This window comes from Budorcas taxicolor, chromosome 16, assembly GCF_023091745.1.
Source record: "Budorcas taxicolor isolate Tak-1 chromosome 16, Takin1.1, whole genome shotgun sequence".
Classification (NCBI taxonomy): Eukaryota; Metazoa; Chordata; class Mammalia; order Artiodactyla; family Bovidae; genus Budorcas; species Budorcas taxicolor.
The window spans coordinates 21903943-22480658 of record NC_068925.1 but is presented as its reverse complement, the minus strand read 5'-3'; the positions used below and the strand labels follow the sequence as shown (position 1 = coordinate 22480658).

General features: G+C 38.6%; 2 protein-coding genes across 2 annotated transcripts; one reads left to right on the top strand and one right to left on the bottom strand.

Annotated features, from left to right (window-relative positions):
* Positions 1–127937: 127937 nt before the first annotated feature.
* Positions 127938–363000, bottom strand: SPATA17 (spermatogenesis associated 17). The gene is made up of 10 exons (XM_052654228.1): positions 362933–363000; positions 330723–330812; positions 328762–328843; positions 313622–313672; positions 291161–291264; positions 252684–252807; positions 213874–214077; positions 206807–206955; positions 183224–183359; positions 127938–128018 (listed from the first exon to the last, which is right to left on the bottom strand). Exons 1-10 carry the CDS (start codon positions 362998–363000, stop codon positions 127938–127940), a joined length of 1089 nt encoding a protein of 362 aa, XP_052510188.1.
* Positions 363001–363417: 417 nt separating this feature from the next.
* Positions 363418–561912, top strand: GPATCH2 (G-patch domain containing 2). The gene is made up of 10 exons (XM_052654097.1): positions 363418–363473; positions 376328–377047; positions 382843–382904; positions 385964–386146; positions 386611–386690; positions 478456–478523; positions 501103–501142; positions 509631–509701; positions 542919–543007; positions 561692–561912. The coding sequence occupies exons 1-10, from the start codon at positions 363418–363420 to the stop codon at positions 561910–561912; spliced, it is 1590 nt and encodes a 529-aa protein (XP_052510057.1).
* Positions 561913–576716: the final 14804 nt, after the last annotated feature.

Genomic DNA, 576716 nt, shown 5'->3' with positions numbered 1-576716 from the left:
TCCACTTTGCATTTTGAATTGTATTTTGTCTGCCTGAGATTATACTGCTTTGCAATTGTGCTTTTTCACTTACTAGTAAATCTATTTCATGGTTTGTAAAGGATTCATGGACTTCCCTGGTTGCTCAGTGGTAAAGAATCTGCCTGCCACACAGGAGACATGGGTTTGATCCCTGGCTCAGCAGTATCCCCTAGAGAAGGAAATGGCAACACCAACTCTAGTATTCTTGTCTGGGAAATCCCATAGAGAGGAGTCTGATGGGCTGCAGTCCATGGGGTGGCAAAGAGTCAGACACTACTTAGCAACTAAACAACAACAACAAAGTATTCATAGCTTCCCATCTAATGAGTGCATCATGTTTAATCAATCTCTTGTGGCTCAGCTGGTAATGAATCTGCCTGCAATGCGGGAGACCAGGGTTCTGTCCCTGGATTAGGAAGATCCCCTGGAGAAGGGAATGGCTACCCACTCCAGTATTCTGGCCTGGAGAATTCCACAGAGTGTATAGTCCATGGGATCTCAAAGAGTCAGACATGACTGAGCGACTCACTTTCACTTCACTTGTGATGGATATTTAGTTTGTTTCTGTTTTTCAATTATTATGAACAATGTCAAGTAGACATTCTTGTTTTTTTGTATTTTGACCTTTTTTTTTTTTGCTACGTTTACAGAGGAAAAATTTCTAAAACTGTGTGTGATGGAGACAATGAGAAGAGGGGATAGAGTCACTGGGGAAAGAGAGGCACCATTCATGAAGATGAGGACTGAACTGAACTGAACTGAACTGAAAGCCTTGGGATAGAATGAGATGATATCATCTAGGGAAGAGCATGAAAGAGAATAGAGTCAAAACCCATGGGGTGTTCCAACATTCAGGGGATTAGCCAAAGCAGAGAGGGTAAAGGAGCCCAAGCAGGAAAGGACAGATTGTGAGCTGAAAATCTAGGGCTTGTGATGTCTAGAAAACCTGTAGAAGAAAGTGTTTCAAAAAAGAAGTGGTCTAAGTGTCCAGTGTTGCTGATGGACCAATTAAGATGAAGTCAGAATTGACTACTGAATTTGCTATGCAATTTATTTTTAAAACTGCAAATGTCAAATACACATATGAAAGAGATGACTGGTCCTTCTATTATTCAAATAAATTAAATTCAAAAGATGTAAACTTTTTGTTTACATATCACCATAATTGGCAAAATTTTGGTGCTGTCACTTCAGTCTTGTCTGACTCTTTGCAACCCCATGGGCTGTAGCCCGCCTGGCTTCTTTGTCCATGGGATTCTCCAGGCAAGAATACTGGAGTGGGTTGCCATGCCCTTCTCCAGAGGATCTTCCTGACCCAGGGATCGAACCCATGTCTTTTATATCTACCTGTATTGGCAAATGGGTTCTTTACCACTAGCACCACCTGGGAAGCTCCTAAAGTAATAATATCTAATATTAATAAGAACGACTGGAAATAAGCAATTTTGTACAGCTGTTGCTTCCATTTTTTTGATGTTGACAATATCTAGCCAAATGTTTCATGTGTATAACTCAGTTCTGATTTTCTTCTTTAGGAATCTGATCCAATGCAGAAATGAGTCAAATTTAGCCCCTTTTTCTACCCAACTACTATATCCACCTCCTAATTGATCCCTCAGATTTTGCTCTTAACTTCCTGTAGCCCATTCCTTGTATTTCAGACAGAGTGATCACTTGAAAATGAGTGTCAAATCCTATCATTCACCAGTCATTTTCAATGGTTTCCTGACGTAGACAGTATAAAACTCAGGCCCTTTCCCATCACCCATGTTAATCAAAATTTTAGGAATGAAGACTTAACTGAAATAAAAAGGTATTTGTATCAGATTTGTTATGTTGGCAGCACAGGAGACAGATTCGAGAAGCATTACTGTTACAGAAAGTTGTGTGGAGTCTGGCTGCTTGCCACTCAAGAGCCAATAAACAGTCCAGGTTGGTGGAGAGGAAAGTTTGCTTTATTTCAGATATTGGCAACTGTGGGTGGGTGGGGAGGCTGAGAGTGGACATCCGTCCAAAGGTTGACTCCCCCACACTGGCAACCAGTGGGGCAAGAGTTTTTATAGACAGAAGCAGGAGGATACAGGCAGAAACAGCACAGTCATCTCTGACAGTCATCTTCAAATTGGTCTTTGGTGGTCTGACCAGCGTCATCTTGATTGTTTTAGGCACAGGTAATCTTTAGTTCCAGGGTCCATTTGTTCACATTTCTCTGAAGTCAGTTCTTGGAATTATGGCAGCTTATGTCATGGATACAGTCTAATCATCATGAATTAACTTCTTCCACCTGGGCTTTCAGTATCTATAAGACAGCTCACCGCATATGGCTCAGAATATTATCTGTAGCCCTTAAGAAGGAACTAAATGTCCTTGACTATGTTTAATGACTGCATTATTATTTAGGCTCCTTTGACTGTTTTTCTTTGTTTCTTCCTGTTCTCATTTCTCTGATAAAACTTATTCTTTGATTAGAGTCTTCCACAGACAAAGGACATGGGGCAGAAGTGGCTAGTGTCCTGCTCCCTTTCACTACAAAATGGGGGAAGCTTATGAAGGAAAAGGTTACAGTTAGTCACATGAGACGGCGAAGGCACTGGCAACCCACTCTAGTACTCTTGCCTGGAGAATCCCATGGCCAGTGGAGCCTGGTAGGCTGCAGTCTATGGGGTCACTAAGAGTCGGACACGACTGAGCGACTTCACTTTCAGTTTTCACTTTCATGCATTGGAGAGGGAAATGGCAATCCACTCCAATGTTCTTGCCTGGAGAATCCCAGGGACGGGGGAGCCTGGTGGGCTGCCGCCTATGAGGTCCCACAGAGTCGGACACGACTGAAGCGACTTAGCAGCAGCAGTAGCAGTTACATGAGATGTTTATCAAGAACTATATCTGGAAGTGGTAAGAAGTAAGGGTACTTGTTAATTGGGGTCCAAAAATTTGCATAGTTACAACAGCAGACTGGTTTCAAATAGGAAAAGGAGTGCATCAAGGCTGTATATTGTCACCCTGCTTATTTAACTTATATGCAGAGTACATCATGAGAAATGCTGGACTGGAAGAAACACAAGCTGGAATCAAGATTGCTGGGAGAAATATCAATCACCTCAGATATGCAGATGACACCACCCTTATGGCAGAAAGTGAAGACAAACTAAAAAGCCTCTTGATGAAAGTGAAAGTGGAGAGTGAAAAAGTTGGTTTAAAGCTCAACATTCAGAAAATGAACATCATGGCATCCGGTCCATCACTTCATGGGAAATAGATGGTGAAACAGTGGAAACAGTGTCAGACGTTATTTTGGGGGGCTCCAAAATCACTGCAGATGGTGATTGCAGCCATGAAATTAAAAGACGCTTACTCCTTGGAAGAAAAGTTATGACCAACCTAGATAGTATATTCAAAAGCAGAGACATTACTTTGCCGACTAAGGTCCGTCTAGTCAAGGCTATGGTTTTTCCTGTGGTCATGTATGGATGTGAGAGTTGGACTGTGAAGAAAGCTGAGCGCCGAAGAATTGATGCTTTTGAACTGTGGTGTTGGAGAAGACTCTTGAGAGTCCTTTGGACTGCAAGGAGATCCAACCAGTCCATTCTGAAGGAGATCAGCCCTGGGATTTCTTTGGAAGGAATGATGCTAAAGCTGAAACTCCAGTACTTTGGCCACCTCATGCGAAGAGTTGACTCATTGGAAAAGACTCTGATGCTGGGAGGGATTGGGGGCAGGAGGAGAAGGGGATGACCGAGGATGAGATGGCTGGATGGCATCACTGACTCGATGGACGTGAGTCTGAGTGAACTCCGGGAGACGGTGATGGACAGGGAGGCCTGGCATGCTGTGATTCATGGGGTTGCAGAGAGTCGGACACGACTGAGCGACTGAACTGAATGGAAGAGGAGACCTTGGAACCATAAAATAGTGGGCTAGTAGGTGTTGTTCTGAATATGGCTAGTGGTGTCCTTAAGTCTGGGACAGTTCAACAAAGGTTTAAGTTCAGGTTCAAGAGACGTGCCTGAGACCAGATTCTCAAAGGCTCCCCAACTCATTTTTTGTAAGCTTATATTCCAACTACTCCATTATAATTTCAGTTCATCACCATCTAACCAGTCCTATTTCTCAGGACTCACTTTTTCTCATTTTCTTCTATAGTTATCATTTTCCAGTGAATTTTTTTCTATTTGACATTTCCTTGCAAAAGCCACACACTTTATTCAAATTTATTATGTGAAACTGTAAAGAGCAATTTCTCATATTACAGAAGTATTTTGGAAAATTTATCATAGCTTCTCTTGTATTTAATGTCATTTATTATGCTGTGCAGTTTGTTATATATAGCTATACATGTGTATATGTAGATTCTCTGTTTTCCACATAAGGGCTTATTAGAACTTTAACTTACTGATCTTTTCAACAATGTTAGCCCTTTTTATTAACCTGTTTTATTGATTTTTTTCCCCCAAATAACCATTTGCCTGCATGCATGTTAAGTTGTTTCAGTCATGTCCAACTCTTTGTGACCCCACAGACTGCAGCCACCCAGGCTTCTCTATCCATGGGATTTTCTAAGCAAGAATACTGAAGTGGGTTTCCATGCCCTCCTCCAGAGATCTTCCTGACCCAGATAACGAACCTGTATCTCCTTCATCGCAGGTGGATTCTTTACTGCTAAACCACCTGGGAAGTCCAAATAACCATTTTGGGGGTTGTTAATTATTAATTTCTTGTTTGCACTTAATTTTATTTTATTTTATAGTTTTTTTTCAGATGAATGAACGCTATTTAATTCATTGTTCACATTTATTATTTATTTATTTATTTATTTTTAATCATCACAAAAATAATGGTAAGAGTATATCATTTTTAAACCAACAGGGAAAATTAAATTTAAAAAAAATCTGATGAAGCATTAGTAATAAGAATGCTAACTGAATTAACAATTTTTAGGTTTCAATACATATATTAAAGTGATAAAAGTCTGAAAAATTAACAAGTTAAACATCTAAGTTAAAAAATTCTTAAGAATTTGGAGGGGAAAATTGCCCAGCAAGGTAGTTCAAAGAGAGAAGGAAGGAAATAGATAAGAGTACTAATAAAATGACCTCAAAAGAAGTGTTCTAAAAAAGTAAACTAATAACATCAATAACCTCTGACAAGAATTATCAAGGAAAAATACAATTAACAAATGTTAGAAATGAAACAGTCATTAAAAACTGGCAATTAAATGTTAAAAGAACTTTATGCCAAACATTTAAAAATATCAGATGAAATAAATAATTTTTAAAAGTGAAACTTACTGAAATTTAAGACAGAAGAACATGAATAGTTCCATAACTGAAATTAAACTAAAAATTTTATTATTTATTTATTTTTTACTTTACAATATCATATTGGTTTTGCCATACATCAACATGAATCTGCCACGGGTGTACACGTGTTCCCAATCTTGAACCCTCCTCCAACTTCCCTCCCCATACCATCCCTCTGGGTCATCCCAGTGCACCAGCCCCAAGCATCTTGTATCCTGCATCGAACCTAGACTGGCAATTCATTTCTTTGATGATATTATACATGTTTCAATGCCATTCTCCCAAATCATCCCACCCTCACCCTCTCCCACAGAGTCCAGAAGACTGTTCTATACATCTGTGTCTCTTTTGCTGTCTCACATACAGGGTTATAGTTACCACCTTTCTAAATTCCATATATATGTGTTAGTATACTGTCTTGGTGTTTTTCTTTCTGGCTTACTTCATTCTGTATAATCGGCTCCAGTTTCATCCACCTCATTAGAACTGATTCAAATGTATTCTTTTGAATGGCTGAGTAATACTCCATTGTGTATATGTACCACAGCTTTCTTATCCATTCATCTTCTAATGGACATCTAGGTTGCTTCCATGTCCTGGCTATTATAAACAGTGCTGCGATGAACATTGGGGTACACGTGTCTCTTTCAATTCGGGTTTCCTTAGTGTGTATGCCCAGCAGTGGGATTGCTGGGTCATAATGCAGTTCTATTTGTAGTTTTTTAAGGCATCTCCACACTGTTCTCCATAGTGGCTGTACTAGTTTGCATTCCCACCAACAGTGTAAGAGGGTTCCCTTTTCTCCACACCCTCTCCAGCATTTATTGCTTGTAGACTTTTAAATCGCAGCCATTCTGACTGGCATGAAATGGTACCTCATTGTGGTTTTGATTTGCATTTCTCTGATAATGAGTGATGTTGAGCATCTTTTCATGTGTTTGCTAGCCATCTGTATGTCTTCTTTGGATTAATGTCTATTTAGTTCTTTGGCCCATTTTTTGATTGGGTCATTTATTTTTCTGGAATTGAGCTGCAGGAGTTGCTTGTATATTTTTGAGATTAGTTGTTTGTCAGTTGCTTCATTTGCTGTTATTTTCTCCATTCCAAAGGCTATCTTTTCACCTTGCTTATAGTTTCCTTCGTTGTGCAGAAGCTTTTAATTTTAATTAGGTTCCATTTGTTTATGTTGGCTTTTATTTCCAGTAATCTGGGAGATGGGTCATAGAAGATCCTGCTGTGATTTATGTTGGAAAGTGTTTTGCCTATGTTCTCCTCTAGGAGTTTTATAGTTTCTGGTCTTATGCTTAGATCTTTAATCCATTTTGAGTTTATTTTTGTGTGTGGTGTTAGAAAGTGATCTAGTTTCATTCTTTTACAAGTGGTTGACCAGTTTTCCCAGCACCACTTGTTAAAGAGATTGTCTTTACTCCATTGTGTATTCTCACCTCCTTTGTCGAAGATAAGGTGTCCATAGCTGTGTGGATTTATCTCTGGGCTTTCTATTTTGTTCCATTGATCTATATTTCTTTGTGCCAGTACCATACTGTCTTGATGACTGTGGCTTTGTAGTAGGGCCTGAAGTCAGGCAGATTGATTTCTCCAGCTCCATTCTTCTTTCTCAAGATTGCTTTGGCTATTCGATGTTTTTTGTATTTCCATACAAATTGTGAAATTATTTGTTCTAGCTCTGTCAAAAATACTGCTGGTAGCTTGATAGGGATTGCATTGAATCTGTAGATTGCTTTGAGTAGTATACTCATGTTCACTATATTGATTCTTCTGATCCATGAACATGGTCTATTTCTCCATATATTAGTGTTCTCTTTGACTTCTTTCACCAGTGTTTTACAGTTTTCTATAAATAGGTCTTTAGTTTCTTTAGGTCAGAAAAGATGCTTGGAATGATTTCAATTTTTTTGAATTTACTAAGGCTAGATTTATGGCCCAGGATGTGATCTATCCTGGAGAAGGTTCCGTGTGCACTTGAGAAAAAGGTGAAATTCATTGTTTTGGGGTGAAATGTCCTATAGATATCAATTAGGTCTAACTGGTCTATTGTATCATTTAAAGTTTGTGTTTCTTTGTTACTTTTCTGTTTAGTTGATCTATCCATAGGTGTGAGTGGGGTATTAAAGTCTCCCACTATTATTGTGTTATTGTTAATTTCCCCTTTCATACTTGTTAGCATTTGTCTTACATATTGCGGTGCTCCTATGTAGGGTGCATATATAATTATAATTGTTATATCTTCTTGGATTGATCCTTTGACCATTATGTAGTGTCCTTCTTTGTCTCTTTTCACAGCCTTTGTTTTAAAGTCTATTTTCTCTGATATGAGTATTGCTACTCCTGCTTTCTTTTGGTCTCTATTTGTGTGGAATCTTTTTCCAGCCCTTCACTTTCAGTCTGTATCTGTCCTTTGTTTTGAAGTGGGTCTTTTGTAGACAACATATATAGGGGTCCTGTTTTTGTATCCATTCAGCCAGTCTTTGTCTTTTGGTTGGGGCATTCAACCCATTTACGTTTAAGGTAATTATTGATAAGTATGATCCCATTGCCATTTACTTTATTGTTTTGGGTTTGGGTTTATACACCCTTTTTGTGTTTCCTGTCTAGAGAGTACCCTTTAGCAATTTGTTGGAGAGCTGGTTTGGTGGTGCTTAATTCTCTCAGCTTTTGCTTGTCTGTAAAGCTTTTGATTTCTCCTTCATATTTGAATGAGATCCTTGCTGGGTACAGTAATCTGGGCTGTTGGTTATTTTCTTTCATCACTTTAAGTATGTCTTGCCATTCCCTCCTGGCCTGAAGAGTTTCTATTGAAAGATCAGCTGTTATCCTTATGGGAATCCCCTTGTGTATTATTTGTTGTTTTTCCTTTGCTGCTTTTAATATTTGTTCTTTGTGTTTGATCTTTGTTAATCTGATTAATATGTGTCTTGGGGTGTTTTGCCTTGGGTTTATACTGTTTGGGACTCTCTGGGTTTCTTGGACTTGGGTGATTATTTCTTTCCCCATTTTAGGGACGTTTTCAACAATTACCTCCTCAAGTATGTTCTCATGGTCTTTATTTTTGTCTTCTTCTTCTGGGACTGCTATGATTTGAATATTGGAGTGTTTCATATTGTCCTGGAGGTCTCTGAGATTGTCCTCATTTCTTTTAATTCGTTTTTCTTTTTTCCTCTCTGATTCATTTATTTCTACCATTCTACCTTCTACTTCACTAATCCTATCTTCTGCCTCCATTATTCTACTATTTGTTGCCTCCAGAGTGTTTTTGATCTCATTTATTGCATTATTCATTATATATTGACTCTTTTTTATTTCTTCTAGGTCCTTGTTAAACCTTTCTTGCATCTTCTCAATCCTTGTCTCCAGGCTATTTATCTGTGATTCCATTTTTATTTCAAGATTTTGGATCATTTTCACTATCATTATTTGGAATTCTTTATCAGGTAGATTCCCTATCTCTTCCTCTATTGTTTGGTTTGGTGGGCATTTATCCTGTTCCTTTACCTGTTGGGTATTCCTCTGTCTCTTCATCTTGTTTATATTGCTGTGTTTGGGGTGGCCTTTCTGTATTCTGGCAGTTTGTGGAGTTCTCTTTATTGTGGAGTTTCCTTGCTGTGGGTGGAGTTGTATCAGTAGCTTGTCAAAGTTTCTTGGTTAGGGAAGCTTGTGTTGGAGTTCTGGTGGGTGGAGTTGGATTTCTTCTCTCTGGAGTGCAATGAAGTGTCCAGTAATGAGTTATGAGATGTCAATGGTTTGGGGGTAACTCTGGGCAGCCTGTATACTGAAGCTCAGGGCTGTGTTCCTGTGTTGCTGGGGAATTTGCATGATATGCCTTGCTCTGGAACTTGTTGGCCCTTGGGTGGTGCTAGGTTTCAGTGTACGTATGGAGGTGTTTGATGAGGTCCTATTGATTAATGTTCCCTGGAGTCAGGAGTTCTCTGATGTTCTCAGGATTTGGACTTAAGCCTCCTGCTTCTGGTTTTCAGTTTTATTTTTATAGTAGTCTCAAGACTTCTCCTTCTATACAGCATCATTGATAAAGCATCTAGGTTAAAGATGAAAAGTTTCTCCACAGTGTTTGGACACCCAGAGAGGTTCACAGAGTTACATGGAGAAGAGAAGAGGGAGGAGGGAGCTAGAGGTAACCCGAATGAGATGAGGTGGAATCAAAATGAGAGAGCAAGCTAGCCAGTAATCATTTCCTTACGTGCGCTCCACAGTCTGGACCGCTCAGAAATGTTCATGGAGTTATACAGAGAAGTGAAAAGGGAGGAAGGAGACAGAGGTGGCCAGGAGGATAAAAAGGGGGAATGAAAGGAGAGAGACAGATCCAGCCAGTAATCAGTTCCCCAAGTGTTCTCCACAGTCTGGAACACACAGAGATTCACAGAGTTGGGTAGAGAAGAGAAGGGGGAGGGAGGAGACAGAGGCAACCTGGTGGAGAAAAAGGAGAGTCCAAAGGAGGAGAGAGCAGTCAAGCCAGTAATCTCGCTCTCAAGCAAAAATGGGTACTGAAGATTGGGGTTTTAAAGGTACAAAATTGATAATAAATACCAAAAAGCAAAGATTAAAAATCTAGAGTAGGGGTGGATTTTCAAATATACAATATTAAAGAAAAGAAGAAGAAGAAAAAAACAAAGTCACAAAAATTATTTAAAAATATATATATATATGAAGTTTGCTTTAAAAATAGGGTCTTTTTTTTGAAAAGTAATAGTAGGTTATAAAAATGAAAATTAAAGGAGTAATAGAAGACTTAAAAATTTTAAAAAGTTAAAAAAAAGAAGAAGAAAAAGGATGATCCTAAAAATAGTAAAGATATATCTAGGACTTTCTCTGGTGGTGTTGTGGGCAGTGTGGGGTCAGTTCATTTTCAGATAGTTCCTTGGTCCGGCTTACATTTCTCAAGATCTATAGGCCCCTTCCTGTGTAGTCAGCACTAACGACTGGGTTTTAATCTATTGCACCTGTCACTTTCAAGGTGGTTCCCTCCGTTTTAGCTTATTCTGTTTGCTGGTCTCTTCAGTGTCTGATTTCCGCCCTGACACAAGGGGGGGGGGGGTGGTGGACACTTTTTTTAGGCTCACTTGTTCAGTCACGCTGTAGGGAGGGAGGGATGCTGCAAACAAATAACACTGGCGTGTGCTCACAGTGTCTCAGCCACGCTGGCCTGCCCCTGCTCACAGCGCACACAGCTCAGGCTCTAGGTTGCTCCGCTGGGAACCGTCCGAGGCCGGCCCTGGGCTGCATGCACCTCCCAGGTCTAAGCCTCTCAGGCTCAGGCACTCAGGAAGTCCTCAGAGGCGCAGACTCGGTTGGGCCTGCGTTTTGTGCCTTCCCAAGTCTGAGTAGCTTAGGTGTTTGGCTAGCGCGGTCACTGTGACTTATCACCTCTCCTGTCCCTGCTGCTTGGTTTTCTGGGTGTACAACTGGCACACCTTCTCATGCGGATGATGACTGTCCAGAACCCCAAGAAGTCTTAGTTAGCAAAGAAGCCTGCTTGCAGTTTGTGTGGATAATATCTCTCTGAGGCTGTGATTGTCCCCTTCCAGCCCTTCCGGCTCTGGCTGCCTGTCACGGGCGGGGGATGGTCTGCAGCTGGCTAATTCTGTTCCATCCTTTGTTCTGTGTGAGGTCTTGGCGGTGTATTATGTTAGAGCTTTTCGCGTGGTAGCTATTCCACAGTCTGGTTTGCTAGCCCAAGTTAGTTCGCTCTGATTACACTTGGGGCATTCAGGCCCGATCCTTACTCTAAGCAATGCAGCCTGCGCCTCCCTGCCCAGCCCCCCCTTGCTATTGGCGGATGCAGGCATCTGCACTGCTTCTCTGCTGGGGGAGTTACCGTTGGGCTTGTAATCTGTGGGTTTTATTTATTTATTTTTCCTCCCTGTTATGTTGCCCTCTGCGCTTCCAAGGCTCGCCACAGACTCGGCAGTGAGCATGTTTCCTGGTTTTTGGAAACCTCTCTCTTTTTAAGACTCTCTTCCTGGGATGGAGCTCTGTCCCTACCTCTTTTGTCTCTTATATTTTTTCCTACCTCTTTTCGAAGACAATGGGCTACTTTTCTGGGTGCCTGATGTCCTCTGCCGGCATTCAGAAGTGGTTTTGTGGCATTTACTCAGCGTTTAAAAGTTCTTTTGATGAATTTGTGGGGGAGAAAGTGGTCTCCCCATCCTATTCCTCTGCCATCTTAGGATCACCCCCCATTGTCCACATTTAATACCAAAATTATCTAAGGCTAAAGATTTTCTTTAAAATATCTTGATCATATCAATATATAGTGTTTCTATTTTCACTGATTTGAAAATAATGTAAACTGAAAGTTGAGTTGTAACTTCCTTCTATGAAAAAGATTATTCTTATTATTGTACAGAAAATAGTAGAGCAAAACGATGACGGCAAAGTGACCAGGTGAGGTCACTGCTGTAGTCTGTGCCAGGTAGGCAGCATGCATGGAGTTGGGACAGATAGGAAAAGAAACAACTTTGAGGGAGATTTAGAAGGGTCACCAACTGATCAAGTTTTCATGACAACAAATTTTTATCACTCAAAAGCAATCACTTTCTAGAACTTTTATGTATTATACTCTAAAATATACTTTAGTATATCTTTCCAATTGCCTTCCCAATATCCATTTTCCTTTCTTCCTTGATAACATAATCTTGACTTTGGTAAACAGTATACCCAGAAAACACATTCCCGTCTTCCATTGCTGTTAGAAGTGACCAAGTCAGTCAGCTCTGATCAAACGAACATAAATGCAATTCTGCTAGGGGTTTGCAGGAACTTTTGCTTTTCTAATATAAGATAGAAAACCCTTACCTTTCTTTCTTGTCTTAGAAATGAATATAATGTCAGGAGATATAGCAGCCATTTTGTGACCAGGAGTTGAGAAGCATAAAGATGAACACCTCACCTTAAGAATGTCAGAGTAGAAAGACAAGTTTGCAAAGCATCTGAACCTACACAGCAAATATCTACTAACAAACTTCTTGCTGTGAGAGAAAATTAGATTCCCATTTTTGTAACCCGTAGTTGGGATTTATGTTACTTGCAATTGAACACTTATCAACAGATGCATATATTTATTGCCAAGTATTCAACTTCCCAATGAATACCCTCTATTCTATGAGACCTGGTTTTGCCTGTTGCATTTTGCAAAGACCCTTCATGTAAAGACTACAACCCCTCAAAATGTGTGAGAGATTTCTGTATGTCCTACATATCACTGCTAAAGTTACCACATTCTCTTAACTTCTTGCAATATTTTCTCTACCTTTTGTGTCCTATTGATTTTGTCAACCAAGTCCCAAGGTTCTTTCTTTTTTTCTGCTGTATTCTTCTCCTGATGGGACCTGGGTAATGGTTTCCCCACTGGTTGTCCCATTCCAGTCTTTCTATTTTCTAGACCAAGAGGTTTTCTATTCCCGTCACCCAAGGCTTTCTGTGCTATTATTTGATTCCTCTGCATATAACAGCAAAGATTACTCAGTACATAAGAAATAAGCAAATTCTTCTGCCTGGAATGCTCCAACATCTTCATATGATCTCCTTTTATAGTCTTGATTTTCACATGAATGCTTTATTCTGATCAAACTGTTTTCCTTCCCTAAACATAACTATCAAATAAACTCTCCTCTATATGAAACCCACCTTATCTTCTTTTTCCTCTTCAAATCTTTCTCATTTCCCAAGATTCAGCTCAAATCCTACCTTCTCTGTCAAAGCTTTCTTGTTCACCACAACTTGATCGTCTCTGTCCTTCTCTTAAATCTTAGTTCTTAGTATCAATATTATTTTCATCTTCCATTACCTCTATTCATCTCTAATGTGCCTTAGTTACACTGGGCTAATCAACCATTCTCCAGACATGCATTATCTTTGCTCAGTCTGTTCTTGCAGCCTGAAATGCCTTCTCTCCTCTTCCCTATCAGCCATGACCCCTGCTCAAAGACTTCTTCATTTTTAACTCTTTCTTCTTTCCTCTAATCAGATTACCAGATCTTCCCAGGAATTTGTCCATTACGCTGTTTTTCTTCACCTTATCCAAGTGCTATTTGTTTCCATAATTTTTTCCTTACGAAGACTTACAACTACTGAGACCCAGTAGAGCAAATGCTACATCCTCGGTTTATAATTCATCAAATCATACCTCTCTTTGAGATAAGAAATTGTACTGATCACCTCATCCAAACTTCCAGTTTATAAAAGAGGTAATAAGCCTTCAGACAGGTAGTGACTTGTACAAACTTACAGAGTTCATTTCCACAGGAAGGCCCTATCCTGTGTCAGTCTCCAGATACAACAATGGAGAGATGGTTCCATCCCACAAGAAGCTGACAATTTGGTGATGATGTCAGATATTTAATTACTAAGTCATAACTTTATTTTTTAAAAGAAAAATTCTGAACATTGTGTTGTCCTATATATTTTCTAAAGTTTCCAAAATGCAATAGAAGATTAATTCTATTTGGAGAGACAATAGAGAATTTTTAAATGTTAGCAATAAATTAATTTCCTACTAATTTAAATTTTCAAAGAGATGACCCATGAAAAATGAGCCACCAAGATCATCTGAATCCAATGATATTTGCAATATTATTTTCATTTTGCAAATTTCCCCATGGTCCATAAGTGGTACAAAATTAAACAGAATAAGCAAATGCATCATATTTTCATTTCAAATTAATGTAAATGTTGTTTATTCAGTGCTTGTTTGTTTTGAGAATAAAATAATTCTCATTCATGCCTCCATACTCATGTTTCAGTCCATCTACTCTTTATTTTACAAGAGAGACCATAATGGGAAATGTAAAAAAAACCCTTAATTATTTAGTTCTGCCTGTTGTTTATTTTTTCCAAAATGGTTTGGTGAATTTTTAGTGCAGTGATAATTATGATTAGGGGACATTCCTTTCTAGAGTCAGAATTAGATAATGGGCCATGTGTGCCAACATCAAATTTTTCTTTAAACAGTTTCCTGTTTTTGTACCACTTTCTTAAAGACTCACTGTATTTTGTTGTATAGTTGTATATCGTGTCTACACCTGGTATATTATTGGTAATAAAAATTATTCTTATCTCTTTCATAACCATCACAGTAATTTCATATGTCTCAATATATTTCTTATATATCTTTTAAAAAATTAAATTATTTTGGCTGTGCCTTGCAGCTTGTAAGATCTTAGTTTCCTGACCAGAGATTGAACCCACACTCTCTGCAGTGAAAGCTCAAAGTCTTAACCTATGGGCCACCAGGCAATTCCTTATATGTCTCAAATTAAGTAAAATCTATAGTCATTCATAGAAAAGAAAAGAATTATTATTAAGCAAATTCAGAATTCAATGAGTTACTGATGATCAAATCCTGTTAGAGCTCAAAAAATCAAGTTTGATGCAATTAAATATAACTTTGCAGTTTCTTAGTCTGGTTGGTTGCATTATGTGCTATTTCTTTGCAGTAACTTAAATCTGGAACTACTCATATGTCATCATCTCTCTTCAACAGGACCCTAATTTAAGTGGCTGGCAAGAACAGTAGCTTTACTTATTATAATTTAGAAACAAAGCTCTTTAAAAAGATGAGCACCTGATTTCTTTTACTTTAAACTCTTAGTTTAAAGGATACTGAATGCAGAAGGGGGAGGCTTGTTTCTAAAATACTCAGCAATTGAGTTCCAAGTTATTCTAGCTATTCATGTACTAAGGGCTTCCCCGATGGTTCAGTGGTAAAGAATCCACTTGTCAATGCAAGAGACATGGGTCCGATCCCTGGGTGGGGAAGATTCCCCTGAAGGAGAGCATTTCAACCCACTCCAGTATTCTTGCCTGGGAAAATCCCATGGATAGAGGAGCCTGGCAGGCTTCGGTCCATGGGGTTGCAAAAGAGTTGGACATGACTGAGCATGCACACATGCATTAAAACTGGAAATTAAATTGATTAAGCAATGGTTACTAAAGTCGCTGGCTTTGGGGTAAGATTTATTAGAACCGAAAACTCTGAACTGGATTTAGATCTATTTTAACCCTTGGTAAAAGGAATGGGTAATCATCCAAAGTGAATGCTAAAATTATTTGTAAGTGTACATCCCCCCAAGTTGCAACTAAATAACTCAGAGGTATAGATTTGGGGTAGTTTAGATGATACATCATAACTTGTCAAGCTCTGAACTGAGGGACAGGTGAGTAAGTGGAATCAGAGGGATAATGAAACCTTGATTTTATTTAACCCACCCCAATATTTTTGTTAAGTTGCTCAGTCATGTCCAACTCTTTACAATCCCATGGACTGCAAGACGCCAGGATTCCCTGTCCGTCACCATCTCCCGGAGTTTGCTCAAACTCATGTCCATTGAGTCAGTGATGCCATCCAACCATCTCGTCCTCTGTCATTCCCTTGTCCCCCTGCCTTCACTATTTCCCAGCATCAAGATCTTTTCCAATGAGTTGGCTCTTCGAATCAGGTAGTCAAAGGACTGGAGCTTCAGCTTGAGCATCAGTCCTTCCAATGAATATTCAAGGTTGATTTCCTTTAGAATTGACTGCTTTGATCTCCTTGTAGTCCAAGGGACTCCCAAAAGTCTTCTCCAGCACCACAGTTCAAAAGCATCAATTCTTCGACACTCAACCTTCTTTATGGTCCAACTCTCACATCCCATACATGACTACTGTAAAAAGCATAGCTTTGACTAGATGGACCTTTGTTGGCAAAGTAATGTCTCTGCTTTTTAATACACTGTCTAGCTTCGTCATAGCTCTTCTTCCAAGGAGCAAGCGTCCATGGCTGCAGTCACCATCTGCAGTGATATTTGGAGCACAAGAAAATAAAATCTGTCACTTTATTTTCACTTTTTAACCCACCCCAATAATTTAGGACAATTTGTTAGTTTCATTTTCTCTGCCCTTTTTTTTTTTTTGGTGGTAAAAGAGTATTGGTTTTCTTAACTTTAGTTATCAGTGGATTAGGTGATTTAGTACTATTGGTACAAATGATCAAATGGTCCTTATTTCACAAGTGGGGATGAGGCCAGCAATAATTTCACTGCCTGTAGATGTTCAGTTGAACACAATCCTTGTACATATAATTGATTAAAGAGCCAAAGAAAACTGGAATCCCTTTCATTATAGAAAAATGCAGCCACACACTAACCCAGAAGCTAGACTTTGACACTGAGTAAAGGTTGAAACTCTATTCTCTATCCTTCTTGCATTTTTTAAAAACTTTGACTCACAAAATATCTGCAATCATTCTTTAATTCACAATACATTTTAACTATTTTTAATCTACAATAAATGCTTACAAATTAGCACCCCTGGAGGAGTGGTTGTTTGAATTCCTTAAGATCGAGTAAACTAAATAAATAAATAAACTAAACATCTCTTTCTCTTTCCTGAGCAGGTTAAGTCGAACTAAAGGAAAATGGATTTAAAATGCCACTGGTACTTGAGTACATCTCTGATAAGAAAGTTGTAGCAGTTCGTGTTTTTTTGTTTTTTTGTTTTGCGGAGGTTGGGGGTGGGGGCGGTTGTTTGTTTGATTCAATGATCTTTCCTGCAGTCTGTTTTGTCTGTAAGCTGCTGACAGTATCTCAGGGCACCTGGCTTTGTTAGATGGATTGGAATCTCCAACTTAGCCATTTTCTTGCGGGAGGGCTACTTTCTCACCTCCTCCTCCCTCCTTCTTTCTCTGTTTTTTTCCCTTCCTAATGATGTTACATTTGTCCAGCAGATGATGTAGAGCAAGCTGCGGAGGGTGAACGACTGGGCTCCGTCGCTCCTCTCTTGGCAAGCACTCACACTTCACACCAGCCCTCGTCGGCACCATTAATATTATATATAGATACCCTTGTCACTGATTTACCTTTGGCGATCCAAAATCAGGACGGCAGGGTGGAGGGTGTGTGAGGAGGGGGTGGAGGAAAGCCAGTTGATTTATTGTAGTGAATGTTAGGGAATAAAAAGGAGGTGATCAAATTTATATGAATGTCTTGACCTGTCTTCTTCAAAACCACTTTTTGCTCATTTCAGTGCTTAAGCATTTTGTTGCCCGAAGCTGGTAAGCAGAAAGAAAGAGAAAGAATGAAAGAAAAAAAAAAAAGCACTGTGTTGCTTTGTTATTTATTTATTCTCTTTATGTACTGGAAAATTGTTCAAGTTATCATCCATATGTGAGCTTCAGGAGGGAACATGGAGATGGATTGTTTGTTTAGACTGATAGGCTCCTGGTCTCCCCATCCTGATGCAAACTGGCGGTAGATGAAGGCATGAGAGTTTGTAGGCAGGGGTCTGAACTGACCAGCAAATATCGTCTATCCTGGCTAATCTCCTTTAACCCAATCCAGAAAGGCTTCCTAGTAGATGAAAAATATTTTATTAAATGTGGTTCCTGTTCTGAAGGTCAAGAGGAAGATATACTGTCTCAAGTACAGTGAAAACATTTGCACGATCCTCCAAATTTCAGGCATGTTTTCTTGTGGGTGGATCACCAATTTTTCAAACAAAATGAGAAGTAATTTCTCTTCAGATTATATTTATCCTAAACTAAGACTCTTGAGAGTCCCCTGGACTGCAAGGAGATCCAACCAGTCCATTCTGAAGGAGATCAGCCCTGGGATTTCTTTGGAAGGAATGATGCTAAAGCTGAAACTCCAGTACTTTGGCCACCTCATGTGAAGAGTTGACTCATTGGAAAAGACTCTGATGCTGGGAGGGATTGGAGGCAGGAGGAGAAGGGGATGACAGAGGATGAGATAGCTGGATGGCATCACTGACTCGATGGACGTGAGTCTGAGTGAACTCCGGGAGACGGTGATGGACAGGGAGGCCTGGCGTGCTGTGATTGATGGGATCTCAAAGAGTCGGACACAACTGAGCAACCGGACTGAACTGAACTGAAGGTAGTTAGCAAGGTTCGGAAGTTCTCTGTTTCCTCTGTGTGTGTGTGTGTGTGTATCAGTAAATTTACACTGTTCTTTTTGTGAAGTTTTATCAACCCTAGGACTCAGAACTTCTGTTTCCCAGGGTGATACAAACCACTCCCTGTTAACTCATTTTGGACACTAATTGGAGAATGCGTTTATTTACAGTCTTCCTGTCTCATGCAGGGGTAAGAATTTCTGAATCCACCAATACATTCTTATTCAAGACTTTTCGTTGAAATCAGTTGCTTAGTGCAAAGAACATAATAAGACTTCCTTTCCATTTTTTCAAAGTATTCTTTAAAAGTTTGTGTGACAGCTTTCTAAAGTACTTTTTATATTTATTCCCTTTCCACAGAGACTCTCTATAGAATCAAAATCATTACATGATGGGTATACACAATAGAACCACTGACTAAACAGAGACATCGGTGAAATGAAAAGTTGATAGTGAGGAGGTCATTACTGACAGTTCTACCTATTAACAGATCAAAATCGTATTTACATTCAGAAAAGCTTGGTGCTTGTAGTTTGAGATCCAAGAAAATTTCATTTGTGTTAGTTTGCATTTATTGAGGGTCAATTATATGCAGACCTCAGGGAGAGATTGGGGGCAGGAGGAGAAGGGGACGACCCAGGATGAGATGGCTGGATGGCATCACTGACTTGATGGACGTGAGTCTGAGTGAACTCCGGGAGTTGGTGATGGACAGGGAGGCCTGGCACGCTGCGATTCATGGGGTCGCAAACAGTCGGACACGACTGAGCGACTGAACTGAACTGAACTGAACAGGTACTGGTATTAGACTAACTTCTAATTTCACTAGTTATATCTCTGCTCCTTAATTCTAAGCTTTGTTGTGATACCTTGGCTACATCCCTTTGCCCTAGCATCTATTCCCTTTTGTAAGTTAAAGCATAGATTGTAGGCATTTATGACATGTGCATTTAAAGCAAGATTTCTGAGTCCTTTATATTTTTGTGTATAAGTATGATTAATAAAAATTGTAGATAACCATGAATCTTTCTGAGACTGGAATGATAATTTTCACTAGCCATTCCTGTTTCAAAAGCTGCCTTGAAGGCTGAGCGTTTTCTCCAAAGTTTGTGCTCCACCTCTAAAATGGGGGGAGGGATAAATTGGGAGTTTGAGATTGATGTATACATACTGCTATGTTTAAAATAGATAACCAACAAGGACCCATTATATAACACAATGAACTCTGCTCAATAGTCTGTAATAGCCAAAATGGGAAATAAATTTGAAAAAGAACAGATACACATATATGTATAACTGAATCACATTGCTCTACAATCAGTTTGCTGAAACTAACATAACACTGTTAATCAACTAAACTCCAATATAGAATAAAAATGAAAAATAAATAAAAACATTCTTAAGGGAAATAAGTTAAATGAATAAATAAAAGCTGCGTGCTGGACTTATCTGTTCATGGTTTGATTTTTGCAGTAGGTGACGCTGACCCATGATTTGAAGATATGCTCTAGAGCTTTCTAAACCTGACTGGTTTATCCTTCCTTCACAGAGGGGAATGGTGCACCACCAAGATTCTTGAGGCTGGTTGTGTCTACGTGGGGCAGGTAGTCCTGGGCCACCTTCAGGGGATGCCAGGTATTTAACGCAATCAATTCTATTCCCTCTTGATTTGCAGTTGGGCTTCTGCAGACCTACCAAGGATGGGATGTTTTCAGTTCTGCCGTTAGACCCAGGCAAGAGGGTTCTGTGTTTGCGTCCTAATGTGTGCAGGTATGCTCAGTCATTCAGTTGCGTCCTCCTCTTTGCAGCCCCACAGACTATAGCCCACCAGGCTTTTCTGTTCACAAGACTTCCCAGGCAAGAATACTGGACTGGGTTGCCTTTTCCTACTCCAGGGGATCTTCCTGACCCATGGATGGAACCCATATCTCCTGCATCTCTTGCATTAGCAGAAAGATTCTTTACCACTGTAGCCACCCGGGAAACCCCTGTATCTTAGCATAACATAAATACTGAAATACAAGAACAATTTTATTTTTCCTAAGAAAGTTTTTTTAAGGATCTGTAACTAACTGAGAAAATGGGCATTCCACTTGGAGCACTTTCTAGAGGAACTGGTACTTGGTATCCCAGGTCAGAAAGCAGAGCTAAGAGCACACAAGTGTCCACAACGAAGAGCCTGCCCCAATGCTGGCTCGCTGTGGAGAGAGAGAGGCTGATTTTGTTTAAACTGGGCTGTTCTAATCTCAAGGTGGGTGTCTAGACAGATATTTAGAACAGATATTTAGAACTGCCTGAGAATCTTGAACGGGAAAAAATATGGGGTGGGGGGCCTGTCCCTCCCAGCCCTCTCAAAGAGTTGGGTCCTGTCACTGTCCACTCTGTGTTTGGGCTGGTCCCTGCCCAGGTTCTATGGTCCAGGTCTTGCCCCAACAGATCCTTGTTTCCATCAGGCTGGCAGCCAGTGAAGCAGTGTTATAACGGCATCGCCTTGGAGTGTGCTAAGCTCCCCAGGGTGGGAGCATCCCAGTGGGAAAGTGGGCTAGGCCTTATGCAGAGCTTGAGTTATAACATTTAAACAGAGACCTATCTAGGATGTGAACCTCCACCTCTCCTGCTGCTCTTGGCCCCACAACTTCTAATTGTTTCTAATTTAAAAGAATAATTTTATGTATTTGCTTTTTACTGTGCTAGGTCTTTGTTGCTACGTGGGCTTTTCTCTAGTTGCAGTGAGGGGACTACTCTCTAGTTGTGATTCTCAGGCTTCTCCTTGTAGCTCAGTTGGTAAATAATCTGCCTGCAATGCAGGAGACCTGGGTTCGATCCCTGGGTCCAGAAGATCCCCTGGAGCAGGAAATGACAACCCACTCCAGGATTCTTGCCTGGAGAATCCCATGGACAGAGGAGCCTGGCAGGCTACAGTCCATGGGGTCGCAAGAGTTGGACACGGCTTAGTGACTAAACGACCACCAGTGTTGCAGTGGGTGGGCTCTAGAGCACGGGCCTCCATAGTGTTGGCTCCTGGGCCCTAGGGCACAGACTCAGTAGCTGTGGCCCACGAGCTTAGTTGCCCCTCAGCATGTGGGATCTTCCCAGACCAGGGATTGAACCAATGTCTCTTCCTTTGGCAGGTTGATTCTTTACCACTGAGCCATCGGGAAGCCACCACAGAATTTAGAGGTGATCTTGAACTTTCTCAACCCCATCTGGATGCTGATTTTTCCATCTTTGATAATAACTTTGCAATCTTTCTCTCTTCGTGTCCTCTATTTCACTTTGCATTTGCATCTTTTATCTTCTCATGTGTGGCCTCTGTGTTTCTGACCCAATCTTCCTGTGCTTAATGGTTTAATATTGCCTATGTACTCCTTCCTGTCCTGGCCTAGGAATTACACACTATGTACGCACTCTAGGGGACGACAGAGGATGAGATGGCTGGATGGCATCACCGACTCTATGGATGTGAGTTTGAGTGAACTCCAGGAGTTGGTGATGGACAGGGAGGCCTGGCGTGCTGCAATTCATGGGGTTGCAAAGATTCAGACACAACTGAGCGACTGAACTGAACTGAACTGAACCCACTCTAAACGTTTTAGCTAGAGGGCTAGAGGAATCTACCATCCCCTTACTGCAGTTAACTTCACATGGGTATTCTTCTAGAATGAATGGGATGGCAGGGCAGAATTCAGCAAAAAAAAAAAAAAGAAAGAAAGAAGGTAAAAAGGCGTTCCCTAGCAGGATGGTTTCTTCAACTTCAGCTACATGCTTTTGTTGTAATGGTTGATAACATTAATAGCAGTTCATGAATCATTCTTCAGGTACCAGAGTAGAACTTGGCTCAGGCCACCCTGATACTTAGAAGTTGAATGCTAAATGGCAGTGTAATATTAGGGGCACTATTCAATTTACATTAAGCTGTCCTTGTTCGGTGGCTGTTCAATGGGGGTTCCCCGGGTGATTGTAAATGTAGGCAGCTAATGGTGCTGGCAACTTTGCCAACATTTTTGCTGTGGGAACAAAAGTTGCACTTGCAAATTGACAGTAATCCACTTACTTCACAAAATCATTGCAAATTAAGTCAATAGGTTTTCAGACAAAATGAGTTGAGTCAATATAAAGAAACACCACCATTTCCCCCGTTTATCACTTTTTTTTTCAATATGGTGATCAAATCTGTTGTCTCCTTCTTAAAGACTAGAGAAAGGACGTTAATCAAATTTCCTCAACTTTTTAACAAATATTCGAACAAGCTTCACAACCTGTAAATGATGGTGGAGGCTTTCAGTCACAGATTGAGCTTTCACTGAAGCATCAGAACCTCAAAGCTTATGTTCGAGCTCACCGGAAGTGCTACGTGTTAAGCAAAACCTTATTAAGGCTGCTGCCCACCAAAGAAGACCTTCTCTGAAAAATTATCTTAGGGCTAAAGAGAGCAGCTATTAGGTTGGTTGTTTGGGGCAGCGGGGGGTGGGGGGGGGGGAGAGGATAGGAGGGTACATCTATTTACTTACCTATCTGTCTTAGATGGTTGTTGCTGCTTTCTATTTCCTAATGTTTCTTTAGCACAGGTAGTATTACTTCAGGGGCAGCTAGTATTATAGTCAGACCACAATTTACTGTTGACTTTGCTATTCCCTAATGGCTCAAACTGAAAAGAATCTGCCTGCAATGCGGCAGACCTGGGTCTGATCCCTGGGCTGGGAAGATCCCCTGGAGAAATGAATGGCTACCCACTCCAGTGTTCTTGCCTGGAGAATCTTGGTAGACAGAGGAGATTGGCAGGCTACAGTCTATGGGATTGCAAAGAGTCAGACACGACTGAGTGATGTTCACTTTCTTTCCGCTTTTCCCTAGACATGTGAACTGGGCATTCTCTTTGCCTCCTCTAAATTATGGTCTCTCATTTCTAAACTAGAGATGATACAATTTTCTTCATAAGGATGCTGGGAAGAATAAATGAGATAATTTGGGCTCAGCATGACAGAGAGCAAAATATATTAGAGTTAACTGAAGGTAGAAAAGGATGAAGAAAGGTAGATAGTGATGAAGAAAGTTCTAAGAGACCACAGTAAGTTACCTACACACGAATCTTCAAGTTGCAAACTTTCAAAGACACAAACATGGATTCCATCAATGTCAGGCGTAAGGGAAACTGCAGCTTGCCCTCCGTCTCCTGTTGCTGACGATCCTTCACTCTGCCATCTCCCCCCTCCTCCCTCTCCTCCAGTCAGCAACTCTTCTAGCCTGTTCACTCAGTGCCAGCCTCTGTATGCCGTCTGTTGTACTATATGGCTCTACTGCACTTTGCAAGGGACTGTACAAGCTTAAAAAGGTTTTCTTTAGCTTTTGTATGTTTGTTTTTTTATGTATTATTTATGTGAAAAGTATAATAAACCTACTATAGTATAGGACTGTATAACAGATCGTGTTAGTTGGGTGCCTGGGCTAATTTTGTTGAACTTATAAACTCACTCTTGGAAGAGAACTCATTTGTACATCGGGGACTTACTGCAGAAGTGCTCCTAAGCCTTCTTCTCAGCTATGTTACTACAGCTCATAGTCTATATGCCCCACAGCTGTGGTCTCTGTCTTATTTGATTCTCTTCACCAGTGTGTCACAGTTTAATATAACATGTATACTGAAAGAGATCTTATGGGCTGTCTATCAGGAATTTACCTTATGCAGATATGATTTCTTCTAAGGGAATGTCACTCATAAATACTCTCTTTATAGACAAGGGCAAAGACCTGGTCTGTCCTGCTCACTTCTAAATGCTCAGCACACAGACCAGTGCCTGGCATTTGCTCGAAAAATGTTTGTTACGAGAAGTGAAAGATGCATAGACAATTTTGAGATGGGAGTATGGTTTAAAAGGCCAACAACGCTACTGAAATTGGAAAATTTCCATCCTTGCATTATGCCCTTCAGTTGGGACTGGCGACTTTTGTTATTTGTTCGAAAAAAGCAGTAATACTTTATAACATATAGGTCATTCTAAATGCATACATCTCACATTTAAAATAGAAAGAGGGAAAAAAGTCAACATGTCATAATAGGATATGAATTTAGTTGTGCTTACTATATCAGGTAATTATTGTTAATGTGATTAGAGATAAATTAATTTCCTTCAAGTTTTGTTTGTAATTTTTATAAATGTCTTTTAATGTTTTAAATGTTAATTTTGTTATGAAGTCAGTATATTTAGATTAGGGAATTAAACTGAATTAATTTCAATGCCCAAGATTCTTTATTGCCAGTGACAGCAGAAGTCTCCTCTTGCCCACTTTATAATCAGCCATAATTACAGGTTATAACATGTTTATTTAGTTATTTAAAGCTTCTTGTATTTTGAAGTATAAAACAATGCAAGGAATATTTAAACTTGTGGACAAGAAAAAATAAAAACACATTATGGTCACAAAAGTTACTCGTGGAGGTAACTAGGACATTATCTGCCTACCTACAGAAATGGATTCCTGAGGCTAAATGGATCTATCAGTAAAGAAAGATACATGTTTAAGTTGCAATATTATAATGCTATATATAAAAGAAAATAGGAAATGATTTGTCAACCTGCAATGATGGCCACATCTATTTCTTTGTTAAGCAATTGTGAAATTGGAGAACAGCTTTCTCTTGGTTCCTTTTCGGCATTCCAAAAGTGAATGGCCACAGTCAGAAAAGGAAAAGGGGATTCTGAGAGATGAGAAGTATGGGAAGGAGATAGAATAATTGATGGAATTCAGAGGAGAGGGAAAGAATCCTAATTGTATTAAGAACACAGCCAAATCAATGATCTCAAACAACAAAGTCATCTTACGCTCTAACACAGAGAAAAGAATGGAAGGAGACAGAGACATATTTGTTATGGCAAAGAAAGAAAATTAGAAAATTCTCAAGTGACTTTGTTCTCTTTGCTTGAAAGTTTCAATCAAGTTAATAAAGTTCATAGTAGATTCTGTGGAGCACTGGGCAGGGGGAAGTGGGTGCAAGAGTTTAGGAATGAGTTGAAAATTTGAGAATTTATTTTGTGGATGCAGCCTTTGTTGTTGTTTTTAGCCACTAAGTCATTTTTGACTCTGCAACCCCATGAACTATATAGCCCACCAGCCTCCTCTGTCCATGGGATGTTCCAGGCAAGAATACTGGAGTGGGTTGCTGTTTCCTTCTCCAGGGGATCTTCCTGACCCAGGGATTGAACCTGCATCTCCTGCATTGCCAGCCCTATCCTTTACCGCTGAGCCACCAGGATGCAGCTTGGAAGTGAAAGTGAAAGTCGCTCAGTTGTGTCCAACTCTTTTTCACCCCATGGACTGTAACCTCTATCCATGGAATTCTCCAGGCAGGAATACTGGAGTGGGTTACCACTTCCTTCACGGGATCTTCTCAACCCAGAGATTGAACCCGTGTCTCCCACATTGCAGGTAGATGCTTTACCATCTGAGCTACCAGGGATGAAGCCTAGTTTAGTACAGTTAGCTCAGAGAGGACCCAGCCTTTGCAATTGCAAACTTTACCAGTAATCTGTAATGGATCTGAATGAAAAGACAAAAACATTTTTAGTTAGATGAACTCATGTACAGGGACGGGACATAAGCTCTAGCATAATAAATTGGGAATAGTCTAAGGTGCTGGTGGTAAGAGAGTTGAAATGGGGTCTGGTAGCCAAACTAGGAGAGAAGACAGAAGTAGGAAGGACTTGGAGAATCTGAGAACCATGGTAGTTCAATGACTGGGGAACAAAGAGTCTGTTCCGTGGAAATAAGGCAAGGTACCTGGTAAAAACAACCTGTCGTTGGTTAAAAAAACAAACAAACAAAAAAAACGGTCAATTCCAGGATTTGTAATCATGGGAGTGGGTGGCTGACCTGTGATTGAAACAACTGCTGGAGTGGGGATCTCACTAATTGTTCCCTCTCTCCACTGGAGATAACGCTTGGGGTTGAGAGCTTGGTGACAGAGGAGATGGTGACAAGCCATCCTCCAAACTCATTATTTTAGTTTCAGATTTTATCTTGCCATAAATCTTCATTTCCATAGAATAAATAGAGCGACACTGACATTCACAACTTGTGCTACTGAATCACATATTATCATATCCCACGTTTTCCTTCTCATGTACCAGGAAGATATGTTGGGATGTTGAGGGCCATTTTATGTTATGAGAAAGGCACTAGTTCACCTACGTACTACCTACTACCCCAAATTCAGCTAAGGTCGCTGGACGATTCCACCATTATAAGCTCCTTGAAGGCAAAATCTGTCTTATTTTCTGTGTTCCTGACAGTCTCTGACACTTAGGAAATAGTTGATTGAAATTTAAAAGTTTTACTGAGGTAAACTTGATTTACAATGCTGTGTTTACTTCCTGTTGTATAGCAAAATGACTCAGCCACACACACACTTACTCTTTTTCATATTCTCCTCCATCATAGTCTATCACAGGATATTGAATATAGCTCTCTGTGCTGTACAGTAAGTAGGACCTTATTGTTTATCCATCCTATATATAATAGCTTGCATTGGCTAACCCCAGACTCCCAACCCTTCCCTCCCATCCCCTCCCCTTGGCAGCCATAAGTCTGTTCTCTGTGTCTGTGTGTTTCTGTTTCATGGATATGTTCATTTGGGTCATATTTTAGACTCCTGATAAACTGTTGATGAAGAAAACATGGAATGAGTGAATGAATGAAGGTCAACAGCATGGATGGAACAGAAAAGAAAACTAAGCCAAGTTTAAGGAAAGTGGAGAAATGAAGATGGAACTCAGTGGATGACATGCAGATGGAAAAAAAGTGGTCTAGTTAAGTGACTTGAATATCAGATGAGGGAGTGTTATTAAATTCTATTTGTGGAAGGAGCAATGGGAAATGAAAATAATTCAGGTGTTTCCCTTTAGTTCTGGGGACAGGGCACTAATAGCAGCTAGAAAAGGTGGTAAGAGAAGAGCCTCCATCAGAGAAAGCTATTGATACACCAGTGCGGAAGTCCTTCAAGGAGAAATGATTCATGGTAACACTGTGTACCTCTTAAAAGAATGTGACATTTTCCTTGGTGCCTGGCAAAGTGTATATTTTAAAGTTTGTTTGAGTGTGGCTTTGATCTTTCATGAAGTCTAAAGGAAGATTAACGCTTGTTTACTAAATATTTCTGATAGAATTAATTTTTCAATCTTGTTCTTTATATTGCTGCAGTCTACATAACTTGATTTAAAATTCTGGTCTCATGTGGCTAACTCCAAAGTACAATTTTGATTAATCAGAGAATTGGTTTAATCATTTGTTGCAAGAAATCATAAATTACTGCAGCTGAAGATTTCTACGAGTGTCTCTTGAGCCAGGTATATTTTGGCCTGCTTCTAAATATTTGATATCCTGTACCATGTGATCATGTTCAAATAGGACTGAATTATGTATAAGCTCTGAAATGAAAAATAAAACAATGGTATGGAGATTAGAAACAGGAAAACATATGAATTATACTAGGTTGTTATTATCTTACCTAATGAAAAAAGAATAAAATGCAAAATCATGGCATGTGCCAAAAATGGGTGAAACGAACAGATTTTATAAAGTGCAAAAGTGAGATGTAGAAAGTTCACAAATCATTGGCCTGGGACTCTTCATATTCTGAATTTTTTACCTATAAATATCCACTATGCAAAACAGATACAATTCTCCCATTATTATCATATTCTGTACAACAAGATAGGTTATTAGCTGTTTATTGTAGTCTAATATCAACCACCATAAAAATGGGTACAGTTGTAAGTGTAATATAACATCAAACAAGTTAAATAGCAAAACTAAGGTCTTGCCTTATAAAATATTCATAAAATGGGCTTCATTTGTTCTAACTAATGAGAGCTGGTAAAACTCACTACAGTTCCTGACTATGGATTCCTCAAATCCACGGCCTCAAATTTCTGGGACTTTGAAGAGATTCAGAATTCCTGAGAAAGTGGAATAAGCCATTTTTATTTTTGAAGGGAAGTTTCACCCAAATAAATTTCAACTGTCAGATCCCGGTGACATGCACCAAAAATGAATACCAAACTCATGTTATATATCATGGACCTTTTAATGAAGAATTTTGTTTCCTGTGATGGGTCAGATTTGTAGAAGGAGAGGACAGGAAATCAATACTGAGAGGAAGAAATGCAATGAAAGTTGGCTTTGTCTTAAGCATGTTGTTTCCTTCCGTTGAATCTCGGCATCAATAGATTTTGTTTCTTTCTATCTCATCACTGCAAATAGACTCTTCCTGTTGCTTCTGTGCCCCAGAAATACCCTAGCCTTGGAGGCTCTCACCAACATTTCAGAAGAATCTCTGGTTCAGTTCCTTCTAAACTCACTGTGGGTATTGACTAGTGGCTTCCCTAGTGGCTCAGTAGGTAAAGAATCTACTTGTAATGCAGGAGACTGGGGTTCGATCCCTGGATTGGGAAGATCCCCTAGAGAAGGAAATGGCAACCCACTCCAGTATTCTTGCCTGGAGAATCCCATGGACAGAGAAGCCTGGCAGGCTACAGTCCATGGGTCACAAGAGTTGGACACAACTTAGCAACTAAGCCACCAGCACCACGTGGTTCAGATCTAGGCTTGTGGGGGGCAATCTGCCTGCTTGGGGACACTTTGGATATCACAGTGATAGGCAGGAGATGCTACTAGCATATCATCCTTCAGCCCAAGGAGGTTAGATGTAGTCTACATGGGTTGTTTATGTGTACGCTTTTTGCTTAAGTCCTTGAAATTATGGACTCTATACTATTATTATTACTCATTATTTGGCTGTGCTGAATCTTAGTTGTGGCATGAGGGATAAGTAGTTGTGACATGGGAACTCTTAGCTGTAGCATGTGGGCCCTAGTTCCCCGACTAGGGGTTGAGGCCCCCTGGATTGGGAGAGAGGAGTCTTAGCCACTCAACCACCAGGGAAGTCTTGACTCTATACTACTCATTTCTGTTTCTCCAGCACCCAACTCAACAAATATTCCTTGAATGAATGAAGAAGTGAATGAATGAGAAAAATAAGAAGTGTGTGTTGAACTATAGATGATGTTTGATGGGACTAATATTTTCTTAAATTTATTCTACTTTAAATAAAAGATTTTTGAATTTAAGATGCAGAGGAGTTACAAACATGTGAAGGAATAGGGAACACTGTTTTTTCAACCACCTCTAAGATTTAGTTTCTTCAAGAATCATGGACTCTTTGACAGTTTTTGCAGTGAATGAAAATGGCCCAGGAAATGATTAGCTAACAAAAATCAAGAGGTTCTTCGATCCCTGCTTTTGAGAAAGTCTGTTTTCTTAAATGAGGAATATCAGAATTTGCTTCCGTGACCTGAGACAGGAACATGCTCAGAATCTTAAAAGCAACTTGAAAGAAAACCTTTCTGGAAGCCTATTTCTGTCAGAATGTTGTAATTTCCTTTAGAAACTCCAGCTGTTGCACAGCACGCAGTTAAATTAAGTGTAAGCACTGTTAAATAGGAGGTAACCATTAGAATATTTAAAAAAATATGACTAGCATCCAATGTTTTAATCAAATAATTTGCTAATCACTCAGTATGGTGTAGTCTCCCAATCAGCCCCTTGGTTAACTCCATCCTCACTGCTTCTGTCCCTTCTCCTCTTCCTGATCCTCCTCCCCTCTGCAGCCCCTAGCCCCTTATTTCTCTTTGCAGTGTTCCTGGGAGCCCATTAAGGAGTGCTTTAATCCAAGAGGATCTAGATGATCAAGAAAAATTAAGCTCCTAATAACAGCAAAATCGGAAGAAATTTGGACAAAATGACTCTCCGCATCACAGATTTTGTTTACTAGTGGGTAATTAATTCTCCACATATGTTGGGAACATCTGTCGCCGTGACCTGCCATCGGATCTGTGAAATGACTGCTGTGCAGTTTCCCCGCAGGTCATTAGCAGAACTCTGAAAGGAACCGCCTTCCCCCTGCCCTCAGTCCGGGCAACTTTCTCTTGAACTGGGAGGTTCTCCATCTAAGTTCCTCGGAGTGAGATGGCCTCCACCACTTTTCCCTCTGTCCCCTGGCGGGCGTCTCTGGCCACCTCGGCTTCTCCCCCAACTAGGTGGGAAGCAATCAGAAAGCAGCTACCTGGTCAGAGGGAAAAAGAAACCGGTTCCCCGGGCACTGGAGGAAGGCTTTCTAGGCTGTCTGACTGGCTCCATGGAGGCAAACATCATCGAACACAGCTGAATGGGAGCCAACAGAAATCTGGATGTTTCTGACTTGTGACTTCCCAGTCTAATTGGTGAGAAATTGGCCTCAGATTTCTAGGGTACCGTTGCCAAGAGACCTTGCCTTAATAGAAACTAAAGATGGCAAAGATCGGCTGGGAAGAGGCTTTGGCAGGTACTAAGAAACGCCAGTCTTTGGTTGGCACTCGAGCAACTCCAAGCAAAGGAGAGGGGAGGGGAGGTTAGTGAGAAGAAGGGAGTGTTTGTCCCCTCTCCATGAGGTTCTGATAAAAGGCCAGCTCTCCTCCTGGCAACCTTAGGGCCACTGAGTATCCTGGAAAACCAGAGATGAAAAAAATCAGATAGAAATTTTTAAGAAAGATAGTGATAGGAGAAGGGACTCTACTGACCATTGATCAACTGAGTTATGAAACATGCACACGTTTTTAGCTTCCTCAGTGCCCTAACACATACTTAGCCCACTTTCTCATTTGTTTACTTGCCTGTCCTTCACCAACGCCGTAAACTTCTTAAATACTGGGAATTGGCCTTTCGCCTCTAAATATCTCTAGCATCTTACTATGTTCCCTGTTGCAGAGCGGATTATTAAAAATGGGTGATAGGTGAAAAGGTGGATGCTACAGTCATTTCTCATTGTAATCCTGCAAAGTAGACATTCTTTCCATTCTTCTAATAAACAGAGACTCCGAGGGTTCAAGGTGAGTCAGTGTCCCAACTCAGCTATGTCTGCTTCCAGTATCTGTGCTTTGCTCAACTATATCATTACCTGTTAATACAGCTGTTTCCTGAGAAGGCTGGTGATTTCTCTGAGAAAAGAGAAAGATAAGTTCTAGTTAAGTGATTGAATTACTCTTATTAAAATCTTTTCTAAAAGGCACTTACATTGGCTTAAAACTGAACATTCAGAAAACCAAGATCATGGCAAGTGGTCCTATCACTTCATGGCAAATAGATGGGGAAACCGTGGAAACAGTGGCAGACTTTATTTTGGGGGGCTCCAAAATCACTGCAGATGGTGACTGCAATTATGAAATTGAAAGACACTTGCTCCTTGGAAGAAAAGTTATGACCAACCTAGACAGCATATTATAAAGGAGAGACATTGCCAACAAAGGTCCATTTAGTCAAAGCTATGGTTTTTCCAGTGGTCATGTATGGATGTGAGAGTTGGTCTATAAAGACAGCTGAACGCCGAAGAATTGATGCTTTTGAATTGTGGTGTTGGAGAAGACTCTTGAGAATCCCTGAATGGAGATCCAACCAGTCCATCCTAAAGGAAACCAATCCTGAATATTCATTGGAAGAACTGATGCTGAAGCTGAAACTCCAATACTTTGGCCACCGAATGCAAAGAGCTGACTCATTGGAAAAGACTCTGATGCTGGGAAAGATTGAAGGTGGGAGGAGAAGGGGATGACAGAGGATGAGATGGTTGGATGGCATCACTGACTCAATGGACATGAGTTTGAGTAAACTTCAGGAGTTGGCGATGGACAGGGAGGCCTGGCATGCTACAGCCCATGGGGTTGCAAAGAGTCGGACACGACCGAGCGACTGAACTGAACTGACACATTTATAGTGGTAAAAAGCGCAGATCTTAAAGTCACCTCTATAGTTCGTTCTTGGTTCTGTTACCATGAGAAAGGATGGTAGGATTGCAGAGACGGGCATATACACGCATGCTCAGTCGTGTCTGCTTCTCTGTGACCTCATGGACTGTAGCCCCTCAGGCTCCTCTGTCCGTGGAATTTTCCAGGCACGAATAACTGGGGTGGGTTGCCATTTCTTCCTCCAGGGGATCTTCCTGACCCAGCGTGAAACCATGTCTCCTGTGTCTCCTGCATTACAGGCAGATTCTTTACCATCGAGTCATCAGGGAAGCCCTGAGGAGCATCTGTACAAGGTATGAAAATCCCTTAGCACAATTGCTCAATTAATTGTGCAAAAGGGAAACCCACTGCTTCCTGTGTTACTTTAAAAAAGAAACAAACCTGCGTCACGTGGCTTGCAGAATCTTAGTTCCCCAACCAGGGACCAAACCATGACCCCTGCAATGGAAACGCAGAGCCCTAACCGCTTGACCACCAGGGAAGTCCCTGTGCTGCTTTTAAAAATTACACTTGACGCACACCTTATGCAACTAGCATTTATCACCTGCTTGTGATAACAGGTCTTGATCATAACTAACCAACCCCCCGCCACCTGCCACTAGTTACTAGAATTATGCTTTGTATATTTATAATGATGTGAGTAGTTATTCCTAAGTGTTTGTTCAATACCTACTTTCTTTTATAGAGAAAGCAGTCCATGATGGCAGGGGTTTGTTATCGAGTAAATCCAAAAACTCTTAAACTGAATTGCCTCCTCAAATTACAGTTTCTTAGAGCAACGCCTATAGAAGTCCCACTCAGTACCTGGATTTTTTGTGTAGATAAATTTTGACTGTTGAAAGAGCTAAAGAAATCATGGGGTCTTCCGTATGAGAGAAGAGGCCTGTTACTTTCTATATTTCCACAGGTCATAATGCTTCTATTGTCTAAATTTTCTCCTGTCTAATGCTCATGCAAGTAGAGGATAATTATATCTCAAACTACATATTCAAGTCCTGCTCAAAGAGTATTCATTTGGAAACAAAAAAAAAACTAGTGTGAAAGGGCTTCCCTGGTGGCTCAGTGGTAAAGAATTCACCTGCCAATGCAGGAGACATCAGTTCAATCACTGGTCTGGGAAGATTCCACATGCCTCAGGACAAGTAGGCCTGTGCACCACAACTTCTGAGCCTGTGCTCCAGAGCTTGGGAGCGGCAACTACTGAGCCCATGAGCTGCAACTATGGAAGCCCAAGTGCTTAGAGCCTGTGCTTCACAACAAGAGAAGCCTCTGCAATGAGAAGCCTACGTATCACAACTTGAAAAAAGTCCACACAGCAGTGAAGATCCAGCATGGCCAAAAATTAAAAAATAAAATTATATATATGGGGCTTCCTGGGTGGCTCAGCGGTGAATTGTCTGCCTGCAATGCAGGAGAATTGGGTTTGATCCCTGGGTCAGGAAGATGCCCTGGAGGAGAGTATGGCAACTCACTCTAGTATTCTTGCCTGGAGAATTCCATGGACGGAGGAGCCTAGTGGGCTGCAGTCCATGGGGTCACAAAGAGTTGAACATGACTGAAATGACCTAGCATGGGTGGTATTTCTATTATGGCAGCCTAAGTAGACTAATACAACCCCCTAGATACATTTTTCACACAGCAGCCAGAATGATCTCTTTTTTTATTCATTTATTTGGTGGCTCAAATGGTAAAGAATCCACCTGTAATGCAGGAGACCCAGGTTCGATCCCTGGGTTGGGAAGATCCCCTGGAGAAGGGGATGGCAATCCACTCCAGTATTCTTGCCTGGAGAATTCCATGGACAGAGGAGCCTGGCGGGCTATAGTCCACAGGGTCACAAAGAGTCAGACACGACTGAAGTGACTTGAAGTGATTGAACATGCATATATATATATATACAAAACTAACTTGAAAGCTGACTGGGAGCAAAGTTGGCCAATGTACTGAGCAGGACTTCTCTAAGAGGCTCTCTAAGAAACTAATTTGTGGAAGCAATTCAGTTCAGTTTCGTTCAGTCGCTCAGCCATGTCCGACCCTTTGCAACCCCATGAATCGCAGCACGCCAGGCCAATTAGATGATTCAATTTAAGAGTTTACTGAGTATTTGTTTACTTGTTTATTTCTGATTTACTCAATAACAAGCCTAGTCATTCAGCCAGGCACTGGGAGCGCTCTAGTGTCTAAGTTAGCCCCAGTGAATTAGCTATTGCTCCCTATTCAGGTGTACACCGGCCCCTTCATCTCAGCTGTATCTTCACAAGCAGCCCGCTTGTTTCTGCCAAAGTTTTCATTTACTCACAGTCTCATGGGTATCTCTGTCATTCAGCTTACCCTTTTCTGACATTCCTGACTGGAGAGTGTTGGGGTCATCCATGCTTGTGGAGAAAGGAGTGACAGATGGGCTTCGGCAGGCTCAGAGCTCTGCGCCCTTGACCTCCGTGACCCCATATCTTACAGTGTCAGAGCCAGGGCTCTCTGCTCCTCCATTCACGTGGATACTTATCCTGCTCCGTCATGTAGGGCAATGTGCCCCGGCCAAAGCTCAAGTCTCCTTGTGCTCTACCACCTAGGTTCATCTCCTTGGATTTCAAACTCCGGGGTCAAACTATGGCGATCTTTGAATGACAGCCCGAGGAATTTAAATTTAATTCAACCAACTACGAAATCTGTTAACAGCCTTTGTGTAAGAGAATGATATGATACCTCAGTGACTTTAAGGTTAGAAAAACAGGAAAAGGAACAAGGAAAGAAAGGTTTAAAAGACAAGATAAGCATATGGGGTGTCCCTTGTATGTTACTTGTTGCATCTCCCTTGCTGCTTAATACCATATCTTAACACATATTAAATTAACCGTGAATCCTTTTAGCGGCCTGTGAAGTGGGAACTAGTCCATTTTGTGGTCTTTTGACACACCGTTTTTATAATTTGCATCTTTGGCTAATTAGTTGATATTTAAAATTCTTTGAGGATTTCTCTGTGGTTTCATGCTTGATTTCTTTCCGAATATTTGTAAAAGAACAGTTCTGTATGTTTTCCTTGCTGTCGGAGTTCTCTGGTGGTGTGTCTGCTTTCATCATTGGTTTAGATTTCCTGTCTCATCCTGTTGTCTGCTTGGTTGTTGTCAATCCAGACCCCTCCCCCACCCCCGAGGCTGTAGTTTACCCATCCATCTCCCCTCCCCCGTCCCCCCACTTGCTCTGGTCATAGCCGTGCAGTGGTCCACGGCATGTGTGCCCTTAGTTGGGTCTGTGCTTTGTCTTCATGTCTCATTAAATGGTGTTTTTCCCACATAGCAGTAAGTTGAATTGGTGTATCACTATGCAGTTACAGGAGAAGGCAATGGCAACCCACTCCAGTACTCTTGCCTGGAAAATCCCATGGACAGAGGAGCCTGGTAGGCTGCAGTCCATGGGGTCGCACAGAGTCGGATATGACTGAAGCAACTTAGCAGCTTAGCAGCAACACATACATACAGAATCTACAAAAATAGTACCGAAGAATTTACTTACAGGGCAGCAATGGAGAAACAGACATAGATAATAGACTTGTGGACGTGGGGAGAGGGGTGGAGAGGTGAGATGTTGGGAAAGAGTAACATGGAAACTTATATTACCATATGTAAAATAGATAGCCAATGGGAATCTGCTGAATGGCTCAGGAAAGTCAAGCAGGGGCTCTGTGTCAGTCTAGAGGGTTGGGATGGGGACGGAGATGGGAAGGAGGTTCAAAAGGGAGGGGATATATGTATACCTATGGCTGACTCATGCTGAGGCTTGACAGAAAATAGCAAAATTCTGTAAAGCAATTCAGTTCAGTTCAGATCATTTCAGTCGCTCAGTCATGTCCGACTCTGCGACCCCATGAACTGCAGCACGCCAGGCCTCCCTGTCCATCACCAACTCCCAGAGTCTACCCAAACCCATGTCCATCGAGTCGGTGATGCCATCCAACCATCTCATCCTCTGTTGTCCCCTTCTCCTCCTTCCCTCAATCTTTCCCAGCATCAGGGTCTTTTCCAATGAGTCAGCTCTTAGCATCAGGTGGCCAAAGTATTGGAGTTTCAGTTTCAACATCAGTCCTTCCAATGAACACCCAGGACTGATCTCCTTGCAGTTCAAGGGACTCTCAAGAGTCTTCTCCAACACCACAGTTCAAAAGCATCAGTTCTTTGGTGCTCAGCTTTCTTTATAGTCCAACTTTCACATCCATACTTGACCACTGGAAAAACCATAGCCTTGACTAGACGGACCTTTGTTGGCAAAGTAATGTCTCTGCTTTTTATTATGCTGCCTAGGTAAAGCAATTATTCTTCAATAAAAAATAAATTAATTTAAAAAAAGACAGGATAGGAATGGATACATCAGGGAAGCCAGATAAGGAAGAATTTCAAGAATAAAAATGTAGAAACCAGTACCAACACTATTCTGAGAAGACCACGCTTGAAATTTTAGATTATGTGATAAAAGATTCTTCTTTTCAGTAGAGTAGAAATAGAGGGTAGATGATGAAAGGTGAAGAACTTAGTGGATCTTGAGGAAGTTAAAACAACACCTATGGATAATTTGGGGAAGCATGGGGTGAAGGGAATGAAACTTACTAGGTTGATGGCTTTAGGACATACCGGATTCAGGAAAAATGCTTTCTTCCCAAGAGATGTAAGCATATTTATAGCTTGAGAAGAAGGTTCTAGTAGAAAAGAAAGATTTAATGAGGGAGATTTTTGTTGTTGTTGTTGTTGTTTTTAAAGGGCGTAATTGAAGGAAGATGGTCCAAGAGAAGGAAGGGTCAGTTTTAGGTATTTAGTAATAAACATATCTCAAGCAAGCACATGCTTTAGTGACCAAACTATTACATATCTAGAAAAAAAAAATTCCAGTGTGTGTGTGTGTGTGTGTGTGAGGTGGGAATTTCCCCATGCCCACAAGTAATTCTCTGACATGAGCCAGGTATCTGACGATTTAACTCATACTCATTTCTGGCACTATCTTTGCAGAGATAGTGTCACCCCACAGGTTAAGGGCTCAGTCCTGCAAGACCATCCCTTGACCACACTCCCTACTTCAGATGCCAGCTGCAAGCCCGGGTTGTCACCTGTGCCTCTGACCAACTGGCTTCAGATGGGAGAGTCCAATGACTCCTCTTTGGGTTTGACTAATTTGCTAGTGGCTCACAGAACTCAGAGAAACAGTGTACTTATTAGGTTACTGGTTTACTGTTTAACAATACAACTCAGTAACAGCCAGATGGAAGCGATGCATAGGGCAAGTATGCGGAAAGGGTGCAGACCTTCCATGACCTTGCAGGGCGTTCCCCCACATCTTTATCAACCAGGAGGCTCTCCTGATCCTTTGGGGATTTTTATGGAAGCTTCATTACACAGGCAAGATTGATTAAATCATTAGCCATTGGGATAATTCAACTTCCAGCTCTTCTCCCCTCTTTGGAGGTAGATGGGGTGGGATTCAAAGTACCAACACTTAAAAAAAAAGAATTAATAAACAGAAACCTCAATTAAATAGAGTGGAGAGACCACAAGGGGGCGCTCTCATGCCCTGCAATAACAGCCCAACCGGAAGAAGAAAGACTCCTCCTTTTTCCTGGTAAATCTCAGCCAATGAAAAGCGGACTATTTGCTACTGTCTCTCAACTTGTTTTCTCCCTCTATAAGAGTTCTCCTCTTACTGTGCAGGGACTTGTTTGTGGCTTGAAATTGTTGCAGATCCCAAATTGCAATCCTCTTCTTAGCCTGAAATAAACCCATCCTTACTGTAGAAATATCTGGCAGTCTATTTGTTTCAGGCTAAATCACTTGGTTGGCTCCACTGGCAACCAGCTCCCATCCTTAGTGTTAGTCGCTCAGCCTTCTCCGACTCTTTGTGACCCCATGGATTGTAGCCGGCCAGGGTCCTCTGTCTATGGGATTCTCCAGGCAAGAATACTGGAGTGGGTTGCCAGACCCCTCTTCCAGGGATCGTCCTGACCCAGGAATCAAACCCGGGTATCCCTCACTGCAGGTCCATTCTTTACCGTCTGAGCCTCCATGTGGTTGATTCCGTTGGCAACCAGTTCCCATCCTTAAGTGGTTTCCAAAAGGCATCTCACTGACACAACCGAAGACAACCTTCATCACCTATCATTTGGGAAATTTCAAGGGTTTTAGGAGCTCTGTGCCAGAAACAGGGATGAAGACCAAATATATATTTCTTAGAAATCATAATTCATAGAGATGCTGTGTCAATTTAACCACAGAATTTAGCATCTTGACTCTTCAAAATGCATGTAAAATACGGGAATAAAGGGATTTCTACTTTTTATAGTCCAGCCATTCTCTAGTGCTTGTTTTATGCTAGTGTCTATAATTAACACCCAAATGTCTTGATGGATGTATGAAAACTATTTAATTCAGTCTTTTGTAATCATTCAATTCATTTTATTCTTATAATTATGAGGGGCAGTATTAACTGAAAAATCCTCTCCTATTGGGATTAAGCCCGAACTAAACAAAAACACAAACATCCTAGGACTAACTAAGAGGAAGCTATTTTCAGCAAATGTGGCGACTTTTGTAATGCAAACCAAGCTCTGCAGTGAGACATACACTGCCAGGGAACTCATGAATGCCTTGTGTCAAATGAGGTGAGGGGCAAAGCCTTCCAAATAGGAAGAATATTCTCTTTTGAATAAAAGATAAGGAAAGGGATGTCTCAGTTCAGTTCAGTCGCTCAGTCTTGTCCAACTCTTTGCTACCCCTTGAATTGTAGCACTCCAGGCCTCCCTGTTCATCACCAACTCCCAGAGTTCACTCAAACTCATGTGCATCGAGTTGGTGATGCCATCCAGTCATCTCATCCTCTGTTGTCCCCTTCTCCTCCTGCCCTCAATCCCTCCCAGCATCAGGGTCTTTTCCAATGAGTCAACTCTTCTCATGAGGTGGCCAAAGTACTGGAGTTTCAGCTTTAGCATCAGTCCTTCCAATGAATACACAGGACTGATCTCCTTTAGGATGGACTGGTTGGATCTCCTTGCAGTCCAAGGGACTCTCAAGAGTCTTCTCCAACACCACAGTTCAAACGCATCAATTCTTCGGCACTCAGCTTTCTTCACAGTCCAACTCTCACATCCATACATGACCACTGGGAAAACCATAGCCTTGACTAAGATGGACCTTTGTTGGCAAAGTAATGTCTCTGCTTTTGAATATGCTATCTAGTTTGGTCATAACTTTTCTTCCAAGGAGTAAGCATCTTTTAATTTCATGGCTGCAATGTCTAGCTTATGCTAATTCCTTAGTCAGTGGTGGGGATACTGAAAAAGGAATGAAGCACCTGCTGTCCGCTGGTTCCAGCCCAGGAAGCCATCCTGCCAGCACCCAGTGCCACCACTGCCCAGCAAAGCTAGAGGAGCACCAATCTGTGGGATAAGGGAAGAGATGATCCAGAGCTGATGTGCAGATGTGAAGTTCAAGAATGCCTGATTGTGACAGTAGAAAAGGAGAAGACGAAGGAATTGGGAAGAAGGAGCTGGAAATCTGTACTGGGAACCCTCGACTTTCACAGTCTTGATGAACAAAGAGCCAGTTCAGTTCAATAGGGAGTCCCAACCTCTGCTTTGTGCAGATTGAGACTTGTCCTAACTATCCTCCATCAAAGAACTTCAGAAGCCTCTATTAAATAAACGCTTTGGGGTAAAAGAGCAATTTTGCAACATTAAGTGAGGCAGGATTATGGCTAACCTTGTAGAAATGCCCACTCAGCTGTCAAAGGAGGTAACTAGTTGTCTATATCATTTTCAAATGAATAAATATTCAAGATGTGCCTCAAAAATATCCAGGGATTACACATATGACGGTATAGTGTAGTGGTTCTTGGTGAACTTCAGTTCAGTTCAGTTCAGTCACTCAGTCGTGTACAACTCTTTGTAACCCCATGGACCGCAGCACCCCAGGCCTCCCTGTCCATCACCAACTCCCAGAGTTTACCCAAACTCATGTCCATTGAGTCGGTGATGCCATCCAACCATCTCATCTTCTGTCACTGGCTTCTCAAAACATATGGATAAGATTTTATTCATTTATAGCAAAATATTTGCAACTACCATTTTATGTATTGAAATACTTGAGAAATAATTTTATCTGAATTTCTTCTTGTAGATGCTCGATTCATATGAATGGAATATAAACTCGATGAGAACAGGACTCTTGGTGGTGGTGGTGGCGTGTTTGTGCATGTTTGTCCCGCTGCTGTACTTAGAGTATCAAAGCAGTGCCTGGCACTTGAAAGGCACTCAATACATATTTATGGAATAAATGATTATTGAGTTATGAGATGGTATTGTGTTTATACCTGTCACTCTTATTCTATTTACATGATGAATTGCATTGATTGATTTTTTAATGTAAACCAAACTTGCATACCTGGCACAAATCCCACTTAGCAATTGAGCTAACACGCCGAGCTAACCAACTCACATAATCAAGCTTTACTGATACTTTCAAGAATACAAGCAACCAAGAGGCACAAGCAAAGCAGGGAAAGGTCTGTGAAAACTCGTAATTCCCTAGGCACATCCTTCCTGCATTGACCACAAACTCTCTGGGCCAGAATAATAGCTGAGGTCCTTCATCAAGCTGGGCTTCCCTGGTGGCTCAGAGGGTAAAGCATCTGCCTGCAATGTGGGAGACCTGAGTTCAATCCCTGGGTCAGGAAGATCCCCTGGAGAAGGAAATGTCAACCCACTCCCGTACTCTTACTTGGAAAATCCCATGGATGGAGAAGCCTGTAGGCTACGGTCTATAGTAGGCTATGGTCTATAGTAGGCTACAGTCTTTGGCCTTGCAAAGAGTCAGACATGACTGAGCAAGTTCACTTTCACTTTAAGTGAAGCCAGTGGTTCATCTTACACATTGGAAAGTCTTTACGTTATGGAATATCTCCATTTTATATCTCATATGTTCTTATAGCCAAGGTGACATTTTCCAGGGAGTCATGTCTCAAACATTACTAAGTTATATATCAGGGTGTTTACCATAAGCAATTCTAAATCAGAAACATCTAGTAAAGAACATTCCCTAGATAAAGACTTTACTCTTAACAAATATTATTAGTTTATTTACCAGGAGTTTCAGCTACACACACACACACACACGCACACACACACACACACACACACACAGGATTCAAGTCAAAAATCTTTTGTTAAAGAATTTCGCTTCTGTGTTCACGGTGTGAGATTTTCTTTCCTTTCAATGTCTTTGAATCAAGTTAATATTGGACTCATAAAGTAATGGGTTTTCTCCTCTTTTATATTCTAAATGAATTTATGTAGCATTTGTATCACATTTTTTTTTAAATGTGTATGTTTACCAGAGAAGCCAGCATGGTATTTTCTTTGTGGGGAGGTTTTTTTTTTTAAATTAATTAATTAATTTTAATTGGAGGATAATTACTTTACAGTATTGTGGTGGTTTTGCCATACATCAACATGAAAATTACAAATTCAATGTCTTTAACCAATATAGGACTAAACAGCTTTTCTATTTCTTCTTGAATTACTGTTGGTAATTTGTATCTTTCAAGGAATTTCTCCATTTTATATCAATTGTCAGATTTATTGCATTAAAGTTGTTCATAACACTCTCTTAATTTCTTTTTAATATCTGAAGAACCTATAGTTGTATTCCTTCTTTCATTCTCAATGTTAGTAATTTGCATCTCTTTTATTTTCATTGAGTCTAGCTAGAGGAATATTGCTTTCATTGATATTTGAAAGAAATGACTCTGATTCCATAGGTTTATCTCACTTTTAGACTTCTATTTCACTGATAGCTATTTTTGTCTTTATTTCCTTTCCTTTTTCTTACTTTAAGATGAAAGCTTACATCTTTGATTTTAGCTCAGTTTTCTTTTCTAATAGAAGTAGTTTAAACCATAAATTTCTCTCTAAACACTGCTTTAGCTACATCCAGTGTTAAACTGATTCTCTAGAAGGAAACAAGCTCCAGATTGTACAATCTGTCAATATCTGTGGTATAAATATTTCTACTGTGGCTAATTTCAACTTACCAATGTAATGTCATTGAATGCAAAGGCAAGAAAACATGCGTGCAGCCAGCTTTCATGAGTCAACATAAGCCAGTTCCAGTATACCACTGGCTGCATCCACAAATGTTTATTTTTGTTCAGTTCAAACTGTTTCTAATTTCTCTAGTGATATGTCCTTTGAGTTATGTAGACACATAGGTTATGTAAAAGTATATTGTTTACTTTCCAAATATTTGGGGATTCTAATTATCTTGATATTTTCCCATTATTTTCAATCTAATTCTTTTGGGGCTAGAGAACATAATATATTTCAGTCCCTTCATGTTTACCTAGACTTGTTTAGTGAGATATGGCCTAGCATACAACTTATCTTAGCAAGTATTTTATGCACACTTGAAAAGGACGGGCATTCTCTCCAAATTGAGTGGAGTGCTCTGTAATTACCAATCAGAGCTAGTGGGTGATAGTGTTGTTGAAGTCTCCTATGTACCTAAGGATATTCTGTTTCAGGGGTCAGCAAATTATCCTTGTATGACCTACAAGCTAAACATAATATTTACAGGTTGAAGGATTATTTAAAGCTTTATACATACAAAGAGAGAGAAACACAATAAATGCTGAATGTGGTCAGCAAAGCCTAAAATATTTACTTTGGCATTTTAGAGAAAGTCCTATAATCTTTCATAATCAGTTACCAAGAAAAGAATTTTGAAAATTTCAACTGTAAATGAAATATTTATCATTCTCCTTTTCTCTTTCTCTTTTTCCTTCTTTTTCTTTTTTTCTCTTTTTTTGTCATCCATTCAGGTACATACTCATGTAGGAATGCTAATGAATCAATACTTTGGCATTAAGAAATGCTCTTTTTAACCCTGATAATATTTCTTTCTGGAAGATTACTTTGTCTGATATTAATATTTCTACTTTAGTTATACTAATACTTTTTCTATTCTTTTATAGTTGAAGCTTTCTTTTTTTATCTAGTGGAAAATAATTGACTTTTGATTGATTGTTTAGCTCTATAATTTGTTTTTTATTTGTCTCATCTTTTTTGGTTGTTATTTTCTTTTTTCCTTGCTTTTTGGGGTTAAGTAGCATGTCATTTTTTTCTCCATTATTATCTCATTAGCTAAACATTTTTTATGATGATTTCTCTAGGATTTACAGTGCACATCATTCTGTTATCACACACTACCTTCAAATACTATTATCCCACTTAACATTTAATGTAAGAATCATAATATAATTCAAATTTATGCTATTGTCTCACATTATATTCTTATACATGTTACAAACTGCATAATATATTTTATGATTTTTGTTTTAAATGGACAATTATCTTTTAGAGAAATTTTTAAATGAGAAAATTTATTTTATTCTTTTTTCACTTATTTCCTGTTTCTGGATATCTTCATTTCTTTAGTTGATATGAACTTTCATCTGGTGTTATTGCCTTGCTCCTGAAGAACTTGCCTTAACATTTATGTAGGGCAGGTCTGTTGGCAACACATTTTCTCTGCTTTTGTTTATCTTGCTGCTGCTGCTAAGTCACTTCAGTCGTGTCTGACTCTGTGTGACCCCATAGACAGGAGCCCACTGTCCCTAGGATTCTCCAGGCAAGAACACTGGAGTGGGTTGCCATTTCCTTCTCCAAATGCATGAAAGTGAAAAGCGAAAGTGAAGTTGTTCAGTCGTGCCCGACTCTTCGCGACCCCATTGACTGCAGCCCACCAGGCTCCTCCATCCATGGGATTTTCCAGGCAAGAGTACTGGAGTGGGGTGCCATTGCCTTCTCCGGTCTTAGGTACTTTTTAAAATAAGTTAATATGTGTGAAATTTAAGACATATCTTGTAATAGTGTCCTATAGATGATGAAATTTTGTAGTATTTGGGGGTGTTTATTATGCATCAGACACTGTTCCAATTGTTTTGTTTAATGCTGTCATTGTAATTTTCCCATTAACTCTACACAGTGGCAGTACTATGAATATTAGTCCCATTTTGCAGATGGAGAAGGTGAGGTATAAGAAGATCAAGTAGAGCCTGAAGGCCACTAGAACTTGTGTTCTTAATCAAAAAAGACATACTACTGCTCATATTTCTAAGGAAGGAGGGCACACTGGGCCAACTTATGGCTGGAAAAGAGCTGAACTGAAAGGTTAATGAAGGTTGACCGCACTGCATGGTCAATTATATTATGTGAGCACAACTTTCTTCCCTTATTCTGCTGCTGCTGCTGCGACATCACTTCAGTCATGTCCGACTCTGTGTGACCCCATAGACAGCAGCCCACCAGGCTTCCCCATCCCTGGGATTCTCCAGGCAAGAACACTGGAGTGGGTTGCCATTTCCTTCTCCAATGCATGAAAGTGAAAAGTGAAAGCGAAGTTGCTCAGTCGTGTCTGACTCCTAGCGACCCCATGGACTGCAGCCCACCAGGCTCCTCTGTCCATGGGATTTTCCAGGCAAGAACACTGGAGTGGGGTGCCATTGCCTTCTCCCTTATTCTAGTGTCTTCATTGCAAACTTCCTCTGAGCACTGTCTTTCCATCTTGGATGTTGGGTCAATTTCTACAGCACCGAACACTGCGTGAAATATGAACAGAGAGGGAGCAGGTGGGAGAAGAATGTAGACCAGGTAAAATTCAATATTTTGTTCCCCGAAGGCAGCATGGCAACTTATCAGTTGACTTCTCGGACACATTCAGGTCTGATTTCTATATAAAATAGATAACTAATAAGGACCTACTGTATAGTACAGGGCACTCTACTCAATACTCTATAATGACCTGTATAAGAAAAGAATCTAAGAAAAAGTGGGTATATGTATATGTATAACTGGTTCACTTTGCATATGTCTGAAACTAACACAACATTGTAAATCAGCTATACACCAATACAATTTTAAAAAATAAAATTCTTTTCTCTCCCATGTTTCTTGATCCTGAATTCAGCAAAAATTTTGTTTTTCATTTTGTTCTAAAACCAGGGAAGGAGAAAAGCAAGAAGGGAAGAGAACTGTTCTAATCATCCAGCTATACCTTCCAAACTCTGGTTAAAGTGAACATTAAAAAAAAAATGCTTACACAGATGTAGTTCTTCTGATAAATCACTATTTAATCAGTCATAATTTCAAATTAAGTGCTGAATAAATGCCCTTTGTTTCATACTTAAACTGTCAGTGACTAACACAGGGAGGGCAGACTAGTGCCTATCATTAGAACAGGGAAAAATCAATACCATTTTTAATTAAAGGCAGGCTGAGCTGAGCTGTGAGACAAGCAAATCTCCTTGTCAGTTCATCTCCCCTTTAAACTCTTTCAGAAGTTCAGCTCAGAAGTGAAAAGACGGCCAAATACAGGCACGGAGTGACACAGTGCCTTATGGCTGGAGGTGGGGGTGGGTGAGGCTGGAAGGGAGGCAGACAAAGAAAGAAAACAGAGGGAAACACGCAGACGTGTTTGCTTTTCAACCAGCCAGGCCCTTAGGGACCATCTTGCGTGTTGTATGCGTGCTTCACTGCTCAGTCGTGTCTGACTCTTCATGACCCCATGGACTGTAGCCCGCCAGGCTCCTTTGTTCCTGGGACTCTCCAGGCAAGAGTACTGGAGAGGCATGCCATTCCCTCCTCCAGGGAGTCTTCCTGACTCAGGGATCGAACCTGGGTCTTCAGCATTACCGGCAGATTCCTTAACATCTGAGGCACTAGGGGAAGCCCAGGGACCATCTTTAGGTGTGATAAAACTGTAGATACTGGCATATGCTATGGAGATGATCTTTTTACTCGCAAGCTAGAAGAGAAATAAAGGACAGCCAAACAATTCTCATCAGTCATATTTTATTATGGTTTAGAGGCAGCACTTGGCATTTTTAAAATAATCCCATATCTATTACATTTTACAACTTTGGATGTTCTTCCTCTGTAGAGCAAAAGTCCAGCAAGAGAGAAACTGCAGTCTTGTCTCACCAAAGGCAGAAGTGACCCTCCATCCCTTTGGCTGTATTCTGTGTGTTAGAAGCAGGTCACCAGGGAGCCCACCTTCAAGAGGAGGGAATTACACACAGTTATAAGGAAAAGGAAGGGGGTCATTGAAGACTTGCCCTGAAAGCTACCTTCCACAGACCCTGGTACAAGATAACTGTAATCTATCTGAAGAAAGAATACATGTAAATTAGAGCCATATAAGAAAAAGAAAACACTTAATTCTAAAAGATGATGCTGTGAAAGTGCTGCACTCAATATGCCAGCAAATTTGGAAAACTCAGCGGTGGCCACAGGACTGGTAAAGCTCAGTTTTCATTCCAATCCCAAAGAAAGGCAATGCCAAAGAATGCTCAAACTACTGCATAGTTGCACTCATCTCACACGCTAGCAAACTAATGCTCAAAATTCTCCAAGTGAGGCTTTAACAGTACATGAACTGTAACTTCCAGATGTTCAAACTGGATTTAGAAAAGACAGAGGAACCAGAGATCAAATTGCCAACATCCGTTGGATCATAGAAAAAGCAAGAGAGTTCCAGGAAAACATCTACTTCTGCTTTATTGATTACACTGTGTGGATTACAACAAACTGTGGAAAATTCTTAAAGAGATGGGAATACCAGATCACCTTACCTGACTACTGAGAAATATGTATGCAGATCAAGAAGCAACAGTTAGAACTGGACATGGAACAACAGATTGGTTCCAAACTGGGAGAGGAATATGTCAAAGCTGTACATTGTGAAGCTGCTTATTTGACTTACATGCAGAGTACATCATGTGAAATGCCAGGCTGGATGAAGCACAAGCTGGAATCAAGATTGCTGGGAGAAATATCAATAACTTCACATATGCAGTTGACACTACCCTTATGGCAGAAATTGACAAGGAACTAAAGAGCCTCTTGATGAAAGTGAAAGAGGAGAGTGAAAAAGCTGGCTTAAAACTCAGCATTCAAAAAACTAAGATCATGGCATGTGGTCCTGTCACTTCACAGCAAATAGATGGGGAAACAATGGAAACAGTGACAGACTTAATCTTCTTGGGCTCCAAAATCACTGTAGATGGTGACTGCAGCCATGAAATTAAAAGATGCTTGCTCCTTGGAAGAAAAGCTATGACAAACATAGACAGTGCATTAAAAAGCAGAGACATTACTTGGCCAACAAAGGTCCATCTAGTCAAAGCTATGGTTTTTCCCATAGTCATGTATGGATGTGAGAGTTGGGCCGAAAAGAAAGCTGAGCACCAAAGAATTGATGTTTTTGAATTATGGTGTTGGAGAACTCTTGAGAGTCTCTTGGACAGCAAGGAGATCAAACTAGTCAATACTAAGGAAATCAGTCCTGAATATTCATTGGAAGGACTGATGCTGAAGCTGAAGCTCCAATACTCTGGCCACTTGAGGCAAAGAACTGACTCCTTAGAAAAGACCCTGATGGAGGAGAAGGGGGTGACAGAGGATGAGATGGTTGGATGGCATCACCGACTCAATGGACATGAGTTTGAGTAAGCTCCAGGTATTGGTGATGGACAGGGAAGCCTGGCATGCTGCAGTCCATGGGCTTGTAAAGAGTCGGACATGACTGAGTGACTGAACTGAACATTTAATCAAATTCTGAGGATTTCCCTAGTGGCTCAGGGGTAGACAACTAGCCTACCAGTGAAGGAGACACAGCTTTGATCCCTGCATTGGGAAGATCCCCTGGAGAAGGCAATGGCAACCAACTCCAGTAGTCTTTCCTGGGAAATTCCGTGGACAGAGAAGCCTAGCGGCCTATAGTCAGAAGGGTCACAAAAGGGTCAGACATGACTTAGTAACTAAACAAAAACCTTCAAATTCCCAAATAGGATTCAGTCAATGATTCTTGGGAGAGTCAGGAAAGATAAAAATGACAGGGAAAGTAAATAATAAAGGCTGATAGCACTTTGATAAAGGTTCAAGGATATTCAGAATCCTCATTTCCTTCTGGATAAGTCAGAGTGATTTTTCTAGAGGATGCTCAGGGGCCTCTCCCTAGTTTTCAGAGTTTTTCTCAGCTGCCTATTCACTTTCTGGTTATTTCTATTTTCTTCTTAGCCTGAGAAGTCCAGCTCTGCGTGCTTTACAGTCAGTGCTTTTACCAATGAGGTCCTCTATGTTTTTTCTTTTTCTTTTATTTTTTTTTAAAATTTATTTGTATTTATTTTTGGCTGTGCTGGGTCTTCTTTGCTGTGCGGGCTTTTCTCTAGTTGCAGCAAGCAGAGGCTACTCCCTAGTTGTAATGCATGGCTTCTCATTGTGGGGGCTTCTCCTGCTGTGGCGCACAGGCTCCAGGGCACAAGGGCTTCAGAACTGCAGCTTGTGAGCTCAGCAATTGTGGCTCCTTGACACAGGCTCAATAGTCATGGTGCACAGGCTTAACTGCTCCACAGCACATAGTATCTTCCCAGACCAGGGACTGAACCCGTGTCTCCTGCATTAGCAGGCAGATTCTTTACCACTGAGCCATTAGGGAAGTCCTCTATATGATTTTAAGTAATAAAACAAATCCATCTCAAACTGGTTTAAGGATTACAAAAGCAGTTCATATAATTCAAAAGTCTAGAGATAAGTTAAAACATGGCCTAATCAAGAAACAGCTCCTGTTTCTAGAATTTTTTGAGCTCTGTCCTCCTTAATGTGTTGGCTTTATGTTTCAGCAGCTTCATCCTGGGGTTCAGATGGCTGCTGACAACAACCAGGGCAACACATGTCCTCAGTTCACATCCAGAAATCCTTGTTTGCTCATCAGCCTGACTTGATGTATTGTTTTTGCATTAACCACTCATTTCTGCCCAGTTCCCAAAGTTTCTGTGAAACCCAACAAAAATTGGCCCTATTTATGGGTTAAATTAACACCTTCAAACAGAACGAAATCCATTATGAAATTGACAAATCAGTAGTGCACTTTTTAATTGTTACTGTTAAACTGCTTTTTTTAAAAGGTGGTTGGGAATTTCAGGTTTACTATCCTCGGATCCAGGCAAGGGAACCCTCACCCCCACCTAGCCCTCAGCAGCCCAGCGTTCCCCACCTGTTCAGGAAGGGCTTTCTTCAAATTTTCAAAGTCTAGCTCTCCTATCTGGGAGAGAAGAGGAGCCCAGAGCCCATGCAGGGACCTGCGTGTTTCTTCTCCCTCTGGGGCACTCTCTGATGAAAGTGAGACCTGTGGAACTTGTCAGCCAAAATGGTGACCACGTGCTGAGTGCAATGACCCTCACTCACAAAGGACACAAGGAGGAATTAAGGATTCCAGGCTGCAATGGGGGCTCTAGGCTGCAGGACAGATCTCCTGTGTGCTCCCTGCTGTTGGCAACCAGGATGGTTACCCACCTCCTTACAAGCTTCATGCCACATGCCAGGCAGTCCTGGGGTGGTCCTTGCCCAGCCAAACCAACAGGCTCTTCCAATAGCATGCCTTCTCCAGCCAATCTTCAAGAGAGAGAGACAGAAAACATTCCTCATGGGCATGGAATCAATCGCTTTTCTCAAAATGGCCATGGGTGGCAGCGAGAAGGCAGGGGTGTGGTCATCACTGAGGAATGCAGAAATGACAGCCAAAGGTTCAAGAGCAGTCATGATCAGAAGATCTGTTCCTGTGTAAAATTCTGATTGCACAATCTCGCATAACCTGAAAATAATACATTGTTCACGTTTTCCTGCCCACAGTTTATGTCTTGCATTCATGGTCATCCTTGGAAAAGCAAAGTAACAACCTTTGAGAGTCACCATTAACTGACATTCATGGATGGCACCATGGATGCTGGTATTGAATAAATGGTATCACGGAACTGCAGAAGCAAAAATGACCTGTATTGTTTCAAAACAAATAGATTCTGAAAAGTCATGGCATGATGAGTAATAACAGTATTGCTATGTTTTAGTAAATTAGCTCAAATGGAGCATTTGACAATAAGGAAACAAAGGGATGATTTCTGGGCTTGAACAGGAATTGATGATACCTACACAGTAAGGAGAATCTCCATGGGCCCTGATTGAATGGTAAGCGACTCTGTAAGTGCCTCTTCCCTCTTCATTATTCTAAATCTTCATTGATAAACCACTATATCTCACTTGACTCATGAATTTTCTGGTCAAATTGTTTATATAGACAGAAACTCTATAAAATAAAACATTTGTCCCAGGTTCTATACACTTTAGGAACACCCTATATATCAGATTGCTATCTCTGGAGTGGCTAGTTAGTTGCCATGGAATTTAATGTGATATAACATAATATATTATATCACAGGAAATGGCCACCCACTCCAGTATTCCTGCCTGGGAAATCCCAGGGACAGAGGAGTCTGGTTGGTCCCAATCCATGGGGTTGCAAACAGTCAGACAAAACTGAGCAACGGAAGATGCAAACACTCATGATATTATTCTATTACATGATATTATATTCTATCCTAACATATTATATCATATGATATTATATTATATTATAGAATTTCTGAAGATTATTCACCCAAATTATTAAACACACACATATATCTATATAGTTGTTGTTTAGTTGCTAAGTTGTGTCTTACTCTTTTCTGACCCCATGGACTGTAGCCCTGCAGGCTCCCCAGTCTATGGGATTTTTTACAGGCAAGGATATTGGAGTAGGTTGCCATTTCCTAGTCCAGGGGATCTTCCCAACTCAGGGGTTGAATCTGCGTTTCCTACAGGCTCAACCACAAAATTCTTAATGCTACAGTGCTGGTATTTTACTGATCACAAATTCTAATTCCCAGTGCCTACACGATCATTAGAACTTCCTGGTAGACCCCATGATCTCCTTTCAATCCCAGCTTTACCTGCCCATTCTTACATGTAGGTACCCACTCTTCAATATACAGTAGTCTCTCCTTCTTATGTTGCCCCTTCCCTACACCTTTGCCATACTTTCCCTCAGCTCCCAGTTTCCCACCTTATTCAAATCCAACACTCTTTCAGGGATTGGCTCAAGTTCATCTTTTTTTTTTTTTTTTTTAATGTAAAACTTTGAATTGAGAAGTTGCAGTCCCCCTCAACAACCTAGAAATGGTGCTTTCTATTGGTTATACCAGTTCTGGGAAGATGAACCACAGAAGTGTGCCAAATCCTGTTCTGTCTTTGGGCTTTCTTTCTCTATTCCCTCTCACATTGCTCTCAGCAACTGCACAAAATTGATCGTCAGTATGTGTCTACTGACGTGTAGGTCAATGCATTGTCTGGACTTTTAGATGGGCCTTTGACCCAAGAGGTGATTGGGATCAACCACAATTATCTTCATGGAGTCGGGTGAAGAGACTCGGGATAAGATGTTATATGTGTGAATGTGTGAGTGAGTGAGAAGGAGGGGAGAAAGAGAGAACACATGTGGCCACTGGATAATATTGGGTTGGCTAAAAAGTTCATTCTGGCTTTTCCATAATATCTTAGGGACAAATCTGAATGAACTTTATGGCCAACCCAATACTATCCAGCATTTGTTGATATGTGAAGAGTGTCCCATTAATAGATACACAGTAAAAGAAGACCTACACACAAAAGCAAACTAACCAAAATAAACTTCCTCAGTGGATTTCTTATCATCTTTCCTCTGCAGTTATAGAATAAGACAATAGTTTCAGATAATGTCAATAGTAACTAGTTCCTAATTTTTTCAATTTTAAGATTAATTTCCATTAAGTTCAATCTGGCAATACTCTAGTGGTTTGATTTTCTGATGAGCACCAACTCTACTAGGAAAGGAATTTAGTATAGAGGTCTCAGGGATTATTTTCCACTTGATTGAAAGTTTTTTGAGAGTATGGCCATGTTATCCACTGTTTATTAGAGACTTTACTTTTTAAACCAGTTTTAGGTTTATTGCAAAGATAGTACAGAGCTTTCCTATATACCCAAGCATGGAATCTTCTCTATTATTAATGTCTTACATTAGGATGGTTCATTTGTGACAAATAATGGACCAATATTCATAAATTATTGTTAACTAAAGTCTGCAACCTAAAACTTGGCACTTACCATCTGCCTCTAGAAGGATTAAATCACGAGCCACTGACTTTCAACATAACTGAAAGGTATTCAGGGTGGAGATTAGGAAAGAGGCACACAGTGCTCTGGGGGAAACCTGCAGAGAAGATTTTATGATCCCAATTCTTGTATCTTCTCATATCTAGAAAAGCACCCAAATCATTGACAGACACATCGCCTGTTATTTTGCTGTTGTTGTTGCTTTGTTATGAGCGTTTTCTTAGTTTCTGGCACCTGTCATACAATTCTGTCTTCCTCCAACTTCTCAGTTAACTCTTATTTACCTGAACATAGCATGTGCTGAATTATGATGCTCTTTACTTTGCTGTCATATTTCCCCGTAGTTTAATTTGCAAAAACAAGAATGTTTCTGGCTGTTATCTCTTGTCAAGATACACATGCCACCAATTTTTTTGGCCAAATATGTTTACATTTCCCTTCCTGAACATTTCTCCTTCTCCATTTCAGTGGTTGACAAAGAAGTCTAGAGACATTTGGGCAACCTTCTCTGTATTTACTTAAATAATGCAAAGGGCCTTCTGACATGTCAGAAGCATCAAAGCAAAACTCCCAAAGTTCAAATGACTCAAGGGCCAAGTCGGAGGCATGGACACTGATTTCTCTCCTCTCACTTTAGGCCTCACTGTCCCATATCTCACCACCAACAGGAAACAAGACATTGACCTGGGAGTTGGACAAGCAAAGCAAAGGACCCAGCACCAGTGTGGGTAGATGTATGAAATTTATGTCTTGGGTCAACACAATTCACCACTGCCTCCTCCTCCCAGTTCTCCTCAGCCCCCCTAGTCTTGCTTGAATACACAATGAATTTCCAGGGAGTGTTTTGCCTTTTGATCTCCTCACTGATCTAATGCAATTGTCCACCGGCAGAAGCGCTGTGAGGTGCAGAATAAAGTAATGAAGCTAATTTGATTTGCACTTCACCCCCACCCTTAAGATCTACATGTCTTTATTGTATTAGATTCCTAATGAGATTCTCTGTCTGCACTCCGGCAAGGACCCTGGAGCACAGTGGCTGTGGGAGGGGTTCCTCTTAGGAGATTTTTTTTCCCCATTTACATCCCATCTTTAATGGATATGGACCTGCCGGCCCTGGAGTCAGCAGTTGATGGTGTTTTCCTTGCTGGACTTTTCTGGGTAGGGAGTAGGGGAAGTGGCCACTGCTACAGAGAAGAGTGGGCTTCACCCCTTCAATTCCAGGGGGAGAAGCAGGATGAAAGGTTAGTCCTGGGCTGAACAGCTCACAGCAAGAGCTCCAAGCAAATTTTCAGTCTCAAACCACGTTTCAGAAAGAGATTTACTCCTGGGATGGGAAGCCCTCCCTCTTCTATGTTACCACCAGCACGATAAATAGTGAACAACAAAAATAGCATTTCAAAGGGTCTTCCCCAGGGCACCAAATTCCCTGAGCCATTTCTCTTGAGATGGTTCTGTGGATGCCATATGACTCCTGGCCAAAATCTGGCTGGAGAGGGACCATCTGAGCAAGACACACATTTGAAGCGTATTTAGGAGAACCCTGCCCCTCGTTCCTCCCCGCCACCCATGATGAGCTTTAAACCATTTCATGAATGTCTATTTCTCTAGCCTCTCTTTATATTCAGCAGGATTTTCTCAGTGCCATCAACATTACTCTTTTCCTCTTCTTCAGATCCAAAACATTTGATTCACCTGTCTCAAATTATAACCTATGGCCAAGAACAGAGCGAGACGTCATTTTGCTTTTTTCAGTCGGAACGGTGCTTTTGAACTGGCTGGCAACCTTGCTGGAAACTGATTTAATTAACAGAGCACACTTAATGATACAGTTTAGTGAATTATTTTAAGAGCTGAGGTGGGGGTGGGAGACACACATGGGTAATTCATCATTCACAAGTTTATTGTTCCAACATAAAAGGGTTTTGGACGGTTTCAGAGAAGTAGGGGGAAAAAAGAAACTGGAGTGCTGGCTAAAGAATCACTTTTTTAAAAGCAAACTTTGCTCGGTTTTTTCTTAGGCCTCTCTCGGATCCTTTTGAAGTCACGGGAGGAAGGGAGAAGGGAGGTGATTGGCATCAGGATGACTTTTCTTGGGCGGGAGTGGTTGGCGGGGGGAGTAGTTTATATCTAATCTAAGGTCTTTAAGAAGAATCTATCAGCTTTGGTTTGGCTCTCAGTGGACAGGTGTCTGTATCATAGAAGCACCATACATAATTCACCACCAGAGAGCCCCAGAACTTAGCGAGAAGGCTAAATTACCTGTCACTTCCAGAGGAGGTGTTCCCTTCAGGTCAAGGTTGAAAGCTCTGGTAAACCCGTGTGCGGAAGCGCACAGCAGCCCCTGTTTAAATATCAACACCGTTTCTCAGTTGTGGGAAATGCAGGCTGGCTATTTACCCCTGAAATTTGCCCAGCTCCTTCCTGGGGCCAATTAACATCCAATCACTCTGAAATCAGATGGGAAAGAAGGAAGCGAGGTTGCTTATTTTAATGATCAGAGACCACTCTGTTTATGGCACATCGCTGAATGCCGTACTCTGTTCACAGAGGGCTGAGCTAGAACTTCCCGTGTGAGCCATTACCGCTTACACTGAATACAAAAACATCTCTTCATTACTGGGGGTAGGACACCGAGCCTAGTCCCAAGCAGACTCTGACTTCCGAACACAGTTCATGAAAGGCAGGTGCCGTCCGGCTGTCGTTAAGCTGCGGGTTGTGCCTCTCTCCTTGATTGACTAGTGAATTGACTCCTTGATTGACAGGTGAAGTGGAGCTGGATGGAGCCTGCGTTAGGGACACCGGGAGAGCTTGTGTTTCACCTCTGTAGTTTTAGGGTACCTGCTGGAGGCATCATGCATGCATGGTTTTCCCCTCAGATTTATCACCTGTATTTCAGGAACTTTGTTTTTGAGGCAAGAAATACAAATAAAAATATATTATAAAACATGGACCCACCACACAAGTTGGGCAGTTGGGGAGGATGCTTATTTCCTGTAAGAAATATTTTCTAGGTTTAATTTTCAGGGCAGCAAAAGAAGGCTCATTGTATAGTATTTTGACCTTTTCTGTTACTTTAAAATGTTTTTATATTTATGAGGCAAATTTGTAGTCTCAATTAAGAGTTTAGTTGTTAAAGTTCACTTCTAGTAAGATAAAAGGGTGAATGCTCAAGATTTCTGAGGTGTTTGTATATAGAAGAATGTTTTGTTAATCAAATTAATAAAAATTGAATTTAAGCATCCACTCTGCAATACTTAAAAGCAAACTTTGCTCGGTATTTGGTAAGGCAAATTTATTGTGTTTGTTAATGCTGGAAGGAGAAAAATCATAGTAACAAACTTTTTTTTTAAAGGAAGAAGCAAAATGCAAGGCATTTGGGTGCCAGAAATATCAGATATTGCTTGATAAGCATTTGCTGGATTTTGTAATTGAGAACTATTTGCCCCAACTTTGAAAAATCTTTAGTGATTAAATTCAGATAGCTCTTAGCAGAGAAAATTTTCTTAGCTATATCTCAGTAAAAAATAGTGTTTTCAAATTGTGTGTGGGGAAATTGTCATTTTAAAAAAGCTCAGGAGAGGCAGAAATTAAAAACATTAATTCAACAAAGAGTATTTCCATGTTTTCTAGTGGTACAAATTAATACTCTCTTCACAATATTATTTTGGTGTGATACACATAAAATAAATGACTTTAAGAGCTAGATCCTCACCCAGGGATCGAACCCAGGTCTCCTGCATTCCAGGCAGATGCTTTAACCTCTGAGTCACCAGGGAAGCCCAAGTCTTTAATAGACATGTCTAATTTAGAAAAATGAATTAAATATTAAAAAATTCTTGTTAACTGTTTATTTGAAAGTAAAAGCTCTTTTTTTGTCATTTACATATACCATTTGTGTGAGTATATACTTTATACATAGTTATACAGTATAAATTTTGTTTATATGCATATTCTAAGCTCTTGCTATATTTTTACTTCTAAACAATTCTGTATGTAACCAAATGAAAATCATTTTAATTAAAAATTTTCTGAAATCAAACATCCCTTCTATGCATATATGTATCTAGCTAGATAGCTATGGTGCATATAAGCTACAGTTTCCCAGATTACCTCACAATAAAATCACTTCTGGGTATGGGCATACCTTTGATGTTGTTAATATGAAGTATTCGTAATGGGGATTATTACACAGGATCATCTCAGGAGGTAGGATATGAAAGAAGAAGTTTCTGTTTCTATCATTTCAATACTAATTTCTCAGCTTAAAGTTAAATGTTTGGAAAAGCTCACCTCATGCTTCTTGTTGCAATTTCTGGGGGTTAGAGGGTAAGTATATAGCAGCTCAGATCTGCTTTCTGTTTTGCAAGGGTGCCTGCAGCTCCTTTGTTTGGAAAATGACTTGACTGGACCTCGTAACTGAAAATACCATCTGCATATACTGACAATACCCATATTTATATTTCCTCTGTGGATTTCCCCCCTGAACTCCAAACTCATACATCCAACTATTTACCAGACATCTCCACTTGGAAGTCCACATTTCAAACGCAACAAATTAAAAAACAAACTCATATTGTGAACTTACTTTCTCTTCCAAACCTGTTCTTCCTACAGACTTCCCCACTGTAGCTAACAGCAAACCCATCAATAGACAACATACAATATGTAGCAAATAATATTTAGTTAGCATCAGTCCAACCTTGAGTCTTCCTTGATGCCTCTGTCACACTCTACATCTTCAGTGATGGAATTCTGTTATCTTTAATTCCAGATCTGTCTAGAATCCCATCACTCTTCATCAATTCTCCACTACCACCTCAGTCCAGGTCACCCTGTCTCTTCATGGATTGTACTAATCTCCTGACTGGTTTCCCACTTTTGTTTAATACCCCCACACGTATCATACATTCTGTTTTACAACAGCAGCCAAACTGATCTCTTTTTGTTGGTAAGTCCAAGGTCATACTGCTCACCACACAATGGGCCAGGAAATTGAGAGATGAGTTATTGGGGCAAGAAGTAAAGATTCCATTTGGAAATCTAGCAGACTGAGAAAATGGTGGACAAGTGTCCCAAAGAACCATTTCACCTGAGTTAGAATTCAGACTTCTCTTATACCAAAAGGGGAGGGCCTGTGGTTAATTGCTGTAAACATCTTCACATCAGAATCGTTTGTTATTGCAGCTATCCATGTAGGTCTGGTCATGATGTTTCTGTAAACCTCCAACAAGACATGTTATTCTCTTTTCTGCAACTTTTTTCTTTATATGAATGAAAAATTGTTATGCTTTTAAAGGTCAGAGCCTTGAGAATGAATTTTCCTGCATATTTCAAGCTAAAGGCAACATCCTTATCTTGTAGCAAAAGCAATAGAATATAGAGTTTAAAGTAAAAGAAACAGATCTAATACGGAGTAAGATTTGTTTTCCCCTATTAATTTTCAATGTAAATTAAGCTCATACTGCTCCTCTACTCAAAACCCTCCAATAGCACTCCTCATGCAGAGTAGAGACAAATCTCTACATTTGTCTAGAATCCTCACCAGACCCACCTCCCTTCCCCTCTGACCTCAGCTCCCACTGCTCTCCCTCCCAGCCCTCCAGGCCAGCCATCCCTTCTCTCCTTGGTTTGCACCGAACACAGCTCTCCTTCTGGACCTTCAAGCCTTTCTTCCATCTTCCCTAGCTAGATAGCTACAGAGCCCATCCTCTCATCTCCAAGATTTTGTTCAAATGTTATCTTCTCAGGGATGCCCTTTCTCTCACTCTGTTCTCTGTTTTGCTTTGCTCTATAGCACTAACCATGATCTAACCAACTTGGTTATTTTCCTTACTGTCTTCCCTCACTAGGATGCAAGCTCCCTGAATGCAGATATTTTGTTTATTCATTGCTCTGTCCCCAGGTCCTACATGTGCCTGGAATATGACTGCTGATGTTGTTGAGTCACTAAGTCATGCCTGACTGTTTATGACTCCATTGACTGTAGCCCACTAGGTCTCTCTGTTCATGGGATTTCCCAGGCAAGAATACTGGAGTGGGTTCCCATTTTCCTCTTCAGGGGATCTTCCCAACCCAAGGATCAAACCCACGTCTCCTGCATTGGCAGGCAGATTCTTTACCACTAAGCCACCAGGGAAGCCCTGGAATATGGTAGCACTCAATAAATTATTGTTGAATGGATAAATGCATTTCCTTAAGCAAGTGTAAAACTGAGATCTGATTACTTCTATGGTGTATACTCTTTTGAATAGTATTTGAATATTTCTTTTTTAATGGACATAAAGTCAAGTCTGTTCTTTTTAGTATGCAGTTTTATGCATTTGGCAAATGCATATAGTCATGTAACCCCTGCCTCAATCAAAGTACAGAACAATTCTCTTATACTTCAAAAAAAATCCTTCATGCTTTCTCTTACTAGCCAAACTTTTCCTCACCTTTAAACCCTGGCAACCATGGGTCTGGTCTTCATTCTGTGGTTTTGCCTTTAGTAGAATGTTATATAAATGCAACCATACTGCATGTGGCCTTTTAGGTCTGGCTTCTTTCATTTAGCTTGATACATTTGAACTTCAGCCATGGCACTTTGAATATTGCTTGCTTGTTCCATTTCAGGATGAGTAGTATGAGAAGGCAATGGCACCCCACTCCAGTACTCTTGCCTGGAAAATCCCATGGATGGAGAAGCCTGGTGGGCTGCAGTCCATGGGGTCGCTGAGGGTCGGACACAACTGAGCGACTTCACTTTCACTTTTCACATTCATGCATTGGAGAAAGAGATGGCAACCCACTCCAGTGTTCTTGCCTGGAGAATCCCAGGGACAGGGGAGCCTGGTGGGCTGCCATCTATGGGGTCACACAGAGTCGGATATGACTGAAGTGACTTAGCAGCAGCAGTACTCCAGTATATGAATAAACCAGTTTGAGTTTTATGTATTTCCATGGGACCATGAGTAAAGGGACTACATCATCAAGTTCTGTATCACAAAATCAGTTCTCTATGAGAAGACACAGACTTTTGTAAGGATTATAGAACTAAATTTAGTGCTTGCTTTAAAACCAAGTATGGAAAAAGAGCTTAAGAAAATTAACAGTGATTTTCTTTGGTAAAAAACTTATTTTCTTTCTTCTAATTTTGTTGGTCTGGTGTTTTTTTAATAAAAGGCACAAACTGTTATAATATAAAACTGTACTTTTGAAAAAAGATGGTACATTTTTATAGATATTAAAGTATTCAGGGGATATGATTTGGAGAAATGAAAACATACACTGTTTCCTTCTAAGTGGTATCAAATAATCTCAGTCAGCTACACTTTTAAAGAGGAATGAGAAAAAAAAAATGGGTTCAGCAAAAAGTTGACTGAACCCAAAGGAGATAAATGGACGTTCATTTTAAGATTAAATTTACGACTTTTTCAGTAACAGTTTTATACCTTGCAATCAAGAACGCTGCTGCTTCTTTAAGAAGGGAGGGTCTCCAAACAGTTTATGAAGTAATAGATCATATATAAATAGGTTGTTTGCTCTCGGTACAGATGCCATCATTACTAACTACTTTCAGGCTCTTTGAGAGCTAAATAATTCTGTAATGCATCATTGAACATTTAGTTGCTTCATAGCAGATGGTTTCAGGGGTCCATCTGCTCACAGCAATGTTTTCAACAAGCCCCCTTCACCTTCACCAAAAGGTTCGGAAGCATTAGAATATTCATTCTCCACTACAGGTGCGTTTCCTTGGTTCCCCTGAATTAAGGAAAGGAGCCACTGTCTCCTTTATCCCCCCCTTAAAAGGAGATGTTGCTTTGTGTAAGTGTAAGAAGTCTTACTGTGAGTGTCAGGGAAACAAGAGAAAGAGTATCTTGATTTAGAGAATTTTTAAACTCAGGTGTCATGTTATAGACTAAGTTGTGTGTGTGTGTGTGTGTGTGTGTGTGTATGTACCAGCGCCAGTAAATATGTAGTGATTGCTTTCCTGGGCTGTGTTAAAAATGGATACTAGGCAGTCAACTTTGTTTCATTGTTTCTGCCCCTAATAAGTTCCTGTAGAGAATCAGCTGCTTTAGAATTTTCTGGGGGGATGGTACATTCTTCTGACTTTGAGGCCATGGGGACGTCCCTTAGGCAAGGTCAGGGTGAACACAGGAAATGCATAAAGAAACTCTAGCTAAAACCATCTGGATAAGAACAAACTGAATATAATATCAGAATGCTGAGGCAATCTGGGAAGACGAGTTATGGGGACACAGCTAGTTTTATTCCAGAAATCCCAAATGCCCCATTACCTATGTGATCACTGACATTTGCAGTCAGACTGCTGGAGAAACAGAAGGGTGGCATGCAATGAATAAGACATGTTTTGCAGCTGCTCCCTAAATAAGTAGGATTTTCTTTTCCAAATTGGAAAATACTAAGGAAAGGCAAAGTTGGTGGTGAGGAAACACAGAACATTAAGTAGTAGACTTTTAAAAGACCACCAGAAAGTTAACAGTCCACTTACGCCGATTGGGTCAATAGACAGTCCTGACCCAAATACACAGAACATGTGGATTCAACACCGTGAACTATGTAAATATCTTTCTGGTCTTGAATCATTAGAAAGGTGTCACTTTATCACCCATTTGTCAGAAAAAAACACAAACAGTGAAGAGCCTGTTGTTTCAGACAACTGTGTAAACGTAGAGAAGCATTCAGAGCCAAGAGTATTCTGTGTATTCTGTTCAAGTGGCTGTATTTTAATTTTCTTTCTAGAAGGAACAAATGGATTCAGTTTAAGAGATTAAAGAAAATTGTCGGAGCTTTCCAAGTCAAATTTCAGAGAACTGTTTGAAGGCAATTTAATTATCTATCCTCATTTTTAAGAATACAAAATATTAGAGAAAATACCTTTGTCTTGCTAAAATGAATGGTACTTGGTCTGTGCAATTATCCTTGGTGGAAGTTCTAGTCTTATATTCATCCATGTGTTGTTAACATTTATTAAGTACCTACTAGGTGCTTATAATTGGACAAGGTTTACAGAGGAGACTCTTTATTTCCAACCTTCCGGATCTTCCTGCTTTCTAAAATGAGGCTCCTCTGCTAAATGCTTGGTGTCACAGGTGAATGATTTATTATCAGCTTCAAGTCTGAAGGAGTGGCCTGTGTTGGAAAACCGGAGTTAGGACATGGCTGATATCGACGTCCATCTCATCTTGATGATCCTGTCAAGAATATCCACTGAAATTGACTTTGCCATCACTCCTACTTTTGCCATGAAAGCAGAAATACTACACTAGGCATGCTTTCTGTGTGGTGAAACTTCAGAATTCAGTTAATTTAATCCAATGTTCTTTTCTAGGCATTCATTGAATAGTAAAGCGTAGTATTAGCTGTTAGCTCTATGAGGAACCCAAATGAAGGCCAAGACCTGTTCCACACCCTCAAGTCATTTATAATCTGATTGGAGAAATAAGATAGACCTCCCTGAAACTGAAAGAAGCAACTGTAGGAGGGGGTAAGGACTGGGGATATTCTAGACCGGAAAAAGGGGAAGGGCAGTGGAGGGCGGGTCGGAAAAGCATCCTCTTCTCGTGTTGTCATGGACTCTGTCAAACATTTGACTTCTTTAGAGAAGAAAGGGGGCAGACAAAGAAGCTTGGGTTCACCTTAAGGAATTTGAGATTGAGTTTTTAAACTATAGAAGGAGCTGTTGATCAGTGTGTTTGATCTGTATGTAGGCAGAGCCCTAAGTGAATACACAAAGTCAGGAATAAATGGAATGAAGTCAAGGAATAGTTGAGGGTGGAGAGAGGGACCTAGTTGAGGCTAAAGGGCCATATTTTAAAGAATCGAGAAAGAATTGGAATCTGAAAGTGGTTGGCCTTATATCATAACAATTGAACGTTGGGCACAGCTCAATATAGCACAACTGTTTGATACAGTCAAGACTGGCTGAGAGATCCATTCAGGTGGTGAGAAGAACACCAGGGGCCCTCGTTATAATCAGTGTTTATTACATAGTCTTTTAGTTTAAACAAAGAACACTGATCACTAAGGATCTGAAATTAACACCTCAGAAAGCAGATTTGGTCTTAAAATATACAAATGTTATTTAAGGTTAGAAGGAGGGAAATCGTTTACTAGAAAACATTTTTAAGAAAAGGACAATCAATATGAGTAGAGGGTTCACAGAGCCAGGCGATCCTTTTGTTTTTCAGATCAGAAAATAAATATACCAGCAAATGAATTCAACTCTTCCAAAAGGTTTGAAGGCAATAAAACCAGTGATATGACTAGCAGAAGCATTCATTCATCAGCGTGGATTTAGATATGTCCAAACTTTCATCCAGTGATTTTAAGGGATATTAGAAATTGAGTGATCTTAAAAAAAATGATATTTTAATTAACTTTTAGATTGCTCTACCTACTTATCTAACTAAGGCCTATAGCTCTGTAGGGCTGGCAGTTCTGAAGAATAATGGCAGGAAACAGTGCCAAAGAAATGGTTTCATTTATTTAAAGCAGCTCAGTCTCACTTTGAAAAGAAAGCTTATACAGGACTTCTGTCCATGAAACCAGATCTAAAACAGGAGCTGCTTTAATTGATTCAGAGGAAACAAGCTTCAACCTTCACTGCCTACTCTTAGCTCCCTTCCCGCAGACATCTTCCCAGAAACCCCAGTGCCATCCAATAAGCACACCTGTATTTTCCTTTTATTCACCTTTGCCATAAAAGATTATATCTTGCATCATCTCTAGTAAAATATTCAGTCCCGGGCTATCATTAGCATTCAGTTTATTTGCAGAGTACAAAAAAGACATGACAAAAATGGCTTTTCCTTAAGTACTCTAAAATTAATATGTTTTCTTTACAACATTTGTATAATAATCCAAACATATGTATCTTTGTGCAAGTGAGAAAAACAAACAAGAAAGACACCGTTTTCCTTTTTGTTGTAAGTTGAGACAGAAGCCATTTAATTAAAGGCCACTGTGTAGAAATCCTATGTAAGCCAAGTGTATTTGTTTCCTAAAGCTGCTAGAAGGAAGTACCCACAAACTGGATAGCTTTAAAAAAACAGACATTTATTATCTCACAGAAGTTCGAGATCAAGGTATCAGCAACACTGATTCCTTCTGAGGGCTTTTGCAGGGGGCTCTGCCCATGCTTCTCCTTTAGCTTCTGGTGGCAACCCTTGGCGTTTCCTTAGATTGTAGAGGCATCACCTGCTCTCGGCTTTCCTCTTCATTTAGCATTCACTTATGCATATTATTCTCTGTGATCAAACCGTCCCTCTGGACATGAGGTGATGGGACTGGATGCCAAGATACTCATTTTTTGAATGTTGAGTTTTAAGCCAGCTTTTTCACTCTCCTCTTTCACTTTCATCAAGAGGCTCTTGAGTTCCAATTCACTTCCTGCCACAAGGGTGGTGTCATCTGCATATGTGAGCTTATTGATCTTTATCCCAGCAATCTTGATTCCAGCTTGTGCTTCATCCAGCCTGCCATTTCGTATGATGTACTCTGCATAGAAGTTAAATAAGCAGGGTGACAATATATAGCCTTGACATACTCCTTTCCCAATTTGGAACCAGTCTGTTGTTCCACGTCCAGTTCTAACTGTTGCTTCTTGACCTGCATACAGATTTCTCAGGAGGCAGGTAAGGTGGTAAGTCCCATCTCTTTAAGAATTTTCCATTGTTTGCTGTGACCCACACAGTCAAAGATTTTGGCATAATCAATGAACAGAAGTAGATGTTTTTCTGGAATTCTCTTGCTTTTTCTAGGATCCAGCGGTATTGGCAATCTGATCTCTGGTTCCTCTGCCTTTTCTAAGTCCAGCTTGAACATCTGGAAGTTCTTGGTTCACATACTGTTGAAGCTTGACTTGAAGAATTTTGAGCATTACTTTGCTAGAGTGTGAGATGAGTGCAATTGTGTGGTAGTTTGAAAATTCTTTGGCATTGCCTTTCTTTGGGATTGGAATGATAACTGTCATTTTCCAGTCCTGTGGCCACTGCTGAGTTTTCCAAATTTGTTGGCATATTGAGTGCAGCACTTTCATAGCATCACCTTTGAGGATTTAAATAGCTCAGCTGGAATTCTATCACCTCCACTAGCTTTTTCATAATGATGCTTCCTAAGGCCCAATTGACTTCGCACTCCAGGATATCTTGCTCTAGGTGAGTGATCACACCATCATGGTTATCTGGGTCATGACAATCTTTTTTTGTATTTTTCTTCTGTGTATTCCTGCCACCTCTTTTTAATATCTTCTGCTTCTGTTAGGTCCATACCATTTCTGTCCTTTATTGTGCCCACCTATGCATGAATTGTTCCCTTAGCATTTCTAATTTTCATGAAAAGATCTCTAGTCTTTCCCATTCTATTGTTTTCCTCTATTTCTTTGCACTTATCACTGAGGAAGACTTTCTTATCTCTCCTTGCTATGCTTTGGAATTCTGCATTCAGATGGATATATCTTTCCTTTTCTTCTTTGCCTTTAGCTTCTCTTCTTTTCTCAGTTATCTGTAAGACCTCCTCAGACAATCATTTTGTCTTTTTGCATTTCTTAACTCCAAATTAGCCTCAACATTTTTAAATTTTTTTTCTTATAATTGTATAGTATTTTAGGATACTATATTATATATTTATATACACATACATATCATTTTTCCTATTTTTTAAATTGAAATATACTTGATTTATAATGTTGTGTTAGTTTTAGGTGTATAGAAACGTGATTCAGTTTATACATATATATTACCTTTTTTAGATTCTTTTCCATTATATGCTATTATAAGGTACTGAATATAATTCCCTTAGCTATGCAATTGGTCCTTGTTATTTATCTATTTTATATACAGTAGTGTGTATCTGGAGAAGGCAATGGCAACCCACTCCAGTACTCTTGCCTGGCAAATTCCATGGACAGAGGAGCCTGGTAGGCTGCAGTCCATGGGATCGCTAGGAGTTGGACAAGACTGAGCGACTTCGCTTTCACTTTTCACTTTCATGCTTTGGAGAAGGAAATGGCAACCCACTCCAGTGTTCTTGCCTGGAGGATCCCAGGGATGAGGGAGCCTGGTGGGCTGCCATCTATGGAGTCGCACAGAGTCGGACACGACTAAAGCAACTTAGCAGCAGCAGCAGCAGCAGTATGTATCTGTTAATCCCAACCTCCTAATTTACCCCACCCTCCTCCCTTTCCCCTTTGGTAATCATAGTTTGTTTTCTGTGTCATCTTAACCTGACTCCATTTGCACTGACCCAATTTTCAAATAAGATCACACTGACAGATACTAAGGATTAGGACTTCAGCATACTTGGGAGTGTGGATACCATTCAACCCATAAGAAAGAGTTCTGTCTATTTCACTGCTTCTCTGTATATGCTGCTGCTGCTGCTGCTAAGTCGCTTCAGTCGTGTCCGACTCTGTGCGACCCCATAGACGGCAGCCCACCAGGCTCCTCTGTCTCTGGGATTCTCCAGGCAAGAACACTGGAGTGGGTTGCCATTTCCTTCTCCAAAGCATGAAAGTGAAAAGTGAAAGGTAAGTCGCTCAGTCATGTCCGACTCTTCGCGACCCCACAGACTGCAGCCTACCAGGCTCCTCCGTCCATGGGATTTTCCAGGCAAGGGTACTGGAGTAGGGTGCCGTGCCTTCTCCGGATCACTATATATCCACATGCGAAGGGAGACGCAGGTGCCTGGTCACATAAAGTGGGACTTCCAGCGCCTAATTCAACAACAAACAGAAACGTGCTTATTTATCTAGAACATTCAGTTAACAAAAGATGCCCCACAGCACTTACTAGGTTGGCTAACAGATAGTGAGTTGAGAAACACTTACAAAAATGAGAAACTGACGGAAATGAGCCTTAGACAAAGAGCTACAAACTATCGTGTACAGAATAAGCTACAAGGACATATTGTACAACACTGGGAACAGAGCCAATATTTTATAATAATCATAAGTGGAGTATAACCTTTAAAAATTGTGAACTGGTATACTGTCCTCCTGTAGCTTATATAATATTGTGAAGCTACTATACTTCAATTAAAAATTTAGCTTAAAAAATAAAAATTAAAAAATGAGAAGTTTATAGAAATGAGCCCTAGGATATGAAAATTTATAAAGTTCTTACCTATAAGGTGGCTATATTTTGCCACATAGAATTTTAGTTACTTGTCACGCAATGAAGCAAAGAGAAACCATTGAAACCAAATGGAACTTAGTGCCCTGAAAAGCCTGCCACTGGCCAGCCCAAAATATGAGTGTGTGTGAATTAATCACAATTTCAAAACAATCTCTCCTCAACTTTGTTAAACAGAAGGTTTTCAAAAACCAAGGTCTCAAATAATAAGACAAAGTTGTACTTTCAAAGCTACAAAACATGTCATGGGCAAATGACATCATTATTATTGTTTGATTCAAAACCACATTGAGTTCCTAATCTGCAATTCTACTACCAAAGAAGAGTTTCAATTCCTCTCTTACCCAGGAGAAGCTAATTCACCTCTGGCCTCCCAAAAAGAAATGAGTCTTTGCAAATTTAGGACTATACAGGAGAGCTGGTGATCTCATTTGAAATCTTACTATTTCTCTGTTTCTAAAATGTGAGTGAAAGAAATGGAAAGTAGTACAGGCATTTGCGTTGTAATTTGTATTAAGACACATAGATTTTAATCCTTACTCTGCAACCCTGTGTACCTCGCAGCTCTGTGTGGCTCTCTATGTAACCACAAAGCCAAATGAATAGTTTCAAAAAAATATCCAGACAAGCAACCCTTAAACTACTGAGATATCTCCTCTACTTGTATTCTGCTGGTGGCAGTGATGGTAGCAGGGGTAACTTTTATGACATAATCTGGTGATAAGATAAGAAAAAGAAAATCACGAAATGAAGATAACAGGTTTTCACAGTTGCTGCCAACACCTAAGTCACATCTGTTATAACCACCACTTCATTCTCAGTTACTAATGCAGGCACAAACTGAGAGGACTCGATCTTAAAATCAGGCTCAGAGAGCTCTTTGTAGATGGTTTCCCTTGTGCTGCATATAAGGAGATCTAATTATATTTATGCTTCATTGATCATTCTCACTTCTTTGGAATACATTGGCTGCAGATTTGAAGGTTGTTAGTGGAAAAAAATGCTCTTTAAATAAGAAAACATCACTGCCAACAAATGGCTGACCTACATTCACAAAATGACTAAATTACAGTGATTAAATCTGAGGCAATTTAAACATTTCTGTTACAATAGGAAACTGAGATTCTCCCCATGTTTATTTGGTGGGACTAGCTCATTTTAGCTTTTGACTCCATCTCTTTTCTCTCTAAAATTAGCAGGGCTTTGTTGTCTTAGAATAAGTAACAAAAAGGATGCTCACAGCTGAATTAAAACATTTTCTTCACTCAAAACAAAGTTTGATCCAGTCGGATGTGTGTGTACGCTCCAAACTGCGAGAGATGATTGCCTGGCAAACCTGCATGGACATTCAGGCAGTCATGTTTACTATTTGGAATATGTGGGTAAGTGGAGTCACTTGGTTTCTACCATTAGGCTTTGGATCATTCTGTAACTTCTTTCAGGGCCACAGTCAAAGGAACCTGCCTCTGGACCCTAAAGTAGGATTTAATCTCCTTTTAAAACCTTCTCCCCTCTCCCTGCTGCTTTTCATTTATGTACAGAGAATGCCCAACAGGCTCTGACCGATGCCGCTTTTCTTAACGTTTGCAGTCTACCAGTATTAGTGCAGACGGAATCAGAGCCATTTCCTTTTCAGTCTGCAATGCCCCTGGTGCCAGACCAGCTGGAGAGGGTGACACGGGCGAGGTGCCGCTAATCTCAATGGCCCTTGGGTCTTTTCTCTAAAAGACATGGCAAGCAAACCTGCCAAACGCGATCTATAAAATGGTGCGATGTCACTGCGGCAGAAAAGCACTCATGGTAGCATGTCTGCCACCATGATTTTTGAGATCATGTAAGACTTGGAAAAGCACCAGTGGCAAGAACATTTGCCACTCTGAATCACGGGTCCCCTTTTTACAATACGGTGGGAGAGGAACTAACAAAGCTTTTAATTCTTCTCTGCAAATGCATGCAGACAGAGGTCTAAGTCGGAACCATACAAAATGGATCATCTTAATTATTGTCTAAGTGGAGAGACAGGCAAGTCCAGGAGAAAGTCACTTTGGAGACCACTAAGGACCAGCTCTCTTTCCAAAAATAGTAACAAAGATGAATTGTGTTCTTTATGATAGATACAATCCTTAGCTAGGTGAGGTAAATAGAAATCCTATAACTAATATGATAAAACCAAATGTGCTCTGAAAACCTCTGAACACTGCTGATCCTTAGAAAGGGTCATCTCCCTCTTTATTTTTTTTAAGTGATTGTTTCTATGAAATTAGGCTATTTTCATTATAAAAAGTATGAAAAACTTTAGCTATGCTTTAAAATATTAATTGCAGAACTGCTGTAGTTGTTTAACTATCCTAGGAGCTGTACCAAGTCTTATTTCAAATAAGATAAAAGTAGGTGAATTTTGAAGTGAAGTGAAGTGAAGTCGCTCAGTCGTGTCTGACTCTTTGCGACCCTGTGGACTGTAGCCCACCAGGCTCCTCTGTCCATGGGATTCTCCAGGCAAGAAAACTGGAGTGGGTTGCCATTTCTCCATCAAAAAAGCATGCAAATATTTTCATGAATAACACTGTCACTCTCTTTTCTAAGATTCACTCATAAAATTGAAAAATTTTCATTTAAATAGCATCCCTTACACTAAAAGATAATAATGAACTTCTTTTTGCCTTTCTAGTGTGTTCACAAATTACTAAAAATGAAACATTATAAATGAATTCAAAGTAAAAAGTCATAGTTCATAACAATTACAAAATAAGTTTGGAATTATGAACTTTAAAGGAGTAATATTAGCTTTTACAAAATACTTTTTAATCTCATGAAAAAATTAACAAAAGAGAAATTGAGAAGATATAAATTAGTTTGTATTTTTAGTTATTAAAAGTTTGCTTTTTCATATAAAATAGTCCCTTTCTTGAATTACATGATCACTTTCAGAATTTCCAACTATGTTCACAAGAAAATCATGTTACATTTTATCCTTACTCTAGCTAGTTGAAATTTTTTATAATTTACTTTGTGATAAGTTATTATTTTGTAATCACTCAATGTGATATTACAGAACAGAGTTGCCAGCCTCATAAAACCATTTCAATTGGAAATAATACAATTTTGATTTGAACAAAATTTGAAAAATATTTTATAATTAAGTTTTTTACTGTGCCTCTCGGCTCATTTACACAGAGTAGAATTTCTAAAAAGAAAGTGATAATCTTAATTAAACTACAGTACTATGTCAGTTACTTGAAATATACAGGATGCTGGCTTTAAAAAAGAAAGTTAGGATGACTTAAGGTTTCAAACACTAAAATGATGTGTAAGTGTGCTTTTTTCTTGAATGAATGCATTTAAAAGTTTGGACTCTTTATAGTAGTCAAGAAAGGATTTATTGCCCAGTTAATATAGGCGGCAGCCCTTGTGAGCAGGCGCTGGGGGAAAGGGGCGAGGACCGAGGGAGATCTGTTTTCATTTCCTTTTATTACTTGTGAAATGCTGTTCACCTTTAGTAGCCATCACTTTCGGTCTTAAATAGTTTGGCCCAACAACGTCTGAAACCCCATAACCTCAATTTTTAAATGGTGTGCTTCTCCGGCCTAGTTGGGCTGTGACATTATTTCCTCTGCCTTCTGAGTTCAGAAAAATTACTTCGAGCAGGTCCTAGTCAAGGCGAGATTATTACATAATTGGAAGGAGCATGTTCCATTTTTCAGGAACCAGACGGTATTCTCGGGGTGCCTGTGTTTTCCTTCCTCTTCCCCCAGTTATACACGTGCCCTGTGTTCCTTTTGGAGAAAGACAAGACTTCTCAGCACCCAGTTCGCTTCCCATTTAATGAAGTTGTTAAAGTAGCAAGACTGACAGGTTAATTATCCTTTATAAAAGGGGGACAAATTGAACTGTGTCTTTCCATCATTTTTTGATATATCAAGAAGCTCGGAGGTGCCCAGATGCGGCTCCGGTGAATAGCGCAGCTAATCCACTCGGCAACTCTTCGTTGACCCTGCTCTGCCCGCCGGGGCCTCCCTCCATCGCAGCTGGTTTTTGTTTCACATTCAACAGATTCCACTTTATTATAAATTCAGAAGGATTTTTTCCCCCTTCTCTCTCCATATGTTGGCTGACAGCTCCCCTGAAATAACTGATGGCTAAATTTAAACTCTGATGAAAATTAACCCAAGTGTTAAATGCAAACAGGAGCTGCTTGGAAGAGAAAAGAGTTATCATGGTAGATGCCAAACAGTGGAAAATGTGTGTAAATTAATGGAGCCTCGCTGGTGACAAGCCGTCAGGCAGTTTGATGGCTCTTGCGAGTGTTTTAGTCCCACTGAAGTTGGCCAGAGGGCAGCACGGACAAGTCCTGCTTTTCAAAAAGACCGCGGGAAGCTTGACAGTAACGCTAACTAGATCATCGAAAGTTCATGGTCAAATAAGAGATTTTTTTTTTTTTTTTTTTTCTGCAAAGCTTTGCACTAAACGGAGTTTGCAGACAGGAGAGCCAGGAGTGAGACATCAAATTGCAAGTACAGCAAAATGATCAAAAGAGGGAAAGGAAACCAGGGAGAAGTGATTTTAAAAACCAACTGATGAATTTGCTGATTTTCAAGTTAATACTGAGAAATTGGTTTCCTTAACAGTCATCAGCATTTGACTTGAAACAGTTCCTGTTAGAGAGCAATGCTTCGCTTACTTTAGGTGTTTTCACAGAAATTACATTCGTATGTCTCAATTTTTCATTAAAATATGTAATTTTAGCAAAGTCTGTTGAAAAGAAATGAGAATCTAATAAAATAGAACTCTGTTTTGTATTAGGATGTATCTGTGACACTCACAAAAGTCTAAGGAAAAAAAGTTCAGGTAGCCATTCATTTTTCCCCATGAATAAGGCAGTATTTTACTTCTCTAAACATATAACATTAATAATGTGCTCCTACGGCTTAATATTAGCCGGATAGAATGGCGAGGTCACCAAACCATGAAGCAGAAAAACTGCTTTCAGTCCAGGCTTAATGTCTTAATAGTAATTAATGTCTTAATAGTGACCTGAATTGAGTGCACCTCAGTTTACCCATTTGTAAAATGGGAACAATAATCACTATAACAAATAGAATTCAGAAGCTGAAACCTAACTTTTCACCAAATGAGCCACAGGACACTTGAATCAACCAAAGGCAAGCTTTTGGATATCAGAGAAGAATCCTGAGCATGGGAGAATGAAATGAATGCGAGATTTAGTCAGAAAAGTCTAGGCTCTGTTGCCGCCAGGCTGCTTGACCTTGGTCAATAGCAGAAAGGTGTGTCTAGCTCCCTCCCAGGTTATTGTGAGCGCTGAGTGTGATAATGCATGTAAAATGCCTTCTCTGTAAACTGTAATCTTCCATAAAGCTATTAGCTCTATTTTATTGCCCTCCTTCTAAACTTGCCCATCAAAGGAAGGCAGAATTCAAAGCCCACCTTCCTCACCTCCTAGCTCTCCAAACTCCTTTGCTATGTGTGCTTTCTCCCCCCAGAACTCAGCAGCCTGTGATTAGAAGGAGAAAATTTGGAAGACTGAGGTGGGTAGGAGGGAGGTCCATATATATATGTGTGTGTGTGTATTTATATACACATACAGCTGATCGACTTTGTTGTACAGCAGAAACTAACACAACATTGTAAAGCAAATATACTCCAATACAAAGCAAATTAATTAAAAATATAAAAAAAGAATGAGGTTTTGAAGGGTCAGCACATCAGAAAGACAATGAAGTGTGGTAAGTGAAAATTTGAGTTCCCAAAGCTGGTATGGGACAAGATGCATATTTTTTTCCTATAACTTAATTCAATTTGTATCTTGAATCTCTTATTCCTTTTTTATGGCAAGAAACTTGATCTCATAATTCCAGGTCAGCTCATCAGATTTGTTCATGTATAGATCATGGTCACTTTAGGCCCAAATTCAGGTAAGTTTAGGATTTTTTTTTTTTTTTTGTCCTTCTTCCTCCTGTCCCTGGGGTTTTCACAGGGTCATGGCAGCCATGCAGTGGAGTTGGAGTATCTGGTCAACATTTGGGATTTTCAGTTCAATGTTGTGCTACACTGAGATGTAACTTCTCCCAGCTGTTTTTGGTTTTTTTAAGTCTTTTTTTTTTTTTTAAGAGTAGTTTTAGGTCATGGCAATACTGAAGGAAAGGTCCAGAGATTTCCCATAGACTTGCTGTCCCTACACAACATCCTCCACCAGGACGGAGCATTGCTGACAATTGATGAACCTACCCTGACACATCATAATCACCCAGACTCCATAGTTTACCTTACGGTTCACTCTTGATATTGTACACCCTATGGATTTGGGCAAATATATAATGACATTTGAAGAAGGCAATGGCACCCCACTCCAGTACTCTTGCCTGGAAAATCCCATGGACGGAGGAGCCTGGTAGGCTGCAGTCCATGGGGTCGTGAAGAGTCAGACACGACTGAGCGACTTCACTTTCACTTTTCACTTTCATGCACTGGAAAAGGAAATGGCAACCCACTCCAGTGTTCTTGCCTGGAGAATCCCAGGGACGGGGGAGCCTGATGGGCTATAGTCCATGGGGTTGCAAAGAGTCAGAGTGACTGTAGCGACTTAAAATGCATGCATCATGACATTTATCTATCATTATGAAACCATTCAAGTACAAGAAATCTCTGCATGACTTCCCTGGCGATTCAGTGGCTAAGACTCCGTGCTCCCAGTGCAGGGGGCCAGGGTTTGAACCCTGGTCAGGGAACTAGATGTCACATGCCACAACTAAGGGTTCACATGCCACAATTAAGGGATCCTGTGTGCCACAACTAGGATCAGGCACAGGCAAATAAAGGAAATATTTTTAGAAAAGAATCCTCTGTGCTTCACCCGTTCATCTGCTCCCACCCCTAACTGTTTTTCAGGGGTGATACCTCCACATGGCATCTGTTGAGATAACATCTGATCTTTCCTGGCTGCCCCTGGCTGTGTCTTCTTTTTCAGTCTCTGCTCACGTTGTTTGCCTGTGCCCCTAGAGAACTACCAGCCTAGCTCAGCTTCCTCTGGGGCTAAAAGGGGATGAGGGAATTTTTGACACTTTCCTGCTAGTGGCTGCAGGAGACCCCACCCACTCACTACTCCCTAGTAACACTTCAGCTAACACTATTCTAGTGCTCTGAGGCCATTCTCGTAGCAAGTTTCCTATACAAGACTCACTTCCTCTAGGGATCTAGATGGAAACTGAATATTTACCCTATGCCTTCAGATCCCCAAACAGGGAATTATTACCAAAGAGGCTACTACTTTGCTTCTCCCAGGACACACACATGTCTCATTTCTCTGCTTCCCATTCTTCTTCTCCTCTCCAGATGGAATTTCTGCCCCCCACCCCACCCTCACCTTGGGTAAGCAAAAAAAAAAAAAACAAAAACAAAATTAAACTAATTCTAAATCATCATTTATCTTTCCCACCTTTTCCTATCTGATACTCGTTGTTGTTTTTTCTGTTGCTAAGTCATGTCTGATACTTAGATTGAGGCTTTTGAACAAACAAGGAAAGAATCTGGTGTCTTCATTCGTGAGAGGTTTCTCATGCAGTGGTTGACCATCTTATCCTGCTGCTTACATTGGGGAAGGTCACAGCCAAGCAGATCAATTAAATATTTTATTTATAGGTTGAAGTTTTAATGTTTCTATGCCTGCATTAGACCCAGGGGCGAGACTCTAGATGACATAGTATTGAATAAAGGTAAATAAGAACTGGTTATAGAGAGAAAGGGTTGAAGACAGAAGGAAAGAAGATTAAGAAGTTACGAAGACACAAAATTCTCCTTAAGACGAGTGTAGACTAAGCTATGCAAGAGAAAGGTAACCAGAGGGACTGAAACTTGTGTTAAGACAGTGGTGAATTTTAGTTACTACATCTAAAATGGAAGAGTTCTGAGTATTTCGGGCAAAGTGGATTCCTGAAAATGGAGGGGGGTAAGTCATGGAATGGATGAAGTCACTTAATGTGAGGTTATAAAGTTAGAAAGTTGGTAATCCTCTAGACTTTGAGTGTGTTTGATTGATCACCCAATTCCTACGGTGCCAATTATACATGCTTTCAAAACTTGTCTTTTCTTGTGTAGTTAGTGTCATTTTATGAGTTAGGGAGCTATACAGTGTCGCGTCCCTTGGAGTCAGAAACCATGCCTTTTCCTGTTCCCCAGATAAAATTATAAGATATATCTATGAAGGTGAAGTCGCTCAGTCGAGTCCGACTCTTTGCGACCCCGTGGACTGTAGCCTCCCAGGCTCCTCCGTCCATGGGACTCTCCAGGCAAGAATATTGGAGTGGGTTGCCATTTCCTTCTCCAGGGGATCTTCCCAACCCAGGGATCAAACCCAGGTCTCCCGCATTGGAGGCAGATGCTTTAACCCCTGACCACCAGGAAAGCCCAGATATACCCATATCCATATCCATATCTATATCTGTATCCATATCTATCTATCTTGCCGGGGGTAAAATAAACCATAAATATTACATTTCATGTTGCAACACACACTGCATTTGGAGTGTCTATTTGCCCCCTATCCACTGCTTTGAAGTATCTATTTCCCCATGTAACAAAGTTAGACCATCCACTCAGAGCCGCCAGCATGATCTTGCTTCCTTAAGTTTCTAAACCGCTTCACCTCCCAGTAGAGCGGAAGTGTGCTCATAAGTGTTGTTGGCTTAGTCAAGTGAGAACTAGGAAAGAAGTTTGTTGCTTGTTGTTCAGTCACTAAGTTGTGTCCGACTCTTTGTGATCCCATGGACTGCAGCAGGCCAGGCTTCCCTGTCCATCACTTTATTTGCTGCTTGCCAGATCATTAATATATTCTTGCACTTGAAATAAGGGTTTTGAATTCATGGCTTTGTTGGATTATATATCCATTTCTCAGTTCAAAGGAAATGAACAAACTGAAGAGCTGATGAAAGGGGAAAAAAAAACCGAACACCACTAGTCTTCTGGTTATTTCACCTATCAGCAAATTCTATAGAGAAAGTCTTTTGTACAAAACAAGTTCTCAAAACAATTTTTTTGGGGACTTCCCTGGTGGTCAAGCAGTTAAGACTCCATGCATCCAAGGGACTTGGGTTCCATCCCAGGTCTGGCCCACATGCTACCTGGTGCAGCCAAAAAAAAAAAAAATATGTATGTGAAATATTTGACATCTCCTATTGTATCTTGCAATTTATAGGTAATTTTGCAGGACAGACCTGATCATCTACCCACATTGGGAGAGTTATAAAGTAATTCTTTTTTGAACTACGTAATGAGTTGGTGCATGGACAGATATAAATGCCTTCTTTCATTCAGAGGCTCTCAAGACAAGAAGCTCCATAGTATGTCAAGAGCATTTCCTCATTCTGCAAATGGCCAGAAAGACATGTTTATTTTGTGAAAGTGCTTCCCTCCACTTCTGGAGCCCTGCCTTGAATTAAAAGAGGCCAGAGTAGTACTTGGTTCTACATCCAAGAAGGCTTCTGGAGGACCGGGCAGCAAGAGGGTGTGAGGGCTCTGGTGAGCGATTGTGGAAGAGGCCAGAGAGTGGTCCAGATGCCGGCAAGCCCCTGCGACTACTACCCGCTCCGCCGCCCACAGGAGCGATGGAAAGCTGTTGACATCTGACGGCCCTTCCAGTGGCCTCTGCCAAGAGAACGGGGAGGGCCTTCGGTCCACATCACAGCTTGCCCTGATTGGTCCTCTCGCTGGTCTCCCGGCGGCGTCTGTGCGGCTGGCAGTGCGCATAGAGCTGCGGTGGGGCAGGGAATGGGCAGACCAGCGCTGACTCCGCCCTTTGAAAAACAGAAATCGGCATCATCTACGTATTTTTTTTGAAAAAGAAAGACTTTGTTTTTCTCATGGTGGGTCTTCATTGTCTCAAACTTCAAACTTGGTGATTCCCACCTTCTCTCAGAACACTGACTATCCATCGGTTTCTTGCAAACAGTGTAAATTTCTGCTTATAGATTCATTTCAGTTACTTGTGTGACCTCTGTATCTTGAGTGATCAAAATGTCATGTCTGGCTCATGTGAGATTCGAGATTCGGCGTCTGACTTGAATTCCCACCCCTTTCTGACTAAGAGGAAGTCAGTACTTCAGATGCTCACCAGGGCTAAGGTTGCTGAGTGGCTGTGAATTCTGCCCTCTTTTCCACCTGTGGGCATTTTCTGAGGACCCTGGACTGTGCATTTTCCCTTATAGACTTACAAGCCCACACATGCACACACCACCAGTCCTGGCTGCAGACGTGAGAAGATGGAAACCCACTTACTTGTGTATTTGCTCTTTTCAAAAAAAATTTTATTTTATACTGGAGTATAGTTAATTCACTATGTTGTGTTAGTTCCAGGTATACAGCAAAATTATTAGTTACACACACACACACACACACACACATATATATATATATATATATATATATATATATATATATTTGTTTCTTCTTTTCCTATATAGGTCACTAAGGAATATTGGGGCTTCCTTGGTAGCTCAGACAGTAAAGCATCTGCCTACAATGTGGGAGACCCAGGTTCAATCCCTGGGTGGGGAAGATCCCCTGGAGAAGGAAATGGCAACCCACTCCAGGAGTCTTGCCTGGAAAATTCCATGGACTGAGGAGCCTGGTAGGCTACAGTCCATGGGGTCGCAAAGTCAGGCACGACTGAGCGACTTCACTTTCACTTTCACAAGGAATATTGAGTAGAATTCCCTGTGCTACACAGTAGTTCTTTGATAATTATCTATTTTATATATAGTAATATGTATATGTTAATCTCAAACTCCTAATTTATCCCTTCCCTCGGTCCAGTCTTCCCCTTTTAGTAACCCTAAGTTTATTTTCTATGTTTGTGGGTCTGGAACTGACTTACTACTGATTAGTCATACTATTGTCCGTTCCTAGAAGGTCCATCCCATTCAGGGAACTTAATAAAATGAAAGTTAAATACATTATGCTACAGTACTCTTGCCTGGAAACTCCCATGGACTGAGGAGCCTGGTAGGCTGCAGTCCATGGGGTTGCTGAGAGTTGGACACGACTCAGTGACTTCACTTTCACTTTTCACTTTCATGCATTGGAGAAGGAAATGGCAACCCACTCCAGTGTTCTTGCCTGGAGAATCCCAGGGACGAGGGAGCCTGATGGGCTGCCATCTATGGGGTCGCACAGAGTTGGACACGACTGAAGCGACTTAGCAGCAGCAGCAGTAGCATAGTCATATAGTAGAATACCATGCAACCATTTAAAAAGAGCAGGTGGCTCAGTGGTAAAGAATCCTGCCAGTGCAGGAACTGCAGGAGATGTGGGTTTGATCCCTGGGTAAGGAAGATCCTCTGGAGGAGGAAATGGCAACTCACTCCAGTATTATTGCCTGGAATATCCCATGGATAGAGGAGTCTGGGGAGCTATAGTCCATAGGGTCATGAAAGAGTTGGACACAACTTAGCCACTAAACAACAACAGTCTTATTGGATTAAGGGTCTACCCTACTCTAAGATAAACTCATCTCAACCAATGACATCTGTAATGGTCCTATTTCCAAATAAGGTTGATAGGAGAGGTACTGGATGTTAAGATTTGAACATATGAATGTAGGGGGCTGGGGATGTAGTTCAAACCATAACAGTATCAATACCTGCCTGTGCTCCTAGCGCTGGATATGGTTACAGCAGCAGACAAGGTCAGGGTTGGAGGGAGGACCTTTGAGTGTCCAGAGAATCCAGGCCAGAGAGGACCACCCTTGCATGACCAGAGAGGGTCAACTTCAGTGGCCTGAACATGTAGATCTGGGTGCTCCTTAAACCACCTCTCCCTCCTTCCAGGGACATCAGGGTGAGAAAAAGCACAGCAATAACTAAACTTCACAAACCACCCAGAGAGGCAGTAAGGGGGAGAAGCTGGTGAGTAGTTCACCATCCTTACAGGCATCACAATAACATCAGCATTGGGAAAGTGAACTAAATGAGGATGTGAACCGCTAACACATTGTTAGCTCACTGTTTCAATGCAGGCTGACATTTACTTTAAAAGTCATATAGAAGTGGTTAACAAATTTTATTACAACAATTTTTATAACAATTTTATTACAGAACTTCACGCAGCTGCTCTTCCCTGAAAAGGAGGCTCAAAGACACTGAGTGGATCTCAGACTCAGCCCTGAGATGCAGTGCTGGACAGTGCTTGAGGGTCTAAGTGACATAACCTTTTAGAGCCCACTGTCCTCACCTGTAAAAAGAGGATGACGGTAATTCAGTAACTCATGCATTGCTCCTTCTAGCCTATAGGGCAAAGAGCTGTGCAAAAATAGGAAAATATTTTAAAGGAAAAAGTTATCTAAACCAAGATCATTGAATTTGCAAGTTCTGGCTTTTTCCCCCTGAGCCCAGACATCTGTTGCACCTCAGTTTCTCCTTCTATCTGAATATTCTGAGGATTAATAGAGACCAAAAGCCTTTCATTTTGGGATGGGAGATCATTTTGCAGAAACTGGTGTGCATATAAAGACATCCACCAGTATTTATACTTTACATAGGCTCCAAAAGGATTAAAGAAATGGGATAATTTCTATATAGTTCTTGTAAAAGGCAAAATGGAGCTGGTGTCTAGCAGCCTGGTCAGTTTCTCAAAGACCAGAGCCATTCCAAAGATGTTTAATAAATGGAAAGAACTGAGGCCACCTTAGGACTCAGCTAAAAGCTGGAGAAGGTGTGGAGAAAAGGGAAACCTCTTACTCTCTTGGTAGGACTATGAATTGGTCCAACTATTTGGAGAACAGTATGGGGGTTCCTTAAAAAAACAAAAAAATAGAGTTAGCATATGATCCAGCAATCCCATTCCTGGGCATCAGTTCAGTTGCTCAGTTGTGTCTGACTTTTTGCGACCCCATGGACTGCAGCATGCCAGGCTTCCTCACCAACTCCTGGAGCTTGCTCAAACTTCTATGTCCATCGAGTCAGTGATGCCATCCAACCATCTCATCCTCTGTTATCCCCCTTTCCTCCTGCCTTCAGTCTTTCCCAGCATCAGGGTCTTTTCCAATGAATCAGTTCTTCCTATCAGGTGGTCAAATTATTGGAGCTTCAGCTTCAGCATCAGTCCTTCCAATGAATATTCAGGACTGATTTCCTTTAGGATTGACTGATTGGATCTCCTTGCTGTCCAGGGACTCTCAACAGTCTTCTCCAACACCACAGTTCAAAAGCATCAATTCTTTGGCACTCAGATTTCTTTATAGTCCAACTCTCACATCCACATATGACTACTGGGAAAACCATAGCTTTGACTAGATGGACCTTTGACGGCCAAGTAGTGCCTCTGCTTTTTAATAAGCTGTCAAGGTTGGTCATAGCTTTTTTTCCAAAGAGTAAGTGTCTTTTAATTTCATGGCTGCAGTATTCACTATGGGCAGTGATATTGGAGCCCCTGAAAATAAAGTCTGTCACTGTCTCCATTGTTTCCCCATCTATTTGCCATGAAGTGATGGGACCTGACGCCATGATCTTCGTTTTCTGAATGTTGAATTTTAAGCCAGCTGTTTTCACTCTCTTCTTTCACTTTCATCAAGAGGTTCTTTAGTTCCTCTTTGCTTTTTGCCATATGGGTGGTATCATCTGTGTATCTGAGGTTATTGATATTTCTCCCAGTGCTCTTGACTTCAGCTTGTGCTTCATCCAGCTTGGCATTTTGCATGCTGTACTATGCATATAAGTTAAACAAGCAGGGTGACAATATAGAGCCTTGATGTACTCCTTTCCCAGTTTGGAACCAGTCCGTTGTTCCATGTCTGGTTTTAACTGTTGCTTCTTGATCTGCATACTCCTGGGGATATATCCAGAGAAAAACATGGTTCAAAAGGATACGCGCACTCCACTAATATAGCACTATTTACAGTAGCCAGAATATGGAAGCAACCTAAATCTCCAGCAACAGATGAATGGATAAAGAAGACGTGATACATATATACAATGAAATATTACTCAGCCATAAAAAAGAATGAAATTATGCCATTTACAGCAATAGGCATGGACCTGGAGATTATCCTACTAAGTCAGTCAGACAAAGACTAATACCATATAATATTGTTTATATGCATAATCTTTAAAAAAATGATACAAATGAATTTTATTGACAGAATAAAAATAGACTCACAGACTTAGAGAATGAACTTAGAGTTACAGGAGGGAGAGTAGGGGGGAGAGAGAGATTGGAAGTTTGGGATGGACATGTACATACTGCTATATTTAAAACAGATAACCAACAAGGACCTGCTGTATAGCAGTAGAGAATTCTGCTCAATATTCTGTAATAACCTAAATGGGGAAGCAATTTGAAAAAGAATAGATACGTATATGTATTTAACCAAATCACTTTGCTGTACACCTGAAACTAAATAACACAATATTGTTGATCAACTATACTCCAACATAAAATAAAAATTAAAAAAAAAAAAGATCATGCCAACACAATGAGGTTTGTACAAACTAATGCAATAGGAAGATAAGAAAATCTGGGGCCCATGATTTGGGGTGGGAGGCAGGAGGCAAAAAGAGAACCCAGTCCAGGAATAAGGACACCCAAGAAGCCCAGCTGAGCCACTGAGGACTGGCCCTGGGCATTTTACATTTTATAACACTTCTACTTTGTTCCTGGCGTTTGAAGCAACCCTATTTCACTGAGGTATTATGCAAACAAAATAAGATAATCAGAGCAAAGGTGTTACAAGAGGTAAACGGCTCAGTTCCGTGGAAAAGAATGATTGTGGGTCTCTGGAAAGCCTTTTCCAGGCTTTCTATAATCAGCATGATGATTTGAAGGCCATGATTAAATTTCTGCATCAAGCCCCACCTCCCTTCTCCTCTCCCTGCTTCCAACTATGTTGTCCCTGCAGTTTGGGCTGTATTTAATATTTTGAGGATGTTATGTCCCAATCCTGGTATAGATTGAAGCCCAGAAATCCCATGCTGTGCCCCAGACTAGCATGTCATTGAAATCTCCCAGAAGGGAGCCCTCTGAGAAAGTATACAGACAGTACCAGAAACAATAGGGTAAGCAAGGTGGCCTCACCCCCTGACTCAGACTTGCCTGGTGGCCCCCATTTCTCATGTCCATCTTTTCCTCTTTTCTATAGAAGTCCATACCTTTGAAATACCAACCATTCTCTTTTGGATATTTGTTTTCTTTCTTTCTTTTTTTTTTTCTTGAATACAGGTCTTGGGTGAAATCTTGGGAGACTACAGAAGGAGCACAAAGTGGTTTCTGGCCCAGGGTAGATGAAGATGTGCTAAGGAGACCTAGTAGGCAAGGTAAAGCTGTGGAGGTATTGATGGAACGTGCCCCCGACTTGTACCCTTGAGGGGGAAAAAGGGCAGAGACAGAGTGATCCCTAGGAACCCGTGTCAAAAGCCAGAGACAGCCGATGGAGTTTCCCCAACCCGGCACGGCCCTGGCACACTGGACTGATGGCTGCGTGTGACCTGCGAGCAAGAAGAAGAAATGGTGCAGCCCATGGAGGCTTGTCAGCAGCAATCAGTATGGACCCATGACCGGAAGCTGAAGGGGAGAATGACGTCTCAGCAGAGGGCAGTGCTGACACTTGACGTGAGGACTAACGCCCCTCCATGGGAGGCCTAAGTCTCTTATACTTCCGTTAACTCCAGAGAAAGGGAGAATCTTGAGTGAAAGAATGTCTCCATCACTCCATCAGGGCATGACCAGAAAACAAAAACCAAATTCAGTTACAGAAAGAGAAAACTGGGGTGTCTTGCCTGCTTGGATTTGCAGACTGAGATTCAGTCAGGGTAAATGAATGAATTTACCTCCCATTCCTTCTTCTTTTCTCTCCCTCTCTAACTACAGTTTTGGGAAAAGGCCGATGTTGAGAACAGACCCAGAAAAGAAAACAGGCCTGGAGGCCAGGGCAGAGGAATACCGGTTGCCATGGGTAGACGATGCCAGTAGCCTGCATCCTGGGCTCGGTTTGCCCTTAAGTAGGTGGCGGTGTGTAAGGACCGTCCTGTGTGCTCCATCTGACTGCCCGGGCGACTGACACGCCACCTTTTCCTGGTGTCTCCAGCACACTGGGCTTCTCCACCTTGTTCCCCTCCTGGCCATCTGTTCCTGCTGCTCTGGCAGCCTCTCTGCTGTCCCCCCGCCGGGGCCTGTCTGGGCAGGAGGGTGTGAGGGCCTCTGATGAGGTGGGCCCCGGCCCCTCCATCACTCTGAGCCGCGAGGAAAGCACCAGCTGTCTGGCTTCATTTGCATTTTTCTCTCCCAAATAATGAAATTAGCCATGAGTTTCCTGAGGTGATGCAAGACACAAATTTCGGCGAGATGTGTCAGTGCGTGATGGAGAGGGAAGGAGAAGGTCAGGGAAGCATTCTGATAACAAATTCGCAGCCCGCAAACAGAAAGAGAAAAACAATAACAAATTTCACTGGAGACATACCTTTTAGCTCCGAGGAAAATGGACCATTTTCGCTCCGAGAAAAGTTTGATGAGGCCTTTAAAAGGTAATTTTCCCCCCTCTGGGAGAAAGGCACAGACATTTTATGAACAAACAGCAAAAGATGTCAGCCAAGGCTGAAGCAATTCTCAGTTACTGAACATTTCTTTGGCCACAGACAGCATTGTCTTACAATGACAACATTTGCTGATGTGCACCTGCCCGGCAGCCAGACAGGGCTGTCAAATATTGGTGAGGTGCAGAAGCTAGTTTCTCTAAACCACCATCCATTTGAACCCTTCTGATTACAGATAAGACAAGAGTCTCCTCACTGGGGATGAGGGCCTTCTGAAGGGTTCCTAAGTTTGTCATCTCTTTTTCATATTTTCAAGCTAATTAACTAGATATCATCCCTGAGGAAAAATACAGTAACTCTTGGAGAAAGCTAGACAGATGTATAGATAGGTAGGAAGATAGATAGATAGATAGATAGATGGCTAGATAGAAAACAAATAGATGGTTAGACAGACGATATTAATAGATAGGTGATAAACAGAGATATAAAGCAAGTTTACGTACAAAGATCATTTAAGATTCCATTGGTAAATTCTCAAGAGTTCTTCAAACAGCCTTCTTTAAAGGCAGGGAAAATTGGACCACACGAACTCCTCAGACAGGTGGAGAAAAAATGAAATTCTTCACCCCAGTGAGATGCATTTATTCTTCTCACCTGGAATGAAATTTAAATCCATTCCAGAATTTAAAAGCCTTCACATAATCTAGCCCCTGACATCTCTCTAACATCCTTCTATGCTACTTCTCATCCCCTCATTCATTCATTCATTTATTCACGCAACAAATATTCTTGAGTCCTTTCTATGTTCTGGGCACCCTACTATGTACAGGGCGTATATCAATGAACACAATAAAGATTTCCATTCTAGTGCGTAGGGGGTTGGGACCGACAACACAGTACTATTTTAGGTTAGCTTAGAAGATGATGATTGCTATGGGGTTGGGCAATAAAGCAGAGTAAAAGAGAAAGGAAGTGTGTGTATGGGGGGCAAGATTTTAATTATAGTAGTTGAGAAGGTGACCTCTGAGCAAGGGCTGAAAATAAATAAAGGAGGGATCCATGAGGATATCAGAAGGGAGAATCATGCAGGCAAAGGATGAAGCCAACTCAAGAGACTGGAAAAGGGTGGAAGAAGCTGGAAGCAACTGAAAGCAGGAATGAGCCTGACACACAAGAGGGGGAATATGGAAGGCAGTGCGGCCCGAACAGAGTGAGAAAAGGGACACAGAGGAGGAGAGGAAACCAAAGAGGCCCAGGGCCCAGAGTTTGGAGGGCTTCATGGCTATTGTTAGGACTCTGGCAATGGGGCTCCAATCTGCCTTGATCTTCACACGCTCTTCTTCTGGGTCTCTATGAGTCCTTCCCCTTTTCATATGGTTACCAGTCATTGGATTCAGGGTCCACCCTAAGGCCATGTGGACTTATCCTCAATGAATTATATCTATAGAGACCCTATTTCCAAATTAGGTTACATTCTGAGGCCCTGATGGACATGAATTTCAGAGGGTGGGGTGGGAAATCCTATTTAGTCCACTGTGGACAGCCAACAAGGTTTCAGACAGGACGAGTGAGCAATGTGAGAGAGAGAGAGGGATCAGAGATGATTCCCAGGAATCTAAACAGCTGGAAGCAGGAATTCTCCACTTGCCCAGAGGGGAAGTTGGGAGGAGGAGCAGGTTTTCAGTGAAGATGGGGTAGGGTTTCCTCAGCTCATATCGAGGTTAGACCCTTGGTCATCCAAGTGAAGATGTCAAATCAGCAAGTAGATTTAACAGCTAGTCTTGATGCCTTCATGAATTTCCCATTACCATTTCATGTAGAATAATTGTTTGAAAATGCTTTATATTTTGGAAAACTGAAAGTACAAGATGTGTTTAGAATGCCCTGTAAGCCACGCTGGCCTCCACCACGTCCAAAGACTGCCCAGTTTGCCCACATACTTCAGGTCTATCACCACTGAGCACTTTCAACTTCTGCCATTAACTGTCTGACTTTAGGCAAGTTATTAACTTTCATCTCAGTTTCCTTTTCCAGAAAAAGAGAAGAAAAGTATACTTATCTTAGAAGAGTGTTAAAATGGTAATAGATAAAATTATTTATGTGAAGTGCTACCAGGCATTTCTTAAAAGGTCTAGGATTACACTCTGGCACGAGGGAAACATCGGCTTTTGCTGCACACAATGAATCCTTCATTGAGTCTGCTTCTGTCTTTTCTGAGTTGTTTTCAGGAGACTCTTTCTCCGTGGATCCTCAGAATCTAAGTGCCTTGATAGCTGCCTATACTCTAGTCATTTGGTCTTTTCAAAAGGGGAGCAGATGAAGGGCCTGGCATAGATCAACTATCAGCACACACTCAAGAGATAAAATATGGTGGAGCAAATAGGCTACTCCTTGTTGATAATGACAAGCTATGACAAAACTGACAGTATATCAAAAAGCAGAGACATAATTTTGCCAACAAAGGTCCATATAGTAAAAGCTATGGTTTTTCCAGTAGTCGTGTATGGATGTGAGAGTTGGACCATAAAGAAGGCTGAACACTGAAGAACCGATGCTCTTGAATTTTGGTACTGGAGAAGACTCTTGAGAGTCCCTTGGACAGCAAGGAGATCAAACCCGTCAATCCTAAAGGAAGTCAATCCTGAAGATTTATGAGAAGGACTGATGCTGAAGCTGATGCTCCAAGACTTTGGCCACCTGATGCGAGGAGCTGACAAATTGGAAAAGACCCTGATGCTGGGCAAGACTGAAGGAGGGAGAAGAAGGGGACGACAGAGGATGAGGTGGTTGGACGGCATCACCGACTCAATGGACATGAGGTTGAGCAAGCTCTGGGAGATGGTGAAGGGCAGGGAGGCCTGGTGTGTTGTAGTCCATGGGGTCGCAAAGAGTTGGACACAACTGAGCAACTGAACAACAAATAGTCTCTGGGACGCTCCTTTCCAATCCCAGGCCTGACTACCATCAACCTTCTAACTAGTCTTTATCCCTCTGGGATTATCTTCTGACTGCCACTGGAAGAATCTCTTTGAAATAAAAACTTGACCATGCCATTCTCCCAAGTTATATATTTGAATGGCCTGCTCTTGCCATATGGCAGAGTCCATACTCAAGTCCTTCCCTCCACCACGAACTCACAACCTAAAACAAAGTTAAATCAGAAAGCAAGTACATGAGTGTCGCTGGCTCAATTACGTCACCTCCTGAGGCATAGCTGCCTTGTCTATACAGCAGTGGTGGCAAGCCTGACCTCACAGGGTTGCGATGAGGACCAGAAGTCAGTGAGACAGACGGTGAGCACAGGGCCCGGCTGGGGAAGAGGCGTCTCTGTGGCAGTAGCAGCCAGTGAGCAAAGGACAGTCTGAGCTCCTGCAGCATCATGATTTGACAATTAAATCCTGCTGTCCGGATGTCAGGACAAGGCATCAAATTCAAAAGTGAAAAGCTGAGTAATAAAATTACAGCTCGTGGATATGTGAAGGCACCTAAAACTCTGCAAGAATCAGTTAAATTAAAATACAGAATCAGTGATATTTCAAAAATAGGATACGTTCAACAGCATCCTTCTGAAGAAGTCATATGCCCAAACGCTAAAATAGGAGAAGCACAGATATGGGAGCTTCTGAACTAGTCTTACATCCCACTGCATATTCCGATTCCAGGCTGAAACTTTCCCACATGATCACACAGGAAAATTTTGCTTTAAATTTAATGTTTTCTTAGAGTTATTCTGAAAAAGAGATGTAAAATAATATGAGTGATGATGTTCTGTTTGACTGAGACAAACTCTAATTTCTTCCAAGTTTCCTGCATGGGATGCTGACTGGACTCCTCTAATCCTTCATCCAGAGCAGGTGCTGAATGTAATCATCAGACAGGCAGTTGCCTGGGTTGTACCAGGGAGGATGCAAATATGTCGAGCAGGGAGTCAGGTCCTTCTCTGGGTTTCCCTTTCCTCTCTCTCCTCTCCTCCTGCCTCACTGTCATCACTTGCAAAGATGATTTCTTCTTGACAGCTCTTCATGTCAGTCACAAGTCTAGGTCAGACACTTATCAATTGACCCAGTGTTAAAGGTAGACACTCATTTCAGCATCTGTCAATAGCCTCTTTTGATTCATTTAGACCAGAGCCTGCATCCCTGTAGTGATTTATACCGACGCGTGTGTGGACTTTTAAAGACAGGGAAACATTTCCAGAACTCTAGGAATCTGCTGACGTGTATACCCACTGCTTCTGTTGCTTTCAAACAAAGAAAGTGAAAGAGTTAGTCACTCAGTCGTGTCTGACTCTTTACGACCCCATGGACTATAGCCCACCAGGCTCCTCTGTCCATGGAATTCTCCAGGCAAGAATACTGGAGTGGGTTGCCATTTCCTGCAAACAACCAACCCTAGAGAAAAGGTGAGACCTGGGGAATAACAATACCTAAGACCTTCAAAGATCCTGACTACCGTGTCTGCCTCTGAAGCCGGACTCTCTCCAAGGCCAACATTCAATTTTTCAAATGTTGTGTGGCCTGAGGTCTCACACCCATCAGACTGGGGAGGTCTCCATCAAGTTAGCTGAGCTAATTCCTGAGTGACGAGGCTGTGGAGTTGCATTTCCAGGGGGCAGAGGCCGCAGTGAACCTCTACACTCCTTTGGAATAGTGCCTGAAAATAAAGGACAAGGGGCCGGTGGGCCACATCCCCCAGGGCTAATCCAGCCTGCTCTTCCCTCCGATCTGGCAAAATATCAGGAGAACCTTCCCACTCGAGCTCAGGTGTCTTTCCCCCTCCTAACCCTCCTGGTTCCTAATGGGGATAATGCACATTTCTGTTTCCCAGGTGTTTGTCACAAAGCTGCCAATCCCTCCCTACTTGGGAGACAGGGAAAGAGATGAGAACATGTAAGAAATTCAGAGGGGCCGAGGAAATTTTCCTGACGTGCTCCTGCTGTGACACCACGGCAGTTGAAGAAGGCCTGTCATTGGGCTGTCAACCTTTAACCTCCCCCAGACATATTCTGAAATGATGTGAGAAGCATTGCTGTGCTGTATCACCAGCTCCTTCCAGCTCTGCACGTCTGTCCTTGATGTCAGTCAAGAGTAGTTAACTGGTACCCACAGTGCCTTAAAAAAAAAACCAACCCTCTGCGAAATATCAGTAATGACTTTAGTTAGGGAGACTAGCTCTTGTCAAGTAATGACTCTTTGACATAAGGTATTGTTTACCTAGGCAACGTTCTCTTACTTGCATTTTAATGAACCTAATTAATAATAAGTTAGGAGTCCTCAGCTATTTCTTCACAGCTGGACCATATGCACTAATTACACTGTGCCTACAAACCTAAAATAATCCATTTGGTCAGAAGAGATGGTTTAAATATGGAGAAAATCTTGATTCCTCTCTATTTTTGCTTCCACCCCTTAAGGATGTCGGCTGTGATATCAAAGCGATTTGCAAATAATGAAGACCAATATCGCCTTGGAAAATGTAGGGTTTGTTTGTGTTGTGTGGGTGGAAGTTTTCATTGGTAGAAATTTCCAGAATTTGTGTGAACTGAGACCCTGGTTTCGTGCCTCCTATGTGCGGATTCTACGTGGAACAAACCAGAATAGCACTCAAGCGGAAGACTAAACATCAGTGCTAGTAGACAGCAATCTGCAAGAGGAACTATTTCACTCACAAAGCATAAATGAGGGACCTCCTTGGTGGTCCAGTGGTTAAGTCTCCAGGCTTCCAATCCAAGAGGTGTGGGTTCAATCCCTGCTTGGGGAGCTAAGATGCCACATGCTTCATGGTAAAAAAAAAAAAAAAAAAATATATATATATATATATATATATATATATATATATAAACAACAGAGTCAATATTGTATCAAATTCAATAAAGACTTAAAAAAAAAGCATAAATAACACCCAACGGCCATTTTTGGAGCTTAGGAAAGTCTTTGCTGTGTTATATAAAGCATGTTTTTTATTGGCTTCCCTTAGTATTGTTTCCATTTAGCTTTTGCACATTCCTGTGTAGAATCTTGGGAACTAAAATAAGTATTTGGAATTAGGGCAAAATGACAAATCCAAAGAAGGCAAAATGTCCGGCCACTTAGATTTTCCAAGGACAGGACACCTCTGCTCCCCACATCCACCTAGCTAGCACAAGGTACCCGACTGATAACATTCCTCGGGAACATGCAAAGACTTTACCGTCTCTGAGTTCAGTCCTATTGGTAATCAGACACAGAGCTGCTGAAACTTCTGTGTGGTGGTCTGCCTCTTAGGGGCACAGTCATGGGGACTGTCGCAGGGATACGATGAGCTGAGGTTCAGCTGTTAAAGGAAAGATAATCTATGATATATCATTGATCACTTGAGCTCAGAGTCAGTTATTTTTTTCCCAAAATAAACCATGCCATTCAGCTCTTAGGTACAGAAAGATCCTGGAGGGAGCAATGCTTCAGTGAAGGCATTGCTCAGAATGCCTACAGAGATTCTTCCAGAAGTCACACTGACAATTTAAAACATGAAGACCTCTAAGTACGTTAAGTGGAAGGGAGATTCCAACACAAGGGCTGTATTAGGAGGCTTGGTTCTCTCAGAGTGACTTCCAGACTTCACCAGGTCCCCATCCACCCATGTTTTAACAAGACATAGTTCAAGGCAGTCAGAGACAATTTGAGCTAATTGGTTGATTCAGCAAGAAACCTGGGAAAAGGTGATGCTGAGGTTGGAAGGCATCAGGCTGGCAGGGTTAGCAGATGCTCTCCACAAAGAGCCTTGGAGTGGAGGTGCACCCTGCCAGGCACCATATGTGTGAGGGACGCGACGGTGAGCGCGGATGCCTGGGCGAAGGTGACAGACCGGCTCTCATTTGCACTGAAAGAAACTTCCCTTGGAGTAGACACAAGTGAAATAATGTCCACAAATTGGGCACCATTTTAGGCTGCTGGCCACTTGGCAGCATTTTCCCTGGTGCGACTTTCTCCAAGGAGGAAAAAAGCCTACACTCTTCACCGTGACAGGACACCTGTCTCTATGTCCCCTGGGGCTCTCTGCAGCGTGCAGAAAGGCGATCACCGGGCATGTTTGTGGAGCATCCCGTAAGCACACACACATGTCTCCTGGAATCCTCACGGCTTCCCAGTTGAAGCAGAGGTGGCTTAGTGGACAGTGGAACGAGCACTCACCTCTCACCCGCGCCACAGCCAGGGCTGGTTTCACGCTGCCTTCTGGGGTTTGAGACAGAGAAACTCGGGAACATATCATCACAAAGTGTTATATTGAAAACTGCTCGTCCTTTCTCATGGGACAGGGGCCCTTCTCCGAGGATGTTTGCTGAGTCTCAGTTATCACCCGCCACAAGCTTCCCTTCCATGCCTCTGCTGGGAACTTCTTTCCATCTCTGCCCCTCTTGCCTGATCTGAGTTTCGTTTTTGTTGTGTGTGTGTGTGTTTTAAACAATTTATAGATTTATTTATCTGGCTGTGTCAAGTGTCTTAGTTGTGGCATGCAGGATCTTCGTTGAGTCATGCAAATCTTTCGTTACCATGCACAGACTCTCTAGCTGTGGAGCATGGGCTCTCTCCACTTGTGTCCTACAGGCTTAGTTGCACCACAGCATGTGGGATCTTTAGTTCCCTGATGAGGGATTGAACCCGTGTCCCATGCATTGCAAGATGGATTCTTAACCACTGGACCACCAGGGAAGTCCCCTGATTTTTGGTTTGAAAGCTGACTTTTTTGCGACCCCACCACATAAACACACACTCAGTTCTATCTCTTGAAAAAGAGAATATGCTTAAAAATCTTCTCCAGTGTCACACAAAAAATGTCATGTGAATGCCCACAGATGAATAGTGAGCAGCTACGTGGTTTTAAACACTGAGCTCAGCAAAGACCTCCAGCAATTTGCTGGATGTGGCTTCCAAGTAGAAACCACTGTTGTCTTATTTATCCCCATCACAATCAGAAGACATGTTTCAAGCTCCTATGTGACTGTAGAGGAAGCTGCTGCTGCAGCTGCCAAGTCACTTCAGTCGTGTCCGACTCTGTGCGACTCCATAGATGGCAGCCCACCAGGCTCCCCCGTCCCTAGGATTCTCCAGGCAAGAACACTGGACTGGGTTGCCATTTCCTTCTCCAATGCAGGAAAGTGAAAAGTGAAAGTGAAGTCTCTCAGTCGTGCCTGACCCTCAATGACCCCATGGACTGCAGCCTTCCAGGCTCCTGCATCCATGGGATTTTCCAGGCAAGAGTACTGGAGTGGGGTGCCATTGCCTTCTCCAGTAGAGGAAGCAGGTGACAGCAAAGTTTCAGGAGCCCAGGAGGTCTCTGACTTCCCCTGGGATGAAAGAGGCTTGCGTGGGTAGTCAGTTGTTGGTCATCTCAACGAGGACATTACCATCTGTTGTTACAGGTGACTGGGCATCAGAAGCACCCCCTGAGCCATCATCTCACTGCTCAGCATTGACCCGTGTCATCTATGCTGTCCACCTCATTTAGGTTTACAAATTGCCATTCATTCACAGATCCAAAGGCACCAACTGACTCTGCACAAGCAGAAAATGCTTATTTTATCAGTTTGATCCCCCAGTGTACTTTGCAGGATAGCAGAACAGTGAGAAATGAGTGGGTGCTGAATATTATTTACTGAGCTGAAAGTCAGGAAGTTAGTGCCCAGTTGGTATAGGTTCTAGCGAACCTCTTCACCGAGCCACAGGAGCAAATCCTTTGGCTTTGTTTCTTCACTGACAAAAACATTTTATTGAGCATCTATTATATGCCATGCCACAAATCACTGTCATCTGGTCACTCCTAGACCCTCTCTCGATGGACTAACTCTTAAAATATACAGTTGATTCTCATTATTTTTTGTTATGTTTCATAACGTCACCAGGAACTAGTGTTCTACATCTGTTAGATGGAATGCTGTGTGTGTGTGTGTGCGCATGCATGCGCGCACGCGCTTAGTGATGTCTGACTCTTTGCAACCCCATGAACTGTAGCCTGCCAGGTTCTTCTGTCCTTGGAATTTTCCAGGCAAGAATAGTGGACTGGGTTGACATTGCTTACTCCAGGGGATCTTTCTGACCCTGGGATTGAACCCGCATCTCCTGTGTCTCCTGCATTGCCAGGCAGATTCTTACCACTAGCACCACCTGGGGAGCCAGGAACACCAGTCACAATCTAGCAAATACGGAATCTTTGCTTCTAGGGGAAATACAGGGTTCGGTTCCTGAGGGCCTATGACCACAACTGTTTCATCAACTGGCCAATACATAACCTTGTTTCATGTGTGTTTGTTTAAAGACACCTTCTTTAATATTGTTGATTCATAATATTACTGAATTTACAACCAAGAACACTATAACTCATATCTGAATGAAGCTTATGCAACACATGTATTTTCTACATGAGGTACATCACAGACAGCCTTCTTATACTTAGAAACACTGCACAGAATTTCAGCATGACACTTGGGATCCATTTTAAACAGCAAAAAGCACAAGAATGTGGAAAAGGCAGCACTAAATAGACCATGAAAAGAACACTTGTTTATAGTACGTGGAATACAGGGGCAGAGCTGTCACTTCGTCCAAACGCAGGTGACACCAATTTTCATCCCTCTTGTGCGTGTCCTTAAATGATCCCAAAATACTGCAAGAATTGATTTGAGGGTCACAAATAAATGTTAGCAAGTAGGCAAATTCACAAATACAGAGTCTATACATAATGAGGACTGACTGTACTTTACATAAAAAGATATATTGAAAAAACCCATTGAGAGGCATTGTTGTTACAGGTCCTCAAAATGTAATTTCTGGGGGGAAGCAGTGCAAAACAGTATCATTTATGTCTGCACAAAAGGTAACATTTTCAGGGACAGAATTAAGTATGCTGGAGATTTGGGTTCAGTAATGTTCACTTGGATATCTGAGGCTATTGATTACTTGTCTAATTTGTATCATTTCTCTTGGCTCCTTAGACAAATTGAGCTGTTTTGCCATCTGATCTGCCCTCAATTATGCATTTTACATTCTCGTTCTTTCAGCTTCTCCCAATGCACGGAAATCCCTAAGTTCACTGAAACCTGCCCTAGCTTTCTCGGGGTGGGACTGCTGGAGAAATTTGAACCCTCTGTCTTCCTCATGAATTGCACCTCATGGTCCTCGCCTGCCTGGAACTCTGGCACTTTCCTAGCACAGAGGGTGGCCAGCTACAGAAGAGGGATGCATTCACCCTGGGTTGAGCTTTTTTAACTCTAATGTTAAATGATTCTATTTCTGCATCTGTGAAATGAGAGTAACGGTAACTCCTTGCCGTCCTCATGGGGCCGCTCTTATTAGGCTGGGGTAGGTTAGAGCATATTAGAGGTACTTACAAACTGTAAATAAATATTAAAATGATTGTAACTTATCTGGATCCTTTCTTGTCTTCTTCTTCTTGTTCTATGAGGCTTTGAACCCTTAGATAAATAGCAAGCACTCTAATAACCCCATAACAATTTTTTTTGTATGTGTGAATGGTTCTAGCAAAATTGAAGTGAATATAAATCTTCTGACTAACCCGGAGGTTTGGAGATTTTTCCCTTTCTTGTGCCCATAAGTAATGAATATTGTCTGGGTCTTGACTTCGCTTTCCTTATTTGTCAAACAAGCTTTTAGGTCTCGGAAGTTAAAAGCAGTGCTCTTTCGGCAGCCACATCTCATGAAGCAACAATTCAAATGAAACATTTGTCACCAGTAAGCACTTATTAAGCACACAGTGTACAAGACCTATGCCTTGTGCTGCCGCAGAGCGAAAAGAAATGCTAAGTCATGATCCTGAACTTTGAAGACAACATGTCAATAAAATATCTAGAGAAGAGTTGCATACGCTTCCTAATGGCCAGGTGGCACAGTGGTGGAGAATACCCCTGCCAGTGTAGGAGACACAAGAGACACGGGTTCAATCTCTGGGTCGGGAAGATCCCCTGGAGGAGGAAATGGCAACCCTCTCCAGTATTCTTGCCTGGAAAATCCCATGAATAGAAGAGCCTGGTGGGCTACAGTCCATGGGGTTGCAAAGAGCTGGACTTGACCGTGTGACTAAGCACGCTAATTTTATTATTATTTTTTTTAATGATTTAGGCAAAGGCAAAGGTTTAAGCAAAGCTTTTGGTGTCTCAGAGAACTCTTGATAACTTTTCGTAGTGCATATTTGTCAGCCAGTGACCCAACAAGCACACCTCCCTGACACTTGATGTCTAAGGATGCAACGGAGGCTGGTGATGTGAAGGAGTGCAGCGTTAGAATCAAGCAGTCTTGGGTGGAACCCCAAATCTCCCACCAAGTTAAGTCTGAGCTCAGGTTAGCTACTCAACCTCACTGAGTAACTTCCTCACTTATAAAAATGGGACTTGTTATATCTCTTTCAGTAGGTTTTATGAGAATTAGATACCATTTTGTACTCAAGCACTCTGAGCCTACAAGATGACCAAATAAATATAGATGCCTTCCTCTCCACAAGCCCCAGTAAAACTATTTAGAGTGACTTTGTTTTCATGGTCACAATCACTCATCAAAATTTTTGTTAACAGGCCCCCTACTAAGTATTGGGGATAAAGATAAAATCATTTATACATTCTGTCCTAAAGAAGTTTGCAACCTAATGAATTTAATCAAAGACAAGTCACACTCACAGCAAACTGAATAAAACTTTATTTGGAGAGGAAAACGCCTCAGAAAGTCAATTTCAGAATCCCATGCTTCAATCTTCTCTCTACGGAGATAAATGGTGATGGTGGGAGTTCTGCAGTACATTTATTGTTTTCCCACGGAGATTTTTTTCTAAAAAAATCTACTGAGTTCTGCCAGAAGAAACTCATGACGTGTTGTAAGTTTAATTATGTTCAATTCATTAACACAATTAGAGCTGTGAACAAATTTATTGACACAGCCAGAATCACTTAGGAACAGGCGGTATGTCATAGATTAAAAAAACTTATTCTTTTAGGCCTCTAAACCCTGGGAATGAGAAATGGGAAATTCATCTTTCATTCCTTGGAACAGTTCTAAGAGATCTGACCAGAGGTTGCCACTAATAATTCATGGCAAGAATCATTCACGTTTTAAGAATGGTTCTTACGTCCCTTGGAACATAAATTGAATCTCCTTGAAATGCTATACTTCTCATTTTAACATAATAAGTGATCCGAATGGGGGAGATTGGATGAATATGGATTTGATTTTAGCTTAACTGCACTGGCCTCCCTTACAATCAGGAGATGAAGGTTCACTCCCGCTTCTCTAGTGAAGGCCAAAGAAACAGGAGGGCTTGAGAAGGACCTGGTGATCCACGGCCTTTCCTTCTGAATTAATCCTTTCCAGCTATAATTTTGTCCTTCTGCTGCAGTTGATTTGCACATACAAGTGGTAAAGGAACCTGGTGCACATGTATGAAGCAAAATTCACAAAGAAGGATTTTACAATTGAGGATAGTTTTAAGAATTTTCTTTTGCATGAGAGTCAATATGCCCATCTCTGGGCCAAGAATTTTTAAAGAAGCCTCAGTGAAGTAGTAAATTTTTGTTATTGCTATTTACTGATAAGAAGTTAAAGAAAAATTTTTTCCTTAAACACCATGAATAATCAGAAGTGTTTTCCCACCGTAACCATCTACTTCCCTGAACAATCCTTAGTTGGCATAACACTGTTGGAAGCTTGACTGTCAAAGAAAGTTTCATATGTATATTTTTGAGAACCAAGGCTAGGGCGGATACTTCACAAATACTCTACCTGAATCTACATCTACTTCCCAAGGCTTATTTGTGACACTAAAAAGTAAACAGATCTTCAGGTCATTTAGCTGACTGTCTGGGTTTGAAAACCACTCTGAAAGTGAAAGTCGTGTCCGACTCTTTGTGACCCCATGGACTATAGAGTCCATGGAATTCTCTAGGCCAGAATACTGGAGTGGGTAGCCTTTCCCTTCTCTAGGGGATCTTCCCAACCCAGGAATCAAACTGGGGTCTCCTGTATTGCAGGCAGATTCTTTACCAACTGAGTTATCAGGGAAGCCTGAAATGACTTGACCAACTTAGTAACTATGGAAGCTGACTTTGAGTGTGTTTTAAAGTGTTTTTGTGCCTTAGTTACTGTATCTGTAAAAATGTCCATGCTATCAAAATTGTGTCTCTCACCAATTTTTGTTTTCAGTTTAAATGAACTATGTGGAGAAACCTTAGAAGAACAACCAATACTTTATAAACAAACATTTACAAAATGGTAGCAATTGTCATCCTGCACAGCCTCTCACCAGTTCCACCCCCTTCATGACGGAGGTTACAATTTCAATTGCCCTTTCCCCGGATCCTGGAACCCAGTGACCTAACAATGAACCTGGGATTCTTGTGTTACTTCCCAGATATTCTTTGTTATTTATCAGACAAATCCTTCCCACATACAGCTAGCTTATCATCTTTGAAAATAGGACATTTTTAATTTGAAAAATGTCTGCATTTTAGTCCCCTATTAATGCTGACATTTAGTGCCTTTTAAAAAAAGAGATAGGAAAGAGAATTGTGGCAGCAAAGTTAGACATGTGGCCTTAGACACTCAGAGAGTCATGACCTGGACATCACACTAAACATTCAGTAATAGGAATCTACATCCACAGCAGAATCTGAGTGAAAGAACACACAGGAGACACCACTCATGGGGAGGCGGCAAGGCGTTATGGTTCAATTATAATATATTTTCGAGTCTCACCAAATGGTGGGAAGTGGATGTTCTGTGAGATCAAAAATCAGCTGGCATCCTCTATGTGGCACCCAGCTGAAGCTGAATCTCAAATGCTGAAGATGAGTAAAATAGTTCAGGAGCAGACAGGTGCCGTCATATCAGAGAAAATTCTACCGAGATCAATAAAAATGATTAAGGGACTCAGAGAATTGATTTTTGAGAAAAGATTAAGAAAAATAAATGTGCTTTTTGACACATAGCCAAAGAGGAATATGATAACAGAGTCATCAAATGAGGTATATAAGATGCTGCGGAGAAGACATTCTCTAGGAATTCCCTGTGGGCTCCGAGGATACAGCCTTCCTCAAGAAGTGATGGGAAGCGCTGCCACCACCAGAAGTATGGATCACTCAAGTGGCCAGAAGCTTCTAGAAAGTTGGTGGCAGGCAGTAGAAGTGGACAAGATGGCCATACATGTCTTTTTATTTTCAGTGTGATTTTAGTAATTGGGGGGGAACAAGAGGACGCATGGTAGCAGAATTATAGATTCAACCAACCTTCCTATTTTTAGGTTGGTGCCATTCAAACTATCTCAGACCATATAGTTAAAATCAGGAAATGGGAAATTAATTATAGTCTACAACTTGCTATATCTCTGCCTGTCATGGGTATGAACAAATCTGACTCCGTCTTAGATTTATTGTGTTGCCTGTGCTGAGTCATGGTGGCTGTACACCTTTTGTAAAAGAATGTTGTCTATAGCCTGAAATAGGGAGAACAGCCTATTCTCAAGGCTTTGACATTCAAGCCCATTCATACGGAGATAAAAATTGCAGAACAGAGAACAACATTATTTTCTTGGCGGCTTACAGGAAGTGACCTGACGCATGCGGACAGCTGCAATGACAAAGAATTCCTACACCAAGAAGTTTGCAACTACTAACTACACCCCTCCCTCACCTTGCCTTTAAAAGAGTTCTGCTGAAACCCTCTGAGGAGTTCGGGGTTTGGGGGACACAGGCCACCTTGCATGGCCCTGCAATAAGCCGTTCTCTCCGCCACACTTTGACATTTTGGTTCGTTTGGCCTCGCTGTGCTGTGTGTTGGGTACACAAACTTGCTTTCAGCAATATGCGCTTTCAACAAATACATTCATACTGTATGTGTACATATAAACACATCTGTAGTATAAATATATACATAACAAACAGAGAGGTACATGGTATACACACATAGGTATAAATGCAAATATATCAGTTGGAAGGATTGTGTTTAGTGATGTACCATTATTTCCAGAGCGAGTTGGATGATGATGGAGCCTCTTAGTGAATCACCTCTGTTCTTTGTTCTGGCAGTTTCCAGAAGCGGCTCCTATGCCAAGTGTGAATCATCTTTTTCTGGCACTGGGAAAGCTATTTTCAGCTGAGCCACATTGCAGGGTCATTATTCTTAAGGCTGCATTATAGGGCATCAGAGGAAATGACATAATCCAACTCAATTCTCAAAAAGTAGCAAGAGGAGGCAGCTTCAGGCTACATCATCCCACCTATGTATTCTCCCCACAAAGTCACAAACTCCTAAATGCAGTCAACAGGAGAGAAAAATCTAACAGTAAATAGGGGGAAATGGCCTGAGATATGCCTTATTGGTATAAAACTTCATTCAGGTATTTATTATCATAATGAATGTACGTAATAATATACACAAAACAATATAATACATCTTTTTCCTATTATAACAATATATACTCTATGTTTGGCTGCTATTTTTTACACCTTCCACACAGGGCATGAGACATTTAAATAATAGAATCATATTAAAATGGGTAGAGGATAAAATGATTGGAAAAGCACCAGGGAAAAACATTGACCTAGGTAATTTTGATGTAGCCTCCCATTCACTATAAGGCATTACTTAGATTTACTTTCCTCATTATTGGAAGAATGCAGGGGGTTAACATGTCACCTTTCACTGCTCAAAAACTGAAAGGGAATTTGATTTTCCTCTCACGTGAACTCTGTGTTGGCCTCCATCAAACAGTTCTCTGCAGGCCTCTTACTGGTGCGATGCCTTGAAGAGAGCTTAGCACCATGCAGCGTAGATGAAGATTGGGCTAAGTGGCCATGGTTTTAGGGATGCCTGTGCCAAATGCATCAAAGCCAAAATTTAACCCTGGACTTACTCATGTCATTTTTTAAAAATGCAGATTCTTCTATGATATTTTTTACTTTTTCTTCAAGTGATGTTATCACTGACATGTTCTGCCCTGAAAAGATCTGAACAATACAGTTTGTAATTAACAGCGTGTGCTGAATTGATTCGGTCATGTCCCACTCTTTGAGACCCCCTCGACTGTAGCCCACCAGGCTCCTCTGTCTACAGGATTCTCCAGGCAAGAATGCTAGAGTGGGTTGCCATGCCGTCCTCCAGGGGATCTTCCCAATGCTGGGACTGAATCTATGTCTCCTGTGGCTCCGGCATTGCAGGCAGATTCTTTACTGCTGAGCCACCAGGGAAACCCAATTAAACCGTAATGAAACAAAAATAGCCGTTCCAATCTAAAGTAGCTGGTGGGAGATAAACACAGCAATTATTCTGTGAATAAACAGAACTTGGAAGGCAGGTCAATGATATCCAAAGCAGGAATGAAATTTAGAGTTCCAGAATTTGAGTTTTCAGACAGGTTCTGAGCCACTCATGGTTTTGTTGATTTTCGTTATTTCAGCTTTGCTGAATCACATTGACACTTGAGCTCTTAGGAAGAATTACCCATGGCTTGTATAGTTCTGAAAGTTTTCATTAGAGTTACATTCTTTAATTCTCCTCTTTCTCCTCTGTTCTTCATCTTGCTTCATATTTGCTTCTCTCCACCCTCTATAAAATCTAAAGTGAAAGTTAAAGTTGCTCCGAGGTCTCTGACTCTTTGTGATACCGTGGACTGTAGCCTGCCAGGCTCCATTGTCCATGGAATTCTCCAGGCCAGAATACTGGAGTGGGCTGCCGTTTCCTTCTCCAGGGGATCTTCCCAACCCAAGGATCGAACCCAAGTCTCCCTCATTGCAGGCAGATTCTTTACCAGCTGAGCCACCAGAGAAGCCCATAAAATCGAAAGTGGAGAATAAATGGATACAATTTGAATAGAATCTGTAGGTTAGGGAGAAAAAAATCTTGATTCCTCCCCCTATCTCACTTTTAATCCCTTCTATTGTGTTCGAAAAATCAAGTATTTGTAATAAAATATTACATGATTTATCTATGTATGTATGTATGTATGTATTCATTTTAGCTATTTATTCAGGGACAATTTTTAGATTTATAGAAAAGCCACAGAAACAGTACAGAAAGTTCCGACACCACTCAGCTTTCTTGAATGTTAACATCTTACATCGCTGTGTATGTTTGTCAAAACTAAGCAATTAGCACTGAAATAACACGACTGACTAAGCGACAGACTATTCGGATTTCACCAGTTTTTTTTACTAATGTCCTTCTCTGCTCCAATTCAGGATACCACAGTGCTTTCATTTGTCATGTCTCCTTCGTCTCCTCTGGTCTGTGATAAGTTTCTTCGTCTTTTTATAACCTTGACAGTTTTAAAGGGTTCTGGTTAGGAATTTTATTTTGTAATAGGGCTAAAGGCTTGGGGGAAAATACCGGTGAAGTAAAGCACGCATTATATCAGGGAGTGCATGTGAGCCATGTAATTACTGCAAGTGATGTTAATTTTAATTATTTGGTTGAGGTGGTGTCTGCCAGTTTTCTCCACTGTGAAGTTACATTTTTCCCCCTTTCCATACTCTGTTTTTTGGAAGTGAGTTATTAAGTCCAGCCAACACAGGGAAGGGGAAATTCCTGGGGCTTCCCAGGTGTCTAGTGGTAAACAACCCACCTGCTAACACAGGAGACATCAAGAGGTGGGTTCAATTCCTGGGAAGGGGAAAGGGGAATTAAGCTTCCTCTCCTGGATGGGGGAATATCTTGGGGGAGGGTGTGGATATCTACCCATGTTATTTCAGATGCTCCTAAAGGGAAGGTGTGTTTGTTCTTCCCTATTTGCATGTTTATATCAGTATACACTCATGTTTAAGTATTATACTCCTTGGATTATAGTCCAATACCATAAATTGGATAATTTGTCCTCCAATCATTCTAGTTTTGTTTCCTAAAAGCTCTTTTCTCCTCAAGACTAGAATCAGCTATTTTAGCAAGTAGGTGAATTCACATATACAGAATCCATGAATAATGTGCATAGACTGTACTTGGAAGGTGCTTTGGAAAAGATGCTATAAAAGAGTAGTGTTGACTTAATGTCTGCCTTGAATAAGGCATCTAAATGGGGGCAAAAGAGTTAAACAAATACAACAGTCCCTTTCTTGTCCCTCAATTTTGCCTTATCGGATTCTACATACCTTACAATATGAAAAAGTGAAAGTCACTCAGTTGTGTCCGACTCTTTGCAAGTCCGTGGAATTCTCCAGGCCAGAATACTGGAGTGGGTAACCTTTCCCCTCTCCCGGGCATCTTCCCAACCCAGGGATTGAACCCAGATCTCCCACATTGCAGGCTGATTCTTTACCAGCTGAGCCACAAGGGAAGCCCAAGAATACTGGAGTGGACCCAGGAATGGACACCCAGGGGTCTCCTGCATTGCAATATGAATGTTTTCTAAATAATGAAAATTACAATTCACTCTATTGTTTACAATTGTGTTTTTAATATGGACATGTTGAAGCACTGTTTATCTTAACAGGCATCTGGTCCAATGAATCAAAGTTCACATCTTTGAGGAGTAAAGGCACTCAGAGCATCCCCCAATCCCTGTCTCTGTAGTCACAGTCCTATTTTTTAAGGGGCTTGCCACCACGATGCTGCAGCGGCCAGATGCACTCCCTTGGCCTTTGGAGCCAGGACGCCCCAGATCTTTTCTCTTCCCCTAAGCCCCAGAATTACATCTATTAGTCGTGGAGTGACTGGGGATGACGCGAATGCAACCGAAGTTGATTGATGGAGCATGGTGCATCTCTTAATTAAGCAGAAGCTCCTAATAAAAATGAACTTCCTGGATGATTTGTGGGGTCCTCTCCACACAGCCATATGTGCCTCACAGCAATAGGAAACAAGAGTGGCCCCCAGCTAGTACCAGCTGATAATGGAGACTGACATTTTGTTGCAAAAGGAGGAGATTTTTGTGGCCCCTTTGGTTTTGCACAAGGAAAATTGAGAGTACTTCATATAACAAGTTGTTCGCTGTATTCGCTATCCTTTGGCCTAAGAGGAGTCTGCTTACTGACTACAAGGCTTGGAGAGGGACGGGGAAAGTAAGGGAGCAGGAGTGGGAGGTGCGGAAGGAGGTAAACTGGCTGGTATGCCCTTAGTTTGCTGCCTATTAAAGTTTCAACTAAAGTAGTCCATGCAAAGGGCACCCTGTTGGTCCTGAGAAAATTATTATTCCAGACAAACTCTCGAGTGTGGTCAGATTACATTAGTCCTCTCTTCTTCAAGGAGCGCCTCCAATCTCTCTTCCCCTCTGACACCATCATAATTAAGCACCTGCCTGACACCGACACGCGCTCCTTTGACTAAGGCCCTGGTTGACACCAGCACAGGGGGCCGACGTCTGATGCACCGCCCTGCCCTTTGCTCCTGGCTGTTCTGAGGGTCTCCGCTGTCACATTTGGGTGCCCGCCCATTCCTGAAGCAGTAAGTCACCACTACGGGGAGGTCTTAGGAGGTGGACTCCGGGCGTCCACATTTCTAGCCAGACCACCCCTGACACCCTGTGTCAAATTCCAGCCCTTCCCTCCAGCCCCTTCTTCCCATTTAGCATCTTCCCCCTCGTGCTGCTGGATTTCACTTGTGTTTTGAGGTCTCTCCCACTGAAAAGTAAGCTCAGTGAGATCAGGAACTGGGTTTACTTTTGTTAATTGGAGTATAATTGCTTTACAAAGCTGTGTTAGTTTCTGCTGTACAATGAAGTGAATCAGCGATATGTATATATATATCCCCTCCCTCGTGACCTCCCTCCCACCCCCATCCCACCCCTCTAGCTCATCACAAAGCACCGAGCTGAGCTTCCTGTGCTATAGAGCAGCTTCCCACTAGCCATCTATCACCAGGGAAGCCCAGTGTAGACGCGTCAACGCTTCTCTCCTACTTTGTCCTAACCTCCCTATCCCCTCCTCCTTCCACACAGCCATTTTCCACGTCTGTATCTCTATTCCTTCCCTGCAAATCTATCTCTACTCTTTATCCAGCTTATAAAGAGTGCCGTTGGCCCTCAGTACATATTAACTGAATGTAACAAATGATCTTTCCTAGAGTAATTCACCAAAGGTAAAGGATATGTCTCTTTAGCTCACACTACTCAAGTCTTTATGACAAAGGTCTTTTCATAAATGTCTTCGGTGCTAAACATGAGGACTTGACTTTCATTTGTGGTGGTTGCTAAATATTTAGATGAGTAAGCCCGCTGCTCCTGGGCTGTCAGGATGGAAACACATTTTGTTTTGTTTTTCCTTTCCAGATCTTTTCTTTGCAGTGAAATATTCTGCAAAGTCCTCTATTGACTGTAGGGCAGAAAAGGTACCTGAAAATCAAAGCCATCAAAAAATTTTTTTTTCTTCCAACCTTGAGATCAGGCTACCATCTGGCTGCCCAGAACATTTGGTGTCTGGAAGAAATCTTGAGCCCGTGTTAATGTCAATGTTGTTTGGATTAAAGCTTTCTTTTCTTTTTTTTGTATCGTGGTGGCTAACAAACAATACATATTCATAAATGCTGATGAGATGGTAGGTCTGAGCTGACATGCTCTCCAGAGAGCAGATGGACAAGCGTGGGTTGGAGAATGAATGGATGGATAGCCATGAAGGCCTGTGTATTTCCAACAGGGATTACAAACCCTACTCTATGGACCAGAATTTCTTTCTTTTTTTTTTTTTTTACAAAGACCGTACTTCCTGCAGTGTACCTATAGTGAAGTTTCAGCCATTTTTGACTTTTGATGGACTATTTTTCATTTTAAAAATATATATTTTTTGGCAAAGGATTATACAACCAAGTTTTCTTCAATATTTATTCTATAAAGGGCACTGTGTTAGGAGCCAGAAAAACAGTCATACAATGGGCCCGCCCTCTCAACTGAGAATCAAGTATTAAATTTTACTTGGGGCCCAGGCAAGAATTAAAGAGGATGCTCCAAGAATATTAGTAAAATATTTAGCTTCAGGGGGTTTGTAGTCTTGGCAGGAAGCTGAGGTTGAATTCAGAACAAGAGAACAATGTGAGAACAATCCAAACTGACCACAGCAGTTGGTTGTGTTATTTAAAATTCAGAGTTTGGAAAAGGAAAAGAAACTGTATATATGACACTATGTACACAGGGCATTTTAGGAACTTTTCAAAAGGGTAAATTATTGGTCTGTGGTAGTCAGTACCTTCCACTCTAATCTAGAAAACAAGATGACCTAAACAGTCAAATATTTTTGCACAATTTACTCTATATTGCAAAAGTTATCAAACTACTTTTAATCCTTTTCTCCACTTATCTTGAAATCTTAAAAGAAGTAAAAAAAGATAAAGGGAAAATGAGTAGTGCTTCTAGACATGAAAGGTGACTGCATTTAGATTAAGTGGGTTAATAAGGCTAAGGAGAGAGAGACAAGAAACATACATGAGAGAAAGATAATTGAAACAAAGTATTAAGTCAAAGCTTTTCATAGCTGCGCTTGCACTTCTAGTCATCCAGACTGACTCAGGCTCTAGTTTCAAAGATAGGGCTATTTTTTTTTTTTTAATTTAAACTTTTTATTTTCTTTTGGGGTATAGCTGATCAACAATATTGTGATAGTTACAGGTGGACAGCGAAGGGACTCAGCCATACATATACACATATCCATTCTCCTGCTGTATAACAGTGAGCAGGGTCCCCTGTGCTGTACAGGAGGTCCGTGTTGGTTATCCATTTTAAATATAGCAGAGTGTACACGCCCAGGTAGCTCGGGGTGTTTTCCATTTTAAAAATCACTCTTTCTTATTTTCAACTGATTTCACTGTCAGTTTCTGGAGAACGGGGACAGGATTAATCTACTCCTACTCCTTTGAATAAGTGACTCTCTTCACAAAAATTGGGGACCTTCTCTTAACCACAAAGTTGATATCATTCAAATAAATCATTGGAACTTGGAAGTAGGGAACTTAGCAGTGAAATGGGCTCTAATTTCCAGCAGGAGCTGGGAAAGTGGGGCCCTGCCACCACAGAGGCTCAGGAGGGCCCATCTGTGCAGAGACCAACTCTGATTCCAGAAACCCTCCGAGTCTCCTTCTGTCCTTACCTTGGTCTCTAGAGTACATTTGCCATCTACGGGTCTGCAGAGTGGAGTGATTTCTCAGAGTGAATTAGAAAGTTGGCTTTTTGTAGTAATTGTGTCGTGGATGAGTCTGGGGGAACAGTAGCTCTCTTTTCCAAGGCGAGTTAGCCCCCTGGATAAGCAGAACACTGAGGCTCTCAACTTCTTATGGGGCGAGTCATGGTGCTGATAAAAGATCGCAGCTCTTGGAGTCAGACAGTCCTGACTTGAGGTCTGGTTCCACCACTAACTAGATTCAGGATCTTGAACTCATTGTGTACTCTCTCTGCAAAAATATTATTATGGGAATTGAAAGTGAGAAAGGTATAAAAAGCCTAATCTAAAAGCCTCTCTGTTATCGCAGATAATAGAGAATAGTTCCCTTCCTGGCTCAACCAAACAAGGAAACGATAATCTAGAAAATCTTACAGGGACTACAGGAACAAGCAGATGTTTTCTGAAAAGGGCCAGATGGTAAATATTTTAGGCTTCGTGGGCAATACATTCTCTGTCACGAGTACCCAGCTCTGCTATTGTCCTGCAAAAGTAGCTGTGGACAAGACATAATCGAAAAAGCTTGATTCAGAAACCTTTACTTAGAAAAACTGGCAGCGGGCCAGATTTGCAAGCAGTGCTTCTGAAACTTGAATGAATGGGCCTCTGAACTCCCGAGGATCCTGTGAAAATGCTGAGTCTGATTCTGTAGTCTCCACGGGTACCAGATACCGCATCCCTAACAGTCTTCCGGGGGCACTGCTGATGCTGCTGTTAATTGGACCAGGTGAGGACAACCTAGGACACTTTTCTGATCCTCAAACTATAGTGTTTATTTTATTCGACTGGTTAAGTGGTGTGCTGTTTAAATCCTTCCAGGATGCTCTAACAGACATAACATACACTGGTGGCTTAAACAACAAATATTCGTTTCTCACGATTCTAGAGATTGAAAAGTCCAAGATCAAGGCACTGGCAGATTGTGTCTGCTGGGAGCTTGCTTCCTGGTTCATAGATGCCTGTCTTCCTGCTGTGTCTTCACATGGCGGAACGAGTGAGGGAGTTTTCTGGGGTCTGTTTTATAAAGGCACTAACCCCATTCATGAGGGCTCCACCCTGATGGCCTAACCACCTCTCCAAAGACCCCATCTCCAAATACGATCATGTTGAAGAATAGGTTTCAACATATGAACCGGGGGCGGGGGGGTGGTGGTGAGGGACACAAACATTCAGTCTGCAGCAGCTGACAACTTCTCAAAATTAGTCAACTAGCTCATATTAAGAATATATTTACCAGAACTCCCTGGTGGCCCAATGGTTAGGGATCCACCTGCCAACACAGGGGACATGGGTTTGATTCCTGGTCCAGGAAGATTCAACATGCCGCAGAGCAACTCAGTCTGTGAGCTGCAACTACTGAGCTCATGGACCACAGTTACTGCAGCCCATGCACCGAGAGCCTGGGGTCTGCAGCAGAAGAGAAGCCACGGCAGTGGGAAGCCCACGCACCGCAGCCAGGCCGTAGCCCCACTCACGGCAACTGGGACAAGCCGACGAGCGGCAAGGAAGACCCAGCGCAGCCGTAAACAAATTCATTAAAAAAGAAAGAAAAAGTAAAGGGAACACTTCTCAACACATTAACAGAAGGATATATTTACCATTTCTTACTCCGTGCATCTTTGATGATCTATCTATGTTTGAGTCTGGAACTAAAATCTTAGTGAATTTAATGCTAATTTTGCTTAGGCCCAAAGGAGGTTCTTCCCCGGTTAGGTTCTGTGTCATTGTCTCTCTCTCATTTTCATAATAGATGAGATCTTAACTTAATGGGATCATTCTGCTGCTGCTGCTGCTTCTAAGTCACTTCAGTCGTGTCTGACTCTGTGTGACCCCATAGACGGCAGCCCACCAGGCTCCCCCATCCCTGGGATTCTCCAGGCAAGAACACTGGAGTGGGGTGCCATTTCCTTCTCCAATGCATGAAAGTGAAAAGTGAAAGTGAAGTCGCTCAGTCGTGTCCGACTGTTAACGACCCTGTGGATTGCAGCCCACCAGGCTCCTGCATCCATGGGATTTTCCAGGCAAGAGTACTGGAGTGGGGTGCCATTGCCTTCTCCAAATGGGATCATTCTAGAATTATACAAACTGTGAATTGGCCTTTGCCTCCCACTTTCCAAGATGATGTTTAGCGATACACTGTCCTTGCCTACTCCCAGAGTAATGATTTCCTATAACAGCCTCCTACAGCCCCTAAAGATGCCACTCTATAAAACCAGGGAAGGGGATACCAGTCAGCTGGAAGTGATGGCATGTAGTGGATGTTAATTGGCCTCTCCCAAAGTGGAATTGGGGCTTCCTGGTGACTCAGATGGTAAACAAAATATGCCCAAAATGCGGTAGACCTGGGTTTGATCCCTGGGTGTGGAAGATCTCCTGGAGAAGGGAATGGCTACCCACTCCAGTACTCTTGCCTGGGAAATCCCATGGACAGAGGAGCCTGGTGGGCTACAGACGCCAAGAGTTGGTCATGACTGAGCAACTAACACACACACACAATCTGGAATCAAACTTACCTGCTCACCCAGGTACTGATTGCCTTGCTCTTTGAGTAGAGAATTTCCTTCTCTGAGGGTATGGCAATCACGGCTTTCAAATTCATCTTGGCTTCCTTGGAACAGAAACCCGATCCTGCTCAAAACATACCTCTAATGTTTTAGCATTTCTTATCCCAAATAACTTAAATACAATCCTCCACAATTAATCCACCTTCAACCTCAGCTGAAACTGAAGTGGGAAGCACTGTAAATATGTCTGTTTACTGAAACATTCTATTCTGCTTTTGGAGCCTGATCTGCTGAGTTTATTTTGGACGTGGTTTAGCTTCTGAGCCTAGGAGAACAATAAGAACAACAAACCCAACATCTTCATAAGCTCAGATCTAAACTTGAACTCTGCAGAAAATTAAAGGAATTCACTTTCTGATTTTCCCCCCAGACCAGAAGATTCCATAAACCTTGCTAGCTTTTTTAGTTTTTCATGTTCTTCTTAGTTAGCAAATTGTCCTTAAATTATTTTTGCTGCAAAATAAACTCGTCTCCCTTTTTCCTCTTATTTTAAACAGCTGCTAAACACTACTTATCCAGCAGCAATTAGCCTGAACTAATCTTCACAGTCTCCTGAGGGACACTCATTTTCCAGAGATTTGGGTGGGGATATTAGGCCGAGTGCAAGGGCCAGAAGGGAGTGTGGCTTGAAAAAAATGCCATTTGTCTTTATTGATTCAAAGATAAAGAGAACTATCACTTTACTGTAAGAAAGACATTTAAAAAAATCTTTGCTTTGTACTGACAGTAGTCTTTAAAAGCTTACTCTCCTACTGTGTTGCTTAACAAAAATAAATAAATCAGTGTGGTCCTTTAGAGCTAAATTATCTTGGGCCATCTCGCCTTAGTTTATAGATGAAGGCAACAAGGCAAAGACCAAGGTCAAATGATGAATAGTAAAGGATTTACTCAGGATTGGCCACACTGTGCACACCTCAAGGAAAGTCCTGGGTCTTTCCAGACTTCTGAGAGGTAACCCATAAGCCCTTGGATTATTGCGCCCGGTGGGACTGCCCTCATGTATCTGGGGACTTTGGGCCATGGCAGAAGTGCTATATGCTAACATAGCATCACTAAGCAAACATTTTGGTTTATGTCGGAGATCTTGGGCCCTGCAGTTATCTGACTGACCACTAGAGAGGCTGGAGGTCAGCCACATCTATGAGACTGACCCCCTAGTAAAGACCCTGGACACCAAGGCTCAAGTGAGCTTCCCTGATGGGCAATGTGTGTACTGCCACATATCGTTACTGGGAAAAACAAGTGCTATCCTTGTGACTCCACTGGGAAAGGACAACTAGCAGCTTGTTCCTGGTGTCATGTGGACACTGACCTATGATCATTTAGGGACAATTTCAAACCAGGGCAGGGGGTATGTCTGTATTTAGAGATAGGAATGTGAAGAGCTGGATGGATTCACCAGCATGTTATAAATATATGCATATTGTATTTAAGTTACATACACATATTTGGGTGAAGCTATCATCTATACTGGTGATAAAGATGTGAACTTTGTCAAATGGTTGGAGGTGCTAGTAGATGTTGCCGAGCAGTCATTCAGGTACAAGCATCAGAAAGAACCCTTCACAGATGAAAGAACACTATCCCAAGTATAGGAGCTGCATTAAAGTATGTATTCTGCCAGTTACCATTTCGTGATATTTCAGCTCCCACTTTCTTGCCCAGCCTGTAAGCTGTCTGCCTTTGTCAGCTGTCTGATGGGATGTTAAGTGTTGTCAGAAGAGGGCAATAGACAGTCATAGGGAGGAAGGGCCTTGCTTCCTGGCTTCATAGGCAGGTTCCTAGAGCAGGGGCTGCTTCTCCAACGTGGGTGACTTCTCCAGCACTGGTTCCTGTGGCCCTCCAGCCTCGGGTTTCCACAGCACACGCTACCGCTTCAGTGCCAAACTCCTATAATACATGTCGGCGTGTGCTGGGCTCCATCGTGTCTGACTCTTTGCAACCCCAGGGACTGTAGACCACCAGGCTCTTCTGTCCATGGAATTTTCCAGGCAAGAATACTGGAGTGGGTAGCCACTCCCTTCTCCAGGGAACCTTCCAGACCCAGGGATCAAGCCCATGTCTTTTGTGTCTCCTGGATTGGCAGGCAGATTCTTTACGACTAGCACCACCTGGGAAGCCCCCTGTGGTATGAAGTGAAGTGATAGTTGCTCAGTCATGTTTGACTCCTTGTGACTCCATGGAATGTAGCCCGCCAAGGCCCCTCTGTTCACGGGATTCTCCAGGCAAGAATACTGGAGTGGGTAGCCACTCCCTTCTCCAGAGGAATCTTCCTGACCCAGATCCCTGACCCAGTGGGTCTCCTAGATTGCAGGAAGATTCTTTACTGTTTGAGCTGCCTGGAAAGCCCCCTATGGTATAGGTGGCATCTTCAGCATCTGATTCCTGAAGATGGGCAGTTTGGCCTCAACAGTATGGGCAGCTTTCTGAGCACCCAGCTCTTGCACCACAATCTTTCCAGTGTCTGGCCCTCGTAGGGTGTGGCAGCCAGCAGCACCGCCAGGAACCCTCACACCCCACGGCAGTTTTGCAGTCAGAGCAGTTCCAGAGAGCCACCTCCTGTGAAGAGCTTTCCCCAGCACCCTGAAGGGTAGACTTACAGCAACTTTCTGCTGGTTTCGAATGCTGAACCAGAGTCAAGTCCTCCAAAAGCCCCAGCAGCCAGTTTCTCTTCCTTGCTGCTGCTGCTTCTAAGTCGCTTCAGTCGTGTCCGACTCTGTGCGACCCCATAGATGGCAGCCCACCAGGCTCCCCCGTCCCTGGGATTCTCCAGGCAAGAACACTGGAGTGGGTTGCCATTTCCTTCTCCAATGTATGAAAGTGAAAAGTGAAAGTGAAGTCGCTCAGTCGTGTCCGACTGTTAGCGATCCCATGGAGGAGCCCACCAGGCCCATCCATGGGATTTTCCAGGCAAGAGTACTGGAGTGGGGTGCCATTGCCTTCTCCATTCTCTTCCTTAGATTTAGTGTATTAACCATGGGGCTAATGGCTGCTTTTTTGTCTGTTATTTCCTATATTCTTTAGAGTTCTTTGTACTTCTTACTGGGCTTCCCAGGAGGCTCAGTGGTAAAGAATCTGCCTTCCAATGCAGGAGTCGCAGGAGACACGGGTTTGATACCTGGCTCAGGAAGACCCCTTGGAGGAGGAAATGGCAACTCCCTTGAGTATTCTTGCCTAGAGAACCCCACAGACAGTGGAATCTGGTGGGCTACAGTCCATGGGGTTGCAAAGAGTCAGATATAACTGAGCGACTGAGCAGGCACACACATGCAAATACTGCTGACGAGCCCACCCTTGGCACTTCAGTCTTACATTATGGTTACTATTTTTCTATGTGAAACTCACGTTCCAACTGCTACATGGTTTTGTATCCTGATTAGACCCTGACTAATACCTTCTGGTGTCTACGAGTTATTGCAAAGTAACTTATATCAGAGGGATTAGGAATAATTGTTTTTTCCTATGAAAATTTTTTTCCTATGCATAATTGTTTTTATTTTTTCCTATGAAATAAAGTAGCCATGTAATCTGTAAATTTTGTTTCCCTTGCCAAGCCTGCTATTAAAAATGCTCCTCTCAATGATAGGTCAGATTTATTGATGTATTACCACAGAGCTTTATTCAGAAAGCTCCTTCAAATCCATGGCTTTCACTAAGCACAGCACCAAAGCCAAAATGACTTCACTGTACAAGCCTCTTTTGGGAGCATTATATCAGAGAGCATGTAAAGCTTTGGGAAAGTGATCTCATTCAATCTCCTTTCTCCTTTTAATCACTCTCAGCTTACCAAAGTCTAAAAGAACTTTCAATGCCCTTTTCCATCTTCTGCCTCTGCGGGGCTGTCATCCTGGGCCTTTTTGAGCAAAGACAGGGTGAAAAAAAGGTGTCTAAATTCAACCTCTCAAAACATGACAGGGAGATTAGACACTTGAAAAATCTTCAGATTTCCTTGACAACTGTAATAAAGGCTTGAAGAAGAAGAAACAGCAGGAATGATGTGGTCACGTCCCCCAAAGCATCCTAAATATTAGTGAGTTTACAAGACCTCGTGCCTTAGAGACTCGTAGGGGCTGAAAGGTAGTTACATCCCACAGAGGCAGAAACAGACGACCTCTTCTAGACCTTGGGTTATTTGGAAATCTCCTTAAATGGGTTTAAATATTGTTTACTTATAAATGCTATATGAATAGACAGCCTATTTGATCAGATGCTTTAAATGATCTAAAGCCTTTTTGGAAGACTTATTTAATGAGGAAAAATGAATGCCAGGTTTAGAACATATTCCATAATTTACTACTGTGAATGATTTTGAAGTAAATATGTTTATTGTTAGAGATCCCAGGGTGATAGCTAGTTTTCTCTCTTTCAGTAACCTGTACGGATGCTAGCTTAGGCTGACAGCATGTCTGCATGCTTTATATTTGGCTGCATCGTAATGCCCCATGGGCTTCTCAGGTGGCTCAGTGGTATGCAGGAGACGCAGGAGATGCAGGTTCAATCCTTGGGTGAGGAAGATCCCCTGGAGAAGGGAATGGCAACCCACGCCACTATTCTTGCCTATGGAATCCCATGGACAGAGGAGCTTGGCAGCCCATGGGGTCACAAAGAGTCAGACACAACTTAGCAAGACGAACAAAAACATGGAATAACAGTGGTATGTTTGTAAACTTCATGCCTTTGAAGTCATCTTCCCATTCATTCATTCTTGTACGCATTCATTCGTGATTCATTTGTTTTTTAAAAATAGATATATTTTAAAATATTTTATATATTTATATAATGGAACCCTGTCAGGGTTCACTGTTCTCAAATGTTCTCTTAAGAGGATGTAAAACAAAAAACAAAAAACATAACTGAGCTTGAGTTACTAAAAATGGTATTTAAATAATGACTTGACTTGCAATGACTTGGATGAAACCAGCCTGTAGCTTTGGATATTTCCATTCTGCTCTGGGTTGGTTTTAGAGTTTGTACCATGGGGACAACATATACTTTTTTCCTAATTCTTGTAGTCAAACACCTCTCTAAGCTCCTTGTCACACCAAGCATATCATTAGATTTGCTTTTTAAAGTGAATTTTGGATAATGAAACACCAGTGGACTTCAGAGAAGTTTGTGTCTGCTCCAATGTCTCTGTACCCAAGTAAAAAAATATTCCTGAGACTTAATATATCATATATGAGTTCTGCTGGATTTATCTGGTGGCAGTTTTAGACGTCTGAGAATAAATGCAAAACCACAAGCAAGCAATGGTCATTTGGCCAACCACTTGAGAATATATTCCTGATTCAGTTTTGCGACTCAAAGAATACGGGATATAAATCTGCTCCTTATTTTCAGAATGAACTCACTGCCTCAGTCCTTCCACATTGTTGGCTTTAATTAGCGTTTCTAATCAATCATCTCTGTGTATTGTTCCACGTCCAGAAGTCCATATTAATAACACGTCTGCTTACTTTATAAGAATTTGGTGAGAAGTTTAATTTCAGGATGTGACTCCATCTGGCCTTGCCAACTGTAGAACTATGGAGGGATGAGTTGGTAGTAAAAGGAACACCATCTGTTTCTGAGAATTTAGTTGATCTCTGGCATGATGAGCAGGAACTCAACTGCAAGACTGAAAAGCCAAGATGGAAAACAGAAAAGGGAAGAGTTTATTGGGTCTTCTGTGTTATTAGGAGCACAATTTTCACAAGATGGATCAACATCATAACCAATGAGCAAAAGGTTTACATTATTCAGCAAGTCACTTGGAAGAAATCACATTCCATATATTAATATTTGTCTTTCTGTCTTCCTCTTTGCTAACAACCAGTTGTTAAAAGGAACTATATGCATATATATATATATATATATACACACACACACACATATATATACATATTTCTTTAAAGTAATAACCTGTTGATCCATTAGCATTGAATCAATCAGGCACATACAATGCAACTTGAGTCAAATGTTTAGCTAGTTAGCTCCATCTATCGTGGTGCTATGTTAATAATCCCAAAGTCCTAAACCTCACTTTTTACAATCAAGTAGTGTTACACAGGAAGGGATTTCATTTCATAACCAGAACTGCATTCTTATCCTTAGCTAAGGAGCTCAGAGATGTCATGAAATAGAGATGATGCAACCATCACATTTAGTCAAGAGGACTTCTAAGTTCAGGTCCTAGTTATGATGACCTAGCTGAATTATGGACTTCCCTGGTAGCTCAACTGGTAAAGAATCTGCCTGCAACGCAGGGTACCTGGGTTCGGTCACTGGGTTGGGAAGATCTCCTGAAGGAGGGCATGGCAACCCACTCCAGTATTCTTGCCTGGAGAATCCCCACAGACAGAGGAGCCTGGCGGGCTGAAGTCCATGGAGTCACAGAGTCGGACATCACTGAGCAACTAAGCACAGCACAGCACAGCTGAATTATAGCCACGAACAGAAGCACATTACAAAAATCACTGAGAATGGTTTGGTTACTGGATGAAACTGGAAGCAATTGAAAGCATCAGTGATAAAGAAAATCAATTCAAATGAGCTTTTTCTCTCTAACCATCTGACATCATCTTCATGGATGGTGTTTGAAGGTGATGATACAGGCCTCTTTGAACTCTCTATTCCTCAGGCCTCTGTGACAGCCTACATTAGTCCACTTTTTTTCCTTTACATTCTCTTCTATCCTCTATTCCTAGGCTTCCTTTTTAACTACTTTGGTGAACTAATTCCCTGTCAGTAATTCAGACTTAATCTATATCCCGATTGATGCCTAAATCAATATTTTTGGTCTTGACTTTTCACCAGAACCACCACTTCATAACTTCACATTCTATAAGACATTTTCACTGAAATATCATATACTCACTTCAAAGTAAATTTATGACAGACTTAATCATCTTCCCTCCTAAACCAGGCCCTCTAGCAAGATTTACATGGTACCAACACTCTTTGAGTCAACAGGACTGTTTATCAAGAATTCTTACCCATTTTGCCACCAAGGCCTTCTTTCAAGCCAACTGGAGTCCCCCCCCCCCCCCCCCCCCCCCAACTGGAAGATTTGCTTAGGTAATAGTTCTTCCATTCTCATTAAGCAAAGGCATTTCGGCCATCGTTCTAAGTAAACAAACTCTTGTTATAGTGATTTCTAGCCATAAGCAGAGATACTTGATGTTTATTTGGTCTGGGCCACCAGCAAGCATATATGGAATATACAGACCAAGTGGGGAGAAATTGAGCACTTTGTTATTGTTTGAAGGCAACTTGACTATTTAAAAAAATAAAATAAGACCTAACAAGTGTAACACTGATTTATCACAGATAGGCCCTGTATTTTCACACCCTAACTTCTTCCCAGAAACTTGCACCCAGAGAAAGAGCCACAAACTTGTATTCATAATTATCCATCCATAAATTGCAAAGGCTTCCTGGTGCTGACAGATGGAGAAATATGTACTCTGGGTGGCCTCTCTGAAGTTTGGCAGCAGATGAGCATGATCTCATGCAACAAAGAGAGAACATTCTCCAGTTCTCTTGGCAGAAGGTGACGATGAGTGTAAAAGGAGATTAAGCTGCTAAGCAATATCTTCAACCTTCTTTCAGTATTTCATAAAGAAATAGCTCTCCTAATTGAAACCTGCTGTGAACAGAAAGCATATATAGCTGTCAAGGGAGGATATTCTGGATTGTGGGTGTTTGACACAAGCTGTGAAATATATGGACTTGAGTAAAAATGAATAGAAACTAATTAATCCTTTCTTAAACTAAGCCAAACAAAAGCTCTGACATAATGTTTACAGATACCACTCAGTCATTCACTTTTACTGCCTTCTTCTCTTAATAATCTAGCACCGAGAGTCTTGCCAAATGTGGATATTTTGCTTCCAATGATCTGCTCAGAAACAGTTATTTTTAATGGAATCTGCATCATCAAGGGCACGGTTGACATCCTACATAATTCCTTAATTTAATTCGAAGGAAACACTGACATCAACCTTGGACCAGTACCCAAACTACAGCGTGTTCAAATTAATAAAGAGCTTTAATCCACTCTTCAACTTCGTCTTCACTGAATTTTATCATATTGAAACCAAAATCCCAACAATAACAAATAGGGTTAAATTCATGGTTCAATTCACATTCCAAAGGCTTCCCAGGTTATTCAGTGGTAAAGATTCTGCCTTCCAATGCAGGAGACACAGGTTCAATCCCTGGGTCAGGAAGATCCCCTGGAGGAGGAAATGGCAACCCACTCCAGTATTCTTGCTGGGATAACGTCATGGACAGAGGAGCCTGGAATCTCCTCAGTCCATGGGGTCGCAAAGAGTTGGGCACAGTTGAAGTGATTTAGCACAGCACACAGCGCATTCTAATTCAAATGGAATAGAGGCTGTGTGGGGAACCCAGTGGAGAAGGATTCTGAGCTCTGGTCAGTAGAAATGAAGACTGTGATTAGCAATGTCTGCCATGGAGAGGGAACAGTAGAGACAAACTGAGGATGAAGTTCTGGAACCTATGGATATTTAAGAAGAAAAGAAATCTCAGGTGAGTCACGGTATCTTTTCCAAACGCCTGAAGGACAGCATATGAACAAGAAACTCAATTCATCCTAAAGCACTGAATTAGTACCGATACACGAAGTCTTAGACTTCAGATAACAAAGAAATCTTACATAATTTAAAAAGCCTAGAATGAAACATATTCTCTTGAGAGGCAGAGTTATTCTCAAGACTTAGGAATACTCAAGCAGGGATATGTATATCTTAAAAACAATCCCAGCAGGTGTGAGAAGTTAGAATCAATAATTTTTAGGAAATTTACCACAGGCCATCAAACCTCAAGCAATGAAAAAAAAAATCACCTTTAAGAGCAGGGTTACTTGTACTGAGCTAAAAATAAAGAAAAACATCTAACAATTTCAGGTAAATATGTTTACTTCTTCCACTGAAATTTCATTCCAATTTGAGGCAAAGTCTGCACCCTGTCATAGTATTTTAAAAGATTTTTTTTAATTAAAAAAAAAACATTGAAACTGGACATCTTTTAAAATCTCAGAATTCAAGATCCTGGTACTTCCCTCATGGTCCAGTGGTTAAGACTTCACCTTCCAATACAGGGGTTGTGGGTTCAATCTCTGGTCAAGGAGCTAAGACGCCACATGCCTCAAAGCCAAAAACAACAACAACAACAACAACAACAAGAAAACAGAATATAAAACAGAAGCAATATTGTAACAAATGCAATAAAGACTTTCAAAATGGTCTACATTAAAAAAAATCTTTTAAAAAAGATTCGAATGTGTAAATGTGGATATACCTGAATTAACAGTCCTTGCCAAAATGTAACTTATCAAAGGCCTTGGTAGCATAGATCTGAAACCAGCTGGTTGCCCTGGAAGGTTAACTATATGATCAGTTAATGTCCCATCAGCAATCAGGGTCTCTGCCACAGAGTGAAGGAGATGGGGAGAAAATCACACAAGACAGAGATGAAAGCTGTGTAGTCAGAAGAAAAAAGCCTTCTTGATTATGCTGTGGACTTTCTGAAGTCTTTAATTCTCCCTCTAGCCCATCTTCAAACTGGCATGTGGGACGTACTGTAGATGGATGGTGATGCTCATCAGGAGAAGCACACACATATATCTTGTGGGTTGATTTTTTTATTTGCCAGCTCAAGAGGAGCAGGGAGATTTATTTGGAAGGATGGTAATGAAGGTGGGAAGGCACTAGTTAGACTGCAGTTTCTGTTCCCAAGATGTTATTCTCACTTTTTTCTCTTCTTGGTGCTGAGTTGGTCTCTTTATTTCTGCTTATTTTTCTTTAAAGGAAGGATATTCTGGTATAATAAGCCAGTGACTTGAGAGAGCATGGCGGTAAAGATGTGGGACCGTAGAATTCCCATGTGTAATTTTTGTCGAGATACTTCAAGTGTTTTAATTGCATTCTTCATTTTTATTCTACACACATGTCCTTACACATAATTATGGACTGTTTGAAATGATTGTTTTCTTTATTCCCAAAATGAGAGTTCATGTTCCTTTCTTGCTGTCTTGCTTTTGCCCTGCCTTATAAAATGAAGTCACTCGCTGCAATGAAAACACAAAACAACAACACAACACTTTCTTCCTTCATAACAGCGGCACAAGGAAATGGGCTGGTTTTGCTGAATCTTAAAAAGTACAGCAAAAGAGATCACCATCACCACCTTGATCTGTGCCAAAGAGTGGAACTGTTCACTAAGAGGAAGGAGAAGATTGATATATGCTCTCGGTTCCAGGATGCTGTTTCCTGTGAAAGAAACAAAGGCATGGTCTCTGGAGGACTGTTGGCAACCACCACCAGGGGTGCCGTTCCAAAATAACAGCTAAGAGCCTGAGCTGATCACTTGTACTAGGCCTGAGTCCAATCCCAATTTTGCTATTTTCCATATGACATTTGTTTAGTTACCTGTTCTGGCTTAATTTCATCTGAATATGGGGATAACAAATCCTACTCATATGGCTTTGGAAATATTAATTAGAATAATTTGAACATTTGAACTATGCCATGCAAATGATGCTTATTGAACATCACTGATTTTCAATGTAAATATTGAGTCAAATAGCCAGATACATAAGTACATCAAAACACATCCTGAATACCTAAAATCAACTGTAGATGGTTGAAATTTAGTAAAATAAATTTTTGATTATATAGGTGATTGTTATTTACTTTCTCATTTACCCTTAAGGTTTACATCTCTCTGTCAAGGCTTGTCTCTTATTTTTCTTATTTTTGCAGTTGAATATTATCAAAATGTAAGGTCAGGGATTTTTGAATGTAAAATGCTCTATTTCTTATATGTGTTTGTAGCCTGAGTAATGAAAGCTAAAATGAAAATACAATTACATATGGGTTTTCACTTTATGAGATTACCCTGAACATTTTGTACATGTATGAAATTTAAGTCTTAATAATGCGGCACAAGAAGTCCCATGTCAAAAGACAGGTATGTACCAAATTTTCTTTGAACTTGTGAATGCACCTACCTCTGAAAATAACTCTACATTATTTATTGTGGTTAGGTGTCCAGGGCTAGTCCAAAAAATCCAATCCAACACACATCCCAATTTCTCTAAAACGGGAACAAAACTTTAGAAACAAAGGACCAAGTTTCATAGTTGTTTCTATGAGGAAAAAAAAAAAAATTAGATTGGAGACTCAAAGTTGTGTAACAGAAATAGAAATAGATCTCCCAGCCGCCCTACTCCCATTTTCATTCTAAGCAACTGGTGGTGACTTCTGAGCCTTTCGCAGGGTGATAGCAGGAGAAGATTTAAGATGGGAAGTTGGTTAGAGGGAGAGGAGAAAGCTAGGGATGACAGGAAAATATGGGCATGGAAAGCAGTATCTGCGTGTCCTTGTTTCAAGCTGTCACCCTTTTTTCTTTTCAGTTATCCTCAGAGAGTACTCTGGCAATAAAAATAATAACAATGATCATTTATTGAGACACTTGCTGAATTAGAGGCATAGTCTTAAGTGATTTTAACACGTAATCAGTCCTCTTAATAACCCTGAGAAGAAAGTATTGTTCTTATAGATGAGAAAACTGAGGTTTAGAGAGGTTAGGAAATGATGCCAAGATCATTCAGAGCCGAGTGACAGAGCCAACCGGCAACAGCCATTGTTGCTGCTGCTAAGTCGCTTCAGTCATGTCCGACTCTGTGCGACCCCATAGACAGCAGCCCACCAGGCTGCCCCATCCCTGGGATTCTCCAGGCAAGAACACTGGAGTGGGTTGCCATTGCCTTCTCCAGTGCATGAAAGTGAAGAGTGAAAGTGAGGTCACTCAGTCGTGTCTGACTCTTAGCGACCCCATGGACTGCAGCCCACCAGGCTCCTCCGTCCATGGGATTTTCCAGGCAAGAGTACTGGAGTGGGGTGCCATTGCCTTCTCCGGCAACAGCCATTAGAGCTGCCCAAACTGCCAACAAAGGGAAGAACCTGGGTCTGGTTGCACTTTGTACGATTTTCACAGTGTTTTGACAACTGAAATCTTTGTCAACACTTAAAGTAGCGAATTTTACTGGAAATATGTCCAGCTCCTCTTGTATTGGGTCTGCCTTCTCACAGGTGGGGCCAGGGAGTAGCTGCCATCTTCAGAGAGAATGGTGTCTGCCTCCCACCCACTTCCACTCTTACAGGGGTTCCCTTGTACGGAACAAGTTATTTTTCTCTTGATGCTTTAAAGATTCTGTTTTAAACATCTGATTATAAATGTGTCTTGCTGTAGATTTCTTTGGGCTCATCTTATTTGAACTCCCTGAGCTTCCTGGATCTTCTTCCAGAAAGGTCAGGGAAGTTTTCAGCCATTATTTACTCAAATAAGTTTTCTGCCTCTTTCTGTCTCTTTTTTCCTTCTGAGACCCCTATAATGTGAAAGTTGTTCCACTTCATGTTGTCCCATAGGTCCCTTGGGTTATCTTCACTTTTAGAATTATTTTTCTCTTTTTTCTACTTTGTCTGTTTGTTTAGTTCCATAGCACTGACTTCCAGGTCACTCATTCTTTTTCTGCTTCCTCTGGCCTGCTGTTGAATTCCTCTGCTGCTGCTGCTAAGTCACTTCAGTCATGTCCGACTCTGTGCGACCCCATAGACAGCAGCCCACCAGGCTTCCCTGTCCCTGGGATTCTCCAGGCAAGAACACTGGAGTGGGTTGCCATTTCTTTCTCCAATGCATGAAAGTGAAAAGTGAGAGTGAAGTCACTCAGTCATGTCCAACTCTTAGCAACCCCATGGACTGCAGCCCACCAGGCTCCTCTGTCCATGGGATTTTCCAGGCAAGAGTACTGGAGTGAGGTGCCATTGCCTTCTCCATTGAATTCCTCTAGTATTTTTCAATTCAGCTATTATATTTAGTTTTGTGACTTTCATTTGATATTTATTATCCTTTCTATCCCTTTGTTGAAGTTCCCTCCAAGTTTATTTACTCTTTCCCTGAGATTGGTTAGAATCTTTACGACCAGAATTTTGGACTCTTTATCAAGTAGGTAATATCTCCATTTCATTAAGGCTTTCCCCCCTCCTAGGTTTTATCTTGTTCGTTTGTTTTTCATTGCATATATTCATTGCTTATGAAACATGTAGTGACTCAAGATGCTCTTAAAAAAAATATTTACTTTGGCTTCTGGGCAACGGTTAATGGAAGTGCTAATTGCCTTAATCTACTGTGTGATAAAGTTGAAGACAGGTTTCCATCTTTGGGATGATGTTACAGACTGAATGTGACTTCTACCCACTCCAGTTCATATGCTGAAGCCCTCTCCTTAATGTGAATGCATTTAAAGAAAGAAACTTTAAGCAGGTAATTAAGTTTAAGTGAGGTCTTAAAGATGCAGCCCTAAACCAATAAGAACTGGTGTTCTTAACAGAAGAGGAAGAGATTTGGTGTGTGCATGTGCAGCCAGGAAAGGCCAAGCAAGGATACAGCAAGAGAGCAGTCTGCAAGCCAGGAAGAGATGCCTACCAGAAATAAACCATGCTGACATTTTTATCTTGAACTTTCTGCCTCCAGTACTCTGAGAAGTTGTTGAAGCCACGCAGTCTGTGCTATTCTGTTATGGCTACCTGAGCAAACTAACACAGGTGATGACGTGTATTTTGTCTGCTCTAACACTAGGACAGAACTTCACTCCATTCTGAATGCTCTCAAGGTAGCCTTTGAACATCCACAGTGCTCTTGATGTGCTAACAGTCAATATTCATACAAAGTTAATTTTGGTAAGATGGGTGATGGAGTTACCACCAGTTTTAATCAAACACTAGGTCTTGCTAATTTCCTTGAGTAGCTCATATTGGGAATGCAGGAAAGAAAGTATATATAAGTTGATGAATTGATAGTTAAGTAGTTTTTCAGAAGAAACAGACTGCTTCCCCCAGTTATATTCTCTAATAAGATGCCATATCTCATTCTTCTTTCTCCTCAATGTGAAGTCATATTTCGTTCATCTGGATACCTCTATAGTTATCACAAACGTATGTATGGGGTAGGCAGGGGTGCGGGATGATGAAAAACGAATATATTACATAGATTGGCTACAGAACACTTGAATCATTCAAGAGTTTTGGTATCAGTGAGACAGATAAAACTGGCATTGTGAATCATGAAATACTTTGCAGGAATTCTTTTTCTTGGGTGTAGTGTTATAACACGAGAGAGAGAGAGAAGGATAAGGAGGAAGGCAGGTCACTACATGCGAAACTTGCAGACTGGAGCAGGCAATTCACAATTTTCTATTACCCACAATTTTGCTTCTGAATTTCCAGGACAAGGTAACTTTGGAGCACTAAGGCTATGCAATAGCTCATAATCTAATGCTGAAAGTTATTTTAAAAGAATGGATTTCCTGAATATTTTGAGTACAAGTAGCACAATTATAATAAGATTCCAGTCTCCTAAGATTATTAGAAAAGAACAGGAATTATGGATTCCATTACAGTAAAGTAATAAATCCTATAAAAAAAAGAAAAAAATAATAATCGAGGTAGAGTGAAACTAGGCTTAGTAAAGTTAGAAACCATCACAACAAGAGGCCAAGTTATATACTCCCCACTTACCAATAACATCCTGTTTTTTTCTTTCATCAGTCGCTTCTAGAGTAAATGAAATTTGAGAGCTGAATCATCCATTTTGTCATCTGGTACAAATTCAGTGCAGGCTTCCCAGGTGGCGCTAGTGGTAAAGAACCTCCCTGCCAGTGCAGGAGACATTAGAGACGTGACCCTGGGTCAGGAAGCTCCCCTGGAGGAGGGCATGGCAACCCTCTCCAGTATGCTTGCCTGGAGAATCCCATGGACAGAGGAGCCTGACAGGCTACAGTCAGTGGGGCCGCGAACAGTCAGACAAGATGAAGCAACTTAGCATACATGCACGCACAGACTCAATGCATAAAATTTCAAAGGGCTCTGATCTGTTCTGAATCAAGCTACTTCTACTCACACTTGTTACACTTCACAGCATAAAATAATTCATAACACCCAATAACATATTTTTCTATCCTACTTCTATTCCCCTATCACCAAATGTAGAAAATCCCTCCTTGCAATAAATGTCTTATTTTTTAAAGTTTGTTATTACTTATTTGAGTTTTCTACAAACCTGCACTTATTATAATTCCCAACATATTGACCAAATGTGGCTCTAAATGAATGGTAATTGTTTTTTAAAAGAAAAGGGTTGACAATGCTTTTTATTTAAAATGAATCTTTTTGCAGATGTTTCTGTTGTTTGGTTGCTAAATCATGTCTGACTCTTTGCAGCTCTATGGACTGCAGCACACCAGGCTTCCCTGTCCTTCATTATCTCCCAGAGTTTGTTCAGATGCGTGTCCATTGAGTCACTGATGCTACCTAGCCATCTCATCCTCTGCCACTTCCTTCTCCTTTTGCCTTCAATCTTTCCCAGCATCAAGGTTTTTTCCAATGAGTCAGTTCTTCACATCAGGTGGCCAAAGTACTGGAGTTTCAGCTTCAGCATCAGTCCTTCCAATGAATATTCAGGACTGATTTCCTTTAGGATGGACTGGTTTGCTCTTCTTGCAGCCCAAGGGACTCTCAAGAGTCTTCTCCAGCACAATTTGAAAGCATCAGTTCCTTGGCACTCAGCCTTCTTTACATCCAACTCTCACATCCATACATGACTACTGGAAAAACCGTAGCTTTGACTATATGGACCTTTGCTGGCAAACTGATGTCTTTGCTTCTTAATCCTCTTCATATAAAACTTCACAAATTATAAGCTCTTATACAATACCTCATAAAACCAAACAGTTTAGAAAATTCTAGCTTAGACTGTCATAATGAGAAGGGCAATACTACAGGCTGAATCATAAGACTTGTCATGTAACTTCGAAGTAGGCAATGTTCAGACTTTTCCTAATTCTAGCAGTTCTCTTACAAGTTCATGCTAAGGTCAGAACTAACAAATATTGGCCCAGGATCTACAAAATACCTAGCAGATTGTTAATTGTTATTAAAGAGTCAACGGGCTAGGAGGAATACTCTAAAGTTTCATAATCTAATGAGTCAGATACTTGTTTTTCAGTCAGCAGTCACTTACTAAGTGAAGACGATGAGCTGGATAGACGCTCACAAGCAGATGCTCTCTGTTCAGCAAAGAGCTGCAAATGTCTTTTGTATCTGAGGGTGTCTACATATCTGCTCCAGGCTCACTGGTCTATGTCTATGTGTCTCAAGTTCAACATCCCAGGAGGGTTCTAACTGGTCTAACAAATCGCTGTTTCCCTCAGAGCACAGCCTTCATATCAAACTACTTTAAACCACTCATTCTTCAAACCATTTATCACTCACTCTTCATGCTAGCTGCCCTTTTTCTTGGGCTCCCAACACTGGCTCATCACTTGAGACTAGGGCAGATGGAGTCAGGCCATTTCAGTGGAACCATTTATGGTACTTTTGGTCACCAGGGGTTATGGTTGTGACTGACATTCTCAGAGGTAAAAGACCCACTACTATATATATATATATATGTATGTATGTTTTTTTTTTCTCACTAGAGTGAATTCATGAGTAGTCAGCTGTAAAATATTACATTTATTGAATCATAATAAGTATGGTTTAAGTATATTTTCTGTAGGATCCTCATTTGTATTTTCCTTTTAGACTTGGAAAGTTTTCAGAGATGGTTCCAATTAAGGGGATGGGAGAGAACAGAGAGAGAGACAGACAGAAGGGAGAGAGAGAGAGAGAGAATGGGAAACACTTCAGAGGCTGAGAGATTTGAGTCAAGGTTATTCAGGTGCCATCAAAGTAGAATCCAGGATTCCATGCAGTGGGGTCTTCTATTCAACGCACTTCACACCATAATCTCATTTTTACATTTTGTCTTGTTGTCTAAAATCAAAACAGCAAAATCGAAAGAAGAAAAATAACAGGAGTTCTCAAATTCTCTATTTAAATACTCCTCACTTAGAGGTAAGCTCAGTTAAGGGTCTGAGCTTAACTGGTCTGACTTGCTTCTAACCCTGCTAGAATCACCCTTTTCTCTGATCTCTGCCTACACCTCTGTAGGTCCTGGTCAACAGTATGGATGGTGTGTGCCATTAGTCTCAGGGAGCATTCAGCCAGCCTGCCTCAGTCATAAAGGAACTACAGCAGAATGTCTTCCTAGAGGCGAGTGGTTCGTTATATCATCTTTAGTCAAAGGATAAAAACACTACAGATATTTTGATTTTTGTTTTTTCTTTATTGCCAGTTCACTATGACCAAACTGAAAAGGCTTATGAATTCACATAGTGCCAACCTGAATGGCCAGGTGGAGTAACTTTTCTTGTTGAAATAAAAATTTAACCCCAACAGGCACATATGTAGCTTCTACACCTGATTCTTACTCTCCCCTCATGAATCATCCTTTTTCCTTATACAGCTGCTGAGACCTTATTTCCTTTGGGGGAAAAAAAAAATGGGATTTCACCCTTTTCCCAATTCAGGTACTAACTAAACTTCTTTTTCTTAGTGATTTGAGTCAAGCCCATGCCAAATTCTTATGAAAAGAGGAACCAAGTACACTGCTTTTCACACATAACAAATAATTCCATTAAAATTCATCTCATATGGCCTCACAATTGCACTTTTTAGCAGAATGATAGCCTGGGCCAAAGCCCATCACAAAAAAAAGACATGAGAAAAGTGAAAAGCTCATCATGCCAGAAAACTCACACTGATGTTGGACTAACCAATGAGTTCATCTTATGGTGCTAATTTTTCTCCATTCTAACCTTTAAAGAGACTCTTCCACCTGGAAAGATGAATGGAGCTTAAAAGACGGTGGAGTGAGCTGATGGGATACAGCACCTTCTGACTTAGACAAAGGTGCCTTTTGGAAACTATCAAAGTTTCCAAAAGTAAGTGGTTACACAGAAAAATTAAAGAAATTAAATGGAATCATCCTAATCAGGGAGTAGATTTTAAAATATACGTGTAATACATGTGTGTTTAAAATCTAACTCACTCTGAGCAATTTCAGAGGCTGAAGTCTTACTGCATTAATCATAATGGTTAGGTGTAGGCTCTGCTTATCCTAAACTCAGAGATGCTAAAAGGAAGGGAGATTAATCTGATAAGGCAACAGTACTTCTAATCGGACTGATGGGAAAGTGTAATATGGGTGCATGAGATGAGACAATGTTGGGTGAATTATAGAGAAGTGATGAACTACCTTGAAGCTGAAGCAATCAAATAGATAGCTCTCACAATTACCAAGGCATCTTTATTCAACACTTCGGGACAAGTATTCCCAACTCAGCCTTCTTTACAAAGAGCAGAAGCACTTTGCTGTATTTGGTGAAATGAAATCTTAATAGAAGAGCATCGGCTAAAGCTGCTACCCATCACTTACCAAAATTAAATGCTAAATATTAATTTCCTTTCTAAGAGGAGGAGATGACATTTTGATATTATTTTCAATTTACAAAATAGTTAAAAATCCCAGAGAAGAGTGAATGAACAGTTTTTAAAAATATCTCTCAGATATTTGTGCATTGTGCACTCTTTTTTTAATTAAAAGGAATGTGAAACATTTGTTGCTCATCCTTGTCTTATAAATAATTTAGCAAGCCATTATTTTGTCTTCAGAAAAAAAAAAGATAATTGTCTCTAAATTATTATGATTGAGTAGAATAAAGTCAAGATATCTTTGTAATTGGTAGGGAAGAACAAGAAGTTCTTCTGGAGTGTTTTGTTTTACAATTTGCTCCTGTCTGACTAGATAAAAATTTCAAGAAATGAGACCATAAAGAAATATCCCCCTAAAAGCTACCCCTAATCTCACTCTCAAGAGATAACTACCATTAACAGTTTTGTCTTACACAAATACATACATACATATGTAATATATAAATAAGCACATGCAAATATGTTATATACATATATATATACCCATTATATATGTGCTTGTGTGTGTACACATACATGCATGCACATATATACATATTTAATGAAATCAGACTACACAGTTATCTTTGAATCCAGCTTTCTTTTCTTAAAAATATATCGTAGGCATTTTTCAAATTAATAGGGAAAGATCTATGTTAACATATTTAACATTGTCACAGTATTACATTTTATGTGTCTATCATTTAACTTAACATACTAGTAAATGCTTCCCCGGTGGCTCAGATGGTAACGAATTTGCCTGGAATGCAGGAGACCTGGGTTCGGTCCCTGGGTTGGGAAGATCCCCTGGAGAAGGGAAAGGCTACCCACTCCAGTATTCTGGCCTGGAGAATTCCATGGACAGAGGAGCCTGGTAGGCTACAGTCCATGGGGTCGCAAAGAGTCAGACATGACTGAGCAACTTTACTCACATACTAGTGAATATTCAAGTTGTTTTCAACCTTGCCACTATGAACAGGATACATCTTTGATTTAAAACCTGAAGTCATACAAATATGAAAAATTTTATTTAGGCTACTTCATGCTGTGAAACATGAATACTAGATAAATACTCTAATGGGTAATGATACTTTATAAACCTTGAAACTGTAATCCCACTTGGCATTATATGTATGTTTTTCTATTAGCTCAGAATATTTCACATTTCCCCTTGTGTATTCCTTTGGAAGAGTCACAGAGTGGTTACTGCTCTCTGCATTTAACTATTGACTTCCAGTTGAAGCATCCAGTTATAAATGGGAGAGAGGCAACACTAACTAAATCTGAGGAACATAGTTGCTTGTATCTATTTTGTGTTCTTTCCAACAGACCACAGCCTTCCCCAGCTGTTCTTGGTGTGGGAGGACCCTGGGGAATTAACTAGCCTGAGTCCACATTTCTGTCTCTTTGCCTTCAACTGTAGAGCTCTATTCTGTCTTCATCCAATATCTCCTTTAACTTTGGCTGAAAATGTCAGAATACCTCTGACCAGGCTTCCTTTGATTGTAATCACTTCTCTACTCTGAAATGCCTTAGTAATTAAATGCAGTATTCATTGAGAGTTTATTTTGTGATCTTGAATTTTATGTGGCGATCTCTGTTCTCTAGCCTGCAAACTTTGCTCATCAGAGACCCAAGATGCTATTTACTCAAAATTCCCTAAAGGTACCTTGCAATTTAAATAACACACATTGAATATAGAATTTTAAACAATACTGTACCATACAGTAATGAGAAATATTTTAGGCTGTGGATACCATCAATACTTTCTCATTATATTATGTAAAACTATTTATCTACTGTTTTAATTAATTTAAAGAGGAAGGTACTTCAGGTGTTAGTTCTACTTTGAGTTTATTTTGAAGAGATTTGAAATATAAAATCCATGATTTTCAAATGTTGGAAACCATTAGACTAGCATGAAAGAAATATATGGAGCTGTATTTCATAAATTATAGTAGTGTGATGTTTTAAATGCTTCATAGTTAAGTCAATCTCATTTGATTTTTTATATTATTTACTATAGTAGTTTTGAGTACCTTTTAGCAAAAATGCATACCTTTATACAATTTGTCCAGCTTTTGAATACATTTTTCCATACTTTGAGAAGAGATCAAATGATGGCAATACAGTTTGGAAATCCTAGGAGGAAAAATATCAACAATTACCAAATAGGTCTTAACTGATTTACAGTATTTTGTTATAATTTATGTTATATTAAATTACTAGATAGATATCATCTAACTGCACAGCAAACCTCCCATCACATCCTCAAAAAAAAAACAAAACACAAAATTAGTAGTTATTTTTTATTAGTTGAAAGCCAGATACCTGAAGCTTTCTTAAGCACATAGTTTTGTTTTGTTTTAAGTTTTTAAGACTGCATGGATCACAACAAACTGTGGAAAATTCTTAACAAGATGGGAATACCAGACCACCTTACCTGTCTCCTGAGACCTGTGTGCAGGTCAAGAAGCAACAGGTAGAACTGAACACTGAACAACTGACTGGTTCAAAACTGGGAAAGAAGTATGACAAGGCAGGATATTGTCACCCTATTTAACTTATATGCAGAGTACATCAGATGAAAGGCCGGGCTCGAAGTATCACAAGCTGGAATCAAGATTGTCAGGAGAAATATCAACAACCTCAGATAATGCAGACCATTATAATGGTCAGAAGCAAAGAGGAACTAAAGGGCCTCTTGAAGAACGTGAAACAGGAGAGTGAAAAAGCTGGCTTAAATCTCAACAGTCATAAAACTAAGATCATGACATCCAGTGCCATCACCTCATGGCAAACGGAAGGAGAAAAATTGGAAACAGGGACAGATTTTATTTTCTTGGGCTCCAAAATCACTGTAGATGGTGACTGCAGCCATGAAATTAAAAGACGCTAGCTAGCTCCTTCGAAGGAAAGCTATGACAAGCATAGAGAATGCATTAAAAAGCAGAGGTATCACTTTGCCAACAAAGGTCCATATAGTCAAAGCTATGGTTTTTCTAGTAGTCCTGTACAGATGTGAGGAAAAAAAGTGAAAATGTTAGTCACTCAGTTGTGTCTGACTCTGTGACCCCGTGGGCTGTAGCCTGCCAGGCTCCTCTGTCCATGGAATTCTCCAGGCAAGAATACTGGAGTGGGTAGCCATTCCCTACTCCAGAGGATCTTTCCAACCCAGGGATCAAACCCAGTCTTCTGCATTGCAGGCAGATTCTTTGCCATCTGAACCACCAGGGAAGCCCATGGATGTGAGAGCTGGACCATAAAGAAGACTGAGCACTGAAGAGTTGATGCTTTCTAACTATGGTGCTACAGAAGACTCTTGAGAGTTCCTTGGACAGCAAGGAGATTAAACCAGTCAATCCTAAAGGAAATCAACCCTGAATATTCATTGCAAGGACTGATGCTGAAGCTGAAGCTCCAATACTTTGGCTAGCTGATATAAAGAGCTGATTTACTAGAAAAGATCCTAATGCTGGGAAAGATTGAGGGCAGGAGGAGAAGGGAGTGACAGAGGATGAGACGGCTGGATAGCATTACAGACTCAGTGGACATAAGTTTGAGTATACTCCAGGAGATAGTGAAGGACAGGGAAGCCTGGCGTGCTGCAGTCCATCGGGTCACAAAGAGCTGGACATGATTTAGTGACTAAACAACAACAGACAAATAACAATGTTGTGATAGTTTCACAAGCACAGCAAAGTGACTCAGCCATACATATACATGTATCCATTCTCCACCAAATGTCCCTCCCATTCAGGCTGCCATATAACATTGAGGAGAGTCCCCTGTACAGTAGGACCTTGTTCATTATCCATTTTAATATAGCAGTATGTACATGTCCATACCAAACTCCCTAACTATCCCTTCCGGTAACCATAAGTTCATTCTCTAAGCCTGCGAGTCAAATACATAGTTTTTAAGAGTTGTAGATGACAGCCTGGAGAAGTTCTGAGCAACACAATGGCATGGGCCCCTGTCTGCATAGAGCTCACAGGCTACATGTTTTACCTTGACCTTGACGATGGTGGATTTAGCTCCTTTGGTGACACAATTTTTCTTCTGCATTTCCTCTCAATGAATTGTCTCTAGCCAAACCTTTGTTTACTGAACATGTTACTTCTCAGTCTTTATACTTAGAGATGTCTCCACCTCAACAGCTTTATCTCTGTATCCTCATGGTTCATTCTTCCCTTTCATCACATCCCTGTTCAAAGAGACCTTTCATGACTACCTGCACATAAAATAATACCCCTGAAACTCTCTATTATTTTAATGGTTCTATTTTCTTCATAGCTATTGCTACTCTTTAATACCGTATGTTTATTTTGTGTCCTGCATGAGATTATAAGCTTCATACAGGTAAGTGCCCTGTTTTGTGCAAAAGAGTATTTGCTGACTGAATGAATGAAAAGGGAAGGGTGTTATATCCAAATACTTAAAACAGAGGGACACTTGTGGTAAGTTTCACAGAACTGATTCACACAAATGCTGAAGAAGTGCGGGAGGAACAAAGGACAAATCATTTTTTGTTGGGTAATCAAAGAAGCAGCATTTGACTGAGAACAGAAACGAATGCTTTTCAGGCACGTTAAACTGGCAGTCATCAGAGAGGTAAAACACTAAATCGACAGTGGATTTTGTAAGTAAGTGGTCAGACCATATAAAAGCATATGTTTCTCCTTTGCAAAGGATGTTTATCCTCAATGGAAATGATTTGGGATAATTTTATTTAAGAAAATCTCAGAAGGAAGGACCTCTGCCCAGGGTCGACCTCTTTAGAGGGTTCCTGCATTATAAACACACAGAAAATAAATGTATTGGAGAATATGCAGGAACCTTTGTCACTGCTGATCTGGCTCTCCCCTCTGGTACAATAGAGCCCCAACTCTTAAGTATCGACTTCTATGAATAACGCTATTCAGGCCCCAGGGAAAAGCCCCACATCTGTTGCTTTGTGTTTATGGAACAAAGCGTCTAAGCCCAAGTGACATGAAGGACAAGAGGTTGTAACAGACACTGCTTTAGAGTATGAAAAAAATCTGCGTGACAAAAATGCTTAAGTAAAAGACAAATTCATTAGTTTGAGCAAAATCCTTCCTTTTGGACAGCATGCACGCAACAGAACTTTATATAATGAAGTATTATATTCTTGGGGTGCTGAAATCCATACTCTGGCTTCCTTTCTATTTGATATTGTGATTCTAGGGGCACTCAGTAATCGACGTAGCATTTGCAAGAGTTGCACATGACAAAGGGTGTATTTTGAGATAGTAAGTAATTCATATTACTTTTAAACTTGCATGTCTGAAGGTAGGCATATATGTGAAGCATTACTGTAATTTTTTTACTGTTGGCAATGATGAATCCTGAAGACAAGGATAATGAACAGCTTGTTTTATAAATATTTATGTGCAACAATAATCTAGGTTTCAAGACAGTAAAGAAAAGGTTAGTTTTGTGCAAATGATCTTAGTTGAAACTTCTGATCATGTTAGCTATGTTTTTAATATATATTTTTATAACTGTATTTATATATTTAGTTTTGGCTGTGCTGGATCTTCCTTGCTGCACAGGCTTTTCTCTGGTTTCGGAGAGTAGGGGCTACCCTCGAGTTGCGGTGATTGGGCTTCACGTTGCAGTGGCCTCTCTTGTTGTGGAGCGCAGGCTCTCGGGCATGTGGGCTTCCGTAGCTGTAGCACATGGGCTCAGCAGCTGCAGTCCCAAGACTCTAGAGCTCAGGCTCAATAGTTGTGGTTCACAGGCTTAGCTGTTCTGTGGCATGTGGGATCTTCCAGGACCAGGGATCGAACCCATGTTGCCTTCACTGGCAGGTAGATTCTTTATCACTGAGCCACCAGGGAAGCCACAACTGTTTTTTATTTTATTATAATAAACAATTTTTGTTATTTAAAATTTTTATTTCTATTTTTTTCTCTTTTAAAAAAATGAAATATAATTGATTTATAATACTCTATCAGTTTTAGGTGTACAGCATAGTGATTCAGTATTTATACAGATCATACTTCATCAAAAGTTATTATAAGACACTGACTATAATTCCCTGTGCTATACAATATATCCTGTTGCTTATCTGTTTAACAATAGTATTTAGTATCTGTTAGTTCTATATCCCTAATTTTCCCCTCTCTCCTTCCCTCTCCCCTTTGGCAACCAGTAGCTGTTTTCTACATCTGTAAGTCTGTTTTTGTTTTGCATATACTTTTTTTGTATTATTTTTAGTTTATGCATATAAATGATACCACATAGTGTTTGTCTTTTACTGTCTGATATCCACTAGAAATTTATTTCTACATGAAATGAGCAACATTAGAGGATAAATAAATGAAGGGAAAGATCTTAATTAAATAACAGCCTTGTTCAAAATAATAACAACAAAATATAATCAGTGATTATAGCTTATGGATAAGATAAACAAATGACAACAATATTATAAGGAATGGGAGGGAGGAGCTGGGAATAATCTGTTAACAGGTAGTTGAACTGTCCATGAAATAATATAGTGTTATTTGAAAGTAGACTTGGATTAGTCATAAATGTATATTCCAAACTCTAGAGTAACCACTAAAAAAATTTTTTTAGAGAAGTAGAATTGATGTGCTAAAAGGGGAAAAAAACGAAATCATATAAATGCTAAATTAAAACTAGCAAAGCCAGAAAAAGTGGAAGGCAAAACCAAAACAAAAAACCAACAAAGAACAAGGTAATGAATGGAAAACAGATATAAATATGTAGATATTAATCCAATTATATTTTATCACTTTAAGTGTGATTTTAAATATACTAACAAATAGTATATTTAAATAAACTAATAAAAGGCAGAGACTGTGGATACAAAATCAAGACCCAACTATGTCGTGGGTACATGAAACCTGTGTGCTGCGCTTAGTCACTCAGTCATGTCCGACTCTTTGTGACCCTTTGGACTGCAGCCCACCAGGCTCTTCTGTCCATGGGATTTTTCAGGTAAGAATACTGGAGTGGGTTGCCATTTCCATCTGAGCCATCATGGAAGCCCATATGAAACCTACTTTAAATTAAAAAAAAAAAAGATTAAAAGTGAAGGGATGGAGAAAGATTATACCATCTAACATTAATTAAAAGAAAGCTGAAGGAGACACATTAATTTCAGGCAAAACAGACTTCACGACAAGGAGAATTATCTGGAATAAAGACAGGCATTACATGATAAAGGGGTCAGTTCTGTAAGAAGACATAACTGTCCTTAATGTGTATGTACCTAACAACAGAGCATCAAAATATATGAAGTAAAAACTAATAGAACTGCAAGAAACGATAGACAAATTCACTACTGTAAAGGAGTCTTCAATACCCCTTTATAAACAACTGGCAGATCCAGCAGGCAGAATGTCAGTAAGGATACAACTGGACTGAACAGCACTGTCACTCAACTGGATGTAACTGGCATTTATAGACTTCTTCATCCAACAATGACCACACACTCTTCTCAAGCTCTCATGGAATATTCCCCGAGATAGACCCCATTCTGAGCCATAAATCGTACCTCAACAGTTTCAAAACAGTAGACATCATATGAAGTATGCTTTTAGACCATGATGAAATTAAGCTGAAAATTAATAACAAAAAGACAGTGCAAAATTTCTGAGTATATTTGGAGATTAAATAACATACTACTAAATAGTATATAGTCAAAGAAAAAAAAGGTCAAGAAAAAAATATTTTGAGTTAAAACTAAAATACAACCTGTCAAAATTTGTGGGATGTAGCGAAAGCAGTGTCTAGAGGGAAATTTATAACAATGAAGTCATATAGTAGAAAAGATGAAAGATCTGGAGTCATTAGTCTAAGCTTCCACTTGGAAACTAGAAACTAGTTTCTAGGAAACTAGGAAAAGCGTAGATTGAATCCAAAGTGCCAAAGAAAATAAAATCAGAGTCGAATTTGAAAACAGGAAATCAATAGAAAAAAATCAGCAAAGCAAAAACTAGTTCTTTCAACAAGTGACAAATACCTAGTCAGGTTAAGAAAAAAGAAAGAAGATACGACTTACAAATATTAGAAATGAAAGCTGAACCATCACTACTGATCCCACAACATTAAGAGGATAATTAAGGAATTTTATGAACAACTCTGTTCATACATTTGATAACAGGTGAAATGGACCAGTCAAGGAAGTCACAGTCTACCAAAACTCAAATAGGAGAAGTAATCTGAATAGGTCTATATTTATTTTAAAAAATGAATAAATAATTAAAAACTTTCCGAAACAGGCCCAGATGATTTCACTGGTGAATGATACCAAAGAAGAAATGATACCAATTCTTTATAATTCCTTTCAGAATACAGAAGCACAGGAAGCACTTTCTAATTCATTCTGCTTCATCATCTATAAAATGGAGATATCTTGCAGGATTGGTATGAGGATTAAATAGCATAAAACACTTGGCACTTGCCATTAGTTTCTTCCTCTGCCTTTCATTCAAGGGTAAAAATCTATTCATATTCTATCCACCATGCGCTTTTAAAAGTTAAATAAACTCCATTTACACATATGAGAGACTGATTATGGTACAATAATGTAGTGAAACAGGACTAAACGAGTTTTGATCATATCTTCCATCAGCAAAAATATTTTAAGCATCCTCAATATATTTTGCTTATCTGTTTGAAATTATATATGTGTAAATATAATATGAGATAGACATACAAATGAGATAAAAATAAATAGAAGCTGTAATATTTTCTCCCCTCATTTCTTTGGATATTTTTGTGTACTTAGTTCTGGGTCCTTCTAATATAATGAGTGAGGCAATAATGAATTCTGTGTTATACTTTAACCTGTATGTTGCACTAACATTTGAACATCTACAGTGTGTCAGCACCCTGCTACATAGCTTCCAACTAATGGTAAACCAAAGGGCTTCCCTGGTGGCTTGGCAGTAAAGAATAAGCCTGCAATGTAAGAAACCTGGGTTCAGTCCCTGAGTCTGGAAGATCCCCTGGAGAAAGAAATGGCAACCTACTCCAGTATTCTCGCCTGGGAAATCCCACGGACAGAGGAGCCTGGCAGGATAAAGTCCATGGGGTTACACAGAGTCAGACATGACTTTGCAACTAAACAACAACAATGGTAACCAAAATTTAGTTCTGTCTTCCCGGGACCCCTCACGGGGAAGTGGTAGAGTCAGACAATAGGCATTGAGAGTTTTGTAGATAAACAAGGGCTGACTCTTCAAGTACCTGTACTTTATATCCTGTAATAGAAAATCTTTCACAAATTCTTTATCATTCTTATTTTATTTGAAACCCTACTTTCTTGTGAAAGTGAAAGTCGCTCAGTCCTATCTGACTCTTTGTGACCCCATGGACTATAGAGTCCATGGAATTCTCCAGGCCAGAATACTGGAGTGGGTAGCCTTTCCCTTCTCCAGGGGATCTTCCCAACCCAGGGATCAAACCCAGGTCTCCTGCATTTCAGGCAGATTCTTTACCAGCTGAGCCACAAAGGAAGCCCACTTTCTTATCTGGCCCTATTGAACCAATGACTGTTACCTCTGATATAGAAAGAGCTGGATTCACCATTAAGAGAGCTTTGTTCAATCTTTAAGTCATATTCAACTCTTTGTGACCCCACGGACTGCAGCACGCCAGGTTTCCCTGTCCTTCACTATCTCCCAGAGTTTGCTCAAACTCAGGTCCATTGAGTCGGTGATGCCATCCAACCAGCTTTGGTTTCAGAAAAAATCGGGTGCTGTTTATAACATGCCTCAAATATATAAAACAGACCACCCTGCCCTGGGAAACTATTTATTAGTTCAAGAAAACACCAGCACAACACTTGTACATTGTCACTTTTGAAATGGGGGGTGAGGGACAGCTTTTCTGAAAAATAACCTCATCAAGGAAAAACACTGGGGATGTAATTCTAAATCCTGCCACAGCCCTTGCTTGCCAGAGCAGACAGCTTTTGCCATTAGGATGCCCAGCCAAACACAAATAATCCACTGCCAAAATGAGCTCCTTGGGACAATTTAGGACTCTTTGGAAGTGAACGGCTCTTTGAGCTGGAATGCAGCCCAGGTCCATTTTCAAACCCAAGTCAAAATGACAAAGAGCAAATTTCCTGGGCCACTCACCCTCAAAGTGTAAGATTACTTTAGGTTGGCAGCTGTGCTGTTTATCTAGTTATTTAAGGCTTTTCATCAGATACTCACAACCAGCTTCAATGTTGGTAAGCAGGGCAGAGCTGATACACTAAAGTAGAAAAAACCTCCAAGATTAAAAGGGAAGGATGGAAACCAAAGGTTATGCACACATTGGTCAGCTTAAAATATTCTTTTTACATATTCATATTCCAAAGATTTTCCTTAGAGCTAAACACACACACACACACACACACACACACACACACACACACAGAAAAAAGGAGAATGGCAAGAACTTTCAGCTGACTAGTCAATACAGGAAAATATTTCCTGAAAGAGACCACAGTTAAGTCTGGGTAGTACTTGGGATTTTCCACAGTCTATAAACAAGAGTTCATTGGCAGGTTGAAAGATCACCCAGAATTATTCCTGCATGATCAAACCTTGCTCTCAGGACATGCAGAGAAATCTGTGATGGCCTGAACATCTCCACTGTTTTGACAAAGAACATACGTGCAATGGCTAAGAGTTGTAAGAGTAACTTTTTTTTTTTCTGTTCACTATGAGTTTTCAGGAAGACATCTCAAAGCAGTCTCTATTACTGTGCTCTTTTCAGCTCCCTAGATTTAGGATTTAATAAGTATTCATTCAATTAAATCATTTGTATATGTTTCCAAACAGCTTTTAGCTGAGTTGGCAATACATCTATTTGAACCTAGAAAGGTAACCAAGTTCATTTGTCTGTTATGTCATGCTCAGAGTCTCACCGACGGTATTTGCAAGGGTTCTTTGAGAACTTTAGGAGTTCTGTTCTGAGGCAGGTTCGTTTTGGAGCTAAGCTGCCAGGGTGTTTGTTTCCTCGTTTGAAAGACAGAGATGAAATGATATAAAAATAATGACGGCCCACTCACAGGGCTGTTATTAGGATTACAAGAGTGCATAGGCAGGTTTAAAGATCCCTGTCATGTCTGACTCTTTGCGACCCCATAGACTGTAGCTTGCTAGGCTCCTCTGTTCATGGAATTCTCCAGGCAAGAATACTGGAGTGGGTTGCCATTTCCTTCTCCATTAGGATTACATGAGTTCATATTTACAAAGCAATTAAAACAGTGTCTGGTATATAGCAAGTACTCAGTGTTAGCTATTTTCAGATAAGAAACTCCTAAAAACCCTTTAACTTTTATAAAAAGTAGTTGTGGAAAAATAACCCTAAACAGTTGCTTATTCAAAGGTCATTTATATTTGGCTTCAGTGTGCATATTCTTATTTATAAGTAGGTGGATCTAAACTCTAAAGTTGTACATTTGAGTTACTTTTAATTCTTTTTCCATTTCTATATGTTTCTTTTTCTTAACAGTTTTATCTTGTTCTTATTTAGGTCACGCTCCTTTCCCACCTTTAGAGTCTTGATTATAAATGCAGAAGTGGGAAATGGTAGGCCAATATGTAAACTGAAGGACCAATAATGGGATCTCATGTTCGACTTTTCCATTGTGTTATGGTGTATATGGATTACAGCCATAGTAAAAGAGACATAAGACAGAAAGATATACAAGAAGTAATAGGCCTAGATGAAGAAATATGGATGTACAGATAAAATGTGGCCTTAACTGTTTAATTTCAACTATAAACAATAAGAACGTCATCTAAATAAAGTCACTGAAATGGAACACCCAACTGGAGACAATGTTGTAGTTAGAATCATCTGTAGCCTGTAAGTTGTTTTAATAACAGAGCTAATGAATGATATCAGGGTAGGAGGTTCCAGTAAGATAACTTTCAAACACAAAGGTAGCCCGTTTTAAGTAGTGAAGTGCAAGTAGTGCCCGACTCTTTGCAACCTCATGGACTATAGCTTGCCAGGCTCCTCTGTCCATGGAATTCTTGAGGCAAGAATACTAGAGTGGGTAGCCACTCCCTTCTCCAGGGGATCTGAAGTAGAAAGAACCTAAAGTAGAAGGAATGCTTCCACTTTAAATAGAAGGAACGCTATATGGGACTGACTCTAAAGGGAATGTTTGGGCTTACACCCAGTTAGTGTGCTGGAGAATATGCTGCAAAAATGTTCCAAGATGATATCACAATGGCTTAAAGAGAACCACTTAAGTGGAGAATACAACTGAAACCAGAATTGTGACATTATATGTCTAAACTAAGGGCTTCCCTTGAGGCTCAGCTGGTAAAGATTCTGCCTGTAATGTGGGAGTCTTGGGTTCATTCCCTGGGTTGGAAACATCCCTTGGGAACAGGCTACCCACTCCAGTATTCTGGCCTGGAGAATTCCATGGACTGTACAGTCACTTGGGATTGCAAAGAGTCAGACATGACTGAGTGACTTTCACTTTCTAAATTCTGAGTTTTTGTAGGAATGGAACTGAGTACCTGTCTCTAAGTAACTAGATATTCTAAGAAAATTTTCAACAGTGGAAATAATTTCTAAAAGACAGGACACATTGTGTTCACAGTTCTACTCCAAAGTTTTGGGGTTTTTTTGGTTATTATGTCCTATCTGACTCTTTTGTAACCCCGTGGACTGTAGCCTGCCAGGCTCCTCTGTCCATGGGATCCTCCAGGCAAGAATATTGGAGTGGCTTGCCATTCCCTTCTCCAGGGGACCTTCCCAACCGAGGGATCCAACCCACATCTCCTGCATTGCAGGCGGATTCTTTACCACTAAGCCACCGTGAAAGCCACTCTGAGGGTTTAGCTGGTACAAAATAGGGGCTTGAAAAGTATTACTTGACTGAAGGAATGACTGAATGATGGATAAACAGACTTTGGCCCTGGGGGAAATCAGGCACCGTGGCCTGGTGGTATATGAACAGAGCTCCACTAATTCACTTCAACAGACACTGTCTCACATCCCAGTGCTGGAGTCACGCAGTGTGAATGGACACCGCCCCAGCTCCCAAGGCTCAGTTGTGCAAGAGTCAGCCAGTGAATGGGGCCTCGCCCATAAGTTCTCATTTCCACTCATGCATTTACACCCCTTGAGAAGCACTGTCCAAGAGACATTTGGAGAAATAAAGAAAACTATTAATAATGATTACCTATTTCTCTCATTGATTCCACAAATGGTGTCTCATGTCAAAAAAGTAATTAGCTAGGAAAAATTCACATAGAAATAATTCTTGATTCATCATCTGGGGAAGTGGCAGCTGGAAAATTTTTTTAAGATAGCAATAACTAACTTTAGTCAAGGTCCAGTGTTTGTTTGTTTTTTCTTTAATCGTGGGATCCAGTGAAAAAACAGTGATCCTACTCCAAGAGGAGTACTAAGAGAAAATATTTTTTCCTCCACTTTTCTTGAAATTGTTCACATCTAAATTTTTGTGATGGAATTTATTATTATTTCTTGATTAGCTGGAGGGGGAGAACTCGGCATCACTTGTGTTGTTCATTTTCTAATTACCTCCTGAAAAAGCAAACATCCTGAAACAATACAATGAGTAATTTAAAAGGCATAGCTAGCTAAAATGAAGGGTAATTTTCTACTTATTTTAATGACTTTGAAAATACAAATTGTAGCCTTGAAATAAACTAGCAATCAGATCTTAAAATAAAAAAGTAATATTGCCTTGCCTTCATAAAAGCCAGTTTATCTCCTGTATACCATTTTCATCAAACAGGGTTTTCTACTTGTAGGTTTATTCTTTTACTGTGAGAAAGTGTGTGATAATGTGGGGTAGAAAAATCAAGAAATTAGTCTCACAGCAGGCAGTCTGCTAACAACACCATTTTCATCTTATCCTTCAAGCAGTGGCAGAAAACATATTAATTGCAGTTTAATTTATGACCAAATATTTTATTTTAATTATACTTAATTTTTGTCAAGCTATAAAAATGTCAAGAGTTCTGACACAGTTTTTTTCTTACAAGATTTTTTAAATGAAAGAATTAAAATCAAATGCTGTTTCTGAAAGAAATTATGAAAGATTTCTAATTACTGCTTATGTTCTTGAAAAATTGCTAATCTACTAGCCCCAAAATAACATCAGGGAACATGTGAACTTGACACTTTATTACTCAATATTTGTAATTCTTAATAATATACATGCATCATGAATATGGTGGAATTCTCACAGGAAGATTTTTTTTTTTGTAATTATAGGATATATCACTGTCATTGAATGGCGAATTTTCTTCATAGAAATGTTTTTGTGAATTCCTCTCAAGAAAACTAAGATGAGAATAAATGAAACTGATTGCTGCTGATACACCACATTGAAGTAAAGGATATTTACCATTAACAGAAGTGGAAAGAAAAATGTCAAACCACCAAAGCCGAACAATATTAATTATATTCAGAAAATATTTATTAAGCTCTTACTAGGTGCAAATCCTACCCAAACATTAAGCCTCATATAAAAATGCTACCTCCTCCTGGAAATCCTTGCCTCTTAAGATGCAAATTACATCTGCCAGGCACTGAATGCTTTTGGTGCATAAACACATCTTTCTCACAACCCTCTTATATTCTCTGTTTTGTGACAGTAATTCTGCTCCACATTTCATCTCCCCACTAGATGATAAAGTTTCTGGGGGTAGGACCCAGGCTGTCTGTGTTTATATCCTCCATCTAACACACCCAAAAATACTTGAAAATGAAAACCTACCAGTATTCATAAAATGTTCTGGGTATTATGTTTTGGGAAGTAACATTATTACTTCAAAAGCCTCTCTATAAAATTTGTGTAACCTGTATCATTTGAAAATATTCAGATGACTTATAGTTTTAAAATGGCGGAGTACTGAATTTCTTGCCTTATTTTACATTTTCAGAAATGGTACCCCCAAACACAGAGAGCTATACAAATCTACAAAACTACATCTTTCATGAAATCAAGAAACAACAAAGACTTCAAATTGTAACTTATGTTGAGAAACAGATAAAGGGTGGTGAAAGTGAACGGTTAGTCAGTCAGTCGTGTCTGACTCTGCAATCAGTGGACTGTAGCCCTCTGTCCATGGAATTCTCCAGGCAAGAATACTGGAGTGGGTAGCCATTCCCATCTCCAGGGGATCTTCCCAACCCAGGGACTGAACCAGAGTCTCCTGCCTTGCAGCCACATTCTTTACCGTCTGAGTCACCAGGGAAGCCCCATGAAGGGTGGTATCAGACCTAAAAGGAATAGAGAACAGACACACTTTCTGTTTGGAGAGGGGGATATCCTTGCAATGCCATCCTAGTCTTCCTTCCTATACCTGGACCCTTCAGGCACTGAAATCATCAGACATCTCAGAAGGCAAAGGTGAAGCACAGGCTTGGCTGAAAGTCTCCATATGGAACACTTAACTATTATTAAAATTTTTTCAACAAATATTTATTTAATACTGTATTAATTATTTCTTGATACATAAAGAATGACCACAAAACCAGAGGCTAAAATCAACACACATGTGTTATCTCTCAGTTTCTGTGGGCCAAGAATCTGGATATGGCTTAACTCAGTCTCTCTCCCCAAGTTCCCCTGAAGGAACCTCCCTTCCTTTCTCCTCCTGGGTTCAGATGGTTTGTTTGAGGGAAAACATTGAAAAACAAAAACGGAAGCATTCAGGCATAGTAGAGGACAAGGGTGAGGCACTGTACTGAGATGTAAGCAGAAGTCTTCATACTGAATGGTGAGAACACCCTTCTACTCCCTAGCCTGTTCCTAGCTCCCAACTCCCAAGCACTCTTGGCAGGGATTCAGTTCAGTTCAGTTCAGTTCAGTCGCTCAGTCGTGTCCGACTCTTTGCGACCCCATGAATCGCAGCACGCCAGGCCTCCCTCTCCATCACCATCTCCCGGAGTTTACTCAGACTCATGTCCATCGAGTCCGTGATACCATCCAGCCATCTCATCCTCGGTCATCCCCTTCTCCTCCTGCCCCCAATCCCTCCCAGCATCAGAGTCTTTTCCAGTGAGTCAACTCTTCTCATGAGGTGGCCAAAGTACTGGAGTTTCAGCTTTAGCATCATTCCTTCCAAAGAAATCCCAGGGCTGATCTCCTTCAGAATGGACTGGTTGGATCTCCTTGCAGTCCAAGGGACTCTCAAGAGTCTTCTCCAACACCACAGTTCAAAAGCCAATTCTTCGGCGCTCAGCCTTCTTCACAGTCCAACTCTCACATCCATACACGACTACTGGAAAAACCATAGCCTTGACTAGACGGACCTTAGTCGGCAAAGTAATGTCTCTGCTTTTGAATGTGCTATCTAGGTTGGTCATAACTTTCCTTCCAAGGAGTAAGCGTCTTTTAATTTCATGGCTGCAATCACCATCTGCAGTGATTTTGGAGCCCCCCAAAACAAAGTCTGACACTGTTTCCACTGTTTCCCCATCTATTTCCCATGAAGTGATGGGACCGGATGCCATGATCTTCATTTTCTGAATGTTGAGCTTTAAGCCAACTTTTTCACTCTCCTCTTTCACTTTCATCAAGAGGCTTTTTAGTTCCTCTTCACTTTCTGCCATAAGGGTGGTGTCATCTGCATATCTGAGGTTATTGATATTTCTCCTGGCAATCTTGATTCCAGCTTCTGTTTCTTCCAGTCCAGCGTTTGAGAACTGTTATTGGGAAAACTATATGGCCATAAGTATTGGCCCCTCCACAGATGGTCACCTCTACAGTGAAAGCCAATTCAGTGCCTCATTTTTAAATATGAATGAACAACCAAAGATCAAAAGATGTTTGAGAAAAGCCTCCAGCCTAAAAGACAGAAAGATCAACAACAACTAAACAATTTAGGTGAGCTTCAGACAATGGAAGAAGAACCAAATATTGCTAAAATCTAAAACATACATTCTAAAAGACATTAATCAGAAAGGATATTGCATCCATTAAGCAGGTATAGGATGCTGGCTTTTTAAATTAAAAAGATTAGTGAATTAAAAATGTGAAAGCAGAAAAAACAAGTTGATAGAAAAAATTTTGAATGTAATACCAAGGAACTCTCCCAGAAAGTAAAACAAAAGGACAATAAAATGAAAATGGGAGATACAAGATTTTTTTTTAAAAAGTTAAGGGTAAAGGTGGAAAATTTGATCTCTGACTACAGGAGCTACAGTAAAAAGAATCTGAGAAAACAAAGAGAAAAGAATTGGAAAAGAATGCAGGAAAAATTCCCCAAAGCAGAAAGACAGAAGGCAATGGCTTAAAATAAAGACATCTTTCAACTTAAAAATTCTATATCTAATCAATATCAATTATGCGTGAGATTCAATTTTCAGAAATAAAAATTATACTGAGAGGCTGTTACAGGGCATGGGGAAATCTGACAAGAGCTATGAAGAAAAGTGAAAGGGGGAAAAGACAATCATTAACGCCAGGAAAAATAAGTGTTGTACAAGTAGAAAATATCTTAGAACACTTCTTTGTTTAAACAATCTTTCCATGGTCAAAAAAGTAAAGTTTGATAATTTGCTGACTCAAAACTTATAATTACATTCCAAGAAAACATGAAGATGATGGCATGAAACAGCCAAATTATCATCTTCTATAGTTGAAGGTGACTGACTACCATCTAAAACTGATAGAGATAGCATATTATTTAGCGAGAAGATTAAAGAATTGAAAGTGGTGATCTCTAGAAAGAAGGACTAAACATGAAGAATGGGAGGAGTGGGTCAGGAGTATTCCAGACATTGCATTATAAATGTCTATTTTACTTGAATTATGTACATGTTTTCCTTTGATTTAAAGTTAAAACAGTTAGTGCACCAAAGTGTTTACTCTTCTCTTAGAATTTAGTTTCCTTTCTACTTGGACAATTATTTATCAATTACATTCTTCTCAGCCATTGCTGCTCCATTATGATCAATTATATACAATACCTAACTATATTTATCCTAAAAAGCTAAAGGTATGATTTCTCATATGTTTTTTTTTTTTTGCCATATTGCCCTTTCTGAGCATTTTAACAATGCTTGCCATAAGCAAGTCTATATAAGAAAGCATACTAAAATGCAGATGAGGTAGTCAATGGAAATTAATGTATTTTATAATGCCAACTCCCTTTATAAGCTTTGGGAAAAATTATATACACATTTACTAGTCTATGTACAATACTTAATGCCTATATTTGAACTAAAATTATTAAAGATGATGATCTATTTAGTGTCCTTTTCCCCAACCTAATCAAATTAAGAAAGCAATGTGAATTTCCTCATAAGCTATTTCATACTCAGATGCCCTTGAACTTTACAGGGTCTGGACAGAAAAACATGTGCAGGTAAAATACTTTGGTATTCAAAATACTAAGAAATATTTATTTGCTTTTGCCATACAAAGTACAATTTATAACAGAACACTTAAACATATATATTTAAAGTTTACAAGTTAAAGATTTTCATTTATAAAACTGGCATATAACACATAAAAGAATTTATTCTCAATATTTAACACATTATTTCATTATTTTTGAATAAGATAAAAATTAAAGATTGAGAAGATATAAAAATAGAAAACTTTAAATAATTATAGCCTTTGATTATACTGTTGGCATCATCATGCAACACAAGAGAAGAAAATCTTTTGAATAAAGTTAAATTCAACTGTCTATTATTGCTTTGACTTACAGAACTTCTGTTCTGCAAATGAGAATTTATCAGAAACAAAGTGAAATCAAGTATTTCTCACCATGGCCAATATATAATAACTGCTGATTAGTTGATATCTCTTTTGAAATTGTACTTTTAAAGTAAACCATTAGTATATGTTCTAGTCACAGCATGTAAATTATATAAAGTTGGTACTTACAAACACTTAATAAACTCAGATCTGTTATGTAGGTAACTATTCTTATGAAAGTGAAAGTCGCTTAGTCGTGTCCAATTCTTTGAGACTCCATGGACTGAATTCTTGAGTCCAGAATCCTGGAGTGGGTAGCCATTCCCTTCTCCAGGGGATCCTCCCAACCCAGGAATTGAACCAGGGACTCCTGCATTGCAGGGGGATTCTTTACCAGCTGAGCTACCAGGGCAGCCCACTATTCATATAATGTTGGTCAAATTATTATTCTATTTCACAAACCATTTTTATAAGAAATATAAAATAGATTCAGCATAAGAAAGGATAAAACAAGTATAAAACTATCAAGCATTCACAACCTTAAGTTTGAAGTAGTACAGGATTGGTTTTGATGTAAACAGGCTAAAATAGTTTACTGTGGTATTAAAATGTCTTGCATCCATTAGCAACTTGATGGTTAATATGAATTATTAATAGAAAACATCTCAGAATTAAGCTTGATAGAGTAAAAGAGTTCCAAACAAATCAAAATCTTTCAGAGGTAATTCATACTGTCTTTTTAACAAATAATAGCCAGAATGGCCTTGACTTTATTCAGTGTTCTTAAGCAAAAATTTGACAAGTATGTATTCACTTTTCTTAGGAAAACAAAGGCAAAGTAAGAATTGTTTTATATTGAAAAGTTACATAAGAACTCCACTTTATCATAGATGTAATATTAACAATCTCAAAAATGACAGAATGATCTCTATTTCCAAAGCAAACCATTCAATATCACAGTAATCCAAGTGTATGCCCCTACCAGTAATGCTGAAGAAGTTGAAGTTGAATGGTTCTATGAAGACCTACAAGACTTTCTAGAACTAACACCCAAAAAAGATGTTCTTTTAATTATAAGCGACTGGAATGCAAAAGGAGGAAGTCATGAGCTACCCAGAATAACAGGCAAATTTGGCCTTGGAGTACAAAACAAAGCAGGTCAAAGGTTAGCAGGGTTTTGCCAAGAGAATGCACTGGTCATAGCAAACATCCTCTTCCAAAAACACAAGAGAAGGCTCTACACATGGACATCACCAGATGGTCAATACCAAAATCAGATTGATTATATTCTTTGCAGCCAAAGATGGAGAAGCTCTATATAGTCAGCAAAAACAAGACTGGGAGCTGACTGTGGCCCAATCACAAACTCCTTATTGCCAAATTCAGACTTAAATTGAAGAAAGTAGGAAAAACCACTAGACCATTCACGTATGACCTAAATCAAATCCCTTACAGTTATACAGTGGAAATGACAAATAGATTCAAGGGATTAGATCTGATTGACAGAGTGCCTGAAGAACTATGGATGGATTTTCATGACATTGTACAGGAGGCAGTGATCAAGATCATCCCCAAGATAAAGGAAATGCAAAAAGGAAAAATGGTTGTCTGAGGAGGCCTTATAAATAGCTGAGAAAAGAAGAGAAGCTAAGCTAAAGGAAAAGGAGAAAAGGAAAGATATATTCATTTGAATGCAGAGTTTGAAAGAATAGCAAGGAGAGATAAGAAAGCCTTCCTCAATGATCAATGCAAAGAAAGAGAGGAAAACAATAGAATGGGAAAGACTAGAGATCTCTTCAAGAAAATTAGAGATACCAGGGGAACATTTCATGCAAAGATGGGTACAATAAAGGACAGAAATAGTATGGACCTAACAGAAGCAGAAGATATTAAGAAGAGGTGGCAAGAATACACAGGAGGACTATACAAAAAAGATCTTTATGACCCAGATAACAGAATCACTGCAGATGGTGACTGCAGCCATGAAATTAGAAGACACTTACTCCTTGGAAGAAAAGTTATGACCAACCTAGAGAGCATATTCAAAAGCAGAGACATTACTTTGCCGACTAAAGTCCATCTAGTCAAGGCTATGGTTTTTCCTGTGGTCATGTATGGATGTGAGAGTTGGACTGTGAAGAAGTCTGAGTGCCGAAGAATTGATGCTTTTGAACTGTGGTGTTGGAGAAGACTCTTGAGAGTCCCTTGGACTGCAAGGAGATCCAACCAGTCCATTCTGAAGGAGATCAGCCCTGGGATTTCTTTGGAAGGAATGATGCTAAAGCTGAAACTCCAGTACTTTGGCCACCTCATGAGAAGAGTTGACTCACTGGAAAAGACTCTGATGCTGGGAGGGATTGGGGGCAGGAGGAGAAGGGGATGACCGAGGATGAGATGGCTGGATGGTATCACGGACTCGATGGACATGAGTCTGAGTAAACTCCGGGAGATGGTGATGGAGAGAGAGGCCTGGCGTGCTGCGATTCATGGGGTCGCAAAGAGTCGGACACGACTGAGCGACTGAACTGAACTGCTGAACCATGATGGTGTGATCACTCATCTAGAGCCAGACATCCTGGAATGTGAAGTCAAGTGGGCCTTAGGAAGCATCCCTAGGAACAAAGCTAGTGGAGGTGATGGAATTCCAGTTCAGTTTGGCTTAGTTTAGTTCAGTCTCTCAGTAGTGTCCGACTCTGTGACCCCATGGACTGCAGTACGCCAGGCCTCCCTGTCTATCACCAACTCCTGGAGTTTACTCAAACTCATGGAATTTCAGTTGAGCTATTTCAAATCCTAAAAGATGATTCTGTGAAAGTACTGCACTTAATATGCCAGCAAATCTGGAAGTTTCAGAAGTGGCCACAGGACTGGAAAAGGTCAGTTTTCATTCCAATCCCCAAGAAAGGCAATGCCAAAGAATGTTCAAACTACCACACAATTGCGCTCATCTCACGTACTTGCAAAGTAATGCTCAACATTTTCCAAGCGAGACTTCAATAGGATATGAACTGTGAACTTCCAGATGTTCAAGCTGGATTTAGAAAAGGAAGAGAAACCAGAGATCAAATTGCCAACATCTGCTGGATCATTGAAAAAGCATGAGAGTTCCAGAAAAACATCTACTTTTGCTTTATTGACTATGCCAAAGCCTTTCACTGTGTGAATCACAACAAACTGTGAAAATTCTTCAAGAGATGGGAATATCAGACCACCTGACCACCTGAGAAATCTGTCTGCAGGTCAAGAACCAACAGTTAGAACTGTACATGGAACAACAGACTGGTTCCAAATCCAGAAATGAGCACGTCAAGGCTGTATATTGTCACCCTGCTTATTTAACTTCTATGCAGAGTACATCAAGCGAAATGCTGGGCTGGAGGAAGCCCAAGCTGGAATCAAGTTTGCTGGGAGAAATATCAATAACCTCAGATACATAGATGATACCATCCTTATTGGAAAGAGCAGAGTGAAAAAGTTAGCTTAAAGCTCAACATTCAGAAAACAAAGATCATGGCATCTGGTCTCATCACTTCATGGCAGATTGATGGGGAAACAATGGAAACAGTGAGAGACTTTATCTTTTAGGGCTCCAAAATCACTGCAGATGGTGATCGCAGCCATGAAATTAAAAGACGCTTGCTCCTTGGAAGGAAAGCTATGACCAACCTAGATAGAATAACAAAAAGCAGAGACATTACTTTACCAACAAATATCCGTCTAGTCAAAGCTATGGTTTTTCCAGTGGTCATGTATGGATGTGAGAGTTGGATTATAAAGAAAGCTGAGTGCTGAAGAATTGATGCTTTTGAACTGTGGTGTTGAAGAAGACTCTTGAGAGTCCCTTGGAATGCAAGGAGATACAACCAGTCCATCCTAAAGGAAATCAGTCCTGATATTCATTGGAAGGACTGATGCTGAAGCTGAAACTCCAATACTTTGGCCAACTGATGCAAAGAACAGACTCATTGGGAAAGACTCTGATGCTGGGAAAGATTGAAGGTGTGAGAAGAAGGGGACGACAGAGGATGAGATGGTTGGATGGCATCACTGATGGGATGGACATGGTTTTGAGTAGGCTCTGGGAATTGGTGATGGACAGGGAAGCTTGGAATGCTGAAGACCATGGGGTCGCAAAGAGCTGGACATGACTAGTGACTGAACTGAACTGAATATTAATATGCTAGACTGAAATGATTATGAGTAGGAGCTATCTTTTATGCAAATATTCTTTACTTAGCAATTTAGCTTTGGATATTAATGCATGATACTTTATACATTTCTTATGCTGACATGTTTAGCTAATATAGATTATGATATGAATGTTAGTCATCATTAATAATATTTCTAGAAACCTATTAGTTTCCAAGAGCTTGGAAATTAATGGTTAAGTATTTTAATTCATTTTTTCTGCTTCCAACCATATGGTTAGGGCCTGTTCAAATTTTCAAACTGTTATTATGATTTAGTAGGTGTTAACCTCACAATGTTCCATTAAGTTCCTATCCATCATGGGGGCTAGTTAATTAGCCTAAAGAAAAAAATTCCACTTTCAAGAAATCTTATGGTTAGAGCCCTAAGAAAAATCCTTTTCATTTCTACCATCAATAGTACATGGAAGAATTGGTTAGATGCGAGAAGAAAATTGCAAACAAAAACTACTAATGTCCACATTCGGGATTGGAAGTGAAAGTCATCATGAGGGGATCTGAAGCTCAGACAGATAGAGCAGCCATGTCTGTTGAAGATTTCAAATATCAGATAAAATTCTCAGTCCCAGTAAATTTCACTAGAACTCCTCCTTACTTATTTTTGACTTTACCTCAAGAATTAAATTTGGATTGCTTTTCAGGTCATTTTTTTTTTTTTTAATCAAAGGATATGTTTCTCTTTTCAAGAGAGTCAGGATAATGAATGGAGGACACAAAATTGCTGAGCTACAGAAACAAAGGCTAGGCTTTATATGGGTTCTACAAAGACTCACTGCAGTCAAGACCTCTAGGCTATGTGTGGAAAATGACTAAACAGTAACCCCAGTTACAAAAAAATTTGGAGACCAGAAAGGGGAGCTCTCAGATTCTGCAATTACAGCAGAGCCCAACAGGAAGAAAGAAGACCCTTCCTCTTTTCTGGCAAGGACTCGGTCAATGAAAAGGGATGGGCGCTTTGTCTACTGCAGCCCTCCCTCCTTCCTTTCCCCTCTATAGAAGCATTCTCCTCTCTGTGCCATGGGTGGACTTGCACGTGGCTCACCATTTTTTGTAGACCCTGAATTGCAATTCTTTGCTGATCCCAAATAAACCCATCTTTGCTGGAAAATATCTGGCAGTCTATTTGCCTCAGGTTAACACATGCAAAGAAGAGTTGTAAGAGGCAATCCCAGGTTAGAACTCTAAGTTTTCATCTCTTCCATTATTAGTATTGGAGATCTAGGGAATGAGTTCAAGTGAACTGGGCTGCCTTCTAACTGAAACTTGGAAAGAGGCCTTGATTCAAAGAGATACAAGAACCAAATCCACCAACTCCTTATGTTGGTAAACAATGAATGTGTTGGTAAATAATGAATGAACAGGAAAAGGATCATGTTGATGTTCAGTTGTTAAGTCGTGTTTGACTCTTCTGCAACTCCAGGAACTACAGCCCACCAGGCTCCTCTGTCCATGGGATTTCCCAGACAAGAATACTAGACTGGGTTGCAATTTCCTCCCCCAGGGAATCTTCCTGACCCAGGGGTTGAACCCTCATCTCTTGCATTGCAGGCAGATTTTTTTTTTTTTTTTTTTTTTTTTTTTTACCATGGAGCCACCTGGGAAGCCCAGAAGAAGGAAAAGAGGGGCGGCAGGGGGTGGGGGGGCCGGAAATGGCAAAAGACTTTGGTACGAAAAACAGAGTTGGATGAAAACCAGGTGTCTGAAAGCCATCAATTACAGCAAACTGAAGAAAATTTAAGTGTTGGAAGATATTTGCAAACTTCAACCAACTCCTAAAAAATACAGATTCTGTAATATAGAGCCAAAGACAAAAGGATAAAGAGGCAGAAATAACAGGACTAGATATCCATGAAAACAACTAAGTCAGAGATATTAGGTGACGAGAGTAAATAAACTAAGATTACAATAGCAGAATTAAAATTCACTTTAGAGGTAATAATTGGCTATTCAAAGTTGAAGGGATGGTAAAAGTTGTATTTTAGAATAAAGAAAATAATTTTTTTTAAAAAAGCACCCCATGGGTGTACACACACACACACACAAAGAATCACTCTTGTCTCAGATACTTATTTTGTAACAGTAATTGATAGAGATCATAAACTAATATTTATAGAGTTAAGAGGAAAAGGCTGTCAGCCCAGTATCTTATATATACGCTGTCACTTTATAAATGGAAGCAATAGAAAGGCATTCTTAGCTAGTGTATTAATTAGGATTAGATTTGGCTGTAACTGTTAGAAAGCCCCCAATTAACAATGACTTAAACAAGAGAGAGTTTTTTTTCTCATTTACACAAAAGTGCAGGGTTGGTGTGATACTCCACAGTGAAAGGGACCCAGCATTCTTTGATATGATGGCTCTATCTTTCATGGCCATGTTGATCCAAGGATTACAGTATGACTGAAGATGTCAATCAATCTCTAGCTACCAAACCCTCCAGAAGGAGGAAATGAAAAGGATGACACTTTTCTTTAAAAACACAAAGGGAGGCAGTCTACCATGGGACCTACAAATCTTGCTGAATGTGCTGAAATCACAAAGTCTGGATAATTCTTTTACCCAGTGTGAGGGTCACTTCTCAGTATTAGGAATATGCAGCTGTCCACCCTGAGAAATTATACCTCAGTATATACGTGCAGTCCTGCAAAGCTCCTGATCTCCCTCTAGAGAAGTCTTGCTTATTGCTTCCCATGAAAGCGGTAGATTTCACACACATGGGGTTTCCTCCTGTGGCGCACTAGACGAGCACGTGCAGGCACTGCGGGGTTCTCTGTATCACCTGTGGGACCTGAGGCTCGGAGAACTAGCACAATTATGCTAAACTCCTTCTCCGCACTTGCTGTGAGGAGCAGTCTGTGACCTAGGAGGTTTGTGCCTTTTACATTTTATGCAGATCAAATCAGTCAATCCTAAAGGCAATCAACCCTAAATATTCATTGGAAGGACTGATGCTGAAGCTGAAGCTCCAATACTTTGGCCACCTGATGTGAACAGCTGACTCACTGGAAAAGACCCTGATGCTGGGAAAGATTGAGGGCAGGAGGAGAAGGGGACAACAGAGGATGAGATGGTTGGATGGCATCACCGATCAATGGACATGAATTTGAGCAAACTCTGGGAGATGGTGAAGGACAGGGGAGCCTGGGAGCTGCAGTCCACGGGGCTGCAAAGAGATGGACATGACTTAACCACTGAACAACAACGACAAACGGAATTTTATCAGACTAATTTATTAGCTTGCATAGATCTTCTTTGATGAGAGTTCTGCTTTTAGCTATCTTGCACACCATCAGACTTTTTTATGTAGGGAAAGTTCTGAAAATAATTCCTAGAGCAGAGCCCATACTTTTACTTACTTTCCATTTTCCAGTATCTAATATCAGGACTATAATTAGCTTTAAGAGGTGGCTGATAAATGCAGCTTTAATCTCATACAATCATATACCCAGCTATAAATCAGAGGTTCTGTTAGTACCTAATAGGGGTCAGCAAACTACAGCCCACTTTCTGATCCAAACCAGCTTACTTTCTAATTTTTAATAAAGTTTTATTGGAACACAGTCAAGCCCATTCTTTTATGTATTGTCTGTGGTTGTTTTGTGCTATAAATGCAGACTAGAGTAGTGGTAACATAGACCATGTGCCCTTCAAAACCTAAGATATTTGTCATTTGGCTCTTAAAGTAATACTGATATCAGTAATAGCAATATGATATAGATATCATAAGTAAGGACATAGAAGATGACTTGAACAATCTTCAAGTCATGGTAAATATGTTGTACCCAACAATTGCAGAAAGTATATCTTTTTTAATATACTTGGAACATTTACCAAAATTGACCAAATCTTGGACCATAAAGCAACTCTCAACAAATTTTAGAAGATTAAATTCAGGGAATGGTCTTTGACCACAGGTAAGTTGTTAAATTATTCATATTTGTATAAAGATTATTTAATTTGCATAAATAATTATATAATTATTAAATTGCAAATTAAAAAAAACTAGAAAATCTCCAAATGTTAAATAATTCAACTATATGTAAATAAAGCATGGGTCAAAATAAAAAATATTTTTAAATTTGTGATGAAAACTTGTGAGATGTCACAAAATCCGTGTTTTGAAACTTAAGGCCTTATGGGACTATATTATATATATATATTTCTTCATGTTATATCAAAGGACATAGCCTATGAATTTTAATGCCTTTGCTTTATTGAATTGTCTTAAATATTGAGGCAGTACTCTGCACATTGTGGGTGCTCAATAGTTGCTTTGATGAACTTTCAACATTAAAACAAGTCTTAATTATTTAGAAATTATAGTCATGCCTGAGAAATAACTGATTCCCTTTTGTAGATAAGGTAAAAGCCTATATGCAAGGTTTTCTGAGTTGAAGTACAGATTTATGCAGAGTGATTTAACTGGGAATATAGATATCTTTGGTTTAATGCTTCAAAATGCTTGGCTCGGTGCAAAATGTAGACATCTTATAAAACAATGCTGGATGATAAACAGAGAGTGATCCTCCCCTAGCAATAAACTAACATCACGTATTAATTTCATAGAAACTCTTGGTGGAATTTAGTCACATAACCACCAACTATGATTTTCCTACATTGTATTATACATACATTTGGGAAAATGATATACATAGGTATGCTTTATTACTACCTTTAGCAGGATTGGAACAATATATCAACTTTTATTCTGGTGATCCTTTTATTAGCTTCTTACCACTTGATCAGCTCATATCACTAATAATAAATTTTTTTTTACAAACTAGAGTTTGCAAGTCCTGTCTTGAGACTGTAATATTTCAAAAAACAGTCTAAGCTTTAGGGAAAAAACCAATTACAGAAAAGGCATTAAAAATGCCAAGCACCGGGCAGAAGCAATTCTGGATTAGTTTAAAAAAGTGATTGATGAAACCCTAATCCAAGCTGAAGGAACAGTTTCACGACAAGCTGTGACCATTCCACACACTTCATTAGCTGCCATAATTAGCCTGGTGTTTCAATTTGTTAGAACTGGTGGGGACAATTTTCCTCAGAATGCAAACATCAAAAAACAGGGTCCCTCAGACTTCAGAAGAGGCTGATGAGAGGCTTTTCTAGTCTCTGTTAACTAAAAGATTAATTATTGCTGATGGGAGGCTGTGCTGTGATTGTCACTCTGTCTATGTGCATTACTTTTAGCATTAGAAGAAAGATATGGTTGACACCGCACCACTCAATCAAGTAGCTTCACATTAGAGCACAAAGTCGGTTTTAATACCCAGAGTATTTTTGATTGATTTTTCTTCCTGTTTTCTGGGTCCAAGACTCACGCCTATTTACTTATATCAGAATTTGAAAATAGCCTCTAAAATATTGAAAATTTTGGTTCATGTACTTTGTCTCAAGTCATGCCTTCTTTTCCGAACCATAGATCAGCTCAAGAAGTGGTTGCATATAGTTCTACAATTGTATAGTGACAACTTTTAAGTGTGTTTATAAATTCTCTAAGATTGCATATGTTTTAACCAACGCATTTTGTTGTTGCTATTGTTTAGTCACTAAGTCGTGTCTGAGTCTTTTGTGGCCCCATCAACTGTAGCTCACTAGGCTTCTCTGTCCATGGGATTTCCTAGGCAAGAGTATTGGAGTGGGTTGCATTTCCTAACCAACTTATAAAGCCATGTTAATTTTAGCTATCTTTATAAAAATAGCACTATAATCTTGTTCCTGGTTTAAAGAAATATACTGATACACAATATACACAAAATAAATTCATGAAATCAAATTAAAAGAGTGGTAGGAATAGGACTACTATTTCATTTATGCAGAACAAAAGTGATTTCTTTTGGTTCTTTGGCCATGGGCAAAGCTGATCCAGAGTCAAGAGTCTACACCTACACTGTCATTAAAAACTTCACCAAAGCCTTAGTTTAATCCCTTGGCATTATTATTTAATTATTTACAGTAAGATAAATTGATGCTTTTGAACTGTGGTTTGGAGAAGACTCTTGAGAGTCCCTTGGACTGCAAGGAGATCCAACCAGTGCATCCTAAAGGAAATCAGTCCTGAACATTCATTGGAAGGACTGATGTTGAAGCTGAAGCTCTAATACTTTGACCATCTGATGCAAAGAACTGACTTATTGGAAAAGATCCTGATGCTGGGAAAGATTGAAGGCACAAGGAGAAGGGGATGACAGAGGATGAGATGGTTGGATGACATCACTGATTCAATGGACATGAGTTTGAGTAAACTCCAGGAGTTGGTGATGGACAGGGAGGCCTGGCATGCTGCAGTCCATGGGGTTACAAAGAGTAAGACACGACTGAGCAACTGAACTGAACTGAACTGAACTGAATTATATGTAAAAACCCCAAATTTCCACTTCATGTACCTTTTCTTTTAGATTCACTTCTTAGACCTAAAATGAGTGAACTGGGAGGAATGATTTAGTAGTTTAGTGGGGTGTGGAGGAAGCAAGTAACGCCAAAGAACCTAGTGGTATTTTCAAATCCACTACATTGTAGTGAAAAAGTTTGAAAGTGAAAAAGCACAACATCAGATAAAAATGCTTGCTTGAGTTTCCAGAACCAAATTCTCCACAGGTTCCATTAAAATGAAGTTCCTTGTTAGGCTAAATATTTGCTTAGCTATGTCATTTAGACCTACACAGTCCAATAGAAATACAATGTGGCCATGTATGCCATTTATGTCTAGTAGCCATATTAGAAATAATAACAAGATACAGGGGCAATTAATTATATGGCAATAAAATAATTTAAGCTAATATGTCTAAACAGTATACCTATGTCATTAAAATATGAATATTTTATTCATAAAAATCTGAATATTTTACCTTTTTTGCACTACATCTTTGAAATCCAGGGTCTTTTAGACTTACAGCACATCTCAAATTAGAGAAGCTACATTTCAAGTGCTTAACAGCTACACAGCTATCATATTGAGCAATATAAATTTACAGCTTGTGGGGCTTACTCTCTCAGAGAGTAGTTCTTCTGCTCTTCAGTGAACAGAGCAATTCTGGAGTTCTATGGAATTACACACACAACACATAGATCTATATGAACAGAAGCAATAGCAGCTGAGTCAGTTCTTTACAGTGAAGAGTAAAAGTCCTTCTAACTTAACAAATGCACACTGCTGAAATGCATATAGATTATAAGAATTCTAACAATCAGTGAAGATAATGTAAGACTTGAGAAACCAACAGGCCATGCACATGACAGAGATCCAAAATAGACACACACAAGGCCAGAAAGATAATGCCCATTACTTGGGTAGGGATGTATGATTATAATAAGATCCACACTGGAATGAGAGCTGAAATTCTGCCAGCATGCATCAGTACGGGTATACTTGCTATTAACACACTTTAGAAGTGCTTTCACTGTTTTCATATCTGTTAGTAAATGGTTACAAACCCAAGCACTACCTCAAACCTCCTTCAAAATCCAGCAGTTAAATAGTTACTATATGCCCCAGCAGAAAGCCATAGGATTATTGTCCATTTTGATTGTTGAATGTCTGTGAAGTATAGCTAGAAAATAAATTCATTATTACTCATGCCTATAATACATACACAATTAGCTAAGCATATTGAACACGATTATTTAGCCAGTAAATCTGTGGCTAATTTAGCCATATTGTTGTTTTTGATCTACTCATCAAATTGCTTTTAAAAAATTTTTTAATCGGAGGGAAATTGCTTCTCTTTAAAACCTCAGAAAATATACTCAGAAACAAAATATCTAAATTTAGTAGCTCTAAACAGTCACAAAAGCCATAAGGAAACTAATCTCAGTGGAGTCTGCCAAGCCATTTGCTACTCAAAAGCTATTACAAAGATTATTTCTTTTTGGGTATTGCTGTGTGGAGAAGCTTTTACTTCCATAATTCTAAATCTCTATTATTTAGACTTGATTTAATTTTTAAACAGTGGAGGATATACCCAAAATAACACCTTAATGATAACAACTTAATAATAATATTAAGTTATATTAATATAACAATATTATTGTTATACATAATATTAAAAATTGTGTTGAAGCATTCTTCTTAATATCATACCATAAAGAGACAGAGTCTTGAGGTTTAGATTATAAAACAGCACAGTAAATCAACAACCTCTAGAGCAGTGAAGTTGTCACCATTAAAAACATGAAGTAAATACAGCTGAGCACTTCTGCCATTTGTGAAAGTACTTTCAGAGGATGGGGCTCTTTGTCACAAAACTGGGTTGATTAGAGAAGTTAGAAATTAACCAAACTGTTATTGGCTCCATCCAAAGACTGCCTGGAATCATCTCCTAATGCACACATGAAGCCACACAGTACAGGGCAGAAATCACATAGCATGAGAATAAGCGCTGTTGATTTACGACTTAGAATATAAAAGAAAAGAAATACTTCATCCTCTCCAAATAGTTGATATTTTCTAACCAGTCACAGAGTAAACCACTGAGGCAACATTTCCTTTCTGTGACCCAAGATGTTTCTGAGAGCAATCAACTGATGAATCTGATCTAGTATGTTCCCACTGACATAATGACAGAAAAAATTCTGAGTCCTTTTCAGAAACCAGGTAGACTGCTTCCCATCTTCAAGATGGTTAACATTTCTTTTGTTGAGCATAACTTCAATTGGAAGGGAAATCTAAAGCTTCACGACTAGATACTCTATCTGCAATCTTTGGAAACATATCTTATTTTACTATTTGACGAAAAGAGTTCCATGTATCCCCTCGATCACTTCCTACATGAGCATGAATTACTGCCAAAGATGCTACCTCCAAATCTGGAAATGGAGGCATCTATACTCCTTTTCAGTAGTCAACTTCAGAGGATTTTCATGAGAAAATGCAAACAGGATAGAAAATAAAGTGTCCTGAAGATAAAGAGTTGACTTTAAGTAGATGCTTCAAAATATCTGAGAGAAATAGGAAGCCCTGGTTAGAGCAATATGATAAGGAATACAGTAGGTTTGTAATTACTTAGGTAATTGAATTATTATTATTCTTCAACACATTACTGCCATAATATGTATGGTGCTGGAAAGTCATGGCTTCTTTAGAACACACCTTTTCTCTGGAAAATAAGATTAAAGGAAGATAATTATGCCTACCCTCTAATTCCAGATGAAGTACTTTTGCAGGCTGAAGTGGAAAATGAGAATTTATTTCTGTATAGGGAGCAATCTCTGAATACCCATGAACAATGCAAATTTCTATTGAAGTTCACTTCTGCTTCAGTGTCCCTAAAATGACACATGGATCCATGGCTTTTGGTTGTCGCAGAGTATGTCAATAAGGCAGACTCCAAAACACATAACCTCGATGGTGGAAGGACAAAGGAGTTGAAATGACCTGAGTTCAATCTCTAGAGTCTCTATAGATTCTTAGAAAGCTTTCATATTCTTTTCCTTCAACCTTTGTTCTCTGACAGAGCAAATTATTAGCATTCTGATTCCATTTGCCACATATACCTAGGTAAATTATTTTTAACATTTGTTGCCATTAGAACAAAAAGTTTAAATCAAATTAATTTCAAAGATAAGAGCACTGCCATACTAAAAATCTACCCTAACATTTCAATGTTTTAACTCAAGTATTAATAAAAATATAGTTGTGTTTTGATTGAAATTTACTTCTATAAAGTTCATTTCTTTACTTGAAAATGTTATATTCATTTCCACATTTTTATAAAATACACATTTGAGAGTAATAATTGTAAACAAAACTTTAGTTTCACTTATTCTGTGAAGGAAATTGGTTTTCAATGAAACAAAATGAAGGCATGCAAGTGTTGTGTACACTGTATATTTGTACTTTCTTCTGGAAAGAAGGTCCATAGCTTCAGTGAGATTCTCCGGAGTCAGAGATCAAAAAGGGTGCCAATATTAGTTTGAAGCCTTAACATAATTTCTGAATAATGTAGGAGTCTCCAGAATTAAACTAAAAACCTGCTTTGCTATTCTTTATTTTATTTATTTTTTATAGAAACATAGTTGATGTGCAGTATTATGTTAGTTTCAGATGTACTACATAGTAATTTGACATTTGGATAAATTATTAAATAATCACTGTGATAAGTCTACCAACCACCTGTCCCCATACAAAGTTACTACAATATTATTGATCATATTCCTTATGATACATTATGTCTCTGTGGCTCATTTATTTTATAACTGGAGATTTTTTATTTCTTAATCCCCTTCACCTGTTTTGCCCTGGATTAATATGGCAGTTTTATTTTTGATTTTTTGAATTAAAAACAAATTTCCATAGTGATTGCACCAATTTACAAGCCCACCAGGGTTCTCTTTTCTCCAAGTTCTCACCAACACTTGTTATTTGTTGTCCTGTTGATGACAGTCATTCTGCCAGGTGTGAGGTGGTATCTCAGTGTGATTTTAATTTTCAAGTCATTTCCCTGATGATTAGTGAGCATCTCATGTGTCTGTTAGCCATCTATATGTTCTCACTGGAAAAATATCTATTCAGGTCCTCTGCCAAATTTTAAATCAGATTGTTTTCCTGATGTTGAGTTGTATGCGTTCTTTGTATATTTTGGATACTAATCCCTTACTGGATATATCATTTGCAAATATCTTCTCCCATTCAGTAGGCTGTCTTTTTGTTTGGTTGATAATTTCCTTCACTGTGCAAAAACTTTTTAAATTTGATGTAGTGCCATTTGCTTACCTTTTCATTTGTTTTCTTTGTTTGAGGAAACAGATTAAAAAAATATGGCTAAGACTGTACAGAAGTGAAGTCGTTCAGTCGTGTCCTCTGATTCTTTGTGACCCCATGGACTGTAGCCCACCAGGTTCCTCCGTCCATGGGATTTCCCAGGTAAGAATACTGGAGTGGGTTGCCATTTCCTTCTCCAGGAGATCTTCGTGACCCAGGGACTGAACCCAGGTCTCCCACATGTGGGCAGACACTTTACCACAAAAAGCATACATTAAAAGAATCATATGCCATGCTCAGGTAGGATTTATCCCAGGGATGCATGGATGATTCAATATTTACAATTCAATCAATGTGATACATCATACCAAGAAATTGAAGAATAAAAATCATATGATCATATCAATAGAAGTGCCTTTATTCAATATAAGCCATAGCAATCAGAGAAGAAAAAGAAACAGAGGAAACCCAAATTAGAAAGAAGGAAAACTTTCAGTGTTTTTAGGTGAGATGATACCACATACAGAAAATTGTGGGAAAACTTTCAGTGTTTTCAGGTGACATGATACCACATACAGAAAACTGTGAAAATGCTACCAAAATACTAATAGAACTAATAAATGAATTCAATAAAGTTTCATAACACAAAATTAATAAACAGAAATCTTGCATTTCTATACAGTAATAACAAGCTTTCAGAGAAATTAAGAAAATAATTCCACTTACAATCACATGAAAAAGAATAAAATATTGAGAATAAATCTAACCAAAATGTTAAGAAACTTGCACTCTGAAAACTATAATACACTGATAAAAGATATTGAAGACAACACAAACAAGTAGAAAGATATACTGTGCTCATGGACTGGAAGAATTATTATTGTTCAAATGGTCATAGTACCCAAAGTAACTGACAGATTCAATGCAATCTCCATCAAAATACCAAAGGCATTTTTCAAAGAACTAAAACAAATAATTTAAAAATTTGCATGGAAACACAAAAGACCCTGAGTAGCCAAAGCAATCTTGAGAAAGAACAAAACTGGAGGTATCACACTTCCTGACTTCTATACTGAAAGCTACAGTAATCAGAAGAGTATGTTATTGTCACAAAAGGAGACATATAAAGAACAGAGAATTCACAAATAAGCCATGCTTATATGGTAAATTAATCTATGACAAAGAAAAAAAGAATATACAACAGGGAAAAGAGAGCCTCTTCAATTAATGGTGTTGGCAAAACTGGACAGCTACATGTGGAAGAATAACATTTGTATCTCACACCATATACAAAAATACAAAATGGATTAAAGAGTTAAATATAAGACCAAAAACTACAAATTCCACTCTATGTTTTAAATCAAACTTCCCACATAAAATAAGCACAAGAAATGAGATCAGCAAAATTATTTCTTACAAATGAAAATAAAACCAAATGATTCAGTGGGGAAAAAGATAGTGACTTGACTTACATTAGTCATCTTTGGAGTGTAGGTAATCAGCACTTGAGCACAAATGGCCAAGTCAACAATCATGTAACATACACTTGTAATGGATTCTTTGCCTTGCATTATTCTTGTTAATTATACTTCCATAGAGAAAATCATCATAACATAGAACATCATTATATGTAAGTTTCAATACAAGAGAGCTGGTTCTTCATTTATTTCCCTTTCCCATCTCATCTAACGATGCCTTTCCTGAATGTGGGTGTGTGTTCATAGTCGTGAAGAAAAGAACTAGTGAGCTCAACAGGGCAAAGACAAACCTTGAGTACATGCTGCAGACATATTCAGTTAATGTGTTCGTAGCTAGCTCTTTGACTATAACTTTAAAAATAAATATGTAAATAAAGTAAAATAAAAATAAATATACTGTCATCCCCTATGGTTCATAATACATGATAATGATGAAAATAGTTATTTACCTACCAAAATTTAAACACGTATACATTCTGTTTCAGTTCAGTTCAGTTCAGTCGCTCAGTCATGTCCGACTCTTTGCAACCCCATGAATCGCAGCACACCAGGCCTCCCTGCCCATCACCAACTCCCGGAGTTCACTCAGACTCACGTCCATCGAGTCAGTGATGCCATCCAGCCATCTCATCCTCTGTCATCCCCTTCTCCTCCTGCCCTCAATCCCTCCCAGCATCAGTCTTTTCCAGTGAGTCAACTCTTCGCATGAGATGGCCAAAGCACTGGAGTTTCAGCTTCAGCATCATTCCTTCCAAAGAAATCCCAGGGCTAATCTCCTTCAGAATGGACTGGTTGGATCTCCTTGCAGTCCAAGGGACTCTCAAGAGTCTTCTCCAGGGGGGGTGGTCCTAAGATGGTGGAGGAATAGGACGGGGAGACCACTTTCTCCCCCACAAATTCATCAAAAGAACATTTCAGTGCTGAGTAAATTCCACAATACAACTTCTGAATGCCGGCAGAGGATATCAGGCACCCAGAAAAGCAGCTCATTGTCTTCAAAAACAGGTAGGAAAAAATATAAAAGACAAAAAAAGAGACAAAAGAGGTAGGGACGGAGCTCCGTCCCAGGAAGGGAGTCTTAAAAAGAGAGAAATTTCCAAAAACCAGGAAACACTCTCACTGCCGAGTCTGTGGCGAGCCTTGGAAGCACAGAGGGCAACATAACAGGGAGGAAAAATAAATAAATAATTAAAACCCACAGTTTACAAGCCCAACGGTAACTCCCCCAGCAGAGAAGCAGCGCAGACGCCTGCATCCGCCACTAGCAAGGGCGGGCTGGGCAGGGAGGCGCAGGCTGCATTGCTTAGAGTAAGGATCAGGCCTGAATGCCCCAAGTGTAATCAGAGCAAACTAACTTGGGCTTGCAAACCAGACTGTGGGAATAGCTACCACGCAAAAAGCTCTAACATAAGACACCACCAGGACCACGCGCAGAACAAAGGACGGAAGAGAATTAGCTGGCTGCAGACCATCCCCCTCCAGTGACAGGCAGCCAGAGCCGGAAGGGCCAGAAGGGGGCAATAGCAGCCCCAGAAGGACATTAACCACCAAACTGCAAACAGGCTTCTTTGCTAACTAAGAATTCTTGGGGTTCTGGACAGTCATCATCCGCATGAGAAGGTGCGCCAGTTGTACACCCAGAAAACTGAGCAGCAGGGACAGGAGAGGCGGTAAGTCGCAGCAACTGTGCTCGCCAAACACCTGAGCTACTCGGACCTGGGAAGGGCACAAAACGCAGGCCCGAGTCTGCGCCTCTGAGGACTACCTGAGTGCCTGAGCCTGAGCGGCTTAGACCAGGGATGTGCATGCAGCCCAGGGCTGGCCTCAGACGGTTCCCAGCGGAGCAACCCAGAGCCTGAGCTCTGTGCGCTGCGAGTGGGGGCAGGCCCAGTGTGGCTGAGATACTGCGAGCACACGCCAGTGTTATTTGTTGCAGAGTCCCTCCCACCCCACAGCACGACTGAACAAGCGAGCCTAAAAAAAGTGTCCACCACCACCCGCCTTGTGTCAGGGCAGAAATCAGACACTGAAGAGACGAGCAAACAGAAGAAGCTAAAACAGAGGCAACCACCTTGGAAGTGAGAGGGGCAATAGATTAAAACCCTGTCGTTCGTACTGACTACATAGGAAGGGGCCTATAGATCTTGAGAAATATAAGCTGGACCAAGGAACTATCCGAAAATGAACTGACCCCACACTGCCCACAACAACACCAGAGAAAGTCCCAGATATACCTTTACTATTTTTAGATTCATTCTTTTTTTGTTGTTGTTGTTGTTTCTTTTCTTCTTTTTTTTTTAACATTTTTAAATTTTTAAGTCCTCCATTTCTCCATTAATTTTCATTTTTATAACCTACTATTACTTAAAAAAGACTCTATTTTTAAACCAAACTTCATATATATATTTTTTTCTTTTTAATAATTCTGGTGACTTTGTTTTTTTTTTTTTCTACTTCTTCTTTTCTTTAATATTGTATTTTTGAAAATCCAACCTCTACTCTAGATTTTTAATCTTTGCGTTTTGGTATTTGTAATCAATTTTGTACCTTCAAAAACCCAATCTTCAGTACCCATTTTTATATGAGAGCGAGATTACTGGCTTGGCTGCTGTCTCCTCCTTTGGACTCTCCTTTTTCTCCACCAGGTCGCCTCTGTCTCCTCCCTCCCCCTTCTCTTCTCTACCCAACTCTGTGAATCTCTGTGTGTTCCAGACGGTGGAGAACACTTAGGGAACTGATTACTGGCTGGATCTCTCTCCTTTTCATTCCCCTCTTTTATCCTCCTGGCCATCTCTTTCTCCTTCCTCCCTCTCCTCTTCTCTGTATAACACCGTGAACATCTCTGAGGGGTCCAGACTGTGGAGTGCACACAAGGAAGTGATTACTGGCTACCTTGCTCTCTCTTCTTTTGATTCCACCTCATCTCATTCGGGTCACCTCTAACTCCCCCTCCCTCTTCTCTTCTCCATGTAACTCTGTGAACCTCTCTGGGTGTCCAAACACTGTGGAGAAACTTTTCATCTTTAATGTAGATGTTTTTATCAATGGTGTGGTATAGAAGGAGAAGTCTTGAGACTACTGTAAAAATAAAACTGAAAACCAGAAGCAGGGGGCTTAAGTCCCAATCCTGAGAACATCAGAGAACTCCTGACTCCAGGAAACATTAATCGATAGAAGCCCATCAAATGCCTCCATACCTACACTGAAACCTAGCACCACCCAAGGGCCAACAAGTTCCAGAGCAAGACATACCACACAAATTTTCCAGCAACACAGGAACACAGCCCTGAGCTTCAATATACAGGCAGCTCAAAGTTATTCCAAAACCATTGACATCTCATAACTCATTACCGGACACTTCATTGCACTCCAGAGAGAAGAAATCCAGCTCCACCCACCAGAACTCCAACACAAGCTTCCCTAACCAAGAAACTTTGACAAGCCACTGATACAACCCCATCCACAGCGAGGAAACTCCACAATAAAGAGAACTCCACAAACTGCCAGAATACAGAAAGGCCACCCCAAATGCAGCAATATAAACAAGATGAAGAGACAGAGGAATACTCAACAGGTAAAGGAAAAGGATAAATGCCCGCCAAACCAAACAAAAGAGGAAGAGATAGGGAATCTACCTGATAAAGAATTCTAAATAATGATAGTGAAAATGATCCAAAATCCTGAAATCAAAATGGAATCACAGATAAATAGCCTGGAGACAAGGATTGAGAAGATGCAAGAAAGGTTTAACAAGGACCTAGAAGAAATAAAAAAGAGTCAGTATATAATGAATAATGCAATAAATGAGATCAGAAACACTCTGGAGGCAACAAATAGTAGAATAATGGAGGCAGAAGATAGGATTAGTGAAATAGAAGATAGAATGGTAGAAATAAATGAATCAGAGAGGAAAAAAGAAAAACGAATTAAAAGAAATGAGGACAATCTCAGAGACCTCCAGGACAATATGAAATGCTCCAACATTCAAATCATAGGAGTCCCAGAAGAAGAAGACAAAAATAAAGACCATGAGAACATACTTGAGGAGGTAATAGTTGAAAACTTTCCTAAAATGGGGAAGGAAATAATCACCCAAGTCCAAGAAACCCAGAGTCCCAAACAGGATAAACCCAAGGTGAAACACCCCAAGACACATATTAATCAAATTAACAAAGATCAAACACAAAGAACAAATATTAAAAGCAGCAAGGGATAAAACAACAAATAACACACAAGGGGATTCCCATAAGGATAACACCTGATCTTTCAATAGAAACTCTTCAGGCCAGGAGGGAATGGCAAGACATACTTAAAATGATGAAAGAAAATAACCTACAGCCCAGATTACTGTACCCAGCAAGGATCTCATTCAAATATGAAGGAGAAATCAAAAGCTTTACAGACAAGCAAAAGCTGAGAGAATTCAGCACCACCAAACCAGCTCTCCAACAAATGCTAAAGGATACTCTCTGGACAGGAAACACAAAAAGGGTGCATAAACCTGAACCCAAAACAATAAAGTAAATGGCAACAAGATCATACTTATCAATAATTACCTTAAACGTAAATGGGTTGAATGCCTAACCAAAAGACAAAGACTGGCTGAATGGATACAAAAACAAGACCCCTATATATGTTGTCTACAAGAGACCCATCTCAAAACAAGGGACACATACAGACTGAAAGTGAAGGGCTGGAAAAAGATATTCCATGCACATAGAGACCAAAAGAAAGCAGGAGTAGCAATACTCATATTAGATAAAATAGACTTTAAAACAAAGGCTGTGAAAAGAGACAAAGAAGGACACTACACAATGATCAAAGGATCAATCCAAGAAGATATAACAATTATAATTATATATGCACCCTACATAGGAGCACCGCAATATGTAAGACAAATGCTAACAAGTATGAAAGGGGAAATTAACAAACAGAATAATAGTGGTAGACTTTAATGCCCCACTCACACCTATGGATAGATCAACTAAACAGAAAATTAACAACGAAACACAAACTTTAAATGATACAATAGACCAGTTAGACCTAATTGATATCTATAGAACATTTCACCCCAAAACAATGAATTTCACCTTTTTCTCAAGTGCTCATGGAACCTTCTCTAGGATAGATCACATCTTGGGCCATAAATCTAGCCTTGATAAATTCAAAAAAATTGAAATCATTCCAAGCATCTTTTCTGACCATAAGGCAGTAAGATTAGATCAATTACAGGAGAAAAACTATTAAAAATTCCAACATATGGAGGCTGAACAACACGCTCCTGAATAACCAACAAATCACAGAAGAAATCTAAATATGCATAGAAACGAATGAAAATGAAAACACAACAACTCAAAACCTGTGGGACACTATAAAAGCAGTGCTAAGAGGAAAGTTCATAGCAATACAGGCATACCTCAAGAAACAAGAAAAAAGTCAAATAAATAACCTAACTCTACACCTAAAGCAACTAGAAAAGGAAGAAATGGATAACCCCAGGGTTAGTAGAAGGAAAGAAATCTTTAAAATTAGGGCAGAAATAAATGCAAAAGAAACAAAAGAGACCATAGCAAAAATCAACAAAGCCCAAAGCTGGTTCTTTGAAAGGATAAATAAAACTGACAAACCATTAGCCAGACTCAACAAGAAACAAAGGGAGAAAAATCAAATCAATAACATTAGAAATGAAAATGGAGAGATCACAAAAGACAACACAGAAATACATAGGATCATAAGAGACTATTATCAGCAATTATATGCCAATAAAATGGACAATGTGGAAGAAATGGACAAATTCTTAGAAAAGTACAACTTTCCAAAACTGAACCAGGAAGAAATAGAAAATCTTAACAGACCCATCACAAGCACGGAAATTGAAACTGTAATCAGAAATCTTCCAGCAAACAAAAGCCCAGGTCCAGACGGCTTCACAGCTGAATTCTACCAAAAATTTAGAGAAGCGCTAACACCTATCCTACTCAAACTCTTCCATAAAATTGCAGAGGAGGGTAAACTTCCAAACTCATTCTATGAGGCCACCATCACCCTAATACCAAAACCTGACAAAGATGCCACAAGAAAAGAAAACTACAGGCCAATATCACTGATGAACATAGATGCAAAAATCCTTAACAAAATTCTAGCAATCAGAATCCAACAACAATCTTAAAAAGATCATACACCATGACCAAGTGGGCTTTATCCCAGGGATGCAAGGATTCTTCAATATCCGCAAATCAATCAATGTAATTCATTACATTAACAAACTGAAAAATAAAAGCCATATGATTATCTCAATGGATGCAGAGAAAGCCTTTGACAAAATTCAACATCCATTTTGTGGCTCAGAGGTTAAAGTGTCTGCCTCCAATGCTGGAGACCCGGGTTCGATCCCTGGGTCAGGAAGATCCCTTGGAGAAGGAAATGGCAATCCACTCCAGTATTCTTGCCTGGAGAATCCCATGGACGGAGAAGCCGAGTAGGTTACAGTCCATGGGGTTGCAAAGAGTCAGACACGACTGAGCGACTTCACCTCACCTTATGATAAAAACTCTCCAGAAACCAGGAATAGAAAGAACATACCTCAACATAATAAAAGCTATATATGACAAACCCACATCAAACATTATCCTCAATGGTGAAAAATTGAAAGCATTTCCCCTAAAGTCAGGAACAAGACAAGGGTGCCCACTTTCACCACTACTATTCAACATAGTTCTGGAAGTTTTGGCCATAGCAATCAGAGCAGAAAAAGAAATAAAAGGAATCCAAGTTGGAAAAGAAGAAGTAAAACTCTCACTGTCTGCAGATGATGTGATCCTCTTTGTAGAAAACCCTAAAGACTCCACCAGAAAATTACTAGAGCTCATCAATGAGTATAGTAAAGTTGCAGAATATAAAATCAACACACAGAAATCCCTTGCATTCCTATACACTAATAATGAGAAAGCAGAAAAAGAAATTAAGGAAACAATTCCATTCACCATTGCAACGAAAAGAATAAAATACTTAGGAATATATCTACCTAAAGAAACTAAAGACCTATATATAGAAAACTATAAAACACTGGTGAAAGATATCAAAGAGGACACTAATAGATGGAGAAATATACCATGTTCATGGATCAGAAGAATCAATATAGTGAAAATGAGTATACTACCCAAAGCAATCTACAGATTCAATGCAATCCCTATCAAGCTACCAGCGGTATTTTTCACAGAGCTAGAACAAATAATTTCACAATTTGTATGGAAATACAAAAAACCTCAAATAGCCAAAGCAATCTTGAGAAAGAAGAATGGAACTGGAGGAATCAACCTGCCTAACTTCAGGATCTACTACAAAGCCACAGTCATCAAGACAGTATGGTACTGGCACAAAGACAGAAATATAGATCAATGGAACAAAATAGAAATCCCAGAGATAAATCCACACACCTATGGACACCTTATCTTCAACAAAGGAGGCAAGAATATACAATGGAGTAAAGACAATCTCTTTAACAACTGGTGCTGGGAAAACTGGTCAACCACTTGTAAAAGAATGAAACTAGATCACTTTCTAACACCATACACAAAAATAAACTCAAAATGGATTAAAGATCTAAACGTAAGACCAGAAACTATAAAACTCCTAGAGGAGAACATAGGCAAAACACTCTCCGACATAAATCACAGCAGGATCCTCTATGACCCACCTCCCAGATTACTGGAAATAAGAGCAAAAATAAACAAATGGGATCTAATTAAAATTAAAAGCTTCTGCACAACGAAGGAAACTATAAGCAAGGTGAAAAGACAGCCTTCAGAATAGGAGAAAATAATAGCAAATGAAGCAACTGACAAACAACTAATCTCAAAAATATACAAGCAATTCCTGCAGCTCAATTCCAGAAAAATAAACGACCCAGTCAAAAAATGGGCCAAAGAACTAAACAGACATTTCTCCAAAGAAGACATACATATGGCTAGTAAACACATGAAAAGATGCTCAACATCACTCATTATTAGAGAAATGCAAATCAAGACCACAAAGAGGTACCACTTCACACCATTTAGAATGGCTGTGATCCAAAAGTCTACAAGCAATAAATGCTGGAGAGGGTGTGGAGAAAAGGGAACCCTCTTACACTGTTGGTGGGAATGCAAACTAGTACAGCCACGATGGAGAACAGTGTGGAGATTCCTTAAAAAACTGGAAATAGAATTGCCTTATGACCCAGAAATCCCACTGCTGGGCATACACACCAAGGAAACCAGAATTGAAAGAGACACGTGTACCCCAATGTTCATCGCAGCACTGTTTATAATAGCCAGGACAGGGAAGCAACCTAGATGTCCATCAGCAGATGAATGGATAAGAAAGCTGTGGTACATATACACAATGGAGTATTACTCAGACATTAAAAAGAATACATTAGAATCAGTTCTAATGAGGTGGATGAAACTGGAGCCGATTATACAGAGTGAAATTAGCCAGAAAGAAAAACACGAATACAGTATACTAACATATACATATTAGAAAGATGGTAATGATAACCCTGTATGTGAGACAGCAAAAGAGACACAGATGTATAGAACAGACTTTTGGACTCTGTGGGAGAGGGAGAGGGTGGGATGATTTGGGAGAATGGCATTCAAACATGTATACTATCATGTAAGAAATGAATTGCCAGTTTAGGTTCGATTTAGGATACAGGATGTTTGGGGCTGGTGTACTGGGATAACCCAGAGAGATGGTATGGGGAGAGAGGTGGGAGAGGGGTTCAGGATTGGTAACTCATGTACACCCGTGGTGGACTCATGTTGATGTATGGCAAAATCAACACAGTATTGTAAAGTAAAATAAAGTAAAATTAAAACACACACACACACACACACACACACACACACACACACACACAGTCTTCTCCAATACCACAGTTCAAAAGCATCAATTCTTTGGTGCTCAGCTTTCTTCACAGTCCAACTCTCACATCCATACATGACCACTGGAAAAACCATAGCCTTGACTAGACGGGCCTTTGTTGGCAAAGTAATGTCTCTGCTTTTGAATATGCTATCTAGGTTGGTCATAACTTTTCTTCCAAGGAGTAAGCGTCTTTTTAATTTCCTGGCTGCAGTCACCATCTGCAGTGATTTTGGAGCCCCCCAAAAATAAAGTCTGACACTGTTTCCATATATAAAAGATAGGAGATATTTGAAAAAGAGCATCTTTCTTTGTTTTCTAATAATAGATTTTACAGGGGCAGTGTTTTAAGCTATACTGCACCCTACAAATACAAAGAAGCTTTCTGGAAAGTGCACTTTATTTTTATGTTAGCATGTCATCAAAAATAAACCCTTCAATCTACCACTGATTATTTTAATGCTACTAAGTCATACATTTATATGAATAGAGTAGTTACATTCTGAGATGATTTTCTTCATAGAACACCAAACACTTAACATTTGATATCTGAATATATTCCCAATCTGACAAATTCATGCAACTTCAGGTCCTTGGTTATTTGGGGCATTTACATCTATTGTAGATCGGTAACATGAGAGAAAGTTGAAGCATGGGAAATGTTATCAGTAATGTTTGGGGATAAAAAGCAAAAGTAGATGTGTTAGCTACCAAAGTATCTAATATATTTTCTCAACATCTTTTTCTGGGGTACTTTTAGAATTTTTATTTTGAAATTTAAGTAATACATGCCATGAATATGGAAACTTACTTTCAAAACTAAGTACACTAAAATTTTACATATAGCATTTTGAACACTTAATTATGCTATTAGTACTGGAAAGTATATTCATGCTTGCAGATTAGATTGCTTCCATCTCACACACTATTTATTTGATATCAAAACATAAATGACAGATATTTCTGAATTCAGTTAGAAAAACAATATGCAGTGTCTCAAGAATCTAGGCAAACCTTCAAAGAAGTACAACTTCAATTCAAATACTTTATAAAAAATAGAATTCTGAAAAAAATACTTCAAATTTTTCATGGTTTATAAGCTTTCACAATATAAATGAGTTTCTATGGAGTATGCTCACAAAATGGAAGTCATTTTCTTAACATATTATATACATGACATAAAGTGAAGGAAACACATATACAGTGAATGCTAGTGCTCTTCATTATTTCTATAAGAAATGCCAACATGGCATTAGGTTACAGCTGCAAAGAGACTTGCACAGACACCCTTCCAATTCAGTCTTCTCATGACAAATAATTAGACAAATAACAAAAACACATTCAGAAAGAATATATAATAAAACAAATAAAATACTGACTGTATACACAAAAATTGTATTTTATTTACCATAAGAAAATTTTGGACTAGGATGTAATTTTTATATCATGGCTTAATTCTTAAAATATCAAACTTGCCAGTCATACATAACTTCACTTGGGAGAGTCAATGTCATTGGGGAAAATCTTTCCTAAGGAAGAGAGGGAGAAAACTAGGACGTCTCCCCATTATTTGGCAAAAGTTGAGTGACTGCCTGGGTGAAAGGAATTTAAGAGAAACCAGGTGTCAGGGAGAAAATGAAGAGTTCTGCACTAGCTATAATAAGTGTGAGTTCTCTTTGGATAAGCAGAGAAAATAACTGAAAAAGTAATACAGCAACATTTTTTTTCTCTAATGCTGCTTACAGACAAGTTACATGATTAAATGAAGAAGGTAGACAGAACAAGCCATTTATAATACAACAGACAAATGACAATGCATTGCTAGTTAGACAACATAATAAGTACCATCTAATTTTCTCTTTAAAATCCATTTATTCTTCAAAACCCTAGATCATCACCAAGGGACTACATTTTCCAATTGAGGGATTACAGAGGAGGAAAATTATGCTTTATTAAATATTCCAATTTTTGTGAGCAAAATCTTTGCAAACTGCTGTTGGAATAGATGTAATAAAAAAGTTAAGGTCAACACTTGTATCTTTACAACCATCATGTGAAATATTTTCACTACTTTTGTACCTCAGAGTCTTTCATTGATATCCTTTAAGTCAGTTGCTGCCCAGATTATCAAGTTATCACTTTTTAGTCATCTGAAATTTTGGTTGTTAATATGCTAACATGCTAACAGATGTAAAATTTTCCCTAATAGTTTACAACCTTATCATAACCACCTAAAAAGTAACTCACAAATTAATCCAGAGTTAATGACGCAGATATCAATCTGGCACTTCTATAATAGAATTCACAAACTGTAGCCTTCTCAAAAGAAGTCTGGGAGTATGGTTTCCAGCATCTTGTTAGGATAAATATGAATGTTTAAATAACTAAATGAAGAATGCTTTTAGGAGAAATTATATTGCATTTAGGTATAATTTGGAAAATATGCAGTTAAATATGTTAAGAGAAATTAAATCCCCAACAATAATTTTCACAATGGAACAATTTCTTCAAATGAATTCTCAAGCAGGAAATCTGGTCTGTGAAATCCACGAGTAGAGTTCCATGCTCTCCTTGGCACACATTACCTAAGTGATATGTAGCGATTTGGAAACACACAATTAAAAGAAGTATTTGACTTCTCCTTTATTTCTGTGGTATGTGTTGCTGTTGGTTCCCTTTGCCATTTCATAAGACTTAAAGACATTTTTTAAGCACCAACTTGGAAATTTACCAAAAATTTTTTCAAAATACTATTTTATAGTGATGTAAAGTCAATTCAAAGATACAAAAAATAAATAAAATTTTATCTGTAAGTTTAAAATCATCTTATGATGGAAGCTTTCACATATTTGTCTTAGTGTAACACAAGTTATATGTCTGATAAACTTCAATATTTAATTTGTATAATATTAAAACATATCGTATAGGAAATTAATTTAAATTAATAAAAACTAATCTTTTAATTATCTAGGACTCAGTCAATTTATTAATGTTAGTTTACTATTACTTTCTTCTCTTAGGTTTCCCTGGTAGCTCAGCTGGTAAAGAATCCACCTGCAATGCAACAGATCCCGGATTGATTCCTGGGCTGGGAAGATCCCCTGGAGAAGGAAATAGCTACCCACTCCAGTATTCTGGCCAGGAGAATTCCATGGACTGAACAGAGTCAGACACAACTGAAGCAACTTTCACTTTCTTTTCTTAACTAATCTTTATTGGAGTACTGTTGCTTTACAATGTTGTGTTAGTTTCTACTGTACAGCAAAGTGAATCAGCTATACATATATCCCCTCTTTTTTGGATTTCCTTCCCATTTCAGTCAGCACAGAACACTGAGTAGAGTTCCCTGAGCACTGATACTATCCCTGAGGTGTTGGATAGCATCGTACCCACAGTAGCGCTTGTTTCAAAACTGGAGATAATCCCTTCAAACCCTGCTACTTGCTTTATCAACTAAGTTGATGTCACATTCTACATCCTTAGTAATTTCAATAATTCTACATACCACCTTCATCAGGAGTAGTTCTCATCTCCAGAAACCACTTTCTTTACTCAGCCCTTAGAGGAAACTCCTTATTCATTCAGGTTTTATCAAGAGATGGCAGCAATTTAGTCTTCAGGCTCCACTTCTTCAGACTCCACTTCTAAGGCTAGTTCTCTTGCTACCTGAAGTGACTTCCTGCACTGAAGTCTTGAACCCCTCAAAGGTATCCACAGAGCTGGAATCAATTTTTGCCAAGCTCTTGTTAATGTTGATTAAACTTCTTCCCATGAGTCAAAATGTTCTTAATGGCTCCTAGAATGGTGAATCCTTTCCAGAATGTTTTCAATTGACATTGCGCAGATCCATCAGAGGAATCACTATCTATGGCAGGGATAGCCATACAAAATGTATTTCCTGAATAATAAAACTTGAAAGTCAAAATTACTCAGTTCATGGGCTGCAGAATGAATGTTGTGTTAGCAGGCATGAAAATGATATTAATCTCATTGTACCTTTCTGTCAGATCTTTTATATGATCAGGTACGTTGTCAATGAGCAGTAATTCTTTATTCAATATACTGTTAACATTTATTTCTCATCATCCCATGGAATACAGTCACAACATGAAAACTTCTTGGGGGCTCCTCTGTGCTGATCATGTCATATTTCAGCCAAGAAAGGTCCAAGTAGTTTGGTTTCTGATCCCCCTGTATAACCACCCTCAACTCGCCACTGACAATTAAACCCCTTCCAACTACTACAAAACAATAAGACTTTTTTCAAAATAAAACCACTACTGATTTTCAAAGAAAAAATCCCACCATTGGATATGAAAAGAACATTACCAGGATTTGATTTCCTTTCTTGATGGATAAATTTATGATCATATGAGGTAGGAAAAACTACTTTTAATGAATCCTCTGGTTATTAGAGTTTGGGTGACATACAAAATGATGAGTAAAGTATGTCTCTATGTTTCAGTGAGCAGCAATATTTTGAAAGGGAATTTTTTTTTCTGAGAAGTAAGCCTCAAGAGTGGGCTTAAACTACTCAGTAAACCATGCTGTAAACAGATGTGCTGTCAACCAGGCTTTGCTGTTCCATCTACAGGGCATAGGCCGAGTTGACTTAGCATAACTCTTAATGGTCCTAGGATTTTCAGACTGATGAACGAACACTGGCTTCAACTCTGTCACCGACTGCATTAACACCTAACAAGAGAGTCTACCTGACCTTTGAAACTCAGAAACAGGCAGTGACTTCTCCTCTCAAGCTATGAAAGTCCCTGGTGGCATTTTCTTCCACTATAAGTCTGTCTTATTCACATTGAAATTTTGTTGCTTAGTGTAGCCATCCTTATTATTTTAGAGAGATCTTCTTGACAACTTGCTGCAGCTTCTGTTAATACATTAGCACTTGGCGGCTTCACCTTGCACTTTTATGTTATGGATATGGCTTTTTTCTTTAGACTTCATGAATCAATCTCTGCTACCTACAAACTTTTCTTCTGCAGCTTTCTCACTTCTCTCAGCCTTCATAGAACTGAAGAGAGTTAGGAGATTGCTCTGGATTAGGCTTTGGCTTAAGGGAATGCTGTGGCAGTTTGATCCTCTATCCAGATTAGTAAAACACTCTCCATATAGACCATAAGGCTGTTTCTGTATGAACTAGAGCAGCACTTTTAATTTCTTTCAAGAACTTTTCCTCTGCATTCACAACTTGGCTAACTGGTTCACGAGGCCTAGGTTTCAGCCTATCTTGGCTTTAGACATGCTTTCCTCATTAAGCTTAACCATTCCTTGCTTTTGATTTAAAGTGAGAAACGTATGATTCTTCCTTTAGAACATTTAGAGACCATTATAAGGTTATTAATTGACTTGATTTCAATATTTTTGTGTCTCAAGGAATAGGGATGCCAGAGGACAGGGAGAGAAATAGGGGAATGACCAGTCAGTGGAGCAGTCAGAACACACACAACATTTATCAATTAAGTTCATTGTCTTATATTAGCATGGTGCCCCCAAACAAGAAAATAGTAACATCAAAAATCATTCATCATAGAATAACCATAAATACATAGTAATAATAATAATAAAGTTTGAAATATGGTGATATTTACCAAAATGTGACACAGAAACATGAAGTGAGCAACTGCTACTGGAAAAATGGAGCTGATAAAAACTTGTTCAGTGAAGGGTTGCCACAAGCCTTCAATTTGTTTTTTTAAAAAATGCAGTATCCAAGAAGTGTGATGTGGCAAAGTACAATATAATGAGCTACGCCTATAGCTTTTACTATAACGTCAATATGTGAAAATAGGGCTAATAATGGTAAAATTTTAAATGATACAGAGAGTATTAGAGATTTAGAAAATCATTATAACATAAGTGGTCAAAATACATTAATGAAAAAGAAAATTTAAAAGATCATAAATACAATAACAGCTAAATGTACAGTATTTACTTTGTTGGGTATTTTTCTAAGTAATTAATACGAGTTCCTAATTCAGTCATCATAACATAACATCATAACCCAACAGTCATCCATAACAGTTTAAGGAAGGTAAAATAGTTCCCCTTTCCAAAGATGAGAAAACTCAGATACAGGGAATTTAAATAAACTGCTCAAAATCAGGCACATAAGCAGTCATTTGAAACTAGAAAATCTGATGCCAGAATAGTCTGATCGAGCTGGTGTCTTTATTAGAAGAGGGAGGGACACCAACCACAGCACTCTCGCTGCCTGGATGCACACCGAAGACGCCGTGAGGACACCACGGGAGGAGCGCCAGCAAGGGAGGCCTCACCAGAAACCAACCTCGAGAGGACTTTGATCTTGGACTTCTGGCCCCCTGGATTGTGAAAAAACAAATACAACCCACCAGATCTGTGGTATTTTGTTATGGCAACCCGAGCGGACTAACATAGTAACAAAAGTATATATGAAGAACACAAAAGACTGTATGACAGCAAGAGTGTGTTAGAAAATGAACAGAAAAAAAAAAGAGCTTTTCACAATCACAATAAAATATAAGTTTCTTAGGAATAAGTCTAATAATAAACATGTAGAATCCATGTGAGAAAACAACTTCTATTGAGAGATGTGTGCTCTTGGATAAGAAAGTTGAACTTCATTAAAATCAAGGAAATGCTAACTAATACATAACATCACATCTATCCAATCAGCAAAAAATTTTAAGGTTGACAGTAATAAATAATGGAAGGACTACTGTAGTATCACTGTTGTAAACTAAATGTGAACAGTTCTTTGTTAAATATAATCTATGGAACAAATTTGAAAATGTATTCAATATATATCCTATAATCAGTAATACGTTTCTCTCATGTGAACCAGGAGACTTATAAAGGAATCAACATAATAGTCAAATCAAAATCATTGATTAGAGCAGCTGCAAGTAATGCATATTTTTCTCCAATAAATGGATAAATTGTGGCAACTTATGCGTGGAATACTTTACAACAGTGGAAAAAATTAAATGCAAGTAAAGGGCTTCCCTTGCGGCTCAGCTAGTAAAGAATCTGCTGCAAGGTGGGAGACCTGGGTTCAATCCATGGGTTGGGAAGATGCCCTGGAGAAGGGAAAGGCTACCCACTCCAGTATTCTGGCCTGGAGAATTCCATGGTCTATATAGTCCATGAGGTTGCCAAGAGTCGGACACGACTGAGCGACTTTCACTTTCACTATACATGGTAAGAGGGCTTACCAGGTGGTGCTAGTGGTAAAGAACCCGCCTCCTAATGCAGGGGACATAAAACATGGGTTCAGTCCCTGGGTGGAGAAGATTCCCTGGAGGAGGGCATGGCCACCCACTCCAGTATTCTTGCTTGGAGAATCCAAGGGACAGCAAAACCTTCTACAGTCCATAGGGTCACAAAGAATCAGACACGACTGAAGCAACTTAGCATGCATGCATGCATACACAGTAAGTGTGTGGTATAGAAAGCTGTTTGAAAAATACACGTGATTTGATTTACACATTTATACAAATACATTTATATAAAATGCCTAAGATATGCAAAACTAGCTATTGCTCAGGAATACAAATATATAATAAAAGCATAAAAGCAAAGGAAGTATTTAAAATTCAGGATAGCAGATCTCTGTCATTGGAAACAGAAAAGATGGAACCATTGAGAGTACCACACAAGACTTCTAAATAACAGGAATGTCTTCTCTCTAAGCCAGGTAAAGATTTCATTAATTTATTATTTTATAAATAATATTCTGGTAGTCTGTATCATCTTGACACATAATAAAGACATTTTTTAAATGTACAAACTATTATGTATAAAATAAGCTATAAAATTATATTGCACAACACAGGAAAAATAGCCGATATTCTACAATAACTATAAAAGAGCACAACCTTTAAAAACTGTGAGTCACTATGCTCTACACTTATAACTTGTATAATACTGTACATCAACTACAACTTTTAAAAAAAGCCTTAAAAGCCAAAAATAAATTCAACAGAATAAAACATATATATAATATACAAAAGTTTGGTGAATTAAAGAACAGAGTTAATATAAAATAATAAAGATTCTTCAAAAATTTCACAGCAAATTAAAAGTGAGCTAAATGAAGTACATAATAATAGAACCAATCCCCATTTAAAATAATTCCACAGAATTAACCATTTGTTATTATATCTAGCAAACATATTTCCAATATTTGAGATAAAGTATCAGTACTTACAGAAAACTGGAGATTTCAAGAAACCTATGACCTAAAAATTCTAGATAAAAGATGTTAAGATCTTTTTAAGGCATAAATGACCTGGGGAAAGATTAAGGGGATTCCTTGGAAGAAAGAACTGACAAGAAAGTGCATTCCAGTGAGCGAGATAGTCAGCTTATGTCACATGGTATATACACATCCGTAGAGGTCATAATATGGCAAATGGTCAAGAAATAGACATCTGGGCTTTGGGTACAGCAAGAGGTCAGACCAGAGAACATGGTATAAAATCCATCATTTCTGAAAAATAATATTTTCAGTAGGTGAAAAGCAGATTCTTTACCGCTGAGTCACCAGGGAAGCCCACTTAGGTTATAATAATTACAGACTAACATGGTCAGTACTAATCTACTGAAAATCTTGGAAACATCACTGCACATATTAATATCATATTTATTCATGAGTTAAAATTAAAATCCGAAACTCTCGAACTCATTTTTAAGACTATAATTGAAAATTTCCACACAATGTGACAAACCTATCTGAAACAAAATATTGATGAAAAAGCTAAGGAAGTGTAAATTTATACATCTCAACACTACATATCCAAACTATTCTATAGGTTAAACACTATTTTTCAATATAGAATAACACAATAGTGGTTCTGTCCTAAAGGCATAATAAACAAGAGTATATGCAAAAATGTATGCATATTCAAATGCATAATACTTTATAATAAAAAATTGTATAAGCTTATATTTTCCCTGATGGTTGCTGACCTCTGGAATTCAGGTACAAGGATAATCAGAGGGAGAACGCTGAAGAACTTTAGTCCCAGATATATCGTCAGAGAGACAGAAAAAGCATTTAAACTGAATATTTGATTATTGAAGACCATCCTCCTAAGCAAAATATTTTCCCTCAATTACACTTAATTATTTAATTGTTTACATTTACTAATGAAACGAAACAACACAAAACAAACAACTGTCGGGGGCTGTTTTCAGCAGACACATAATCATCCATCAGCGTGTACAGAAAGATTCTTAAAATTATATGAAGCTGGTCTGTTTAAAGAGAAAGGCATATTTTATCCCAATCAATGCATAAGAGTAAAATTATCCATAACTGAGGCATGTTTCTCTGATGTACAGTTCAGCTGTAATGATCCCCACACACTGCTCTTGCACATCAATTATGATAATCATAATCACGGTCGTTGAGCTGGGTGTTCATTATTATCAGGATGCTGGTGACAGCAGATTCAATCACCGGGTGCTATGGGCAAGCAGTCACAGTCCCACCCAAGTTTCTGCAGACAGCGACGTGCCACATTAAATCTATGATGTGTTCCACATCCCACTCCATTCCAAATGCTGTCGACGGTAAAGGTCAACTTTATGTTCTGTGCAATATGCTTAGGCTCCCTAAATTAATTCTTTGGAGTACTAGATATTTTTATGCTTTGTAGCTTATAAAATTCTGTTTAGGACCAAAATGCATGTGAAAATAACACAAAAGGGCTGATCTACTGCTGTAATTCACCTATAATAAGGCATAGGAGGAGAAGCTCTGTCAACATGAACCATCTTAAAAGTCTCTTCTTGAATTTTGCGAATATGGGAAAACATGAAGTGGTTCTATTATAGTCAGTTGTCCAAAATGCATATGAAACTCATTCTTATTCAGATAAAGGCCTGAGACTATCATTTCTGCTTCAGTAAATATGAACATGTTCAGATGTTTTGACAATCAAAAGAATGTTTTTAGTAGACAATTTTTTCTTGGCCAACTCTTTTAGACCTAGTCAGATAGATGAAATTAATGGTGACTAATAGATTCTACTTATTTAATTTCATTTCTTTTTCAGATATTGAGATCAGCACAACAAAGAATTTATAAATACAAAGTCTTTAGGTGAACTTAAAAAAAGTTTGACCATTTAAGACACAGACCTAGAATCTAACAATTAACTTGGAGCATTTTACAGTTAGATAAAAGAAATATGAGTAAGTTATATGATATATATACTTTATTATTGATTTCCATAAATTCAAAAAATGATATATATTATTTTTCACTACTGATTTTCATACTATCAGGAAAATTATATTATTTGCTCTTAATCTGCTGACTTTGTGATGTCTTTCTATACTGTTCATGTTAATAGCATTAAAATAAAACAAAAATATTAAATACGATTTATTAACTGATTTAATGTGAATATGATTAGAGAAAGAAAACATTTTACTTTTCTCTCAATGTACACCCTTTATCTTAGTTGTATAACAAATGGCCTAACAGTTACAACCTCCATGCTTAAAGAAAACAAAAGAGAAAAAAATTCTCCAGACAGACAAACTTAAAACATGATGCAGAGTGGAGAACAGGAACCAAATATATTTGTTTCTTAATTTCAGTAAATCTAATGCATTCAAGTAAATCTTATGTGTATTTAAATGTTTGTAAATAGCCCATCTCCCAATAGAAGCAGCATAAAACTACACCAGTCTTTTCCCTCTTCAACATTTTGAACTCAACAACTCACTAAAATAATCCTTCATCTACTAATAATGAATAAGTTGTGGTCTCATGTCTCCAAAATCAATAAACGAAGTTTTATATAAAATAAAGAAAAATCTGCGGGCTTTTAATCATTTATTGGGCACAAATTCACCCAGATCATTGAGCAGCAAGTCAAAACATAAAATATTTTCATAGAAACAACAGAATGGCTACCTTTGTACTTTGTAAAATCTACTGGCTACACAGGAATAATTTGTCAATTTAATAAGGTTATTTTAAAAGATCAGAAGAAGTGGAAAAGAAGGAAATGAGGAATAAAATTAAATTTGCATTTAATATCTTTCTATGTGATTTTGTGCAAGGGGATTAATGATTTATTAAGACATAAGGAAACTCTACACTTTCTTAGTTTTCAGGATCTAAAAGAATGATTATTTGTCATTAACTTTTCAAGTATGTGTACTTTCTAAAAGTATACAGAGGCAACAATGATTCCTCCAAAAGAACAAAATAAACTTTTTTTTTTTTTAGTGAATATCCAAGAGTCTCTATAACTTGATTAATCTAGTGAGATGAATGCATAGTCTTAGAATATGTCAAACATATGAATAAACCTATGGCATAAAACCCAAAAGAACCATATTATTTTAGGAAAGAAACACTGGCACAAGGATTTTTCTTATATTGAAGTAGTGCAGTGTCTTAAGGCAAGTCATTTACATTTTAAGGAAACGAAATGAGAATTTCCTTGAATTAAATAGAATGGTGACGGCTTAACAACAAAAAAATAAAATTCACGTCAAATAGAAAAATGAGATGTAGATCACATTATGTACATTCAAAATACAAAATTAAAAGGTTTAAAAATCATATTTACCCTATATTCTGAATGGCTGCATTCAGGTAAAAAACAAATGCCTAGCATAGTCTTGGTATGGATTTTTAATGTAATAATATTATTATCAACTTTCAGGTTTATCAGTCAGTGGACCAGATTGAACTACTCATTGTACATATTCCTTATGCCATGGAATTACTGTTTAGTGTTCTAGAAGACTACTTAAAAAAACAACAACAACAAAACAAAACGACTTAGCAGCTACAAAAGAAAAAGCGACTTCCTAAGGAATCCAAGCACGAGTTCCTTTTGACAATGCCATTATTTACAATGTCCTTAAAAAAGAACTTTTCTTAGAATTTGGTAAAGAAAGATCTCATTTCCCTTAAAGGTCTAACATGTTTCTTTCACTTGAGCAGTGAGGATGCCTCTGCAACTTTTGTTCTCTGCATCTTAGATACCAACAGGTTGCATTTCCTAAGTCTCTGACCACCACAGTCACGTGCAAGCATGCTCATTGCTCAGTCATGTGAGGCTCTTTGCAGCTCCAAGGACTGCAGCCCGCCTAGGTGCTTTGTCCATGGGATTCTCCAGGCAAGCATACTGGAGTGGGTTGCCATGCCCTCCTCCCAGTCCTCCTTTATTTTGTGGGCATAGGTGCTCTTCTCATCTAAGATTGTTTCCCCGTGTTTAAATTTCTAGAATATGGCCTACGTTGTATTTGCCACTTGATAAGGTGCCCTCAGGGTCTTTCCTGGTGGCTCAGCAGTAAAGAATCCACCTGCAATGCAGGATACATGTGTTCGATCCCTGGATTGGGAAGATCCCCTGAAGAAGGGCATGGCAACCCACTCCAGTATTCTTGCCTGGAGAATTCCATGAACAGAAGAGCCTGGCAGGCTATAGGTCATAGGGTCGCAAAGAGTCGGACATGACTGAAGCAACTTAGCACGCACGCACGCAAGCAAGGTGTCTTAAATCCTTTTGGTAGGAGACTGTTTGTAAATGAATAAATCCTCATTGACAGACTACTAATAGAAACAATAGGCCTGGTAGTGTATGGAACTCAGGAGCTCTAGGCCCTTTCCAGAATATAATTTCCTGCTCTACTTTGTCTGTATAATTTTGATATAAGTTTGAGTTTCTAATTGCTAGACAATAGGTTAAAAACCTAGTAAGAACTTTCCTTGTTACCTCCTATTGTGTAAGACATGTAGGTAGGTGTTTTCCCATTTTAGAAATTTTAATTTAAGTGCTAGCAATTATAATTCTGGAATCCAAAAGTAAATATTTATCTGCTTTTTCCTTTTCTATGTCAAATATATAGATAGGATATCACATATATCTCCCCTTCCTTTCTTCCTTCTTCCCTCCTACCCTCCCCTCCTTCCTTTTTCCCTTCCTTTCTTCTTCCTTCTTTCCTACATACCTAACTACATATACATGGAGGTTGAAAGAAAGCAAGAAAGCACTGATCTCCATGCCTGAGAGTTAGCTTAACACTATTCCACAGATTCAGACTTGACCCTAATTGGCTTTGCCAAAGCTAATGATCCATGCCATTGACCACAGGGTGGCCGAACCATAAAACACAAAAACACAACAACAACAAAAATCCACAAAAAAACTTAAACCTCTTACTGACACAGTAAGCTGCACTATCTTCCTATAAAATAGCTAAAAATAATTCTGTAACCATAAGGGTGTTAGTTGTAATGAGAGTATATTTGCTATAATCAGTGTCCATTTTTAGCCTTTTCAAAGAAACATTATTTTCTTTTTAATGTTGCATCGACTCACCTTGTTACAGATCCATCTCTTAGGATTTTCATCTCGGAAATGTTGAGTTCCATAAGCATCAGGACCATATTTGCTTGATAAATGCATTGTCGGGATGTATTTTTTGTTTTTGTGATAGGAAGAAAATGGCAAAAACCTGAAAGAATATTAAGGTCATCATCTTAATTTGATTTGTAGAGACATTTGATTAAAAAAAAAAAGAATTTAAAGAAGTCATAAATTATAGGGAAAATAACACATGGCTTGGAATCAGAACACCAGGTCTTCACTTCAATCTTGGCCACTGACTATCTCTGTTACTAACTTCTATGTATCTTCATTTCTTATTCCACAAATGGAGACACTAAAATTTTACAGAATTTTGTGGGTCTCAAATATCTGCTAAATATAGAGAATGTTAATTATTAATTAATTGTACCAAGTAACTCAAAACTCATCAGATAAGTAAAAATGCCCTTAATAAGATGGTACTCCCCAAATGTAAAGGATGGCTACTACTGCAACTCTCATTGAAATGGGCTTTCTTCACATCTTAACTTCCCAAATAATAAAGGCATTCTTGGTACAGAGTATGGATAAAGAAGCTTTTGAGTCAGTCAGACCTATATTTGCATCTTAGCTTTGGCCCTGCTAACTATGTTCCCTCATGCTATGGAGTAAACTGGAAGGAAAGTGTTAGTTGCTCAGTCACATCTAACTGTTTGAGAATCCAACAGCTATTGTTATAGCTCTCAGTATCAGCACCACTATCACCATCACCATCATCATTATCATCATTAGTTTTGATGTTATTTTGATCAACATAAAAATAAAAATTTTAAACTCTCACAGAACATCTAAGATCATGATACATTTATAGTGTAACCTGATGAATTGTTTAACCCCTCATCAAAACCTTCTGAAATAAGAGTAAAGGGATTTTTTTTAAGTTATAAGTTCATAGGAAAGAGGACAACAGAGAAAAAACAGAAGAGGAAAATGCTAACCAATTTTTGGCAGGTGGAATGCAGATAGAAAAGTCGAGTTCCAAAAGAGGAAGAGGCCAAAGAGAAATTATGCCATTAGTCCTGCAGAATCCTGGAAGATTCTGGAAACTACTGCAGTGGGTGAGAGTGAAGAATAAAGCTGAAAACAGGTGAGAAACCTATGCAAACCCCCAGGTTTCTCTCCCAATTCATATATTCATAAAAGAGTGTATTCTCATAAATATTATATCAGAAAGCTCTGGGCTGAGGCAAGCAGGCCAGAGTGAGGCACCAAATGAAATATATGAATTCTAATTCAAAGATTACTCACTGAACTCTTCCCTTGCTCCTCTTGAAGTGACCTGGCAGCTTGACTAATAGATTTCAGAAGACTAACTGTTTCTTCTCAAAACATACTGAGAGTCCCCAGTTCAACAACTTCAAATATCAACATTTGGAAATTCCTTAATTAAAAGGTCATATCCCAGTGTCTATCAGTCAAATAAGCCACTCTCACACACAAATACACTTTTTAATCCGATGGTTAGAGTTTCTTTTTTAATGTGAATTTATGAATGGATTGTCATTTGGGGAAACTACCAAGATGGAGGGCTTTCCTAGTGGCTCAGATGGTAAAGAATCTGCCTGCAATGCAAGAGACTTGGGTTCGATCCGCGGATTGGGAAGATCCCCTGGAGAAGGGAATGGCAACCCACTACAGTATCCTTGTCTGGAGAATCCCACGGACAGAGGATCCTAGTGGGCTATAGTCCATGGGGTCACAAAGAGTCAGACACAACTGAGCAACTAACATCAAGATGGAAGAAAAACTCATATATAAATATAAGAGATAATCTAGAAGAAACATATAATATAGGAAAGAGGAGTAAACATCAGAAAATTTTAATTAATATAATCAAAGGAGACATGGTATCAATAATATTAGAGCTAGATCCTGTTTTAAATACGAGAAACTTTTAGAGGAAAAAAAGCAAGTGCTGGGAAGTAAGTATTTAATTTACAACTAAATTAAATATTCTGCCAAGAAAAATACTTTGAAATTCAGACACAGAAAAAATGAAATTGAGGTTAAACAAATTTTGGCGCAGATGTTGATATTTTCACATATATTATCTTATGTGAGTTATTATAATCTTATATTATCTTATTTAATTAAGACAAGGAAAGGGCCTTTATAAAAATCCCAATTCAACTGAAATTTCTCCCATTATATTCCTGAACTTGTTTAAAAAATAAGCTTAGAAAATGTGTTATTTCATCAAGTTTCACACCTCTCTACAATTTCTTTTTAATGTTTATTAAGAAATTCCTTTTAAATATTTTTCCTAAGAAAATACCCTCTACATCTATTTAAGATAAAAAATAAACAGAACACAGAGCTTTGAATACACAAAATTACACAAGCATGTATTATATATGCCCTTGGGAAAAGAGCTCTCATGTAAGACAGATTATGGTCCTTCCAGTGCTAATTTGCACATGGGATGGACAACACTCACACAAAAAATTAATGTGGCCCCAATGTCCCTTAGTATACAGAGGGGGTGCTGTGAGCCGGCTGCTGCACTTACACTTTTTATCACTTCTGAATTGCATTTTAATAGTACATTTTTCTTTTGTGTCTGGGCAAAATTTGCTTTCTCAAGAGACTGGATGGCTGAAAAGATAAGGCTCAAAGACTAGGTATTTCCCTGCACATGAATTAATTTTAATTCCATTGAGCCATAATGTTTCATTAGAGAAACAGGTAGTGCATATTAAATGCACATGTGTATGTGTATATCTGTATATATAATGAAACTATTTAGGTTCATTTTATAAATAATATTTAAAATCTCTCTTCAAATTCAGAAGAAATTATTTAAGCCTCAGATAGATTGCTTAAGTACAAACAGCTATGAAAACCCTAAAAATAAATTGAGCTTTCAATCAAAAGTTTAGACAATGATTAATTTTACTTTTAAAATGATATCTTTTAACTGTTTTAAATATATATTCAGATGTGCTTTATTCTTGCAGAGAGTACTTTTCAATTAACTGAACATTATATTAAAGCAGAAGGTGTTATGGGTTTGCCTATTAATTTTTATAATTTCCTCAAAGACACAGATCTGGCAGAAATTCTTAAATTCAATGTGGAGATACAGTGGTATATACAAATAAGTCATTACTTGAGAGTCTGCAGAGTTAGAAAAGAATTGGTAGAGGTCTCAGGAAGCAAAAATTAAAATGAATCAACATATACAAAATAGTGGAGACGGAAATGGCAACCCACTCCAGTACTCTTGCCTGGAGAATCCCATGGACAAAGGAGCCTGATGGGCTACAGTCCATGGGGTCGCAAAGAGTTGGACATGACTGAGCGACTAACACACACATACAAAATATATGGAAGCGAGTTACAGAATAAAAACGGTTGCTGAAGAAACTGAAAAGGGCTCAGCATAACTAGAAAACTGAGTTCTTTATGAAGGAAGCAAAGGAGAGCATGATCAGCTTTATAGCAGAGATGAGATGGGCTTAGGAGACTATGTATAGAAATATATTACAGATCTTTATAAATTGTGAAACATTTTCCTCCATATATATTGATTGCCCAAAAGAGTAGTTATCTAAGTCATGATGAACCCTGACTTAGGTAAATCATTTCAAACTGGGCATGGAGATAATGATTCATAGATAGTGAGACACATAGCTGGGGAACAAGTCTCAAACATCTGTTCAGTTTCAAACATGTCCTAGAGAAGCCTTCTCTCTGTTAAAGGGTGACTAATGAAACATATGTATTAAGCCCAAAGCAGGATTAAGGGTACTTTATTACAAGTTAGGAATTTGACTCCAGATAACAATAAATTGTCCAATGAGTTAAGATCACAATAAATTCTCCACTGCATTATGCAAAGCATGTGAATTAAGTCTTCTCGCCTGGGCTAGAGGCAGGAAAAAAGAACCAGCTAGACCAAGTTTGAATGCAGAGTGCATTTGGAATGCAGAGTTTCAAAGAACAGCAAGGCGAGATAAGAAAGCCTTCCTCAGAGATCAATGCAGAGAAACGGAGAAAAACAATAGAATGGGAAAGACTAGAGATCTCTTCAAGAAAATTAGAGATATCAAAGAAACAGTTCATACAAATATGGGCACAATAAAGGACAGAAATAGTACGCACCTAACAGAAGCAGAAGATATTAAGAAAAGGAGGCAAGAATACACAGAAGAGCTGTAAAAAAAAAGATCCCAATGACCCAAATAATCATGATGATGTGATCACTCACCTAGAGCCAGACATCCTGGAATGTGAAGTCAAGTGGGCCTTAGGAAGCATCACTATGAACAAAGCTAGTAGCGGTGATTGAATTCCAGCTGTGGTATTTCAAATTTTAAAAGATGATGCTGGGAAAGTGCTGCACTCAATATGCCAGCAAATTTGGAAAACTCAGCAGTGGCCACAGGACTGGAAAAGGTCAGTTTTCATTCCAATCCCAAAGAAAGGCAATGCCAAAGAATGCTCAAACTACTGCACAATTGCACTCATCTCACACGCTAGTAAAGTAATGCTCAAAATTCTCCAAGCCAAGCTTCAACAGTATGTGAACTGAGAACTTCCAGATGTTCAAGCTGGTTTTAGAAAAGGCAGAGGACCCAGAGATCAAATAGCCAACATCCACTGGATCATCAAAAAGCAAGAGAGTTCCAAAAAAACATCTACTTCTGCTTTCTTGACTATGCCAAAGCCTTTGACTGTGTGGATCACAACAAACTGTGGAAAAATTCTTCAAGAGATGGGACTACCAGACCACCTGACCTGCCTCCTGAGAAATGTGTATGCAGGTCAAGAAGCAGCAGTAGAATCAGACATGGAACAACAGACTGGTTCCAAAATAGGAAAGGAGTATGTCAAGGTTGTATATTGTCACCCTGCTAATTTAGCTTATATGCAGAGTACATCAAGCAAAATGCCAGGGTGGATTAAGCACAGGCTGAAATCAAGATTGCCAGGAGAAATATCAACAACCTCAGATACTCAGATGACACTGCTCTTATGACAGAAGCAAAGAAGAATGAAAGAGCCTCTTGATGGGAGTGAAAGAGGAGAATGAAAAAGTTGGTTTCACACTCAACATTCAGGAAACTAAGATCATGGCATACGGTCCCACCACTTCATGGCAAATAGACGGGGAAACAATGGAAACAGACAGACTTTGTTTTCTTGGTCAAAATCACTGCAGATATTGACTGCAGCCATGAAATTAAAAGATGCTTGCTCCTTGGAAGAAAAGCTATGACCAACCTAGATAGCATATTAAAAACGAGAGACATTACTTTGCTGACAAAAGTCTGTCTAGTCAAAGCTATGGTTTTTCCAGTTGTCATGTATGGATGTGAGAGGTGGACCATAATGAAAGCTGAGCACCGAAGAATTGATGCTTTTGAACTGTGGTGCTCGAGATGACTTCTTGAGAGTTCCTTGAACTGCAAGGAGATCCAACCAGTCCATCCTAAAGGAAATCAGTCTTGAATACTCATTGGAAGGACTGATGCTGAAGCTGAAACTCCAATATTTTGGCCACCTGATGGGAATAACTGACTCATTTGAAAAGACCCTGAGGCTGGGAAAGATTTAAGGCAAGAGAAGGGGATGACAGAGGATGAGATGATTGGATGGCATCACCAACTTGATGGACATGAGTTTGAGCAAGCTCCGTGCGTTGTTAATCGACAGGGAAGCCTGGCGTGCTGCAGTCCATGGGGTCGCAAATAGTCAGACATGACTGAGTGACTGAACTGAACTGAACTGAGAGCAAGTTTGTCCCCACATGTGTAATCTGACTTGTCCTGAGTCTCATCAGCTAGCAAAAGTCAGAGATGTGATGCAAGGTGTGATAAGCGATAGGGCAGATGTTCCCCTGGGGAGAAGAGCCTTTCTCTTTAACCACTTGTCAAAAGGGTAAAGGAAGGGATGGTCAAAGATTCTCCCCACTGAGAGCAACATCAGGCCAGCACTTGAATAATGGGGTATACTAATAGGTCAGGAGAAACTCTGGAGAGAGGTAGCCCTCATGGAATGTGACCCTGGGTGGGACTAGTCCCCCCAAAGAGCAGCATTTGCCCTCCCTGAGCTGAAGGGGTGGAGACGGGGCAGAAGGGGAGGCAAGGAAGCCAAAGGGAGGTGTCCACTTTCCCTAGAGGCAGCTCCTTATAACACAGAAATGAATATTCAATTCTGGGCCTGTATTATCAGACAAGCAAATAATCAATAGTAAATACTAGGGGACTTGATTCATAGTTAATTCAATCCACCATTGTGCCTTGTTCAGTCATGTCCAACACTTTGCGACCCCATGGACTATAACCCACCCAGCTCTTCTGTCCATGGATTTCCCCAGCAAGAATCCTGGAGTGGGCTGCATTTCCTCCTCTGGGGATCTTCTCAACCCAGGGATTGAACTCATGTTTCCTGCGTCTCCTCCACTGGCAAGCAGAGCCTTTACCTGCTGAGCCATTGAGAAAGCCCACCAGATATGTCTTAATTGTTCAATAGTACTGTGTTCAGACACTGTGAGTATAAAAAGGTGAATAAGCAGAAGCCTCACCCTAAGACCCTTAAAATCTAATGAGGGAAAGAGCAAATAGCTGCACCAGTATACAAGGGGAGAGAAACAAAATTTCATGATAAAGCAAAAACAAAAGAGTATAGGAACAGAAAGCACTGGGGAAATATCTAATCTGTTCTTTAACAAATGGGTCAGAGTTCACTAGGCAGAAATGAAAACCGAAAAAGAGGATGCAAAAGTCATAGACCTGTATGGGTATAGGCTCAGAGGCAAAACTTGGAACCCACATGTGGGGTCTTGGATGTATGTAGTTTGTTGGCCTTGAAAATAGGAATGATGCTCTTCATAGGGTGCTTATACTGGCTCCTCTGAGAACAGGTAAAGCTTCTGCAGCCTTATCTCATCTTCCTTAACATCCCTGTGGAATATTGTCCTCAGTTACTTTATCCTTTGCTTACAGATTCTATCACCAAGTTCTGTAACCATCTCTAGGGCTCTGTGTGGCCCTCTCTATGAGGGCAGACTTGCCCACAGCACGTTGAAGGCTGATCCACACTGGGGACAGAGGAAGGGTAACCCATTCCTCTCTCTCAAAACTATGCTGCTCATTAATACCAGTTTTCTAGAACCTATCTTCAGGGAAGGAATGGAGATGTAGATATCAAGAACGAACTTGTGGACCCAGTAGAGGAAGGAAAGAGTGGGACAAACAGAGGAAGAAGCATCGACATACCCACATTACCGTGTGTAAATAGATAGCTGGCAAGAAGTTACTGTAGAGCACAGGGAGCCCAGCTTGATGTCCTGTGATGACCTAAAGGGGTGAGATGGGGGGAGGGGAGGAAGGTTCAAGAGGTGGGGACATATGTATAATTATGACTGATGTGTGTTGTTGCATGGCAGAAACAAACATAACATTGCAAAGTAATTTTCCTCCAAATAAAAAATAAATGTAAAAAACACTATGTAGCTAAGTTGGAAGCCTTGTGATCTTTTGATATCAGATGTCTGACATTTTCCTTCCTTTTATTGGAGGTTTCTTACTAATGAGCTCTAAAGTGAATACAGGATACTTCAATCCTTCACTCTCTTCATTTGGAAAAAAATAAACAAAAATAAATACTTTTCCATCATCACAGATTGCGTAAAAAATGATTTCATCTTCAAATCTGGAAACCTCCTACACTTCATAGTCAATAAAATAAAATGAGATGCTAGCTTAGCAAATATAGTCGTATGAATTATACTGTCTTCATGTTTGACTAATTGAATTTTGTAGACTCAAAGGATAGTTTACTTCTATCTTAAGAGTGATTCTAAGATGCTATTATTTTTTAACTAAAAAATGACCAAAGAATCAGAAAAATCAATTGTCAGTTTTATCGTATATGCTACAGACTGGGAAATATGCCAATTATTTTCTTACTGTTCTTATAGGGGAACCATAGAACATGCTGAAGAAATCACAAGCTGCATTAATAAAGATCTGGGTCAATGAGCAGCCTGACTTGTTCCAATCATTGACAACACTGGGAGGGCAGACAGGCCTAAACAGGATACAAGAGTCAGTGCTGGGGTTCACCCCAGGATCTCTGCTGAAAGGTCTGCTGAAAGGTCTATCTAAAATACTTGCAAAAGGAGAAGCTGGATTAAGAGTTTTGTAATGTTCAAAATAGGGCAGTTATTTAATTGTGTGGTATACAAAAAAAGAGAATAAAAGGAAAAAAAAATCCACTATAGTCTAATTAACAGAAAGGAATTCCCTTAATTCCAGAGGCAATTCCCTTTGGTCTACAAAACTTAATTTGACAAGTAAGAATGCCTAGGTATAAAAGTTTGCAAAGAGCTGATGAAAGAATTAGGAGAGAAAATATGAACAAGGCAAGTCAATTTAATCTAATAAACTAATCAACAAACAAAAATTTCCATGTTATCATAAAAGTACAGCTGCTCAAATATTACATATTCTATTAGACTCTAGTATTTTAATCATTATTGTAATATAGAAAATAGCAAATTTAATGTTTTGAGGGCTGAGTTACAGCCAGTTCATTTCTGATTTCATTGTCAGATAACTTAGTTCTCATTAACCAACTGTAGGAATTTTTTTTAAGGTAAAGCATTTTTAAAAGCCACTCAGTTGGAAATATACAATTATTTATGTCAATTGTATATGAACTAGAATGAGATATGTTTTAAATTGGTAGTATGTATAACTGACAATGAATATTGACTAGATATAATGAATTAATAGTGAATATATAAAATTTCATGATACATGTAAGTGAAATCATTGTTCCGTACACGTTAAACTTCTATAGTGCTGTATGACATATCTCAATAAAACTGGAAAAAATGAATACTGAATAATCTTAGCCCTTGCAAAAATATCAGGTTAACAGTCCCATTCATAAGATAGGGTTATAGAATACTGAATATCTCCTTTTTACTTTATAACATAGAATAATATGAGTTTGAGAATGAATTTAGCAGTTAAAGATATCTTTTTATAATCTTCAATATGAGAAATAAAGTGTTTCAATGTCTGTATTCATAATATAAATGTCCAGATAAACCTAATATATATAGCTCATTAATACCAACAGAGGGATTTCAAAAACATCGTCTAATAACCTATCAAGATGTTTTATCTAGTAGAGTTTCAGTTGAAGAGATGTTTGTAAAATAAGTAACAACTTGAAATAGGAATTAGGCAGACCATTTATGGATGAAGACAGCTTTCGGTGAGATTTTAATATAACCATTGCTATAAGCATTTAATATATAAAGTGTTTCATACTTAGAGTAAAATTCATAATAGAAATTGAAAACTCATAAACTATTCAAGCAGTAGTATCAATAACATAAATTTCTCCCCCAGGGTGGTGATATAATATTTAAATATGAAAAATGCAAAAGGCTAGACTATCTGTTCAGCTAGATAGTGAGCTTGTATTACAAACTTCTAAATTTAAATGGGAAGACCTATTTTGCCCTTCTCGTTATAGTTTTCTTATCTTAAGAGGACTAGCATTCCCTGGATATATTATTGTTATTATTAACAATCTCCAGGCACATTGATTCAATAACTTCATTACATCTGTGCAACTTTCTGAAACATATTTTACAGAGTTGACTTTACTTTCCTCTAGTTGACTGTGGAAAACTTAACCAAAAAAAGAAAAGACTCTACTAAAGAGATACTGAATTCAAATGCCCCAGCTACATAGTATTCACACAGGATCTTCTTTTAAGAGGCGATTTACAACATTAAATGTTTTAAGTTCAGATATTTTCAGGACTTGTATAATTGATATTAAAAAATATATAATTAAGCAGAGAAATAAGACTGTGAGAAACACTTGTACAAACTATCCTTAAGAAAGTCTAAGAATGAAATAAGCTGCCACTAAAAAGAAAACTCAGCAGTGGCCACAGGACTGGAAAAGGTCAGTTTTCATTCGAATTCCAAAGAAAGGCAATGGCAAAGAATGCTCAAACTACCGCACAATTGCACTCATCTCACATGCTAGTAAAGTAATGCTCAAAATTCTCCAAGCCAGGCTTCAGCAATACCTGAACCGTGAATTCCAGATGTTCAAGCTGGTTTTAGAAAAGGCAGAGGAACCAGAGATCAAATTCCCAACATCGCTGGATCATCAAAAAAGCAAGAGAGTTCCAGAAAAACATCTATTTCTGCTTTATTGACTATGCCAAAGCCTTTGACTCTGGATCACAATAAACTGTGGAAAATTCTGAAAGAGATGGGAATACCAGACCACCTGACCTGCCTCTTGAGAAATCTGTATGCAAGTCAGGAAGCAACAGTTAGAACTGGACATGGAACAACAGACTGGTTCCAAATAGGAAAAGGAGTATGTCAAGGCTGTATATTGTCACCTGCTTATTTAACTACGCAGAGTACATCATGAGAAACGCTGGACTGGAAGAAACACAAGCTGGAATCAAGATTGCCAGGGGGAAGTATCAATAACCTCAGACATGCAGATGACACCACCCTTATGGCAGAAAGTGAAGAGGAACTAAAAAGCCTGTTGATGAAAGTGAAAGAAGCAAGTGAAAAAGTTGGCTTAAAGCTCAACATTCAGAAAACGAAGATCATGGCATCTGGTCCCATCACTTCATGGGAAATAGATGGGGAAACAGTGGAAACAGTGTCAGACTTTATTTTGGGGGGCTCCAAAATCACTGCAGATGGTGACTGCAGCCATGAAATTAAAAGACACTTACTCCTTGGAAGAAAAGTTATGACCAACCTAGATAGCCTATTTAAAAGCAGAGACATTACTTTGCCGACTAAGGTCCGTCTAGTCAAGGCTATGGTTTTTCCTGTGGTCATGTATGGATGTGAGAGTTGGACTGTGAAGAAAGCTGAGCACCGAAGAATTGATGCTTTTGAACTGTGGTGTTGGAGAAGACTCTTGAGAGTCCCTTGGACTGCAAGGAGATCAGCCCTGGGATTTCTGTGGAAGGACTGATGCTAAAGCTGAAACTCCAGTACTTTGGCCACCTCATGTGAAGAGCTGACTCATTGGAAAAGACCCTGATGCTGGGAGGGATTGTGGGCAGGAGGAGAAGGGGATGACCGAGGATGAGATGGCTGGATGGCATCACTGACTCAATGGACGTGAGTCTGAGTGAACTCCGGGAGTTGGTGTTGGACAGGGAGGCCTGTTGTGCCGTGATTCATGGGGTCGCAAACAGTCAGACATGACTGAGCGACTGAACTGAACTGAAAAAGAAAAACTTGCTAAGAGAAAATCAAATGTTCTTTGTTGAGTTATATCAGAGCAGCATATTCCAAACCAGTCAGTGGATAAAGGGATTCCATGGCTAACTGTGCTATCAACTCTATGAAGCCAGGACACCTCTGCTATGTTGTTCATTGCCTCGTTCTTGGCATCTAACACAGTGTCTGGCACATATTAGGCTGCAGTAATATTTGAGGAATCAATGAGTGATTGAGTTTGCAAAATGCTATGTAGTATATGTCCCCTCTTAGAAGTTTACACTAAATAAAAATATATTTAAGACTGGAAAGCCCTGTAAATGCCAAAAAAAAAAAAAAAGTCTAACTATTTCAAATATAATTTCTCCCAAGTTTATTTGGTAGGATACTCATTAATATTTTCCAGACTAGAGTTCAAGAGGCGAAGTTTGGAAAACGCTGTTCTGGGAAAGAAAAAGAAAAAGAAAAAAGAAAGAAAAAGCTGCCCTATTACTGGGACTGCTGCTATAGTGCTAATAAAGATTGAAGAGCAGCCACACTTGACTTCATTTCCTCTTGCTTGATTTATCTTTTAATGAGAATGATTTTGGTGATCAGATGGATTAAAACAAAACAAATAAAACTAGTTCAAGCTCAAGTCCAATATGTTAAAAAAAAAAAAAAAAAAGCTTGACAAGGATCGTACTAAGTGTACGGCATAAATCTTGGGCTCTTTCTTGAGGACCTTATCATCTAGAACGAGGGTCTCCAATGTCTGTGTCTGGAAAGGCCAGGCAGTAACACACATTAAGCAAAAACTAAGAGTGCAAACTTTAATCAGTCATTGCCATGTGAGACTGGGGGCCTGCTGTTTCTAGATCTCCTAATTTTTAATAAAAGCCAGAAAATCTGGACCTTTAAAAGATATAATTACCATTTTAAATTACTTTTTAATCAATAAAACTTTTTGAAAATTGCAGGGTCCAACTATTACACACTTGGAAGCTTTACTCAACTGACAAGTTTATAGTTAACGATCTCTCTTCAGAATTTATAAATGAGCATCTCCTTTGTCAATGACTTCCGAGGCTCTAACCAAGATACACTGCATCTCAAATTAGACTCAATCATCATTAATTATTCTTTGAAAATTGTGAATGTAATAAAGATATACAAAAATGTATTTAAAAGCAGAACAATTTATATTCTATGATATAAAGGTGGGCTTCAATGGATGTTAGTTTCAGCATGATTCTAAAATGGAGTATTTAAATAGGGGTTAAAATTAAATTCTACAAAAGTGGTGCCAATATATTTATCTATATGACACTAATACTATTTCATCTTAATGAAAATAAAGGAGATCAAACCAGTCAATCTTAAAGGAAATATTCATTAGAAGCACTAATGCTTAAACTGAAGCTCCAATACTTTGGTCACCTGATGTGAAGAGCCAACTCATTGGAAAAGACCCTGATGTGAAAGATTGAAGGCAGGAGGAGAAGGGGATGACAGAGGATGAGATGGTTGGATGGCATCACCGAGTCAATAGACAAGAGTTTGAGCAAGCAGCGGGAGATGGTGAAGGGCAGGGATGCCTGGCGTGCTGCAGTCCATGAGTTCACAAACAGTCGGATATGACTGAGCGAATGAACAACAAAATTTCATTTAATATTCTATATTTTGATATTCTAAATTTTAAAATTAAATGTAGATTTAAAATATTTCATATATGTATGCTTGCATCTGACTCTGCAACCCCATGGGCTGTAGCCCACCAGGCTCCTCTGTCCATGGAATTTTATAGGCAACAATACTGGAGTGGGTTCCCAATTCCTCATCCAGGGGATATTCCCAATCCAGGGATCAAACTCATGTCTCATCCAGTCCTTGGAGTGATTTCTCTTTTCCTTTAATTTGTAAAATATCTCCTGGAATTTTTCTTTGCTTGCACCGTTTCCTGACTGACTCATTTTCTGCCATACCTTGAATTAATGGTTCTTACCTTAACTAGAACTATGCATTAGAATCAGTTGGGTGTACATTTCAAACCCATACGCCTGCTGAGTCAAAATATCTGTGATTGAGACTATGGAATGCATATGTATATAATTTTAAGCTTCAAGGATGATACAGGTAAGCAACCTAATTAAGAATCGCTGCCCTAACATTAAAGCAATTCCCAGGAATCTGTACTAAATCTTTTCCCTCTGTAGTCTCTCCCCTCCCTAGAAGATGCTTCCCCACCAAGATTTTAACTGTCCCCTCTGATCATTTCTAAATTTTTATCTCTAGAGACAGTGTTTTTCTTTAACTCAAGACCAGTATTTTCAAATGCTTACAAGAAATATCTACCTAGATATAGAATAGGCACCTCAAATAGATCTGCCCACAAATTAATCTCATATGCCAAACCTCCACCCTATCATGCCAACAGAGCTTCTTACATTTTTTTTTTTAAGTAAGGATATCACTATCACTATCTGACCAGTCACCTCACTCAGAAGTAAAGGTACTAGAGGACCTCTTGCCTCTGCACTCCTCAACCTGAGAAGATCTTTGCTCATGGCTACACTTTCATAAGACACTGTATTTATAATGTGGCACACTGTCTCCACCCACAGTTGTCATCCATTCATAAGTTAATTGAATATTTCCATTAACTTAACATATATTTGTTAAACATTAATTGTGTTTCAAGCCTACAACTGGTGTGGGACAGTTTGATGATATGAATTGAGCAAAACAGATTCTCTTTCAGGAAATTTGAACTGAAAAGCTGAATTAGCTGTGGATTCTAGAGCTGAAAGGTTATACTGAATCAGGCCTGGAGTGGCCAAGAAAACTAAGAGCAAACTGAAGATTTATGGAAAAAAACTAAGGCCACAGATAAAGCCAGCCAGTAGAAAGAAGACAGCAAGCAGAAATACAGAGAAAAGTGGAGATGCCACTAGAGAGAGAAAATGATGCCCTTGCAGCCCTAAGGGGTCACCTTAGTCCAGTTTGTCTTTGGTTTCCATGAGACTCTTTGATGCATCTTTTAAACACATCCTTAACTTCCTGAATCATCTTGAATGTATCTTTACTCATTGCACTGAGGAAAGCCCTAAGATGCATCTATGCCCCTGACCACACCATCCACACCATATCATGTTGGTCCCTGTTTCTGGTTTAGGATTTATAGGATTTCACCCATAAATCAGTTTGTCAGCCTTTCTCTTCCCTCTGCTATCACTGTCCTTGTTCCTGGGCAAGTCTGCTTTATTTCAAAACTAGACTGGGGCAGTGGTACCCTAAATGCTAGGACTCCCATTTCTTTACCATGGACATAGCTAGCAGAGTGATATCTCTAAGATAACTGACCTTTTCACTCCATTGGTTAAAACACTGTGATGCGTTTACACCATGTTTTATATAGTAAAGTCCAGATACTTTATCATGGTACATGTGACCCTTTATACTCTGGCTCCACCTCTACCTTCCCTCTCATCTCTGCCACTTTGCATAAAGTACCAAAGCTCTGAGCTAAGCATCACTAGCTGCCTCAGAAGGTAAACTGAAACCCACATGAGCTCTGCGCTTGTTGACAGAGAGACGGCTTTGTCCAGGCCACGCCCTTCGTGTCACCTTCCTTGTTCTGCCTGGCATACTTCTGTTGAGCCTTCAAGTCTCTTCTGACCCTCAACGCACTTTTGAACTCTAAATTGAGCTAGGAAAGTCTGGGATGTATAAATGCCATTCCCATATAGGAATGTGAGTATGTCACAGGATGACAGCCTTTCTTTTACAAAAGCAATTCCACATACCTTGTAAACTGACCGAAAGCTAAGTGGCAAAACTTTACTTAGCGTATGTTAGCTATCGCAGTAGGAGGAATTCTTACAAAATGATACAATCTAACTAAAAAGACTAAAAATGTGTTTTTATGATTTGTCTGATTGCATATATCGAAAGTGTATGCAAGATTTTCACAATACCAGTAAAAGTATTCCAAGTTACCACCATTAATGTCAATGTCATAAATATTAAAATTCTTAGACTTAGGTGTCTATAAGAACAGAATTTTAGGATTCTGCGGTCAGTTATTTAAAAAGCCATCTTTTTCAAGGAAACAGTGGACATAAAGAGAGCGTATTTCTCACTGTAGAGTTGAAGTAATAGAGGACTCTTTTGTAGACAAATTCTAGAACTTCTTAATTATACACAGGCTTATTATCTGTATCCCCAGTGTTATAAAGTACCAGAACTTCATTAGAAAAATTAAGCTGGAAAAATGAAGGCAGCACTTTGTAAATTTCCACTGGAAATTAGCTGGGAGAGGCAGAGAAATACTGGATCAAAAGAGGGTAATCACGCTTAACCGTGCCCTAGAGCACCCGCATGTATGATACGATTTGCACAGTAACTACCTCTCCTATTACTGCTTGTTTGGAGTATTCTGTGTTAATGGGGTTAGCTAATTTAGTATTTTAACTTAAAAAGGCTCTACTGATTAATAAATGTTGCACACTGTGCTAGTAATTAAAATAAATGGAAGAGTTACAAATAAAAGTTGAATTGTTAAGAAAACATTATCTGAAAATGTATGATAATCCCTATTTATCATAATACAATAACAGTTCAGAAAGTATGCAAATTGTAAAAGTCTAAAGTGTTGCAAAATCACACAAGTCAAAAAAGTTTTGAGATGCGTTAAATTTTCTTATTGTCAGTGTTAGTGATAAATAATACAGCCATATCTCATCTATGTATACACCATGGTTTTTAAATGTCCTTTAAAAAAAAAAGTTTAGTTCACTACTGTTCACCTACTCTGAATAATAAAGGTAGCAAAATATGCCACCCCAAAATAGGCCACTTTGGCCAAGGATTATTTTGAACTAAAACCTCTTAAAAACAATTGGTACAAGAAAAGCGATCTTACTTTCTCTTTTTCCCCTAAAACCAGATTACATTCCCACATAAAAGATGCCTTTCCTAAACCAAGAGGAAAGAAACATTCCTATCACCAGACATGTGAGGTCATAGTGTAGAGAATTCTGTACAAACAGACCTTGTTAAATAACTTTTATGTTCCTTTGGACTCCCCATATATTTTTGCTATTTTTTACAATTACTTCTCATTGCTCAACTCAATATGAAAGGACATAAGGTTTGCCACTTCTTTGGGTGTTCATTTTCTTTATGAAGGCTATTGTAAAACTTCTATTAAATAAATCTGTATGCTTTTCTCCTTTTAATCTGCTTTATGCCAATTAAATTCTTGGGCCCCATTGAAGATCCTAAGTAGACAGAAGTAAAGTTTTGCCTCTTCTACAAAAATTATCAGAAAATTGATACCTTTTGTTTTTCATTGGACTGTCTGTACTCAGGCTCTTATGAAAGGCTACACAAGTTTAAAATATAATATTCTGGGAATTCCTTGGTGGTCCAGTGGTTAGGACTCTGAGCTTTCACTGTCAAGGGCCTGAGTTCAATCCTAGTCAGGGAACTAAGATCTAACATGATGTGGCCAAAAATATAGATAGATAGATGAATAATTGAGTAGCTAATCCCTTCTCCAGGGGATCTTCCTGATCTAGGGATCGAACTCAGTTCTCCTGCAGTGCAGGTAGATTCTTTATCATCTAAGCCATCAGGAAAGCCCAATATATATATTATCCTTACAATATGATTAAATCTTGAACTTCTCTTCATAGGAAAACTCAAGCCACAGTCATATCTTTCTTTAATCCTCTAAGTGTCTGCAGAAGAAACTTGGATCCTTGGGGATCTAAGGATTTTCCTCAAATTTAGCTCAGGTTTGTAATTAATCTAAACACCAAAGTCTGATCTAGCAAGCTACCTCCTTGATTTGAACGACACTTGTATTAGTTTTGTATTTCTGCTGTAAGAAGTTACCATCACAGACTGAGTGGCTTTAAGAGTATAAATTTATCATCTGAAATCTCTGGAGGCCAGATGTCTGGGGTGGGTCTAACTAAAACTCAAGGCAAGGCATGGGAGGGCTGCATCCTTTCTGGAGGTTCTAGGGGAGAGGCCATGTCTTCACCTTCCCCAGCTTTTAGAGGCCACCAGCATCTCTTGGTGGTGGTCTCTTCCTCCATCTTCAAAGCTAGCAAAGATGACTTATCCATCTCACATTGCCTCACTCTGATCTTTCTCATAGTCAAATCTCTACTTTTGAGAACCTTTGTGATGACACTGGGCCCTCTGGATAATCCAGGATAATCTCTCCAACTTTAAATCCTGAATCACATCCACAGTCCCCTTTATCATAGGTAGCATATTCACAGGTTCCTGGGATAAGGATGTGGTCTCTGTATGAGGTCAATATTCTGTCTACCAGAGCAGAGACTGGCACCAACTTCCACTGCAATGTCTTAACTCCACTCCATGTTGGATATAGTTGTAGTCTGCATAATTACAGTCTCCTGTATTAAGCCAGGATATTTACAATTAACAGAAGGTATTAACATATAGGACTTTCAGTTCAGTTCAGTTGCTCAGTCATGTCCAACTCTTTGTGACCCCATGAATCACAGCATACCAGGCCTCCCTGTCCATCACTAACTCCCAGAGTTCACTCAGACTCACGTCCATCGAGTCAGTGATGCCATCCAGCCATCTCATCCTCTGTCATCCCCTTCTCCTCCTGCCTCCAATCCCTCCCAGCATCAGAGTCTTTTCCAACGAGTCAACTCTTTGCATGAGGTGGCCAAGGACCTTCGCACCACTCATAAGTCTTTAGTGAAGTTGGTATCAGCCTACATCACCTGATTCATGACCACTCCATTCCACCTCTGCTGTCTTAGTGGGTAAACTAAACACTGCTCCAGTGCTGTGGCCTTCCATTTCTTCCATCTCTTAATAATGACTTCTTTCCCTACTTCATCTAGGTAACTTGCATGGTCCCATTTTACAACTGAAAATAATCCTTTAAATGCTCTGCGAAAAACCCTAAGTCAAATATGCATTGCTCTTTCCACTCTTTTTATTATTTTAAAAAATATTTATTTATGTACTATTTTGGGCTGCATTGGGTTTTGGTTGCAGCATGCAGGATCTTTGCTATGGCATGTGGGATCTTTCACGAGGGCTCTCTAGTTGTGGTACTCGGGCTCAGTAGTTTGATTCCTGATCAGGGATCGAACCCATGCCCCTTTCATTGGAAAGTGGATTCTTATCATTGGACCACCAGGCAAGTCCCTGCACTTTTTAAAAAGTAAATAAACAATTCTTTCTTATGATTTCAAGTGTATTTGAACGGACTTAGTAAACCAAGGGAGGTAGGAAACCTCTTCATGGAAACAGAAGAGGGCATGGATATAAAGATGAATGGTAACAGCCCAATAGCTCTGGACAGAGAGTTTCTTAGAGAATGTGGTGGCAGATTAGCTAGAGAAATAAGCCTAGATCCGATCCCGAAGGGCTTTGAGTCTTGCAAAAAAGATTTAAGATTTATCCTGGAGTTGATTAAAAAAAAAAAAAAGCCACAAAAGAGCATTTCGGGGAATAATACCTTGCTGAATTTTTCCTAGTGTGGTTGTGGTAGATGCACTGAATGGGCAGACCAGATGGGATTTATAGCATTTAAAAAAGAAATTACAAGTCCTAAACCAAATCAACAGTGGAAAGGAAAAGAGGGGCTGGATTTGAGAGATACATAAAAGGTAAAACAGATAGGATTTGGGAACCAATAGAATTCTGGAGAGGGGTAACAAGGTAACTCACAAGTCTCTACTTGGGTAGAGAGGTGGTGCTGCAATACACTCTTAAGACAAGAAGCAGCAGGCCAACGTGGCGTCTACTGAGTTTGGGACACCTGGAGGAGATGCAAACGAGGATGGCAGTTGAAAATATAAATAAGGAAGGTAGGAGAAAGATTTTTGAGACTTGAGGGTGGAAACCATGGTCACATGGTTATAGCTGAAGTCTCCTAAATGGAAGCAATCACTCAGAGAGATTATGTACAGAAAGGAGAAGGAAGTAAAGAGAAAGAGTTGACTGTAGAATCCTGCCTTCACCTTAGTTCTTCCTCTCACCAGAACTGCAGTATTATCCTAGTGGGTTTCCTTCCCTCCAGCATATTTCTTCTCAAATACATCTGTCTCACAGTCAATAAATTCATATTATTTTCATAACATCCTCTTACTCAGAAGCCTTAAATAGTTCTCTATTATCTACAGATGAACCCTCAAATCCTTGGCCCTAAAGCCTCCTAAAATTTTCCTTACTATGCCTCCCACATAAAAATGAGTTCCTGTCATGAATCAGCCATGGGTATACATGTCGATGTATGGCAAAAAAACCACCACAATATTGTAAAGTAACTATCCTTTGATTAAAATAAATTAATTTTAAAAAATGAGTTTCTGTCAAATTGGTCTTCTCATTTTTTCCCATACCATCAACCTACTTTTTATCTACTTTCTCGTCTTTTCTCTGTCAAAATTTTAACCATTTCTTTACAAAGAACCCATTCAGTTCCTTTTCTGTGAAGAACACCTTCCTAGATTATCAGAGGATGAGTAAATTCTACATTTAAAAAAATATCATGGCACTTTCTGTCTTTAACATATGCTTGACTATTTTCAAGTGCTTACTTCTTTAGAACTTCGTTAGGTTTTTCAGTTCAGTTTAAAGCTAGAAGCACAGAAGTTTCAAGAGAGTAGAGACTTGGTTTATTTAATTACTCCGAGAGCCTAGAACTATTCCTGATATGCAAAAATTTGTCATCAATAAATACTCCTTTACATGTCTTATGCTATCTGAGCAATTATTTACTAATTCTTATTTAATTTCTTGGCTTCATAAAAATAGATACGTGAATAAGGCATATCATAATCTTCTAGAAGGCATGAGAAAAATAGAGTTTGTTTCGTAATAAGAACAAATAAAGTTTTTAAATGACTTCCAAAAAAAACCCCCTCCATACTCTATATGTACAATATTATTGTTCCACTTTCTATGTTTATTTTAAAGAATATATTAAAGAATGTGACCTTAATTGAAAATACAGTCTTTTGGGTTTTATAAGATGAGATCATACTGGAGTTGGGAGGGCCCTTAATTCAGTATGACTGGTGTCTTTACAAAAAGGGGAAATATGGACAGACACATACATAGGAAGAATACCTATGTGAAGAAGGTGGGAGAGATTGGGGTGCTGTTTCTACTGATACAAGCCAAGGATCACCAAAGATTACCAGCCATCATCAAAAGCTAAGGGAGAGACTGGGACAGAAGAAATCACCCTTGCTGAGAACTGGATCCAGGACTTTGGCCTCCAGCACTGTGATACAGTAAATTTCTGTTGTTTAAGCCATCTAGTTTATAGTAGTTTGTTCCAGCAGCCCTAGCAAACTAGAAGCTTAATGAGAAATCTTCTATGACTGATCGATGAAGAGCTCTGCTTGTGGTCCTCCTTAACTTCTGGTTCGTAGGGCAAGTAGATGAGATCCAGCCTATCGATGCAATCTGTGATTTCCTATCCATATAGTTTGATGTCTTAGGCACAAAACTATTAGGCTTGGAGTGGACACAAAGCATGATGATAATTATCTTCTATGAAGTCTCTGATGTGTTCTTGGCATACTTGTTATCTCATTCAATCCTCATTACAATGTTTAAAGATAACATTTATCTCCCCATTTTACAGACAGGGAAATAGAGGCTCAGACTGGCTAAGTTACTTACCCAAGATTATATACTACTGTTGTGTAATGGAGTCAAGATTTGAGCTCATACAGATCTAGTCCCAAAACCTATCTTTCTACTTTCACCACAGTGCAATTTTCACAATGATATGAAAATGAAACAGTTAAATATATCAAGTCCTCTGATATAATGCTACTTTTTGAATCCCTAAGATTTGAAATGGAAAGTTCCATTTTCCCAGTTTGCATAGAGGGTTCCCAGTTTAAGGTCCTTGGATGACAAAGGCATAACTCTTTCAGATGAAATTGGTAATGTGATGGGGGGCAGGGGGCGAGGAAGAATTCTCTGCATTAAAAAAAAAACTATGCATCTCTGTGATAAAAGTAGACTTTTGGCCTAATTTCTATCACAGAATTATTATCTTAAAGACTTAAAACCTGAATTTCTAACATTTCTTTTGCCTCACAAGATACAATTAAGTTATGCAGAATGTGGAAACCAAAATGGTTTCAAAAGAAGCTACAAAACAATAGTTTCAGTTCTCTGAAGTTGAAGTTTGCGTGCTCAGTCATGTCTGACTCTTTGCAACCCCATGTACTGTAGCCCACTAGGCTCCTCCCTCCAGGTTCCTCTTGCTTAGAATTTTCCAAGCAAGAAAACTGAAGTTCTCTGAAAAAGTGGACTATTCATAGGCTGGTTGTTAAAACCCATTACTAAGGCTTTTTGCTTAAAATATGTTAACTTCAAATCGATAAGTAATTTCTTTACTATTCCCAACTTAGTTTGTCCCTGATTGGTTGGTTATCCTAAAAGCACTTTTCAATCTGGAAGTTTCAGAGTAAATGGTCACTAGCAACACTACAGAGGTTGAAAATGTTTACAAGTATTCCACAGAAAGTACAAGCTGAGCACCTTTCTTTGGGGATGGCATTGATATCTGCTCTTTCTAGGTTTATCAAGGAAAATACTAAGAAACATATACTGTAATATGTTTGATATACATTGATTTCTGTAGAAATATCAGTATGGTTGGGTTTCCCAGGTCGCTCAGTGGTAAAGAATCTGCCTGCCAATGCAGGAGACGCAGGAAACATCAGTCTGATCCCTAGGTTTAGAAGATCCCCTGGAGAAGGAAATGGCAACCCACTCCAGTATTCTTGTCTGGGAAATCCCATGGACAGAGGAGCCTGGCAGGCTATGGTTTATAGGGTCACAAAGAGCCAAACGTGACTTAGCAACTAAAACAACAATATGTGTGGTCAGTTATTTGTTTGAGAAGTTAATGTTATTTCATAAAACTTGGCATCACTGAAAATAGAAAATAATTCTGAATAATATAACTAGATATTCATCACTAAATTGCATATTTTGCTTGGCTGAGTCTGAGGAGCATTAATCTTCTATAATCTCTTTACTAAAAGAAATCTATCACCCCAAAATAATTGTGGGAAAAGTGTTTATTATTTTTTTATTCATTATATGTTGGATAATAATCAATTATTGAAAGAATCTGCTGAATGCTCTACAGCTTATATCTCACTTCAAGTAATCACTATAAAATGAAAAACTTTATGAAAATTACTTGAGATGTTTGCCAATTTTATCATTCATATGAGTTTATTCAAAATTATTTAGTTTTCAAGAGTCTCTTCAGAAATGCATGATTAAAATAAAGCATTTTATATATTCTTTCTGACTGACAAAACTATCCAAAATCCACTGTGCTGGATAAGAGGCAATTCTAGTTTCTTTATAAGTCAAAGCATACTTAGTAATATATTTTGGAATTATTATTATATAAATTATTATATAACATGTAAAATGATTAGTACATATTATATAAATAAGAAACTGCAGTATGTATTATGTAGTTAACTTATGTAATTATTAATAATTAAAATAATTTAAATTACAATAATATAATAATTGCCTTTATTATTTATTATATATAATGGTAAATTATTATTATAAGATATTACAAAGATAATTTCAAGATACTTTACAGAAAAATAGATTTAAATTGTCTTTTTATAAATTCCCTATAACTACTGATGACAAATGCCTGAAGTGTGAGGAAGTACTTTGGAGAAAGATGTATGAATTGAGACACAAATCAATGATACTAATATAATAATTTAAAATTGCATATGCTCTTAGATCACCCTTTATCTTTCTCAATCATCTTCCTCAATATAAGGAAACTAAACACTTACAATGCACCTGACTTATTAAAATGACAGTTTCATATCAATGTATCAAAATAAAATTTAGTTCACTTTAAGAAAAATGTTTTTGTTCTGTTCGATCTAATTTTAGAAGCATCAGAAATATGAATAGTTTCACTGGATAATAAAGGAAATTATCTTTACAGATATATGGAAAGTGATAACTTATCCCCTTAAAATGCCATTCAATCTTTTCTTTTTTCCTCTGAGTAATATATACGTACTTGTGTAATATGTATGTGTATAAAATTAACATCATCATCAATACCAACCTTATCTAAAACACTTATATATCAAAAAATGGATGTCTCTGAATAGGTCGGGGTGGTTTCACCTTTTAACACAAATAAAATGTTAGCAAATAGAAAATATTTTTAAAAACTTAAGGGACCAAATATGGTACAGTTACTTTTCTTAAGCTAAGGACTTACATATTGTCATTCACATTTTGCGCCCATTCCTGCTTCTGGAGCTGTGCTCTGGCCTCGGTTAGCCCATCGATGGGTTCTGCCACCCGCAGTGTCGGTTCCAGAGGCTTGTAGCGCTGTTCCAAAACTTCCGAGATGTCGCGGAATGGTCCCTGACAAGACAGGAGGATGTAAATATTTTATGATTTATGATCAAGCCTACTGAATATCTACAAAGAAAAACAAATAGCATTTACTAAATTCTTCTTAAACAAGAACTTCTTGTCTGAATTAGAAAACACATGAGGGAAGGGCATCACATCCTCAAGAAACGTTCAGACAAGTTCAAGTGATTATATTAAAAATGTTTGAAATTAGGCGGAATTTCCCCTACTTACAAGTTTTCATACAAGAATTAGTTAACTTGCAGTTATAAAAGTTGCTTTTTTTTCTAATTTTAAAAAGCCAACTTCTTATAATTTAAAAAGAATTCACTCCCTTTTTGAGTAAGCAAAAATACTAGGAAAGATTCTTGGGCCCAGCTTTCAAACAGATAGAAAAGGATGGCAAGTTTTTTTTTTTTTTTTTTTTTAATGAAGTTTTTAGGTGAATACAAAATCTTACATTTGGTGGCCTCCCTCCGAATAAGGAAGGGCCATATTTTAAAGCATTTTAAGTGTTTTTATATAAAATTCTAAATTTTATTGCTTAATAATTGTTCTGTTGGATCTAATTTTAGAAGCATCAGAAATATGAATAATTTCACTGGATAATGAAGGAAATTATCTTCATAGATGCATGGAAAGTGGTCATGTACCCCCTTAAAATAACCTTAAATAATTTTATTTAGTCACAAATAAAATATTTGTGATTTATCATTTAATGGGACAAATATATAGCAAAGTCCTTAAGCTGCAACAGTATGAAGTGGTTTATAGCATATTGCACCTTTAAATTAGCAGTTACTTACAGTAGTTACTAGAAGCTACTGGTTGTCTAGTCAGTATCATATGAAACACACTACAAAACAGAAGCAGGCCAAGATTGTGCAATCAATTACATTTTGTTTTTGCTACCATTGTTGTGCAGAAGTGATATAAAATGGACAAAGATTTCTAATCATATCCCTTATCCTTAAAGATCTCTTCTTTAAATAGGTTATCACTAACAAGACACAGCTGGAGTTACTGCAAGCACTGAGTGAAGACTGTGGGGCTAATAAAAAGAAATGATTCACGCCTCATTTATGTTCACTTATGTTTTACATTAATAGAAACCAATAATAGGAACCAGTTACCATAAAAGTCATGGACCGTAAATAACACAAATGGCAAATAAGTATCATCTAGTACTTTTCACAGCTGGACAGGAGGATTGCTATATTTGAAAGTAGTTAATGGATTTTTATTGGAACTTTAGTTTTTAAAGATACAGTAACATGATGACAAGTTCACAATTAAGAACTCAAATAAAGGTATTGTTTAGATTTTTAATCCTCCACTTGACAAATGTGTGATTTGAACAGTATTTCGTTGTGCTGTGATTTGAACTATATTTGGTTGTGATTCGAACAATATTGGTTGTGCTCTCAGGGGCAAATTACTTCTCTAGACCCTTTCTCTTCAAATGTTGAGATAGAATAATAACTATCTCACAAAATTGCTCTTGAGATAATGCAAGATCATATAAGTAACACTCAGCATTGTACTTAGAACATATTAATAATAAATACACTAAAACTGTAATCCTAGCTTAATTATTATTATTTTACTACTCCTAGTTTGGAGAGAAGTTTGAAAAGGATTTTGAACAATGGTAGCATCTAATATATAAGCAAAAAGCCAAGGCTATGACTTTGAAGGAACTGGTGTTCACAAGGGGTAAAGTCTTCTTGGTGGTCAAATCCTGCCTTCTGACCTTTGTTGATATATCAGTACAATGTATACCCATTTGTAGGCCTATTCCACTACTTGTTCTGGAACTTGCTCTTCCTGACAAGATTAGGAACTGAAAGAGGAGAAATTTTACTTAAGCAGCAAAATTTAGAATAAAAATGGACCGATTCTTCTTTTCTCATTCACTAGAATCTTCAGGACCACAGTCCTTAATAATGTCCATCTTTCTATGTGTTTTGGTGCCTGGTTCATACATTTATATCTTAGACAATTAATACCTTGCCCTTTGAGCTTAATAGAATACTTTCCTGGTTAGCAAACTTGACAGCTACTGTCAAGGGTCTCTTGTGCCAAGGCTTCCACTGACTTGTGTTTTTGTTGACAGGCTCTTTTAGACCTCAAGGGATCACTTGTACGAATCATACCTGGAGTGAGATGGCATCCCAAATTTCAGACAAAACTTCAAACGTCAGCTCTTCTCATTGTACTTGTTTTCAAATACTGATACCTAGAATGTGTAGACCATTCAGGATTCAACCTGAACCTACAAGTCATCTTGGACTCTTAGCTATAACTCTCCAATATTTGAGGATGTGAGTCCAATTATAAGTCAAATAAAGTCTTCCATATTTTTTAATAACTCACATTACTTATAGTCATCTTATATGTATAAACTTTTCTCAAAGCTTAAATAATAGGGAAAAAATTTAACTTATTATTGTCTCACACATCTAATAAATTCACCTCACAAGTACAGACAGACTGTCAGAGTGTAAATATTATTATTTGAACTGTAGCATATATAATCTCATATGTCCCCAGTCACACGTGTACATTTTTATTATAGGTAAGTACAGGAAATCGGTTTCCCATCCTGTGAAAACAGGACAGGAAATAAGGGGGCGTAGTAAGAAAGGAAGGGAGTAAGAAGAAGTCAAAGGTGATAAGAGAGAAGGTGGGACGAGAAGATGAGTGAAGGAAGAAAGTAAAAGGAAAATAAGAGAAAGCAGGAAAAAAAGGAAAAGAACATATGATGGGGATGGGGCAGAGAATCAGGAGTAAGAAGGAAGGAGATGGGGAAAGAAGGAAAGGGAAAGGAAATTACTAGCAGGGGTAATTATTTTGTTGTATGTTAGATAAATGTATTCTATGATTATGTGCACATATGATTATGTGCACACCTATATATGTATATGTGTATGTACATACACATATATAAAATAAAATCTTCCATACAGATGTGTATTCCATATATATATGAATGTATATCTTAATGTAAATGCATACATATTTTATTATATTATGTAAATGTATACACATATATCTTCACTGTGGTACAGTAAGAAATATTTGGTCTTTGTCCCTGGTTCCTGGCATAGAGTTCCTAAAATCTTTGCAATTTCCCAATGACAGGAGAATCTTTTGCTGCTCATGGCAAGATTACACCTAAGTTTATGCTAATAAGATGACTTAGGCTAGAGCCCCTAAGTCTCTCCGCCTCCAGATAAGACCGGTCACCAGAGAGACCAAGTGATCAGAAGACGGGCACTTCCAACCCTTCTCGAGGGATTGAGGGAAGAGAGCACTATAGAGACTGAACAAGGAGAGACAGAGAGGAAAACAACAACCATGGGAGTGACTTGGTAGCGGATCTCCCCACCCTCCTCTCCTTCCACCCACTGCTGAGCTCTGATACAAAATTACAGCCCCAGCTGACACCGTGACTGCAACTTCATGAGAGGTCTTCAGTCAGAGGCACTCACCCAAGCTCTACCTGCAGTGCTGACCCACAGAAACTGAGAAAAGAAATGTGTGTTGGTTGATGCCATCAGACTTTGGAGCAACTTGTTATACAGCAATAGATACACAGGGGCAAGTCTGTGTGCGAAGCTAGTCGGTAGCAGTTCTGGAAGCCTGGCAGCATGAACCAAAGTCAGTCCATTTCCGGGTGGATGCTTCCTGGAGGATGCTTCCTGGAGGCAGTTGTCTAGTCCAGTTTAAATAGGGGTGGAGGCAGGGAACAGCAACAGAAGTGTTGTTCTCTGGGATTTTCAGGACAGTGACAATCATCAAAACTCACCCCACTCCACCCTTTAGCCCAAGAAAGTCATGGATTGATCCTGCTATATCCTAATCCATAGTGAAGATTTTTTTTTGTCTTTGCTTGAATTTTGCATTTTTGGGCCCCCCCCCCCTCTAATTCTCCAAGTTACACTTTTTCAGTGACTCCCATCCAAATTAGGTTGATAACTGTATATGATTACACGAACCATCAGGCTTCCCCGGTGGCTCAGCAGTAAAGAATCCACCTGGAATGTAGAAGACGCGGGAGACACGGATTTGATTCCTGGGTCAGGAACATCCCCTGGAGGAGAGCATGGCAACCCACTCCAGTGTTCTTGCCTGGAGAAACCCATGGACAGAGGAGTTTGGCGGGTTCCAGTCCATAGGGTTGCATAGAGCCGGCCACAACTGAAGCAACTTGGTACACACAACATGTACAAGAACCACCAGATGAGAGGCTGATAATATATAAGATTTTTCTAGCAACAACAGGTTATAACAAATGCCATTACCACAATATTGTTACATAAAAAAGATACATCCTAGCCCCAAATTCTATGTGTTATTTTTGTAGTCAGAACAATAAAATTCAGCACCAAGGAAACATTTGAATATTTGTTTGGTATATATTTAAAATGCACTTCATTTTTATTATTGAAAATTAGATTTGGGGGGGATTATCTGGCAGTCTGGGACTCAGTGCTATCACTGCCAAGAGCCCAGGTTCAATCCCCGATCAGGGAATAAGATCCCACAAGCTGCAAATCATGGCCAAAAAAAAAAAAAAAAAATAGATTCAGTAAAGAATAATTTCTGTTTCTATTTACAAAGACAAAACAAAACACAATAACTTAAAAAAAAAAACAAACAGAAAGAATACAATCACTGGGACAATTTTGATGTAAGATTAATGCGTTTTCTCCATTGAGGATAATGTTTGCTGTGGGTTTGTCATATATAGCTTTTACTATGTTGAGGTATGTTCCTTCTATTCCTGCTTTCTGGAGAGTTTTTATCATAAATGGATGTTGAATTTTGTCAAAGGCCTTCTCTGCATCTATTGAGATAATCATATGGCTTTCATTTTTCAATTTGTTAATGTGGTGAATTACATTGATTGATTTGCGGATATTGAAGAATCCTTGCATCCCTGGGATAAAGCCCACTTGGTCATGGTGTATGATCTTTTTAATGTGTTGTTGGATTCTGATTGCTAGAATTTTGTTGAGGATTTTTGCATCTATGTTCATCAGTGATATTGGCCTGTAGTTTTCTTTTTTTGTAGTATCTTTGTCAGGTTTTGGTATTAGGGTGATGGTGGCCCCATAGAATGAGTTTGGAAGTTTACCTTCCTCTGCAATTTTCTGGAAGAGTTTGAGTAGGATAGGTGTTAGCTCTTCTTGAAATTTTTGGTAGAATTCAGCTGTGAAGCCGTCTGGACCTGGGCTTTTGTTTGCTGGAAGATTTCTGATTACAGTTTCAATTTCCGTGCTTGTGATGGGTCTGTTAAGATTTTCTATTTCTTCCTGGTTCAGTTTTGGAAAATTGTACTTTTCTAAGAATTTGTCCATTTCTTCCACGTTGTCCATTTTATTGGCATATAACTGCTGATAGTAGTCTCTTATGATCCTTTGTATTTCTGTGTTGTCTGTTGTGATCTCTCCATTTTCATTTCTAAATTTTATTGATTTGATTTTTCTCTCTTTGCTTCTTGATGAGTCTGGCTAATGGTTAACAAGTGGTGCTGGGAAAACTGGTCAACCACTTGTAAAAGAATGAAACTAGATCACTTTCTAACACCACACACAAAAATAAACTCAAAATGGATTAAAGATCTAAATGTAAGACCAGAAACTATAAAACTCCTAGAGGAGAATATAGGCAAAACACTCTCCGACATGAATCACAGCAGGATCCTCTATGATCCACCTCCCAGAATTCTGGAAATAAAAGCAAAAATAAACAAATGGGATCTAATTAAAATTAAAAGCTTCTGCACAACAAAGGAAAATATAAGCAAGGTGAAAAGACAGCCTTCTGAATGGGAGAAAATAATAGCAAATGAAGCAACTGACAAACAACTAATCTCAAAACTATACAAGCAACTTATGCAGCTCGATTCCAGAAAAATAAATGACCCAATCAAAAAATGGGCCAAAGAACTAAACAGACATTTCTCCAAAGAAGACATACGGATGGCTAACAAACACATGAAAAGATGCTCAACATCACTCATTATTACAGAAATGCAAATCAAAACCACAATGAGGTACCACTTCACACCAGTCAGAATGGCAGAGATCCAAAAATCTGCAAGCAATAAATGCTGGAGAGGGTGTGGAGAAAAGGGAACGCTCCTACACTGTTGGTGGGAATGCAAACTAGTACAGCCACTTTGGAGAACAGTGTGGAGATTCCTTAAAAAGTTGCAAATAGAACTACCTTATGACCCAGCAATCCCACTGCTGGGCATACACACCGAGGAAACCAGAATTGAAAGAGACACATGTACCCCAATGTTCATCGCAGCACTGTTTATAATAGCCAGGACATGGAAACAACCTAGATGTCCATCAGCAGATGAATGGATAAGAAAGCTGTGGTACATATACACAATGGAGTATTACTCAGTTGTTAAAAAGAATACATTTGAATCAGTTCTGATGAGATGGATGAAACTGGAGCCGATTATACAGAGTGAAGTAAGCCAGAAAGAAAAACACCAATACAGTATACTAACACATATATATGGAATTTAGAAAGATAGCAATGACGACCCTGTATGCAAGAGAGCAAAAAAGACACAGATGTGTATAACGGACTTTTGGACTCAGAGGGAGAGGAAGAGGGTGGGATGATTTGGGAGAGTGGTATTGTAACATGTATACTATTATGTAAGAATCGAATCGCCAGTCTATGTCCGATGCAGGATACAGGATGCTTGGGGCTGGTGCACGGGGATGACCCAGAGAGATGTTATGGGGAGGGAGGTGGGAGGGAGGTTCATGTTTGGGAACGCATGTACACCCGTGGTGGATTCATGTCAATGTATGCCAAAACCAATACAGTATTGTAAAGTAAAATACAGTAAAAATAAAAATTAAAAAAAAAAAAAAAAAGATTAATGCGTACCTGACAGCGTTTCCTGTCAATAGGGGGCAGAATTCCGGACCGAGGAAAGGATCGGGCGCTGGTGCAAGCGAGCCAGTCGCTAAGGCAGACGGAGTGCTCCCGCTTCACTTCAGGGCGACGGTGTGTTAGAGGCTTCGCCTTCTGCAGCCTCAGCTCCCAAGGGTCAGGATCTTTTCTGAATGGTGAATTATATATTCCTGGAATCTAAAGCAGAACCACATCATTTTGGTTTTATCTTTAATTTTCACATAAAATAAAGGTAAGATAAAGTTGTCCCAGACAAATTTGACTATTTTAAACTATGTAAGAGGTGGACTTCAGATTCATCTAAGTGAAAGAAAGAAGTGTTAGTCACTCAGTAGCTCAGTTGCTCAGGGTGGGACTTGCGACCCCGCCATGCTTCTCTGTCCATGGGATTCTCCAGGCAAGAATACTGGAGTGGATTGCCAGTCCATTTCCAGGGGATCTTCCTGACCTAGGGATCAAACCCAGGTCTCTTGCACTGCAGGCAGATTCTTCACCCTCTGAACCACAGGGAAGTCCAATTTGTCTAAGGAGATTACAAAAGACCCTTTGTCTCCAGGCCAACAGTTTTGGAACCATTCATGGTTGAAAACTAAATACACTAAGAACAACTGAGCTATAGTTTCTGCCACACATGACATATTTGACATAATTGTACCTGAGAAAAAAATAACAGAAGGACCTTAAGGCATTCATGTTGTTTACTAACCATTAACTATGTATATGTATATTTAACCATCTCTAGAAGTCATAGATTCACACACAAACTCAAATATATAATGTTTGAACCAGTTTCAGGTACAAAGTATGAACTTAATAAATATTTGATTATTTGAATGATTATTCATTATACAATCTAACTAATGGTAGTCATTTTAAGTTCTTTAAAATAATAATCTAAATGGTATATATATATAGAATACATGTGCATGTACATATGTGTGTATATATATATGTGTGTGTGTTTATGTATATAATCATTCAAATAACAGCCTATACTTTTTCATTATTGGAATATAATTGCTTTACAATATTGCGTTAGTTTCTGCTGTACAACAAAGTGGATCAGCTGTATGTATGCATCCTTTATTTAATGAGTTGTATCCACATGGTTCTATAATGTAACATTGCCCTTGTTGTTTTATCACTGGCCTTGTCACACTATGCATCAAAATAGTCAAGACTTATTTAATACAGTTCCTGTTATGCAATAGCGGTTCCATAGATGTACATGGAATAAAGGTTAAATTCAAGTTTGTAGTCCATTTTCTGAAAATTCAATGATGTTTGAATACACAAACCATATAGAACTACAGTTTTTACTCCTTTCGTACATACAAATGCATATTCATGAAGAAAACCTGTATTTTAAAGGACAGAATGACTTGTTTGGTTGTTCTGTAGACATTCAATATAAAGAATGTATCCATTTAGCCTGTTTTTCCTAAAAATGTGCTTTTCTCTTATGCCACTATCAGATTCATAAATATTTCTAGTTGTTATATTTACCTCTTTAGAATAAGCAACTCTAAAGTATTATGATTAACTACAGTAGTTGCCTTTGAAGAGCTATCCTGGGGAATAGGATATTTTTGTATTTCATAAGATAAAATATATTTTATTTTATATTTCCAGTCTAATTCCTCAGTAAGTATTAACCTCTGTGTCTGTGTGTGTGTTCAGCTGTGTCCACACGAACTATAGCCATGCTAGGCGAACCCATGGACTATGGAGTGGTTGCCTTTCCCTTCTCCAGGGGATCTTCCCAACCCAGGGATTGAACCCAGGTCTCCCACATTGCAGGCGGATTCTTTACCAGCTGAGCCACAAGGGAAGCCTAAGAATACTGGAGTGGGTGAAGTGAAAGTGAAAGTGAAGTCGCTCAGTCGTGTCCGACTCTTTGCGATCCCATGGACTGTAGCCCACCAGGCTTCTCCATCCATGGGATTCTCCAGGCAAGAATACTGGAGTGGGTTGCCATTTCCTTCTCCAGGGGATCTTCCTGACCCAGGGATCGAACCCAGGTCTCGAACCCAGGTCCCCAACCCAGGTCCCCCACATTGCAGGCAGATGCTTTAACCTCTTAGCCACCAGGGAAGCCCACTGGAGTGGGTAGCCTATCTGGGTAGCCTATCCCTTTTCCAGGGGATCTTCCCAACCCAGGAACTGAACTGGGGTCTCCTGCATTGCAGGTGGATTCTTTACCAGCTGAGCTATCAGGGAAGACCTATTCATAAGATAAAATATACCAACTGAGCTATCAGGGAAGATCTATTTCATGAGATAAAATATATTTTATTTCATATTTTATATTTCCAGGCTAACTCCTCAGTAAGTATTAACCTCTGTGTGTGTGTGTTCAGTTGTGTCCACATGGACTATAGCCATGCCAGGTGAACCCATGGATTATAGCCCACCAGGCTCTCTGTCCATGGAGATTTCCAGGCAAGAATACTGGAGTGGGTTCCCATTTTCGACTCCAGGGGATCTTCCTGACCCAAGGATCGAACCTGAATCTCCTGAATAAACATGAAGATGATTTACCACTAGTGACACCTGGAAAGCCCACATTCAAGTTCAAGTTCAAGTTCAGGGATTCAGTCGTGTCCAACTCTTTGCAACACCATGAATTGCAGCACACCAGGCCTCCCTGTCCATCACCAACTCCTGGAGTTCACTCAAACTCATGTCCATCGAGTCAGTGATGCCATCCAGCCATCTCATTCTCGGTCATCCCCTTCTCCTCCTGCCCCCAATCCCTCCCAGCATCAGAGTCTTTTCCAATGAGTCAACTCTTCGCACGAGGTGGCCAAAGTCCTGGAGTTTCAGCTTTAGCATCATTCCTTCCAAAGAAATCCCAGGGCTGATCTCCTTTAGAATGGACTGGCTGGATCTCCTTGCAGTCCAAGGGACTCTCAAGAGTCTTCTCCAACACCACAGTTCAAAAGCATCAATGCTTTGCTGCTCAGCTTTCTTCACAGACCAACTCTCACATCCATACATGACCACTGGAAAAACCATAGCCTTAATTAGATGGACCTTTGTTGGCAAAGTAATGTCTCTGCTTTTGAACATCCTATCTAGGTTGGTCATAACTTTCCTTCCAAGGAGTATGCGTCCTTTAATTTCATGGCTGCAATCACCATCTGCAGTGATTTTAGAGCCCCCCAAAATAAAGTCTGAAGCTCATATTAAAGTGAAGTCACTTAGTCGTGTCCAACTCTTTGCGACCCCATGGACTGTAGCCTATCAGGCTCCTCCGTCCATGGGATTTTCCAGGCAAGAGTGCTGGAGTGGATTGCCATTTCCTTCTCCAGGGAATCTCCCCCACCCAGGAACAGAACCTGGGTCTCCCGCATTGCAGGCAGAGGCTTTACCATCTAAGCCACCAGGGATGCCGAAGCCCATATTAACCTCTATCTAATTTTGAACTGTAGTGTTGGAGAAGACTCTTGAGAGTCCCTTGGACTGCAAGGAGATCCAACCAATCCATTCTAAAGGAGATCAGCCCTGGGTGTTCTTTGGAAAGAATGATGCTAAAGCTGAAACTCCAATACTTTGGCCACCTGATACAAAGAACTGACTCATTGGAAAAGACTATGATGCTGGGAAAGATTAAAGGCAGGAGGAGAAGGGGACGACAGAGGATGAGATGGTTATATGGCATCACTGACTTGATGGACATGAGTTTGAGCAAGCTCCGGGAGTTGGTGATGGATGGAAAACCCTGGCGTGTTGCAGTCCATGGGGTCGCAAAGAGTCATATATGACTGAGCTGACTAACTAATACCACAGGAAGGGAATTATCAAGCCATGATAATTTCCCACAGATTGATTTGTCAAGGTATCAGCCAGTGTATTCAGAAAAGGACAGAGAGAGAGCCAAGGAGTGGTACATGAACTCAGGCAAACTCTGTGAGATGGTGAAGGACAGAGAAGCCTGGCATGCTGCAGTCCATTGGGTTGCAAAGAGTTGGACATGACTTGGTGACAAACAACAATGTATCAACTCAGACTAGATTTCAAGTCCTATCCCCAATGCTTCCTTAATTGCTTGGGGATAAGTCTATCATAGTGCCTATCACATTGTTTCATAATTATCTTTGTGTGTGTTGGTCTTCCCTAAGCAAGCAGCTGGAGCACACGGACTCTGTTTTAGGTATTTTTGCTTCTCCAGATGCTGGGAGGGATTGGGGGCAGGAGGAGAAGGGGACAACAGAGGATGAGATGGCTGGATGGCATCACCGACTCGATGCACATGAATTTGGGTGAACTCCGGGAGGCGGTGATGGACAGGGAGGCCTGGCATGCTGCGATTCATGGGGTCACAAACAGTTGGACATGACTGAGCGATTTGAAAAAGTTGGCTTTAAAATCAACGTTCAGAAAGTGAAGATCATGGCATTTTGTCCCATCACTTCATGGGAAATAGATAGGGAAACAGTGTCAGAGTTTATTTTTGGGGGCTCCAAAATCACTGCAGATGGTGACTGCAGCCATGAAATTAAAAGACGCTTACTCCTTGGAAGAAAAGTTATGACCAACCTAGATAGGATGTTCAAAAGCAGAGACATTGCTTTGCCAACAAAGGTCCATCTAGTCAAGGCTATGGTCTTTCCAGTGGTCATGTATGGATGTGAGAGTTGGACTGTGAAGAAGGCTGAGCACCGAAGAATGATGCTTTTGAACTGTGGTGTTGGAGAAGACTCTTGAGAGTCCCTTGGACTGCGAGGAGATCCAACCAGTCCATTCTGAAGGAGATCAGCCCTGGGTGTTCTTTGGAAGGACTGATGCTAAAGCTGAAAGTCCAGTACTTTGGCCACCTCATGCGAAGAATTGACTCATTGGAAAAGACTCTGATGCTGGGAGGGATTGGGGGCAGGAGGAAAAGGGGACAACAGAGGATGAGATTGCTGGATGGCATCACCGACTCGATGGAGGAGTTTGAGTGAACTCCGGGAGTTGGTGATGGACAGGGAGGCCTGGCACGCTGCAATTCATGGGGTTGCAAAGAGTCAGACACAACTGAGTGACTGGACTGAACTGAACTGAGGGCCTACCAAAGTGCTTGACACTCAAAAAATGAATGCTAAATGCTTATAGAGAAAAACAATGCACTGTTCAGAAAGGCCCATGAAGTCTATTTTACTTTTACTTTCCCAAGCCACATAAATATCTTAGTAAAATTTTACTTTATTTCAAAATCTTACTGACTTCTTTTAAAGTTTTAGATTATATCCTTTCACTTTTCTTAACACTTAGGTTTCACTTTGCTTTTGAATGCACTGTGATCTAGAACCAAATTATTCTGCACCCATTGAGTCACCTCCAACTCAATTTTTCCTGTGCTAAGGAAAAGTTAATGTAAGTATATTTACCTATTTTAAAAATGTTTTGAACTGACTCTTCTTTGAGGATTTTCCCCTATTAATTCATACAAGAAAGAAAGTATTGAAAACATTATAGGCATTGTATAAGCCATTTTTTATGACATGTTAACATATTCTTACTATAATACTAAATACAGAACAAGGTGGATGCATAAGCAGATATTTTTAATGATAAGAAAATAATATAAGAAAATCTATACACACATATATTCAAAGTAGCTTTCAGTGGATAGTAACTTTCAAGTGGATGGTAATTTTAATATGATTTTTTGGGTGATTTTCTAAGATGAGACTATATAGCAATTGTAATGAGAAATAATAAATATTATACTATTATATCTGATATAATAGTATAAAAAGACTAAATAGACTAAAAGACTAGTCTGACATAAAGCAGAATTAAATCTTCATAGTTTATGAAAGACATACAAGAAAATAGAATTCCGTTTTGTGATGATCTGATTAACTGAAGTCTGTTAGCTTATCATTTCCATAATCTTACAGAATAAAATGGAAAAATGCATACAATGTAACTAGATTATAATTTATCATTTAAAAAATCTATCTACCTGAATAACAGCAACCCACTGTTAACTTTACCCCATTAGAAATCTTTGATCTCCTTCACATTTGCATGCACATGTATACATAGGCTAGATGGGAAATGCAAATAGATCGGTAGAAATGATAGCTTTCTTAAATTATATTTTGCAACGTATATGGAGACCTCCTCATGTGTATTCTTTTTGCAATTTCAATCATATACAGATGAAAAATATATTTTAATTGAATGGAAAATGTATCATTTAAAATCTTCAAGGTGTCAGTATTTTAGAAATTAATTTAATACATTTGCCTAACTTTTGTCAATGAAAATGGTCCACCCCCCAATCCTATAGCAAGCAGATACCCTATTTATATTAATACAGTATTCATTTAATTATTATTTTCTTTAAGTAAATAAAACAGCCTTAACTACTGTCTCAATGGCTATATTTCATTAATTTGCAAGCCACTTTGTAACTAAGGGTTTGTTGTGAATTTTTAAAAAAACTATTACTATGAGTCACAGTAATAAGTAAAAAGTTAATCCTCAGGGACTATGACATATTTTTTCGTTTTCACATTTTTCACAACTTAGAAGGGCTACTGCCAAGCTTGCTTTGGGGACTTCATTTTCAGCAATAATTTTCTAGAGTGACCAACACTATGGGGAAATCTGTGCTAACTGTTTGAAAAAAAAAAGAAGCCTACAACTGAGTTATTTGCAGTACTGTCATGCTAACATTCAACTCAATAAGACCCAAGAAATCTCAGGAGAGGACGCTGCTAATAGCTTCTTACTGACCTCCCTGGATCAGGCCTGGCTGCTGACTGGTGGCCCAGTGGTGAATATGGCAAATGAGGTGTGAAAGCGCTGATTTTTTTTTTTTTTTAAGGCTATGATTCTGACTCGTCAAAAGGAAAGGAAAAAAAGGCAATGAGTTATATAATAGATATATATTTTTCTTGAATTTCCCCCTTCAGACCCTCCATCATGGGAACTTAAGCATGACCTGGAATATTAATTATGTCAGGTTGAACAACGAGCAAATGTACCATTTGTTACCCAGTCACCCTTAGCATTACATTAATATTTTGAACCATTCCATATTTTTAACAATCTATCAGTTGGCTCTCCTCAGTTTCTATCCTCACACCAAAGTATTCTAAGGGAAAGTACTTTAAAAATGCAATTGATTTGAAAGCAAATGGATATAGTTGTTATATTTGGCACATCTACTGCTGTATTTCATGAAGAATGTTTTTATGGTCATTTTCCACTCATACGCTGACCTTTATTTTGTAATTGCCTGGAGGAAGCCATGGTCTAATTTTTTTCTCTTCTCCTTGTTATTGAGGTTTACTTTTAAAACCAGTTTCTGAAAAATAAAAAGAATTTTAAACCAGGCCACATACACCTATAATTCCCATAGCACAGATACTAGTGCTTCAATTTCAGATTTTATCAGATGAGAAACAATGATTTCTCATGATTTCAAAAGTGAGTGAAATCGCTCAGTCGTGTCTGACTCTTTGCAACCCCATGAACTATAGCCTGCCAGCCTCCTCCATCCATGGAATTCTCCAGGCAAGAATACTGGAGTGGGTTGCCATTTCCTTCAAAGTAACTGCTTATTCCAGGAATGAAGTACTCTACAGGGTAGGTGGGAGTATTTAACTTTTATTTCTGCAAATGATAATTACATAGCAAACAGGAGCCACTGATTGCCATAAAAAGAAACAAAATTTAAAAGTATTTTTCATATATACAATACTATATATAAAATAGGCAAATAATAAGGAGCTACCTTATAGCACAGTATACTCAATTAAAAAAAATTTTTTTTATTGAAGTATAGTTGATATACAATGCTGTGTTAGTTTCAAATATACAGTAAAGTGGTTCAGTTATACATACATATGTATATTCTTTTTCAGATTCTTTTCCCTTATTGTTTATTGTAAAATACTGAATGTAGTTCTCCTCAATATCTTGTAATAACCTATAATGGAGAAGTATCTGAAAAAGAATATATATAATATATGTATGTATAACCAATCACTTTGCTGTACACTTGATACTAACAAAACATTGTAAACTTTATTATACTTCAATTTTAAAAAAGATCTTAAAAGAGTATTTTCTTGCCCCATTAGTTAGATTCTGTGAATACCATGAGAGATGAGCTGTTCTAAATGGAGGACTGTCTAAAATTTGTGTGGGTTCTAAGTTTCTATAAAATATGATGTTAAAAAATAACGCTAGGCAAGCACACAGAAGAGTAGTAAAGGTCTCTAATAACTGGAAAAGTCGAAGTGGGCCAGGGAACTGTGAATGAAATATCTGCCGGGGTAGGGACTACTGAATCAACACTGACCAATGTACTTCATCATAATTATCGGGACATACTAGTGCCAGGGGATTTATAAAACTCCCACTCAGCAAACAATTGCTCTGCCATTAAGAGATAGTCAAGAGTGTTAACAATGTCACAGGCCAGCATTTAGTAAGATATTCTACATTCAATTACTCTTGCTGAGAACGAAAAGGAAATATGGTCATTTCTCAGATACAGACAGTAGTCATGTTAACCCTCAACACAGCACTGCGAAGGAATAACAATTTCAGGGAAACATTAGGGATTCACAGAGAATCCCTAATTTGGAATCGTTCTTACCTATTCAAGGCAATATTTTTTTTTTTAATTTTACTGACTACAAATGCTTTTTTCTCATCTTTCACTCTATGAAGAAATAAAATGTTTAAATGTCTTCAGTCAAAAGAAAGAGGGGTCATGCCATGTTAAATGCAAATCCCAGGTATAGCTGGCTTTATTAGTTAACAAATGGATTTTATGAATCATTAGGATACCCTAGTCATTATTATCATATGTTAAAATATTCTCATGAAATGTTGATTTAAATGAATAGATTTTAATAAGAAAACATTTTCTACATATTAATTCAGTTCAATAAATATTGAGCATCCACTAACTTTACATGTGGTGGATTCATGTCAATGTATGGTAAAACCAATACAGTACTGTAAAGTAAAATAAAGTAAAAATAAAAATTAAAAAATGTATAAAATAAAATACAATACAATAAAAAAAAATAGAAACACTTTGCTGGATCTCGGGTGGGTACAGAGATGAATAAAAAGTGATCACTCCCATCAAGCTGTTCTTGGGTGGAGGAGGTGGGAGGGATTAGGAAAACAATTTTGTTACTGATAACAACATAACCAGCCTGTGGTAAGTATCCTCTAATAACCTGTATAAGAAGTATACACCAAAGGTTATGGTAAAGGTATGTATCATTTAGAAAACCCTATGGAAAGAGGATCTGAATTTGTTCTAAAGATGAGTAGAATTTTCACAATAATAAAAGGAAAAACAGTAGTCCAGGCTGAGGGGATGGTAAAAATAAAGACATGGAAAAAACATAGGGAACATGTTCAATGAACATTACTTCGGCCAATTTATGCAGGAAGCCATAGTCAGAAACGAGCCTGTGAAGATAAATCAGAACCAAATTCCAGAAGGCTGCAAGACTGCACTTAATTCTACATAGAATGGGAATCTCTTGATTTTTGCATTCTCCTTTAGAAAGCAACCTCAGGGGGAAGTATGAAGCAGGACCTACTGGCACACAAAGCCTACAGAAACAGACCCAGTGGGAACAGAGGCAAAAAAAAAAACACAGTTTAAAGAGACAGAGCAAGCATCAAAACCAGACTCTAACATGGCAAGGATATTGGAATTTTCAGACCAGGAATTTCAAACAATTGTGATTAATAAGTGAAGGGATTGAACACACAGTAGGTAGTATGCAGGAACAGACGGGCAATGCTGGCAGAGATAGGGAAATTCTAAGTAGGAATCAAAAAGAAATGCCAGTGAGCAAAAACATTATAACAGAGATGAAGAATGCCTTGATAGATTTATTTGTCGACTAGGCAAGGCTGAGGAAAGATTTCTGACCTAGAGCATATTTCAGGAGAAACTTCAAAAAGCAAAAGAAGAAAAAAGGAAGGAAAGAAAGGAACAGACGAATTATTTGAAGAAACAATGACTGAGGATTTCCCCCATATTAATGTCAGACACCAAATCACATATCCAAGAAGCTCAGAGAACACCAAGCAGGATAAATGCCAAACAAAATGAACCAAAAAACCCTCAAAACCCTACACCTAGGTGGGTGTATCATATTCACATTTCAATAAAATCAAAGATAAAAAAACCTTATAAAAAGCAGAGCAGATAAACATCTCACTTAACAGAGGAGCAAAGATAAGAATTACATCCAATTTTTCCTAAAAACCACACTTGGCAAGATGAGCGTGGAGTAGAATACGCAACACAGAGTGAGCCCTCATTATGGAGTTTGGGTGAATAACAATGTGACACCACCCTTATGGCAGAAAGTGAAGAGGAACTAAAGAGCCTCATGACAGTGAAAGAGGAGAGTGAAAAAGTTGGCTTAAAGCTCAGCATTCAAAAACCTAAGATCATGGCATCCGGTCTCATCACTTCATGGCAAATAGACGGGGAAATGAAGCAGTGAGAGACCTGACTTTCTTGGGCTCCAAAATCACTGCAGGTGGTGATTGCAGCCATGGTATTAAAAGATGCTTGCTCCTTGGAAGAAAAGCTATGATCAACCTAGACAGCATATTAAAAAGCAGAGACATTACTTTACCAACAAAGGTCCATCTAGTCAAAGCTATGGTTTTTCCAGTGGTCAAGTGTGGATGTGAGAATTGGACTATAAACAAAGCTGAGCGCCGAATAATTGACGCTTTTCAAGTGTGTTGTTGGAGAAGACTCTTGAGAGTCCCTTGGACTGCAAGGATATCCAACCAATCCATCCTAAAGGAAATCAGTCCTGAATATTCATTGGAAGGACTGATGCTGAAGCTGAAACTCCAATACTTTGGCCACCTGATGTGAATAATTGACTCACTGGAAAAGACCTTGATGCTGGGAAAGATTGAAGGCCGGAGGAGAAGGGGATGACAGAGGATGAGATGGTTGGATGGCATCACCAACTCTATGGATGTGAGTCTGAGTAGGCTCCGGGGGTTGGTGATGGACAGGGAGGCCTGGAGTGCTGCAGTCCATGGGGTCGCAAAGAGTCAGACACGACTGAGCAACTGAATTGAACTGATGTGGGAGGGGGTAGAGAGTACAGTCATCCCTTGGTGTCCTTAGAGTATTGGTTCCAAGATCTGCCTCCCCAATCCTGCAGATATCAAAGTGCAAGAATGCTCTGATCCATTATATAAAATGGTGGAGTATTTGCATATAAGCTGCACACATACACACTCATATGTCAAATCATCTCTACAGTACTTACAATGCCTAACACAATGTAAATGCTATGTAAACAGTTGCCTGTGCACAAAATTCAAGTTTTGCTTTTTATGAACTTTCAGGCATTTTGAGACTTGACTCCATGGTTGGTTGAATCTACAGATGCAGATTCTGAGGATATGGAGGACTGATTTTATACGGCAACTTCTGGCTCAAATTTGCTATGAACCTAACATTGCTCAAAAAAAAAAAAAAAGAAAACGCCTATTTTTAAAAAGTAGAATACGTGCTTCACATATAATACAACAATCCCATTCCTGGGAATCCACACAAGGGATATGAAAATATATGTCCACACAAAGACTTGCATGCAAATGTTTATAGTAGCATTAGTCATAGATGCCAAAAACTGGATGTAATCCAAATATTTATCAATAGGTTAATAAATTAACAGAATGTAGTTATCCATTCAATAATAAAAAGAAATGAAATACCGATACATGCTGTCACATGGAAGAATCTTCAAAACGTTATGAAAAATAAAGGAAGTTTCATGCAATACCACATATTGTATATTGTGTTTGTATAAAACACCCAGAAAAGGCAAAAGTAGGTAAAGAAATGTGTAGAGCCATGAGGAACATGAAAATCCTTCTGCTTGATTTTGCTGCAAGCCTAAAACTGCCCTAAAACAAAGCCTATTAGAAAAAAAAAAAGGTAAATGGCATCATCAGCTCTCAATATCTTAAGGCGAAAACCTGAGAAACATCCTTGATGATGAGTGATCTTCCCTCATTGCTTATAGCCACTCCACCAACAAATTCTATTAATTCTTCTTTCAAAATATATATCCAATCTGTAAACTTCTATTAATATCCGTGGCCACCACCCTTATCTAACTTCAAACTTATATTTAGTCTCCCTCCATCTGCTCTGTTTTGAACCCCTGTTACCCTCTACAGGGAAACCAGAGTAAAATTACAAATTTAGAAATTGTTTTTGTCTCTAAAATGCTATATATGGCTTTTCACTGCACCTAAGAAAACCTAACAAAGTCTTAACAAAGTCCTTTTTTCGGTTCCAACCTCATTTCAGCCACTCTTCCCATCCCTCACCACATGCCATCCACACTGGCTTGCTTTTATTTCCTCAAAGCATGCCAGGCTCTTCCATGACTCAAATTCATCAAAAATGTTTTTCTTCTTATCTGCTTACTTGCCTGGCCAAACTATACTCATCCTTAAAAATTCACATTAAATATTACTCCTTTGAAAAGACTTGTGCTTTCACACACATTGTCCTACTATATCCTTTCTCTCAAAGTTCCCTGTTCATTTTCTTCATGGCACTTATCACTTTTAATTTTACACATATATGACTATTTGTTCTTGAATATCTGTCTCCCCGCCTATTAGAATTTAAGCTCCATAAAGAACAACATCCATTTTCTTGGCATTTGTATACTTAAGTTTGTAGTTCTCATCTCTGGCTAAATATCAAATTCATTTGGAGAGTTCGAAAAATACTAATGTCCAAGCCCTACCCTAGACCAATTCAACTGGCATCTTTGAAGCACATGTCCAGGTATTCGTTTACTTTTGTTTTTGAAGAAGAGTTGAGAACCCTGACTCATTACCCTTTTCACTACCTGGCTCCGAGCAGACCATCAAGCCATGTTAATCTGCTTAAGTGACATAAGACGAGAAGTCTGTGAAGGAGGTGAAGCTTGCTCACCCAGGGGGAAGAACAGAGACTGGTGGGAACAGAAGAGTGACATGGACAGAGAGCATTTTATGGAAACAGAGGCAAAAAAACACGGATAACAGGTTAATCAAGAAGAATATAAGGGAGTGTAGAGTTGCGGGAAAATCTTGCCTTTAGAACCCGGGCAGAGAATTAGCAAGAAGAGCAGTTATGTGGGAATATTCACCTCTGTTTGGCAGACATTAGGACTGAGCTTCCCACAAAGCATTCAGAGTAGGTCTGGAACTTAAGCGAGTGGTCACAGCCAGCAACCAGAGTGTTTCCTGAATGAAAAATGGCTGGAGGTGTGAAAATGGATGGAGTCACTGAGGGAGAGCAGAGAGACTGAGGGAATTTTTTCCAAGGAAGAAGTCGTAGTGTGTATTTATAAGAAGTAAAAGGGAGAAGAGAAGCTCAGGAAGTGAAGGGCACTGGAAAGAGTGAACGGCGAGGGTTGGAGGGCTTGGGCATGACGTGAGGGAGAAGATGGCTTCGTGGAGGAGGTCACCAGGGTCAGATGCCAGGGAGGGTGGAACGGCATAAGGACAGACACCGCACACCTGAAGAGGTAACTGGAAGGTGACAGCTGACCTCTGCAGAAGCAGAGTCTGTTCTTGTGGCAGAAACATCATGACTCATTGAATGTGAGGAGGAAAAAAGAAGAGGAGGCTGGTTTGAGGTTTCCAAAATACAGCATTATCATGATGACTCAGAAAACCTTGGGACTGAAAGAATATCTTCCTCCTCCCCAGTCAGGATTCTCCTTTAACCGTATTGCATTATCAAAAGATTTACTAAGAAAGATTTCCTGTGAAAGATTTCCTGTGAAAGATTTCCTGGGAAATCTTGCCCATTATACGATTCCTTTCTCTCTTTACCTCTAAATGTTACTGGCCCCTGCAAAAACTGATGAAAGTTCCTTGTTTTCTTCCTTAGGCATTTCTCTAGACCTGTTCCACCCCCCAATCTGTAGCAAGGCGCACCCACCATCACCCCCACCACCCCTATGATCCCCAGTTTGGCTTCCTTAACCTTTTCTTCTGTCTACTAGCTTGGCAGGTTCTCCAGATTTGGCTTTGATTCCTCTCTTTCAATTTCAGTCACAGCCTCGATAGTTTAGAAAACAAATACAAAATAGTGAAATTACTGTTAACATGGACAGAAGGCCATCCTGGAAGAGACTGTCGTGGGCGGGGGGGGTGGGGGTGGGGGCGGGCGGGGAGGATGCCCAGTGTCGAGCAGGATCTTGAAAGAAAAGATGGGATTTGTTTGGTGTGTAAAGTGGGGAGAAGTCATTCCCAGCAAACAATAACACAAACACAACATACAAAGGAAGAGAATCTTAAATAACTTTGATATTAAAAAGCTATAAATAGTCCCATATAATAACAGAATAAACAAGATACACAGGAATTACTGGAAAAAAGTTAGAAGAAATGATCAAAGAGTGGGAGGAAAAGCTGACCATATTGTCACCAAGGCCAGAGGAGGCCACAGGATCACTGGAGTGATGGGCAGCATGCAGACCTCTGAGAGGTCCTATGGATTTACAGCTTAGAGATTCCTGGGTGACTAGATCAAGAGTTATTCTCAGTAGAGCAGTGAAAGTGGACACCCCATTCACAGTGATCTGGAAACTCCCCACTGTGACTCCTCTGATAAACAATTGCCACACATTCTGAACTGGCTTCTTACACACAGGAATGAAACCTGGATCCCCTAAGGAAAATAGAGGAAACAGCAAAAGATGTTTTTATGATCACCATCCCTCTAGAAACCTTTAGTTACACACCTTTTTTTACTGTCTTTGGAAACCCCATGTTTTCTCTTGCATGGGGCTTCTCTGGTGGCTCAGACGGTAAAGCGTCTGCCTGCAATGCGGGAGACCCAGGTTCGATTCCTGGGTTGGGAAGATCCCCTGGAGAAGGAAATGGCAATCCACTCCAGAACTCTTGCCTGGAAAATCCCATGGACGGAGGAGCCTAATAGGCTACAGTCTATGGGGTCGCAAAGAGTCGGACACGACTGAGCAACTTCACTTGTCTTGCTTGGTTCTTCAACAGAGGATTTGGTTTGAAGATAATTCCATAGTTTGGGGTTAAAAGGTGACTTCCAAGAAATTAGTAGCTAAAATAAAAATGCTTGGCATTATAGAAACAGGCAAATAAATGAAATTTTTCTTCTGTTAAAGAAAATGTACCAATGGAATGGAGCATTTGTCAAGCATCATTTCCAGTGTTCTATAGGACTCTGCAAAAAAAAAACTGATATCCCATGAGTCATTGAAGAAGGGTTATTTCTTAAGGAAACAAGAGAAATTAATTTTAAACTTTATCAAAGTCTTATCAAAATTTTTAATTTTATCCATGCTTCTTGGCCGTAGAACACTATGTTGCCTTAATCTGGTTGGCTACAATCTTGTGTCCAGATCCTAAAGGCCACCTCGTTTTCAGACCACTATGTTCTCACACAGTTCTGTTCTGAAGACCTGTGGCTTCTTGGATGGAAATTATGAACTAGTACCTACCAGATATCAGTTATACCTGCCACTTTGTGACAACTGAGCTCGGTGATAACGATTTTTGTACTTTTCTGTATGTTTCCAAGAAATAAAAATTTTATTTTAGCTTTTTTAAGTTATCTTTTTGCTTTCCTATTTTTGCTCTGGTCTCCTCAATGGTAAGGATCCTAGAAAATTCCATCCCATATGCTTCATGACCCTATTATCTTTTATTACTACTTTAACTATAAGCCCCTCTGGTGGTAATATAATTTGATAACATAATTTTTTCAAAAGAACTTGGCCAATTAATATTTTGATCAAGAAACTGACCTATTCTAAAACAAATAACAGTCTGGTCTCTGTTTTGGGTGATGTACTACTGGGTTGTTTTACAAGTTTGTATGCGTTTTGGGTTTTTTTTTCCTTCAAAATTTGAGGAAATAGTACTACCCTTGTACTTTTTAATCCATAATTCACTTCCACTCTATAATATCACTGTACTAGCTGAAATAAAAAATAGGCACAGCAACTTAAATTTCTCCACAATAGGATATAGTTGGATCAAGCAACTGTCTATTTGTTTTTTGGTGAAACTGAGTTTGCCCAAAGAGTTTTCTGCTAAATTAATCACAGCTCTCCTTTACATTGCTGGTATATCCATCCTCAACTACCCTGTTACTCTTCCTCATTCCCTTGCCTTAGAATCTTTTCAACCTTGCCATGTGGAACGCATCTCCTGTCTATGCTAACCCACTCGGCTATGGCCTCAAACTTTTCAATAAATACATTTTCTACCTTTTTTAAAAGTTATAACTGAGGCTGCCTTCTTGTCAGAGCAACACTTCCCTTGCAGCCCTCCTGAGCAAAGCATTCAGATGCAGTACTTCCCTGGATCGCAGTGACCAGGGATAGATTTGCATTATCTCAGTGCCCCAATGTCACTTTCAAATCTTGCTGCATCTACCTTCTTGCAGTCTGAATATCTCTTCTTTTGTCCTTCCTTATGGTTATTATATACAGACTCGCTGGGCATTCCTCCATATTCATGATAGCCTTTGGCATGTCATTCAGGCTTCCCTTCTACTTTGCGTTCTGGCAAAATTTTAAGTGATTTTCATGTATAGACAGGCAACCATTCCAACAGTGATCTTCACAGTTCTTCGACTCCTTCACCTTCACTGACCTTCACCCTGATACAACGTTAGCCATGCCCTACATAACCTCGTCATCCAAGTCTGCTCTCTGTTAATAATTCAATAAGCTTAGACACAAACATCTAATCCTCTTAACTTTCTAGTCTCCTAGATCCCACATGCTTAGTTAACCATAAGATTGATTCCCAAAAGATCTCAAGCGGAGTGATCTCTCAAGTTTTTCCTAATCTATTACCTCTTCTTGCCCTCACTTTTTTCCCCTAGTAATCTGAATCACATGGTTGGTTATTTTAATGACTCAGGTTCCAACATCCACCATCCTGGCCATGCCCCAAACCATAATCCATTCAACTATGCAGTAAAACTTACTGGTTAATTAATTAAATCTGAATTCCCAACTCTATCTTTCACTTCTTCTGTGATCCTAGCCTTTATTACTTAAACTCACTGTAACATGGGTACTGTGCTAAGCCACTTCAGTCATGTTTGACTCTGTGGGATATCATGGACTGTAGCCCACCAGGCTCCTCTGTCCATGAGATTCTCCAGGCAAGAATACTGTAGTGGGTTGCCATTTCCTCCTCCAAGGGATCTTCCCAACCCAGGGATTGAACCCAGGGCTCTTACACTGCAGGCAGATTCTTTACTGTCTGAGCCACCAGGAAAGCCTCTGAAATAACAGAAGTACCCCATCATGTCATGTGTGTGCGTGTGTGCTTTGGTGCTTATCGCTCAGTCGTGTCCTACTCTTGTGACCCCATAGACTGTAGCCTGCCAGGCTTCTCTGTCCATAGGATTCTCCAGGCAAGAATACTGAAGTGGGCTGCCACTTCCTTCTCTAGGGGATCTTCCTGACCCAGGAATCAAATCCAGGTCTCCTGTACTGCAGGCAGACTCTTTACTGATGGAGCTATGAGGGAAGCCCCATTAGGTCATATGTAAGTTTAAATATGTTAATATAGCTAAAGCACTTTGAAAAGTGCCCAGGACATAGCATTTACTCAATAAATGCTAACTTTTTAAAAGAGGCTGTACCATGTACTCATTGTGAATGTGAACCCTGGTCTAGACCATCACACGCTAACACTGACTTTAGGTTCTTAATTTCTCTGTGCATCATCAATGAATTGGGGATAACTATCTACCTCATAGGGTGGTAATGAGAATTAAGAGAGGTAATTCTTATAAAACAATTAAAATACTTAGCTCATAGTAGGCCTTCAATGACTGTTAAGTGTTGTTACTGTTATTCTCCATGTTTACAAGCTCAGGCTGCTGATAACTGCTGGAATAAATCATATAACCTGGCAGACTGGAGACACTACCTATTCGTGGACTTCAAATCTAGCTGGTCCCTCAGAGCCCCTGTCTGTCTCTGAATCTTCTCAGGATGAGTTTAGAAGATCAACTAGGATTTTGAAGTTCTCAAAATGCAAATTTGCTTCAACTTTCAATCATCCCTACAAAAATATCCATATATGATCCTACACTTGTTTCATTCCTTCTGACTTACAGGGTTAAATTCTCCTTCATCTATTACAGCCTTCAACTTTTATGCTTGTCAACACATCCTCTCCCACCTTTATTGGGTCCGTGCTTACTTAGTTATTTCATCTCTCCTGTAAACTTTCAATCCAGCTCTCACTGCTAATAAAACTAATACTATTGATTTCCATCTATTCTTTTCTCAACTTGTTCTGAACTTAAGCAGGGATAAGTGGGTTTAAATATTGGGCTCTTTATCACCTTTCTTTCCCTTCTTTGCCAATTTTCTGTCCTGACCATTCCACAATGGTTCTTGGCAAATACTGTGCCTCACTTCTACCATTAACTATACTATCTGTGACCCCGTGGACTGTAGCCTGCCAAGTGCCTCTGGAATTCTCCAGGTCAGAATACTGGAGTGGGTAGCCGTTCCCTTCTCCAGGGCATCTTCCCAACCCAGGGACTGAATCCAGGTCTCCCACATTGCAGGTGGATTCTTTACCATATGAGTCACCAGGGAAGCCCAAGAATACTGGAGTGATCAGCTGAACCCAGCAATAGAATCAAGGTCTCCTGCATTGTAGAAAGATTCTTTACCAGCTTAGCTAAGAGGGAAGACCCTTACTGAATATATCAATAACTGTAGCTTCAGTATTATCATTTGGGACATTGTTATGTCTCAGTTCTCTCACTGACATGAGCATTCATCATGAATGAAACATAATGAAAGAAATATTACTAGTCAGATCGACAGTGAGGTGTCAAAGACATTTGTGTTCTTAGAGCTATCTCTTGACCTGAAATAATATGATCACAAAACAATGTGTAACTCCATGTACAATAGGATTTCCGTTGTTTCAGAAGTTCAGCTGATGCCTCAGAGATGAAAATACTTAATAGACAAGTACCCAGCCTGACTCTTCTCTTTCCTTAACAAAGCATATACATTGCCTAAAAGCTACCCAGAAGTGCCCCTTGTCTTCTTGTGAGAGGATCTTGCATCTTAGACTTATGCCTTCTACCTCCTGGTGTTTAAAGGAATTGATTAGCTAATTCACACAGGGATTAAAGGTAATGATGCTGAATATGTTGTCTACTGTTGTTGTTGTGTTTGAGACCCCATGGACTATAGCCTGCCAGGATTCTCTGTCCATGGGATTTCCTAGGCAAGAATATCGGAATGGGTTGCATTTCCATCTCCAGAAGATCTTCCCAATCCAGGGACTGAACCTGCATGTCCTGCATTGGCAGGCAGATTCTTTACCACTGAGCCATCAGGGAAGCCCATGTTGTCTACTAGATACCTTCAAATGAATAGAACTTCAAAGATATGATTTCAGCCATCATCCAGGAAAATGTTCTTGAAATAGGACCTTTCTCAGCTGCCTTCAAACTATAACATAAAGAGAAAGTGTGGTTTTGAAGGCAGCCAGATCTGAGTTTGAAATTCATCTCCATGCTATCTGGTTGTAAAACTTGGTTTGACTTGGGACATATGAAGTCTTTAAAATTGTTAGTTTACCCTATGCATTTTCATTCTATACAAAATTTCCCATTTAAAATACATAATATATTTTAGCAATATAAAAATCAGTTACTAAAAATTTTTACAGCTTTCAAAATAATTATTTTTAATAGTTTTTTAATGCAAAGAAGAACTAGTGAATAACTGAGATGGAGATAAAAGTTTCCTTTCTTATTTTGATCTGAAATTATTATAAATCAGAATTATGACATGTATATAAGCTGTTCATTTATTAGTCAATTAACATTACTTATGAACCTACTTTGGTATTGGGGATGTTAAAACAACATGATTGCTCTCTTTTATAAGTTCATCTACTTTAGGCCAAAGTAGATGTAACCATAACACCAGTGGTAAATGTTATATTGAAACACAGAGGGGGAAAAAAGAAACAACTCTGCCTTGGAAGGTTAGGGAAAGCTCAACGATAATTCTGACATTATTTCAATAAAAGCTGACAGAGAAGTTGCTTTTGAGATGGCTATATAATAAAGAATGTAAGCAAAATAAATAGAATCATTTTAGTGACGTGAGTTCAATAGTAATACAGAAGATCATAAGGCAACATATGAACATAGAGCATAAATACAAATAATTAATAGGAGTAAAACAAAATTATATTATCTTAATGTGCATATTCAAAAGCAGAGACATTACTTTGCCGACTAAGGTCCGTCTAGTCAAGGCCATGGTTTTTCCTGTGGTCATGTATGGATGTGAGAGTTGGACTATGAAGAAGGCTGAGCACCAAAGAACTGATGCTTTTGAACTGTGGTGTTGGAGAAGACTCTTGAGAGTCCCTTGGACTGCAAGGAGATCCAACCAGTCCATTCTAAAGGAGATCAGCCCTGGGATTTCTTTGGAAGGAATGATGCTAAAGGTGAAACTCCAGTACTTTGGCCACCTCATGTGAAGAGTTGACTCACTGGGAAAAGACTGATGCTGGGAGGGATTGGGGGCAGCAACTGGTTCCAAATAGGAAAATGAGTACGTCAGGTTATATATTGTCACCCTGCTTATTTAACTTATATGCAGAGTACATCATGAGAAATGCTGGGCTGGAGGAAGCACAAGCTGGAATTAAGATTGTCAGGAGAAATATTAATGACCTCAGATATGCAGAGGACATCACCCTTATGGCAAAAAGTGAAGAAGAACTAAAGAGCCTCTTGATGAAAGTGTAAGAGGAGAGTGAAAAAGTTGGCTTAAAGCTCAACATTCAGAAAACGAAGATCATGGCATCCGGTCCCATCACTTGGTGGCAAATAGATGGAGAAACAGTGGAAACAGTGGCTGACTTTAATTTTGGGGACTCCAAAATCACTGCAGATGGTGATTGCAGCCATGAAATTAAAAGATGCTTACTCCTTGGAAGGAAAGTTATGACCAACCTAGATAGCATATTAAAAAGCAGAGACATTACTTTGTCAACAAAGGTCCGTCTAGTCAAGGCTATGGTTTTTTCAGTGGTCATGTATGGATGTGAGAGTTGGACTATAATGAAAGTTCAGTGCTGAAGAGCTGACGTTTTTGAACTGTAGTGCTGGAGAAGACTCTTGAGAGTCCCTTGGACTGCATGGAGATCCAACCAGTCCATCCTAAAGGAGATCAGTCCTGGGTGTTCATTGGCAGGACTGATGTTGAAGCTGAAGCTCCAATATTTTGGCCACCTCATGGAAGAGTTGACTCATTTGAAAATACCCTAATGTTGGGAAAGACTGAAGGCAGGAGGAGAAGGGGACAACCGAGGATGAGACAGTTGGATAGCATCACCGACTCAATGGACATGAGTTTGGTTAAACTCCGGGAGTTGGTAACGGACAGGGAGGCCTGGCATGCTGCAGTTCATGGGGCCGCAAACAGTAGGACATGACTGAGCGACTGAACTGACTGAACTGCATGATCACAGTTCATTTCAAATGGATATTAGAACTGAAATTCGCCTGCAATGCCTGAGACCTGGGTTCAATCCCTGGATTGGGCAGATCCCCTGGAGGAGGGCATGGCAACCCACTCCAGTATTCTTGCCTGGAGAATCCCCAGGGACAGAGGAGCCTGGTGGGCTACAGTCCATGAGGTCGCAAACAGTCAGACACAACTGAGCCACTAAGCACAGCACATGTATGGCAAAACCAATACAATATTGTAAAGCAATCAACCTCCAATTAAAATAGATTTTAAAAAGGTAAATGGAAAACTAAATCCAAATAAATTTAAGGAAAAAAAAATTAAAATTCAACTCATTAGCGAGACAAACTAATAAACATCTTGAAAACATAACTTTTCTCAAAACTAAGAAAGATTATATCACTTTGGCAAATCTTTCAGTATAATAATAGCTAATTAAGACATGCAGTTTATTTATTTTAGGTCCAATGGATAGTCACAGATTAAGATAAAGATAAAGATAAATTAAAGATAAATTCTTCCCCCTTCCTCCTTTCTCCACACCTTCCTTCCATTTTCTCATCCTTTATTTTACTGTCTGTTGTGATACTGTGTGGATAACATAACTCACTTTTTGACTGAAATACTTCCAACTGTCAAGGCTTACAGTAGATAGAAACAGTAATTGGCAAGACTATTGGTTACACAGGAAACTTGCCACTTTATATGACAATTCTTAAAATCATGCTCAACACATCAAAATGAAACATTTTATATACACTTAAAAATAAATGATTGCAATTCCTCTTTGTTTTTTGTGACTATAATAAAAACACATACTACTGAGAACACTTTCTGTGTCTTTTAAAATATTTATCTAATTTATTCTGCATAGAATCTTAAGGTCATAGATAATTTCTTGTGTTGGACTATGCATGCTGTCCTCAATCACTTCAGTCCTGGCCGACTGTTTGTGACCCCATGGACTGTAGCTTGCCAGGCTTCTCTGTCCACTGGATTTCCCAGTCAAGAATACTGGAGTGGGTTGCCATTTCCTTCTCCAGGGGATCTTCCCAACCCAGGGTTTGAACCCCTATCTCCTGTGTCTCCCACACTGCAGGAGGAGTCTTTACTGCTGAGCCACCAGGGAATATTGGACTCTACCTTAACTTAAACTCAAAAGTTAACAAATACTCATGTTCTTAAAAGTGATCTTGACCAAATTAGCTACATTAGACAATGATTGAGTATCTTAACCACTGACTTAGTGAAGAGTTCATTTTAAGGAAACGTTTGAAAGTATAGTTTCTCTCCCTATGTTCCTACTTTTAATACAAAGTGTGTTTGATTATGGGCTTCGTTGGTGGCTCAGAGGTTAAATAATCTGCCTGCAATGCAGGAGACCCAGGTTCAATTCCTGTGTTTGATTGTTGGATACAAAGGCTGGGGAAAGAGGTATGGAGGAAGAGTCAAGGAGAAAAGAGAAGGGAAGAAAGGAGATGAACTTTACCAAAGCCTGAGATTTTACAATTTGGCCACCAGATACTTAGTTGAAAGACATCTGAAGTTTTCCAATCCAGAAGAGGGAGATAAATAGGGATAGCAGGGCTTATCTACATATAGTTATTCTTCTGGTCTTGCAGAAGAGCTAGGATGAACCATGAGCTAACAAATTCCACTTCTTCATTGTGTATCAGTTATAACAGCATCTAACTTAGAACTGATCTTAATCTAAAGTATCTATGAAAGTGAAGTGAAAGTCTACTGCTAAGTCGCATCTGACTCTGTAATCTCATGGACTGCAGTCCGCCAGAATCCTCTATCCATGGGATTTCCCAGGCAAGAATACTGGAATGGGTTGCCACTTCCTACACTAGGGGATCTTCCCTACCCAGGGATCAAACTCATGTCTCCTGCTTGGCAGGCAGATTCTCTGTCACTGAGCCACAAGGAAAGCCCATAAAGTATTTATGAAGTATCCTAAAAACAGAAGGATAGTCAAAATAAGAGGAATAAATCTTCAAATCTACAAGGTATTACAGACCCAGTTATTTCATCAGATCTAGTTAAAGCAATGGTATTAATTTCCTTGGATTTCTAGATTTGGGGTTTCATTATATTATTAATAAAATTAGTGATATCGAAAGGAATCACCCCAAACTCAGTCTTGTCTAATCAATGAAGAAATGGATAGAACTGATTGCAATTAACTTACCAGCAACATTAACTGTATACAAAACCAATAGAAATAAGTACATAGTAGTTAGCTGTAAATTATTTTCCATAAAAGATTTATATACAATGCAATTTAAAGTCTGGTGTGCTGGGGACAAGGATAAGTGGAGAAACATTTTACACTGAGGAAATGGGAATTAACTTTTGTGAAACATTTTGTCCTAATTATTTTCTGACTTGAATTTTCTCTTAAAACTGTATTGGATACCATTTCTAAGTAAAAAACAGACATACATATATGTACATGTTCTATATAATTATCTATAACATTTATCTATTCATGCATATAAAATTACTGGAAGAACATAAACCAAAATTTTAACAGTGGTTCTCTTTGGGATGGTATAATATGAACAAATTTATTCTTCTGCTTTTATCCTTGTATTACCAGGTTTTGGTACTGAATATATTTTAAGATTGTGATTAGAGAATAGTCCCAATAAACATTAGTCAAATGTTATTTTAAAAAAAAAACAGTATTGAAAATTTTATATGAGTCTGAATTTGTATGTTTGTATACATACATACTGGGCTTCCCAATATGTATGTATATAGCTCAGTTGGTAAATCATCTGCCTGCAATGCAGGAGACCAGGGTTCGATTCCTGGGTCCAGAAGATCCCCTGGAGAAGGAAAAGGCAATCTACTCCAGTATTCTTGCCTGGATAATCCCATGGACAGAGGAGCCTGACAGGCTACAGTCCACGGGATCACAGGAGTTGGACGTGACTTAGCGACTAAACCACCAAACATACATATACATATAAATACACAATATACATATGTATATAATTTATTTTTTAATATCTAATGAGAACTGTCTCTATTCCCTAACCCAATACGTTAAAAACTTACCAATGTACTGGATGGAAGTAAATAGATCCTGAGTTTATAAAATAAAATGTAAAAGAAATAAGAGACAGCCAAAGAAAATCAGGTGCTTCAATTTCAAAAACAGGACTAAAATAATATAATTTATTTAAATGTCTGAACGCTAGATTGGCTATCTGATTAAGGAGATGATTATTTAAAGCCCATTAAAATAAAAGTTGAATCTTATGTGAGCAAGATTAACCAGAGCAGCAGGGTTTGCACAGTACAAAAATGAAGTCCAACCACCGGTGAAATAAGAGTGAAATTGATGAGCATAACCTTTGGGCCCCTCGTTTATGGTAGGCCCTCTCCAAGACAAAGGGAGGGACCCTGGCAATGTGCTCACATGGTTGTGTTTTTTGGTAAAATCTGATAAAAATAAAACAATCAGTTAATTCCACTGATTCTCTATATTCTGCCTTATCCTTTATCATGCCCGGGTTGGGTGGCATGCGAGTGGCTATAGACATGTTCGGGATCAAGCTAGAAAGAAGGCAGTCATATATTTAAGTTTAGTTGGATATATTTGCATATATTGGAGAAGGAAATGGCAATCCACTCCAGTATTATTGTCTGGAGAAGTCCAAGAACAGAGGTGCCCTGGCAGGCTACATTCCATGAGGTTGCAAAGAGTTGGACACGACTGACTGACTAACAATTTCACTTTCATATATTTAAGTTTAGTTGGATATATTTACATATATATTTGTGGATTACTTTTTTTCTGGTACTTCCAAGTATACTTAAAATCTGTTAGTGATCCCAATATAGGAATAACTTTCAGGAATGTTCCTACAACTCACTGTGCAGATTCACCAGGCATCACAAATAAAGACGCAGACCTAGAGACTGCAAGGCAACACAAACGTCCTGAGGTGTGTGGCTCTGAAAGTCTGTGGGTAGTGGACAAGAAACAGGGTTTCAAAAGGGGTATAGACTGCCAGAAACTGGACCATGGAAAATCACTGTAAAATTCACATGTGTGATAAATGGAGAATTTGATTCTCATCATTTACCTTATAAATGGAAGTTCTCCCGTTTCAAAACTGAGCTCAGCAATGCAGCATGAGCAAATAGAAATACATCATTTAACTTGTTTTGTAGTAATAAGAAATTTAGGTCAACATTCCTAGAGAAAAGAGTGAATAAAATTCTCCTTCTCTCTCTAGAAAATATAACAAAATTACTGTCAAAAGAAGCAATGAAAGAGTATGAGGCCAAAATACAGAGAACACATATTATAGAGCAGCCAGGCAGTTAATAAAACTACTGTTCTGTTTTGAGATTTTGAATTCTGGTATTGTACACATTAACACCTGAAATGTGTACAAAATGATTTTTGCTCACTAAAAAAGTATTCCTCTTCTTGTATTTGTAACTGTACACTATCTTTTTTTGCATCTGTAACTATTACTTTTAACTTACATATACTATTGGCCCTGAAGAAGTCTTCATACAAACCCAAGGATTTCCTGAAATGAAACACTCTTTGCACTCCCTGGTACTTTCCCTGCAGTTACAAACACCATTCACCTTCAGAGACACAACAAACCCATGTATCACAGAAAACACAGGAGAATCGAGACCCATCATCTAAAGACTCATGTTGCTCCAGAGATGTGGCTGTCATCAACAAGTACACACCTCATGAAATTGTATGAAGTGAAATGAAAGTGTCAGTCACTTAGTTGTGTCCCGCTATTTGTGACCCCATGGACCATAGCCTGCCAGGCTTCTCTGTCCGTGGAATTCTCCAGGCAAGAATACTGGAGCGGGTTGCCATTTCCTTCTCCAGGGGATCTTCCCAAACCAGGGATCGAATTAAGGTCTCCTGCATTGCAGGGAGGTTCTTTACCATTTGACCCATACTATCTTCTTAAACGTGGATCCCCAAATTGTATAAGCTTCAAGCCCCACAACACACAAATTCACCCCAGTTCACATGTACAGGAGAGATTTATAGGATATTGGCTAAAGAGTAAAAAAAAATCTTTTAAAAAAACAGTATATTGAAAAGAAAAAATTATAAATAATTAAAGCAGCTAGGTACTTTTCTACTTAAGAAGTCTTTAATTTAGTTTTATTTTTGCTTCTATCCATATTTTTGCCTCTGTTTCTTAGATGTGGGTGGTTTGATAATGGCAAGGACACAAGAGTGGAAAACGGACTCATTTTGGGGACACAACAAGATATTTTCTTTCACCACTTCATCTCTCTCTTCAAAGAGTTCTGATAATGGATAATTTTATCCCTTTCACATATTACAGGATAATAAAAACTATAATGTTAAAGAGGAAGGAAATAAAATGTAAAAGTTAATAGCTAATTCATTCTTCATGGTAGTTCAGTCCTTGGCCTTTTCTGAACAGAGACTGCCAACAGTAACAAATTATATTATGATTTCGTGATGTAGACAGTTCACTTGGGACCAGGAACAAATGACCAAACTTCAAGACCTGCCTCTTAAACCGCAAATCCAAAGATCATAGGTCAAATCTTTATTCACTACATAATCTTCCCGAAAGAATGTATCTGCCAAGTGTCCAGGGAAAAATGAATACCAAACAATGGCATTTGAGTCACCAGCAAGATAACTGCTACTTTATAGAATATCGTGAGGATAAACAGAATAAAAGTGCTTTGTGCTACTCACAGGAAGGCACCATAGAAATGTACATGACATTCTGGCTTGCTTTGCCCTTTCATGTGCAGGACCTGATGCTTTCTAAGGCCCACCTGACTTCACATCCCAGGATGTCTGGCTCTAGGTGAGTGATCACGCCATCGTGACTATCTGGGTCATGAAGATCTTTTTTGTACAGTTCTTCTGTGTAGTCTTGCCACCTCTTCTTAATATCTTCTGCTTCTGTTAGGTCCATACCATTTCTGTATGGTAACAAAAGCTAGTGGAGGTGATGGAATTCCACTTGAGCTATTTCAAATCCTGAAAGATGATGCTGTGAAAGTGGTACACTCAATATGCAGCAAATTTAGAAAACTCATCAGTGGCCACAGGACTAGAAAAGGTCAGTTTTCATTCCAATCCCAAAGAAAGGCAATGCCAAAGAATGCTCAAACTACCGCACAATTGCACTCATCTCACATGCTAATAAAGTAATGCTCAAAATTCTCCAAGCCAGGCTTCAGCAATACGTGAACCGTGAACTCCCTGATGTTCAAGCTGGTTTTAGAAAAGGCAGAGGAACCAGAGATCAAATTGCCAACATCCGCTGGATCATCAAAAAAGCAAGAGAGTTCCAGAGAAACATCTATTTCTGCTTTATTGACTATGCCAAAGCCTTTGACTCTGGATCACAATAAACTGTGGAAAATTCTTCAAGAGATGGGAATACCAGACCACCGGACCTGCCTCTTGAGAAATCTGGATGCAGGTCAGGAGGCAACAGTTAGAACTGGACATGGAACAACAGACTGGTTCCAAATAGGAAAAGGAGTACGTCAAGGCTGTATATTGTCACCCTGCTTGTTTAACTTCTATGCAGAGTAAATCATGAGAAACGCTGGACTGGAAGAAACACAAGCTGGAATCAAGATTGCTGGGAGAAATATCAATAACCTCAGATATGCAGATGACACCACCCTTATGGCAGAAAGTGAAGAGAAACTAAAAAGCCTCTTGATGAAAGTGAAAGTGGAGAGTGAAAAAGTTGGCTTAAAGCTAAACATTCAGAAAACGAAGATCATGGCATCTGGTCCCATCACTTCAGGAGAAATAGATGGGGAAACAGTGTCAGACTTTAACTTTTTGGGCTTCAAAATTACTGCAGATGGTGACTGCAGCCATGAAATTAAAAGACACTTACTCTGGAGAAGGAAATAGCAATCCACTCCAGTACTATTGCCTGGAAAATCCCATGGACAGAGGAGCCTGGTAGGCTACAGTCCATGGGGTTGCAAAGACTTGGACACGACTGAGTGACTTCACTCACTCACTCACTCACTACTCCTTGGAAGAAAAGTTATGACCAACCTAGATAGCATATTGAAAAGCAGAGACATTACTTTGCCAACAAAGGTCCATCTTAGTCAAGGCTATGGTTTTTCCAGTGGTCATGTATAGATGTGAGGGTTGGACTGTGAAGAAGGCTGAGCGCCAAAGAATTGATGCTTTTGAACTGTGGTGTTGGAGAAGACTCTTGAGAGTCCCTTGGACTACAAGGAGATCCAACCAGTCCATTCTGGAGATCAGTCCTGGGTGTTCTTTGGAAGGAATGATGCTAAAGCTGAAACTCCAGTACTCTAGCCACCTCATGCAAAGAGTTGACTCATTGGAAAAGACACTGATGCTGGGAGGCACTGGGGGCAGGAGGAAAAGGGGACAACAGAGGATGAGATGGCTGGATGGCATCACCAACTCGATGGACATGAGTTTGAGTGAACTCTGGGAGTTGGTGATGGACAGGAAGGCCTGGCGTGCTGCAATTGATGGGGTCGCAAAGAGTTGGACATGACTGAGCGACTGAACTGAGCTGAACTGATGCAGGACCTAGTTTTTCTCTATCTTTGTACATGAACTCACTTAGAATCAGTTTCTTATAATACTAAGCCATTTCAGAGAGAGGTTAAAAAGAGAGTGCAATGAATTGTGGGTAACTCAAGGAGCAGTACATAATCATAATGCTGGTGTTTTCAAGAAGGATAACTGGATGGTCATAAATCTAGAGAGAGAGGGAGAGACAGAGATAGAGATCAACCTAGAAACTGAGAACGAACAAAATTAATGTTTTGAAGTGAAAGAATTGGTTTTATAAGGATCAAGAGGTCTAAAATGAGCCCAAGAGAATTTCTTACAGGGCTATGTTTTAATATCACCCTTGAGTTTCCCAACCATTGCATGTTGTACACCTCTGTCTAAGGACAATGCCTTATGAGATGACTCCCCAAAAGCACTTTCCAAACACATCATGTATGTGAAGATACATCACACACACAGACATATACAGAGGCAGGTACACACTGAAACACAGCAATTCATCTGTTATTTCCTCACCTCAAATTAAAAGCAAGCAATCACATAAAAAATGATGGGGGGGAGGGGAGTTGCTCAGTTATGTCTGACTTTGCGACCCCACGGACTATACAGTCCATGGAATTCTCCAGGCCAGAATACTGGAGTGGGTAACCATTCACTTCTTCAGAGGATCTTCCCAACCCAGGGAATGAACCCAGGTCTCCCACCCTGCAGGCAGATTTTTTACCATCTGAGCAACCAGGGAAGCAGTCACATATTAAATATTTAACATATGTAAGGCATAGATCTTCCCACTTATGATACTGGAAACAAAGAGTTGAAAGCAATAAATGATTTGGAGGCGTTACTATATTTCTTAATTTATGCATTCTTTCATCTTCTAAGATTTGTCTTATAAAGATGTTGTACATGTCAACAGACTACCACTTAATTTCTGGCATATCAAATTTAACTTTTAAAATGAAGATATTTTCCTTCTGTATACAAATAAGATTTCATGCAATTTTAAAGGCAAAGTAGCTGAAACCATTTGTTTCTCTAAAAAATGTAGTAATTAAAAGTAAAGTTTTGTCAATATTAATTAGAGTATGGTGCCTTTTTAAAGGATCATAAATAACTGAAAGTCATTCTCAGTATTGATAAGATAATTTTAACTGCCCATTAAAGGAAAAACATTAAAAATCTATTATATATGATGACATGAAAGATATTTCCACAAAACATGTATTTAATTAAGTGTATAATTTTAATTAAGCATATATTTTTTTCATTTTAGTTATAATTTGAATATGTATAAACTATTAAATTCCATAACTAAAATAAAATGTGGAAAAAGTGAGTGTCAGTGACTCAGTCATGTCTGATTCTTTGTGATGCCATGGAGTGTAGCCCCCCAGGTTCCTGTGTCCATTGAATTTTCCCAGCAAGAATACTGGAGTGGGTAGCCATTCTCTTCTCCAGGGCATCTTCCCAACCCAGGGACTGAACCTAGGTCTCCTGCATTGCAGGCAGATTCTTTACCGTCTGAGCCACCAGGGAAGCCCAAAATAAAATATGCCTAATTTTAATATACTGAGTTGTAAATATATTTTGTATTTATTTATCCTTTTATTGGCATATTAAATTTTTTAAAAGGGTAATATTTTCAGGAAACTATTTCAGGAAAGTAATATAATCAGGAAACTATTAATGTCTATAATTTTATATAATAACCTATATTTCTAAATATTAATTTTTTTCAATAGACCTTGAGTTTTACATTTGTATCTATAACTTTGCTGACCTCTAGGAAGATCCTTAAAAATCTGGCAACACTTCAAAGGCAGTATCTTATAACTCCAACAATAGTCCTTTGCATATATCTACCAGTAGGTGGAGCAGACAACATAATTTATTATCCAAGAACAAGGACAAGGGAATGAAAATCTGTTTATTCGGAATAAAACAAATTTGCAAAGGAGATTTTCTTCAAAGGAAATATGTCCTATATGTGTTAGATTCAGTTTGACTGGTTACTGAATCAAAATAAATAACTTTATTAAATAATCAATCTTTGCAGAAAGATAAATTAAATTTACAAATGTAAGCAGTGTTTGCATTTTACTTACTCAAATCAACTAAAATTAGCTTTCTTTTCATAAAACTTTTACAGAGACAGAGATTTTTTTGATGTGTTCATTTAATAAGGGCACTAAATCCAATCCTGTGTTACAGGTGATGAGGTGCATAACAAACAGTATTTTCTGGGAAATATAATTGACTAATCCTATTATGTCTGTAGCAACAAATTAACCTTATTACTACTAGTAAATGGTGATTGATTATTTATGCAAATAAGTTACCATGTTCAGTTTTCTCATTGAAATAAACATATACAAAAGGTGCTTTAGTATGACTTGAACTTTTTAATTAATAAAACCCTGAGGGGTCTATTAATTCACTCATTGTAATATTAGTTATTTACCTGAGTAATTCCTATTAGTGTTAATACATTTGCTTGCATAAAGATGTGATAATTATTACCATTAAAAATCAGTAATAGATTTTGGAACTATTTTAAGATGTATATTAGATTTGTAGTAGAAATATGCTTAAAACTGACTTTAAAACTATGCTGGCAGTATGAATACATCAGTATATCAGCATAATTATCTTAAAATTAATACATTAAGTAACACATCACTTCATTTATTATCTATACATGAATTCACAAATACAATTTTAGTTTACAAAATTCTTCACATTTTCTGAAGCATGGTCTGAATGTTTTATTTCAACTCATCTAAATTAAGCTATAGAATTATGAAATTAATATGAAAATTAGTATTCTAGAAATTACATTAATGTCATTCCTAAATTCTTGAAATCACTAATAAAATATTGTCTTTCTCCTGGCTAAAAATACGATCAGAAGACCTCAACAAAACTTCTCTTATCCTCCTATACGTCTTATAAAAGTTATTTAGGTTTGAATATTTTTTCAGTAAATTTTCAAATATCTGAACAAATTGAGAGTTAAAATTCACACAAGCCTTTAAAAATAATTTATATTTTGCTTTTATTTTGTACTTAAATGTGTATTTAATATAATTTGAAAACAAAACTCTGAAAACAGGCAATGCAATTAATCTATAAACATTTGACTTTGGAATATTTTTATTTCTGCAGCTTCACTTCTTCCCAATAGCCAAGTAATCTTGAAAAACATCATTAACAATACTTGAAAGTGAAATATTATGCCTTTCATTCTCTGAGTCTTGCTTAGGTTTGGAAAAGTATGTAAACATTTTTATTAAAATAAAATAGTAAATGGAATCAACAAAATTATAAACATAAGATGTTAATTTCAGTGAGACTGCCTACATAAGCTGAATCAGAAAGTTGGCAATTTCCTTCTACCCCTTCCAAAGAGACTGAAATTGGAGGGAATTCTTGTAGTTAAGGGGTATATACTATACATTTATATGACCTGATCCTAGTCCTAGCATCGTATCAGAATGATTGTAGGTACAAAAAAATACATTATTTGGAGTAACTGATGAATTTTAAAGTTAAGATATTTATATTCACTATATTTAGTAAATAGTGTTGCATATTTTTGTGAAGGTGAAGCTGATTTATAATTGTACCTGTAATATCAGTTTTACAATTCAACTTTTTAATTCATGATGAAAAGCACCTATTTAAAGCTAAGGAAAGCAAATTTGGTGGATGTAAGGAATAAAACACTTAAAATTTCCAGTACCATCCTGTTGAAAGTGAAAGTCGCTCAGTCATGTTCAACGCTTTGCAACCCCATGGACTATACAGTCCATGGAATTCTCCAGGCCAGAATACTGGAGTAGGTAGCCTTCTCCAGTTGGTACAACTAATCCCCTAACCAGAGTAAACAGATGAGACCAGGATGATGCCACTATTCTGTCAGGGAAGAAAAAAAAGGAAAGAAGAGAGAGAGAAAAGAGAAGGAAAGAAAGGAAGCTGGAAGCTTGCCTTAGGATCAAAAGTGGGTCTAACAAAAGTGTGTCTATAGTTTCTGAGGACTGTCCTTTTATTTTCAGTTCAGTTCAGTTCAGTTCAGTCACTCAGTTGTGTCCGACTCCCCACAACCCCATGAATCACAGCACGCCAGGCCTCCCTGTCCATCACCAACTCCTGGAGTTCACCCAAACTCATGTGCATTGAGTCAGTGATGCCATCCAGCCATCTCAGCCTCTGTCGTCCCCTTCTCCTCCTGCCCCCAATCCCTTCCAGCATCAGGGTCTTTTCCAATGAGTCAACTCTTCGCATGAGGTGGTCAAAGTACTGGAGTTTCAGCCTCAGCATCAGTCCTTCCAAAGAACACCCAGGACTGGTCTCCTTTAGGATGGACTGGTTGGATCTCCTTGTAGTCCAAGGGACTCTCAAGAGTCTTCTCCAACACCACAGTTCAAAAGCATCAATTCTTCGGCGCTCAGCTTTCTTCACAGTCCAACTCTCACATCCATACATGACCACTGGAAAAACCATAACCTTGACTAGATGGACCTTTGTTGGCAATGTCTCTGCTTTTGAATATGCTATTTAGGTTGGTCATAACTTTCCTTCCAAGGAGTAAGCATCTTTTAATTTCATGGCTGCAGTCACCATCTGCAGTGATTTTGGAGCCTAAAAAAATAAAGTCAGCCACTCTTTCCCCTGTTTCCCCATCTATTTCCCATGAAGTAACTTGTGATCAAATATTAAAGATCAGTATGACAAAATATATTAACTTGCAAGATTCAAATGAAAATTCCTGACATGTTTACATTATTCCTCTCTTAGGGAGGTGATTTAAAAACATCGTTTCCCTGTATTGCCCTCAGGTCAGTGAAGCCAGGTATGAAATATAGAGGTAGGTGGCATCATTATGAAGATTTCTAACTAATTTTCTTCAATAATTAAAGGAAAGCAAAGAAAGGAAATGAGAAAATGAGAGTTTCCAACAGCTAAGACAAACAGAAGGAAGTCAAAGTGTAGAGTCTTAGTTTATCCTTGACAGCTTAAATTCTAATACGATTGTTATCATTTACTGAATGTTCTCTAAGGGCCTGGAAACATTTTAAACATATTAAATTTAACCCTCACAATGTTCTTTCAAGGTGCAGAGTGAAACAGAGGCTCAGACAATTCTAGGTAACCTCCCAGTGATTCTTCTTTGAGGCTATGGTACAGTAGAAAGAGTGTGGGCATTTACATCAGACAAAGCTGAGCGGGCAGCCAAGCTCTCAGGGTAAGAATCATTTCATTGGATGCCAGGAAGTTCTAGGGACAAGTGATCACTAAACTGAAGTTTATATACACAGATATTACTAGCAGTCAGCATGGGGTAAACAAAGAGAAAAATGAGATACAGCATTGTTGGCTTGTATTGTTAACATAAACACAACAGTAATTTCTTTGAAAATTCATACAGGTCCATGAGTCAAGTTACCTGGTTAAGTTTGTGAAATGATTTGTTAAACCAGGCACTTAATTTAAAACTGAGAAGAAATAAATACTTTTAAAAGTAACATATATAAAATATCTACCATATTCTCTGACACATGGTAGGCACACCATGGATATATGCTATTGTATTATTTTTATTAGTAAAATAGCTAAGCCTTTATGGTCTTTCCAATTTATTACATTATATACCCAATGACTAAACAACTTTGGATAAAACAGAATTAACAGATGCTTCAATTAAATCCCACTTCATCATTTTTAAAATTGCTTTCTCTATCACACTACTAATCATAAGTATAAACCACACAGAACTCAGATTAAGAAAGTTTATAAGTATAAAGGGAGTTCAAAATTTTCAAAAGAAAAAAACTGTCACCAAGAATGAGCACTAGGTTTAAAGCATTACAGGATATATTTATAGCTGCCCTTCAGTCAGTTCAGTTCAGTCACTCAATCGTGTCCGACTCTTTGCAACCCCATGAATTGCAGCACGCTAGGCCTCCCTGTCCATCACCAACTCCCGGAGTTCGCTCAAACTCACATCCATTGAGTCAGTAATACCATCCAGCCATCTCATCCTCTGTTGTCCCCTTCTCCTCCTGCCCCCAATCCCTCCCAGCATCAGAGTCTTTTGCAATGAGTCAGCTCTTCGCAGGAGGTAGCCAAAGTATTGGAGTTTCAGCTTTAGCATCATTCCTTCCAAAGAACACCCAGGACTGATCTCCTTCAGAATGGACTGGTTGGATCTTCTTGCAGTCCAAGGGACTCTCAAGAGTCTTCTCCAACACCACAGTGCAAAAGCATCAATTCTTTGGCGCTCAGCTTTCTTCACAGTCCAACTCTTGCATCCATATATGACCACTGGAAAAACCATAGCCTTGATTAAACGGACCTTTTTTGGCAAAGTAATGTCTCTGCTTTTCAATATGCTATCTAGGTTGGTCATAACTTTTCTTCCAAGGAGTAAGCATCTTTTAATTTCATGGATGCAGTCACCATCTGCAGTGATTTTGGAGCCCAAAAAGATAAAGTCTGTCACTGTTTTCACTGTTTCCCCATCTATTTGCCATGAAGTGATGGGACCAGGTGCCATAATCTTAGTTTTCTGAATGTTGAGCTTTAAGCCAAATTTTCATTCTCCTCTTTCACTTTCATCAAGAGGCTTCTTAGCTCCTCTTCACTTTCTGCCATAAGGATGGTGTCATCTGCATATCTGAGGTTATTGATATTTCTTCCAGCAATCTTGATTCCAGCTTGTGCTTCTTCCAGCCCAGCGTTTCTCATGATGTACTCTGCATATAAGTTAAATAAGCAGGGTGACAATATACAGCCTTGACGTACTCCTTTTCCTATTTGGAACCAGTCCATTGTTCCATGCCCAGTTCTAACTGTTGCTTCCTAACCTGCATACAGGTTTCTCAAGAGGCAGGTCAGGTGGTCTGGTATTCCCATCTCTTTCAGAATTTTCCACAGTTTATTGTGATCCACACAGTAAAAGGCTCTGGCATAGTCAATAAATCAGAAATAGGTATTTTTCTGGAACTCTCTTGCTTTTTCCATGATCCAATGGATGTTGGCAATTTGATCTCCAGTTCCTCTGCCTCTTCTAAAACAATCTTGAACATCTGGAAGTTCATGTTTCGCGTATTGCTGAAGCCTGGCTTGGAGAATTTTGAGCATTACTTTGCTAGCATCTGAGATGACTGGAATTGTACGGTAGTTTGAGCATTCTTTGGCATTGCCTTTCTTTGGGATTGGAATGAAAACTGAACATTTCCATCCTATGGCCACTGCTGAGTTTTCCAAATTTGCTGGCATATTGAGTGCAGCACTTTCACAGCATCATCTTTCAGGATTTGAAATAGTTCCACTGGAATTCCATCAGCTCCACTAGCTTTGTTCGTAGTGATACTTTCTAAGGCCCACTTGACTTCACATTCTAGGATGTCTGGCTCTAGGTGAATGATCACACCATCGTGACTATCTTGGTTGTGAAGATCTTTTTTGTACCGTTCTTCTGTGTATTCTTGCCACCTCTTCTTACTATCTTCTGCTTCTGTTAGGTCCAGACCATTTCTGTCCTTTATCGAGCCCATCTTTGCATGAAATGTTCCCTTGGTATTTCTAATTTTCCTGAAGAGATCTCTAGTCTTTCCCATTCTGTTCTTTTCCTCTATTTCTTTGCATTGATCGCTGAGGAAGGCTTTCTTATTTCTTCTTGCTATTCTTCGGAACTCTGCATTCAGATGCTTATATCTTTCATTTTCCCCTTTGCTTTTCACTTCTCTTCTTTTCACAGCTATTGTAAGGCCTCCCCAGACAGCCAGTTTGCTTTTTTGCATTTCTTTTCCATGGGGATGGTCTTGATCACTGTCTCCTGTACAATGTCACAAACCTCATCCCATAGTTCATCAGGCACTCTATCTCTCAGATCTAGTCCCTTAAATCTATTTCTCACCTCCACTGTATAATCATAAGGGATTTGATTTAGGTCATACCTGAATGGTCTAGTGGTTTTCCCTACTTTCTTCAATTTAAGTCTGAATTTGGCAATAAGGAGTTCATGATCTGAGCCACAGTCAGCTCCTGGTCTTGTTTTTGCTGACTGTATAGAGCTTCTCCATCTTTGGCTGCAAAGAATATATTCAATCTGATTTTGGTAGCTGCCCTTAGTCTCAACAAAATTGAAATTACCATTAGTAATTAACATTTGAAAAAAAAGTTTTGCTAAAAAGATTTGGAATTCTGTATCTTTAAAATGTAGCCCACTAATCACACAACTAAAATGTTTACATTGCTATGGATTTTATAATAAAAATTGAAAATACTTTTACTTTTTAGTTTTCAAATTATCTTTAAATTAGTACCTGGGTATTTAGAGTGGAAAGACCTCAGTCTGAGCACCAGAGCTATTACTACTAATTTTGTGTCTATGGCCAGTCACAAAATTATCTGAATTTCAGTTTCCTTGCCTGTTAAACGAAGACAATTCAGCTATTCAAATTAAAGTAAATATTAAGATAGTAATCATTACTGAAAGTATTGTTATTTAGACTACCAAATAGAAGCCAGAAGTACAAGAGACCTGTGTTCCAAATGTACACAGCCAGCTCAGTATTTACGATGGTTTTGAACTTAGATACCTCTAAGGAAGACATTCAGTCTTAAATTCACTCTCTCCCACTGGGATAGGACTGGCTTTCCCTGTCTGAAGAGATTTGCATATGCAACTCAGCAAGAACCCTAAAATTGGGCTTGAAGTCTAGGAGAAAGAATAAAACCCAAGAAATTGCTAGTTTCCAGCCTCAAGCTCCCATTGGGCTTTCCCTATGGCTCAGCAGTAAAGAATCCGCCTGCAGTGCAGGAGATGCTGGAGACCTGGATTTGATCCCTATCAGGAAGATGCCCAGGAGAAGGAAATTTCAACCCACTCCACTATTCTTGCCTGAAAAATCCCATGGATAGAGGAACCCAGTAGGTTACAGTCCATGGGGTTGCAAAAGAGTCAGATATGACTGAATGAGCACAGCTTTAAGCTTAAGTAACAAAACACTTTTCAATCCCTAAATTCATGCTTTTTTAAACAGCAACAATCTTATTCTTTGTGAGCAAAATATTCTACATGCAGTGTATATTTTCTTAGTAACCATGAGATCTGAGGCACTGAAACCTACCCACATATCAGAAAAGAAACATCTTAATATTCCAAATTCCACATGTACATCTCTATACGAATATACAACTGCTCATGCAGTTTGGTTAAAAGCTATACCTGAAAACTTGCATCAGAATTTAGAAAGGATGGTTTTAATCTCAACATTGGCTCAGTTCACAGAGACAACATGAAAGCGACCTCAACTTAATAACTTCTTAGTTCTTGATCAATTCACAACACAACCGTGAGCCACTCAGTCTGCGTTTGGAAACGGATGTTATGCCCTTGGTGGTGGACTTGGACTTTTCTACCAGCCTGGCCCAGCTGCCTCCATGAAGCTGCTGTCACAGGGCAGCCGGGGTGCCTGCGTGCACCTATAGAGCAGCACAGAATTGAACTTGAAGTAGTGTCTTTGCGGTATCTTTTCAACGAGTCATGTCCCATTCAGCCTGCTAGTTTATCTCTGTCAGGCTGGGGGCCCCAGTGGCTTCCGCGAGCTGTCAGGGACAGGTAGACCAACCTGCTTTGTGCTGAGGAGGTAATGCATCTTTCGAGCCTGGTAATCTCTTTCTTTCTCCTCCCTTTCGAGGTCTGCCTTCTTCTCTTCCCTTTCTTTCATCTCTGCAAACTCTTCCAGGGCCTCCCTGCAGCGAAAGTTTGCAGTTATTTGTGATAGGAAAGATACGCTAACCTTTTAATTCTTTCACTGATGAGAATCAAGTCAGTTTTTGAGGGGCAACCTTCCTCCACATTCATCAAAATCAGTGGAGTAATCGATCTTACCAGCACATTCTAAATGAATCTTTGCAATCCTTAAAAAGCATTTAAATGATCTTTCAGTGGTGAAATTTTGAAAATCAAATATCTACATATTAAAATCAGTTCAGTAGCTAACGGACTATATTAAAGGCAAAGTAAGTTAATTAGTGTGCTATCATTTTCCTTGGCTGAAGATTAACCATTTTAGACTTAAGAAAACATCTAAACTACTGATTTCCTTTAAATTTGGTATTTACAAAGTTCTAGTTGTTTATTTTACATACTTATGGGCTAATTTTAAAAATATGATAGAGTTTTAAACATATACTTAATTTAGTCTAAATTTACTTCAGTTAAACAGTTCAAATATTATCAACAATAATACATGTACTATCTTGTCTTTGAAAGACTGACATTTTATTCAGTTATACCAATAATTAGAATAGAAGTCAAACTGTGTACATAAAAGTTCACAGCATTCTAAGTGTAACAAATCCCATTAAAATAATGAAACTTTTCATCATTTATATACGTGTATATAAGAAATTTAAACACATAATTAGCTCTTAAAATATACTATGTGAAAAATACCTACTAAATAGAATAATAATATCAAACTATGGGAGAATAATCCTTTATATTTCAAAGAAAAAGTTTAACACTCACATTAAAATAATGTTTTGAAATTGTACTTTATTTTTTTTTAATATGTAACATACTGTCTAGTTCTGTAAGTAAAATTTTAAGTAAATCTTCTAGGCACATGCCTCAAAGATAGCAGGGAAAGTAGAGAAGAGAATTCTAAAAATTAAAAAAAAAAAAAGAGTCCTGTTCCTACTGCAATGACTAGAAATATTTTTGTTGCAATTTTCTGTTAAAGGCTACTAATACAATACTTCATACAAGGTTACTTATGAAACACACTGACGTTTAAAAATCACCATGCCCTGCTATTGCAGCAGAGCTATTTTTTCCAACATAAGATTAAATTGCAAAATAAATGAATTACTTGGAGTGGCATGGCCCTCATTTTGCCACCCTTCTCTTGAAAATTGCTTATTAATATGAAAAAAGGAGTCAGAAAATAGCCTGTTTTACTTTATGCATAGTATTTTGGGGGCTTCTGTACCCACAGAGTGAGGCTGGCTGCACATTTAGATTGTGCTGGCAAGCTGGTACAATGACCTTTCTGACCTGCATCTCAAGGCTATTATTAATCGCTAAGTAACCTGGTAAAGCCAAACAAATTTGTTTCCATTGAAAGGATCTCTATCTGTGTCTGAGAATTTGTTCTGTACCAAACAAACCTCATTAACTGTGTCCATTTTTGACAAAGAACCAGGAGTTAGAGGGATTGGTGACCTTTCTTTGTCCTTAGGTACACATTTCAAGGCAGTTACATATGAATAACTGAGAATTTTTACCAGGAAAAATAACAATCAGGTGTTACATTAAAAAATGAGCACATCATTAATTTTCATCTTTACTTTTGATATTATGTTAAAAATTAATTTCTCTTATAAGTCTTTAAGAGAATTTAAAATAGCCAATGAACTGCCACTATTAGGATAATTACTCAAATATGCATGATCCGATTTTATGTTACCCCAAAGATAAGCACAGCAATATTCTGAATGATTACAAAAATTAAAAAAAATCTATAAAAAAGTTTGTGTTCTGTAAGTAATTTAATGAATATGAAGAGATCTAACATAAAAAGAAAAAGCCCAATAAAATTAAACACATACACACACAGGTAAGGTACAAAGAAGTAAATAGGACTTGGATACAAAATCAGCAGTGGAAATTATTTAAAGAAGTAAAAACAGTTCATCTTCAGGTTATGGAAACATAAAATTAAAACAATCTGTGTATACTCGAGAATCTTGACAAGGAGAGTTAAAACTGAGAGGAACGTAAGAGAATGTTAGTTTGCAGTATATAAACACAGAGTAAATCCAGAAGGAACTGGAAAACCCTACAAAAAAACCCAAGAAATTTGAAAAATCCTAGAAAAAGTAATTGAGGGTAATCTCAAATCACAAAATTAATTTAATAAATTCATACAATTACTGAAAAAAATCAATCTTATGCTGATTTATTGCTCTACTTGAACAAGTACAGTCGTATTGAAAACCTCCATTATATTCATGTTAAATATTCTTTGTTAAATAACTAAGTAGGAAGAGCTGATTAAATTATTTATCCTTGATATACAGGTTTTTTGTTATAGCAATAGAGATGAAGATATGGCTCGGTGTAAAGGATGCAATAGAAAATTATGATTCCATTAAAGATCAAAAGCTGGAAACCACTGTAGCTAGGGTTCCTACAAAAATATAAAATTCACCTATTTTTCCAATCCAGCAGTTTTTAACATGCTTTTTAAACAATTACAAATTTTTCCAAATAGCTTCAGAGTGTTATGAATATGTTTTTACGTTTCAGGTATATAGTCTGATTTCTATCTGAAAAAAAATCCTGTGATATACACGGGATAGGTATAACTAATTGCCCTGTTATTCAAATATGGAAATACGTAAAGAGGTGAAATGAGCCAATCTGAATAACAAATCAGTTAATGGCAGAAATGGAACTAGAACGCCTAGATTTAAATGGCAACCCACTCCAGTATTCTTGCCTGGAGAATCCCAGGGACAGGGGAGCCTGGTGGGCTGCCGTCTATGGGGTTGCACAGAGCGGGACACGACTGAAGCGACTTAGCAGCAGCAGCAGATTTGCAGACCCTCTAACCTTATATTTGATTGTAGTCGTCCTAATACAAGAAATACTATACAGGAGATATTTTTATTGAATGAACCACATATATTTTCTTTCATCTTATGATCTTGTTTACTACTGTATAGTTAATGAAACTTGGATAAGTCCCAAGACTTTCTCCACCAGTTTTTATATGTACAAACATTTTGAGATATTTGTAAAAATAAAGGCAAAAATTACTGAAACTATCTAAAGCTTTACGTATTTGAATACATTTTGCTAATGATATCTATAATGATAATAAAATATTTACATAGTCTAACATGATAATAATAATAAAAATAGTAATAGCCACTTGGAGGCAATATAGCAGAGCAGTTAACCAACACAGACTCTGAAATGACACCTGGTTATAAGATTTCTCCTGGGCTACTTACTAGCTGTTTAATCTTTGAGCCTTAATATCCTCATCTGTAAAATGCAAATATATTATCAGTCTCAGGGTCTTCTCCATCAAGCTACTGTGATGATGAAATTGATTAATCTCTGGTAAAGTGCTCAAAGTAACAACTAGCACACAGTAAGGTGTTACATTAGAGAATGTTTCCTGTAATCGGGGTACGAGGCTACTTGCTTTATCTACTCCACTGAATAGGAATCTTTTATGCTTTTTATTTTTATTTTTATTTTTTTTTCACCAAAATGGTTTTATTTCGGACACTGACAACATGCGCAACAATGCAACTGTATGATTACTTTGTTTGGTTTTCTTAAGTATTACTTAAGTATGCATTGAAAATACATGTTTACATTTAAGAAATGTAACACATTAAAGTCCTCTGTAAACAGAACTCCTTCTCAATATATTTTCCTGCTTTGTTTCATACATAAATAACATAATCTACAAAGTTATAAATAAAACTATTAACTCTTATGACCTAAAAGTATATACAAATTTTGGAGCTTGACTAGAGTGTTTTCTTTCTGATTTTATATAAGTAACAACATGCAGTGTTTGCAATGTTTTTTAATCATATAGATGACTTATAACCAAAACCTTTATTGTCTCCCAAACTGTTCTCCCTATAACAGACATTCAGTGTACTTGGTAAAGATGGCACCATTCAAAAGTCAATGTGGTCAAAAGACTAGATTTTTAAAATAGAACAGAAGGTTGCCATTAAATATTATTAAGCCTCATTAAAATCACTTTAGTTTGTTTGAAGAACAAAATATGCTACCAGAGTATTTGCTTGTACTATCATTTAACTGGAAAGCTAACAGAATCTTAAAAAATAAGATTCAATTTGTAGTAGTCTTGGGAAAAAATAGTTCATGGAGATTCTGTTAGAGGAACAGAAACCATATTATCCTAAGTTTTCTAAACTTTATTTTGAACCATCACTTCAATCAGTTAAAACTTACAGGGTAAAAAATAACGACACACAAAAATGATCTTAGAAAGGCATATTCAGAAAATCTCCTCAGTGAGCGCCTCCTTTCTCTCTCCACACTAGTGTGCACCTTATGGATAAAATTCCATGAGGGAGAGCACAGAGTCTGGCTTCCTACAAAGCAGGAAGCATGGGACAAACCTTGAACAGTGGGAAGCGAGGGACAGAGAAGATTCATGCAGAGAAATTTCTCCCTTTTTCCTGCCTTACCTGTACTGCTTTAAGAGGTCTCCTTGCAAACTGGGAGAAATCCTGTAGGGTTAAAAACAGCAGGTACACCTGCTGTGCTGGGTTGAGTCAGTCGGGCATGTGATGTGAAGCAGTGGTCTGGGACTGAAGGAGTCTTCCTGTGGTCTTCCTTTTGGTCCTCACTAAAGGGCCAAAGCACCCAATACAGCTGCCCTGAGTGTTAGTGGCAGACAGCTTGAGCTAAATACATTCCACTGGAGAAAAGCAGCTGCCCCATCCCAGGTTTTGCCACCCTCTACCACAGCTTGCACCCAATAGCTGGTGACGGAAGGAATACAGAGGCCTCTGTGTCAATCTGGCACTACCTTCAAGGCCCATCTGAATCCCAGAGCTTCCTGAGATTGATGGAGACTTCTAATGCAGGTCAGCGTCTCCCTCTGCTTTCCTCTTCCACTCCCTTCAAAATGTTGTTCCCCAAATGCCCCCCAACAACACTCATGAGCCAAATCACTGTCTCCCAGTCTGTTTCTGAGACACTACACTCTTTCTAAAACACTTCACTCTCCCTTTCCTCACCCTCACACTGCCCTGGACTAGAACCACCCAAATAAAGGATCAGTAGTTTTATCTTTGACTTACATTTTGTTTCCAAGAGCTTCCTGGCTAAGACATCTGTGTGCTCATTCAGTTATGATTGACTCTTTTTTTTACCCCATGGACTGTAAACCACCAGGCTCCTCTGTCCATGGAATTTTCCAGGAAAGCATACTGGAGTGGGTTGCCATTTCCTCCTCCAGGGGATCTTTCTGACCCAAGGATCAAACCTGCGTCTCTTGCGTCTTCTGTATCGACAGGTGGATTCTTTACCACTGAGCCACCTGGGAAGCCCTTTAAGATATCTACATACCTCATTTAATCCTTCCACAGTCCTGTGAGGCAGATATCACTCCTCCCATTTTGTAGATTAGGAAAGGAGATTCACAGAGATGAGATCTCTGCCCAAACGCTCAAACTAGAAAGTGGCAGAGTTAGAATTTGAATCTAGGTCTGAGCAAAATCCACATCTTTAAGCACAATACTATATTCATATCATACATTTTGCCCAATCCAATATTTTATTTAGATATTGATAAACTTTTTTTTTCTGAGATGGTAACTTTGATGGTAGCAAAAAAAAATCCATATTAGTTTTCCAAAGTCCACAAAAGGGAAAAGCTGATCTGTTTTGAAAAAGTTTAAATTAATTGCAACTCTTCTTCATTATCAGGTGATAGCATTAATAACTGGGGAGTTAACCCTGAATATTCACTGGAAGGACTGATGCCGAGGCTGAAGTTGCAATACTTTGGTCACCTGATGGGAAGAGCTGACTCACTGGAAAAGAACCTGATGCTGGGAAAGATTGAAGACAGGAAGAGAAGGAGCAACAGAGGACGAGATGGTTGGATGACATCACCAACTCAATGGATATGAGCTTGAGCAAACTCAGGAAGATAGCGAAGGACAGGGAAGCCTGGCATACTGTAGTCATGGGGTCGCAAAGAGTTGGACACAACTTCGCAAATGAACAGCAACAAAGTGACAATGGAATACACAAACTTCTGCATTTGCAGCCACACATGTCCTCTCTTCTTAACACACATTTCCCACTTGCTACTCTTTGAGTGTGTAAAGAATGCTAATGTACATCATTGTTATTGTTTAGCCACTAATTTGTATCCGACCTTTTGGCGACCCTTTGACTATTGCCCACTGGCAAGGATACTGGAGTGGTTGCCATTTCCTTCTTCAGGGGATCTCCCCGACCCAGGGATCAAATTCGCATCTCATGCATTGGCAGGTGAATTTTTTACCACTGAGCCACAAGGGAAGTCCAATGTACATCATACTGGTGTATAAAAAAAGACTGAACCTGAAAAGATGCTTAAGAGCTAATCAGCCCAACACAACTAACAGACAAAACAAACCACAAGGCCTTTCGGGAAGAGCCCTGCTTATCTCTCCATCTCACTTCATACCACATTCTCCTGTCACTACTACGCCTTAGTCACCATGGCCTTATTTATTTCCCAGCAAACAATTTACCCAGTGACCCTAATTTCATTTCCTAGCCAACAGTTTACCTCAGGACTTTCACTTATACTCTATTTTCTGCTTTGAACTCCCTTTACAGCAAGCTGAATTCTCTCCCATTGGTGTTCTCACTCATAATACCATAATTTAGTTTTTTCCCTCTATAGAATTTAACATTGTTAATTATGTCTTCATGGATAAATTTGCTTATTATCTTTGATCTGAAGAGAAGCCAGAGTATTTGCTTATTTAATGTACCTCACTCATCAGACTGCAAATTTTGTAAAGACTATGTCCGTTTTGTCCATGTCTATTTGAATGAATAAATAAATAGATTTTACAAAGATAGTCTTAGACAGTAGAGCCATTATGCTGGGTATAATTAATGTTATAAAGAATTTACCCTATTGTCTCCATATAAGTAAGGAAGTTGTCATCATATGAATGATGCCCGAAACCTGAGGGAAGTGATTACAAAAACAGGTACATGAGCCGGCTCAATTCTGAGCCCAGATGAAAGCTTCCTGTCAAGTAATCACACATGTTTTCTTGCATTGCGCATTCTCTTTCTCTTCTCACAATGACTTTTCCTTTCAAAAGTGGTTCTTGATTTTTTTCTAAGGTCTGAACCAAAGAAGAACAACACACTTACATAAACTATTGAAGAAAATAAAGCACTCTGCTCAAAACTGTTTTCAGAAAGAAATAATATTTATATAGGATGAAAAGTATCCAAACTCATAATTAGAATTTGGGAATTAGCCCTTTCTATATAGTACTGATTAAATTATTCAACATTTGTTCAGCAGACTCGTGTAATACTTTTTCACCCTAATAAAAATGATTAAGATGGCCATCTATGCCATTTGGAAGAGAGCAATATATTTTGCTATTCTGCTTCATTGTCCTATTCATTTCAAAATATGTACCCCAATATTTTGTCTTTATAATTTTCCTCCTCTCTTCTAGTCCAGAACAAGAACAACTTCTCCCCCAGCAAAAAAAAAAAAAAAAAAGAAAATCTACCCTTTCCTCTAAAAGGGCTTGACGATTCCCTTAATAATTACTACTCTCTAGCTACTCCTGTTCTCATAATCCCTTGCCTTTCTTTTCAATGTCTACTACGTTCTATAGCATATTATACCTATAAACATGCATCACTTCTGTATTCCCCCACCACATGCTAAGGTTAGGGTTATGATGTACTCATTGATGTGCCCCTCCCAAAATAGTTGGCCTAATATCTAGTATAAATTAGGTGAGTCTCCTCTTTATTTATTTCTCAGCTGACTACTAGTACATTTCATCACTTGTGATAGTTTAATTAGAAGAGGGAAGAAACCACAGTGACAGAGCCTCTCTTAGGGAGGGGAGGGGAGAACCTGGACTCTGGCTCTTTGCCAAAGACAGTGGGTGGTTCTCAGGATGTGACTCCCTGAACAGCAGCATTGACTTCACCTGGGGACTGCTAGCAATGCACACTCTCAGGCTTCAGCCCAGACTGATCCACTCAGAAATTCTGGAGGGTAGGACCGTGAGTCAGCCTCTTGCCTGTTAAAGCCTGAGAAGCATGAGTGTACAGACATGACAATGTAAGCTCTGTTAGAAAGTTAGATGATTCGATTCTACTCATGAAGACATCATGAAGAGATACAATTATATTCAGTTAATGATCTTAATATGAGTATCACCATATTAGCTAAAGCACTGTGAAGTACTACAAGAGATATGTATATATATACATCACAGTTCAGTTCAGTTCAGTTCAGTTCAGTGGCTCAGTCGTGTCCGACTTTTTGCAACCCCATGAATCGAAGCACTCCAGGCCTCCCTGTCCATCACCAACTCCCGGAGTTCACTCAGACTCACGTCCATCGAGTCCGTGATACCATCCAGCCATCTCATCCTCTGTCGTCCCCTTCTCCTCCTGCCCCCAATCCCTTCCAGCATCAGAGTCTTTTCCAATGAGTCAACTCTTCCCATGAGGTGGCCAAAGTATTGGAGTTTCAGCTTTAGCATCAGTCCTTCCAATGAACACCTAGGACTGATCTCCTTTAGGATGGACTGGTTGGATCTCCTTGCAGTCCAAGGGACTCTCAAGAGTCTTCTCCAACACCACAGTTCAAAAGCATCAATTCTTCAGCGCTCAGCCTTCTTCACAGTCCAACTCTCACATCCATACATGACCACTGGAAAAACCATAGCCTTGACTAGATGGACCTTTGTTGGCAAACTAATGCCTCTGCTTTTCAATATGCTATCTAGGTTGGTCATAACTTTTCTTCCAAGGAGTAAGCGTCTTTTAATTTCATGGCTGCAGTCACCATGTGCAGTGATTTTGGAGCCCATAAAAATAAAGTCTGACACTGTTTCCACTGTTTCCCCACCTATTGCTTCACTTTCAGGCAGTCAAATCATTTAGATCACTTATGCTATCTACCTGGCTACCTGGGCCCTGGAATGTTGGACAGGTGTCGTAAATCTCGTTAGGGTATCATTTTCAAAAGGGGAAATACAGTTTAAAAGTAAGCACTCCACAGTACATAGTCCTTGATACTCAGGCACTCAGGCTGCTACTGAACACTACACCTTACTCTGAAATCTAGAGTCGAGATTTTCACATTTTGAAATGATTTAGAAAAGTGCTCTCATAAAACATTTCTCAGTTACTCTTGAAAATCCTTTGTTTGCAATATAGATCAATTTCTCTTCAAAACGTTTAAGCTACTTTAGGAGTTAGCATCATGAAGAAAATTAACACTCATTTGCTTATTCACTCAGGCAGTCATAAGTATGTTTAAAATAATAAAATAAAGGAACATGTAGCAAGTCCAGTCCCTGCCTTCAAGCAGCTTGCAAATAAAATAGCTGACAACCAACTAGCCTATAGACAGAATAAGTCTATGGAGAAATACATAAGCGATTCTTGAGTTCAGCAAGCTCGCCTCTGATTAGAGGGGTTGGAAAAGGCACTGCGGTCAGGAACTGAACAATGAGCAGGCTTTCACTAAAGAGGGTGAGCTGCGGTGGAGAGGAGTGATAATGAAATGAGGCTGGATTCCCTGGTGGCTCAGATGGTAAAGTGTCTGTCTACAATGCGGGAGACCCGGGTTTGAACCCTGGGTCCCGGGAAGATCCCCTGGAGAAGGAAATGGCAATCCACTCCAGTACTATTGCCTGGAAAATCCCATGGACAGAGGAGCTTGGTAGGCTACAGTTCATGGGGTCGCAAAGAGTTGGACACGACTGAGCAACTTCACTTTCACTTTCATGCACAAGAAACTCCAGCTTTCTTTGGTAGACTTGAGCCATCAACAGCAAGCAGGGGGTGGGATAATGCACTTTAGAGCAGAAGAAAGGCTTCCTGACCAAGGGAGAATGGGCTCTCTAAGGGTAATGCTAGCAAATTTGTACTCTATAGACTAGATATTTTGAGGATGAAAGAAACTAAAAGAGAAGATAATGGTCAATGTTATAAAATTACAATACCATGACTTCACTCTGATCATAAAAAGGGAGCATCCAATTGCTCCATTATTTTATTTGCCTACTTTGGTTGATTTTAAAAAGCATTCAAAAATCATTCATGAAAATAAATTTCTTTTCTTCTTCTGGCTCTTTTGAATAGACTTAGTTGAAATGACATTTTTATACAGTATTCTTTCTAAAAAATATGCACATGTTTCACTGTAAAATTATTTTCTTTTTACTATTCTGAATAACTTCTATAAAAGGAAGTAAATTTTTATGTAATATATATGATGGCCAATAATTGAGAGTAACATTGAGCTAAGTACAACAATAGGCATAATAATAGGTATATTGACTTAGTGCATCATTTTCAGGAGCTCCAAGGGCTTCACGGGCTTTAATTCTTCACAACATCTCACTGAGTTTGGAAAACGGGCAGGTATCATGAACAAGGTGCCTGCTCTTTGTGAAATGAAGCGACTTTACAGATGGTGTCTTTGAGACACAGCATGGGGGCTTTCCTGCAAAAAGGTAGATCGAGGCACAATATATTCTCTGTCCCTTGAGAGTGTATCATCACAGTGAATCAGCAGCCGTGGAGAACGAGGACCAAGCTAGTGAAGTTTTGTTTTAGGTAGAGGTCAGAGCTGAGTAGCTAAAGTTCCCACTTCATATGAGAATACCTGCAAGATCTTATTTACTTTGTGATTACTCCAAAATCAGACATTGTCTCTCAATGAAATGTGTTAACTTCATTTTAAAGCAAAAATAACTGCAGCCGCTTTTGCATGCAATCCACTCAACACAGATGAGGGATGTCTCTAAACTAATCTTGATGCTATCATAAAGCAGTGACCGACCACAGGATGACAACAACTATTTCAAAGCAGTATATCACATGTAACTCCAGTAAATTATCTAATGAGTTTGAGAAAACTATTTATTGACCAATGAATTTATGACTGATCTTAGGTATCACTTTTGTATGAATGTAAACAGAATCTTATCCTATGTACCATTAGGGAGGGTAAGAAAAGATTACAAAATACTAGTAGAAAGAATGGAGACAGAGAGAAAGAAACTGGGTAATTTTCTCTCTCAATTCTCTTCAATGTCACTCCTGAGAAAGGAAATAGATAGATTAAAAGGGAAACAAGAAGGGAAAAAGCTTAGAAGCATTACAAAGCAGGGACAAAAAAAGTATTTTTTAAAAAGTGATGATTTTTTGATTCACTGCTTTTGTAGTATGATACCAACTGCCTATATTTCCACTTTATCACAAAATGTCTATTTTATATATATATGTATTAGTTATACCTCTCTCTTTAGACATATACACTCTTTAGGAATTCTTATTCTACAATAATATTTTAACTAAGATACATGTTAACAATTTTTTCAAAGATTCAAGATTTTATGTATTATAACTATTTCAGAATACAATGCATTTATTTGGGGTATTAATTGACTCTAAAATATAATCCTAATGTTCATACTTGACAGATTTCTAGGACTTCTAAGTCATCTTTTCTTATGGAACCCTTAAAAGGAAGATAATACAACAGATTACACTGATCAGATTTGTATTTTATCATTCAGGCAGCAGTAGGAATGAGGAATGAGAACAGAGGGCTTGAAAAATAAGTGAAAGAGCTTGGTCATCAATTGAATGGAGAAAATCATCTTGAGTATGAATCTCACATTTCTGGCTTGGGCACTGAGATGAAAAACAGTCCAATTCACCATAAAGAAGAAGAGATTTGGAGGGGGAATTATTACTTCACGTATAAACATTCTTAATTTGAGATGTCTGTGGATCTCCAAGTGTGGATGCAGTGTTGGCCGGCATTTGAGTAAATGTTCATGATAATCAGAACATTCTGGGCTGGAGAATATTCAGATTTATAAATCATCAGAATACACGTGGAAACAGAAGTCACTAAAGTGGAGGAGACTGTCCAGAGGATAAAGAGTAAAAAGATAAGTACATCAAAGAGAGAATACTGATATTCAAGATCAGGCAAATCAAGGTGAGTACATAAAAGAAGGGCTTCGCCACTGACTCAGTGGTAAAGAATTCACCTGCAATGCAGGAGCTGCAGGTTCATTCCCTAGGCTGGGAGGATCCCCTGGAGAAGGAAATGGTGATCCATTTCAGTATTTTTACCCGAAAAGCCCCATGAACAGAGAAGCCTGAAGGGCTACAGTCCACGGGGTCGCAAACAGTTGAACACAATCAGAGACTAAAACAACAACAACCACACAAAAGAAATTAGACATGAAGCAATCAGAAAGAGCAATGAAGACAGGAGCAAGTGGCATCAGAGAATGCAAGGTATAAGAAAGCTTAGAAGAGAAAGTGATCAGCAGTGTTACATGCTTCAAAGCCATCAAATAATGTGAAGGCCAAATAGCCCACTGGATGGTATTTTCAATAAGCTTTTAGCAACAGACCCATTTTCTTGATGCTACTGCTGCTGTTGCTAAGTCGCTTCAGTCATGTCCGACTCTGTGCAACCCCATAGATGACAGCCCACCAGGCTCCCCCGTCCCTGGGATTCTCCAGGCAAGAACACTGGAGTGGGTTTCCATTTCCTTCTCCAATGCATGAAAGTGAAAAGTGAAAGTGAAGTCGCTCAGTCGTGTCCAACTCTTCACGATCCTATGGACCGCAACCTACCAGGCTCCTCCGTCCATGGGATTTTCCAGGCAAGAGTTCTGGAGTGGGTAGCCATTGTGATAGACTTTCACAATAACCTAAATATATCTTCAAGTATGAGTGAAAATGTATATTAACAAGATATGAAGTACCCAAATCTGATTATCACTACATGAAGTTACTCTCAGCCAGCAATATGAAGAGGAACTGTCCTGCACCTGCCTCCTGTCCAAGGATCAGCTAGGATAAGTGAGAGAAAAGAACTGCCGATCCATTCGTTCCTCAAAGTGGGACAACCAAGAGGCTAAGTTCACAAACCAGCATATTTGAGTCCGTTGCTTTCAAATGAGTACAGTTTACTGCTACATTCTGGCTTCTTTTCCCCTTGCCCCAGTGCTCCCAAGATATCACCACAAAAAAAGAGAGACTTGAAATTCACAGAGCTTTTTTTTGTTAAAAAAAAAAAAAAAAGTTTACAGAAGCCACTGTTTACTACATTATTCAGTGTCTCCTCTTGAAGATTCATATATGAAATTTCTAGAAACTTCTAGAAAAGCTGTTTCTTACATATACAGGAATATTTTCTCCATTCTGACAATGGGACATACTTAACTAACTTTATCTATCCTCAAATCAGTCATACTATTAGAATTGTCATTCTGTATTTTCCTTTACCATGGTTCTTTTTTACTCATAAATATCTTTTGTACATTGCTTGAAATCCATTGTATAAAGAGTTAAATTTGAAAAATGTTTAAAAATATCTGTATATGTAGATATACATAGCAAAATTATACCCAATATAATAAGCTTTTTCTTTTTATTAAATCTATCTCAGGAATAGAGTTATTTTTTCCTTTTTATATACTTTGCTTTAAAAATGTTTTGAAATAGCAAATTGTTAAAGATAATGCCTTCTTGTTAACAATAAAAAGACTGTGATCAAATAGTTGATATCATTTCATATTTTAAGGTGATTATATGGATTATGTTTTTAAATACTAATTATGGATAAGTAGTAGTTTTAAAAGGAAAGATTACACATGTATTTTAAGTTAGACACTGTAGTATGTTATTATCTAAATTCTACCAAATTAATTGCTATAATCATTGTACATTCATATATAAAGTGATTATACAGAAGAAAAAGTCATGTGCATAGTTAACATTACAGACTAATTTTGTCCTTGAAAAGTAAAATGTTATTTTCTTTACATGTTACGCTAGCTCTTACTAAGAGAACCTGTCATCTAGATAAAATTCGATAAAGCCAAACTGCTATCATTTAGTTGGTTGAGATCAGAATATTATATTTTTAAATGCAGTTTATTGAAACATTATCTTTTGGTAATCGTATTTATTCTCCTTATTTACACAATATCTATGGTGTGCCACTATGTCCTTGAAATCAGGAACAGGGACACCCTACTATGAAAAAGTGGCCTCACTGCTGGAGTTCATAAATTTTGTTCAGCTTTGGATGAGTTCAAAGAATTGCCATGTAAGAAAAGCCTTACAGAGGGAATTTATCTGATTATGGCAGTAATAATTACCCAGCTGTTTATTGCAGATAGAGAAATAATTCATGTAGGCAATAGGCCGTGGTGGCAATGACACTCTGCATTTAGTAAATATGCAAACTGTTCACTTCTAATTAACCAAGCTAGAGGATGCCCTTATTAAATGTATAAACTAAAAGTGCCTTCCTGACAAGTGATGAATTGTTACATTGCACAAACTCTTGCCACAGAATTATTGGAGTGAACTTGGGGCTTAACTTCATTAAGAGATCTTGTGGGATAGTTAAATGAGGATGGACAGCATAACAAGGCTCACCTGACAGCCAACGATATGTTAGAGTCGAATGGAGCTGCACCTTTTCGTCTTACCTACTTAACTGCTCAGATTCACGAGAGATGAATTGTGAGACTGCATAGTTCATTTGAGTTCAAATACTAAAAATAAGTGCAATGACACAACAGCCCATTTGTAGAGGCTGCCTGACAGTTTACCTACCAAATGAATCTATGAAACAGCCTCATTTTACAATTCAAATATCTTGCATTTATCAACAATGGAAAATCTACCACTCCTTTCATTAACTCAAAATAATTTGTTTCATAAAAATAAGTGGTTTTATTGACTAGCTTTAATATAAAATACATTTCAAGAAGGAAATCAATTTGACCATGAATGGGTTTTATTTTATTTTACCAAATAATTATGAGATAGTTTAGTGTCTATATTCCACTCTTAGCCTTACTTTAAATTAACTATTCATTCTTTAACAAATGTCTATACAAATATTTCCATCCTAATTAAGGATCTTATGAAAAATCATACTTAGAGGAAAGTTGTAGCAAAACTAAGCTATCTCTAGCTGAAGTATAGAATAGGTGATAATATCTACCTCACAGGTTTATTGTGAAAATGGAAGGAGATAATGAGGATCAAAGGTTTAGCACAGTACTTGGTATACCACAAGTGATCAATATTTCTTGTGCCTGTGTGCAGGTTAAGTCACTCAGTTGTGTCTGACTCTTTGTGGTCCCATATTTGACGTACACTTGATTTGTGTACTGTGTGCTCTCTCAGTCGTGTACGACTCTTTGCAACCCCATGGACTGTAGCCTGCCAGGCTCCTCTGTTCATGGGATTCTCCAGGCAAGAATACTAGAGAGGGTTGCCATTTCCTTCTCCAGGGGATCTTCCCCACCCAGGGATAGATCCCATGTCTCTTGCACCTCCTGCATCAGCAGGCAAATTTTTTACCACTGCACCATGATGTGTCTGGGATCATAGGGTTGCAAAGAGTTGGAAATGACTGAGCAATTAACGCTAACATAATGTGCTTGAGTGACAATACTTGTATTTGATTGAAAGATTGATCCCTAGTGTTTTCAATGGGAGGTTCGTGCTGAGGTCTAAGACTCTACACTTGCTCTTTCATCTGCATCCCAGAGCCTCTGAGAATATAAAATGTGTGAATTGGCATTTCAGATGATATCAGAATATTATTGTAAATGCTTACTTTATTATACATTTACTGTAAAACATGAAACAATATATACAAGAATGAACCAACTTGCAAAGCAGAAATAGAGGCACAAACAGAGAGAGAGTGTGGGCATGGGGCGGGGGGGCAGGTGGTGTTGGTTAGGAGTTGGAATTGACATGTATACACTTTTATGTGTGAGATGAGTGGCTGGTAAGAGCCTACTGTATAGCATGGGGTGGGGGGAACATACAATCTGTTTGTAGGACATATATTAAGTTAACCTTTAAAATACATTCCAATATACAGTAGGTACAGACAAGTACTGTTTGACTCCATTTATCCTAGGTACCTGGAATGGTAAAATTCATAGAACTGGAAAAGTATATCGGCAGATGACAGGGGCTAGGGGACACGGAGAGGTAAGGGGGACTCAGTGTTTAAGGGACACAGAGTTTCAGTTTAGGAAGGTGAAAAATTCGAGAGATGGATAATGCTGAGAGGTAAACAACAGTGTGGTGTATTTAGTACCGTTGAACTGTACAGTTAAATGTGGTTAAAGTAGTATGTTTTATATTGTGTGACTTTTACCACAATAAAAAAAAAGTTTTAAAAAGAAGCATGATGGACGGTAACAATGACCCTATATGAGAGACAGCAAAAGAGACACAGATGTAAAGAACAGACTTTTGGACTCTGTGGGAGAAGGCGAGGGCGGGATGATCTGAGAGAATAGCACGTATATTACCATATGTGAAATAGATCGCCAGTCCAGATTTGATGCATGAGACAGGGTGCTCAGGGTGGGTGCACTGAGATGATCCTGAGGGATGGGCTGGGGAGGGACGTAGGAGGGGGGTTGAGGATGGGGAACACATGGCTGATTCGTGTCAATATATGGCAAAAACCACTACAGCATTGTAAAGCAATTAACCCCCAATTAAAATAAATTAATTTTTTTAAAAAAGTAAAAAGGAAGCATTATGTATTTTAAGAGAATCAGACTTTGCTACTATTGAGAGTCTAATATGGATCCTCCAGACTTATACCACATCACAAATATTTAAGTACTATAGTAGAATATATGATCCTATCTTCAAAATATTTATTCATTCACACATTTACTTATACATAGACATATTATTCAGTGAATACTCTATGTTAAAAACTCCAGGAAATAGAAAAATGGTCAATATTACTATAAAGATAAAACTTTCATATCTTAATAGAGATTACTAGAATCAAGGGTTAAAATAAAACTGCTTTAATTAACAAAGAACCATGTATATGAATAATCAAAAAGGGGTTTATAAAGGCATTATACATGCAAAACAATTTAGGTTCCACAGCTTGAAGAAAGAATATGATTGAAAAAAAGTAAAGAAATGACAATAAATGCAAGTAGTAAGTGCTTGCTAAAATAATTACGTGTGGTTTTCTGGGCCTCCCAGGTGGCTCAGCGGTAAATAATCTGCCTGCCAATGCAGGAGACGTGGGTTCAATCCCTGGGTTGGAAAGATCCCCTAGAGAAGGAGATGGCAACTCACTCCAGTGTTTTGCCTGGAAAATTCCACGGACAGAGGAGCCTGGTGGGCTTTAAGGGTCATAAAGAGTCTAACACAACTGAGTAACTGTATGCTCCTTTGCCTTTCTGAAATCAGCCAAATGAACAAACAGAAACAAAAATATATGGGAAAAAAAGAAGGAACATTCAAAGTCCTGTTATAAACTCAAGAGACTAACTAGGAATTGAATAAATGGAGAATATCTGTCATATTCAATTGAATTTTAAAGTACAAACTCAGGGTATTTCCCTTAATCACAAAGTAGTATGTGGGAAATGAATGAACAGGTGGAGAACCTAGTAACTTTCACCAGCAAGAAGGATGAAGACAGGGGACTGAATGAGTGGGATGTAAGACTGAGGGAGAGAATTTGAGGCCAATAATTTCGCCTGATGCTGGGAAAGACTGAAGGCAAAAGGAGAAGAGGGCAGCAGAGGATGAGATGGTTAAATGGCATCACTGACTCAGTGGGCGTGAATTTGAACAAACTTTTGGAGATAGTGAAGGACAGGGAAGCATGGTGTGCTGTCCATGGGGTCACAAAGAGGTGGAAGAGTTGATGGCAAAACTAGGCTGGAGGAGAACGGGGAAAAGTAGCCCAAGAGCTGCTGAATAAAGCAAACCGAAGAAAGAAAAGACAGCCCACGAGTGATGGAACTTCACCCTAATCTTGACTCATGACCTCAGTTTCCACAGGAGGTCAGAAGACTGGGAGGACAGTGGCAAGAGCACCGCTGCCCACAGCTCCAGCTCACTCTCCGCCCCTCATTAGATAGGTGAGTGAATGTATAAGAAACAAACCATTAATATAACTTAAGTAACTTAAGAATTTGAGATCCAATTACAGTTATCAGTAAGATATAAAATTACTAGGTCAAATATGTGGTTTTTAGTCACTAAGTCATGTCTGACTCTTTGCTACTCCATGGACTATAGCCCACCAGGCTCCTTTGCCCATGGGATTTCCCAAGCCAGAATACTGGAGTGGGTTGGGGATACAACCCAGGTCTCCTGCACTGAAGGCATATTCTTTATCAACTGAGCCAAATATATTGCTTTTCTATAAGTAAAAAAGAAATACTTAGAAAAAGAAAGAAAATGTCGTTAGCAAATAGAACAGAAAAATGTGAAATTCTTAGAAATATAATTATAAAATTAGCAAAAAGTATGTAGCCTCTGTATAACAAAATCTTATTAATAAATGTCTTTTTAAAAAATCCACAAAAATGAAGAATGAGGCATTCTCATTCCTCATTCTTTGGCAGGAAAACTCAAACTATAAAAATATTTTTCCTTACACTACTTAAAAAATATTTTCCCCATACTACTTACATTTTCCCTATGCTACTTAAACCCATTTAAGATCCTAATTTGATATTTTTGAAACATGCCAACACGACTCAGTATTCAGTTGGGTAAAAATTAATCAGAAATAGCCACAACTGAAAAATAAAAGTAATTTATAGCTACTTAAGCCATGTAATACTATACAGATTATAAAGAGAGACAGAAATCAGATGGCACTGATAGCCAAGAAATAAGCCTGAGTACATGTGAAGACTTTTAATACATGATAAGATACACTTAAGAGTGAGAGATAAATGAATTACTGAATAAATGCTACTGGAATAACTGGTTAGTCATTAAAAAAAATCTTAAGCTGGATTTCAAACTGCTTATATCAAGTAGATTCCATATGGATTCAACATTAAAAGAATGACAAAATAAACCTAAGGGACAAAAGAAACTCTAAAATATCAAAAGAAATATGAGTAACTACTTTTAAATTCATGCAAACTAAAAATAAAAAATGAAATTATTGAAAAAAGCAACCAGAAAGAATTAAAAGCCAGTATATTTCAAAATCTCCATAAATATGGAAAGACCACAGCAAACAAGGTTAGATAACTGCATCACTGGCATCTGGTCCGATCACTTCATGGGAAATAGATGGGGGAACAGTGGAAACAGCATCAGACTTTATTTTGGGGGGCTTCAAAATCACTGCAGATGGTGACTGCAGTCATGAAATTAAAAGATGCTTACTCCTTGGAAGGAAAGTTATGACCAACCTAGATAGCATATTGAAAAGCAGAGACATTACTTTGCCAACCAAGGTCCGTCTAGTCAAGGCCATGGTTTTTCCAGTAGTCATGTATGGATGTGAGAGTTGGACTGTGAAGAAAGCTGAGTGCCGAAGAATTGATGCTTTTGAACTGTGGTGTTGGAGAAGACTCTTGAGAGTCCCTTGGACTCCAAGGAGATCCAACCAGTCCATCCTAAAGGAGATCAGCCCTGGGATTTCTTTGGAAGGAATGATGCTAAAACTGAAACTCCAGTACTTTGGCCACCTCATGAGAAGAGTTGACTCATTGGAAAAGACTCTGATGCTGGGAGGCATTGGGGGCAGGAGGAGAAGGGGACGACAGAGGATGAGATGGCTGGATGGCATCACTGACTCGATGGACATGAATTTGAGTGAACTTTAGGAGTTGGTGATGGACAAGGAGGCCTGGTGTGCTGCGATTCATGGGGTCTCAAAGAGTTGGACACGACTGAGCAACTGAACTGAAATGACCTGAACTGAACTGAATGACAGAAGGTTTGTTTCCCTAGTATTCACAGGGATTCTTCACATCCATATGAATAATAACAATAATACAATGAAATAGGCAGATGGAACAAATATAAACAGGCAATTCATTAAATAATTCAAATGGCCAATATATATTTGAATTCCTAAAAATAAAAAAAAGTCAGATAAAATTTAGATAGAATTGTTCACTTTGTTAAACTGGCAGTGATTAGTTTAAAAAAGTCAGCCTCCAGTACTGGCAAAAGAAACAGAAACTTCTACGTACTGTTTTAGAAGTATAAATTGATACTTTTTGCATGGAGAATTAGCTAACATGTATCAAACTATAAAATGTTTAAAATTTCATAAAGTCCCACTTACAGAACTATGTAGGAAAAAAAAAAAAAAGATAACAGTACAAATATACCAAACACCTATGTAGAGGAATGTTCTATTAAATGGCCACCAATAAGGAAAAATTTTCCTAAAAATATTATGGTAAAATATCATATACATATACACACACTATAGGCGTTCAAAATTTTGACACAAATTTGTATCTATTGACACAGATGCTACTTGTTATAGTGAGGGGATATTACCCACCCACCTTGTTTTCTTCATAGGAGAGATGTTTAATCTGATTAGAGGATAGCCCAGCCTACCGGAAGAGCAGGTCCCACCTTAGAATGAGGAAAAGATGAGCTGGCGGAAGACTGGAAGAAGGGAGAATGACAAGTCTGTCCCTTCCAACCCAAGGGGCTGTGGACAGAAGGTCCTGTAGGAGAGGGGTCAGAACCGAGTGACCTGTGCCTGAACTCTGAACTCCAGGTCAAAGCCTTGGAGGCAGAGAAGAAGGTTTGGCAGATTGAGCAGGATGCCAAAGACAGGTGTAGTTTTCCTGCCTCCTGTTTGGGATCCTGGAAGGATCTCTGTTGTACAAGGCAGCCCAAGAAAAGAAGGGGTAGCTCCAGGCCAGGAAAGGGGATCAAATAGTGTGGTCAGGTAGGAAGGGTTTGCTTAACACTGGGGCAAGTCTTCCTTGGTTCCTATATTATGTTGAGTGGTCCCCAACCTTTTTGACACCAGAGACTCATTTCATGGAAGATAATTTTTCCATGGACTGGGGGAGGGAAGGAATGGTTTAGGGATAATTCAAGTGTATAACATTTATCGTGCAGTTTATTTCTACTATTACATCAGCTCCACCTCAGATCATCAAGCATTAGATCTCAGAGGCTGGGGACCTCTGCAAGGAGAAGGAAGTTCATACATATACTTTTAGGGACAAGAAAGATCTACACTGAGAGCCAGGGGTCAAGTCATAAGGACCACAATGGCAAAAATACAAACAACCTTGAATCAGAGTCTGCAGAGTAGCTAGCCTTGGCCAAAGTGTCATTTGAAGCCTGTGGAAGATCTCAGAGAGACTGATAGAAACAGATGATGCAGGGTCAGGTCAGCTAAGCAAAACCATTAGAACTAAATCAAGCTATTGATTGGTTACATCAAATCGCAGGTTTTAGTTGCACATACCAGCAGAATGGGCTTCCTTGGTGGCTCAGACTGAAAAGAATCTGCCTGCAATGCAGGAGAGCCGGGTTCCATCCCTGGTTCGGGAGGATCCTCTGGAGAAGCGAATGGTTACCCACACAAGTATTCTTGCCTGGAAAACCCCATGGACAGAGGAGCCTGGCAGACATAACTGAGAGACTACCACTCACTTTTCTTCACCAGCAGAACACCTAGCAACAAGACAGATAATCGCAGAGCTTCAGACACCTGCCACTGCTACCTGAAGATAAGTCAGGTAGGGCCACAGGGTAATACAAGTCCCTTATATGCCCATAAAACATGTTGGAGAGGATGAGGAGGAACTCAAGAAATTATGAAAAACTGACACCTTAAAAGATTCTTTACACTATTGGGCCAAATGTGACTTTCAGTTACTTGCTTCCACCTATCCAAATGCTGGGGCATCCCCAGTGACTAAATGGTAAAGAATCCACCTGCAATGCTGGAGACACGGGTTAGATCCCTGAGTCAGAAAGAGACCCTAGAGAAGGAAATGGCCATTCATTCCAGTAATCTTGCTGGGAAATCCCATGGACAGAGAAGCCTGGCAGGCTACAGTCCATGGGGTTACAAAGAGTCAGACATGTCTGAAGCAACTGAGCATGCACACAATCCAAATGCTAGAAGGATGGAATGAAGTTGAAAAAATTCTTAGACAATATTAAAGTTAAAGGAATAAAAAGTTGTTATATATCATGATATAGCTGAGTATGATTTCATTTAAAATAAAAACAATGGCTAAATTCACAATTCACATCGTATTATAGAGATGAATTTTGTAAATCTAAATATATATATTTTTTGTAACATTTATACAGTTACATAGACTCAGTGAATATCACTAAATATTCTTTTATACCATACAAATTATAAATACATATATATTTAATTATGTTGAAGTATGATCATCATAGTCTTTTTCTATCACTGGTAAGATGGCTGTTGCTGCCTCAGTTATTCTGTGCACATTCCACAGAAAAGGAAAAAAAAAAAAAACAGAAGGAGAATTAGCTTGTCTCATGGGAAGAACTAAGTTATCTTGCCACTCTTAGCCAAAAGTTTTAGAAAACCTAAATAATAACAGAAGTTGCCAATGTTGGACTGCAAGGGTTAGAATAATCAAATCTATGGAACTTTCCATAGGTCACCTCACTGCAAAGTCAACATTTATGTCCATTATCAATTATTTGCCTCTCAGCTTGAAATCTATCATTCTTTGATTGATTTGTAAAATTGGCTCTTTGGATCCATAAACATTTTCCTTTTGCTGGCTAGCACACCATTAGCTTGAAAATAGAGGGTACTGGATGGCTATTTCAAGGCATAGCAGAGGCAGGAGTTTCTCTTCTTGGTTCCAATACACACCTGCTTCATTGCCTCCCTGGCATGACTGCCAGCACCATACAGGGCATGGTGGTGCCCATCCAGTGGTGCCCAACTTCTAGTGGGCTTTAGCTTATCTGTCCCTGTCCATGAGCAAAGCAATGGGCAGTGTTTTGCTCATCTGGCCCCGGCCCACCAACTACAAAACAGCTCTGGTCTGTGATATCTCAGTTCAGTTCTGGTGCTTAGTCATATCCAACACTTTGCAACATCATGGACTGCAATACGCAAGGCTTCCCTGTCCATCAGCAACTCTCGGAGCTTACTCAAACTCATGTCCATTGAGTCGGTGATGCCATCCAACCATTTCTTCCTCTGTCATCCCCTTCTCTTCCTGCCTTCAATCATTCCCAACATCAGGGACTTTTCAAATGAGTCAGTTCTTCACATCAGGTGGCCAAAGTACTGGAGTTTCAGCTTCAGCATCAGTCCTTCCAATGAATATTCAGGACTGATTTCCTCTAAGATGGACTGGTTGGATCTCCTTGGAGTCCAAGGGACTTTCAAGAGTCTTCTCCAACACCACAGTTCAAAAGCATCAATTCTTCGGTACTCAGCTTTCTTTATAGTCCAACTCTCACATCCATACATGACTACTGGAAAAACCAAAGCATTGACTAGACGGACCTTGGTTGGCAAAGTAATGTCTCTGCTTTTTAATATGCTGTCTAGGTTGGTCATAACTTTTCTTCCAAAGAACAAGCATCTTTTAATTTCATGGCTGCAGTCACCATCTGCAGTGATTTTGGAGCCCCCCAAAATAAAGTCTGCCACTATTTCCATTGTTTCCCCTTCTATTTGCCATGAAGTGATGAGACCAGATACCATGATCTTAGTTTTCTGAATGTTGAGTTTTAAGCCAGCTTTTTCACTCTCGTCTTTTACTTTCCTCAAGAGGCTTTTTAGTTCCTCTTCACTTTCTGCCATAAGGGTGGCATCGTCTGCATATCTGAGGCTATTGATATTTCTCCCGGCAATCTTGATTCCAGCTTGTGCTTCATCCAGTCCAGCATTTTTCATGATGTACTCTGCATATAAGTTAAATAAGCAGCCTTGACGTACTCCTTTTCCTATTTGGAACCAGTCTGTTGTTGTTCCATGTCCAGTTCTAATTGTTACTTCTTGACCTGCATACAGATTTCTCAGGAGGCAAGTCAGGTGGTCTGGTATTCCTATCTCTCAAAGAATTTTCCAGTTTGTTGTGATCCACACAAAGGCTTTGGCATAGTCAATAGAGCAGAAGTAGATGTTTTTCTGGAAATCTCTTGCTTTTTCGATGACATCACAGAAAACTCCACAGTTGAGTGGGCTGCTGCCTCATCCTCTCCAATGAAGTATGAATCTCATTATTAATGCAGGAGGGTGCCTCTTCCAGAAACATTCCTTTTTACAATACCCTTCTTTAAGCCTAGAGATGGCAACTTCTCTCAATATTTACTATTTTTGTTGTCTTTAGAGTGCTCTTTTACCCTGTTAATGTTACTCACCTTTTATCAGTTATTACATCTTAATGTTAAAAGTATCCACTTACAATACACCCAGCACTCAACAATGGAGGAGGAAAGGAATAAACCAAACAGAAACTCCCCATTAGGAAAAAAGGGGGAAAGATGGCAGTTACTGAAAGTGAAAGTGAAGTCACTCAGTCGTGTCTGACTCTTTGCAACCCATGGACACCAGGCTCCTCCGTCCATGAGATTTTCTAGGCAAGGGTACTGGAGTGGGTTGCCATTTCCTTCTCCAGGGAATCTTCCTGACCCAGAGATCAAACCCAGGTCTCCCACATTGTAGACAGACGCTTCACCCTCTGAGCCACTGTTACTGACCCATAGCAAATATCAAATATGCTACACAGTTTCGGTTTGAGGGGAGGATTCTTGAGGAGACAAACAGTGTTCCTGGTCCAGCATTTTCTATGACCACAAATGAGATGGGCTTTGGACAGGATGACCATTCTATGCAAGTTCAGGCCTTATGATTGCCTGAGGATAGCTATGCTGCAGCTGGCCAGGCTGAGATTTTTCTAGAAACAAATACTCTTAACAACAGAGTAGGCTTTGGGTTTTTTGCTTCTGGTCATTTCCATGCACAAATAACTAAAACCAAGGATCTTATCTATATGTAGTTTTCAAGCCCAGGGACTTATAGTCTTAGATACTGGCTTCTATGGACACACAATCTTTCAGCAGCCAGCGTGTTAATTCATCCAAAGCAACAGATTTGGGCGGGAAGATGGCAGTTTGCTAATCTGCCAAATTTTTCTAACTTGGGTTTTATTCTTTAAAGATTTGGTTTGGCTGGTTGAGTCTGATCCTGGCAATTTTGACACACTAATACTTGGTGATTCTGTTTCCTTTTTTTTTTTTTTTTTTTTTCTATTTCTCTCTCATGGTGTCTTGTTTTTCATGGTACTTTCACTGTGCATAGCATTGCATTCAAAAAGTGGTTTGTAAGAATAATTTTAGGCCTAGAATTACGGGATCTTCTCTCCAAGAGGCTTTTCATGTGCTTCTGTCTTGGGTCACTATTAGTCCAGGACCTCCTAAGTTCAAATATAAGACTTGAGGTTTCTTGAATCACTCAGGTAAATGGCAATTTGACCTCAAATCTCTTATTAGGCTAATGTATTTCCATTGTTACTTACTTACTTTAAGGTTATGGCTTTGGGGGATTCCGGATGAAAGAATAGGAGGAAGTTAATCTGAATTCCTACACTGGCTGGCCCTGACTTAGAATTTGGTTTCCTCCTGGTCATGCAAGGCTACCCAAAGGAAGTTCTTTCAAATAGATTAGGTGCCTTTAAGGCAAAAGCATTTCTGAGTGGAGACTTAGATCTCATCTTCTCCTATTTTTGGCCAGTCAGTTATTTTCTCTGTTAATAGTTCTTTGATGCTTAGATGTCATCATGAAGATGGTTGGTCTGAATTATCAGCCATTATCAGACAAGATGATATCCTCAGTCTGATCTTCGCCTTGAGCTCGCATACTTGCTGAGCCTTAGATTTGTCTCCCACTCCAGTACTCTTGCCTGGAAAATCCCATGGACGGAGGAGCCTGGTGGGCTGCAGCCCATGGGGTTGCTAAGAGTTGGACACGACTGAGCGAGCTTCACTTTCACTTTTCACTTTCCTGCATTGGAGAAGGAAATGGCAACCCACTCCAGTGTTCTTGCCTGGAGAATCCCAGGGACAGGAGAGCCTGGTGGGCTGCCATCTATGGGGTCGCACAGAGTCGGACATGACTGAAGTGACTTAGCAGCAGATTTGTCTCCAGCCATGCCCCTAAACTTCATGTCGCACTCAGTCGAATATGACTCTTTTGCAGTCCCATAGACTGTAGCCTGCCAGGCTCCTCTGTCCATTGGATTCTCCAGGCAAACATACTGGAGTTGATTGCTAGCTCCTCCTCCAGAGGATCATCCTGACCAAGTGATCAAACATGTGTCTCCTGTGTCTCTCGCACTGGCAGGAGGGTTCTTTACCACTGAGCACTTGTGAAGCCCTTCAACTTCACAGCCACTGCCTATAAACACTTCAGTTTGAGATATGGAAGCAGCTGGATTTTTCAGTACCACAAAGTTCCAAATGATAAAACTCTCATTAAATATACACTGTGTACAAAGAGCACTTCCCTTAGGAAAGCAGTATTACCTTCTATCTCCGCTTACAGGTTGCCTGCGACTACAAGTCCAAGTTCACCTTTTCTTTTTTTTTTGCTTTTCATATGAATTTGCTGAAAGAGGCTAAAAGGACGCAGCAGACACAAATATTCTGAAATGCACCTATCTCAGCTAATGTCAAAGACTCGATTATTAATAATCTATAGCAGGGGTCCCCAATCCCCAGGCCATGGAATGGTACAGGTCCATGGCCTGTTAGCAACGAGGCTGCACAGCAGGGGGTGAGCAGCAGGCAAGTGAGAGAAGCTGCATCTGTGTTTACAGTTGCTTCTCATCACTTCCATTACTGCCTGAGCTCTGCCTTCTGTCAGATCAGTGGCAGCATTAGATTCTCATAGAAGCACGACTGTGAGCTGTACATGGGAGGGATCTAGGTGGCGCGTTCCTTGTGAGAATCTAATGCCTGATGATCTGAGGTGGAGCTAAGGTGGTGATGCTGGCACTGGGGGGCGGTTGCCCCTGTCTCCCATTATCCCCAGATGGGACTGTCTAGTTGCAAGAAAACAAGCTCAGGGCTCCCACTGATTCTGCATTATGGTAAGTTGTGTAATTATTTCATTATATGTCACAATGTAATAATAATAATAGAAGTAGCGTGCATAATAAATGTAATGCACTTGAATCATCCCCAAACCATCCTCACCTACCTGGTCCATGGAAAAACTGTCTTCAACGAAACCAGTCCCTGGTGCCAAAAAAGGTTGGGGACCACTGATCTATCACACACAGTTGATTAGATGGGTTCTGGAAAAATACTTTACACTACATAATAATGGTTTCTAATCTTACACTCAATTACCTCCAATAGTCAAATTCCCATTTTAACTGGTTACTTTTAGCACTTCACTTCATTGGTCATGACCAAGTCACATGGTAACTCCACTGCAAGGAAGTCTAAGAAAGTGAGTTTTTAGTCTTTTAGTCTCAAGAGGAGAGAAGGTGGTTTATAAGAAGTTTGGAATACATTTTAAGTGAGCCTAGTTCTGCTATATGGCACAGTTGAAATATAACTGATATAACTTGTAATAATTCAAAAGAACAAAGAGGCAATATGTTTTGACTAGGGATTTGGGGACTGACATGTACACACTGCTATATTTAAAACAGATAACCAACAAGGACTTACTATATAGCACAGGGAACTCTGTTCAATACTCTGTAATAACCTAAATAAGAAAAGAATTTGAAAAATAACAGACTCATGTATGCTGCTGCTGCTGCTAAGTTGCTTCAGTCATGTCCGACTCTGTGCGACCCCATAGATGGCAGACTCATGTATGTGTGTGTGTGTATATATATGTATATATATGTATCTCAGAATCACTTTACTTTATACCTGAAACTAACACAACACTGTTCATCAGTTCTACACCAATAAAATTTTAAAATATTTTTTAAAAGAGTTAAAAAAAAAAGAATGAGTTCAAATTTCCAGATCCACACTACTTAGGCATATGAACTTATCCAACCTACTAAAACCCTGGGTTTTAGTGTTTCACCTTTAAAATAGAGTAGTTCAGTTTAGTCACTCAGTCATGTCTGACTTTGTGACCCCACGGACTGCAGCACGCCAGGCTTCCCTGTCCATCACCAACTCCCGGAGTTTACTCAAACTCATGTCCAATGAGTTGGTGATGTCACCCAACCATTTCAGCTTCTTATTTAATTATGACTTTTCTGATTACTGCATACGAGTTCAGTTCAGTTCAGTCACTCAGTCATGTCCAACTCATTGCAACCCCATGAACTGCAGCACGCCAGGCCTCCCTGTATATAAAAAACTCCCAGAGTCTACCCAAACCCATGTCCATTGAGTCAGTGATGCCATCCAACCATTTCATCCTCTGTCATCCCCTTCTCCTCCTGCCCTCAATCTTTCCCAGCATCAGGGTCTTTTCAAATGAGCCAGCTCTTCACGTCAGGTGGCCAAAGTATTAGAGTTTCAGCTTCAACATCAGTCCCTCCAATGAACACTCATAACTGATCTCCTTTAGAATGGACTGGTTGGATCTCTTTGTAGTCCAAGGGACTCTCAAGAGTCTCCTCCACACCACAGTTCAAAAGCATCAATTCTTTGGTGCTCAGCTTTCTTTATAGTTCAACTCTCACATCCATACATGATCATTGGAAAACCCATAACCTTGACTAGACAGACCTTTGTTGGCAAAGTAATGTCTCTGCTTTTTAATATGCTGTCTAGGTTGGTCATAACTTTCCTTCCAAGGAGTAAAGGAAAACTGAAGTCGCTCAGTCATGTCCAACTTTTAGCGACCCCCTGAACTGCACCCTACCAGGCTCCTCTGTCCATGGGATTTTCCAGGCAAGAGTATTGGAGTGGGTCGCCAGTTCCTTACTCCAAGGAGTAAGTGTCTTAATTTCATGGCTGAGATTCTCCAGGGAAGAACACTGGAGTGGGTTGCCATTTCCTTCTCCAATGCATGAATGTGAAAAGTGAAAGTGAAGGCACTCAGTCGTATCCGACTCTTCATGACCCCATGGACTGCAGCCCACCAGGTTCTTCTGCCCATGGGATTTTCCAGGCAAGAGTACTGGAATGGGGTGCCATTGCCTTCTCCAGTGTGTGAGATGAGTGCAATTGTGCGGTAGTTTGAGCATTCTTTGGCATTGCCTTTCTTTGGGATTAGAATGAAAACTGACCTTTTTCAGTCAATCTTATTGTTATTTACTAAATACACATAAATATGATTCTTGCCTGGAGAATCCCAGGGACGGGGGAGCCTGGTAGGCTGCCGTCTATGGGGTCACACAGAGTCGGACACAACTTAAGCGACTTAGCAGCAGCAGCAGCAGCAGCATGATATATCAACAGCCAGAAATTTTTGATGAATCTTATAAAGTATTTCTTTCATTTATGTTTGCAACATTTAAGCAGCTACTCAGTTATAATGACTTTTGTCTATACTGTACATGTCTTTAAAGAGGAAGTTATTATTATCAAGCATGTATGGACTATTGATAGACAGACTCCAGATTCTTAGTGTGTTCATTAGTATTTTCCCCACTTAATATTAATTCTGACTTTCTAATAAAGTTGATGAAAGTTCTGGAGAATCCATATGTGACAGCAAAAGGGGGGCAAATACCAACACTACCTTAACTGATATTTTCACTTTAGGAGTTCTGGCTTTGATTCTGGGGGCCTACACTTGTTATTGGTCTGAAAGGACAGGCTGATTTTCTTCATGTTTGTATTTCTCTGTTAATTAAAGCACAATTGAAAATGTGCTGCCAGACTAGTTTTAAAAAGCCTTCAACTTCAGAGTAGTAGAAATCTAGTACTGTGCTTCCCTGATGCAGAATGTTAAGCAATCTCAATGCTCTTCAGTTTTGTCATTAGCATAATGCATTTGTAGACTCTGTATGATTTCCTGCCAGAGTCAGATCACTTAAAGACAATCAGGGTGGCCATACTGGGGTTTACAGATAACCATTGTAAGGATGAGAAACTATGTTCAAATCTTCTGAATTCAGTTGCCTAAACACTAGATGCACATTTATAAAAATCACTCAAGGTTTTGTTTTTTGGCTTTATCCTTGAAAACAAATTCAAATCAGCAGATTACATGGATAATATCTAACACAAATATTGATATAAATATTATGAAACAGCAAACTGTTAATTCTGGATTCCCACTGTCATCAGTGGGAACAAACCCTGACAGTTTAACAGAAAATATAAAGAGAGAGAGGAACTGTCAATTTTAAGATCTAAGAGAATTTCTTAGAGTTCAACAGGAAGTTGTTCACACAAAAAGAATAGCAAAGGACCAAGGACAGAAAGTCAGAGTGTAATAAACTCAGTTAAGCATGTGGCTGTATGGATTCCAGATTAACCAAGGGGACCGAGAAAACAGGCCAGTTAATGCCAGTTTGGAAGAGCAGCCTAGGAACCTTGGAAGCACTGGAGGGTGTTCTCATCAACGTCTTGTTTCGTCAGCCCCACCCAGATCAGAAAAAGCTGATAGGCTTTTAATAGCCTTAGAAAGAAAGTGAAGTCGCTCAGTCATCTCCGACTCTTCGTGACCCCATGGACTGTAGCCCACCAGGCTTCTCCATCCATGGAATTTTCCAGGCATGAGTACTGGAGTGGGTTGCCATTTCCTTCTCCAGGGGATCTTCCCGACCCAGGGATTAAACCCGGGTCTCCTGGGTTGCAGGCAGACACTTTACCATCTGAGCCTACAGGGAATCTCCCACCCAATCTGGCATTTTGGTAAGTGTATCAATGAATATAGGCCACAATTGAGCGACTGAACTGACTGACTGATCAATGAATATAAGAATCTTAAATATAATATTAAAATTGGAATAATGGTCATATTAATGATAAATACATTAGTCATTCTTCTTCAATACTAGTGATTTGTGGGGGTGTTGCCACTCTGAGACAACCTTTCCTAGCTCTGGGAATACAAAACAACCTTTATGCTTCAGGAATATACAAGTTATTTCAAAAGTATCTTTTAGTATTACAAATTTTTTTAAAATTTCATGATAGTTAGGTTAGAGCACTATTAACTTTTAGATAAATTAAGGATTTAAAATACATAACTATAATGTAATGTGTATATACAAAATCTTTTTTTACACCTATTATTATATCTGTCTTAGTCATGGTAAATGATACTTTAATACAATATACTTTCCTATGAACTCCTTACGCTCTAGATTAGCCTTATTTAAATTCCCCTAGCATTTTTATGGAATTAAAAGTGCTTTGAGTTTTGTGGCAAATATATAGATTTATTTCCTTCTAAACATATTTATTATCATATGAAGCAAATGATCTCAGATTTAAAAGGAGATTGGGAATCTTCTAGCTTGTCATCAAATGCAGAGATTTTTTTCTACACAAATGTGCACCTGGCACTTAAGATGAATCCTTCTGTTGGAATATTTTGTATCTCACAAGTCAGTAAGTCAGTCTATTATTGAGTAGTATCTAATTATTGGAAATATCTTTTTCATGTTGAATGCAAATCTACTCATTTTTATATAATTTTTATTTATTTATTTATGGCTGCACTGGGTCTTCATTGTTGCACACAGGCTTTCTACCCATTTTTTTCTTAAATTTTTCCTTTTTGATAAATGTAGTACATGACGGTTCTTTAAAATTTGTAGGCTGACATTATGCCTTCCTTTAGATATAATGTTTTCCAGTCTCAGAACTCCAACTCTTGATGATTTCTAAATCCCTTAAATTCCTGGTTGCTTTCTGTTGGATGCAGATTTTTGGGTCAACATTCAACATACATAGCAGCATCCAGAATTAAACACTATGCATCAAACATAGTATAACTGAGAAAATTTTCTAAGATTTGTCTATAATTTTATTCATTTTGTGTATATTCAAATAGTATAATATACTGAAAAGAACACCATTTATGAGGCCATAATAGAATCCCATCTCAGTTCTGCTATGATCTAGCAACTGAAACTTGAGGTACACAGACACAATGGTCACACGCTTTTGTGTGTGTTTTTAACATGTATGTGCAGAGAATGGTGGCATCCTGGTTTCAATCACTTAGGTCAGGGGTCCCCAGCTCCCAGGCCATGGACTAGTAATGGTGAAGCTACATCTGTTGCTTCCCATCACTTGCTCCCCATCTCTTGCATTACCACCTGAACTACTCTTCCCTCAACCCCTGTACCTCCATCCCTGGAAAAATTGTCTTCCAAGAAATTGGTCTCTCGTACCAGAAAGGCTGGAGACTGCTGTCCTAGGCAAGGGATCAAAAGTGTGCTCTCTGAAGAAATGAGAGAAAAGGCATAGGATTCAGAGTGGTCATTAGCAGGTGTGAAGTAAAGGCCATTCTTCTACAGTTCACTCAAATGCAGCTATAGCTTTGTCTCCCTTGATAGAGTATCAGAAATTTCTTCTTTGGGGAAAGTAACTAGCCTAAAAGAAAGACCTCTACACACTGGCATTTGGGCATCACCCCCAATCCCACACCACATTGAAATGGGACAGCTTTCTTGTAAAAGCAACTGAAGCCTGCCAGTCAATAAGATCTGTACATGTATGTCCATAAACTGGCACTCCAGTTTCCCATGAGCATGTGTAAACTAATAGGGGAAGATTGCCAATTGCATAAAGAAAGGCTCCAACATAGAAGAGAAGATGAAAATAACCAGTTAAAAGAACAACACCCTGGAGAAAATCAATAACACAGAGACTGCATAAAAGTGAACCTCTGAACTTGAATTATTCTCTGTGCTGATTATTTTTCACTGCCACACCTCCAATGCATTCTACATATTTCTGTGCCCTGCCCTGGGACCAAGTCCTGCAAACTGTATCACTTTGGCAGGTTTCCAGATGGGTTAAGTTGTTTGTTTGTTTGTTTCTGGGGTTTTCTTTGGCTGTACCATGCGGCATGTGGAACTTCCCCACCCAAGGACTGAACCCTCACCCTCTGAACTGGAAGCATGGAGTCTTAACCAGTGAACAACCAAGGAAGTCCTTCCAGATGGGTTTAGTCTGACAAAACACTAGTGTTCAGGAGGAAGAAGTTAGTGGTATTTCTTCCTCATTTCCCTCTCTCTCAGTGAGGAGAGGCAAGAGCTGAATTCCTGGCAATAACTGAATTTCTCTGCAAGTAATAAAAAGGTCATGGCCAGGGGTAGGAGCTATAAACTTCTCTTTGGCTCTCACTATAACCATTAAAGCTACTTCTTCCTTTAATTCTTCCACCCTGGCAGTAGCAAAGTCTCACTGCGGGCGTACTCTGGAGCCTAAAACTTTTCTGAGCCTTCACCCTGTTCATATCTCTGCAAGTTCCCTCTTTTTCTTCTTCTTTTTTTTTTTTTTTAGCAGTTTGAGAGATTTAATCTTGCTTTTTGGTTTATTGGGGTATAGTTGCTTTACAATATTGTGTTAGTTTCTGCTGTACAATGAAGTGAATGAGCTATATTTTTAACACTATGTGAGGAATAAATCCTGAGGTGAATTTTGCCTCCTGCCAAGACTCAATGTGCCCCAGTATTTTAGAGAAATATGAGATATTTTATTAATAAAATAAGAACTGAGAAATAAGAGATATTTTATTACTTAAAACAGAATGCTACAAAAAAGAAATGATCATACTAGTAGAAATATTTCATGAAAGTTAAAAAACTATGGCTAAAATATTCATCAAAATTTCATTAGAAGGGTAGGAAGGAAATCTCTCATAAAAATAGAATGGGAGAGGTAGAGGCCCAGGGTGAAGGAGGGGACAGAGAAGTTTAAGAGACTCAACGCGTAACTCTTGTAGGTTCAACATCCAGGCAATAAGAACCACATGAAGACAGAGTAAAAGAAAACAGAAACAAGGAAATGAACACAGAAAAAAGTTAAGAAAATCAACATGCTGAAAAACTAATTTCTTTTGATGTATCACAAATTTATATTTAAAACAGACCTATTGCTATGCACTATTAGCAACCAACAAGTACACTGAAGCATTAAAGTTGGGAGAATATATTATTTTTAGCTTGAATTTCAAAAAAAGTCAGTTTCTGTACTTGAAGTTAATAATGTTTTATTAATGCTACCAATCTGTAACTCTGTTGCTAATTTTTAATTTCATTATGTAATTTTCTTATTCATAACCTGGGGCAATTTTTGCATATACAGCTAGATATTATAAAGAAACATGTCTACCAAATGCAAATTTAGCCTTAAATTAATCAATTCCATTTATCTTTGTGATAGGTCCACCTTGGTTATAAAAGTATGTTCTTGTATATGTACAAATATATATATATTTTTTACTATTAACTATAAAATAGTTAAACTATTTCTACTAATGAAAGAGCAGATGAAGTTAAGTCCAGTGTTGTCTGGTCTTGAATTGTGTAACACAATTCAAATGGAAAACATATTTTGATATAGACTATATTTTACCAATTTATTTTCTGTAAATGATTTTACCTTGCCCCAAAACAGAGGAATGCATTTGAAATCCAGAAACTACACATTTTAATGCTTGCTGGTATAAGTAATTGGGCTATATCATAATTGCTTTGATGCAATAGCAAAGTCTAAAATATAATCTTGAAAACACATCACATAAAAATATTGCCCTAAGTAAATGTAAAGTAACTTTTGTCCTAGGCAAATGCTGAAAATCAGTATGCTGACTGAACAAATACCACATGCAAGTCACTGTATACGGAAAGTATCCTCTGAAGTGGTTTCCTACAGTCCCCATTCCGGAATTCATCCTTTGTGCAGTCCTCCTCCTTGAGTGGGATGAACCTAGTCTCTTGGTTTAAATGAACAGGAACACAGCATAAGTGATGAGATGTCCCTTCTGACATTAGGTTATCAAAAGAGCATGGCTCTCATCTTGGCTATTTCTCCTGTTCTCTTATTCACTTGCTCTGAGGGAAGCCAATTTCCAAGTTATAAGCTGTCCTATGGAGAGAGAAGTCCACAGAGCAAGAAACAGGGATGCCAGTGGCCAGCAGGCAGAGGAATTGAGGTCCATGTGAGTGAACTTGGAAGTGGATCATTCCCCAGTTGAACCTCCATATGAGACCCCAGCTCTGGCTGGGAATAAGAGGGTAACCTCATGAGAGCTGAGGCCTAGAGTAAAGTCCCTCTCAGATTCCTGCTGGACAAAATGATGAGGTCATGAATGTGTACTGTTTTAAGTTGCTTCGGGTGGAATTTGTTGTGAAGGAAAAGGGTAAAGTTCTGATTCCAATGATTTTCTATGAAAAATAGAATAAAGTTACAATCCTCCCCCAAATGTTGCATATTCTCCTGTGAAAAAGAAGAAAACTTTCTCTCAGCAAAATTAATATCCTGATTGGTGATCTTAAAACTTACCAGACTATTTAAATGTATTATGAACAATGCAATTGAACGTGCATGCCAAAACACAGTTATAATCATGCCACTGCTCTTCTTAAAAAGGAAGTCCACTCCAATCTTACATGTGGCCTAAAATGCCCTAGTGTGGTATGGTCCCTTCTATATTTATCCCTACCCAATTCTTCCATTATGCCTCATGAACTAACCTCAGTCAAATGTCATGTATTAATATCATAACTTCTACACAAACTTCAGGGCTTAGGTTCATGGCCTCTGAGAAGCAACCTGAATCCCCAGCTTCCATTCCACTGGTGCAGTGACCTACACCAAACACTTCTGCCAAGGGTGTTCCTCTGTTCTACACAATGCCACATTTGTACTGCATTTATAAAATTATTGATGTAACAGAAAGGAAAAATACTGTGATTTACAATAAAAAGTTAACTATATATTTTCATCTTTGAGATAGAGTAAGATTATCTCTACTCACTTCTCTCTTAAACTTCTATAAAATAAAAAAGGCAATAAGAAATACAAAATACAATTTTATCATCAACAAAATCAGCAAGCACTTGTAATAATACATATATATGAAGAAGTGCCACCAAGAAGAGTGAAAATTCATCTAGGATTGGAAATATTATAGAGATAAGATACTTAAAGATGCAGACATCAGACAGATGGGCCAGGTGCAAAATTCTTAAGACTAGGTGGCATATCCTGATGAGAAAAATAGCACTGCCCACCTTACCCAAGAGAACAAGACTGTGGAGCAAAGTGTGGCTATGGCTAATTCCATGAACTAGACCAGAGACAAGCAGAGGACGTAGGACTAAGTGATGAGAGGCACAGAAATGCCATCTATGCCACAGATCCCGAAGAAAGGAGAGTCTACAAGCAATCAGCAGTCTTATAACTCCCAATCACTGTCAACTTAAAATGAACAAAAAAGCTAAGCCAGTTTACATACACAGAGATACATATCACGTAGGGCTGTACTGTGAGCCACAGGGACCTCTCACCCTTCCTAGACCACGGCCTTGGCCCTTCCCCTACACTACCTTTTTACAATACCCATTTCCAGATAAAAATAACAATGATGACAGCAACAACAAAGAAGCTATAAATATTCTATCAAGAAATACAAGAACAAAGAGGGGGTAGATGATTAGGAAACTAATCACTGATGGAAAATATACACCTAAAAACATGCGGCCTCTGAGGTAGAAACGGTGAGGGACAAAGATGGTGGGGGACAAAGAGGTCTGGGGTGCCACAGTCCATGGAGTCACAAAGAGTCAGACACGACTTGGTAACTGAACAACAATAACTAAGGCAGAAATAAAATAAGTCAGTATTATGATACAGACTATGAGGCTAAACTAAATTGCCATCATGGATGCACCAGACTCTCTAGTGACTAGAGACATTCTCTGTAAAATGAGGAACAAAACCAGGATAAATTGAAACACCTACTGAACAGAAGAAACAGGCCTTTCTAAAATCACCTTCCACATATTTGTCTCTTTGAGGATCTTCTCCCATTCAGGGATAGGACTTGTGTGAAGCAAACAAGACTTGCTTCAAAAATACAACATTTAAGGATACATTTACAGGGTTGAGAAAGTGCAAGGTTGGCACCTCATGACCTTGACAGTAAATGCCTCCTTAATCCTGGTGCCTTAAGATTGAGGCAAGATCCCCTTGCCTCATTCAGGCCCAGTCCTGCTCAAATTCTCCCTCTTGCATTTTCCACTAGCTCTTTCCTCCTGACAAGCTCAAGTATGCCATTTACAGATAGCCAGCTCATCTCTAGAATCTGGACTTCTTAGATAGAAATTAAGGGGCTTCCCTGGTGGCTCAGGCAGTCAAGAATCCACCTGCAATGCAGGAGACCTGGATTCAATTCCTGCATCGGAAAGATACCTGGAGAAGGGAATGGCAACCCACTCCAGTATTCTTGCCTAGAGAATTCCACAGACAGAGGAGCCTGGCAGGCTACAGTCAATGGGGTCACAAAGAGTTGGACATGACTGAGTGACTCACACACACAGGAAGAAATTAAATATCAGCCCCTGTGGCCCACATGTTTCCAACTTCTCTCATTAACTAAACCCTATTCCAACCTTCCCAAATCTTTATTGCTGCTTCCAAAGATATCAATTTTACAAATTCCCCATACTTAATCTCCAAAGACCAGACCCTTTTATACCCACATATATGGAAGAAAGTTAAAATTTGGGAAGAGAGTTTCCAGATTTTTCTTATGATATATATGATTGTAAGGTATCAGACAACATCTTTGTCTTAACAACTTAATATTGACCGTTTTCTCTAGTTTAAAAAATATTAAGAGTAAAATGAGATAATGTATGTGAAAACTGAAAGTAAAACTATTACATAAATGCCAACTATGATTCATCACTATTTCCTTTTTACCTAAATCTATTATAAACGTATGTCACTTCTAAGTTACTAGAATGGGGCAATATTATAAGAAGAAAAGACTGGCTATTTTTGAAGAAATGTGAAAACTTACTACACAGAACTTTGGTAAAGATGATTGAACAGTGTTACAATAACTTAAAACCTATAGAAGACATCGTCCTAAGGCCTAAATTCAGGTGTTTTCTATGTGCTTAAAGAAATGAAAACTGACAGTAAAGCAGTCCATTTTAATGTGTTCCGTAATATTTTCTTCTTTGAGAGGCAAGTTCTTGACACTGAACATGTTTTGAGGATTGTCGTACATAAGGCTTCATCTATGTAATTATTTACGGATAAATCCATTTCAAAAGGAGGTAATTTTACTAAGCTATTTGCATAGTACAAGACAGGCCTGCTATACACATAGACATGTAATTTACAGTCAAAAGTACAAGATATTTAAAAATACAACAGCCATAAATGGATAAGATAAAAAGAACAAAATCTCTATCTCATCAATAAATTTGTGCCTAAAATATCACTTAGCTTTAAAGAAACTATTCCTAAGTCTGATAATGATCCACACCCACAGAGTAACCTTTCTAAAACTGTCACTAATGGACTGGTGATCATTCTACTCACCTAATCGCATCATTGGTCTCAGAAACAGCTTTCAGGTACTCCTTCAAATAATAATAATTAAAGCAGTATTTCCGGATCTTATACCCCCGCCATCGCCTCTGAATCTATTGGTGTAAATAAAAAGATAAAATATGTCAGTGAACATTTTTAGAAAAAAAAAAATTAATAGTTCTTCAAAATCAGGTTAATGATGGATGATGATTAAATCTTATCAAATAAATTCTTAGGCTTTTCTACTATTGTAAAGAATCCACCTGCAGTGCGGGAGACCTGGGTTCAATCCCTGGGTTGAGAAGATACTGTGGATGAATGCACGACAACCCACTCCAGTATTCTTGGGCTTCCCTGGTGACTCAGACTGTAAAGAATCCACCTGCAGTGCGGGGAGACCTGGGTTCAATCCCTGGGTTGAGAAGATACCCTGGAGAAATGTATGACAACCCCCTCCAGTATTCTTGCCTGGAGAATCCCCATAGACAGAGGAGCCTGGCGAGCTGCAGTCCACGGAGTCACAGTCAGCCATGACGGAGAAGCACACACACAAATGTAACAGTTCGTTGTATAGTTGCTAGTTGTGTTTCTTTTTCGACCCCATGGACTGTAGCCCATCAGGCTCCTCTGTCCATGGGATTTCCAGGCAAGAATAATGGAATGGGTTGCCACTTCCTTTTTCAATAACAGTATATATAGTTGCAAATATAGGTTTATGCATATATTTATAATAAAATATTATAAAGACAAAAACATACTCAAGGTTACTATAATTTATTTTATAACATTTATAGTGGTTTTAAAAATACTGTGTGTGAAATTAAGTATTGAAAGATCAAAACTTTGCTTTACTGATTCCTACCACTTCCACTTCCTCACCAGATGGATTTTTTATTTTTTTAATAACCAACTGGCTGGAAGATTGTATTTTGTCTCATTGAAATCAATGTTTTTAATGGACTTTTAAAATACAGTTGTATCAAAATCTTTAAAGAAAATGTTTTCTTGTACCTTCATCTGCTGTTAAGTCGCTTTAGTCCTGTCCGACTCTGTGTGACCCCATGGACTGCAGCCTACCAGGCTCCTCCATCCATGGGATTTTCCAGGCAAGAGTACTGGAGTGGGTCACCATTGCCTTTTCCTGTACCTTCATCATCACATTTTAATTCTTCTTTAACTAAATCACTGCAGATGGTGACTGCAGCCATGAAATTAAAAGACACTTGCTCCTTGGAAGAAAAGCTATGACCAACCTAGATAGCATATTAAAAAGCAGAGACACTACTTTGCCAACAAAGATCCATCTAGTCAAAGCTATGGTTTTTCCAGTAGTCATGTATGGATGTGAGAGTTGGATTGTAGAGAAAGCTGAGCGCAGAAGAATTGATGCTTTTGAGCTGTGGTGTTGGAGAAGACTCTTGAGAGTCCCTTGGACTGCAAGGAGATCCAAACAGATCATCCTAAAGGAAATCACTCCTGAATATTCATTGGAAGGACTGATGCTGAAGCTGAAACTCCAATTCTTTGGCTACCTGATGCAAAGAACTGACTCACTGGAAAAGACCCGGATGCTGGGGATGACTGAAGGCAGGAGGAGAAGGGGACAACAGAGGTTGAGATGGTTAGATGGCATCACCAAATCAATGGACATGAGTTTGTGTAAACTCTGGGACTTGGCAATGGACAGGGAGGCCTGGTGTGCTGCAGTCCATGGGGTCACAAAGATTCGGACATGATTGAGTGACTGAACTGAACTAAACAATGACAATATTTAACATTTATTGAGTTATTATTATATGTGGGGCACTATTCTAAGGATTTTGCTTCTATTTATGCATTTAATCTTTAGACCATTCCTATGAGATAAATAGAGAAGGAAATGGCAACCCACTCCAGTATTCTTGCCTGGAGAATCCCATGGGCAGAGGAGCCTGGCAGGCTACAGTCCATGAGGTTGAAAAAGAGTCAGACATGACTGAGCGACTGAACAACAATGAGATAAGTACTCTCTTCACCTTATTTATAGATGAGAAACTGCTAAAAGGAAAATATTCAGTTTTCCCATAATTATACAGCTATTATAATTGTACAGTTTTCCCATAATTATACAGCTATTAGTGATGGATTTAAGAATCAAATTAGAACTTCAGGGGGCCTGTTCTCTAAACCATTGCAATACAGAACTGTGAACAAGGGGAACTGCAATTTTCAATGAACAAATATTTGTTTAAAGTATCTAGTTTTTTAGATAAGAGGAATGTTGGTAACTAAAGAACATACTTATTAAATGGGCTACTAAATGTCTTCAAAGCCCCAATAATCATAAGAAAAATCAATCACTTTAAGCTTTATGTTTGCTAATATAACTGCTATTAGAAAAACTCAAAACAAAACTTTAATATGTAGATCCTAATTTTGTGGAAAACCGAAAGTCTGTAGTACAAAATACCTCAACTTCTTTAAAGGAGTAGAAGAAGAAATAGAAAAAATTAGAAAAAAATGTTGACTTAGCCTTGCATAAAGACTCAACTTCATTCTTTAAAATTTTCAAGTAATTTGCATATATTTATAAATTATTCATACACTCCAATATTTTGGCCACCTGATACAAAGAGCCAACTAATTGGAAAAGACTCTGATGCTGGGAAAGATCGAGGACAGGAGGAGAAGGAGAAGGAGTGACAGAGGATGAGATTGTTGGATGGCATCACCGACTCCATGGACATGAGTTTAAGCAAACTTCCTGGTGGCTCAGATGGTTAAGCATCTGCCCACAATGCGGGAGACCTGGGTTCAACCCCTGGGTCTGGAAGATCCCCTGGAGAAGGAAATGGCAACCCACTCCAGTACTCATGCCTGGAAAATTCCATGGATGGAGCAGCCTGATGGGCTACAGTCCATGGGGTCACAAAGAGTCGGACATGACTGAGCGACTTCACTTTCTGGAAGATAATGAAGGACAGAGAAGCCTGGCACGCTGCACTCCATGGGGTCACAGAGTTGGACATGACTTAGTGACTTAATAACACACATGATGAATAATTTTATTTCGATATGAAGTCCTTCCAATGTTTTGCAGTTAGCTGGGCTAGGAACACACGTCTTCTTTAAACATCTCTTTTTTTTCCCATAGGAAAAAGTGACTTAGACTGAACTTTAGTCCACTGAGTTTTATCCAAAAAGCCTAAGGTTTTTAAGCTAAATATGTTGAGTTTAAAATCTTTATAACTTGAATGCTGAATCTATATGAATAAACAGGGAAAAAATGTCTTACTTGAATTGTGATCCCCTAATTTTCTGTTTTAAAATATGGCCAGTTAAAAGGTATTTTACAATATGAAATATTAAATGTGAAGACTTTGAAGAAATGTTTAGTCAACCACCTAGTAAAAGAATGACTAAAATAATTGAAGAGATGCTAAACCACTTATTGTTCATACTGTAAGAACAATTAAATAGAGAAATTAGTTCTGGAAAGTAAAACTAAGTAGAGTTACAAGCTAGCGTAACAATGCTAGCATAACAGTGCCTTTTAAAATATTTTTCAAATGATCTTATTTTAGAGCTTTATTCTCTAAATTAAGAAAAATTAATTTTCCTAGGGTTCTATTTTACCATCTGAGCCACCAGGGAAGCCCAGTTTAGAAACTATCTTCCTCTAATTTGACAAACATCATATTATGGCTGGCAAAGAAATGGGAGGGATTGATACAAAAAGCATTTCCCTAATGAAAAAGAATAATCTATTGGAATACACATACATATATAAATCATACATGCAAATAATGACTATTTTCCTGGCTTATTTAACTTAATCATTACAATATCATTCTGAGGTGGAGATTATCATTAGCTTTCTTTGATAGAAGAGGAAATTGATGCTTAGAGAGCTTAAATAAATGCCTGAGGTTATACATTAATAGCTGGTTGGATGGCTTCACATGAATCTCAGCTTACTTTTATTGCATATACAGTAATAATTATATTAAACACAGGAATACTTACAAACAAAAGCGCTGATAGACTATCCATCATCAGCAAAAGAAATGACTCAGGAAGCATGGAAAAATATTAGGATATCAAACAGTGTTAAGAGGTGGACTACCTACTACATAGAAACACCATTAAATTCTAAATAAGATTAGATGTGTCAGAAAACATAAAAGATGCATGCTGAAGTCCTGAGAAGGAAAGATGGTGGTTTATGTTTAGGTCGTGGCAGAGTAGTGGGGAGAAGCTGAAAGGGCTTCACTTGGAGAGAAGCTGAAAGGACAGAGTCTGCAGCTGGCTGAAAAATCTGTGCCCATAGCCAGAGAACTAAAGGAAGCCCCTGGGATGGACTCCTTCCCACTCCACAGGGAGCAACCCCCAGAAACAGCACCAGCCACATCCACAGAGTCCACAAATGCACTGTCAGAGAGTCTCGTAATGCCCGAAGTCCCTAGACATCCACCCAAAATCACGCTACAATTCCTTTCCAGATACCATGCTAACTGCCTTAATTTTCATGGTATCCTTGTGAATAGGGCACGATCTCCATGTTAAAAATAAAGAAACTGAGGTTAAGTAACGTGATCGAGGTCACAGCATAACCAGTAAAACAGTAAATGGCAGAACTGGGATACAAACTCTGCTCTCTTATTTTAGAGACCAGGCTCTTTCCACTAAAACATCTGATGAATGCACTGTATAAAGAGAAAGAGTGTGTACATGTCCTTTCATATAATATGCATTGTATTTTTTTTTTTTTACATTAGAGGAAGTCCAGTTTAACCAATATTTATTAAATGGACATGAGTTTGAGCAAACACCAGGAGATGGTAAAGAACACTGAAGCCTGGCATGCTGCAGTCCATGGGGTCAAAAAGAGTCAGACACGACTTACTGACTGAACAACAATTGATATAAGATATAATATAGCTGGGGTTCCACTATACTTCTTGCTATAGGAAGAAATATCATCTTAAAATTTGCCTAAATTTCCTGTTGCTATCCCAGTACTAGTGAATAGACTTGGAGAAGGCAATGGCACCCCACTCCAGTACTCTTGCCTGGAAAATCCCATGGATGGAGGAGCCTGGTAGGCTGCAGCCCATGGGGTTGCTAAGAGTCAGACACGACTGAGCGACTTCACTTTCACTTTTCACTTTCATGCATTGGAGAAGGAAATGGCAATCCACTCCAGTATTTTTGCCTAGAGAATCCCAGGGATGGGGGAGCCTGGTGGGCTGCCGTCTATGGGGTCGCACAGAGTCGGACACGACTGAAGCGACTTAGCAGTGAATAGATTTGATTTTTTAAAAAACAAAATATTTTCAAGAGGCAAGATGATTTTTGATAATGTTTTTCTTAATTTCAAGGTGAGTGGGTTACAGTTTCCCAAAAAAGGGCTAGTGTTCATGTCCTTCAAAGTAATTAGCAACTTTCAGAAGTGATAGGTATAAAACAATTATTGTCATTGATCAGCTCTGAATAGATAATTTTAAACAAAGTCACTGCATGCTCAGCAGATTACAGCTTGTTAACCGGCAAGTTCTAAATGACCTCTTAAGCTAGTCAAATCAATGATGCATATTCCTCATTAAGTAACATCAAAATGTAAGTGGTCTTATAAATAATGTTTATTTTAAGCACTAAAATAAATGGCAAAACCTTGATATATCAAAAGCCATCTGTTCATAGAAAATATTTTCCCTCCATTGGGTTTATTATTATTCCTCAAAATTCATAGTAATCTTAATGTTGTCAAAAGAGAGAAAAAACATTTTCACACCTAAAATTAAAATCAAAATATGAAAGACAAATTCACTGATGATAACCTGCCTAGGACTAAAGCTCTAGTTGTACATGAGAGCATTTAAACAGGACTCTCATTCATAACACTACTTTTACTTATTTGAATGTTGAACAGTCTGAAAAGACTATACAGTGAGAACAAAAAAGTGGGTTTACCAAATTTTGAAAGATGGGGTGTTTAAAACTAGTAATATCAAAGTTTTCATTCTCAATGTCACCATATTATCATGTCAATATGTAGAAAAATAGACATGTTTTTAAACTAGAAATACATATATTTTTAACTAGATGTTTTTAGCTATCTGGAGATTTTGGATAATTATTTCATATGCAGTTTCTTCTCTTTAATATTCTGTTTCCCTACTCTACTGGTCTTTGTACTTCTTTTCTCTACAAATTTCTTTAATCATTTCACAAAGACATTGATACCAGAAGTAGTAGGAGGGAGAAAGAAATAATTTTTTGCATGGGGATGGAACATTTAAATCTGCCTACCATCCAGCAAAAGCTAGGATTTATCTAGAGGATCCCTTCCCCTCATTCCTTAGGCCAACATTTTGGGATAGATTCTTCCATGTGAATAACACTGCGTCTTACTTGCTTTGTATTCTTAGAACCCAACATATAATATAGTAAGTAGGAGAACATCAGGGCTTCCCTGGTTGCTCAATAATACAAAAATTTCCTGCTAACGCAGGGGTCATGGCTTCCAACCCTAGTCCAGGAAGATATGATATGCTGAAGGACAACTAAGCCCATGTCCACAACCGTTAAGCCAGTGCTCTAGAGTCTGTGAGTCACAGCAACTGAGCCCATGGACAGCAATTACTGAAGCCCATGTGCCTTGAGCCCATCCTTCACAACAAGAGAAACCATTGCAATGAGAAACTGGCACCGTGCAACTAGAAGTAGCCTCCCCTCGCCACATCAGGAAAAGGCCCGTATGCAGCAACAAAGACCCCGTGTAGCTATAAAGAAAATAAATAAGTAAATTTTTTTTTAAACAGAGATTCAGTATTTTCTCCCTGAATTATTTTATCTATTTATCTCTATCTGATTTTGGAGTCATTATTCTAAACATAAATACTTCATAGTAGTATAAATATGAAAGCAGGGTTATAAATAGTTTAGGAGATTGAGATGGATCCTTATATATCTGATATATATTTAACCATTTTCTGATTAAAGCCACAGAATATAAACTTTCCTTATATTTTTTCCTACTTTAGACACAAAAAGGAAACAAAAGAAAAAGGTCAATTGATGCTTTGAGTTAGATTTTTGTAAACAAAAATTTTTATTACATAAAAGAACCAATAAATTTATGGTTATTTTGAAAATTAATTGTTTTAATTTATCTTTAAGTCTAGTGGCCCTCTTATTATTACAGCTCTTACTTTTCTTACAGTGAAGATTTCTATCTGAACTAAAATGTGTTAAGGCACTAATTTCAAGTGAAATCATTTAAATCAACTGCAACAATAAAGGTTCAGATGCCCATGAACACCATTAAGAAAGTATATGTGGTTGATTGAGGACCAGGACAAGGTTTCCAGGGTAAAAGAAATTCTACCTTAAACAATTAATTATATCTGTAGTTCTTTAAAACTTACTAAGTTTTAGATTATTACCAGTTTTCATTCCTCACAGATCTTTGAAAGCAAGAGGGAAAAGTCTAATGGAACATACTTTTGAAGAAAGATCTCCAAGATACTACACGTTAGCACTTCTTACAATCTGCATGCATATGAGATTATTCTGGTTGTCCAAGGACAGACAGACAAATGAGAACTCAAGATGTATCAGATGACCCAAAGGAGGCTTTTCAAAGGTATTGCAAGGAATCAATAACGCTCAGTTTGCCTTTGCTAACTTCCAAAGTCTGTGCCAAGAGGAGAGTGAAAAAGTTGGCTTAAAGCTCAACATTCAGAAAATGAAGATCATGGCATCTGATCCCATCACTTCATGGGAAATAGATAGGGAAACAATGGAAACAGTGTCAGACTTTATCTTGTTGGGCTCCAAAATCACTGCAGATGGTGACTGCAGCCATGAAATTAAAAGACGCTTACTCCTTGGAAGAAAAGTTATGACCAACCTGGATAGCATATTGAAAAGCAGAGACATTACTTTGCCAACTAAGGTCTGTTTAGTCAAGGCTATGGTTTTTCCTGTGGTCATGTATGGATGTGAGAGTTGGACTGTGAAGAAAGCTGAACGCCAAAGAATTGATGCTTTTGAACTGTGGTGTTGGAGAAGACTCTTGAGAGTCCCTTGGACTGCAAGGAGATCCAACCAGTCCATTCTGAAGGAGATCAGCCCTGGGATTTCTTTGGAAGGAATGAGGCTAAAGCTGAAACTCCAGTACTTTGGCCACCTCATGCGAAGAGTTGACTCATTGGAAGACTTTGATGCTGGGAGGGATTGGGGGCAGGAGGAGAAGGGGACGACAGAGGATGAGATGGCTGGATGGCATCACTGACTCAATGAACGTGAATCTGAGTGAACTCTGGGAGTTGGTGATGGACAGGGAGGCTTGGCGTGCTGCAATTCATGGGGTCGCAAACAGTCAGACACGACTAAGCGACTGAACGGAACTGAACTGAACTGAAAGTCTGTGCCGGACTATGGCTCCTCATTAAGCTGAGTTTATTGAAGACCAGTATAGTCTAAGAGTTAATGGATAAAGAGAGAGAGCTGCAGTTGAAGAATAGCAGTCCCGATAACTATTTGGTGGCGTTTCTAAAGTTTTAACAAAGTTGGAATCCTCTGTTCCATTAATTTTTCAGAGTCCAAAACAGACATGGTGGAGGTTCAAATACAACCAAATTACAATTTTTGGATCACAAAAATCTATGTGATCTGCATCTTGCAACATCTTATACAGAAATTCATTTTAAATTGCATCAAGAATGGCATTTAATCTGGGGTTATGATGGATGTCAAATTCTGTGTTAACAATAGCAATATGTGAAGACTACAGCTCAAATATTCACTTATAAGGCGAGGTTTTTCATACTAAGCCATCCAATTCGGCCTACAAGGGGAAGTACGTGACACTGAACTGGGATGTCTCAACTTAGTTTTCTACAAATTATCACTAAATTTAGAATTCCCTGAATGGAAGGTGCTACCGTAAAAACGTTCATGAATTATCAGGGCAAGGGGTTCAGTTTACCAGAGTGAAAGTAATAAAATTTCCCTAAGAGCTTGGTCTAGGGTTCATATAATAGCTCTCATCCAGTTATTTGAAGAAAGGGGAGGAAGACTAGAAGTAAAGGCAAGACTATAAGTGGCTAGATATAACAGGAATGTGGGTACCAAACCTCCTGGGTTCAGCTCCTAACACTGTCACTAGCTATGTGATGTTGGGGAGGATATCTTTCCAATCTCCCATCTTCCAAAGTGGAATTATAATGATGTCCAGAGAGTTTGTCAGAAAGTGAAGAGGAACTAAAGAGGATCTTGATGAAGCTGAAAGAGGAGAATGAAAAAGCTGGCTTGAAACTCAACATTAAAAAAAAAGAAGATCCTGGCTCTAGTCACATTCAGTCAGTTCAGTTCAGTCGCTCAGTCGTATCTGACTCTTGGCGACCCAATGGACTGCAGCACACCAGGCCTCCCTGTCCATCACCCAATCCCAGAGTTTATTCAAACTCATGTCCATTGAGTTGGTGATGCCATCCAACCACCTCATCCTCTGCTGTCCCCTTCTCTTCTTGTCTTCAATCATCTCCAGCATCAGGGTCTTTTCAAGTGACTCAGTTCTTCACGTCAGGTGGCCAAAGTACTGGAGTTTCAGCTTCAGCATCAGTCCTTCCTATGAATATTCAGGACTGATTTCCTTTAAGATGGACTGGTTGGATCTCCTTGCAGTCCAAGGAACTCTCAAGAGTCTTTTCCAAGACCACAGTTCAAAAGCACCAATTCTTTGGCACTCAGAATCTTTATACCCAACTCTCACATCCATACGTGACTATTGGAAAAACCATAGCTTTGACTACGTGGACCTTGGTTGGCAAAGTAATGTCTCTGCTTTTAATATGCTGTCTAGGTTGCTTATAACTTTCCTGCCAAGAAGTAAGCGTCCTTTAATTTCATGGCTGCAGTCACCATCTACAGTTATTTTGGAGCCCCCCAAAATAAAATCTGACACTGTTTCCAATGTTTCCCCATCTATTTCCCAAGAAGTGATGGGACCAGATGCCGTGATTTTCGTTTTCTGAATGTTGAGTCTTAAGCCAACATTTTCACTCTCCTCTTTCACTTTCATCGAGAGGTGTTTTAGTTCTTCTTCAATTTCTGCCATAAGGATGGTGTCATCTGCATATCTGAGGTTATTGAGATTTCTCCCAGTAATCTTGATTCCAGCTTGTGCTTCTTCCAGCCCAGCATTTCTCATGATGTACTCTGCATAGAAGTTAAATAAGCAGGATGACAATATACAGCCTTGATGTACTCTTTTTCCTATTTGGAACCAGTCTGTTGTTTCATGTCCAGTTCTTACTCTTGCTTCCTGACCTGCATACAGATTTCTCAAGAGGCAGGTCAGGTGGTCTGGTATTCCTACCTCTTGAAGAATTTTCCACAATTTATCGTGATCCACAGAGTCAAAGGGTTTGGCATAGTCAATAAAGCAGAAATAGATGTTTTTCTGGAACTCTCTTGCTTTTTCAGTGATCCAGCAGATGTTGGCAATTTGACCTCTGGTTCCTCTGCCTTTTCTAAAACCAGCTTGAACGTTTGGAAGTTCGCGGTTCACGTATTGCTGAAGCCTGGCTTGGAGAATTTTGAGCATTACTTTATAGTGTGTGAGATGAGTCCATTGTGCACTAGTTTGAGTGTTCTTTGCCATTGCCTTTCTTTGGGACCGGAATGAAAACTGACCTTTTCCAGTCCTGTGGCCACTGCTGAGTTTTCCAAATTTGCTGGCATATTGAATGCAGCACTTTCACAGCATCATGTTTTAGGATTTGAAATAGCTCAATTGGAATTCTATCACCTCTACTAGCTTTGTTCGTAGTGATGCTTCCTAAGGCCCACTTGACTTCACATTCCAGGATGTCTGGCTCTAGGTGAGTGATCAAACCACTGTGATTATCTGGGTCATGAAGATCTTTTTTGTACAGTTCTTCTGTGTATTCTTGCCGCCTCTTCTCAATATCTTCTGGTTCTGTTAGGCCCATACCATTTCTGTCCTTTATTGAGCCAATCTTTGCATGAAATGTCCCTTGGTATCTCTAATTTTCTTGAAGAGATCTCTAGTCTTTCCATTCTATTGTTTCCCTCTATTTCTTTGTACTGATCACGAGGAAGGCTTTCTTATCTCTTCTTGATATTCTTTGGAACTCTGCATTCAGATGCTTGTATCTTTCCTTTTCTCCTTTGCTTTTCACTTCTCTTCTTTTCACAGCTATTTGTAAGGCCTCCCAAGACAGCCATTGTGCTTTTTTGCATTTCTTTTTCTTGGGAATGGTCTTAATCCCTGTCTCCTGTACAATGTCATGAACCTCCATCCATAGTTCATCAGGCACTCTGTCTATCAGATGTAGCCCCTTAAATCTATTTCTCACTTCCACTGTATAATCATAAGGGATTGATTTAGGTCATACCTGAATGGTCTAGTGGTTTTCCCTACTTTCTTCACTTTAAGTCTGAATTTGGCAATAAGGAGTTCATGATCTGAGACACTGTCAGCTCCTGGTCATGTTTTTGCTGACTGTATAGAGCTTCTCCATCTTTGGCTGCAAAGAATATAATCAATCTGATTTCGGTGTTGACCATCTGGTGATGTCCATGTGTAGAGTCTTCTCTTGTGTTGTTGGAAGAGGGTGTTTGCTATGACCAGTGTGTTCTCTTGGCAAAACTCTATTAGCCTTTGCCCTGCTTCATTCTGTACTCCATCACCAAATCTGCCTGTTACTCCAGGTGTTTCTTGACTTCCTACTATTGCATTCCAGTCCCCAATAATGAAAAGGATATCTTTTTGGGGTGTTTTAGTTCTAAAAAGTCTTGTAGGTCTTCACAGAACTGTTCAACTTCAGCTTATTTTACATTACTGGTCGGGGCATAGACTTGTATTACCGTGGTATTGAATGGTTTGCCTTGGAAATGAACAGAGATCATTCTGTGGTTTTTGAAATTGCATCCAAGTACTGCATTTTGAACTCTTTTGTTGCCTATGATGGCTACTCCATTTCTTCTAAGGGATTCTTGCCCACAGTAGTAGATATAATGGTCATCTGAGTTAAATTCACCCATTCCAGTCCATTTTAGTTCTCTGATTCCTAAAATGTTGATGTTCACTCTTGCTATCTCCTGTTTGATCACTTCCAATTTGCCTCAGTTAATGAACCTAACATTCCACATTCCTATGCAATATTGCTCTTTACAGCATCAGACCTTGCTTCCATCACCAGTCTCATCCACAGCTGGGTGTTGTTTTTGCTTTGGCTCCATCTCTTCATTCTTTCTGGAGTTATTTCTCCACTGATCTCCAGTAGCATATTGGGGACCTACCAACCTGGGGAGTTCATCTTTCAGTGTCCTATCTTTTTGCCTTTTCATACTGTTCATGTGGTTCTCAAGGCAAGAATACTGAAGTGGTTTGCCATTCCCTTTTCTAGTGAACCACATTTTGTCAGTGGTCCCATTCAGTTCAGTTGCTCAGTTGTGTCCGACTCCTTGCGACCCCATGAATCGCAGCAGGCCAGGCCTCCCTGTCCATCATCAACTCCCGGAGTTCACTCAGACTCACGTCCATCGAGTCAGTGATCCCATCCAGCCATCTCATCCTCTGTCGTCCCCTTCTCCTTCTGCTCCCAATCCCTCCCAGCATCAGAGTCTTTTCCAATGAGTCAACTCTTCGCATAAGGTAGCCAAAGTACTTCATGGCAAATAGATCAGGAAACAATGGAAACAGTGACAGACTTGATTTTCTTGGGCTCCAAAATCACTGCAGATGGTGACTACAGCCATGAAATTAAAAGACACTTGCTCCTTGGAAGAAAAGTTATGACAAACCTAGGCAGAATATTAAAAAGCTGAGATATTACTTTGCCAACAAAGGTCCATCTAGTCAAAGCTATGGTTTTTCCAGTAGTCATGTACGGATATGGCAGTTGGACCATAAAGAAGGCTAAATGCTGAAGAATTGATGCTTTGGGACTATGGTATTGGAGAAGACTCTTGAGAGTCCCTTGGACTGCAGGAGATCAAAACAATCAATTCCTTTAGTCAACCCTAAAGGAAATCAATACTGGATATTTATTGGAAGGACTAATGCTGAAGCTGAAGCTCCAATACTTAGGCCACCTGATGTGATGAGAAAACTCTTTAGAAAATAAGACCCTGATGCTGGGAAAGACTGAAGGCAGGAGGAGTAGGGGACAACAGAGGATCAGATGGTTGGATGGCATCACTGGCTAAATGGACATGAGTTTGAGCAGGCTCTGGGAGTTGGTGATGGACAGGAAAGCCTGGTGTGCTGCCATGTCCTTGCAAAGAGTTAGACACAACCAAGCAACTGAACAACAGAAAAGAGAGTTGATCATTCCAGGAAATAGTTTAAAATATTTAAAATACTTAGGTGCCTGGAGGGCAGTAACTGGTAGGCAATTGCCAAGTCTTAAAGTTGCACAGTGGTAAAGAATCCGCCTGTCAATGTGAGAGCCACAGGAGACGTGGGTTCAATCCCTGGGTCAGGAAGGTCCCCTGAAAAAGGAAATGGCAACCCATTCCAGTATTCTCTCCTAGAAAATTCCATGGACATGGAGCCCAGTGGGCTACAATCCATAGTGTCACAAAGAGTCAGACAGAACTAAGAGACGAGCATACGTGCACATCATTATTATTTACCAATGGTTCTGATTTACTAAGATTTGGGAATATGTGGTATTGCAAGCTCCTTCCTCAGAGACATATAGCTCTCACTGGCAGTTGGTTTGACTAAAGTATACCCAAGTTATCTACCAGCTATATCCATTCATGCTCGGGTAGTAAGTATGAGAATCTGGAACCATTCTATTGCAGAAATGGGGACTCAAAGACACAGTTGAGGCTAAATGGATGTATCCCTAGAAATGGAAGAATTATCTATATGTGCCATTCCATACAATAGGCTTCCCTCTAGATGGGTTTAGTGAGTAAACAAAAGCCACAGAGAAGCAAAAAATTCTGGATGTCACAAACTATAAATCAAAGTACTGGAGAAAAAGAACAAGTAAAAGACCTTTAGAACAGATGAAACAATTTCACTAAATAGCAGTTTTTTTTAAACTACATGTGGGTATTTTTAAGTGGTGTTTCTACACATAAAGTAATATTGCTGTTCATCTTTATATTAGTACTATTATTAGAACACTGATTCTCTGAGTCGCCTGTTTGGAGGGTCTGAGGTGACACCTTAATGCTTAAGTCAATGCTCACTAGCATCTGAAATGGAGGGTCAGTTCTGTAGTCTGTGAAAAGATACACTATCATACATGTAGATGAAGCAGAGAGAGAAAGAAGTTGAGCAAAGGAATCAACTCAGACATTTGCATAAGATACTAAAAGCTGTTCAGAGAGCAAGAACTGAAAAAGAAAATGTTGGAGGACAAATTTGAATGAGACCCACAATGGAGTAGACGAGATGCTGGAGGAAATGCAGAACCCTAATCTGGAGTAAATTCAAATTGAAGACCAGAAAGGCAATAAAGTGGCGCATGGAGAAACACGAGGAATAGGGCCCTGGGAGCTAAGATAAAAATTTACTGACCAAGTTATTGCTGTATTAATTGACTGTCACTGGCCAAGCTGCAAATCAGCAGCAGGGGTTTTGTACAGGCACGGTGTGGGTGCTAATAGCAGGAGATATCATAGCAGACCTCCTCTAAGCCTGTAAGTCTTATAACACTTTGGCAAGGTCCCAAAGCTCATGAGACTTTCCATTCACATTTGAATTACACTGACCAAATATTACCTTCCTCTGTGCAGTTTACCTACACCGCCTAGCCTAATCAAGCACTCAAAAAAGCCTTAAAGATCTCCCAGTAAGGGCTTAAATAATTTCCAACAAGGCCACCAAGGGACTTAGACATGATTTTTTGTCTTTTAAAGAGTACTTGAAGCAAACAGTTTTTGTTTTTGTTTTTACTCCTTATTTAAAAAAACATAAGCCAATATTCATTGATTTATTCAGGTCATTTATTTAAACACCTAGTATAAGCCAGGAACTGTAGATTCAAAGACTAAGAAGATAGTATCCAGGCCCCAAGGGATGTACAGTGTGTGGGGAGTGGATACAGGCCTGTAAATTAGTAAGGATAATAAACTGTTACAGGTTCTATAACAGAAGTATGTTGATGGTAAAACAGGGACATAAAAAAAGAGAGTGATCAATTCTACATGGGTAGGGGGATCGTAAAGTCTTTAGAGAAAAGGTGACCCTTTAAAAAATAAATGCAGCAAATTGAGATATGAATAACTATGTCATTAAACAATCACATATATATAATTTATTCTTCCTTATACAAAAATGACATCTATTTAGGGATGGATAAGCCACAAATGAAAATTTTGAATTCCTTCTCTTTTCAGAAATGCTCCGCTGGCCTCTCACAATTGAATATAATTTGTCATGCTTGGAGTCAATAGTCAATACATAATTTGCAATTGACTCAGTATATGAAGCAGAGTAAGACAAAAGTTTTTTTTTTAAATTTTCTACTATATGACTTAGGTGCATATATAAAAATATACCTGTATGAGTATTATTGGCCATACATATTTTCTGTAGTTATCAATTACTCTTAGAAATTCTTCCTCCTGTACACTTACTGTCACCCATATTTAAATTATTTAAAGGGTTAACTCTTTTGAGCAAAATTATTTGGTAGCTTATAAACTGAAAAGGCAGAGTTGTAGAGATTAGAAGTAAAACTTCAGCTGCTGGTATCCAGTTAGGGTTGTAAGCTTCGGATGTGTACAACATAGAAGGTATGTGGACCACACGTTGGTCTCTTTAGCCTCTCACTCCCACAGAGAGCAAAATTTTCAGAGCACCGTCTTGCAAAGAAATCCACTTACAAATAGATGCGCCCATGTCCACTTACAAATAAGTTCAGTTCTGGCCATGTGATCGTCTCATGCTAAAAATTAATCTTTGTTAGGCAGTCACACCAGCCTGTATGCAAGTGAGCCTTAGTCCTGATTCCTCGTTACCAAGTTACCAAACTGACTCATCCAAATCTCTGAAGGAAGTCTTTGAACGTCTTTGCAGAGAAGTATTTCTATTTCAAATTTCCCACAGTAGTATTTACACACTCCACAGAGCCTCGCAAGAATTCCTCAGTGTCTTCAGTGGATCATTTCAACCTCTAGGTAATGCTCAAGTCTTCCTTCCTTTCACTTAATGATCACTGCATTCCCACTTTTACTCTTGTCTCCTGGAATGTGTCAAAAAAAAAAAAAGAAAATCTGGACATAGCCAGGAGAGACTTGACTTGAAAGAATTACTGCAAGAAACTGGGGGTGAATGACTCCTGCAGGAGATGGAGGTGGACTATTGAGACACGGAGACTCTTTGGCCATAACAATTGCAAGCATGGTGGAAATTAGGCAAAAAGAGTTTTTCTTTTATAAGAAGGTGTGAACATGGCTGGGAAGAACCTGATATGGGCAAGTGGAAATGAAAGGGTGGCATAATCAGATAGCAGATCAGAGAATGCTTTACCCCAAAGCCCATTCTCACAAGGAGGAACTAATGAGACTCCGTGTGCTGACTTTAGTCAAGGGCCCTGGGAGAAGGGGAGAAGCTTATCCACAGCTTGGTTAATGAACCTGTTTTTTTCCAGTTGATCACTGGGGACAAACAGTTCAGCTAATCAGTTGTGAGGTGAAGGAGCAATTTGGGGACTGTGTCTGGCTTTGTTATGAGTGAACAAGGGGGCATCTGTACCTCTTATCTAAGTCATGTGGGAAAGGGTGTTTTTTTTGGTTTTGGTTTTGGTTTTTTTTTGCAGTAAGCTGCTTCTGAAACACAAGAGTTGGGGGGCAGGGGGACAGGTGCATTCAAGTTTGCTGTTTTCTAAGATCACAGGAACAAGGCAGAGTTCAACATCTTCCACTGATATTAATCAAAGAAAAGGTGAGACTGGGCAATGAATGCTATCAGGAGTAACTGAACAGGATACTATGGGGCCTTCATGGAAAAGAACCTCACCCCATGTCCTCCAACTGCCTCTTATTTGTAGAAAAACTCTAGCTTTCTAGGCCTTCCCTGAATTTCGAAGAGTACATTTAATCAGAGAAGTGAGAAAATGCAGAAAGAAAGGAAAATGGTCAATCAAGTAAGATATTAATAATAATTATTTAGCCATTAAACAAAATCAAAGAACTTTAGCTCTTCCTCTAGGATTATAGCTAATATTCCAAGCCGTGCCCTTGGCTGTTTTGCAGATACTGAAACCCCCATCAGGTGGAAAAAGTGAACTGTATACTGCCCACAAGCATGGAGACCCCAGACCCACAGAACCGCTGGACCTGAAAAGTTTTCTTGACTCCCAATTACCTTACCAATAACCAGAAGAATGTCCAGGCAGAAGAATGTCCATGAGCTGACCATCCTCCCCATAATTCCCCACCCTCACACTGTCCTTAAAAACCTTTCCCTGAAAGCCTTCAGGAAGTTTGGGCCTTTTAAGCACTAGCTGCCTGGACTCCTTGCTTGGTTCCTGCAGTAAACACTGCACCTTCCTTCACCACAACCTGGTGTCGGTAGATTAGCTTCACGATCTGGGGGCAAGTGGACCCAAGTTTGGTTTGGTAACATTAGGAAATACAGATTTTAGTATGATGTTCACTTCAGTTCAGTTCAGTAGCTCAGTCGTATCTGACTCTTTGCAACCCCATGAACTGCAGCAGGCCAGGCCTCCCTGTCCATCACCAACTCCCGAAGTTCACCCAAACTCACATCCATCGAGTCAGTGATGCCATCCAGCCATCTCATCCTCTGTCGTTCCCTTCTTCTCCTGCCCCTAGTCCCTCCCAGCATCAGAGACTTTTCCAGTGAGTCAACTCTTCGCATCAGGTAGCCAAAGTACTGGAGTTTCAGCTTTAGCGTCAGTCTTTCCAAAGAACACCCAGGACTGATCTCCTTTAGAATGGACTGGTTGGATCTCCTTGAAGTCCAAGGGACTCTCAAGAGTCTTCTCCAACACCACAGTTCAAAAACATCAACTCTTCTGTGCTCAGCCTTCTTCACAGTCCAACTCTCATATCCATACATGACCACTGGAAAAACCACAGCCTTGACTAGATGGACCTTTGTTGGCAAAGTAATGTCTCTACTTTTGAACATGCTATCTAGGTTGGTCATAACTTTCCTTCCAAGGGGTAAGAATCTTTTAATTTCATGGCTGCAATCATCATCTACAGTGACTTGGAGCCCCCAAAAATAAAGTCTGACACTGTTTCCACAGTTTCCCCATCTATTTCCCATGAAGTGATGGGACCAGATGCCATGATCTTCGTTTTCTGAATGTTGAGCTTTAAGCCAACTTTTTCACTCTCCTCTTTCACTTTCATAAGAGGCTTTTTAGTTCCTCTTCACTTTCTTCCATAAGGGTGGTGTCATCTGCATATCTGAGGTTATTGACATTTCTCCCGGCAATCTTGATTCCAGCTTGTGCTTCTTCCAGCCCAGCGTTTCTCATGATGTACTCCATATAGAAGTTAAATCAGCAGGGTGACAATATACAGCCTTGACGTACTCCTTTTCCTATTTGGAACCAGTCTGTTGTTCCATGTCCAGTTCTAACTGTTGCTTCCTGACCTGCATACAGATTTCTCAAAAGGCAGGTCAGGTGGTCTGGTATTCCCATCTCTTTTAGAATATTCCACAGTTGGTTGTGATCCACACAGTCAAAGGCTTTGGCATAGTCAGTAAAGCAGAAATAGATGTTTTTCTGGAACTCTCTTGCTTTTTCCACGATCCAGTGGATGTTGGCAATTTGATCTCCAGTTGTTCTGCCTTTTCTAAAACCAGCTTGAACATCTGGAATTTCACAGTTCACGTATTACCAAAGCCTGGCTTGGAGAATTTTGAGCATTACTTTACTAGCATGTGAGGTGAGTGCAATTGCGTGGTAGTTTGAGCATTCTTTGGCATTGCCTTTCTTTGGGATTGGTATGAAAACTGACCTTTTCTAGTCCTGTGGCCACTGCTGAGTTTTCCAAATTTGCTGGCCTATTGAGTGCAGCACTTTCATAGCATCATCTTCCAGGATTTGAAATAGCTCAACTGGAATTCCATCACCTCCAGTAGCTTTGTTCATAGTGATGCTTTCTAAGGCCCACTTGACTTCACAGTCCAGGATGTCTGGCTCTAGGTGATTGATCACACCATCGTGATTATCTTGGTTGTGAAGGTCTTTTTTGTACAGTTCTTCTGTGTATTCTTGCCACCTCTTCTTAATATCTTCTGCTTCACTTAGGTCCATACCATTTCCGGCCCTTATCGAGCCCATCTTTGCATGAAATGTTCCCTTGGTATCTCTGATTTTCCTGAAGAGACCTCTAGTCTTTCCCATTCTGTTGTTCTCCTCTATTTCTTTGCATTGATTGCTGAGGAAGGCTTTCTTATCTCTTCTTGCTATTCTTTGGAACCCTGCTTTCAGATGCTTATATCTTTCCTTTCCTCCTTTGCTTTTTGCTTCTCTTCTTTTCACAGCTATTTGTAAGGCCTCCCCAGACAGCCATTTTGCCTTTTTGCATTTCTTTTCCGTGGGGATGGTCTTGATCCCTGTCTCCTGTACAATGTCATGAACCTCCGTCCATAGTTCATCAGGCACAGTATCAGATCTAGTCCCTTAAATCTATTTCTCACTTCCACTGTATAATCATAAGGGATTTGATTTAGGTCATACCTGAATGTTCTAGTGGTTTTCCCTACTTTCTTCAATTTAAGTCTGAATTTGGCAATAAGGAGTTCATGATCTGAGCCACAGTCAGCTCCCGGTCTTGTTTTTTGTATAGAGCTTCTCCATCTTCGGCTGCAAAGAATATAATCAATCTGATTTCGGTGTTGACCATCTGCTGTTCAGTTCAGTTCAGTTCAGTCGCTCAGTCATGTCCGACTCTTTGAGACCCCATGAATCGCAGCACACCAGGCCTCCCTGTCCATCACCAACTCCCAGAGTTCACTCAGACTCACGTCCATCGAGCCAGTGATGCCATCCAGCCATCTCATCCTCTGTCGTCCCCTTCTCCTCCTGCCCCCAATCCCTCCCAGCATCAGAGTCTTTTCCAATGAGTCAGCTCTTCACATCAGGTGGCCAGAGTACTGGAGCTTCAGCTTTAGCATCATTCCTTCCAAAGAAATCCCAGGGCTGATCTCCTTCAGAATGGACTGGTTGGATCTCCTTGCAGTCCAAGGGACTCTCAAGAGTCTTCTCCAACACCACAGTTCAAAAGCATCAATTCTTCGATGCTCAGCTTTCTTCACAGTCCAACTCTCACATCCATACATGACCACAGGAAAAACCATAGCCTTGACTAGACGGACCTTAGTCGGCAAAGTAATGTCTCTGCTTTTGAATTACTATCTAGATTGGTCATAACTTTTCTTCCAAGGACTAAGCGTCTTTTAATTTCATGGCTGCAGTCACCATCTGCAGTGATCTTGGAGCCCAAAAATAAAGTCTGACACTGTTTCTACTGTCTCCCCATCTATTTCCCATGAAGTGATGGGACCAGATGCCATGATCTTCGTTTTCTGAATGTTGAGCTTTAAGCCAACTTTTTCACTCTCCTCTTTCACTTTCATCAACAGGCTTTTTAGCTCCTCTTCACTTTCTGCCATAAGGGTGGTGTCATCTGCATATCTGAGGTTATTGATATTTCTCCCGGCAACCTTGATTCCAGTTTGTGTTTCTTCCAACCCAGTGTTTCTCATGATGTATTCTGCATAGAAGTTAAATAAGCAGGGTGACAGAATAACTCAAAAACACTGCCTTCTGAGTGCTTTGGATTGATGTTAATTTCTTAGACATGCCTGTTATTATTGTTGTTTAGTTGCTCAGTTGTGTCTGATTCTTTTGTGACCCCATGGACTGTAGCCTGCCAGATTCTTCTGTCCATGGGATTTCCCAGGCAAGAATACTGGAGTGGATTGCCATTTCCTTCTCCAGGGATCTTCCTGACCCAGGGATTGAATCTGCGTCTCCTGCATTTCTGGCAGATTCTTTACTACTGACCACCTGGGAGGCCCTAGACATGCCTAGTCAAGGTAAAAGCAATCTTACCGATTCCAGTCAGATATGAATTCAATACAAAATTTGGGGCTAAATAATAAACACAAGAATGTGTTTTTCTAGCCCTGACTCCTGTGCCTCTGTCTCCCCTGATGACCTCTGGGAACCTTTGAGCCTCCCATTATCATTTGCTTTAGATTCTCTGTTATCTATTGCTTTTTACTTTATAGGCGTAATTTGCTTTAGATTCTGTTATCTATTGCTTTTTACTTTATAGGCGTATCTAACGAAGGTGCATAAAAAAGAAAAAAAAATCTAACATTATTTTAAGCTCAGAAGTTAAGCCTTTAGCAAAACTGTACAGAGAAGTAGGCTCTCCTAAATTCCCAGACTCAAGCATTCCTGTTAAAAGAGGAAAACCATTACTGTATTTCTAAGAGAGGTAATAGCCCTGTGCACCTAGAGTTTCTCTCCTGGCTCAGGAGAAGAAACAACAACAAAATCTACTTTTTCCTCTTCTTTTTTTTCCCCTTAAACTACAGAAACACAGAGAGGTAGACAGATATTGGAGATCACCCCTGGGCTGGGCTCCCATACAGTCACACTTGCAATAGAAAGCCCTTTCCCAAAGCAGTATACGTCATCAAAATAATGCAAATTTAACTGCCTTAGTACAATACAGGACTTTCAGAGAGAATTTGCCGATCTTGCTTCACCCAAAATAAAATCCATTATGAGTAGAAACAAGAATTAATAGATCAATGAAAGAGAATATGAGAAGGTAAAATTAAAACATGGGTTTTAAGGACATTAATGAAATTCACCTAAGTAATTTCCCCATTTATAACAGCTTCACAACTAAACTATTATCATACTGTCTGATACAAAAGAAATAATACTTTTGCTGTGGCTCTTCCCCAAATCTGTACAGAAACCAAGGAAGATTCATAATCACAAAATTCAGCTTCTTATTAGGCAAGTAACACATAAAAATGAACACAGAAATGACAGAAATGAAACGTCTAAGCTGGAAACTGACTTTATTACTGTGAAATCATATGAATAATTTCTAATTGATTTGTATTGGGCAGGAAACTTATATTCCAGAAGCATGCTCGTCTATTTATCACAATATTCTATATGACATATGGAAACTAATACATTGCTTCATTAATATTTACAGTCTTTCTCTAGTCATGGCTCAGAGATATTTAACATTCTAAAACATAAGCATTGATAATTAAGTGTTTTACATTTTACTCTAATTTTTAATACTGCCAAGACTATTTAGTATAACTAACTTTTTAACTATGTACTCTTTTCTCTCTTTACCATTAGCATATCAATCAAATTTGCATTATTCTGGTTTGCTCATTTTATTAAAAGTGAATTCAGGGCACAATTGACTTTTCATTTGTTTAACAAGTGAAGAAATATTTACCCTGACAGCCATTGCATTGTAGAGATTCATCTTCATAGTGTAATATGCTAACTGTGAATCAAGAAAAAAAAAAGATAGCATATATTTTAGTTTTACACAAAGACAATGCAGCCTATTTTTACATATAAAACATAAGAATCTTTATACATAATACATACTAAGAGTCCTAGGCTTAGAAAAATGAAATCAAACTTTGTATTGAAGAGATAGGCTTCCTAATACATAATGCAGGCTTAACCAGAAAAATCTATGGTAGTCAAACTAGGAGCTAATGGAGATATATGATCATAAAATGCTCTCCGCTGAGTTTGATAATCAATGGTGCTCTACTGAGAATAGAATAACAAAGCAGAAATATTCACAAGTGCTGGTGACACGTAGTATTGTATGATTTATTCACTGGGGTTCTTTTAGCCAAAACTCACAGAAACATAAAAGGAATTCATATTTCAAGACGTCTGGTTTAATGAAAAATTCAAAGAAATGCTGTCTTCAGTCGAAATCGTTCAAGGATATGGATGCAGTGATGGAACAAAATTGTGCCTTCCAACCATCTGTACAAAATGTTATGTACTTAGCTGCCTCCTGAGTAATCCTTGGGAATTTTCTTTTATTTAATATTCATTTTAACACCATAAAATCATAAATACAATGATATCATGTTATAGCAAATCCCCTGATATAATGAAGACTTCCTAAAGCCTTGGTTTCTTTCTGGTACAGACACATTTATCTATTCATATACAAATCTCTGTGACAGTAAATATTTAGCAACAGAGCTTATTTCAATGAAAATATTGCTTTAAATAAAACTTTCACATCTGTTCTTTCCATTAAAAAGATATAATTAACATAATTCATGACAGTACAATAAACATTGAAATACATTTATTTTTCCACACAAAATATAGCTTCATCCATTTTTATTTAATCAAAACTGATCAGAATAATAGAACTTGAGCCTGGATAATAGTTGTGAGGTTTCAGCAAAAATCAGAGGTAAGTGTCCTACCCTTTCATATAGGGGTTTTCTCCCCTGCAACAAACAGGAATTCATATAAAAGGGTTTCACTGTAATTAGTATTGTTTGAATTGCCTGATCTGATCCAAAGCAAATTGTCTGTGGAGAGCAGCAGGGCTGGATTATTTATCAACAGTCTGAGCAATTAGGAAACAGTTGGCTGCAATATGTTATTTACAAATGAACACAATGATGTTCCTTCATTTTAAATTCTCTTTCTTCCTTATAGCAAGCATGGCATAATTCCTGGTGTTTGAGGTGAATTTAAAATATTTCCTTAAATATAGCATTTCCACAGGGCAAATATAGCCATTAAATATTTTTATACAAAAGAAACACATTGGAAGCTTTATGTTTGAAAAAGTTGGGTTCAGAAATGATATTATTTATCTTTTTTCATGTTCTTCTTCAGTTAGCAGCAGGGAGCTTTCAAGCCACAGCCCTGAGTTCAATTCCTAACCTTGCTCTTACCAGCTGGGTAGCTTGAACATGGTACTTGAAGTCTCCCAGTCTCGATTTCTATCCTCATAAAATGATACATCACATACTTCACGGAGTTGTTGTGAAGAATAAAATGAGATAAAGTATTTAAGGTGCAAAGCTGATGGTCATTAGGAAAGGGATTGTCACGGTTATACATTTTGTGGCTCAAAGTATATAATTTAACTACAAGTAAAATTCCAAAGAGGCTTCCCTTGTAGCTCAGTAGGTAAAGAATCTGCCTGCAGTGCAGGAGACCCAGGTTCAATCCCTGGTTTGGGAATATCCCCTGGAGAAAGAAACGGCAACCCATTCCAGTATCCTTGCCTGGAAAAATCTCATGGACAGAGGAGCCTGGTGGGCTGCAGTCCATGGGGTCACAAAGAGTCGGGCATGACTGAGTGACTAACACGTACTTACTTAAAATTCAAAAAGGATAAGAAGTTAAATTTTATTCTGAATGAAGAAGAGAGAAATATGTTTGAACCTAAAGTTTAACTGGTGGCTCAGAGGTTAAAGCGTCTGCCTCCAATGCAGGAGACCCGGGTTCGATCCCTGGGTCGGGAAGATCCCCTGGAGAAGGAAATGGCAACCCACTCCAGTATTCTTGCCTGGAGAATCCCATGGACTGAGGAACCTGGTGGGCTGCAGTCCACGGGGTCACAAAGAGTCGGACATGACTGAATGACTTTACTTACCTAAAGTTTAACTAATTTTATATTTAAAAGGTAGAAAAGAACTTTGATTCTAAATTATCATTCTTATATGAAGCTGAGATTGATGTTACATTTATTCTTAATTTTTAGCCCAGATGCTTGAGATGAAACACAGCATTTGAACACTGAATTAACCACTTGTTCACTATATTGGCTTTGTTATGTCACCTAGCTCAATTTTTACAAGGCTTCTAAAATTTTTTCTGGAAGTTGTTTTCCTTTAAAAGCAATTTTCTGAGTGCTTAATATCCATGTGGACCTTTCAGACAGAGCTGCTATTTGATGGGAATGGATCTGTGATATTGATGGGAGCATATTTCGTATTTGAGTTTCTTTTTTTTCTATCAGGTGAATTACAGCGCGGAGTGAGGGTGGGGATAAATGAGAAACACTCTCTTACAGGTCAAGTGATATTCAAAACTCACCGTATCAGGTCCCAATTTTGTTCTCCAATTATCTCTCGCCATTGTCGTTTTGTAGTCGCTAAGTCATGTCTGACTCTTTGCAACCCCATGGACAGTAGCCCTCCAGGCTCCTCTGTCCTTGGGATTCTCCAGGCAAGAATACTTGAGTGGGTTGCCATGTCCTCCTCCAGGGGATCTTCTTGACTCAGGGATGGTACCCAGGTCTCCTGCACTGGTGGGCAGATATTTACCACTGAGCCACAGGGAAGCCCATCTCTCACCAGGCCACTCCTTTAAACCTCAATCTGATAAAATTATTATCTTTTCTTCACTTCCACACTCACACTACTCTCTTTGCCTGAAACGTCTTATCATTCTTTTCTAACTGATCAAATTCTCTGTTTTTCTTGCAAGCATTTACAGGAGAAACCACCTTTTCTCCCCTTCTCCAAGAAGCAGCTGGCATTCTCTCAGCTCCAGTGGATACCTACCTGCAAAGCAGTTCAGACCAGGAGGAAGTACTCCTGGAAAAACCACAACCACAATAAAAACCCAAAGAACAAACAAACAAAAAAACCTCACTGTTAACTCTCAAACTTATTACATTTGTTGTTTTCCCTCCATTTTTGGAGTTGTCAATCCTCCTCAGGTACACGCTTCCTTTCCTCCATGTCGCCTCCCTGCCCTGCTCCAATAAACCAAGCAAAAGATCTTACTCTTTAAAACTCCAGCTGTTACCTTGAGACTTTTCAAATCCATGTATCCACAACACACACAAATACTTGTTCTCACAACTGCCCCGTCTTTCTCAGTCCCAATGCTGTCCACTTACTTTCATAGCCATGTTCCAGACTCTGGGAACTAGATATGTTCCACCTCTTGAGTCTTAAACTCAGCAAATTCTCCTCCTTAAATCCCTGATGGCTTAATTTCTAATAAAGGTTTTTCCATCTAGTTTAGACAGACCTAGGACAGGTACTTCCTCTTCCTCAGTTTCAAGTTTCTTTTTCACATATTTTTATATACAACAGCTATATTGATATTTTGCTACATAAACATACCATAAATTAGCCAATCTTCTCTGTTATTGTTGAGCCTTTAGGTTGGAGGCCAGGAAAATCTGAGTTTCAAATGCTCGATCATTTTCAAAAACAGAAAGTAATGCATATTTATAATAAATTTAAGTGATGTGTGTGTATGTGTGTGTTTATATGCTCTGTTGTGTCCGACTCTTTGGTGACCCCATGGGCTTTAGCCCACAAGGCTCCTCTGTCCATGGGATTTCCCAGCCAAGAATACTGGAGTGGGTTGCCATTTCCTCCTCCAGGCAATCTTCCCGACTCAGGGATCAAACCCACATCTTCTGCGTCTCCAGCACTGGCAGGCTGGTTCTTTACCACTGAGTACCCGAGAAGCCTAAATTTGAATGATGCATCTACATAAACCTGACCAGATCAACCGGCTTTATTTGCTAGGCCAGGCAATACAGTGGAACTATTTGCAGCAAAGAGATGACACTGGAAATTTGAGAAGCCATGCACATATGGATAACAGATCTGGGGAGCCTGTGCCTTTGTTATTTTCCACATCAGTGCCATCCTCATTTTATAATTTTGAGTATGATCATTAAAATGATTTATTATCAAATAATCATGAGTATTTTGTGCATATGCTTTTCCTTGTTCACTGGCCACTGATAGCAATACGGTCATTATCAACAGCTGATTGTTAAAATAACCTTTCTTCTTCCACCACACAAAAAAAATTAAAAGCCAACTATATTGCTTCTCAAAGTTAATATATCTTTAAAAGCAAGTAAACTAAACTTATATTCATATAATTATAATGAAAATGTTAGTAAAGTTTTAAATTAATATTAGGAAGTCAGAGTCTTAAGTTATCCAGTCTTTCATATTTAAAATGCCAGATCCTGAGGGGGAAAAATAGATTATGTTTCAGCTTTCTGCTCTAACATTAAAGAGAGATAAATGTTGCCTTAATGTATAACTGACTTGAAAGCCCTGCAAACAGATCTGTAAAATGAGTTAGGCTATATATGGTACTTTCATTCATCTAATGAAAAGAAATAAAATATCTGTACAAGCAACCATGTCAATCTCACCAGTTTTAAAAATAATGACCAAAATTTTATGCATTTTTACTATCTATTAAAAAACAAACCTGCTGGTATTTATCATGACATCACATAATGAGAGTCGACAGTAGATGATTTCCTTTGTTCCATTTAAAGCTAACAGAATTTTTCTATTTTTACTTTTCTAAATATTAATCAAATACAAAAACTTCGTAAGAAGAACAGTAAAATGATAAGAAGTATATACGGATTGTGAGCGTTTTGGCAATAACATTATTTTTATAATTTGGAAGATAATCTATTTTTTAATGAGAGTTATTTTTATAAATTAAATGGTTCTATCATAGGTTAGTAATATTACTTTAACAAAAAATTATAATCAAGTTCTGTTAATATGGTGGCCATATATGTTATTTACTGAATGAGCTCAATTTAAAAACATAACATTGAGCTGTTTAAATCTATAGTTATATATATATATATATATACACACAAATATTTATCTCATGACAACATATATAGAATTACTCATGTATATTAGGATAGCTGCTTTCAGAGTGTATACTTGATATTAAACACAATATAAACTACGTAATGGTAGAATATGGGCTTCCTATAGGTGGCACTAGTGGTAAAGAACCCACCTGCTCAATGCAGGAGACATAAGACATGCGGGTTCGATCCCTGGGTCAGGAAGATCCCCCGGAGGAGGACACGGCAACCTACTCCATTACACTTGCCTAAGAACCCCATGGACAGAGGAGCCTAGAAGGCTACAGTCTACGGAGCTGCAAACAGTTGAACACAACTGAAGTGACTTAGCAGGAATGGTAAGAGGAAATTGAAAAGGATAACAAGATGTATACAGTTGTCCTGTATAGGTTATATTGGTGAATTCACTCAGATAACACTCAAAGTGCTAGTTTTCCAAAAGAGACAGATGATATATTTCAACATTATTCTGGTACTATCATCTACAGAAATGACTGTATTCACGTCACCATTTATGAAACAAAACAAGGAGTGGTAAAGACGGGCTACTTAGAACATTATGCAGTTGAAAACAAGAAGGGCACCAAAACAGTAGGACCAGTCAAGTACCCAGTGGGAAGAGCAGGCTGCAGTGAAACCACAGCAGGAATCCAGCAGGCCTGAGCACACACACTGGGTGACTGGAAATCCACTGTTAACGGAAAAGAAGAGTCAGAGCACATCCTTATCAACAGGGAAGATTTTCAAGGTTATGAATCAATAGTCCTCAGTTCTTCAGATGGACAAATTTGGGTTATGTTGCCAGATACAGCATTATAAAAGTCAGCAGGAAGACCTGAAATGGAGATTGAAAATTAAAATAAACAAAATAAACTGTCATCCAGGAAGGAAAAAGGAATCAAATCACAAAGGAAAATTGAAATGGTTCTGTTATGTCGGGTCAGTGAGGGAGTGATAGTGGAGAATGCATAACACTTCAGGATTGGATAAGTCAGCTGGTGTTCCTTTGAAAATTATTTAAAAGCTGGATGGAAATATTTTGGTATAGTAGAATTTTAAGGGAGAATTTTAAGGTTCTGTTTAAAAATATAGAACCCATCTAAAATAGAGATCCTAGGATTTCTGACTTTCCACAGTTTACTTTCCGTTTGACCTTTGCCACATGTGAGACTGTTGATAACTCCAAGATTTCTAACAGTTTTCTCCTTTGGTTCCTGTGATATTGTGTCTCTGCTTTTCTGTTTATTATCTACCTATAATTCCCTTCCTCTACCTAAATCCTACTAATGCATTCCATAAGCCTCAATTCTTGGCCCTCTGCTCTACTGTTCAGACACCTTTCCATCAGGTAGAAAATCCTGCCATCTTATACTGATGGCTCTAAAACCTTTATCTCCAGTTCTGACTCTTCAGCTAAAAGTTCTCTTTAATAAGCATTTGTTCAGTGCTAATTATAATGTGCCAGCCACTCTGCTGAGAGATAGCAAAGTCACCTTACAAGATACCACCACATGGAGGTGTCCTAACATCATCACAGGCTCAAAATCTCAGAATTTCATTTTGTAAAAGCTTCACTGAATGTCCAACTCAGAATGTTTTCTTATCAACATCCATGCTTTTGTTGTCATTACAATCATTAATCAGCTTTGCTGAGAAAAAAAAAAAAAAGAATGCAGCCATCTCGGTAGCTTATAAAACAAAATGCTTATTTCTCACTCACATTGCCTGTGGGCTAAGCTTCCCTGTGGCTATAGTCCACAACACATGGCTTAGCCCAAAACCAATGCAATGGGGAGGAATCATTCCTTTACAAGGAAGGGGGTAGGGAAGAATTTTTGGCACACATGAATACTACCCACCTGCTGTGTTGGCCATAGTGAGGACTCCAACTTATGTCCCTATGAGTAATTAATTTATCCAGTTAGCAAAAGATTCTGCAGGCTTTCTACATAACATTTACTGTGATCGTTTGAGATATAATAACTAGAACAGTCATTGCCCCTCAGGAGGTCCCAGTCAAATGAGAGACGTCAGTAAACAACCAGATCACAGCGACACGAACACCTACAGGAGCAAAGCATGAGGAAGGCACACCTCCTACCATTCCACGCTCAACCTCAGGAGATCAGGGAAGGACAATCTTTAAGTAAAGTCTTGAGGCATGAGTAGGCATTCAGACCAATAGGAAGCAGTCAGAGTGAAGAAGGGCATCCAGGCAAAGTAAATAGCATTTGCAAGAAGCCTGTAGGGCACAGCATAACTTAGCAATGGCAAATGGTTTATTTACAATGTTGTGTTAGTTTTAGGTGTGCGGCAAGGTGCATCAGGTATGCATACCCATATATCCACTCTTTGTTTAGACTCTTTTTCCCATAAATAGGTCATTAGAGAGTATTAAAGTAGAGTTCTCTGTGCTATACAGTAGGTTCTTATTAGTTATCTCTTTTATATATAGTAGTGAATAGAGTATATTTATACAGATGTAGCAAGAAGTAAGGGTAAATAAGAAGGGATCATGAGACAATGAAAATCCACCATGTCATGTCAAAGAGTGTGAATTTTACAGTGTTCTACGGTGAGGACTGTAGGCATGGGAGTAAAATTACTCTTGATTCCCAGTTTAGGTCGGAATCAAGAGACTTTTCTGAGGGACAATGCCAAGCAGTTGATGACTGAAAGGAGATAGAAGGTGGGGAAAAGAGTGTGGCGAGGAGTCGAGAATGAGATTGGATTTCTGGCTGAATGGTTGTGCCATTGACTTGAATAAAGGTATACAGAAGGAGGAATAACTTTGGAGTGCCTCAGGGACCTCCAGAAAAAGATTTTTGGAAGGTAGGTAGCATAGGCAACGGCACCCCACTCCAGTACTCTTGCCTGGAAAATCCCATGGGTGGAGGAGCCTGGTAGGCTACAGTCCATGGGGTCGCGAAGAGTCGGACACGACTGAGAGACTTCACTTTCACTTTTCACTTTCATGCAGTGGAGAAGGAAATGGCAACCCACTCCAGTGTTCTTGCCTGGAGAATCCCAGGGACGGGGATTCTCAATCCCCAGTGGGCTGCCGTCTATGGGGTCGCACAAAGTCGGACACGACCGAAGCGACTCAGCAGCAGTAGCAGCAGCAGCATATGGATATACAGGGATCAGAAACTGGGAACTTTAGTCCCATCTTTTAAACTCCTTGAGTCTCCATGTCTTCATCTATAAAAAGAAGATAGAACACCTGCATTTTCTACTTGACAGACTATTACTGGAAAATATGAAGCAATCAGTGTAAAACATGTTTTTAAACAACAAAGGCCCTTAAAAGTATAGGAAATTATTTGATAAAAGTCACATTCAGCTCCTTACCAATGTTCTGCTAGTCCTCAACCTCTCTCCAGCCGCCTATATCAACATCCTCACCATTTCCTGTTACACCATGCACATTCCCAGTTTCAAACCTTCATTCACGTGGTTCCTAATTGAAATATCCTTGCCTCTCCCCAACCTATAGTTTCCTGATCCCCAGAGGTTCAGCATAAATCTCACCACTTTGACCTTCAGAGATAACATTAACTTCCTACCTGAGTGCTTATTATCTGCCTGTGTGTGTTTGGTGGGGGAGTACCTTTTAAATTGACTTGCCTTTTTAATTAATTTTCTGTATTTAATAGATAATATATTCACATTGTTTAAAATTCAAAACCTACCAAAGGGTTTACAGTAAAAAGTCTATTTCTTATGCTTAGTCCTGAAGTACTCGGTTCTCTTCTCCTCCAGGCAATTAATATCATTTTCCTGTGATCCTTCCTTAGAAAAGCAAATTAAAATCAGTGCCTTTCAGATCATGCCCTCCTGGCTCAGATGACAACAGAGGCCACAAGGAAAGAGACCAACCAATTCTGTTTCCAGTTTCCAAAATAGCTGTACTGTTTGCACCTGTTTTTAGCATACGGGGATTAAAAAGTTTGCTAAATTTTAATTAAGGGGGAGTTCTATTACAAAAGTTTTAAAATCACTAGTTATATCATTCATTTTATAACCTAATATATAGTATATGGCATTATTAGTATTATTGTATGCAGCTGTTAGGCAAAAACAAATTATGCAGAATAAATTTAGAAATGGTGGTTTAAAGATAGCTGATATAGGACTATATGTGTGACAATGTATACTAATGTACGTGACAGGATAATTAACATAGATTCAAACACTATCCATAATTCATGCCCTACTCCCAACTCACAAGAGTAGCAGGTCCTTTTATGCATTTTTGCTTCAGTCAGTTCATATGTGACTGTTCATCCCCAGCTTTGCTCCCCTAAAACCTGAGCTCTGAGAAATCATAGTGATAGGGTGGGGAACATTAATGGGAGAAACATGGACAGAAAAAGACAAATAATGAAGAAAATATTCCACATGCCTGGGAAAGAGTGGGGCATTAACTTTCTGTAATAATACAACATTTGGCATTCCTTTGCTCCTGAAAAAGTGAAAGAAATTGTTAGTCATTCGGTCATGTCTGACTCTGCAACCCTATGGACTGTAGCCCGCCAGGCTCCTCTGTCCATGGGATTCTCCAGGCAAGAACCCTGGGGTGGGGTGCCATCCCCTTCTCCAGGAGATCTTCCCGATCCAGGGGTCAAATGTGGGTCTTCAGCACGGCAGGCAGATTCTTTACCATCTGAGCCACCAGGGAAGTCTGGGATGTGGCTAAAACTCTAGGGATAAACTTGGTGGCATCTATGGAGGAAACGGGATTCTGAACACCAGGGAAGATACCAGCTCTGGCAAAAATTCCCTTTCCCTTTACGTGGCGGAATTGTCATGGAGTCCTCGAAGGATGAATCCTGAAGGACTGAACACATAAGCCTGGACAATAGATATCTTATGAATGAAGATTGGACAAAGGTGAGGATTTCTGCTCTGGTGGCACTACTTAAGTCTCACAGGACCTCTGTATAAACCCGAGAAGGGAAATCTTCAATAATGATTGAGACTGAACTGCCTATCTACCTCTTCAGGTAAGGGTTTTGGAATCAAATCAAATTGGGTTTGAACTTTTCTCCACTTACCTCTAACTATGTATCCTTGGGGAAGAAACCATCTCTAGGCCTAAAACTATAAAATGGTGATATTATTCACAGGACTGGCATAGACTTTAGTTGGTATTGTTGTTGTTGTTTAATTGCTAAGTCATGTCTGACTCTTGGGACCCCATGGACTGTAGCATGCTAGGCGCCTCTTCCGTGGGATTTTCTAGGCAAGAATACTGGAGTGGCTTCACATTTCCTTTCCTGGGGATCTTTCTGACCCAGGGATTGAACCCATGTCTCCTGCTTGGCAGGTGGATTCTTCACCACTGAGCCACCTGGGGAGCCCTTAGTTGGTGTACACGTTCAGTTCAGTTCAGTCAGTTCAGTTCAGTCGCTCAGTTGTGTCCAACTCTTTGCGACCCCATTAATCGCAGCAGGCCAGGCCTCCCTGTCCATCACCAACTCCCGGAGTTCACTCAGATTCACGTCCATCGAGTCAGTGATGCCATCAAGCCATCTCATCCTCTCTTGTCCCCTTCTCCTCCTGCCCCCAATCCCTCCCAGCATCAGAGTCTTTTCCAATGAGTCAACTCTTCCCATGAGGTGGCCAAAGTACTAGAGTTTCAGCTTTAGCATCATTCCTTCCAAAGAAATCCCAGGGCTGATCTCCTTCAGAATGGACTGGTTGGATCTCCTTGCAGTCCGAGGGACTCTCAAGAGTCTTCTCCAACACCACGGTTCAAAAGCATCAATTCTTCGGCACTCACCTTTCTTCACAGTCCAACTCTCACATCCATACATGACTACTGGAAAAACCATAGCCTTGACTAAACAGACCTTAGTTGGCAAAGTAATGTCTCTGCTTTTGAATATGCTATCTAGGTTGGTCATAACTTTTCTTCCAAGGAGTAAGCGTTTTTTAATTTCATGGCTGCAGTCACCATCTGCAGTGATTTTGGAGCCCCCCAAAATAAAGTCTGACACTGTTTCCACTGTTTTCCCATCTATTTGCCATGAAGTGATGGGACCAGATGCCATGATCTTCATTTTCTGAATGTTGAGCTTTAAGCCAACATTTTCACTCTCCTCTTTCACTTTCATCAACAGGCTTTTTAGTTCTTCAATTTCTGCCATAAGGGTGGTGTCATCTGCATATCTGAGGTTATTGATATTTCTCCCGGCAATCTTGATTGCAGCTTGTGCTTCTTCCAGCCCAGTGTTTCTCATGATGTACCCTGCATAGAAGTTAAATCAGCAGGGTGACAATATATAGCCTTGACGTACTCCTTTTCCTATTTGGAACCAGTCTGTTGTTCCATGTCCAGTTCTAACTGTTGCTTCCTGATCTGCATATAGGTTTCTCAAGAGACAGGTCAGGTGGTCTGGTATTTCCATCTCTTTCAGAATTTTCCACAGTGTATTGTGATCCACACAGTCAAAGGCTTTGGCATAGTCAATAAAGCAGAAATAGATGTTTTTCTGAAACTCTCTTGCTTTTTTGATGATCCAGCAGATGTTGGCAGTTTGATATCTGGTTCCTCTGCCTTTTCTAAAACCAGCTTGAACATCAGGGAGTTCACGGTTCACGTATTGCTGAAGCCTGGCTTGGAGAATTTTGAGCATTACTTTACTAGCATGTGAGATGAGTGCAATTGTGCGGTAGTTTGAGCATTCTTAAGTATATAAAATGCTTAGTACAATATTTCACTCTCACTAGTCAGCCAGTAAATGGCAGCTATTTTAATCTCATTTAGTCATTATATGCCAAGATCAGATTATGTTATTTACTGAGATATTTATGTTAGGTACTATGCACACAATGGCAAAAACAGGTAAATAAGTAAAATAGATATGTTCAAAAACACCGTACAGGTTAACAGATTTAAAAACCATCAAGAACCAATTTAACTGAGGAAAATTTCCATTTTTTTTCAAGAACCCAAAGATAATTAGATCCAAATCTGGAGAATAACTTGGTGATCATGCTGAGTGACATTCTTTGTGATTCAGTCGAGACCCTAAAGTAACAAAACAAATTTTCTTGGGTGGCTCATTACTTGAACTTTTAAAGATATTTTTTTCAGCAACTCCAATATCATTAGAACAAATATAGATTCCAAAGTTGAATATTTTGACAACAGTCACTGAAATGTATACATTTTCATATGCTTGATTAAAAGGAGATGTCAATCATTCATAACCATCTGGATGGTGACTTGTGAGTAGAAATAGCAGCATGAAAGTTGGTAATGTTCAAGGAATGCCATACGCATAAGTATACGCTACAGCCTTGTCTACACAAAGACACAGATCTCATGATGAATGATAATAAATAATGAGGCTAAAGACGCTCATTATTCCATAGAAAACAACTTAATTTTTGATCATTCTGTTTAAGTAACCTGACTCTATTAAAAATTGATTTGCAGGAGCTCCGACTCACCAAACCTGGGAAAATTTGAGCAGCAAACCAATTAGTGATAATTTATTATAATCCATTAAACAAAATAGGAACTCATGAGTTAAAACTGTTACAAACAAATGAATGAATGAATAAAGAGGAAAAAGTCTCTTTCTTATACGAAAACGCCAACAAGAAAATGTGGAAGAAATGACAAGGTTAGGAAAATCACTATTTGACAAATTTAATAATTCTTACTCTAGTACGAATCATAATGACATGGTAAATCTAGAATAAAAAATTTTGGTGATGAAGAAGATATATACCCAGTCTTAAAACACTGCCTCTTAAGACAAAAATAGCAAATCTAAAAGTGTGAGAGATACTACCTTAAATTATCAAATTTAGCATCAACTGCCATGAGACAAACTGACATCATATGGTTCCTAATATGATGTACTGACATGTATTGTAATATAAAATGTATAACCTCACTAACAATGAAGAAACATAAACCAAAACTGAGGAATAATATAAGAAATAATTATTCTGTACTCTTCAAGAATAAAGGTCATGAAAAGCATAGACAGGCCAAACACATTAAAGGTAACTATGGAGAAACAACAACTAAATACAATGTGAAACACTGGTTTATTCCCTGGAAAAGATGTGTTTGCTATAAGTTAAATCATTAGGACAATCAGTGAAATATGAATAGAATCTAAAGAACAGACAATTGATTTGTACAGATGTCAGTTTCCTGATTTTGATCATTTTAATATGGTTATGTAGAAAATATCCACTGATGAATTGAGAGGTAAGGGGCACTTTCTATAACTTTGTTAACAGCAGTGGAAAAAAACACAAAAATATAAATAGAGAGGTAAAAGAAAATTATATAGTATATTTGTACACTTGAATATAAGAATATAGGAGAATTAAGAATAATTCTTAGGAGATAATAGGAGAAATTAAGACTATAGGAAAATTCCTTGTCCTATTTTTGCAACATTTCTATAAATGTGAAATTATTTCAAAATTTAAAAATCACTTTGTAAGTAGCCTTAAATGATGTAAGAGATTAGTGTTCTAGACAAGAAAACCCATGCTAACAATTCATGACATTAATGAGATATCCTTTTGTTTGTTGCAGACATGTAAGTGAGCTATTCAACCAGGTAAATTAAAAGAATAAAATTTTCCTGGGTATTAGTGGATTCTTAAAATCTGAAGTGACATATATTAATTAACTGGGAATATATAGTATTAAACAGGAACTTAAGAGAATTATGGTATTTAGAGAATCTATCACTAAAATAGGTTCCCCAGTAGGGACATCAGATCTACTCTATAAAAACATCACAGTGATTTTAAACCTAGCTGTGAGAGAGATCCAATACTTGTAAAAATTTGTGCCAGCATCTTAAAAAAAAATACTTTATTTCATGAAATCTAAAGTATTAGGCTCTTCTCTAAACAGTTCCTTTATTTTATTAACATGTTTTACAATTTTCTCACCAAAGGTGAATATATTATTTTTTTAACTTTTAATTGGAGGATAATTGCTTTACAACATTTTGTTAGTTTCTGCCACACATCAACATGAATCAGCCATAGGTATACATATGCCTGGCGTGCTGCAGTTCATGGGGTCACAAAAAGATGGACATGACTCAGTGACTGAACAATAACAATACATATATTCCCTCCCTTTATTATTTAGTTGTCTACTTATTTTTTCTTTTCTCCCTCTATATCTTCTAACTTCATTTAAATGCCTCTAATAAAGAATAAATTAAGAAAAAATTTAAACTATTATAGTGGAAAGCATAACAAATCAGAAAATTAGTGAAGGAGGAGAATGATTAGAAACCTCCTCATTTTATATCAAAAAATTATTTTTCCTAATTTCTAAAATCTCTGAACTGAAGTGTAAGTTGGCATGTTATCTCATACTTCTGCAAGTCTATTGGTGGGTATAGATGATTGTGTTATGCTACATTTATTAAGGCAAATCTTCAAAATCTCCCAAGAGTCAATCAAAGGGAACGATAAGTAGCACAGAGAGAAACTGCCTTACATTTTTCCTTTGCAGAATTAATTTGGGGCACTTTAACCAATGTTTACTAACTGTTTGGTGAGCCAGAGATTAGTCTAAATGTTGGTGGACTAAAAATGAACAAGCTACAATGCTTACTCTGAAAAACCTCACCATCTAGAAAATGGAAAGGATCTTCAACAAATAAGTACATACAAATACATATACTGTAAAGAGTACTTTAACAAAAATAAAATATCTGATATAGTTTGGGTACAAAGAAGTTAGTCATCAATTTTTCACGGAAAAATCAGGAACGTCTTCTCAGAAGTCTCATTCTAAAAATTAAGCTCAATTTTGTTCTCATACAAATATTATCAATAACTTAAAACTACTATAAATGTGACCGATGTGAATAAATTACAATAAATTATATAATCCAAATGCTAACATATATAAATTTCAGAATATTTACCTTCACAATTGCTTGATATTGTTGTCTGCCTAAGTAACCTCTCCATTGTTTCTGAATAATTGTTGCTACTCTGTGTAAATACCTAGGTAGAAAATATGCTTATTAGTATGCTTTCATTGAAACAATGATATATTTTCAATTTCTGCCTAGAACATTCCTTTCCACATATTCAAGAAGTCAAATTCAAAGACAAGTTTATGCGTACTTTTAAAGACAGTATGGAGGTTCTCCAAAAAACTAAAAATATAACTACCATATGATCCAGCAATCCATCCCCGGGTATATATCTGAAGAAAACAACAACACTAATTTTAAAAGATAAATGCACCCTAATATTCATAGCAGTATTACTTACAATTACCAAGATATGGAAGCAACTTACGTGTTCATCAAAAGATGAATGGATAGAGAAGATACTATATATTTTACATACAAACACACACACACTACAATATTGCTCAGCTATAAAAAAGAATGAAATTCTGCCATTTCCAACAACATGGCTGGAACTGGAGGGTATTATGCTTAGGGAAATTAGTAAGACAGAGAAAGGCAAATACTATATATTATCACTTATACATAGAATCTAAAAAATAAAACAAGCTAGTGAAAGTTAAAAATAAAAGCAAAAGAAGAATTTCAGACATAGGGAATGAACTAATCAGTGGGGAGAGGGAAGGGGGGAAATAGACAGAGGTAGGGAATTAAGAGGGAATACTATGTATAAAATAAATAAGCTACAGAGATATACTATGGCACTGGGAATATACTCAATGTTTTATAACCACGTGCTGTGCTTAGTTGCTCAGTTGTGTATAACTCTGCGAACCCATGGACTGAAGCCCGCCAGGCTCCTTTGTCCAAGGGGATTCTCCAGCAAGAATACTGGAATGGGATGCCGTGCCCTCCTCTAGGGGATCTTCCCAACCCAGGGATCGAATGCAACTTTCCCACATTGAAGGTGGATTCTTTACCTTCTGAGCCACCAGGATGGAATATAATCTATAAAAATTGTGCATCACTATGAAACTAATTGAGTAAATTACTTAAAAAAATAAATCAAAAGTAAATTAAGAAGAAGAATATAATGAAAGACTATAACACAGGCCATAGTGACATGTTGAGAAATAAGCCAGGCAATATGGATGTGAATCACTACAAGTACTTTGAAATAATTCCTGAAGCCAAGAAACACTTTCCTTTTTCATACTCATGTTCCTCAGTCTATCCCAAGTAATGTCATTTCAGTCTGTTGAATTAAAAAATACTCTGCTGTCATATTCCTACTTGGCATAGTGGCCAAAAGAGAAACCTCATCTTCCTCCTTTTACTTCCATGTCTGGCTCCTACTAGTTAATATAAGAAAGACTACAGTATAACCCCTAGCTCACCAGCTGACTTATAATGGACTAGTCATATTCTTTCTCCACCTCACCAAGGGCAATATTTTTCAGAATTGATGAGAAACTGAAGGAAATTTGAGCACTGAAGAAAAAGTGGAAACAGTTAAGATAGGGATCAACTTTGGTCCCTCTGAAATCAGAATGGTATCATTTTGGCACCATTTGTCTTTATTTACCAACATGTTGGAGAGGATTGGAATAGTCTCTGTTTTGTTTCATTTTGCTCTGTTTTTCTTTCTTACCAGTCAATAAATTCATGCTATAAAAATACAGGTTCAGTCATTTGTCACATCCTATGGAACCTGCAGAAAATAATCTGATCAAGTATACTTATAACATTGAGAATTTTCCAGCGATATGGTCAATATCATTTAGTATTTTGATACATAAGAAACAAGGAGCAAAAAGAGCTATGTCTTTAAAGGACATCATATAAGTTATTAACTTCATTACAAGTAAAAAAAAATATTTGCAATGAGAACTACATGAATAAATTACATTTTGTAAGGAGTATATTTTTATGGTATATCTGAGGTTTCCATGGAAAAATCAATATACCTGATATATGCTCGAACTTGACATCCTCGAAACCAGCTCTGGATTTTAACTGCTGCATCATTCTCCTTTTTTCGAAATACATCCACAACACTAAAAACAAATTTTTTAAAGCATTTCATTAGTAACTAATATAATTATAAAGCAAATCAACCTGTTAAACTTAATTTTTAACTTATTCCAAAAGGATAATCATAACGCAAATGTTATTTTAAATGAAATTAAAATGCTAAATTGGAGAAGGAAATGGCAACCCACTCCAGCATTCTTGCCTGGAGAATCCCACAGACAGTGAAGCTTAGTGGCCTACAGTCCATGGAGTCGCAAAGGGTCGGACACGACTGAAGCTACTTAGTACAAAATGCTAAATAAAGAAAATATTTCAGAAACAATGAGCTATGTTTAAAAAATTAACCTTTCTCTGAGAGACCATGTGCTTTCAATAGCTTTACTTTTTTTATTTTTATAATCATCTATTTGCAACTAATTAACTTGCCAGTGGTATTTATAAGGAAATTTAGAAAGCAATGTGCTATTTTGTCATTATTTTTAAACATAATTATTTGAATTTATTTTTTTAAATGCCACTACATATATCATGCAAGATTAAAATCCTCACATATTTCACCCACTGCATAAGTTAAATGAATTGCTTCTAAGTAAAATGAATTCATCATTTTGCCTGTTCTAGATAGAGTTCTGAGAAGGTCTACTTCAATTACGGAGTCAGGGGGCAGGGTCATAGGCCTCATAAAGAGACAAGAAATTCAGTCTTTAGATTTTACTGACTTACAAGGAAGAAAAAGTTTTACTCAAGACAGATCTCCATCTTAATTTTTTCAGTCATTACAATTCTCTCCCCATCCCCATTTGATAAGGTCCTATTGCTTATGGAAATTACTATGAAACACAGAGTAATTTCTCTCCTATAACATTGGCTGGCAAAAAATTAGCACTCTCTGTCTACTGAATAAATAAAGAATTGCTAGTCATTTACTTTTCACTTGTTAAAAAATTCTCTCAAAAATTCTCTCAAGAATTCTCTCAAGATTATTTTTCATTTTCATTGCTAGATTAAATATATAGATTTTATTGAAAATGAAAGTGTTAATCGGTCAGTCATGTATGACTCTTTGCGACCCCATGGACTGGAGCTCACCAGGCTCCTCTGTCCATTGGATTCCCCAGGCAAGAATACTGGAGTGGGTAGCCATTCCCTTCTCCAGGGGATCTTCCTGACCCAGGGATCGAACCTGGGTCTTCTGCATTGCAGGTGGATTCTTTACCATCTGAGCCACCAAGAAGCCCAATAAATTCAGACAATTAGAACAAAAACAGAATGGAAAAAAGAATACTTCAAAAATACTATGAAGTTGACTGAGAAAAAAATGGCAATTAAACCATCAGTGACAAAGAGTTAAAGAAACAAGCAGAAGGATTATCTGTCTACTAGGTAACCAGGAAGTAGAGTTATCTAGAAAGACTAATTGAAAAGGATTTACAAAAGCAGGGAGAAGAACAAAAATTATGCATCAAGTCAGTGACCCAGATGTTGAAAATAGTAGTGAAAAATTATACAAATCAGTATAAGGGTTAGTAGAAGTAAAGCATAAACTGTAAAACCTACACAAGAGAATAGCCACTCTACCAGATCAAGAAAGGCATCGAGATAAGACAACTGTTGCTGTTGATGCTGTTGTTGTTTAGTCACTAAGTCGTGTCCAACTCTTTGTGACCCTCATGGACTGTAGCCCTCCAGGCTCCTTGGTCCAAGGGATTTCCCAGGCAAGAATACTGGAGTGGGTTGCCATTTTCTTCTCCAGGGTATCTTCCCAAGCCAAGGTTAGAACCTCCATCTCCTTGCAATAAAATTTACTGGACATAATTGTGTGGTGACACGTTAGACAATTAGGAGTAGAAGAAAAGAAAGTTTGGCTCCAGAGACATAATGGATATAATTCTCCTTTTTTTTTCTTTTGGCCACACAATATGTGGGATCCTAGTTCCCCAATCGGCAATCAAACCTGTGCCCTCTGCATTAGAAGCACAGAGTCTTAACCACTGAACAAACAGGAAGTCCCAAAGAATGTCATTCCTAACACCCAACTTTTGTCTTCCCACAGCTGCTTCCTCTAGGGGACTGCATGCCACCTGCCACACTGAATCTCTGTGAAGAATGCCACTTGCAAACTCCCTGACTATATCTTTCAGGATATGGACATCTACCCCATTTTAGGATGATGGAGCTGCTGAGGACTCAACAGGAGCCCGCATGCTCTTAGAAACTTGAAGCCTGGGGTGATTATGGGTAAAAGACAGCCAGATGTCTGAACAACTCTGTTAAAAGAAATAAAGAGAATAATAATATCCTGTGCATGCTAAGTTGCTTCAGTCGTGTCTGACTCTTTGCGACCCTAAGATCTACAGCCCTCCAGGCTCCTCTGTCCATGAGATTCTCCAGGCAAGAATACTGGAGCGGGATGCCATGTCCTCCTCCAAAGAATCTTCCAGACTCAGGGATCAAACCTGCATCTTTTGTGTCTCCTACAATGGCAGGTGGGTTCTTTACCATTAGCGCCACCTGGGAAGCCCAATAATATCTTAAATAAACTAATACATCATGTGCCAGCACTATTCCAACCGTTTTACATACCACTGAGTTAACTTATACAGAATTCCTTTCAACACCTCAATGGAGTAAATAAGCATGCTCATTTGACAGAGGAAGATACTGAGACAGACGTAAGTGTAGTGATATGCCCAAGGTCACATGTTGGTTGGTGTCAGAGTCAAATGTCGATTCTAGGCAATCTGGCTCTTGAGGCTGCATTCTTAACCATCACTTTCCCTAAAGGTGAAGAGGAATGATGAGAACAGGAGAAAGGAGGGAAGGAAAAGGAATAAAGAGCAAGAAAGAAAAGGCGAGAGGCAAAAATGCATGTGAGCCTTTTCCAAATATAATATTGAAATTTCGTGGCATAAAATATCACCAATCTCCTTAAAATTGTAAGATAAAAGATGAAGATGTGGAAAAACACCAACAAAAACCAAAAATTTCTCACTATACTATCTACCATGAGAATGAATACAATAGCTTGCTCCCTGGAAGAAAAGCAATGACGAATCTAGACAGCATACTAAAAAGCAGAGACATTACTTTGCTGACAAAGGTCCATATAGTCAAAGCTATCGTTTTTTCAGTAGTCCTGTACAGATGTGAGAGTTGGACCACAAAGAAGACTGGACGCTGAAGAACTGATGCTTTCAAACCGTAATGCTAGAGAAGACTCTTGAGAGTCCCTTGGACTGCAAGAAGATCAAACCAGTCAAACCTAAAGGAAATCAACCCTGAGTATTCACTGGAAGGACTAATGCTGAAGCTCCAATACTTTGGCCACCTGATGAGAAGAGCTGACTCATTGGAAAAGACTGATGCTGGGAAAGAATGATGGCAAGAGGAGAAGGGGGTGACAGAGGATAAGATGATTGAACGGCATCATTGACTCAATAGGCATGAGTTTGAGCAAACTTCAAGAGACAGTGAAGGACAGGGAAGCCTGGCATGCTGCAGTCCATGGGGTTGCAAAGTGTCGGACATGACTGAGCAACTCAGCAACAACAAGGCACTCATGTATGTGGCCAAAAAGAAACAATTTGGTCTTTGAACACTTACAGAAAACTTTCACCTACACAAGTTCAAAGTCATAAAACTTCAGAAATGTTTGTTAGAGCTGCACACATGTACACATTGTAGTAAAATTACAATGGAATGGTGAAAATACAAATCTCAGGACAGACATGGAGCAATTTCTAAGACCTGTCGTGTCTTCATACACTGGGAATTCCATAATGGGAAAACTAAAGACCTTGTGCTATTGTTACTACATTTGAAAGAAAGAAAAAAAAGAAGAAACTGAAAAAAAATCAATACAATTGAAGAGCAGCAAAAGACAGCCAATTTACAGAAAAGAAAATACAAGCAACTTTCACTTTTAGAAACCCTTGACCTGGGTTCTAGGTATATTTTCACTTTGAGACCTATATATAACAAACTCATCTTGTAAATGCCAATGTATATTTCAGGAAAAATTATATTGAAACAAACACTTCCTTAGAGTTTTGGAAAATGTTCCTTTAGTCAAAAAGCTGAAGGTAGGCATTGATGAATGGTTTCCAGTGTTAAATTTTACTGTGAAATGTCATCACTTTTCCAAAAAACATAAGCATATTATATTTTGTTCTGAACAGTGAAGTAGTTAATGTTACTTCCACAAAATATGTTAATTTTCTGTTCCTTTAAGGCAATATGAAAGAGGAAGTATTACCTTTATATACAAAGCTATTTATTTATAGAATTTTGGTACAACATACATAGAAAAACACATAAAAGATTGAAGCAACAAATGGCACTGAAGTGTCTTTAATAAAGTGAATTTAGAAAACTGTTTTTTTTTTTTTCCTTTATTTTACTTTATAATACTGTATTGGTTTTGCCATACATTGACATGAATCCACCATGGGTGTACATGCGATCCCAAACATGAACCCCCCTCCCACCTCCCTCCCCACAACAACCCTCCGGGTCATCTCCGTGCACCAGCCCCAAGCATGCTGTATCCTGCGTCAGACACAGACTGATGATTCGATTCTTACATGATAGTATACATCTTTCAATGCCATTCTCCCAAATCATCCCACCCTCTCCCTCTCCCTCTGAGTCCAAAAATCTGCTATACACATCTGTGTCTTTTTTGCTGTCTTGCATACAGGGTCATCATTGCCATCTTTCTAAATTCCATATATATGTGTTAGTATACTGTATTGGTGTTTTTCTTTCTGGCTTACTTCACTCTGTATAATTGGCTCCAGTTTCATCCATCTCATCAGAACTGATTCAAATGTATTCTTTTTAACAACTGAGTAATACTCCATTGTGTATATGTACCACAGCTTTCTTATCCATTCATCTGCTGATGGACATCTAGGTTGTTTCCATGTCCTGGCTATTATAAACAGTGCTGCGATGAACATTGGGGTACATGTGTCTCTTTCAATTCTGGTTTCCTTGGTGTGTATGCCCAGCAGTGGGATTGCTGGGTCATATGGCAGTTCTATTTGCAATTTTTTAAGGAATCTCCACACCGTTTTTCATAGTGGTTGTACTAGTTTGCATTCCCACTAACAGTGTAGGAGGGTTCCCTTTTCTCCACACCCTCTCCAGCATTTTCTGCTTGCAGATTTTTGGATCGCAGACATTCTGACTGGAGTGAAGTGGTACCTCATTGTGGTTTTGATTTGCATTTCTCTAATAATGAGTGATGTTGAGCATCTTCTCTTGTGTTTGTTAGCCATCCGTATGTCTTCTTTGGAGAAATGTCTGTTTAGTTCTTTGGCCCATTTTTTGATTGGGTCGTTTATTTTTCTGGAATAGAGTTGCATAAGTTGCTTGTATATTTTTGAGCTTAGTTGTTTGTCAGTTGCTTCATTTGCTATTATTTTCTCCCATTCAGAAGGCTGTCTTTTCACCTTGCTTATATTTTCCTTTGTTGTGCAGAAGCCTTTAATTTTAATTAGATCCCATTTATTTATTTTTGCTTTTATTTCCAGAATTCTGGGAGGTGGATCATAGAGGATCCTGCTGTGATTTATGTCGGAGAGTGTTTTGCCTATGTTCTCCTCTAGGAGTTTTATACTTTCTGGTCTTACATTTAGATCTTTAATCCATTTTGAGTTTATTTTTGTGTGCGGTGTTAGAAAGTGATCTAGTTTCATTCTTTCACAAGTGGTTGACCAGTTTTCCCAGCACCACTTGTTAAAGAGATTGTCTTTACTCCATTGTATATTCTTGCCTCCTTTGTCAAAGATAAGGTGTCCATATGTGTGTGGATTTATCTCTGGGCTTTCTATTTTGTTCCATTGATCTATATTTCTGTCTTTATGCCAGTACCATACTGTCTTGATGACTGTGGCTTTGTAGTAGAGCCTGAAGTCAGGCAAGTTGACTCCTCCAGTTCCATTCTTCTTTCTCAAGATTGCTTTGGCTATTCGAGGTTTTTTGTATTTTCATACAAATCTTGAAATTATTTGTTCTAGTTCTGTGAAAAATATCGCTGGCAGCTTGATAGGGATTGCATTGAATTTGTAAATTGCTTTGGGTAGTATGCTCATTTTCACTATATTGATTCTTCCAATCCATGAACATGGTATATTTCTCCATCTATTAGTGTCCTCTTTGATTTCTTTCATCAGTGTTTTATAGTTTTCTATATATAGGTCTTTAGTTTCTTCAGGTAGATATATTCCTAAGTATTTTATTCTTTTCGTTGCAATGGTGAATGGAATTGTTTCCTTAATTTCTTTTTCTACTTTCTCATTATTAGTGTATAGGAATAAAAAGGCACAAGAAGATACTTAAGATGACTCAGGAAATTAGTTTTTATGATTTATCATTTACCATTAAAATTACAGAAACAACTAAAATAAGCAATAGATATAGTATAGTACATCCATAAAATGGAACACTATTTTGTCCTTGTGCTTTCCAAGGGGCTCAGTGGTAAAGAATCTACCTGTCAATGTAGGAGATGCAAGAGATATCCCTGGATATCTCTTCTTTGATCCCTGAATCAAGAAGATCCCCTGGAGTAGGAAATGGCAGCCCACTTCAGTATTTTTGCTTGGAAAATTCCATGGAGAGAGGAGCCTGGCAGGCTGCAGTCCATGGGTTGCAAAGAGTTGGAAATGACTGAATACACACACATTTGTCCTGATAAAAATTAAGTGGATCAGTGTGTCTTCACATAGACACAACATGCAATGTGAAAACAAAGGAAGATACAGCATAGTGTAATATGATCCCATACTTGTAGAAAACAATTTATATTAATATGGGAATGTATACACAGAAAAAGTCTTACTTTGAACGAATTTATTAAAAGTGATTGCCTTTAGAGATTAAAATTTGAAAGGAGAAATTTACTTTATTAATTTCTGAATTTAGCAAATCATTTTATAAGAGTTGTATAATATTTTCAAAATTTAAAATTTCTAACTTGTATTGAAATAAACAATCCTTTAGAAAAATATAAATACATGTTTAATGTTAAGGAAAGTATTAGACATATCTAGGCATTAAAACCTAAGGATCTTGCCTATTTAATATAACATGAACCACAGCCTAACCTAGTTAAAATGTTAGGATATTTGCCAGCTCTTTAGCTTTGTACAAAGACCTTAGCTTAAACTGTGCCACTTACTGGCTGGGTTTACCTTGAGCAAGTTTTTTAATCCAAAATTCAGTTTCTTCTGTAAAATTTCAATAATAGCAATCATGAGTATGTTTGCAGGCATATCATAAAGAACTTGAAAGACCGATAAATAATGTGTTTTCAATAAGCAATAATGATAATTATTACATTATTACATAATGGTGGGCATCTATGTAGATTGCAGTAAGAAAAAAATATATACCAGTCTATCAATATCTTATTAATTAATCAAAAAATATTTACTATATGTAAATTATGTGTAAGTTGGTATGGTATTTATTATTGAATAAATTTGATGTGTAACATTTTGCTAAGTTTAAGGTATAAAGCTTATCTATGTAATCATAGATACATTTACATATTGTAATACGATTGATGATAGAGCAGTATTTATCACATTACATGATTATAGTACAATATTACTGTCTATATTTATTATATGCTTTTGATCTGGATGGCTTACTCACTACTCATTTCGAGTTTGTACCCTTAAACACCATTATTCTTAACCACCACCTTTTTCTGGTAACCACCATTTTCACCTCTTTTTTATATGTCTAATTTCTTTAGATTCCATATGTAAGTGATCACTCTGATGCTGGGAGGGATTGGGGGCAGGAGGAAAAGGGGACGGCAGAGGATGTGATGGCTGGATGGCATCACTGACTCGATGGACGTGAGTCTGAGTGAACTCCGGGAGTTGGTGATGGACAGGGAGGCCTGGCGTGCTGTGATTCATGGGATCGCAAAGAGTCGGACACGACTGAGCAACTGAACTGAACTGATCTAACACAGTACTTGTCCTTCTGTCTGACTTATTTCAAGTAGCATAATGTGCTCAAGGTCCATCCATGTTGTCACAAATGGGAAGATATCTTTCCTTCTTATGAGTGAACAATATCCCACTGTGTATAATACGGTATCTTTTTAACCTATTCATTCATTTATGGGTATTTGAATTGTTTCCCCATTTTGGCTGTTATGAATAGTGCTTCATTAAGTGTGGACTTCATAAATACTGTCAAAAATCCTGTAGTCATTTCCTTTAGCTTATACCCAGAGGTGGAATAGCTGGATCATATGGTAGATCTATTTTTAATTTTTTGAGGAAACTACATTGTTTGCCACACTGGTTGGGCCAATTTACATTCCCACCAACAACATATAAGGGTTGCCTTCTCACCACAGACTTGATAGCATCTGTTGTCTCTTGCCTTCTTGATGATAGCCATTTTAACAGATGGGAGATGAGGATATCTCATGGTGGTTTTTATTTGCATTTGCCTTGTGATTAGCGATGTTAAACATCTTTCATGTGTCTGTTGGCCACTTCGATGTCTTCTTTAGAGAAACGATGTCTTTAGTTCTTCTGCCCATTTTTTAATTGGACTGTTTGCTTTTCTGTTATAAGCCCCTGTTGAATATATGATTTGCAAAATTTGTCTCCCATTCTGTAGGTTCTTTTTAGTTGTTTATGATGCTGTACAGAAGTTTTTGAATTTGATATAGTTGTATTTGTGGATTTTTTTTCATTTATGATTTTGGCATCATGCTCAAAAAATTATTGCCAAGACCAGTGTCAATGAGCTTTATCTCTATGTTTTCTTCTAGTTTTACAGTATCAGATCTTGTATTTAACTCTTTAATCCATCTTGAGTGAACTTTTGTGAGTGTTGTGAGATAGGTGTCCAATTTCACTGCTCTTCATGTATTTCTCCAGTTTTCCCACCACCATTTATTGAAAAGACTTCCCTTTCCCACTGAGTATTCCTGGCTCACTTTTCAAATACTAGATGACCATATACGATGTAATTCAATTTTAGAATTTCCATTCTGTCCTATTAGTCAATGGGTCTATTTTTGTGCCAGAACCATACTGCTTTTCTTACTATGACTTTCTATTATTCTATGAAATCCAGAAGTGTGATATCTCCAGCTTTGGTTCTTTTGTCTCAGGATTGCTTTGGCTATTCAGAGTCTTTGTGGTTCCTCATAAATTTTAGGATTGTTTCTTCTATTTCTGTAAAGAATACCTTTGGTGTTTGGGTGGGGATAGCATTGAATCTGTAGATGGTTTGGCGGTTATATGGGTATTTTAACACATTACTTATTCCAGTCTAAGAATACAGGATGCCTTTCCATTTGTTTGTGTTCTTCACTTTCATCTAGCAGACTTTTGTAGTTTTCATTTTGCATATCTTTTACTTCCTTGATTAAACTTAACCTTAAATATTTTATGGGTTTCAATCTTACTGTGAATGAGATACTATATTGTTTTTCCAGTTGTTTCATCATTAGTGTAAAGGAATTCAATTGATTTCTGTCTAAACTCAAATCCTACAACTTTACCAAAATTGTTGATTAAGTCAGCAGTTCTTAAGGAATTCTTTGTGATTTTCTGTATATAGGATCAGTTGTTGTTCAGTCATTCAGTCATATCCCACTCTTCGCAGCCCAATGGGCTGCAGCACACCAGCCTTCCCTGTCCATCACCAACTCCTGGAGCTTGCTCAAACTCCAGTCCACTGAGTCAGTGATGCCATCCAACCATCTCATCCTCTGTTGTCCCCTTCTTCTCCTGCCTTCAACCTTTCCTAGCATCAGGGTCTTTTCAAATGAGTCAGTTCTTCACATCAGGTGGCCAAAGTATTGGAGTTTCAGCTTCAGCATCAGTCCTTCCAATGAATATTCAGAACTGATTTCCTTTAGGATTGAATGATTTGATCTCCTTGGAGTCCAAAGGACTCTCAAGAGTCTTCTCTAATGCCACAGTTCAGGAGCATCAATTCTTTAATGCTCAGCCTTCTTTATGGTTCAACTGTCACATCCATACATGACTCCTGGAGAAGTCTTACCTTTGACTATACAGACTTGTTGGCAAATAAATGTCTCTGCTTTTTCATATGCTCTCTAGGTTTGTCATAGCTTTTCTTCCAAGGAGCAAGCATCTTTTAATTTCATGGCTTCAGTCACCATCTGCAGTGATTTTGGAGCCCCTCAAAATAAAGTCTCTCACTGTTTCCACTGTTTCCCCATCTGCCATGAAGTGATGGCACAGAATGCCATGATCTTAGTTTTTTTAATGTTGTTTTAAGCCAGCTTTTTCACTCTCCTCTTTCACCTTCATCAAGAGGCTGTTTAGTTCCTCTTTGCTTTCTACCATAAGGGTGGTGTAATCTATGTATCTGAGGTTATTGATATTTCTCCTGGCAATCTTTTTAATTATTTAATTGGAGGCTAATTACTTTACAATATTGTAGTGGTTTTTTGCCATTCATTGACATGAATCAGCCATGGGTATACATGTGTCCCCCATCCTGAATCCCCCTCCTAACTCCCTCCTTATTCCATCCCTCAGGGACATCCCAGTGCACTTGCCCTGAGCACCCTGTCTCATGCATGAAAGCTGACTGGTGATCTGTTTCACATATGGTAATATACATGTTTCAATGCTATTCTCTCAAATCGTCCCACCCTCACCTTCTCCCACAGAGTCCAAAAGTCTGTTCTTTACATCTGTGTCTCTTTTGCTGTCTCACATATAGGTTCATCGTTACCATCTTTCTAAATTCCATATATATGCATTAATATACTGTATTGGTGTTTTTCTTTCTGACTTACTTCACTCTGTATAATAGGCTCCAGTTTCATTCACCTCATTAGAACTGATTCAAATGCATTCTTTTTATTTTTTTATTTATTTTAATTGAGGGCTAATTACTTTACAATATTGTAGTTGTTTCTGCCATACATTGACATGAATTAGCCATGGTGTACATGTGTTCCCCATCCTGAACCCCTCTCCCACCTCCCTCCCCATCCCATCCCTCAAGGTCATCCCAGTGCACCAGCCCTGAGCACTCTGTCTCATGCATCAAACCTGGGCTGGCGATCTATTTCACATATGATAATATACATGTTTCAATGCTATTCTCTCAAATCATCCCACCCTCACCTTCTCCCAGAGAGTCCAAAAGTCTGTTCTTTACATCTGTGTCTCTTTTGCTATCTCGCATATAGGGTCATCATTACCATCTTCCTAAATTCCATATATATGCGTTAATATACTGTATTGGTGTTTTTCCTTCTCACTTATTTCATTCTGTATAATAGGCTCCAGTTTCATCCACCTCATTAGAACTGATTCAAATGCATTCTTTTTAATAGCTGAGTAATATTCATCGTGTATATGAACCACAGCTTTTTTATCCATTCATCTGCTGATGGACATCTAGGTTGCTTCCATGTCCTGGCTATTATAAACAGTGCTGCAATGAACATTGGGGTACACATGTCTCTTTCAACTCTGGTTTCCTCAGTGTGTATGCCCAGCAGTGGGATTGTTGGGTCATATGGCAGTTCTATTTCTAGTTTTTTAAGGAAACGCCACACTGTCCTCCATAGTGGCTGTACTAGTTTGCATTCCCACCAACAGTGTAAGAGGGTTCCCTTTTCTCTGCACCCTCTCCAGCATTTATTGTTTGTAGACTTTTGGGTAGCAGCCATTCCGACTGGCATGAGATGGAACTTCATTGTGGTTTTGATTTCAAATGCATTCTTTTTAATAGCTGAGTAATATTCCATCATGTATATGTACCACAGCTTTATTATCCATTCATTTGCTGATGGACATCTAGGTTGCTTCTATGTCCTAGCTATTGTAAACAGTGCTGCAATGAACATTGAGGTACACGTGTCTCTTTCAATTCTGGTTTCCTCAGTGTGTATACTCAGCAGTTGGATTGCTGTCTCCCGGCAATCTGGATTCCAGCTTGTGCTTCATCCAGCCCATCATTTTGCATGATGTACTCTGCATATAAGTTAAATAAGCAGGGTGACAATATACAGCCTTGACGTATTCCCTTCCTAATCTGGAACCAGTCAGTTGTTCTGTGTCTGGTTCTAACTATTTCTTTTTAACCTGCATACAGGTTTCACAGGAGCCAGGTAAGGTGACCTGGTAGCCCCATGTCTTTAGGAATTTTCCACAGTTTGCTGTGATCCACACAAAGACTTTAGCATAGTTAATGAAGCAGAAGTAGATGTTTTTCTGGAATTCTCTTGCTTTTCCTATGACCCAGTTGATGTTGGCAGTTTAATCTCTGGTTCATCTCCCTTTTCTAAATTCTGCTTGAACACCTAGAAGTTCACAGTTCATGTACTGTTGTAACCTAGCTGGAGAATTTTCAGCATTACTTTGTTAGCCTGTGAAATGAGTACAATTTTGTGGAAGTTTGAGCAATTTTTGGCATTACCTTCCTTTGGGATTGGATTGAAAACTGATTTTTCCAGTCCTGTGGCCAACGCTGAGTTTTCCAAGTTTCCTGGCATATTGAGTGCAGCACTTTCACAGCATCATCTTTTAGGAGTTGGAATAGCTCAGCTGGAATTATATCACCTCCACTTGCTTTGTTCATAGTGATGCTTCCTAGGGCCCACTTGACTTCCAGGATGTCTGGTTCTATGTGAGTGATCAAACCATCATGGTTATCTGGGTCAGTAAGATTATTTTGTATAGTTCTTCTGTCTATTCTTGCCATCTCTTCTTAATATAGTCTGCTTCTGTTAGGTCCATGCCATTTCTATCATCAGCAAAGAATGACAGTTTTACTTCTTCCTTTCCAACTTGGATGTCTTTATTTCTTGGTCTTGCCTAATTACTCTGGACTTCCCTGGTGGCTCAGATGGTAAAGCATCTGCCTACAATGTGGGAGACCCAGGTTCAATCCCTGGGTTGGGAAGATCCTCTAGAGGCTAGAACTTCCAGTACTGTGCTGAGTAGGAGTGGTAAGATCATTTCCTTGATCTTGACCTTAGAGGAAATATTTTCAATTTCTCTACATTAAGAATAATGTGAGCTGGGTTTGTCATGCATGGCCTATATTCTTTTAAGGTATATTCTTTCTATATTCAGTCCGTTAAGGGTTTTTATCATCAAAAGATGTTGTATTCTGTCAAATGCTTTTTCTGAATCTATTGAGAGGACCATATGATTTTTGTCTTTCATTTTATTGATGTGATGATATATTATATTTACTAATTTGCATATATCAAACAGTCCTTGCATCCCAGTGATAAATCCCACTTGGTCATTGTGTACAAAGTGTTCTTGAATTCAGTTAATGAATATTTTGTTGAGAATTTTTTCATGTATATTCATAAGGGATAGTGGTCTACAGTTTTCTTTTCTTGTTGCATCCTTATCTATTCTTGGTATCAAAATAATGCTTGAAGAATGAGTTTCGACATGTTCTTCAATATTTTGGAAAAATTTAAAGAAAGTGTTCACACTTTCTTTAAATGTTAGGTAGAATTCTGAAGTGATGCCATCTGATCCTGGAGTTTTCTATTAGAAGTTTTAAAATTACCAATTCAATCTCTTTACTTGTTATTGTGTGTTCAGATTTGCTTTTTTTTTTTCTACTTTAATCTTCGTAGGTTGTTTGCTTCTAGAAATGTATCCATTTCTTCTAGGTTATATAATTTTTGGTATAGATGTTCAATAGTAGTCCCTTTGGATTCTATGTATTTCTGTAGCATCAGTTGTAATATCTCCTCTTTCATTTCTAAATTTATTTAAGTCCCCTTGTTGTCTTGTTTGTCAATTTTGCTTATCTTTTTTGAAGAATCAGCTCTTAATTTTGTTGATCCTTTTTATTGCTTTTGTGGTTTCTAGTTCATTTATTTCCATTCTGATCCTTCTTTCTCTCTTTCTGCTAACTGTGAACTTAATTTGTTCTTTTTCTAGCTCCTTGAGGAGTAAAGTTTGGTTACTCAATTGAGATGAAATGTCTTAATATATACATTTATTGCTATAAACTTTCAGAACTACTTTTGCTGAATCTCACAATATTTGATATGATATGTTTTAATTTTCATATATTTTGAGACAATTTTTTATTTTCCTTTTTTCTTTTGATCCAATGGTTGTCTAGAAGTATGTTTAGTTTTCACATATTTGCAGATCTTCTCACTTTTCTCTTGTTAATTTCTAGCTTCATACTATTGTAGTCAGAGGAGATAGATATGATTTCAATCTTTTAAATTTGCTAAGATTTTTTTTTTTGTGGCCTATTATATGATCTATCCTGGAGAATATTCCATGTGCCCATGAGAAGTATGTGTGTTCCACTGCTGTTGGATGGAATGTTCAATATATGTCTAATAAATTCATTCCTTATAAAGTGGTATTCAATTCCAACATTGCCTTGTTGATTTTCTCTCTGGACAATCTATCCATTGCTAATAGTGGGGATTTAAAATCTCTCACTTTTAGTTTTATTGCCTATTATATTGCCTTTCTGAATTTTCTTGTAGCCCACTGATTTCCTTCATAACACTTATTTTAAATTCTTATTATGTTTAACTTGTAATATTTCATGCCTTTGGATTTGGCTGCTCAAAAATTGTCATTTAATTTTGTAACATCATGCTATCCTTACTATTTATGGTGGCTGATGGAAAGTATCTCTACTGTTGTATTTGAGGTAGACTTTCTTATTTTGCATGCTAAGTCACTTCAGATGTGCCCAACTCTTCACCACACAATGGACCACATAGGGTCTTCTGTCTGTGGGATTCTCCAGGAAGAATAGTGGAGTGGGTTGCCATGCCCTCCTTTTTTATTTTGTCAAGGCTTTATTTACTTTAAAGCTTTATTTACTTTTATTCTAACAGTTCACCAGGTTAGTAATTAGGAGCCTTCCTTTTGTTTTCCCAAAGGCAGTGCTATAAACACAAGTTTCCTGTTCTTACTGGCATTGACTTCCCCCTAAGGTTGGGAGCATACACAAAACAATACAGCAAAGGTAGTGCAAAGCCTGGAGAGATGTGGGCTTATTACTTGGGACTTATTGTGAGTCCACAGCTCAGTAGAAGGTCCCTTAATTGTGTGCATGGAGGGTGGAGGGAGGGTGTCCCAGAGGTGCATGGGCAGCCTTTTCACTGCCCAAGAGAAAGATGACAACTTCCTTCATTTCCTGCGATCTGCTTACCTCCCTTTCTTTTACCTCCCACGGCCACTGAGGGTCCTCAGAGAGAACCTGGTGCCTTTAGCTGCAACACACGTGGCAGGACAGACCCCCCCACTCACCACCATCATCCTCTACCTCCTCTTCCAGAATGGTTGTACCAGCTCACTGACAGATTGCGCTCTGCCTTCTCTGCCATGACTCCTCTGCTGCCACCAGATTCAGTGCCACTTCCCTTGCTCTGCCACCTCCTCTGCAGTCCAATCCATCCACTCTCAGGTGCACAGATGGACGGATACCCCAGGTTTTCTAGTATGCTGTGCAGAGGTGCTCTCTTTTTTAAATTTCTTTTCTTCTTCTGGTAATGTTATGTCTGATTAGTTTTAAATCAAAGTGAAGAAAAAGGAACAACCTCTGCTGCCATGATGCTGCCATCACATTTAGCAAGCCATTTAAATCAAAGATACACACACACACACACACACACACACACACACATATATGACATAGTCTGTACTCTCAAACTAATAGAAGTGAGAAACAATTTAATAGTAAAGAAAATCCTGTGAAAAGTGAAATACCATATAGTAAAAGGGAAATACCATGTCAGAAGTAAAGATCTGGAAAATATGAAAGTAGAAAAGGGTTTTTTTTTTTTAATGAAATAATCATTAGGAAAAGATGGGAGTCAAAGGAAGCATTTGAGTAGGTTCTCAGAGGATGCACAGCAATCCTGATCTGTGTATCTAAGATATCTTAACGTCTGTGCCGTGATATTCCTCAGGTACTTTAAGTCAACAGATCTAAAATAACTCCTCTCATCCTTCCTCCATACACAGCCACCTTCTGCTCTTCTCTTTTCAGTTCAGTTCAGTTCAGTCGCTCAGTCGTGTCCGACTCTTTGCGACCCCATGAATCGCAGCATCCAAGGCCTCCCTGTCTACCACCAACTCTCGGAGTTCACCCAAACTCAAGTCCATCGAGTTGGTAATACCATCCAGCCATCTCATCCTCTGTCATCCCCTTCTCCTCCTGCCCCCAATCCCTCCCAGCATCAGGGTCTTTTCCAATAAGTCAACTCTTCGCATGAGGTGGCCAAAGTATTGGAGTTTCAGCCTCAGCATCAGTCCTTCCAATGAACACCCAGGACTGATCTCCTTTAGGATGGACTGGTTGGATCTCCTTGAAGTCCAAGGGACTCTCAAGAGTCTTCTCCAACACCACAGTTTTTCAAAAGCATCAATTCTTCGGCGCTCAGCTTTCTTCACAGTCCTCTCACATCCATACATGACCACTGGAAAAACCATAGCCTTGACTAGACAGACCTTTGTTGGCAAAATAATGCCTCTGCTTTTGAATATGCTATCCAGGTTGGTCATAACTTTTCTTCCAAGGAGCAAGCGTCTTTTAATTTCATGGCTGCAGTCACCATCTGCAGTGATTTTGGAGCCCAACAAAATAAAGTCTGACACTGTTTCCACTGTTTCCCCATCTATTTGCCATGAAGTGATGGGACTAGATGCCATGATCTTCGTTTTCTGAATGTTGAGCTTTAAGCCAACTTTTTCTGCAAGCCATTCCTCATGAATGACAATATTATTCAACGAACTGCTCAGTCAGAAACTGCAAGACCAATTCTCTGCATTAGTTTGTGTCTTCAACTTTTAAAGATTAGCTTCTTGCAAAACCATTGTTTCCTAGGCACTAGTCTTCTACTCTATTCCATCCTTCTAGCCACTGTTTGAATGGTCTTTCTAAAACCTGAATCTAATCAAGTCAAAGTCAATTTTTTCCTAAAACCCTTTCATGGCAATCCCACAAAACACCCCAAATCTTCTGAATGATGTCTAAGGTTCTTAGGATGTCATAGTCCATCCACCCAGCCTCAGACTTCATCTCCCATATCTTCTTTTACCACTTCCCTCCTATGACAGAGCCATTCTACTCCTACAGTTCCCAGAATAAGCCATGTGCTCTTTTGCCTTCAAGCTATCACAAAACTATACCCTGTTCTTGAAATGACTTTTGCAACTACAACTTCCAAAGGGATGTATCTTTATAGTACTCTGAATGTTCTTCTGTATACTGACCATAATATTTATCTTCTTGAGAGTAAGGCTCACCTTATATTTTATCTGTATCCTAACATATACTAAAGTATCTGATTCATAGGAGAAGCTAAACTAATGTCTGTGGAAGGATGGAGAAAGGAAAAAAAGAAGGAAGGAAGGAAGATAAGATAAGTAATAGCTGAAGTCAAGGCAGAAGGCAAAGTTCTTAACTAGTTTTCAGAGTTCTGTGCACATTACAAAGGGATATTAGATTCCCTGAATATCATCACTGAGTCCTTGGCATCACATATCTCCAAAATGTAACAGTCTTTGGTTCAAAAAAATTTATAGTGAAAGATGTCAAACAACGGGAAAAAACATAAGGCCCAAATAAAAGACGTAAGTATTTTACAGTTCCCTAGAAGTTACTGGAAGAGCATCAGGAAGGGCGATCATGATTAAACAGTGTCAAATGCCATGAATCAGTCATGAAAACAAGGCCACTATTTCATGGGGTTTCAGGGTTAGAAGGAATCTTTCATTTTTAACATTTTTATCCTAGTCAATATTCTATTCTAGTACAGGAAATAAAAATGTCATTTAGGGCAAAAATAGAGAAGATAAAGTAACACAATGTCTAGTAGAGCAGGCAATTCAAAGAAGACAGAGGGTAAAGAAGATAAGGAAAGAAACATTTATTCAAAAAGTCTGATATAAAGTCAAATTCATGATAATAGATAAAATGGCTTTTCATGGTTATTTAACGCTTTTTACCATTAAAATTCTTTATTGGAATATAACTGCTTTACATTGTTGTGCTCATTTCTGCTCTATGACAACAAGAATCAGCTATATGTATACATATATCCCCACACTCTGGAGCTCCCCTCCCAGCCCACTCCTCAATCCCACCCTTCTAAGTCATCACAGAGCACTGAGCTGAGCTCCCTACGCTATATAGCGGCTACTCACTAGCTATTTATTTTATAGATGGTAGTGTATATACGTCAATACTACTCTCTCAATTCACCCCACCCTCTCCTTTCCCTGCTTCCATATCCACAGGTCTGTTCTCTACATCTGTGTCTCTATTCCTGCTCTGCAAATAGGTTATCAGTACCATTTTTCTAGATTCCGTACCCTTAATATTTCAAATGCCTATAGTAAACCTGGTTGGCCCTTGATAATGAGGCTGTTCAGGGCACCAACACCCCACTCAGTCAAAAATCCTATGCATAATCTTACATCAGCCCAAATACCCGCAGCTCAGTTCAGTTCAGTTCAGCTCAGTTCAGTCGCTCAGTCGTGTCCACCTCTGTGACCCCATGGACTGCAGCACGCCAAGCTTCCCTGTCCATCACCAATTCCCGGAGCTTACTCAAACTCATGTCCACTGAGTCGGTGATGCCATCCAACCATCTCATCCTCTGTTGTCCCCTTCTCCTCCCACCTTCAATCATTCTCAGCATTCAAACAATTGGAGATTGTGCATTATTGTAGAACACATCTGTTGAAAAAAATATCTGAATATAAGTGGACTTGGGCAGTTCAAACCCATGTAGTTCAAAGGTCAACTGTACTCTTAATGAAATTAATGAAAACATTATTCTCTCCCTTCACCAGCAATAAACAGCTGACTACCTTTACAAAAGGAGAAAGAAAAAGTATAGGGTATACAGATATGCCTAACACTTTTTTAAACTAATATATTAGTTTGAGCTTACCCCCTACGCGTAATTATCACACAAGATAAGTAATCACATTATCTGCCTTGAGTTTATGCTTTTTAAACTCTCCCAGTAATAATGTTAACATACAACTTAGTCAAAAGGAAGATTAAATAATTTCTTCTTAAGTGAAGTGAAGTCGCTCAGTTGTGTCCGACTCTTTGTGACCCCATAGACGGTAGCCTACCAGGCTCCTCCGTCCATGGGATTTTCCAGGCAAGAGTACTGGAGTGGATTGCCATTTCCTTCTCCAGAGAATCTTCCCAACCCAGGGATCGAACCCGGGTCTCCCGCATTGTAGGTAGGTGCTTTACCGTCTGAGCCACCAGGGAAGCCTAATTTCTTCTTGGAGTTATTTGGCTGTTTAAAAAACCCAGAGATTTTTAATAATTTCTTCTTGGAGTTATTAAAAATCTCTGGGTTTTTTAAACAGCCATTTAATTAAAAGTATATGTATATACTAATAAGAACTATACATTAAATTAAATTAAAGGGAAATGCTTTGAAATAACTAGTAGTTAGCTTAGTGCTAAATTTTAAGTTATGGGCTGAAATTTGACTTCTACACATATTTTTCTGTTGCCATTTTTTTAACTGCTTAAAAATGAAATTTACAGATACTTGGGTTACCACTGGGATGCTGCATACTCATACAATATGTCATGAACTGCTAGGCATTTTATGTTTAAAATGAAAAATGTGGGTAACACTTTATTTTAATGGTATATTAATTAGTTCCAAATTACAATGAAAATCCTATAGCTGTGAATAAAATACGACATCTACATGAATTTGAAATAAATTTATTATGATCAGTATTATCACAATGAATACTAAATGAATTAATAATGATGAAAGACCAGAAGCATTACCAGGAATCTAATAAAACACTGAGAAAAAGCGGGAAGTTTCCAGTCACTTCATCATCAACTAGAAATAAGTATTATAACCCTGTATAACACTATGTGCATATATATCATTAGTGGCCAGAAAATAACTGACAATAATTAAAAAATAAAAAAAACGTGTGATTAAATATTTTTCCTTAATATGCATAAAATCTGCAATTTACACATCAAAATACTGTGCTTAGTCTGACCTTAGCTATTGAATAAATGTAAACTAAAAACCCAATACCTTTTGCTTCTCATTGTCATTTAACTTGTAGCTATTTCAGACATTAGGAATAAAATTCCAGTATTAGCTGTCAACCCACTCCAGTATTCTTGCCTAGAAAATTCCATAGACAGAGGATCCTGGTGGGCTACAGTCCATGGGGTTGCAAAGAGTCTCACATGACTGAGCAGCAGGCAAGACATGGCATGGTTATAAGACATATTGATGTCAAAATGATTATTTTTTCCATATCACTTCACTATTGGATCTTAAGGATTTCAAACTCCTTAAATGCAGGAATCATGCTTATTTTCTACTTTGGGTTCTGATTATTACCTATGTTTCTAATAAAAGGTCAGTTACTACTGACTGGATAATGAGAAATAGGACATTTTAGATGGTACAAGTTCAATGAATCATAGGTTACAAACACACTGGCATTTTTTTTTTTTTTTTCTGGCTGCATGGCATACAGGATCTTAATTCCCCAAACAGGGATTGAAATCCGCCCCCCACCCCAGGACCCCTCTCCCCGCATAGTGAAAGCAGTGGTAACTCAGAGTCCTAACAACTGGACTGCCAGGCAGTGTGTTTAAGAGTTAGTCACTCAGTCATGTCCGACTCTTTGTGACCGTTGACTGTAGCCCATCAGGCTCCTCTGTCCATGGAATTTTCCAAACAAGAATATTGGAGAGGGTAACCATTGCCTTCTCCAGAGAATCTTCTTGACCCAGGGATTGAACCTAGGTCTCCCATATTGCAGGCAGATTTTTTTTTTACTTTCATTAATAGTTTTCATTATAGCTCTTGTTACTATTATTACCTCACAGTCCAATGAATCAGGGGTTGCTAATACATAAGCAATTTTTTTCCAGCTGCATGGCATGCAGGGTCTTAGTTCCCCAATCAGAGATCGAATTTGTGGCCCCCTGTGGTGAAAGCAGTGTGAGTTCTAATAACTGGACTATCAGGAATGTCTAGCATTAGATCGAGTAGGAATCACAGCTTGTCATGTAGATTTATACGTTAGTGTGCTCTTAAAATATTTTATACTTACTTTTCTTCCTCCTCCTTCTCACTTCACTAAAGAAATCAGCAGTAGGCAAGGAAAGCAAAGATCTTTGTGTGGTGGGGTGGGAGGAAGGGGAGGACCCCATGGCTCAGCATGGAGTATCAGAGCCTGTGTGGGGTACAGTGGGCATCCACACGGAGGGGCAGCCTGGGGTATGATGTCCCATCTGAGTAAGGAGAGTGTTCCCATGGAGAAGAGGGCGTGGCTTTAGGGTGTTGAGGAAGGGTGAAAACGGTGTACACATGGAAGATCACCAGCACAGGGAATCAGAGACCAAGAGTGATGAAAAGGTATCCAAGTTAGCTGGGAACTGGCAGTTCAGCACGGAGAGGAAGCCCTCAGAGTTAAAGGTGGTATCCCAAAAGAGGAAGTAGTTACATGATAGGAGTTTGATTATACACAGAGGGATTATTCAAATAAGTGAATATGTTAAAAATAACGAGCCAGGTTTCTCAGTTAGAAAAGGGGGAAAAAATATTAGAATGAACTCTGTAGTGCTGGACTTGAAACAGAATTGTTAACATAAACGCATGGATTTCAATAGCTACATGGATGGATTAATGGATAGATCTATCAACAGCTACATATCTAGATAAAGTATAGGCGTAAACTCTGTGCCAATGCACACATACACATATTTTCTAGCTCTGTCCACTTGACAAGGCCTGAGAGCAGCAATGCCCAAAGACACAGGCATCTACTAAAACAAACAAGAGGTCCTTGAAGAAATGAGATAACCCCAAGATTGGGACAGGAAAAGTAAAAGCTTAGCCTCAACGTTTTTTGTGTGTCAGAAAGCAGGAGAATATTACCATGATCAGGACACAAAAGGAAGTGGCTCCCATTAGACAAATCTGGGATAATGCTAGCATAAAGATAGGTAAGGGTAATGTGGTCTAACCCATGGATTAAAATAGGAACACATGAGTCCATAATGATATAAATAAGAAAATAAGTAAATTCAAAGTTAGAAGAGGAATAGAATACATTTATGGCCTCAAATCAATTGCTTTTAAACAATACCTATTACAAATAATAAAAAAAAGAATGTCACAGTGGAGAAGCCTAGCAGACAAAATCTTAATGACATTATCCAAATGTACTCCATCAGTAACTGGATGAATCAAGATGATTCAGTACCTGATAGATGTACTAAGAAGACTATAGCATCACTTCTGTGATATTTCTGCCATAGTTTCAGTTCAGTTCAGTCACTCAGTCGTGTCTGACTCTTTGAGACCCCATGAATCTCAGCACGCCAGGCCTTCCTGTCCATCACCAACTCCCGGAATTCACTCAGACTCACGTCCACCAAGTCAGTGATGCCATCCAGCCATCTCATCCTCAGTCGTCCCCTTCTCCTCCTGTCCCCAATCCCTCCCAGCGTCAGAGTCTTTTCCAATGAGTCAACTCTTTGGATGAGGTGGCCAAAGTACTGGAGTCTCAGCTTCAGCATCATTCCCTCCTAAGAAATCCCAGGGCTGATCTCCTTCAGAATGGACTGGTTGGATCTCCCTGCAGTCCAAGGGACTCTCAAGAGTCTTCCCCAATACCACAGCTCAAAAGCATCAACTCATCAGCGCTCAGCTTTTTCACAGTCCAACTCTCACATCCATACATGACCACTGGAAAAAGCATAGCCTTGACTAGACGGACCTTAGTTGGCAAAGTAATGTCTCTGCTTTTCAATAGGCTATCTAGGTTGGTCATAACTTTTCTTCCAAGGAGTAAGCGTCTTTTAATTTCATGGCTGCAATCACCATCTGCAGTGATTTAGGAGCCCCAAAAAATAAAGTCTGATACTGTTTCCACTGTTTCCCTATCTATTTCCCATGAAGTGATGGGACCAGATGCCATGATCTTCGTTTTCCGAATGTTGAGCTTGAAGCCAACTTTTTCACTCTTCTCTTTCACTTTCATCAAGAGGCTTTTTAGTTCCTCTTCACTTTCTGCCATAAGGGTGGTGTCATCTGCATATCTGAGGTTGTTGATATTTCTCCTGGCAATCCTGATTCCAGCTTGTGTTTCTTCCAGTCCAGCGTTTCTCATGAGGTACTCTGCATAGAAGTTAAATCAGCAGGGTGACAATATACAGCCTTGACGTCCTCCTTTTCCTATTTGGAACCAGTCTGTTGTTCCATGTCCAGTTCTAACTGTTGCTTCCTGACCTGCATATAGGTTTCTCAAGAGGCAGGTCAGGTGGTCTGGTATTCCCATCTCTTTCAGAATTTTCCACAGTTTATTGTGATCCACACAGTCAAAGGCTTGCCATAGGTACATACCCTGAATCTACTGGAGGAAAAATTAGACAAACCTAAACTGAGGGAAATTCCACAAAATAACTGACCTGTGATCTTCATAGGTGGCAAGGTCATGAAAACTGGAGAAAAACTGAGAACATATTCTATATTAAAGATAACTAAACAGAAAAAACAAGAATTTTTGCTATAAATAACACTATTGGGACAATTGGCAAAGCTAGAATGGAGTCTGAAGATTGGACGGTAGAAGTGTACAAATGTTAACTTCTTGATTTTGATGGTAGTACTGTGATTATATAGAAAATGTACTTATGTGGAAAAAGAATTTGGAAGGCAATGGGCTATCAGACTGCAACCTACCCTGATTTCAGTCAGTTCAGTTCAGTTACTCAGTCGTGTCCGACTCTTTGCGACCCGTGGACTCAGCATGCCAGGCTTCCCTGTCCATCACCAACTCCTGGAGTTTACTCAAACTCATGTCCATTGAGTCTTCCAGCCATCTCATGCTCTGTCATCTCCTTCTCCTCCTGCCTTCAATCTTTCTAGCATCAGGGTCTTTTCAAATGAGTTAGTTCTTTGCATCAGGTAGCCAAAATATTGGAGCTTCAGCTTCAGCATCAGTATTTCAAATGAATATTCAGGACTTTAGGATGGACTGGTTGGATCTTCTTGCAGTCCAAGGGACTCTCAAGAGTCTTCTCCAACACCACAGTTCAGAAGCATCAATTCTGTGGCACTCAGCTTTCTTTATGGTCCAACTCTCACATCCATACATGACCACTGGAAAAACCATAGCTTTGACTAGACAGACCTTTGTTGGCAAAGTGATGTCTCTGCTTTTTAATATGCTATCTAGGTTGGTCATAACTTTTCTTCCAAGGAGTAAGCATCTTTTAATTTCATGGCTGCAGTCACCATCTGCAGTGATTTTGGAGTCCCCCAAAATAAAGTCTGTCACTGTTTCCACTGTTTCCCCATCTATTTGCCATGAAGCGATGGGACCAGATGTCATGATCTTAGTTTTCTGAATGTTGAGTTTTAAGCCACCTTTTTCACTCTCTTCTTTCACTTTCATTAAGAGGCTCTTTTTAGTTCTTCTTGGCTTTCTGCCATATTTAGTTTATGTAAGAAGTCCCTCTGTACCGTATTGTAAGTTTAATGTAAGTTTGAGATTGTATACACACACACACACACACACACACATAAAAGAAAGGCATCTCAATGATGTTTTAAATTCTTCAAATATTTTTCATAGTTAAAAATATATTTTTAATATTTAAAGTAGACTTAAGAATAAGGAAAATTATCATGTATAAGGAGAACCATCTTATAATGATAAAAATGTTAATTTATCAAGCAGATTTGATATTTTTAAAGGCATATACAACTATAATATAACTTTAAAATATATGACGTAAAACCTGACAAAACTAAAAGGGGAAATAGACAAATTTAGTTTGGAAATTATAGTGGGGAATTGTAACATGTCTGTCTGAATAATTGATAGGACAGCTGTCAAAACATGAACATTTATCAGCCAACCTAATCTAACTGACATTTATAGAACACTCTACCCAGTAATATATATTTGGTATATCTTCAAATTCACTGATCTTTCATTTGAAACATTTTAGTCTGATATTAAGTCCATTTAGTTACTGCTGGTACCAAGACAAATTTCTGATTTTTTAAAAATTTGTTTTCTAATCTGACACTTTACTAAATTCATCTTATTCACAAGACGGTTTTTTAATAGATTATTTTACATCTTCCCAGTTTTATAATTTCATGATCTATAACCAACTTTTATTCCTTCCCTTTCAATACTTACTCATTTTTTTCTTTTATTACAGTATTGACTACTATTTCCAGAAAAAAAAGTTCCAAATAGTAGAACTATGCAAATCAATATGCATTTTTCTCTTGCTTTTGAATGAAATCTATATTGTATTTCATCAATACACAAGATGTTGGCTATTGGTTTTAGAAATATATTCTTTATTACTAAGCACATTTCCTTTTATTTCTCTTTTACAAACATTTTTAAACACTTAAGAACTTTATCTGAGTGATGGTTACACAGATATATACATACGTAAAAGTTATTGAGCAAACCATTTATAGTTTATGTACTTCATTAAATGTATATATCAAAATGTTAAGAATCTTTATAAAGAAAGGACAAATACTCAGATACTAAATTTATCAACTGCCTTTCTTATACCCACTGAGTAGATCATATATCCTTTGATCTACTTTGATCTTAGAGCATATGATCCTTTGATCATATATCCTGAGCAGATCATTTTATCCTTTGTCCTCCTGTTGTGACTGCCTAAATATTATGAATTTACTAGGTGTTAACTAATCTGTCAAACAATTATTTAGTCTTAGCTGACATGTCAATAGGTATTATTGTCTCTCTCACAGATGAGAACACTGATATCAAAAGTGTTTAAGTAAGGTAGGAGCATAAATTTAAGAACTTAAGTTTAAGTCTAAAGTGACACAGAATTAGGATTTTAACTCTTCCTGCATGCTGACATAAATCATTCTTGCATACTTGGCAGAAGCCTTGCTAAATGTCACTGGTCAGAATAGAGTATAACTGAACAGAAACAACCAGCAATTAATTAGAATCAGAGGAAGAAACTCATGTCTATCTGATTAAGCTATTATCCATTTAGGTTACTAGGACCAAGATGATTGTCCAAAGAAAAGGACACCAAAACAAGTAATCAGACTAAGAAGGCAGTCAGGAAACTTTGACTGTGTTGCAGTTAGAAGCAAATTAAGTTCATGGGAAGAATGGATTCCAGAACCAGGCCAACTTAAAGAACATTATACTTTAGGTTGACACAAAGGTAATGAAGTCCACTCTAATCACTGGTCTTGTACTGGAGAGTACTTGCCATATCAGGTTTTTTCCTTTCCTCAAACTGACCTTAGAAAGGCAGATTAGGCTTCATGTATTTGATGTACTTACTTCCATGCTGGGACTTGATTTAAAGCCCCCATACTCCAAGCATGGCTTCCCTGATGGCTCAACAGTAAAGAATCTGCCTGTAATGCAGGAGACATGAGTTCAATTCCTGGGTTGGGAAGACCCCCTGGAGAAGAAAATGGCAACCCACTCTAGCGTTCTTGCCTGGAAAATTCCATGGACAGAGGAGCATGGAGGGCTACAATCCATGGGGCCACAAAAGAGCTGGACACAACTGAGCGACTAAACAACAAGCAATCCAAGTATAACTTTGGACTGAGATAGATCAGACTTCATTAGATCTTTGTTCTTACTGAACAAGTAAATTACACTTTAAAGATTTCATTTTCCTCCATTGTAAAGTAGGAAAAATAAAACCACTTCATATGATTATTGTGAAAATCAACATAATATTTGTGAAAGTATTTTCCAGAGTTCTCAGCACATAGCATATATTCAATCCCATTTATTTCTCTTTTTACTCTCTCCTCTCTAGCCTCATGCACTCCCCATGCCCCATTTAAGAGGGTGAGAGACCTGGAAATTTGACAGTTGACCACTTGGTCACTATAGTGTCTCTACCAAACTTCCAGCTCTCTTCCTGAGCACCTGCTTTCTCTGTATTTCCCTACACACACTTTTCCCTACAGCTAAATTAATTAAAAGATATTTCAACATCTATTAGGTTAATTTCTGCTTATATATCCTTAGAAAACTATACACTGGAGTGGGTAGCCATTCCCTTCTCTAGGGGATCTTCCTGACTCAGAGATCAAACTCGGGTCTCCTGCATTGCAGGCAGATTCTTTTACTATCTGAGACACTAGGGAAGCCCACATACAGTTGCAAACTATTTCAAATGTTATTTTTTTTATATAAGCAAATTTGACTGAAGTTTTCATAACAATCAAAGGAGGTCACAAAGAGTTAAACTAATAAATGATGTAATTGGAGAAGGAAAGCAGAAGGAAAAAACAGAAAACAAATCAAAATGCTTTATCCAATTTAAAAACAAGTCCAAGTTTTCTTTATCAACAGAGTCAGATCAAGTCACTCCTCTATCAAAAATCCCCAATGACCTCCTACCTTAATCAGGGTAGAATCCAGTATCTTTACTATGGCTTAAAAGCCCCAAATGATCTGGCCTCCAGCACTGTTTTGCAACACACATATGCAGGCTTCTGACAACATGGGTATAGCAGTTAATGTTACAGCTCCTGAAGGCTGGAACATCTCTTAGATCTCTACCTAGTAGGCCTGCTCATCCACTTTTATTAGGACTCTGTTCAAATATCTCCTCATCAGAGGAGCCTCATCACCCACTCTATTTAAAACAGGATATTTAGTTCGCTTCTTGCCTACCTTGCTTTATTCTTTGCTATTATAATCACCCTAGGCAATGGCACCCCACTCCAGTACTCTTGCCGGGAAAATCCCATGGATGGAGGAGCCTGGTAGGCTGCAGTCCGTGCTAAGGGTCTGACACGACTGAGCAGCTTCCCTTTCACTTTTCACTTTCATGCATTGGAGAAGGAAATGGCAACCCACTCCAGTGTTCTTGCCTGGAGAATCCCAGGGACGGGGGAGCCTGGTAGGCTGCCGTCTATGGGGTCGTACAGAGTCAGACACAACTGAAGTGACTTAGCAGCAAGATAAAATATTATATGTAAGTTTATTTATGTTCTGTTTACCTCATGACTTTTTTGTTCACTGCTGTATCCTCAATACATGGAACAGTCCTTAGCACATAGTAGGTGCTCTGTCAGTATTTAATTAATCAGTGAATAGTTAATTCATAAACACAGTACTGAGAATCTAGGTAGAGTGCATTAAGTCCTCATAAGAAATGTTCATGTTAAAAAATAAGTTTCTTCTGAATAATGTTAAAATTTAAAATTAAATAAAACATAGCTTATACATAAAAACTCATGACAGAGGACAAGAATTACAAAGTAGCTTAACATAGGGTGATGGCTTTATATCAATATGTGCGTATACATATAGCTGAATCACTTCACTGTACACTTGAAACTAACACAACATTGTAAATCAATGATACTCCAACATAAAATGAAAAATTAAATTTAGCAAAAGAAACTAACTTAACCCATCACAAATTTCCTGGATTCTAATTATTTAAAACCTTAAAATGTGCTGCTTGTGAAGAGAAATACACAAAACAATATGATTAACTCGTATCCAATTAAGGAGGCTCAACATTGAGGTTACAAGTTGTATGTAACTGCATCAAATTTTCTTAAAGAAATAATAAAAATAATTTTTAACAACTGCAAGTGGGATTCAAAGGTGTAATATTTTGCACATCAAAAAAAGAAAAAAAGAGAGAGAGCCAATAATGAAGAGAGATGCACTAGAATACATATATAATCTAAATAATATGACAGAAAAAGATAGCACACAGTGGAAACTCAGTGGAATTAAGTGGAAGTCGGACATTTTGAACTCATTCCTTTTAGTATTTGACACATTAAATAAGGATATGGGGGAAATGAACTATGATTAATGAACATATCCCAAACTCTTTTTCCCAAAAATAGGACAGTATAAATGATCAATAAGTCACAAAGAAATCTCAGTAGTTGGGAAAACTAGAACTGAAACTGGGAAGTAATAGGGAAAGTTGAAAAAAAAAAAAAGGCCAATACTTAGACATATAACAACTGGGTATTATCTTCGTGCTGTTCAGTAACATCCTAGACAGGATTTTTAGCCTCTTTGATGAGTAGACCACCAAATAAGAACACCCACAAAACGTTTCTTGTGGAGCAACTTCCCAGAGGGCTTGGGTGGGTCTGATAATGCACACCTTTCCATACCCCTAGCTTTCTCATTGTATCAGCTACTACCATACTTCTCCCAGGTGGCGCTAGTGGTAAAGAACCAGCCTACCAATGCAGGAAATTTATAAAAGACACAGTTTGATCCCTATGTGAGCGAAGATCCCTGGAGGAGGGCATGGCAACCCACTCCAGTATTCTTGCCTGGAGAATCCCACCGACAGAGGAACCTGGTGAGCCACAGTCCATAGGGTTGCACAGAGTCAGACATGACTGCAGCAACTTAGCAGGCACCATACACCTCACTTCTTGGAGTTCCAAATCTTTCCCCTCTGTTAGGCAGAGAAGCTTGTCTCTTCCTCATTGGACACCCAGGCCCTGGAGGATTTAGGCACTAATCTAAGCACTTAGTCATAGTTTATTTTTCCCAACAAAGTCATGTTTTAACTTCAGAGGCAATCTGGCGCCAGCTCTTAAACACTTTTGCCACTGTCTTGTTACCAACAGAGAAGGAAGACATTAAAACAAGCCAAGAAGAATTAAAATGGTTTCCTCCCCCTCTGTCGCCTATATGATAACAGATTTGGCCAACCACGTGCTTAGGCCGTTTGGACTTCTGGATCTTGGTGCTTCTTGCCCCTTAATTCATCAAAACCAGTGTGGTGTGAAGAAAATCTTGGCTAGGGTGGTAGTGAAGAGCATAGGCCTTAGAGCTGGGCTTTGGTTTTGAGACTTAGCTGTATGACCTCATTCGAATTACTAATCTGTCTGAATCGCATTTTCCTTGCCTTGTATAAAGAAGGAATAAACATACAACTTGTACAGATGTTTATGAATTAAATGATAGGTTCATACACCTTTTTTTTTTTTTTTTAACAATGTCTTCCTTCTTATGCAAAATGGGGCCTGACAGGAACCTGTGTGAGAAATGCAGACATGCTGGCCAAAACTGAGACCCAGAGAATCAGAGTCTGTATTTTACCAAGACCCTCAGGTGATTCTGATGTACACAGAAGTTTGCAAACAACTGATCTGGTCAATAACACAGGGGAAAAAGAAAACAATTTCTTAGGAAAAAACCTGTTGATTTTTTCATATGTTAATATTTTATATGCGTTTTTCTTCTATGCTATTCAATACCTTGTTTTTTTTTTAACTAGGCAAACTTGGGAATTTCAATTCCTTCTTTAAAGACTTTCATTCATATTGAAAATATTAATATTAATAATAAATCAAATAGAAGAAAAGCCAGCCTATTCTTATCATGGCTTTTGTACAGCCCTAGCTTTTTACCCAGGCAACCTCCAGTTTCCGGAAAATGTACATATTGTCAAAAGCCAGGAGATGGGGACAAAGATTAACACTGAAATCTGTAGAAAAAGTTATGTCTGCTCGCAGTTCTGTGACACTTCACCAGGCTTTTCTAGAACACTCTTCTCAAGCTCTAAAAATACAGATTAATACATTAACTTGTAAATCTGTGAAAACCAAATGATTATTATACAGAAAAGTTCCTAGTGCAATAAAAATTGTTAGTCATTTCCCTTCCTGTTTATGCTTACTCTCTTGTATTTATCTTTTAACTGTCTATATTCCACATTAGGTGGTGAACATCAGAGGGATGAAATTTATTCTTTTTAGATATGTATATCATATCTTCATACATACCTTTAAGAAACAAAAACACATACATACATACATATGTCATACATACCTTCAACATAATTTACCTATTACAGATAATACAAAATCTCTATGTTTAGCTCTTTTTAGAACATTTAGGTAAACCAGGACCAATGACTGAGTGAAAGGTTTATTTATTGAATTATTAGACAAATGATTATTGTGCAGCAATTAGGTGCCAGAAACTAAAATAGACACTGGAGACAAAAACAATGATAAGCAAAACCCCCACTTCTAGTTATAAAAGGGATGATATTTATATCCCTCAGATATTATCTCAATGGGAATGTAAAATTGTGATAAGTGCTGTAAAAGAGGCACAAGGTACTCTAAGAATGTACTGAAAGAAAGTGAAAGTTGATCAGTCAGGTCCGACTCTACGACCTCATGGACTATATAATCCACGGAATTCTCCAGGCCAGAATACTGGAGTGTGTAGACTTTCCCTTTGCCAAGACTTCTTTCCTACCCAGGGATCGAACCCAGGTCTCCCGCATTGCAGGTGTATTCTTTACCAGCTGAGCTACAAGGGAAACCCAAGAATGTAGTAGACGAGATAAATGTTAGAATAAGAACAGCTCAGCAAGACTGTCTTCTTGGCATATTTTCTATTGGTCTGGTGTGTCACTATATTCTACCAACGTCCTTTTCACTTTTTTGGAACTTCTCTTAGCTTAGAAAATGTCCTGAGGCATTGCTTCCAGAAGACCATTGTTCAAATGAACCTTTTGTAGGATGCTTAGGTGTAGAGAGATGGATAGGGCCGCCAGTGTCTTCTTCAGCCCTATTAACAAATTGGTATTGATTATCTTGTCAGAATCGTTTACATACTGCCACTCTGGGAAGACAAGTGAGTCATAGAACAGTTGAGTTCAGCGACATTCGTGACATAATGGAGGTAGATGGGGGACACTCCGAGCTCACCCAGCTAAGGAGACAGGGTGAGCCCAGTGAGGCCATCAAACTTTCCATAAGAGGACACAGGTTTCATCCCATTGTGGCGTGATGATGTCAAAGGAAAGCACTTATTGTACAATTTTATTTCTACTGGAATTTTACTTAAATTATCTCCAGATGATAACCGTGGCCCCCTGCATCGGGAATCCCCCTGTATGCTAACACTGCTTTCAAAAATTCGTGATTCTGTTTGCAGACTACCAACGAGGAAGAGAAGTGAGGGGTACTCAGTGAGGTAGGAAATGAATTCACAGGACGTTCCTGCTGAGGAGTAACGGGCTGGGGGTGAAGCCAGGCCTTTTCGCGCTCCCCTAATTTATACCCTACCTGTTCCTGTAGTAATACTGCTGTGCTATACTCTTCGACCGGGCTTGCAGCCTGGCTAACGTGGCCATAGCCTCCGCTCGCCCGCTGCACCTCCGGAGTTACTCTCGGTCTCCTAGGCAACCGGGCAAAACCATTACACAGATCTCGGGGATTCAACTTTCGTTGACTTCACATTTTTTTCCTCCCACACTCTTTCAGTGTCCGAAACACCAGAAAGAAAAACTAAGAAACGTTGCTAATTAAAGATTTCAAATTATTGACCCCTCTCCCTTCTCTGAGGAAAAAAGAGGAGATTTTCAGAGAAAGAAGCAGTGGAGGTGGGGAGGGGAACTAATGGTTGCTCCCAGCTTCCGTTTTCCGCCTGCTGTCGGCTTCCGGAAGCTCAGCTCAAAATGCTGAACTGCTGCTGGGAAGTCGCTGGTGGTGCGGTAGTTGGAGTCTGTTCTCGGGCCTGAGCCTCGAGGCCAGGCTCTTGGGTGTCGTTAATGTTCGGGGCCGCCGGGCGCCAACCGATCGGAGCTCCAGCCGCCGGGAACAGCTGGTGAGGCTGGCCGCCCTGGGGATGGGCGATCCGGAAAGGGTGTGATGGCCGGGGGCCGCTGGACCTGGAATGGAAGGGGGAGGGAGTTGTGATGGATGATCTGAAGACCTTTAGGCCTTGCTCTCTTTTCGTTCCTGGGATGGACGCAGTTTAAGGAAGGCGTGGAAGTGTGTGCTAAAGATTTGCGAAGGAATACAGTCAATGCTTGCTGATTGCTTGTCTACTACGCCACAATAATGTAGGAGGAAAGCTTTCTGTACGCCCGGAGCAATTCATTTCTTCGTTGACTGTTGACAAGACGAGGATTACAGAAGAATCTATCTTACTATAGGCATTATTTCCTCATTTTCCTTTTTAAATTTGCAAGATTGTACCAGGTGTTTTCGAAGATCAATTCCCAGAAATCTAGACTTCTGGAAGTTTAGAAGTGGAGGAGACTGCCTTCCTACACCCCCTCTTTTGGAGTAGGTGTAACCTACCAGTTTCTGTCCCTTGAACCTTCCATTCTAGTTCAAATGAGATGCGCATGGGATGTCCCCTGAGAACTTAAAATGTCAGGGTTAAATTTAGGGTTCGAATGCAGTATTATACCGCTAAACCACTTTAGAATAATAAACTGCTTTGACTTGGCAAAGTTCTTTAACAAATTGCTACGTTTTATCCTTATGAAGGGCCTGTGATAGGAGATTATCACAGGCACAGAATGGTTAAGGGACTTGTTCAGTGTTGCCATGCAGGCTTTAGCCCTAGAGCTGGAAGTTGGGTTTTGGATTCCTAGTTGAAAACTATTTCTACTCCTGTTTTTCTCACAAGACGTTTTCCTCCAAGACAAGCAGTGAAACAAAATTTCCACTGACGTTCTCAAACCATAAAGTTGAACAACAGGTGAAATGCAGCTGAAATGTGTCAGTCCATTCCTAGATTCTGCAGCAAATGAGAATCTGAGGGATTCTAGTAGTTAGTGATCTCCAAGAATTTCTTTTGCATCACCTATCATTGAATAAAGAATATCTTGCTTAGAATGTTTTGAATGAGATCAGATCGTTCTGTAGTTGATTTTATAATGAAAAGACTTGGTTATGCTCCTTTGACATTTTTTTTTAGTTGAAATATAGTTAATTTACAATATTGTATTAGTTTTAGGTGTTCAGCACTGTGATTCAATATTTTTACAGATTGTACTTCATTAAACATTATTACAAAATAATGGAAATGGGGCAAATTAGGGATATGAGATTGAGATACAAGCTACTATGTACACAATAGATAAGCAACAAGGATACAAGGTATAGCACAGGAAATTATTATCTTGGTTATGCTCCTTTTTAATACATTTTCCTGTGAGAAAAATAAGGAGCACTTTTTTTTTAATGAGCATTTTATCTTAATGGTAAAGTAATTGGCATAAAATAAAACGCATAGTTCTTAAGTGTTTAGTATTTTTAGTTTTGGCAGTTGTATATACTGTGTGACCACAACACAAAGCAAGATATAAGACGTTTCCATCATCCCAAGCACGAGTCCCTCTCCAGATTACCTTTCTTAATGTTTCACCATTCAGCATCTTTTTAAGAAGGGGAGACAAAATCTGCCCTATAGATTGGTCTGCTCTTGCTGTAGTGATTACTGATTTGTAGGATAGATGACAATTTAATGGGAAAATATGACTGCTTAAACTCCTCTTCCTCCTCCTATCCAAATCATGGTTAGGTCCCTCTTTGTAAGGGAAGATCCTTTGGAGTGGGAAATGGCAACCCACTCCAGTATTTTTGCCTGGAAAATTCCATGGACAGAGGAGCCTGGGGGGCTATAGTCCCAAGGTGTCACCAAGAGTCAGACATAACTGAACACACACACACATCCTTTTTGTGATATAGAGAACTTTCTTTCAGTTCTCTATTTTACTTGAGATGAAATACATCCTTTCTTATGGCATCAGAGTATAATATAGTGCCTGGCATGTTATTAGTGTTTTTGAATAAAATTCTTGAATTATGACTGATTTGACAGAGTGAGTGTTCCAGAAATTTGAATCCTGTATTTTCTAGTTTATCTGTGCAACCATCTTGTTATTCAGACTTTCTTAATGGAATTTTCTTTTTCATTCATTCATCAGACATTGACTGTACTAAACATGTGAGTTTTGTCCCAATGACGACATCTCAGTGCCAGTCAGGATGCTACTTAGTTGGTGTAGTTAATTGGTGTCAGCTTTTGTGTATATATGTCATCTCATGTATTGGGTTGCCGAGAAGTTTGTTTGGGCATTTTTCTACAGTGTTATGAAAAACCTGGACAAACTTTTTGGTCAACCCAATAAATCTTTCGAAATAGGTGCTGTTATTCTTTGCATTTTAGAGATGGCAAGACAGGAGCAGGTATTGTTTAAATATTATTAACTTAGCCAAGCATCATATTTGCAGTATGATTCTAGTATATCTGGGCTTCCCTTGTGGCTCAGCTGGTAAAAAGAATCCGCCTACAATACAGGAGACCTGGGTTCGATCCCAGGGTTAGGAAGATTCCCTGGAGAAGGGACACTTCCAGTATATCTCAAAAAAATTTCTTAGTTATCCTGCTGTACTGCCTGTGCATCTGAATGAGATACCATATCACAAGGAATATATAAACTGGAAAGGATATGCACAGGTTTGTTAACTAGGCCTGATACAGTTAACTCCCACCTTGCCTTCAACCTTTTCTCCAGTGTCTAGGTTAGTTTTTCAATTTTCAGGCACCATCTGCATAAGTGTAGAGGATTTCTCTCTTTCTTAATCTTTTGTTAAAAAGTAGAACTGATATTTTAAAAGTTAAAAGCCTAAGGAAGAAAAGCTTTATACAGTTTAAAAAAATCCTATGATTATTGTGTGTGTCAGGAAATATGTTTTTTGGACAAGTTGTTTTTATAAGTCTTGATAGTTCATATTTTTATAAAATCTTTATAGCTGAAAGTGTCTGTCTCCCCTTCCTGCCACCTCATATACATTTTTGAAAGTAGGGTCAAAGAGTGAAGTAAGTCAGAAAGAGAAAGACAGATGTTTTATATTAATGTACACATATGGAATCTAGAAAGATGGTATGATGAACGTATTTGCAGGGCAGCAGTGGAGACGCAGACATAGAGAACAGACTGTGGACACAGCGGGGAAGGAGAGGGCAGGATGAATTGAGAGAACAGCATGGAAACATACATTACCGTATATAAAATAGAGAGCTGGGAGGAGGTTTGCTGTGTGACACAGGGAGCTCAACCCAGTGCTCTGGGATAGCCTGGAAGGGTGAGATGGAAAGGGAGATGGGAGGGTTTAGGAGGGAGGGGACGTAAATATACCTGTTGCTGATTCATGTTGTTTTATGGCCGAAATCACAATATTGTAAAGCAATTATCCTCCAATAAAAAAAAGAGAAAGAAAGTAGGGTCTGAAAGTATCTCTTTTGGTACTTAAAATGTTAACCTGCCTTTTCAAAATTGATTTATTTAATGAACAAATCACATTTAGAATTTGACGTGCTGTTACTACTTTTTACTTTATTAGTAAATTTTATTTAAAAGTCAACTTTTGAGGGTTTTGGAAAGATTTTAAAGTTTGAACGCAACAAAAAAGTTAATTTTTGATAATGGAACTATCAAATCATTATTGATGTATCAAGCTGTACTATCTATTTGTTTTACATTATGTGTCTTTGCTTTAAAAATAGCCATTACAAATAAACTATATTGATTCTGGACCTTTTATGCTATAATTTCATTTCTGTTTGGTATTTTCATTTTCTTTAGGTCTGGAAAACTGCATAGTGGAAACTCTAGGTCTGGAAAACTACTTTTCAGTAACTTTTTTTTTATCTGACCGTTTGTTTTGGAGTCAGTTTCATACTCTTAGATTTGTCTGAATTAGTTTTCCATTTCAATTTGAAATCTGAATTGTTCAAATTTTCAGTGAAGTCATATTTTTCCTTTGTTATTTGCTCATTCATTTAGTCCTTGATTGATTTGTTCACCTAGGTGTTGTTTAGTTGCTCAGCCTTGTCCGATTATTTGCAACCCCATGGACTGTAGCCTGCCAGACCCCTCTGTCCATGTGATATCCTACACAAGAATTCTGGAGTGCGTTGCCATTTCCTCCTCCAGGGGATCTTCCCAACCCAGGAATCAAACCCAGGTCTCCTGGCAGATTCCTTACCTAGACTTTTTTTTAAAACATCTGTCAAGCATTATTTTAGGTACTTGTAATTAATATTCAGTGGTCTCATTCTCATTCCTGTTCTAGGAATTCAGAATATGTTATATGTTCAAAAGTATTGAGTAGTCACCATGTATGACCAATGCATGAGACTCATTTCCCAAATCCTAGAAGGTTGCCTGTTTATTATATGCTATGAACATTATTAATATATTATGAATGATTTTTTAGACTTTATTTTTGTTTTAGACTTTGACTTTCTTTCACTTAGGCAGTTTTTTATTCAACGGTTTATATCTCAAAAGTGAATACAGTGTAAGGAAAAAAGTTTGAATAACTCCTGAAGTCATTAAATGAAGAAAAAGAATCAAAAGAATGATCTTCAAATTTAAATAATGAAGGAGCGGTCTTATTAAATCACTGTTTGGAAAGTTGAGTTAGAAAATCACTATGTGAAAATAGAATTCATTGTTTTTCTAAAGCCTTCCATGTATGATCGGTTTTTTGTCTTGTTGGCAGTAGGGTAAGGAGGAAGGCAAGGTTTCTGAGGGTTCCCTTGTGACAGAAATGACAAAGTAAAAGCTGCCAGCAATGCCTCCAGTTGAGAGCAAGTCAGTAGAACTTTTGCTCCCATCATGGGAAATGAGTTTTTCTGTTTGATGGCAGATCTTGTGACTCTTTACCTGGAAGGTTGACATCCTTAGTTTTCTATTTTTTTTTTTCTTGTATCTGTATATTATTAGGATAGGAATAGGTCAAACACAACATTACTTTTTTTACTAAGAGTTTTTTTTTTTTATCAAAAATCTTTAAAGAAGTGCATGAATTTCTTGAAATTCCATGCAAGATTTTTTCAAGTGTCTGTTATCTTCCCTGTCTCCATCATTCAGAGAGGTTCAAGAATTCAGAAAGGTTGACAGTCTTACCTTTTATTATGATATACTCAGTGTTCATAGCATAGTTTGTACCTTAAAAGAACAATGATTTGATTTTTTCAGTAACAATTTCCTCATGTGTGTAGAGGTTGTTAAAAGATGAAGTAACTGCTCTCACACTTAAGTACTCATTCTTATCCTCCAAGAATCCTTACAAGATACGCATTATACACATTTTCATGATGAAGAAACAGAATCAAAAGATAAGTAATTTGTCCAAGGTCCTATAACTGATGAGTGTAGTATAATTTAACTTCCAAATTCTTGCTTTGACTCTTAAAGCTCATGTTCTTTGCAGCTTTCCCCCAGCCGTTTTCTCTCTCTAGAGAATTCTATTCCATGTTTATTGTCTAGTGTCAATATAACATTATAATTAATTATTTGCATGTTTCAAAATAAGGTAGATTCCTCCCACCCCATGCTACTTTTTTAAAAAAGAGAAAAGGTTACTTATGATTAATGACTTTATACAAATAGGTCATGGAGAAGGAAATGGCAACCCACTCCAATGTTCTTGCATGGAAAATCCCATGGACAGAGGAGCCTAGTGGGCTACAGTCCACGGGTTCGCAAGTGTCGGAGACAACTTAGCAACTAAACCACCACCACCACCACCACATATAGGTCAAGGAATTTCTAAGTTAGCCCAAGTGTTACCATTTAATGTTAGAATTACTCTTAATTTTTTGTCCTAAGATACATAAATAGAGAAAATTGAAGATATATCTCTTAATAGGTTACTAGACTGAGATTAAGACTTATTTTAACAAATAATATTACCTTTAAGGAAGGAAATCTATAAATCCCTATGAGCAGCAGAAATCTTAGTCAAATTTTAGATAATTCTTAGGAATCCTATTTTGTTAAATCAATCACAAAATTTAGCCCTTGATGTATGGACTTCCCAGGTGCCTCATTGGTAAAGAATCTGCCAAGCAGTAGACGCAAGTTCAGTCCCTGGGTTGGGAAGATCCCCTGGAGAAAGGTATGGCTACCCATACCTTTATGGGTCCAGTATTCTTGCCTGGAAAATCCAACGGACAGAGAAGCCTGGTGGGATACAGTCCATGGGGTTGCACAGAGTTGGACACGACTGAGCGACTAACACATTCACTTGTGTTTTTTTCCATGCTGTATTTTTCTCTTCTGGGAATAGTAGTTATTGCTTAATACAAGCTTCCAAAAAGTAATAGCCATTGACAAAATAGTTAGTTGTTGGTTATTGAGGAGCATTTGTTTTCTGGGCTTTCTTGGTCTTCAACTCCTGCTGTGCTTTCCTGTACATTATTGACGCCCTTTGAGCCCCTTTGTTCATTTGTCAACTTGTCAGTTCTTCAAGGGCATAGGAGAGGTAATTTAGAACTAGGGCAGCTTCCTCACTTTTCTACCTTGAACCAAAAACAGTCGTAAAAACCCTTAAACTGAGTTGCAGGGTTTTCTACATTATCTGATTTTCCTCACTCCAGATCAGTGGTCCCCAAACTTCGGGGCACCAGAGACTGGTTTTGTGGAAGACAGTTTTTCCATGGACTTGGGGAGGGAGGCCTAGGGGGAATTGTTTTGGAATGATTCAAGCACATTACATTTATTATGTACTTTATTTCTAATTTAATGCTGCCACTGATCTGACTGGAGGTACTGGTCCATGCCCAGAGGTTGAGGACCTTTGCTCTAGAACATATGTTTTTTTTTAGGAAGGCGTTTTTCTGAATTAATTAGAACTTGGTGTTAAAGGAAACCAGTGAGAGCAATTGACTCATTTAGTGGATATTTAATGTTGCCTGGAGGTGGACAAACAAATAAACAAACTTGACCTTTGGCCAAATATCCTTGTGTAGAACGGGCATATCAGATTCTGGATTGATTATACATTTTAGATTGCTCAGCATAATCTAATACGACCTGAAAAAACAAAATGCTTATCAAGTCATTTCCTCTGATAAAGTCCAATTTATATAAGTAATGGCGCTGTAATTTTATTCTGTTCATTTGAACTAGCTGATTAGTGAGCTGTTCTCTTAGTCATTATACTCAGTGCAAACTAAGCCCAAAAGATTTCATTTCCAGTGGGTCCCAAATGAAGAGAAATTGTTTTGTAAATGTGAATACAAAACTTTCAAGTTAGCTAAGTGGTGATTCACTGGATTTTACTATTATTCAACCTTTAAAACTATGGTTGCTTAATAAACAGATTTTTGTACTGGAAAGTTCCATATTTCCAGTGTTCACCTCCATTAGGAAAGGACTTTTAAGAAAATATCTTTAGGATAGCATGTTTCAGGGCAGTGGTCTTTAATAACTGCCAAGGCAAAGGGAAGAAAGGGGCTACTGACCATGTGATGGTCTCTTATAATGACTTTTTCTGTGAAGCTGGTTGATGCCAGTTTTACCTGAGAGATGTGAGTGGAGCAGCTTGACCAACTGGAATAGTACTGGCTCATTTACGGAATTTTGATTGAGACTGACTTGCAAGACTGGTGAGTTGAAACTAAAGGGGAAAAGGTGATTTGAACTCTGAATGTCACTTAAATTTGTTTTTTCCATTTATTTATAAATTGTTGTTCTTTTTTTTTTTTCCTGAAAAGGTTTTTAAAGTAGTTTTAGTTGATTGGTGTTTGAACTACATGATGGAATACGTTAGATTCTTCTCGTTAAAATATTTTTTAGTTTCTCCTGAGAAAATCAATATAAGATCAGATAAGACTGGCACAATTTTAATAATGTTTTAAAGTGTGCTTTCATTTTTAGTAATACTGTTGGTTATATTTTGTTAAATTACGTTAAGAGTAGTACTAATGAATTAATTTAAATGAAATTAGTTGAATAGTATCAAAATTTCAGTGGATTAAGTCTCATGTGCTAATCTTTTTCTAATGTTAGGACCATTACATTTTCTCTGCCGAAGTAAAGCACTAAATTGTCACTTCCAAAATAACCTGCATTTTTAGTTGGAGGCTATATTCATGCATTGAGTTAGTTAATTTCATGTTACTATTTAGAACCAGTCTTTCACCCATGATAAGGAAACAATTTCTTTAAAAAGTAAGTTCCTCCAGAATCAGATGATACTGAGTCTTCTTTTAGACAAAGAATCTTTATTGTATGATATGTTACAGTGGCTTGTTGTTTGATGTTCAGTCGCTTAGTTGTGTCTGACTGTAACCCCATGGACTGCACCACACCAGGCTTCCCTGTCCTTCACCGTCTCCCAGAGCTTGTTCAAACTCAGGTTCATTGAGTCAGTGATGCCAGTGGACCTCTCTTTAAGAATTTTCCAGTTTGTTGTGACACACACAGTCAAGGGCTTTAGTGTAGTCAGTAATGAAGAAGTAGCTGTTTTTCTGGAATTCTCTTGCCAGCCAGATGTTCAAGCTGGATTTAGAAAAAGCAGAGGAATCAGAGATCAAATTGCCAGCATCCGTTGGACCATAGAAAAAGCAAGAGAATTCCAGAAAAACATCTACACTGGCTTATAGTGAGTTATTTTAAAGGATTGCAGTATTGTTTCAAAGATAATAATTCTCAGACAACATTTCTTCCAAAGAAGTAATGTTAAAGGAAAAGAACAAAATACTCTTTGCAATAAAGGGAAAACAAGCAGTTATAAAAACATATAGGTATTGGAAAAAAGATCCATTTAGCTTATCAGTATAGTTGGAATTTTAGCCCTTGTATTGGCTTACTACTTGTTTCTCTGTGATGCATATTTCTCTTCACGTTCAGTGTTCTGAAACCCCAGTACTATACAGAACCTTTTTAAAGGAAAAAAGAAAAAAATGTTAGTGCCTGGAAAATCCCGTGGACAGAGGAGCCTGGTAGGCTGCAGTCCATGGGGTCACTAAGTCAGACACGACTGAGCGACTTCACTTTCACTTTTCACTTTCCTGCATTGGAGAAGGAAATGGCAACCCACTCCAGTGTTCTTGCCTGGAGAATCCCAGGGACGGGGGAGCCTGGTGGGCTGCCATCTATGGGGTCACACAGAGTCGGACACGACTGAAGTAACTTAGCAGCAGCAGCAGCCTGCAGAGTTCATTTAAAATTATTGTTGTTCTGTCACTGGGTCATGTCTGACTGTTTGTGAGCCAATGAACTGCAGCACACCAGGCTTCCCTGTCATCCTCTACCTCCTGGAGTTTGCTCAAATTCATGTCCATTTAGTCGGCGATGCTATCTGACCATCTCATCCTTTGCCATCCCCTTCTCCTTTTGCCTTCAATCTTTGTCGGAATCAGTCTTTCCAATGAGTTGGCTCTTTGCATCAGGTGGCCAAATATTTATTTGAATCACCATGTCTTTGAAAACTGTGTGTCTCTATAGACTTTTTGTTTACTCATTCAGAATGTCAAAGGAGACAGATATGGAAAATACAAACCCACATTAACTGGAAGACAATGTCCTGTTACTTAATTGCTTACAGAATGCATTTTACTGAGGTATCGTTGATTCTTTGAATTCAACTCACTCTCTCCACCCTAATGCGCTGATTTCAGTCTGTCATCCCCTTTTTGTGTTCAGGAGAATATAATGCTTAACTGTGAGTCATCAGCTTTATATAGATACATATTAAATCTGTCCCTATAATAAATAGTATCTCCTGCTACTAAATCAGTCATAAACAAAAATGCAAACTGTATACTGAAATTATGGAGGTGTTCTTGCATATAGTTAGGTGAGCATTCAGACTCTGGAACCAGATTGTCATAGTTTGAGTCCTGCTTTTCCCACTTCCTGCATGTGTCACTTCGGGCCAGCTGCCTTAGATCTCTGTCTCTGAGTATTTCATCTCCCACCTTATAGGGTTATTATGTGAAAATGAAATGAGGTCCAGTAAGTTGCCTACATTTGAACAAGTTCATTTCTGAGAGTGTGTTCATAAGTCAAACAGACTTAGCGTTGGTACCCAGCTAACCCAATCAGCTGTATGGTACTGTACTGTAATAGATTTCCAGTGCTTTTTACACAAATAATACACAAAAAAACAAAACATTTTAAAATCTTACAGTACAGTACCTTGAAAAGTACGCTAGTACCAGCTACATCACTGCTGCTTTTACACTTGCTTCTGAACATTGTGTGCTTAAAACGAAGATACTATAAAACACCATACAGTGATGTACACAGAAGCACAACTACTTGTAAAGGATGCACGCACATGGCAATGTATGCCAGACGTGAAGTAACCTGTGATTCGCCAGCCACGTGAACACACTTTTGCATCTTTGAAAGTTTGCAACTTGAAGATTCGTATGTAGAAGACATACTGTGATGCATGTGAAACACTTAGAAATGGGTCTGGCACATAATAAGTACTCAAGTTTTGGAAACCTTCTATGTACCTCATATGGTAAGTGTTAAATCCAGTTGAATCACCTGTGTGTTCATTTTCAAGTTATTATTAAAAGGAAAAGACCAAGTTGAAAGGTGTTTAAGGGATCTTGTGAGAGCCTCAAATTATGGACTATGAAGACTATGTATAGACCATAGATCAGCAAAACTATCTGGCCATCACTTGGTTTTATAAATAAAATTTTATTAGCGCACAGTTATACCTGTTCATTTCTGTATTCCTGATGATCGTTTTGGGCTTAGCATGGAAAAAGTTGAGTAGTCGTGACGGAGGCCTACAGAGCTAAAATGTTTTCTACTGGGTCCTTTATGAAGATGTGTCTTGCTCTTCTTGTTCAGTCGCTGAGTCGTTTCTGACTCTTTGCAACCCCATGAACTACAGCACGCCAAGCTTCCCTGTCCACTATCTTCTAGAGTTTGCTCAAATTCAAGTCCACTGAGTCAGTGATGTCATCTAACCATCTCATCTTTTGCTGCCCTCTTCACCTTTTGCCCTCAGTGTCAGGGTCTTTTCTAACAAGTCGGTTCTTCACATCGGGTGGCCAAAGTATTGGAGCTTCAGCTTCAGCATCAGTCCTTCCAATGAATATTCAGGACTGATTTCCTTTAGAATTGACTGGTTGGATCTCCTTGCTGTCCAGAGGACTCTCAAGAGTTTTCTCCAACACCACAGTTCAAAGCATCAATTCTTCGGTGCACAGTTTTCCTTATACTCCAACTCTCACATCCATATATGACTACTGGAAAAACATAGGTTTGACTACATAGACCTTTGTTGGCAAGGTGATGCTTTTTAATATGCTGTCTAGATTTGTCATAGCTTTCCTTCCAAGGAGCAAGTGTCTTTTAATTTCATGGCTGCAGTCACCATGCACAGTGATTTTGGAGCCCCCCAAAATAAAATCTGTCACTGCTTCTACTTTTTCCCTTTCTATTCGCCATGACGTTCTGGGACTGGATGCCATGATCTTAGTATTTTGAATGTTGAGTTTTAAGGCAAGTTTTTCACTCTCTTCTTTCACCTTCATCAAGAGACTCTTTAGTTCCTCTTCACTTTCTGCCGTTAGAGTGGTAGCATCTGCATATCTGAGGTTGTTGATATTTGTCCCACAAAGCAGAAAGTGGAAAATAAGCCCACCCCTGCTATAGACTCCAGAAAGTCTATCAACCTCTGTAATGGAGAATATTTTGATCCTAGGTGCTTCTAGAACTCAGTTTAAGAAATAATTGTTAATGATCTTCATAAGAAAGGTGCATATTTGAATTACCTCTAATGTTTCAAAGATAAAATCATGTGTCTGCATCCTGTATCTTACCAACTTACTCCGAATCTTTGAGAGTTGGGTTTGGAAAGGACTGATGTAATTTACAAGAGTTCCTAAAGAATACTGATGTTTATCCTTGCTGACTAGTGGATGATTTTCTCACATAGTTCAGTGTTTTGGTGTCTGTTTTTTTAAGGCCTAAGCAACTGCTTCAGGTTGATTGTAAACAAATTATGGGCCATAGTAGACCAGTGGGGCTCCAGGTTAAACATGAACATAGTTTCTGCTTCACTGGGTTGTGAGATTAGCCAAGGGCTTCCCTAGTAGCTCAGCTGGTAAAGAATCCGCCTGCAATGCGGGAGACCTGGGTTCAATCCCTGTGTTGGGAAGATCTCCTGGAGAAGGGAACAGCTATCCACTCCAGTATTCTAGTCTGGAGAATTCCATGGACTGTGTAGTCCATGGGGTCGCTAAATGTCGGACATGACTCAGCAACTTTCACTTCACTTCAAATATATGTCCTGTGTTTGGTTAAATTTTCTTTTCGCATGTATTACAAATCTTGAATGTACCTGCCTGCCTGCCTGTCTGCCTTGCATACCATGGCAGTGCCTGAGTAGAGCATGTGGTGAGTAGAGGATTGTATGTTTCCTTGTTTCCTTAGAAATTGGTGTGTGTGTGTGTGTGTGTGTGTGTGTGTGTGTGTGTGTGTGTATGTGTGTGGTGGGGCAGCAGAGGATTGAGAAAGTTCTCTCTACTCTCACATCTGCTCTAGAAAAACTGGCACTAGGACAAGGACAGCTGTAGACTAAAGTATGGAGATTTAAGGGGAAATAACTTCTCCATAATTGGACAATAAAAACGTAGAATTACTGAGCTCTTTCATTGTGGATATTATGCTTACTCTATCTTGAAGTAATTTCTATGTTTAATGAAAGAACTTACACAAGAAAAAGCTTTAAAATGAGTCAGAATATTTGGAACTATATTTTCTTGAATAGAAAAACTAAGTAGCTTTTAAATATTTCTTTGTAATAAATATTAATTCTAATCAGATTTAGTGTGAATTGTGGTTAACTCTGACTATTTAATTAATTTTTTTTCTCTCCTTAAAAAAAATGTAGGCATTTCAGTCGAACCATGGAAGAACTGGTTCATGACCTTGTCTCAGCCTTGGAGGAGAGCTCAGAGCAAGCTCGAGGTGGATTTGCTGAAACGGGAGACCATTCTCGAAGTATCTCTTGCCCTCTGAAACGCCAGGCCAGGAAGCGGAGGGGGAGAAAACGGAGGTCGTATAATGTTCATCACCCATGGGAGACCGGTCACTGCTTAAGTGAAGGCTCTGATTCTAGTTTAGAAGAACCAAGCAAGGATTATAGAGAGAACCACAATAACAATAAAAAGGATCACAGTGACTCTGACGACCAAATGTTAGTGGCAAAGCGCAGGCCGGCATCCAACTTGAATAATAATGTTCGAGGGAAAAGACCCCTCTGGCATGAGTCTGATTTTGCCGTGGACAGCCTTGGGAACAGGACTCTGCGCAGGAGGCGGAAGGTCAAGCGCATGGCCGTGGACCTCCCGCCGGAGAACCCCAACAAGCGGACAATGACCCAGCCCCTGGAAGGCTGCAGAGATCAGGACATGGACAATGACAACAGAGCTTACCAATATCAAGAGTTTTCCAAGAACAAAGTCAAAAAAAGAAAATTGAAAATAGTTAGACAGGGACCAAAAATCCAAGATGAAGGAGTAGTTTTAGAAAGTGAGGAAATAAGCCAGACCAATAAGGACAAAATGGAATATGAAGAGCAAAAAGTCTCAGATGAACTCATGAGTGAAAGGTGACTTTTCTATTCTCTAAATATATAAATATGTCTCCAGTGTTTGTGGTTGATTGTGTTTCGGATTTTAATTGATTCTATTTGAAAGTGATTATAAGTTATAATAACGGTAGTGATACTACTGTTTAACCACAGTTGTGTTTACTTATAATTTATGATGTTTCACACAAAGCAAAATTGCTTGTTTGATTTATACAAAGTCTTTTGATTGTGTCCTAATGACTTAATTTTCAGCTACAGAGAGAAAAGGAAGTGGATTTTCAATGGGAAAGAATGCTTTTGAATAACAACACATTTATAACTCTTAGCATTGCATGTATGATTATTTATTTGTGTAATTATAGAGCTTTAGCCATTGGTACTTTTTAGTGTCATTATCTGTCGGTGTATTCTAATTTCTGAGAACCAAACCTTGATACCACTTCACAGTGTGTGACTAGATATTTTAAGAAGTCTGTAGATTGCTAGGAATTCTGATCACTTATGAACTGTAAAACCCAATATATAGTCCAGAAACTCCTGACCTTGTTTTTAGACAAATGGGAGAAGGAGCAATCTTTTGGCAGTTAGTCTAATCAATCCATTCTAGAAAGCAGGTGTATCACAGTGAAGAATTGTTAAGGACTGTTTTGACACCTTCAAAAGGTAAGTGATCACTTTTCTTTTACACAGAACTAATGTTACCTATAGGAATGAGAAAACAGTGACCTTGTTCATCCTTTTAAGTGCATCCTTAAAATCAAATGCAAAAGTATGATCAAGAAAAAATATTCTTTAAAAATGGTCTGGAAAGAGTATTTGATTTTTAGTTGGTAGGATTGGCATCATTTTAATAATGTGGAGTGTGAGCTATGGATCTGTCTATATATATATGTATATAATTTTTTTCTCTCTTGTAACTGTGGTTACAGATCTGAGTAGGACCTAGTATAAGTTTGTAGAATGTACCTTTTATTAAAGGTGGTGTGCTATTTATGTAATTTTTCTAAAGAACTAAAGATTACTTAAATGTTTTAGGAAGATTGTGAAAACTTTATCTTACCTGCATTTCTTCTAAAAAAGTTGTCATTTTCTACTGGAATGAGAATTATTTGTATGCTAGTATTGGACCATTATGGCTGAGGACCATCCAGCTTGACTTCAAAGTAATTATCTTGCTTAGTTGCTGGGAAAGAGGATATATGGCATTTGAGGTAAATCCTCAATTCTGGATTATTCCCAGCTTACCTGCTTTCTAGATTGATTGTGGAAGCCCCTCCTTCTATCGATGTCTGCCTTTTATTGACAGTATGCCCTGAACTAGAAATGAGATGAAACTCTTTTGTTTCTTTTCATTGTAAAAAGTACCTGAGTATTACTAAGTTGTAATCAGGCTACCCAGCAGTCATGAGTCTAACTACGAGTTTCAAAAAAGGATATTTTCACTCCTGAGTAAATTATTATTTTTTCCTTGTATTTTAAACTTATACAACTATTTCTTACGGTCACTTAAGAATTAGGTATATGTTCCTTCTGTGGGAAGATTTATAGATAAGAATGGAAAACTCTTCTCTGTGTGTGTGATTTAGGCTTCCCTGGTGGCTCAGATGGTAAAGAATCTGCCTGCAGTGCCAGAGACTTGGGTTTGATCTCAGTTGGAAAGATCCCCTGGAGAAGGAAATGGGCAACCCACTCCAGTATTCTTGCCTGGGAAATCTCATAAACAGAGGACCCTTGGTAGGCTACAGTCCTTGGGGTTGCAAATGACTTAACACATATTTGAATAACTACTGGGTACTGTTCACTCATCCCAAGACAAACCTGATTGTCTCCAGCCTCCTAATCTGGGATAGCCACACAAGCACATGGTGATAAAGAAACATGCTAAGCAGAAGGTACTGGTGATTGGAAGCCTGGTTCAGATATTGGAGGATTTAAGGCAGCTCATCCCAGGTAGACAGAATAGCTCATCCGGAGGCGTGGGCTGTGAGGCAAGTGTAATGTATGTGAGCAAGCGTATATAGGTGCTTATTACTCCAATCAGGAGTGGAAACAGAGGCTGTAGCAATAAGTGTGCTTTGGAGGCCTGTGAACTCTGGTAGTTTGCATTTCGTCATATAAGTAATGAAAAATCAGTGAGGAATTTTTAGCATAATTAGATTTACATTTGATCAAGATCCCTGATCTTGATCACAGTGTCTTGTTTGGTTTTGGCTGACCTTCAGACCATCCGTAAGAGGATGGTGATGTGCTCAGTCACTCAGTCGTGTCTGACTCTGCGAACCCATGGAATTAGCCCACCAGGCTCCTCTGTCCATGGGAGTCTCCAGGCAAGAGTACTGGGGTGGGTTGCCTTGCTCTTCTCCATGGGATCCTCCCAACCCAGGGATTGAACCCAGGTCTCCCGCATTGCAGGCAGATTCTTGACCATCTGAGCCACCAGGGAAAATCATGGTGATGATAGCAGAGGAATAAAACTGTGGGAGCAATTTTAAGAGTTGGAATCAGTGGAAGGTTGGCTGACTGTACTTTGGGGCAGATCAATGAGAAAGACAACTCTCAGATGATGCTCAGGTTATCAAGAATGGAAAATATAGGCAATGAGCAGACTGGGACAGGATTTTAGAGTTGGTGTACATGTATTAATTCAATAAGCGTCCATAAGTCTGTTCTCTAAATACTGTGCTATAAAAGTCATACTAAAAAAAAAGGTGGGAAGAGGTATCTTTGGAAATGAGCCATAATGACTATCAGCTGTTGAAAATGAAAAATGCCTTTTACTGAGGTTCTTTTTCTGATTTGTTAAGCACACTGACAGCCACGTGATGTGAACACTACTAAATATCAGGTGGATGAGATGTAAATAAGAAAACGTGTTGTTGACAACCCAGGGAAAAACATCTCAAAGCAGGACAAGGATCGTTAAGGACTAATTGGTGGTCTTAGGGAATTCCGATTTTCTTATATGTTTAAGAAGAGCTCCAGGCCGAGAATAAAGAGACAAGGACACTGCTTGGAGAAAGAACATAAGGATCAGAGATGGGATGGAAGGAATCTAGGTGAGGGCCTATCCATGGAAAGCCTTGAAACCTGCATTTAATCCAGTGAATGTGAGGAAGTAATTTAAGAATTTTAGTAGAATACTTTCTGTTTTACATAGACATGTACATACACGCACATGTATGTACCAGTGTGTTTGATAAACTTACTTTAGACCAGGCCTAGATTTACGGACAGTTGCAGAGATGGTACAGAGTGCAGCCGGTACACCCTGTTCCCTCGCATCCCACGCCCAGTTCCTCCTGTTGTTGGTGTCATCCGTTTACTTCGATATTAATGCATCTGTCAGAACTAATGAGCCCATGTTGACATAGTATCGAAAGTCAGTACTTTATTAGAATTTCTTTGGTTTTTATTTACTGCCCTTTTTCTGCTCCAGGATCCTGTCCAGGATATTATAATATTAGTCAACCAGTTGTGTTTTGAAAAGATGTGCCTGGCTATCTGTAGGATAGATTAGAGGGGCTAAATCTGAATTTAGAGAGATTGGAAAACCATTGTACAAAAAGAAAAGCATATAGGTTCACACCCCTTTATCTGTAAATCTAAATTCAGAAAGCTGTGAAAAACTAATGAATGTGTGGCCAGACCTAACTTGACTTGTATTTAATGTGGATATTCCTTCATTTAATTGAAAAATATATTAGTATATTTGATTACAAAGTGCCCAGATCTGTTAGGCATTTTAGAATGAACCTTTCTAAAAGTGTAAAAAAGTATGAATTTTGAATAATTTTGCCTCGAGGGTTTCAGAAAAAGAATTTAACCCAAGGTATGTACTATAAGATCGTTTATAAGTGTTTGTATTGATGGGGGAAGACAAGAAAGCACTACTCAGTCACAGAAGAAAAAAAAATCTATAGTAACTTGAGCAACTAAATAGCAGAAAGATAATGTTTCTGAAGTGTTTTTAATACTCTAATATCACTATGTATAGAAGAACATACCTGATTGTAAACAAGAAAATAAGTATGGATGTGATGCTTTTAGAAAGTATTTGTTTCATTAACACATGTGCAATATAGTTTCATACATTTACTTAATTTGAAGAAAGTTAAAGAAAAAGGCAGAGAAGGCAATGGCACCCCACTCCAGTACTCTTGCCTGGAAAATCCCATGGACGGAGGACCTTGGTGGGCTGCAGTCCATGGGGTTGCTAAGAGTCGGACACGACTGAGCGACTTTACTTTCACTTTTCACTTTCATGCATTGGAGAAGGAAATGGCAACCCACTCCAGCGTTCTTGCCTGGAGAATCCCAGGGACAGGGCAGCCTAGTAGGCTGCTGTCTATGGGGTCGCACAGAGTCAGACACGACTGAAGTGACGCAGCAGCAGCAGCAAAGAAAAAGGTACTAAATCAGAGGTCCTTAGAAGAATATGCCACCTAAATTCTTAACCTTTTTGTTCATATTTATTTTTTAAAAAATCAAACAAAAACTGAAATATTTTATATTCAGAATTTAGAATTTCACTTGTAATTTTAATCCTGAACTCTCAAGTGAAATATTTTAAAACAGATTAAGATGATTTTTTTAACTAAGATTACAGAGTTCTTCTGTTGATGAAAAGACATTATAATTTAAAAAGCACTTGGGGTGAATTCCTGATTGGTTAGAATTAAAAATTACAGTAAAAAGAGAGTACATGAGAATTTAAGAACATCACTCAATATTCTTTAAAGACTAAACCGCTTATCATCTGACCTTGTCCTTGTGATTTTTTAAAACTAACTAGATTCTCATATTGGAGAAGGCAATGGCAACCCCACTCCAGTACTCTTGCCTGGAAAATCCCATGAACGGAGGAGCCTGGTAGGCTGCAGTCCATGGGGTCTCTAAGACTCAGCCACGACTGAGCGACTTCTCTTTCACTTTTCACTTTCCTGCACTGGAGAAGGAAATGGCAACCCACTCCAGCGTTCTTGCCTGGAGAATCCCAGGGATGGGGGAGCCTGGTGGGCTTCCATCTGTGGGGTCGCACAGAGTCGGACACTACTGAAGTTACTTTGCAGCAGCAGCAGATTCTCATATAAGCATTGTTTAATTCATGTCAGTGGAGTATTTCCTAATTTTTCATTTATATGTTAAGTTTGACTCTATCATACGCTCCAACTCTGTTGAAGTAATGAGAACCTGTTATTTTTTTATCCTTCCTCCTTAATAATTGTCAGTATTCATTTTCTCTTCACAAAGACCTTAGCTTTGATTTAATGGATTGTTACCATTGTAAACTGTTTTCCTCCTTGCCAAATAATAGAGTTGTTGGGAATTCCTAAGTAATGTCTTTCAGGAATATTTGCAAATGTGGTTATGAAAAGTAATTCCATCCCAGGCCCTTGTGTTTATTTCATGTACTGAAGAAAGGCTGAGCTTGCTTTTGACTGAGACTTCCCCATTTTATTGAGCAGTGTTGTTCAGGGCTCAAAGCTGAATTGTGTGGAATAAGAAAGGAGCAGTAAGCATTTGATGAAAGCAGATAATAAAATGCATCAATTGTGTCAGCACCTCATAGCAGTCACATCTGGCTTGCTGTCAGAGTCCCATTAGATTCCTGTGGTTTTATGTGCCAAAAATAATATGCTCTGTAGTTAATGGAACTGGGATGTTTGCAGTTTGATTAAAAAAAATCATCTTATTTTCTTGCAGACCTTTGTCAAGCTTAAGTTCCATCTCTGAGCTGCCATGTCTCTTTAAAATTTGATGACTGAGAGATCAATTGTTCTTTTGATCTGTTTTTTTCTTTTCCCTTATTTTAGTGATTCCAGCAGTCTCAGCAGCACTGATGCTGGTTTGTTTACCAATGATGAGGGAAGACAAGGTACCGAAATGCTATTTTTTTTCTTGCTTTGGGAAAAATGCCTTTATTTTAAAGTTATGCTTATTACTAGTTATTTCATAAGTTGATGACTTCAATCCATTTACCTTTGTGCAATCCACACACTACTTAGTGGACTGGGGATTTAGTTCCTTTCCATGCTATGTCTTCATAACCTAAAGTAATTGATTATCTCCAAAAGCTAGTCTGGGGAGCTAATAATGTTAAGGAAGGATTATCTTCCTTGAGAAAGCTTTACATAGCTCAGTCTTTTCAATTTTGTCTCTTAGCAAGTTCACAAGACCCTGGTTCTCATTCTCCACCTGATTCCATATGTATTTGATTATGTTTAAGCATTAATAAAAGTGGATTTGCAAGTCATTTTTCATTTTTATTCAGCTGTGACATTTATTTATCCTATCCAGTTTGTAAGTAATTAGACCATTTTCATGAATTCAATATTGTACACTGTTAAACAGTAGTCTTGCAAGTTACATCTTTCCCATCTTTGAAATTTCCTGAAGGTTTTCATACTTCAACATGGCATTATTTTGAAACCACCTGCTCTGGTGAAAATTATGAAAACCTTAATAAGGGAACAGGAGACATACATACAAATCCGGGTGTTTTCTTCCTTTCTGGAGATCTTTAGAGGAAAGCAGTAATGTCTAAGAGGAGAAAAAACCCACAAAATTTATTTTTTAAAAGTCTAAATAGTTTAATGATGTTATGAAACAAAGAATAAAATAAGAGATGCCCCATAGTCTTCTTTCTTAGTCTTTTCCTCCTCTTGGCAATGCAGATTAATTAAATTAAATTATTACTCCTTCCTGCTTACTTATAAGCCATTTGTCCCCGATAAGTAGATACATAACTGTTTTCAAGACCATAGACTTCACAGAAACATATTAGAACCTTAGGGCTGAGAGTAAGCTTCACTACCTCAATATACATGAATTTTTGTTAAAATACCTATGTCTACTCGAAGTTATATTATACACATTGGTTTTGGCAACGAAATGAAATGCGAAAACTTTTTTTAAAAGGACTCTGACAAGCCTCTCAGTCTTTGAGAAGATTGAATGGCTTTGAATAATCTGCTAGAATTTATTGTGAGCCTCCTATGTTTCACATTACTAAGTGTGGTTTTTTTTTTTTTTACATTTATTTTACTTTAAGTTCTTATTTTATTCTGAAAACAACCCTACAAGGTCCCCTCCCCACTTCTTTTGCTTTTAGACAATGAAACGCAGCCTAATACATTTGTAGTAATTTTCCCAGTGTCTCAAAACTGTGGAATTCTATTTGGTCTATCTGACTTTAGAATCCAAGTTCTTAATCTCTAGCTATTTGATTTCTTAATTAAGAACAAAGTGCATCACATCAAAAATAAGATAACCCCATTTTTCTATGACAATGTTGTCTAATTGGAATTAAGATTTAGGGCAGATGGTTTTAAGTGATGCCCTTTCATTTGTTATGTTTTTACCTGATCTGTGAATTTTTAGTATAACTCTCAATGAGAGTACCAGTGTATACGTGCTTTGGATTGTGCTTGCTTTTTAAAAAATATTTTCTATGAAATCCTCAATTGAAATAAATAGGTGACTTTGATTTCCCAAGTTTTTTATATTTTTCATTACTTCATAATTTGAAATACAGCATTTCCCATAAAATCATTTTCAATGAAAGTTTAAGGGCATTTTTATGTTTAAAAACATTTGTAGTAAGAGATTTTGGAAATCAGAAATGTTCTATAAAGGGAAAAATTTTACAGCAGTTACGATGACCCTCTTAGGATCTGGAATGAGTAGCTTTTCTAAGAATCATGAAGACTAATGAATCTCAGATCTTATTCAAAGTGCTATTTGTCTCTTATTTTTAAAACCATCTGCTTTCTCTCTCTTTTTTCTTTTTTTGACTGCTTATACATCTTTTTATTATTTCTTTGAAAAAAATCACAAAATACTGCCAACTGACACAGAGGGCATATTTTTCATGCTGAATTTTAAATTGATCATTACTCCATGATTACACTCAAGGGTGTTCCCAAAAGTCAGACTTACTATGAATAGTGTTGTTTTAAAAATACTTTGCTTGTAGTAGTTCAGTGTAGTTTCTCTGTGAACTCTGTGGTGTTGTCACTTTTCATTTAAAATCAACTTTTTCACAACTATTTCTTAATGAACGTAATCAGATTAATTTCATTTAGTCACATCTGTTCATGATTGTTTCCCCTTTTACACTCCATACAAATCATGAAATTAAGCTAATTATATACCATTATCAGCTGCAAAGAACAGGTTCTACAATTTTATACCTTTTAATTGCTGGCAGGAGATTAAGACTTGTTTTTCCTTAATATGGAAAGAGTAGTAACTTAAATGGATTTCCCTACAGTTTTTGCCAAAGAATTAACCAGTGTATTATTGTTTTCACATTTTTAAACTGGTTCTGAAACATAATGTTTTATATTCTTGATGGAAATTCTTATTATAATGTTAAAGAAATGTTTAAGTGAAATTGTCATACAGAATAAAAAGTCTTCTTTATATAGATGATTGCCAGATGAAATACAGGATCCTCAGTTAAATTTGAATTTTAGATAAGTAATTACTTTTCAGTATAAGTATGCCCCATTTTGTATTTGGGCTTTTTTCCTGTGGCTCAGTGGTAAAGAATCTGTCTGCCAATCTGCCTGCCAGTCGAGACACAAGAGTTCAATTCCTGGGTCAGTAAGATCCCCTGGAGGAGGGCCAGGTAACCCACTCCAGTATTCTTGCCTGGAGAATCCTGTGGACAGAGGAGCTTGGCAGGCTACAGTCTATGGGGTTACAAAGAGTTGGACATGACTGAGTGACCGAGCACATTTTGTATTTGGACATATATTAAAAATTTTATGCAACCACTGTATATTTATAGTAAAAATAAATATTTTTCAGAGCCATTTATCTGAAATTCTGATTTAATTGCTGTCTCTTATTTTTTAAATCTAAATCTGACAACTCTGTTTCTTGGGATGATAAAACTGAATCTTTGGGGGATTTCTTGTATTTGCACAGGTGATGATGAGCAGAGCGACTGGTTCTATGAAAAGGAATCAGGGGGAGCTTGTGGCATCACTGGAGTCATTCCATGGTGGGAAAAGGAAGATCCTACTGATCTAGACAAAAACTTACCCGATCCCGTCTTTGAAAGTATCCTAACGGGTTCTTTCCCCCTTATGTCACATCCGGGAAGAAGAGGTCAGTAGCACTGCCTGACTGGTGGAGAAGAGGGGGTCTGTAGTCAGCTAGGAATAGTCATGACAGAGCAGATGCTAAATAGAAGTGAAAGACTAGACCCAAGATGCTTCGAAGAAACATGGTAACCAGTAATTCAGCTCCCATACTTCTCCGCTTTTATTAAGAAGCTTAACTTGCTTTCTTGCTAGGCCCATGATAAAAATGTTGAAATGATAGATAAATTGGGAGGAAAGAGAAGCCCTGGATAATACTCTGACAGTTAAGTAATTGATTGTCATGTACCAGCTACCTTAGAACCCTACTAGGCATTGCTTTGGATCTTTTAAGTGCGAATTTCACATTTTCCTCACTACTGTTCAATATATTTCCCCCTCCAACTGACTCTGATTTCTGAATTGATAGGATCTTATTCTCTGTTCCAGTGATCATAGACTCTCCTTCAACTGAGGACTTTGATTTTCTAGGTTTCCAAGCCAGACTGAGTCGCCTTCATGGAATGCCTTCCAAGAATATTAAAAAATCGGGAGGGACCCCACCTTCAATGGTAGGCATGCTTTCTTGTTTATTTGTCATGTTTGGAAATGTATCCATTTCTGTGGAATAAAAAGCCACATCCTCATCCTTTATTCATATTCTAATGTTATACTTAAAAATAATCCATTTTTTTGTAGGCTACAAACTGGACCAGTGAGATTCCCCTATAAACCAAATCTTCTAATGCTAATAAATTAGTTACGTTTTGAACATCTGGGGAATGACTTTCGAGGGAACCTGGCTCCTGTCCTCTTCCCCTGGAGGAATATCACTGAAGTGAGAGCCTCTTTCATGAAAGGATGGGGCTGTTTTTGCTGGAGGACTGGTATTCTTCCTTTAGTCAGAAGTGAACCTGATGGGCGAGGCTCTTAGGGATCTAGGTTGGCCCAGGGTGGGTAGAAACTACTGTAAATTTTATATATTTTTCTCTTTTATGATTTTTTTTTTACATTGAAACCATATATGTATCACTTGCTTTGCCAAATTGCTCAAAGCTAGAGAATTAAAAACTTCCAGATTTCACATCAGTATTCCTTAATGTTTATATTGTGACTGGATAAGAACTCATTTTTACATATGTGACTGTTGTAATTTAAAAACATGATGCATTGACGTTTATGGTTCATTTTTAGAGAAATCGTACACAGCCAACATTATTTAAAGTATTTGAATTTTACTCAGGGTATTATAATAAGGGCTAAGATGAGTCATAGGTAAGGGTGATAATCTACTAGAGTTTGTATTTTGTTCACGTTTGCTTTCTACTTGGATAATCTGCTCTGTATTGAAAAACCGTTGTATTTTATAGTATAGTTTTTATTGTACTTGGAAAAAAATCATCTTTAGTTTTAAACTAGTCACGGTGATACCTATTCTGTGCTAGTGGAATCATTTACTCTTACCTTTTAAACTATCTCCTCTGTCTGATACCTGAAACCCGTTAAAATGATCATTTTGGCTTAGACCATATTGAAATCATGTGAAAGCTGGTATTGCAACAATACTGTATGACTGAATCATATTGTCATGTTTAAAAGTGAGACCTGCTTACACATCCTTAGAATGGAAAATATGAGTGTCACTGTGAGCATCAAAGATACTTGCTTGCTCTCATTTTTACCAAGCAGAAGAGAAAATGTAACATTTCTATTGATGGTGTAGACACTATACTACATTCAGACCATTTGAGTTCTTCAGAATGGTTATATTGAAATGATTACTATTTTTATTAATTTCCAATAACTGATGAAAATTGTGATTCAACACATGTATTTTTATATTATTGTATAGATTCATTGTTAATTCAGCATTTAATGGCTAATTTAAATATGACCATTGGAAAAGAAACTTGAAGTTGACATTTTCTTTCCCTAAAGTTGTTATAGCCTGAAAGAGTCCAGCAAATGTATCAAGCAGGAATATGTGATATCTTTTAGATTACTTGTTTAAACCAGAGAGATTAAAAGTGATAAAGTGTGACTTTGAGTCTCTTTACCTTTGCATATTTAAAGTGATATTTTAAAGGTACAATAATGTGGTATTTGGTCATTGTAAGTAAGTGTTTTTGTGCTCTGTCCTTTGTAGTGAACTTCGTGATTTTTTTTTTTTCCTGAATTACACAAATGCTTTTATTTTATTTTGTATAATGACTGTCTTTTAGATCTGAATAAGTCACTTTAAAACCTTGGCCTATGAACTTTGCCTTACCAATCATGAATCTAGATGAATGCTCTCTAGTTCTTGGCTCAGTTTTACCTATTTTTATATTTGGTTCACCGCTTGCTTGAGCATAGCTGGGATTTGTAGCCCATTTTCTAGGCTTATTGCAATCTCACTGTGGTATTTTATAGAAGCTATTACAACTGATAGGTTAGCTTCATGGTATTGATGATACATGGCTTAACCATAGTAAAAGCTGCCTTTCGTCTCTCAATTGTAAAAAGGTGATTAAGTTACACTTGGTGGAGATATACGATATACGTGTGTTTATCGTGAAACTAGTGCATTAGGCCATAAACTGTTTTCCTGGTCCATGTTTTCTGTATTCAGAATTTTATTGAAGACAATGAGCTCCTTCCAGTTTTCTTTCTTTCAATTCTGAATTGTCCTTGTTTGGATTTTTAAGTACTGTAATCTTTTTTTTTTTTTTTTCAATAAAATATCTGACCTGGGCAAGAAAGGTAAGAGTTCCAGTTTGTGCTGATATTTTTAAATTTCTATGCTAAGTTTTCTTTTGCTGTTGTTGCTTGTACTGTCCATATTACGTGTAACGAGCTAGTGTTAAAAATCATAACCTTACAAAACAGTCATCTTCAAACAGTAACCATAACATCTGGTAGTAAGAAATGAAATTTGATTGCTTAGACTTTCACTTGGAAAGCCAGATTGCCTTACAGAGAAACGAGTTTCCTGAGCCAAGTTAGACACATGTAGCTGCAAACCCATTAAATGGAATGGCAGCAAGGAGTTTCTTAAACAGATGGGTGATGACTGCACAAATATAAGGTTGTTCTCTGAGAGAAATGACAGAAGGAGAATCTCTACAGAGATATTAATGTAAACATTTTTGGAGAAAAACTTCCAATCAGATTCTATTATTGAATTAGTGAATGCTGAAGACCTGCTCCTCAGGTAAACCGCAGGGTTAGGTTCCTGTGCACTTAGGTCATGACATCATGCAGTCGATACACAACCTTGTATGTATATTTGTGTTTTAAGACACCTTACTTGATATATATTGTTGATCTGTTAACACTGACCTCATGACCAACAGCCTTTATCAGTCATGCCTGGGCAAAGCTTATCTAACACGTGTATTTTCTCCGTAAGGCACATGAGCGCCTTCTTGTGCTTAGGAACAGTAGACAGCACTGCAGCGGTATGGCTGGAGGCCACGCAAGATAGGGAATCACCAAAAGGAGCACCGAAAGGTGGAAAATGTGCCACTAAGTAAGCCACGAAGAGGACACTTGTTGACAGGTTAGAGCTGAAACAGGAAGGCAGATTGTTGCCTTACTTGGCCTCAGTGGGGTCTGCACTTGTGCCTCAGATGATTCACATTTTTTTCACTGCTTGACTCATGCCTGTGAATGACCATGAAAGCACCCTGTAATTGTTGACTTAGGGGTAACAAATACATTTTAGTGAATATGCACATTTGCCTATGTAGGACCTATAATTAAATAGGAATGAGGATCGACTCTAGATGGTTTTGTAGAAGAGCAGAGTGGTACTGCCTAATATAAAGTTTACAGACTTTGAAATCAGATGTTGGTAAATCCCCACCCGGTTCTTTTTGCTTGTAATTACAATTTGAATCTCATTTTCTCTTTCTGTTAAAGAGAAACAGAAGTGTTATTAGGATTCAATGAGATTATGTTCCCATAATGGGCCCAGCACCATCTCTGTTACAGAGTATTTATGAAATGAATGATCATCACACTTATTAGATATATGAAACATAGAAGCTCATGATGTAGAGAACATTTGTACCATAGGTTCAAGTACAGAATTTTAGACTTTAAAACTTAACCTGTTCATATTTTAGATATAATATCCCTTCCTATTTAATATTTTAAATGCTTTAGATTACAGCCTTTTTATGTTTCTTTTATGCCTGATTCATATTTGAGCCAGTCTTTGTCTTTAATGTGGTCTGTGCAGAATGATTTTGAATGAATTTTAGATTGACAGACACTGCATTAAATCTTAAAACTTAACTCCAAACTAAAAAGATTGTTTTAAGCTTCTTTTCTCCATTCCCCCCTTCCTCCTACCACAATTATTAAGCTATTAATATTTATTTGTAGAAAGACCAGTACTAGTCAGGAGATTTTGGTCCAAAGTTACCTGATTCTTAAAAGTAATTTTGTCCATGTGCATGAAGGGAATCCAGACAAAGTCCGGAGAATTTAATGCTGAGAGAAATTAACTGTTGCTGTCTTCTGTTCGAATAAGGCACTAATTTATTGGAGCCTAGCTCACCAGCCTCTTATATTCACCTCTTTTAGGAGAATTACGCAGATAATAATTAATTCCAAGGACTACTCTGTGGCCGTTATCCAAGAGATTCAGCTTGAATTTCTTGTATTTTCAGAATTTGTGCATCAAGTATAATTCAGAATAATAATCTTGAGAATAACGATCCATCCCAGAATCAGTTTTGGGATACCACTGTACTTGCAGAGTGAATCTGATTAACTTGAGCTAAGCATAGCATTTAAGTTAGATAGCATGTGCTATCCTTAAGCATCGTAATTAATCAGTGTGTTATGCAGGTGAGAGATCTTTATCTTCTTTTTTTGAAAAGGGATGGTCTTTCTACAATGTTACATTTATCTAAATTAGCATTCAAATTGAGTAGTCTGTTGAAAGATCAGAAAATAAATGGCTCCATTTAAAATACAGTACCCGAAATCCAACATAAATATTACATAAAGAATTGTACATAAGGGTTCTATCTTAAGATTTTATAATTATTTCAGTCCATTTTTTGTATAGTTGTAAAGAGAAAAAGTGTGATGGTAGTGGTGGTTATTCTGTCAAAATGAATCTGATTTTACTGACTTTATTTAGTATACATTGATCAAGTTTAAATATTTGAAAAAATGTGAACATCAGTCCTTTATCTAAATTGTCATGCTGTACAAGTAAGCATACTGTTTATAATCAACAATATAGTAGCTTATATCTCTTCAGACACTTGAGTCAATTCATTCTGTAAGAGAAAAAGAATATTGTATTTTTTCTTCATTTATGAAGTCATAGATGACAGGATTTCATGAGTGGCATACTGATAATGTTACTGTAATGATTTACTCTATATGTCTTACTCAAGTGTTGTTTTATTGTTTCTTAGGATACTAGAGTAGGAATATTTAGTCTGATTTATAGCCTTTTTTTAACGGGAGGGCCATTTTAAATGGACTTGGTTTAAATAAGGGAACTACGTAAACTTTTCTTTTAGCCTAGTCTGAAATTTTATGATAGAAACAGACCTAAAATGATTTTTAAAAACATTCCCAGCATTTGTCCTCAACTGTAATTTGACCATGTACTAGTTATCTATTTTTTTCAATGGAATTTGATAACTAAATGCTTAATTATAATCTATGAATTGATACTCATTTGTATCTTTAAAGAATTTTTAGATACCTTACAGAATATAAAAAGAATATATATTCAGAATTTTTATATTTTAAATATAAATTGTATCATGTATATTCTAATCTATCACTATGTATGATAATAATTTAGTTTTTATCTGATCTTGAAGATTTCACCCTAGAAACTGAAATTTTTTTCTTAGAATTTCTTTTGAGATAAAGTAAATTTTGTATTATAGAAAAGTGACTGCTTAATAGATATATGACAAATATTTCTTTTACAGAAGACTTTTTAACAGTATCTCTTGTTTGAATTAAAGTTCTTTATTTTGATGTGATAATTCACAACTTTATATTTCATGTCATGTAAATTTAATATCCATAATTGGTATTTGAAAATATGAATTTAACAATTTTTATTCTCTTCCATTAAAAGTAGTATTCATATTAGTATTGATATTTACTTGTATTATATTACACTTTACTGGTATATATATATATACACACACATAAATTCAAATAATGCAGATATATGGTAATGCATTCATTCATTCAACAAATATTTGAATGCTTGTTCTGTTCTCCATATTTAATCTTAAAATTCCTTTAGAAAAACTTGCATAAGCATGTGTTCAGTCTTGGTATTTTACTGTTATCAAATGTGACCACTTACACATTTTTCCCCCATATATTTAAAGTACTTATGCCTCCTTCTCCAACAACTTACTACTAGAATTGCCTTGACTTCATGTATTGTTTTTTTGGTTTGTGATGCCTCAGAAGCCTGGAACTTGGCAAAGCAAATGTTAGCAGTGAATGCAAGCACTTAGGATGATGCTTACTATATGCCAGACATTTTCCCACATTCTATTTATTTATTTTAATTCATTTAATTCTAGGAAAATCCCTATAATAGGTTAATGTTTATGATTTACACATTTAACTTTTCCGTTAGCAAGCCAAGTTTAATGCAGTCTGGTAGTTTATTCTTTTGTCATGTTACTAATAAATAAAAATAGATTATTCTCATTTAAAAAATCTTCCTTTCTAACAAAATCCTGTTGGAAGTGTGAGTTAGTTTGAAATCCTTGCAGTATTCTGTGCTATCTTGAATAGTGAGTGCCGTAGTAAAAGCAATAACTGAGATGTTTTACTGCTTCCAGCAGACGAATCACTGTGGACCCACATCCTCTGTTCTCATCCTTCTCGCTATTTCTCTGGTAGTTTATGATACATTCTTCTTGATCTTTGCATCATCCGTTTCAGGCCTACTTTCTTGCTTTTGTTTCAGGTTGTTCTCCCTGCTTGCCTTCCACGGTTCCTCAGTATTTCTCCAGCCATGAACAGTGTTCCTAGTAGCTCTCACATTTCTTCTTCAGTTCAACTGTGATAATATCCTTTCTATTCCTCTTATTCCTTTCCTCCCTCTAATGGAGCTTGGCAAAATTCTGGGTAGACTTCACACACGAGGAATACCTGCAAGTATGAGTTGGATCTCACTAACCCATTGGAGATGGAATTGGCAGACAGAAAAGTGTGGATGGGCAAGGCGTAAGTTTGAAACAGCGTGGAATATTCAGGAAATTGAATCCAGAGTTGGTAAAGTACAAGTACTTGTGTTGAATATGTCATAGACAGGATTTGGTTAGCAAGGTAGACAGGAGTTAGATCATTTCAGACTCTGTGGTCCACGAGAATGCATGTAAACTGATGTAATCTCTGAGGAATTAAGACAATCAGTTTTGTCCTGTTGCGTGGGCAGTGGCGTAGAGTGTACATTGTCTGATTACAGGTTAAGACTGTATTAGGAGTCTAAAGCTGTCTGCCTGATTTCCCAGTAGGTGGGATCCACAGTAGGCTAAACCCTTTATTTTACCAGACTTGATATTCTGATTGACCTTTGGATAGTATCCATTCATTCAACAAACATTTATGGAGCCTCTACTATATGCAAGATACTCTTCTAAGCCTTGATTTTACGCTGGTGAACAAGGCAGGCAAGGTTCCCTGAAGCTTATATTTTAGTAAGTAAAAATAAACTTGACTGGGGAGGAGGATGAGTAAATAAAAATGGCTGTGAAGAAAAAGATCCCCTGGAGGAGCAAATGGCAACCTTCTCCAGTATTCTTGCCTGGGAAATCCTAGCGATAGAGGAGCCTGGTGGGCCACAGTCCATGGAGTTGCAAAGAGCTGGACATGACTTAGTGATTAAACAATAACAATGTAATAGTGAACCACAGGATGTGCAGGTGATTAGAGAGACTATGATTTGCAGGCCGGAGTAAATGTTCAGTTCGGTTAAGTTCAGTCACTCAGTCGTGTCTGACTCTTTGCGACCCCACGGACTGCAGCACACCAGGCTTCCCTGTCCGTCACCAACTCCCGGAGCTTACTCAAACTCATGTCCGTTGAGTGAATGTACAGCCCTGATCAATTAGTGCCTTTCTTCTTGTTGCTTTTATTAACAGTGTGGAAAGAGAAATGGGGGATTCTCACACTTGTTCATTCAGGAAGTTCGGTTATGTCCTAGACATCTCTCCGGATTCCAGTCCAGATTGACCACTGGTTTTAAATGTCACTGAAGGTGGGCCTGCAAGTAGCATAAGGACACTTTTATTTATAAAGTACAGTATTAATTCTGATGCTTTTGAATATTTGTTTTGTTTTTTTTTACTTAAAAAATTTGCAAGTGTCAAATATTCATATAGCATTCTGGTCTTCCTGTTTAGATTAAATCATGATGTTTGGATATGTAATATTTTAATATTACATAGTCATTCTGCTTTTATGGCTAGTTGAATATTATGCAGGGCAACTAATCTTTTTATTATATTTCTAAAGATCATGAAATGCCATGCTTTCTTTTCATTTTCTCTACTTTGGTGCTTGCATACAAATTCAGTTTCAGGTAATTCACATTTATTAATAAAGAAATGGCTTATCTTAAGATTGATTTTTTTTTTTTTAGGAAATTATCTTGGACTTTTTAATGATTCTTCTTAAAAGTATTGGATTGAAAACATTTGAGATTTTTAAAAAATACTTCTTTTAAGAAGTTGCTTAACATTTACAATTTTTTTCTTCTCTTTTGTATCCTAAAAAGCTTTGCGATATGTTGTAAATGCTCTTTTAAGAAATTAAAACTTCTGATTGATAACTGTTGGACTCCATAAATGAAGATTAAGGACCCAGTTCCTTGTTGCTCTTTTTTTTTTTAACGTATGGCATGATTTTTATCGAGAAAAATCTTGCACTAAGATACGTGCATAGGTAATATAAATGTATAGTTTACAGAATAACCTAAAAACAAACCTTATTCTCAACAGCTGCCTTCAGAAATAGAACTTTCTAATTCCTCTGTGTATCTCCAACTTCTAATAGTAAAGATTTGCACATGCATATGTATTCCTAAAATATATGTCAGCTTTTCCTGTTTTAGTTCTTTATGTAAGTTGTATCACATTGATTGTCCTTTTGTGAGATATATATTTTTAGGGAAGAATGGTTGATTTACGGTATTAGTTTCATGTGTACAGCAAAGCAATTCAATTATATGTGTACATTTTTAAAGGTTATTGTCCACTATAGGTTGTTACAAGATACTTAATGTAGTTTCCTGTGCTATACAGTCAATCCTTGTTTCTTCTCTATTTTATGTATGGTAATTTGTATCTGTTAATTCTGTACTCAATTTATCTCCATCACCTCCCTTTTCCCTTTAGTAAACCATAAGTTTGTTTTCTGTGTCTGTTTTTGTATAGAGATTCGTTTGCATTATTTTTTACATTCCATTCCTTGTTGCTCTTTAAAATTGTGACATTGTCAGAGTTTCCAATTTTTTTTCTTACTTTCCTTTTTTTTTTGAGTCAAAATCAGGGAAACAGAAATGCTGCAAACACTTCACTTTCTTCAAAGCTTCTACTCTGGTTTTCTGCCTTTTATGTTGCTGATAGAATTATTTTGATGGTCTATAAAACTCAGTTTTCTAATTTGCCTTCAGATATGTCAAGTATCTAATAGCAGAAAAGTTCAAAATCAATGATGGGTAGAACACTTCCAAATAATATTTAACAAGTGCTTTCTATATTGAAGTCACCTGCAAATCCTCCAACTGAAGGTCAATTTGAACAACTGAGAATTCACTAAGAAGTCTTAGAAATAAAAGGGGTCCCTATGCTATAGTTAGTGAATGATAACCAGATATTTTTTACATGTCATCCAGTCTCGTTTGGATGCTGACAAACAAGAGATACATGCCAACAGGTATATATACTTTAAGCCAATAAAACTTGTAAAATTTTTGTTGTTGTTAAATCACAAGTGTCTAAAACATTTACCAGTACCTTAATAGAGGAATAAACTAAAAGTTTAATGATGTCTGTGTGTACCAAGAAGTGATGGCTTATGTCATTCACAGTATAGCATCTTCCTCTTAGAACTTCGTATTTAAACCTGATCTTTGTTTATAACAGTTTACCCTCATAGTAATATTCAATGGCGTGTACTTTGCCTTTTTGAAGTCTTTCAGATTTTGTATAGGTTTTGAAGTATATAGTATAGATTTTGAAGTGTATAGATCCCTGGGTTGAGAAGATCCCCTGGAGGAGGGCGTGGCAGCCCACTCCAGTATTCTTGCCTGGAGAATCCCATGGACAGAGGTGCCTGGCAGGTTGCAGTCCATGGGGCTACAAAGGGTCAGACACAACAGAGTAACTAAGCACAGCACGCAGAAGCAGTCTAGAAATGTTTCTTTTAAAACGGCATAATCCCGAAAATAAAATTATTACTTAGATTTTATGTCATCCCTTTTAATTTACATATATCTTTGATTCATTCTTCTAATTTTTTGATCCACAAGAATGTTTTAAAGAAGTATAATATATCATTTATTGGATGAAAAAAATAAGTGTATGTTACCTCTGACTCAGGAACTTGATGTCTTGCTTAATTGTGTTTTCAGCTATAGACTTCTTTGTTCATTTCTATGCACTTGTAATGAAGGCATGTGGTATCTGCATTGTGGGGAAATAAGATATGTCTTTGTCCCCCAGTAGCTTGCAGTTTGGTTAGTGAAAATTAATTGGGACATGGCGAGAGAGCGAGAAGAGAGACCTCTTTGCTAACCGACACACTGATCCTGTTATTTTTCATTCTTCAATTGCACTCATCCTAAGTTGTTTTTCATTGCTCAATTAATATTTTAGTTTTATGTGTTATCTTTGTTTTCCTCCACTCTTTCCACATCTAGACATGTCTGTATCTCACTCCTTTCCTTATCTATATTTTTAGCCCTTTCTTTCCAGTTTTCATCTGTCAGTGCCCTATCGTAGTTACTCATAAGCTTACGTTTTGCTAGTACCTTAGTCTCCTTGCTGGTCTTTCTTCCAGTTTTCCTCCCTCTAATCCGTATCACATGGGACTCTATGTAAACATTTTAAAAACATGGTTATACCCTAGCCAAAAAAAATAGTTTTTACCCCCTTTATCATCAAAGTCAGGTTTTTTTCCTACTGACTTTCCCTGCTCACCTATGACCCATAGATAACACTTCACCTTTTTCCAGATGGTACTAGGTCATAGCATCCCTGCCTCTCCCTCAACCTGCCCTTACTCAGCCATGTTCATTCTTTCTATACGTTTGCTTACAATACTGCACCCATCTTCTTACTGTTAGAGTCATGTTCTGCAAGGAATAGTTCAGGCTCGATAACCTTTTCTTCAAAACCTTCTCCAACTCATCACATTTCAAAGATCACTAAATCTTCTGAAACGCCGTTCTTTCATTCATTCATGGGTGACCTTTCTATTTTACACTGTAAAATCATCTTCACGGGGCTTCCCTGGCGACTCATTGGTAAAGAATCTGCCTGCCAATGTAGGAGATGCAGGAGACACAGACTGTATTCTTGCCTAGAAAATTCCACGGCTCCAGTTCGTGAGGTTGCAGCATCAGGCACGATTTTGCAGCTAAACAATTCATCTTCTTAGGTTTGCATTGTATCCTCAAGCACATAGCACCCCAGTGACAGGAGTTCAGCTCCTAGCCCACAATATGCGCTTAATAATATTTTAAATGTTGATAGGATCTACTGGGTATTTCCTTACACTTTTTTTAGGGAGTTTTCTACCACTACAACCTTTTGTCCAATTGCTAGTACAACCTTAAGTAACATCTTTTCCTACCGACGTTAGTATCTAAGTTCCTCGTTTTTTTAATTATTATTTTTCTTAAAAATATTGGCCATACTGCACAGCTTTTGCGATCTTAGTTCCCAGACTGGGGATTGAATTCAGGCCTTTGGCAGTGAAAGCACCCTGCCCTAGCCACTGGACCTCCAGGGAACTCCTTCTTCACTGTTTTTAATTTGTCCTTTTACGTACTTCATGATGTGATTCAGGTAAGCTTCCGTCTGAGAGGGCACTAAAAAGCTGCTTGGATGCCCCGTGTACAGATGCTCACCTTTTGGTTGGGGGTCCTTAAATGTTGTTATCCATAGTGATTGCCTTTGGACGTGCTGTGCTCAGTCATTCAATCATATCTGACTCTTTGCAGCCCTCTGGACTGTAGCCCACCACGCTTCTCTGTCCATGGAATTCTCCAAGCAAGAATACTGGAGTGGGTCGCCGTTTCCTCCTCCAGGCAATCCTTCTGACACAGGGATCAAACCCAGTCTCTGGCTTCTCCTGCTTTGCAGGCAGATTCTTTACCACTGCCCCACCTGTGAAGCCCAGTAATCTAATAAGTAGTCTCCTGTCTCAAGCAGGGTAGGATGTCGGGGATTGGGGAGTGGGGTGGGCTCATGTTTGACTCCACTCACCAGCATTCTGATTGCAAAGCAGAAGACCGGGCACTTTGTCTGCAGACTTTCACTGAATTCTCTTAATTCTATTAAAGAAATGTCAGTGGCCCTTTCTAGTTTCACATCATCTTACCATACATTTTGTGCTTCAGTTGGGATCTAGGGAAGGAATGGTGGGGTGGTAACGTTCTGTGACTGATTGGCCAAGGATTGGGACTAAGAATCAACTTTAAAAAATAGGTTCTTGAGCAATTTCCTATTTAAGAGATATCTGGAGGCTCCAATTTCTGAAACTTTCTGGAACCTGTTGCCTCAGTCCATTTACTTTTTATTGCCACCCTCTCCCTACCCCATTGCTGGAGAATGTTAGCTGCACGTTCGTTTTGTCTTCTTCTTCTGTGATTTTGTGAACATAGATTGCCTCGTGGTATCTTCTTTCCTGTCTCCTTTGTCCCTGTGAAGTTACACCTTTTTATTCCTTACTGTCGTTTTAGTGAGGCTTTGAGAGGGAGCTGAAATGTGTGATTAGTGGGTGGCTTACGTTTATTAGTAAATGCTACCAAGTATTTTCTTTTGACTTTCTTTTTTTAAAAGTAATAGATTCACAGGTTTTAAGAGACAAGTATCACAAGAAGTGCCGTATATCCAATTCTTCCCATACCCATCTATGCAAATGCAGCATCAGTCAATCTGCTTGCTAACAGTTAACAAAAGCATCAGTTAACAAAGATCAGTTAACTGTGATTTTTAAACTTTAAAAAAGGTCTAAGAGATTATAAATTATACCTATTTTTATTCTTTTGTTTGGCTGCATAATGTTTCATTTTAGTATATTATTAAATAATTCTGCTTTTATTTTGTGTAACTGATATGAAAGGACAGAGATATTTGATTACTGTTAATTATATTAGCTAACATTTATTGAGTCTTTATTTGCCAGGTGGTAATGTTCCACACAAAAACATGCCTATTGAGATAAATATTATTCTCCTCTCCACTTTATAAGCCAAGAACAGGGGCAAATGGCTTAAATGACTTATTCAGGGTCACTGCTTATAATTGTTAGGGTCAGAATTTAAACTCTGGCCCTGTGACACACTCCTTAAAGACTTAGCCATCAAGCTATACCTCTTCCCCTTCAAGGGTAAAAATATTTCCAATTAATTTTTAATTTGTAAAAAATTGACCAGGCCTTATGGCCCACTGAAATAATACATCTTAGTTACGTATAGTTTGGTCAATCTAGTGAATATATTGGGTACATAATCACTCTGTGTTTAGTTGATCAAGTTAAATCTACTGAATTGGATGCATGTTGTATTTTTCAGTGTGATAATTGTCATCACGTAACTATGCTGTCCATGTCTCTTTTCAACTCTTCCGTTTTTTTCTCACAAGTATTTTTCTCTCCTTTCCTTTTGTACCTGTTGATTTAACTTACTAGGTCCTTGCTGACATTTACGTCTTTTCTTTCTCATCATCCATCATAGGTTCTTCATATCCAAAAAGGTGAGTGACAGCAATAAATATTTATTAGAATGGAATATTTTGTAAAGAGCATCTTTACAAACCCCAGCATCCTGTGATTTCAGTATTACTGTAATTTCATTGTGTGAACTCAAGTGATTTTCAAAGAATTAGCTTCATCATGAAGGATCAGAGCCAGGTCTTCTGAACGCTGATCTTCTTACACATGAAAATTATCAGAAGTCACACTCTTTTCTGCATTTTTAGCTGAACCTGTAGTGATTTAGCTTTTTTTGAGTGTTAGCTTTTGATACCATGACACCTGACAATTAAATTTCTTGTCAGCTTGAAAAGGTGGTCTATTTCAAAATTTGATTGGGCTTCCCAGGTGGCTCAGCCGGTACGGAATCCATCTGCAATACAGGAAACCTGGGTTTGATCCCTGGGTTGAGAAGATCCCCTGGAGAAGGGAACAGCTACACACTCCAGTATTCTGGCCTGTCTAGAATTCCATGGACTGTATAGTCCATGGGACCACAAAGAGTCAGACACAGCTGAGAGACTTTCACTCACTCACTCACTTATTTGGAGGAAAGATTTATGAGTTTTTATTGTCAATTCTTAAGTTGTTGCAAATATGTTGAAGGAAATAATTCATGCAATGAATTTGGCATTAGCTTTCTTCATATTTATTAGCATCACAACTTTCCCCTAATCCTCCTTCCTCAGTTAGCATCTTTAAGTACTAGTACAGGTCTAATACAGTCTTTGAAATTGTCTGTTTATAGGAAAAACCAATTAATCTGACTCCTTGATTGAACATCTCGTTTCTTCAGTAAATTGTTTCATATATATTACACTTTCTTCAGCAAATTGTACATATATGTTACTAACACATTTTAAACACATAATTATATATATTGATCATAGGATTGTTCTTGAAATGCCTTTACTTTCCATTGTAATGTTACTTAGAGGTGCTGGCTGTCTAGCTGACTGGATGAATTTTCTTTCCTCCTATTTTTCTCTCTATATAATTCCAAGCTTCACAGTCTGGCTCTATGAAACTAGGGACAAGGCAGACACTTTATATATGAAAAAGGGGCCTTTACAAACACATACATACATACACACACACGTTTTCTTTTCAGATTATTTCTGGTAGGTGGTTCTTGATTTCATTTAGACACTTTGAGGACATACACTTATTTTCATAACAGTCATCATAAACTTAAAGTGAATTAAGATATGAATATGCATGAAGAAATTAGGTGTTCTAACCATGAATATATGGCATCAGTGTGTCTAGAGTGAATTACAGACTTTACTCATTTCTGGACCATTTGTTTTATATATAGATTAAATATAGATAATTACTCATTTGACAGGTTACTTTATTACTTTGATGTATCTCAGAGTACCACGTGCAGTTATAGTGTGATTATTGTAATAATTTGGATTCACTAATAACCAAATGAACATTTCATTAAATTGAAATTTTAAAAGTGGAATTTGATTTTGTTTAAAGTCAGTTTTACTTCCAGTGGTTACTTTGATTCATAGCAGAATTATACTTTTTAATTGAAATTTTTAATTCTTTTTAAGCTCACATGTTAAATGTAAAAGTGTTTTGTTACTATTCTAAATTATAGTTAGAAACTTCTGTAGGTTAATCATTTCATTTTCATCTTGTGCCTCACTTGTATGAGAAAAAGATTGTGAATTCAGTTTAATTCATTGGGGGCAAATGTGTACCAGATAATGTACTAAACTTAAAATTTATTTTTGCATGAATAGAGCACTTAGCCAAATACCTAGCTCTCTAGATGTTTTAATAATTGTTTTCCTATATAACTCTAATACTTTGTCTCTCAGTAGTATGTGGTTTAGATGTATATTAAATGGTTAAACTGCTTAGAAATAATTTGCACACACATTAAGATTCATTACCCAAGGGAATAAAATTAAAACATTCTAATCAAGTATCATGTTTTAATCCGTATTTTTTTTGTCTTACTTTATTTTGTTCTTTTATTAGGGGACTCATGTTGCTAGTTCAAAGTGATCTTTATATGTTCTTTTTGGTTCACACAGTTCCTTAGAAAAGCAGATCTATTCTGGCTATGTAATGCATTTTATTTGATTTTATAGTTTTTATGGTATCGTATATTAGAGATTGCCAAAAATATAGAAAAATTTTAGAGAACATTTTTGGATTTGATGGATTACCACTCTTGAAAGGGAAACAAAACACTAAATATTTCTAATCCCGCATTATTTACCGCATGGGTGGTTAAATGCTACTTTAAGCCTCATAAAATTAAAAGGGAGAAACCTGCCAACTGTAGCAGGAATTGGATTTAGGAAGAGTGGTACAGAGCCAAAATATTGCTACAGAATTAAATGTCAAAAATCTTCTTTAATAGTAGATATATAGTTCACAGTGCCTGGTTATGATTAATACATTTAATCTAAATCACTGAAAGTTGCACTCTCCTTTTCCATAAAATACAATAGGACACAAATCAGTTTTACTGTAGATGGATAACAATTGGAAAATAATGCATCTTCCCGCCCAATAAATTGTCAGTTATACCTTTTAACTAAAATCAATTCATCTTTCCAAAATTTATTGCAATTTCTAATAATAAATCTCCTCAAATGTTTATTCATTTGGTTCTTGATACATTTGTGCCACTTTTGCTATGGTCTAATGTTTTCTCTTTTGATTCATTGTAAATTAGAAAATCTATTTTGAGTCAGTTTTCTAGTTAAGAAGTTAAAATCTATAACCTAGCACCTTTTTCACTCTCCACTGTACATTTTAATACCCTTGAACTTGAACTTAAATGCAATCCAGTAGTTCTTTTCAGAAAGAGATTAAAAGACTTTTCAGTCTTAACTTCTTGAGGAAAGGCCAGATTCATAAAAGAAGCAGTTTGGTGATTATTAGATGATTGTTGTCAGAGATCCATTCTTTGAATCAAAATGTGGGGAGAAAGAGACACACAGAGTAGCAGCGTGATTCCGTGTAAGTATCTGGTACAAAGAAGAAGGAATGCTCGTTTGGATTAGGGTCATATTGGGAGCCTCCTTTTCCACTGATAGCAGTAACCCGAAAGGAAACATAGCAATCAACTATATTGTGTGTCTGACACAGAGGTCTTCCCTTCATTCATCTCCAGATTTACTTTTTAAATCTCTATGTATACATTTCCAGATTGTTCTTTTTTAATGTATCCTAAAGTGTGAAATCAGATTGGTTTTTCACATGGTATTTTAGAATGTAGTTGTTCTTGTTTTTTTAATTTAGTACATAATGCATGAGCATTTCATATTATCATTAAAGTAGATGTTCAGATGCTAGATGGTGAACACTGATTTTGTCATTTTAATTGTGTACCTTTCTTTATTTATTTCACTGTGAAGTCAGATTGGTATCCCCCCTTTCTTTTCCACCTGCACTTTTACTGTGCTATTACATAAAATTTAAAAATGAAAGTGAGAATCAGTTTTCTTTCCCACAAATCTACCAAAATGTGCTTGCAGTGAGCATGTTCTGAGGCTTGGTGTTCAGTTGACACTTTTTATATCAGTTAATATTCTAGAATATATTTTTGAAGGTGATACTATTAGGAATGAAAGTGACATTAATTTGAATCAAACCTGTAACTCACTGGCAAATTTGTATCATCACTAATATATAAGATGTCATATGATTAATTTAGCAGGTAAAAAAATGTAATTCGTATAGCCAGAATAGCTGAAATAGCATTCATTAATTGAGCTAACTGGTAAAGAAAACACATGCTTTCTAAGGCAAAGATCAAACATGAATTGCAGGTTTTGTTCATCTAAAAGTAGTGCTGCGTTTTTTTTTTAACTGTGAACTGATTAATTTTTTGATATATGGATTCTTTAATATAAAAGTGTGTTAGTCATTGGTACTTACCAAATTAATTTCTATATTAACAAATTAGAGGTTTTAATAAATTTAGCTAGCTGTGAAAACCTTAAAAGTAATCTTTGACTTATGTGTACCTTCTAATTTGATTTTCACATCACATTAGATATGAAAGTAAATCAAATAATGCTCTTTTACATAAAAAAAAGATCAGCTGAAACACTTATGCTTCTCTTTTAAATACCAATAATAGATTTTAGTGGTATTCCTCTGGTGGTATTATAAACATTGGCTAATAATACAGAGTCAATTTATTGCTTAAGTGTTAATAGTTTTTTTCTATTACTCTCATTAATGAAGATTTTAACAATAACTGTAAGATCACATTTGTTACCTTTGCATGGTAGCATTCAGTTTTGCAAAGGGTAACAGCATTTTTTTTTTTTTTTTTTTTCAAAAAAGGAAGTTAAGATTCTGAAGAGATAAGTAACTGACTTAACTAAGAAGCAGATCAGGGTCAATAATCTGATTCTTGGTCTAGAATCCTCTTGTTTTCCCCACCTGCCTCTCCATAGCTTTTCTAGTTGAATGTGAATTCATCCTGGAGACTGAAATTTTTAACATTTTTAACCATAGTTTTTGGATTTGCCAGGTAAACTTTACCATTTTCAAGCAAAATGCATGTTTTAAAAGAGGTGAATTAGTAATTATTTTTCTCCAGTTCTCTAGTTCAGTGTCTTTGACCATTGATGTATCCTAACTAGTCTCCTTATTTAGTCTTTCCTTCTCTACTTACTTTCTTGACATCATCAACTTTCCTCAATTTCTAACGTGATCTCTGTGCCCCACTTGACTTCTAACATTAAACGTACTAGTGTACCAAAAGCATGTAAATTCCTTTTCTTCTTGTGCTAGGTCTTTGCCATTAGGACTTCCGCTGTCTTCCCATCTTCACATCCTAACTCCCCCTCAGTTGCTGGGTTCTAAATAAGTCTTGAACTTTCCAACATCTGTCAGTTGGCTCCTGCTGCTTTTACCATTTGAAATATCACCCTTTTCATGTCAGTCTAGGGAAATCTTGCCCATTCATCAAAATACATGTTCCTTAAAATCTTACCTGTAAACTTCCCTGCCAGGAGGCATCTCTCCTCTCATTCAGAGTCCCCACCGCCCTCACTTTATCAGTCAGAGAACCATGTGTATAGCCCCTACTGATTCAGTGCAAGCCAAAAGCATAGAACCAGAAATCAGAATACCTTCTCTCCGATTTACTGGCTATATGACCTTGGAGAAAACACTTTTGAGCTTCAGTTTCCTCATCCCTAAATAAGGATAATAAAAGATAACATGAAATAAGATAAGTCATAGGACTTTGTGAGCTGTAAAGACACTATTATTACACATTAACTTCTGGAGTCCAAATTCAAAATGCCTTCAGGGGCCGGCAGATAATATATGCATACATGTGGGAAGTAACTTGGTGTCAGGGAGACAGCTGCACACTAACTAAAGATAGTTAGATTAAAGACATTTTAAGATTTGATAGCCAACAAAGGAAGAAAACCAAAACAGCGCACTTGATACTGGCCGTGCTAGTACCGTAAGGGAGTAAAACACTCACCATTTATTCTTGTCTCTTCGATGGCATGCCCAAATCTTTAATTGAAGAAAATATACAAATGAATGCCACTTATTTTGACTATATTTAAAATCAGAATCATTATTGAGTTGAAGAATAGAAAGGTATTGAGATTTTCTATGTACCAGGCCCCTGAAATCCAGTGTAATAAACGACACAATGTCCCTGCTCTCAAGGGTCCTACAGGCATTTGCGTGCACACAGAGAAAAGGGTAAGTTCCACTACAGAGACTTAAACCAGTTGCACTATTGAGACCAGAAAAAGAATAGTTGCTTTTACTAGTGGTTGTCAAAAGGGTATTTGAGCTGTGACTTTAACTGATCAGGTCTTTCCACAAAAAATAGGAAAGGTAGTGTTATATAGTAGCATGGTTAGGCGATTTGGAGTTAGAGCTCTATTTGACTCACACTGTTACACAGTCTAGAAGGCAATGGCAAAGTTACTTTGATCACTTACTTTCCTCCGTCTTTTACTTACTTTCCTTTATGTGACCTTTCCCCTTTCCTTCATAGCACCTAACTTAATCTGAAAAATTTTTTTTTTCTTATCTGCTGTCTCCAACTGCTAGAATCTATGCTTCTAGGGCCTGGGACTCTTGTCTGTCTTATTGGTCTCTCTCCTTTGTATCTAGAACAATGTTTGACACATTGTAGGAACTCAGTTTATTAGTGAGAGTATTGAATGAATGAACCGTGGGCTTCTTGTGAGGATCCGCATAGATTTGTTTGTAGGTATCCCTTTTGCAGAAACTTGGGTCACCCAATTCTAAGTCTAGTACTTTAGGTCAGCAAACCAAAGATGAAGAGTTGTAAAAATGCCTGGCTGTTTAAGAAATACTGAGTTCTCAGCTGTGTGTTAAATTTAAGGTACGTGGGTAGTAATGTTAGGACTTCTGACAATACGAAGACCATGAAACTAATTTTGATCATACTTCTTCAAGCCTAAACATTCTCTTCCTCTCCATTTTTTTTAGTTTTATAAATGTATGAATTAGATATTGATATTAATATATAATTTATTTAGATTTTAAAAGTCTACCAGATTCTTAGCATTTCTTCTTACATAGTCTTAGATTTTCCTTGCAAGATCCTTTTCTTCAAGTATGTTCTTAGAAGGTATCTTAGTGTTTATAACTGGTAAATTTGCTGTTTTAAATCTGCAACTGGATTCATTTCACTTTTGTTTATGAACAGTAGATTTTTTTTGCATATAGAATTCTGGGTTAAATCATTTTTCTCAGCACTTGGAATGTACTCTGTGACTGGCTCCTGGCATTTGTTGTTGCTGTTAAGCAACCTGTTGTCAGACTCATGTTAGACAATGTGGTTTTGTTTCCCCCCAACCACCCCCCCTGCACTGCCTCCCCCCGTCCCACCCTGTTCTGGCTGATTTTTTTTTTTTTTTTTTTGCCTTTGATATTCTGTAGTTTCACATTATGCACAGATGTGAATTTATTGACCCCGCTTTTATGTTGTCTTTCTTACAACTAATAATTTCTGTCTTTAACCAGCTTTTTAAAATGTTCAGCCCTTATCTAAATGTTCTCTTTTGTTTATTAAGTGTCTTCTGTTTCTCTAGGACTCCAGATAGATGTGTGTCGCAGTTCCTCATTTTACTCTCAGCATCTCATAACCCTTTTCTCCTAGTTTCCATTTCATTGTTTTTCTGTCCCACACTGTAGGTAATTCCTTCAGCCTTGCCTTAGAGGTAACTGTAACTCACCTGCTGTTTAATTCATCTGTGCTATTAATGGGGGGAATCTAAATACAGTGACTATTTATGAGACATTAGTAGTCTTCCATTTACCCCATGTTTTACTGCATCCTATCCAAGGAGTTTGGTCTCAAAAGTTCTAATTTCTATTGCTTTTATAATAAAGTTATCCATATATGGCATTCTTACAATGATTGGTATATTTCAGTAGTTTATTTCTGTTGTAATATAAACTCTACAACCTCTAGTTGTGCCTGTTAATTATAGTTAAGTATATTTTATGCTCAAATGTTAGTTGAGAATTAGGCTGAGTAAGTAACCAAGGCAATTATTTAAATCATTAAAGTTTTCTATGTTTAATAATTTGTTGACTGGTTATATACTGTGAATTGTTTACATTCTCCCACTTTCTTCTAGTCTTTGATAGGACATGATGTAATTCATTGTTTTCAGCCCTGTGATATTTTGATGTGAAACATTCATCTTTTAGCTTCACTATTTGCATATATATATATTTTTTTTAAGCAGGTATTTTTGCTTTTTTAAAAGTAAGATTTTATAAATGTAGTATTGTCCTTTCTGTTATTTTTTTTGGTCTTATCATGCAAATATTTTTTCTCATGTTTTTTCATAGCATGTTGTTAATTGAGAAAATGTAAACAGATTTGCCATGTCCATAGAATGTCCTTATATGGAGTCAATCTTTATATTCACTGTCATTACCAAAAGCATTTTGACATTATGATATTGTGATAGCTTTAAGAAAATTTTTCTGAAAGTGCTCTATAAACATACTTGGTACAAAATTTAAAATACTATACAATTATAAGTTATGATTAGTAATAATTTGAGTAGTGCTTTTCTCCCCAAGAGTGTTAACCATTGTATAAGTTACTTTTTGAACTTTGTCTGTTCTGTGGCAGTTAAAGAAAAGGAACAAGGGCAATGGAACAGGAAGAGGGTGACAAAGAGGAAGAAGCATATGAAAGAAAAGAAGTAAGAGAGATGAACAGGGACCAGCTCCAGTAATAGTGCCCAGCCAGTTAAGCCTGCTGCATCTGTTGGCAGTGTACCTTACGTGACCTTAACTCATGACCCCCTGATTCCCACCTCTCAGCTACCTCAGATATGTTTTGATAGAAGTGAAGATGATCAAAGACTGTAGAAAAGGAAATTTGACTTCAAGCTGAAAAAATAGACACCATGTTTGTAAAACTTGAATTTTAGGCTTTAAGTGGGTATCAGTAAAACTGTTGCTCTGCAAGGGACTCCAGAACTAGGCATGCAGGTGTGTTCCCATGAGAGTCCACATGTATGCACATACACCTAGTCACAAGAGGCATACTCTCTTACACATCCCAGCAAGGAATGAGGAGGGCCAGAATCCCTCCGAAACTCTGGCCCTGTCTCGCTAGTACTGCTTCTTATATTGGACGGAGCACTGGACATTGGAATCTGCCTGAGACATAGATTGTTGTTTTATCCCTGCAACTAATTAACCATATGAACTTGTGTAAGACCTGAATCCCTTTTAGTTTCAATTTCTCTTCTTGCCTTTGTCTTGCAACTTGACATTTATCAGTGCCTTTTTATGCAAGGTTCTTGTGCTCGGTGTTACTGCTTATTTCTAGTGTGCCTATCTGTAATGTGAAAGTTTGAAATCAATGATTTCTAAGATGTTTTCTAACCCTATTATCCTGAAGACCAGTCAAGACCTGTAAAGGATAAGAACAAGAGAAACACACTGTGAAGATGGAAATTCTTTCCAGCAAGTCTAAAGCAGTACTTCTTAGTCACCCAGCAAATCTTGGAGAATGGGTGTGGTGGACTTTGTTAAAATGTAAATTCTGATTCTGTAAGTCTGGGGTGGGGCTTGAGATTTTTGCATTTTTAAGAAGCTTCTAGAAACTGTTGCTACATCTGGTCTGAGGACCCTTCTTTTAAGTAGCAAAGCTTGAGAGGATGATTAGGGAAGGGGAATTTTTAAAAGAGAAGGATGACAAGAATAAAGAATGATTACTGAAGGAAAGTTATATACTAATTATAAAAAAAATTATAGGCAGGATGTGAGGTGCAAATCTTTACTGTGATTTTGAGATAATTGGGAGATTTTGGCTCTGGTCGTATTTTAGTATACTCTAGTAAATATAAACGCATCTTAATCCATTTTTGTTTGAAACAGAATTTTTAAGGGTATAACAGTTCCCTATTAACTTTCAGATTTGTTAGCTGAAAGATTATTTTACCAGTGATCAGAATTATGATTATTAGTTTTCATTTTTTTATAATATCTGATGGGCAGTATGTGGAAGAGAGGGATTCCCAATCTAAAGATCATTTGGATTTATGATGTGATTGACCAGATTAAACTTGTACACATATGGTAAATTTATTTAAGAAGATAGACAAACTATATTCTTATGTTTGTCTAAGTCTAGCTTTCTTGTGTAATAAATTTTCCTAAGTGAAACACATGATTATTTCTGGCTTTGTACCCTGAAAATGTTGTGCATGTGTTGGTAAAATTATTTTAGCAAAAATAATGAGATATTTGACATTTTTTGTACTCAAAAATCTATTGTGTATTTCATATTTTAACCCATCTTAATTTAATTGTTGTTCAGTTGCTAAATCATGTCCAGCTCTTTTTGATTCTATGGAGTGGAGCATGCCAGGCTCCTCTGCCCTCCACTATCTCCCGGAGTTTGCTCAAAAATCTTAATCAGCCTACCATATTGAATACCAGTTAAAACTGTGGACTGCATAAAAAATCACTGAGATTAGGGGATACTTTCATTTCTTTTATTTCCCATTTCATTTGGAAAAATCACAATAGCTTGCTAGTTGTATATAAAAATAGGACTTTTTATAAACAGCAGATAGGTGGTGCCCTGTTGCAGGCTTTGATGGATTCTCAATGAAATTCAGCTTATCTGTTATTTATAATTATATTTCAGTAAATTTTGTAAAGATTGCCCTAACATACAGTCTGAAAAGTCAAAATTTTCGTGGTAAAAATGTAGCATTTGCATTCACCTTTAAGTGTTGTCTAGCCCCAACACTGTACCTCAGCATTTAAACTCTTGATGATTTTTATGTACTAAGTGCATAGATTTACTGCTGCAGTCTGAACATTTTTAAATTAAAATATATCTTTCATTCTGAATGTATTGATTTACACATCTCTGTGTCAATATTAAGTCAAGCGAATTTTCCAATAAGTTGAAAAGATCTGGCAGGGCAAGTTAAATTTATTAGATTTGCTAGAGGTTTTTTTTTTTTTCCCTTGTCTGTGTTTAGGCATCTCTTTGCGTTTTTATTCTTGATTACAATTTTATTTTTAAACTAGAGCTAAAGTTTTAGTAACACATTTTCATGCCTCTTAGCATTTTTTGTGACTTTTCTCAAGTGAACTTCCATTGGAAACCTTTACATTCCTTACTGTGTTCTTGGCCTTCTTTGCAACTGTTTCTTTAAACAGTATATTTTTATTTTTTAATGTTATAGTAAAATTATTTTTATTTGAATTTTATTTGAATTACAAAACTAAGTCACATTCCTTTATATACTATTTTGTGAATTTTAAGTTTAGGAGAACTTATACTCTTAAAAAGATCAGACTGAGAAATGAAGTTACCTCAGTTTATTAAAAATAAGAGTTTTGTGAAGATTTAAAATGGGTAGGCATGATACACCCTAATTTCTAAGTGTGAATAAAGTTACTTTCTGATATTATAAGTGAAAACTCTTTACATATTTTAACTAACCTAGAATATCAGTCATCACAGACCTAGGCTGAATGAGAGGATCACTCGTCTATAATCACACACCAAGAAGATGGACGGATAGCATGAGATGATGATAGATCCAAGTTCAATGATATATTCATCTGATTACTTTTCACATTGATATTTTAAACTGGCATAAATACACTCATCTCTTATATACCATCTAAACTTGACTTTAAAGAACAAAGACTATAATGATTATATTTAATATCAAAATACGTGAATTTTGTGTTAAGGGGAAGGTGGCAGTGTTAATCAGTAAAATCAGTATAAATGGATAAAAACTTAGATACAAGGAGAAAATGGCAAAAAAATCGTACCCGAAACTTTAACAATTTAGTAAACTAATCAAGCCCTCGATGTAATAATTCTATTTTAAGCGCCCAGACTTTTTTTGTGTGTCTTGATGGTAATGTTTGTAGTTTAGGCCAGTAATTCTTCCCCTGCCTTTAAATCAAATCTGCCCTATGCTTTGTGATTTTTTTCCCCCCTAGTGGAATAGGTTGTGTGGTGTAGTAAAATCAGCCTCTAACATACTACCTTGGCATTGATGACCGATACTTTTATGATTTTTTCTTGACTTTGACCACTTAGCAACCAAGGAAATCCTAATCACCATGTAACAAAACTGAATTTATCTGTAGAAAAAATAACTGGGTGAGTTCATAGAACTATAGCTCTAACTTTTTATAATAGCAAAAGCTAACAATAATTGAATACTATGCCAGACTTTTTCTACACAAGCACAGTCATTTAATCTTCACAAGCCATATGACATGGTATTATATCTCACTTTTACGGGTTGGAAGAGTAAGACACAGGTTAAGTAATTTGCTCAAGATCATATTACAGCAAATGGCAGGGCCCAAGCTTGAAACTAGGTCTCTCTAAAGTCAAAGGTCACATTCCTAAGCATTATATTATACTGCCTCCTCATGCAATACAACTGTTTTGGTTTTATAATCAGTTAAGTTGCATTATCTTTACTTTTGCAAAGAAGATTCAGTTTTCAAAATAAAGTTGGGGAATTTTCTTCCTTGAAATATTAGCAAATTAAAATATCATTTTATTTAATCTTTCCAGGGGTCCTTTTATTTCTGGACTGGTACAGATCTCTAGTAAATCTGCTAAGCTGTTGAATATATGCTTGTATAAAATAGAACCTTATGTCAAAATATTTGTGCATCATCCAGTTAGCAAATATATTATGGTTTGTATTTTGTCAGGCATATTAGCAGTAGTTCATCACTTTGCACATTCCTGTGTTATAAATTTTTTAAAAACTTTGTACAGCAAAAAAAACAGGGCTAAAAATCCAAACTATGATCACCACTGCTTGTGATATATTCAGTCATCTGCTTAATCCTTTTCCCCTTCGCATTGTCAATACCCATCTAATTCCACTTTAACAACAGTAATTGGCTGATGGAGTAGAAGATATAGATTTGTTTTCTTGATGACTCCTTGACTTTTTTTCCTCTGGTAATACTAATAGAATTCCAAATCCGTACTGGTGTGATCATGTCATGAGTAGGTCACCAGTCATGTCAAGGTCCTATTGGAAACCTCATAGCCAACATCTTAATTTAGACTTAGCTATCTTTTTCACTTGTATGTGCAATTGTAAGCAATTTTTTTCAAGTCTCAACTCTCCATTATAACAGAATTCATTTAGTTCAAAGGGGGGATAGTTCTGCATGTGAATTATGTGGCCGGCTACTATTGAGTACATAGAATATATAAAAATCTAGGAACCCCATTAGCATGGATGTGTACATGTGATTCTTTTGTAAGAGTCACATAGGTTGAACAAAGGTAGGAAGAGTCTTACCCAGTTTCTTTTGCAATCAGTATTTTATAATATTATGTAATTTGCAATACTGAAACATTAGCGATTTAGCAATATTAAGTTCTCAGAACCTATACTTTCACTTTAAATAGATTATTGAATTAGCAGCCAATTTGTCATCACTGTTCCAATTATTTCATTCCACATGACAGGAACAATATGTATTCATAACAAAAAAAGTGCATTTTAAGATTATTATACAACTTTGATTTAGGGGGATAGAAGATATATGATCCAAGCAAAAGCATTCCAAATATTGATGTATATAAATGTGTATGTATATATACACACATATATGTATTCATCAGTATATAGGTCTATGCCTTTTATATATTTCCAGTTTTTCTGCTCATAACATTGACTATTAAGCATATTCCTATCAACTTATACTATTTTCTGTGTGTAAAAGGACTCATTGTATTTACCGTGTTTTAGATAGTGATAGAGGATAAGAACTTGAAGCTAGGTTTGTATTTTTAAAAGTTGAAATTTTGAAGAAAACATGGACTAGAATAGGAACAATAGGGTAAGCTATTAGCTTTTAAGACATATTGAAATGGGTTTCTGTAAGGCCTTAAAGGAAAGGCAACCTGATTATTCTAAAATTGAAGTAAATCTGCTTATTATAACATTTAAAAAATTTTTGCATTTTATAATTAGTTCAAATATTCTTTCATTGAAATCTGGAGCAGATCTTTACACTGATTTTTGTTTGTTTGTTTGTTATCCTCCAAGCAAAGAGATTGTACACATCCAGGAGCGAAGCTTTATTATCATACTAATAGGTTTCTGGTACTTCCATGTATTTGTTTGGAAGGCCAAAGCAATCAAATTGGAAGCACATAAAGAATCAGTAACAGTTTTCTCATGTCATGATGCATTGATTTTTTACATCAGTTATATTTTAAGTCTAAGCTACCTGGAATTTTGACCTACAAATCCAAATTTTATTTTAGTTAAGTAAGCTTACCTAGTTTCATCTTTTTCTTAATACCATTTGATTTTTTTTTTAAACAAAACAGGTGATTTGTTTTCTTTTTAAGGCAATGATTGAATATGCTAATTTTTGCTAGGATTTTTATGACATTTTCATGGTTGTATCATATTCTTATGATAACTAATGGCTACAGCCTTTTCCAGAGCTGAGGGAGAAACAAAACTAGCATAACAAAGCAAAAAATCCCAGTACATTGTAAGTGAAAGAAGCGTTGGCCATGGGTCAGATCTGAGATCTAACCCCAGCTTTGCAAAAATCAAGTGCTGTGATTTTGAGCAAGATGTTTAAGATGTCTTTGTCTCCTCTTGTGTAAGAATCAAGAAGCCTTAAGATTTTCCTTGTTTTTTCTTTTAGCCTGTGAATGTTATGATTCTAAGTGCAAAAGTCACCATAGGCCCGGTCAGTCCTTAGACACCAGAAAAGGCCTGTGCATTAGACTCTCAAACTTGTGTGTAAGTTAGTCAGAAGTTAAAGAAGGGAAAACAATGATCATTTACACTTTAAGTATGCACATATGAGATTGAATTTTATATTTACCTTATCTCTGAATTGATGTTTTTTTTTTACTTTTCTTTGTACACTGCTAGAGAAATGCGTGCTCTTTGCAGCCAAAAAGACCTGGCAGGTTGGACCTACCACTTATTGAGTGAGTGATCTGGGATAATTTACTTACTCTTTCTGCTTTTGAAAATGAGGATAATAATATATATATTTCAATGCTTGTGGGAGAAGAGAGGTTGAATGGATATATTATTTTAGCAACATGGCTAACCTATCATACATGCTAAGAAAAATTCGTTTTTTTCCCCTCTCTCTTATAAGTTCTATGATTACTTCCTTTATTGTTTTATTTCACTTTGACAAGTTACATGCTAGCTGTTCACAGACAGATAAACCATCCAGAAACTAAATGCAGGCATCAAATGTCATGGTACATCTCAGACACCAGGGGAAGGGCACTTCCTGGACTTAGACGAGTCTTCTTGGAGCTCTGGGGAGTTCCAAGCCAGCTCTCAGTTCCATGCTTTCCCTGGGGTAGTTATGGGCTTCTTGGTTGCAATTCAGATTTCTGTGGCCGCTTCTGGGGCCCTGTCTGGGATGGGACTTAGGGAAATATGGACCACTAAGAAAATAAGACCACTGTAACTGAATATATAAAAATATTTAAAAGGCACATTTTGTAGCACTACCCTTCAGAAGACTTTTTCTTGGTCCCTGTGTTTCTGTTATGTGTCTGCTTCTCAATATTTGAGAAACCCCCTAATCTAAGAAATAATATTTCAGTCATGCGTACTTCTAAGAATAATCAGGATTTGTCTTAATATCCAAGCTGTGGCTCCTATCCTGTACCTATGTCCAGAAGGTACATATTTCTTTTTTTTTTTTTTTAACTCATCTCTTCAGGTATCACTTTGGCAAAAAGCAAATCATTCTCATGTTCTCTGCAAAATAATTAAGTAAACATATTTAGCTCAGTTATTAATTGAGCTTTACCTATAACTTGTTCTGTGAGCATTAGAATCAGACCATTAACATTATTTGAACATATTTCTGTAATATAATTAACAGCCAGGATGGGTTGATTCTGAAAAGGACATCGGACAGTTTTGACACTGAGAATTAATTATAAGAGAAGACAAGATTTGTGCTCCAGCTAGAATTAACTAGCAGTACAAAACCTAAGCAGTCACCTTGGGCTCTTATAACAAAAAATGACACTCCTTTTCTTAATATCTAATAAAGTTTATTTAGACAACTCACCTGCTTGTCAGCTCTGTCTTTTTCTGTTTAATTAAATTTAGAAAATAGTTCTTTGCTTTGGTTTTGCCCACCCTAAAGTTTGTATTTGTCGAATTTAAAAAAAAAAAAATCACATTTTATGTGTGTTTGTGTTTGAATGGTTCAGATACTTATCAGAGGTCATTCATTCTAGGAGGAAAGGGATGACATTCAAGTTAACATTTCTTCCCAATTTTAAAGAATATCTCTTTAATTAAAGAGCTTGAAAACTGTATTAGTTGCTTGCAAGAAATGGCTTCCATAAAATGCTGCCACTCTTATTTTGCTGAGTTTTTTTTTTCCCTCCAGGTGAGCACAATTATTTTAATGCTTTTAATGCAACTTTTCTCATTTTGCAACAACAAAGACCCTCTTCAAATATCTTACATTGGTTAATCCAAGAAACACTGTGATAGTGGGGTTAATTTTGAGTGCACAAAGAGCCATTGGAGGGTACAGAGAGGGCATCTGTTGGATAAGCTTTCAATATGATGAGAATGATAACAGATCTGCCACTTGTGCAAAAGACAAGTGATCTTTTACAGTATTTGACTTTAAAAAGTGTCATTTTATTTGTTTAAAAAGCATATTTCAGATGAGTGGGTCCTGAACTTGTCAGACTGCCTTTCTTCTTGTACTTCTAATATTTTGGATATAGATCTAATATGTTAGATCTAATATAGATCTAATATTTGGATATCCAAAATAATATAATATTTGGGGTCTCAGGTTTGTTTGAATGTATCTTACGTGGGTACGAAATTCCATTGGAATTTTATTTTTGTGAAGATGCCTGAATAGGCTATTTGCTGTTTTCTTCTCACTTTTCATGGTTACCCTGCCCCTCCCCCCAGAGGAGTATTAATAGCTTTTTTGTCCTGTATGTATGGCCAAATCTGTACCCAGTTGTCTGAAAGACATATCCATGTCTCAGCAGCTGACCTCATCTCAGAACAATTCAGTCAGAATTTCTGATATTTTTTAAAAGGCATTAGGTGATTTGAACGTGTGGCCAAGGTACCAGAACTCTAGGAGAAAGAATCAAGAAGACTTACGATTTTAATTGATTCACTGTTTATTTATTCTCTTTTATGGTATTCGCCTTAAGACCTTGTGGAAGTTATTTTTAGTATTTAGTAGGATTCTGTTGTTTCACTGGGGTTGTTGGGCAGATTAAGGGATTGTGGACCACCTTGCATAATGGTTGTTCAGCTTATACAGGTGCCCATGATGTCTGGAAACAGAGATGACGTGTTTTTATAGATTGAAGTTGTTCTTGATAACACTATGTAGATTTGCCTTTGTGTCCGGGCTTCATGGAAACTTTCTACATGACGAGACAGGTTTGGTTGTTATTTCTTCCTTAGAGTGAGCTGAAATCTAGCTTCACAGTATAATTGGTTCTAGTTTCACTCTCTGGCATTATACAGCATAAGGTCTCAAGACCTAAATTTAAGTTTCAGTTCTTCTACTGGCTATCTGTGTAACCTCTCTAAGCCTCAGTTTTTTCACCCATAAGATGGGTGTTCAGGTAAACGAAAGGTACTAAGAGTTGCCACATGATAGTCCCACAAATACTTGGGAGAATTTTACATCTTAGCTTTTTCATTCTAGATCACCAGTTATTTTTCACATTTTCCCAAGCCCTTTCACCTTTCTGATTGTTCTCTTTTAAATGTGCTTGTATTTCAAATATGGTATCCAGACCTATAATACCACTGGATTCATGGGACATTTTTCTTTTCTTCCTCTGGACACTGTGACATGAGTTACTTTAGTGCTGCAGTGCTAAGAGGCTCAGTCGTGTCTGATTCTTTGTGACCCTTTGGACTGTAGCCCACCAGGCTCCCCTGTCCATGGGACATGAGTTACCTTACAACAGTCTAGAAGTGCTTCATTTGGGGATAGAAGTGGAAAGGAGTTTTCCCACATCACATTTAGGCTAATATTTTTGTTGAGCATATGTATGAATTTGCAGTTAAAATCTCTAATTTATGTAAACTTCTATCAAGGTAGAAATCTTTCATTTTCTCTAGAGCAGTAAGAAGTGTGTGTGTTGTGTGTGTGTAAGAAAAACACAGATCATAGTGTTCCTATTGCTTTACTTCTGTCACCTGTTGTGATCTTGTACCATTAAGTTTAAGAAACAAGCTTTCTATATTTTAATTCCAATACTTTGATAATAATGACTAAACAGGAGGAACCAAGGATGTCTGTCATTGGAAGCTTCTTTGCAAATTTATTCCAATCTGTTAATCAATTAACTCTCTATAATTCCACCTAACTCTTCACCAGCCATAGTTTACTCTTAATGCAAAAAATCATATTAAAGACGTTGTGAGGTACCATTCTGAAGTTATACTATATTTTTCCGTCTTCCTTTCAGGATAGTAGCCTTGCCAGTGAAATAAATACCATTCTCTTGGCAAGACTTATTCTCAGTGAACCCTTATGAGCTCAGTGATTATTGTCGTCTTTCCAGGGCCTCATAAATTCTTTGTTTAATAACCTGATACAGAATTTTACCTCCACTTGTCATCACTTTGTTGATTGTTAGTTTGTAAATTTCCTGACATTTTATCGATAAAAAGAATATGCAAATCCAGGATTATTTTTGAAATATTTGAATATTTATATGAGCCTGGTGATTTGAACTAATTTAAAAACAATAAATGTTCTTTTGTCTCTGTCTTGAGCTGCAGTATTTGTAGAGGATTTAGAGTAGAAGTGGCATTTGGGCTGGCAAAGGGAATTAAAAAAAAACCCACTAATTTCCCTTTTAAGTACCTGTTCAAAGCTATATTTGTTATCTCGTTTATTGCTTGAAATGCCTTTTCAGGGTAAATATTGTTACCTATACATTTACTGATGAAAGTGATGCCTAGAGAGATTACATAATTTACTTTAAAAATCACATTACTGGTTAAGTTTGAAACACAGATTTGAACCTAAATCTTTCTGGTTCCAGAGCATATGTTCATTCTCTCGTACAGTCCTAACATTAGAACTCAGGATTTTCCATTTGTAGCTTTTCATCTGTCTTCTTATTACCTAAAACCTGTTTTCTTCTCTTCATAACCTCATTACATCGTAGAGATTTCTATGATTCCTTCACTACCTCTTATATCTTGCTTCACATATTTGTTAATGTGTGATGGTACCTCTTCAGAACTAACTGTTTGTCCTATGTAGTGACTCTCCTGGTACAGAGCACATTGAGCTGGACAGACTGTGTCTGTTAGGATGTGGTATTGAGTAGTTTGTACCTCAGAACTGGACAGATCGTGGCTCCAATCAGCAAATTGATCTTCAAGTTTTATAACCTTTGTAAGTCTCTCTATCTTTATATATAAAGTTTGTTGTCAATATTAGATTACATAAGCTGTAATGAAGTACTTAGTACATTTTTAGGAAAGGACCTGACATATGGTAGTTAACTCATGAAGTTATACTTTCATTGAAATTGCAAAAGATTATACTGATTTGAGCAATTGTTTTATTATTGCCTCAGTAACCACTGGAAAACCAGATCTTTTGTACTTGATTAATTGTCAAGAATATTCCTCTACTCTGTATCTCACTGATTCTTATCTAAATGTGACTTTCTTGTTCGGCTATTTAAAAGCATGTTGTTAATTTTAATAGTAACTGTACTTGCTAAAGGCACAGCCACGTGTAGGTTACCAGAATCTTTCCTTGAAGTTAGTCTGAGACATCAGTTACTGGTTTTTAAATAACTCTAAAGTATACTTCCCTGTGCTGTACAGTAGGTCCTTATTATTTATCTATTTGTGTATGTCAATCCCAAACTCCTGATCTATCCCCACTCCCACCCTGCTATCCCCTTTGGTGACCATATGTTTGTTTTCTATGTCTGTGAGTCTGTTTTGTAAATAAGTTCATTTGTATCAGTTTTTTAGATTCCACATATAAGTGGTATCATGATATTTGTCTTTTTCTGTCTGACTTTTATCTTGTTGCTGATGTGAAAGCTGCTGGCTTTTGCCTTTGCTCTCCTACAGTCTGTTCTCAAAGCAGCAGCTAGTGACCAGTTTGATGAAAGTCTCATTACATCACATCTTTTCTCAAAACCCTCTAAAGCCTCCTCTCTCACTAGAGTAAAAGCAGAAGGCCCGCAGTAACATAGAAGGCAAGGCGCTACATCGGTACAACCCCCTTCCCATCTCTGCCTTCCCCCTCAACCTCTCTGACCTCCTCCTGCTTGTCTCTTTGCTCTCTCCTCTCAGCAAGACTGGCATCCTTGCTTTCATGCTCCCAACCTGGCTGTGCTCGCTTCTTGTAATGCTCCTCCATTGGGTACAGCCCACGCTCACCCTCTCACTTGTCTGAGGCCTTCTCTGACTAAAAACCACATCCCTCTTGTCCCAGCACTGGATCTCACTTACCTGAACTACCATCTGCATTTGCTTATTGTATGTTTCCTCTTGTTAGAATATACACTCCAATGAGGGCAGATATTCTTGTCTGTCTTGTTTCATTGCTGTGTGCCCATAGCCTGAAGTAGACATGCAGTCAGTGTTTAAATGAACTAAGAAATAAAAGAATGAATGTGCCCTGTACATGCAGTTTTGAATCATGCATTTTGCCTTAACATATAAGTGTATATTCATAACCATAGATATTAATAGTTATATAATATCCATCCTGTAGATGTGAAGTGTTTCCTTTGTTTAGTTTCTCATATTTTAATTGTTATAAGTAATACTCTGATTAGCATCTTTGTACATGAAGGATTCTCCCTTCTAAGACACACATACATACACACACTATTATTTCCCTAGAAAAAATTACTTCAGTGGAATTGCTTTGTTGAAGACTACAGATATTCTTAAATATTTAAAGCTAAAATATTTATACCAATTTATCCATAGTGTCTAAATAAATCTGTTTCATCAGTTACTCCTCAACGTTGCCCATGGTCATTTCTCCTGAATTATGTTTGTATGTTCACAAAGCCAATTGGATGCAACAGAATATTACTTGAATTAAACCAGCTAAGGTAAGGTATCCCGTACATCACAGCCGCATCGTTTTAGTATCTTTGTGCTTCATTAGAGATGATTTTTTAAAAATGCATAAAGCACCACATTAATGACAGTGCTGATCATGAATTGATAAAGAAAGGCCAATACTCTGATGCCAAAGCGAGATATAATTAAGAGCTGTTTTGCCTAATGATAGTTACATTTTATAGTTCTATATTCATACCATAAAAAAACCTTTTAGTATTTAACTATTTGCCTGAAAATAACTATGTTATTGTGAGTCTCAAAGTAATCCTCTAACCACATTTCCCAGTGAAACAATTGTTTTAATTACGTTTTTAAGATTGTGAAGTTTCTTAGAAGAAAAACTCCTGCACTAGCAAAAGTCTGTTTCATATTTTATCTATCTACTTTGTGTTAAATGCAGTCATAGTATATCAGTGTTTTTACTGTATATTTAATTGCATACTTTAAAGATAATTCATATCCATCTTTTAAGTTCTAACTTAAGTATCACCTTTGGATACTTGCCTGTCTTTATCTTTTCCAAAGGCAGGTTTAATAAGTAATGAAAGAGAAGAATGCGTATTTCGTTATATGTTTCATTCGTGAGTGGATTGATGAATCAATTTCCCATATACTGGATGTAATACCCATTCATATTTCTTACACCAAGTGTTGATTTGTGTTCACTGTGTATAACAAAGATAATATAATGCCTTATCTTTCATTTTCTTTGTAATTTACTATTTGAGTATACAGAATGGAAGCCTAGTGGTATAGTGGTAATACACACTCAGTTTTAGAGCTAATAATAGAAGAACATCTACAGGTTAAGCATTTTACCTTCCTCACAGCAACTGGAAGACTGTGTGATTGGTAAGACCAGGAAAGTGCAAAAAGAAAATTTAACTTTCCCTCGTTTTTATTTCGTATCTTTTTCTCTGTATTGGAATTGTTGAAGCCAAGGCTGGGTGACTATTAGTCAAGTACATAAAAGACTTTTCTGAATTGAGAATAAATCTTCACTCCTAAAATGCTCTTGTAAGAACTGGGAAAAAAAGCAATTGGTTCTTTCACTTCTTCCACTTGCCATCACTTTGACTAGAGCTGTGAGACTGGTTCGACCATATAATAAAGCATAGGACATTCTTTTGATACAGCTTGTCTATATGTTAAGTGTCAAGCCTTAAATCTATTCCATAGAACAGTTAGTTACTGAAAGTGTGGTCATATTGAATTATTTAATGCTTAAAGAATAAAAACGAAAATCTAGTATACCATGGACACTTATTTGCTAGTTTGTAAGGTTAAAGTAACCATTTAGCAGTGAAACTTTCTGTGAAGTGTGCATACATATATCTTTTTCTTCCTAATTCCTGAGAATATAAAGTAATGTAGTTTTACACAGATCTTATGTTAAATGAAATAAAACTCTTGAAAGTATTGTTTTGCTCCTCAGGAATTTCCCTAAATTTCATGAGGACTGCTACTGCTAAGTTGCTTCAGTCATGTCCGACTGTGTGACCCCATAGATGGCAGCCCACCAGGCTCCCCCATCCCTGGGATTCTCCAGGCAAGAATACTGGAGTGGGTTGCCATTTCCTTCTCCGGTGCATGAAAGTGAAAAGTGAAAGTGAAGTTGCTCAGTAGTGCCAAACTCTTAGCGACCCTATGGACTGCAGCCTACCAGGCTCCTCCGTCCATCGGATTTTCCAGGCAAGAGTACTGGAGTGGGTTGCCATTGCCTTCTCCTTCATGAGGACTAGTGACTGTTTATTTTAAAAATTGAAATCCTCTATTTTGGAATATTTATATATTCACTTACAGAGTTAATTTCCTTCTTTCTCCTACTAACATACATTAGTTATAAATAAATATACTTGACGTATTTGAATGTTTGAAGCTCAGCATTCATTGAATGGGTTTGTCTTCTTGTACTGAAGCAGTTTTAGGGGACTTGAGTCTTGTGACGACTATAAGGGCCTCTTAAATTGTCAGTAGTGAAATGTTCAGTGTCTAAAATCTCAAATAGTAAATCAGTAGTCAAATTAGCAGTACCTATTAAAGATGAACGTGAAATTTAATGACAGGCCCATTCATGACAGTATAATTCTTGGTTTCTGTGCTCATGACCCTTTAAACATTAATGCTCTTCCTTTTTAAAATATTTTCCTCAACTGTCCCTGCTCTTAGGAGCAGAGAGTGGCTTTTAAGTTCACACTTAGGAAAACTTATAATGTAAAATGTGGAAAGAAAAATTAAGGAGATGATGGAGTCATCTGTTCAGGCTGTTATATAAACACATCAGCCAGCACATTTCAAAAAAAAAGGTTTCTCTCCTAAAATGTCTTCTGGAAATATATTAATAACTTAATATATGAATGTGCCTAGGTTAGAAAGGGGCTTCCCTGGTGGCTCAGATGGTCAAGAATCTGCCTACAATGCAGGAGACCTGGGTTCAGTCCCTGGGTTGAGAAGATCCCCTGGAGTAGGGAACGGCTATCCACGCAAGTATTCTTGCTTGGAAAATCCCATGGACAGAAGAGCCCGGCGGGCTACAAAGAATTGGACACTACTGAGTAACTAACACTTTCACTTCACTTCCAGGTTAGAACTTGGCAATATTTGTCTGTCTTGATTTTTCTTTCTGCAAAGGGAAAACACCTCTGAAATCGATTGTAGGCATAGGGAATTTCATCTCTTTGACAGTGATCTGAACACAGATACACCTACTGTATTGTTTGGACATGAACCAGAGAAAAGTGGTAGCTAAAATAGAAACACGGGAGACTCTATCGCTTTGTGAATATGCTTTCAAAGAGTTGCTGGAAGGTAAGCATAGACACAGTGATACAATGTGTGGAGTCAAACTGAGTATTTGCTGTGCTAGAGAAAACTAATGGAAACATTCACTTGGGGTAAGACAAATGGTATTAAATGAGAAAACACACCATGAATTGCAAATGGGGCTGAGTTAATTTGTTGCTACAGTAGTGTTGCCCTACTGTTAAATGAAGGCTGGGTAATTATCTTGCTGGCAGAGATAATGTCAAAACCTCATTTCTCCTTACATGCCTCGTTTTTACATGAGGGCTAATTGAGCTGCAAGGTGACAACTGATTATATATGGCTATCATCGGGTCCTCTTGCTCAATTTGCAAAACTGTTACCCGTTTTTGAAGTGAGGATGTTTATCAGACTTCAAGGAAGGTATTAAAGAAACTTTTTGAACTGCGTGAGTAATTTGCAACATGCTTTTCTATCTGTAAATTATTCTGGAATAAATTAGCCTTTTCACATATTCTCCTTTAAAACTTTCTCTTCACTCCTGTGACATGTGTATACACTGTAAAGAAGAGTGCCGTACAAATTTACTTTTTATTTTGCAGAATATTATAGTTAGGTTCAGTCAAAATGGATTTGTTTTCTATTTCTATAATTTCTGGAAATGTAGGCTTTTTTTAGGTATTGAAAATTCAACGTCAGAAGTTCGAATAATAGCAGAAAGGCACTTTGTTCATCAGTTGAATTAAAATTCTTTTTTTTCCCCATTTTAAGACTGTATTCATGAGCCTGTATTTTCTGCCTCATTACCACAGTAGGTCTTAGCAGAAAGAAAGATGTTTGTTCACCTTTGAACCAGTCTTATTAACAGCACTTTATTAACATATTAATGAGGCAGCATTTTATACAGGAGAATTTTTTATTTATTAAAAATATGAAGAGTTTAACAGTGTAACTAGTTTTTGTGGTTACTGATGTTCCTGAATATAGACATGATTTATTGTCTCAAGGAAAAGGGTTAGTGGCCATATAGCTATAGTTCAAATAAATGGACAAATTATTGCTCTGTTGGAGAACTCCCTGGCTTAGTGTGAAATTCTGAAAAGAAATTCCAGCTGAGACTATTAAACCAAAGGAGCAGGAAGGAGAAGGAGAGTACCCCTTATTTGTGGGCCAGCTTACATTTGACAGTAAAGATTAGACACATGGGGACTCTTTGGAACCTAAAGGTCCACTGGAACTCAATGGAAATCCCATAACAGGTTAGCATCTGGACCAGGGTCAATGTCCATAACAGCAACAACAAGAAAATAGTGCGTTGCAAAATATTTTATAGTACTTCCTTAGTTTTCAAGATTTATTGCTAGAAAACAGGAGGAGGAATAGCTCATCTTCACTGTTTCCTTGTGTCCCAGGTATCTCAGTTTATCTTTACCATAATTTTGTGGGATAGATTGATATTACCCATTTTCAACATATGAAGAAACTGAAGCACAGAAAGCTCAAGTAGCTTATTCAGGATCACACTGTTAGTAAGTGGCTCTTGCATGTCCAACTCTTTTGCAGCCTCATGGACTGTAGCCCGCCAGGCTCCTCTGTATGTGGGATTTCCCAGGCAAGAATACTAGAGTTGGTTGCCATTTCCTTCTCCCAAGGATCTTCCCCACCCAGGAATCGAACCCAGGTCTCCTGCATTGCAGGTGAATTTTTTACCACTGGGGATGCCAGTGACTGAGTTGATAGTAATCAGACCCTGTGGTTTGAGCTAATATGTCTGCCTAGCTCACTAATGAGAAAATGGAAGGGCAGTGAGTTGAACCATGTGCTTCAGATTAGACAAAGAGAAGTGCTTCTTGGTACGAAAACTATGACAAACCTCGACAGTGTGTTGAAAAGGAGAAAGATCCGTATAGTCAAGGCTGTGGTCTTCTCAGTGATCTTGTATGATTGTGAGAGTTGGACCATAAAGAAGGCAAAGCATCGAAGAACTGATGCCTTCGAACAGTGCTGCTAGCAAAGACTCTAGAGAGTCCTTTGGACTGCAAGGAGATCAAACCATTCGATCCTAAAGGAAATCAACCCTGGAAGGACTGATGCTGAAGCTGAAGCCCCAGTATTTTGGCCAGCTGATGTGAAGAGCCAACTCACTGGAAAAGACCCTGATGCTGGGAAAGATTGAAGGCAGGAGAAGAGGGCGTCAGAGGATGAGATGGCTGGATGGCATCACCGATGCGATGGACATGAACTTGGGCAAACTCCAGGAGATGGTGAAGGACAGGGAGGCCTGGCGTGCTGCAGTCCACGGGGTCATGAAGAGTTGGACATGACTCAGTGACTGAACAGCAACCGAGATGCAGAACTGTGGCCCACATACCAGTCTTTGGCTCTAAGTCTGTTGTTGTTGCTCTTGACTTTGTTATTTTCCACTCATGTTGTAAAGACCAGGCCTTGCACTTTCTTGATCAGTGTTTTTCTGTCCTCGTAGTTTTCCAGCTGTGTTCTGTGGGGCCCTTGAGTCCCCTAAGTTGCCTCAGGCGTGGCTAAGGTGCCAGAAAGTGGTTAAGAAGACAGGAATCCAGCCTGCTCTCTGTCATAGTCATTCATTCAGCCTGAGGGTTCTGAACAAGAATTTATTAGGAAAATTCCCTCTGCCTGAAAAGTTGTGAAATAAGCTCTAGTACATTAAACATTATTACTGGAACTCTGTGTGCACTTGCTGATAAAGTTAGTATAGAATACACACACACACACATATATATATTTGAAAAGAGGCATCTTTGAATGCCACTTTGCAGTATAATTTCCAAACCTCTTGTTCCCTTCCTCAACACTGGAGCGTTCTTCAGTCACTGAATTGCTAAGAGTTGAGACTGACTTCTAGGTCACAGTGTGGCTGTTGTTTTCCTATACCCTGGCACCTATTGGCAAGGAGAGGAATATGTGTATGCACACGGGTAGGAATCAAAACTGGGCTTGCCTGATAGAAGAGGTATATTCCTTTTTGAAATTCCAGTACACTTGCTTAGAGAAACCCAAACCAGAAGCAGTTCTCAGAGAGAGGACTCTTCTGTCCTTAAGGGCTTGACATGCCCAGAAAAGATCTCAGGGGTCAGTTCAGAAGCAAAGCAAATATGTAGCCAAACCCTGCAGAGGAGGAGTGTCTTTGAGCTGGGCACCCCAGGGACTGGGCATAAAGATGATGATCCAGCTGATAGGTGGTTAGTCTGTAGATGAGCCACTCACACCTTCAGTGAGCCTTCTGGTTAACTGCTGTCATCTCAGAAGAAACTGGGAAAAAGAACATTAGCGGAAGAGGAAATAAGTACCAGTCTGGGAAGATCCAGCTTTGAAAATGAACTTGGCACAGATCAAAATATGAAGAGTAATAGGAGCATCTTACACAGTTCAAAAAGAGAGAGAAGGCCCTTCAGCTGAGCGTGGTAGGCTTGCATGAAATGCAGTTAATACAACACACACACGGGACAAATGTCATCATAAATCTTCCTGCTGCTTGAAGTGCCGCAGATTTGTCAGTTTTCTACCCTCCAAATTTAATTTGATCCCAGTGACTGCTGTGCATATGTTTTTAAATAAACCTTTTCCTCATTTCTAATGACATCAGAGCTCCTCCTGTCAGCAGAGCAGTGGTGTCAATGATTATTTTATTAAGTTTGGTAGCAGATGCAGTTATTTACCCCCACGTTGAGTTGTAATTTTAAATGTCTGCTTTGATTCTGCCCATAAGGAAAAAATCAAGTACATTACAGAAATGACTTTGAAAATTGCAGCTATCCCCAAAGGTGTCAATAATGCACACACAGTATCTTTCTTTTTTTTTCCAAATGCGAATGGAATTACTCATATTATCAAAACTTTTTTTTTTCAATTTTCTTTTTCTTAATTTGAGACAAAATTGACATATAACATTGTGTTAGTCTTCGGTGTATATTTTAAAATGATTACCATGATCAGTTTAGTCAACATCCATCAGCATACATAGTTACACATTTAAGACTTTATTCTCAAACTTCTGGTATTCCTTTGCCTTGTCAAGGGAAGTTGGGCTAATCAAGCCTTTTTTCCCCTCTACCCTGTCAAATAGCCATACCACAGTCCATGACAAGGTTAAGATGTTAAAATGGAGCTATCTATGGAATGTATAAAATGATACTTTAACTCATTCAGTTCAGTTCAGTCACTCAGTTCTGTCCAACTCTTTGCGATCCCATGGACTGCAGCACGCCAGGCTCCCCTGTCCATCGCCAACTCCCAGAGCTTACTCAAACTCAGGTCCATCGAGTCAGTGATGTCATCCTCTGTCGTCCCCTTCTCTTCCCACCTTCAGTGTTTCCCAGCATCAAGGTCTTTTCCAAGGAGTCAGTTCTTCACATCAGGTGGCCAAAGTATTAGAGTTTCAGTTTCACCATCAGTCCTTCCAGTGAATATTCAGGACTGATTTCCTTTAAGATGGACTGATTGGATCTCCTTGTAGTCCAAGCGATTCTCAAGAGTCTTCTCCAACACCACAGTTCAAAAGCATCAGTTCTTTGGCGCTCAGCTTTATGGGCCAACTCTCAAATGCATAAATGACTACTGGAAATACCATAGCTTTGACTAGACAGACCTTTGTTGGCAAAGTAATGTCTCTCCTTTTTAGAATGTTGTCTAGGTTGGTCACAGGTTTTCTTCCAACTGTAATTCATTAGTACCTGAAGAAAACGAACATTACTTTAAGTCAGTGATTCTTAGGCACAAGCAATTTTGATCCCTATAAGAGACCAGGCAGCTGTGATCAGAACAAGGAGGGGATTGGTGCTCCTGGCATCTAGTGGGGAGAGACCAGGCGTGTTGCTAGACATCTGGCAGCACGCAGGACCACCCCACAGCAAAGAGTTGTGCTGTGTGCGCACGTGCTCAGTCATGTCCGACTCTTTGCCACCCTACAGACCCTAACCCGCCAGGCTCCTCTGTCCTTGGGATTCTCCAGGCAAGCATACTGAGTGGGTTGCCATTTCCTCCTGCAGGGGCTAGTCCCAACTCAGGGATGGAACCCACGTCTCCTGCATCTCCTGCAGTGATAGGCAAATTCTTTAGTGCTGAGGCAATGCCAAAGAATGCTCAAACTACCGAACAATTGCACTCATCTCACACGCTAGTAAAGTAATGCTCAAAATTCTCCAAGCCAGGCTTCAGCAATATGTGAACTGTGAACTTCCTGATGTTCAAGCTGGTTTTAGAAAAGGCAGAAAACAGAGATCAAATTGCCAACATCCGCTGGATCATGGAAAAAGCAAGAGAGTTCCAGAAAAACATCTATTTCTGCTTTATTGACTATGCCAAAGCCTTTGACTGTGTGGATCACAATAAACTGTGGAAAATTCTTCAAGAGATGGGAATGCCAGACCACCTGACCTGCCTCTTGAGAAATCTGTATGCAGGTCAGGAAGCAACAGTTAGAACTGGACATGGAACAACAGACTGGTTCCAAATAGGAAAAGGAGTACGTCAAGGCTGTATATTGTCACCCTGCTTATTTAACTTATATGCAGAGTTCATCATGAGAAACGCTGGACTGGAAGAAACACAAGCTGGAATCAAGATTGCAGGGAGAAATATCAATAACCTCAGATATGCAGATGACACCACCCTTATGGCAGAACGTGAAGAGGAACTAAAAACCCTCTTGATGAAAGTGAAAGAGGAGAGTGAAAAAGTTGGCTTAAAACTCAACATTCCAAAAACAAAGATCATGGCATCTGGTCCCATCACTTCATGGGAAATAGATGGGGAAACAGTGGAAACAGTGTCAGACTTTATTTTTCTGGGCTCCAAAATCACTGCAGATGGTGACTGCAGCCATGAAATTAAAAGACGCTTACTCCTTGGAAGAAAAGTTATGACCAACCTAGATAGCATATTTAGACCAACCTAGATAGCATATTTAAAAACAGAGACATTACTTTGCCGACTAAGGTCCGTCTACTCAAGGGTATGGTTTTTCCAGTAGTCATGTATGGATGTGAGAGTTGGACTGTGAAGAAAGCTGAACGCCAAAGAATTGATGCTTTTGAACTGTGGTGTTGGAGAAGACTCTTGAGAGTCCCTTGGACTGCAGGGAGATCCAACCAGTCCATTCTGAAGGAGATCAGCCCTGGGATTTCTTTGGAAGTAATGATGCTAAAGCTGCAACTCCAGTACTTTGGCCACCTGATGCGAAGAGTTGACTCATTGAAAAGACCCTGATGCTGGGAGGGATTGGGGGCAGGAGGAGAAGGGGACGACAGAGGATGAGATGGCTGGATGGCATCACGGACTCGATGGACATGAGTCTGAGTGAACTCCAGGAGTTGGTGATGGACAGGGAGGCCTGGCGTGCTGCGATTCTTGGGGTTGCAGAGTGGGACACGACTGAGCGACTGAACTGAACTGAGGCACCTTGGAAGCCCAAACGTTCTCGGTCCCCAAATGACATACATTAGCACTGGGATTGAGAAACTCTGCTGTAAATGAAGCCCATGCAAAAGCCATGGTTCATAATTACTGGGCTATTGTATTTAGGATATTTGAGTTATATCATCATTTATTTATTTAAGCTGATCAAGGTGGAGCTTAGCACCCCCCCCGCCCCGCCCACCAGAGACTAAACCCATGCCCCTTGCAATGGAAGTTCAGAATTGTAACCACTGAACCTCCAGGGAAGTCCCTCGCTTAATGGTTTATTTAATAACATTTCATCTTTTTAAATTAATTAGTTTATTTTTATTGAAGTATAGTTGATTTGCGGTGTTGTGTTTCAGGTATACAGCAAAGTGATTCAGTTATATGTACATAGGTATCTTTTTTTTCAGATTCTTTCCCTTATAGGTTATGACACAATATATAGTTCTCTGTGCTATAGATGATGCTCAATCTTGATGAAAGAAAACATATGTTTGAGAAAGTGTGTTTATTTGTGTGTGTGTGTTATAACTGAGATTAAGACAGTGTGTTTCTGTACTCTATTTGGAAATCATTTGTTGGAGAAATTGAAATACTAGAGATTTTAACTCACTGGGCACTTATTGAACCCCACTATATGCCAGACATTGATGAGTAAAGATGGAAAGGAAATCCTCCTGAGAAATTGGCATTTGAATGATGAGGAAAGTCGTAGGGGAACTTGCAGAGCCATTTGTGCTAACTGTAAGGACTTTCCTGGGAGTGCAGATCAGACCAGAAGGGCGGTGATCAGCCCTCCTAGGATGGGTGTGGGGAAAACTCCCTTGAAAAGATCTCTGAGCTGAGCCGCAAAAGACAAGTCAGGTGTAACCAGGAACGGAAGGAAGGAGGAAGAAGAGAAGGGAAGGCAGGCACAGAGCTGCCTGATGAGGGGCCGGGGGTGTGGGGCTCTCCCTGACTTTGGAGTTTTGTGTCTTTCCATCTCCGTTGCTCTCTCAGGTGTGCTCACAGTTCCGTAGCTCTCTGGCTGTGCCTCACCTGGGCTCTTGCTTGCTGTCTGGTTTCTCTCTTTGGCCAGCGTGATCTCTGGTTTGTCCTTGAATGCTGCCTCCTTGTCGTCTCAGTGTTTCAGCCACATACAAGCTTGGCCTCTCTTGGGCCCACATTCCCTCTGGCTTTCAATCCTGCCTTGTTGTCAGATATTTTTAACCTCCTCATTTCCCATTCCCTTAATCCAGTATGTATGTTTATCATGTGGCAAGATAAAGGTAAGGCGAGTCCTTAATTAAGGACAGAGGAGTATAAAGTGGGTGATAATGAGAAACAGGACTCCCGGAAGGTAGTGGCCAGCTCTCAATCAAGTATTAGGAAAAGGAGTGTGATGTTTCACGTCATAGGTAGAGAGGTGCCATTGAAGGCCCTATATGCAGAATATATCTCGAACCAGTCAGTTCTCACCACCTTGTAAAGAATTCAGAGCAGGGAGGTAATAGAAGCTTACAGTGGAGAATAATAGCTGATGGCATAGCATGGTGGGTGGGAGGTTTATTTTGGCGTTAGCTGATCTGGTTCACATTCTGGATATGAGCTGACGTGGCATTTAACCTCTTCCTGCCTCTGCTTTCTCAGCTGTAAAATAATTGTATTGTTTTCCTGGAATTTTGTTGTAACTTTCAAGATATGGAGCAGTTTTTAATTCATTGTTGAATTATTTCTATATACGTACTACTATGGCAGTGTGGGGACGTGAGTCTAGTTGGAGCTGAGGAGGGAGACATTGTTTTTGAGAGAGATTCAGTGGGTTTCACGAGCAAGATTTGATTCCTGCCAAGCATAATTCCCAGGTGGCGCAGTGGTAAAGAGTCCGCCTGCCGACGCAGGAGACACAGGAGATGTGGGTTCGATCCCTGGGTAGGAAGATCTCCTGGAAAAGGAGATGGCAACCCACTGCAGTATTCTTGCCCAGAGAATCCTATGAACTGGGGAGCCTGACTGGCTGCAGTCCATGGGGTCGCAAAGAGTCGGACACAAGTGACTGAGGACGGCACAGCAGCACAAACATCATTGAATGAAGTGAAGGGAAGCTGGGCTTTGTGAATTGTATTCATTATGTGTTTCCATTTAAAGTTAACCCAGAACTGCTTTGGGATTGGATGGGGTAGATATGTGAGCTCTAAACAGGGCAGATATCAGAGTTCATTTTTATTTTTTAATGATGCTGAAGAACATGAATTATGTGCCATGATGGCTGATGGAAGTTCTTGGGTTCATTCTTGACTTGTTAATAGTCAGTTGAATGCATTTAGTCAGCTTAAGGGCTTTTATTGTGCATATAAGTTCAGCAGCAGATCATTAAATTTGTCCATTTGCTGTCTGACTTTATTGTTATTTAATGTTATTGTAGATTAAGCCCTATTAGTAAAAGATAACTGATTCCCATGTATTCAATGTTAAAATATATATAATTTATTTAGAGCTTACCCTAAGTCAAGCGTACCCTAAGTGCTGCTTGTTTAAATATATTACCTCCTATGTTCAGAAACCCTTTAATGACAGTAGTGATGAATGCTGTGTAGCTCATGTGACTTTCAGCCTCAGGAAGGTGAATGACTTGCCCAAGACTATGGACTCAGTCTCTATAGAGCCCTATTTCTAATTGTTGATTGGTATGACTCTAAAGCCTATACTTTTCCCACAATAATCTTAAGACATTTTATATAATCAGCCATCATTTTAGGTTCAAGATGGGGAGATAACATGAAAATGCTCTGAAAAAGTCAGTGGATTAGAAAATCATCAGTTGGAGGATCATAAGATGTGGATTGTGATTCAGAAGCATTTTACAGATTATCTTGTATCTTCAGCTTATTAACTTGTTGTAATGGTAATAAAGTTTGACTTCTGCTTATTTTACAGCATGAACAGCATGTCCTGAAAATTTTTAGAATTTAAAATAATATCTTAGGTACAGTAATGGACAGTTTGCAAATGAAACAGAACAGGGAGCCCAAAACAAAACCACATAAATAGTGCCACTGGACAGATGACAAAGGTGGTATTATTCGTCATCAGGGAAAGGATGGGCTTATTAGTCAGTGATGAAGGGACATGAGCTATTCACATGGGGGAAACAGAACTGGAGTTCCCTATGCCACAGTCCGTACGAAAGTCAGTTCCAAGCGGATCCAACCCTTCACCGGGATGGCAGATCTGTAACACTTGTAGAGTAAATATTGGCACACAGCTTCCTCAAACCGAAAGAATTTTTAAAACAAGATCAAAAGTAAAGTATAAATGATAAAGGAAAAGGTGGATTGATGTAATCACGTTAAAATTATGAACTTTACATTTGTGAAAGAGTGTGAAAACACACGTGCACATAGGTACCCCATGCCTCAGGCAAAGAAGAACTTTTAGGGACGCAATTAACTACCAACTTCAACGTCTAAAGTATATAAAGAATGTTAATTAATGAATAGAAAATAAACACCTGATAGAAAGATGCACAAACAAAAAGAACAGGGTATTTTATGAAGAGGAAGTATAAATAGCCTATAAATGTGAAATATGTTCAACTTCATTAGAATTTAGATAAATGTCATTGAAATCACACTGAAATATGATTTCTCACTCATCAGATTGACAGAACTTGAAAACAGACAATACAAGTTGTTAGCAAGATAATGATTGATGGGATCCCAGAAACATTGCCTCTAAGTGTGCCTTGTTACTACTATTTGGAAAAACGCAATAGCCTTAAAGAGTACTTGTCTCATGAATTTGCAGTTGCCCTAGATACCCTAAATAAACTTCTGATACCTTAGGAAAGCTTTTGCATTTTGTGTTAGGATTCATGTCAAAAAATGTTCATAATAACAGTCTTTGTAAAATGAAAACTAGACCAAAAAAAAAAAAAACCCTATAAATGTGTATTAGCGAGAGAGTGGATGAATTGTGGTATATTCATTGAGTACAGTACTGTATCAATAGTAAAAATGAGTGAACTACAGTTATATGCATCAGCAACAATAAGTCTTAAATATGGCAAGAAAAAAGCAAGTTGCAGGGTTCTACAGTCATACAAGTATGATTCCATTTATACGAAGTTCAAAGATTGGCAAAACCAAACCATATTATTTAAGGAAGTGTGTATATGTGTGTTAAGTCACTTCAGTCATGGCTGACTCTTTGTGACCCCGTAGACAATAGCCCCCAAGAGTCTTCTGTTCATGGGATTCTCCAGGCAAGAATACTGGAGTGGGTTGCCATGCCCTCCTCCAGGGGATCTTCCTGACCCAGGGATCAAGCCCACACCTCCTACGTCTGTCTCCTGCATTGGCAGGTGGGTTCTTTACCACTAGTCCCATCTGGGGAGACATAAACCAGTAGTAAAACTAATGAATGAAAAAGAACAATTAAATCAGGATTTAGGGTAGTGGTTACCTCAGGAGAAGAGGGAGGAGGTAAATGTTAACAGTGTGGACCGAGGCATCTGCAATTTGTTAACCTTCTAGTTCTTGGCCTGGATTATTGTTCCTTAAACCAATCCTGTGTTTTCATACAGTGTTAACTATGTATTTCACAGCTTTCACCAAATGAGCACGTATGTTATTCTTTCTTTTTTTTTCTTTTCCATTAGTAGTTAGACTCATGTTCTGCACAGTGCAGGGAATGGGGAGATAAGCTTTCTTCGAGAAAATATAAAATTGTAAATTCATTCATTACATAATCTCAAAAATCTTTTCAGTATTAGGAAGGAAAGAGCAGTTTTTCATCAGATGGAACGACTTTTCTCCTGCCTGGGGTTTAATACCAAGTAAAGAATTTGGAGTAAGATCTGTGGTTAAGGTCTAGCTCTACAACTTAGCTGGCTGTGTGGCTTCCCTTCCCACTCTGAGCCTCAGTCTCTCCTTATGTAAAATGGATATTAATCCCTACCTTACAAAGTTGTTATGGGAGAACATATGTAAAATGAGTTCATAGTGGTTAAGGTGAAGGACAGATATTAATGTTACTTTAAAACCTGTATATGTATGAGATCAGAATTCCAGTCACCCTTTTTTGTTGCTGAATGCCCTAGCTAACACCTAACCAAAATACGAGTTTGATTTGTGGAATCTGATTTGAAAATAAGAAGTGTCTCTATTTTGAACCTCTGGTCAGCAGAGCGGAAAACTGAGGGGGAGAAGGGCTTTCAGCATCCAATTCTCTGCAGCCTTCCAGCAAGTGGCAACCCAGGACAGCTAAATGAGGTGCTTATGGTTACATTACGGTTTGGGAGAAACAGTTTAAGAAGCATCACAAGCATTTTCACCTCTTAACTCACTGTGTTCCTGCGGTGAGTTGGCTGAAACTCAAAACAGGACCAAACCTCTGATCATAAACGTCGAAACCTTCATACCCTAACATAGAAGCAGGAATTGGATGGGAAATAATGTCCTCTCGAGCTGACCTTATAGTCAGTGTGGCAGAAAGCTACAGTATATGCAAAACCACTAAGAAACTTGCCACTTAGAACTTTGATTCCTCTATAACCTTATAAAATGAAATCATTGAATATCATTAAACTCTGGGGAATAAAATAAGATATGGACAATCTTTATAAATAGTTGAGGCTTTATTTTAAATTATGAGTTTAGCTTACCTTTTTTTTTCTGCATTACTCACAACGTTGATTTTTGAAAGAGGATCTGAAACAAAAAAAAATACCCATCTCAGTAAATCTTGGTTTTAGAAATCCATTAACAGTGAGGATGTAGAAACCACGCATGGCATAATACCAAGTATGAAAAGATTCAGCTATCATAAATTTTCAAGTCACCTATACACTGATGAGTGAATCATACATTTTAGAAGAATGGAAATCATATAATGGAATTTCTGCTTGTTTTTAGCACTGGCTGTAAACCTTGAATGCTCATTGGTACAGGGAAAAGCTCTCAGAAAGTTTTCCAGCAATTTTGGAGGGGAAATTAAAAAAAAAAACAGTTTATATCTTTAAATGAATAAAACTAATAAATATAGGAGAAAAGACTTAATTTCAGAATAAAAAAAGCTTGCTTTTATTTTATTATTGCCTTTTTTTTCACTGAGTCAAACTCATTTAACTGGCATGGTTACATTCAAATCCCAACTGTATGAATTTTTTTTTTAATATCTTGAATAGAAGCAACATAATGTCTTAATGTGTAATTTTTGCTTTCTTGCTGATTCTACCAAAGTGCTGGGTTTGAAAAAAAATTCATATAGGGTTTATATTCTGCCTGCTTTCAAAGCAGATTTGCAGTTAGACTAGTTTGATTTCTGAAGAAGAGATTATATCAGATTAACTGAAAGAAATGTGCCTTGTTAATGGGTGTGTATATTCCTGAATCAAAAACATGGTAACTATAGCATTTATAACAGTAAATAATGCTCAGATTGCTACATCTCTAATAGTTTCATGATTTTGTTTTTGTGGCTGTAAGTAACCTTTTAGTGTTTGCCATAGAGCCAGCTGTACTATAGAGAGGATGTAATCAATTGCCAAGCAATGTAGCATTTTTAATGTGATCTCAAGAGATGCTCAAGTGAAGATAAGCCCTGAGTATTTTATCCTGGAGGCTTCTGTGACTTTGGGGGCTCCGTGAAGACTGGGCTGCCCTAGCTAGTGACCCCATAATTTCCAGAAGCAGGTGGAGGTGGCAATTACAGCTTCGGCCACTATCTTGAACTTTCTGTAGTAGGTGATGAATTGCAAATGGCTAGCCCCTGTGCACAACAATAAACTCAAATAAATCTTCGATGTGTAATAATGACAAGACCGAAAGACTGGCAGCTATAACAAGGCTTCTGTTGTCACCCACTTCACTGTAGCCTTGATATTCATCATTATCAGCTGGAGCTAGCCCAGGAGCTGGACAAGAAGGTCCGAAGAAGGATGAGTTGTTTGCGCTGAAGCGTCCAGTTGGTCCCATCTGGATGAGAGCAAATGGATTTTTTTTTTGCCTGTTTACTAGGCCAGAGCTGTCCATCATTTTAGGCAGGTATCTGATCACTTCATGCTGGGGGACAATATGGCTTTACACTGCTCAGTTCTCTCTTGGTAGCGCAATATAACATTTTTACCCTGTTTGAAAGCTTTTGGTTACTTTTCAGATGTCTTAAAAATGCCATTCTGCTTCGCAAAACTGAGCTAATGATATTTTTCATTGTTAACAAATGGCTTCTCAAATGGGAACATAATTTTCATTCAGCCTGAATCACATTTGAAATCTCTCCTGACTCCTGTGAGGTTATGTTGAATAATATTTTTATATTTCCTTCAGCATAATGTAATTTTTAACACTTATAATTTCAAAAGCAGTAAAATAGAAAATACCAAAAAACTGTTGGAACTTTAAAATTATTGTTTAAAGTGGTACTTAATACTCCTTAAACAGTCTACTATTGTTGATATAGATAGCATGCATATTCCTAGTAGTGTGGCCTGTGGCATTACTGTCAAAACTGACAACTGAATACTGTTTGACTTCAAATGAAGCCATATTCACTTGGCTCCTTCAACATTTTAACTCTGTGATAAGTTTAATCAATATATTATTCTTAGACTGATTGTTCTACCCCTTAGAGACATATCCAGTTTTGTTTTTTTTTTTAAATAGAGTTGGTTCAGCATTCATTTATGGAGACCATATAATTATATGTTCTGTATGTTGTCTTTCTTGTGTTTATGATGTTCTCAAAATGAAAATTGGCAACTTTAGTAAATGCAAACTTGGATGATTGATTTCCCTTTCTATTAATCACAGCGGTCTTTAATAAAGACTGTGAACATCCTCTTAGTCTGTATTTTTTTACCTTTTATTTTGCTGTTTACTTTGCATCTTTTCAAGAAAAAGATCATATAACTATTTCTTAACATTTTAGATTTGCTGTTGGCCTTTAAGAAAAATGAACTCATTAATAACAGACAGTGGAATCCTTTGAGCTCCTTTGCTTTTGATTTATGATATTCCTGCTATTATCACTTCAGTGTATATTTTTAGATAAACCAATAATTGCATAATTCAAATTCACTTTAACTCCTGAGATGATGAAAAAGCAAGACTTCTGAGGTTTCCATTTCTCCAAAATGCAGGTTCACTCCCACGGTTCAGGCCAACTGACATGCCATCGTTCATTTTGTCTTGCCTTCCTAATAAATCTGTAAGCCTTGAGGCGCCAGACTCATGCAGATTTCTTTGCATTTGAGTGTCTTGATGGAATAACAACTTGCAATTTCAAAGCCAAAGCATATTGTATTTCATCTCTGTAGACCTCGCTTCACCCAGTCGTGGCCACATGAAAATATATGTCAAGAACATTGTTTTCTCATATTGGAATTTAGGCAATTTGTTTTCGGACTATGAGCAGTTTCAGCCTATTTTTGGAACCCCTTTGTGGCCTGACCATCCGTTCTCACATAATTTATGGTGGCACTGTAGCATATGGACTTTTCATCACTGTCCAGATGAAATTCTCTGTTGAACGTAGACTCTTCTCCCTGTGCCCTCTGGTGGCCCCTTTCTCTGCCTTGGCTGTCTCTGGAAGGGGTCCACCAGTAAAGGATTTGTATTAGGCCACATATGCCTTCTGCTAGATAAGTTACTAAATTAAAAGACAGAGTATACTTTGAATAGCTTAAGTATGGATATGGAAAAGTCATATGAACTTACTTAGGAATCTAACAAATAGCTGTGTATATAAGTGTCTCCTGTCTATGAAAAGGGGGTACTTGAGCTAAGGTTGCTTCAGGCACTTGAAAAAGTATATGAAGTTTCACTCATACATATTAAGTTGGATCATGGGTGTGGCAGTCCATATTTCCTCTAGGCATTCCCCATCTAGACATACTGCTCATGGATATGTTAGAATGGAATGCTATTTAAGAATTGATTTTAATTTCTTATGAAAACTCTTGGCATTTAACACTGAGAAATATTACCAATGTCATCTAAGACTCGTAACAGAAAATTTTACATGAAAGCAGATGATACTAAGTGATTGTAGTTTTTTTGTGTGATCTTCAAGCATGCTATTTTCTAATCATTGGATGCTATACGAGTTACATAACTCCTCTAACTAGTGCTAGTTTTCCCCTTGTAAAATGGATGAATAATAGTACTCCTCTCAGAGCATTTTATTGTGTAAATGGATATAAACTGTCTCACATGATTTCTGGCACAACATGTTCAAAAGTTATCAGACATAACTGTTCAAAATACATCATAGGATTACATTTGTGTTCCTGTTTCTCAGTGTATGGCTCAGATTGCTAAAACTACTTGGCACAGGGAACTTGGGGGGCACCGTTTTCAAGGTTAAAATAGAAAGGATTAGCAGTCTGGATTCTTTGACTGCATTACCCTAGAGCCCTGTACTCATTTATCTGTTTTATCAGAATCCCCTGCTGCTGCTGCTGTTGCTAAGTCGCTTCAGTCGTGTCCGACTCTGTGCGGCCCCATAGACAGCAGCCCACTAAGCTTCTCTGTCTCTGGGATTCTCCAGGCAAGAACACTGGAGTGAGTTGCCATTTCCTTCTCCAATGCATGAAAGTGAAAAGTGAAAGTGAAGTCGCTCAGTCGTGCCTGACTCTTAGTGACCTCATGGACTGCAGCCTACCAGGCTCCTCCATCCATGGGATTTTCCAGGCAAGAGTACTGGAGTGGGGTGCCATTGCCTTCTCCGATCAGAATCCCCTGGGGGCTGGTTAAACCAGAGGGTGGACACCACTCCCAGGGATTCTCATCATCCAGTCTGGGTTACAGTCTGAGAATACACATTTAAAGCAATTTCCAAGTGATATGATGCTTCCAGGAGCACTGATCTAGAGAAATTCTTTCTTTCACTGGTACTGAGATGGAAAGGGACTAATTTGTGAGACTGTATTTGCTACTTAGTGACACCGGCATCAGGTTTACAAAGAGCTGACTTAGTTTCCTGATCAGACATCTTTTTCTGTATCTGACTTACCAGCCTTGCATTCCCGACTGGTCCAGGTTTCTCTCTCTGTGTTCTATCAGTGATTAATGAAACATTCTCATTTTATTTTCTTAAGAAGTTTGGGGTTCTAAAACAGTTTAAATTGAAATATACTATTATATCAAATTATGAATCTTTCTAGAGATTTATGATATAACACAGAAGTATGTGAAAAATTATCTGTCCATGTAAGCAAAAATTATCCATAATATCTCTGATTGTATGCTACATAATTGCACTTACTAATCATGTAATTGCATATTTTAATTATCATGTCTTACTTGGCTTCCTACATGTATTTAAATAATTATATTAGTATAATATATAATTACAAAAATACAGCTCAGTATCACATTTTATTGCTCGTAGTGAAAATATTTGTTCATTAAGATTATATAAAGCAGAGAGTCATCTTTGACTGGCCAATAGAAAGTAAATGGTTTTAAAAGATCACAATTTAAAATTAGTTTATTTCCAGTACAAAGTAAGCTATACTTTATTTCTGATGTGAGTTTCTGTTTCTGAAACAAGTTATTAAACACTTTTTATTTATCAATAGATCTTTGTTAGTCATTTTATAAATCAAGAAGGTAGCAAGAAAATTTGACTTTCAGTTGTGAATGAATATCCTTCACTGAAAAGAATTATACTTAATGATGGTAGCATAATCAGTTTGTATTTGCTGCTGCTGCTAAGTCACTTCAGTCGTGTCTGACTGTGTGTGACCCCACAGATGGAAGCCCACCAGGCTCCCCTGTCCCTGGGATTCTCCAGGCAAGAACACTGGAGCGGGTTGCCATTTCCTTCTCCAATGCATGAAAGTGAAAAGTGAAAGTGAAGTTGCTCAGTCGTATCCGACTCTTAGCGACCCCATGGACTGCAGCCTACCAGGCTCCTCTGTCCATAGGATTTTCCAGGCAGAGTACTGGAGTGGGGTGCCATTTAACACTATCTTAAGTGATTTTATTTTTTCATGTGATTATAGTCGATCTCCCTTCATGGGAATGACAGCTTCGAGGACAATGATTGTCTTCTCTGATCCACACTGTGTGCTTACGGTCCAATCATACCCAGCACTATGAGCAGGTACCTGTAAATATTTGATGTGTAAATGAAATTGTAGAAATTAGTATTATTATTACCTTTTATTGAGCATCAACTAGATGGCAAGTCTTTTGCTAGGTAACTACACATGTCTTCAATTCTCATCACAGCCTATAAAAATAGATATTAATTATTGAGGAACCTAGGCTTGGAGAGATTAAAAACCTTCCCCATGTCACAGCTAACGAATGGTATAGTTCCTTGTCTTTCTGCTACAGAGCGTAAGCTCTTGCCACCAAACTGTGCTGCATCGAAGTTTCATATTCTGAAGGATAAAATCGGAAGATGTAGAGAATTCAGAGAGAAAAGAAAGGAACACTTGAGATGAGCATTTAGGAAGATTGGAAACTGACTGGGAATAGATAGTTATTCCTTGCAGAGCTCTCCCATTAAAGAACTAATCAGAAGGAAATGAGGTTTGATTTTTGTTTGCATATAATTTAAAGCAATTGGCATTCAACTAAAGCGTGACTGTTTTGCACCCAACTAACCTGTGAACCTAAAGGCAGTGAAAGTTTTCAGATATTAAACTTTTCCCTTGTTCTAACTCCTCTAATTTGTGTAGGACTAGTTAGTTTTTGGATTCACTTGCTGACGACGTCTTGTATGTTTTCTTTACCTGGGTGGATTTACCTAAATTGACTCTTTCCTTGTTTATCCTCATACATAGTTCTGAAGGGGTTTATCTTACCAAGGGATATGAGTGACCAGTAAATGCTTGTTTGAATGATAAATGATTATTCACTTATTAGCAAAGTAGTTAATAAATGACAAGAGGCCATCGGCACTTCATTGTTTCTCTTTGAACGGTCTGATGTGAGCTGTAACTCGGATGAAGTGAAACCACTCGTTTGTATCATAAGATCAAAGATGGAAAAGGAAGATATCAAATCGAGCAAATTTTGCTCAGGGGATCCTGATCTTTCTATACACTGTAGTAGGAATACCTTAAATGCTTCTGGAGCATGTTCACCCCAGAGCAACATTTACCATCTTCATTTCACAAATGTTGGGTATGACTGACAGTCCTGAAATGCATATTCTAATATTTGAATGAGGATATCTAGGGAAGAAAGTTTCTAGCCTGAAGGGAAATATAAATTTATAACCAGATTGATAAAAACCTTAAAATATTTATCTGAGTTATCATTTATCCCTTGGTCATTACTTGAAATGAATTAATATCTCCCATGGTACCCAGCCCATAATAGGTGCTCAGGAAATGGTTCTGTAATTGATCTGAGAGACTGTGGCCTTAGATCAGTGCTGCTTGAAAAGACCTAGAGAGACTAAGCCAACATTTAAATATTTTGAAAGAATATTTTGAGATAGTTTAGATACTATTAGACAAAGCTTGTTTAGAAGGAGAAAAAGAACAAGCAGCTGTATACAAAGACAAATGCTTATCTGTGGCTGGCAGTTAAACCTCTTCAGGTGTTAACTCTTAGCATGATTTTTTGTTTGTTTGTTTGTTTGTTTGTTTGTTTTTAAAGAATGGAGCACTGTCTCCAAACCACAATCCTCCCAATCTCAGCAAAAAAAAAAAAAAGAAAAAACGTAAAAAATTGAATTAAATGAACAAGTTCTTGAGTCCATTTTATAAAGCCTGTGAATATGCAAAGTATTTTTTATTTTGCATAGATGCAGAGAAGCAGGTGTCCCTGAGTGTTTCTGCAGTACGTGTTCACCGTTCTTTATCATGTAAAAACTCACTGGTAAGAGAGTCTTTATTTCACCAGTAAGACCATAAGAGTTGGCATGTATTCAGACCCACCATTCATTTCACCCATTTGTCTAGCTTTTTGGTCAGAGAAAGATATTGAAATGTCATCTTTGGCTTTAGAAGATAACAAATGTCTGTTCAACATTTATCCATGAACTCAGAAAATATATATTACAATCTAGTGTAACATACTTTTGATGCATCACAGCTTGTGAAAATTCTTAAGTACTTTAAACATACCGTAAATATACATCAGGGCCCCTCAAAATTCTAATTTGGCCTTGTGATTCTCTGGCTTCTTATTTTAACCAGTTGTGCTTGGTGCGATGAGCAACAGAGAGAAAAATGGTGGACAGTGTACTGCCAAGAAGCCTAAAATCAAGACTGAGGTCTTTAGACAACTAGCTATTAAATCAAATTACTGTTTGTTAAATGTATAGCTATTCATTGAAGAACAGATAATTTCTGATGGGGAAAGTCTGTGGTGGGTTTTTTTTTCTTCTTCTTCTTCTTTTTTAGGCAAATCCTTTTGTTTTCCCTTTATGCAAGAAGAGCATAGTGAAGATGCATCTTTATGCCCCCAGACTCTGGGCGCTTCCCCAGGGCCCTGCATGAGGAGGACTGCAGAGGTCAAGACCTCGCCCTAAGCTCCCTCCAGCCAGTCCTCTTCCCAAAATCCCTCATGTACTCCTGGCACTGTCACTGCTGGTGACACTCTGGTGTGACCTCAGTGTTGCTCTCCACTCACATGTCTGAGCTGGAGGGTCCCCTGATGACTGGGAAAGGTTGAATGCAGGAGGAGAAAGGGCAACAGAGGGTGAATGGCTGGATAACATCACCAACTCAATGGATGTGAGTTGAGGCTTCCCTGATAGCTCAGCTGGTAAAGAATCTGCGTGCAATTCAGGAGACCCCAGTTCAATTCCTGGGTTGGGAAGATCTGCTGGAGAAAGATTAGGCGACACATTCCAGTATTCTTTGGGCTCCCCTGGTGGTTCAGACAGTGAAGAATGTGCCTGCAACATGGGAGACCTGGGTTCAATCCCTGGGTTGGGAAGATCCCCTGAAGAAGGGAAAGGCTACCCACTCCAGTATTCTGGCCTGGAGAATTCCATGGACAGAGGAGCCTGGCAGGCTACAGTCCACTGGGGTCGCAAAGAGTCAGACAGGACTGAGCAACTTTCACTTTTGAGCAAACTCCAGGAAGTAGTGAAGGACAAACAAGCCTGGTGTGCTGCAGTCCATGGTATTGCAAAGAGTCGGACACAACATAGCAACTGAACAACAAACAACAACCAATGAAACTGTGCTGAGTCGGCCATTTCCTCATATCCGTTCATTTAATATACTTTTGTAGAATATTTCCATTTCTGTTTACCATGGCTCAGTTTCGGGCTTTGCTATGAGTGGCACACAATATGCCAAATATTTGAAGAAAACATTTGATGCACCTCTGTCCCCATAGGTCAGGTTAAAGGATCTTTCCATCGCAAGTGGGGAAAATGAGCCTTCAGTTCAGTTGCTCAGTCATGTCTGACTCTTGTGACTACATGGACTTCAGCATGCCAGACTTCCCCGTCCATCACCAACTCCAGGAGCTTGCTCAAACTCATGTCCATCAAGTCACTGATGCCATCCAACCATCTCATCCTCTGTTGTCCCCTTCTCCTCCCACCTTCAGTCTTTCCCAGCATCAGGGTCTTTTCTAATGAGTCAGTTCTTCGCATCAGCTGGCCGAAGTATTGGAGTTTCAGCTTTAGCATCAGTCCTTCCAATGAATACTCAGGACTGATTTTCTTTAGGAGGGACTGGCTTGACTTCCTTGCAGTCCAAGGTACTCTCAAGAGTATTCTCCAATACCACAGTTCAAAAACATCAATTCTTTGGTGCTCAGCTTTCTTTATAGTCCAACTCTCACATCCATACATAACTACTGAAAAAACCATAGCTTTGACTAGATGGACCTTGGTTGGCAAAGTAATGTCTCTGCTTTTTAATATGCTGTCTAGGTTGGTCATAGCTTTTCTTCCAAGGAGCAAGCATCTTTTAATTTCATGGCTGCAGTCACCATCTGCAGTGATTTTGGAGCTCAAGAAATTCAAGTCCCTTACTGTTTCCATTATTTCCCAATCTATTTGCCATGAAGTGATGGAACCCAGTGCCATGATCTTAGTTTTTTTAATGTTGAGTTTTAAGCCAACTTTTTCACTCTCCTCTTTCACTTTCATCAAGATTAAAAACACTTGCACGATCATGCTTTGTGGTGATGTTGCCTCTGATGACTCGCAGTGGACACACCCAACCATCACTCTGTCCTGAATTTTGATCAGTTGTATTCTTTGACCTCAATATGTGTCTTTCTTCTTCATAAAACTACGGCAGGTGGACAATAAGGTTACCTAAACTGAGGTAAATAAAACAACCAGAGTGGTGTGTGGCTCACGGCAGGTGCTTGGTAATATTATTAATTCCTTTTCCTATCCCCAAATGCCACCTGCACCAGCTCTTTCAGTGAGGTGTGCAGATGTCTGCTTCTCTCAGAGATCACTCTTCTGCCCTGTGCTGCCAGTGAGAAAGTAGAGGAAAAATAAAAATTAAAAAAAAACTTGAAAGAAAAGTGAAAAAGCCTGTGGAATAAAACAGCATGCTGGCAAATTTAGGGGAGAATACTAAACCATAGGCACCATCAGAAGTTTCCACTTTAGGAGGATTATATTAATCCTTAAGGCTTTTTAATTGCAAGAAATACAAACTCAATTTAGCCTGCCTTAAACACCCTCTTCCAACAACACAAGAGAAGACTCTGCACATGGACATCACCAGATGGTCAACACCGAAATCAGATTGATTATATTCTTTGCAGCCAAAGATGGAGAAGCTCTATACAGTCAGCAAAAACAAGACCGGAAGCTGACTGTGGCTCAGATCATGAACTCCTTATTGCCAAATTCAGACTTAAATTGAAGAAAGTAGGGAAAACCAGTAGACCATTCAGGTATGACCTAAATCAAATCCCTTATGATTATACAGTGGAAGTGAGAAGTAGGTTTAAGGGCCTAGATCTGATAGATAGAGTGCCTGATGAACTATGGAATGAGGTTCATGACATTGTACAGGAGACAGGGATCAAGACCATCCCCATGGAAAAGAAATGCAAAAAAGCAAAATGGCTGTCTGAGGAGGCCTTACAAATAGCTGTGAAAAGAAGAGAAGCAAAAAGCAAAGGAGAAAAGGAAAGATACAAGCATCTGAATGCAGAGTTCCAAAGAATAGCAAGAAGAGATAAGAAAGCCTTCTTCAGCGATCAATGCAAAGAAATAGAGGAAAACAACAGAATGGGAAAGACTAGAGATCTCTTTAAGAAAATTAGAGATACCTAGGGAACATTTCATGCAAAGATGGGCTCGATAAAGGACAGAAATGGTCTGGACCTAACAGAAGCAGAAGATAGTAAGAAGAGGTGGCAAGAATACACAGAAGAACTGTACAAAAAAGATCTTTAAGACCCAGATAATCATGATGGTATGATCACTCATCTAGAGCCAGACATCCTGGGATGTGAAGTCAAGTGGGCCTTAGAAAGCATCACTACGAACAAAGCTAGTGGAGGTGATGGAATTCCAGTGGAGCTGTTGCAAATCCTGAAAGATGTGCTGCACTCGATATGCCAGCAAATTTGGAAAACTCAGCAGTGGCCACAGGACTGGAAAAGGTCCATTTTCATTCCAATCCCAAAGAAAGGCAATGCCAAAGAATGCTCAAACTACCGCACAATTGCACTCATCTCACACACTAGCAAAGTAATGCTCAAAATTCTCCAAGCCAGGCTTCAACAATATGTGAACCGTGAACTTCCAGATGTTCAAGCTGGTTTTAGAAAAGGAAGAGGAACCAGAGGTCAAATTGCCAACATCCACTGGATCATGGAAAAAGCAAGAGAGTTCCAGAAAAACATCTATTTCTGCTTTATTGACTATGCCAAAGCCTTTGACTGTGTGGATCACAATAAACTGTGGAAAATTCTGAGAGAGATGGGAATACCAGACCACCTGACCTGCCTCTTGAGAAATCTCTATGCTGGTCTATGCAGGACTGGAAGAAACACAAGCTGGAATCAAGATTGCTGGGAGAAATATCAATCACCTCAGATATGCAGATGACACCACCCTTATGGCAGAAAGTGAAGAGGAGCTAAAAAGCCCCTTGATGAAAGTGAAAGAGGAGAGTGAAAAAGTTGGCTTAAAGCTCAACATTCAGAAAACGAAGATCATGGCATCCGGTCCCATCACTTCATGGGAAATAGATGGGGAAACAGTGGAAACAGTGTCAGACTTTATTTTTTTGGGCTCCAAAATCACTGCAGATGGTGACTGCAGCCATGAAATTAAAAGACGCTTACTCCTTGGAAGAAAAGTTATGAGCAACCTAGATAGCATATTCAAAAGCAGAGACATTACTTTGCCGACTAAGGTCCGTCTAGTCAAGGCTATGGTTTTTCCAGTGGTCATATATGGATGTGAGTGTTGGACTGTGAAGAAGGCTGAGTGCCGAAGAATTGTTGCTTTTGAACTGTGGTGTTGGAGAAAACTCTTGAGAGTCCCTTGGACTGCAGGGAGATCCAACCAGTCCATTCTGAAGGAGATCAGCCCTTGGGATTTCTTTGGAAGTAATGATGCTAAAGCTGAAACTCCAGTACTTTGGCCACCTGATGCGAAGAGTTGACTCACTGGAAAAGACTCTGATGCTGGGAGGGATTGGGGGCAGGAGCAGAAGGGGACAACAGAGGATGAGATGGCTGGATGGCATCACTGACTCGATGGACGTGAGTCTGAGTGAACTCCAGGAGTTGGTGATGGACAGGGAGACCTGGCGTGCTGTGATTCATGGGGTCGCAGAGAGTCAGACACGACTGAGCCACTGAACTGAACTGATGGAGTTTAAAAGAGAAGCTTCCTGGCTCAGGTAACTGCAGTGTTGGATGCACAGGCAGACTTACATCATGGCATTGGGACCAACTCTGACTTCTTAAGTTTCTGGCTCTGCTACCCACCTGCCGCCCCCTGCCCCAGATTGACTCCATTCTTAAACAGGCCCTCGTGGAAGCAAAATGACTGCGAGCCCTAGAAGCTTGTAGCTACGTCTGTAATCCCACTCCTTCCCCTTGGAATGAGGAATCTTCTCTTCACAATACTTCCAAAAATATCCTGGAATTGACTCTTAATGACCTTGCCTAGGTTGCAGTCACGTCTTTGAACCAAATACAGTGGACATGGGATGGAAGTTGTGAATGTCCAAGCAGACAGAGCTTTGCTGTACCTTGTACTCTAAGGATGGGATAAGGGTATTCCCATGTGGAAGAAGACAGAGTACTAATAGAAGAAAGAAAAAATGATTTTACCCAACCAGCAGGCTTAAAACAAGCAAGTATTCCTTAAGAGAAAAAGCTTATGTGTATAAACTAGACCCGCTTGACCTTAGGATATATAGCACGTCTTAGAATTCTTTACTGAAAAGGAAATTCTTACTTCATTTTTGAGTATGAATGATATATTTGGACCATAGGACATGCTAAATAAGAAAATCAGGAAGTTTGGTCTTCATATCGGAAACCACTTTACTCTGCCCAGATGGAACATCTAAAATACAACTTACAAAAGGGGTAAGTTAACATAATGTTAAGGTAGCTTAACATTTTATTCAAATGAAACTTGGATCTTCTTAGCTTCTGCTGTGTCATTCACCTGCAAGGTTTATGTAGTGAACTGACAGATCAGATTATTGTGTGATGTAGTGAGTTACCCAATCCATTGTGCTGCACATTGTAGTCATAAATAAATATTGTCAAGGATTAAGAAGGGAATTGGATTTTCTCCATGTGTGTGCATTTAGTTGTTGCCAGTTTCTAGGGTATTTATGAGGTTGAACAAAAATATGGAAGCTTAAATTTTCTGATTTTGTTTGCTTGTTTTCTTCATATAGGGTACATTGTAGAAACTTGCTGAAAAAAATGGAATGATCCCTTTTCTCAGATCAAGGACTTTTGGTTTTATCAGACTTTGAGAGACTCAACTTGTCAGACCCCTAGTGACTCACAAGACTGTAGTTTTTAACTGCTATGACAGGACATCTGTACACTGTAAATTTGAAACTGCAGGGGAAAGAAACAAGAGCCTTGCTAATTTGTCTCAGGAAGTACAGACACCCAGTCTTTTCTTACTGCTGGACTGTCTTGAGTCCAGTGGGATCAGAAATATATGAAATAGCATAGGTTTATTGCGGAAATAAAGTCACAATTTTGAAGAAATTTACAGCATTTTCCCATGTCATATTTTTCTTCTCTGTCTTAAAAGATCAAATCTTAGAACGTCAATTAAAAATAGATAATTAAAAATAAAAACTTAGAATGATAGAACTAATGTCAGTATAGTAACGTTGCAAAAGTTACTAATGGACCTTAATCAGATTTGCTTATGAAGGAAAGAACTTATATATTTTCCCCAGGTTTGTATAAGTTCTGCCTTTGTAACCAAACCCTGTGCAGTGTTTAAATCCGTTAGAATCATAACTGTTGTCCCCTAAGAACACAGGACACTTTTGCCTCTTAAGTACTGGTATTTTCCTTGAGTCTCCAGAAAACCAGATTACAATAAACCTTTGTGAGAGTCCCCTGTTTCAAGCTCATTGTTAGAATCACCAACAAGAGTAGATTTGGGGGTAATTACCTCTGAGATAGGTCTGAAGAGAGAGATTGGGAAAGCACAGATAGAAGATGACACTCGGAGGCTTTTTTTTAAATTTTCACCTTCAGCTCCATAGTCCTTGAGGACACCTGCTTCAGATTTTGTAGACAGTCGGTCCCTCACTGCTAGAAATCAGAATGCTTTTTCATATTATTCATTTAATTAAAGGCTTATCTTGAATGTTAAGTCAAGTACTTTTACCACCAGAATGTTTCAAAGTATTCTCATGAACTAGAATCAGAATTGCACAAAGACTTGGTCTGTCCTGCAAGCACTGTGAGCTTTGGTATAATAACATTAACAAAATGGGTTTGCTATTTAGAGAAGAATAATTACTGCTATATTACCAAAAAGAAAAAAAAAAAAGATTAAACAACTTAGCAGGTTGTTATTGATCACTGCTAGCAATATAAAAATTCATGTTATTCCACCAATAATTACATAATGTTTTGTTAAAAAGCCAAGAACTCTAATGCTTTAGGGTCAATTGTTATCGCAAGGTTCTAAGACACTTAGAAGGAAGAGGGTAGCCTGAAACCATATACCAATGGCTCCCAATAGGGCCATGGAGGGGGCACTTGGCTGCAGGTTTTTCTGCTTGCTTTCTACTTATCTGTCTGTCCTGCTTTTCTTTCCCTTTCCTTCTTCCTTCTGCCCTCCTTCCTTCCTTAAATTTCCATTTAAAAAGTACCTGAACCCCTTTGTGGAAGTACTCTCCTTTTCAGTTGTAAAATTGAAGTCTACTATTTAAGTTTTAAATAGCCTAACCTCTCCCACAAATTTTAATGTTAAAAAAAACCAAACCCAAAGAAATGGAATTATCATTTAAATATTGAAACTTTTTAGGTTGAAGCTGATACGCTAATTTTTCTCCTTAGCAATTTTTATGTTCCACATTTTAATTCAAAACTAGGTGCTTGTCATCAAAGTAGTGACTGTTTCAAAAATACAGTAAACATAGATGTGCATTCATTAAGTTTTTATATAAATACATATACAAATAAATTGTAGAAACAATCAAGAAATCAAGCCTTTCAGGGTTATCTATTGCCATTGTTTCCTATGCATTGAAGCTCTCACCATAGCCATTACTATAAAACGTTCCCTAAGTACATAAAGGCTCTGATCGTTAAGATTTTTATTGCCAGCCACACATACAGAGCTGCAAATTGCCTTGTTTCAGATTTATTATGTATTACTCCAGAAATTCTATAAAGATCAAAAGAACTGATTACAATGTTGACCTTTGCATTAACTCATCTGAATTTAAATTCAAGTGTTTGATTTGGGAAAATAAGTCCATTTATCATAGCTCTGCTACTGAGGGGATTGCCCGGCCCTGATTGGGAGTGCTGAGACCAAATTTATTTATTGAGCCAGGGCTTGAAAATTGTTTGTAGGACAAGAGGAACGAAAGTTTGACCTGCCATTGTTACAGTACCAGGGGAGCAACGTGGACATTGCCCTTTTCAAGTTTCAAGTAGTGCGTCTATTTCGGTCTTGATAGAATCTCCACTATTAAATTGAGCAAATATATATGGTTTTAAAAATAAAAACTTTCTTGATTTTAAAATTAATGACTCCCCCCCTTTTTTTTAAACTGTGAAAATAAGCATTTCTTCAGCATAGAGGTTACATTTTAGAAGAATATTGGGATGCTTCTCATTCTGAAATTAGCCTTTATGTTATACTTGAACTCTCACTTGTCACGTTTTTCTGTTTGTACGTTTTTCTGTTTGTTCGTTTTTCTGAATTACTGAGAAAAAACTGTTTGTTAGTAATGTCTTCCTGTGTAAAATTGTGGATTTAATTAACTCTCCTCTGACTCAAAGGACATGAGTTTGAGGAAACTCTGGGAGTTGGTGATGGACAGGGAGGCCTGGCATGCTGCAGTCCATGGGATCACAAAGAATCGGATATGACTGAGCGACTGGACTGAACTGAACACCTATTGAACTGTTCACTTTTCACTACACAGAAGTTCTAAATTTTACCCGCGCAGCCACTACACCCACATTCACTCCCCAAACTGCTGCGTGTCTTGTCAGCACTGGTAAACCAACTGGTCTGCCTTTTGATGGGCAGAGAGTTCTAGAAAGTGACTTGATAAGGGAAAGGCAGTCAGCACAAGGCATGGGCTTGAATCTGTCCCAGTCCCAATGCTTTTCAATAACATATCTTCATAACAGTGTGAAAAATTAGGGTCCAGCACAGTCAGGTGTAGCAATGATGGACATGACTTGGCCCATAGAGACCCGAAGAGCCAGTTGGCAAAAAAGCATGCAATGTGGTTTAGGATTTTTGCCCAGCTTAATGCTGAAGGTTCAGCTCTTCTGCTCTTCGTGATGATTAACCCTCCAACTCAAATCACTGCCAAAATGGAGAGGCCAGGGTATCACCATTTGCTAAGTTTCAGTGGGTAGACAGGAAACAATTACAATAGACCCTAGACATCCACAAGAGATTATCTTGAGACATTCAGGTACTGCAAATGGGAAAATGTAACAAAGCAGGCAAGGAGATCCAGCCAGTCCATCCTAAAGGAGACCAATCCTGGGTGTTCATTGGAAGGCCTGATGCTGAAGTTGAAACACCAATATTCTGGCCACCTAATGCGAAGAACTGACTCATTGGAAAAGACCCTGATGCTGGGAGGGATTGGGGCCAGGAGGAGAAGGAGATGACAGAGGATGAGATGGTTGGATGGCATCACCGACTCGCTGGAGATGAGTTTGAGCAAGCTCCAGGAGCTGGTGATAGACAGGGAAGCAGTTGGACACGACTGAGCTACTAAACTGAACTGAACTGAACTGAACATAGCATGTTATGTTCCCTGTAACATCCATTCCAGTAAAGAAAAACTAAAAATACGAAGTATGCCTTAGGCCATTAATGATTTTGTACACACAAAACCAAAGTGTAAAGCTATTAAAGTAAAATTTCCCACCAAAACAAATTTCTCACCACATAAAATATTATTTTAGTAACATTAATCCCAAATTTATAGAATCTGCCAGTTGCATGATGTGATGGCATTTAGAGAGAACACTGAGATACGAATTCTCAGCTTTCTTGTTATGAACTTGCTCCATGCATGTCATTCACATTAGAACTGCTACAGAACTGAAGTAGGCAATGGTAGCCCATTCCAGTATTCTTGCCTGGAGAATCCCATGGACAGAGGAGCCAGGCGGGCTACAGTCCATGGGGTCACAAGAGTCGGATACGACTGAGCAACTAACACAGTCACCACACTTTCAGCCACCTTTTGGTGGCCACCTTCTGTTCTTCTCCATCAGAGTTCTTCCAGGTGGGATCTGCCTGCAGGATCATTGATTTAGTCCCATTCAGCTTTTGCTAAGAGGGTAATGATCACAGTCCTGTGCTCAGAGAGTAGCAGCCCTCAGTGGTGTGTATGGGTGGGAGGGGAGAGGTCCCTGGGATGGCAGGGACCTGCCTCCTGCACAGTTGTGTCCCCAGCACAGGGCCTAGTGTGATCAATAAATACTTGTGGAATGCGAAAAAAAAAAAAAAGCTGCTTCAGAATTATGAATGACTATATCGCATGCCTTTTGGGACTCTTGAATAAATTCTCTTAACAAAACTTCTTAATTTAATTTTTTTTCCTAAAGGGTGTAGAATCAATGTGTTTTATGATGAAAAGGTAAGGGTGAGATAATGCTTTTATACTTTTTTCATCTTTATACAGTCTGAAAACCAGAGGTCCTGGTAAGGGAAAGGTAAAGTCTGTGATTATAACCCAGCGTTTGTCTGAAGGAAAGAAGTCTATAAAGTATTCAGATAATATAATCTGGTCATTTTTTAAAGTTTTCCATTTTTTAATTTTTTTTAATGTTAGTTTTTTGGGTTTTTTTTAGTATTTTATTTAGGAAGAGTTTCTAATTAGGGTAAAATTCTTGAAGAATAAAATTCCTATATCATTGTCAACTTGAAATTCTTGAAATTATCCAAATTGTTGAATTAGTGGGAAAGTTGTATTTAACCAAATTAATTTATGCATTTCCTTTTTGTTCTTACTTAACTTGTATGGACATTGAAGTCTAAATGATTTAATTGTACTTTAATGAATTTGACTCTTCTGTTTGATGTGGTTTCATGTACAGTGTTGATGATTATTTCCTATATTTTAATATTTTTAGTAATGTCAAGATATTATAGCAGTGAGAAAGTAGTGTGGAGGCAATGAACAGGGTTTTTAAGAGAGATTACCTGTGCTCAGTACAAGGCAAATAGCCTTATACATTCTCTGCCTTTCTCAAAACTCTTAGTTAACTTCAGTTTAGCAAATACACATAAATGCCTACTGTGTGCCAGATATCGTCTTCAGTAATTTCAGGTACAATGATTAATTGAAACAGATTCTACTTACTGTCAAGGGATTTGCTGTCTAGCGGCGTTGTTGTTGTTCCTTAGCAAAGTCCAGCACTTCATGACCCCATATACTGTAGCCCACCAGGCTCTTCTATCCTCCACTGTCTCCTGTACTTTGCCCAAATTCATGTCCATTGAGTCTGTGTTGCTATCCATTTCATCCTCTGCCAGCCCCTTCTCCTTTTGCCTTCAGTCTTTCCCAGCATCGGAGTCTTTTCCAGTGAGTTGGCTCTTCGCCTCAAGCAGGCAAAGTAGAGTTTAGCAGGGTGAGCTTATACTTACTCTAATGTGGCCAGGTAAGTTCTTTATTAATGGAGTGAACAAAGGGCTAAAGAAATCCAGAAAGAAGAAAAGAGCCAAAGAATCCCGGACTCCTTTTATTTCTAACCTATATGAAAATGATCTGAAAATTCAACTTAGACAGAATGCTTTTGATGGAAAGGATTTTAGAGAAAATATTGAATTTTTTTTTTACAGATTAAAAACTGAGGTCCAGGGCCATAAAGTGACTTATCAAAGCTCATACACATGAGTTTTGTTTTTGTTCTGTTTTTTAGAGTAGTCACTGATTAAGGATTTAGTGTACTCACAGAGGCTACCATTCAGGCTAAATCTTCCTAATGACTGGAGAGCAAACAATTAGGTTCAGAATTGTATAGTATTTTCCATAACTGCTAATTGTCCCACTTCCTGGATAGCTCAGTTGGTAAAGAATCCATCTGCAATGCAGGAGACCCCAGTTCGATTCCTGGGTCGGGAAGATCCGCTGGAGAAGGGATAGGCTACCCACTCCAGTATTCTTGGGCTTCCCTTGTGGATCAGCTGGTAAAGAATCTGCCTGCAATGCGGGAAACCTGGGTTTGGTCCCTGGATTGGGAAGATCCCCTGGAGAAGGGAAAGGCTACCCACTACAGTATTCTGGCCTGGAAAATTCAAAGAAAGAAAGACGAGATTTCAAAGAAAGACGAGAAAAACGTGGACTGATATCAATAAATGATGCACTGTAGGAATTTAGTCATGTGTAAGCAAGATTTGGATTCGTCAGGTTCCTCTGTCCATGGGATTCTCCAGGCAAGAACACTGGAGTGGGTTGCCTTGCCCTTCCCCAGGGGACCTTCCCAACCCAGAAATCAAACCTGTGTCTCTTGATGTCTTGTGCATTGGCAGGCTGGTTCTTTACCACTAGTGGCCACCTGCGGGGTCCAAGGTTTGGATAGGTGGAGAGTGTAAGAGGCACCCTGAAAATAAAAGAAAAATAAAATAAGAGGCTGGAGTGAATTTGAAGTATGAGTGACAATTCCTGGCACAAGTCTTCATAAAATATTCAGTGTGTGTGTGTGTGTGTGTGAGTGTGTGTGTGTGTCTGCTATGTGTCAGAGTGTTGTGCTTCCTTTTCCCCTGTGTTTTCTCTGTTCTGAATCTTTACAGAAAACCTGTGAGATCGGCAATAGGCCCAATTTATGGATGAGACTAGTTGAGGCACAAAGAAATTATTTCCTTAGCTACGTGGTTAATACGTGGCAGAGCCAAGATTACTTTATCTTGCGGCAGAGTATTCATTCTTTTTTTCTTCCACACCACAACCTTAGTTAAATGACTCTTACATTCTCATGTGTGAACCTAGAAAAATGCTGTCACTTCCCAGTAGCCATAGATAAATGAGTAGACAGTAAAAAATAAGTAAAAATTGAACTTCATGAAGATAAGCTGATCTGAGAAGGATGATAATGAATTTTTGATGGATATAATGAGTCTAAGGTGATTCTGGCATTTCCAGGAAGATATATCTAAAGGATTTCTGGAAGAATGGGATTAGTTGTTGGAAGTATGGAACACCAGATGAGAAAAGACAAGTATATATGCATGACCAGTCAATAAAAAGATAATGATTGGCGCTTCCCCAGTGGCTCTGTGGTAAAGAATCCACCTGTCAATGCAGGAGACACGAGTTCGATCCCTGGTCCTGGAAGATCCCACATGCTGCAGAGCAGCTAAGCCCGTGTGTCACAACTGTTGAGCCCGTGCTCTAGAGCCTGGGAACCACAACTACAGAAGCCGGTGCACCTAGCGCCTGTGCCCTGCAACAAGAGAAGCCATCACACCGCAAATACAGAGTAGCCCCCACTCGCACAGCTATAGACAAAAGCCCGCACAGCAGCGAAGACCCAGCACAGCCAAAAGCAAATAAGTAAGAGGTAATGATTGAGGCTAAGAGGTGATGCACTTTTCCAGAATGTAAGTGTGTACTGAAAAGAAAGAGCAAAAGATATGATTCTGGAAAATTAGAAGAGAGTGTTTCCATTGCAAGAGATAAGTGTGTAGGTATGATGGTTTTTTTCTTCACGTTTGGCAGGGTTTTCTTTGTTTGTTGTTGTTGTTGTTGTTGTTGTATGCTGATACGTCATTGTTATGAACCACCAGGTTTTTTGTTTTTTTTTAAGTTTTTTATTTTTTTAATTTTAAAATCTTTAATTCTTACATGTGTTCCCAAACATGAACCCCCCTCCCACCTCCCTCCCCATAACATCTCTGTGGGTCATCCCCATGCACCAGCCCCAAGCATGCTGTATCCTGCGTCAGACAGACTAGCGATTCAATTCTTACATGATAGTATACATGATAGAATGCCATTCTCCCACATCATCCCACCCTCTCCCTCTCCCTCTGAGTCCAAAAGTCCGTTATACACAGCTGCGTCTTTTTTCCTGTCTTACATACAGGGTCGTCATTGCCACCTTTCTAAATTCCATATATATGTGTTAGTATACTGTATTGGTGTTTTTCTTTCTGGCTTACTTCACTCTGTATAATCGGCTCCAGTTTCATCCATCTTATCAGAACTGAATCAAATGAATTCTTTTTAATGGCTGAGTAATACTCCATTGTGTATATGTACCACAGCTTTCTTATCCATTCATCTGCTGATGGACATCTAGGTTGTTTCCATGTCCTGGCTATTATAAACAGTGCTGCGATGAACATTGGGGTACATGTGTCTCTTTCAGTTCTGGTTTCCTCGGTGTGTATGCCCAGCAGTGGGCATATATAAAATCAACACACAGAAATCCCTTGCATTCCTATACACCAATAATGAGAAAGTAGAAAAAGAAATTAAGGAAACAATTCCACTCACCATTGCAACGAAAAGAATAAAATACTTAGGAATATATCTACCCAAAGAAACTAAAGACCTATATATAGAAAACTATAAAACACTGATGAAAGAAATCAAAGAGGCCACCAGGTTTTATTATGCCTTAATTATGTCCACCTTCTTCTGTAATCCAGAAATTTTCTCATGCCTGATGATACGCATGTGGGTTTGAAATTTGGATAATTGGACAGATTCATAGCGATTAACCACACAAACAGAAAGTTCTGCATGGTTTGCAGTAAACCATCAAAGAAAGAAGAAAGTGGGGAGGGGGTGGGCATAAAGTAATTTTGGGAAGGAAAAGAGGTGGGTGAAATGATAAGGAATAAAAAACTTTTTACACATTTTTGAAATCTGAAGTCAATAGAGGCGATGAAAGTGAATCAATCTGAGAGTTTGTAGTAGGCTCTTTATTCCTTTCTTGTTGGTTTTAGTTCTGATTCCGAGTATACTGAATATCCACCTAAAACCTGAGTCAGCTGTGCATCCATTCATTCAACAGTTGTTAGAGGTACTGTTTTAGATACACAGATTGCCTTTTGAACACTCTTTTCTTTGGTTTTGACTTAATTTTGCCCATTAACCTAAAAAGAAAATAACTTCCTCCTTATTAGATTGTTACCTCAATGTGAAGTACTCATCTACTCAAGTTGAGTGAATAGACACTTGAGACTGAGTTAACAATTTAAAAGGAAGTTGTTTTTTGGATTAAGTCAGGTGATTAGAATTAAACAGTAAGAACAAAAATTTGACTAGCCCTAACAATGTGGTCTGATGTAAGATGTCGACCCTGTTGGTAAAAGAGATTGAGGCAATAAAATCTGATGTACTGCTATGACTAATAGCCATCATCTATTGAGTCCTTAGTATGTGCTAATAAGCATTTTTCTAAGCATTTGAGATGCATTAATGCATGTAATTCTCATGAGAGACCTGTGAGGCTGTTATTACTATTGCCCTGTGCCCTCCTGCACAGAAGTATAATGTGAAGTAACTTATACAGCTAGAAAGTGGCAAAGCATGAATGTGAACAAGACAGTATGACTTTCAAATCCACACTAACCTCCATTATTGAATGCCAAGTTGAGCTACATACCTGAGCCAGCTGTCTGTAATAGCCTAAGCTGAGTGTAGTTAGTACCTTTACAGCTCGTGTTACAGTAGATAATTGTGCCCCAGCCAACTGTATGCACGTGACATCTGCTCACCCAGTGAGAATGGTGAGAGAGCAAACGCCATCCAGATTTAAAGAGGACAGTTAAGTGCTGCTTAATCCAGGTGGTGGTGGTGCAGAGGGTACCAGTTATGAGCTTTTTATCTCCAGGCATCCTGAATTTTTCCACAGGTGATAAATAGTTTAGTAAACAAAAGAAGCAGTTTAAGGCAGAATTTCATTTCGAATATGAAGTGTAGCCTTGTTTCATATGGACCATCGAGGTCCTGATCACTAGTAAGAACATGAGTAGTTTTTAGGTAAAAAACTTAACATTTTACTCAATAATATTTTTAAATTGCAGTCTAAGGTTTCTCATTTGAGAACTGAATAGTGTTTGCCCATGTTTTTATGGCTGCTCCTACATCTTCAAAATGGAAGTGGTGTAGAATTTTTTTTTTTTTTTAATATGGAGAGGGCAATTAACGGTAAGAGCTCTAAGAATCTTTTTGATCTTATTTTGTATTCATTGGAAAATTTCTGTATATATTTAAAGGAGCACATTGAAATTTCCCACTATGTTTTATTCCCATTGTCATTTACAGAAGATAAATGTCTGTATTCAGTAAACAAGAGCTTATTGAAAACGTGTACCTAGGATTTTATTATATGTGATTCAAAGCAATTAAAGTATCAACTGTGGCCCTTGTTTGAGATTTTCATGTAGGTGTCCAGGTAGAACATAAATACTTAAATCAGCAAGTGAATACTGTCTCATTTCATATCTAACCATGTACCAGACGTTACGCAGTGTACGAGAGAAACAAAGTTGAATAAGACGCAGCTCCCAGTCTTTAGATGCTTATAGTCTATGGGAGGGTTAGATAAGCAAACAGCTAATTAAAATACAATGTAATAAATGATAGAAGTACAGTGCTTACAATACAGAGAGGTTGTAGGGAAGCCAAAACGGTGATCCTTATATCATTGTGGATATAAGTACATGATAATATTATAGAACTTCTGTAAGATACAGTGAAAGGAACCAAAATAGTATGTGGTACACCGTGACAATTTTTAAATGCATTAAGATATTAATATGTATCATGTACCAAGCTCATTCATTTGTTCCTTTGTTCTGCCAAAAGGTTTGATGAGCTATTTAGTGTTACTCTCTTTTAAGAAAAATTGTGAGAACTGAGATATTTCAGTAAAAAAAAAAGTAGCTTTATCGCTTCATAAATGTAATATCTTGGTTAGCACCTTTGATGCCATTTACTGTCTGTGGCCATCATATGTCTAGGACCAACACTTCCACCCCAGCCCTTCTGGTATCATCTACCCATGAAGACTGACATTTCAGTTTGCTGCCATATGTGTTTGCAGAGTCAGTCAAGGTTTCCAGTTTTGCCTTTTCAGTTTCCACTTGGTCTGAAACCTTTGTTGAAAAAAAATTTTCTCTCCTATTGATTCTCTATCTTGCTTCAGCTTTTTAAAATTTTCTTCCCCTGCATTCGGCTTTAAGCTTCTCCTCTAGGCTTAGGACAATCAAATTTTGCATGCTATAGAAGCAACTTTTACGACTCCCTGCTGGTGTTTTTCTTCCGTTGTCCTGCCTTCTTCGGTAAAGTTTATTAGCACAGTGGTGCTCAAACCTCAGTGAGCATCAGAATCACCAGCAGGGCCTGATAAAACCCAGGTGGTGGGGCTTCACGGCCCGCCCCCCCCAGAGGGTCTCATGTGGTAGGTTTGAGGTGAAGCCAGAGGATTTTCATTTCTGACAGGTTCCCAGGTGATGTTGATATCTCTGACTTGGGGACCACACTTGGACAGCCATGGCAGAAAGCAGTGCTTTTCAAAGTGTGGTCTGGGGATTCCTGGGACTCCTTCAGGGATTCCACAAGGGCAAAACTGTTTTCATAATAATACCAAGATATTATTTGTATTTTTCGCTTCATTTTTTTCACAAGTATATGGTGGTGTTTTCCAGAGTCTCCATGAAATGTGTTATTTATTCCTGGGTTTAAAAAAAATTAAGGCATTTTTTAAATTCCAGTAGGATCGATAAACGTAAAACAAAGGCTCTTTGGAGTCTTCAATCATTTTTAAGAATATAGAGCTTGAGAACTGCCAGCATATAGAAATGAGCACAGCTTCTTAAAATTAAGGTCACCAGGACACTGAATTTTCTGGCTCCTTTATGCTGTTTGTCCTCCCCCAGACCAGTCTGCCCCTGGACACACTGCCCTCCAAGCTACTCATTGAACATCTCTTTTTGCTTCCCGCTCTTCCTATGTGATACTTCTTCTGACTAAGGATATTCCCACCTCTCCTCTCCTTGGCTTGAGTGCTCCATCTAGTCCCTTAGGACTCAGCTTAACTGAGTTTCCCCTTCCCCACCTCCCTCTCGTTCTTTATTTCCTTCACATTATTTTCCAGCAGTCTGTAGTATTTGTGCATATTGGTTTGTTTTTAATTCAGTGTGTGTCTCCTATCAGTGCAGGGTTCTCCTTATTGTTTGCTAGTATATCTCCTCCTGTTCCTTAACCCAGGGCACATGGTAAATGCTCAATATTGTCTTCTTTTTCTAATATTTTTATTTTACTGGAGTAGAGTTGATTTACAACGTTGTGTTAGTTTCAGGTGTATGGCAAAGTGATTCAGTTACACGTACACATATATTCATTCTTTTTTAAATTCTTTTCTCATACAGGTTATCACAGAATATTGAGTAGAGTTCCCTGTGCTATACAGTAGGTCCTTGTTGGTTATCTATCTTATAAATATCTGGTTAAAAATAATGTAAAGGCTCAGTATTTTCTTGCTGAGTAAAGGAACCAGATACTGGCTCGGTTGCTTGTGAAGCAGGTGGTCTTAGGTGGATTGTTTTCATCTCTCTAAGCCTTATTCATGAGCTTGAGATAATAATTAGAATCTTGCAGAACTGTGAGCATGAGAAATAATGTCTAGGCGGCTTCCGAGAACCTGGGCAACCTACAAAGTGCTCAATCAGTGTGTGGTGAAATTAGTAATTCTAGATACTGTTTACTGCATACATACTGAGTTCATCACAGAGGACAAAAAGAAAAGAATAAAACAGTATCCCAGTACTTGCTGGTGTTCACAGTCCAGTGGAGTGTGCTACTTGGCAGGTATACTGATTGTGCAGCCAGTTCCGCGGAGTTGGGTTGTAGTGGCATCCTGAAGGTATTTCACAATCTACCCGTGTGAGAAGATACTGTTTGAGATTCCATGCTGTGGTTTACCATCTATGGAGCTCATGGTTATTACCATGAGGCAACTCAAGAACAGTTTCAGTGATATCTAGTCTCTTAGGTATATTCATGCTTCGATGCTACCACGGCTTTATGGATAGCTTCCTTCTAGAATGAATTTTAGGGGCTTCCCAGGTGGCTCAGACGGTAAAGAATCTTCTTAAAATGCAGGAGACCCAGGTTCAATCCCTGGATTGGGAAGATTCCCAGGAAAAGGAAATGGCTACCCACTCCATTATTCTTGCCTAGAGAATTCAATGGACAGAGAAGCCTGGTGGGCTACAGTCCATAGGGTTGCAAAGAGTCAGAGATGATTGAGTAACTAACACTTTCGTTTTTCAGAATGAATTTTAAGAGCATATCCTGCCATACTCTTAGAATATATGCTAATACTTGCTTCTGTCTATGAATTCATTTAATAGTGTGCTACTCCAGAACGATAATTGAGCAGCTTTCTTTCTTTTTTCTGGGGTTCCTTCTATATTACTTTTGACACTTGAGTGAAAGTGTTCTAGAAATTCATTAAAGATAGTATTAGCATCTTTTTCATTTTCTGTATTTTTGAAAAATTATGAACTATTCTTTAGGCAGAACACCTAGTAAAATATAATTAATTTTTCAGATGACTCCACATACTTCCTACCAAGTTTTGGGTTTTACACTTTTAATTTTATAAAATGGTGTTAGAATAGTTTTAGTTATGCAGAGGGTGACATGGCTTCTAAGACAAACTATCCAGATATTTGAAAGACTATAGTATTTAACCTGTTTGTGAATTCTTCTGAATACATACTAAGTTGTTTTGCAACTATTGCAAAATGCTAATGGGCTCTAGTGTGTGTATACTTCTGGTGAATTCGACACATGGGTCAGTATGGACAAATGTACCAAGTTCTGTTGGTGATATATCGATAAATTAGACAGTAACCTCTGATTTCCAGAGATGGTATTTTCACATAAAGGAGACAAGCATATAAATTTTAATATGAAGCAGTCCATTACAGGATATAAGAAAGAAACGATGAAGTTTAGGAATTCAAAGTGGAGAGAAAAATTATTTCTGTTGTGTATGATCAAAGAATCTTATCTGTGAGTGTGTGTGTGTGTGTGTGTGTGTGTGTGAGTGAGAGAGTGTGTGTATGTGTTTCATCTGGGGCATGGGAGGCAGTGCATTCCTTTTATTACTTTAATAACATGAATTTGAATAGTTTGCCAGTTCAAGTTTCTTTCAGGCCCTTAAAATTGGCCAAGAACAGCAATTCAGCTATAAAACATTCAATTTACGGACCATTATTATAGATAAGATACTTAACTCTATTTTATTTAAACTCATGACCTTTCCACTAATTGAAAAGCATCAGAAAAGCACCAGCTTATGTAGTAACTAATGATGTCTTTGTGGAAATTACTGAGTTAAATTTTGTGATTTAGACTGGCTACCTTGTGGTTTTCACTTCATTTGTAAACTAACTTCTTTATAATTTGATGTGTTTTGTATATTAAATATGTACCAGCATTTCAGATATGTTCATGGGGAGCAATTGCTCAACTGTTTCAAGTAATTCACTGAAAAGGGTGATTGATGGTCCCAGTAATAAACATCTCCAGTTGCACTATTCCCCTACATGCGTACTCTCCTTGCTTCCAACTCACAGCAGTCCTACAAAAGCTTATTCTTGCTTACATCTATTGTAATATTTATTGTGTTATCTTACTATTGAGAGTGTACTTTGCATTCGATGCTTTTTTAAAAATTGGAGGATAATTGCTTACAAAATATTGTGTTGGCCTATACCATTCATCCACATGAATCAGCCATAGGTATACATATGTCCCCTCCCTCCTGAACCCCCCCCCCTCATATCCCACCCCATCCCACCCCTCTAGGTTGTCACAGAGCACTCGGTTGAGCTCCCTGTGTCACACAGCGAATTCCTACTTGCTATTTATATGGTAATGTATATGTTTCCCTGCTATCCTCTCAATTTGTCCCACCCTGTCCTTACCCCACTGTGTCCACAAGTCTGTTTTCTATGTATTCGTCTCCACTGCTGCCCTGCAAATAGGTTTATTAATACCATCTTTCTAGATTCCATACACATTGCATTAGATTTTGAGACAATTCATACAAATGGCAATAAGAGATACGGATCTATGTGTTTCACAGATTATCTCATGTCGTTCTCATAGTAGCTCTATAAAATGAGTACTTCATTCATCCCCATTTTATGGAAGAAGAAGTTGAGGCAGTCATACTGCTGAAACCTGGGAGAATCAGTATTTAGACCCAGGCCATCTGGCTCGCAAAGCCCACACTTTTAATCGTGATGTTGTTCTGCTCCTAAGAACTGGAAAAAAGGAAAATTGATGAAATCTTTTTTTTTTATATACTGGACAAAAAGAAAATGAATGAAATCTATAATTCTAGTGTATTATTTTAAACCTGGCAGATGATCCTATGCCATTGTGATCACTGCAGTGGACAGCAAGAATTACTAATAGGACTCCATATCACTTTGTTTTCTAATCTTATTATAAAAGAGATGTTTTGGTCAGTTGATTTTGTAACCTGCAGATGGAAAAATATGGTTTACGTTATGTGGAATTTTGCTATAAAATACTGAGAAAGCTTAAACTACAGTTAATGCTTTACTACTTACTTATAGATCACACAGAAAGATTTCCATCTATTCTAGTGTAAGGACAGCTCCTCTATTCTTGAGTATATTGAAAGGTTGATGTCAGTTTTTAAGTGTAGTGGGGAAAAGATGAACACTTGGGCAAAAGAAAATATAGCTTCTTTATTTATTGTATTTGATATTTCTCATGAGTTTTCACTTATTAGTGGGGTCAGTATGGGGAAGGAGTGTGTCAGTTAGGATGCAGGAGTCAAGGGAAGTGAAGCAGATTTGCCAGTAACCGTACCTCAGTATTAAGTATTTCTTCCAGCTAGGAAACTTAGTTTGTTTCTAACAAATGCTTGGTCTTGCATTTCTCCTCCCGCTCCCATCTGCTTCTCCCCAAGAGGGCAGTCGGGAATGTATGTGCCCTGGGGGTGATGGAGATGACTTTCAGCCACACATCATCCTACTGACCATGCGCTGCTCCTTGGTCCCTACTGATCTCTGTCTGGCTGGTCTGATCTGCACCCCAGCACTTCATTCACTTGTGTAAGTCTAGTTCCATTTGGTGCATGGAGGTACTGTGCTGGTACCCGTCACTGAAGCCCATATATTCCAGCCGTTTGTCTCTGATCTTCAAGTTCCTCTGCTTCTTTGGGTCCAAACTGCTCGTCCACTGGTTCCCTGTCAGGTTACCGAAACACCTGGGTTACCCATCAAGCACCTCCAGGCCAGAGGGGGACCACTGGCATTTTCTCAGGCTATCCATCTAGCCCTATGCACCCTCCACCAATGCAACATTTTTACTTCCGTTCCAATTTGGGCAGAGTGCCAACTCCAGCTTGGGACTGTCTTAGAGACTCCCCTCCTCACCAGCTTGCCGGAGCTGGGCAGACATTGCTCAGTTCCCCCTCATTTTACCGCACAGGAGTGGAGGCAGCTACCACAGTGGTTTCTATCTTACCCGCCTGCTTCAGCCTCCATCCTCCTTCCCATGCCTTACAGGAGTGGGAAGGCAGGAGCCTCTGGGCCCCGCCGTCATCAGCAGAAGGGCTTGTCTGTTTCTGTTGCAGCGAGAGGAAACTGTTTTGCATCACCCAGGCTCTTGATAATAGAAACCCTGAAGCAACAGGAGTTGGGATTTACTGAAGATGAAAGTACAGCGACCTAAATTATGACAGTACCATCCTCTGTGTGTTTCTTTTTGGTGTTTTGATTGAAGGCACCCTTTTCTTGTTGGACTCTGACAATACCAGCCAGTCAGGATACCCTAGCTCAATGTTTGGAGCTGTAAACATAGACCGTGTTTTATAGAATGAACCAAATGCCCAGATTTCTGAAACTTTATTACCTAACTCAGTTCTGTCAGACTTCTAGTCTAATCAGCTTGCATATTTTCAGTTTGTAACATATTAGCTAGCAGGGTTCGTATTATGCAGTTCTTTAGAATCTTCTAGATTGAGGGTCCCAGCTCCACTCAGGGTCTGTGGCCTGTTAGGAACTGGGCTGCACAGCAGGAGGTGAGCCGCAGGCAGGCAAGCAAAGCCTCATCTGTATTTACAGCCGCTCCCCATCACTCGCATTACCACCTGAGCTCCGCCTCCTATCAGATCACCGGAATATAATGTGCTTGAACCATCCCGGAACCATTGTGCCAAAAAGGTTGGGGACCAGCCAACCTTTTGTTGTTCTGTTCACCCAGCGGAGTGCTGGGCATATCAAACAGAAGTTCAGTATCTCCTGTTTTTGTGGATTCCTGACCCACTGGATGACTCTCATTTTTTGTTTTAAGAATAAAGGTAAAACTGGCTGGATACAATTAGCATTATTGCTATTATTATTATTATTGATTAAGATTGGGCTTGGAGCATGTAACAAGATGCCCAAATAAACGGTAACTTGAACGAAAGAGGGTTTTGTGTTGTTCCATCCTAGTGTCATGAGAAGATATTTGAAGGCTTCTTTATCCAGATAAAGGATGGCAGTGTGGAAGCCTTTGATTCTTTTGATCTTTCACTCCTAGTCAAAAAGTGGGTGGTGTTGCCTTCATCCCAGACATCCTGAAGTACAAAGACAGGTACAAGGTACATGCCAGCTAGTAAATCCCACTGAAAGAATCTTCCACAGAAGCTCCACCCAGTGATTGACATACTTCTTATTGGCCAGGCCTTGTCTCACATGACCACCTCCGGCTGTCTTACTAATGTTATGATGTAACCAGAGTTACGATAGACATTTACTTCTTTCAATTTAAAAGAATTTTAAATTCTTAGAATTTAAAGCTAATTCTACTAACAAATACCCCCAGATATGAGGGTCTAACTCTGTGGTTTTGTTTTTACTTAAAATACATATTAGTCAAAGGATATAATTGGTCAGTTACAGGTCTGGCATGCTGCGATTCATGGGGTCGCAGAGTCAGACACGACTGAGCGACTGAACTGACTGACAGGTTATTATTTGTGTTTTGTATAGCCATTCATTGAAAAAGATAGTTTGTAATATACTAAGATCATATTGTTATCTATTCACTAATATTTGATTTTTTTTCATTCATTCATTTATATATACTTTGAAGAATAATTTGCTTGTTTGTATTTGTGATCTTTTTCTTTCCCTTCTGAAGTCATAGTTATGTGGTTTTAAATTATAGACATGTTTTAGTACAATTAACAGGATAATAATCTGATCTTGTTCTATATTACACAAGACTGGGTGGTTGTCTGAATCTTTACTTAAGGAGAACAGCTTATAGAATACAATATCTTAAGTGTTTTATTTGCTAAATATAAACCATGTTAAGATAATCAGTTTTTAAGTATGGAGACTCTCAGCATTTTTCTCATAAATTACTATCAGTATATCCTTGATATTTTTAGAAGCAACATTTTAAACATCAGAACCAGCTGTAATTTTTTTCTTTTGATGTAAATTAAAATTTCATATAGCACTGTCAGCTTATAGTAGGAAGAAATAACCTAGTTTAAAAAAACAACTTGAAAATTTTGCATTTTTAAAAGGGCATATGCACAACTGATAATGTTATAATAAGTTATCAATAATTAATGTGGAAAGAAAATAATTTTAGCTCCTGAAATGTTGGTCATGTCTTCCAAGATTCACAATTAAGTATTTTAAATAATAAATTTAGTAAAATTTACTATTAAAAATAATCAAATAGTAAAAATATTTACTTAATGTTTACTAGATTTACTCAAAAATTTATGGTAATTTTATAACTAAGCACTGAAAATTTTCCTAATCTGCTTATATTCCCAAAGTAAATTTTTATGTATGTGACAGAATTTTTGTCCAAAAAACTGTCTTTGTAACTTTTTCACATTATTAGTCATGTTCACTGGATATCATAACTATCTTCACGCCATGTTACCCCCCAATCTCTTCTACTACCAAAAAAAAGATATTTTTACATGTACCAAGTTTTCCAGTGTATGATAATTCTTGTTAGAAATGGGAATTATTAACTATCCGTTTTGTTTTTTAAGTGTGTTCTTAATATAATGTGTAAGCCAAGCTCCAAGGAAGAAACACTGTCCAGCTTTTATTTCCTGATATGACTCCTTATTTTATTTTTTAGATTCTGCAGAATTGTGAGAGATGGAAGGAGAAGCTTCAAAATACCCATTAGAATTTTTATTTATCATTTGAAATTCCTGTAAATAGTTGGACATTATTTTTAAAAGCATTTTGAATGTCCAGAGAGATAAAGGAATTTTTATAAACAAATTCCCTGGCAGGAGCTGTGTTATGTGCTATATATTTCAGGCTAATAATAAGGGCTTACTGTGGGTCAGTATGTCATATCCCAGTGGTGTCTGGTGAGATGGAGGGTTATCTTATATGTCAGCTAGCTAACCCTGTGAACAGTTTTGAACAGGCAAGATAATGGGACTGAATTCTGAAATGAGGGTTGAAATGTACTGGAATATTGTCACACATGAGAACAATAACTTTTTAAAATAAATGTAGTCACCTTCTGACATCATTAAGCATATTTGATAATAATTCTTAATGGGGTATATTTTAAGTGGATAGATTGGGTCAAGTATGAAGAGAATCATATATAATGGTATGTTTAAGATTAAAAAAAAGTCACAAACTATCATGCGCAAGAGATTTTTATTAATAGAAAGCTGCTGAGAAAAAAAATTGAAACTTTTTTCTTCTCTATTGTGATTACTAAATTAGCAGTACCTATTACTAAGTAAGTTTTCAGCTTCTTACTTACAATTTTAAGTTTTGAATATAAAATTACTTCTACTCAAGCATAGATACAATAATATAGAAAAATTTTAAATTACTTTGTTTTACTGTGTTTCCTGATTAGTATCTTCATAAACCATTACATAAAATGTTAATGTCTTTTTTTTAGATCACTAGTTCTTTGAAAGATGTTTAAATTCAGTCATCCTTTGCATTCCCCTCAAATATTACACTTAATTTTGAGAAAAAGTTTGTGTGTGTGTGTGTGTGTGTGTGTGTGTATAAAATGAACTTTAAGAAAATACTTTAAATGTAGATGTGAATTGCTTGATTTGAATTGAACAAGATAATCCACATTAATACACTTGTGGCTTATAAATTGGAATTTTAGGAGATGTATAGATTTGGTGTGTAATCTAAGTATGTTGAAGTGGGATAAGATGATAAAGATTTTTACACCATCTTATACACCTTTTATTACGTAGGATTTACTCTTATAAAAGGCAGTTTTGTATGCACAATGGATTTTCTGTAAACATATGTAGACATATGCTTATATTTTTGAAGCCCATGGTATTGTGAGCATCATAAATGGGTGATTTAAGAAGCCTTTGGTCAGCCAGCAGAGGCCACTCACAGCTTGCTACTAAAACAGAACAGCAGAGTGAAACTCTTTCTTTAATCACTATTGGCCATCATTCTGAGCTGGTTAATTTTTAGTTCCTTACTCTAAAAAAAAAAAAGACCATGGAGCAGTGTGAAAAACAGTTGTTGCTGTATTTGTTCTTTAATTATATAGTGATTAATCTTTTCTATTAAACCTTTTAGATCATCATTTTGTAGACCAGAAATGAGGATTTATACACTTAATAATTAGAAGCATTATTATTCTAATAGGCCAATAATTCTAAATTCTTAATTATTAATGCTGACTTATTTTAACTAGGAAAAAACTGTTTAAAGTGAAGATGTAAAACAATTACGTTGTTTAGTCTTAGAATGAAAATATAAGAATTGCTAATGTTGTCATATATCTACATGTATGTTTGTTTGTATATTTCCGTATCTTCAGCAGCTTAGCATAACATACATTTTAAGAATTATTTTAAAGATATATGTGCACTGCTATTTCTTGAAAAGGTACTAAGATTACTTCCAGATTACCTGGAGTCTGTTGTCACTACTTGATGTGACGCTAGCAGCTGAAAGGTTAGCATCTTCCCTTTGACACATACGATTTCTGCCAGGATGACTAATCCTCTATTGAAAGCCTTGAGCTTCTCTGTGCTTTATTTCCTGTGATTTTTTTTTTTAATAATTCTTTATAAAACCTTTCTGGATTAAAGGTGTAATCTCACATTTACATTGTTATCTGCTTTTGAAGGGAAAAAATAGCCCAACTTTTCTAATTGTCCAAGTTCCTTCACATATTCTCATCATGAAATGTTTAGTCCTCTCCAGCGCAGTTTTTAATTTTTTTCACTACTTTGCCTGTGATGACTTGTGGTGGAGCCGTTTGTTATTCTTGTTAGTCTGTCTGTAACATGGACTGACAACCTTGTTTGAGATGCCATGCTCACACTTGCCTATATTTAAAATAGCCCCGTGGGGTACCCCGAAGTCGCAAGTAAAGACCAGAATGTCCTTGGATGTATATTTATAGGCTGAAGAGTTTCCAACAAAATAATCTCCATTCAAGTCAGCATCTCCCGTGGCAAATTCCCCAACACGGGAAACACTTGTTTTGGTGTATTGCCTCCTTTGTGTGGTCCTCTGTGGGGGGCAATTGGGAATAGAACAGCTGAGGTTCAGATCTTGTTTAGTCTTAGTAATCTGAGTGTTACGTGCCCTCACCTCAGTGGGTAATACTTTCTTCATCTAGTGTTTGAGAATAATGATGTCTATTCACTTTAGCCACCTTGCCCGTAAAAACTTACCTTATAAGCTGGCAACCCTGATAAAAGACTGATGACAATGTAATTGTCATCATTAATCACAACAGGATTTCTACACATTCTATTAATTCTTAATGTGTCATCAGTGGTCATTATCACACTTTCTTTGTTGGGTTGTTCATGCTTACATCATCCCAAGAAGAGTTAAAAATTGCATAGTAAAAGTATAATGGGACAGTGTGGACCCTTTAACCTTGACAATCAGGTAAAAGTCATCAGATTCACTCACTATGATACATCTCTACTATGAAAATGAAAGTCACTCCATTCTGTCTGACTCTTTGTGACCCCATGGACTATAATAGAGTCCATGGAATTCTCCAGGCCAGAATACTGGAGTGGGTAGCCTTTCCCTTCTCCAGAGGATCTTCCCAATCCAAGGATCAAACCCAGGGCTTCTGCAGTGCGGGCAGATTCTTTACCAGCTGAGCCACAAGTGAGGCCCAGGAATGCTGGAGTGAGCAGCCTATCCCTTCTCCAGTGGATCTTCCCAGCCTAGGAATTGAACCAGGGTCTCCTGCATTGCGAGCGGATTCTTTACCAACTGAGCTTTCAGGGAAGCCTTACATCTCTACTATAAAATAATCTAAATCAATGTAACAATCAATGTAGGTAAAGAAACACAAAGGTGAAGAAAGTAGTTGCTGCTAATAAGATGGGTTTTTTCTCCCTGAAAGTCTTAACCAGTGTGACCTCAGCTAATAAGAGCAAGATTGGTTGTGAATGTCTTATACATAAAGATGAATAATGATGTGAACCTAATGCCTCTTTCTGTAATGTTACTAGATTTTATAAAATCCCAAATTCTGAGGCATCTTCTTAATTGGAAAACCAAACTCTAGTGTACAAATTTAATAATTTAGTACAACAGTTTTTGCAATCTCAGGTAATTCAGTTGTTCTCAGAAATGATCTTCCATCCCGTATATTCTTTCCAGAAGGACATCATTGTCTGACCCTAATACTTCTGGTGGGCTCAGATCCAGCACCTTGTCTGCACACATTAGGCATTCTACTTTCGCCTATTACGTTTCTTATAACCAGTGAAGAGGATTTTGTAGTCTACTGTGTGAATTCACGGGGCTTCCCCGGTGGCTCAGTAGTAAAGAATCTGCCTGCCAGCGCAGGAGACACAGGTTCAATCCCTGGGTCAGGAAGATCCCACGGAGAAGGAAATGGCAACCCAATCTAATATTCTTGCCTGGAAAATCCCATGGACAGAGGAGCCTGGCCGGCTACAGTCCATGAGGTCACAAAGAGTTGGACACAACTTAGCAACTAAATAACAACAACATATAAATTCCCATTTACTTTAATAATAGTCTAGACAAATGAAAGTAAAATATGGATTAGTGCATGAATTATTTACTGACCCTTCTTAGGGGGAAAAAAACCCTTCAAATTAGAGGAGTCTCTTAACACAGGACTTTATCATGATATAAAGATTAGTGATCTTTGTAACAGTATAACTAAATCAATGTAACAATCAATGTAGATCAATGTAACAATATAACTAAAATCACCCAACTGAATGGAAACCACATACCACTCATTATATAGTAAATCTGGACATGATTTTCTGTGCACAGTAATAACTAGTAAATATCTGTTGAATTGTTTCCAGTAGAGCAGTTTGGGGTTTAGAACAAGGAGGAATCAGCTATTGCATCAGAAGCTGGAGAGGGATCACAGTGGGAAGCAGAGATGAGATAAGAGAGGGTTTTGAATGCATTTCTTATTAGCTTTAGTTTTGCTTTCAGTGAGGAGCTATGGATGGCTCTGGCATGAGAAAATCAACACATTGAAAAGCAGTGATTTAGAAAGTTGAGTTTGGTGAGTTGGTAAGATGAATTGGAGAAGGGAGAAAGAAATTGCATACAACTCCCTTCTCACAAGTGATTTTCTTCCCCCTTATTCCTCTGAAATCAGATCACTACTTTGTTTCCCTTTAATCTTATAAATGATATCCATTTATACTACCTGAATTTGTCCCTTTGTTGTGTTTACTTTCAAAGTTATCCTAAAGTAATTTCCACTCTTGTATATGTTATGTTAAAAGTGATTCTAATGTTATTATCTTGAATGTTTTCCATCCCCAAATAAATTGCACCTTTTGTGAATTGTGACCATTCTGCATTATATATGAGAATAGATAACACAGTGAAAGATTTTATTCATTCTCCCAACTATCTTGTACCAGTTTTTTAGAACACCAATATAAAACTCAGTTGCCCTCATGGGAAGTATTTTGGAGAATCTTTCTCTGTTCTCTTGTGTGTGATTAAAAGACGGACACTTGACACATTCATTTTAACAACTAGGAATTAAAATCAACTATTCCAAAATGTTTAGAATATTCTTTCTTCCACTTATTTTTAAATGAAGATGAATGTTTAGACTAGCAACTACAGTAAGTTTCCTTCTACCTCTTTGCTTTCGTCTCCTTACCTTCTAGCCCCTAGGTTTTAACGTTCTATTTTTAAGCTCCTTTTTGTTGAGTTGTTTTCCTTAATATCTGTCACATGTATTTGACTGACACATTTGTTGAATGTACCAGGGGGCCTTCATGCAGAGCCTGCTAAACTTAAAAGGCTTGTTTCTTTCTTCTGAGAAGTTGAGTCAAATTAATAATGGTTCTTTGAGAAGTAGGAAACTTCTGGGTCTTGACAAACTGGCAGGGAGGCTCAGACAACGTCTCCCTGCAGCCTGGAGGCCAGGCAGATTTGATTGAGCAGTCCTCACGAAACTGAAAGGCCTGCTTTTGAATGGCAGCCTGCCACCCTAAGTGTTTGTCAGTGTAGGCACTGAAGCAGAATAACATTTGGAAGGCAAATAAAATATAATTGTAAGTGAGAGAAAAGTTGGAGGAGAATGCCTCTACTAGAGGCAGAGAAAGAAGCCTGGACGGATGGTTTCTTGGGTTTGTGTGGCGACATAACACATCATGAATTTATAGAAGGAATCTTACTTGTGGAGGACATAAGTGAGCTATCATCCATATTGAATAAACTCATTATTAACCTCATAGGACCACTGTGTCTCAGGAAGTCTACCTGATTTGGAAAGTAACTCATTCAGCCATCTTAATTATAGAAGAATGGGATGAGATGCAGGGGGTTTGGTAACAGTAACAAAATGAAAATGATATGTAAAGCCAACTGTTTTGTTTATCTTTGAGGGAAAGTCATAATATCAGTGTTAACAAATCAGTGATAGAAAAAATAAGAAATTTCTTTTAACATCTCTAATAAAATTGAGGCTAAAAAGCCTCTTGATGAAAGTGAAAGAGGAGAGTGAAAAAGTTGGCTTAAAGCTCAACATTCAGAAAACAAAGATCATGGCATCCGGTCCCATCACTTCATGGGAAATAGATGGGGCAACAGTGGAAACAGTGTCAGACTATTTTTTGGGGCTCCAAAATCACCGCAGATGGTGACTGCAGCCATGAAATTAAAAGACGCTTACTCCTTGGAAGGAAAGTTATGACCAACCTAGATAGCATATTCAAAAGCAGGGACATTACTTTGCCGACTAAGGTCCGTCTAGTCAAGGCTGTGGTTTTTCCAGTGGTCATGTATGGATGTGAGAGTTGGACTGTGAAGAAGGCTGAGCACCGAAGAACTGATGCTTTTGAACTGTGGGGTTGGAGAAGACTCTTGAGTCCCTTGGACTGCAAGGAGATCCAACCAGTCCATTCTGAAGGAGATCAACCCTGGGATTTCTTTGGAGGGAATGATGCTGAAGCTGAAAGTCCAGTACTTTGGCCACCTCATGCAAAGAGTTGACTCATTGGAAAAGACTCTGATGCTGGGAGGGATTGAGGGCAGGAGAAGAAGGGGACGACCGAGGATGAGATGGCTGGATGGCATCACGGACTCGATGGACATGAGTCTGAGTGAACTCCGGGAGTTGGTGATGGACAGGGAGGCCTGGCGTGCTGCGATTCATGGGGTCGCAAAGAGTCGGACAGGACTGAGCAACTGAACTGAACTGAATAAAGTTGAGAGAGATACTTTGTCATTGAGGTAATTTGGCTAAATTTCCCTTATATGGGTTCATGTTGACCTTATGAATTCCGATGGTGGTACCTGTACAGCTACTATTGCGTTTTCATCTAGCACTGCTGTATTGTGATCTTCTGAGGCTGATGAGTCGATTGTAAATAACAATATAAAGACTGAGACCCCTGTGATCTTTTAGCCATATAGTTTATTTCACAGTCTATTAAGGTCAGAAGTTGACACAAACACTATGCTACCCAGAGACCATTCATTCCTATCGAACTTTAATTTTTTTTAATAATTTGCATATAAGCAGAGGTAATGAAAACAAATATGCTTACTTTATTTAGGATTGTAGTCACTATTGATGTAGTAATATTTAACAAATGAATCATAAAATTTCAGAGCATATAGTGTGTTGTTTAAGGTTATTATCAGTAAATATCGGCTAATTATATAAATGATTATCTCAAGAGTTTTAACAAACAACAAGAACTGGATTGTGGAGCTACTGTTTCTCATGAAGAACAGAACACCTGTTTCCTGTCTGGCCTTGTGAAATAAAATCAACTTTTGGTAACAAACTTTACAACATGAGTATCTTATAGGTTATTTAAAGAGTTATGATTTTTAAAAATTTGTCATTTCTTTCTAAGACATTTTTGAAATAACTGGAAGGCATCTTTTTTAAGAGAATAAAGTAATCACCATTCTTGAATGTTTACTGGAAATTAATAATTTGACCTGATATTTTAAGTTGCTTCATTTTATTTTTAGAAAGATTAACCCTGAATTATAACTTTTAGGAAGAATTTTATAAGAATGTTTCTTGATATTTTATAATTCTTTGAAGTAACTACTAATAATCAAATTGTATTAAACACATGTTTTCAAGTTTAAAATACACTGAAACTCTAGGATAGCCTGATTTTCATGAGCTGAATTCTGTACTAAGATCTTATTGTTCAGTCACCAAGTCACGTCTGACTCTGCAACCCTATGGACTACAGCATTCTAGGCTACCCTGTCCCTCACCATCTCCCAGAGTTTGCCCAAGTTTATGTCCATTGAATCAGTGATGCCATCCAACCATGTCATTCTCTGTCACCCTCTTCTCCTTCTGCCTTCAATCTTTCCCAGCATCAAGGTCTTTTCCAGTGAGTCGGGTCTTTGCATGAGGTGGCCAAAGTATCAGAAATTCAGCTTCAGCTTCCAATGAGTATTCAGGGTTAATTTCCTTTAAGACTGACTGGTTTGATCTCCTTGCTGTCCAAGAGACTCAAGAGTCCTCCAGCACTACAGTTGGCAAGTATCAATTCTTCGGCACTCAGCCTTCTTTATGGTGCAGCTTTCACATCCATACATGACTACTGGAAAGACCATAGCCTTGACTATATGGACCTTCGTCAGCAAAGTGTTGTCTTTGCTTTTTAACACACTGTCTAGGTTTGTCATAACTTTTCTTCCAAGAAGCAAGAGTCTTCTAATTTCGTAGCTGCAGTCACCATATGCATGATTTTAGACCCCAAGAAGAGGAAATCTACCACTGTTTCCAACTTTTCCCCTTCTATTTGCCATGAAGTGATGGGACCGGATGTCATAATCTTAGTTTTTTTAATTGAGTTTTAAGCCAGTTTTTTCACTCTCCTTCATCACTCTCATCAAGACGTTCTTTAGTTCCTCTTTGCTTTCTGCCGTTAGAGTGGTATTGTCTGCACGTCTAAGGTTGTTGATATTTCTCCTGGCAATCTTTATTCTGCCTTGTAACTCATCCAGCCCAGCATTTCGCATGATGTGCTCTGTGTATAAGTTAAATAAACAGAGTGACAATAAATAGCTTTGTCATACTCCTTTCTCAATCTCTCTCACCTTTTTGGTAAAGGTGTCTAATCCCTAAAGTAGCAAAAGATTCCCATTATTAGAATATTTTACTCCGGAGGCAGACCAGTGTCATTGACCTGAAAAGATTATCATATATAGATCTCAGTGTTTGTTTCATTTTTAAAAATTCTAAATTATGCCTAGTTGAATATCTTTAAAAGTAAAACCAAAACTGACTTGAAATAATGAAATGGGATATTTACATCTTTTTAAAAGAGGGGCTATGTACTAGGTGAATATGTAGACTCATTTAAATATCTACATTCGCTATTATAAATCTTCTGTGAGTTGTTTACAGCAATTGAATTGCTCTCATAGTTTCTACATATGATTTCTGAGAAATATATAGTATGATTATTTCTGACTAGATTGAAAGCTTACATTTGTATTGTGGTATAAATTAGTTATAAATTCTGTTTTATTGTATTCAGTTGCATTGTTTTTCTTTGGGCAATTTATCACATGGGTGTATGTGAAATTCTTTCATTTATTAAATTTCAGATTATGTATCTCAAGCCAGAGCAAGACTTAAACATTTTTCCATAAGTATAGCTGCAGGTAAACAAGCAATTTTAGCCCTGAAAATAGCTTCTGCTTCTGTCAACATGTTGTTTATTTTTTCTCTGAGATAAAAAGTTCAGTTTTCTGATATTTGTACCAAGATAAAGTCAGTAAACAAGATTAATATAGTGTGGAAAAGGTTGTCAGCAGCCCTGGCAAAGGAAATAAGTTGCCTGTACATAGAACATACTGTAAACTGAATAAAAGTGTCAGGTCCACCCTGAGATAATGTGATCATGAACCTCTAACAAAGCATGACATAGGCACAGTCGGCTTTTCTCATAGCCACGGTGTAGAAAATGGATTACTGCATTCCAGGGTTACCCACTGGAGGAGCATGAAAACCTCATTCTGAGATGAAGGCAGGATGTAGTCCTGGAGTTGAGCCACATGTTTACCTGTGGTGCTCAAACCGTAGGGTTATTAATGTCATCATCTGTGCACATTTGCAGTATTTGCAATTGTTGGAATTTCAGTGTGTGCTGGCATCCCTGTTACCCGAGTGAAAGAAGATGAAATACATTTTTGAAAATGTTCGTTTCTTTTCAGAGGCATTTGTTGCCTCATCATGCCTTTCTGGATTCTGTATGTTAAGTGGCACTCCTATAATTATAGAGGGTTGGGTTTTTTTTGTAATATGATGAAGCATAACGTAAAGCCTTAAGTTGTAACTTTATCTCTTGTCAGTTGTGATTGTGGATTCATTCTTGCATGATGCTATGTTTATGTTCCTGTTGAGAACCCTCTGTTAGATAGAAAAGTTGTGACATGGAAAATAGGAATAGCTTGCATTATCAAAAAAGTTGAACCTTTAATTCTTTATCAGGTTTTTACTTTGATTTAGAAATAAAGGCATAAAATTTTTTCTCTTAAATGAAATCATTGTTCTATGTAAATACACAGATAATTCCTAACTTTATGGGAAAATTATAAAAAGGACTATTCACTGCTCCCTTGACTTAAGTTTTTGTATGCATTTTTTACATACAGTTGATTTATAATGTTGCATTAGTTTCAAGTGTACAGCAAAGTGATTCAGTTATATATATTTATATGTATATATTCTTTTTCATTGTAAGTTATTACAAGATAATAAATATACTTTCCTGTGCTATACAGCAGATCCTTGTTGCTCATCTATTTTATGTAGAGCAGTATTTATGTATTAATTTGTATGCATTTAAGTGTGTGCATTATAATACATGTCATTTACATTTAAGAATTAAATACAAAGATGTTGTTCCTAGGAAATACCATCTTCTCAACACTAATTAAGTAAACCTCTTTTTTTTACATACAATTAAATATATTTGCATTTGTTCTTGCCTGGAGAATCCCAGGGACGGCGGAGCCTGGTGGGCTGCCGTCTGTGGGGTCGCACAGAGTCGGACACGACTGAAGCGACTTAGCAGCAGCAGCAGCAGTATTTGGAAATGAGATTCAGTGATCTAGTTCTTCAGAAAGTTGTTTTTTTCTGCTATAAAGATACTTTTTAAATAGTCTTAAAATTCTAGCAGAGGAACTACGCTAGACTAAAAGAAGTAGCTCATTCTTACCAGGAATTTAATTATACTTTTGGTCCATGCAGTTGTGTCTTAGATTTTGAGAACTGTTACATTCTGCATTTCAGAGTGGATGTCTTCAAATGAAAACATCCCTATTATTCACTGCCTTTTACAGACTCACCTGTGACTGGTTTTGGTTTTAAATCTTTCAGGTGACAACTCCTGGCCCAGTGAGCAACAAGAGAATGGTTCACTTTTCTCCAGATTCTCATCACCACGAGTGAGTGTGCTCTGTATTTGTATAATCTTGCTGGACTACTCTGCATCTTTTTTGGGAGAAATTGGTAACTATTGCTAGTTAAATATACCTTAAAAAAGAGTAATAAACATCATATGCCAATAACAGTAGTCCAGTAGAACCATTTAAATGAAACCCATGGCAGAAATTTAAAGAAAGGTTTTTAAATAGTCACTCTTTTACTTGTGATAAAATTTGAAATTCATGTGTTATTGAAATTCATATATTATCTTAAAGCATTTACACTTTCATTACATTAAGTAGCATCAGGCTCTCACTTCCTTCCTCCCACAGCCCTTTCTAAAGTATTGAAATGAAGAGTGAGTGATTCTTTTTCTCATTAATTCTCTACCCTCTGCTCCTGTCCAGCATGAGCTGTGAAGGAACCAGAATGTATTTTCATTTAACAAAAAAAAAAGAGACTAATTTACTAGATAATTCAAAAAATTAAAGCTTTGGCTTAGTGAGTTTGGACATGAATTTGAGCAAACTCTGGGAGATACCACGGCACAAGTAGCCTGGTGTGCTACACTCCATGGGGTCTCAAAAAGTCGGACTCAACTTAGCGACCGAACAACAACAAATTAGTGAGTTATGGGGTGGCTTTCTAGGTGCTGATTCTGTTTCTAAATATATCTTTGTTGGAAAACCTTAAATAAGTTGTGTATTTTGTCCCAATACCCTATGTCTCCCATGAAGCTGGTTGAACTTGAGAAAGGCCATTAAAGTATGGAATGATATGAATTAATTATTGAATGAGTTTTTTTCTGGAAAACAATTATATTAGTACCCACTAGATCCTATTTTTTTAAATCTACTTTTGTAAAATAGGAGTGTCATTGCTTTATAATATTGTATTAGCTTCTGCTATGCAACAGTGTGAATCGGCTACATGTACACATATATCCCCTCCCTCTTAAATTTTTTAGCTTAATTTATAAATTTTGTTAATATAATTTATGTGATATAAGATTATTTATATAAATTATTTTTATACATTTATTTTTTAGCTTATAATGTCATAATCTTCCCTTTTAATAGCTTATCTTATTCATTTTTTATTATCCTTTAAGACCTTCTCTCTTTTTTTTCCCTCAAACAGAAAAGAAAAATGGATAAAGCATTTTTTAATTTCAAAACAACAACCATTTGTATGTTTTCGTTTCAGTCTTTGTTCTGGTATAAAACCAGTACTCAAGAAAACAGATCTGGAGTTATATTTAAATCAAAGATTACATTTGATAAAAATTTTAAATGCTCTGAGGCCAAACGATCTCTTTATCACCATCATAGCCCGGTACTAGTTACTGAATGAGTGAGGACATGGAAGTTTGTATCTAAAATAGGACAAAATTGGTAATGTCAGTCGAGTGTTTCATCTCAAATTAGCAGGTATGACCCTCATTTATAATATCCTGACATCCTTCCACACCCATCTCCCAGTGGTTCTCAATCAATTAAAAAAGAGTTTCTGGGGATGGAACTTAGATGCCACTGTTTTCAGAGTTTCCCAGGTCATCCCAGTGTGTTTCATTACCATTCTCTCAGCACTCAGGATAATGTCGGTCAATGATTAAAATGGTCTAAAATGGTCATTTTACCACCTTGCACTCTACATGTGACTAGTCTACTTTATTTTAGTAATCTCATTCTGACCTCCTTTTTTCCATATCCTGCTCCATTATTTTAATTAAAACTCCATTATATTATATATGTTTCTTTCTGCCTCTACTCTCTCACTATTTCAGTACACACTACTTACTTCTGCTACTTAATTTCAGTTCTGATCCTTTTATTCCCCTATGAAAACTTCTGGTATTCTTCTTGACAGTAGAGAAACCTTAGCATATGATTAAACACCTTCCGCATTATGGCTCCAGTTTCCCTTCACCTTGTTCCCATTGCCTCTCCCTCGGAACACCCGTGTTCCAGCTGTCTGCCTCTGTTCCCTGAATATAACGTACTCTGCTTCACTGGCTTCTTTCGCCACTGACTTTCTTTGCCCATTTCTTCCTACCCATATCTGTCAAAACCTTATTTGTTATTCAAGGCTGTTTGAAAAACCATTTATTTATAAGATGTACTAGGTGCAAGTAACAGAATGTGAAATTAACACTAGCTCAAACCAAAAGGTTTTTTTTTCCCCATCACATGAAAAGTTAAGAGGAAAAAGGTTCTAGAGTTTGCCACTAACCATAAAGGTATTATCAGGGGCCAGACTGTTTCTCTTTTTCTGTTTCATCATCTGTATTAGTGTACTATTAGGGGTATTGTAACAAAAGGCCACAAACTGGTGGCTTAAAAAACAAATGTATTGCCTCATAGTTATTTTCTTTTTCCATACTTTTTATTTCGTGGCAGAATAACATTCCTCTTGTGTTCTTGTACTCTCCCTTTAATTTTCTATATTAAAAAAATTTTTTTCATGGAAGTATAGGTAACACACAGTGATGTATTCATTTCAGTTATTGAAGAGGCTGTTTTCTCCCATTGTAAACTCTCACCTCCTTTGTGGTAGATTAATCGCCTGTATAAGTGTGGGTTCATTTCTGGGCTCTCTACTCTGTTCCCTTGATTTGTGTAATTTTTTTTGTACTGTACTGTTTTGATTACTATAGCTTTATAGTATAGTTTGAAATCAGGGAGCGTGAATCCTCCAAGGTTTGCTCTTTCTTCCTTAAGAGGGCTTTGACTGCCTCACATTTCTGAAGGCTGGAAGTTCATGATTGAAGCGTCAGCGGGGTTGGCTCCTTCCAAGGGAACCAAGGGAGAATCTGTTCCTTGTTCCTGCTTCGCATGTGGTTGACTGGCAACTTTTGTCATTCCCTGACTTTTCTGCATCACACAGCCTGTGCCTCCCCCTTCCCACAGCCTTTTGCCTGTGCCTGTATTTGGTCCAACTTTCTGCTTTTTGTAATGACACAGATACAGATATATAATAGCATTTTATAAGGTTGTATTGAATTAGGGCCTACCCTAGTGACCTCATCTTAACTTGATTACCTCTGAAAAGACCTGATCTCAAAATAAGATCATGTGTTTTTGTACTGGGGGTTAGGACTCCAACATATCTTTCAGGGGGATGCATTTCAACATAGCCCTCTTCCTGGTCTTTTTCTCTTACATACATATTTACTGCCTCATAGTCTGGAAATGGTTCCACATATCATGTCTGCATTCAAGACAGGAAGAAGGGGAAAGACCTTTCCTCTTTTCAAGCAGCTTTCCTCAAGATGCAAAATTATTTTTCAAAATCACTCACCCACCTTCCCTTAATTCTCATTGGCCAGAACTGGGTTACTAGGTCACCTGTAGTTGCAAGGGAGTTTAGGAATATAGATGTTTAGCAGAGGTTTAAATCAGCCATGATAGGTTACTTGAGTATGGCACATGAAAAAATGGAAGTGAAAGTCTTAGTTGCTTATTCGTGTCCAACTCTTTGGGGCCCCACGAACTGTACCCCACCAGGCTTCTCTGTCCATGGAATTCTCCAGGCAAGAATACTAGAGTAGGTATCCATTCTCTTCTCCAAGGGATATTCCTGACCCAGGGCTTGAACCCAGGTCTCCTGCATTGCAGGCAGATTCTTCCCCATCTGAGCCACCAGGAAGCCGTGTAACAAAGTAAGGATTAGGAGAGGAAACTATCTGTTCGGTAGAGCTAACAAAATTTGTCATATTTAGCTCATTGGCTCACTCTCTTCCTTCCATGCATACATACCGTGTGAAATGCCTTTCTTGCTTTTTCCAAAGAAGACCACTTCAGAGTCTCGTCCAGTTACTTATCTATCTCAAAATCTCATCGAAGTCCTCCAAGTGACATGAAATTTCAATCAGATCTGGCTATGGCTCCTTGTAGTATGTGGTATGTAGTATAAATTAAAGATGCCTGCATACAAAATATAGAATTGCAGAAAATACAGGGTACTTCACAAAAGTTCTAATTTACTGAAGAAAGCACTTAGTACTCAATTTTTGCCACAACACATACATCCAGTTTGGCAAACAGTCCTGATTTGCTTTCTTGGAGGACTTCCTTGTATTTATACTGTACGATCACAGCTGATCTGTCCATTGCAGCAGACACCCTTTAAGGATGCTACACAGTTTTTGCAACACGTTTCTCTTTTTCTTTTCAGCTTTAATGAGGTATAATTTACAAATGAAAACTTGTAAAATATTTAAAATGTACATCATGATAATTATACATACATACATACACATTGTGAAAGAATTCCCACCATCAAACTAATATATCCCAGTTCACATATTTACTTTTTTCTTTTTCCTGGTGAGGACATTTAAGATCTATGGCCTAACTTCAGTCATACAATATTAATTATAGTTGCCATCAGTGTCCATTAGCCCCTCAGGCTTTATTCATCTATAACTGAAAGTTTGTGCCCTTTTATCAGCCTCTCCCTATTTCTTCCACCCTACTCCTCACTCCAGCCCCTCTCAACCACCATTGTAGTCTGTTTCTACAAGTTCATTTTTTTTTGGTAAGATTCCATATATAAATGATATCATGCACCATTTATATTCGTCTGTCTGGCTCATTGCACCTAGCACAATGCCCTCCAGGTTCATCCATGTGATCACAAATGGAATTATTTCCTTTGGTTGTTTCCATGTCTTGGCTATTGTAAATAATGCTACAGTGAACATGAGGGTGCTTATATCTTTTCAAGTTAGTGGGGAAAAAAAATTTGTCAAGCTAATGATTTTGCTTCCTTTGGATAAATACACAGAAGTGGTACTACTGGATGGTATAGTAGTTCTATTTTTTAATTTTTTGAGGAACATTTATATTATTTTCCATAGTGACAGTGCCGGTTGCATTACCACTGTCAATATAAAAGGGTCCCCTTTTCGCCACATCATCACCAGCATTTGTTTTTCTTGTCTTTCTGAGGATAGCATCTTAACAAGTGTGAAATGTTCTTATTATGGTTTTGACCTACAGTCCCCTGATGATTAGTGATGTTGAACACCTTTTCATGTACCCATTGGTCATTTGTTTGCCTTATTTGGAAAAAACATCTATTCAAATTCTTTGCCCATTTTTTAATTGTGTAATTTGGGGGTTTTTTTGCTACTAAGTTGTGTGACTTCCCTGTGTTGTTTATCTTGGATATTAACCTTTTATCAGATGTGAAAGTGAAGTGGAAGTGTTAGTTGCTCAGTCATGTTTGACTCTTTGCAATCTCATGGACTGTAGCCTACCAGGCTCCTCTGTCCATGGGATTCTCTAACCAAGAGTAGTGGAGTGGGTTGCCATTCTTTTCTCCAGGGGATTTTCCCAACCCAGGGATCGAACCTGGGTCTCCTGCATTGCAGGCAGATTCCTCACCGTCTGAGCCATCAGGGAAGCCCATTATCAAATATATGATTGCAACTATTTTCTCCCGTGAAGTAGGCTGCCTTTTCATTTTGTTGATGCTCTCTTTGCTGTCATAGAAGCTTTTTAGTTAGATGTAATCCCACTAGTTTATTTTTACTTTTGTTGCCTTTTCTTTTGGGGTTAAATTTAAAAAATCATGGCCAAGACCAATGTCAAGGAGATTACCCCCCTATGTTTTCTTTCAGAAATCTTAGAATTTAAGTTTTATGTTAGAGTCTTTAATCCATTTTGAGTGTTTTTTGTGTATGGTGTAAGACAGAGGCCCCATTTCATTCTTTTGCAGACGGCTGTCAGTTTTCCTACCACCACTTATTGTAGAGACAGTCCTTTTTTCATTTTATATTTTTAGCTTCTTGTCGTAAATAACTTGATTATATATTCATGAATTTATTTCTAGGCTCTCTATTCTGTTCCATTGATCTATACGTCTGTTTTTAACCGATATCATACTGTTTTGATTGCTATAATTTTTGTGTATATATATATATATATATTCTGTTTGTATAGTTTGAAAATAGTTTCAAATCAGGACATGTGATAGCTTCAACTTTGTCCTTCTTTATTAAGATTACTTTGTATATTTAGGGTTTTTTGTGGTTCCACAAATATTTTAGGATTTTTTTTTCTTCCTATGAAAAATGCCATTAGAATTTTTACGATTCTCTTCAATCTGTGGATTGTATGGATATCTGTGCATAGTATAGATATTTTAGCAATATTAATTATTCCTACTCATGAATACAAAATCTCTTTCCATTTACTTGTGTCTTCTTCCATCTCTTCTATCAGTGTTTTATAGTTTGGGGTGTGTAAAAGTTTCACCTCTTTGATTAAACTTATTCCTAAATGTTTTATTCTTTTTGATTCTGCTGTACATGGGACTGTTCATAGCTTCTTTCTCTGATACTTCGTTGTTAGTGTATCCAAACACAGCCAATTTATGTATACTGATTTTGTGTCCTATAACTTTACTGAACTTGTTCATTTGTTCTACTAGCTTTTTAGTGGAGTGTTTAGGATATTCTGTATGTAGTAGCAAGTCATCTGCAAAGACAATTTTACCTTCTTTTCTGATATGGATGCTTTTACTTTTTTTTTCTTGCCTGATTTCTCTGTCTAGGATCTCCTATATATGTGTTAAATAGAAGTGGCAAGAGTAAGTAGGCATTCTTGTCTTTTTCCTAATCTTAGAGGCAAAACTTTCAGCTTTTTACCATTGACTGTGATATTAGCTTTGGACTTATCATATATGGTCTTTACCAGGTTGTAGTACATTCCTTCAGAGAAGGCAATGGCACCCCACTCCAGTACTCTTGGCTGGAAAATCCATGGACAGAGGAGCCTGGTGGGCTGCAGTCCATGGGGTCGCTAAGAGTCAGGCACGACTGAGCGACTTCACTTTCACTTTTCACTTTCATGCATTGGAGAAGGAAATGGCAACCCACTCCAGTGTTCTTGCCTGGAGAATCCCAGGGACGGGGGAGCCTGGTGGGCTGCAGTCCATGGGGTCGCACAGAGTCGGATACGACTGAAGTGACTTAGCAGCAGTACATTCCTTCTATTTGTTGAGCATTTTTATCATTAAAAGGTGTTGAATTCTATCATATGCTTTTTCTGCATCTATTAAGATAATCATGACTTTTATTCTTCATTTTGTTAATTTGATGTATCACATTTATTGATTAGCAGTTATTAATTTTTTGGATGGTTTTTGACTACTGTTCAAGCTCCTCCCTAGTTATTAATCTTTTCTAATTTTCTATTTTTTCATGATTTCAGTTTGGTAAAGTGTGTGTTTCTAGGAATTTTTTCCATTCTTCTAGGTTATCTGATTTCTTGGAGTATAATTGGTTATAGTATTTTCTTATGATCCTTAGTATTTGTTGTGCAATCAGTTCTAATGGCTCCTCTTTCGTTTCTGATTTTACTTATTTGATGCTTATTGATGATAGCTTTCTAATAAAATTTTATTTTTATGTTTAGTATTATCAAAATATATTTACGTTTGTTCAGTTAATTGTGTACCGACGAGACTAGTCTCGTGTAGGAGATGGTCTTGGTTGTCTCACAAATCTTTGTGATTAGCCAAGCCACCATCTTTGTTCTCGGTGGTTCCCAGTAATTGAGGGTGTGCCAAGATCATCAGTGTCCAAAAGGGAAGGATTACAGGCAGCACCTCAGATGCAGGCTGATTATAAGCCAGACTCTCAGTCAGCAACTGGGAAAGTATGTAGCTAAGCCCCTTCAATGGAGAAATAAAAATGGATGTTTTGCCTGCTCCCTCCGCACTCACCTTGAGGGGACGCTGTTTTGCCTGCTCCCTCTGCACTCATCTTGAGGGGACACTGTTCTGCCATAAATGGACATGGTTCCTGTGCCTGTTTAAAAACTGCTCCTTTGTTTGCTGTGGTCCTGTGGACCAGTGAATGCAAGCCCCGTTGGCTGACAGAACCAGGAAATCCAGGGGTCTGTCTCTTGGGTGGCAAGTACAAAAGCAGGGCACCGGACCTGTGTACAAATTCCTTCCAGAGAGGTGCTGGCGGCCTGTTTATATTGTTGCAGTGAGCAGGAGTGAGAAAGCAGAGGAAGTGCCCACCACTCCCTGAACTCTGAGGAGGCTCACAGCCAGCCCCTAGATGCATGCTAAATTACATTCTAGAACCTCAGACAGCAGCTTATAAAGTGTGCAGTCAGAACTGTTCCAGGAAAAGACTGGGAGATGGACATTTCTGCTCCCTGTGGGCTAAGCCTTGAGGGATAGCCGCAGCGAGTGCTCACGTGACCATGAAGAACTGCTTCTTTCTTTGCTACATACCTTTGACTCTCAGAACTGGATGCTTTGGGTGGAAGTCTTAAAATTGCCTCTCTTCCCCTTTAGAAAAAAAAAAAAGATGCCCTCTCAGTTCTAATTTTATTTTGGCACATTGCCCCGAGGTTTAAAATCCTCTTGGGTTCCAAACAGGGGGTCATTCATATTGTACTGATATTGATGTTGACAGATTAAATCAAATGAGTAAGTCACAAAGCTTAATGTAATTTAACTAGATAGTTTCTAATTCTTTGTTTTCAGCATCTGGTCGATGATTTAAAATACCCCTGAATCTTGAAATCATTGTGTGATATTTTTAGGCATAAAACTCTGAAGGAGTTCAATAATCAAGTGATGGTTTTAACCGAATTCCTTTTATTTTATTTCCATTTACCAATTTGTGTGAACAAGATTTCTGAGCACTCAAGGTATTAAAAATATCAATATAATTGATGCCAAAGTAATATTCATCAATGGGTACATGAATAAATTTGGGAAAAAGCTTATTAATGATAGCTTTCTAATAAAATTTTATATTTATGTTTACTATTATCAAAATATATTTATGTTCATTTGGTTAATTGTGTACTAATGATAACTTTCTCAGATCTTAAGTAATTGATGGTTATCAACTAATAGCAATTATTATTAGCTTGACTAACTTATAAACTTCTTAAAATTTTTGTTCCAGTATTATAATCACAAATCTTTAAGAAAATGTTATAGGTGTGTGTGTGTATATATGTGTATGTGCGTGTGTGTATATATGTATATATACGTGTGTGTATGTATATGTGTATATATATATGTATATATATACACACACACATACACAGACGTGTATGTGTGTGTGTATTCCCTGAAGAAGGGAATGGCTACCCACTCCAGTACTCTTCCTTGGAGAATTCCATTGACAGAGAAGCCTGGCAGACTATAGTACATACGATTGCAAAGAGTCGGACACAACTGAGCACGCAAAAGAGCCAGATACGACCTAGAAGTTCAGTACTCAGGCAAATATATATGTGTGTGTGTGTGTGTTTATAGATATACACACAAATTTTTCTTGCAGAATACTATGATAGGGTAACTAATAGAAGGCTTTCAAGCATAAAATTATATTACATTAGGATATACTTCTGTGAGGGAGTGAATTGGAAATTCAAGGAATTGCAGGAGAAAATTAAACCATGTAAAATTTTCAACTTTTAAAGAAATGCCTGTCCTAGTATCTTTTTTTAATGGATTGATGGCTGGTATAAAAAGCACAGTGATATTTAGATTCCAGTGTATATATTCAAAGAGTGGTACAATTATTTGACTTTAAAATATCAATATATATATGTAATATAAAATGAATCCTTTACAAATATTTAGATTACAGTGAAAATTTTAGATGTCTGCATAAAATATGCAAGCAGAAGATATTTTCATAACTGTTTCAGGCACTATGTGCTCAAAAATGGTTGAAGATCACTCTTTTGGAGACCCCTGTCAGGAAAAAATAACAAAATATCCTACAAATAATGGTTTAAACAGGTAGCTGTTTAGTATACTGACATAATCAGAAATCTGGAATTAGAAAATTCTAAAGCTACTGAGGAGGCCATAACAGTATCTGCTACAATATCCTTCAGGAAATCTTTTTTTTTTCCCCCCTCAAATTCCCACCAGCAATTCTCAGCACCTTCTCTATTTTGCCTTTAGGTCTTTATTTCTACTGGATTATAATATTTGTTACAGTATTTTCTAGACTGTAGTTATTATATGCATATAATTGCTTTAACGGACCATGAATTTGCTAAGGATAGAAGCTTTTTCTTTTTCTTAAATTTCTCAAAATATACAACACAATGCACACATCGAAAGTCATTGGCTCGGGCCTTCCCTGGTGGTGCAGTGGTTAAAAATCCACCTTGCAGTGCAGAAGTCACAGGTTCGATCTCTGATCAAGGAACTAAGATCCCACATGTGGTGGAGCATCTAAGCCTGCACACCCCAGCTAGAGAGAGCCCATGTACCACTGCGAAAGATCTCACATGATGCAATGAAGATACCGTGTGCAGCAGCTAGGACCCAGTGCGGCCCAGACCCAATGCAGCCAAAAAAATAATAAATAAATTAAAAAATCATTGGCTGGGTGACCGAGGTTATCAAGTTCCACTACTGCCTAGTAATGAAGAGACAACCCCATTCCCTCCCTGGCGCTTGCACCGGGCATAGGGAAAGCATAGGCGAACTGTGGTTTCGGGTAGTCCTACTACACTCTCCTCAGAGCTGTAGGAACCACCTGAAAATAGTCCGCTAAAATCGCCTTTAGAAACTTCTTACTGGATCGGTCCAGTTCAGTTCAGTCACTCAGTCGTGTCCAACTCTTTGCGACCCCATGAATCGCAGCACGCCAGGCCTCCCTGTCCATCACCAACTCCCAGAGTTCACTCAGACTCATGTCCATCGAGTCCGTGATGCCATCCAGCCATCTCATCCTCGGTCGTCCCCTTCTCCTCCTGCCCCCAATCCCTCCCAGCATCAGAGTCTTTTCCAGTGAGTCAACTCTTCGCATGAGGTGGCCAAAGTACTGGACTTTCAGCTTCAGCATCATTCCTTCCAAAGAAATCCCAGGGCTGATCTCCTTCAGAATGGACTGGTTGGATCTCCTTGCAGGCCAAGGGACTCTCAAGAGTCTTCTCCAACACCACAGTTCAAATGCATCAATTCTTTGGCTCTCAGCTTTCTTCACAGTCCAACTCTCACATCCGTACATGACCACTGGAAAAACCATAGCCTTGACTAGACGGACCTTTGTTGGCAAAGTAATGTCTCTGCTTTTGAATATACTATCTAGGTTGGTCATAACTTTTCTTCCAAGGAGTAAGCGTCTTTTAATTTCATGGCTGCAATCACCATCTGCAGTGATTTTGAAGCCCAGAAAAATAAAGTCTGACACTGTTTCCCCATCTGTTTTCCATGAAGTGATGGGACCAGATGCCATGATCTTCGTTTTCTGAATGTTGAGTTTTAAGCCAACTTTTTCACTCTCCTCTTTCACTTTCATAAGAGGCTTTTTAGTTCCTCTTCACTTTCTGCCATAAGGGTGGTGTCATCTGCCTATCTGAGGTTATTAATATTTCTCCCGGAAATCTTGATTCCAGCTTGTGTTTCTTCCAGCCCGTGCTTCTTCCAGCCCAGCATTTCTAATGATGTACTCTGCATAGAAGTTAAATAAGCAGGGTGACAATATGCAGCCTTGACGTACTCCTTTTCCTATTTGGAACCAGTCTGTTGTTCCATGTCCAGTTCTAACTGTTGCTTCCTGACCTGCATATAGGTTTCTCAAGAGGCAGGTCAGGTGGTCTGGTATTCCCATCTCTCTCAGAATTTTCCACAGTTTATTGTGATCCACACAGTCAAAGGCTTTGGCATAGTCAATAAAGCAGAAATAGATGGTTTTTCTGGAACTCTCTTGTTTTTTCCATGATCCAGTGGATGTTGGCAATTTGATCTTTGGTTTCTCTGCCTTTTCTAAAACCAGCCTGAACATCAGGAAGTTCACAGTTCACGTATTGCTGAAGCCTGGCTTGGAGAATTTTGAGCATTACTTTACTAGCATGTGAGATGAGTGCAATTGTGCGGTAGTTTGAGCATTCTTTGGCATTGTGTTTCTTTGGGATTGGAATGAAAACTGACCTTTTCCAGTCCTGTGGCCACTGCTGAGTTTTCCAAATTTGCTGGCATATTGTCTAACTCAGTGAAACTAAGCCATGCCCATGGGGCCAAGACGGGTGAGTCATGGTGGAGAGGTCTTACTGGATAGTAGGCAACAATTACGACTTTCAGTTGATGACTCCTCTAACTCAGTATTTGTTTTGTTTTGGAAGATGAACTACAGGAAACCATCTGATATAGGAATCCTCAAAATTTTACTTCATAGAATTTCAACAATTTTATTTAGAATAAATGTGGAGAAATACTTTACAGGTTCTAATGCAATAGCATTTAGGAATTTTCGGTACCAGTGATCGCATAGTTAATAAAGTTTGGTGTAGGGGACTTTGGAAATATCAAATCTAAGAAACAGAGCTGCTGAGCTAGGGAACAGAAAGGGATAGTTTTTTAGTTTGTTTGTTTTTTTTTATTTTTATTGGAGTATATTTGCTTTACAATGTTTTGTTAGTATCTTCCGTATAGCAAAGTGAGTCAGCTATACGTATACATACGTCCCTTCCTTTTTCGGATTTCTTTCCCGTTTAGATCACCACAGAGCATTGAGTAGAGTTCCCTGGTTATGCAGCAGGTTCTCATTAGTTATCTATTTTATACATAGCAGTGTATGGTTTTAAAGTTAAAAGAACAGTCCCCAGCATGAGACTCTGTGGAAAAACTCACCTCACTGGAAGTTTTCAGTGCAGTATATGAGAATAGTAGAGGTAAGTCATTAAAATTTGAATAGTTTCCAGAAAGATATTTTACACAAATTTCAGGTATAAAATAAGATTACTTGTAGAAATCTGATGAACAGCTAGTTTTGCTGCACATATGTTAGTTAGATTATGGAGTCTTGGTTTTAAAGGTAAACTCACATGTGCTCTGTAGAGATATTAAAAAGCCTTATAGAGTGTCATAATTATGAAAATTATTATTTCCACTATGCTACTTGTTTTGTGTGCTATGCTTAGTTGCTCAGTCATGTCCAACTCTTTGTGACCCTCTACCAGGCTCCTCTGTCCATGGGATTCTCCAGGGTAGAATACTAGAGAGGGTTCCCGTGCCCTCCTCCAGGGGATCTTCCCAACCAAAGGATCGAACCCAGGTCTCCCACATTGCAGACGGGTTCTTTACCATCTGAGCCACCAGGGAAGCCCCTACTACTTGTTTTATATTCCATCTAATCATTGTTTCCATGAAGCATGTACTTCTGTGTTGAAAGTCCAGGTGTTAGTAATACACGATAATGTGTGTGCATTCATTCTCTCGGTAATGTCTGATTCTCTGCAACTCCGTGGACTGTAGTCCACCAGGTTCCTCTGTCCGTGGAATTCTTTAGGCAAGAATTTTGGAGTGGGTTGCCATTTCCTCCTCCAGGGGATGTTCCCCACCCAGGGATCGAACCCAGGTCTCCTGTGTCTCCTGCATTGCAGGCAGATTCTCCACTGCTGAGCCACTGGGGAAGCCAATCAGTTCAGTTCAGTTCAGTTCAGTTCAGTCGCTCATTCGTGTCTGACTCTTTGCGACCCCATGAATCACAGCACGTCAGGCCTCCCTGTCCATCACCAACCCCCGGAGTTCACTCAGACTCACATCCATCAAGTCCGTGATGCCATCCAGCCATCTCATCCTGGGTCGTCCCCTGCTCCTCCTGCCCCCAATCCCTCCCAGCATCAGGGTCTTTTCCAATGAGTCAACTCTTCACACGAGGTGGCCAAAGTACTAGAGCTTCAGCTTTAGCATCATTCCTTCCAAAGAAATCCCAGAGCTGATCTCCTTCAGAATGGACTCGTTGGCTCTCCTTTTAGTCCAAGGGACTCTCAAGAGTCTTCTCCAACACCACAGTTCAAAAGCATCAATTCTTCAGCGCTCAGCCTTCTTCACAGTCCAACTCTCACATCCATACACGACCACTGGGAAAACCATAGCCTTGACTAGACGGACCTCAGTCGGCTAAGTAATGTCTCTGCTTTTGAATATGCTATCTAGGTTGCTCATAACTTTTCTTCCAAGGAGTAAGCATCTTTTAATTTCATGGCTGCAATCACCATCTGCAGTGATTTTGGAGCCCAACAAAATAAAGTCTGACACTGTTTCCACTGTTTCCCCATCTATTTCCCATGAAGTGATGGGACCAGATGCCATGATCTTCATTTTCTGAATGTTGAGCTTAAGCCAACTTTTTCACTCTCCTCTTTCACTTTCATCAAGAGGCTTTTTAGCTCCTCTTCACTTTCTGCCATAAGGATGGTGTCATCTGCATATCTGAGGTGATTGATATTTCTCCCAGCAATCTTGATTCCAGCTTGTGTTTCTTCCAGTCCAGCACTTCTCATGATGTACTCTGCATATAAGTTAAATAAGCAGGGTGACAATATACAGCCTTGACACACTCCTTTTCCTATTTGGAACCAATCTGTTGTTCCATGTCCAGTATATGATAAGTTTCTTTTAATTAAAAATATAATGCATACAAATGAAATATTCATTAAAATAACTATGGAGAGGTACAGGAAATGTGACAAGAATCTCAGTCTGATTAAAGGAGAGAAATTAGTCTCTAATGTCTGAGTAAAAATAGCATGCTAACTTTGAAATTCACATTTAATTATTGGTTTGGCTTTTTGAAGATACAAGTATAAAAATCTGCAAAACAAAAATCAATTTATGACTACCTAGTTTTAAAAAAATATTTAAGGTATCAAATGGATTACTTTTTATTCACTCCATTTTCCTTTATATACTGACTATAAGTGGTCCAGAATTTTTTTCTTTCCAATATTTTTCTAATTATTTATGAGATACTTGTTTTTAAATTGAGTAATATAATTTATTACTTGATTTTTACATTGATACTTATATTTTGCAGTTATTTTGTTTGGAAGTCTAGGAAATTTGTGTGAGAAACTGTGTGTAAATCCAAACTTACTTTAAATGCACACAAGTAACTGCTTACAATCCTATGATAAATTCCTTTATAAAGCAGATATTCAGCCTTTATATTATCTTCTGTGTAAATATCGAGTTTGCTTAAAGTAAGATTTGCCCAGATTAAAGGTTAGGGTCACTGGGAATACATTTACATACATTTACAGTTTGTAATTTAGCATCTATGTCTCTATGGCGAAAGTAGCTTCAACTTTAGATTGTGATAAATAAAACAGACTGGATCAATTCCTCTTCTGTTTTGCTGTGATTCCCTTGGAATCTTGCTATGTCAAGGACATTCTTAAGTGAAATTGGCTTTTTTTGGCGGGGGGGGCCTTGAAAGTTCATGGCAGTGAGGAATGCAAAGACCACTAGTTCAGTATTCTGGGGACCTCCTCTCTCTCCAAACCAAGACCAGACTTCTCTCTGCTGCCCAGGGCTGCATAGAATCCACTTTGAAGACAACACTTTGAGAATCACAGGCAGAGATAGAACCAAAAGCACCAAATTTCATGTGTCATACTAGGTCGTGTGTGACGGTCCTGTGGAACTCCCTGTCAGTGTCTTCTACATTGACACATGTGCCTTGGTCTTTTGGCATCCTCAGTTATAGTTGCTACGAAGATGTAGTTCTTACCTAGCCCTGTGGCTTCTTCTTAATACTCTCTCTTCTCACCTTTATTTTTATTTCCATTTCTTGACCCATGAAACCCTATTAAAGGATATTGAGTTAGGAGTTTGACTGACATTTCTTCTTCCTCATTCCTAAACACCCCTAAACATGAATATATTATACACTTCTCCATACTTAAGAGTCTCTTCAGTAAAATAGTGATGGTTCACAGGGAAGATGTTCATTGTAGATTATATACACTTCCAAAGCTAGTTCAAATTTTCAATGATAACCTATTTATACTAGTGCTATCCTATAGAACTTTTTGCAGTAATGGAAATGTTCGGTATCTGCACTGCTGGTTATGGTAGCCACTCAACATGTGTGTCTAGAGCCCTTGAAATGTGGCTACTACAACTGAGGAACCTAATTTTTCATGTTAATTTAAATAGCCATATATGACTAATATCCATATTATTATGTAGTCACTAAATCATGTCCAACTCTTTTACAACTGCATGAACGGTAGCCCACCAGGCTCCTCTGTCCATGGGATTTCCCAAGCAAGGATACTGGAGTGGTTTGCCATTTCCTCTTCCAGGGGAGTCTTCTTGACCCAGGGATCGAACCCAAGTCTCCTGCATTGGCAAGCAGATTCTTTACCACTGAGCCACCTGGGGAGCCCCAGTATCCATACTAGAGAGCACAGATTTAGACCATGATGTGTACATGGCGCACTAAGCATAAAATTATGCTGCTGAGTCAAAAAATAGAAACTCTATAAAAAGTAGAAACTCTAAAAATAAAAATCTGTATTATAAACTGCTATAGCTCTTTCCTTCTGAAAAGCACGTTTTTAGGAGAAGACAGAATTTGAAGTTGGTTTTGTCCTTTTGCATATTATTTGACTTCTCACAAAACCCTATACATTTCTGCTACTTGTGGTTCAATGCTGTAGGTGGGGGCAAGGGATTAAGTGAGAAAGAATTAGTGTGGGACACTACATCTACAGAGATTTTAGTTCAAAAAACCTTGTTCCCTAAAGCTTTATTATCTACTTCTTACTTAAAAGGAAAACAAAAAAATAAAACCCCCTTGTACTCCACAGTTACCGACCACATTGCTCTACTAAAAAGAAAGCTGTATAGAGGGCTCCATAGGTGATGGCTGTTCACATTATCAACAGGGTGGTTGTTGTTTTTCAGTCACTTAGTTATGTCCAACTCTTTGTGACCCTGTGGACTGCAGCACGTCAGGCCCCCCTGTCTCTCAGCATGGTAGGTGAGGATTAAATGAAATCACATGTACCAGGCTTAGTTCTTAGGCATGCCCCAAATGCATCCATGTCCCAGAGGGAGAATAGAGCCCGGAAACCACACTTAGCCCCTCAGAATCTTGAAAACAGACAGACGGTGCAGCCCTGATCACCCTGGCAGTCGATCAGTTTCACTCTTTTGTGCCCCTTCCTCCCAGGTGTCTCTTTCACTGTTAACCCCCTCGTAAGTCTCCTTGGGAATCTTGGCTCCAGTGAAATAGCTCCTCTATAACATCTTCCTCTTTCATGCCCTTCATTTCCTCTGCTGTCTTTATATAAATATGACTCTTTGGCTTTCAAGGACACTATTTCCTCTATATTTCCTGTTTTGCTCATGTTTTCACTAAAAAATTAAGTAACTTTTATGTTTCATGAGGACATTAATAAAGAGGAAAAAAGGAAACAGAACAAAAGAGAAAGACTTCCCTTCCCCCAAATTATAACTGAAGGCAGTGAAGGAGAATGGTGGTTAAGAATATAGGACATGCAAGGAAACCAGAATAGAAAGAGACATGTGTACCCCAAGGTTCATCGCAGCACTGTTTACAATAGCTAAGACATGCAAGCAACCTAGATGTCCATCAGCAGACAAATGGATAAGGAAGCTGTGGTCCATATACACAATGGAATATTGCTCAGCTATTAGAAAGTACACATTTGAGTCAGTTCTAATGAGGTGGATGAAACTGGAGCCTATTACACAGAGTGAAGTAAGTCAGAAAGAGAAACACCAAGACAGTCTATTAACGCATATATATAGAATTTAGAAAGATGGTAACGACAATCCTATATGCAAGGCAGCAAGAGAGACACAGATGTAAAGAACAGACTTTTGGACTATGTGGGAGAAGGCGAAAGTGGGGTGATTTGAGAGAATAGCATTAAGCATGTATATTGCCATATGTAAAATAGATGACCAGTGCAAGTTTGATGCATGAAGCAGGGCCCTCAAAGCCGGTGCTCTGGTTCAACCCAGAGAGATGGGGTGGGGAGGGTAGTGGAAGGGAGGGGGCGTTCAGGATGAGGGGACATGTGTGCACCCGTGGCTGATTCATGTCAATATATGGCAAAAATCATCACAGTATTGTAATTATCCTGCAATTAAAATAAAGTAATTAATTAAGAAAAAAATAATACAGGGTGTGGAATTGGACAGACTTAGAAGGCAATGGCAACCCACTCCAGTACTCTTGCCTGGAAAATCCCATGGACGAAGGAGCCTGGTGGGCTGCAGTCATGGGGTCGCTAAGAGTCGGACACGACTGAGCAACTTCACTTTCACTTTTCACTTTCATGCACTGGAGAAGGAAATGGCAACCCATTCCAGTGTTCTTGCCTGGAGAATCCCACGGATGGGAAAGCCTGGTGGGCTGCCGTCTAAGGGGTCGCATAGAGTCGGACACGACTGAAGTGACTGAGCAGCCGCAGCAGCAGTCCCAATCTTGACTCCAGCCAGCTCTGTGACCTTGAATAGCACTATAATTCTTCCATAAGGTTGTGAGGTTTGAATGAGATAATCTTCGTATGACCATTAGCATGGTTCCCCATACATATCTGACAGTTATTATGATATTTTCTTATCACAGCCTAGTATTCATCCAACTCTTCTCTTTTCTTATGCTCACTGTCCTCATACTGTAATAAAGATTGCGTTCCAAAACCCCTCCATTTTCTGCATCGTCCTCCTGGAGGCTCCCTATTCTTTCATATTTATTCCGTGTCCTTTATTATATCATTTCCAGTCTCCTCACTGTGTATTCATTTTCTATGCTGCTTAACAAATTACCACCAACTTAGTGACTCAAAGAATACCCATTTACTGGCTCACAGTTCTCTTGACTACTGTAATCAAGACTGTGTGTTGACAGAACAGTACACAAATAAATCAACTTAAGAGAATAGAGAACCCAGCAATAAACCCACTCTAATAGCAGTATGCTCAACTGATTCTTTAAAAAAGTATAAAATCAATTCAATGGAGGAAGAAAAGCTTTTCATCAAAATTAAAACTTTTGTTCTGTAAAGCACCCTATTAATAAGATGAAAATATAAGCCACACACTGGGAGAAAGTATTTGCAAATCACACATCTGAAAACGGCAGAGCTCAGCTGGGTGCCCTGCTCGGTGTCTGATAAGGCTGAAGTCACAGCATGCATCAGCTATGTTGTCATTTAGAGGCTTTTTAAAAAGGAATCCACTTCCAAGTTCTTGAAGGTTGTTCGCAGAATGCAGTTCCCTGCAGTTGTACTACTGAAGTCCTCGTTTTCTTGCTGATGACATGTCAGCCAGTGATCTCTCTCAGTTCCTGGAGGCTCCTTTCAGGTCCTGAGAACATGGTCCTTCGACTACAAAGCCAACTGTGGAGAATCTTCTTCATGTTGAAACTCTCATATTTTGATTCTTTCACCAGGAAGAGTTCAGTCCCTTCAAAGAATCACCTGCTTAGCTTAAGCCCACCAAGAATGAATGATCTCCCTTCCTTAAAGCCAGTTGTCTCATAATACACACCCTAATTCTAGCACTGACTATCCCATCATATGCATGGGTCCTTTCTACACTCAAACAGAGCAAGCTGTACAAGGGTTTGGATCACTGGGAGTCCTCTTAGAATTCTGCCTGCCATCCTGCTTCATAAACTGCTAACCTTGGATGAATCAGTCCATCTACCCACTGCCATAGCTCCTCCACTGAGCACTGCTGAATAAAATCACAAAATTATATGATTTGTTGCTACACAGATATATTTTAAAAATCTTGAACAGTAGATCTTTCAGCAGTGCTTTCACGTGACCTTCCATAATTCTGTTGTCCCCAAAAAGTTAGTCTATGTCCTGTCACCAAGTCCCTGTAATAAGCTGCCCACATCCTCTCTCCCGCCCCGAGAACTTGACTTTGTCTTCAACTTTCCAAAGCAAGGCTATTAGTTCACAAATTGGGATGAACTTATCCAAATCAGGTGGCCAGAGTATTGGAGCTTCAGCTTCAGCATCAATCCTTCCAATGAAGAAAAGCCAACTCATCTGAAAAGACCCTAATGCTGGGAAAGACTGAAGGCAAAAAGAGAAGAGGGCAGCAGAGGATGAGATGGTTAGCTAGCATCACCGACTCAGTGGACATGAGAAAACTCCAAGAGATAGTGAAGGACAAGGAAGCCTGACGTGCTGCAGTCCATGGAGTTGCAAAGGGTCAGATACGAGTTAGCTACTGAACAACAACAACAATCCAAATATACCTTCTTTGGCTCTCCTTTTTCTTAGTATTAGAGGAAAAGAGCTTTCCTCTGTCCGGGGCTGATTCCAGCATCTCTGTTTTTTGATTGGAAGAAGTTTTGGGGTTTTTTTCCTTCCAATAGCTTCTTTTCTTATATACTACATTTTTAAACCTCTTCTTTCCATTTCTTTCTGATCTCTCATACTTTGAAAGCCTACCTTCTAGATAGAGTGAATTATCCTATGCCCACTTCACTTCTTCACATCCCATTTCTTTTACATCCAGCACTTCCTGGAAACTTTTTTGGGAAAGATCACCAGTACATAGCAAAGGTCACCAAAAACTAGCAAAGGAAGAAAAACAGGTTAACTCTCAACGCTGGGAGGAGCAAAAAGAAAAATTCAGCCGCAGAAAGTGTTCATGTAGTCGTAATATCTGTACTCACTATTGGCTAATCAAATGTGGTGTTCATAACTTGAAATAGAGGATTGGGAGCTATGAAAGAGCTAAATTTACAGTAAATAGAAAGTCACTAATGTCTAAAATTAACCACAGAATGCCAGTATAACCATATTCTGTAGAAACACATCATTAAATACCAAAAGAAAATACAGAAAGAGTTGACAGTGGTTTCTCTAAACAGAGCTTAGGGGGTCAGGATAGATGAAACAATGCTGTTTTTCAGACTTTTTTGTTGATTTGCTTTATTTAACTGCATGTATGCATTTGATTTTTTAAAACATTTTTCTTTAAAGGAAAAGGCACAGTCCAAGCAGAGGGGAAATTTATCAGGCAAGTTTTCAGGGAACTGAACTAAATGGTTAGTTTCTAGTTTCTGATTAATCCACACGTCATTTACAAATACCAATAAGTGTCAATTCCCACAACAAAAGTGGAATCAGACCTGCCAAAGAGCATCAGTGTCTATGAGCTTGAGAAATGTTCAGGTAAGAGCATAGCCACATCCTATTAATGTTGAGGCTGTTTATTCCCAGGTTTTAATACCACAGAGGTCAGAGAATACATACAGGTGTTGGAGGGAACCAGGAAATATACTCATTCAGTGTAAACCCCTTTGTCCTTTGTAGTATGGTACACTGAGCACCTTGGGCAAATAAACCAACATCTCAGCCTCAGTCATTCCTGCACCTGGAACATGAGCAAAACCTTATAAGGTTTTTCTGAGGATAGAAAATAACACATACATGTCATGTGTCTGTAAAGAGTGCGTGGCACATTCATGTGTTCAGTACGATGATTCATGAAAAAATAAAGCATTAATAATAATGTTGGGGGCTTCCATGGTAGCTCAGATGGTGAAGAAGCTGCCTGCAATGCAGGAGACCCAGGATCAATCCCTGGGTCAGGAAGATCCCCTGGAGAAGGGATGGCAACCCACTCCAGTTTTCTTGCCTGGAGGATCCCATGGACAGAGAAGCCTGGTGGGTTACAGTCCATGGGGTCTCAAAGAGTCAGACACGACTGAGCAACTAACACGCACACAGATACAGTAATAATGTTAATACCATTCCCTATATTTGTGGGGTTTTACTGGTTTATTTGAGCTTCCCAGGTGGCACTAGTGGTAAAGAACCCACCTGCCAATGCAGGAGACTTGAGAGATGCAGGTTCAATCCCTGGGTTGGTAAGATTCCCTGTAGGAGGGCATGACAGCCCACTCCAGTATACTTTTCTTGGAGAATCCCATGGACAGGAGGACCTGGCGGGCTGCGGTCCATAGGGTCACAGAGACTCAGACACAACAAGCGACTCACCATATATGCGTGCACACTGGTTTATTTCCCACATTATCTCTCTCAGTTTCCTTGATGTTTGGTTAGTTTCTAAGCAGAATACTGGTCAGAGGACTGAGCACACAACTTATGATAACTCCTGTTGAAAAGGTATCATTAGATGCATTGAAAGTCCAAGTTGCCTCTAAAACAATATGTGATAAGTGAGGCAGGGCGAGGCATAGTGCAAGACCAGAACGCTGCAGCTGTGCCATGACTTCCGTATTTTCAGTGTTGTTGGATTTTGCTGTGAACCAGAATCCAGGTGTTACAACTATGGAAGGAACGGGTTCAAAGCACCTTCAGCTGAAGCTTTAGAATTCACATCAAGGGCTTTATGTGATTGTTCCTGGAGGCATAGGCAGAGGATATAATGTTCTTGTATTTTTACCATTTTTTTCAAACTCCAACAATCAAAAGGTCATCATTTGTTATAATGATGCTGTAATTAAGTTGTGGTAAACGATAGCATTTGTAGATTTTCTCACCAGAATTCATTCATAAAATGAATACAGTCCCAGCAGTTTATGTTAACATAATTAAATGGAAATGTAATTCTGAGTTTGCCTATTTAATTGAAAATTACTGGGTTATGAGCACTCTTACATTTCTATCAAAATTGGTGTAAACCTAGAATTACATGAACTATCCATTCAGATGCAGCGTATGTAAAGCTCTGTTGCTAGGTGGCAAATATGTTTCTTACAGCACATACAGACTGATCACGCGAGAGCACGTGCTTTTAGTGAGTTTCCCGCTAACTGCTTTTCTCTTTCCTCTGCAGCCATTGGTTTAGCCCTGGGGCTAGGACAGAGCATGGCCAGGTAAGGAACATTCTAACCCAAAAGGAAGTTACTCAGTCTTTCGAATATTTAACTATTTCCCTTTAAGATAGTAGATCAACTTTATGAGAAAGGAAAACATCCTAGCTTATTTTAAAAGGAGTTCACTGTGCCTGTGCTAATGCACTGACCAAGGGAATGATCGTCAGTAAGCATCAGAGTTGTTTACCTCGCTTCTCCCTTCCTCAGCACCCGTCACCTCCGTGGAAAGGATCTAGAGTTCACTTTAGAGTTGATAGGCCTTCCTTGTTTCCATATGTTTTTCACAAAGGCATGAAAATAGTACATATGCTTTAAACAATTGTTTGATTATTAAACTAGATTAGCCAGCAAGAGAATATTTTTATTTTTTGAAGTTTACAAGATGATAAGAGTTTCTTACACTTTATACTGTATTCTAGGTGAGATTTTTCTTTATTTAATTTCTTGCTAGTTTCATGGCAGCACAATGATTAGATGACTTAGCAAGAACTTGACATTCATTCTGATTAACTCTACATATAAAATAAGTTGTCTGTTTTCTTTGTCTGTTGAATGTGCTGGTTCTCTCTCTGCAGTGTGGTAATTTAGAGCTTAAAATATTGATAGGTTTTAAAGCATATATGTTTTAGGCTTTGCATTCTTGCTAAGCCTTTTTTCTTTTTTCGTTGTGTATTATAAAAGTTATTTTTTGAATGAGTCAATAATATATGCATAGAAAAGCCTCAGATTCTCAGGGATCATTTCTTCTGAGGGATATGTAGGTAGAAAGATAGAAGAGGAGATTGCATTTGGTGGTGGTAACTCATAACATTACTATATGTATTGGTGATATCTTATTTCTTAGGTTGGTCAACAGGTTCTAGAATTGGTTGCACATGCATATTTCTTCTTTCATATAAAAGGAAAGTGCCACATACTTCATTATAAACTATAATGTATTTCTTAATACACATGTACCTAATCAAAGAAAAATATGTCAATGCAGATTTAATGATTTTTTTTATAAACTTGGTTCTTTTCCTTGAGAGTGATGTGCACTTTTAAATATATTTCTCACATTAATAATAGAACATGTACTACTATTTCTGGACTTCCCTGGTGGCTCAGTGATAAGGGATCTGCCTGCCAGTGAAGGAGACATAGGTTCGATCCCTGGGTCAGAAAGATCCCCTGGAGGAAAAACTGGCACCCACTCCAATATTCTTGCCTGGAAAATCCTGTGGACAGAGGGACCTGGTGGGCTGTAGTCCATCAGGTCGCAAAGAGTCGGATGCGACCTAGTGACAAAATGATAACAACCAGTATATCTTTCTAAAGTTTTGCAAGTTAACTTGACTAAGTTGCTTCTGGGGTATGTCTATTCAGAATGTAATTATTACATAATTATGTCAATTATTCAGCATTCCCAAATGGTTCATACCCTCTGTGTTTATATAAGATTCTGCTTCCAGTATTAGGTCACCTCAGGATATAGTTTATCCCCAAATAAGTTTTTTAAATAAATAATTTTATATTCTCTGTTGTTCTCTAGTCACTAAGTTTCCCTGTCCTTCACTATCTCCAGGAGTTTATTCAAACTCATGGCCATTGAGTCAGTGATGCCATCTAACCACTTCATCCTCTGTTGCCCGCTTCTACTCATGCCATCAGTCTTTCCCAGCATCAGGGTCTTTTCCAGTGAGTCAGCTCTTTGCATCAGGTGGCCAAAATGCTGGAGCTTCAGCACCAGTCCTTCCAGTTAGTATACAGGTTGATTTCTTTCAGGATTGACTGGTTTGATCTTCTTGCTGTCCAAGGGACTGTCAAGAGTCTTCTCTAGCACCACAGTTGAAAGTGAAAGAAAGAATCAGTTCTTTGGTATTCAGCCTTCTTTATGGTCCAACTCTTACGTCCATACGGTGACTAGGGTATAACCCATAACTTTGACCTATACAGATCTTTGTCAGTGAAGTGATGTCTCTGCTTTTAGTACACTGTTTCATGTAGGTTTATCATGGCTTTTTTTCAAGGAGTATTTCATGGTTGCAGTCACCATCTGCAGTGATGGAGCCCAAGAAAATACAATCTGCCACTATCCACTTTTTCCCCATCTATATGTCATGAAGTGATGGGACCAGATGCCATGATCTTTGGTTTTTGAATGTTGAGTTTTAAGCCAGCTTTGTCACTCTCCTCTTTTACCTTCATTAAGAGGCTCTTCAGCCCCTCTTCGCCTTCTGCCATTAGAGTAGTATCATCTTCATATCTGAGGTTGTTGGTATTTCTCCTGGCGATCTTGATTCCAGTTCGTGATATATCCAGCCCGACATTTCACATGATGTGCTCTGCATATAAATTAAACAAGCAGGGTGAAGATATACAGTATTGACATGCTCCTTTCTCAATTTTGAACCAGTCCATTGTTTCATGTCTGGTTCTAACTGTTGCTTCTTGACCTGCATACAGATTTCTCAGGAGGCAAGTAAGGTGGTCTGGTATTCCCATCTCTTGAAGAATTTTCCATAGTTTGTTGTGATCCACTGAGTCCAAGGCTTTAGTGTAGTCAATGAAGTAGAAGTAGATGTTTTTCTAGAGTTCTGTTGCTTTTTCTGTGATTCAGTGGATGTAGGCAATTTGATCTCTGATTCCTCTGCCTTTTCTAAATCCAGTTTGTACATCTGCAAGTTCTTGGTTCATGTACTATTGAAGCCTAGTTTGAAGGATTTTGAGCATTACCTTGCTAACACATGAAATGAGCACAGTTGTGCGGTGGTTTGAACATTCTTTGGGATTCGAGTGAAAACTGACCTTTTCCAGTCTTGTGGCCATTGCTGAGTTTTCCAAATGTGCTGGCATATTGAGTGCAGCACTTTCACAGCATCATCTTTGAGGATTTTTAAATAACTTGATTGGAATTCTATCACCTCCAGTAGCTTTGTTCATAGTAATGAGGCCCACTTGACTTCACACTCCAGGATATCTGGATCTAGGTGAGTGACCACACCATTGTGGTTATTCAGGACATTAAGACCTTTTCTGTGTACTTCTGCGTATTCTTGCCACCTCTTCTTAATATCTTCTGCTTCTATTAGGTCTTCGCCATTTCTGTCCTTTTTTGAGCCCATCTTTGCATGAATGTTCCCTTGGTATCTCCAGTTTTCTTGAAGAGATCTCTAGTCTTTCCCAATCTGTTGTTTCCCTCTCTTTCTTTGCATTGTTCACTTAAGAAGGCTTTCTTAACTGTCCTTGGTATTCTCTGGAACCCTGATTCATTTGGGTATATCTTTCCCTTTCTCCTTTGCCCTCCACTTGTATTCTTTTATCAGCTATTTGTAAGGCCTCCTCAGACAACCACTTTGATTTCTCTTTCTGTTTCTTGGGATGGTTTTGGTCTAGAATTTGAGAAGTTAAAAAAAGTTAAAACTTTTTTCTGCAGTTAAAAATGAACAAATAGCTAATATGATATAGACAAGAAAGTTGATGCATCATTTTAAAATTTTTTAAATATTTGAAGCAGATTTTTGGATTAGCCTTTGGCTTAAGCTTTGATATACCATTTCAGATTTTAATTCTGTCTAGATAGGTTATTAGTTAAGGAACACAGTTGATTCTTGCTTTTTGTAGTAGCTATAGTCTATGAGGTTGGTAAGAACCCTAAAGTAGCAAATACTGAAAAAACTACTTCCAGGAAGAATACAGGGTTAGGTTCCTGAGAACCTCTGGCCACATTTTCATTAACTGATCAATACAAATCCTTGTTTGATGTGTATTTCTGTTTAATACATGTTATTGATTTGTTAGCATTGGACTCATGGCCAGCAGCACTGTAACTTATGCCTGAAGGGAGCTTGTCTAATGAACATGTTTTCTCTATAAGATCCATCACAATTCTCTTGCACTGAGGAAGACTAGACTGCAGGTCAGCCCTGTACTAGAAGGCTGTTTTAAACAATGAAGGTGAAAACAAGAAGACAGAAATGCAAAAATGAATAAATAAATAATGTAGCATTGAACGGACCAGGCAAAAGACACTTGTTAACAGTAAGAGAGCCGAAGCGAGAAGATAGATAATCGTCTTGTCCGACCTCAGCTGAGAACATGCAGTAATGGGAACTCAGATTTCTCCCACTCTGTGCATGTCTGCCAATGACTCCAAAAGCACCAGAAGTACTGATTTGGGCATTACAAGTACATTTTAGCAAATGGGTGAATTTGTGAATACAGAATCAGTGAATAATGAGAAACAGTTTGCACATGTATGTGTGTATATAAAAGCACATGCAAACTACTCATGTTTTGAGGGATTTAAAATGTCTTATTTCAACTTATAGCTAACCCAGTGAAAGTGTTAGTTGCTCAGTCATGTCCAACTCTTTGCGACCCCATGGACTGTAGCCCACCTCCATCCATGTGGATTCTCCAGGCAAGAAAACTGGAATGGGTTGACATTTCCTTCTCCAGAGAATCTTTCCAACCAAGGATTCAAATCCAGGTCTCCCACATTGCAGCAGATTCTTTACCATCTAAGCCACCAGGGAATCCCAGTGAACTATTGGCTAAATCTTAGGTCGGAGTGATAAAATGCAAGACCATGAAGAAATAAAATCCTTCAATATATTGTTGAATGAATGACTATCAGCACGCATAATCACCCCTTTTTTTTCCCCATATCAACGTACCAACATAAAGACATGATAGTATTAACCTCACTTTTGAAATCCCACCCCTCACTGCTTTCCCCCATCTTATGATTCCTTTTTGTTCTCTAATGCAAAGTCCCATTTCATTCACACCATGCTCACTTAACATTTCTTTTTTACACATTTAGTAAATCACTGTTGTCCATCAGTTGTTACCTATCAAGTACTCTTTATTTATTACAAAAAAGAGATATTTGTTTTTTAAAAAAACATAACTTTTCCTCTAAGGTGGTTAAAATCTGGGTAGGAAAGCAGTAATTATAGTATATTGATAAATGTTGCAGGAAACCACTGAGAAGGCATCATAGAGACCATAGAAGCAACATGTGAAAGTTGGTTTAGAAGTGAAAGTAAGGAGACAGAAGCAGCTACAAGCAGCCTCATTTGTGTGTGTGTGTATGTGTATGTTTTAATGGTGAGGGTTTTCGTCCTTGAATATCTAATAGTATGACATTCTGAATGAGTTTACTAGTATCTTAAGGAGCCATAGGTCATTGTTGAGAGATTATTTAGTTCTCCTCTTAAGGTGAGGACCCTGTGAAAGGCCAAGTATGGAGAGATTTGAAATTCTTTTGTAGACATTTGAGAAGGTCCCTGAAAAATGGCTGCTAACAGAAACAATCTTGAGCTTGAATCCTTTCTGAATATCAGGTGATTAAGAGATTATTGCTGTGGAGCAGGAATTCTGCTCTTTGCTTCCTTCTTCCTCTTGTGTTAGGAATGTGAAACTTTTAATAATCTTTTCAAAATGATCACGAATAGCCACAGAAACCCTCAGCTCCCTTTCTGCCACAGGAGCAGCCATGATATACGTGGAACATTTCTCTTCCTTGTTTTCGTTCAGCAGTTTTTAAAATTGTGTACCTTTTGTAAGACCTCCCATTGTGCTAGGTTTTGTGTTTATGAATGTCTGTGTCATTCTTACGTGAGTCATTTTTTAATATACATCTGCAGGTCACTAATAAGGGACTTGTCTCTCCGCTTGGCCTAAGTCCAGCAATCTGAGAGCTGGAGGTAAGAAGCACTTCGCACCATATTCAGAAGTTCTGTTATTAACTGGAGTTGACATTGTCGAGTCAGAACCCTGATCACTGACCTCACTTGTGACACTGATAGGAGTCCAAGGAAGACAGGAAACATTAGCAACAAGAGGAATGAAGACTCTCCCCAAACCTGATGAGCTACTCTTGCTTGTCAGAGCAGAGCTCCAGGCCGCTTGTGTCTTATCATCAGTTCCTGATCTGATTCCCCCTCCCTGACCCCAGCCCTCTGCCACCCTTTGTTTGCTTGTTCTTTGGGGCAGAGCAGACACATGTTGGGACTCTTTCAAATACAAATACATGTTTTCTATTGAAATAACTCTGGATTAATTTTTTTCGTCTTTGCCCCCTTACAAGATCTAGGTTCCTATATTAACTTGTTAAATTCATGACCCAGAGATCTGAGCTGGTATTTTTTTCTCTGAGCTTCATTTTGTGTGATGACTTTTTAATATAGGTAAATTATGTTAAATGATTCCAGTATTTGTCCCTACAAAGCCCATCAAAACTATACATCTGAGAAAGAAATTCTCATGTGACTCTAATAGAAGGATCTCTGACCTCAGAGTTCCATACATAGCCTAACATTTATTTTGGTCATTGTAGTTACTTTTTTTTTTTAATTAAATTGTTGAATTCCTTTATTTCAGAAAAGTATCTTTGAGACTTTTTGTGTTCTTTGTTTAAACTGTTTTAACACAAATAACAGAAATAGTGGTCCCATATCTATCTTTTATCTAAAAATTAGAAAACTTAGTTAACTACTACTATTAATTGAAGGCGGTGGTAGAGATTTTATCATGTCACCTCTAGCTATCTGTGTCACAAATGTTGGTTTGAATATGTTTTTTTACAAAGGCACTAGAATTAGAAATGCCAAAGTAATCAATTTTTTTTTTTTAATTTTCAGAAGCAATTTAGTTTTCATGGTACGAAGTGTTTCTACATTGAAACACTTTCAGATTAATGGACTTAAGATAAACTGTTGCTATTTTCTATAAGTAGTAATAATGAGATACTGTTTCAGCTACATATCAGATACTAGATTTCATTGCCTGTTTCTTTATCTCATTCATTCATTCATTCAACAAATATTTATTAAACACTAAAAATGTCCCAGACACTGTGCTGGACTTTGGAGACACAGGCAGATTGAATAACTGAAGCAAAGGGCCAAAGGTGAGCAAGAATATGGTACACATTCCAAACTGAAAAGTTCAGAATGACTGGAATATATCATTTAGAAGTAACGAGGTTAGGTTGGGGTAGGAAGAAGCATATTAAATTGCAAGTTTAGAAATACAATCAAATTATGTAGGGCCATGAGAGCCTTGTGTAAGATTTGTGAGGGGGGCTGATCTGAGGAGAATAATGTAATAACATCTAGTTCTGGAATGACTGGCTTCAGTGTAGAGAGTGGACTTAAATAGGAGCAAGGCTGGAGGCAGGGAGGCCACTGGAGAGGCCACTACAGGTGAGGGAAAACGATGGCCCAGACTGGAATGTGGTTCGTGGGGATGGAAAGAAGCAGATATTTAGGAGAAATTTAAGGTGGACTTATTGAGTTAAGACATTCCTGAAATAATGATCTAACCACATTCTTTGTGATCTAATTAAGTTCTATTCCTTCTCAAAGACGGCCAAATGTGGCTAGTAATTGACTCTAACTGTTGTCATTAGATAGTTCAAAGCAGTTATATCATTAAAAGTTGTTGATACTGGTCAGACAATAGCCACTGACAGTCAGGTTCATTAATTATAATTGTAGCATTTGAGCCATTTACTTGGCACTTTTTATGTTCTGGTCTTAGTGCTAAGTGTTTTACATGGTTTATCTTATTTGACACTCACAGCAGCCTTACAGGTGGATAGTATTGGTATCTCCATTTTCCAGGTGGAAACTGGGACTTAGAGATATTACACAGCTGATAAATTGGTAGACCTGTTTCTAAAACCTAGCGACTTGTTAACTGGTACAGCTGGGATTCGAACCCAGATCTATCCTGCACTATTACTGCTCTAAGCTTTCCATTTTTATTAGGGTTAATTTCTAATATGCTGTACAACTTCTCATTAGCCCAGTCTTGCATATAATCACATTTCTGCATAACCGAGATAAGCTACAGTCTGAGTATACACATAGCAAAAAGTATTGACTACTTGCTTTTCTTTCTTTCCAATTAGTTAGAGTAAGGCAAGTGTGAAGGGGAGTTGGGTGGTGAGGCATTTTGAGGAGGCAGTCAGATATATATTTTTTCTAATTATATATTTCCAAGCCAGTAATTTCTTTGAAAAGGAATGTTTTTAAGTGTTTCTTTACCATGTTAGGCCACTAAATACGGAGAAGTAAGATTAGACATTTTATGTCATCAGAGGTGACAAAGCCCCGAAAAGCTCACAGCTGAATGCAGTGGTAGAAGCTTTGGAGAAGAGAGGTTACATGACTTTAACCAGGACCACCCAGAGAGCCAGAATTAGAACTGAGTTCTAGACCTCCAGTTCTAGGCTGTATATTAAGTGACTCTGAGAACTGTTCAGCTGTCAAGGAAGCATTGGCATCTCTTAGTGACATTTTCAGAAGTGTGTCAGTGGCATCTCTAGCAAAATTAGTCGTCTTCATTTTGAGAAAAACTGGTAAAACAAAGAAAAAAGTAATGCAAGTGAATAAAAATACAGTCCCTTTGAATGAGAAGCATACTTTTCTACTTACGAAATAATATAATGAAAATATTTTTGTTTCTACAACTTTGTTTTAAACACTTTGGATAGCATCAGCTCCTGAGAGATAACCGAGCTGAAAGAGGACACAAGAAAAACTGTTCTGTGAAAACAGCCAGCAGGTAAGCAATTTAAAATCACCTTTTCTCCTGATCGTTGAATCATGTAATTTCTTTTCCCATACCAGTATGAATGGTGGGTTAATCACTAAGTAGTATCCTACTCTTGCAACCTCATGAACTGTAGCCCACCAGGCTCCTCTGTCCATGGGATTTCCCAGGCAAGAATACTGGAGTGGCTTGCTATTTCTTTCTCCAGGGGATCTTCCCAACCCACGGATCAAACCCTGGTCTCCTGCATTGCAGGCAGATTCTTTATCCGCTGAGCCACCAAGGAATCCACTATGAATATGATGAGTTATAGTTAGGGTGCCTTTGGCTCTAAAGTGTCAACATTATTTTATGTGGCATCTATCAGAATCTACTTCAGGATTACTAGTAATGAATAGAAATAGATCATTTTATTTGTATTTTTTAAAGGTGACAAAAAATAAAGAATGCATTTTTAGAAGCAAATCTCTGTTCATAATCTATAACTTATGAATTTTAGATAAGGATTAGGAATAATTATTTTTAACTATAAAAAAATAGAATTAAACTTTTCCCCAGAACTTAAATGGTTTTGTGAGAGAGCAACATGTATATTTATGTTAATAATATATAAAGAAGTATATAGAAAATACACTCTTTTTTTAAAGTGCTTAGGGTTATATTGCTTAGTCAATGCTATTTTTTTTTCATATTAGAAAGAAGTGCCCCCAGTTTATTGTTTTAGACAGCACATTTCCAAATTTTGCATGTGTTGTTTCTAAAGATTTCATTTTTACTTTGGTGAAAATAGCTATCAGAATATTGATCAGAACGACTGCCCTGAGATTTACATTAACCCAACTTTTAACAAGATAACTGACCTTGGCAGCCCTCTCGCTGTCTCATTGTTATGGTGCTTGCCACTGTTTGTAACACTCCCAAGCAAGCTATGTAACTTCCAAGTACCATGTTGTACAAACTAACCCTGACTGAGAACCCACTACGTATCTGTAGAAGCTAACAGAAATCCTATTTAGATAGTCAAAAACTATCACATATAATAAGTTGACTCTCAGGTCAGTGATAGTCAACATAAAACTAATATAGTTACCTCTAAGAAGGTCAGATCCTAAAATTATAAAGTATGGGTTAAAGAAATTTTAGACAGATTATAACTAACTATGGATGACATGTTTATAGAAATAAAATAAGCAAGCAACAGATCGCTGTTAGAATTGTTCAAGCAGAATTGAATCAAAAGCATATAATTATTAGAAATGAGAAGTATGATTTGAAATGGAGATACAGCTGAAGAAGTAGGCTAGAATGTAGCATAAAAATATTGAATAAGGTGATGGAAAAATGAAAGAATGGTTAAGAGACACAGAAAAGGTCTAAGATATATTTGATCAGAGGTTTTGATAGAGAGTATAGAAAGGCTGAAAAAAAAACATAATATTGAAGAGATGTTGGCTAAGAATTCCCCAAACAGCTAAAAGTTATAAATCTATACAGAATGCACAATGAATACCAGCTAGAATAAATAAAAAGAAATCCACACCTAGTAGCATACTGCAGTACTCCAAAAACAAAGAGATCTTAAAAGAATGCAGAGAAAAGAGATGAATTACTACAAGGGAATGTACATCATCAGATTTCTGGGTATCAACAATGATACCAGAGACAGTGGACAAGTCTTCAGAGCACTGGGTGAAAATACACTGTCAGCATAGAACTATGTACCTAGAAAAAAACATCTTTCACATATGAAGATGAAGTAAAAACAGTTTAAGATTTTCAAAAACTAAGTTTCCTCCTGACACTTGCTAGAAGACTTTTTAAAAGATGTATTTCAAGAGAATGATCTCCCCAGAAAGTCTAAGATGAAAAAATGAATACTAAGCCAATAAATGGTTAAAGATTTCAGTAAGCTTAAACAACTATTGTTTATATAAATTAATAATTATAATGTGTAATATATAAGGCTTTCCAAAAGACAATCTAAGATAATGGAAAATAACAGCATATTAGATTGACAATGCTGATGATGATAAAGTCTAACTTGAAGTCCTTGAATTGTTTGGGAATGTTTACTTCATTGATCAGTTAAGAGATGACTTGATAAAATTATATTAAGTATTCATTGCAAAATATCATAAATAACCACTAAATCAAAAAAAATAGAGTATGTAAATTCCAAGCCAGTTGGCAGAGGTGGGGTTGAATGGAATGAAATATTACTCCCCTCAAAAAATCCATTTAAAAAGTCAAGAAGGAAAAAGAAGCATAAAGAAAATGGGACCCAGAGGGGGAAAAAGAATTGAAAACTGAATCAAGTCCATGCATCGGTAACTATAATAAATATTTATGGATTAAATTTTGTTAAAAACAAAGCTAAGCAGATTTGGTTTTTCTTTTAAAGTGCAACTATATGTTCTTTATAAGAGACACACCTGAAATAATGCCAAAAGAAAGCTGGAAAACTAAAAGAGGGAAGAGCATGTATCAGATGCACTGTAAAGGAGAGCTCTCATACCAAGCAAACCGACTTGAGGACAAAAGCCTTAACAAGCTTAAGAAAATCATTATTTAATGATAAAAGGTTCAACTTACCAAAAAGATTAATGATTTTATTATTTTGTACATTAAAGTAGCTGTAAAAATATGTAAAGTAAATATTAATGTCAATGAATGGAGAAACTCACTAACCCACCATCTTGGCGCTCCCACTTCAATAGAGCATTCATATTACTGATAGCTTAAGCCATCAGAAAATTTGCATAACAAACGATGTACAGACTTAATGTTATTTATAAGCCCTTTCACCCACATACATTCTTCTCAAAGACACATATGATATTTTCAAAAATTTACCACTTACCAGGCCAAAGGTACTACCAACAAATTTTAATGAATATGTGTCATAAAGAACATATTCTTTAACTTGAATATGATTAAGGAAAATCATTTAGAAAAAGATAATTTTTTTTAAGTTTGAAATTAAAAATACAGTTTAAAATAACTCATTTCAAAAAAAATCATAATGATAATATCTTAATTTATGGGTGCATTAAGATGGTAGTTAGAGGAAACTTGACTACTTGAAAGTTTTATATTAGAAATTTGGTCCCAGTTCCTGTTGCAAGTTCAAGATTCTCAATTATAAGATTACTGATTCTAAACTATAAGATGCCCACTTCTGTCTTCAAAGATCAACCCAGCAGGTATTTAGAAAGAGGAAATAAGCAGAAATCTACAAGACGTTTCCAGTATTAAGGTAACCATGAATGCGTGCTAAGTCGCTTCAGTCGTGTCTCTTTGCGACCCAGTGGACTGTACCCGCCCAGGCTCCTCCGTCCATGGGATTCTCCAGGCAAGAATATTGGAGTGGGTTGCCATCTCCTCCTCAGGGGATCTTCCCGACCAGGGGTCAAACCCGCGTCTGTTACGTCTGCTGCACTGGCCCGCAGGTTCTTTGCCACTAGTGCCACCCGGGAAGCCAGGAGGGGGATGCTATTTTGAACTTGTGTTTGTGAGATGAGGATACACAAAATGTGCTTGTGTGCTCTGACCTGAGGCAAGAGGCAGTTCAGCCTGAGTGAGGGAAGAAGAAGGTGTGAGCAGAACCTTTGGAGTTCTTCCATATCCTGGGCCGTGGCCAAGGGATATATGACATCTGCCCCTTACAGAAAGACTCAGGTCACTGGTCCAGGTGTTTTCAGGGATGAAGCCAGGGCAGCTCACAGTGCTGTTTTTGTGAGGAGCTGGGAAAGCTTGATGGGACCAGATGACAAATTATCACGTCTTCTCTCGGCCCCCTGTAAACTGCAGGGCTAGAGGATTACAGTTCTCATCTTCTTTGAGAATGAGGAAGGGGAATGTTTTTCTGACAGAGGAATTATTTTGTGGAGAAGACTGTGGTGATTGTGGTTTTCTGGCGCTTGGACCTCTGTACTCTTAAGTCAGGTTCATTCACCTCCAGTTCCTGAACTGCTTTGGACTGACACAGAAGTCTGGCCTTTGCCTATAGCATTGCCTCATAGAATCGGTTAATAAGCCCTTTGAGGAGAAAACAGCCTTTCAAAAATAACAACAACAACAATACATTGGACTACAGACTCCAACAGAAATCAGAAATGTTAGGATAAGTCAAAAAATTTTTGATTAGCATTATCAATATTAACTAAAGGAGGTACAGGAAGAAAATAACAATATAAAGCAAGAGATAGAACACATAATTAAGAACCAAATATTTAAGTCTATTTCAGTTTTCCTCAGCAGGATTTTAGAGTTTTCATTGTATAGGTGTTACACATATTTTATCAGATTTATCCCTAAGCATTTTACCATATTTTTTGGTGTATGAAAATGTTGCTGAGAGAAATTTTAAAAGGTCTGTGTAACTGGAGAGATATACCTTGTTCATGCGTCAAAAAACTCAATATTCTTAAGATGTCAGTTCTCCAAAAATTTAGCTACAGATTCAGTATAGCCCAAACAAAAATACCATGAGGCTATTTTGTAGAAATTGACAAGCAAATGCTAAAATTTGTATGAAAATGCAAAGGACTTAAATAGCCAAATTTTAACACTATGCTGTAGGAATCAAGAAAATGTGGTATTGGAGCAAAGATAGAAAAATAGATCAAAGAAATGGTGGCTCAGACAGTAAAGCGTCTGTCTACAATGTGGGAGACCTGGGTTCGATCCCTGGGTCAGGAAGATTCCGTGGAGAAGGAAACGGCAGCCCACTCCAGTACTCTTGCCTAGAAAATACCATAGATGGAGGAGCTTGGTGCAGGCTACTGTCCATGGGGTCGCAAAGAGTTGGGCACAACTGAGCAACTTCACTTCACTTCACTGCATATTACATGCAGTTGGTTCTTGACAAAGTACGAAGTTACTTTAGTCGGGCAGGGCGGAGGGGGGGGTACTATTTTCAACAAATGTTACTGGAAAAACTGAGTATCCATTTGCAAAAGAAAAAAGTGATGAACTCTAGTCTGTCCCTCATACCATAGAGCAAACTAATTTATAGTGACTAAAAGTGGGTCAGTTGTTACACAGGCATGAGGTGAGGGCCAGGGGGCCACTGGAGGAATGGATTACAAAGGGGCATTAAGAAACTGTTGGAGTGATGGGTATCGGCATTATCTTGATTATAGGGAAGGTTTCACATGTACATACATATGTCAAAAGTTAGGAAATTACACACTTTAAAAGTAGTGCAGGACTTCCCTAGCGGTTCAGAGACTAGGACTCCAAGCTTTCACTGCAGGGGTCACAGCTTCAATCCCTGGCCAGGGAACTAAGATCCTGCAGGCCTCACAGCACGACCAAAAAAAATCGGTGTGTTTTGCTTATGCCAACTACACCTCATAAAGATATAACAGATATATATACTTAGTAAATGGAGAAGGAAATGGCACCCCACTCCAGTATTCTTGCCCAGAGAATCCTGTGGACAGTGGGGCCTGATGGGCTGCAGTCTATGGGGTCGCCCAGAGTCGGACACGACTGAAGCAACTTAGCAGCAGCCGCATACTTAGTAAAATCTTAACTGGCTTTCTGTTCCGTTCCAAGTAAAAGCCAAAGTCTTAGCCTTGGCCGGTAAGGGCGTATGTGATCTGACCCTGCCCTTCTTTGTTTCCTCCTTGACCTCATCTCCTCCCACCTGAACTATGTTACTCACCTGCTCCAGGCGCAGTGGCTTCTTTCCTGTTCTCCCACACGCCAGCCCCACTTGAGTCTCAGGGCCCTTGCACTTCTCTTCCCCCCTACCTAGAACACCCTTCCATGCGGCTTGCTCCCCGTTTATGCTCAGTGTAGTAAAGTCCCACTCTCTACCAGCTCTGCTTTCTGTGTCTTCCTTCTCGCCTCTACTACCCCTCATTGTCTCTGTTACTTCTAAGCTTCATGAGGGCAAAATCTTTGGTTTACTCACTGGTGTATCCCCAGTATCAGAAACAATGCCCATCACGTCGACAGTAAATATTGCTGCATAAAATATCTGCTGAATGAATTTGAAATTGATTCTATGGCAGTAGGCTGAATCTTTGTCTCAGTGTCTCTGTGCAGCCTCTGCAATTCTGACTTCTGATCCTGGCTTCACCACTCACCAGCTGGGTGACCCTGAGATAAACCTCTCTGTCCCTCCGTTTATTTATCTATGAAATAAACTAATTAGTTGTGTTTATCTAATAACATTGTTATAAGGAATCTATGAATTTATGCCCATAAACCATTTAAAATATGAGTTCTTAATGTTAACTGTTATTATAAGTCTGTTTCCATCTGTGTGCTTCCTAAGCACTTGTTAAATTTTATTTTATCCTACTTTTCTTAGGCATAATTTAGAACATTAAGTCATTCCATAAGACATAACAGAGTACAGTAGGCCCCAGCTCTTGTTTTTCCCCATTCTCTAACTTCTTACTCCAAAAGAACCTACTTTTAACTATTAGCTCTTTCTTCCAGTATTGACCTAAATTAATTACATACTTACATTACTATTTTTTGAAGGTTTTAGTTTAGTATTACCTGTTGACTTCCTGCTCTACCCTACACACACACATACACACCATATTTGCGTTTCTTTCCTTCTTTTTCCCTAATGATTATATCATAATATCCAGACCAAGTTAATATTTGTTTTCATTAGTATGATTATATATGTAGATATTATTTACAGATGTATAACTTTTCTGTTGTGGACATAATTACCTTGTTTTTCATTTGCTTTGTTTTCTAAGTTTGTGCCAACCTCACTTTATCAACCACCTCTACACAGAAGTGTAACTCCCCTCAATTCTCTGTCTTGATGACACCCTTTTTGTGGAGCCATCCATTTCCAGATTCATTATGAACTGTTCGCTGTCTGGACCTGCTGTACATCTGATGTCCTAGGATCCCTCTTGACTTATCACCCCTAGGGATTTCCTCATCTCTCTCCTATGTGGAATTTCCTTTTCCCTGGATCCCATGCCATTTTTTTTCCTGAGCTTTCTGAAAAAGAGAACAGGTGTGGTTATATTTGCGAGACTCTGCATCTCTGAAAATGTCTTTATTCTAGTCTCACATTAATTGACTTCACCAGGAATTGAATTCTGCTTTGGAAACCATTTTGCCTCCAAGTTGTGAAGACATTGCTCCAATGCCTTCAATTTCCAGTAGTTGCCATTTTCTTTCTTCTCCTTTTATTTAGCTGTTGGAGCACCCTTAAATGACCCTCCATTTTTTAAAAACTTTTCTATACTGTTGCCTTCAAAGATTCCTGGGCAGTTTTATTAATGATATATCTCAAATCTTTTATGGATTTAAAAAAGTTCTCTAATACATTGCAGTTCCAAGAGCTCACCTCGCTTCTTTGAACATGCTTTCTCCACATGCTCTCTGTCTTGTTTGGTGGAACTTGTCCTTCTGAGGTTATCAGCGGTATTAGGCATGAGGCAACCTGTAAAGGTGAAACAAACACAAGAAAAGACTCAAGTTTAAATTTTGTTACACATTTATTAATTGCAAGATGAGAAATGTCTTCTTTATCTGTGTGAATTTTTCTGTTCCTCTCTTGATGCCATTTTTTCCTTGGTATTTTTAATATTGTCTTGACTTTTCTTACCCCTTTCGGTTGAATGACTGCACTTCTCTTTTTCAACTTATGGAAATATATAACGGTTAGAGAAGAGAACTGTAATGCATTGAGTCAATAAATCTTAGGACCATTTACTTCTGAAACGTACCAGGCACATAAGAAAAGACAAATGCCCAAGTGGTCTGCTGTTAATGACTCAAATCTGAGATTTTGACCTGCAGGACTACAGTACGCACTTGAGGTGGGCATTCCTCACTGAAGCTCTGAGTGTTCAAAGGGCTGTGTGTTTGTGCCTCTAACCTCTGGAATGTAAGCCATCTCACCCTCAGCTCCCAGGGGAATGGTCAAGAGCGCCATAGAAGGGTTTTACCGACATATTTACCAGTGCCACCCCAATGCCACCAACTATAATACAGTTTGGCAGTTTTCTGGGTTTGCAGTTTATGGCATTTCTCCGTTTGTTGCCAAATCCACTTTCACGTTCATCTAGGCTCTTTAAATCAATTATGGATGCTGGGGAAGTGTCTCTTTTCCAACTCCTTAGACTGTTTTATGTCCGACAGTACCAAGAAGAAAACAACCTGAAAGTCTCCTTTAAACATCTAACCCGCTTTCATAGTTTCAGTCCATTATCTCAGGAAGTTCTCATCAGTGATGGACTTTGTTTTCCAAGCTTTCCTATACCTCCGCCTCCCCAGAGGGCACTGCTCCTTTGAATTTCCTACTTGTTTCTCATTTGCAAACGTCAACTCACCAGCTTCGTTCACCATCAGCAGTGCCTGTCATCACATGCCATTCCATCATATCCAGAGATTTACTCATGAAATGTTAATGCATTTTATTTGTTCATATACTTATTGTAAACATAATTAACATTGCCATTCTTTTATGATGTGATACTTCATGGGTCCTATATTCAAAGTTTTGACTGATTCACAAAAGTTCAAAAAAAAAAGGAAAGGTTAAAATAAAAGTAAAAAGGGAAAAAGATAGGTTTATATAATAAAACTCTTTGTGACTCCCTGGACTGTAGCATGCCAGGCTCCTCTGTCCATGGGATTCTCCAGGCAAGAAAACTGGAGTGCGTCTCCATCCCTTTTCCAGGGAATCTTCCTGACCCAGGGATCGAACCCCGGTCTCCCATACTGCAGGTAGATTCTTTACCACTGAGTCGCAAAGGAGCTACATAATTTAAGCAAACAGTGATTACTGACAGAGGTATAATTTGATCTAATTGATTCCAGTGGTGCTGATCTTAGACATCTTTTAGTCTGTTGCTTCATTTTCATTTCTCTCTGTGAGGAGCCCCTTATTATAGTGTAGGTATGTCAGATATTGAGTAGTGTGAACTTTTTTCATCATGACAGTATCCTTATGTGTTCAGCAAATGTGTTCTCCCAATGGTTTGCATTGCAGTGCCTAAAGTTACATCTTTCCTGTCTTACATTCCTCTTTTGTTTAGATTTCATTGGTTATTCCCATCTAGTGTTTCTGTTTGATTAATCTGCAGGGTTTTATTTTCCAATCATTCTTCCATTTCTTCAGTGTTCTCTGTTCATTTTCCTACCATGACATTTCATATTAGTCTTACTGTGTATTATCTCTCCTATTGAACGCAGGGCTTCCCTGGTGGCTCAGGGGTAAAGAATCCACCTGCCAATGCAGGAGACGCGGGTTCAGTCCGTTGGTCAGGAAGATTCCCTGGAGAAGGCAATAGCAATGCACTCTAGTGTTCTTGCCTAGGACAGAGGAGCCTGGCGGGCTACAATCCATGGGGTTGCAAAAGAGTCAGACACGACGTGGTGACTAAACAACACTATTGAATACATGTCTAGAGTTTGTTCATGCCATTCTGTTTTTTTTCATACCTTTAAGCCTTTGAAAACATAAAACTCAGGGAAACAGAACTCTTTCAGCATATAAGTGCATCAAAGCATATACAACTGTACTTTTAAAAACCATCATGTATTAACTGTCACTGTCAGTATTTAATAAATAACAGGCATGGTTTTTGAGTTATCATTGCATGCAGCTGCTTATTAGCCAAAGTGAAACATACGCACGCACACACACACACACACACACACTCAGCTAAACATTTAAACAATGCGCCTAAGTATTTTATGGGCTTCGTAGGTAGCTCAGTGATAAAGACTATGCCTGCCAATGAAGGAGACGCAGATTCGATTCCTGTGTCAGGAAGATCCGCCGGAGAGGAAAATGGCAACCCACTCCAGTTTTCTTGCCTGGGACAGCCCATGGACAGAGGAGCTTGGCAGGCTAAAGTTATTGGAGTCACAAAGAGTTGTATACAACTTAGCGACTGAGCGTGCACCCACTGAAGTGTTCTGTAAAACTGCTAGTAGCATCTAAAGTTATGCTTTCACTTGTAACTTTCTCTTAAATTCCAGACTTGATATTCAAACCTCCCCTTTTTTTTTAATTTCAGTATTCAAATTTTATGCTTCTCAAAATTAGATCTTTTTCTCTCCTTTTACCTCATTTGAATTAACAATTAAATAATTCCACATTGTTTCTCATTCTCATAACCTTTGATTAGTGTAAGAAAGTTCAGTATAGACTTCCCAATTGAAAGTCAGTAAAAGATACATAGAGCAATGGCTGCCACTAACGAAAGTGCCACTCGTGAAAAGATGGTGCTTTTTTAAACCCATTAACCCATTTTTATGTTAGTGATTAGTTGTTATCTTTCTATGAAAGTGAAAGTCGCTCAGCCGTGTCTGACTCTTTGTGACCACATGGACTATATAGTCCATGCAATTCTCCAGGCCAGAATACTAGAGTGGGTAGCCTTTCCCTTCTCCAGGGGATCTTCCCGACCTAGGGATTGAACCCAGGTCTCCCACGTTGCAGGCGGATTCTTTACCAGCTGAGCCACCAGGGAAGCCCATCATTCTACGAAGCCATTCACAAAGACTGATAGTAGGTCCAGTCAAGGTTTTAGATCTGGTAACCTTTTTCATAAATTTGTCCAGCTCCCTTACTTACATGATTTTTGCCATTTACATTTATTCTTGTGATGCACAAAAGCTAACTTATGCACAAAAGTAAAAATATTTTTATGGCTGATATTATTAAATTGGACTTGTATTTTTAAATATCTTTTAGAAACTTCTATTTGTTAATTCACTTTTACTTAGTTCACTTCTATTTGTTAATTCACTTTTACTTAATTCACTTATAATTAGTAGTATTATATTTGTCATCTGCTTAGTGTTAAATCAGTGCAAAGAAACAGGGGAAAACAACAGAATGGGAAAAACTAGGGATCTCTTTAAGAAAATTAGAGATACCAAGGGAATATTTCATGCAAAGATGGGCACAATAAAGGACAAAAATGGTATGGACCTAACAGAAGCAGAAGATATTAAGAAGAGGTGTCAAGAATACACAGAAGAACAATACAAAAAAGATCTTAATGACCCAGATAAACACAATGGTGTGATCACTCACTTAGATCCAGACATCCTGGAATGCGAAGTCAAGTGGGCCTTAGGAACCACCACTATGAACAAAGCTAGTGGAGGTGATGGAATTCCAGTGGAGCTATTTCAAATCCTGAAAGATGATGCTGTGAAAGTGCTGCACTCAATATGCCAGCAAATTTGGAAAACTCAGCAGTGGCCACAGGACTGGAAAAGTCATTCCAATCCCAAAGAAAGGCAATGCTGAAGAATGCTCAAACAATTGCAACTCATCTCACATGATAGCAAAGTAATGCTCAAAATTTTCCAAAAGTCTGCAAGCAATAAATGCTGGAGAGGGTGTGGAGAAAAGGGAACCCTCTTCCACTGTTGGTGGGAATGCAAACTAGTACAGCCACTATGGAGAACAGTGTGGAGATGCCTTAAAAAACTGGAAATAGATCTGCCTTATGACCCAGAAATCCCACTGCTGGGCATACGCACCGAGGAAACCAGAATAGAAAGAGACACATGTACCCCAATGTTCATCGCAGCACTGTTTATAATAGCCAGGACATGGAAACAACCTAGATGTCCATCAGCAGATGAATGGATAAGAAAGCTGTGGTACATATACACAATGGAGTATTAATCAGCCATTAAAAAGAATACATTTGAATCAGTTCTGATGAGATGGATGAAACTGGAGCCGATTATACAGAGTGAAGTAAGCCAGAAAGAGAAACACCAATACAGTATACTAACACATATATATGGAATTTAGAAAGATGGTAATGATGACCCTGTATGCAAGACAGCAAAAGAGACACAGATGTGTAGAGCGGACTTTTGGACTCTGAGGGAGAGGGAGAGGGTGGGATGATTTGGGAGAATGGCATTGAAACATGTATACTATCATGTAAGAAATGAATCGCCAGTCTATGTTCGATGCAGGATACAGGATGCTTGGGGCTGGTGCATGGGGATGATCCAGAGAGATGATATGGGGTGGGAGGTGGAAGGGGGGTTCATGTTTGGGAACTTATGTACACCTGTGGTGGATTCATGTCAATGTATGGCAAAACCAATACAGTATTGTAAAGTAAAATAAAGTAAAAATAAAATTTAAAAAATAAAGCCTGGAGATGGAAAAGTAAAAAAAAAAAAAAAATTCTCCAAGCCAGGCTTCAACAGTATGTGAACCGTAAACTTCCAGGTGTTCAAGCTGGATTTAGAAAAGGCAGAGGAATGAGAGATCAAATTGCCTACATCCATTGGATCCTAGAAAAAGCAAGATAGTTCCAGAAAAACATCTACTTCTGCTTTATTGACTAAGCCAAAGCCTTTGACTGTGTAGATCACAGCAAACTGTGGAAAATTCTTCAAGAGATGGGAATACCAGACACCTGACCTGCCTCCTGAGAAATCTGTGTGCAGATCAAGAAGCAACAGTTAGAACTGGACATGGAACAACAAACTGGTTCCAAATTGGGAAAAGAATACGTCAAGGCTGTATATTGTCACCTTGCTTATTTAACTTATATGCAGAGTACATCATGTGAAATGCTGAGCTGGATGAAGGACAAGCTGGAATCAAAATTGCCGGGAGAATTATCAATAACCTCAGATATCCAGAGATACCACCCTTATTTGCAGAAAGCAAAGAACTAAAGAGCCTCTTGATGAAAGTGAAAGAGGAGAGTGAAAAAGTTGGCTTAAAACTCAACATTCAAAAAACTAAGATCATGGCATCCAGTCCCATCACTTCATGGCAAATAGACAGAGAAACAATGGAAAGAGCGAGAGACTTTATTTTTAGGGGCTCCAAAATCACTGCAGATGGTGACTGCAGCCATGAAATTAAAAGACGCCTGCTCCTTAGAAGAAAAGCTATGACCAACCTAGACAGCATATTAAAAAGCAGAGACAGTACTTTGCCAACAAAGGTCCATCTAGTCAAAGCTATGGTTTTTCCAGCAGTCATGTATCGATATGAGAGTTGGACTATAAAGAAAGCTGAGTGCCAAAGAATTGATGCTTTAAAACTATGGTGTTGAAGAAGACTCTTGAGAGTCCCTTGGACAGCAAGGAGATCAAACCATTCAATCCTAAAGGAAATCAGTCCTGAATATTCATTGGAAGGACTGATGCTGAAGCTGAAACTCTGATACTTTGGCCACCTGATGTGAAGAACTGACGCATTGGAAAAGACCTTGATGCTAGGAAAGATGGAAGGCAGGAGGAGAAGGGGACAATAGGAGATGGTTGGATGGTATCACCGATTCAGTTGACATGAGTTTGAGCAAGCTTTGGGAGTTGGTGATGGGCAGGGAAGCCTGGCGTGCTGTAGTCCACAGGATCGCAAAGAGTAGGACACAACTGAGCGACTGAACTGTACTGAACTAGTGGTAAAGGACATGAAATTCCCTGGATGCTGTGTACTCTTAACTTTTTGTGTTATCAATTAGTAATGAGGAGGGGAAAATGAATTTTTTTTTGCTGTCACCTTCTTACCCAATTAGTAGTAAAAAGAGTCTTCTAAAATGAAAAATGGCAATAGATTTAATCAGAGGATCAAAAATCCCATCACAGCCACAGACACACACACACACACACACATTCATGTCAACCTTCTTCCATCAAATTAGAAAAAACATTCCTATTTACATTAATACAGAGCATATTTATGTTCACGTCATGATACAAGTCACTGTGTTTTGTTGCAAATGGAACAAATAGAATTACAGCTGTTTTTTATTTGATCTTCTAAGGATCCAAAGATGTTCAAGGATTCAGTTTGCTCAGCCTTCCCCATAGTGTCATCTGTTATTTGGGAAGGAGAACTAATTTGCAACAGATACAAAACTATTTGTCATTTTGCAGGTTTGCCAAAAATAAATGAAACTATTAATTACTACATTCTTGAGCAGCTGTTAATAAATTGGGATAACTGTTCATTAGAGTACTGGTTAATGACATGGACTATATTTGGTTAGTGTTGCTTTTCACAGAAATGTATCAACAAAATCAAGTGTATCAGCAAACTGAGTGATGCTTTGTTTTAATTATTTAAAATGAGAATTACCAGCCTATGGTATGAGAGATTTAATTTAAAACAAATTCTCTTTTGCATATAAAACTAATGATTAACACCATATTTTAAAGCAAGTTACATCAGTCAACATTTTGTGTACTTAATATTTACATTCCAAAATAATGGCTTGAAACTGCTTTTAAATGATAATTTTAAGAAATTATAATCCTTTATTATTTTTTTCTTTCCAAACCTAAAATTAGCATTAGATTTTATAGTTCTAAAACAGTTTACTCAATCCTCCAGATAGAAAACTATCTTTCAGATTATTTTAACTCATTCATCAGTATGTGTGAATGAACAATTAGGAAGTATTCACATAGTCACTTTAATTTGAATCTATGCATTCCATATTTATTTAATTGAAATACATTTAATAGCAAATGTGTTCTAATTTTTTAAAAAATTCAATAGGTTCTAGGTAGAGGAAGTATTTAAAGTAGAATAATTGGAAACATCCCATATATGCAGCATAAATTCTTTCTAAAGAATTTAATTAATCTGTTTTTCTTTATATGTCCAAATTATTTATTTTAAAAAGGCGATATTCTCAGAAAGTCAGTTCTGCCTCGTGTCCTTTTGGCATCCTAAAATTCTAAGCTACCTTGCCAAAATTTTAAACTAATGATTATAGAGAGTTGTTTTAAATTGTGATTACACCTAAAGAAAATTATCAGCAATTAGAATTTTGAGCAATTGCTTTTAAACTTAATGTGACTAACCCACACAGAAAAGAAAAAGGGGGTTGCCATTTGGAATATGTAATACGTTCAGGGCATGGTAAATAAAAAAGCAATCAAGTACTCTGGGGAAACATTCATTTTTACTTCCCTGTTTTCTTGGAATCTGATAGATAAGCTAGATATTTTCAAATGACTAAAAGTATACCCAGCCTCTCACCTCTGGAACAGCAGTTGAATTTGGCCGTGGTCACTAGTAATGAAGAACAGTTAGCATATGAAAGCTGTTGCAGTGACCTGTAGCTGAAATAAATTTGTCGTCTGAAGTCCACTTCCTTAAAGACCGGTGTCTGTTTCGAGGTTGGCACTCTCCAAATTGGTCCTGTGATTAAATGGGCATGGACACCGAGCTAACCTTTAACTCCCAGAGATGGTTCCCCCAGGAAGTGGTGTTTGCACACGGGCAGGGCCACATCGCAACAGCTTGTAGCACTCCTGCGGCCTGCGTTAGAATTTCATTACAGGGACATTCACGGATCTGTTCATACAGTGCATATATGTGCCGGAATACTTCCCAGGACAGCAGGCACAGTCTTGATATAAAAGGATCAGTTAGGGAATTGATTCATAAAAGAATTGATGTTTTAAACCAGCAGTACAGTAAGCAAAGCATCTACTTGATAATTTGTACCTTCCAATCTCCAGAATAAACCTAGTAAATCCATCTGCCACATAGAAAACACTTTCAATGTAAAATACTATTTTATGTCCATAGAACAGAAATTATATCCACTCTTATTTCTGAGATATGTAACTCTTCATAATATAACAGGAATCATCCGCAATCTAAAAAATTTAATGCAAATGTAAGTAATTAGAATGTTTTAATGTTTCACCTAATAATTTATGATCAGGTTCATATATTAAACTATTAACTATCACTTTTTAGCTAATAGTAACGACCTTTCACTTCTAAGCCAATTTAAAAATAAATTCAAGTATCATAAAATGTCCCATAGAATTAGAATTATGTTTTTAAAAGACTCAATTTCTTCATAATCAGTGGTGTTATCCTTGCCCTTACACTTTAGAAATATTTTTCCATCACTCCAGAGTGATTTGTTTGTATACTAAGATATTTTTTGGGAATTTACCTTTTGTTTATTTCATATACTTCTGATCAATTCCAACTCATGCCCAATTATATTACACTAAATTAACATAATTCAACAGATGTTGATATTTAAATGTTTTCTGGCATTCAAATCTTGGACAGCTGTCTTCGAGCTTGGGGAAAAGGCAAACATTTAGAGTTAAATGCTGAACATATGCTTAAATTACTAATTAGAAAGATGGAATAAAAACTATGCATTATCCTTTCTAAGGACAATAAACCTCAGAGAGGGATTTCTATAATCCTTTTATATCAAGTTATAGTCCTGGGTGTGTACAGACTAGATAACATGGACTTCATGGATAATTTTATTTAATTTCAGATTTGATCACTTAAAAATCATGAGGAGTCTCACTAATATGTGAAAAACCTATGATGACTTCATACTTGCAGTCTTAAGAGTTGAAAAGATGCCTTTGCACTTGCAATATCAAGATGGCAAAAGCAGTTTTTGACAATATTTTATTATGGAAAATGTCATAAGCAGAAATACAGAGGAAAATATAAACTGGCTTAGGTAATGTATCAACTGGCTTAGGTTAATTACATGTGGCCAGCCTTGTTTCATCTTTATCTTATTTCAACTGAAATATGTCATTATATTTCTCTAAAACATAATAGTCTCAAGGAAATCCCATTGTACCATTATCACATCTATTTAAAAAAGCAATAATTCTTTAATATATAAGAATATATATGTTTATGTGTGTTTAATTATAGCTGATATGCAGATATCTCCACTTATTTTATAATCTCTTGTCTTACACATTGTTTGAATTGGGATCCAGATGAGATCTGTTAAAATATATATATAATATATAACTTCCCATTGATTTATAAGCCCTCCTCCCCTTTCTTTTTTTCCTTGAATTTTTTTGTTTGAAGAAGTCAGCTTGTTTGTCCTATAAAGTTTCCCACATCTGAGGAATGTTGCTGATTTTACCCACATGGTGTCATTTAACGTCTTCCTCTGTCCCTTGAGTTTTCTGCTGTGGGTATGTCGAGCTAGAGAATCGACTTGATTCAGGTTCAGTTTTGCTGTTTTGTTTTGTTTTGGCATAACTTCGAGGGATGGTGGCCTAGACTTCCCTCTCTATGCATCTCTCTCTCTCTGTGATTTATTAGTCATAAAGATCATCGCCCAAATTCATTCACTAAGGGTCATGGTATGGTGATGTGTTAATTCTGTCCTCATACTTTGGTTCATTAATTGGATTACTTCTGTTTCAAACTTAGCCCTTTCCAATACTTGATTACTCTGAGGTACAGATCACATAGGAAAAGCAAGATGAATACTTGCTCCTTTCCCTTTAGTTATCAGTTTTAAAAATTAATTGATTTCTTACACTTTCCAGAGGTGACTGGTGAATTTTTATTCTGTTTCTTTAACTCATTGATTTAAACAGATTTCATGTTTAAATACGTTTAACTCCATTTGTTATCGTCCTAATTGATATTAAATTGGCCCATCTTTGGGCGGTGGGAGGTTATTTAAATGGGTTCCTGAGTCTTCCCTTGCCAGGAGATTTTGCTTTCTTCTTTGCTGTCTGGTATGTTTATATTTTCTAGGCTTTCTTGGACCTTTTCCAGCCTAGACCAAGAATCAATCGTTTCTTTAAGAATTACTGATTCATTTACTGGGAAATAGTTTTAGAAATCACAGTCTGCATATGAGGGGTGTCATTATTTCTAGACATTTATCATGAAATGACTTAAAAATTTTTAACATGTTGGCTGATGCTAGTAGTTCCAGTTCAAATGCAAGACTTTATTGTAAAATTTTCTGTCATTGATTTTAATGTCCTTTTTCAACATTAAAAATATTACCTCTAGTGACACCATAATAAGTGTTCATTTTATTGATCATACCATACATACATAATAGTCTCAGAATCACCATACTATCATGACCACTAATAAAATTATTACTGAAAATAGTTTAAGTTTTTTATTTTTGGTATTCTTTTTGTACCTAGTATTATATTTCACTAGAAATGCACAAATTCATGTATTTTAAAGTCACTTGAAATAGTTTCCAAGGATAGATACACTAATCCATAGTTAGTTTTAGAGACTGTTTTTGAAAATTATTTTTGTTTTATAATAATAGAAAAATTGTTACAGCTTCCACAATCAAATCTCATCAGGAAATTTCTTTCAAAGAAGTCTGACTTCTCCTCAGTTTTCACCACATATTGCTACCTCCTCATACAGGTGGCTATTGCCTTTTTTTTTTTTTAATGATTTATCTTTCCTTTGGCTTTGTTTTTCTATTTTTAAGATCAGCAGAACTATCTTCCTTGCCCTATGTTTTCTTTTTTTTTTTTTAATTATTTATTTTATTTTTATTTCTTTTTTTTTTTTTTGCCCTATGTTTTCATTTCCTTTTTTCTCTGACTCTTACTGTCACTCCAATATACTGTTTGATTTTTAAGGTTTATTTTTTCTAATAATTACCTTTATATTAATATTTTTATATAATAACCACAGGTACATAATTTGTGGATACTGAGTACAAACTGTATTTTATTTTAACTCATTTAATTTCCATAGTTACCCTGTGAGATAGAGATTCTTATTATCCCCATTTTGCATATGAGAAAACAGAGGAGTTAAATCACTTTCCCAGGTCAAATTGTAGATAATTTATACAACAGTCTTTATTGTTTTTTCCCCCAACTCTTCTCAGTTCAGTTCAGTTCAGTTCAGTCGCTCAGTCGTGTCCGACTCTTTGTGACCCCATGAATCGCAGCACACCAGGCCTCCCTGACCATGGCCAACTCCCAGAGTTCATTCAGAGTCTTCATGTCCATCGAGTCCGTGATGCCATCCAGCCATCTCATCCTCTGTCGTCCCCTTCTCCTCTTGCCCCCAATCCCTCCCAGCATCAGAGTCTTTTCCAATGAGTCAACTCTTCGCATGAGGTGGCCAAAGTACTGGAGTTTCAGCTTTAGCATCATTCCTTCCAAAGAAATCCCATGGCTGATCTCCTTGCAGTCCAAGGGACTCTCAAGAGTCTTCTCCAACACCACAGTTCAAAAGCATCAATTCTTCGGCTTTCTTCACAGTCCAACCCTCACATCCATACATGACCACTGGAAAAACCATAGCCTTGACTAGACGGACCTTAGTCAGCAAAGTAATGTCTCTGCTTTTGAATATGCTATCTAGGTTGGTCATAACTTTTCTTCCAAGGAGTAAGTGTCTTTTAATTTCATGGCTGCAGTCACCATCTGCAGTGATTTTGGAGCCCCAAAAAATCAAGTCTGACACTGTTTCTACTGTTTCCCCATCTATTTCCTATGAAGTGATGGGACCAGATGCCATGATCTTCGTTTTCTGAATGTTGAGCTTTAAGCCAACTTTTTCACTCTCCTCTTTCACTTTCATCAAGAGGCTTTTTAGCTCCTCTTCACTTTCTGCCATAAGGGTGGTGTCATCTGCATATCTGAGGTGATTGATATTTCTCCCAGCAATCTTGATTCCAGCTTGTGTTTCTTCCAGTCGAGCGTTTCTCATGAGGTACTCTGCATATAAGTTAAATAAGCAGGGTGACAATGTATAGCCTTGACGTACTCCAAGGCATATAAAAATTAACTTGACCATTTTCTCAAATCTAGTATCTTGTTTTTAAGAAAAACCACTGTCTTCTGAAATAGTAATTTTTTAGCATTATTTAGACTACTTATACATTATTTAGAGAAAAAGTGACATTTTGACTGATTACAGCTAATGTGACTTTTGCTTGATCATTTGGCATTTGTTTTCTGAAAATTAAAGAATTGTCAGGGCTTCCATGGTTTTCCAAAGAAATTGATTGTGTAAATCAGAAGAGGAAAGGATTTGTATTTGCCATTAATTTCTGTTGACTATTTCTTCATGGACACTTAGAGGTGAGGGTCCTCCCAGATACAGAGGCAATAAACCTGATTTACCAAAATTTCATAAGATGTTTGGTTCAAAGATCTTGATGCAAAGCTAACCCTTGGTGTAGACTGATGCGTTCCAAGTTTGCGAATATTTCAATTGAATTGAACTGGGAGAATCCTGAAGTACCCTCCCTCCTGAGTATTGAGGATTAGTGTTTCCATAGTCATCACAAGCGTCCCTAGATAGCTTACCTAGCTCTGACAGTATATTTCACCGTCTAGTAAACATTTGCAAACAAGTCAGGTAGCCAAGTGGTAAAGAAGTCTCCTGCCAATGCAGGAGATGCAGGTTCGATCCCTGGGTGAGGAAGATCCCCTGGAGAAGGAAATGGCAACCCACTCCAGTATTGTTGCCTGGAAAATCTCACGGACAGAGGGGCCTAGCAGGCTGCAGTCCATGGGGTAGCAAAAGAATCGAACACAACTTAGCAACTAAAGAGTAGCAGCAATAGCTGCAGAAATTTACGTTCAGGATGTTCATTCATCTGCCAGAAGCTATCATGGAAGAGGAGTAACTGAAAGCGTTCTTTTCACAAAGTTACACTTAGTGAAATGCGAAATTATGTAGAAAGGTAGAACACTTTACCACAAGGTGCCTGCATGTACTATATAAAAGCTGGTTTCTGTGTACAAGCTTGATTTTGCAGACATTTATATCCCAGAGCCCAAGTATGTTTTCTAGTTTTCTATTTCCATAAGTAAACGTTTCTTTATTTTAGAATATTGATTATCATAAAAACGAGTTACTCCAAAAACTCTGGCATGCCTTGGTAAATTTCATTCAATAACTGTTTAATAAATGCCCAAAGTATAAGGCTTGCAAGAACCAAAGGGATTTTACTTAATAAGTCAGATGTGGACCCCACCGCCTTCAAGGACTAAACAGTCTGGCTAGAGTATTAGCTCATGTACATATACATAGCTGTAGTTTAAGGTAGGAAACATTGTTTTCTCTGAGCAGTGGGAGATTATTCTGGCAGTGGCAATTAGAAAAGACTGCATAAAATGGAGGTGGCATTTCACATGGGTCATCGACTCTCAACTGAATTCTGTCAGTAGGCAATAATTTAACCTAAATTCAAGTAAGTTATATTAAATGGTCATGTTCAGTGCATGTTCAGTCGCTCCAGTCATGTATGACTCTTTGTGACCCTGTGGACTGTAGCCTGCCAGGTTCCTCTGTCCATGTGATTCTCCAGGCAAGAATATTGAGGTGGGTGGCCATGCCCCCTCCAGGAGATCTTTTGGACCCAGAGAGAGAACCCACGTCTCCTACATCTCCTACATTGCAGGTGGGATTCCTTACCCACTGAGCCATCTGGGAAGCCCAAATGGTAATGTTGTCTGACATATTCCAAAGTAGTACGTCTTTCAGAAGTGTGAGACATTCTGACCCATTATTTAAAAAGTCAGTCTTTATTACCTCCCCAATTTGGAGGTAAAAGAGACAACCATATTTTCCTTTGCTTTTCCATATTCGTGCTCGGCCAATGTACGTTACAGCATATAGAATTATGACATTACTTAAGTCCCCTCTCAACAAGCAAAGTCATGGAGCCTTCACGAAATCTAAGCTGCACTCAGTCTTAAGTCTGTATCAGCCAGCTCAGTCATGCCAGTGAATTGTAGACTCTACTGAACGAGCAAAACCTCTCAACTTCAGGAGCTGCCTTGGAAAGGGATCGACATTTGATTCCATCTCTTCATTAGAGCAGTAACTTTCTGACTACAGCTGCAATGAAATCCAGAATTATATCTATAAAAAAATTATGATCAGGCACTTTCCCACTGAATTTAATCATCAATTTAGTTGATAAACTGCTTAATTCAGTCAAACAGGCAGCTCCATTCTTTTTCTCTAGAGAATTTAAAATAATTGTGATTGGACAGATTGGTTGGATTTATCAACACTCGCTGCTACAAGGAGACAGCCCCTCCTCCCTCTCCTTCCTACGGCCCAGCTCCTGCCATGTTGAATTGCTTACAGAGCCCCAGATACAGCATCTCGTGTGTGCATCTCAAGGCATCTGTGCCTCTTCGGATGTCTTCTCCCAGCAAGGTGCCTGGAAGGCCTTACATGCTGGTTTGGAATTCTCTTTGAATACTGAGGGGAAATCATTTTCCCACATGATCAGTAGACTTTAACCCCTAGCAAATGAAAGCCATATCTTTTTTATTTTTCAGTCCTGTTTTATGGCATAGGGCATGGCATGCATTACATTTTCAGTAGATGCTTATTAAATGGAATATAATAAACTAAGTTGAATGAGGTACTATGGTATAGGGAAAAAAGTAATTCTTTTGAGGCAAGCATTTCTTAGTTCAAATATGAGGGCTTTACTTTTCATTTACGTGATCTTTGATAAATAACGTTTCTGTGGATCTCAGGTTCTTCAGACCTATATCAGGTTTATGTGACGATTAAACAAGATAAAGTATGTGAAAATATTTGGCATAGCACCCCATATATAACTGAAACAGTCAATAAGCTTGGATGTTCCTGGTAATTTAGATAATAAATTCTATAAGACTTAAGAACCCAGCATGTGTTCAAAATAATTTTTAAGATAATAAAATATATTCTCTGTCCTGCCCTTTTCACTCCATTATTCCCTAAAGCTAGTAAAAGAAAGAAACTCAGCACTTATGTTCCAGAATGCTACTGAACTAAAAGCTCCATTTAGAGTCAGAAATCATCAAATAGGACAATAGGTAAAAAGTCAGTTCAGTAAACAAATTCAAATATATATGGTATTGGATGAAGTAGATCTGAAAATGAAAAGTGCATGGACTTCACTTTTAAAAGTTAAGAATATTATGAATACTCATAATAATATTAATCACTAAAAATGGCAACTATCAAATACCATCCTGGGAAGCATTTCATAGTGTCTGATCAGAGAGGGAATGTGGGATTCTGTCTGCATCTATAGTCTGATCTGATGGGTCTTTTATGTCAGATGCAAAATGCTATCAAGAATAGACACATATCTCATTGCATTTAATGGAGACATCTAAAAGAATCATTTATTTTGAGTAAGTCTCTCTCTCTTGACTGTCAATACTACCTTGATCATTTTTTAAGGGAATTAGAATAATCTTATTGTTGACTCTATACTAAATATCAGTGCAATTGCAATCAGATTCCAGAAATATGTAGTTATAGCTAGGAATCAAGTAAATCAAATCAGTATCAGTTTACTAAGGGTCTACTATTTCATAGATAGCTTCCCTGATAACTCAGTTGGTAAAGAATCTGCCTGCAATGCAGGAGACCCCGATTCTATTCCTGGATTGAGAAGATCTGCTGGAGAAGGAATAGGCAACCCACTCCTGTATTCTTGGGCTTCCGTTGTGGATCAGCTGGTAAAGAATCCACCTACAATGCGGGAGACCTGGGTTTGATCCCTGGGTTGGGAAGATACCCTGCAGAAGGGAATAGCTACCCACTCTAGTATTCTGGCCTGAAGAATTCCATGGACTGTATAGTCCATGGGGTCACAAAGATTCGGACACGACTGAGCAACTTTCACTGTGGTGTGAAGAATAAAAGAATATTCCAAGGTGCCTCAAATATCATAGATTCTGCTTGAAGAGACAATATCAAAATTTGAACTCAGGTGAAATAAATTTTCCGCAATTTCCCCAAAGCAGTGGCCTGCTACTATAGCTGTGTGGGTTTATTACATTGTATAGTACTTTCTCATTCACGTGTATCTCCTGCATTAGGCTATGAGCCCCTCCATGTAGGAGTTGTCTTATTCTTTGTGTTTCGTTTAGTGTCTTGTGAATTAACATGATTCACAGTCAAGTTTTGTTAATTGTTAAATGAGTGTTTTTGAGTGAATTTAAATAACAATTCAAGAAAGTGTTATCCTAAAAAAAATGCCTGATTGATTGCCAAATGAAATGTTGAGGCAACAGTTGTTACCATAGTTTGATTTGTTTTAGTTCGGTAAACATTTGTCCTGTTTCTCAGAGATGACAGAGGCAAAGCTAGGTTCTGCAAATTAGGCATGGCGCTTGGCCTCCAGTTTCCAGTTGTATATTTAACTGACATCCGCTCTAATCTGAAAGCTTGAGGCCATACCATAGGATAAGTGTAATGACAGAGACACACACAGATGGGTAAAAAAGATATAAATAAAAAGCACTTGGAAAAATAATGAGCTTAGGAAAGTTTGAAGAAGAGAAAAAACATTTAGATTTAAATCCAGGGAGAACTTTGAAGGGAGAAAGGGTAGGCTCTCAGAGATGGTGGAATTAGGAACCATGAAAAGGAAACTTTTTCAAGTGGGTAGAACCCATTGTCTCACATGTTAGCTCATATACACAGACCTGGTGACTGGCACTTCTTAAAATCTGAAGAAATTAAACAAATAGGGAAAGGATGATGGCAGTGCCAGGGAAGCTAAGATGTGGCAGCAGTTCTCCCAAATAGAAATTTAGAAACCTTCCTGAATAATTTGCTCTCTGAAAAGATTAACTTTCCTCCCAATGTGAGAATGTCCTCATTCACATACACTCAGATCATTCTAATATCTACCTGAATTGCATAAAATCACCCCCGCCACCTTTCAGGTACCATTTGTTTAGAATAATGAAGAGGTAAAAATAAGAAGAAGAAGCATTTAAATGAGCTGTTTAGGGATATAGAAGTGATATCACCGGAATCACAGACCCTCGAGGTGTTAGCTAAAGCACGGAACACACAGTGGAGAAGCGAGTCATCTTTGAAGTGGGAAGTACCGAGATGGCCAAGAGAAAGTCCGTGGCAGTGGGCTGACCTGAGAAAGTCAGTGGGCTTCTGAGTCACGAGAGGCTCAGGGGTTTTTAATGAGTTTTTGAAATGAAAATGAGCGCTTTATTCTTACTTGCTGTGACACCTTTAAAGCCAGCAGAATCACTCTAAGGAAAAATTTAGCTTTCCTATTAACTACCCAGAAAATTCCTACTTGTTATTTAGAAATGACCTTGATTTGTACCCTTATTATATTGATATTATCTTTATCATATTGACAGTGTTGAGATGAAACGAGCTTGTACTGCCGTGTGTATATTTCGTGTCTGTTTCCTGACACTCTACACTAGGCATTCTCCTAGCGACCTACCATCATGCCCTCTGTGCTGTGAGATCCTGGGTAAATTGCTTTACTTCTCTGTGCCCTGGGCTTTTTATCTGTTAAGCGGAGATGATAATAATAGTAAATTGAACAGCTGACAGTTTTCAGTTGCTTACTGTGGGCAGGCTTTGTACCAAGTGTTTTTACACAAACAATCTTTAAATAAAATCTTCAAAAAACCTTTGAGGTAAATAATCTAATCACAGTTCTTGAAGGTAAGGAAATTGCGGCCAAGGGAGCTTAAGTAACATGCCAAAGGTTGGGAAAAGTCCTTCTCAGACATTGACAAGATATGGTAATAATTTGGCTCTTCGAGAGAACTAGTTGGGAAAACAGAACTGGTGGTGTCAGACGTTAGGGTTAGTTGAGGACTCAAGCAGATCAGGCCAACAGAACCAAAGCTTCATCTAATACTTCAGCTTCCACAGTGGGAAAAGTTCCACCTGCCTTTGGCAAAGAAATACCTTCAGCTGCCAAAACCACCTGCATGGATTAACCCTGTTGTTTGCTGTTTTCTGATTCATCTCATTATAATTTTTAGTTTTTTGTTCCATGCTCATTGTAAAAATAAAGTCCAACATAAATGAGAGGCATAGAGAAGACAGTTTCCAGCCAATGGGAGATAATCGTCACCAGTATTTGTTGCATGGTTTCCATACTTTTCAGCAAACACCTCTGCATGGTTATTGACTTGGAGACATTAATTTAGTTACCATGAAGATGGAGAAGGAAATGGCAACGCATTCCAGTATTATTGCCTGGAGCATTCCATGGACAGTGGAGCCTGATGGGCTACACAATCCATGGGGTCACAAGAGCTGGACATGACTGAGTGACTAACACACACACACACACACACACACACACACACCATGAAGAAAAATAAAACAGGATGAGAAGTTGGAGAATGAAGGGGGTTGCTTTTCAGATAGAACATATCCATAGATATTTGGATAAAGCTTTTTTTTTTTGTAGTTACATTAGTAATTTCTATTCTTTGTGATACTGTAAGTAGAAAAGGTGGCCTATATGTTTAGAATATTTTAAATATTCCACAGAAATTTTAAGATAGGTATTTTCTATTTTAGATTATGAATACTAGTTTGGTATCAGTCTATGGTGTTTGGTATTAATGTCTCCATTAATAGTTCAGAATCAGTTAGGAACCATGGATCCTCTCACTAAAAAAGTACACACATTTTGCATTTGGTTTCATGCGGCTCCTGGCCCACCTGAATAGTGAAAGTCATTCAGTCATGTCCGACTCTTTGTGACCCCTGTGGCCTTCCAGGTTCCCCTGTTCATGGAATTCTCCAGGCAAGAATACTAGAGTGGGTTTCCATTCTCTTCTCCAGGGGATCTTCTCAACCCAGGGATCAAACCGCAGTCTCCTGCAGTGCAGGCAGCTTCTTTACCATCTGAACCACCAGGGAAGCCCTGAAGGCTCCCACTATCTCCTCCATGTCCCCACCTCCCCTTCTCTTCCCCCCACCCCCCATTCACTACAGTTCATCCACACGTGCTCTCCTCTGAGGACCCTGGAGAGTCCTTAGCTGGCAAGGCAGTGACATTGGTCCCTGAGTTCCCTGGAAACCCCTGACACACAGCTTCCATCCCTCAAGGAGCTTCAGAGGGGAAGCCTTTATTGGCCTATAACCTGGCGCGGAGGAAGCACATAGGAAACAGTGCTGGCAGCAGCCGCCAGTTACCTGGGTATAGCAGAATAAAGCAGATTGGGCAGAAGTAGGTGTGGACTTGACCTCTCAGAAGAGATGGAAGAGGCACAGACAGCACAGATTCTTCAGAAGCTGTTGGGAACTGCACACTGGCAGGCAGGTCACTGTATCCAAGGGCTGGAGCCTTTGACCACAGGTAACCTGAGGTGGATGGATGCAGAGTAAAGAGCCTCCCGAGCAGGTAGGTAGTGGGGTAGCAGGCATGGGGACCAGGAGTAGCTGATGCTTGAAGAACGTCAGCCCACAGTGTTAGAGAGGGACCTGGTGACTAGATCCAGTTTAGCATCTGGGGCAGTCTGGGCAATGACCTAAAATATCAGAAGGTTTATAACAATGCAGGGTATGTCCAAAATTAAGCAAGGGTTCGATTCCCAGGACACAAGCATTGCATTCGGTGCACTGAATTGTAACTTAACGTCCCCCTCACTGAAGTCAGGATCGTTCCAAAGGGAAGGGAAATGGGCTTGAGATGGGCTAGGGTGTCACATGACCAAAGAAATGAGAGAGAAGGTGCCAGAACCAAAACCGATCAGGGTGTGAAGGACATACCGAATGCAAAGGGTTTTCATGTGCAAGATGGGGCTTTGAAATTAAACCATGAACAAGGATGTAACGTGATCCTAGAAGTTACCAAATAAATTTATGTTCAACAGTACTTGACATTGTGCATATTGGCACAGAAGGGAAAGAGCTAAATACTGATGTTTACTTGTTCAGTTAATACGCTGAGACATACTGACACCAAATAAAGGGGAATAGAGGGTAATTTGGATCTAGCAGGGGGTTCACACAGGGCTGGGTTTGCACTGCTTGCTCCTGCAGTGACACCACAGACCCGCTTCATCTCTGTGCAGCTGATGCCCTGTCCAGCCTTATATTTTTCTAACTGACAGTGAGTGTTCTTGCCAAATGCCAGGGCCCATAGTCACATCTGTTTGTCTCTCTCTGCAGCTTGTCTGAGGCTGCTCAGGAACACATTTTATCCAGGGGGCAGCTTTCAGGAGGCCTAATTCTCTGAAAAGCTCTATTTGTAAATGCGTATACCACAAAGGGACAAGTTGTTATTGTCTCTCCTTTTAATATTATTGTGTTTGACACTGCCTGTTTCAGCCCTTGTCAAAAGCCAGGTTCTCAGGTCCTCCCTAAGATTTTTTGTTTCTGCTTTGTGTTTGTTTGTTTGTTTTGCTTTTTTCCCCTCTGGATAAAATGCCCCATTTCCTCCCACCACCTCACTTAAAAGGATGATAGCAATCTGCTATATTTAAAATGAATAACCAACAATGAATAACCTGTACAGCACAGGGACCTCTGCTCGATGTTATGTGGCAGCCTGGATGGGAGGGGAGTTTGGGGGAGAATGGATTCATGTACATGTATCCCTGAGTCCCTTCACTGTGCCCCTGAAACTATCACAACAGTGTTAATTGGCTATACTCCCGTACAAAATAAAGTTTTAAAAAGATTTTTTTTAATGTTAAAAAAAAAGAGAGAGAGAAATGATGAGATAAACCAAGTGAAGTCTGTTTCAAAAGCAAAACAAAATGAAAAGATTTGTTTGTGAGCTCTGCTTTTGGATATTTAACAGGAAAATTTTCATGAGTACAGTGGGAAATGATGTTTCAAATCATAACTCAGTGGACTTTGTTTATTTAATCCATCACAGAAAAGCGTTATTTCTTTATCCTTTCCACTTAAAGATACATGTGTGTCTACACCTAATATTTTAAGGTGTCATTAGTCATAAAGTGATCAGGTTCTGACTTTTCTCCTCGCTTTTCCACCCAAGCCAAGGCTCTAACTGAAACAGATAGACTGATAGAGCTGATTGGTAATTTCCTTACAAAAAGAGCTTAACATTTTTGAACAATTTTGAGTCTGTTCATAGGACAGTGTATGGTCGTTTTTCAAAACACCACAGCAGAAAAACAAACAAAACCCAAAAATTGCCGGCTAACAACTTGAATAATAATCCGTGTGTTCTGCTTTGCAAAGACAAATGACTCATTTAGGCTAAAGCAACTAGGCTGCCTTTGAGATGTTCATTGATTTTTAAATTAAAAAATAACTGCTTTGTTTTACATTAAGAGTGACAACTAAATAACGGAGTAGACCTTACTTAGTGTTATTTGTAGCAACTCTATTGCACCTCTCTGAAGGGGAGCGGGGAGGGGGACATGCTTCAACAAGGTAATCTTAGTGATCAATAATCCCGATCTCTCAATGTGCTGTAGCAGGTAGTCAATTCTTGATAGAATTACTGAAATACAGCTGGCTGTTTTTCTCATGGCTCAGGTCTTTGGGTTCAGTGTACTGACTTTATTAACTTTATTCTCCTTGAAAGGTTTGTCTCTTTTACTTTATGTAGCTATGTTGGGGGTAGGGGAGGGGAGCTGAAGGAAAACAATCTATCCCACTTGTTCTGTAAAGACACCCACAAAGGGAATTGCGGGCCCAGCAGATGAGAAAAAGGCTTAGAAGAGGGAGTTGTTCTTGAGATTTGTTTTTCGCTCTCTTTGCAAGCAGACCTTCCTAATAAATTTGAACAGTGTAAAAAACTTTAAAGTTTTAAAGGCAACATTGACTTGGGAGAGTGATTTTTTCAAACAATTAGAAGACTCCAGTTCCATACAACTAGTACAAGAATACTGTAAGTAGAAGTCAGCCTTCTTAAGAGTCACAAAGAGCAACTATTACTACTATGTATCAGACCCTCAAATATTTCTTCTAATGATTTCTAAAAAGGTATTTCTTAAAAAGGACTCCCTTGGCTAATTTTTTTTAAGTGCAGTTTGAACTTTAAGTCTAAAAATAATCAAAAACAAGCTTAGTTTTTCAGATAATCCAGAATTAGGACTTTTCATTGACTGCCTTCCTACACCTGCCCACCTCTTCACTCAGACATGTTCACACAAAGAAGCTTCACTGTGTGGCCATTTGATATTATTCTTCATTATAACAGGGACTAATACCTTGGGAGGAGCTGTGTGTCTGAACTACCCGTAAACCTGGTTACCCTCCCAACCCCAGTTCATCAGCATCCCATGAATCTGACCAGCTTTCTTCTGCTCCATGACCTTTCAAGACTCTGCTGCTGCTGCTGCTGCTAAGTCACTTCAGTCGTGTCCAACTCTGTGTGACCCCATAGACAGCAGCCCATCAGGCTCCCCCATCCCTGGGATTCTCCAGGCAAGAACACTGGAGTGGGTTGCCATTTCCTTCTCCAATGCATGAAAGTGAAAAGTGAAAGTGAAGTCACTCAGTCGTGTCCGACTCTTTGAGACCCCATGGACTGCAGCCTTCCAGGCTCCTCCCTCCATAGGATTTTCCAGGCAAGAGTACTGGAGTGGGGTGCCATTTCATGACTCTACATCAGCTATAAAATCCAGACGGCTTCCCGGGGCATGTATGACACACACGGCCCATGGTCCAGCCCAGTGTTCTTCCATCATGTGAGACAGGCCCTTCTGCACACTGCTCCCCAGACATCCTGAAGTTACTCATAATTCTCAGAACAGAGCAAACTCTTTACCATTTAGGAATACTTTCAGCAATCAGTATAGAAAACCTGTCCAGCAGTGGGTTAATTTAAGAATATTCATTACGTTTTAACTGGAGGATCAGAAGTATAGAGTCCATGGGTTGGTTTTTGCGGCTCGCTCAGCAAAGGGCCACACTGCAGAATTCAGATTCCCACTTTATTCCTGACTCTAGAATGTTTCTTTCCCCTCCTCCTCAGCTGGTGCTGGTGTCAGAGCCTGTCAGGTACATACTGTGCGCAAGGTCAGCTACTCCAGTTTTTTTTCTAGGGGGGAGGTTCCAAGAGGGATCAAAGATGTTGGAGAATAATGTACAAGAAGATGAAGTCAGGTCTCTCTTACAGATATAAAATGAATACGCTTTTGAGATTTTCTTTAACTCATCGATTAATGAGGGAACCAGGCAGATGTTATAATGGGCTCAAAGAAAAATGAAAGACGCACACATGTATGTGAAGTGAGGAAGACTGGATAACTGTGCAGATGGATACGAACTGGCTTTTCCCACAGGAGGAGGATTATCCTTCCCTAGGAAAGAATTCATCTGTATAACTACAGACGAGAATTATTCTCTGTTGTCTTCAGTTATCTGTTACTTAGCGCCCACAGACTCAGAATCACGTGACCAGAAAGGTGTACCCTATAGTTTTCTACTGAAGCACAGATTTCTTTTCCCTACAAAGAAAAATGATATGTTCAATAAACATGTTTAGGTTTGTCATAAGGACTAAATGCCGTAATCTCTAATAATATTAAGAAAGTTCATTGTGCCTGCCACTACCACTGCTGTTCCTAATTATTTTATATACTTACGACTTAATCTCCTCACTTGGATTTAAAACTCTTCCAGTTATAAGAACTAAACATTCCATTTCCTTTTGTATCTTCTACCTCCTTTTTCCTACTCTTCTCATTTCACCCCCTCTATAAGGTCTTATGCTAAGTCAGTAGTGGATACTAATAACTGCTTGCCAAATAAGTGAATTCATTAATTTTCTATAAAAATGATGCTGGCTTTATAAAAAGGACATAATTTTCAATTTTTACAATTTCTATATAGTTTTTAAAAATAGCTATGATTGTAACTATTTTTTTTCTTGGCAATATGAGCCAAAACCCACACCTCAAAATCCAATAAAGGGATTTGCCTGGTGGTCGAGTGGTTAAGACTCTGCCCTGCCAATGCAGGAGGTGTGCATTCAGTCCCTGGTTGGGAAACTAACATCCCACATGCTGCACAGCACAGTCAAGAGATAAAAGATTTTTTTTTAAAGCAATAAAAATACCACAGTTATGCATGTTCAGAAACACTTCAACATATATATATATGTGTGTGTGTATACATATTTCTGGAGAAGGCAATGGCACCCCACTCCAGTACTCTTGCCTGGAAAATCCCATGGAGGGAGGAGCCTGGAAGGCTACAGTCCATGGGGTCACTGAGGCTCGGACATGACTGAGCGACTTCACTTTCACTTTTCACTTTCATGCATTGGAGAAGGAAATGGCAACCCACTCCAGTGTTCTTGCCTGGAGAATCCCAGGGACGGCGGAGCCTGGTGGGCTGCCATCTATGGGCTCGCACAGAGTCGGACACAACTGAAGTGACTTAGCAGCAGCAGCAGCAGCATACATATTTCTGCAAAGTTATTCATTAGTTGAGTGAACTAATTTTTTAAGTATTTTAATAATTATATTTATTCCATAAAAGAGAACCAGTATGTACTCAATACAAAATGGAAGAGAAAACTAGATATTTACCCACTTGTTTTTACCTATATTGATAGATTATACACCCTTTGAATTAGCCAGATCACTAATTGTACTTTGTGTGTTATAGATAGACTCTATATATCAAGTAATTTAACTCTCCAACTCCAATTTTTCATTATATCTAAATACCTGGGTGTAAATGTATATTTTTTTAAATTTTTTTTTACCTGAATTAATTTTTTCCTTTTACATTTTTCTCTAAAATATCTAGTTTTCAAATCGGACCCTATAAAACTGCAGGATACTACCACATATTTTTCTGAATTACTAAAATGTCATGTTTCGTGATAAACTTGCTTTATTTATTTCTGCTTCATGACCCCTAGACACCATCCTAACCCCATGTCAGGGATTATAATCCAGAAAATTAACACAAGAGTCCCCTATAGCCTGAAATTTTTGAAGGCTTTAAAATTTTTTCCGTCTTACTAGTTTGTCTTTATTTCCAATTGAACCATTTCTAATTGTACTAAAACTTAAATTTAGGAGTCCATGGTTAAACAAAAAAACCTAATTCGGACTTACTCCAAGAATAACAGAAGGTCTGCTTCACAGTTCTTATAAATCATGTCTTTACAAAGGTAATCCAATATCATGTTAGCCTGTCTAGTATCAGTAGACCAGCATTAATGCATTCAAATTATGTTTCCTCACCTAGCTAATAAATAACTAAAGAATTCTAATCATGTGAATTATAAGGAAGAACATCACTGTTTCCTTCTATCTACGTAAAATGTTTTAAGAGAATTCACTGCCATATAATATCCTAAAAGAAATTGATCATCCTTTTCCTGTAATAAATGCTGTTCTGACGGTAAAGCATTAGTAACCAATTGATAACCTAGCAACAATATTGTGATCTCTTTAGATAATTAATCTTAGCTATTTTCCTGTCAGAAGCAACAGTGCTTGATTTTATGTTGAGCCAGAAAGATTGCCAGTTTTGAAAATTAAAAAGCATTCCTTTTATATTATTCATTCCAGTAACAATTTATGATGGCGCATTTAGCGGCTGAACACTTGTCAACAAACGTAATTATGTTTCGATATAAACAAGATTGGTGGTTTGGCTAGGCTGCTCCATCTTTGTTGAGAATGTTTTGATTTAGGTTCAGATTATACAAGCTGTGTATTTATGTGTCATTTTTTTCCTCCTTTGTTAATAGTTTTTTCTGATAATTACTTGTAGGCAAACAAGCATGCATTTAGGATCTCTGTGCACAGGAGATATCAAACGGAGAAGAAAAGCCGCACCTTTGCCTGGACCTACAACAGCAGGTAAAAGAAAGAGGGCTTGGGGCAGAGCACACATATAAACTTTATACATCATCAAAAGTGAAACACGGATAATCCTTAACTTCCACTGAGGAAGAAGCGCACTTCTAAGAAACCAGTAAAGCAAATCATTTGCCTTTGGTGTCAGGATGTATTGAGTGTTCCTTTCGGGCAGCCAATCACTAAAGTACTTACTTGCTATTGTTGTTTAGTTGCTAAGTCCTGTCCAAATCTTTTACAACGCCATAGACTGTAGCCCACTACACTCCTCTGGCCATGGGATTTGTCAAGCAAGAATACTAGAGTGGGTAGACATTTCCTTCTTCAGAGGATCTCTCCAACCCAGGGATCAAACCTGCATCTCCTGCATTGGCAAGCGGATTCTTTACTACTGAGCCCAAGTACTTCCTACACACTTGCACACTGGAGCTTCTCAGGTGGTGCTAGTGGTAAAGAACCCAGCTGCCAGTGCAGGAGGGGCAGGTTCAATCCCTGGGTCGGGAAGATGCCCTGGAGAAGGGCACAGCAACACACTCCAGTATTCTTGCCTGGAGAATTCCATGGACAGAGGAGCCTGGTGGGCTAAAGTCCATGTGGTCACAAAGAGACAGACATAACTGAAACAACTTATGAAACAACTTAGCACGTACACACACATACCTGCAAAACTTTGAGGTTTTAGAATTTGGTTTTGTTTGAGGTATTGTAGAATACAGAAACTTCAAAGTCTGTGTTTGGCTTCAAGAAAATTATAGACTTGGAAAAACAAAGCATAAATAGATGAAAAGGCAGATAACCCCAGAAGAAATTAATAATAATTATTTCTAAAGTACTGAAGCACTCTCAAAACACAAGACCCTTGTTTCAGTAGATGGCAGCCTGGCCATGAATGCAGCAGTCTGGTTCCTAGACCCAGTTCTGCAGCAATCTTAGATTGATCTTTCCTTACTTAGACAAGTTAGAATTTGAATAAAAAATCTCCCATCATTTCCACCTCAAAATCCATGTCATTCGAAAGAATGTAGCATAGGGAAAACCGCAAGTGTTGAGCCAAGACAAGACACTAGATCAGAGGGAACAGGAGGCCTTCCTGAAAGAGAGCAAAGACCTAAGCATGGTTGGGATGGATATAAATAAGATTAGCGTGTATTACAAGGTCTCTTGCAAGAGCAGTGGTAAGGGAGGCAGAGATGAAGACCTGTGATAGGAGGCAGCCAACTGGTTATTAAAGTATAGACACCTCCATGGGAATAAGGGCTTCCCTAGTGGCTCAGTTGATAAGGAATCTGCCTGCAGTGCAGGAGACCCAGGTTTGATCCCTGGGTAGGGAAGATCCCTTGGAGAAGGGAGTGGCTACCCACTCTGGTACTCTAGCCTGGAGAATTCCATCGACAGAAGAGCCTGGCGGGCTACAGTCCATGGGATCACAAAGAGTTGGACACAACTGTGCAACTAACTTTCACTTTCAGTTCAGTTCAGTTCAGTCGCTCAGTTGTGTCTGACTCTTTGCAACCCCATGAACTGGCATGCCAGGCTTCCCTGTCCATCACCAACTCCCGGAGTTTAGTCAAACTCATGTTCGTTGAGTCAGTGATGCCATCCAACCATCTCATCCTCTGTCGTCCCCTTCTCCTCCTGCCCTCAATCTTTCCCAGCATCAGGGTCTTTTCCAATGAATCAGTGCTCCGCATCAGGTGGCCAAAGTATCAGAGATGCAGTTTCAGCATCAGTCCTTCCAATGAACACCCAGGACTGACCTCCTTTAGGATGGACTGGTTGGATCTCCTTGCATCCAAGGGACTCTCAAGAGTCTTCTCCAACACCACAGCTCAACAGCATCAATTCTTCGGCGCTCAGTTTTCTTTATAGTCCAACTGTCACATCCATACATGACTACAGGAAAAACCATAGCTTTGACTAGACAGACCTTTGTTGGCAAAGTAATGTCTCTGCTTTTTAATATGCTGTCTAGATTGGTCTTAACCTTTTGCCCAAGGAGCAAGCATCTTTTAATTTCATGGCTGCAGTCACCATCTTCAGTGATTTTTGAGTGCCCCCCAAAAAAAGTCTCTCACTGTTTCAACTGCTTCCCCATCTATTTGCCATGAAGTGATAGAACTGGATGCCATGATCTTAGTTTTCTGAATGTTGAGCTTTAAGCCAACTTTTTCACTCTCCCCTTTCACTTTCTTTGCTTTCTGCCGTAAGGGTGGTGTCATCTGCATATCTGAGGTTATTGATATTTCTCCCAGAAATCTTGATTCCAGCGTGTGCTTCATCTTGCCCAGCATTTGGCATGATGTACTTTGCATATAAGTTAAATAATCAGGGTGACAATATATAGCCTTGACGTACTCCTTTCCCGATTTGGAACCAGTCTGTTGTTCCATATCCAGTTCTAACTGTTGCTTCTTGACCTGCATACAGATTTCTCGCAAGGCAGGTCAGGTGGTCTGGTATTCTCATCTCTTTAAGAATTTTCCACAGTTTGTTGCGATCTACACAAAGATTTTGGCATAGTCAATAAAGCAGAAGTAGATACCAAAAAAAAAAAAACCTTTCACTTTCAATATGGAAATAAACCACAATGAACCATAGTAGGTCTGTGACTCAGCAAAATGACTCTGAGAAATGTTTTCCATGTAGATACTGAACAGTTGGGCTTCCCTGGTCGCTCAGCGCTAAAGAATCCTCCTGCAGTGCAGAAGATGTTTTCTTTGATCCCTGGGTCAGGAAGATCCCTTGGAGAAGGAAATGACTACTCACTCCAGTATTCTTGCCTAGAAAATCCCAAGGACGGAGGAGCCTGGCAGGCCACGGTCCTGGAAGTTGTAAAAGATTCAGACACAACTTACCCACTAAACAATAGGAACACAAGATCAATTACAAAGTTACTATTATGACTTTGGCCTATTGCCTGGGATCCTTAACCATTCAGATTTATAAACCGTCTCTCTCAGCTTCATTTGGGAATTCTTTCATTGCAAGAGTTATTTTGGACATGATAAATTATACAATATGAAGATAAGATTTGTATCAACAGGAGAGGAAGCAGTGAGAAGGGGAAAATATAGACATAAATACCAATATAGATAGATACCTTGACATGGTTTCAAAGGAAATAAAAGATATGAAGCTTGAATTCTCTGTTTCAGAGACCTTTTCCATAGTTCAACACTAAAAAATTGAAGAATAACTTAAAATTGGAGCACCCATAATACAGTTGTTCATTCACATAAAAGGTTACCTTATGAAATTATGCATGTAGTTACAAGTTTAATATCTGATCTTCATCCTCTGATTTTGTTGAATTTTTGGAATTTGGAAGTAGGAAGCACCTACATGCAGAATATGTTTATATGGATGGAGGTTCATAGCATTGTACAGGAGGCGGTATCCAAAACCATCCCAAAGAGAAAGAAATGCAAGAAGACAAGTGGTTGTCTGAGGAGGCCTTATAAATAGCCAAGAAAAGAAAAGGAGAAAGGGCAAGATACACCCAACTGAATGCAGAGTTCCAGAGAATAGCAAGGACAGGTAAGAAAGCCTGCTTAAGTGAAAAATACAGAGAAATACAGGAAAACAATAGAATGGGAAAGACTAGAGATGTCTTCATGGAGAAGGCAATGGCACCCCACTCCAGGACTCTTGCCTGGAAAGTCCCGTGGATGGAGGAGCCTGGTAGGCTGCAGTCCATGAGGTCGCCAAGAGTTGACTTCACTTTCTTGTTTCAGTTTCATGCATTGGAGAGGAAATGGCAACCCACTCCAGTGTTCTTGCCTAGAGAGTCCCAGGGACGGGGGAGCCTGGTGGGAGGCCGTCTATGGAGTCGCACAAAGTCGAACACAACTGAAGCAACTTAGCAACAGCAGCAGCAGAGATCTCTTCAAGAAAATTGCACATATCAAGGGAACATTTCATGCAAAGATGGGCTCAAGAAAGGACAGAAATGGCAAAGACCATCAGAAGCAGAAGAGAATAAGAAGAGTTGGCACATACAGAAGAACTGTACAAAAAAGCTCTTAGTGACCCAGATAGCCATGATGGTGTGGTCACTAACCTAGAGCCAGACATCCTGGAGTGTGAAGTCAAGTGGGCCTTAGGAAGCATCACTATAAACAAAGCTAGTGGAGGTGATGGAATTCCAGCTGACCTGTATCAGATCCTAAAAGACGATGCTGTTAACAGCTGCACTCAATATGTCAACAAATGGAAAACTCAGCAATGTCCACAGGACTGGAAAAGGTCAGTTTTCTTTCCAATCCCAAAGAAGGGCAATGCCAAAGAATGTTCAGACTACCATACAATTGCACTCATTTCACATGCTAGAAAAGTAATGCTCAAAATCCTTCAAGATAGGCTTTAACAGTATGTAAACCAAGAACTTCCAGATGTTCAAGCTGGATTTAGAAAAGGCAGAGGAACTAGAGATCAAATTGCCAACATCCACTGGATATAAAAAGCAAGGGAATTCCAGAAAAACATCTGCTTCATTGACTATGCTAAAGCCTTTGTGTGGATCACAACAAACTGTGGAAAATTCTTCAAGAGATGGGAATACCAGACCACCTTACCTACCTCCTGAGAAACATGTATGCAGATCAAGAAGCAACAGTTAGAACCAGACATGGAACAATGGAACAATTTCAAAATTGAAAAAGGAGAACATCAAGGCTGCATATTATCACCCTGCTTATTTAACTTACATGCAGAGTACATCATGGGAAATGCCAGGCTGGATGAAGCACAAGCTGGAATCAAGATGGCCAGGAGAAATGTCAACAAGCTCACATATGCCAATGATGCCATTCTAATGGCAGAAAGTAAAGAGGAACTAAAGAACATCTTGACGAGGGTGAAAGAGGAGAGTGAAAAAGCCGACTTAAAACTAAATATTTTGAAAAACGAAGATCATGGCATCTAGTCCCATCATTTCATGGCAAGTAGATGGGAGAAAAGTGGAAACAGTGACAGGTTTTATTTTTTTGGTCTCCAAAATCACTGTAGATGGTGGCCGTAGCCATGAAATTAAAACACGCTTGCTCCTTGGAAAGAAAGCTATGACAGATCTAGACAGCGTATTGAAAAGCAGAGACATCACTCTACCAACAAAGGTCTGTATAGTCAAAGCTGTGGTTTTTCAAGTAGTCATGGACAGATGTGAGAGTTGAACTATAAAAAAGGCTGAGTGCTGAAGAATTGATGCTTTTGAATTGTGGTACTGGAGAAGACTGTTGAGCATCACTTGGACTGCACGGTGATCAAACTAGTCAATCCTAAAGGAAATCAACCCTGAATATTCATTGGAAGGACTGATGCTGAAGCTGAAGCTCCAGTACTCCTGAATACTTTGGCCACCTGATGCAAAGAGCAGACTCATTGGAAAAGACCTTGAGCCTGGGGAAGACGGAGGGCAGGAGAAGAAGCAGGCGACAGAGGATGAGATGGTTGGATGGCATCATTGACACAATGGACATGAGTTTGCTCTTTGCTAGGAGATGGTGAAGGACAGGGAAGCTTGGCATGCTGCAGTCCATGGGGTCACAAAGAGTCGGACAAGACTTAGAGACTGAACGACTACAACAGATGTTTATGTAGATAAAAGTTTACCACTTATTGAATGCCTACTATGTACCAAAACTTTATTATTGTTTTTTTATCTTTGCAACCACTTGGTGTTTCACATGTTGTTCTCATTCACTATACAGCATGAAATGAAGATTCGGACATGTGTGGGCTTCTTAGCTATCTGTGAAGGCAGAATGATTGAAGGGCGAAGGGAGGATTCAAGCCAATGTCTGCATTACTCCTAAACCCATCTTCTTTTAGTGACAATATACTTAGGTCCCTTTGTAAGAATATATAGGTAAAGGCCATCATATTCCATGTTTTTTATGTAATTATATATAGAGAGAAAGACTATTATATAGTTTATTTTTTATACAGACTATTTTATATCTGAAGTGCCAGAAACGTTTTATCTAAATTTGTTGTGCAGAAATACAGAACATTCATTAGTATACCTCTAATGTGTCTTTATATAGGAACATATAACCACTTTTAGATTAAATACATGTCATAAGTTTTTCAATTCAAATCATGCATAAGGCAGGTGTAGGATTCTTTAATACTCCCATTCTGGTTGAATGGTCTCCTGAATTCTCTTATCTTTCAATGATTCAAACATTTGTGGCAGAAATAGTACAAGAACAATCTTAGGAATGTGACTAAAGCACTTCAGAGCCAGCAATAAGTAAGAGAGACTGTCAGGGTCAGGTCCTAACACTCTGAACATATGTGAAGTGAGAAGGAAAATACGTAATGGTTGGGAAGAGGATAATATAATTATATCTACAGGGTGATTTTGATGTGACAACTCAACAGCATCAGAAGAAATCATTTTTTATAGAGGATGGGTATAAAGATTAAACTTTAGCCTAAAACATTCCTAAGCATCTGCCAGCATATTCCAAATGTTACTTTTCAAAATTTTTGTGATTCTCCTTACAACTCAAAATTTTGATTGTATTACTACATTGTTTTACTTAAAAAAACATAATTCATAGAAAGTTAATGCCTTTTTGTAATTAATCAAATAGTATTGGAGTAGGAGAATTATGTTACTCATGCATTTTTAAAAATCCATGCATAACTGTTCCTCTCAAGGAGGAAGAGAATGAGGTTATTTAAAAATCCTTAGTTTTAAAAAGAATATCTTCTAATACTAATGAATCAACTCTAAGGTGAAGATTATTATCCAAATTCACGTAAGAAATGCTTTTGCATAAATACACTTTGTTAATGAGTTTATGAATCCTAGATCATCTTGTCTCCAAAAATGATATTTTTCAAGTTCTGGAATATATAGTCAGTCACATAACAAAGAATCTTATCTTCATTAGCTTCCAAGGTAGGTTAGAATGTAGAATGATTTGAAGGATACTATTCCTGCCATTGTCTAGGCCTCTGTAGACTTCCCCAAAAACACACTGAAACAGATGTGTTTTCACAGTTCTTTTGTCTTTAGTCAACATTCATCCTAAGCTGGAAAAAGGCAGATGAGGGTAACACTTTCTGATTTGAAATCAAGAATAAGAGTTAAAAGGCTGACAGTCTGAATATTGTTCAGTGATCCCCTCTGGTGTATATATGAAATAGGATAGGGACAAAACAGCAGGTTTAGGAAAGGTTTAGCAAAAAATTGTCAGAAAACTATAACTAGGCACTTTAACTTTATAATCCCAAACTATGTTTATACAATAATTTAAGATGCTGAAGATAAACAGTTACATATTTTGTATTTATAATGTTATATTTTTTGAAGATTTAAAGTCCCCTGTGCAATTAATAACCCCAAATCTGATCATTTTTATGTGCTTATTGTATTGAAAATTTTACTCACCCTGTGTAGCAGTAACATTGAAGCATAATTTGAGTCGCTTTATAAAGCTATAGACCAGCCAGCAGTGTTACCGGTTGAACATTTATTAATTGTGACAGGAACACCGAATTTATTTCAGTGCTTTAGCTTATTTACTGCTCTTTCACCTTTGTATTTTGTATTGACAAAGTAAAATGAATATTGATAAGGTTAGGTATTGATTTTTAAATGTACGGCTTGTTCTCTGCCTCATTCAAAGTCACACAGCAAAAGACAGTGGGTGTTTCAGTAGCAGAGGATGTAGACTTACTGTTATAAAAGAGAGAATTGTTGAAGCGAGAAGGTTTGCCAGCAGAGTGCATTTTATAGTTTGAAAAATGTCGTCATTGAGGGTGAAGAAAAGAAATGAACAAAATAGGAAGGATATTATTAACATGTTTTTAAAGGCCATCAGCAGTGTTGGTTAGGGTCTTATGTTGGGGTGGAAGTCATAGCTTACTGAGGTTTTGATAGTTAAAAAGATTTCAGTATGTTTATTGAGATATTGTGGCTGCCGTATTTTTTAAATGTTTTGTCTTTATGCATTACTATATTTATTGCGGTCCACAGTTAGCACTTGCTATTTCTATGTTGTTTTCTATTGAAATATTACCATAGGGAAAGTATTCACCATAAGTAGTAGACTTTCTTCTCTACATTTTAAATTATGCAGAGAAATACCTACTGAAGTTCAATATTTCAGTATAGATATTGCTCCAGAGTAACTATGTCTTTGTGGACATGCAAGTTCTTAGCGGGGAGTTACATTACAGCTTTTTGTGGCTTTTCTGTTTTTTCCTCTGCATCCTACTGATACTTCAATAGTAAAATAATCTTTATAAATATTGAAGGTGATAAAGGCAGACTGTAAATCATAAAGGGTGAAAATTTTTCAAAGGTATTCTTTTAAGTCATACTGAACATAATCAGGAAATGTGTGATGTACCCAAGCTCCTTTCCCAGGTGCTATAACTCTTCAGTTGCTCAAATTTATCTTATCAATAATTATATTTTTACTTTCTTTTATCCCTGGATTTGTATGACCACTGTAGATTATCTTCTCTCTCCCCGGATTTTGAAACAGGCTGACTTGGCAGGGGAAAGGGGTTGTTGTTATTCATTTTGAAACCAAACTACATCCAAACATATAGCAAAAGCCTAGGAAATACATTACCCTCTCTCTCTTGGATATATGAACCACCTTTCAGTTATGTGTCTCAGAAGCATTTTAAACAGCTCTCCATTGTCATATGATACAAGAAACACTTAAGGAAAGAGTAAGCACACATATTAGATAGAAAGTAACTATAGTACATGCACCCTGATGTTCCCTGCAACACTATTTACAATAGCCAGGATATGGAAGCAACCTCAATGTCCATTAACAGAGGAATGGATAAAGAAGATATTATATACGTGTGTGTGTATATGCATATATACATATGTATACATAATGGAATATTACTCAGCCATGAAAAGGAATGAAATCGTGCCATTTGCAGAGATGTGGCTGGAATGAAGTAAGTCAGAAACAGAAAGATGACTACTGTGTATTAACGCATCTATGCAGAATCTAGAAAAATGATATAGATGAACTTATTTACAAAGCAGAAATAGAGACACAGACATAGAGAACCACTGCTTGGACATCAAGCAGAGAAGGGAGGGGGTGGGATGGACTGGAAGATAGAGATTAACATATATGTGTACTGCTGTATGTATACACTGTTATATGTATAAAACAGATAACCAATAAGAAACTACTGTACGGCACAGGGAACTCAACTCAGTCCTCTGTGGTGAACTACGTGGGAGGCAAATCCCCAGAAGAGGGACTGTATGTATATGTATAGCTGATTCACTTTGCTCTACAGCAGAAACTATCACATTGTAAAGCAACTATACTCCAATTTAAAAAAAAGAAAGAAAGAAAATAATTTCTATTCCTGACAGTTTAAAAGACTAGTGAGAAAATATTCAAACTACAGAATTCCTGGACATGCTGAATAAAATGCAAAACCATCTCTTTAGATGCATTACTGAGACCGTGGGAAAGAGAGAACTCATTCTGAGGACCCAGTCTAGGAAGTCTGGAGGCATGTTGGTTCCTTGGGGAAAGAGCCAAGCTGGGGAACAGAATATCTGAAAAGCTCTGTCCTCAGAACAGGGCAAACTAGAAACAAAACTCACTCACAAGGACACAAAAATAAAGAGTCTGGTTTCTACCTGGGCTTTAACTGGAAAACTCTGAAGATAAGTAACCAAGAGCCTACCCCTACATGAGACTCTAGTTTAAAATGACACTGTGCCAAAACTTAGCATCAAAACTGGTCTTTGAAGGAAATGCAAGACCACTGTAGAGATATGTGCCTTCAACCCAAGCCTCAAGAATCACCACAAGTGAAAACCTACTGAAGATGGTCTCACAATCCAAAACTAACAGAACTAGTTGTAAAAACAGATTTAAAAATGAAAGGGAATAACTGGAAAGAGAAAAGACAGCTGTGGTAAAAAAAAAAAAAATACAAGTAGAAATTTGAGATTATTTCGTTTTGAAAAAATTCTTAAAAATCATAACTTCACTTGATGGGTTGAATAGCACATTAGATACAAACAAGCAAACTACAGCAGCAAAACCAGTGAATCTGACGAGTAATCTGAAGAGACTGCCTAAAAGAAGCATGCTCTCAGTTGCTCAGTCGTGTCTGACTCTTTTTGACCCCATGGACTATAACCTGCCAGGCTGCTCTGGCATTCTCCAGGCAGGAATACTGGAGTCAGTTGCCATTTCCTACTCCAGAGGATTTCCCCAACCCAGGGATCAAACCCACTTCTGTGGCTCTTGCATTAGCAGGCAGGTTCTTTACCACTGATCTACCTGGGAAGCCCAAAAGCACAGAGGGATCAAGCATGGAAAATGTAAAAGCATGGTCAGGGTACTTGAAGGAGCATGAAGTTCAGTATATGTCTAATACAACTTTCAGAAAAAAAATAGAAGAATGAGGTACACTATTCCAGGAGAATATTTATAGAATTCAGTAATAACAGAATTTTTACAACTGAAGAAAACTTAAATCTTCATGTACAAAAGTATAAGGCTTTATCAGGAAATAGTAAATACAAATGGAGTCATACCTAGACACACCATAATAAAACTTTAGAGCATCAAACACAAGAGAAGAACGTAAAGGCAGCCAAGGAGAAACGATATAACTTACACAGGAATGAAATTATACTGGCAACAAACTTAAAAAGAGTGATACAACCCAGAAAATAAGAGATAATATTTTCAAAGTGCTGAGATGAGATAACTGAATCAACCTAGAGTTTTCTATCCCAGTTAAATTATTTCCCAAGAAATGAAACCGAGACATTTTCAGATAAAGACCCATCATTACTAAATTTAATAACTTTTGTAAAAAAATAAAAATAAAAAACAGAATCCATAAAAAAAAGGGTAAAAATCAAGAAGGAATTGGGAGCAAAGTAATCATTAAATGTGCATAAAGCTAAACTTTACACTGAATGTATAAAACTAATAGTGATGATGGTGGCAGTGACCATCAGTTCAGTTCAGTCGCTCAGTCGTGTCCAACTCTTTGCGACCCCACGAATCGCAGCACACCAGGCCTCCCTGTCCACCAACTCCCGGAGTTCACTCAGAGTTGCGTCCATCGAGTTCGTGATGCCATCCAGCCATCTCATCCTCTGTCGTCCCCTTCTCCTCCTGCCCCCAATCCCTCCCAGCATCAGAGTCTTTTCCAATGAGTTAACTCTTCGCATGAGGTACCCAAAGTACTGGAGTTTCAGCTTTAGCATCATTCCTTCCAAAGAAGTCCCAGGGCTGATCGCCTCCAGAATGGACTAGTTGGATCTCCTTGCAGTCCAGGGGACTCTCAAGAGTCTTCTCCAACACCACAGTTCAAAAGCATCAATTCTTCGGCGCTCAGCCTTCTTCACAGTCCAACTCTCCCATCAATACATGACCACTGGGAAAACCATAGCCTTGACTAGACGGATCTTAGTCGACAAAGTAATGTCTCTGCTTTTAAATATGCTATCTAGGTTGGTCATAACTTCTTCCAAGGAGTAAACGTCTTAATTTCATAGCTGCAGTCACCATCTGCAGTGATTTTGGAGCCCAACAAAATCAAGTCTGACACTATTTCCACTGTTTCCCCATCTATTTCCCATGAAGTGATGGGACCGGATGCCATGATCTTCGTTTTCTGAATGTTGAGCTTTAAGCCAACTTTTTCACTCTCCTCTTTCACTTTCATCAAGAGGCTTTTTAGCTCCTCTTCACTTTCTGCCATAAGGGTGGTGTCATCTGCATATGTGAGGTTATTGATATTTCTCCCGGCAACCTTGATTCCAGCTTGTGTTTCTTCCAGCCCAGCGTTTCTCATGATATACTCTGCATAAAAGTTAAATAAGCAGGGTGACAATATATAGCCTTGACGTACTCCTTTTCCTATTTGGAACCAGTCTGTTGTTCCATGTCCAGTTCTAACTGTTGTCTCCTGACCTGCATACAGATTTCTCAAGAGGCAGGTCAGGTGGTCTGGAATTCCCATCTCTTGAAGAATTTTCCACAGTTTATTGTGATCCACACAGTCATAGGTGGATTAATTTGGGTGTATAAAGGCAGATGGAGTAGCATTGAAACATATACATGAACCGTGTAAAATTAGATAGCCAGTCGAAATCTGCTGTATGACACAAGGAGCTCAAATCTGGGGCTCTGCAACAACCAAGGGGGGTGGGATGGGATTTAAGGTGGGAGGGAGGTTCAGGAGGGAGGGGACACACGTATACCTATGGCTGATTCATGTTGATGTATGACAGAAACCAACACAATACTATAAAGCAATTATCCTCCAATTAAAAATAAATTTAAATAATAAGAAAGTAAGATGGAGCTAAAACTCTGAACAACAATAAGATGTAAAATGTGAGGGAATAATAAAGCCAGGTATGCATGTTGATGTTTAAAAATTAAAGAATAGACAAATAATATATAATTTTCAAGGTAGTATAAGCAAGCAGTGGATGCCAGAAAAGACGAAGTAAAAAGTATAGAGAAAGCAAGGTAAATATCTAAGTAACATTGTAAAAACTACCCAGATATATCAATGATCACAATACATGTAAACGGAGTAAATGCATCAGTTAAATTCTGGGATCATTATAATGGATAAACGAACAAAAACTCAGTACATGCTGTTTATGATAAATACAGCTAAAACAAATTTCCATTTAAATATCAGCCAAAGAAAAAGTAGCTGGTTTAATAACAAAGTGAATTTTGAGGTATTTCAGAAGAATCAAAACACTCTTCAGACTTGCTATGTTAATTTAGATGAACAGTTTTTTCCAGAAAATTTGTGAATATATTAAAATCTCTGTCATTTGGGACAATGTGGCAGAAGAAATGACATCATAGAAACTAATGATGATGGAATATTTTAAGATCGATGCTCAGTCAATGAAAGGGTAACATTAAGATGCAGGTGCCCTAAATTCACACTCCAACTGGGGCACTTTCTAACTGGGTGACTTTGGGCAGATGCATTACCTCTTGAAGGGCTTGCCTGGTGGCTCAATGGTAAAGAACCCACCTGCCAATGCAGGAGACATGGGCTCGATCCCTGAGTCAGGAAGATCCCCTAGAGAAGGTAATGGTGACCCAGTATTCTTGCCTGGGAAATCTCATGGATAGAGGAGCCTGGGGGGAGGGGCTACAATCCATGAGGTCACGGAAGAGTTGAACACGACTTAGCAACTAAACAACAACAATCATTACCTCTTTAAACCTTAGTTTGTTCTGTAAGTGGAGCCAACAATAACGTTTCAGGTTGCTGAAAGAAATCACGGCCGCGGAAGCACTGGTAATCTCTGAGAGCCACAGATACTATATGGTAAGTTATCCAACTATGTCATTGTGAGTACTATGCTCTGTATTGTCCAAATGCAAATTGAGAGAAGTTGATACTGCAATTGACGTGTAACCCAATTAATTTTTTAAAAACAGTTTGGACCATCATCTGCACTGGAGTTGTTTCTTTGCCATTAATTCTTGTAGTAAGGCAGGGTAGGTAATGGAAAGCATGTAGGGTTTTAGAGCAAACTTCACCAAGGTTTGAATCTTAGCCTACTGGGTGGTAATGGTCAAGCAGTTCATTCATCTCTCCGAGGCCCATTATATCAGTACTCCCCCCACCATGCACAATTGTTATGAGGAATGGAGATGATGAATGTCGCATGCCTAACAAGTGAAGCACAGACCAGGCACATAGTAGGTAGACCATAAATAGTCCTGATCATATTATAGCAAACAGATATCCCTGTGTGCCTTCAGAACCAATCATTTTAAGACTTTTTTTAGTTTTCTGAAAACACTATTCTTTGATATATTAATACAATCATCCCATAAGAACGGAGAAGGCAATGGCACCCCACTCCAGTACTTTGCCTGGGAAATCCCATGGATGGAGGAGCCTGGTAGGCTGCAGTCCATGGGGCCGCTAAGAGTTGGACACGACTGAGCGACTTCACTTTCACTTTTCACTTTCATGCATTGGAGAAGGAAATGGCAACCCACTCCAGTGTTCTTGCCTGGAGAATCCCAGGGACGGGGGAGCCTGGTGGCTGCCGTCTATGGGGTCACACAGTTGGACACAACTGAAGTGACTTAGCAGCAGCAGCAGCAGCCCATAAGAAATGTATCTGTATAAGCAAAATGTGTGTGCTCAGTCGTGCCCAACTCTTTGCAACCCCGTGGACTGTAGCCTGTCAGGCTCCTCTGTCCATAGAATTTCTCAGGCAAGAATACTGGAGTAAGTTGCCATTTCCTCTTCCTGGAGATCTTGGGACCCAGGTGTCAAACACACCTAGCTTGTGTCTCCTGCACTGGCAGGTGGATTCTTTACCACTAGGGCTACCTGGGAAGCCCCTATAACCAAAATATCTGTTAATAAAAACTTTCCCTTCTCCAAACATGTCAGTATCAACCATGTCTTTCATTCCCTACTATGCAAAGTTTTTTTCACTTAGTTAAAAAAAAACAAGAAACTAGTTTTACATTTCATTGTTTAAAAAGTAAGAGCCTTGTATTTTTAAGCAGTTGGCTATTTGAACTGATTTCATTTTGCAAAATTCACATGAAAAACATCTGCATTATTGCAGATAAAGTGTATAATGATCTCAGTGAGGCTTTTCTGTATTAAAAAATAAAGTAATTAAAACATTTGACAAAAAGTACTAACCCTCACCACTTTCTCACAGCCCAGTCTGTGCTCAGCACTGTTTCTTAACAGCAATCAAAAACCCATGTCCCTAAATTAGTTACTGAGACCAGAGGACAGCATGAGAACTGGCAATTCTAATAATGTCACAAATAATAATAATAACCATGCTCTTCAGCTGACTAGTAAAGTAATGGGGAAAGAGGGTGGGAAGAAAGAATGGGCACAGGCCACTAAAAGCCTTCTGAATGCAGGGTCAGGACTGAAGCGATGCACTGTGTTATGTGGGAAGCAGCGTGTGTCACCTCCCCTTCCATTGGCTGTTTATCCAACATCAATACAACACTTTAGGAGCCAAATTACTAAACAAGCTGCCAATTAGGCTTGCAGTCAGCTGGATAGATTAGCAGCTAAGAGAGGCCGATACAAGATTTTCATCTCTTGAGCCAATTACGCAAGTGAATTACTATCCACAATACTCTTTGGAAGATTTGAGGGGAAAGGACCGACTCAGCTGTAATAGATGTAAGAGATCCAGAATAAAGGGGGCTGGAGTGGGAGCTTGCAGAAGGGTTAGCAGGCTATGTATTGCTAAAATTGCCCGAGCAGGAGGAGAGCCTCCCAGGAAAGGACTTAAAGGATTTAGCACCGCCAGGAGCAAAAGAAAAGGAAATTATGGTTGTCAGATGCTGTGCTGAGACGGAGTTGTTCCACTCCCATGTCTTAATCTCATAAAAGAAGGATGAGAGACCAACAGCAGATCTCACGCCAGAGTCATTTTCCATGAAAAATGAAGTATCTGTTTTTTCTTTTTTAAAGTTATATAGAATAGCCATTGTTTTTTGTTTCAGAAATCTGTGTTGCTATGGGGAAAGATTTAGCATTTAAGAAATCAAATGGTCTTTTTTTTTTTACATGATGATAATGCTTCATTTTAATTAAGAGAAATAAACCAGCGTTAAAAAGATAGAATAAATTCTTTTCTGCCTATATAAAAAGTAAGCATGAACTTATGGTTACCAAAAGAGGAAAGAAATCGGGGAGGAATAAAATAGGAATTTGGGATGAGCAGATTTTGATATTCAGTCAAGCTGCTATATATAAAATAGATAACAAAGCCCTACTGTGTAGCACAGGGACTATATTTAATATCTTGTGATAAACCATAATTGAAAAGAATATAAAAAAGAAAGCAAATATACTATATATGTATGTATAATTGAATCGCTTTGCTCTACGCCAGAAACTAACACAACATTGTAAATCAACTATACATCAATTTAAAATATAAATTAAAAAGCAGGGTGGAGTCGAGTGGCCACTACTGAGCCACCACACTTGAAATGCCAGCATTTTAAAACTACAGTCATGAGTCAGTTATTTGCTGTGCATTCCAGAACTCAAAACTAACCTGCAGTTTTTGCAGAGATAGTTTAAATTGACTTTGTATTTTCTCCTAAATATTTAAGTTTAAACTTGAACCTTTGCAATCTCTTATATCAAAACTATAACAGATGTGTAGCCTGAAGCCTCGTTAGACCTCTGATCTGACCTTAGCCTATCAGTGGATTAAACTAATTTCTGGTGATCGCAGAAAAATTAGGGATATAAAACAAAATGCTAGGAGGCCATGTAACCTGACATACCTGAGAAGTAGCTGTTCAGAAAAAAATGAGATGCCTTGTTGTTGACATTATCATAATTTTAAAGTAAAAACTTAAAAACCTTAATTGTCTTTTTGTTATTAAACAAGTTTTAACAAAAGGCTTCTCTTTGTTTTGTTTGTTTGGTAATTAAGAAGCCCATTTTTATATTTTATATGTTTATGTATATTTTTGTATAATTAGATAAATATATAAAATCTCTGCATATTTTTATTTTGCCTTTGTCAAGCAGTAAATATTAGTCCAGAGTTTTCCTTTGGTGCCAACCATTGGCCATTCATGCTGCTGGCAATTGAAGGGTTTTTTTCTATTACATGTTACGATACTTGCTTCAGTGAGCTAAAAACCAATCTGACAAGTCCAAAACCAACTCATTATTGTGGTAATCCAGTTCTCACTCCCTGTAATGAAGTTAGCAATGACAGCAATGTATTCTATTCTCAGTCTGAAGATGCTCTGAAGATTAAGAATATCAAAATGTTCAGTAAAGGTCTTGCAAAAATCCATTGATGATTGCTCTATAGTTCATTATAAAACTCACCAGTTTTAGTTATAAACTCATCAGTTTCAGTTATATAACTCATCTCTATCACTCTGCAGTTCCCTTCTGTAAGTTAGAATCCTGAAGAACAACCCACTCACTGTTCTCCAGAAAACCAGATACAAATTACCAGATTAAATATACTGTTAGTTCAACTCTGACATGTCTTTTATTACTTACTGTTATTTATGTTTTTACTATGAAATACATATACCAGAGACTTCCCAAGTGGCTCAATGGTAAAGAATCCACCTGCCAATGCTGGAGACTCAGAAGATAAGGTTCAATCCATGGGTTGGGAAGATCCCCTGCAGGAGGAAATGGCAACGTCTGTAAAGAATCTGCCTGCGATGCAGGAGACCTGGGTTCGATCCTTAGGTTGGGAAGATCCCCTGGGGAAGGGAAAGGCTACCCACTTCAGTGTTCTGGCCTGGAGAATTCCATGGACTGTATAGTCCATGGGGTCGCAAAAAGTCGGACACAACTGAGCGACTTTCGCTTTCCAGTATTCTTTCCTGGAAAATCCCATGGACAGGGGAACCTGGCAGGCTACAGTCCATCGGGTCACAAAGAGTCGGATGTGACTTAGCAACTGAGCAGCACATATACAGAGATTGGAATGAAATGTGTAGGTAGAGTTTTAAAGAATAATAAATTGGTCACTACTGTAGCCACTAACCACATCAAGAAACAGAATACTATACACTGCGGTCCCATAGGTAGTATTTTTGTTATTGTTATTGGTGCTTAAAAGGATCCTTATATACAGTCTTAGAGAAAGAGGAGGATGAAGAATCCCAATTTTGGGGGGTAGAGGTGGGGTAGACTGTGCTGTTAGAAACCCAAATCAGGGAGGAAAGATGGACAATGATGGGAAAGGGATGGAAGGGGATGAGGGCACAGGAGAGACAGCTGACTCTCAAGCCTTTGACAGCAGTGTGTGATGTCAGCACCTGCACATTTCAGCTCTCAGACTGTCTCAGAAAACACAGCCCTCATTTCAAAACAGAAACATGCTGGACCCAGGACAGAGCTTGGATGCCACAGGCATCCTGCAGACCTTTGGAAAGTGAGCCATCTTCATCCCTGGAACCCTAGGGGTGAAATTATGGGCAAACACTATAGCCCAGAATTCTACAACAGACTTTCGAGGAAGCCTCAGTATAGAAGACGGTACTGAATATGTTCTCCCTAAAACCAAGATGGTTTTAAGCTATTGTTATTTAATCCCTAAGTTGTGTCCAACACTATTGTGACCCCACAGACTGTAGCCCTCCAGGCACCTCTGTCCATGGAATTTTCCAGGCAAGAAAACGGGCAGGTTGCCATTTCCTTCTCCAGGGGATCTTCCCGACCCAGGGATCAAACCTGCACCTTCTGCGTTGGCAGGCGGATTCTTTACCACTGAGCCACCAGGGAGTCCATATTTTGGCCCCTTTTCTTCCTACACAGTCTGTAACGTTGGCTTGCTTGATGATCACTCCCTTAATTATCAAGGAAGAATAACCACAAGAAATGGTCTGGTAATTTGAGTTTTGATTGCTTTGTATTATGCCTGTTTTACAGATCAGAAAACAGAAACCCAAAGAAGTTAAATAACTATTAAGTGGAAGAGCTGAAGCCATGGTCTTTTTCCATTGAGCCTTCTACTACAGCAAGCTCTTTATCCAAAGATGAATAAAGAACCCTCCCCAGTATTTTGTTGAAAGGAAAACTTCGAAGAATGTGGTTTTCTTAGCCTAAGAGGGCCTTCATCTGTGTTCATACTAACGTGGGATTTTGTTTTGTTTTGTTTTTGTCATTTTCTGATTCCAGGATTTGTAGGAGAAAACGCCCAGCCAATCCTAGAAAACAACATTGGAAACCGAATGCTCCAGAATATGGGCTGGACACCTGGGACAGGCCTCGGACGAGACGGCAAGGGGATCGCTGAGCCGATTCCAGCCCTGCAGAGGCCAAAAGGATTAGGACTTGGGTTTCCTCTACCAAAAAGCACCCCTGCAACCACTGCCTCCAATTCAGGAAAATCCGCCTAAGAGGAAAAGCAGAGGAGCTGTTTAGCAAGTTTTATTCGCTCGCTATAGCCCATTGTTCTAAAATGACAGAATAGCTTCTGTGGTTGAAGCTGAAATCTAACATCAGAGCCTCAGACTTGTCCCTCTAGCTTCCTAGCTGCTACAGTTCTGCCAGAGTGATAGAAATGGGATTTCATCACAGTCCATGGTGCTAAAGTAAAAACCTTCCCCTTTTAAAAGTTTTCAGTGACTCGCATTCTAGGTGTAAGGAACAGCTCGTTTCTGTTATTTATTTTGATCTTGTATTGTCAGTAATTTCTCGTGTTTTAGCTTGATTCATTCCTGTGTGCGCTTGATGCACCCACGACCGAGCACGCCTACGTGTTTCTAAAATAGGATTGGCCGGAAAGGGTTGTGTTTCACCTCATCCCTGTCTGTCCTAACCGAAAACACCTGTCATCACATCAGTGAAGTCCTAAGCACATCTTTTTTTGAAAGGCTGGCCGATTTCGTATTCCTTGAATTTGACTTTTTAGTTAGGATTCCTCAACAGGGTGACACCCATTCATCTTCTATCCTTGGACACTGTAGCTGACAAACAGCAATTAATGTTGCCCTCTGACATGTCGACAAAAATAAACCTCATCATTGTGATCACCACAGTGCCCTCAACATGACTTTACTGCAGATCTTATCAATTTTACCTCATTTAGAACATAAAATAATTATGGAAAGAAAATTGTATTTTTTAAATTCACCACGACTGAGTTGTAAACTCGATGAATAATCTAGACTTCCTTCTACCTCTTTGTTCCCAAAGGTTGATATTTTTTTTAAGATCAACTCAACTGTAGTAAACTGATTTTAAATTTTAACCATCGGAGTAAGTTAGAATATCGACTCAATTTATTTGAAGATTTTAATGGCTCTCCCAAGAACTGAGATTTCTGGCAAAGATCCAGCCGGTTTACAAGGTGTACAAAAAAAAAAAAATGAACGGTACTGTTTGCCCTTTCTAACACCTAAGCAGTTACTTTAAAACGAAGCAAAACAAGTCATTTTGATTATGTGCCTGTTATTGTTACATCTGAATCCTCTGCTTCATAATGTCCAAGATTCTGAATTGCTCTTAGTTTAGATGTTGGTTGGTTATTGTCTTCGTTAGTAAGAACTAATAATGATATTCTCTTTTGTAATGACCTTTATTGGTTGAGTGAAGGCCAAGATAACACGGGTCAATCAACCTTCTAATGTTTTTTCAGCTTTGCTTTCCTAGGGCAGTTTTAGATTCACAGCAAAATTAACGGAAAGGTACAGAGATTGCTCAAATATCCCCTCCCCGCACACATGCATAGCTTCACCCATTATGTATCCTCCCCCCCAGAGTGGTATATTTGTTACAGTTGTGGAGACTACATTGACACATCAAGTCACCCAAACTCCACAGTTTATATTACAGTCCACTCTTGGTGTGGAACATTCTATGGGCTTGGACTAATGTATGATGACATGTCTGCACCATTATAGGATCACACAGTAATTTTACTGTGGTAATATTCCTCTTGGCTCCTCTCTAACAGGCTTTTGGGAATTTGACAGTAGCCAAGAGTCTGACAGTGGGGAAGGGAGGTTTGTGCGTGTAAGAGACCTGTCCCACGTGGTCCTCTAAAGATTATACTGCTCGTTAGGGAGAGGAAGTTCAGCGTGCTATTTGAAAGGCTTAATGGTTTGCCCACTTACAGGTTCCTTTTAAGAATTATCTTCTTTTCTAGGGTTATCATGGTAAGAGGACAAGTTGGTTAGGGAACCATAGGCTACCAGATGAGTTGCATTTCTTATGCCCTTCTTAGCCTACCAGGTGAGCATTCTTACTGGATAAAGTAACTCTGTTGTTTGATGCTTTCCTAAATGTCTGTTACTTGAAAATTCACCATTTTTAAAGAAAATATTTTTTATTGAATACTCATTCTATCTACATAAGGTGCAAAAAGCTGGGGGAGATTGTCTGTATTTCGGTTTAAAACTTCTTTATGGTAGCATATAGCACTCTACGGTCTGTTCATAAGTTTGTTTTAATTCCACTGCCTGAAGATCTTTTAAAATCCTAGAATTTTGAAAAGCCAAATTTGGAGCCACAGGTAAAACACAATGAGGTTTTTGTGAGACTAACTGATCCCAAATTCCCATGGACTTGACCACTGGTTTTCACTTCACCATGGTCCATCTCACGGTGAGGAAGAGCAGACCTCACTCGAGCTGGCACAGGGGAACTCCTTAGTTAAATGTCGCAGCTTTATAAATATTTTTCCTTGTTCTCCTGGACAGGCATCAGTCTTCTGAAGAAACTTTCTAAGATATCACTGAACTCAGGTGTTCTTTAACTCCACCTCCCAAAATAATTCATCTTTATATTTTCCCTTAATAGAATAAAGGTCTCAATATTGACATCTTGAGCCCTGTCTGTGACTCACAGAAGATTTCAAACATGTCTTATTCTATAGGAGTGTTTACAGAATACATGAATCAATCCTCAAAGCAGAGAAGTGATGACTTCCCAAGCATTCCCCCTGCTCTCACACAGACCTCCCTTCACTTTTCAGTGAAATTTAAGAATGATCATTGCACATCTAAAGTTCTGCTTGGACCTGAACTTAATCAGAGAAAAGAACACAATTGAAAAGTGGAATTTTTAATGTACATCAAATATCTTGAAGATATGAAGTTCACTAATTTACGTTTGTGTAAAGTTAATATTTACCAGTTCCTATGCCTATAGAACCCAAAGCATCCAAAAGAATTCATGTTTCAGAATGTATCCATCATATCTCCGTAAAAAGGCAGTTAGATTTTTCTCTTGTCCTTCATAAAGCCACCACTTCTATAGAATCTAAGCCTTGTATCACATTAATTGCTTGTACTAAAACTTTTAGAGAATGCATAAGTCTCCTCCATTACTATCCAAGTTATCTATTCCCCAGCAAGTAGCCGAGAGACTGTGTGGGGCTACATTAGCAATTCAACATTTTGCCTTTATATACTTGTTATACTTGATATTAACCAGATTGTGTATTGGTGTCATTTACTTCCTCCCTTCTTTCTCCCCATATACAATTTTTAAGGCAATGTTACCCCCTCAAATTTCTTTGCTTTTATTTTTTAATTATATGGTCTCCTTTAAAAGAAAATCCACTGTTAACTAACATTTACCAGTTAACTGGTATCAGCATTTGAAAACAGACTTTATAACTGATACTGTTGCTATCAAAGAGGAGTTAAGACAGTAGGGTTAAAGATATGCCTAATGTATACATACAGGTATGTTTACAGGGCATGACTGTGTGCAATTTACAGATTGCAAAATTGCATTTTATGAATATCAGCATTGTGAATTGATATTCTTGCAGTTAATTGAACTGACAATTGCTTCTCTTCAATATGCTTCCATTTTGAGCAGATATTTCATGAAAGAGAAAAATCACTGCTGACATGCTTTTTAAAACCATTTCCTCCTATACTCTGTTTTTCTGTTAAAACAAAAAAAAAGTGGTATTGTAAAATGAAGTTGCTTAGCAAAGAATATTTTGGATTTTTTTTCTTTTAGTGGAAAGATATAATAATAGTGCAACAAAGAATGAAAGAATAAACATTATGTTTAAGAATGTTATTTATAAGCAGCCATTGTCTTTGTGCTTTAAATGTTTCCCTCTTGAAATAATAAAAAATAAAGTTGAAAGGACTTGTTTTTTTAAATTACTGAAAGTCGCTCAGTTGTGTCTGACTCTTTGTGACCCCATGGACTATACAGTCCATGGAATTCTCCAGGCCAGAATACTGGAGTGGGTAACCATTCTCTTCTCCTGGGGATCTTCCCAGCCCAGGGATCGAACCCAGGTCTCCTACGTTGCAGGCAGATTCTTTACCAGCTGAGCCACCAGGGAAGCCCAGGAATACTGGAGTGGGTAGCCTATCCCTTCTTCAGTAGATCTTCCTGACCTAGGAATCGAACCAGGGTCTCCTGCGTGGCAGGCTGATTCGTTACCAACCGAGCTACCAGGGAAGGCCTGGTAATTACTACCCATTGACAATTAACATTGAACAGAGCCATTAAGTGTTAGTTGCTCAAGTCATGTCCAACTCTTATTTACCCCATGAACTGTCGCCCACCAAGCTCCTCTGTCTCCAGGCAAGAATACTAGAGTGAGTTCCCATTACCTTCTCCAGGGGATCTTCCCAACCTCGGGATCAAACTGAACTCTCCTACATCACAGGCAGATTCTTTACTGTCTAAGCCACCAGGGAAGCCCCAAATTCATTATTCATGTTTCAGTCCTAGAAAATGTCAACATTTTCTAAAAAGTTTTAGGGGAAAAAATTGGTAAACACATTTGATTTCATTTATTCACAGCTGATTGTGACCTGTTATAACCACATTTCCCTGGTTTTGTTTTCTCTGACGCTGGGCTAGACTAACTGTGTTAAGGTCTCTTTCCACCCAAAGACTCTGATTCTAAAGGAACAAGCGCAGGTTCTCTCTGATAACTTGAAATACGGATCGGAACCATATGTGTTACTCCATTTCCTTCTGGGAAATTGTGCTCCTCAGAACCCTGCTTGGATATTTTAAATATTTTATAATACTCATTAAAGTGTTGAGTTCTATTGCTTATAGGAAGCATCTCATTATGTTAATAAAATACTCTTTTCTCCCCCAAAAAAACTGAATTGTGAGTTGTTAGAGTAAGTGGATTTTTTTTTTTATCCAATAGGTATTAAATACTCATTTATTTCACAGGCTTGCAGTAATATATACTCAACTGACAAGTGGACCATGAAGGCTCCTTCTGCTGGATTCCTACTAGGCAAAGACTCATTACTTTACCCACCTGACATTTTAAGGAGATCCAGATTTGTCTCTAGCGAGTCGATGCCATTAACTGCCAGGAGTATGATCTACTATTGCCACTTTTGGTTTTATCTGTACATTAGAGTTGTCTTCTGTCTTTGAATTGTCATGGAGTTTAAATCATTCTCAGATTCACCGACCTCACTCCTGTTGCAATGTCAGAATGGCCCGTGTTTACTCCTTCATCCTTGAAGGATGAAGTTAGGCAACAATTGAAGGCTATTTTTGTGTTTCTTTGGTTGTTTTTCTTTTTCCCTTTGTTTAAATATTCAAGATACATTAATGGCATTTTAAATCTATGTGTAATTCTTGATCTTTCAGCTATAAAATGGTAAAGACGAGACTGTATAATGATAGCATCCCAAGCAAAAAGAACACTCAGACCTTTTTTCTACCTGTTTTCATCTTCCGATTAAATTTCAAGGAAATGTTTATTCCTTCCTAAAGGTAGCATTCTATAATAAAAGCAGAAAAGATGGGAAATAGTATAGTAGCTCATTACATACTTTAAAAATGTGCTTTCCAAAAGCAAACAAATTCTTACTTAAGTAAATTTCTTCAAATGCCAGAATTTCATAGTTAGGATGAGCAGATGAGTTTCAGGGGGGAGAAATTAAGGCTTCATTAGATACCTGTGTGGCTTATCTAAGCCTAAAGTTCGTTTTTGATGGCTATAATTGATTGTGGACACTACAGATAATCCATGCTGCAGGTAGAGGGGATGGGATTCACAAAACAATTTTTAAGTGACCATGAAGCACTTGGCAGAACACACTGTGATGGGGAAATGTCAAGTTGGAAACCACAGTATTTCTAAAACAATGACCGGGGCTTTCAACAGTCAGTCGGGTGGTCCAGAAACTCTGAAGGCCTGGTTCTTGACCCTCCCCCATCTTTATACCCGTTTCCTTTTATCACATCACTCCCGATTCCTTTCCACACATCTTCATCTCCTTCACCTAAGTTTAACATCACAGGACAGCCTTGCAAAATGGAAACCACCGCAAGCACATAGGAAACCTGCCTGATCTGACTCCCATCCCATTGTGTTTCTCCATTATGTCCCTTAACAACTCAGCTAGAAACAAGCGGCAGATTTTTTCCCCACTCACTGAGTAATTGTCTGCGCCGCAGTGACAGATGTGCAATATAGCAGCTTCTTTAGGAAAAAATTAACAGTTTGTCCAGCATGTCAGCTCGCTCTTTTTAGTGCTTGGGAGGTCTTGGCCCCATTATGGATGATTTAGAAATTGAGGCAAGCAAAAACCAGCTGCCTACGCTGAAAGCCTTCGTTAGTCGCCCTCATCTGCATTCCAAGACTCACTTACATCTAGAAATTGGTAGAGGCCCTCTGGCCATGCGATGAGGATGGGCTGACAATGCCTTGATTTGTTGAGAGAGAGAATAAATGGGTTTTTCAGAAGATGAGGAAATATCACCATTACTGGCCAATTTACAGCATTTTATCTGTTCTTCAAACATGTCACTTTTGTTATTGTTGCATGGTAATTACATAGTGAAACGGAAAGAAAACAAATTCAGGTTACGTATTCAGATGGATTGCAAAATCATATAATCCTGATAAATGCCCATTTATGATACACATGGATGAAAGGTTCATTTTAATTTTGAATGGCTAGCTCAGCCATAAATAGGATATAGGATTAAATTCCAGAGAATCTGATTACATAAAAGCAAATAGTCTTTTCACTTTTTTCAGATCCAGGAAATTCAGGGAGATACAGTGCAGCATATTCACAAACAGGATTGTCCTCGGACAAGACAAAAAGTAAATTCAGACTTGCATTCTGAAAAGGATGAGAACTTTCCATGAAGCTGGAGAGCTATCGTGTTCTAGTTATGAGTTAGTCCTAAAGGCTTCTCAAGGGGCAAAGGCTGAAATAGTTCCAGTTTGGAAGAACAGCCCTACATTTCAATCTCTACTTTCCTGGTCTCTTCTGCACTCTCACCAAACATTGGGATACTAGAAATCCAATGCTTTTTTCTTGTGTTCCTCTTTCTGAGGTTATTTCTCCTTCATCCTCAAATCCTATTATTGTAAAGGGATGTTGCCTATAGAAGTTTGCTGCTGCTAAGTCGCTTCAGTCGTGTTTGACTCTGTGCAACCCCATAGACGGCAGCCCACCAGGCTCCCCCGTCCCTGGGGTTCTCCAGGCAAGAACACTGGAGTGGGTTGCCATTTCCTTCTCCAATAGCTGAGCACAAATAATGAAGATCATGGAGAGGAAAAGGAACAAAGGGGCAGCACCCCAGGGCTGTGACTGAAAATGTCAGGTGTGTAAAATAGGAGAAGGGAACGGCTACTCAGTCCAGTATGCTGGCCTGGAGAATTCCAGGGACTGTATAGTCCATGGGATTGAAAAGAGTTGGACACGACTGAGCAACTAACACTTTGCTTAGTAGGAACCCAAAAGAAGGAACCGTCATCATGCACTTACCACGTGAGTATATATTACCAGAAGGCTGTTACATAAATAAATTGTTATTCTCATGTCTCAATATCTTTGGCACCACTGAGTCCAAGCTATCAACTTTTACCTGGAAAGTTTGAAACTTTCCTTTCACCTGACTTGAATCCATTTATCATACTGCAGGACTAGAGGGATCATTTCAAAGTTCAATTCTGAATTTTTAGTTACTCATACCCTTTGTTCAGTTGCTCAGTCGTGTCTGACTCTGCAACCCCATGGACTGTAGCTCCCAGGCTCCTCTGTCCATGGGATTCTCCAGGCAAGAATACTGGTGTGGGTTGCCATTTTCCTTCTCCAGGGGATCTTCCTGACCCACATCTCCTGCCCTGACAGGCAGATTCTTTACACTAAGCCACCTGGGAAACCCCCAAATAAATAACTACTTAACATCTATTGGTCCTAAGTTTGCTGTGGCTGGGACAGAGAAATAAAAGAGGCACATCAGTACTTAATTCTCTTGGCCCAGGGGTGACAAGTGTTGCCTCTGTTCAGGATTCATTGGCGAGAGCTGGTCATACAGGCCCAGCTGATTTCCAGGGAAGCTGCTGGAAGTAGGGGAGCATGCAGATGTCTGTGAGCACTAGTTGTGCCATAGTTATACTATTTCTACATAGTTTCAATGTAGCATGTCCAGACCATTAAATACCCAAGTAACATCTATTTCATTGAGTCTAGGATGCCATCAAGTTTAAGATACACCTTAATTTTATGTATCATTATGAAGGAAGAGTAGGAAAAGGCAACCCACTCCAATATTCTTGCCTAGAAATCTACATGGATGGAGGAGCCTGAGGGGCTACAGTCCATGGGATTGCAGAGTGGGGCACAAGTGAGCATGCGTGCAAGAAAGAAGGAAAAAACACAAACTACAATCCTCTAACCCCAGCAAGGTGCCTCCACTCCAATTTCAGGAATACTAAAATGTGAGAAAATGATCAAATATGTTCATGAGTATCGAATGAAGGTGAAGATTAAAAAAAAAAATCTGAGGAATGCCAGGTAAGTCTGCATGAATGAGCAGATGGGATTGGAGCTGCTCCTTGAAGAAAGATAGGGTTCAGCTAGAAACAAGGAGGGTTCATTGTTACCCAGAGATGCTTCTGTTATGTTGACGTTATACAACATAAATGGCTCAGGCCCTAGAATTATTCCAAACTATATTCAATGCCCAGCTCTAATGCCTTCTCTGAGCTTCCCTGGTGGCTCAGCGGTGAAGACTCCACCTGCAAATAAGGAGACGCAGGTATGATCCCTGGGTCAGGAAGATCCCCTGGAGAAGGAAGTGGCAGCCAACTCCAGTATTCTTGCCTGGGAAATCCCATGGACAGAGGAGCCTGGCGGGCTGCAGTCCATGGGAACACGAGAGTCAGGTACAACTTGGTGACTAAAGAACAACAATGCCTTCTGTGTGTTTTGAGACTAATCTCCCAAGTTTCACATTTTTGTCTTTATTTTATTTTAGAAGTTAGAAATAATAATATCTACCTCATTGGATTATGAGGGTTAAATGTAATAATGCACAGAAACTATCCTATCAGTCCCTAGGACGTAGGAGATGCTCTGAATTGGGTACCATTTCTTTTCTAGTTTCTGATGAAGTAATAAACTGTCCTTGTTTGTCTACTCTTCTGGGTGAAGTGTAACGTGTACAGAAGTGTTAATGTATTTTTACTTTGCTAACAGTGCCCAAGAAAGACAAGCGATGTTAAACAATCTTCCTAATTTCATAGTCATTGATGGGCATACCCTTAATAATAAACTTCTGCTATGACTCCAAATGGTAAGTTTTTTTTTATTCTGTACAACTAAGAGTTGGACACTACTGAGCGACTTCACTTTCACTTTTCACTTTCATGCATTGGAGAAGGAAATGGCAACCCACTCCAGTGTTCTTGCCTGGAGAATCCCAGGGACAGGGGAGCCTGGTGGGCTGCCGTCTATGGGGTCGCACAGAGTCGGACACGACTGAAGTGACTTAGCAGCAGCAGAAACTATAATCAGTAAAAATACAGAATTCAACCACCTACACTCAATCGTTTCTTATCAGTTGACTGAAGATCATCCAGGAATCACTGGCCACACCCATCAAGGCCTTTGGAACCTGGCCTGGCTCTAGTGTACGCTATTGATCTTACAGAACTGGTCCTTGGTCCAGGACTGAGGCTAATGCTATGACAGAGTCCTTAGATGGGGCTGCTTGCTTGAGATCCTTAATTTGAAATTCTATCTTTTCACCTAATCTTTTTGAGAATGTATTCTAAGACACTGGAAACTTCAGCATAGGAATCATCAGGAAACGACTTACAGGAGTGAGATTCTCAAACTCCATTCTCAAAAAGGAAGAGCCTTGAGAAAGACTGTCTTGGAAAAACCAAATCAGACTATCTCCAAACTGTCTCCAGGCTATCTTTGCAAACATCTGAGCCCAGCCTTCTATGGCAGACCCTACTGAGTCATCTGCCCCAGCTCTCTCCTTCTGGGAAATGTTTTCAACACCTCCACCCTTCCACCCTCTCCTTAAGACAATTTGGAATTAGAACTAATTTGGAATTAGAACTAGTAGGTTTCTTTCTGGCCTTGGTGTAGCTAGTCTCTTGAATGAAGACACTATCTGACTGGGCACAGAGGAAGTATGTAAATGAGGTAAAGAATGGAGGAGAGGAACAAAGAATTAAGATGAAAAGAAGAAATGTACGGGTTTCCTACAGAGCTGGAGCCTGGTGTAAGTTTGCTGAATGTTCTCTTCAAAAAAGACCAGAGGACCATTACTGGGGAGGTGGAGAAAGCAGTCCTTTCCTATACAAGAGAGTGACATCTGTGCATGGAACTAGCCTCATATGCAGAGAAGGCAATGGCACCCCACTCCAGTACTCTTGCCTGGAAAATCCCACGGATGGAGGAGCCTGGTGGGCTGCAGTCCGTGGGGTCGATAAGAGTCAGACACGACTGAGCGACTTCACTTTCACTTTTCACTTTCATGCATTGAAGGAAATGGCAACCCACTCCAGTGTTCTTGCCTGGAGAATCCCAGGGATGGGGGAGCCTGGTGGGCTGCCATCTACGGGGTTGCACAGAGTCGGACACGACTGAAGCGACTTAGCAGCAGCAGCAGCCTCATATGAGGAGAAGGAAATGGCAACCCACTCCAGTATTCTTACATAGAGAACTCCATGGACAGAGGAGCCTGGTGGGCTGCCGTCTATGCACAGAGTCGGACACGACTGAAGTGACTTAGCTGCAGCAGCAGCAGTAGCAGCAGCAGCAGCAACTTCATATGGGCTTCCCAGGTGGCACTAGTGGTAAGAACCCACCTGCCAATGCAAGAGACATAAGAGACGCAGGTTCAATCCCTGGGTCAGGAAGATCCCCCGGAAGAGGGCATGGCAACCCACTCCAGTAATCTTGCCTGAAGAATCCCATGGATGGAAGAGCCTGGAGGGCTAGAGTCCATAGAGTCGCAAAGAGTCGGGCATGACTGAAGTGATTTAACACGCACAGCCTCTTATATTATTGGGAAGAATACTTACCACATGGGTGTAAACTATAAACCAGAGGGTGAATGATTCACATTACACAAAGCTCTGCAGGTCGTAAGAGAGCCCAGGGTCCCTTTAGGTAGCATTTTCTCAAGTACTTATTTACAGATCATTAAATACTTAACAGAGGGAAAAAGTAAAAGCTCAAGTGCTTAAGCCAGTATTTGTTAAATATCCATCATAGATTCAGATAAAGTAAATCTAAAATCATAGTGACAGTTAATTGTCCAGTTTTTAGATTTTTATATTAGGAGGAGGAGCTAAAATAACAGCCTGTCCAGGTGAATACAGTACTCCTGAACATTCTACCATGATTTTAATTATTTTTTGTTAGCTTATCCTCAGTCCCATAGGACACTCCTTTATCTTATAATAAATGTTCTCTTTTTGTATGACTTAAACTTTCTGTTATTTCCATATAGGACTAATTTTCTGCTGGATGTTGGCTAAGATATAAATGTATTATAAAACACAGAAAAATATTACTATAACTTGACCAACTGAATGTTCTCTGATTGTGCAATTATCTAAGAATTTACAGTTTTAAAGTAACTAGTACACCTTATATGCTTCAATAAAGTTCCACCTTGTGGCAGTGGAGTATTCTAAATGACTTGGCCTCATTTTCCTTTTATTCTTTTTTCTTTATAAACTGAGTCCAATTCTACCAAATTCTAACCCAGTAATTCCTATCAATAGAGGAGGCCCATGACTTCAAGAGACTCTCATGACTAGAGAAGAATTCTGAATATTACTTTACTTTTCAAATATGCTAATGAAAATAGCACATATGATATTTTTCCCTGAGCTGTTTTACAATTTCTGTGTCACAGAGCAGAAGACAGCATGGTAAATCTGTAAATGATAAGAAGCCACTTTCTTCAGTCTTTCTATAACATCTTATGAAAGTGAAAGTGTTAGTTGCTCAGTCATGTCCAACTCTTTGAGACCCCATTGACTGTAGCCCACCAGGCTCCTCTGTCCATGGGGATAATCCAGTCAAGAATACTGGGGTGGGTAGCCATTCCCTTCTCCAGGGGATCTTCCCCACCCAGGGATCAAACACAGGTCTCCTGTATTGCAGGCAGATTCTTTACCGTCTGAGCCACTGCTGCTGCTGCTGCTGCTGCTAAGTCGCTTCAGTCGTGTCCGACTCTGTGCGACCCCATAGATGGCAGCCTACAAGGCTCCCCCATCCCTGGGATTCTCCAGGTAAGAACGCTGCAGTGGGTGCCATTTCCTTCTTCAATGCATGAAAGTGAAGTCGCTTCAGTGGTGTCTGACTCTTAGTGATCCCATGGACTGCAGCCTACCAGGCTCCTCCATCCATGGGATTTTCCAGGCAAGAGTACTGGAGTGGGGTGCCATTGCTTTCTCCGGTCTGAGCCACTAGGGGAGACCAAAGCCCAGTGCATCTTAAAGTTGCTTGCTTATCACATTCTCAGGCTGCCAAGTTCTGCTGTTGGTTGTTGGGTGGACATGGCTATAGCTGTTAGGCTGGTTCCCTTGAAATCAGTAGTACCCTGTTCACCTATCTCCAGCCTTTCAGACAGGAGTCCCAGGGCCTCCGCTATAGAAAGGAAGCAACTGAAAAAGAAAAGAAAATAGAAGAAAAAAAAAAAAAAAGGCAGAAAACAGAAAGCAAGTCTTTAGCCCTGGTGGTTTGACTCTGCCTCTTTTCTAAAAATACTTATTTAGCTGTTCCGGGTCTTAGCTGTGTCATGTGGGACACAGGATTTTTAGTTGCAACACTTGGGATCTAGTTCCCTGACCAGGGATCAAACCTGGGCCCCCTGCTTTAGGAATGTGGAGTCTTAGCCACTGGACCACCAGGGACGTCCCCATGCTTGCCTTTTACATCTGGGACACAGAGGCAAGTAATACAACAGAAGTAACACTGGACCAAGAGTTAGAAGACTTGCATTCAAGCTTGGTTCATCCCTTACTAATTCAGAGGCTTCCCTAGTAGCTCAGCTGCTAAAGAAACCTCCTGCAAAACGGGAAATCTGGGTTTGATCCTTGGGTCAGGAAGATCCCCAGGAGAAGGAAATGGCAACCCACTCCAGCATTCTTGCCTGGAGAATTCCATGGACAGAGGAACCTGGTGGGTTACAGTCCATGCGATCACAAAGAAGCACATACAACTGAGCAACTAAGGCACACACTCACCTTACTCACTCAAGACACTCACCTAACTGTTCTGATTTTTGTATCCAGATTTATAAAAAGAAGTGGTTGTTGGTGAAAAGGAGTTGATGTTTCTGAGTGCCTACTCTACCTGGGGATTTCTTACAGGTTTTCAAGTGAAGTTCACAGAAAGGTATCCATACCTCTTGTTGGTCTTTTTCAGTTATAAAAATTAGATAACACCTAACACTGATAATTCAGTCCAATGGGGAAAAAATTACTCCTAAACCAGCACAAAGTCCGAATTATCTAATACTTAAGGACATGCAACGTTATTGCTTATAGGTAAATTACTAACAATTTAACAATAAATAAAAGTTTACTTAAATGAATTAATATTCAAATCAGTATTTAAATGCAAACAGTATTTATATTGTACCATTTTCAACATTTTAATTTCCTTAAGTACTTTATTACCCCTTTAACTTCTTTCTGCTGTTAATTTTGTTGATCAAACTATCAGAATAACGCACAAGCATACTAGCTCATCCCAAGTCTCAATAACCACAAATTCAAATTTTGTGGGGTCCATATATTTATAACTAACGTTTGACAACATCTCCTGGTATATGTCTCATGACATGTCAGGCTCCTAATCAGAAATACAGGATAAAACTAACTTGACAACATGACCTTGGGCAAGAGATTATGCATGATTTCCCAGAACAATGAAGAATAAAGTGATTTTTTTTTCTTTTAAAGAACTGGGGTTCAGTGTAGTGACCTTAACTCCATATACAGTTTGAAGAATTGGAATAGGTTCAGAAGAAATCAAGACAAATGATTAAGGCTAAAAGGACTGACTTTAAGAAAAATATAGACAAGAAATAATGGAGAGTTTGCTAAATAATAACCACAGAGAGGGTCTTATCATCTCAAAAATATTCTAAAGGCACAAACATCCAGAAGAAACAGAATGATTTCAAGAATTACTCTTTAAGAAAGAGTCTCACAGACTTAGAAAATGAACTTATGCTTGCCAGAACAGGGGCAGCAGGGGCAAGGGGGTGTGGACGATAGGGGGAAGGGACAGATAGGGAGTCTGGGATGGTCATGAACGTGTATTGGGTATATATATAAAACATGTACACATATATATAATTGCTATATTTAAAACTGATAACCAATTAGTACCTACCATATAGTACACGTAACTCTGCTTACTGTTATGTGGCAGCCTGGATGGGATGGGATTTGAGGGGAAAATAAATACATGTGTGAGCTTCCCAGGTGGCTCTAGTGGTTAAAAAAAAAAAAAAAAAAAAACCCACCTGCCAATGCAGGAGACATAAGAGCCACGGTTTCAATCCTGTCAAGAAGATCCCCTGGAGGAGGAAATGGAAACCCACTCCAGTATTCTTGCCTGGAGAATCCCATGGACAGAGGCGTCTTGCAGGCTACAGTCCATAGGGTCGCAAAGAGTCGGACACACCTGAAGAGACTTGAGCACCCGCGCACGAATACATGTGTATATATAGCTGAATCCCTTTGATGTTCACCTGAAACTATCACAACATTCTTAATCAGATACACCCCAATACAAAATTTAAAGTTCAAAAAAAATTTTTTAAGTAAAAAAAAATGACCCTTCAATTCTAGAACAGGAAAAATATGGACTGGTTGGTTTCAAATTTTTTTAAAAAAGGAAAATTGTACTTGAGTAAAAGGGAACAGAAAAGCATGTTTCAAAGGAAACCAGTAAATTAA

Coding starts and splice junctions, on each gene's coding strand:
- GPATCH2 (XM_052654097.1), top strand. CDS start 363,418: ATGTTCGGGGCCGCCGGGCGCCAACCGATCGGAGCTCCAGCCGCCGGG. Junction 377,048..382,842: donor GATGAACTCATGAGTGAAAG/GTGACTTTTCTA, acceptor CCCTTATTTTAG/TGATTCCAGCAGTCTCAGCA. Junction 386,147..386,610: donor GTCACATCCGGGAAGAAGAG/GTCAGTAGCACT, acceptor TTGATTTTCTAG/GTTTCCAAGCCAGACTGAGT.
- SPATA17 (XM_052654228.1), bottom strand. CDS start 363,000: ATGGCCACGTTAGCCAGGCTGCAAGCCCGGTCGAAGAGTATAGCACAG. Junction 313,673..328,761: donor AATATCAAGCAATTGTGAAG/GTAAATATTCTG, acceptor CTTGATTCACAG/TTAGCATATTACACTATGAA. Junction 128,019..183,223: donor AGAGATGGATCTGTAACAAG/GTGAGTCGATGC, acceptor TTTTCCTCCTAG/GATTTCCAAACTGTATTGCC.